Raw genomic sequence first — 488,889 nt, forward strand, 5'->3', positions numbered from 1 at the left:
TCATTTTAAGAGGTCTTTGCTGCTTAAGATTCATGTTGAAAAACATCAGTCGTAAGTAGCTTTTTTTCCTGAATGACAGTCGGGGTGACTTAGAGTTCATATAAAAATGCTGACCAAGGTTTAAGCTCTTCTCAAAAAAAATGTCATTGGGAAAACAAACTTCCTAGCAAATACAAACTTCCTTGGTACTGAAAAGATTACATTTCAGACAACATCAGAGACAATTTTCGAAGTTTGGATATAGAATTATGCTGAAGTAAACTTGTTTGCACTTCTGTATTTTAGAGGTTAAAGTTGGGAAATGTCAGTTATTCAATCTGTTACATTTGACAAATGTCCCAGTTTCAAAGTGCAGTGTTTAATAAATTGCTCTAGTGGATTTGAAGTGTCACTGTGTTTTGCTATTAAAACAGAAAACAAGCGAGCAATAAATTCTTGCAACAAATTAGAAACTGGCAAAAAATTCCCTTATGGATTTGCAATCACAGTGTTATTTTCCTCTAGCGCCTAGTGTAAACCTGGATCTGTTGCTAGCATTTTGCTCCTTGCACCTGTTAAGTCCAACAAGCAGTTCCTTCCACAAAAATTATTAAAGTGAGGAAATTTTACAAAGATACACTAGCTAAGGTAAATTTGCTTCTTTTACAAGTTTATGGTTTGCCGAGGACAGTGAAATACCCAAGGTCTACCCTTCTCTGGTATACTGCTGCTGAGTGCTAGTTAGTATTAGATTTTTCCATCACACTTTGCTGCAAAACTGCGTCCATTTACCTTATAACATTCACCCTCATATCTGATGGTCAAACATTATTCTTAAATATGAGGGTGTTTTCCAAGTTGTTTTCAATAACTGTTATAGTATCAAGTGATGTTGTTATCAATTAAATACAGTGTTTGCGAGACAAAGAAAATGTTAAAAGCTATTATCTTTATATCTGAAATTCTTTGCCAAATCTATTGTATTAGCCACTACCTATCTACTTTTCAATTTGACCGACCATGTCTCAGGGTAATCTTTGTGTTTGGCAATTTGCTCAATTGTAGCAACAGGTTTTCTGCCCAAAGATATGATGAACTAATGAGTAAAACAGAAATTATGCCTCAGAATCTCATGGTTTTGCTATGAGGGAAATTGTCTTCATTTCATGTCTTTCTTTCTAAACATCTTTTAAATTCAGGATAACAACTATGCTTTTCATTGCAGCCTAATAATTTTAATCTCTAATTGAACTACTTTTGGAAGTTTTAGTTGTCTTTTAACAACACACTAATCAGCTAGTATTTTACTCCCAGTTGCATACTCAGCACAGTTTCTGCAAAAGGAAATTCTGATCTTTTATGTATTATAGATGAAATAAGTTTGCCTGCTACAGGTCAGCAATCTTCTCTTCAGTAGTTCTGAGGCTTTCTTAAATTAGCATAAAACACTTTCTCATTAGAAGCTGGTACTGTAGAGGGAGACTCATAAAGTTGATAATGTGGTAACCTTTAAAAAGTTTCGTTCATTCCAGCACCTCTTCTGAACTTTAACAATGCATTTAGTCCTGCTTGCTAAATATTAGACCTAAGCACAAAAAAACCTTACTGATAAATTTATACATGACATCAGTGTGGTGTATGTTGAAAACCACCAAAATGACACTGTAGTGCATCAAAAGACCTATTTTGAAGGCAGAACCACAAATATTATTGTCATCACTTACATGTGACTAAAACCAACTATAAAACTCCAACTCCATAAAGCACGCAGATCATATCACTGCTTTTTTTCACTCTTCAGAAGCTAAGGAGACCGAAAGTTATTATTTATCCTAAAAGTAAATGAACAAGAAAAGGGTCTGCTACTCCTCTCTCTAGTTAAATGCAGGAAAGAGAGGTTTGTGCTTAATGAGCTCATCTTAATGCTAAGATTTAGCTGTAAGTTTACTTCTTTGTAGGTCAGGAAGTAATTAAAAAAAAAAAAAAGCTATTATTTCAAGCGCTTTGTATTTACAATTTCAGTAGCCTTTTTCTGAGTTATGTCCATTTCAACTAATTGTATTTCAACCTAGCAGAAATCCTGTGCAAGTCTGCATCATTTGAAGATGTTAGACTAGGGAAACTTCTGGATTAATACAGGCGTTCACCAATACTAGCATATTTATAAATCCTGGCTTTCACATACAGTGTTCTTTGTAAACAGCAAGTGAATTAAGTGGTTTCGATGCAATGCGGTGCGGTTGGAAAGACAGCTAAACTGTGCATAACAACTGACTTCTTTTACACAAGGAGAGCTTCCTGGGAAACAGTAGCAATTGAAATTTTTCTTATAGCAAATGGATCAACTTCTAATCATTTCCTTGCTTGTGCAGCTTTCTCTCTTCATTTTGACAACCATCTTTCACACAGTTATTTGCCATGTGCCAATAACTGTACTACAGGCATTTAGGCAAACTATACAATAAACCACTTATGTTTAACTATGCAGATAAAAAGTGGCAGGGAGGCGTAGTGCCAGTTGCGCTGTAAAAGAATCATGCTGAACAGCACAAATATTTACAGACAATGGGATGTCACTGTTCACCTGGCAAAGAACACTAACATAAATGGTGCAGTGTCTTCAAGAAAACTAGGGGGGAAAATTGCTCTTGTGATAGCTCCATAACAAAGCAGAGAGAGCTGGGAGTTTACAAGCGATGAAAATGTAGCAGCAGGGGAGCTCTAGGCATTTCCATTTTAATCTGGCAATCAACCTATTCGTTTCCGTATCTTGCAATCTGACTGAACTGTTAAGATTACAGTAACAGTTGTGCCTATGGTTTTACCTTACAAATGATAAGCGATTATCTCTCATACAAGAAAGATACAGTGCATATAGTAATACAAGCTACATTACATACAGTGGGACCATGCAACTCAGAATACTACTTGCAGCATTTCTAAATCTTTTCCTTTCTCTAATTTGGAAAACATGACAGAATTAGGTAGCCAAGCGGTACTCCCTGCAGTAAGGGATGGTCGCTGAAAGTCTCCAGGTGTTAAAAATATGGCTATCTTGTCAGTATGGGGGTCTGTCTGGGTTATTTTCAGGGCGGCCATCCGGAGCAAGGCAGTTGCATATCTCCCAGGGAAGGGCAGTGCAGGGCCTCTCTGAAGTCACCTGCACAGCGAGTAATTGCGTTGGAGAATTCTGCAGTGTAGGTGGGATTTTAAAAGGTGGGGAAGGAAATAAAAGTGTGGTGCCTAACAAGGACAAGAGACGCCAAACAATTTTAGACCAAATCAACCTAACTTCAATTCCTGGAAAAAACCCACTGGTATAGAACCAGCAGTGGGAATCGTGTCATATGTCCCCAGTTTTCTTAACTGAGCAAGTTCTGCGGATAGGGGAAAAGCAGATGTGCTAACATGGACCTTTTGTTTCAAATGACAGTTTCATAACAATGTAGGGAATTACAGTTATTTCCTCTAGTCTATTCAATGGGTGACACAACTGGCCAAAAAGCTGCATTACATACTTAATAATTTATAGCCCTAAGAACGTAAGCGCAGCAAAAAATAGATCTTTGTTCTGACCCACATGGCCAGAACATATAGTGTCTCCAACAAGCAGCCTAAAGTGGATGCCTAGGGTAGCGGAGGTGTATGTGGGACCTTCTCATAATCTCGAGCTTTAAGAGCCAGATGTGGTTCCCATGTGTTAGTACCTCTCAACGGATTTCTCTTCTAGTCTTCCCTTAAGCCCATTTTAAAACACAAAATGATTAACTAAGAATAATGAATTAGACAATTCCATGGTAGTCTATCTGATTCCAAAAGTATTTATATTTTCATAGGTGATGCAGATGCTACTACAGTACACATAAAATCTGAGACACTCCAAGGTAGGAACTGAGAGCTCTTTAGAGGACAGCAGGAATTTTCCATTTATCAACACCAATGATCTGAAATAAATAGGATGAAGTATTACATGTAGGAATAATCAACCAGCAAAGCCAGTGTATGACAGCGTATCATCTCCTCCAGAAAATTACTTGCGATTACAGTAAACAGAAATTTGAACATGACTCAATATCCCACCTGCATGATTTCGCAACAGTTTTACAACATGATGAATAAACAGACTTTTACATGTTTTATACGTTAGCTTCCATTTCTAGGCAATACAGATGAGACTTTTAGCTGCAATACTGTATCCAATTTTGAGTATTGTACTTCAAGAACAATTTCGACTAATGTGAATGTAGTAGAAGTCTTTCAGATTTCTGATCAAGTTCATGAAAGAATCAGGGTTATGCAATCTAGAAAAGACTATGAAGAAAAATGACAAAATTTCATACAGAAGAAAGACATAAAGTCTTCCTGTACTCAGTGAGAAGAGTAACAAGCTCAAAACTGGAACACGAGAAATTCTGACTGTCGTGGTTTAACCCCAGCCAGCAACTAAGCACCACGCAGCCGCTCGCTCACTCCCCACCAGTGGGATGGGGGAGAGAATCGGAAGGGTAAAAGGGAGGAAACTCGTGGGTTGAGATAAGAACAGTTTAATAATTGAAGTAAAACAAATTAGAACAGTTAAATAGGCAAAGCAAAAACCGTGCACGCAAACAAAACAGAACAAGGAATTCATTCACTACTTCCCATCGGCAGGCAGGTGTTCAGCCATCCCCAGGAAAGCAGGGCTCCATCACGCGGAACGGTTACTTGGGAAGACAAACGCCATCACGCCCAATGTCCCCCCTTCCTTCTTCTTCCCCCAGCTTATATACTGAGCATGACGTCATATGGTATGGAATAGCCCTTGGGCCAGTCTGGGTCAGGCCTCCCCCCGGCTGTGCCCCCTCCCAGCTTCTTGTGCCCCCGGCAGAGCAGGGGAAGCTGAAAAGTCCTTGACCAGTGTGAGCGCCACTTAGCACCTATTCAGCAACAGCTTAGCACTACTTAGCAAGAACCAAAGCATCAGTGTATCATCGACATTGTTCTCATCCTAAACCCAAAACACAGCCCCACACCGGCTACCAAGAAGAAAATTAACTCTATCCCAGCTGAAACCAGGACATGACATAACGAAAATCTTTCTGGTGGTTGGAATAGATGAGCAGCGAAACACATGGCTTATGGAGGCTGCAAAATCTCCACCATTGGAGATTTACTGGGACACTTACATAACAATCCAAACCATTCCTGAACAGGTGAGTCTGCCTTGGGTCAGGGACATCAGCCAGATGGTTTCTCACAGTCGCTTGAAGCCCTGGTTTTAATGACATGTATAGACCTGCAAACAGCACACCATAATATTTAAATTTTAAAAAAAGCAGGTAACACAATGGTTGTTCTGCACTGACTCTTCATGTTATTTCACTCCATGCAAAATTAGTAGCTACCGCACCAGAAGTCAATGTAAGTTTAACTTCACCTTGTTTCTCAACTGGAAAATTATTTGCATTCCTGTGTCTGTATAAACTTCTCATCTGAGCAGACAAAGTAATTTACAATCAATATTTGCACTCATGCATCTCAACCTTGCTGGAAAACAAGATAAATGACCCAAGTGCGACTTGATGTCACTTAATTCCCTGGTGTTGGGAAGTGCCTCGTTCCCACATTGTTTTAACAAACAGTGCTGTGGTGTCCGGTTCTTTGGCATTTGGGGAGTTTGGGCTCCCCTCCTCAGGGTGCCCAGGAACAGGATTCAGGAAGCCAGCGTATTGAGTGGGAGCTACCCAAGCCAGCCAGTGAGAAACATGACTCCTCAAGAAGGCTAGGTGTGCAGAAAGGAGGTGCTGCTCAGGATTCATAGATGTAAATTCTCTTCTAGCATTGGCTGCCTATGACAAATGAGCCTCTTCTTGCAAAAAAAGCTGACTTCAAACAGGACACGTATCCATGAAGTGAGATCTCCCCTTACACCCAGTCCCCCTTCAGACCTGGAACAGAGCTCCCCACCAGTAGTCAGGGACACATACTCATTTTGCTGTCTCTCTGACCAACCAAAAGTTTAAGTGTTTAATACTGAATTAACAGTTTCAAGAAGAAAGATAAGGTACCTCAGAATAAGAGGTAAGAAACAAGCCTGGGACCTTACCATAGTGATATCCAGCCAGCTTCTTGACAGAAGTGCAACCAGGTTTAATGATCCCTGATCAGCTCAAAACTGGTCAATGAGCACACTGCATCAGCAAAAGCACAAGTTTTATAAATGTAACAAGTGTGATCTGGACAGTATTATCTCATTCAACTAGACAGAAAACTATACAGCCTAATTTAGACATCCACGCTTTCTGGACACGGTTTATGAGAGGCTCTTAGTCACGTCTCTTTAATCATCTCCTATTAAATTATAATACAACCAGACCCCAAACAGCCACTGATAATGAAAAACATGAACAGTGCGAGAAATAACATGATTTAGCATTACACTTGGGAAGTCAGAAGGGTTTATAGCAGAATTTAAAGCGTTACCTGTACTTTCTCTGATTGGTGTGGCAAGAATGATTTTTCTGTTTCTCCAGCCCTATGCTAATGCTAGCTAAGCACAAGCCTTGCCTTCCAATACAGACAGATTTTCTTTGCAGCAGACAGGCTCTCTGTAAGCCTAATTTCAGAAATATCTGACTTTTAAGAGTAAAGCTTTTATCCTGATTCAGACCTGAAGAACCCCTGTTGCTCCCAACAAGTTACTCTTCTAAGATGAGATATAAGGGAAAGAAAGCAAGCCAATTCTCCTTAAACCTCATGAATAAGAGCATTCTCTAATTACTGGGTCCTTGAATATGAGGGAAAACGATTACATCTGTGACCTCTGCATGGCGTGCAACCCAGCAGACCAATGTGTTCAGGGAATGTCTGAGTATGTCTCATGAGCAAGAGAAGCTGGTGACAAGTTTTGTTTGTAAATCCTTCAGAGGCACACCACAGTATTTGCTTTGATGGCTTTGCATCAAAGCTCATCAGCAGGAATGTAAGTAACGTTATGCACACCTGAAAGTTAGCAAAAGTCCAGCAGCACTTAAATATCAGACTATAATTCTCCATGTAAATCTCACTCAGGGTCTCAGTTCCTTGGTGAGAGTGTTCTACTAGATCCTGCAATGTCCAGATAAACCATTCTGATACCGTACATTCACTGATAAACTCCCTAAATCCATGGGCTAGATGTGTAAGTGTAACACAGTATCAAAAACTGTTAAGAAACAACCTCATTTAGTTAGAACAGTCTCGCTGGAGCTGAGTCACCCTGGTGAAGCTTGGTTAGCGTGCAGCATAACAGAGATCATGACCTTCCATGGGAATTCTCTGTTACATGGATTATGTACTTACATTTGCACTTGGTTCAGAGAGAAAACCCTCCCTTACTGCAAGTCATGAGGAAATTGTTCAATGTTGCTGTTGGCGAAACTTCTGGTGGTCTTGACGACAAAAAACTGATCCAGCTCTTATCAGAAAGCACATCTACTGGGAGTATTATCAGCAGCTCCGCTTTTGACTGAGGCATTGGTCAGTAATGCCGCTGCTACAGCTTGAAACTGCAGCGCCACTGGCACATATCCCAGGAAGCATGCCAGCCTCTGATGGATACTGACCACAGGAAAATGAGACTCCCCAGAAGAAACAGGGACTAGTTCTTGACATGATCACACAGACCCATAGAATGCATCTGATATTTTCAGTGGACACTGGAGTGGGCAAGCTTGCTACTATATGAAGATAAACAGATGCATTTGTATTTGCACTACAAGTTTAAAAGTGTCCCTTGGACATTGCTGTAAATGCTTCAGCTCAGAAGTATACAATGGGTGAGCAGTTAGAAACTTCCTAAAAAGCAAAATAAATCAAAACAGATTTGTGTTTGAAACAAACCTTACAATGGCATAACTTCTTCTAAAGACAGAATTAATAGTGTCTAGAAGCAGAACAGCTGCAGTATGGTATGTAAAAGCAAAAATGAAAATAGAAAGCTAACCTTGGTTGCAACTTATGCTAAACCCCTTATTATATAGACACAGCTTGAGTCACCTACAAGCTTGGAACCTCTTTTGTGAAGACAAAGAGTCAACATTTCTAATGCAATTAATAAATCACTTAGCAAACATTAAATATGCAATACGTCTGTTACAGAAGTCAGTACTATTTACGCATTGCAATACAGGTGCAAGAAAATAGACCCAACGACCTGAACACCAATCTACATGCAAGAGGATGCATAAATAGGGCAAAAACCTTTACTAGGTCATGTCCAAATGGAACAAGAATCCCTGTCTCCCAGAATCACCTAGCCCAAGAGGTCCCTCTTTCTGGGATTTTTTATGCTAAAGAAATAAATAATCTGAACTATCTCCATCTGTCGTGACAGTTCACGGTTGTCAGGGAAACAATCTGAAAGACAGAGCTTGACTTCCGGTATCAGGAAACACAGCCCTTATCTGCCACAGAGAAGGCAAAAACTCAGGCTTTCATTCAGGATGAAAAAAAAACCCACAAAAAAAGAAACAAGATTTTTCCTGCTAGGCTAGCTAACCAGCTCCACAGAGGTTCCCACAACTTTCATTCAACCTAGAACAACCAAATCTGAGTTGACTCCATGTTTCACCACTTCTGAGCATAAAAGAGCACATAGATTGAAGAAATGATATAGGTTAAGCAATCGTATCAGGTTTCCAAGCATTTTGTTAATCACTTCCTTGTCATAACCACATGTGGAGCATATACCACACGCAGCATCCACCTATTACAGTAACGCCAGAGTAGCTCTGTCGAGGTTATGATTCCTCCCTTCCTCAGATTTCACGTTGTGATGGTTGCTATGATTGTAGCTACCCAACGGCAAACACAGCTTTTGTACTTCATGGGAGGGAAAAGAAAACTATTTTTTTAGATAATGGATCCATTAGATCCACGAGTAATCAGACTGGTTTTGTTCCTGCAAGGAGCTGCCATTCATTTGATTAAACCCCATGGAAACATGCATGTCTCTTCACACCTCTGCTGTCCCCAGGCACAGGATTTTGTACACAGGTCAGTGTGAAGCTCACTCACTAGTAGCATACTAAAAACAGTATTTTGCTTTGGTTCTCCTGAGCAAGCAACAGGCTTATGCCAAGTAAGTAAGGTTCTCATTCACACCTAAGGACCAAAGCTAAAGGCGGTCCTTTCTAAAGGAGACCAAGGGTCTATCCAGATACTTCCACACATCATCTCATTTTCAGCCTTTTGCTCCTCTATGGCGTTCCTTTCCTCCCTTACTGAAAATACCTTCATTTCTTCAATAATGTTGCTTTGGATGTTTCTCTCCGTATTTTCCTTCCTCCATTCTGTTTCAAATGTGTTTACCCTGAATTGATAGGACCAGTTTCTGATTTAATTTTCCACTAATGCCAAAGGGGCTAAAGATTGCGTTCATAATACAATTTGCATCTATCTGTGCTACCATTTCCAGCTGCTCCCCACCTGTCCTGTGAATGCCCTCCCAGTTTTCACGCAGGTACCACCAGACTTGTAATTATGGCTCTTTCCCAAATCCTAGCCTCTATTCAGAGCTGACCACATCACCGCTACTGCCAGCTGCCCAGAACTTCGGGGTTAGTTTGTCAGCTTGTATAAAGTCCCAGACCTGTGAGGTTGTGACAACTGGAAGGTATTTGCTGTATTTCAAGATTCGCTAAGCATTTTACAGAATCAGTCCATAGCAAAGCCAACATAAATTGTGGCTAGATATGTCAAGATTTGATCATAAATACGAATAATCATCCTCAGTAGCTCTATTAAATTTGCTGAAACTTTTGCAATATGGCCACAGCGTTTTTTCTCCCAGCAAGTGATGTAGAATAAAATACATGTTTCGAGACACTTGCCAGTCACTTGCATTGCTGGCTGCCAAAAAAATCATCTTTGCAAGTTTTCTTATTGTCTTCATTTGAGTTCATAGTTCATAGCAGCCACCCACTTAACAGCAAATCTGCCCACATTTCATACAGTCAAAGAAATCAGCAGGAATTAGTAGGAACATCTCACCTGTTTAAGCTGCCCTGCAAACTCCTTGTTTGATGAGACAGCACAGATAGTTAGAACCACTTATAGCTCAAGACAAAACATGCTAATTAAAATCAATGTACATTCTGCCCTGGTAAAGACGTGGGAAGCGGTCCAGGAAAGATCTCACTCTTGTCGTTCCTCATTAGGAGATCGCTCCTTAGAAGGACGGAGTTTCTGGAATCCCCACTAATCTGGAATCCCCACTAATGCCATTGCGTAAGCAGTTGATGGCAGGGTCACACCCAGGGTACCACGGAAGCACCGCCCCGTCACCCGGTCCCATCCGCATACCGGTTTGAAATAACTCTCACCTAATCAAAAGGTGTAGCTCCGTACGGCCAAGCCTGTAAACTGCACCCTTAAGCACCTACACTGCCACCGAGTCAAATGAATTCATCCAGAGCCGTCTAAGGTTATACAACTGTTTACATACTTGAAAACATTTTATCTTCTTTTATGAGACGTTATCTGCTCGTCTGTGACGATTTATGCGCTTCACTCCCAGTCCACTTCTAAATCATCTGGAATGAAGAGCATAAGCAGAAAGGCCTACTTTATTTACCATATGAGCAACTGCTTTCAAGAACAGAAGTCCAGAGAAAAGATGGCATTTTCTAGGTATGTCTTAATTTACCAGACTTCTTCAGGAAGAACTCATAACACAGGTGGGTAAGACTCCGGATCAACTTAGTAAACGGATCCTAAATATCAAGACAGCGACACTTCCCCTCCACACCGGGCCATGGTTAGCACGAGCAACGCACAGGACTGCTGTTTCCAAACGCCACTATCAAGACATGAGGTGATGGGTAAATTCCTCTTTTTTTACCTTAGAGCAGCGCTGGTTATCCCAGGCTCCCGAGAAGAGCTCTCAGAGCGGTCTGACAGCCATTCCTCTGTTTTAGGCCATGCACACATCCCCAGCCGAGGGGAGCAGCCTGGGCGGCCTCCTTGGCTCACGGGCGCCCCGGAGGCCTGCCTGAAGAGCAGGGCAGACCAGGGCCGGCCCTGGAGGAGGTGGCCAGGCCTGGGACCCTCAGCATGGAGGTGCCAGCACGCCGACCCACGCCCTCCCTGGAGAGGCGTCAGGCGGCCCCACTCGCCCCCAGCCCTTCGCTGCATCCCCACGCACGGCGGCCTCGCCTTTGTGTGAGCTGCGCCGTGTTTACCCTCCCACTTCCTTGTTCCATTCTGGTGCAAGAGCCATAAACCGCCCGGCTGCCACAGCCGAGCCCTTGGCGGCACGGGCAGGAGGAAGAGGAGGGAGGGGGATGGCGGCCAGCCCCCCGCTCGGTGCCGGGCGGGCACCCCGGGTGCCACCGTGGTGGTTGGGAGCGCAGCCCTTCCCCTAGGGCTGGTGCCGCCGGCTGTGGTGGGTCTCATGCCCACTGGCCACCCTCATGCTGGGGCCCGGGGGCGTGCCAGCGGGGAACAGGACCTACTTCCCCTTCTTCTCGGACTTCAGGGGCCGCAATGTGACGGCCCTGCGCGTCGGTGAGTCCTTCGCCCTGGCCACCGTCTTCCTGCTGGCCTTGGCGGGAAACGTCTGGGGCATCTGCCTGCTGGTGCAGCAGCGGCACCGGCACCGGCTGTGCGCCGCCAACTGCCTCGTCCTCAACCTCTTCTGCGCCGACCTGCTCTTCGTCACCCCCATCCCCTTCATCGCCGTCGTGCGCTGGACCGAGTCCTGGGTGCTGGGCGACGTCGTCTGCCACATGCTCTTCTACGTGGTGAGCCTCAGCGGCACCGTCGTCATCCTCTCCCTCTCGGCCGTCAGCCTGGAGCGCGTCGTCAGCATCGCCCGGCTGCGCCACGCCGCCTTCCGCCGCCGCAAGGCGCTGGCCGCCGCCCTCCTCCTCATCTGGGGCTTCGCCGCCCTCGCCGCCCTCCCGCTCTGCTGCTTCTTCACCGTGGTGCGGCTGCCCGCCGCCGCCGGCGAGGTGAGGCGCAGCGCCGCCGGGCAGGGCCCGCAGGCCGGGGTCGGGCGGGGGAGGCGGGCGCGGGGCCGGGCGGCGATGGAGGCTCGTCCGCCTCCGTCCCGGAGGGGAGGCGGCTTCTGGGGAGCGGGCAGCGCGCTGCGCGCCGGGCCGGTGCGAGGCCGTGCCCGCCGGAGCGGCCGGGGCTCCCCGCCGCAGGGCGGCCCGGGGGACCCGCGCCCGCTGCGGCCGGCGGCGGCGCCGCCGCCCCCTCCCGTCCCGCTCTGCCGGCGGGGCCGCCCGTGGGGCAGGAAACGCGCCGGGGTTTTTGCGTTCCCAGCGCGGCTCAGAAATCCCCTTGGCGGCACAGTTCCCCCTCGCCGGGGGACCGGCGCCCTGGGAGAGCTGCCCGGGGCGCGGTAGCCTCTGCACGAGGTGGCCATGCACAGCTTTTGCTGCCTAGCATTTTGAAATGCGTACAAAAGTACACTCAACGTGCACTCAAATATGTGATTAAGATCCATAAGCTTCACCTTTGAAGTCGCCATTAGCATTTGATGTGGAATTTATGGCAGTATTTAGATTGTGGACAACACATCTGTTTGGACTTGTATGGGCTTTTAAACCCATGAAGTGATACATGAATTGACTGCTCTGTTTGAGTAGTAAGTTTTCACAGTCTCGGTTTAGTCTGCAGGCGTTTTCTCCATAGGCATAGAGGGGGTTAAGGATGACTGTGTAGTAAAAATAACTGTACAATGTTAATTTTCTTCTTTATTCTTTGTGACCAGGAGATTCAGATATGCACCTTGGTTTGGCCCAGCATTGCAGGAGAAATAGTTTGGGATGTGACCTTTGCCGTTGTTTTCTTTCTGATACCAGGATTAGTCATTGTCATCAGTTATTCCAAAATCTTACAGGTATGTTTTTCCTTTAAATTTGGTTGTAGAGCAAAGGGAAGGAAGCAGTAACTCCCTAGGCACCAACATGTTGTCACTGAATACAAATGCACCTAAAGGGAATAGACATCATTTGCTCAGTAAACGGTAAGTATCTGATACAAAATGAGGCACTTCAGCCTGTGCATAACAGCCTGTACGTTTCAACTAAGGACATGCTTGAACAGCACATTACCAGAAGCCCAACACAAAGTTTGTCTTCATTTGTATATAGTATTTAATACACTTCTCCATTTATGTGCTGATCATATTTAGAGACTGTCAATCTCCTAAATGCTAAAAGCGTCAAGCATTTGAAATAACTAAAAGCTAGATTTTGCTTTCCTTGAGCCTAAACTCCAGAGTCACAAGGGATTTGTAAGAAAGCAGAGAGGCAGCACTAGAAAAAATCCATCCCCTTTTAGATCTACTGAATTTCTGCATGTATTTTTAGTACACAGATCTTGTTAGATTACGCTTATTCCTCCATAATTTCAAACTTTGCAAACAAAAACAGTAAATTAAACACTCTGCTTCCATTTTCTTTCTGAGTGGATGTTGTTTAACTGCTGAAATATAGGCCAAGACACCAGGCACCAGAGAGTTTTAATCTATACTCTAGCAAGCATGATATTGGTTACCTAAATTCCTTTTAAAACATCTGATTTCATACCCCTTCCTCATCCAAAACCAGAGTGTGCAAGAGCTAGAAATCTTCAAACTAGGTGCTGCAATGCCTAGTTTTTAGCAGCTGCCCCCAGAAGATTCTTGATTCCTGTATTAGGTAATTAAACTTCTCATATTATATATAAGGAAAATTATAGGTTTTGGAAAGGAACTTCAAAATACACAGATTACTGAGTAGGGAATTAACTGATGAAAGGCTGTGGGTACATGCACCAGAGCTGCACATAGATGTTTCCATGAACCTAGGACCTAGAACCTGGTCTCTACGTGTACTTGCCTATTGATCAGGCTTAAACTCGTAGTCAAAATCATCAGCTCTTAGTTTCCGTACACCGTATAAGCTCATTACAACCTTGAGGTAAATGCATTAGGTAGACCTCTTCTAATGAAGTAAAGTGCTTGCCTTTTGCAACCTCATATTTGCTGTAGCAAAGAACATACAGTAACTGAGTGGGGAGTCTGAGCCCTTTGAAAGAACTGCAAAAAACTGCAGGCCAAGGAATGCCACAGTCCTCGGTCGGAGACCAGGACGGGAATGGTGTTCCTCTTGTCCTTGCAGACTCCAGACTGCAAGAGGTAAATTTAGAAAACACAATGGCACGTAGGGAGGTAGAAGCCCAAAGAAGTGTTTGGAATACTGGATTACAAGACAGCCCCACACTGCCATGCGCATGTTTCTTCTCCAGCTTGATAACGCAGATGCTAAGTTGCGTTACCATTTCTCCTGAACTGAAAAAGGAACGAGGCCCATAGCAGGATCCCATCTGTTGTAACTGAATCTTCTCTCTCACCCAGCTCTCCAGGAAGCAACCAGAACTCGGCTGGAGAACGTCTTAGTCCCTGAGTCATTCCCAAGAGCAGATTCCCTCTCGCTTTGTGAGAACGCGCCATGATGCCAGTGCACGCAGAGTACAATGCTCAGTGTTACTGGAAGCAGTTCAAAGCATTCACGTATTCAAACAACACGGCATCTATGATGATGATGATTTACTACAGATAGAAGACCTCAAATTTGTTAACAAATATACTCTACAAATGTATACTTTACAATTTAATCTGCAACTGAGTGTTATTTTTATGTAACACTTCCCAGAACCCTGGCAAAAATGACAGATTAGAAGCCATGATTTGTAATTAAGTTATTTGTTTTTGCACTGTCCCTCCTCTCAGGCAAGTCTTAGGTAAGATGCTAGAACTAGTAAAGATGTTCATGTTCTGGAAGTTACATACTTGTATATACATGACTTGTAGGTTCCTGGTTCTCAGAGTGTGGTCCAGATGCCCACTATAGGTATTTAGGTTCCTTATACTAGGCAGAGCAAAAAGGGATCCAAAACATATCACTGCCACCCTGTTTCAGTTGAGCACTTCCTGAAGATGCAGTTGTGTCGTATTTACTGCAGTCCTGGTGATTCCTGCATTTAGTTCTAGGCTGTGCAGCTCCAGCGGGAAAGATGGAGGGTACTTATGTGGGACAGGTACAAAGGTCTCTGATGGGGACATTCTGTAGCTGTTTTGAACAGTGGAGGCTGAGGAGGGTACAGATCTTGGTTTCCCCACTTTTATACTAGAAGTGGATATTAGTCCTTTGTATTTTATGAAGCCTTCATTCTTCCTAAGATAGATTAGGTGCTCCCTGAGAGCAGCTCTTGGATCGGATTGTTTAGAGCCTAGTTTCTGGATTCAGAATGGGTACAGCAGAAGGTCATCAGGCTGGAATAGTTCGACATGTTCAAAACATCAGAATTCTCTGCAGAAAGAATGACAAATAACTCTATCTATATAACCATTTTAATCCTTACCTGAACCAGGTAGCTCTTAGGTACTCCTAGTATTAGTGTTATCCTTCCTTTAGTTGTTGCTAAAGGGAAACGTCACACATAAAAGTAGCAGGAAGAGTCTTACGCCTTTTGACTTTGCTACTTAGACACCAAATTGATCTGGGCTTTTGAAAATACCTCTTCTTTACCCATGCAGGGGGTAAAAGGGCATCTCAGTTATTTAGCTTAAATGTTTGTTTGCTAAATATTTCAATTTGATTTCATTTGCATCAGATAGGTGAATGTAACCGACTTACTGTGCTAGGCCAACTTCAGTGAAAACAGGGGGGTTGAGCATGAGATTCAGAGTTTTCTGCAAGCCATTGGGATTCAATATTCTACCAGATGATTCTGGTAGACAGATGGTTCACACCCATGAATACTAGATTCCCAAACTATCCATAGTCTGGTTTATTACATCAGACAGTACTTTTACAAGACACAGATTTTCATAGCGACAAAAGGATTCGTAAGATTTCAGGTTAGTTCATAGAAAGCAATTCTGATTACTGACTGAAAAAGTAAAAGTTTACACAAAACTTAACATAAAATCCCATTCACATTTAAAATGTATCATGACTTAGTTACTGAAAGAAACTCGTGCTCCTTCTAATACCTACCTTATAATATCAGCATGGGTGTAAGAGAATCGGAATGCATTCCTTCTTGCGCGTCAACAGGATTGTTAACTGTGTTCCAGTTTGCATTTGTGCAAAAAAATCAATGGGTTTATTTAGATAGAACAAATGAGGTCATAATTTTAAGTTAAGGGGATTTAATGAGTAATTAAGGCTCTGTTTTATGCTGAAAAGTATTTATGTCTGGTAGAGAGCCATGAGGAGAACAACCAGCTTGACTAATATTGAGGTGAGTTCACAGCTGAGAGGAAAAAAAATGCTAGTAAAATGAGAATGTTTGAAAAGGAACCATTGACAAAAAGTAAAAATGGAATTCTGCAATGCCTTTTTTGTAGTCACTTTTCAAAACAGAAACATCATGTGCCAAGATTTACTTTTGCATGTGTAAAAATGTGTTAATAATTCTTCTAAGTGTCAATGAAAGTTACTTTCTTTTCTTTTACTGCAGATTACAAAAGCATCAAGGAGGAGCTTAAATGCTGGTTTAGCCTACTCAGAAAATCATCAGATTCGTGTTTCCCAGCAAGACTACAAACTATTCCGAGCCCTCATTGTGTTGATGATCTCTTTCTTCATCATGTGGAGCCCAATTATAATAATTATTCTTTTAATTTTAGTCCAGAACTACAAACAAGATTTAAATATTTTGCCATCAGTTTTCTTCTGGGTAATGTTATTCACTTTTGCCAACTCTGCTGTCAATCCAATTTTGTATAATGTTGCCCATTTCAGACGTAAATGTCAGGAAATTCTTCTCTGTTGTACAGGGAGCCCTGTAAGGCATGGGGCTGGTACAGAAACCACTGCAAGAAGAAGTAACCCTGAACACCCAAATTTGTCTTTGGATGTTAATGTCTACACTATCCCAGGTTGAATAGGTCACTATGTTATAGTATTATATGCCAGAGAAGGGAAAAAAAGCGCTAAATCTGTATTTTTAATTCCTGCAGGTAAAATTCTCTTGACTTCACTGCTTTGCCTCAGTAAGATTTGGACAATTTAATGCAATGTATTGAATTCTCCACTTACTTACACTGTAATAAATAGGAATATGGCAGTGAACTTGGTGAATGTAAAATAGTTGAAATAAATAAGTACTTACCAGACAAATTAATTTCTATGAGGGTGCATTTTCAGTTGGCATAAATCTCATGAACTTTAATGAAGTTATAGTGAATTTATATCAAGAGGGCACCTGATCCATTTTTACTCCATTTTCTACTGAGTAAGAGAGATCAACTTTCTAGTGGAAATGTACATCCTCAGAAAGTATCTGCACTTTTTTTCAATCCCATTTAAGAAAGGCGTTGATTATACACTTACATAGCTGACGGCCTGAACATAGGTTTGGGCGGTCTAACCAATTTCGTGTAGGAAACAAGATGATAAACATGTTATTATCACCAAGTGAATGACCAGTTTGGTTCCATCTCAAATTAAAAATATGGACATCATGCCTGTTAATTTATAAATAAAGAATAAATAAATACATGTTTACTTGTCATGTGTAAAATAGTTCTTTAAAAAAGATGCATATTGTTTATGTCTTCAGTAGTCATATAATAAAGTTAATCAGTGATATATAGGGTCACTGAAATTCCTTCCTCCTTTCTAAAATGCTATTGGGAACAATTTCCAGTATTTCCTAGAAAAAAGATGACATTGTATTTGAAAAGAAATTAAAAGTTTTAGAAAGCAAATACATATATTTTGGGTTTTTTTAATTAAAACTCTTTTAGTTAGAAATTGAAACGACTGAAAAAAGAAACATTAAATTCTTAATTATCGCCATCTGTCACCAATTCAAAATACTGCATTAAGATAACGTTTTACTAATAAAACCAATGTCTACATATGTACAGATGTGCATACAAACAATTTCATCCCCTGTAATCCAAGTTTATTAAAATGTTTCATTGGTGTATTAACAAGATGAGCTACACAGCTCAGATAAATATACTCAAAATCTAAATGAAGCCGTTGTTTAAAATGTTTTCAAGAGAACACCCAATCAATGTGTTAACTTTACATCCATCGTGCTGTTACATGGTTTCTTTCCATAGTTTCGGATCTCTTTAAGAGCAAAATCCTGAAACACACAAAAAACAAAATTTTGTTTTTCAACCACACTAGACAAAATTAAAATATACAAAGTTTCACCAAGTTTAAAATGCATACATATCTAATTTCTTTAAAATGCTCTTGAGTCCAGCAGCCTGTTACTTGTAATAATAATGCCAGTCCCATGCTCTGCCGTTTATAATTCCAAAGAATTTTTAACTCGGAACAAAACAGGAATTCATCCAATCTGGTACATCTGTCCTGAGCATTTTAATACTTTAGCAAACAAGGTACTGGATAGATCAGTGATAAAAGAGTTATTTATTTACTTTAACAAGCTTCAAATTATTTGCCTTTTAGAACTTATTAATTTAAGACTGTCTTTCAACAAAATAAGAATCTCCTGACCTCCAAAACTTCTAATGGCAATAGTAAATTAGCTGAAGGAATATACCACTCTTTAATTCACAATTTTTGCTTCTAGTAAATGCTAACAGCAGATTCAGCTTTCAACTCTACCAACATGATGTCGTATTGTATTTACAAGTAGTCCCACTGTGGTATCCACACTCACATTGCATAACTTAAAGCGACTTGAGCTATTACTCAGAGAGACTAAGCCTGATCCATATTTGGAAAGGAGCTATCAGCAGAAATGCAATGTAAGTTACAACCAAAAAGCTCATAATTTTCTAGGCTTCTCTTTTGCCTTAAAGAGAGAGTATAAAAAGAACAGATATTTTAGATATTTTTTCTATCAAGGTAAGTTTCGTACATCTACTAGGTTTTTTTTTGAGAACTTGAGTACAGTATTAATTTAAAAAACTAATGAAAAGTCCTTGGGAAAAAAATTAGCTTCAGGACATAGGCAGAGTATGCACAATTAGAGTCTATTCTTGCAGCATCTATTAACGTCAGTCAGAATTTTAGCACAATAACAATGATCTGAATGCAGGTCAGTACAGACAATTGAAGTTGGCTTTTTTTGCTACTAATTCTGTAGCTCTTAATAGCAGAATTAAAACTAAAGCAGCAAGGCTTCCAATCCCACACATAAGAAATAAAGTGAATTTTGTAAGAGTTTCTGATATAAAGCTTTCAATGAATGTTTTTTCAGTTTAACTCACAGTCATTCTCTCATTCCCAAATGTACTTGCTTTGCAGGAACTTTGGCTTAATGATACTGGAGAATTCAGAATCAACTAACACTGCGGTAATTACAGGTCTTGATCACAGTAAGGGGAGAATGCAAATTGCCGGCTTTAAGTTTCATTTATACTTTGGTGCTGGGCTCATAAAGATAAACTCTGGCATAATCCTCGATAAAAAGCAGACAGCATTAAGGACCCAGGCTACTATTTTTCATTTACAAACAGTATGGAACTTACATAATCTTATCAGACACTGCACTCAACACCTAACATCTGAATATAAATTAGGATAGCAGACAAAGAATACAGTACTTGGTGCAACTTGGTAGACTTGATATTTCTATAAAAAACTAGAGGCAGCATGATTGACTTTTAAATTAAGGTTGGGAAGTCAAAGAATATTTAAGGCTGAGCTTTCAAAAGACATTTGGAGCTTTTATTTTTAAATTAGACTATTGGTTCTATATTCTGTGAAAAAATACAAGCATTCTATTAATAGAAGTTCTGAGATATTTGAAAAAGTTCTATCACAAATTATGAATAAATGAATATTTTAATTTTTTCTTTTTGGTTTATACTTTCTTACAAAGATTGACAAGACCGTTATCGCCTTGCAAGCCTCATATAGTGTAGAAATAATAGAAACACAAATTCCACCATGCTGAATCAGACCAGTACTAGCCCAATATCCTGATTTTACAGTGGGATAGTACTTTCTCTGGGTTTGACAGAAATACGAGGAACTAGCATAACACATGCCTCTCAAAGTCATAGCACAACAGCTGTATATCTACACTTTATCTTAGATTTAATACAAAAATGTCCCTAATCATCTCATTATTTTGTTGTCTCATCTTCAGAAATTTTTGTTCTTGCTCTACTTCATTTGAAGAGCAGTGAGTGCAGCATTCAAAACAAGGAAGTATCATCAATTTATATGACATTGCTTCTTTTCTGTCCTACCCTTTATGCAATTATATACATCATTCACAAAAGCCAATTTCATTTGCATTTATGCTGTCTCTTAGTCTTGACTGCCTTAAATCTCAACTGTTTCTTATGTTGCCTCCAAATTCTCATTCAAGACAAAATTTTTATTTTTGTTGTTGTCAGGCACTTTTTCCAGGTCACTAGTCAGTATTCTAAACACCACCCATCTTAGTAGATCTTTCAGGCACCCTGTTATCAGCATACCTACTTTACAACATGGCAATGTATTACTCTCTGTTTATAGATCAGATGAACAGGTAATAGAGCCACAAGAGCTGACTGTGCTCATCTGTTCTGACTTTCTTTACAATACACAAAAGTTCCTTCAGTCAATCCCAGTTTATTCTAACATGTCATTCAGAAAAGCCTTTAATCTTGATTTACAGATTTCAGTGATGAAGAACATACAACAGCTATTGGTAAACTGTTCCAAAGGTTAATGACCTTTGGAGTTAAACAAATGGCTATTTATTTCTGCTCTGAATGTGTCCAGTTTAAAGTTCCATCCATTTTAATTTACTATTCCTATGTTTGCAAGTCCTTTATTATCCAATTCCCATTGCTTGTGTGGGCAAGCACAGACTTTGCTCAGGTCAGCCTTTAACCTCTTTCTGATGAGAAATGATCAAGGTCTTTGAAGCACTCGCTAGAGGACACATTTTACAAACTTTCCATCATTTTCTCTGCTCTTCTTTGAAACCTCTAATTCATCCTTGGTACCCTTTCCAGTTATGATTATCATCAGATGTGACATAGCAAGCAGACCTATGCCAAGCACAGCAGTCTCATATGAGTCTGTAAATTCATCTTTTGCATCCTCAGTTTATGCATCCAAGAATCACATTAACTCTTTTGGCCACAGCATTACGTTGGGAGTTCACATTCAGCTAACTCACCAGTCAAGCCTTCTGTAGATATCGTGTCTTCCAGAATGCAAGACGGGGTGGGGGCCAGTATGCTACTATTTTATTCATTCTAAATATTCTGATCTGTCATCTTTATTCTTCACTATTCCCCACTCTGGGTGTAATCTTTACCAGTAAGTATATTACGTTTTCTTCCAGATCATTGACTAAAGTAGCATAAATTACAATTTGGCCTTTTCTAATATGCCTGAGCACAAGTGAGCTAATCTGTATCCTTCCCTGTGTTGCAAGCTCAGCCTGGCTATATGACTCAAGATAGGGTCATACTTCCAGTATGAGGGATATGTCCCTCTTCCACAACCCTTTGTGAAATGGTTGGCATGAGGACCTGTGAGAAAGGGTCTGCTATAAGGCATCCTTTCCAAGTTTTCTGATTTTCCTTAAAAGCCTTTTGTGAAGAATTTTTCAAAGAAGTTTTTGAAAATACATTCTATCCCCTTCAGCAACTATTTTGTTGAGGGCAAAGAGTTCTGATTAAAGAGGCAAAATTTCTCTTTACAGCAACCATGAAGTTTATCCTTACTATGTTTACTCATACTACATGGATGTGTTTTACAGCTTCCTCTAATTACTGTTTCAGCTGATGTGATATGCCGCATAAAAAGCTATATACACCTTCGCTCTCCTTCAGATAAGGGAAGTAAAAGTTGGAAATAACTTACTACAAGCTCCAGTTTTCAAAAGACAATATTACAGCCACTAAGTAAAAGACTTTATGCATTTGCTATTTAATGAGCAAGAGACTCCCAGTGTTTTAGTCATTAAACCCTGAAATAAAATTCTTCAGAAAAAATTGTTCTTACCATTATGAACAATAACTCTGTATTTTCTGTCCAAGCAAAGGTCTATCTGCCTTTGTCTGACAATTTTCTGTGCCCCTGGAGGCAATCCCTTGGGGTCCCGGGAGAAAACAAAGGAATAGCTATCAGCACAAGTGCCATCTTCATTTAGTTGGCGGCAGGAGTAATGAAGAGCATAGGTATCATAATCTGTGTCCACTACCCAGTGATCATCATCTGGAAGAAACCATAGCAAAGGAGCAAAGGTGTTAGAGACACAAGTAAAATCTGGTAAATATAAAGAGATTGGTGCCATAACTCTGTAAAGAAAATAATACTATGAAGATTGGTATAAATTATAACAGATTAATGTGTAGTTTATTCCTATGTCCAGTATTTAATTCCATGTTTTTGGGGGAATTCTTTAATAAAAAAAGAAAATAAACGTATTTATCAGGGACAGTGATGGAGAGAAGAGGAAATGGTTGGCACCACTGCTTCTGCTCTAACATGGGCACAGAACAAGAGCAGCATGTAGAAATGCTAAAAACTGCCTTGTAAATCCATGCCTGAATATCATTATAAAGTGTGGCAACAAACACAAAAAAGAACTCTGTATTAGAGTAGGTACCATGAAGTACAAAGGAAGTTTTCTTATTTTAACCAAAAAAGGGAAACAGTCAGACAGAAAATAGTTTAAAAAATAAATAGAGAAGCTAAATGTGGTCATGCTAGTCATGCTTCAGATTACTCAAAACCATAACTGTTTTCCTACCAGGGATGTTACTTAAACTGTATTTCTAAGGAAAAAGATTTTCATGCAGTTGCCACATGCATTAGAGGTGTATTTGCTACAAGGTCTATCATAAACCCTCTTCTCAAAACACAGTTACAATTTCAGAGAATTTTTAACTATTTAGGTATGTAATCTGATAAATACCTGGTCACACAGACACCCTCAGCTAACAGAAGTGAACCTAGGTGTTTGCACTAAAAAGTGTCATCTCTGCACCTTCCTCTCCTGGAGCAAAAGATCCTCCCTTGCACCATGTCTGCGCTGCTGAAGGCAACACTGTATGTTCTCTTCCCCACCTCTCCTGTGGGTGGGGACCACAGTTTTTAGAAAGGTGGAGTCTGGGCTCAGCAAGCAGTCTGAAGGATCCATGAAAACATGATTCAGCAGCATGTTGTGAGAGGATTTGGCAACAATTCAAGACCTCCAAAGCATTCTTTGTAACTGTGTTTTTGGAGAGAATGGAGCTCCAATCACTTCCAAATTCCACTTGCTTCTCTCAGAAGCAATCCATAGAAATGTCTTGAGCTACAAGTATCTGAATCTCTATTTGGCTGAATAAACTAATTTTGCATAGGGAGTGACAGATGACAGGAAAATACGAATATATATATACTGGATTGTATTTGTTTCTTAAAACAGGCAAATCTCTACATTTGCAGACATGAGACCAAGCAAAATAACAGTTGCAAAATCCTGTTCCCTGCTCGACCAAGTCTGACATTAGGCTTTTCAGAGAGAATGGAAGAATGGAAGCATCTGGTAACTGAGTTCTGAACTAAAACAAGACTTAAAATACTTCATCTGCCTCTCATTTCTTTCCAAACAGTGACCTTCAATTATATTGTTGGGTAACAAACAAAAGAAATACAAAAATATACAAAGGCATGGTCTTCACTTGTTTAAAGAAAGCCAACCAGCTGTTCCATATAAAAAACAGTGATTACCTTGTTCGCATTAAGGCTTTCCTGTGTGATAGTTATTACGTGTTTTAAGTGCGTTTAAGAAATCAAACACTACTTTTTCCTTCCCCAGCATGGACAGACAACATAACTAAGCTCCCAAGTAGTTCTGCGTCTTCTGTAGCTCAGTACTCACTTCCTTTCTGCAGAAAAGAGGCAACACCCCAGTACTTCATCTTGAACTTGGCAGGATCCTGTGTGTCAGTGAAAGAGCCAATCATGTCAGCACAGACATCCCAGTTACTGTAGTCAGAGAGAAAGAAAACATCACATTCAAACCTAACAGCCCAGATTCGGTGTGACTGTGTGACTAGCACAGGGATAGCAGGTACGCTTAGACCACCAGTAAGCGAAGCGGAAGCTTAGTGAAATGGAACAAGAGGAAGATTGCAAAGAGCTTACTTGAAGAGTCTGACTCTGCCCTTTGCAGTGGCACTCATTTGTCCGTTCTCATCTACAGTGAACTGGGCTACCACGTTGTCCTGCAGAAACAGCCCCTCAGGATCTTTTTTTGCCATGGCATACCAGGTGCCACTGTACTGCAAGGAAATAAGAAAGGTTGCAGTTAGACCTAGAAATATGGAAAACATTACAAACAGACATTACAAACTAGAGGAGGTGACACAGAGGAGGACATCCAGATCTTTGACACCATGCCTCAAAGTTGTACCTAAGAAACGAATTTAGCTGTTCCAACAGCATAAACCCACCAATACGTCCTAGTGCAGCCAGGGTTTGTGAAAGAATTGACATTTTTTGGTATCTTATTTTTATCTGCAGTTCTCCAGTATTTAGAATACAAAATTTGGTGGGAAGGGGATAACAACTGGCAGATCTTGACAGATCTATGTATCAATGTTTTTTTCCTTGCAATGAAGTCTGAAAATGCCAGAGTATTAATTTTTCATAGAAACAACCAAGTCACTACACTTTTGTTTAGACCATACAGTTTGAGACCAGCCTGCTAAACCTTAGTTTCTGCAGTATTCCTTTATCAGATGCATCAGGATCCAGCATCTGTGGAGGTGTGGGCAACGTCACACGCTTCTGCTGTTTCTCATTATTGCAGTCTGTGACTTTGAGTGAAAATGTGAACACACTGGTGCTATTGAATGCCAGATTTTGTAGCCCGGGAAAAGGAGCTAGGCAAGACATCACAGATCCAGGAAAGAAAGAAGTTTTACCCTGGTCTTGTCGAAGTTCTCCTTGACTTTGAAGCTGCTTACTCGGCAGTCCTGCTCCGCCGTGCTGCTGCCCAGCAAGGCCAGTGCCAGCAGCAGCAGCCAGGGCAGAGCTCTCTCCATGTGGGCCATCCCGTCCCTGCAGCAACATCAAACAGACAGAGAATAGCGTCAGAAACAGGCTCTGTCACACAAGTGGGGAAAGGAGGAAGATTGCCCTGACAGGTCCCCAGGGCATTGTGCAGCTTTCCCTGATGCATGCGCAGGCAAGGCACCCGGTTGTCCCCAGCCCACCACAGGAGGGGCCCTTACAGACAGTGCTGGTTCTCTATAGCCTCTTGAGAGCCCAAGCGTTGATGGCAGTGGCGGGGTGCCCAGACAGGGAATGCTTTATGTAGTCCTGGGGCTTTCGCAACCCCCTGAGGTACAAAGCCAGCATTGGAGGGGGAGCAGGGAGGCGGGTTGATGCATGCTGCAGGCTGGGGCCCCTTCACAACAGCCTCTTGTGTAACACCCATGGGCTTGGGTGGTCTTTGACCCTAACCTGCAGCCAAGCAGGGGCTAGGAGCAAATGTCTCTCTTTGGTTTTCCTAACCCAAAGGTAGCGCTCACACCTGGGGGAAGGGGTGTGCATATGTGTGGGGAGGACAAAGGAAAAGAGAGGCACCCTGTCTTTGCACAGGGGAGAGTGAGCTGCCTCCACCTCCTCCGTGATTTTACACACTGCAGTCCAAAGTTCTTCTTACCCAATGTGCTCAACCCAGTTACAAGGTGCAGACTTGTTTCCTTCACCTCCTCCACAAATTCCTTTCCTCTCTTCTCCTGATAAACAGTGGCAAACATCATACTTGAAAGTTTCTGCTAATGTTTCTGAAAGCTTGGTCATGCCAGAACCTCTTCAGGTCCTCATGACTGGTTCCCTCTTGCTTCCCAAAGGCTGTTTCAGGTGCTAAACCATCTCATGATCAGCTCCCAGGGACAGGAACTGGGGCACTGCAAATCTTCAGGAAGACAAAAGAGCACTTTTGTGTGCTACTGCAAAGGTGGCCAGACATATGTGTGGCCTGCAAATACCCAAGTGCATGTATGCACCACATCTGGCCATTTTGACATCAATTTTAAATCAGAGCTTCCAGAATTTCTATTCTGGTTTTGGCAAACTGTTTTCAGTTATATAAACCATTATTGTTTTCTCCTATCCAGGCAAGTTTTGCTGCCTCTCAGTCAATATTTGTTCTATAGTTTCAACATCTTTAGGAAGCATTAGAGAAAACCTGTTAATTATTTTCTAGACATGTAACCAGAGCAGGATAGGAATGATTGTTACCAAGAGAACTAGTTCACCTACTTTTTTCACCTCCCAATTTTGAAAGAATAAAGGCAGAAGCCTGTTAGTTGAAAGGTCTGTGTTCATTGCTTTAAGAATTAAGCAAAAATATAATTTAAATACGGAGATATGGATGTAGTATAAAAAATTCTTCAATAGTAGCTGATGTACAGAATTAAAACAATTTATTCAGCATGGTCCTTCCCAGAAATTTACTTCAGCCTTCTGTCCCTTTCATATATTCACAAAAATATTAAACTTGTTACTGTTGCTGCCCTTTACAATCTTTTTCATATATAATGCAAACAGTGGCACAGTCTGTTTGATTTATCTGTTATTCTTTATTTTCTGCTTTGTGTTGGAGCCTTTTTGCATAGAGACTATATTTTTGTTCACTTTCTCGAACACCAAATGCTCAGTTCCAAGTCTGCTCTGAAGCCTTTGATTCCCTGGATAACATCAGACACTAAAAATGCCGTTATGCTTAATATTAAGCTTCTACTTGGAGTAAAGAACATATTTAACACAGGTAACCAGAAAGGTTGATGCATATTAATTGTCCTGAAACTTTCAACAGTAGTCTTTCAATAAGCCAACATTTCCATTTTTAAATTGAGATTTTCAAGTTTGCTAATTCCCGCAGAGACTGAAGAGAAACAGCAATCTATGTCCCTCTGGTGCCTTTTAGAACCTTGCTCCAGTCCCTGGCAACGGTGATGTGAGTTATTTATTTGCATTCTTACAGAACATTTACAAAACACTCACTAGTCCTAATATATGAATTCATCATACTTACAAGATCAAAATCAGCATGGATTTTCTTTGTTCAGTGTCTCACATGACTGATAGTAGGAAGAGGAATTATAGCTTAATTGATAACCTTTAAATCTATTACTTTCTTTAATACCAAAGAAAACAATTATTTCTTTATTCTGTGCCAATTTGTGAAATATTATTATTTCTCCTAAGTTTGTCCTCTTCAAAAACCTGTATACTGCTTTATATTCCCAGAGACATTCTTTCAGGATCAAATCTATTCCTATAAAATTTTGTCAATAACATAATTATCCATGAAAATTCTATGGCAGAGGTTTTCAAAGGAGTCTACAGTCACTCATCCAAATGAATTAAAACCTGATGAGATTTGACCACCTCTGAAAATCTAGGTCAGTAGTCCTGTTATACTTACTGAATGTTGTCCTCAGCAGTTTTACAGACAGAAACCAATCCAGGTTTCACTGAAACAAAAATTTAATTCTGCCAATAATTTTTAATAAGATCAGTTCTAAATATGTGCAAGAGCCATTACAGTCTCTTAAATTAATCTGAGGTCATAAAAAAAAATAAATCAGAAATGTGTAATTTTGTATTATTAGCCATGGCACAACATTTCTTTAATTGTGTGCCTTCACTGATCTCTGCAATGTTTGGCAACTCATATCTGGTGGAGGTGCCTGGCAGAGACTTAGTAATTATAACTTTTAATTAATTCAGCTCCGCAAGTCTGGGATCTCTACAAACTCTAGGCAATGCCTGAGAAAACTCTTCTTTTGAACTGTTGTCATTGTGGATTTGTGGGAGCGCAACTACAGTGAAGTCACACCAGTATTTTCCAGTCAGATTTCAACAACTGCAGAAGAGGATCTGGTCAAGTCAGTAAAATTTGAAGGTTACATAGTAAAAGTTTGGCTCTGTGCCTCTTCTGGTTTAGTTATACTTCGAACTCTGCCTACCTGAGACACAGTTTACATTAATGAAGGCCTTTCACAGATGCAGCTAAAGCACTTCTTTGGTTCAATGAGACAAGCTTTTTAGGCAAAAGGGCTCCTCTGTTATGTCAGTTACTTCTGGATTGGGAGTGTACTGGAGAAGGGATGGAAGGTTGCTGGCAGACTAGCATTGTTATGGCAATTCAAGGGTGAATTTTTTCTCAGTCCTAACAGATGTAGCTATGCCAGCACAACTAGGTAAACTCATAAACAGTGTAAACTTTGCCTCAGTTAATCATCATTTGGATTGACTTGGGCTACGAGTTTGGTTGAGAAATGATGCTAGCGAGTGATCCTCATCCAGATCTTTTGAACCTGGATATGCTCCTTGCAGATTTGTACTTCTCATGTGAACAGAAAGGAACAGGATTTGGGCCAGGATTTCAATTGATCAAGTCAATGGCATCAAATGATTGCTGGGTTCTGGGAAAGCTCAGACAATTAAATTTAAAAGACTTATTAAAATATTGATAACACATAAACATGCAAATAACCTCTAATGTAGAGCATACATTTACAAAACTTGTGGCAGATTCAACACCAAGCTTGATAAATTTCATATATGACTTCCCATTCCGATGTTTGAAGCTGGCAGCGTATTTTGAATACGATAGAAAGTTTTTTAAAAGTCAGTATGTATTTCTTGGAACAATATTTAATTGAAAGAGAAAAAAGTCTTCTACCTTTGAGTTTTGCCAAGAGGTCATAAAAAAGGGGCTAACTTCTGGCAGTGATTCTGTGATTGAAATTTTTTTACATTAATAGCCTGTAAAAATCTGCAATATTTTCCATCAGGAATAGCAACAGAAAATACATAGAAAAGGTCAGATTTTCCAATGAAATGGCAGAAAAAAGCTTTCATTGTAGGAGTTATTTTAGTTTCATTTATGACTCTATAATAAAAAGGAGGAAACAAGAGTCAAATTACTATTTAAAACATTTTTAACACTGCAACATTGAAGCTTTAAATATTAAAAGAACTAGAACTTTATTTGTGGTCACAAGAATAAGTCTAGCTCTTAGGAGAAAGCTGGCTCAAAGAACTGGTAATAGGAAATGGAGCATCCATTTCCAGCCAGACTGCATATAGACTGAAAGACTTTTTGCTGTCTTCTTATGGTTATTTATTTATAGAGTGCCATTCACAAACACGGGTATCCATTAAACTCTTAGAGGCAGATTTTGCAGGGGAATGAATGACTGCTGTGTGCACAGAGCAGTGGATCCAATGTAGCCACTGCCCTGTGAAACCAGACTCGTATTAACAAGCGACAACAAATGCCATGAGCTGAGCCAAGGAGCTCCATGTACTTTGTAAGGGACAACTATGTACCCTGTCACCATCACAACTGTTCCTCTTGGTGGCAGTCTGAGTACAGAGGTCAAGGACAGAATGGAATTTAAAAGGTTGGCCTTTGCACCATGCCAGCCTGTGTGCTACCTGTTTTTGTAATTTAATGATGTGACATTCTGCATAAGGAGTAAATTTACATTGAACTCTTTATGAACAGTATTTAAACAAAGCTAGTTTAAAATGGTACCTTTATTCTCTTTAGCAAACCTTTGTGAGGATTGTGATTCTGAATTGAAATGTTTTTCTAGATGTATTACCAAAATGGAAACAACTTGAAACAAAGATGTAGTTTGCCAACAGGCTGGCCGGCCTGGTGAGGAGTACTTTAAACTATGAATGATGAAAGACACAGACATACGGGAGTGAGTCCAGCAAAGAGCCATGAAGACCATTGAGCAATAAGAGAATCTGACAAAAGGAGAGGCTGAGGGAGCTAGGACTGTTGAGCCTGAAAAGAGGGCTCGGTGGAATCTTATTGACTGTATAAATATCTGGCAGGAGGGTATGAAGAAGACAGAGTCAGATCCTTCTCAGCAGTGCTGAGTAATGTTCTCAGTAATGAAAAATGGTCAGGTAACCTAAGATCACCAGGGAGTAAATGGAAAGTGGATGAGATTACAAGGCTGCTGTCTTTTGCTCAGCCCATATACTAAAATTCATGCCAAGCTACCAAGAAACCCGTGCTCATGGTCAAAGCTCCAGTGCATCTGGCAACCCAGGTTAACCTCTTGATGCTAGATTGGCCGTTTACTTCAGGAACTCTCCCCTAGAAGCTAAAATATCTGTTGACTACTTATTTTATGAACCCCCAGAGCCAATCATTGGTGGTTTTAAGGGACCATGAAAATTTGCAGCTGTATGGAAAAAGCAGCTAATTTACTATCTTTAGTTTTTGCATTTTTAAGGTAACTTTTGTAATAAAAGGGACAGAAGATTACTTGAAAAGAAACACAAAAGTTGAGGTTATTTATAAAGGTCCTCAAAACGTACCCGATCAGTGACACCAGAACATTTCAGTGCCAAAAACTGGCTGTGTTAGGGGTACACAGTACCTGTTGTAGATACCTACAGAATCCATTCTCACAACTTAATCATTTAGAAAAAATCAATAATATTTCTGAATATTAATTTCTTAGATTATAAGTATGAATCTCCGATGTCCAGACAGTGGCCACAAAATTATCCACATCAAAAGGCATGCAATTGAAATAAACACATCTGCTCTGAGTTTCTTCAGAAAATCTTAACTGAATGAACCACATTGACTGCTATCAAGACGGACAGAGATGTTCAGATACAAACACTGAGCTGAACTGGGAAACCTTACAAGTACCTTTGACATTTACGTGCTGCTTGAATCTATTTAAATAACCACGTCTGTCAGTTATCCTTCTTAGGAGTTTCCATGTATCACAAAGGCTCAGGAATGGTCTACTACTAAGAACTACTCCATAAATAGTTTGATTTCTGTATTAACTATGAACGTCAAAGGCAAATGATATCATATGTATTAAAATCATAAAGCACACATATTTCTGATATTCTCTGAAATTAAAACAATTTGAAAAATATAGCACCCAGCTCATCATGTTTTTAAATCAAATCACCTCAGCGTGGAAAAGAATCAAAGCCAAATGCATATTATTTTTGCCTTTAAAAGTGCAGTGAAAATGACTGTGTGAAGTTAGTTTCCAATGTTAAACATCCATGCATATAACGGATCCTACATTAAAATGTATTTTCTTAATAGGTGATCTTATTAAAAAATTGCTAGGAAAGATGATAACAAAATCATGTTTGAAAATGCCAGAAACGTGAAATAATTTTTGGTATAGTTTCTTACAATGAATTTAAATACAAATGTGAATTAGCATTACTAAACATAAAATGTTCAATAGTGTGGAAAATAAGGAGAGTAAAGGAGATAGATAGAACAGAAAATAAATGTCTTGTTCCAGCACAGAAACTTTAAAATTCATTACAATTCTAGTGCTTCAAAATGTTTATATGGTCTAATTTACAAAATTTGTTAAAATACTAATATGAGAAAAACAAAAAAGCATAAATACAAATACCCTGTATTTTCCTAACTCTAAAATGAGGACTTCCATACATTTATGGAAGGTACATTAAGCTACATTTTTGTACCAAACTACACTTTAATTTCTATCAAATCACTTCAACTTCTTGGTTTGCTTTAATTGTTCACGGTTAATCGATAGGTACATAGAGTTCACAATGAAACATAACATGACTAATATATCAATTATTGAAAAAAGCCAACTTAGCTGTCTTCCAAACATAAACTTCTTAAAGAACTTCTGTTGGTTTCTGATACTTCTTTCCATGTCATTTCACAAACACTTTACAGAGCAAGAGTGCAATTGTAAGAGTGAATCTAAATTAAGGGATAAAAAAGAGGATTGTTTGATGATTTATGAATGATTATGGGACAACCCAGCTACATCTGAAACATTTTGTTACAAAGATTGATTTATCACCTTACCGTAGTGCCTAATTAAAATATGATCTTTGATATCTCAAAGTACCAATAGTGTAATTTATCATGTGTAAAAACAGCTGGGCATGAGGAAGATTTGGTGGAAATATGATAAGCATTTTAGGTGGCCTTGCATATTGAAAAAAATGGGCGCCACTGATAATAAAATTGTTAGCTTACAAAATGTTAACCCACCAAACCCCCTGCCCGCAAAGGAAACAGTGTAACTCTGTCAGGTTGCCTCTACTTACTCTCCCTCCAGAGAGTGACAGGTTGCTCTATTTCATAGAATTAACGTGATCACAATATAAAGAACACCTAATGTTTGTAAAGCGGGTTTCTCACATGTGATAAAGATGAATGTGTAAATCTTATACAGAAGATAATTTTCTAGAATGTTTTAACTGGGCAGGAGACAGACCCTCTATAGACCCTTTCTACTTCAAACAAACTACTATTTAGAATGTTTCAAAGTCAGGAAGAAAATATGACCAAACAAGTAATGCAAAAAAATATTACTATTCCTTTGCACAATTTCATTGGAGCTCTTCAACATCCTCTTTTTTAAAGAGTGGCATGAAAAGTGTTGAGCTACCAATTAGGAAGATGACAGATGAAGAGAAATAATTTAACTCTATGTGTAAATACATGTAAAATTATTTTCAAGTCTCTATTGCTTTTATATGTATTGATCAAATTATGAAAAAAACTATTCAAAGACTAAGATATATGTGCATTTCTTCTGCTGTTATCTTGTGAACTGTACCTGTGTATAATAGTGAGAACATCTTGCTGTGCTGCAGTTGCACAGCCCTGCCACAAAATTAGTATCACCAGTTCACACCTGTAAAAAAGATGCTGCAACCTCATACACCCACCAGTGAGAGTCCTGTGCTGCCCCCAAGGCTGCTAGGGGTAAGTAACCCAGCCAAAGAAAAGGAACCACAGAATGTGTCCATACTGTGCTGATTTTCATATGCATTTTTACATCTTTATGGCAACTGCAGTCTGGCAAAAATTACTGTCTTACACAGCATTTCATACCACAGTCAGAGGGAAAGCTAGTGTACTGAGTTAGCTGCCATTACAGACCAATCACTGACCTGTTCTTTGCGCACAAGAGGATTGGTGTCGGTTGCCTATGTTGATTCTTTTAGATCTGTTGATAAAAATGGATGTTGACACACCGTGGCCTCTGGCAGACAGACAAAGTTGCACTTTGACAATTACTCCTTTCAAATTAAGAATTTCCAAAGGGTATATGGTCTATTTTCCTTATACTGAGAATCTCTTTCTGCTCTCTGATCAATGTGGATGCCGCAAATAGAAATAAGATGAATTGTATTGCAGCCCTCCTACTGTGCTGAAATCATAGAATCATAGAATGCTTTGGGAAGGAAGGGACCTTTAAAGGTCATCTAGTCCATCCCCCCTGCAATTGGCAGGGACACCTACAACTAGAGCAGGTTGCTCAGAGCCCCATCCAGCCTCGCCTTGAATGTTTCCAGGGATGGGGCATCTACCACCTCTCTGGGCAACCCGTTCCAGTGTTTCACCACCCGCATTGTAAAAAATTTCTTCCTTGTATCCAGTCTGAATCTACCCTCTTTTAGTTTAAAACCATTACCCCTTGTCCTATCACTATTGGCCCTGCTAAAAAGGCTGTCCCCATCTTTCCTATAAGCCCCCTTTAACTATTGAAAGGCCGCAATAAGGTCTCCCTGCAGCCTTCTCTTCTCCAGGCTGAACAACCCCAGCTCTTTCAGCCTTTCCTCATAGCAGAGGTGCTCCATCCCTCTGATCATTTTTGTGGCCCTCCTCTGGACCCGCTCCAACAGATTTGTGTCCTTCCTGTGCTGAGGACCCCAGAGCTGGATGCAGCACTCCAGGTGGGGTCTCACCAGAGCAGAGCAGAGGGGCAGAACCACCTCCCTCAACCTGCTGGCCATGCTGCTTTTGATGCAGCCCAGGATACGGTTGGCTTTCTGGGCTCCAAGTAAAAATATGGAATGCTTCACAAATTTGCGTGTCATCCTTGCACAGGGGCCATGCCAATGCTCTCTGTGCAGACCTGTTTCAATGAACATGTAGATTATTTGCGGTCATAGTTGGCACTCAACTTAAACTCAGCCTTCTCACTCACATAGCCCTAGGGTGTTTGCTCTTAAAATTCAACACATCATTCCTTTTCTATTCATGTGAGTAATGCTGAACTTCCAATGGTAGAAAATGTCAAACATATTATAAAGCTACAGCCAGACTCAAGATTCCCTCTTTGACCACTATCTGTCAGTTATTACCATTTGTCTGCTGTTTCAGAGAGCAGAGATCTCCCACTTTTTCTGAAAAAGGCATAGAAGAAACTACATTACTTGCAGGAGCCTGTAAGGTTATTTATGCTTATAGAGTAAACATTTTACTGTCTCCTGAACTTAATTTGAATTCAAGCCATTTTCTGATTTTACTCTTTCCTTTAGACTATCTATTTTTGAAAAAAAGTTATATGCAAGTCATATCTGGCTGTGCTGAGTCAAATTCTAATTCTTCTACTCCATCTTCACCTGGGTAAATCACTTGAGCGAGCTCAGACTTTTGTAAGGTCTCTAGGATTTCACCCATTTTATGCATGTATAGCTTCATAATTATTTACTTTTAGTAATCCAATTTCGATCATCTCCTGACTATTTAAAGGAAAACTAAATTGTGCAATTTTAAAATTTTCTCTGTAACATTCTGTTTTTCTCCCCTCAAGTACCTCTCACAAATACACGTGTGTACGTCTGTGCACGTGTATGATGTGGGCTAAGTACCTAAGTGGAATTCCTCATATTAAGTTTCAGTGGAAACTTTTGTGTGTGTAGTACAATATATATACGGTGAATGAAGGAGATAACATACAGGTATACATATCTAGACATCAGACAATTCCGTAAGGTCTAAGAATTAATTGGTTAGTTTAAAATGTTAAAATGATTCCCTTTTAGGATTTATGAGCTAAGAATGCTCAGGGGTTTAGTGTCCTGACATCTCTTTAATTAGCAGTCTCCAAGATCTCACACTAAGAAGATGCTAAGCCAGTGCCTTCTGTCATATCTCAAGAGTTTCAGAAGGCTTGGAAGCCACAGAGGAAGGTGAATGTACTATGCCTGTGAGCTATACAATATGTACAAAGTACCATTTTCTTACTAGTATCAAGTTAGGACTTCCTGCTACCACTCCTGCTTTGATGGTGATGCAGTTCTAAAGGAAATCCTAAGAACAATCCAGCAGAAATGGGTGAGGTAAATAAAGATGCCGTTGAAAAATACTTGGAGAACAACCCCCAGTTTGCCAAGGAGTATTTCGACCGAAAAATGAGGGCAGAAGTGCTGGGAAGTATCTTTAAAGTCAGCCCTGGAGATGTGAAGGAAGGAGTCAGCTTCAAGGACATGTCCCGTCTGGAGGAGTGTAACATACTTTTTGAGCTGCTAACAGAAATCCAGGATGAAGGAGGCATTATGGAAAAGATAGTGCACAAGGCCCTGCAGAGGCTGGCACAGCTGCTGGCAGCTGATCGGTGTAGTATGTTTATTTGTCGTTCCCGAAATGGTATTCCAGAGGTAGCCACCAGGCTTCTCAATGTCACTCCAACTTCCAGCTTTGAGGAGAATTTGGTGAATCCAGACAATGAGACTGTTTTTCCTCTGGACATCGGGATAGCAGGATGGGTTGCTCATACCAAGAAGTTTTTTAATATACCTGATGTGAAGAAGGTAAGTGACTTCTCTTGGGGAACGGGTTTCTGTGCATTTGCTTACTCAGCTTCCTGCACAAGAGCTTGTGGTACACAGTCATTCTTCAAAAACGTCCCAGAGACAGAAATCCAGACCAAAAGCATGAGAAAAGCAGCAGCAGAGTTTGCTTAAAATCCAGTAGAACCACATCATGTAGCCTAGTGAGGTATTTCTAGTATCCTTGCACAATAGTTGTAATGTAATTTACTATAATAAGGGTGCAGAATATTAGATTAATAGGGACCAATAAGCACTTGTGTTTGTGTTGAACAAGGCAGGCTCCTATTCTATTTTCCAGTATGGGCTTGCAAGTGTTCTCCCTTATCATTCCATGCTGCCATACACGCACCTCTGAATACAATAAATTTGCAGCATTACAAAATGAGGATGCTTCCTTATAAGTAGGTGAATGAAGCCAGATGAAGATGATGTCAACATATATGTTCAGCTTCAAGTCTGTCTTTGAATTTAAAATGGCTCCAAATTTTGAGTATGTCCAGATCCAGGGCTTTTGTTCAGAACCATCTATAGAAGAAGATTAATGAGTCAGAGCTGCTCTGACATTTTCAAAGCTCCTGTTGAGTTTGCACAGAATCACCGTCTTTAGTTACGGTGCTGATAAGGGTTATTACAAATGGTATTAAAAATGATGAGTGACCTAACAGAAATTAAACATGCATGAATGAGAACTGCTTTAGAAACTGCTCTGAAATACATGGGGAAACATAAATGTGCTTTGATTGTTGTAGATTTCTTTGAAAACAGCTAACCTTATTTCAAATGGTGACATCTTCATCTCTTTTTAGTCTTATGTGGAAAAGCTCAGCATAATCAAATGGTGCTAAGATAATTATACAAGATGACAGTCTGGCTTCTCAGCATTTCCTATACAGTCAATTTAAAATTCTGGGCCATTTTAGAGATGCAAACCACCTTGGTGTCCTAAGCTCAATGTAAATAATAAAAATCTTTATACACTGCAATTATCTATGTTTTCCAGGAAGTAAACAAAAAGTAATGTATTTTATCATGTTAAAAGTCAGCAGGCAGAAAGAAATAAAGGATTACTTTAAAAGCATAGAAACAAATGAAAATGTGTATATATACAAAAAGAACATTCCAATATATAGTGAACTACCTCAGATGTAAGTAGGAAACACAGGAGCAAACAGAAGAATGACTGATTTGAGAAAACAAATCAGTTGATTTTTAACTGACCACTAAGATGCTTTCTTCAATGGCTGCTGTTCTGACAAGAAGCATCTGACTTACTGCCTCTTACCACCACATGGGGAGATTGGAGGATAATCCTTCTAAATTCATAAGGATGATTACATGAGAAAAGATCAGGAGGATCAAGAAAGATGTGCCTTCTATCAGACACTGCACTGGTCCTTAATATCATTATGTGAGAGGTGCCCAGCGCAGGGCTGCCCAAATACTTCTGCATTTGCAATAGGATTTGTTCATAATTTTGTGACAAATGTAATTTGAATGTGCTTAAATAAGAGAACTTTTCTGTCCATCTCATCCAGCTAGGTATACATTTTGCACTCATAAATTAATTCACGTCGGCTGAATATCTGTCCAGCTGGTATTCAAACATTCTAAGGTAACCTTTACTTGGGCATCCATTTACTCTCTTAGGATTACTGAGGTCTATGCCATTAGGCCCACACTTAAAAATGCAGTTAAACCATGGTGCCATTAATCCACATTTGGTAACTAAATGTCATCAGAACATTGACATTTTATAAGTTAATTGCAAAACTCCCAGAGAATTCTCTGGGACCAAGATGTGTTATTGAAAAATAGCCCTGAAGGTCTCAAAATTGTCACCATTTCCATTCTATTTGTAAAAAAGTCAAGTGTCCAAATCTACACTCCTCACATGGGCAAAGCTCCCACTAATGTCACCAGAATCTTTCTCTCTGTAAGGAACGCAGAACTGCAGCTTTAGTCAGTAACATGTAAGAATATAATTAGTCCATGGCAGCAGAATTGGGCAGCCACTGAAGCCTTTATCACAAGGATAATTATTTTTCAGATCACTTTGTATGCACTTCAGTCAAACTAGATTGTCTGCTACCCAAATCCTGAGCAAAAAATGACAAGCAGAGTTAAGCCAGAGAGGAATTTTGCCCCTACTGCCTTGCCAGAATACGAAATGCACAATGAACAATTCTAGACGGCTATAGTACTTTAATGATGTCATGTCTAACCACTTTCTATTGTTGACACAATCCATATCCAAACAGCACAGTGTTTTGGAAGTCTTAAGTACATGACAACATTGACAAACCCATAGTGAGACATTTTCATGCTTCAATCACCACCCCTTTATAACAAGAGTGAATGTAATGAAAGATCGCAACAGCAATAAATCACTGAAAAAACATAAGACTCCACTTGTAGTGCCTGGTAGCCAGTTCTTTAGGGATTATCTCCTTCTTCAACCTGGAAAGGTTCCAATAAACGTGAGGAAGCTCCTCATCCTGACTAATGCTTCAGAAAAGAAAAGCAGAGGAAAAGATACAGACCTTCTGTAATTAACTTAGCAGCCAGAACAGTCTCCCCCCACCAAGGTTATGGACCTGTTGACTGCGAGAGCTAATAGTGTTTAATCCAGGATTTAAAAGCAGTGAGAAATAGCAGGCCAGGCAGGACTGCTACTCTAATAATTTGCCTCACATTATTCCCAGGGTCTGGCAGAGGATGTGTCTCAAATATTCCAAAGTAAAATAATAGACTGCATAAAATTCGATCTATCCATTAGTATTCTTTAAATATTAACTGAGAACACGGACAACATGATAAAGAAGAGTACAATTGCCTTATATCTTTTGCTAAGGCATTATTTCCAAACAAAACTAAGCACTAAGAAATAGTTAAATAAGGAGCATGTCTTCTGGGGAATCAAAATCTCACATTCTCAGCCTGTAAGAACTAATAATAAAGACTATATCTATGTGCTTTAATCCATCATGTATTTAAATTATTGCATTACTCCTTTTAATTCAGAGATATTTGAAGACAAAGATTTAACTGGGGATTGGAAACTCAAGAAATAATATTCCTGGTTATAGCAGAGTATAAAATTATATAAATGGTGAAAAAATTCTTCAAAAGAAGTGAAGGCTTTTGGATTAGATCCATAAAGGGACTCAAATGTTCTGATGCTGAAATAACAAACCCTCACTTTTAGAGGTCCTGCACTGGAATCCACAACCCCCAGTGAAGTGAAGAAACAACAAACTGTGGAGAGATTCTGGTTCTTCCAACTCAGATTAAGCAGCCAGAGCAGTGATCGTTGTGGCATCTTATTTAACCACTGGAAACCTATGATACAAAACAACTTAAATACACCTTCAAGTTGCAAGCAGTTGTATAATCCCTTTGTAAACCGAGCCAGCTTCAGATTGCATGAGTCTTTTTTCCGGGAGCTCTACTTCTCTTCAATGCAAGGGTGGGAGAGACTTTAATTCCAGGCCTGTCTGAAGTGACAGGAGTTTCAGATTTATGGGAATGTGCTGGTTCCCAGCCTCCAGGCTGTCTGAGCCAGGAACGAGGAAGAAGAGACACTCCATCCCTTTTCTTGAGTCTACACCAAATTGTATAATAAATTAAAGATTATTTGAAGAGGGGAGAGAAAAGAGCGAAGCGAAGCATGGTTTTGCAGCTCAGCGGTTCAAACTCCCATGTGATGGTGAGGAGACCTGGACACCAAACTGTTGTCCAGCTGCTGTGTGTAAACAGTTGCTCTGGTAACACACAGCAGTGGTCCTGGGACCAGGCGTTGGTCTTAGACTCCCTCCTAGGGCAAGAAGACATTGCTGGAATCAGGTGCATCTGTGTCAAAAATATGAAGCAGTGGGAAAGCACAGCAAGATGGTCAATGATGGCAGTCACTTGCTAATAAGATGTCTCAATTCTCAACTCATTCTGCTAGTCCCCTCATAATGTGATCTTGGAGAAGAAACCCAAATATCCAACGTATTGACAAGGCAGAGTATGTTAATAAAAGCTTCAAAGGCCAGAGGAAGATTGTTAAAGTAATTTTAGAGGGAAGTTCTTGAGAAACAAGCTCAGAGTTGTTAAGATGAGAAGAAATGAGAGCAAAGATACACAATACTACAGAAGTACTGCCTTCCTGAATGTCTGGAAAGTAATGAGAATTGAAAGAAACAATCCCAAGATAAACTAAAAATGGGGGAAAATAGAGATGTAGCCTTTTACTTGGGAAGAACTTGCATTGTAAATGTTAATGTCTGCTCCTCCATTTTATCTTATCATCCTGATAATAAAAAGCAGATTGTCATAAACTCACAGTCACTATAGTAAATATTACCTGGAAAAATGGAAACACGTTCCAATCTGTTATAAAGACAAAGATTCAGTCAACTTAGAAGAAAATACTTCAACACAGGAACAAATTTCTATTAATTGTGCCTTCTAGAAGAAAAACCCAAACCTTTAATTCTTTCCTTGAATTAACGTTTTAAAAGAGGAAAGCTCCCAGAATTGAAGAAAAAATGAACGTTAAAAATTAAAACGAAAAGCTCCCTTTTAGCCTAAGTTTCTTGTTTTATGTGAAAAAAACACTTAAAGCAATATAGTACAGATTCAATTTCAAAAAGTTGCAAAATAGCCACTACATATGGCAAATAACAAGCAGTCATTGCAGTGACATTAAATGCTGTTAAATATATGTTAATATCTACTTGATTCATTTTCAAAACTCTAGTGATCTTGAGGATACCAAAGTCAACTTGTTCTGTAATGCTAGTAAGTTACATGTCAAGATGTAGATGTTTTATATCCCTGACAATACATGATTTTTTGAGTGTGGCCTAATGAACGGCCAAGTCTTTTAGCTAATTGGTTTTGATTTTGAATCAGACTGATAACATTTTTGTAGCTGATGGTAGGTACTTTTTATTTTCCATTCATACTCAATTATATCTTTATGAAACAAAAACATTTGTTAGTTGAAATTAGGATAAGCAGAAATAAGAGATGAAACAATATAGCACATCAGTACCACCTACTCAGTGGTAAAAATTTTGAGACATCTGAGCCAATGCAAGACAATCAGTGGGAGAACAAAATGTCAGGAAGAGGAGAAAATACTGCATGGCTACCAGAAAGAAAAAGAGAAACATGTAAAGATGGTGGAAATAAATGTGTGATAATGATGAGAGTGTGACACCAGCTCCTGATGTCAGAGTTTCCTGTGATTCCTGTTCCAGTAGTGCTCCAGACCCACTCCTGGTCGTCACATATCCAAAGGATGATGTATTTTAACCAATCTGACCTCATCTATCCAACCCAGAACCTCCAGCCCAACATGAGCTAAGCAGTCATAACTGCAAGGGGTCCCAGAAGCCATTCTTCCTCTGTGCTTTATAAGAGGAAAGAGGTGGAGGAAAATAGGCATCTGCTCTCTTGGCACTACCACTTCAGCTGCAGGATTAAATCTTATCACTTCTTCTCAACTGTGATATTTGATGCACTTTGCCAAATTCAAAATGGAGAGGTAGGTTGCACAGCAGATACTGACATGTTACTTGGAGTCGACACAAGAAGCAAGGAACAGTAAAAGTTTTTTGAATGGGAGTAATGGTGATGGTGATATGAAAACCAAGATGTAAATGTCATCCGTGGGACATGAACAAAATGCCATCATGCTGCTTCCTAGCAAGACCCCCAGTCGAGGAAGCAAAGGCTTATGGGAAAGTCTCATTTCCTAATATTTTAAACCACATGTGTAATGAAGATGCTGATGGCGTGCCAAATTAAAAGCAATTGGGAATAAACGAGTATATTGGAGATGTGAGAAGCCTCGGTACTAACAACTTTGAGCTGCTGTTCCTATTACCTCAAATCAACCAGAGCAGTGAATTTTCACCCTGAGTAGCTGAACAGGGAAGAGGGATCCTTGTTCCCTTATACTTCAGTTTTGAATTGCTTTTCAAACTTCTCCATTTCTCTGTCTTTCCTGCATTTGTATAAATGACATACTTTTGCATGTGCAATGGAAACCAAATTAACAAGGGTTACACTATCTCATCACTTACTTACAACAATTTTTGCATTTTCTGATCAAATTTACACTCAACAAATAATTTAGACTGCAGACTTTGACCTGGAGTTTCCAATAGTGTCAAACTCACTTGCCTCAGGCTGCTTTTTGTTGTTAATCCAATCAGAAATGCTCAAGGCTTAGCTGGGTGTTCTGGAGCACAGTGTAGCAAATCCTAAGATAACATTATGAACTGGGAGGTGTACTTCCTTTATTAAATACTGTAGGATGGTTCAATGAACATTAGAACGAGGGTCTTCATTGTCTTTTAAGCTTGGCACAGAATAAACCCTGTGAAAGGTTAGAAATTTTTGCAGAGCTCTTTTTCATAGTTTGCTTAAAGAATTGTGAGACATCTAAAACCAGCCAATGAAGGAGAACTCATCATGAAAGAAACAAGGTCTTTAAAAACTGGTAAAAGGAAACATAGAAGAACATATCACTCCCAAGGAAGGAAATGAGATCTGCAGGGAGAGCCATGAAATAAGAGAGATACCAGCTGGTTCCTTCTGGGCAGTCCATCAATAAGAACTTTTCAGAAACAAAAAAGTAACACCGATTTTTTTTTTTTTAAAAACAAAACTACATAATTGTAAAGTATTATCTGCTCATACAGCCTTTCAAAATTAACTTTCTTCTCAAAATGCCTGTGGTTCCCAGGGGAGTTTTATCTTATTAGAGACATGAACTTACAGTTGTGTAGCTACAATTCAGAATCAGATGTGGCAGTCTCAGTAAGCAAGTTTATTTGTAACTGCCATATGAAGAAAATAAAAATTATTTTTAGAAATGAATTATCTGCTAATTTCAAGTGTATAGGCTAGATCCATAGTAGCCTGCCAAACCCTTCTCCAGTTAGCTTCTATGGTCTATAACAGAAAGATGAACACAAAGAGGCATCCTGATTTTCCATTCCTGTGTGCTCATGCTAGCTTAGTGCAAATCCAGGACATGTTGCCCATCTTAGGATCTATCTACAGAACTGATCATTGTACAGTAAATGGCTAGGTATCTTAGCTTTAAAAGGAGATAGTAGAAAATGCTTGCAAATGTACTACAGTTAGGGACTTATCAACAGATCACCTTTCCCTCATTTTTTTTTAAAGCCTATTTTATGATTTAACTGAGAGCTGAAAGTTCACAACATTGCTCTAAAAGATGGCTGGATTCATGAGATCAGGCTCAAATAGACTAAAAGTGTCCATATTCATATATTCATGGGAGCACCAAGATGCTCTGCTGGCTCTGGTACTGCAGAGCACATTTCTGGCTTATTTGTCTATGAACATGATTTTCCAGACATTGTGAAAAGTGATTTTTTTTTTTTTTTTTTTTTTTTAAACAGAAGGAGCTTATGTTCTCAAGAGAAAATATTTTAAAACCTTGATTGTAAATAAAGACTTTAAAACTTCTAGCAATTATGTGCAAAATATTCAATAATGAAAAGCCTAAATCTAAGCACAAATTTTTGCTTGTATATGCAAATCATGTGCGATAGGAGTCTTTGTATATGCTGTAGGAATGCTGCCAATGTGTTACGAGGTATTTATATCTTTCTGCATTGCACTATCTAGGCACAGCTCAGGATGGCTTGTGGTTACTGAACTTTTTGTTTATTAACACAAACTTGCATTCTTTAAAATTTTCCTATCCTCTGCAAAAATTGCATCACCAAAGTGCTTCTTCTGAACACTTCTGAACACCACTGCTTGTACCTTCAGTCTGGAGTTATTAAACAAATTAAGACTCAGCAGCTGTGTCCTGCTGATTCAGCTCACTTGGTGTATACAGGTACCTTTTAAGTATTCAGAAATCCAGCAGTGTCTTAAATTTTTATTTATTCCCTCATAGCAGCATACAGCACTCTAAAACCAGGAACTTGGGCCTCACCGTTATGCTAGATGCTCTTGGTGAGGCGGAGGGACTACAAAATAGGGTCAAATTCTCTACCTCATTTACTTTATTTTGCATGGCTAAAACAGTCAGAGATTCAGAAATTGTTACTGAAGCCCAAAAATGCACCCAAAACCAGAAAGGTTGTGTTAGTAGGTAATACATCTCAGAGAAAATAAAATATTTCCATGCAATAACATATTTGTTTAGCATATTCAGAACTGGCTACACTTTCCAGGGACCCAAATACAGCCTGATACATTGAACTATAGAGAAAACATATTGGTTACTTTTATTCTTCTCAATGGGATTTATGGGGATAACACAGGCTGTCCTTAAGAGAATCAATTCTCTGTAAGAGAGCTCAGTCAGTAAATATAGAAAAGACATTTCAGAGTTACTTCCACATATTTAATTCCTTTCACGGAAATGCAGTCCTAGAAGGAAATCTAAAATGCAAATGTAAAAGATGGGCTGTCTAAAGACTATGAAGAACTGAAGAAAAAAAAAACCCTAACAATTTGAACACATAATAAAATCCAGTCTACCTTCTCAGGGTTGTATATGCTATAAATTCAACATATACCAGAAACAATTGCTAAAGAGGTAAGAGGAGAAAAAAGAAATTAAGATGAAAAATCCAAATAGTAGACAAACAATTTTAGTTCTGACATTTCCTAGCCTTTTCATGCTTGATTTTGCAACCTAGAAAATGTTTGTTTGTTTGTTTGTTTGTTTGTTTGTTTGTTTGTTTAAGTAGCTTTTTTGTATAATTTATGAAAGCAGAAATTCCATTATGTGGCATCCTGCAACATTCTCCAGCCCATCAGCAAGGAAGAGACCTTGAGATCCACCACAGAGGTCTTGGTTGCCTAAGCTAATGCAGTAATTAATAGCAGTAATATGTATCAGCTCTGTGGGTAGACATGCACTAACAAGTCAGTCATTTTATAAGTGGGTTCACAAATACCTGCTAACAGCAGGGGATTGGTAAGGTTTGGGAATCTTGGTTCTGGGTGGATGTCCTTAAAACAGGACTCCTTTGGCCTCCTTCTGGCTGGCTGCCATTCCTATCCATGGTGTTATAATGTAGTCTGACCTTCCCTGGTTACCAGGCCACTTGCCACCTCTTGACATTCTCATTTAGCACCAACCGCTCATCACCTTGAGAAGTCAGAAGCAGATCTGTTAAAGGAAATTCAGGGAGAATCTGCCATTGACTGTAGACCAGGACTTGAGTGCTCATCTCTCTGAAGAAGTTTGAGCACTGACTTGTTAGAAGTGGCAGATGTGAGGGGATGGGAAAGGCTCAGTGAAGACAGTCTGGTTATTTTAGCTGCTTAGTAGAACCATGTCACTTCTCAGTATGCACATATTGACATTTCAATCCCTCAACTCATAACACAGCCCATTTAGATGTATTATCGTAAGAATATAACAAAACACAACAACCCTTGACAAACAGATTTCCCTGGCAAATTTCAAGTCCTTTTTTTTAAATTAAAGAGAACACTAAAGCATTTCAAAGAAAACACCAAGAATTTCTTTGATATGACAAAATGAAACAGTTTTCCATGAAACATGAACTAGCTTCCCAGTATTTTTTATATAAAAGAATGACAAGAATAGCTTTTACTAAAGCCTCCTCAGCACTTGGTTTCAAGGATGAAATGGGTGGGGTAGTTACTTGTGGCTCATTCATTAGTCACGTTGTCTCATTCCCACAGGATCACACGCCCAACAAAAGCAGCTCTGTGTCCTGATCCCCCTGGTCCTACACGCTCCCATTCACCAGAAGAGCATGTTGGGCTGGGAGCAGCAGGAATGGGAGTCTGTCAGACAGGAAGGAGTAAGAAACAGCTCAGCCAGATGCATACCTGCTGGGCATGCCTCTCTGCCAGAAGCGTTTTTAGCCATATACATTCAGGACAGACAGCAGTTTTAAACACTGTGAAATGGGACAGTATAATGAATTTTATCTACAGAAGCAATTAAATAATAATAAATATTAACATAGCTATGAAGTAATTCTTTTACGTGCAAGCCATATGTATTAGACTCTCAGGTAGCCACAAAGTCATTTTACTCTCTCCTTTATTCCAGATTTTCACATATTTTTAATTCCTCAAATTCCTCATAATTCTAATAAAAGCCTGCACAGAACTTGGTTTCAGAAGCTATGTTCATAACCAATGCCTAAGTTAAGCTTGTACATATAACTCTGCAAGATTGGGTTAAATAATGATAATGTTTTTTTGTGAGTATAAACCTACTGCATTGTGAAACTGCGCTCACAGCATTGCAAACATAAATTATCAAATGAAACGATCATTTGGTCTTGGCGTGGTAACTAATTTTTATGCATTTCACTTGTGGTTTTTTTTTTTCTTTTCTTTCAGAACAACCATTTTTCTGACTTTCTGGACAAAAAAACTGGTTATACAACAATCAATATGTTGGCAATCCCAATTATGCAGGGTAAAGAGGTGCTTGCTGTTGTGATGGCACTCAACAAATTAAATGCCACCGAGTTCTCAAAAGAGGATGAAGAGGTAATAACCTCAAATGTCACGCAACAGTACAGTTGTTAGTTCAACAAGTAGTTTGAGTGAATTTACCTCTTGATTTGATACTTCTGTATTATTTTTGCTCCTTTTTAATTTTTAGGTCTTTAAAAAATACCTCAATTTTATATCTTTGGTCCTAAGAAGTCATCATACATCATATCTCTACAATATTGAATCCCGCAGAAGTCAGGTATAGAAGAATTTGTTAATGATACTACTTCATTTTTGTGTGAAACCATTATTATTCCCACTATTTTATATTCTTGCAAGTTTATTGAAGTAAGGATAGCATCTATTTAATTTTTTTATTTGATAATAGTAATGCACCTTATCATTTTATTCTGGAATGCCTAGTATTCATATGTTTATGTTTTCTTACTGCTGTGAACATTTACCCTCTTTCTCTTTTGTTGTAAATAGATGCTTTTGTGGTCTGCCAACAAAATATTTGAAGAGCTAACAGATATAGAACGGCAGTTTCACAAAGCACTGTATACTATTCGAATGTATTTGAACTGTGAAAGATACTCTGTTGGTCTGCTGGACATGACGAAAGAGAAGGTAACAATCATTTTGCCCGCTTGCTAGAAATATGCTACTCCTAACTTTAAGTTATAAAATCCATCCTTCTAATTCATTTGTTCTGCATATTTCCAGTGCATGTCTCTCCAGGACACAAACTTACTGTGCTTTCTAACCCTTTGGGATAATTTATATAAAATCTAACCACGTTACAAAAATGACATGCAAAATATAGGCATGGCAAAGGATACAACCACAATAAACATAAAGGCTAATTCTGAAATTATTTTTCATATTAATAATTCCATGTGAGAAAGGGTAGAAGAGAGAAGTGTAGGTCTGATTATTGCTTTATACGTGCCTGCCTTCTAAAAAAACTATTAAGCTGTACAACCATCCAGAGACAAGCTTCAGATCAGCCTGCAATTTACTGGCAAACATTTCTTGCCTGGAATATATTTAACAATGTTTTCTTAATATTGTCTGAAATGTGACCATAGTATGGCTATGGAGAAGGAAAAATAAAATTGCTGTCCAGAAATGTCATGTTATCTATGAACACAGAACTGATTTTTTTTCTCCTTTTGCTAAAACCTGTGTATCATTTTTTCAGGAGTTCTACGATGAGTGGCCAATCCGGCTGGGGGAGGCAGAGCCTTACAAAGGCCCCAAGACACCTGATGGACGAGTGAGGATATCAATTTTTCTTTTTGTGAATCTTAATTTTGACACTGAGGTTGTACAGGTCACCTTCATGTTTTTCTCTTTTTATTTAGGAAGTCAACTTTTATAAGATTATCGACTATATTTTACATGGAAAAGAAGAAATCAAAGTAATTCCGTGAGTATTCATTTGCAGCCTGTGAATGTGTGGTAATTAGATATATTGCTGGGATAGAATAATAACATGTCTGTATTGTAGTAATTCTTTAATTTCTTTCTCTCTCTAAAGGTCACCTCCAGCAGATCACTGGTGTCTTGTCAGTGGATTGCCAACATATGTTGCTGAAAATGGATTTGTAAGTTCATAGCAGAAGTAAAAACTAAAAGTTTTAGTTCATGTAGTTCTTCCGATTGAACAAAAAAAAAACCAAACAACCCCAAACCTCCTCATGACCAAAAACCTCTACACAAATACTGTGCTGCTTCCAGTGTCATTTGTGAAATCATGTGAAATCATGTGAATCAGTAGTCTGGATGGAGACAAGCCCTCAGCACAAATGCCCAAAACATCAGGAAAATTTCCCTCTGATTGTGGTGACATCAGAGGAATAATGTGTGTGTCTGATGTCACTTCCCAGGTGTGCTAAGTCTCACAACAAAATGTCAAAGTAAGAAAATCATCATATATACAGCTTTAAAATTTTCTTTTTTTCTTATCTCTTCTTGCGTAGACAATATACATAATTCAAAGTTGTGATGTATGACAGTTATTAACAATCCGATGGCATTTTTAATAGCAGTAAGGACAGAGCCCTTAGTATTCAGTTATTTCTTTCTGTAAACCCCCATGCCATTTTAAACTGGAAGTGATTTTCTTAACCATTATCCTTATGCACTGTGAGACATCATGCATGAGGGACTTTGCTACAAGCACTCCAGAATGATGTCTGTTAGAATAACCACATCTAATTTAATAGGAACAGTTTTAATTTCTGTAGCTAGCTAGAGTGCTCACTGTTGTTAGCTTAGAAAATAAACATGCCTTTTTAAAATACCAGGCCAAGTCTTGGTGCACATTATATTCCATTGAAACAATGTCTCCTTTATGCTGCAGATTTGTAACATGATGAATGCACCCGCAGATGAATATTTCACATTTCAGGTAATTCCAGTAATGTTAATAATTATAGTTATTGTAGAAAAATATGCTAATGCTTTCCACCAATTAGTTATACAGTTGATTACATAAATAATTTCTCCTTTGTGATGCACACATCTTAGTGTTACATCGCCTATATCAATAGCTGTATCACTGCTTTCAAAGAACTATACAACATTTCCTGTTCTTTGGCTTTCCTACAGAAAGGACCAGTGGATGAGACTGGATGGGTTATCAAAAATGTCCTGTCATTGCCTATTGTCAACAAAAAAGAAGAAATTGTGGGAGTTGCAACATTTTACAATAGGAAAGATGGAAAACCTTTTGATGAGTATGATGAACAGATCATTGAAGTAAGCTTAATAAGATTAGATGCTTTAAGGAGCCATATGATACAATAAAAATATTATTGTAAAAAGTCATTTAAAAATGTCTAAACATTTTCAAATAAGGTATATTAACATCAACATATTAACATTAACCAAATGCCTATCATCTTCTTCACTATACAGTTTCTTAAGAACCAGAAATTTTATTTCCCTTTATAAACCTGAAAATTTATGAGAGATCATTTACATTCCAATAATAAACAAAAGTCAGATAGAATTTTATTTTTAATCATTTGACTTTTTAGTGATGGTCAGCATCTCCTAATTAGCAGTGGGTAAGCAGGTATGGCGTGCTGCTTGCCGATGGATATTGTGCCTGTGATCGTGAAAGTTCCCAGAACATTCATGATCACATGCACTTGGGCAAGATAAGATGCTACACAGTGTATCCAAGTCCACTCAGCTAACTTAAGCTTCATAAGCCTCAAAGTCCTGTATACAAAATGGGAATATGGGCCCTTAATTACTAGGTTGTGACAAACAACATCATTAAAAGCTGTTAGGTGCTAACAGAACCTGTTGATGGAAGGTAAAGGCCTCTAACAAGTGAAGTTACACATTGCTTTTCAAAGGGCACTACCAGAAACTGGAGTTTAAGAAAAGTAAGTTCAAATTGTCAGTTTAATTTTATTGGCATGGTGTCATCTCCACTTTGCTTGGCTTTGTTCCAGACTCTCACACAGTTCCTGGGGTGGTCTGTTTTAAATACCGACACTTATGACAAAATGAACAAGCTTGAAAACAGAAAAGACATTGCTCAGGAAATGCTTATGTACCAGACAAAGGCCACCCCTTCTGAAGTTGAATCTATACTGGTAAGTTTCTGTCCACAGTCACAAAATTAAAGTAGGAAATTTGCTACATATAAACTGAATTTCTTACTCATGTTTATTTTTAGAAATACAAGGAGAAATTAAATGTAAATAGTATAGAAGAATGTGATCAAAAGGATCTTATCAGGATTTTGGTAAGTCATTAAACTGAAAATTCTGGTAGCGTGTTTGTATCAGATAGTAACATGTCCTCATTATAGAAAAAGTTGTGTATAACCAAATCCTGATTAATACAATTGATTTTAGCTATCAGTTCCATAAGCTAGATGGAGTTGATTTAATAATACATCTTCAACCTCTTCAGTTCTTCTACGTGCAGATCCCACTGTTACCTACAGGGAAACATTCTGTCCCAAATATATGCCAACAAACTTGGATAGTCAGAGTTATATAGAAACATTTATATGAATTAACATTTCAAGTGTTTAACGTCTTTAAATATCCATGGGGACAGTGCTATACCTATAATTGAATTTATTTAATTCTGAAAATAAAAGAAGGGACATTGATGTAAGGGACATTGATTTAATGACAGTGACTTCACAGTGACGAAACAGATTTGACCTAATCAGTTAAAACTCTGCTACTACTAAAACGAAAATTAGTCACTTTCTTTTCCAGACTGTGCAGTCCTCTGGCTGCCTTAGTATTTCAGTCTAGAATGGGAGTGCCTTTTTGGAGGAAAACTTCTGTTTGGGTTCACTTAGTGCACTTCATTTTCTCTTGTGGAGCAGTCCTGGAGCACATGCACTGTCTTACTTTATCTGAAACAAAACTCAAAGTTGTGCTACAGGAAAACACTGAACGAACTCCCACTGTTAATGGATCAAAACAGAACTAGGCTGAAGAAAAAAGGTCAAAACCACACAAATCTGTTGACTTCCAGTACCAACCACCTCACATATTTCCTCCTATTACACCATATTTGCTAATGTAGACATAGCCATAGGGAAAAGATCTCATGAAACTATTTTTAGTTATGTACATGTGCATGCCAGAATGCAATGGTGTTAAGGTTTTACTGGCTCCCACAAAACAGATGCTTACACAGCTTATAAGTGGTGAAACCAAAAACCATCAACAGACTGTGTGTAGCTTCACATACCTTTTAAAGTAAACTTAATTTAGCTGCATGAAGAATTGCAAAAAATAATAGATAAACATTATAAAATCTCTCTACTCGTAGAGCTACAAGTGATTATTACGGTGCAGGCTCCAAATGTAAAAACATAATACTGGTATGAATTTTTAAATCTCCAAAAAGCAATTAAAATGAGTTCTCTCAATATTCTGGAGTCACAAATTCAAAGGTCTAATATATTGTGGACTGCCAAGGCTACATGCAAATGCTTTATCCTATTACAAGACCTGGAATCCCAGATAGCTAATGGGATAAAGCAGGTGTTTCTAGATCTGATGATTCACAAAGTAATGGGTCTTAAAACACCACTGCTCCATGTTTCCTTGTCCTTGACCTCAGATCCGAGTAGATATAAAGGAAAATCCCAGGGAGAAGGAAATACCTTTGCATGGATGTTCAGCTTTATTTGTTGAAATATTTGCGTACATTCAGTCATCTTTTTTCCTTATCCGTAAAATGGAGATCATTTCTAGACTACTATGGAGGAAGGGAGTAATTGTGATCATATAATCTATTTTTTGTGTTGCGTCAGACTTCCATGAATTAATTCTTGTTTGGATTGGGGCGCATCCTTTAAAATATCATACGGCTCTCCCTGGGCTTTGGGATATACAGACAAAAAGTGTTATAGAACAGTTCACTAATATCGCTATTACCAGTTACGCTATTCAACGTCAATCTATATAACGTATACAAAATAGGCAATTTAAATTTAGTACAGGTTTCTTAACTTTTGTATCCTCTGCATTTTAGAATTTAGTATAGGTTTTATGTAGGTTCTTCAGTACAAGGAAGAGCTGGCCTAAACTCTGTATCTGCCTTCCGAGAGAGAAAAATCCCTGAAGTGGCATCTAGACAGCTTCTAATGAAATTTAGTGCCTGGGGAAAAGATTATGCACTTACACAGTCCACTGCGTCTGGAATGATCCCTCATTTTCATCAGTGGTCAGGATTATTCAGAATAGACTGATGTAAACTACAGAAAGGCAATGACTAGGACAGAATCACCACCAATTACTGCACTAGAAAGTAAATTACTCTAAGGGATTTGAAGTAAGCCGTAATAACCATAAATACTATATACTTTGTACATTTAAGCATTGTAACAATTTTTACTTTATGCATATACTGAGATCATTCAAAGCCAAGCAGTCAAGAATCTACTGCAAGCAGACAAACAAGAACACAAATAAGATTTGTGAATTTTTACCTCTGATCTTGTAGGATTTTCCAGTCCACTTTCCATGTGCCAAATCAACCTTACAGGTTTGTCTATTAAGTGTATATAAGGTATCACAGACAAAGAGAGACTGTCACAGGAGACAGGGTAAGACAGACTAATTTTGAGAGTTGTTGTGGAGCAGAAAAAAACCACCAGCACTCCAGAGGTTAAAAAATGTACAGGAATGTTTGCTTGCCTATAGTCTCTCCAAGAGAAGACAAGGCTATGGGTAGGTAGGCATGCAAGCAAGTCTTGCTATTAAAAAAATAGTTATACTTTATCGTAAAAGTAACAAATGTTTTGTTCTAGACAGGTTGTTTCTGGTCACTATATGGTTCACTATTCATAAGATCCAAAAGGGAAGAACAACGCTTAGTAAGAATAGTTTTGGTCATGGCAAAGATGAACTGCAGCCTTGAGACCAGGCTAAAAGTGGGAGAATCATAGGATCATAGGACCAGGAAGGAGAAATTCCAAGGCCTGAGATTTATGAACTAAGGATATGTTGAGATGGTCATAACAGATTGTGTTAGAGTTCAGAGTAGGAAGAAACACCGTCTGGCCAAGACTTTTACCTGTCCTCTTTGAAAAGAAAGCAAGCAGTATCACAATTGTGTTTCATAACTTAATACACATTAGTTTGTACTGAAACCTGAGGCCTTTGAAGATATAGTAAGTATACTGTCCTTAGGCAATGTTTCTACTGAAGTCAGAAAAGAAAATAAAAAAGTTTTTCCAACTTTGTTCTTGCCAGAAAAACCGTTGTGTTTTTGACTTTTCCTAACAGAAAGAAGAATTACCTGATCCAAAAGATTTAGAACTGTATGAATTCCGCTTCAGTGACTTTCCCGTTACAGAGCATGGCCTGATAACTTGTGGAATACGACTGTTCTTTGAAATAAATGTTGTTGAAAAGTTCAAGGTCCCAGCTGAGGTCTGATTTATTTTGTGTGTTTATTTTAAGATAGAATAAAAACACATGGCTGTAGGTACTTTAATATAGGCATAGGCAATATTAAAATATTAGTGGTATGGTTAGCAATCTTCCATTCTTAATTAAACTTTTGCATGTTTGTCATAAAGACTTAAAACTAATCCTGAAATGGTGTGAGCTATGGAAGGAATTAAATCAACATGCATTTACATAAGAACAATTTGCTGTTTCCATGTTTAATTCAATGAAAAGCAATTATTTTCATAGAACTTGCACATTATTACAGTAATTTCATAGTATATTCCAGTAATTTTATAGGAATTCTATAATTTTGTTTCAGTTAACAGCACAGTCTTAATCACTTTTGTTCATAATAGGTCCTTACAAGATGGATGTACACAGTCAGGAAGGGTTATCGAGATATCACTTACCATAACTGGCGACATGGATTCAATGTGGGACAAACAATGTTTACTCTGCTGATGGTAATGTTGCTAATATTAACCTTACGTTCATTATTTAGTTTTCCTTTCAATTCCAACTCGAAAATTCAGGAAGGTACACACTCAGAATTGTCTGTTTTCTTTTACAGACAGGCAAAATAAAGAAATACTATACTGATCTAGAAGCCTTTGCCATGGTTGCTGCTGCTTTCTGCCATGACATTGATCACAGAGGGACCAATAACTTGTATCAGATGAAGTAAGTACAAATGCTAAAATATATGGATATGTAGTATTTTTAGTGGCAAATGAAAAAAAACATGTCAAAATTTGCAAAAATATAAGGTATATATTCCATAATCATCTGGCATGAATGAACATTTATCCAGCAACAGATTTCTGTCTCAGAGCATGTGTCATGAAAGCTGAAACACAAAATGCAAAAGTAGAATCTTAGAAGGATCTCCTGGAGCTGCAATTAATTTTCAAGAGAGACTAAGCTCTTCACAACGTTCGGATTGTAGCAGAGCCTCATGCACATGAGGCCACAAAGAAATGGGAAAAGTAAATTAAAATCCCTAACTGGATTACTGTTTTTCAAGACAGGGCATAAGCACTTTTCTGGAGAGGGATTCAGAATGTGCCATAGACAAGGGCCAGTTTAGAGGGAGCCAGAATTTAAGATGCATTCTTTTTATCTGTTTTCTACTGTCCGATTCGACTAGCTCAGTTGTTCCCTCCCAACTCAGTTTACTGATTGATGTAGGTAATTTCCTAAAATATAATCTCCTCATGTTATACAGGATTCTGAGCTAAAGAGCTTGTGTTCTGCCACTGGGTCCACATGCCAGTAAATTACACATCATGAGGTTAAGCTTTGCAATTCATGCTCCTTTTCGTTCTGAGAAAATATTCTAAAGGATTTCTCTGTGATTTTTCCCTTGTTTGTTATGAAACAATTCGTAGATGCTTGTTATAAAACAATATTAATTCATTTTGTTTTAAACTTACCTTTTTATTACAACATTACATATCATGGTGACACCCACTCTTCTCCTGAAGAGTGAACAATCTACCATTTAGTCTTTTATGTGGTCTGATAGGGCTTGTTTCTGTGTGCTAGCCAGAGAACACAGGCTTCTCAGAATGTCATAGGTGCCAGAAGATTATAACCATAATTTTCTGAGTACAGTTTCCCACCAACTGTATCTCCAGGATGATTAATCCTCTTCCTCTGACCCTGGATACACTCCTCTCAGGAGAGGCGTTTCAGCCTGCACGCTGGAGCAGTGACGTGAGGGGGTTTTCTGATTATTCTCAGGGATTCTCCAGGTGACGTAGGAGAATGACAGACGCTGATTCTTATTCAGCAGATTGCCGCTCATCCAAATAAGTTTAAGGGAGATTTTAAATCTTCCTAGCGTGGTCTGCCCTAGCTGAAAACCCTCTACATGAGGTCATACGCAGTAAAGCTATTTATAAAAGTTATCAGGCTTTACCACGACAGTCCTAATCACAAGTCAGAAAATACAGGTAGCACGTAGCAATCCACCTTGTGTTATCTGAATATGAATTCTCTCAGTGCCAGGAGGCACACAAGGCGCGACCATCGTTCTTCCACTTCGATCGGTCTGCGGCTGCGTGCTCTGGAGTCCCAAGGGCCACAGTGCAGTCTTCTGTTGGTTTTTTCCTCAAGACATGACCGATCCAGTTCCATCTCCTCCTCCTCACTTCATTACTGATTTTCTCCATATCTGCCATTTTGGTTTTTTTTTGAAAGTTGATGCTCGTCGTTTCTGCAGCTTTTTTTTTTTTTTTTCCAGGAGGAGGTAGTTGGCCTCCTGCCCAACCCCCATGACTTGGAGGGCCATGTGTTATCTGAGGAACGGAGTTATTAGCCAGGGGAAGAAAGGAGGAGAATACACTTCCAAACATGCAGAACCACCTGGAGCCTATGTAGATAGGACACTTCTCCCTTCCTCCCACCACCACAGTCTGACACAGGATTTCCTCTGCTTGAAGCTTAGCCCAACGTCAGAGGAAAGCTTTGACCTCTGTGATAAGACTGAATACACCTGAGCTGTCAGGACTTGCACAGTCCATAAAATGGTGATTTTGCGGGAGGGGAGGAGCCCAAGGGCATTAGAGAAATTGAAATCCATTATACTGTTACTTTAGATTTAACTTACTTACAGTAAGCTAGAATCACAGGGGACATGGCCCACAGTCATTACAGACAAACCAAGAGTTCAAAAGCTGTGCCACACAATAAATGCTAAAAGATGCATAAAGGTTATTTTTAAGGTACACAGAAGGTGTGTAGATTAAACAAACAGCAAAACTGAACGTGCAAGACAAAACAGAAGCATGTTTTAAAAAACACAATTTTTGAGTTTTGAAGCATCTAACCACGCCTTTGACTTTAGTGGGCACTGAACACCCAGTGCTCTCCAATTTCCATCATTAGTCACAGAGTGAAGGCAAGAAAGTATTTTTTTTGCTCTGCATCATACCAATAGTTAAGATATATAAAATATTGAACATGCAGATCAGAAGCATTTTAATCCTAAAAATCTGAATCCTGAATCAAAAATATTGCCTCCAAAATATTATAAACAATTGCTTCTTTTTCAACAGGTCAGCTGCTCCGCTGGCAAAACTTCACGGATCTTCAATTTTAGAAAGGCATCACCTAGAGTACAGTAAAACCCTACTGCAAGATGAGGTATGTCTGCATGAACCTTCTGCTCACACTGATCAACACAAAAGATCCAATTAAGTTATGATGTTCCAAATTTCACCATATCTCATTCATTCTTCTAGGTCCAGATTAAGAAATTATGCTAAAATTCAGAAGATTAAGCCAAACTCTTATGCATTGTCCACTTCTAGAGAAACATCAGTAATTCCACCAGAAACAGACTCACTCAAGATAGAAAAGCTTTTCCTCTGGGCCCCACTCACACTCCTCAGGTTTTTTCCACTTTCACAAAACAGCTGATGTTGAAACCAAAGCAGTAAATAAAATACATACATATACACAAAATGTTGTAATTAAACTGCTGCCCCTGGTTCAGGAGGTCTGAGTTCAGCTGCTGGCTCTGGCCGCTGAGGAGCAAAGGGATGGAGCTGTTTATGGAGGGTCCCCTTACCCCCAGGCCAGACTCCACACACACCTTACCTTGCTATAAAAGAAAAGGCGGTATCATGAGGCTCTGCTGCAGCTCCCATTACTGATCTTCCCTGAATTAGGCAGACGCACTCAGCTGCCCTTCCCCAGCAGCTGTGCAGGTGAGGCTCCACACCACAGTCTCCTCAGACTCAACAAAATGGCGGCAACGCAGCCCGCCAGGGCCCTCTGCTCCATGGAGCCCTGCTCCGCCGGCGGGGATCGGCCATCCCTCCCTCAGCGGTGCCTGGCTCTGTCCTGGCTACAAGGGAAGAGACTATTTACAACTCTTGACTACATATTTTGCAGGGAAGTAAGAGATTTAACAGGCAAGGTTTGAACACACGTGCCCCTTCCATCCCACTTGTTCGCAGTAGCGTGGCAGGTACCCACTTCCGCCCTCATTTTTCATTTTCTAATCCCTGTGGTGGTGCCATTTCCTGACCTTGTGAGGCCACAGAATAAATCCTTACACTAACCAGGAGCACAATGATCATGAAAACCCCAGAAGATTTATGATTTAAAAAAAAAACAGAATCCACCTTTACCTTTATTGATGGCGATGTACTTTTTCAAATGTGAGATGCCGGGGACTAACCCCTGCTCTTTGGCGGAGCAGTTGTCAGGCTCTCTGGAGGCTCTCAACAGCGGCATCGCTGCGCCCTGTGCTCTCACAGGTATCGTCCCCTCAGTTAAAGAAGGAAGGAAAACCAGGACACTTAGAAAAATGCTGTGTGATGCTCTCATTCCCTCTGCCTGAGGAAAAGGCCATTGCACTTAATATAGTAGGTCCCCAACAGCACCACAAGCAATTGTGCAGACCCAGGTTAACAGAAGGAAAAGGTGTCTACTGTTAAGCTTTAAAAAGTCTAGGAAAATGAGGCTTATGAAACGTGAACTGTAAAGAAATTATGAAGAACTGCCATTTCTTTACTAATTAGTGGAATACAGGTGGTTTTCTTTGGTTTTAATTTATATATGGCAACAGCAAGACTTGCAACTGTTTGAGTCACTGTGGATTTAGTTATTTGTGCAGCCTCTGGGAGCAGCATCTTAGATCCACCTACCATTCACACAGTTATTTAGCCATTTATTAGCCATGAATAAGGGCCATCTTTACTAATTGAATAATTTTTCATTTGTAGCATTATTTTAATTGAGGGACTGCAGTTGGCCAATTTTGTTATACTATTCTGAGACAATCTGTATAGTACAAACCAAAGTGTGTTATAAAAGGATCTGAATTCATAAACTTTCCATGTTGCAGAGTTTAAACATCTTCCAGAACCTAAATAAACGCCAGTTTGAAACTGTTCTACACTTATTTGAAGTTGCAATAATAGCAACTGACTTGGCTTTGTATTTCAAGTAAGTACTAAGTTCTGTATAACTTCCTATTGAAAAAAAAGTCAATCCTATACAATTTATAACTGTAGTTTTTAGTTGTTTATATGCAGAGTACAGAGCTATATTTAAAATTGTTATTAAGTCTAATTCTTGTAAAAACCCAAGCCATTCTCTGATTCATTATAAACTTACAAATTAGAGAACACATAAACGTGTATAATACTTAGTATACATTTAGTAGGTCATTCAAATATGCTTTTAGTTACAGCAAACACTGTATTTCAGAAGTATGGGTTCTGTAGCCTAATCGTAAGGTTGTGTGCACATGTGATATTTAGTGTACCATACTACAGTTACTCATACTAAATGGGAGTATGCTTATGACATGGAAATTAAGATGCTGGTTTAAAAACAAAACTGCAGACATCAACTGATCCCAGCGCTAAATACGCCAAAGACTCCAAATATCAGATCATCCATCCTGTTCCTAAGTTACTGACTTAATGTGCTTTTATAATGGGTATTTTCCTTAAAGATATATGGAGCCTTTTGTTTTGGTTCAGATGTCTTATGACTGGGACAATTTAAAGCCAGGAGACAGGAAAAAATTCAGTAAGTTGTTCAACAGCAGTTATTAAATTTTAGTGAACAGTAATTCAATTATTTCATTCATTCTAAATGCAAATTAAGCAATAGCATGACGCATTTATGTTTTTCAAAGTTCTTCTCAGTCAGGTCTTAGCACTTCTTCGGATTTTTGAGGGGAGGGAGTGGAAGAACTTTTAGCAGTATTTGCTTCACTTTTCCCAATTCATTATGTAACAGGAAGTAACAAACATGTAATACTAAAGAAGTAAGAATGTCATCCCAAACAGTTTAATATGAAGAGTTAGGAAATTGGTTATTTGTTTCTTTGTCAGGAATTCTGACATAATACTTCACGTACCAGTGATATATAGCAAAATCTAAATGTGCTAGGTAACCTGAAAAGTTTGAGTTCAACGGGAAGAAGGTGCCACTTTGATACTACTATGAATAGGATACTACTTTGGAAAAGCATAAACATCAGAAATATGGTTTTCTATTTCATTTTTAATGCAGGAACTTTTGTTCACTAATATATGCTTTATTGGAATGTTTTAACAGGAAAAGGACTATGTTTCAAAAGATTGTGGATGCAATTGAAAAAATGGAAACAGAAGAGGAGGCAATTAAATATATATCTATTGACCCAACCAAAAAAGAAGTCATCATGTAGGTGGTTAATATTTTACTCTTTATTCAATCAGTTATCTAGGACCAGATTTTAAAAGCATTTGGGCACCTAAACATGTAAATTAAGACTTGGTGTTATTGTCTGATGAAGAGCATAAACATGATTTTAAATTAGAAATAGATGTCTACAGTCTTCTCAAAATGTGCAAAATGTGCATCCATATGCATCTTACGTATCTAAATTCCTTAAAAAATCTAGACTTTTTTTTTTTCTATCATCATCCTAACTACACTCCTGTTTTGTTTCATGTTTTCAAAGGGCTATGATGATGACTGGATGTGACCTGTCTGCTATAACCAAGCCTTGGGAAGTGCAAAGTAAGGTAGGTACTTTTCGAACAGACAGTACTGCATTTGCTGTCTGTTTTACTGCCTATTTGGTGCATGACCATTTTAAAAAAATTACTTATTATCATTTGATATATATTTAAGTAGCTGCACCCAACTGTGTTCCCAGAAAACAACCTCTATTTTTCTGTCACTGTGAGTGTAAGGGCTCCATGATGCCTCTCCCCAACCACTCTACAGTTGTTCCACCCTTCTCTTCTTGTCCTTCAGCTAAAACTGGCATCCCCGATTCTGTCAGCTGTTATAGCTACCCTTAAGTATCACTTGGTTATTTTTGTGCTATCCAAATTTCGCTATTTGTCAGGTATTTTTGAGGTACAGATTTAACAGTATGATTTGAATTAATTGTCTGTTCTGTAGATCCTGGTGCCATTTCAAAGTAGCTTAAACACGCTAAAAATAAATTCTGTAATACAGTGTGACACTGCTTTGTACATAAGTACTTCAAGTACTTCAGTACTTATTGACCATCATGCTGAAGCTCATCAGTTAGCCTTACAGGAATAGGTTTTAACAATCAAAATAAAACTGCAAGATGCTTGTGGAGCCTTCTAAGTAATACACATTACAGGTACTAGAAGGTTCTGTTATGTTGCTAATATTGTCTTGTTCCTGTTGACAGTAATCTATTATTTACTCAGCATGCACCAGAATATTGGTAGAGATAATTTGCTGGAAAAAGCCTTGAGTACACCAGAGAGTGTCTGTAATTTTTGAAAGAAGCGCTTGACTATCTCTACAGGGATTAAAGAGTGGAACTCTATAGTGTTTGACCAAAACTCCCTATTTCTGGAGAACTTTTTAAACTACTCAAAGATAACACAGCTAGCAAGAAATAAAGTCCTCTCTTTGTGGAAGGGAAGTTAGTAATAATAGTTAAGTAGTAAATTGATAATACATTGATTTAAGCAGTAACATGCCAGTTCTTGGTTAATCAACATTTTCACATTTTCTGGAAAGCCTTGTTCTTTTATTTATTTATTTAAATTTACTGCTTTCTGCTGACACTTCCACTGAATTGTGATTATTCAGGTTGCCCTCATGGTTGCAAATGAATTCTGGGAGCAAGGTGACCTGGAACGAACTGTGCTACAGCAACAACCAATTGTAAGTACTAACTAATTTAACTGTGTTAAGCAATATTAACTGTTATTAAAACATGGAACAGATAGTGTTCCATGATGCTTACTAGATCATTATACCAAAAAGCATGATATCTACATAATCTAAATTACTGCTATTCTGTTCTAGCCTATGATGGACAGAAACAAAGGAGATGAACTACCTAAGCTCCAAGTTGGTTTCATAGATTTTGTGTGTACATTTGTGTACAAGGTAAGAATAATTTTTTTTGTTTTCCTGCTGCAGCAGTTCTGATGGCACAATTAGTGACAAACTGTTGCAGTTCAAAAATTCTAGACAGCAGCAGGACTCTTGGTCACAGGGTAAACAACTATCACAACCACCACAATTTTTCAATATTTTGTTACATAGAATTGCTCCCACAAAGCAAATTCAAGAGATGTGAAGCAAATTCATAAAAAGTGAAGATCTCAATGAAACTTGAGGGCACTGAGGTTTTGTTTCTACCTTGAAAAACTGAGTTAGATACTCCAGTCTGATTCTTCACAGTCCCATTTAATATAAGTATGCAACATATGGATGTTTACAGAAAGCAGTTAATGGCACAGCAAAGGGAATAGGAAACTCGCAATATTCTGGAAACTGATATTTGATAAATTTGACATTTGATATTGATAAAAAAGATATTCTATATCTTCAAGGCACTGAAATGCCAACATTATTAATCCCTGTCTAGCTTGTAATATTGTGCCAAAATGTCATGCGGAAAAGTGACATGTAATATTTTAACATCTTCAGATACATCCTCATCTGCTTGGAATATACTATTTGATACTAGACTTTTTTATTATATCCTGATACTGATAATCATATGATAAAATATCATGTATCATAGTTATAATTGCATTATATGAATCAGACTATCAAATGTGGGATTAGGGAAGATACTAAAATGTGCAGTGTATAATTCAGATCTTTTCTAACTGACTATGTGCACAATAGGACATTATTATCTCAACATGGTATTTCCAGTAATACGCCACTAACTGCATGGCCAAGAACATGCTCTCAAATGTGCACCAGCAGGTACTCAAACTATTTCTTTTAAAATTTTTTCTCTTCTACAGAAAACCAACTACCAGAGATGGAACAAGTGCTTGAAAAAAACGTGAAATCAAATAAAATTAATTAATCTAGCATACATACTGAATTAGATTTAACAGAAAAATAAAAGCTAATGTTTTCTCTGCAAAGCAGCAGTATTTCCACAAATTCAGACTTTACAAATCATCAGTGTTTACAAATTTCTAATTTACTAATTTAAATTGTTTGTATAGGAATTCTCGAGGTTTCACAAGGAAATTACACCTATGTTTGATGGTCTTCAAAACAACAGGGTTGAATGGAAAACACGAGCTGATGAATATGAAGAGAAGATGAAAGCTATTGAGGAACAAAAGAAAAAGGAAGAAGAAGCAGCTGCCAAAAAAGGTTAAGTAACTTCTAAGGTTTTCATTTATATATACTTGTAAGGCAGTCAACCTCTCTCTCTCTCTCTCTCTCTCTCTCTCTCTCAAATTCACACGTGCAGTGCACTTGTCCAATATTCTATTAAACTTTATACTAATGGTATGCGAGTTCCAAATTAGCTGTATCTTTACTTGGAGGAGGAGTAACTTCTAAAGATTACACAAATCCAGTACACTGATCTCATTTTCTAAACTGCAGCATTATAGAAAATATGACCATCACAAAAGTGAAGGGAATGTAAATTTTTTTTTGTCTTAAGACTTAAAACTGAATGTAATTAAACACTTACTTACTTATCTGTGAATGCTGTAATCACCTGAAATACTTAGAAATATATCAAAATTCTGTGTGGCATCAGCCCCAAATGTGTTCAGGTGCCTTGTTTAAGTTGAAAATGAAAAGCATAAGGAAAAGAGATGGGAATGGTTAGTGTGCATTTGGAACATAAAAAAGCAGTGCAAATCCCCACTTCTCTTCCAGGTTTAAGATAAAGCTCTTGGCTCTAGTTCCCTACCATCAGTTTCTTGGCTGAAAATATACTCACTCATATTAGAAATTTAACACTAATCTTCCTAAGACAGCCCAAGTCCTAAAATTGGGACTGTGTATGATAACCTAGAAGAGAATCTGATTTCATAGAAACTGAGAACCTATCACTCAAGTGTAAGAGTGAAATGCGCGAGTTATTTTTATTCTGTATTGCATGTGGAACAGCAGGTCAACAGCTCTGCCAATCAGCTGAGATGACTGAAAAGATTCAGAGATTAAAATGAAAACACATGATTACTATAGAATGATTTATTGTCAGCTAGTTTGAAGAAGAAAAGTTAGTTTACTCTCAGCGTGTTTCACATCTTTAAAACATAAAACAGTACTGAATAATTTATTAATCAGTGTCTGTGCGAAACAGGTGAGTATTCTTCACATTTCACACAAAAGAGAGGCCACTCAAGGCCACCCATCAAGTTACTGTCAGAGTGTGAAGTGGAACTAGAGAGTTATTGGCTCCTAAAATAAATACTAGGCTAAAATAAAAAAAAATGTTGTTGTAAAAAAGTACTGTAAGTTATACCATTTAATCAAAGCAGATTTTTGAAAGAGAAGTTTAATAAAATGAGTCGAATACTATTACTATAATAAAATTATAAGAAATATTTTGGCCTGCTCACACTGTGATACCACTTACACACACTTTCACAGAAATTATGCCCACCACATTGCCTCCCAAATTTATTTTTAAAGATAATTTTTTGCAATTAATCATATAATCTTATTTATTTAACATTAATTTATTGCTGAGAACTAGCTGGTTGTATGAACAAAGTACTCTTTCCTTACACTGGAATGTAAGCATCTGAACTTCACAGAAATACTGGCAGAAAAAAAAAAAAACAAACAACCCGGGACCTACACACAAACCTCTTTATACATTTGCTTTCTTGGCAAAGAGTATAGTTACTGAAGTCTGATCCTATGTCCTCTAGCATAAGGCTCTTAAACAAAAATTACGTTATACATTTAGGAAGACTCAGCTATTTCCACTCCCACTTGAAGTTAGGACCATCTTACAGCATTGGTATTTTGGAATCACTTAGTCACTCACTTAAGGAAAGCAGTATTTTCCCACAAGGAACCTTACACAGGCGAGCATGGACAGACTGATTTGCAGAAGCTAAGGCTCTGACCTTTGCATAACATAATTGGTATCACAAAATGTAAGTGAATTATTTTGCATCTTTTTAAATGTGCGCTGGAATGAGGCCATGCACATTTGTGAAGAACAGATCTGACATCGTCAAATCAAGGCCATGTAAATATATGGGTTTTTTAAGTCAGTTCATACAAACAATAATTTCATACATGCTGAACCACAGTGGTTTCTCTAGATCACACTCACCTGGCTGTTCTTAGCCATTCAGTAGACAGAAAACAAAAGAAACATATTTGCTGAACCACTACAGTGGAAAGTTCAGAACAGAACCTAAACCAGAATACAGTATTAAACTAAGAAAATAAGATACATAGCTAGTAACATAGTGTTGATTATATCCACAAATTACAGCGGGTAGGACACTGATTATGTGACATGTTTCAATGCAGGTGGAAAGGGTCGAAAATGACCTAGTAACATGGTGATCCACAGCTTTCAAATGTAAGTTTTAATTCTAATATTGGTATCTTACCTTAAATGAACCTGGAAACGCAATTTATTACATTGAAAGAATCTTAACTATGACCAATGAACATCTGTGGAATCATTTGAGAGAGACAGTAACAGAATCAGTAGCTACAGATAACAAACATAAAAAGCGTCTCTCTCTCTCTTAATTGGTAATTACAAAGGGATTCATGCAGGGTTGGATAAAGGCTTATACAATTAGGTCAAATTAAAGTTTTTGTATCATCTGCTTCAAAAATAGATTCACAGATTATATTGATCCAAGAGTTTATGTCTTTTGCATGGCTTGCATACCTCAGTTTTGTATGTGTGGGACAGAGTTATATATATTTAGCTACTGAAACTTTCCAGTCAGAGTGGTTCAGTGTGTGTTTGGTCCTTTGAGAAATGTTGGCATCAACTGCTACACTATATATACATATGTATATATAGCATGTGTTATTGTTTCTTATTCCATTTTCCCAGACAAGTCGTGAAACCACGTTCAGTTTTCAGAAGGTCAAACACACATAATATGCTTATCACAAAAGCAGCACTTTTTTAACAAGAAATTAGAGCAGCTAAAGTTAACAGAAAATACTCACTTTACTTCTCTGTTTTTTAGCTGAAAATGCAGCTGGAGGTGGTGGCGGAAGTGGAGAGGACGGAAAATCCAAAACGTGTATAATTTTGTAGTTCTTTGTCTCAGACACTGTTTCTGCTACAGAAAAGACATCTAGAGAGAACTTCAATGAGCCTCAGTGGATTTCTGCTTCGCATAGAATAGTATAGATCGATCTCTTAACAATCCTCTTAAACACCTGCCATTTGTTGGAAATAATTTTTAATGGAGTAAACAGTTACAATTGAAAACTGGAAAATTAAAAGAAAAAATAATGGTGCAAAATGAGTTAACTGTGCATTCTAGGTATTTTTTCATGTCACTCAATTTATATACAGTATTTTTATTAAAATATGTAACTTCTGCACACTATCCAGAAAAAACATAAATAATTTTGACAGACCTTATATGAAATTACTGAATGAAATCTAACATGTACTATTCAAACAAAAAATTGCAATTTTCATAACTTGTATATTTAGATTTTTATATTATGTGTATTTCCTTAATCTGGAAATGTCCTTTTCCTTCATTCTCAATATAAAGTTCTAGGGTAATCATCTCCTTCACTTTAGGAATACCCAACACAATTCCCTGGCTCATATCTATTAAACACAGGCCCATGGTACACAGTATTTTTTCAAAACTATCAAGGATAAATCTGTAAATTGTAGCCATAGCTCAGAGAAAACACTCTTCTGCCCATGTGCAAATGGCTCTGCCCACAGTTCCTAAACTGACCACCTTTTATTGTAAAAACCTAAAAAAGCAGATCATAAGCATCATACTTTGCATACCAGTAAGAGTTTACTAAGATACCTATACCAGTATATCTACAGCAGGATCTACATTCAAAGGCATTTTAAAAGGCTCATGTACTCCCAATGCACCTTTTTAAAAATGCAGTAAATGAAAGTCTTTGAAAACCAATGACCTGGCACCAATTTAATCTTGGGAGGGAGAGGACAGCAGAACTAGAGCACATCAGAATGCACATTACCTCCCTTTCTCCAACCAAGACGACAGACTGCACACAAATTAGCTCTTCATAAACAACAATCTCCCTACCAAAACCTTCTGTTGGAGAATGACAGAGTCCACTCCATACCTTCTATTCAGGTGTCATGCAGCCGGCTCCTCCTGCATATGAAGGAAGGAAAATGGCTACTATTTTATGCACAGATCTGAGTATTCACTTGAACCAGTTCCAAACCCAAGAGGAGATGGATGTCAAATGCAATTCCTGCAACAAACAAGTTTGACATGCGGACTCAATTCTGCCACTTTCATTCCTGTAAAGAAAGTAGACCCATACCTTTTTTTTTTTTTTCCCTCTGAAGGGCCCTCAGCATCCACAGAGAAGGGAGAATGATTGAATGATTTGCCATATTATATACCTTTGTAAAAATGCTCTACGAACATAGATACTGTGTACAACTATCACCCAAAATTAAAGGAATCCACAAAAAAAAATCCCACTTATTACATCCTTATTTATAAATGGGCCAAATATTTTATGAAAACTTACTTATGACATAAAACTGGGTATCATGTATGATTTTCTGTATTAAATGCAGATACTAAAGAAAGCTATTTCAAGGTTGTTTAATCATGTAATTTTATTCAAATTGTATTAAATGATGTATTTAATATGTATATTGTACCATTTCATAACTGTATTTTGAAGACCCAAAGAGGAGTTAGTTACCCAGAACACATAATATACAATACTTGAAGCAACAAATATAGCCACACATTTGACAAAAGCCCCTTTGGGCAAGTTGCATACACGTAAGCAGATTGCTGCAGACTGGATTTGACTCTCAACCAAGCTTGCAAGATGAGAAAGAATTAATCTTTAAATCCACCTTCTTACCTAAAGAAGCCTTCACGCAAGGCTACGTTTATTTCTTACTCAAGGACACCCTAAATATGTCCTTATACTGTCATCTATTATGTAAGTACAAACTGTTTAAAATGTAATTATATTAAGTAATACTTGTAAATAGAGTTCTCAACTTATTCATATGAATGCATGTAAAATGGCCATAAATACACTGCAACCATCTCCGCTCTTACATTTGCCACATCAAATACTTATTATGAATACCTTCTATAAATATATCTACAGTGGGAAGTACTTATCAAAATATATATTTTATACAACATTAACTTTCCTCAGATTAACATGAACATTTAATTTAAAACAAAAAAAAGTTTGTCCTTTATATCCCAAGTAATTTTCATCTGACAAAGAAAATAGCCACTGTAACTATCCATGTGCAGACTGTTTCTTTGGAAACATAAAATAAAGAATGTTTAAAGTTGTGTTGTAATTTGAAGAGGAAGATGAATCCAGTAAGTTTCACAAGCAATATACGTTCTTTACTTGTATATTTAGGATTACACTTTAAAGAAGGATTAACATTCAATCAATGTTAAGGAGATCAGAAACCATAGATAACATACGAGTCACATGTACATCTCCAGTAGAAAGACACACTGTTTATTTTTTACACCAAAAATTTCACCAACCAACCAGATTTTTATAAGTGGAATTATCAGTCACATCATATTATACCTAAAATTTAAAACAAAGTCACAATGAACTAAACTTTTCTATGGAGCAAGGGAGATATTTCAGATATGGTTTACTTAATTCAAGCAAAATACATATTTGATAAAAATCTAACTTCTCCAATAGCATTTGAAAATACTTACAGAGACTAATACCTGAATATTAAAGTCTACATGACCAATAAATTTAAGGCAATTAACTCTTGTTTCATAAATTAGAAATATGAATATATTAAAGTGTATAGCTTTAAACTAATAACAGAATCTTCCAAAATGTCCCTTTACAAAAATCTAACAACTGAAGTTTAGGATAAAATAAAAAGCAGCCAACTTCCTTAATGTATTGTCAATAAACTATATTCAACTTTGTTTACATCCTTCCTACTTTTAAGTTTGGGTGGCATAGATCTTTTTCACTGAGCTGAAAAAATTAGTTCTCTTATTTCATGAGTATACAGCCTACCACAATAAAAAGAAAGTTTTTAGACCTGAAGCCTTCTACAAAAATAATCTGCTGAGATGGTCCATATGAGTGACTGTAGAAAAGGTATGCTGGCAGAAAGAGGTCTCTGGTCCCTAATTACGACTGGATTTCCAGACTTGCATCTTGACAACTCATGAAGAAAATCAGCCTACATCAATTTCAAGTTTCAGAGAAACAAATCTTGAAAATACTCATCAAACTCCTCTTCCCTGTAAAAAAAAAAAAAAAAAACAAAGGTCAAAGACAGTTCTGCTTGGGATCTGTACCTAGGAGATAATCTTTGTATGAAAAAGATTCAGCAGACTTCTGATGAGAATTTGTAGCTGGTATAGACCATTTTGACTTATTCAATACATTCCAATACCCTTCACATTTCCCCGTCTGTGCAACAGCAGTGAGTTGACTGTTAGGATTTACTTCTAAGATAGTTAATGCCATGGTAGGACGTAAGACAACAGTGGAATGGTAGTGCCTTGACAAAGGTTTCCTCTCTAGTGTTGTGTATGTCTCCTCTTTAAAAAAAAACATACTTAGGTTCACTACATGGAAGGAGATCTGACATAACTTTAAATGTCAGAATATTCATTAAAACACTCAGGAAAAAAATCTCTGCCTTTTCAGTTCTGAATGGACACAGTATGTTTTACTAGCTACAAGTTCACTAGATCAAACTAACCGTGATTTTTCATCTGCTTCTTGTGGAGGACCTTTCCAAAAGTCAGCATCTGAAGGACCATCTTGTGCATCGCTGTTACCTGAATCTGTTAAAAAATTTAAAGTGCTTATGAGATAAATTTTAAAAGAATTTATCTTTTTTTTTTTTTTTTTTTTTACTTATTTAGATGGTATAATGCTAGGGGCAACAATTAATTGTAACCATGAGAATAAAAAGAACACTTTACTTTGCATAAATTAAAACTGGAAATGTTTTCCAATATTATTCAATACAGCATCAAAAAGACTCTTAGATACCACGAACCAGTATTTTGGCCAAACATAACAACAATCATGTCAAAACACTGATCTCGACACAACAGCAGCATAGCACTTTGCTCGTAAAATTAAGGGTTTATAATCACAAACCCATAATTACAATACAGTTTCAACTCATGATATTAAATGAATCAATTACTTTACTTCTACTTGAATGACAACTTTTATCGATTGTAACTTATCAGTGAAATTGTCAGAAAACATGGATTACTGCATAACTGTTTCATGTAAGTATACAGAAGGAGTGAAAACCAAAAAAAATCTCATTATCAGAAATATGCCCTGACCTAAAAAAACTCAGTCTTCCAACAGAGCTTTCCTAACAAAACAGAGACTTAGGGCATGGTCTGAGTCATAAGTAAAGCGCTTCAGGTCTTCCTGTATCTAGCTGGGAAAATGTAGGTGCTGAGGACATTCCTAAAAACATATAGCACAGTAAAGCCATCACTAGAAACACAGTAAAGCAATCAGTAACAACACTCAATCCCTTCTAGACAGTCTGCAGCAAGAATTGGCATGACCAGGAGATGGGGCTTGTTTCATCAAAAAAGAAACTGGGGACTGGAATTACTGAGACAGAGAGACAACCAGTGCCTGAAGAGTCACTGAGACTCTGAGCGCATCCACCCGCAACAAGTACGTCTCTGAGGTACTACAGGTGGTACCGGAAAAGACTTTAGTTAAAGCCTAGGATTTATTTAAAATCTATTAATTTTTTGAGTAGAGTACGCATTAGTATCATTCCCTGAAAGGAAATGTAGTAGTTATATCAGAAAAGTACTTTCTTTACACAGGACACATTTGCATACCTGGACCCATGCAATTATTAACAATGTACCTATTTTTGCACCCTCTCCTCTTTTCTGGAACAACCCAACCTCCCATCTTTCTGATTATTTCCATTCTGTTATCTGCCCACATTTTTATTCCTTACTTAAAAGATTTCCTCCTTAAAATTCCTTGCAGTTTTTCTCCAAGAATTTCTAAGTAATTATTTTGACCCTTCATATCTCTGCTTGTTTTCACACAGCATTCTTATCATCTTATACAATACTAAAACTGCCAGCAAATAAAACTACAACCAATGACAAATGACCATGAAATAACACAACTTATTACAAAAACATAAAATGCAGAAGATATTCAAATACTTTACCTTTATCAGAATTATCTGAATCTTCTGAAGAAACCTGATCTGGAAAGAAACACCATTTAAAAAATAGTAAGCTTATCTTGGTTTTATCCATTATCTTAAATTGTTTACAAGGATATTTCTATCACAATATATTACACATAAACATGTGCACATGCACGCACACACCATACAAAGAAAGAAAGCAAACACTGAACTAAAAAGATTATTTTTTGCATGAGTTCAAAGGTCATCAGTTTGAGCTCAAATACGTTATCCCGAGATCAGTGGTGTAAAAAGGTTATCTAACATTTCCAAAAGGCTTTCAACCCCAAAGCCTCAAGGAATTAAATACTTCACAACCCTTTCTGGTATGCAATATCCAAGATTGGACAACTTTTCCTTGCAATGCATGTTTTTCAAAAGGCTCTCCCTCTCTGTAAAATATAAGAAATTTATCTTTTTTCTTTTCCCCTCCAAATTTATCTTTTTTGTGCACCTCGGAAATTTTACCAAAGAAATTTATCTTTTTGACTACCTGTGTTACACAGTCAAGAAAATTACATATCTATATTTATATATAATTATATATCTATATCTATACATATGCAGCTACAGCAAAACTAAGATACAACTAACATATTTGAATATTTTAAAAATTGAAGGTCTAAAATTTAGATTTACCTTTATGGGTCTTTTTCTTGGATTTCTTTTTTGCTGAACAAGATAATTTTCTCTTCTTAATTTTTGGCTCTTTAGAGTTCAGTACAGCTGTGCCTCTTTTCTTGCGTGCTTTGACTTCTTTCCTCCTTTAAAAAAAATTAATGTACACCTTCTCTGTCATACTTACTCCTCAAGCAACAGTAAATCTTAAGTATTTAGTTCAGTCAAACAGTTGTCATTTCTTCTGAAACCTATCACTAGTTAAACTGAAAAAAATAATTTAGTTAAAATGAAAAGTGCTACAGAAACACTAGGGCTCTAGAGCTAAAGACAAAGGATAGGAAATGCTAAAGCTGCTAAAATGACAGAGGCAGGCAACAAAAACAGTGAATTGGTAATCAAAGATTAAATACAGAAAATAATTTTATAACATGCCAAATTCTTATTTACATTGAATTTTTTTTTCTTTTAGCTAATGATTTTGTGTATATGTAATGAGAAAAACACAGTTAATACAGGTTTTTAAATATATTTTCGTATTTGATAGCAACAAAACCTGACGCAGAAGAATCTCAAGCCTATGAACCTGCTGCAGACCAACAACCCATGTATTTTATTTTCAGCATTAGTTATATAGGCTTATTGTATGAACATAGGCTAACTTTTTCCTGCTTCTTTGGACAAAGAAGTCACTAAAATTGTTTCAAAGCAAGTATTACTCTACAATTGACAAAGAGAAAATGTTTGACCATGCTTATTCTGAATTCAAGTGGTTTTAAAATTTCAGTTCCAGAAAGAAGCAAGACAAATCAAACCAATCGCAGTTAGTTAATTCTCCTTCTTAATATGTGCCTACACAGTGCTTTAATGAAACTGAATATGAATTAACTTTTTAAATGGATTAATTAACTATCTTGGATATATCCATCTAGACGCACCTTTGATTTGTGTTACTTTAAAAAAGAAATCATTATTTCCTACTCAAAGGTTTCTTTTTCATATGCTTTTCAGATAATTGTATGGCTTCATTACTGAGCTGTACAACTAAGTTAATGACATATCAAGATTCAGAAAAATCATAAAAACTGAGTATCAATAGTTGTGGAATTCAGTAAGATTATAGAGAATAATAAAACACACATCAAATCCTAATGCACATGTTTTATAGGTTCAAAACTCACTATTTTTCTCTTCTATTAATAAGTGATTCTCAAAGAAGAACAAATACTCAAATTCAAAATTTCAAAGCACAGTCACTTGACTCACACATAAACCCACTATTTTTAAGACAAGGAAAAGCATTCCAGCTCTTTAACAAAGCAAGAGGGAAAATAAAAAAGACAGTGTTTTGCATAAACTTTCAGAAAAGAAAAATAATTACTGGGCTGAAATTCAGCAAAGGAAACTTTCATGGGGGTGGTGGTTTGAGGGGTTTTGTACTTTCATTAGCACAATAATATCTAACTCTCAACAGTGTCAAGACAGTGACTTCATAAGAACTCCAGAACAGAAGCTATTTCTGCATAAATGAAGTTCCTAATCATCTAGCTGAAGTTTTCTCCCTACTTGTTTTTCATCATAACTGTAATCTACCAATAATTCAGCCCCCATATTTTCAAAATATTTCATTACCGGTGATGAAAGTTTAGTTTGTAGGAACATTCTGGACATAGTCCTGAAAAAGAGAAAATGAGAACATGACACTCACATATTTGATAAGCATAATTAACAAAACTTATTAATACATATACAAAACTAGATAGAACACTATCTTTCAATTTCAGTAGCTTTTCCTTTAAAACAAAAGTTACAGTGTAATTGCAGCCAGGGTTGAGAAAAATACCATGATAAAGGTCTTCAGTACAAACTCAGATTTCACTAAACCTGGACAAAGATCACAGGTTTAGCACTGGCAAATCTTCATAAAAAAGTATCAGTGCTTATCACATACAGATATCCCATTTTATGGATCTTTGTGGACAGATCAAATTGTTCTACAATTATACTGAAGACCCCCGTAAGTCTCTTAAAGCTTTGCCAGAGACCAAGTGCTGCCACATGGAGTGTCTTGTTCACAAAAGAAAAAAACACCATTAGCTTGTTTTACACAAAGTAACTGTGTAAACTGTGGTAAGTTTAATTATATGATGAACATACCAAAATGTACATCATACTGAATAAGAAAATCCCACTCAAGAGACAAGACTGGAAAAGGAAGTGATTTAATTAAAGTTAGAATTTTTGGAAGAAAACATAGGTATTAAAAATAAAATTAGAGCTGAAGGTGTGCAAGAAGTTGTCTGGTGCAAAGCCCTAAGGACTCCTAAGCCATGTAATTAAGCAATGACAATGATGAAACCCTCCTTGTAATGCAGTATTGTCTGTTAAAAACAGACATGCTTGTATACAAAACAGCTTCTAATCAGTGATTCTAATTTTCTGACACCACCAATTATACAGCATGACGTGCTCAACATGTAACAACTTTGTCATACGTAGTGAAAATAGCCGTTCTCGCTAAATCAAGACCATCATACTACCTGTAATTAATTTAACAAAATTATCTCCTATTCAGCATTTTCCATGTTGCATGAAGTAATATAATTATCATTGGGTCTCACTCGATAGCTTTTAAAGCACAAGATATTTGTTTTCTTTTAAGTGTACATATCCTTGAAGGGCTGACTTACTCAATTTCACAAGTGCATTCCTCTTTTCACCATGCTCAACGTAACCAAAATTCACCTCCCAGCTCTTCAGGCCTTCTTTCTCATCACAGTGCTTATTTCCACAGGAAAACTGACCTTTAAAGAGGTCAAAAACAGCAAACCGTGGTTCAATGATTAACAAGCATAGGTCTGGGGTTGTTATATCCAGTTTTGCTCAGTTTTTGCTTTGTTTTCCATTTCTTTCAAATAAAAAAGCCCATATCCAAAAGTAACATCTAGATTAAGGAAACAGTAACAGATAATAACAAAGCAATCATTCATACTTGTCTAATATTACATATTTGCAAAGAAAGAATATAACTTGAACTGTGTTTTACAGTGTATAGATGAAGGCATATGTTATGAAATAATAAGCCTAATACTGAACTCTGAAGAAATGAATGTTACTAGAATACTTTCTATATCTTAAATGATTACTTAGCAGAGGCTGATGGATCAGGAGGTGTGATTCAGACATTCATCTTTGATGACATCAAACTATTCAAAGTATCACGTATGCACAAAATTAAGATTCCCATGTTCTTATGACCTTACTAGTCTACCTGATATACTGGACATACAATTTGTATTCTAATGACTTTCCATAAACACTTTACTTTTCTTTTAAGAAAAGGAAATCCAATTCTATGAGAAACTATATGGCAGCTTTAAAAGCTTCCTTGGGTTTATTATGTTAAATACAACACTAATTTTAAAACAATTTGCACATAATCAATGTTGTTTACACCACTGGGTTCCCAATATTGCAGTAATAAAGATAGTCCCTTTGCAGAAGACTGATTTGTACGCAGAGCTGGCAATAAGGATGTGTATTAATAGGCTCACCAGCAGGACCGTTGGTGAACGATTAACCTCAGAACATTCTGCATAAGCTGCTAACTAATGGATTGGCAGTGTCCTCAGATACTTCAGTTCTGCAGTGTAAAACCACTTCCAATGCTAACGCTTGAAGCAAAAAAAACCCCAGGACTCCCATTTAAAAAAAAAAGTTTCAGATTAATATACATTAAATATGTTTAACCCTATGTATGGTATGGCTATCAGTACCCTGTGTCATCAGGAATAATTTATATCCATTATAAAGAAGTAGCAATCAACAAGGAAAAAATTTATACTATATAAAACTTTCTGGAACTTAACCAGACTTTGTTTACTTCACATCTTCTGAAAAAAATCCCAAAACAAACCCAGAAAAACAGGTAGAGAGAAAAGAGAGAAACATCAGTTTTATTTATGATTAGTTGCTCTTTACAGTATGCAAAATCCATTTTGGATATTCTGCATTTTGGATGTGACACTGGATATGTTCACAAGAATATAGTTGGAACAGTATCTTCAGATTGCTAAGGCAAGCAATGAATTCTTAGGTAAGCCAGAACTTGACTGTGTAAACCACCATAATTCTGTGCCCTTACACATTCACTTGCATTTATGATCATCTAAATATCTGAAAACATGGTGAGTTTTTTTTTAGTAGATCCATGCTCCATGCCATACATGTGTATAAACAGCCAGGCTTCTCTTACCATCCTTTCACACTGCAATCCCTACAACACATATTCAAACCTTGACTTGGATACAGAATTCCACTCTTTCTGAAGGCTTTTTCAGTAGTATTTATCACTCTAGTATGGCTGAATGTCATAAAAGCATTAAAAAACATACTTTTGCAAAGTAAGAGATCATTATAATCCCTATCCTGTATATGGAGAACCCAAATCAAAGGGAACTACGGACCAGATTATTCGGTCCTTGAAACATGACTTTTCCCCGTTAGCCGTCCAAGAAAGGAAGACACAGAAACCAGCATGCCAAGTGAACAGTTACCTAATCTAATCACCAAGAAAAATGTATGTCCCAAATTCCATTTCCATCTGAAGTTCTGTCACCTTGCTATGAGCTGCAGGGAAGTTACTGCCTTCATGTTCAGAATTATAACTCCTATAATCTGGCTGTTAAATGTGTGCTTTCAAAAACTATTAGCACCTTCTGCTTCTTGCAGAAGAGCAGAATAGGTGGAAAATACAAGTACTACAAGGAAATGAAGTACTGAAAATTAAATATACTAAGGAAATCTAGAGAGCCAAAAGACTGATTTTAAGGCATTTTGATCAGAACTCAGATGTACCAGAGTGGTACATGGATACATGGTGCACTATCCAGGTATTGATACCCTGCCTATTTTCAATGGAGGAAATTACTGAGAAAAAATAAATGGAAACAGGTTTGGAAAAAGATTTGTTTAAATAAGGTAAAGCATATTAGGTGTGCATTTATCCATATATAAAATAGGCTAAGAAAGACACTATTATGCTAAATGTGAAACTTTAGTTCAATGAAATAATAAAAAAATGGAGAGTAGATCAATTGCAGGTATTAAACCCTATTTTGCCAAACAATATGTCCGGTTTGAGTATTTTATGACTTAATCTACTAAAACAAATACGTAGAAAACAGCAAATGTACCCACATGTTCAGCTTTCTGCATATTGCTGAAAAAGTCCTATTTCACCTCTACCCAATGAACTTGTTACCTATTTTCCTACAGAAAACTTTTACCACTATTGCCTTTTGCTTAAAATACCTTTTATTTTAAAATGTTATGCCATACCTTACTATCTATGCTTTGAAAAGAGAGAAAAAGTACTTGGGAAGGCATGTCAAATGTATTTTTTAAATAGCTTAAAAGCTTTTGATTTTAATGATTTATTTTCAACTAACTCATGTGCCTACTATTAACTGATCTATAAAATTTAAAGTAGGGTTTCTACCTTAAGATTTTAATTAAGAAAATGCCCATTTTGTGGAACCATTTATTTAAACTGGCAATGTTATTACACCATTAACCACCATTAAGGTTACATTTTAAACTTAAGGAGATACAACGGCAATCTCCAATATGACCTCCTTTCAAAACACCTACGGCAAGAGATTGGAGTGCGAAAGAAAAGAACAGAAAGAAATAATTTGGCATTTACAATTAGTAATACAAATGATACCTCTCCTTTCACTCATCCTCACCCTTCTTCTTCTCCATGACCTTACAAAGCCAGACATCGAAAACAAAGCAACGAAATGTGAGTAACCCGTTCCTATGGTCCCTTCTTAACATACCCCAAACCATGGTAGAGCCCACCACCAGTGGCTCTCATTACCACTATTATTGTCACAGCTAAAATACGCACATGCTCTCCCTTTTTTAATGTGAATTATCAGACAGGTAGGTATTAATGATTTATTACATTTAATTAAAGCAATTTATATCACTGATTTATACTTAAAAATAGCAAAAGAAAGGCATCAAAGATTCACACCTTTTTTAAATGATCATTTGAAACCGCACTTGCAAGGGCGTCTAACACACGAGATAAGGTTGAATTCTTGCGCCCCTTAGTGGTGAAAGATACTATTGCTCTATTCTTATGTTCCAAGTGTACGCTGTCCATTAGGATTTCATGAAAAAGCTTAAAGCATGTAATTCTGCACTTTCTCCCACATTTTTAAATATGGAGTAGCGGATATTAAAAAGTACAATGCAGTTTTACATTCTTTTTCCCCATGAAGACATAATTGTTCATAAATTACTAATTTCTCATTTAATTTTATTTTTAAAGCATTCGATAAAGCATATAACCATATCAAATGTAACTATCTGTTAATATAATCTGTAGTGCTGAATGCAACATATGTCTACAACTACCGTTAGGAGCTTTATTCTTTATAGCTTAAAAAACCCCACCATTAATGTTCACACTTCCCCCTGTTAACTATAATTTTTTTAAAAAACAAGTGTATTTCTAACTTCTTATATTATAAGAAATAGACCTGCTTACAGAACTGTTCTGATCAACAGTACCACTCCATGTAATTTTCTTGTGTGTGCATGCATGACTTCTGAAAACCGTACATGTGCATGCAGACCTACCCACAGGAACAGCAATACATTCACATCGTTTCTTGCTTGTTCAGCTACTTGAAAAAGTCCATGCGCCTAGGCCATGGAATGGGGACCACTGTGCAAAGTCCCAGTAACACATCAGTAAGAACTCACACACAGAAGCAGCCAAAATAAACTACTGATTTAGAAACAGGAATGGGAGACGTGACCATTCCCACTGATTCCCACTGAAGCTTTCAAAACCAGTTCAGCCTAAAACAGACATGACACATGGAGCTTTTCATTAAAAAGTTAACATTTTGCAAAACGGCATTGGAGAAACTGTTAAGAAAATTATTTCCTGAGGAAAAGTATTGAGAGACTTCAATTAAAGGTATCAAAGACTAATGAGGTAACACAGAACTACTGGAGAAAAGCAGCTAAAAAACATACCCATGAAATTCTACATTATCAAATGCATTATGTTGGTGTTCATTACAAATCTGAACTTGTGAAAATAAACCGTATGTTATCTTCATTTTAATACATGCAGATCAGCGTGTACTCTAGAGCTGTGTGGCATAACCCAGCAAAGTTAGAAGTTAGGTCAATTTATTGTCCATTATTACCTGATTAACTTACTGCTATTGTCAAATACTGTCTAACAAAACTATGTCAAAAAGCAGCAAGAAAAACATCAAGGAGAAATGTAATATAAAATGAAAAATGGCATTACCTTTTCCTGAAATTACTTCTTTCTCATGTCGCCATCTAAATCCAAACTGTTAAGATAAGAACCAAAATTAAGTTGTGAATAGTCTATGTATTCAGTAACGTAAAGACTAATTTCAGTTGATTGATGTCCTGCATGTGGTTCATCTATTCAAGTCTCATTAGTAAAATTTAATTTCTTTTTCTGTTAATTAAAAATATTTCTCTGCGTCTGCTCACCAGAAGGATTCCAAGAGTCTGAACTTCATGTTAAAAGATGGGGAGGGAAGAGGGGGAAGAAGGGTTACAAAATCAAAGAGGTACAAAAATGGCTGCAAAGCCCATCTTTGGCATCTGAGGTCCAAAGCATCCTTTGGAATATGAACCTTCTCTTGGTGCACTCGTAGACTGAACATATACAAAGATGCATTTTGCAGATGCAGTGGCATAAATTCTGTCATATACTCGATTGATTTTCAATGTTTTTTATCTAATTTTAAACACTCTATAGAAGTACAGGTATCTATTGCTGTGTGTGGTCTTTATCGTTGATTTTTTTATAAACCGTAATAATTCTTTATCTGAAGGGCAACAGCATGGAGTTCTCATGCATGAAGTGGTATGTGGTTCGAAGAACATCAGAAAAAGCAGGGAAACAAAAGTTTTGGCTTTTAAGAATGTGTCATACTCTCATATAAATGCTTTGCACCTTAATAACAAAGCTGAAAAAACTGAGCAGAAAGACATCAGTAGCCAAATGTTTTGTCAGCACTGACTTTCCCCAAGTCAATATATTACATAGAAGACGTCTAAGAAAACTAAAAATTTGTACACCAACAAAATATTTGCCTCTTTAAATCAGTCCACTAATTTTCAAATTGGTATTACAACACAAACAATGTTTTCACACCTACTGGTTTCACTGGTAAAAAAATCACAGAGGAAGGTCAGGTTCTGCTATCATACTGCGTATGATGACAGTTTGCTAAGGCTGGATCAGGTTATGCTTGGCCTACTCTACAAATCTTGGTGTGGTCTAAAGTACCATTATACCACTCACACTTCAGTCAAACAAAAATTAATCAATTGTAAAAAACAAGAACTGTGCCAAACAGTTCAGTGAAAACAAAATGTAAAATACATCTGTAAATGTAGAATTCACGATGGAAACCAGTTGATCCAAAGTGATGGCAATTGGTTTTGCTCTTTTAAAGGATATTTACTGTTTTACAGGATATTCTAATTCTGAAAAGCTTGTGATGCAATTGAAAAATACTGAAAGTTTACAATTAAACGTCAACAGCATTTTGGCACCAATTTTGCATGTGTGTGCTGCTGGCAATAAAGAGTAAAAAACTAATTGACCGTATCTGTGTGTTTGTTTTTTCATAGTCCATCTGCTATTTCACCAATTACCAAGTTATCCATGCTCACTTTTGCCACTGGAATAGACTTTTATACAAATTTTCCCTCACAGTCTGAACTTGACTCAATAAGATATAAATCAGATTATATCCCTACAGAGCATTTCTGTAATGAGTTAAAGAAAAATAAGCAAAATAGAAGAAAGGAGGGAGCCAGAACCACCTGTAGTACATCTAGGACAAAAGTCATCCTCATCCGCCTTCATTTTTGCCAATCATTCTTCCACCAACTAGTAGAAAATGACTACAGAGTGACCAAGGCTAAGAAGAAATAATAAAATAAAAAGTAAATATAATTGAATTCCTCTAACTAAGCTAAAACATCAGGAACAGACTAAACTATATAGGAAAACTAAAAATTAGGGTAGGTTCTTGAATAGTCAGCCTGCAATATTAAGGAATGCAAAAGCATCATCAGCAGACAGCATTTATTCTGCCTCATCTTCTCTGTTAATGAGTTCAACAAGATCCTAAATGAGCTATTTCTAGACCAAGACTAAGCAGAACAATTCCAAAACAGATGCTTTACAAGAGTGTCAAATGGCTACCTTAATAAGAAAGGACATTTTAAAAATGTGGAAGATCATTTAATATCCATAAACAATAAAATAAAACATATTAACACTACCAAGTGGAAGACAAGTTGGCCTAGAAATCTGAAAATGATCTGGAAATAAAACAAAAGAATAAAATGTATTCTGTTTAATGACCAGGTGTCAGACAGATTTCACTTCTTAGCAAATAGGAGACATTTCCAATCTGTTAAGCTACAAAACAAAGCACAGAGACAGCAAATAGGAACCTTTCTAGGAAAATAAGACAACAGAGAGAACATTTCTAGTCCAATGTGTATCAAAGTAAAACTTACATGCAGAGCATTCTCCCTCATTGCAAAACTGACAATAGAACTAAACTATCTGACAACACAGACAGTCACTTATCAGCCTCAAAGCTTGCAGACAAGATGCACTGAAGGTTCAAAGACAACCTTGACCTAAAAAATTCTGATCTAGGGAAAATGCAAGGAGTAACAGATCCATCACAAGCAAGAGCTGTCAGAGCACGCTCTTCCAGCGTCTCTAAGTAGCCTCACACCAGAGGGTCACCTTGGTATTTCTCATTAAAAGAAAAAGAAAAGATTGTATGTCCTAACTACACAAAGATAAGTGGGATTGTGGGTCACAGGGTCCCATTTGCCTGCGGTGCCAGCAATCAAGGTGAGTGCAGGTGTGCATGTGAGTGTGTGAGCACCAGTGAAGACCAAGCCATGCTAGCCATCAGCTAGGTGAAGTTGCCTGGGAGCAAGGAAGGTGAGTGGGTGTCCACTAGCCAGCTCTGGGTGTGAGAGTACCTGTGTATCTCTAAGGATGATAGCACAAGGGGGTCTGCTATGGGACCGGGGGAGTCCCAGCCATCTCTGTGTGTGCATATGTGTGTATGCATGCACGTATGTGAGTGAAACAGTCTGAACCAGCAACTGGAGTGCGGCTGTGGCCTCAGGGGTTCATGTGTCTTGGGGCTTCTTCCTGTTTTCTTTTGAGCTTTGGTCTTTGACAAGGTGCTCTGCTTATTTTTCAGACCTTAAGAGAGCCCCTCCCATGAAACTGGTCCTTATCATTACCCATTACTTAGGAAAACAGTGGGTTTTCTCAGAAGAAAAGTTCTAAATGAGATCTGAGCTACAATCTCTATGCAGAGGTCTTTAGAAGAATTAGCTGGCTAGAAGATTGTGGCTAGTAGCAAAACAATTACAGTTGTGAAAAGACAGATGAGTATGTATGTGCAAATCTCAATCTATGCAATATATAGATATTAAAAACATCACAGAAAATTAATCTCCACCTTTACATTGACACCACCTGGCAGGATATATAATCATAGAATCACAGAACAGCCCAGGTTGGAAGGGACCTTGAAAGATCATCTGGTCCAACCTTTTGTGGGAAAGGGAGCCTACATGAGATATCTGGCGCGCTGTGCAATCACATCTTGAAAACCTCCAGTGATGGGGACTCTACCATGTCACTGGGGAGGTTGTTCCAGTGAATGTTCTCACTGTAAAAAAATTTCTTACTTATATCAAGATGAAGCATCATCATATAAAGCATCAACAACTATCATACGAAAGGCTGGCCAGCTGAGAACCTTGTTACCCACCCTGCACCTCTCTCAGCACCAGCACATCAAAACAGAAGGCACGAGGGGCTAAAGATATCCAACTTTCAGTTTCTGGAAATGCAGAAAAAGAAACAAGGCAGGAAAAATCTGAAAGCACAGACTGCATTCCTTTGGTGTGAATGGGATCAGCAGCCTATTTCTGACTTTCAAGAAAAAAACCTGCTTTGACATTCGTACCAAACATGGGCATCGATAAATCAGTAATTGAGAAAAATCTCGTTTTTTCTATTTTTCTAAGAATTTCTAACAAAGGACTCTCATGTGGTCAGAATGTATTTGAGAACAGAAAGCATAACCTAATATAAGAGAACAAATTACATGATATATCAGAGTTATGCTGACATGGCAATTCCAAAAATATAGGTAATGACTTATGAGCATAAATAGGAATTCAGTGACCTCAAAGTTAGAAAAGCCACATTTGAAGTCTGACAGGGAAACACTGTTCACACAACACACACACCCCAAAAAAAACAAACAAAAAAAAAACTGGGGCAGAACAGTTTCCCACAAAAGATAGCAAACATATGGAAACTTGGCACAGCAGTGAAAGAAACAAAATCTGTAAGCATGCTCGAGGAAAAATCAGTTGGGGGGGCAGGGTGGAGATTGAGGGATATGAAACAGCTATAGTAAAATAAAATCAAATTTACTCAAAAAAAAGGAGGGAAGATATCTTCAGCATTTTACTTTTTGTTAATTTTCATTTAATTTTTGCATTTTTCTGTTCCAGTTTTCTTTAGAAGGCTGTCATCTTTTCTGCCTAATACTAGAGTTTAAGCCCAGTCCTTGCAAATATTTACCAGTGAATGTAATTTTCAATACTATAAATAGTCTCAAAGAACTTTAGACACTGTTTGCAGGGCTGGGTTGTTACTATGTTCTAACAAAACTAGGACGCATCTGAGTTCGGCAACACTCTGCAAAATCACAACAGAAAATTCACGTATTCTTTTTGAGTAAGAGGCTAGTCAGTCAAAAACTTGGAAATGACAAAGGCTGTTCTGGTTAAAAAGAAAAACTGGTGCTGGAATTGGGCTGTTTCTCTTAAGAAATTCTATATATTTACAAGGATCGTACAAATCCTGTTTCCATAAACAGAAAAGAACAGCCAGCAAAAGAGACTGCTTTAGAACAGATATTTCCAGAATTGTTTCTGCCAGCATTCAAGTACAAACCTCTCTCTTTTAGGCTGTTTTTCTTTTTTTTTTTTTTTTTAACAGTAACATTCCCAGGGTTTATTTAGGCTTCATCCAGTGCTTCTCTCCAGGCAAACCTCTCTATCCTTCCCTCCTTAACCTCTCTGCATTTTCTGCCTTTCTTACACACAATGTACCTCTTTATAAAACACCATCTGACAGAAATGCTCCTATTCCCACAGAAGCACATTTTTGGGGCAGTGACAATGCTTGGATTCAAACTGCTGCTGCTTATTAAATAACTTGACAAGTCCTCACAACTCTCTTTCTAGGGAAGGAGTACTAACATTCTGGTTTCACAACATATCCACAATCATAAGGCAGTTGTTAAAAAAGGACACATTTTAAAACCAAGATGATTTACAACAATGAAACGTACCTTATTCTCTTTGTATCTACTGAGATCTGCTATACAGTATTCTTTGAACAATTTGTCATAATACTTCTTTGCAAGTCTCTTCTCCCTATAACAAAATGCATTGTTTTTTATTAAATATAAAACATGGCACAATTCATTTTACATTGTAATAACATTAGCAAGACAAAGACATGTTGTTTCATCCGAAGCACACAAGTTGCAGAGCTAGAAATACAACAGAAATGTACTCATTGAGCTAAGACGTAATTTCCATAAAACTGGAAAAATACATCTAAAATATATCTACAGCACAAATTAAACTGTGTTTTTTCAAACCAGGCTTCCTTCAGAGTTTTCAGAACAGTCATTTGGATCTCAGAGAATGCACAAATATTTCTTGGTTCTTTTGGTCATCAATTCTTTTTGCCACTGAGCAATATTACAATATGAAAGACCTCCTAAAGGTCTTTTAATTTTTAAATGCCTTAAAGATCAAAGAATGATCACTAAGTACGCACAGTAATTCTTAATTAGTAGGGACACCACAAATTTAGTACAAGTGATCTAAAAATAACATGATCTGTAATAGTTCCAGGTACCAATTCATGTCTGCTTCATCATCTTCGTTCCACAGGAATCTATGGTTTTCTCTAATAACATCAAGATCCGTCTTGTCATTTGCTCTATAAAAGGACACATTTTTTTTAGTACAATGTAGCATTAAAATGAAAAGTCAGTCAAATAATAATTTGGTAAACATCAGTCTTTCACAGTTGTGATCTCCACCTCACCGCATGGAGAAATATATTGCTATGGAATAAAACTATCAAAAAATGTATTCCCTGGCATACCTTTTCCCAAATGAAAAGTCCACAGTGGAAAATGGCCACTAAAACTGTGAATTACTTGATCTTGTCTGAAAAGACTTTTTATACTTTTTATTGAAGACAGTAATGTTAGAAGGCAGTTATAGATAGCTCTAAAGAAGGCTATCATTATTCTGGACAATGGAGAGCAATTCTGCACATTTCAAAAGTATTTCAGATTGTTATTTTGAAGGTAACGCCAGATATTTCTCAATGTACCCTCGATTAATGCTCACCTGTCATCTTTGCTTTTACATAACAAAACAAGAATAGTTCAGCTCATGGTAAGTTCTTATATAAAAATAATGGTAAAAATGAAACAAGGCAATTCTGTGTTTTGGATATTTACAACGGCTGTAGTTACTATTTGTGACCAAAAGAATTAGTAATTTGATGTATAGCGACATCCCCCCTCCATACACAGCTATAATAGATATTTAACAACTTTACATAACACTGGAGCTTTAGGGGCATGAGGGGAAAGATTGCTAATGGTTCTCACCCAGAACGTCGGAAATCCTCTATTTTGCCACCATAGTATAAAATGTAGTCACTCACAAACTTTTTATGTCTTTCATACTGAATAAAGCAATTAAGGATTGTTTCGGAACTTATCTGCTTTTATTTTACCATACTTTAAAATGAAACAAATAATAAAAACTTTTTATATACTTAACAGAAAGAATTTTTTTCTCAAAAACAGTGATTTCCAGAAAGAAAGGAATTAATGAGCAATTTTTACTTAATAACCCCTCACAAAAGCTACTTTCCAAATACAGGAATTCAAGGCAATTTCATCTTTAAAACCTCATTCAGCTGCCAGACCTTTATAAAATTGTCTTCCTTTATCAAAGATGCTCTGTACGCATGTACATAGAAACTGGGTTCATTTTTTCAGCTGTAATTTAGACAACAGCTTCTTAGTACTACAGTTTTGGTTTAAAACAGGTTTGCATTTTTGTATTATAAAAACAGTCTGATTACTAAAATGGAACAATTTATTACATTTTACCATCAACATACAAATAAAAGTTATCTGCTTTAGTTTGGAGATGGAAATCATGGGAAAATATGTAATGCTTTTTTTAGAGCACTTCAGCCTCAGAGAAATGATTTGAAACACATTTTGTACCATAATTTGAGCAAAAATATGTAATTACTTATTCAGAAAATAAACATCTCCACAAATCAAAACATTATATATGGCTACTTAAAAATATTTTCAATTAATTTTTACTGTGTTTCTGAAGCAGCAAATTAGGAAACACATTCTCTCCTGGTACATATCCTGGCAACTACTGCATCAATGTGAATAATTTGTATCAACCTACTATTTTGACATGCATTAGAATTTTATTGAGAGAAGATTTTATTTTCCAAAGCCCCCAAAAAGTTAATTTAACCTCAGTATGTGACTTTTTTTTCTTTCCACCACAAATAGAAGGAACAGAGAAGCAAGCCCAGAAAGTTTAACTGGCACAATTAAACACATTTAACACAGCATACCATTTTGTGCTGCCATTTGAATTACTAGGCATTACAACTGCGTAACAGTAAAGGTTTTAAGCAGGAACCACTCAAAAACATTAGCAGAAACTCATACAAGTCTCTACACAATGAGTTTTGTAGTTACGGGCTCTTCTGTGGCTAACGACAATTGACAATGTCAGTGGGACTCATTAAGATATGTCCCCTTTACAGGCATATGATGGTTTACGTAGTGCCTAGTCAAATTCTAAGCAGGTTAGGAGAAGTTACTTTCTGTTTACTGGAGTTTCCAGATTTAAGTAAGTCTTTCCATATTTAATTAGTCTTTATTTTCCTATTTATTAACTGTTACTGCTGAAGAACAGCTATTTAAACAAACAAGGAACCGATGGTATTTCAGATACACTCAGTCCAAACGTTTAATGACTGCCCCAGGTGAAAACTAAATGAAAGGAGCAAGGTTGCAATCTAAATAAGGTATTAGTTATAAAAATAGTTACAAATTATGCATGAAATATGATTAAGAGATTAAAAAAAAACTAAAATAAAACTGCACGATATTAAGCAGGCTTACATTATAGCATTTGTAGAAGATATTACTGGAGATAAGGCTATTTTGAATAGACTTTTGAATTAACTAATGCATTTTTAAATTTCCAGAAGAAATGTAATTGTCCACAGATAATAGCAGCCTTATATAGAATTATGTTCTGTATAAACTCCACTGAAAGAGGAATGTGTCTTTGTGCCAGTCTGAATAAAATTCACCATATAATAATTTTGTCCCAAACAGGACAAATGAGCATACAGGAAGAATCTGGAAATGCCTCTACTCTACTGAGTGGAGGCATTCACAGAGACATCTCAACAACAAAAAGAAGCTAATTTGAAGAACGACTCAGCATCTGGTGCTGCATTGTCAACTGCTGTGATAACTGAGAAATTCCAGTATTTCACCATAATGGATATCCTGTGTCCCATCTTCAAACTTGAAGAAAAATGAAATAGAAGGATACGGCATCCATCGCTATCAAGTGAAATCTTCTTTTTCTTGCTTCTTCCCTGTTAATAACAAATACGTTTGAGTGAAAGCTATCTTTACATTAAGGGAAAAATGCCTCATAAAAAGCAATAGATAAAAAGTACCTATCCCATGCTTCCGCTGCAAATTGTCTGTGAACCATACCGCCTTGTTTTGCTTTTTGGAATGGCTTTATCAGAAGGCCATCTTCCTTTATACTAAAGGTAAGGGGGAAAAAAGGAAGAGAAGTTAGTCAAGAACTTTTCATAAGCAATAAAATTTCCATATGCCAAACTTTGCACTAACCTGAGTAACAAAACCAGTTATATTGCTAGTTTCTACATGAATAAAACCAAACTTCAGAACTAACATCAGCTTGGACTTTACTTCATTTGCAGAACAAAATCAGAAAGGCTTACAGTTGACATTTAAAGAAAATTGCTTAAAATAGCAATTTGCAATATTTATTTTTATCAATATTATCACCATAGAACCACAATGAAAAAACCCTGAAGATTCCTCAGCTTCACTTTTAAAGCCCTCTATAAATCTCAGCTACACAGCCAAGTAGGAACAGGAAGGACAGTATGTTCACTGAATAAGAGTGACTGCTAGTAACCCTATCCCATCCTTTCATGCTAGCGTCTCAATACCTCGTTGAACAGCTCTGCCTCTCTTAGTGTAATCACAAGAATCAATAATTTAAAACTTAAGTACTGTGTTGTGAACCATACTTGTCAGTGGGCAGCTAAAAATACTTTCAGAATTCAACAAAGTAATAAAAAGTTAAATATAAAGTGATGCACTTTAGCTAGTAAAAGGTATATTTAGTTAGTTTCATTCCTCAATAGAGGTGAAGAAAAGATTTTTCCATAATTAACAGCTAGCAGAAAGAATGGAAGTCAGAAACCTGTAGGAAGCAAGCCAGGGAATTTATGACTCTAGAAACTAAGGGTATCATTTGCTCAAAAGGATCTGTAGCCACAAAATTCCCGTAGGGACACTCCATAAAACAGCAATATGGAGAAAATGTAAGCCTACTATTTTCCTTAAAGTGAAAATAAATATCATCATGGAGCAAGAAAAGGATATATCCATATACAGTGAACCCACATAAGAGCCCTACTGGGAATCAGCAGCAGCGTGCCAGAACAAGGGTAATGATGATATTTTTGAAAGGCTCCTGATGGTTAGTTAATATTCCACCTAGAAAGTGTAATGGTACAATGTGTAATGGCCTTTTAAAGAAAACGAAAACTGAACAAAACCAGTCACTGTTTTAATGGAGAACAGCTATATTTATAAAATAAATGGAACAGCACAATGCCTGCTATTATTCCAATGATTAAAACATGACTTTTTTTTCCCAGAATGCAGTCAGACACTGCAAAACCCATTCTTTCAATTTTACTACAAAGGAAAATATGCAAGAGTCCTAGGAAAGTTTCCAGAAAGCCTCCTTAAATAAAGTCCAATAACAGAGCAAGGGAGTGACAGGAAAAGGTAAGACAAATATATGCACAATGTAGGCAAAATGTTCAGTACGGTGCAGAAAGTGTCAAAGGACTATGGTGCCAAAGCAAAATAAATACATAAATAAATAAAAATCTTAATAACATAATGAGATCAGACCACAAAATTCAAGGTCATTAATTGTGCAAACCACTGAAAGAACTGGCAAAGGTGATCTCAAATAAGAGATGTGTAGTTACATTTCAAGGATTAAGTACAACATAATTCAACAATTCCCAGGTATCTTCACAAATTAAATAAGTAGTATCAGTTCTTCACTTCCTCCAGACACGTGTTTTATATCTACAAAGCCTGCTGCCACTTGGCCTTTTTTGCCTTGCTCTCTTAGCAGTTCCACGCATCCTGATGGATCACAGTGAAGTGAGCAGTGCAGCCAAACCCCAGCAGTTGATACTAATGCTCACAAAAAATGAAACACACTGCTCCGAGGACTGAGGGGCATATAGACACCAGATGGACACGGCAGAACGGATCTTAATCAGCTGCCCCTGGGAGACAACATGCTTTGGCAAGCTTGACATGAGGAGATGCAGGAATCAAAGAGACTGATTTTTCAAAAAACATTTCAACACTAGACTTTACATACCACAGCATAATCTCTTATACCCAATAATAGGCCATTTGCACAAAATATATAATGCAAAGTGTTAATTCTGTACTACATTACCTTTTAGTCTTTTGCACAGCCTTCCCTCCATTCTCCTCATCACTAAAATCAGAATCATAGCCTCCATGACCACGTGCCTGAAAATAACAGACAGCACAGTCAACATACCTGCTAATGTAATATGGACATGGCATAATCAGAAATCAGTACTGTCCATCATGCATAAATAAAAGAGAGAAAAAGAGAGAGCAAGAGAGCAAGTGCAAATCTCACATATGTCTAAACCAAACCAAATTCAACAGACAATGCAGAGTATATGCCAAATAACACAGGGCAAGAAAGACATTGTCGGTCTGTCAAAAAGATCACTTTATAAATAATTGATATGCAGATGTCCCCATATTTAATCTTCAAATAGACGCAGGTAACCAAAAGTATGATAAACATCTTTGGTCTTTACTTTCAAACAATATCCCTTATATAAGAAAAAGGTATTTTCCCCAGGAGCTACTCGTTCAGAATTCTGGAGGACAGCGACTACTGTACCCATATTATAAACAAAAAAAGATGAGAACAAAAGTTTCTTGGGCCATGGTACAGCATTTTAGATGATTAGATCTTACACTGATAGCTGGAAAGCTGGTTGAAATGATAACTAAAATACAAAGTAACAATATTCCTGCAAAAACGTACCATCTGATCAGCACAACATTCCTACCATGAAATGAAATCTTTTTTTTCCCACGCACTTCAAGACTACAATGTCAAATCAACGCATATAAGAAAACCAAAATATCCCACATCTTAATTCCATCAAACGATCAAGCACTGACTGATGCCCTGATCTATCACCTCTGCTTTTCAAGGCACAGTTACATGTCCAATTCTTTCAGCAGAAGTAATGGCTTAAGTAGATCCCATCTCCTCTCACTCACTCCTACTCTGGTACCTTCCTTCCAGTTGTTCAGTTAACAGTTGTGAAACTACACATGAACCAGATCAAACAACTCACCCCAGTTACAAAGGATCCTATCCAAAAAAGACTATTTTAACCCAGATACATTTCCTGACAGTTCATCCACAGCCCCCCAGCCAGCTACACAAGCCAGCTGGAGGGGCAGGACAGGAAGAGAACAGCCAGAGCTGGGAACCGCGTAAACTGGCATCGACACCAAAAAAAGCATTTACACAACTGGAACATGTACACAACTGAACTAAAAACAAGACGCATGGTTATCACACATCTGCATGGCGAAAGGTTCGACACATACTTCCTAAGTATCTTGGTATATTCAGACTGTGGATGAGAAAAGAAACTGGGTTAGAAAACCAGTGTTTGATTCAGCATTGCCGATTCCTACATTACCAACAATCATATTCCTCCTCAGACAAAAATGTGAAAAAAACAAAATCTGCAAAAAAGACACATCTCTTCAGGATGATTTTGATGAAGTGCCTTCTCTGGATGCAAATGCCTCCCAGAAATCCCACGCTGGAGCCTCAACTGTATCCTCTACTGACATCGACAACTGGTCTGTATTGCACAGAGTATGTAAAACACTATCTTCTCACACTGATGGTGAAGGATTGATTTTTAAGATTTTTTTAAAATTATTTTTATTATTAATAACTGTACCTTTTTTCCTTAATACTGTAATGTTCCTTCCACTCTTGAACTCTTCTGAAGAAGACATAGCTCTCATATATCTATCTAAGTGAATAAAACAAATCAGAACTTTCTGATTTGCCTTTATGTTTTCTATTTCCCAGGAGACACAAAAAATATCTGTTACCAAAAAAAGCGCGGCAGATGCCTGCAGTGTCTGGTGCAAGTGTGCCTCACACACTGGCAAAAGAGCAGCGATGGTGCGAAGTCCTTCCAGCACAGTCCCATGATAATCCACAGTTCAGGCGCAGGCCTCCTAGCTGAGGTGGTTCTAATAGCAAGCCTGTCGCTACTTTTATTAATGAAGCTTATGAGGTGTCTAAAAAAGGCTGAATACATTATGAGTTTGCAGCAAATATATTTACACTTGGCCTCTAAATTTTAACAATATCATGGTAATCCAGGAATGTTTTAAATGACAGAAGTAATGCTTCCCAGATGAACACTGAGAGCTTCCTTCACACTCAAAAGGGGAGAAAGTCGAAGCCAACACAATGTGTATGAAAGTCAACATGAGACAGATGAAGACAGGCAAGAAGAGAAAAGCTTGAATAAAAGAAGATTTTCCCAAAGTGGTTGCCCTTGGATGACAGGCCCCAGGAAAGAAGTAGACATACTCAGTAACCAGCTCCCAACTGATTCTGGGAATGACTCAAATAAAAAAAAAAGATGCAAGAAAAGCTGCTCCAACAGAGTCATACTGTAGGGCTCTCGGAAGCTGATGACTGCCTTTTGGAAAGCTGTGACTGTGAATATAAGGGCAGGCATGGCTAAGGACTAGGTCCTGAGAGGCTGCTCTTCCGACAGGAAAACTCTTCACGGCTTCAGCCATTCCTCTGAATCACTACAATCACTCAAAGATAAATTCAGAGTGAAAAAAGAGTAAAACCCACGATTGATGTCCTGACACTTCTAGGTCACTCCTTCTTCGAAGGCAACAGCAGGACAGGCAGGTACTGCACCAAAGCTGGGTTTGACATCAGCAGCTCCGGCAGTGCTGGATGGCACTCTTGGAGACCGGGACTGAACAATTACTGACCTGATGCCTTAGGATGATACCAAGATCACTTGACTTTTAGGTAAAATATAAAAATAAACTCCATCAAAGAATCTCATCCATAAATGAATCTTTCCGGTTTGGAAGGACAGTGTAAACAGACACCTGCTTAATGTTGTGAAATTTCAAGACCAATTTCTCCCCTTCTGCAGACAAAAAGCCAAACAACAATCTCAGATAAGGAAAATATGTTTAATATTTAACTGTAGTAAAAGAGGGGCAGAGAGCAAAGCTTTGTGCCCAAGCTAGCAGATTTTAAAAGAGGCATATGTAGACATAGACATGTGAAATTGTCAAGAAAATTTAAAATAACTACTTCCACTATTTGATAAACTCTTTAATATAATCTTCACTTTCATGGAATTTGTCAGAAACCCAGAATGCTTTTAGTAAATTGGTAAGGTAAATACCAAACATTTTATCAAAACATGAACTTGACAGCTACATAACTTAAAGGGTACAGTGTGTTTTGTCTGTTGCACCAACTTTGAACTTTTTTTTCCACAAACAACAAAACAAACTGAAACCACAAAACTAAAACAAGTACCAATATGCTTTGGGATATATTTAAATCACTGACATTTAAGTAATCTCAACATCTTGGATTAATTAATAGTGAAGCAATTGGAGATAGAATCAAGCCCACTAACTTAGGGCTCCTGAAAAACGGCAACTTGAACACAGTAAATGTACGAACAGTGTACGCAACTGATGGCAGATAGAGGAGATGTCAACTGTTGATGTCACTACAGGACACTGTGGACTCCCCAGCACTGCATTTACAGGAGGTATTTGCATCCAGAAAAGGCACCTCCTTTAAGCCTCTCCATTGGGGTAAACGCGCACCAGTGAAAGGGACACATGATAGTTCATGTTGGCTCCCTATCACAACATGCAGCTGAACAGAAAAAGACAATTAAAAAGGGGGGGGGGCAAAACAATCCTACACACAAAATCCCCACTCGTGGCTCCTGACCTCAGCCCTAATCTTGCCACCCCCTCACAAATGTCACTCCCATCCTCCCCTTTATCTGCCCAGCACACAGGCCTGTGCTCTTCTCTGCTCACAGCCCAGATATGGCCCAAAACAGGCCCCAGCGCTCATTTTGGTATAAACAAACTACTCTGGGAGGGTCTGAGGGGAGCATGGGATCTGGAATGGGGCTTGAGGAGGCTGGAAAAAGGGTGCCATGCAGGGGGTCACCATGCTTCACTGCAAAACGCTCTTCCCACCTTGGTGCTGTCTTGGGGGAGAAAACCTCAAGAAGTACAATTAGCTTCAAACCTACTCTTCCTGGTAAAACCGGTTACAAGGAGTATTTGCATATACTGTACAGTGAACACCCCTAACAAGGAGAAAATACACCCACAAAATACTGCCCCTTTATTAAAGCTCTAAAACTATAAAAGCAGAAGCGGGAGTAAAGGGTAGGTAGCAGCAGACCACGACAGCGAGGATCAGAGCTTTGTGGGGCTCCACGGACGAAAATCACACCGAAAACCGGCCCGCGTGGGCCCGACACGACTTCCGAGGCCGCTCTCCCGCCCCGAAGGCCCGCACAGGCCGCGGCCCCCGGCTGCCCGCCCGCCGCACGGGCAGGGCGGCTCGGCCCCCTCCGCCGCGATGGAGGCCGCGGCCTCTGCTGAGGCCCGTCCGCCGCCCGCCCCTGCCGGGCCCCCTCCCTCCGTCCCTCCCTCCCGGGCCCCACTCACGGCCGCGGAGAGGCGCAGCTGGTTGGGCACCATGGTGGCGGTGCGACCCGCCCGCCCGGCGGGGGCAGCTGGCTGGGGACGCGGGCGAAGGCCGCCTCCGCCGCCCGGCCCTGCTCGCCGGCCGCGGCGCTGCTCCGCGGGCCCCTCCCGGAAACCGGGGGCAGAGGCGGAGCAGGGCCGCGCCGGGGGCTGCCTCCCTCCGCCGCTGGCGGGCGGCGCGGCGCAGGGCAGAGGGGCGCGGGGAGCCGGCGGAGCGCGGCGGGGCGCCGGCGGGCGGGGGAGGGCGAGCCGCGCCGGCAGGGGAGGGGAGGGGAAAGCCGCTCATCATGTTTAGGGGTGAGGGGAGTCTCCCTGCCCGGGAACCCGGTGCGCGGCTCCGGCTGCGGCGGTCTCCGCCTCTGGGAAGGTAGGACTCGGTCGCAGTGCTTCCCAGAGAGGCCTTAGCGAGCCCCTCTCCTCCACATCCCGCTTCGCCCCCGCACCGCCCCCGGCGCTTTCGGGGGGGGAACCCCCGCTGGAGGAGCCGAGCTGCTGGGGGGGCCGCAGCGGCTCAGCCCCGGCTGCGGGCACGGGGGGCGGCGGGGGCCGGCGGAAAGGGTCCCTCGGGGAGGGCTCGGGGCGGCGGGGGTCGCTCTGGAGGAGGCCCCTCAGGGAGGAAGGGCCGCGGGAGGCTGCGCCTCGGCGGGCGGCAGCTGCCAGGCGTCCCCGGGGCCGGGCTTCATGCAGTAGGTGTGTGCGCTGCCCCCGCCGCCGCACAGACCTCGTTCACAGCCGTATTAACGCCCCGGCAGCCTCGGCAAGGTAATAATGTAACGTTGATTTCCACGTTTTAGCGGTTTCTCTCGTTTTCAGTCGCATCTCGCAGTTAGAAGATGGACAGGCAATATGTGACCCAGTTTCTCTGTAAGGACCAGCGGCAACTGGGTGATAGAGTTTGGGAGCCTGTGGGTTGCATCAGAGAAAGGAGCTTTATAAACTAAAACTGTTTTCTCGTAAGCTAGCTGGGAAATACCAATCTTCAGCATTAAGTCATCAGATACAGCAAGCCGCTGTCAAGGAGTTGATATTGTTTCCCATCAAACATTAGGGTGCACAATGCCTGAACCAGCATTTTGATTGCCGAGGTCCGAAGTGCTTTAATCCATCACAGATATTTTCTTCTGGACTGTATCAGAGTTTCCAGCCATATTATTGATTCCTGGAGTCTTAAACCACAGATACACTTAATACAGGGAAGTTTTCAAAATTGAGATACTAGCACTGTCATTGTAATATATAAGTTGTAAAATATAAGTTGTAGCTAGTTGCTGTTATGCAGTAAAGCAATCACCAGCGTAGTTGACAGTGTACTCCTTACCTTGGCTACTGAATCTCAGTTGTGAAAGCAAAAGTATTTTTTCTCTGACCAAGTATTTGTGTTGCTCGTTATGTTCATATCACTCTGAACAGATGTGAAGGTGATGCTCAAGTGTCCCGTGGAAAGGAGCTGAGTGGCAATATGCTTACTTGAGTGTATGCAGTATTCTGCTGAAGTCCTACTGAATGTGGCCCGTTTCCTCCAAAGGGCAGAGTCTCTTGCAAAAATGGAATTATCCTAATTAATAATTTAAATATCTTAAAATAAATAATGTATACCCACGAAGCTGTAATAGCAGGCATCTTTTTGTTGTTCTTCTCTTATGGAAATGGCAGACTGCTTTAGTGTGAATGAATCCTGACATGATTCTGGAAACTGGGCCAACATATCATTGATTATGCACTTTGAAGAAAAGTGGGAAAGGTAGAGGGAAGATTTACAATTCTTGAATCTCTTGGCATTGTGCTGTGGCCACAAAAGCCTGCGTATAGAAAAAATAAAGTTTCTGGGACAGAGGAAAATTCTGCAGTGAGTCCAACTATAGCAACTGTTGTAGATGCTGAAGTTATTTCATAGACAGCTTTTCTGAGAATAGCAGCTAGCTAATTTCATCTTACTATGTTATGCTTTTATGATGTCTGACTGTATTGCTTTCAAACATCACCTGACTGCTTCTTATATGTGAGCTGCAGTAAGCTACAGCTGGGGAAGTGGATCAGAAATGGCCTCCTAAATAAACTGGAAGTTGAAACTGGATCTGTCCTTAGCCCTTGGTATATGGGTTATAGCTTGATCCTATGGGAGTATCTCCATAGTTTAAATCTAGCATCAATACGCTTTGACACCAAAAAGGACACTTCTCTCATCCAAGTCCCACAGGACTGAAAGATACAGGAAAAAGAAGAGGTGGGCATAACTCTTCGCAGGGTGGGAGGTGCTACTGTTTTAAGTTGGATTTCAATGGTTGTATAACCGAACCTTAGGAGCGCAGTTTTCCATTAGAGGTAAATCAATTTATGGGTTAGCTGCTGCTGAAGAGAGCATTCCTATTCTTGAACTGGCACTAGTGCTCGTCTGACCACTTCTGCTGAACTGCAGTATTTAATTTTCTGCCAGTCTGGCTCCTCTGACTATCCTGCTGAGGTGTCTGATGAGTAACAGTGCTGGTGTGAAAAAAGGTTGAGGATGGAGGGATGGGACAGGAGGGAAAGGGGAGGTGAGAAACAAGGGTGGCCCTTTCAGCAGCAGCTCTCTATTAGGTCAGCTTAGCAGTAATGTGAAACTATACTCTTAAATTACAGTAGCCCTGAACTTCATGGCCCACAAAGGAGACAACATCACTGCAGTTCTTACTTTACTTCTGCCGTAAATCTAGAAAGGGGCTAAGTATGAGACCTAGTGTATCCAGAAAGCTTAAGTCAGATGATTTTAAAACCTTGAAGAAGTAAATGTTTTCTCTCCCAAGTTTTCAAATCATTGACATAGTCTTTACTCAACTTTAATCACTCAGTTTTCTGATGACTCGGTGTAACAATTCCGTAGAAATTTTTGGGAAGAAGAAATGGAAATTTCTTCCCAGGGATATACAAGGTAATGGCTATGATTCTGAAATAACCCCAAGAGTTCATCAGCTTCTCTGTATTTACATTCATACTGTCTTTCTTCCAGTCACCTATGTCATCTCAGATCATATTATGTAGACCATGGAGATAGCCTCAGTATGCAAAAAAAACTAGACAAAAATTATTTGATTGAATTTGCCGCTTCTCAGTCATGCAAATTCATTAAATGGGTGGTAAAATGTTGCTGACATCAAGGGATTTATAAATACGTATTGACTCACGTCATTTGTGCTGGAGAGTAAAAGGTGCATTTTAATATCCGGGATGTGTGTTCAGGATGGACCTCTGGCCTTATCATTTGGGGGTAGCATTATGTTTACTTAAGTAACCTGTTCATTTATTTATTTAATTGCCCCATATTTTTACGGGGGGTACTTTTATCAATGTGTATGTACCAAAAGAAGGTATTAAATCATGGAGATGCAGAATTCAAGGAATCATACCTTACATACTTATTGAGCTGTTCCTAAAAACTTCCAGTATGGGAGATTTCACAGCATAAATAGCTTAATCTATTAACCTCTTAGTTATGTAGTGTTTTTTTCTTAATATCTAAGAGAAATCTCCTTTGTTGCTGCTTGAGATAATTTCTTAATGCCCTACACTAGCTGGTACAGAAAGCAAGAACTGATCATCATTTGAATAACAGATCTTTAAATCCTGGAAGACATATGCCCACAGTCTTCCCTTTTTGAAGCTAAAGAAATGTAAGTACTTCAACCTTTCCGTATAGGTTACATTTTTGAGAACGCTTGTATGTTTTATTGCTCTTCTTCAGACTTGGATTTCTCTCTATATTTCTAAGAAACACTAAGCATAGCTGTTTAGTCCTTATCAGTATTTAGCAAGGAAGAAATACCTTAACCGTAATGCAGGAGATTATTGCCTCCTAAGATCTTCTGGTAAAGTTGCTTAAACTCAAGAGCCTCTGATTTGTTTGGTCGAAATTAGTTTGGTTAGCCAATTAAAAAATTGGTCCAATTTTTAATGAAGCAAACCAGACAGCTTTGCCAGCAGGCCAGAAGAGGCAGCTACCACTGGTATGGAGAGCGCGGGCAAGGTGGTCACTGACAACCATAGCCATTATCAGAGCTGTTTGTGGAGGACATGTATGACTATATTTGGGTTTGATTTTGAGACAGTAATGTGGAACCATCAAGAATGCTAGTGAAATTGAGCTTTGTCCTGTGTAATCTTTCCTCTTTCTCCATTGAGCTAGTTATTTTTGTTGAAAAATGAGGAAATTAGACTTTCTAACATTGTTTGGTATTGGCACCTTCCTATCTTCTACATGTCTATGAAGTAAGTTGCCAAATCACTTATTTTCGTGTCTTCATAGTACGAACAGTCTCATGGCATCTGTCGTGTTCTGATTTTCATCTCCCTCTATCTGAAGTCCCCTAGTAATTTGTAGAAAAGCAAGTAGAACTAAAAATGGATGTTCACATATGCCAGTAACATCACATTCAGTAAGTGTAGTTCTTTTAGATGTACCTGTGTACAGCTTTAGAGATGCACTGTGCCTCCCAGCAGGCCCCGAACAGGGTATATACTTAAGTCAGGCAGCTGACTCCCAAGCCTAAAACTTCCTGAGAGCCAGGGAAAACCAGTGGGGCTGTGCTGAGGGTCAATGGCTCACGCTCAGCAGTTGCCATCACTGGGACTGGTCACTCCAGACTGGTCATGAAAGCCTACTGTCATTCTGTAATCATCTAGAGGTTATGTAAAGAGAGCAGGCTGTTGAAATGCATATTTATTTTGTCAAATTCAGTAAATGGTATGTTCCATGTTTTTTGTCATACAAAGAATATCAAACGTGGAGTTTAACTAGCCACTAGATGTCAATGTTGTTGTGCTAAAAGACAAATGCATTTTTATTTGTTTGGCTGATAAAGTAATTTATTAAATAAAAGCACTTCTGGATTTAAATTTTCTTCCAGTATAGTCAGTTACAAAAAATATCATAGACAAGCCTGTGCTATGTGCATTATTTTGAGAGCAGCTGTGCTGTTTTATGCTATTTTGGAGCTGCAATTACCATTTCAGTGTGTAATCATTGTTAGAAAAGTGCCTTTGAAAAAATAGCATCTGGTTGTTCATCAGTTTCCTCCCTTGTTCCAAAATCCCAGATCTTTGTATAAGTAACTGCAATCATTGTATTGCATTGTATTTGTTAATAAGATAAAATAGAGATAATAATATGATATCTAATCCTATTATAAGAGTATAGAATTTCCTAAACTCCTATTATTTGGTGGAAATTTTCCTCTTAATTATTCCTGTTTAACACCATTGGAGATCACTGTCAAATATACTGTGTAGGGACAGAATTTCTAGAACATTAAGGCTTCCAATATGAGAAACAATTTGGAAAACTTGGTTCTTTTGAAAATCTGGCGCAATTCTGTATAACTAAGGCAGAGCAGACAGATGGTGGAATTTTAGAAGGCCAGGTGAAGTAGAATTTGACCTATGGACCTTTCTTATTCCAGGCTCCTGTACTTCTAGGGTGAACAAATCACTCCAAACCTCCACAGCTACTTATTGCCTAATGCAGTGTCAGACTTTTATCTGCAGGCAGTGGTTCTGTTGGCCATCTACAGAGCACTTTGAGACCAAAGTTTGGGAATTAGTTTTATAAACACTAATCCAAAGCTCAAGAAGAGGACAGTACACATCTGAAATTCCACATTTTTCCATATTCCACTTTTTCTGCTGATAGGAAAAAAAAACCAAAGGCTTTTATTAAAAATGGAGTTGAAACTTTCAGTTGATGTGAAAATCTCCAAGAAAAATATGAAGAAATTGCTTCATTATCATGGACTGAGCTAGTTTAAGTCATGCTCAACACTTTATTTGATGGTAAGATCACTTACGCTCTTAACATGCTAATGAATCACAGATAAATGAAGACTTATAACTGTTTTAATTTCTAACACCTATTTTAGTTTTCTTGATTATGAATAGAGTTGTGTAAGAATCTTACCATAATATCTTGAAAACCGGATTGTTTCATTCATTCATTCTGTTGCAATTAAGGGAACACTCATAGCAACAACCTTGATCCTAAAATTTCTGTGAACTTCAAAAAATATCATTAAAATAACTAAGCTGCAAGCCCTTGTTAATATGTGTATTGTAAATAAAGACAGTATGACCCTATAAAGACTAACTGATTCAGTTATGGAAATAATAAAGCAGACTTGCATCAAAAATTAGTTCATGGAAGCAACCTCCCATATTATCTCTACAGTTTGGGGTTTTTTTTTGGCAAAAAGTAAAGAATTTTACCTAATAAATTCCCTAGAGATATATTATGTAGACTCCTGTCTATTGTCCTTTAATTGTCACTGCTAGTGCCATGTTTGTTTTGTGGCAGGTAATTTTGGTCTCCAGAGCTTACAGTCTGGCAGCTCTGCTGAGAACAAAGCTTACAAAAAGATTACACATGCATGTAGGCATGCACAAACAAGTATAATGACTTCAGCCTATCAAGAATTTAATTAAAAAGTAATTATCAATATGCACAAAATACTACTACTTAGTTTTATCAACCTGCATTGAAATAAATGGAATACAGAAACTAACTCCTCCAGTGTGTTCCCGTTTTCATTTGAGGAGATTTCAGAAGCACATTATGCTTAAATTCCCCAAAGTATGAACATTTTCCTAAGAGAGCAAAGAATGCTTAATCCTACTTTTATGTCCAGATCTGTTATGTTGAAAAGCAACTGATGGCATTCAAATACATAAATCCAAGAAAAAGGGAAACGTGATTTTTCCAGTTTGATATCAGAGTTATTATATGAGGGAAAAATGAAAGAAAACAATAAGCAAGAGACAAGGAAAATGTAGTACAGTGGAAATAAAAAACCCAGCCAACCAACAAACAAGCAATGTACTTCTTTTCTTTAAATTATATTGTTTCCTGCTGGATTTGTTTTGTGACAATAAAAAGAATATGTGAGCAAAATTACAGTCCATTGCACTTTTAAATCATAGTGGAAAGATATGCATTCCCTTGTTTCCTGATACGCATTTTTGTGCATAATGTCTACCATGTATATATATTCATAATAATTCACTTATGATGAGAATTGAGGCAAGGTACAAATCATTTACAGTTGAATGTATGGAATCTAAAGTCTCCTATATAAAAAGGTGGGTGACGAGTCACTATCTTGAGTCATAGAAGCAGTTAAGCACTGCTCATGTACCTTGCATAGAAAACCTGGAAAAGAAAGGTGCCTCAGAGTCTGAGTCTAAGGTATAATGTAATAGAAAAATTGGGTCTTATTCCTGCATGCATGTTCCAGAAGACACCTCTGCTTTTAGAGGTGTGTTGCTTAACCAAAAGTTGAGATCTTAATGCAGGAATCAAGAAGGTCAGTCCTGCAAACTGTACTATGCAGCTGGTCAGGCGTGTTCATCACAGTGTTTTCCACTGGTCCTAAAGCTAAGAAAATATTTCATAGCAGAGATTATTTGCAGTATACAGTGGTATAGTCAAGTGTTTGGAACTTAGAGATAGATTTTAAAAAATGAGGTGTAAGAGCATAATAGGGCATAATGATGACAGAACCAACCCTCATTCTACCTTATGATTTCAGTGGGATTACTTATGTAGTAAAGTAATACAGTAACTGCATGTAGAGGCTGATAGTATCTGGGTTGAGATGATCAACAGCTGATCATTCAGTGGAAACTGAAGGACACAGAGATATGAAGAGGCTGCTCTGAGCGGTGAAGTAGGATGAATCAGTAAAAATTCCTATTTCACCTTTTTTTTATGAACATGCTTATAGAGTACTACTGTGAGACCTCATTTAATTAATAATACCATTAGCCATTCTGCTAGAACTGACCTTTCGTTAGTAAAAGTATACTACTGATTGCCAGATTTTGGAAATAATAGGGGTTACATTTCAAATGAAATATGATTTTGTGTCATTTAATCACCAACATCATTCAGACATAAAGTACTGAAATACTATCTACCTTTCTATTGAAAGTATTGCCAGGATACTATTCGTTCCACGGTACCTAAGTGGAACGGGAAGGATAACTATCCTAAATGGGAACAATTAGTCTAACTTAGTTTCAAATATCAAGTTTGTCATGTATAAGTTATGTTACTTATAGCCAGCCACACTGAGCCATGCAATATCCACAACTTTAGCAGTAAAAATGGCAGACGCAAAAAACTGCTGAGGAAAGTATCTATAACAAGTAAAGAGATATATTCCAGCTTGTACCTTGGGGGAGATCCTGCTACTTGCTGAAACCACATTCAGTTTGCAAGTGACACGTTAAAATGTTAACAGTTACATATTTAGATGACTGCCTTTCTCAAATGGAAATAAAATACAACCACATGAAAGGTAAGGGTCAGGAAGTGAAGTGAGATTTGAGTGAAAAACCATGTCCTTTAGCATATAATGGAATTTTCTCTCAAGTTCGCATTACACTGTCCTCAAATATACAGTTCTTAAAAGATGGATTGTATTATGTAAAGTTATATTAGGATCGGTTTTAATATATTTTAATAATCTTGTTTTAGTCAATCCATGCCACTCTTTAACTGTACAACTAACTTTTATTTGAACCTCTGCCTTAACAGAGTCAGTATTTGGCAGGTTTCTATAATCTGAGTCTGTTAACTAAAGGAAAATATTCTTCTGACTACCTCATTTATCTTAGATGTGGTCATAATCCATTCACAAATTTTAAGAACTAGGAAGATTGGTATTTGGAGGTGAAACATTAAATTCAGTACCTAATACGGGACTCCTGAACCATAATCTTTCTCATACAAATGATTTTCTGTCAAGCTTCAACTTTTCATTGTAATTTTCTAAAATCACCTAATTTTGGAGAAAGTTAAAGTAGCTGAGTAAGTTTAAGGTATTCTGTATACAGAAAAAAACCTGGTTTATTACATGTTTGGGAGTTAATGTATACTGTGGAATAAAACTCCCATGTTTCTAGGTACGAGTTACTTTAATGACCAATATTTTGCCATCCACTCTTTCTTGCAACTTGCTCTTTAACTCATGTATCTTGCCTTCAAATTCAAGATCACTTGTTACCACTTGGAAGGATTTTACTACATTATGAAAGAAAAGTAAGTCTTTTTCAGACACTTTCTTATTTCCATTAATCTGATCATCATCCTGAAAGGTTGCAACCAGTGATATTCTCCTAATTTAGAAAAGTGATTTCTAAAAGCTGGAAAATATTTTAAGATGCTTTTAGTTGCAGAGTATAGAGATAACTATGTTCTAGAGACAGTCCTTATACATGTTCAAACTTGACAAAATAAAATATTTCCTGTAATTCCAAAACTTTGTCAGACAAATTTTGAAAACATAGGTTTCATAACCTTATCAAATGACACATATCTATAGCACACTTCACTGTTTTATGCAGTATATGAGTTGGAAAGTTATGTATAAGCAGTTTTTCATTTGCGCTATCCATTAAGTTGTAGACAGGGAGGTAACTTCCAAAATTAACATTAGCTTTGTCAGCATTGTCAGAGGACATGCTGCCAGAAGTTCAAAACAACAGTATGTAGTACAGTTTTTTATGTGGTTTCATTGCTGTCTTGAAGGTAATCAAATAGATGATGAATTGTCATCCTTTCAACTCTGTAGTAAGAACAACTAGCAAAGCATTTTGATGTTTCCTTACTCGGAGACATCAATGCCTGCAGAAAAATATGCCTATATAACAGAATATTAAATTGTTTTCCCAGTTAAAAAGAAGCTAATGTGCTATTAATATATGAAGGTACTGTTGTACTGTGATCTAACACTACAGTATGAAAATCAAAGCCTTAAACTTATGGTGACATCCATGATTGTATTGATTTGCAGTTCAGTGCAGTCTTAGAACAACACAAATACCCCAGCCTTGGAGCCTGAAAGTCTTTATGGAAGGGCACCACAGCCCAGGTCACAGATAATAACACAGCTGTCCGTCAGCCACATCCACGCGGATCCTCCATGTCCTCAGCAAAGAGTGATTTAGCTGTCTTCCTAACATCACCCATTCTGAATCTATAGCAACCCTCCTCTAATACGCGAAGCTATTTTTAGCATCAGGCCAGCCTTGAAAACAGCAGGTAAAGCATGAAAAGAATGAATAAGTGGTTGTGGTGCTTGCCTGTGAATAGAAGCTATATATAGATCTTGAGAGAGGGAGATCTTAATATATATTAATGTGAATATGAAGGGAGATCTGCCTCCCTGAGGGGGAGCAGAGCATTATTACTACTTCTGACCTGAGCAGTTATTGAAAAGTCATTATTTCAGATTGTTCGGTTTAGGAAAATAAATTGTTAATGGAATCGGGTATCTCTGATTCAGTCTTTATTTGCAATGAATGTATAGCGTTCATTTCCCTGAGTGAGGAGCAAATTGAACAGCAGGAGACTATTTGCAGCTCTAAGCTCTTTTCAGCCAATACTTGCTCCAAGATGTTCTCTAGGGATGTTTTTCAGGTCCCCCTTTCCAATGCCTGGGGTCCAAGATCTCGGTTTCTGTGATGTCTCTACTGCTCTCTGAGTTCCCACTCCTGGTTTCTCGTCCTTCTCTTTTTCTCTTATATATTCATCCGTTTGCTTCAAAAAATGCTTAGGAAAAAAGCCACATGTGCCTTTGTTTAATCAGTAGTGTGTGCCATTTATTTAGCTGGGGAGCTATATTGCTTCATGAAGGAGCTTATTACTTCTTACTGATGTATTATATTGAGGCTGGGAATTAGGCCCTCCAGTTTTAATGACTCTTTGCCTAAATCACAAGGGCAGCAACAGTGGAAACTTGCAGATGCCTAAAAGTGAGCGGTGTCTAAAAGAAAGTCAGCTGTCTGGAATTTGGATTGTTTTCTTAGAAAAGTGATCTATAGGAAGCATTGTAAGCTCAAAATGTGAATGTTATCATATTCAAGGTGGGGGAAAATCCTTTAGGTTCTGAGCAGTCATAACTAAAACATGTATCTCTGTTGCTACAAAAATTACAGTTAAAACTACAGCCAGTTCTTAGATAACGATGTTGTGTTGGTTTTGCTCTCCCACTGCAGAGGGAGAGAGCCAACAGCCAAAAGAGCAAATCCTTTCTTAAAGCTGTACTGAGTAAATAGCAAGTTGGCATATGAGCAAACAGATGTGATGGACTTCTTCGGCCCTCCAAAGTCTCCTCTGCAGGAAGATGTGGTTCATAAGGAAAAAGGACCAGGGAGCTCAGCTTGGTGTGGGATCTTATCTAACGGAGAATCTGTGCTGGGCTTTGTGCAGTGGCAGTGTGCCCACCGTAGGGTGGGGTGTCAGGCAGATCTAGCATTTGCTTGAGGTAAAAGGGATTAACTCTTACCAAAATAAGGTATTTTTCCAAATTTCTTCAATTGTTAAGAACAATAAAAACGTCAGTAAAATACACTTGTGGAGCGATCACCAAGGTCCCCTTAAAATGTTTCAGTGCTGATCCAAATCCCAGCTTTGTAAAGCATTTTGATTAGCAAAGATGAAACAATAATATGCGTTTGATGAGGCACATCCTTCTCATTGTGCAATTCATTATGTCAGTGGCACTCCAGCGAGGCTTTTACTTGAACTATTTCAGTGACTTCAGTGGCACTAAGATTTCTTTCATTGTGAATTATTCAGGACGTAGAAACCTTCTGTTTTCAACGAGTAAAGATTCTCTCCTCAAAAGCCTGTTATCTCTGCCATGTAACAAACAAATTTCCTATGTACATTTAAATAAATAACATTTAGTTACTTTTTTCTGCCTGCAAAATAACAAGGAAAATTAAATACAAGTTTATAAAGATTAGAATAATTCTGCAGGGAGCCAATGCCATGAAAAAAGTACAGAAGGGCAATGTAAGATAGCACAGGTCAAGGAAAGGATTTTATAACACGCAGTCTGTTTTTAATTAGCATCTTGGCAAACTGGAGGAGCTCAAACATTTTTCCATGAAGAAATGTATTACAGACTTTTCTAGCTGCCAATTAAATGGCATTTAGCTACAGTGACAGTGGTATGTTGTTTTGGGTCTGTAGAAAGCACTTGCTCATGCTAGAAAATCTGGGACATTTTGTTTCGGATACAGGGTTCTTACTGGACTGGATTTTCTATCCCTCTGTATTTTTACTGTAAGCATGAAGGATACCTCCTATGAACAACTACTAAATTAATAAATAGTGCAAGGGGCTGGCAGAGTGAATATCATAATTATCAAGTGTCTACATACACCTCTTGGGGGTCTGTCCTCCAGTTAGATGATAACTTTTAAACGATGCTAGATAAATAATAGGGCATTTTATGAGGTTCATATTTTGTCCTCTTTGGTCCAGACTGAGGTAGTTTGTCACCAGTTCTGTCCTATGGTTCATTTAATGTTTGTGAGCATTTGTAATATGAAACTGCCCCTCAAATGTGTGGCTCCCTATATGTTTTCTCTAACAGCGAAGCCAATACTCCCTGCCCACCTGTGTCCTCAGCTGCTTGTTCTGTCTCTAGCAACCCTTGTTTTGTTTTGGAAGGATTTGGGCTTGTTTAGGGTTTTATTGGGTTTTTTTCTTCTTTTACCAGATCATTTATTTAATCCAGTTTAGAGAATAGCATTAGAGACAGAGACACTGGTAGCGAGCTGTGGAAGAGGGCAGAACCAAGAGCCCGTGGACGAGCAGGGAAGAGGGAAACCATCCCATTAAGGAAAGCGTTGCACAGAACTACGTTCTCAGTATCACCACGTCAGTTTCTTCGGAAGTCATGAGACCATTTCCAATTATAAATTAACCATAGATTTTCCCAGTAGTATCATGCTTTTAATGTCTGATCAGGCTATGTAGCGAAAAAGAAGGCAAGAAAGTAACTTGCATATTTGAAGATGACTTTTCCTCCCTGAGAGGTTCCTATAGAGGGCACTTTAATCTTACGGTAGGATGCACGCTAGGTGATGAGTCTTATGTCAGTTCCACTGAAATGGATTGGCATGTTGTCTGGCTGAAAAGTGCCCCCATTTCCAACCTTGCACACACAAGATGTTGATCTTCCCAGGGTATAAATTAACTATTGGCAAATTTTCTTGAAAGCTTTCTTGAAAGAATGAGAAAGTGCAGATTTCTGCAGCAAGTGAAAACCTGGTGTTCTTTTTTACTGTTTCCTTTCTTAATACTTCCCTCTATGTTAGGTCTGGTCTGTTCCTGCTATGAACCCCGAAGCAGCACAGCTTCACACATCTTCAAACTGGGCTCTCGTTTGCTCTTGAGCTTGTATGCTTGCTCTTTTCATTTCCCCTCCATCTCTAAATATCTATTGTCGGCATTTTCAAGGCAAAACACAGACAGTAGAAACAATGCAGGAACTATTTGTTTAGGTCTGGAGAAAAGTGGGCAGTATTCAGGAGAGCAGGTAACTTTGTGCTACTGGATTGTGTGCTGCAAAGCATGCTGCTTTGTAACAAAGCTTATGAGCCTTTTAAAAACCTGAGAAAGCAACTGGTCCCACTCTGCTGGAAAACAAAGTGCAGGAGCTAGGGAAGAGCTGAGGAATCCCAGCTCTGGGATTTATACAGGCATCCAGTCTCATTCGACAGAGCAGGAATAGACAACCCCAGAGGAAACTGGGGGTCAATGTGTAACAAGATCGGTTGGATTTATGGGGCCTTTCTCATAGTGAAGGGCCAATCCAGTAGCTGAGGTTATGTCCATGTCTGACCTGAAGGACAGTTAATGGATTTTTCTGTTTGATAGTTTGTTCTGTTCTTTTTCTTTACTTATATAAGGTAAAGCTACTGAGCTGTGGTACTTACCTGCCTGCCTTGGAAGAGAGTCAGACTGGAATGAACCATCATCCCGCTGAACATGTAAACACACTTAACATTAGCCATATTGTCAATATAAGCTGTTCAAAGGTGATGGATTAGGTCCTTAAAATTTTGTGATACTGGTTTAAAAGTCATGTGATATCAAAACATAGGACATTTTGGATACTTCATATCTAGCTTCTTAGCCTTTGTCCCTCTTGGTTACACAGGAGATTGGATGAGGTGTCCGCACTAGGTCCCTCCCAGCCTGAGAGAGACTTTCAAAAATCACAAGCAGTAGAAATCCTATAGCTTTAAAGTGTCTTCTGAGGTAATTTATAATATTCTCTACTATTTAAAAACCTGCAATTGAAAAGAAAGCATCAAGAATCATAAAGATGTCGAAAGTCCTCAGTTGTAACAAGATAAAACCTAAACATCAATTAATTTTGCCTAGCTTCTCTTTGGATGAAATACATTGCACATCTGTTTTTCTTAGAGAATGACAGTTCAGGTAATGGACATCTCTCCTGGCATACTTTTTGTCATTGGTCAAATTCTGGTGTACCTAAGCCAGCGAGCAGTCCTAGAGCCGCCTGCACGCTCACCGGGATATGCTCAGTGGAGTAGGTGTTCTGCATCACCTGCAATTTTGGCCATGAGAGCTAAGACCTGACTCTCTTCAGAGGTGATCACTTCTAACTCCACGGTGAACTGTGCACTGGCTACTGGCAAGGGAAAGGGAAAGGAGACCACCCTCTGAGTTTTTCTTTCCTCTAAAGTTGGCAGCAATTAAGTAGCCATTTCCTCAGCTTTTTGACACAGGGACTGGCCTGGTTGTTCTGCTTTTAATGAAACTCTTGTGGTGTAATAAAGAAGGATATCTGTAATACAGACCTGTATAGACAGGACAGGGCAAAGTCAGAAGAACTTTCCACATAAAAGGTTCTGGGCAGCCCTGTGATTGTTCCCAAGCTGGTCTGTGCTATGAGCTGTTGTAAAGGCATTTCGAGTTTTATTATGCCTAACCTGCAGAAGGCCTCTTCCTGGCAATGGCTCTTGGTGCCAGATCCACCAGGAAGCGTAGTCTTTTCAGAACTGTTTAGAATTCACAAGACTTTGTTTTGTTTATTGAAAGTACAGCCTCAGTCTCAGCTGCTTTAGATTTGCCATGTGCTGCAGAATTTGTTACAAGGGTGGCACTGGGAGAGCGCAAACTCAGGCTCATGGGATGTTTGTAGGAGTCTTTGATCTCAAAATCCTTCTGCTCCAAACACAGTGGTAACATAGCAATGACAATGCTATGTTCTTTAGGAGACTCATGAATATTGGGGTGTGATTCGGACTGTTGCGTCTCCGTACGGTATGGGCTTAACACCAAGCACAGTAAAGTTCACTGAAGTCTCGCCATCACCATCAGTGGATTTGGGATTAGGCCACACATGTGCAGGCTGCTCATCCTGAGCATCCCACAGGGAACACAATCTTCTAAAAGCAGGATGAAATAAAGGGTAACTGTAACAGTATATGTATCTGCAAAGGGAAATGTAGTCAGTATGAAACCGCAGGAAGTTTATTAAAATTTTGTCGTATGTTGGTAATGAAAACATATTGGGCTAATGCAAATATGCAAATATAGTCAGTGGAGCAGAGTTAAGCCCTCAAAAAAAGTATTAAATATTTTTAAAAATAATTTTTGGCTCTTATGTTCTGACTGTTTGTGTTTGCTTTCCTCAAATATTTTAGCGAACAGGTTTACTCATAGAAGTATTCACATTGTAACCAGATATTTGAGAATACTTGCTAAAAATCTATTTCTAGTAAATAGTAATAATAATAAATGCATATGTTTGCTCTAGAAACCAAGCTACAAAAGTTGTGCTAAGTCTGACCAAAGAACCTGAGCAAGGCTAGGTGGTGAATACCTCCAACGACAACTAGCAAAAGTATCTTTAATTTTGACCATCGTATACCTGCACCAAGCTAGTTATTAGACGGCTGATTATTATAAAAAATTACTGTTACCAAACAATTTGGGTACACTGGGAGAAACAAGCTATTTGATTCTTACCATATAGACTGAATATGTGGGAAATAATCGGCCACTAAGGCTTACTTAGCTCTGGTCAAAATTAAAGCGGCATATTAATAAAGTGCAGGAAACACTACAGCTGCTCTGCCGAGCGCAGCGGCGGATGAGTCCCCCCTGTCAGACCGCGGGCAGAAACGGAGAGGGGGCCGGGGGGGGCCCCCCTCCACGCCGCCTCGCCCGTGGGGGCTCCCCCTGAGAGCGGCTCCGGCTGAAGGGGACGAGGCGGCCCGGCGGGAGCGGGCCGGGGGCCGCCGGGCGGGCGGGAGCGGGGCTGCGGCGGGCGGGGCGCCGGGACGCCGGCGGGGCGCGGGCGGCCCGGGCCCCGAGGCCGTCCTGCGGGAGGTCTCGCTTCGGTCGGTGCCGGGAGCTGCTGGGTACCGAAACCGAGCCCGCAGGGGCAGCCAGAAGCACAGCGTGTCCCTGCCCACACTGGAACATGTCTGCCAGAGCCTCCGCTGCACGGCAAGGTGAAGATTTTTCAGCTAAAACGTTGTCAGATGACGGGAAGCAGACCGAGTAACGCCAGCCCTCCTGCTGAAACCTTGCTGAAAGAAAAATAAAGACATTTTGAATCGCATTGTGCCTAATCAGTACCTGAAACACCAGCGAAAACAAGCTCGCAAGGTCCTAGAGGCAGGCGCTCGGATGTGGGCCCAGCGGGCGATCGCCTGCTCTGTCAGCCAGAAAGCAAACAGTGATGGCATAGGTAAAGGGCGAGCCAAATGTTGCAATGGCTGGAGAGCAGCTATGCCACTGAACATCCACGAACCAATTCGTTTTTAAACTACTACATGGCAAGAAATGAGATACCGAGCTTGGCACAAAAGGACATTGGAAAACGTGATTTATGCCTCTCTTTTGACAGAGCTGTTATAAATATTCGTAATATTTGCAATTTTGGAAAAAGCGGTTGTTTTGGCATGTAGTTTGGAATACAAAACCGACTTCCAGGCGGTTCTCTGCATGGACAAAACTGGAGTCAGGTTACTGCCCTGCTGCAGAATGTGCTTTTGTTACTGAAAAACCGCTACACTGCAAAGATTCAGGAGGTTCACAATGTGGCTGGAGTATTAACTGAAAAGAAATGCCTAAGTAATTGATGGTGGATTCCAGTGAATGAGCCGAAGGAAATGAAACATGGGGTTACCCCATCAATGGCAAAATATTGCCATGGCAATGGGTAGCTTTGCCAGGATTAAACAAACAAACAACAACAGGCCTCTTCTCTTGCAGCAAAAAGTGAGAGAATTTTCTGTTCTCACCTCACCAAAGTCTGTGCTTTTGGACATCTCAGAGGGGAGAAGATAGTGTACCCTACTTACACAAGTCCCACAAATCCAGCTCCCTTCTCAGTCGTACAATTAGATCATTTCCAGAGCAAGAAGTAACCTTTATACCCACGGGAAGGCATCGACATTTGCTTTATAATGATTTCAATGCTTTGGTTACTGTAATTCTGTACCATTTTCTTACAGAAGGTGGAAGGGCTCAGCAATAATGCAGCTCTGTGTCACTCCTAGTTGAAGTCAATCCTGCTTCGGGAGAGACTGCTGGTAGGGAAGATTTCCTTACGAGCAAAACCATGGGCCCGCAGTTAAATTTATGAAGAGCTTTAAAAAAACACACTGCAGAGAGCCAGGGAGCTGAGAAAGCGCGAGCTGCCCTTTTCTGCAGGCACGGGTGCCAGGCAGGGAGCATGCTGATGCACAGGCACCGGGGTCCTCTCCCAGGAGGGCCTCCAGCGGTGGCCCTCCGCCACTGAAAGCTTTCTGGCCATTTCTGGCCATCCGCAGTCCCTCAGAGGATGCAGTCCCACCACCGGGTGTGAGCTCTGCAGGTCTCCTCTCAACCCAGGGAGACAGAGCTCAGCCACCGCCCAGGCAAGGACTCAGCAATGTTGGGGTCCTGCCTAGTGTCCGTACGCTGAGTTTCTTGCAGTTTTGCAGGCTGTTGTCCTCCTTTGTCATCTACCACACGTAGCATCTCAAATTCCCACTGGGCACCCATATGTGAGGAGGCACTGGGCCTTGTTGGCATCGTTCCTGAGGAAGACAGACATGGCCCAGTGTTGGTCTTGAGATTCCATGGCCTGTAGAGCAGGAGCAATGGGCCAGAGCCAGGTGGCCATGTGGAATCAAAGGAGGAGTAACCAGCAGTGAAGAGAGATCTTCTGGCTTACAGGTGTCTCCTGGTGAGGAGACAGCACCTATGTGAAGGAGCGAATAGTGAGCATGACTGTATTAAACCTCTGTACCATCAGGTCAACCCTAGTAGACTTTGTGATCTGTGTAACACAAACAGTGCTGCCAGTCTGACGGGGAAGCGTCAAGACCTGTGAAAGTTTGCAGAACTCTTCTAATAGCTATCCTGTATCCGATAAAATAAAATCGTCCCATATGGCTTTCCAGCTCTTTGGCATTCATTAGTTTTGTCTTACCATTCTTTATATAATAACACTTAGGTACTGCTTAAGTTCCCTATAAAATATTTAATGTAGTTTACTGTAAAGTCTTCAGGCTGAGGACTGTTTCTTACAGAGTATTCATACTGCACCTAGCACTAATTTCAACTGCAGCCTCCAGGCAGTGTTGTAAGGATTCATTATTACCATCAAGATCTGTCCCTACCCTGTCACTTTTCAAAGAAGGTCCATTCTTAACTACAGGTTTAACATAGCTGGTGTTTAAATAACAATTTTCTTTTTTCCATTTAAAATGATCAAGCCAGTCTCCAAGCAAATAAATTTTTTAACTTCAACTTTTAATTAATGTTGTCCATTTTGGATGGTGCTTGATCCACTTTATTTCACCAGCTCAGAAAACATGTAACAAATAAGAATGGCTCTTTTTCTAAAAAAAAAAAAAAAAAAAAAAAAAAAAAAAAAAAAAAGAGGCAGTTGGGGTCTATTTTGCATGAGAAAATATTTTGTTTAGGAATGACAGTTGTAGGCATTCTCTCATACATTGTAATATTTTCCATGTGCGGCAGCTTGTTTTTCAGTGGTACAAATATGTGCAATAAGGGCTAAGGATAAAAATTAATCTAACAGCTTTTGCAGCAATGCTTTTGATGGTTTCACTCGATTTCATTTTCCTGTGGATACTGCCGTTAGTTCTGCTGCTTGCAATATGTGAAGCATAATTCTCAAAGGTTCACGAGGTTGTAGGGATCCAGTAAGAGATGACTGATTTCTCCCCCCACACACATACACTCCACCCCACACCCACTCACCCACCCACCAGCAAAACATAATGCTGTACTATTTTTGGTAACAGGGAAAGGGCCTCCCTGTGAAAACAGAAAGCAGTGTATTTCTCAGTTACATCACTTTGCAATCTAATGCTGTGTTGTGCTCAGTGTTTTTGTGGTGATGCAAGTCTTTTTTTTTTTTTTTTTTTTTTTTTCCCTTCAGCCGGTTGGATTTTCCCCATCTTACAGCACCTCGCAGGTCTCTTCTCTGAGCAGTACGTTGCCTGAGTGAGTGGAAACATACAGATCAGCTGCAGGTTTCTGTCTACAAAAACAGAGTGAAAGAGAAAGAAAAGGGTTGGGAAAGCTGAGACAAATATTGACCTGGACTTATAGAAAGACATCCAATGGCTGAATAAAGAACCCCTGTTCATGTTTTGGGATATTCTTTCAACTGGCTGGAACGAGAGCGGATCAAAAGAATGGGAAATGCCAGCAGACCCTTTAGAAGAATTGCTTATTTCTTATGCCTTTTATCTGTGCTTTTGCTGACTGAAGGGAAGAAACCAGTGAAGCCAAAATGTCCTGCCTGGTGTACTTGTACCAAAGATAATGCTTTATGTGAAAATGCCAGATCTATTCCTCGCAGCGTTCCGCCTGATGTTATCTCACTGTAAGGGCTGTAAGCATTTGGTTATTTAATTTATGATTTAAAATGAACTAGGATGTGTGGTGTTTTCAGTGCATACAGAAGGATGCTTGCTGCAGGGAGTACCTCCAGCATTCAGAATCATCGGCTAATGTGTTAAAATTGTGCTGCATCTTTGAATCCTGATTTTTACATCTCTTTCATCTGTCTGTCTGTCTGTGTATGTGCACACATCCCATTTTATGCCTTCTTCTATACTACATGAAACCTGTAACATTCATTTTTTTTGGCTTATATTTTTTTTTTCCCTTACATAAATAAATTTCTCTGTGATGACCAGATCAGTATTATAACCATGGATATATGAGACTACATTAATATAAGGTTGTTTTTTTCTTCTTTCCAGATCCTTTGTGAGATCTGCTTTTACTAAAATCCCAGAAGGGAGTTTTTTGCTCACACCATCTCTGCAGCTTCTGTGAGAAATATTTATATGATACAATTTTTGTTATGAAATGTATATGTATCCATAAATATTACAGAAAGGGCCTCAGTATTAATTTTGTAAGAAACAGCAAGAGAAGATTCATTAGATGACAAAATACAAGACTTTTTAGCAATCTGAAACATAGTGCATGTTTAATTTTTTTCAAAGTGTATCTACTTAGTATTTTGCAAGGCTCTCTGTTGTCAGTGCTACTTTGAATGATTACATGCTGAAGCTTTCGGTGACAGAACGTATGCTATCTTTATTATACTTTAATTAATATTACGGTAGGGATTTGAGCATTGCAACAACTAGTCTTGTTTCTTTTCTGCAGTCCTGGGGCCTGATCCCAATATAAAGCTGCCCATTTGCAACTCCCATCGACTGTGTGCTCAGAACCCCTCAGATCAGGCCCTTCATTGCAGTGGGACAGGTCCTGAAGTCCCTTTCCATGTAAAATTGCCATTGACTTCTGTGGAAGTTTAGTCACTTCAGTGGGAGTTTTGCCGTCATAGCGCCTGGATTTGACCCTATTTGTTATTTCATGTTCTTTGAAAAAAACCCCAAAAAGTAACGAAGATCTTCTTCCAATTAAAAAAATTTAAGCAGTAATTTCAAAATCAAATATTGCAATGAGGTATATGCAGAAAGAGAATATTTTGGGATGTTTAAATACTAGATGCATTTCTAGATAGGATTTTTACAGGCTCACAGGCTCTCCTAGAAATGTGGGCATACGATTATATAATTGCGAGCTATAGCGAGGTAGAGGGGGTGTAACCTGAACTGTTTATAGTGGATGTGCTGCCAGCCTGACACACACCCAGATTTGTCTCAGAAATCCAGCAAGACAGACTCCCCGAGGTGATCAAAATCAAAACTGGCTGTCTGTCCCAGACGGACTTCCCGTGCACTCTAGATGTAGCAGGGGGTGTAATGTTGATGTATGGAGCCCTACGGCTGTTGGATTAAACTGCTGGTGCACCGATAGCTGAAGCCCTGACCCTAGCTGTACTCTGCTACCTCAAGTGGAGCTGATAAGGAGGTGCAGATGTACTGTACAATTTTGGATACAGGGTAAATAGGTAAATGCAGTTACTATGGAAACCTAAATGCTTTTCCATGGTACTTTATTCCAGAGAAGCTTTTCCCAGGTGGTCACAGATCACAAAAGGGACACATTTCACATAATTCCTGCAATGGGCCTTTCAAAGGAAAAAAAAAAAAGAAATAGCAGCATTGGTGGAGCTTGTATCTGAAGAGAGTGAGTAGGACATCATCTCTCTTGGCTACGATACGCCACCTACACTTAGCAATCTCACTGCCAGGGGAGGCAGAATTGGGTAGGGTGGAGTAGGACAGACACAGTCTTTTTATTTTGAGTTATTACAGTGCCCAGGACAGTGGGGTCTGTGTCTCTGGCAATGGCTTTTGGCAGTTTAGTAATGGTAATAACTTGTATGATCTGCTGTATGCTTCACTGAAACGCACCTTCTAAGCTGCTGCTAATCAGTGCTGCAACAAAAGCTCCGACCCCAGAAAAGCAGGTTTTGTTCCATTACGGGCTTCGATGAGAAATCTGTTAAAATGGTACAAACAGTCCACAGATGACTTACTTCTGCTACCTAGCATTTCTAAAAATACTGTTGAACACTTTTCCAGATATATTCCTAACATGGTAGCTGAGCTGCTTGCCATCTTTGGAAACTCAGGCTGCTGATATAAGGCAAATGACTCCTTAAGCACAGATCATAGGAGCAGGATTGTGTGTGTGGGGCCAATACTCCAGTTTGTAAGTGGGAAAGAAAAATTTCTACCTTTCGCAGAAGATAGCAAGGGAAATAGGAATATGGAAAACTCAGGTTAATTAAAAATTAAAGTAAGTTTTAGCTTTGCATGATTATAACTGTATTGGGAGGTTTAATTTAGCCAAAAGCAAGATTTAGCAACCTATACATATTTTTACATAATAGTCTCCAGTATTACATTTTTAGAGTCCAAATGTAACTTGGTATCTCCAGTATGCCAGTCACACATTTCTAAGAGTGGAATATATCTGCCGCTATTATTATTTGCTACTATTTTTACTGTAGTAGCGGCAATGGTCTCTGCAAAACTCACGGTCTCATTGTGCTAAACACTGCTCCTAAGTCCCAGGCCAGAAGAGCTTTTCTTCTTGAATAGCATGGGTGGTATGCTCTGTGCTCTTCATGTGACAACAAAAATACGAAGGACCTACACAGCTACGGTGAAGTGCCAGCAGGAGTGTTCCCTAAATGTCGAGAAAATCTCCTGCTCTCATCTCCAGCCCTCGTAACTCCGTGTATCAGCAACATGCTGAGGGTGCCCTTATAAACTGATGACATGAAAGCCCATAGAAGGAAGGGAGGTAATCATGGCACCAGGATCTGTACCTGCTAGCAGCGTACAGTTCCTGCTAAGCAACGTAGTCTCTAGCCACAGTGCAGTATCTTCGGCCTCTGTCCCCAGAAATAGCTAGCTGGTGGGTCATAGATCACGCAAATCTGGTGTTTGAGGTCAGAGAGTGGGAAAAAAGCCACTGTCTGCATCAAATACGCATAATGCAGCCATTGGGGTGAGGTACGAGATGGGAGGCAAATGAGCTCACCAAGTGCAAGACCTATGCTATAAGCCTGGCAATCTCTAAAATAGCTATACTATTTAAAGAGACACGACCCTGTTCTTTAAATTGCAAGGAGGGTAGAGTGCAGAAAAGAAAAAATTATCCAGTGAAATCACATCAGGAAAGTAAAATTAGTTGCAGGCAGCAGATTTACTAAATTGGTCTTCTTGTTCAGGGATTTTACAAAAATACTCATTTCCTCTAAGAAAGAGAAGTATTCATTGTTCCTAACAAAAAGGAAGAATTTCGTACTTATATTTTTCGTACATATATAGGAACATATTTAAAGTGGAAGAAGCACAGTCTGCAATAGCCAAGTGAGAAAATAAATCAACTGCAATTTATTCTTAATGCAAACTTCAAAATAAGATATTAACTCATTAAGTGTATTAATTCATACTTGGAAATCTTGAATTCCTGAATGCCTAAGGATGTCATAGTGTAAATCTATTTATCCACCAGGTCCAACAGAATAAAATATAGATGCGCATCTAGTATTCCACTGGGGTAAAGTTCATTGTACTTGACAATGCCTTACCATATTAAGGGTGTGGCAGTCGAGAGCTGAATTAAAATGGACAAATGCAAACATGGCTGATAAGCATAAATAAAGCTGGAAAAATCGATGCTAGTCCACTTTTAATGCTTACAAAATTACATAAAATTAAATGCGTTGCTGGTATTTTTACTGCTAGATGGATCAAAAACACATGCACATGCTAAGAGCTATCTCCAGCAGGTATAGTGTGGTCTTAAAAATAGTTCTGATTTGAACACTGACTAAATTAAGAGATTTTCCATTTTTTTCTCAGTAACTTCTCAGTACCCTCAGGTCAAATATGCTCACAAGTTTAGCTCGTAAGTTAAGGGATTTTCCTGCCTGTCAGTGGTGCAAATTCAACCTGATGTCTGGCTAACCAGCTGGATGCTTTCCCTATGTTGTCATCAAAAGTAAGTGATCTTCAAGACAATTTAGACCTCTGTAGTACTTGAACATTTCATTGTCATCCAAGTATGTCTCCAGTGGCGCTTGTACAATCCCATTGTTTTACTGCCATGATAAACCCACATTTACATCCCACAGAAGTCAATGGAATTTTATCAGATGGCCCCAGTATGCAAAGCAAGGAGTTGCTGGGTCCTTCCCTTTGCACCAGACTGTGGTGCAATATATCAGCCTTACGATCCCGTAGTGCTTGCACAGACAAAACAATGAAACCAGGCAGTGGAAATTTGGCCTACCATGGCTTGCTGAACCGTTTTTTAAAGATGCTAATAACCTAATGGTCTTTTGTTTTGCATCTCTTTACACAGGTTGTTTACATCCAACACTTTTGATGTTATTAGTGATGATGCTTTCATGGGCCTTCCTCATCTAGAATATTTGTGAGTGGACAAAAGTATATTTCCTGGCATTATTGAATAGAGTGGGTGGGCTTCCAAGTTCCAGGCATTGCTTTGACCAGAATGACTTTACGACCCGTTACAGGTTCATAGAGAACAACAGCATTAAGTCAATTTCAAGAAATACTTTCAGAGGACTGAAATCTTTAATTCACCTGTAAGTAAAGTGGTTGAATATATTGCTTGGTATATTTAATATAGTAACGGAACCACTGTGTTGTTTAACTTTGCATTTTGATATATAGCTGTTCGCATTTGTTTAAGTGGTATTAATAGCAATTTAACTAGAATGTTAATCTTTGTGTTTCCACCAAAGTTTTCCAAACTGTTGTATGTGTAGAAGGCCAAGACCCAAACAGCTGCCAAGAAGTACATGTTTGGCAGTAGCTCCCCAACTTTCTCTGCTCAGAGCACTGGGGATTTCCAGCTGAGCATGTAGGAGCAGGGAGAAAGCAGGATGGGTTGGGAAGCTTGGCACTGACAAGGTGAGTCCCAGTTTGGGACTTGGAGAGGAGGAAGGTGGGAGCTGTGGTCAGCGCTGAGGTGCCACAGTGGTGAGAGGCTGAGGGGTGGACACACACTTCTTCCCAGGTACCCCAGTCTGGCATGGATCCGGGAGAATATCACAGCCATTCCTGGGACCAGCCATCACTGTCTGTACCTATGTCTACTTCAGCCAGTACCCGTACCCAGTAGAATTTGACCAAATCAAATTTGAAAATTCCCACCCCGAACAATTTTAAATAGAAGAGTTGCAACAAGACGCGCTTACTATGACTTACCGATCCACTTCTTCCACTTAACTGTATGGCATATTAGCCCTTGGACTTCAACGGGATTGGCTTCGAAGCCCTGCATTGCACCCTGTCCTCTCCTGCACGCGAGCCAGAGCATCCCACGGTCAGGATCTGTCACGCACTGACACCGGGGTCTGCTTAACATTCCTCATGTTGCTGCTCAGCCCTTCGGCTATCCTGGAAACACGGCCAGACCCTTGCCCTCTGATATGCTGTAGCCTCCTTGCTGCGTTAGCCGAGAGGAGAAATCAGTCAGAGGCACTCTGGATGCTAATGTGGCTGTTAGGAGCAACGCTTCCCACGCTCACACCAGCGGAGGCATTTCTCACACTGTGCTCAGCAGGTGAAATGCACCCTGGCCGATAAATACCTGTAACATTTCACTGCAAACACAAGAGTAGCATCCTCATGCTCTGAGCTAGCAAGACAGCTTTTAGACAGGCTTTTGTCTGTTTATCTTACATCAAGTTTCTCTTTTAACAATAGTTTTATTTTAGCAAGCAATAAATTTATTGAAAATGCAACATGTACTGTAAGAAAACATAAAAAATACAAAAATAATGTAAGAGAAGGAGGCTAAAACATCTGGGGTGTGCTTGACATGGGTTTATACCCAGCTCTGAGCATTTGCATTCTGAAGCATATATCTTGGGGTGTGTGTCACAGGCAGGGGAGTGGATTCTGACCTTTTGGCCTTAAAACAATAACCGCCAAGAGGGTTTTGAAACAGAGTCATTTAACTTTTTCTTTCATATATTTTGACATAGGAGAGAAAGAAAAGGTTCCATTTTAAATAGTTAATGCATAAATATAATAGTTGAATTGCAATTCACCACATCCTTCACCACATAGTAAATGTACCATAAAACACTTTACTCAGCCCTTTTAGACAAGACTCACAGCTGGCTGAAACCAAGCCCACTGTGACTGCTCCTGTATATAAAGTTACTTATAGAATGGCTCTAGGTCTAAGGAAGAGGAAAGAGAAAGGAGAGGGAAAACAGTATATAAACAGGCTGCGCACTTCCCATAATAATCCGTATTAGAGGTATAGGCATAATTACAGTATTGTTAAAAAGGCAGATCATTGGATAAGGCTGGTAACTGGGACCCTATCTTCAAAATATTTATGCACATGAATAGCTTTATATTCACAAATGGGTCCAGTACATTATTTATCATATTCATTTACTTATTTAGTAGCTGTTGCTGCCAGTGAGCAAATTGCTTTTCTAACACAGAGGAAGGCACAGTTTCTTCTCCGCAGAGCATACAGTCCAAGAGTAACATCTTGTCTTGCCTGTTACATTGGTTTCTGGGGATGCTTCAGCAGTTTCCTAAGAGAAAACATATGCAAAAGATAAAACCACATTTGAGGAGCCACTGCAGTTTGCATGTGGTTGCATGCACATTTTGGGGGCATAGATTTGTGCATCATGCTGCTATTGCACGTGGAGCGCTATTCATGAAGACAATGAGAAATTTGCAGAAAATAATTGCAAAGGCAGGTCCATTAACCACAGAATGTGACTAGTTTAATCTGCTTGCAGAACCCCTCCCCGCCCTTTGGGGAAAACTGCACATACACGTTAAGAATAATCATTTGGCACCCCGAGGCATTTCTCATTTAAGAAACAGGAAAGTACTTGTGTACATAAAATATGTTAAAAAGAATCATAGTAAATAAGCATGCAAATGAGTTCTATGAAGTTAAAGGAGAAGATGAACTTTGTTCTATTTGTTCTGTTCTCCTCCTTTTCACAACATAACTTTTGCAATGCAGTAAGCTATCCGAACATTTGTATTTTTGTAATGCAATTAGCGTTGATAATTACAGCGTGTCCTTATTGTAAACTAGAGCCATCTAGTATTTATCGTTATGCAACACTGTTCATGTTGTGCTCAGAGCAGATTTAAAAAAAGGAAAATTAAAGAAAAAATAGGATTTTTTAATGAATTTACTAATTTAATATCAAACTCTTTCTTACAGTTAGGATTGGAAAATAATTTCTATTCTCAATATATAATTTTGATTGCATTTCTTTCAGAACTGCGACCATAAGTTTAACTACATGTTTGAATCAACCTTTACTTTCTTATTACAAGCCAAATACCATGTGCAGTACCACCTAGGCAAGCCAGTGTTTTCTAATATATAAGTATGCTTTTAACAGTGGAATATAAAATGCATAATTTTCATCCAAAAATTGGCAAATGCGTAAACCTTGTGTGAATTTTTCTGTCAGTCATATTCCCATGGCAGTGGTGAACCACTGGTACTTCCAAGCACATCATCCCTTTCAGTTTGCTATAATCCAGGTCATAAAGAATATATAGGGCATTAAGCCTGCCTCAGCTTGCAAGTCTACTTAGCTTTCTCCATATGAGTTACCTAACTTTTAAAGAATTTCTCTGGAGTGTAAAATTAAGCATAAGCGAAGCACATGATACATACACCGAACAGTGTTACAATCAGATGTACTTTGAAAGTGAAGTCAGAACGGACTAATGGCATCATCCCATATTTACTATTCCTGATAAGGCAAACACTTAATCGTAAATGAGGCAGTAGACATAGTACATCTGGGCCTGTTCTTGAATTTAAGTATATCCCTAAGTGGCTTTGCTTGGCTAGAGAAATTGTAGTTAAAAAATAACTCTCGCGTTTACAAGTGAAAACAGAAGAGGTTCTAAGTCTTACTAGCTACAGATTCTAGCTGGGATCTTAAATTAGAATGATTTCTTTCCATTTTCATTTCTTCTCATGAGTAGTAAATAATTTTGTTAATCAAAAGAGGCGTAAGCTATACCCCACAACATTATTCTTTTCCTGTCATGCCCTCAGTGACATCTTGGAGAACCCAGACCTTTGGTGGACTCACACAGACGCGTCTGACTGAAATGTAATATATTGCTTGTTCAAAGCCTGCCTGCATTTCCTTGTCACTTTTACTAGCTAGAATGCTCACTGAATTTAAATGAGTTTTCCCAACATTAAAAATTGGGACTTAATGGCAGTTTTTTGCTGGTCTCACATGTACATACTCACATACACACACATTCCAGGAAAGAAATTGATGCTGATCAGCAATTTCTTGTCTATTACTGCATATTTCCAAAAGCTATGAGCTAAGCCCAAGTCCAATGGAATGAAACCTAGTGTTAAGACTTTGCTTCCAGAAGAGATACAAGAAAGCGGGGAAGTTGCAGTAATATGAACACCACGTATTGGTGTCTCGTAAGGAAAACATCAGTAGATCCAATCATGACTACTTGTTTTAAAATAATGGTGTTGGCAAAACACCAGAGGTGACTGCACTTTTTACCCTGCTAAGTGAAGTACTGTAAATGCTGCAAGGCTGCTGAAGAGTCAGAAAGCAGAAGGAGGCATGGCATTTTAGTGGGAGAAAGAGTCACAAAGTAAATGGGCTATTCTTAAAAGCAATCTTTTAGAACTAAGTGCTGGAGAATACCAGGGTTCTTTACCTTAAGAAAAAAAAACCCATAAAGCATTACACCTTGCAAAAATGTGTAATTTCATGAACTAGCACTGATACTGAAGTGTCTTCTTTTACAGGAGTCTCGCAAATAATAACCTCCAATCGCTTCCAAAAGACATATTCAAAGGCTTGGATTCTTTAACAAATGTGTAAGAAAGCAATTAATTAATCTATCTATTAATTATACTAAAAAGATAAAGAGATCATTTTAGAGGACATTCTGAGTAACTATTCAAACCGATAGCCAGTAATGGGCTCTTCCTACTGGGTAGAGACCACCCAATATGGGTAGGCTTGGTTTTTGTCTACAGTTGTTGATAATTTGCTTTAGTTTTGAATATTTCACCAGTTATGAAGATAAGTAATATTGTTAGTAGTTATATAAGAGAGCTGCATGTTCATTAAGACTTAGTGAATAAGAAGGAATAAGAAGGAAGTATCCTTAGGGATGCATGAGTGAGCATGGCATGAGGGGAGGGTGGAAGATATTTAATGGAGTATCGTTTCTATGTGCAAATAATTTCTGGGAAGGCTATCTTTTATCACAAAAGCATGTGTTAGTAAGTACCATATCCCATACTAATTGCAACCAAAGGAAAACATGAACTTGTTTAAATATATAACTTAAATACCAGTAAAAATACAAAATATAGATAAGCAGATAAATCCTATAGTTGCTTCACTGAAATATGTCCTGTTTGCAACACACCAAATTCTGGTTCACCTGATTTGGGATAATGAGTGCAGAACATCCTTTCCCTGCTCCCTGTATTAACAACGTAGGCTGCATTCATAGTGTAGTGCGCAGCACTAAGTTGTGGAGATGGTCAGTGTATCTGGTAGCATTACTTGGCATGACCGATCATGGCCAGGTGGTTACACAGTCTGGTCCTGGCGCTTGCCCGTTCCTGTACATACGATCTGAAATCTGACCGAAGACAGCTGTAAAAGACCTGAACAGAACTCCTTTGCTTGGGTCTCCTAAAGCCCTAAATGACTATATCTAAAGGAGACAGCAAATACTGAGTGGCTGACCATAACGTTACATTAATTCCAGTTTTGTTATCCAGAATGCTCTTATTGAGAAAGGCTAACCCAAAAGAAACAACCTCCCGAAATACAGGGCCAACAGTTTGGTAGGTTTTTGTGTACCTGTAAACTTGGGGAAATCAACAAAAATTTCCTCCTGATTATCAAGTTAAGTTCTCCCTGATTTCATTAATAGAATTAAATCTGTGTGCGTGCTGGTATGTGGATTTAACTGTGGGTCGGGACAAATTGAGCCAGGAAGGCACCGATGGCAAATAAGCAAGAGGGCACATATTTAACAAGAGCCCAGTTTGTTGCTGTCCTGCAAGGAGGAATACGTCAGCTGACTACTTATTTTCAATGCATGATTTATTTGTTGTAGAGATCTTAGAGGCAATGCATTTAATTGCGACTGCAAACTGAAGTGGTTAGTGGAATGGCTGGGCAGCACCAATGCAACAGTCGAAGACATTTACTGTGAAAGCCCACCAGAATATAAGAAGCGCAAAATCAATAGCCTCTCTCCGAAAGAATTTGATTGCATTATTACAGGTAATGTGCTTCAAATTATTTAATCTTGTTAAATTAAAGTCAAAGCTATATCTTTTTTTATTCTAGGGTCCATTTTTGCAGGAAGTCTGCATACTGGATGGAACTTCCACTAAAATCAATATGAATTCTGTGCAGGTGTAAGTCTGACATGCAAATCACTTGGGAGTGGGGTCTTATATTACAGCTTCTACTGAGACTTGAATATGCTGTATAAGGATTTGGAGAAGTAGGACATAAAACAGCACCTCTTTTAATTGAGGAAGATTGAAAAACAAGTTGCAGTGCTCCTTTATCAACAGGAAAATTGGACTAGTGATGAAATACTGTAATTTGTAATACATCGGTATCTGTTAGGCAGATGTTTTTTCAGTACAGTATGGAAAGTATCTCTGTAATTATCATATGTTGTGTGCACTTTTACAGAATTTGAAGTTTATCAGTCCCTGCCATACCAATCTCTGTCAGTAGATACTTTCTCATATATGAATGACGAACATGTGGTTATTGCTCAGCCTTTTACTGGAAAATGCATCTTTCTCGAATGGGACCATGTAGAAGTGATGTTCAGGAATTATGACAACATTACAGGTATGAACACTGCTCGACAAACAACATCATTACAACAGCTGATCCAAAAAGTGGTGCTAACCCTGTCTTTTACTTTTGTTTTTATAGGTACTTCAACTGTTGTGTGTAAACCTATAGTTATTGAGAGTCAGCTGTATGTCATTGTCGCACAGCTGTTTGGAGGCTCCCACATATATAAAAGAGATATTTTTGCTAATAAGTTTATAAAAATTCAAGATATTGAGATCCTTAAAATCCGAAAACCCAATGACATTGAAACTTTCAGGATTGCTGAAGACTGGTATTTTGTTGTTGCAGACAGTTCAAAAGCTGGTTTCACCACGGTTTACAAATGGAATGGGAATGGATTTTATTCCCATCAGTCTCTGCACGCCTGGTACAGAGATACTGATGTCGAGTATCTTGAAATATCCGGCAAACCACATTTAATTCTGTCAAGTAGTTCCCAAAGACCTGTAATATATCAATGGAACAAAGGAACAAATGAATTTGTTAAGCGTTTTGATATCCAAGATATGGAAGATGCATATGCAGTGAAACATTTCAAGGTGAAAGAGGATGTATACATTTGCTTAACAAGATTTATTGGGGACTCTAAAGTAATGAAATGGGGTGGTTCAGCATTTCTGGATTTACAAAGGATGCCATCCCGAGGGTCAATGGTATTCCAACCGCTTCAGATAAGTAATTATCAATATGCCATTCTTGGAAGTGATTATTCTTTCACTCAAGTCTATTATTGGGATGCTGAAAAGGCAAAATTTGTGAAGTTTCAAGAATTAAACGTACAGGCACCAAGATCTTTCATACATGTCTCCATCGATAAACGAGATTTTCTCTTTGCTTCAAGTTTTAAGGGAACTACATTGATTTATAAACATGTCATAGTTGACTTAAGCGCATGACACTCATAATTCTGAGATTACATCAGACTTTCTACCATAAGTGGACAAAATGAACTAAATGCATGATGACTCTCTTATCTTACTTCCAAATGAATGCCTTTAAAAGTTGAGATTGCTAGAACAAAGTATTACTAGTATCTTCATCTTTAATTGTCAAGTCTAGTGGTGTTGGAAGTTGCATTTTTTAACAAAACAAAATTAAATTAACTGTTCTTTGCATCCACAATATGTAAATATGTGTGCAACTGCATCTGTTGCTATAAAGAATATTAAGATGTACTTTTCCATTTATTTATTCACCTGTTTGAAACAACTGCCAAATAAAATGTTTACATTTTGTGTCTTTCACATTCCAAATATTATTTGCAGGTGATACTTTTTATTTGTGTATATATTATACACATGTAAAATAAACCCAAGAAGGCATATTGCCCATTGCAGTGTCGTACTGCATGGAAGAAGCACAATATCGAAGATCAGGTGGGTTTTACATATAACAAGAAATTGATAAAAATACAGCATTGAACCCCAGTCCTATAAATTATCACCTGGACATATCCTTGCATTTATGTGAAGCTTCGCTGATTTAAACAGGACTCCACCCAGAAAAAAGCATTCAGTTATATACATCTGGTTGTAGGATGGGGCTTTGTACTGTGTGTTGCTGGAAGTACCTGATTTTCTAAAAATTTACAAAGAAATCAACAGAATAAAACATGATGTAAAGGTCTGTCTTTCTCCACCTCAGGCCGAAGCAGCACAAAACAAATCTCTGGTATGACACTGGGGCTGTTACTGTGCTGAAAGCTTAGAAGCACAGCTTATTTTTCAGCTAGCATCATTTCTATAGCTGAACTGTCACTCATCAGTTGCATGATTTCCGTGTGTCCCTGTCAAGTCTTTCCACTGTAATTGCAATTATTTAATCTTCAATGAATTTATTCATTATTCTGAATGAAGCTAGTGAACGTGAAGTTGTTTTTTTCCACTATCCTGCAATGAAGTTTAGTAACAGATACTTCTGAAATTCAGGGAACTTTGTGGCAGGACAAATTCAGTTGGTGTAGCATATGCAACTCCAGGAGAGCTACCTATATCTGTTAAATTATGCCAAGTCTGAATTTGGCATGAAAATCTATTACAAACTCAAAATACTCTTTTGTTTACATACGTCTAGTGCATCACTTGTGATAAACCTATACTGCTGCTGAAGATCATTTGGTGCAGCTCAGGAAGAGAGCTCCAGTTGATTTTAGACACTTTTGCACTTCACTTGAAGTTACCAAGGCTTGTGCTCCAGTGCCATCTTTAAAATATACACATCAATACTGTGTATGTTTACACACATTACTAGCATTTCTAGCATTCACAGACGTTAATTGGCAAATAAGACTTATCATACTATGCATGTCAGCTAATCACACAAGCTTGTTCTGCAGGCTGGCTGCTCCCTGTACTCACAGAGACCCCCCAAATGGCAGAGCATTATGGTGCTGCTGAGCGCACCTGCAGCAGAAAAATAATCATTAAGAAAAAAGACACATAATGTGTATTTTAAGGAGCCAGTCCTAAACAGTATGCTTCCATAATAAAGAATAGGTTTTTTATATTAAATGTTATTTGAAAGAAAAAAATCCCATGTGAACAATACTACTCTTATAAGTTAATTTTTCTGATGCCTTTTTATCCATAGCTGCCTATGCTCTGGTCAGTATTTGGCTTAATAACTACCTATTCCGTAAGTATTTACAGTGTGACTAGAAAGATTTTAAACTATGTTTCACAGTTGAAACCTCCAAATTTTTTTTAATAAATGCATTTCCAAAAATCATCCTGATAAGTCATCACTTGCTTGACAGGTTTCCTTTACAAATTTTTAGCTTTTATATGAGCATGATTTCAAACCCTAGATGGACCCAAATAATCTCTTTTATTATTTCTCAATGTTGGCTGCACATCTGTGGTTGCCAACACAGTTTGTCCATCTCTTCTTCAAACCACCTTGCATGGCAAAGTAATGAAATGGAAAGTCATGAACCAATCTCCAGTCTACCAGCAAATCATGAAGTGTTTTCTACTTCATCTTGTCTTTTGTTTTGGTCTTTTACTTAAGGTCCTATTGAATTATGTGCACTGATTTTGATCTGATGTCTCCCATTACACTTGCCTACATGCACTCTCTATCAAATTATATAGATAATGGCTATGTATCCTTCTCATTATGGACACACTATGGACATCTGGCCGAGTTTAAGTGGAGTTGGGTAACCTTGCTAATCTGCTACCAACATTTATTTACAAACACTATACGCCAATATATTGCCGCACAATTGTACCTTGAGAAGGTTATGTTTCATGGAATTATATTTCAGAGCCAGCCAGCTACATGCCCTATGCTATAATAGTGCTATGATTATTTTCCCGAGTTAACTTATTCTGAAATAATATGACAGACTTACGGGAATTCACTGTTACTCCTGGATTTAAAGGAAGAGTGTAAAAGCGTGCAAGGGTGTGAGCCACTAGAATTTTACATTCACTATACCTGTAAAACTAGCCATGGTACAGTGGAGGGTGGTAAGGGATTAATCTGCTGGGTTAATCTGCCAAAGTACGCAACTGTGTTATCAGTTTGGTTGTTCCTTCAGGAAATTTTACCTGTAGTCAAGCACTAATGATTTGGGAAGTTCTTAATGCCTATGTCATTTTTGGAAGGTCAACTAATCACTATAAAATGCTGAATCTAAATCTGTTCTCTTTTGAAAATCCCTTTCTCTAGTCAATTTATGTCAGGTGGAGATTTACAGGGACTACAGCCGGTTTCTTATTGTGCAAGTATAGCATTTCGTTGCACCACATAAGGAATTGGGATATTTTTAGAACAGAACTAATAATCCTTAACGTAGAAGAGCGCAAAGGCTCATTAGGTGGCTCCCTATACTCTTTCTTGTCATTTCAGAGACGGGGCATTTTAACAGCTCCTCTGAGCATAAGGCCCTATTCCATCCTGATTGTCTGCTCCGTGTTCCTTCTGGTATCAATGGAAGTCCCAGACAAAAACTAAAATAGAGCCTTTTATCATATATACATTCTTTCAGCAAAGTCTATGTTACTTGCGGCTGACTGGTTGTCTTCTGTGGTTGTAATGGATTTTCTAAACTCCCTAATCGTTTTGTTTATGACTGACAGAGCCTGTAAAGTACTAAAAGTATTATAGAAGACAGTATTGAAGGTTATTAATGGATACTGCTGATCCTTGATGCTGCTTAGTCATGTTAATATCTAAAAGTCAGAAAAAATTATTAATGGAATTGTATTGTATTCCTACAACTACTTCATTATATTTTTAGTGGAGCACAAATATAAAAGAATATACACTTCTCTACTCTGGAAGGGATATATAAAATACATTCAGAATACCTGATATTACACCATGTGTAGCTTTTTTTTCTTTGTCTGTTGTAATGTCTAGGACTTGCAAGTTTTTTGTTTCTACTTATTTTCCATTGAAAAAATATTCCAAAATGTAATCTTCCTACTAAGAAGGAAATTCAGTAAGGAAAAATCTCGTTCTGTAAGGTAACAAAACAAGCAGAAATAGGGACAAATTGTATTATTGGTTTGGAGTTGCATTCTAATTATAACTTCTATTAATTCTCTTATTTGTATTTTTTAACTTCATTTGAAGGGGTGATAACAACCATTCAAAGTACACTTGAGGATGGGAAACAATTATTAGCATAGTTAATAATACGCGTGATATGCTTTCATATGTTCTAGTGGGAAGCTAAATGTCTAACAAACAGCTGTATTTATGTATATAAGCATTACAATATATTGTGTTAGTATTCAATGGAAAATAAAGAATATTTAAACCATAGAAGTAACAAACAGTCCTCAGACTGTTGATGAACACTACTGATAATAGCACCAAGAGAAAGCAGAGAAGTCAGCATGCCCAAAATGTTACAACTAGGGATGGAATATAAGCCCACGGCAAGTCTCAAGAGTCCAGGATCCTTCCCTTTCAAGGAATTATTTTCCTTACCATGAAACAAATAATGTGTTCCTCCTCAGGGGGGACCCCTGAAAGTCCAGACGATCACCCAGTTCTTGCAAAACACAGCAAGAGGCTACAAACTTAATGTGCTACATCCATGATCTCAATTTGTGGCATTTTTTCCATTTGACATCTCCCTGCTACATCCATCTCAACAGTGGTGACACGAATGGCGCGGTAAGCAGGCCATGGCCCACCGAAAAGGCCAGGGCCTTGCCAGAGCAGGACAGAGGTTAAGCCAGGTTCAGCAGATGGAAAATCCAAACCCAAACACTCAGTGCACTCAGCTGTTAATGCCTCCCCCACTGCCTGGCAGGCTTTCTCTCCGACTTGCTAATATGTAATGCAAACACTCGCAGCTACCTTTCATATGCCTGCAAGCCTTCTCCTCTCTCACTTGTTGATCTGGAGATGGGAGCGTGGCAGTAAAGCTGTGATTTAGACTCCTATTGATTAGAATGGCTAAACATGTTTTTGTGGTCAGGAACTAACTGATAAATGTCGAGATCTTGGGGAGTGTGATTCCTCAAGACCGAGCTGCGGTACACTGCCTGACTTACCGCTAGTGGTAATTTTCTTCATTACTGATGACTCTGAATTCTAATGGCTGGTGTTACAGCCATGTCTCTGTTTATAGTCCACTTAAACAAAGTGCTCAGAGGCCAACCTAACCCTATTCCTATTCAGGAATTTTCCTGAAATGAACTACAGCTACAAAGACCTCCAGTGTGCTATACAGAAGTGGTGTTGTATTTGTGCTTTGAGACTTAGAATTTCTCCAATTAGTTATGCTAGTGTAATACTTCTGTCTTCCCATTTGTTACAATAGACAGCAATTTGCCCCCAAATATGCATATTTATATTCATATAATTGTTTATTTATTCTCCAAATAAACCGAAGTGGATGATGGCAATAATTATGTTACTGTTCCCAATCTCTCATTCATTAAATCAATTTTTGAATTCTCAAAAGTTGTTTTCAACTCAGCCTCACTTTATGCTTCCTGCTGAATTATTTCAATTGAAAAAGGACTTTCTGACCCATTCTCACTTCCTGTTCGAAGGCCTGGATAGCGACAGCAGTATGTTAGCAAGTTGTCAACCTGCCCAGATGGTGAATATCCAAGAACGCTGAAAGAGCTTCAGAATAAACAGGCTGATCTGCTAAGAATACACAGTCCTTCATTAAAAACCATTTATGTGCAAAAGAACTGGAAGTAACAAATATCGTGTCTATTTTTTAAAAAAGTTCATGGGATAATCAGCGGAGCTTCAGATCAGTAAGATCCACATTTATATCTGGTCAAATATCTGAAATGATAATCGAAAATGGAAGTGTAAAATTTCAGGAGAAAGTCGGTAATTAAATAAGCAGGACAGGCTGACTCGTGAAGTTCAGGGTCCAGAAATGCAAAATATTCTGCATAGGAAAGAAATGCTCACAAGGTTTAAAATTAGCAGTAAAGAAAGGCAACTTGACGTTGTGAACAACTCAGCAAGACACTGATCTCAGCATACAGCTACAGAAAAAAGCAAATAATGTTACAACCTGTGCAGGATAGTAGGGAGAATACAATACTAAGTGTTATGGCAAATCAATGCTGTTGCCTTATCTGAGATACCGCATGCAGTACTAACCCGGTCATCTCAAAAAACACACTGCAGAATGATTAAGGACTCAGAGAAACGTGGTAAAACTCATTGAAGGTGTGGAACAAGATGACACTCGACTTTAGCAAACACCAAGCCATAAACCAAAATATTTTCCCCCGCAAATTAAACTCTGGCATTCATTGCAATAGGCAGTTGTTGAGAACAAGAACATGGAATTCAGAAAAGTCAAACATGGAGAAATTACATTAAAATTGTATTTCTCTTTTTTTTAGTACTTAATTTCTAATTACTAGGGAAGAGGAGGTTCTTTGCACTTCTGTCAGAAGCATCTGGCTGTAGCCATTTTGGACAAGAGGACAGCCCAGCAGCTGGATAACGAATGTGCTCCAGTGTGGCATTTCCTATTTTCAGTCCTTGAGGCACACATTGCTCAGAAATTAGCTCAACTTTGTTGCTGAGATTCACAAAATAAAATCTATAAGATGTACACATGAATTAGCCGTTCAGAAGCATTTACAATACTGAGAACACGAACACTGAAAAAATCTGGAAGATATCGGCAACATATATTTTGAGGATGTAAACAATTAGAAAATTTTGGCAAACTATTTGCAAGCGCTTGAAAATGTAATTGCACAACTTTGGCTGGCTTCAGCTATGCAAGTCCTGACAGACATAGACCCCCTTGGGAAGAACAGAACTCAGCCTTTTTATAAGCTTATTATTAAGAGTTGAATATTAGCTGTAGAAATATTAGTCGCAAAGTACCTTATGATTAACCATGTGATAGCATTGTCCTGTGAGGGAGTAATTTCTAAAACACAAGAACAGATCACCAATTTTGGAAAAAACACCAAACAAACCAAGAAATAAACAACCCCAAATTTCACAATTTCTGAATAACTGTGAAATTTGAAAACCCTATCCTGCTTCCTTTTGTCCTCCATATACAATAACATGATACTGTCCATTCAGGAAAAAACACCAGTAAATATGTTGCTCCAGAGGGCAAAACAAAGGAAGAAAAAGGACAAAGCTGGGACAGAAACAATAGTTTGTAGTCAGGAAATCTGTTTGGTTTTGGAAAGTTTAATTGCACCTGTGAATGTCTAAATTTTCTGATATATAGAACATTACTGGAAAGAGAACATCCTTTTAATGTTTACATTTGAAGGCATTAGGTACCTGGATTATAAACTGCAAACACCAATAAAAATCCACTGCTTTTAAATAATCCATATGCACTGGCATTAGTCCAGTCTTAAACTCTATCTCTAACTTTTCCTTAGCATTATTTAAGACAATAATAATTCCTTCAAACTCAACTCGCTTCGAGGCTGAGACCAAGAAAAAATATCTGGTCCAGCGGCCACTAGGAAAGCTCTGCCTTTCTATACAGAGTTCTGGACTACATCAAACTGCAACAGCAGTACGATAATCATATTGTATTAGCTTGAACCAAATAGGAAATGAATGTTTGTTCCAGAATTACCGCTTATTTCAGAATTTCTATAAAGTTATTTTGGGAGCAGTGACACTATCAAAGGATCTAAGAACAAGAAAAAAGGAAGCTAATTTCAATGGCTTCTCAAAAAATCCAACTACTGGGATGGTTGTGACTGTTGTCTAAAAGTATGCATAAATGTAACCTGGTAAAATTGCAAAATAAATCAATGAGATGAACTGTAAAGCGTACCTGGTAAGGCTATTACAAATAAACTATGCTACAGTGATAGCACTGTACACAACCAGAGCTCGCTTAAGCCAGTAAATTGCAAAGTTCTGTTTCCCTGAGAGTACCTTGTAGCCCTCCTTGTGCCTGCACAAGGAACAGACAGCCCAGAAGCTGCCCTTGGAAGAAGGGAACAAGCTCCATGTGTGCCTCAGCAGTGACAATTTCCTTGACGTACAGCCACAGACCGGAGGCACTCCTCCCAGAGACAAGGACAACTCAGCAGGGCCTTGAGGACGCCAGCTCTTGCATTTCGGAACATTCCCAGTTTTGCTGGTATTTCAGAGGGAGTAATCAGCTTGCGTGTGTCATCAAACCCAAGCTCACTTAGCGTCCACTTGCTGGGGAGCCAGGAACAGATTGCAGAGATCAGCACACTCTGCAAAAGCTTGGTCAGCCCATTCCTGAGGGGCTGCCACACTGGCACCGTTACCAGGATCTAAGCTAGCTGAGGTTACAGGGACATAAAAATAACCATTCGGAGTTAGACCAGGGTTCATGTGCTACGATGTCCTGCCTACTTGGCCAGAAGCGATGCTTATAAAAAAAAAAGACTATGGGAAATACAGCACGATGATTTCCCAGGATACCCTCTCAGCCTCCAGCAAGGAAGGAAAAGAAACCATGCCTCCTGCCTTAAGGAAGTATTCTTGTGGACACCAAAATGCCTAGAATCAGTACATTCTGCACGCATGGCAGCAGCAGGGTTTTTTTCTCTAATGAGGAATGCTGTTCTGCATTGCAGCTCCTGGAGGTAATGAAGGAGCACTGACTTTGCTTAAAAAGTAAAGAAAACAAAAAAGACCCCACCTATATCTGTGACTCTGACAAACGGAAAGAGTTTTAAAACCTGTGTTGCAAGGTTTTCCTCCCATAACAACAACAGTTAGGGTTGCATTTCAGATCATTCCCCTTTGAACACGCTAGTACAAGCAAATTGAGAGGAGCAGACACTGCACTAGCATGTCAGAACAAGAAGAGAGGTGCACAGGCTGAATCATGTTAGTCTTTTATATATATCATATGTTTGTATAAATACAGAATATAAATATGTTTTATATAAATAATATATCATTGTTATATATAAATATATATATGTATGGTAGAGTCCCAATACACTAATACTGATCCATCACCCTTGACAAGGTTATATACATGGTATGTAATTTTTGTTCTGGGGAAAAGTAGAAGCCAAGGAAGAATAATCTCCTTCAAGTAAGGCATATAAACGAATGCTTAATAATTCATCAGAGTTGCAAGTAAGGAAGTTCCCCCTTCCTGCCCTGCAGAGCAGCCCCAGGCAGATAGCTTACAGAATAGGAAACATATCGTGTAAGTGCCAAGAAATGCACCTGATAGAAATAGTTCCCTCCCCTTCCATGAAGATAAACTATACATTCGGTCATTCCTATTGTTGCAAAAAATCAGTTAAGGTGACAGTGAAAAAATATAATTGAACAAATTATCTTCTTTTAACAGCCACAAATGCCATTATAGAACAGAACAAAACAAAATAAGCAAAAACGATCATTGGCAACTGTGAGCAATTTCCTCCACTCCTCCTTGGGAGCTCTAACACTCAATGGCACTCAAGCTGTACTTCCACTGTCTGATTTTTATACTGTACTGCCTGCCAGAAAAGAAATCTCTGGAAAATCACCACAAACTGTAAAGTTATATCATTTTTTATTTCTCTTTCTCTTCTCTCCACAGTGCTGACTGCTATGAAGAAGGAAGAAAATACTTTCCCTTGTCTACTACTAATTCTCTGAGTAATTTAGATAGAGCATGTATTTCAGGCTATGGAGCAGACCATCTTGAGTGCCATCACACGGCATGTACAGGACAACCAGGTGATCGGGCACAGTCAGCATGGGTTTATGAAAGGCAGGTCCTGCTTGACTAACCTGATCTCCTTCTATGACAAGCTTAGTGGATGAGGGAAAGGCTGTGGATGTTGTCTGCCTAGACTTTAGTAAAGCCTTTGACACCATTTCCCACAGCATTCTCCTGGAGAAACTGGCTGCTCATGGCTTGGACGAGCACACATTTTGCTGGGTAAAAAACTGGCTGGATGGCCAGGCCCAAAGAGTGGTGGTGAATGGAGTTAAATCCAGTTGGTGGCCAGTCACAAGTGGTGTTCCCCAGGGCTGAGTATTGGGGCCAGTTCTGTTTAATATCTTTATCAATGATCTGGACGAGGGGATCGAGTGCACCCTCAGTAAGTTTGCAGATGACACCAAGTTGGCTGGGAGTGTTGATCTGCTGGAGGGTAGGAAGGCTCTACAGAGGGATCGGGACAGGCTGGATCAAAGCACTGAGGCCAACTCTATGAGGTTCAACATGGCTCAGTGCCGGGTCCTGCACTTGGGTCACAACAACCCCATGCAACGCTACAGGCTTGGGGAAGAGTGGCTGGAGAGCTGCCCGGCGGAAAAGGACCTGGGGGTGCTGGCTGACAGCCGCCTGAACATGAGCCAGCAGTGTGCTCAGGTGGCCAAGAAGGCCAAGAGCATCCTGGCTTGCTTCAGAAATAGCGTGGCCAGCAGGACTAGGGAAGTGATTGTTCCCTTATACTCAGCACTGGTGAGGCCGCCCCTCGAATACTGTGTTCAGTTTTGGGCCCCTCACTACAAGAAGGACGTTGAGGTGCTGCAGCGTGTCCAAAGAAGGGCAACAAAGCTGGTGAAGGGTGTAGAGAACAAGTCTTAGGAGCGGCTGAGGGAACTGGGTTTGTTTAGTCTGGAGAAAAGGTGGCTGAGGGGAGACCTTACCGCTCTCTACAACTACCTGAAAGGAGGGTGTAGCGAGGTGGGGGTCAGTCTCTCCTCCCAAGAAACAAGCAATAGGATGAGAGGAAATGGCCTCAACTTGCATCAGGGGAGGTTTAGATTGGATATGATGAAAAATTTCTTCACTGAAAGGGCAGTCAGGCACTGGAACAGGCTGCCCAGGGAAGTGGTTGAGTCCCCATCCCTAGAGGAGTTTAAAAGACGTGTGGATGTGGTGCTTAGGGACATGGTTTAGTGGTGGACTTGGCAGTGATAGGTTAACGGTTGGCCCTGATGATCTTAAAGGTCTTTTCCATCCTAAATGATTCTATGATTCTATGGTTCTATGATTCTTGATTACATTATTTCTACCCAAGCATGTTGCAGGATGGTAACTGATACCTGCTGCCTACTCCTGTTTTCTCTATCTATAGTTCAAAGAATATCTGCCCTTCCCTCTTCCAAGACCTTTGGCTTTGGTAGCTGTGTTGAACAAGCTTATATAGTAATCTCTGCTATACATAAGTGGCAATATGCATTAAATAATGTGATGAGTTCCTAGGCGATTTCCAAGAACTACTCCAAGGGAGAGGTGGAAAAAAACAAGTAACGTTATCAAAATTGTCAAACACGATTTTTTGAAATATCCAGAAACTGGGATGGATTTGGGAAATAATTGTAAATTAAAAAGATCTTGGGGTTTGAAAATGTCAAAACATTAAATTTAGATTTTTATTTTGGAAAAAGCATTTTGTTTTGGAAATATCTAAATTTAAGCAACTACCAAGAGGAGATGCTTACCAGGAGAAGCACCTACCCAGGGCAATGCATACATAAATGTTAGCGTGCTCTTTTCTTCTCTTCTATGCATCAAATGACATCAATGTTTGTTTTTGTGGGCTTTTTGTTTTTTCTGGATTCCTTGTTAATTTTCTTTTATTTTCTTTTTGTTCACTGTGCATTTCTGTGTGCACTGGATGGTCTTACTCTTTATGAGTAAAGAGTTATTCAAAGGGAACAGAACTTTAGTTAGTTTTATAGCTACTCTCATAATGTTCTGCATTCCTAGCAATAGTACTGACACGTCAGATCAGAAAGTACAATAAGGGAAAGGGAACATGCCAAGGTTGCAAGCTCTTCGCTGCTTAAATGGCCCCAATAAACAACTGTAAAAGGAATTATGGGAGTTGCTGTGTTACAGTGAATCCATGTTCCTCTAGTATAAAAAAAATTATATGCACTTTCCTGGAAATTTTTTACATATAGTAAGGACTTGGATACCCTCAACCAATCAAATGAACCAATATGCCTGAGTAAAACACCACCCACACTCCTTTTGCCAGAAACGAGATTTTTCCAAATTCAGGCTTTCACATTGGTTGCTTTGCCAAGTTTATATTCAAATATAGATTCTCCTAAAGAAGTGGAAGTAATAGCCTTGACAATGTATGTTTTATCAAGCACTGCTAGTTTTAAACATGTAGGAATTCTGTTCGTTACCTTCACTGTGTCACAGTATAAACTAAGTACATACACACGTATGTGTATGCACCTGAGAAACACCTGAGATAGAGGCACACGGGGTTGTGTAAATATTCATTTACAGTTTAAAACCCTGTTCATTGAGACTAACTCAGCAAGCTTTGCCTTTTTATCATGGCATACTTGCTAGCTGATAACAACAGTCTGTAAACCTTCACTGCAGTAAGACAGCAAGTGCTGCTGTTTCCTCTGAGCACCAGGGCAAATACCCAAACACCACCTGCCACTGTGCTTTACAAAACTTACAGTGGTAAGTGGATTTATGAGCAACAAAACTAGTGCTGCCATTCATTTTCTTGTCTATCAGCGAGCTACTAAAGTTTACTCCATTGGTTCACTTAAATGTTTATGTTCTTCAATGTACACAAAATGACAGAGAAAGAATCAGATAGCTTTCTTATTAAGAGATTAAAATAAAAGATTTTTTTGTCCAAGATGTATCGGAATAACAGCCTTTTCCACGTGCTTAAAGAGAACCAAAAAATGACATAATATTTTTAATTTAAGAATCACTATCTAGATTTGCATAAATTCTTCAGAATTTTATGTGAAATACAAGAAAGAAAACACTAAGCTTACAGTGTTCAGTGTACATGGGAAATTATTTTTAATTTATCCTCCCATGAATACTAGCTACAGAGACTTGATTGCTTAGCAAGCAGTGTAGTTAAGCCATCTGAGGATAGAAGCAATGCTGCATGACCTTTATGTGACCAAAATCAGCTAAGCAGCACACCTTTAATACTGGATTGAAAGCACACTAACAAGCATAGAAGCAGAATTCGAATATTGTCCTCCTTATCCATTACTTTTAAATTCTTCAGAAGTAAAATAAATAACCTTTCATTCCGAAAACCACGGAAGTTTTTTGTAACATATACTCCTTACTTCTACCTGAATGTACTTGTCTCAATACTTTCAGTCTCCTGAACAGCAACAGCTAATAGTGTGATCTGAAAAACGCAGTTAAAAAGAGCCCCAGGATCTCTCCCTTTTTTTTTTTTTAATTGCGGGATTCCTTATTATTACAATGTTCTAGCCTATTTCCTATTATTATAGTACTATTTAGTACAACCACCAACTCAGAGGAAGAAAGCTGTGATACTCTGAACACACTCTTTGACACAAGATCAAATGTTTGTGCAACAGTCGTGTATATACATGTGGAAGCAATTTGTGGTGATAGCAAAACTGAGTATCATTCACCATCCACCTTAACAGGGAAGCTGAAAAACATGGGTCTCTGCTAGCACATAAGATGGACATAAAAAACACTAAGACATGCACTGGAATTTTGATGGAGCGGCAGCAGCTCACATGGACCACATCTTCACTGGGCTGCGAGACTACAAGGGCTCACTCATGCTAAACATAATTTTTTTTTTTTTTTTACTGTGAGGGTGACTGAACACTGGAGCACGTCACCCAGGGAGGTGGTGCAATCTCCATCCTTGGAGATATCCAAAACCCCAAGGGACACAGTCCTGAACTCTAGCTGACCCTGCTGTGAGCAAGGGGGGTTGGATGAGACAACCTTTCAAGGCACCAGATGTGCCCATCAACCTCAGCTGTTCTATGACTTCCAAACAACTCTGGGTTGACCAGAAGTTTGAATGAATGACCGGGACAATGAAACTCCTTGGTGCTGCAATAATCATCTGTTTTATGGCATTCAGGTGCAGAGGTAAATGGTTATTACAATGCTCTTAAGAGTTGGATCCATTTCAGAAGCTGATAAAATAGTTCTTATCTATTTTTTTGCTAAACCTTTTCAGAAGGAAAGGAACAAATGCAAGTTTATTATTTATTGTGTTACTTCCCTTGCACTAGCCTATATTAGTTTTAATGAATTTATTGCTAGACAACTTAAATCCCAAATTAAGATCTTAAAAGTAGTTTTACAGAATTAGCATTTTTACAGAATAAAAGGCATCAATACGGATTTCCATTTTGATTTAAATCTTCTACTATTTTTACAGCTTAAGCAATACATAACTGTGCTGGCACAGCTACCCTACGATCAAGCTGGGATAGACGCACCGGGGCGTTGGACGTGCAGTACCCAGGAATCCAGCTGGCCGCCTTTTCCGCCTGGGCTCTGCAGAGCCCTGAGTGCTGCCCTTCGGTGAGGCGGGGAAGGGCTAGCTCAGTTCCAGGGCTCTCTGGGCTTATATTATTTCGTTCTCACTAAACCTCCAAGAGGCAGTGGTGTTTCAAAAAGCTTATTAGGATATCTCAGCGGTGGATAAAAGAAATGATATGATTGTGGATAAAGTTCTTATAATCTCATCGAAAACTCCCACGGTTCTCCACAAAACTGAGATAATCGCTTTGTCATTTGTGCCTGTTTCTGTGAGAGTTTCTGAAAAGCCACTCAGCAGTCGGAGACAGCACTTGCAGGCAGGGAGGTGGAAACCGCACACCAAAGGATGCCTCACCAGGCACACAGACCCAGGCCAGTGACTCATTACAGTACTTTACTAAGTACCTGTCAGGTTTGTATCTCAACCTGTGATGAAACACTGGCTTGTTCCTGGCATTTATAATGACAAAAACTGTCTGCTTAAATTCTGGATGAGGATGAGAATATTCCTCCTTTGAAAAGAGTAACCCAAGAAAACTCTCTGTGTGCAGAGTGGTGACTATGCAGGAGAAGGTGGCTGCCTCTCTGCGCTTATGATATTATGGAAACCAGATAAATGCCATTCTAGCTGATGCTGCAGTTTAATTTTCAATGGTCAAATTGCCCAAGTTCACTAAAGCTTTTTCTTATGGACTTTGCACTCAGGGAAGATACTATATGAGGTCCTTACTGCTCTACTGTTGGTTGCAAGCTGGCAATGTGCTGGAGAAAGGAACAGCTAGTTCTGAGCACAGTATTACACAGGCGAAGCTTAAGCTGTACTTGAAAGGGCTGCATAAAACATTGACCTGTCACATTTATGCAACTACTTAATTTTCTGATCTAGGGCAGAGTGACTGCAAATTACATTTGCCTACTGGTTAGTCTGGGCAGCTGCAACTGCTCTGTCATTTTAGAAGGGATCTCCTTACTCAGAGAAGAGGGTCGTACTTTACAAGCAGGACTAGGAAGCTCTCAAGCTGAGACAAGCCTGGCAGTTCAATCAGGAGCAAACAGAACACTTTACCTATCTTGCCATAAACAAACGCTGCCCTTAGGTGTTCCCTTTCACAGCCAGACATGGGGGGGCGCGGAGGGCGTTGTTGCAGAGTCTCTCTGAAACTCTCTACAGCGCAGTATTTGGCATTGGGGCACTTAAAAATTTTACTTTGGGTTTCATAGTGGCAGTATTATAAAATAAATACATAATCTGCATATTTTAACAAAGTATATAAACAAATAGCCAGAAATTGTAAGAACTCACTAAATTTTGTTCTGTGTCTGTACTATGGATTGGCTTAGAGTGTTGTGGCTCTGGTTTTCTTCACTGAAGACTCAAGTTAGCCAGCTGCTTCTGCTGTTGCTGGCTACAGAGGTAGCTCGCCTAGCGACTGCGAAGATAGGCCTTTTTGTGGGTGCGTGCGCTCGGCAAGCCTGCTTCACGCTCGCTGGCCAGGGGACGCCTCCTCCCAGAGACCTGCGGGATTGCCACCCCAGGATGGCTGGCGAGAGGCAGAATTTCCACTGCTGTCTTTCGCCAATCCTTCTCTGGGGCAGGACGACAGCTCTAACTTCGTGCTGGGGATCCATGGAACAGTGACCTGTAAAAGCTGCCTTGGAGTACAGAGAAGTGCTAAGTTTCTTGGGCAAGCAGCGGGCTGCTGGGTTTATTTGCATCTCCTTCTCTAAATTAAACCAAACTCTGACGGATAGGGAAGTGCATCAGGCAAAAGTAACTTCTTAATTAAGGGTGTGTGTTTGGGAAATTTTGCTGGCCCCATTCTCCCCTTTGTGGGACACGCATCTGCCATTGCATCTCCACAGGGGAAAGATTTAGTAAAGCTTTCAATATAGACTTCGTAGAGGACTATGCTGATAGGAGCTTTAATAAAAGTAGTTTGTGTCTAGTGCAGCAGATATTTACTTATTTTCTTGGTTTATAGCAAGAGGAGTTAAGATAATGTAAATCTTTAGAAAGAATTAACCCTGATTTCAACACAAACTTTTTAATTGATTTATTTTCTCTTTTTTAATAATTGATATAGCACATCTAATTTTTAGTTAAGAATAATTTGTGAAATAATTCTGGTCATATTAATCAAATGCTAGCTCCAAGATAATGAAATACTTATGGCCTCTGGTGGGTTAGCATGGACGATAAAATGTGCTAAATCAGAGACAAGGAAAGCTTGAAATAGCTTTTATGAGGTAGCTTGAGGGAAAGCTTGAAATAGTTTGTGTGAAATAGCTTGTGTGAATTTACCATTTAGTACTCATTTTGCTAAAGCTATAGATTACATTTCCCCTTGTTAAGAATAAAGAAATAAACACTGATTAATTTACACAGCTAAAAGATTAGCGTGAGCATAAATCTCCCCTTTGAATAGAAATTCCTATTTTAATTATTGATAACAGCTCAACTTGCTCAAAAGGGAAGAATTTTAGCATTTGAAATTTATTCTACTGCTTTTTCTGTGCACTCTTTGATGGGTAAGGAAAAGGGGCTACTCTGTATTTCTTTGTGCCAGCTCCCCTTTCCGAGTCCCCTGTCCAAAAACATAGGTGGCCTTGTTTTTTTCAAGAAAACATACCACGAGAAGGTGGTTAAATGATTTTTGTACCCTACTAACAATCCGGTAAGGCTTTTCACATGCAGAGAGAATGACTCTATCGCCCACCAGGTCCCCAGCTCCATTTTGACCTCTATGAATGCGGCTGGCGCAGGCAGCAGCTCTTCCGCAGAGGGATGCTGCCGCTGCCGCTGCTCGCTGACATGGCAATTCAATGTTAATGGGCCCACTGAAGGAAAGCCGAGCTATTTAAACCGGTGAGGAGATTGGACCAGCAGGATTTCAAACGGTGACACACAGACTACGGAGAAGCTGTAATAAAAGCTCAATTATCTCGGTGCAGACCCTGCCTATGAGCAGGCTGATGAGCCGATACCGTGAGGTATCAGTCCCGTGTACAGTAACAGCTATATACTTTTATTTCAGGCGCTCCGATGATGCAACAACGCCCCTAAAATAACTTTGCGTCATCGTTCTCCACAGTTGTATTTCCTTGCAAGCGCACCGCCTCAAAGTTTGCCGCCCGCGGCCGCGGCCTGCGCCGCCCCGCACGGCGCGGCCGCCGAGCGCACCCAGCCCCGGCGGCAGCGGCCGCGCCTCACGGGCACCGCGGGGGGCAGCCCCGCTCCTCCCGCCGCTGCCCCGCTCCTCTCTCGGGCGAGGTGAGAGCTCCCCCTCCCGAGGCGCCGCCGCCTCGCTGCTGCCGGCCCAGCCCAGGCCCCTCGCCCGGGCAGAGCTCCCCGCCGCCCGCGCCGCGTCCCTCACAGGGGAGCGCGGCGGGCTGAGGGGACGCCGGGGAGGAACTGGCAGGGCGCTGCCGCCTGTCCCGGGAGGGGCGCTTGGCGTTTGGCTCCCTCCGGGCTTTCGCGCAGGGATCCGCCGCGGCAGGGGGACCGGGCAGCGGCTGTTCCCGGCGGGGCCCCGGCTCGGGGGTGTAAGCCGCGACCCGGTACGGCCCCCCCGGCCCCGCGGGTGTTCGGCGCTGCGGGGCGGGGGGAGGGAGCCGGGCGGCGCTGGGCGGTGGCACCGCATGCGCAGGAGGCCAGGTGGCTGCCGGCTGGTGAGGCGCCGGTAGCATCGCGGGCGGTCCGGCGTCCTCATGGTGCTGTGTCAGGGCGGCGAGGCCGCCGCTGTTCCGGCAGCGGGCGGGAAGGAGCCGGAGGTGCCGCTGAGCCGGGAGGACGGTGCGGGTACGGGGCAGCCGTGCCTGTGCCCGGAGCCCGGCATGGAGGCGGCGGGCGCCGAAGAGCGCCGCGTTTGCGGCTGCTGCTCGGGCTTGTCCTGGCCGCGCTGCTGCAAGGCACCCGGTGAGGAGGGGGAGTCTGGCAAGCGGGGCAGGGGGGGCAGCGCCCTCCCGGCTGGGCTACCTGCTCTCGGGGTGACATTGCCGGCGGGGCGGAGGAAGAGGAAGCGGCCCCGAGGGCACCGGGACTCGCCGCGGCCGGCGGCGGGGCGCGGAGCGAGCTCGGGCGGCCGCAGAGGGCGCCCGGCACCCGCCCGCGCCGGCAGCCTCGGCGCCTCCGGGCCGTGCCCGGCTGTGGCGGCTCGCACCTGGCGCCCGGCGGGGGCAGCGGGGCCCTGCGGGCGTGTTCGGCCTCGCCCCCTTCCTCCCGCTGCTCTTCACCGGGCAAGCCGGCCCGGGCGAAGAGACCAAGTGGGGCGGCGGGCACCACCTCCTCCGTGGCGCCAGCCCTTGTGCTTGCCCGCCGGGCTCGGCTCGGGCCGGGCCGCCGGTGCCCGGTGCTCCCCTCCGCCGGAGCGGGCAGAGCGCTCGGGGCCGCTCCGGCCGCGCACCCCTCGCTCCCGTCCCCGGCGGCGGGCGGCTGCTCGGTGCCTTCTGCGCGCAGGGCTGTGGGAGCTTCGGTAGCGATTCCCCCCTCGGGAGAACAGTGCTTCCTGCTGTCAAAGTTTTGAAGTAAGACTTGGCAGGTTTGGGTAAATCGAGGTGCCTTCCAGCAGTGTGAACTTCTGGCACGGTGAATATGTTGAGAAGGGGCATCCGTGCTGTGCAACAAGTCCGTATACTTGCAGCTGTGACTTCCTTGGCAATTCTTACCTTGCTTTAGTGTGAGCGTACTCTATTTTGTCTTAATCCGTGCTTCACTTCTTGGTCACTTTGAATTGTTAAAGCCACAAACTTACTGTGGAATACACATGTTTTTGTGAGTTTAATGTGGCTTCCTTTTAAAACATGAATGCCATCTTAAAATAATTTTGAAGTTGTTATCTGAAGTACTTTAGCATGTGTAATTTTTAAACAACTTCACTGAAAATGTGTTTCTCATTAAATATGGACTGTAATTGACTTTCCAGCAGAAGATGGATAAAATGGCAATCTTTGTTAGCTCATGAGCTGAGCTGAGGAGAGCCCAAAAGAGATAGCATACTTCACCAGTGAAATTCACATTAGTATCACTTCCAAGGCAAAGCTTGGAAAAAAACCAGTACTTGAAATTCTGAGAAACTTGCAGTTATTCACCAAAAAAAGACTTTTTTTTTTTTTTTTTTTTGGTAGTCTGTGTAGTGAAATGTTAATTGAGTCAAGGGCTGAACTTTATGAGTCATGCCTAGATCTTGTCTGCATGGCCATGGTTAGTTCACATGTAGGCTGTTGTGCTCCTGGTGCTTTCCTGAAGTCGGTGAGAGAGCGGTTCTTCTGCTTCTTATGGTGTGAAGAATAGATCACCCTCTTCTGGCTTTCTTGAAGGTCTGGGAGAATCGACTTCTCACTGACCACCTTCCCCATAGCCAGTACGTTTCTGTCTCTGATACTATTCTCAAGATGCATGTATGTGAGAAGTGTCATTTTCTTCACTGTATGCATTTTGCAAGTATAAAAACTGTTTGCCAGAAAGCATAGCATTAAAACACAAAAAGAATTTACATAGAAAATGGCGTGCAGTAGGAGGCATTTGACTAGGACTTAAAACAGGAGTGGAAGATTGTTTGAAGGCCTTACTTGTGGAGATGGCCAGGGAATAAAACTGGAAAACCAAATCTCAAATCTGTAGCCACTCAGAAAAGAGGACTTGGGTACTGCTTGAAACTTTTTTATTTTCAGACTGCTACACTTTTTTAAAAAAGCATGAGTGCTTGAGTATTTTGATGGCGTTGGGCTAGTGTTTGGAGGCTTAATATTTTGTGGGATGGGAATGTTATCTTAACCTAACTTCTCCTTAGGACATATTTTGAAATAAGTACTCTTCAGAACTGCAGTTCTTGGTTTTGGTGGAAGAACTTGTACCATTTTATTTTTAAAAGGAAATAAAACACTTTCTCATTGCACTGAGTACTTGCTTTGGCAATATGAGATGTTGATGGTTTAAATTCTAGTATTACAAGATACTGTTTCTGATAGGCTTGGTATGTTGGGTAGCTTACAAAAATGAGTTCCTTCTGGTTTTTCTTTGTTCCTTCAAATCTGAGGCTTAGTTCTGGGTATAAGATCCTTTCAACTTGCTTTGCTTTAATTTGATTGGTTTTCTATTTCAACACTTCCATTATTTAGACTGGCTTTGCTCTGTAGTAATCAGACAAGCTATCATGCCTGAAAGAAAAGTTAATAGTTCGGTTTGTGCTGTGCTCATCCATAAGCCAGCCTGCGTTTGGATTTCCCATTTCGGTTAAAGGCCAGTCTGATTCCTTTTGCTTTAATATTAGAGACATTGTTGATTTTGCAGTTCTGTTGCATGACTGTGTGGATTAGGACATTATGTAATTCATGAACATTTTTTAAATCCACTCTGTTTCATAGTTGGTAGATGGCCTGGTCCAGTGTTGGTTGGTGTCAGTTTTTATAGTCACTTTTATGTAAGTGGCTGTTGCTAAATAGACATATTTCTAGTAGAAACTGTCATTCATTTTCAGCTGTAGTGTGGCTGGATTCCTTGAAGAGCAGGCCTTCTGCCTACTTTAAATTCTGGTTGCAGTTGTAAAGCCTGAGTCTCTAGCGCTGTTAAAGCCAGAACCAATGCTATACACACTCTGTCAGCCCACAGTCTCAGCTCTTAGGTAGTAAGAAGCAGCGTCTCAGCCTTGAGTGCTGATCTCAAGGAGGATCAAAATGGTTTGTGACAAGTTTTGTTGATTTTAAAAAAGACCACACACCCAAAACAAAACAAAAAACCCCTCAAAACCATATTTAGTTGCTAAGCAACTCACAGCAGTGCCCTGCTGATTATGTTTTAGAGGATCCATAAAGGCTCACAGGCTCCCACACTAATGTCAGATGAGGCACCCGTTTATCAAAACACTGCCCGAGGGACATGGAGTTCTCCCTCTTATCTTTAGAGGGTGTTGTAGAAGAAAGGGTAACTCCCAGTGTTTCATGCTGAAATAAAAGAGATAGTGAGGTAATGTCCCACTCTAATTTTTAGCTGGTTTCTCTGGAAACGGTGTTGAGGTCAGCAGCAGTTCATCCTCTCTGTTTGCTTTCCCTTTTTTTTTATAGATGAGGGTGGAGAAGATGAGTGGAACGAGGAAGAGTATGTCACTGAAGAGGGCCTAAGGCAATGGGGAAGCTTGAATAGAAACCATTAGACTTGAGAAACTACTTCAGGAAGAGAAAGTCTGATAAATAAGCATAAACTACGGTGAAACTAAGGTCTTCATGGAACTGTGATAGATATCAGTGCTTTAAGTAGGCCTATGCTGTTTTAAAATTAGTCACTTAAATTTCTTCTGCTTAAAAATGTATTTGATGTTTATTTGAAGAAAATGTTTGGATTCTTACATCAAGATAAAAATGTTATATATAACTTCTGTAGGTCTCGGTCAAATTTAGAGTGATTTAGCTGCAAAATAAACATGAGGTATAGCAGAACTGAGGTTCTGTACACAGTTTTTGTGTGTGTGTGTGTGTGTGTGTGTGAGAAAGGAAATTAAATTATTGCTTAGGAACCTTAATTAACTTACTCAATAGTCAGATGATTTCCAGGTAGTAAGTTTCAGTGTTTTAGAATCTGACCATGGACCATTTTGCAGTCAGTTGTGTTTACTGGTCCTTGGGCGGTGGTCAGAATCACACAACTAGTCCTATAGTGAATCGTCCAAACTAGTCTGATGCCTCCAAGAAGTAAAGCCTACTAACTCATGTAGAGCTGTGAGAAGTGTAGGAATGGTTTTGTATCCAAAGTGTTACAGTTCATTTCTTATCTCCCGTTTTAAGAAAAAAAAGGTGGTCGTCAGTGAAATGTATTTTCAAGGTAGGTCTGGTAAAGTATACATAATATTTACATCTGTTTCTTTTGCTTCCCCTGTCCTCTACCACAAGAATAGCTACAAATGTATGGAGCACTGCAGTATGTAGAGCCACCTGACCTGAGAAATCTTCTAACAGATCATATTAACTGGAGTTTATCTATTGCAGGAACAAAGAAGAAAGCTGCCTGTCCAGGACTTGGTCTGTTTTATACCGTACTATCTGCCTTCCTTTTCTCAGTGGCCTCTTTATTTCTTAAAAAAATAGAAGATGTACATTCAGTGGAAGTGAGTGCATTTCGATGTGTTTTCCAAATGGCATTCGTTCTTCCTGGTTTAATATACTACAAGTAAGTGTAGCAAATGTTTAAATTTGAACAAGTTATTTCTTAAAAACAAATCTAGAATTATCACTCGCTTAAATCAGATTGCAATGTTATTTTAATTCAGACTTCAGTTGCATCACTGCATTGTTTTGGGTTAGTTGATAGTTCCTTTATACAATTCAGAAAACTGAAAATCTTTGAATTGTAGAGGTTGCTACAGGGATTATGTCAAATGTATTGATCTTCTGTGAATTGGTGTTCTTAAAAAATAGAAGGTAATTTGTAGATACTCTTGGGTTATTTTGCAAGCAAAAAATGAGTAGCTAGAAAAACAGATTCTGGACTCTGAATGTGATTGGGGGTGGTGATGGGAATAAATTGGTCTGTGATCAAACAGCTAAAAATATTTTGTTATTTGAGATAAGTCCCTCATCTAGAAAGGTGTGTACAGTCTACAAGGGTGTGTACATTTAAGTGTAATTGGGCGTTGGTCATGAAATAAGCAAGCCAGTGACATTAATGTGACATTTCTTTTTTTCAGAACAGGGTTTTTGGGACCAAAAGGTAAAAGAATTTTTCTTTTCTTCCGAGGATTCCTTGGCTCTAGCGCAATGATTCTCCTCTACTATGCTTTCCAAGTCATGCCGCTAGCTGATGCCACTGTTATAACTTTTAGCAGTCCTGTTTTTACATCGTTGCTGGCATGGATCTTTCTGAAAGAGAAATACAGTATTTGGGATCTTCTGTTTACCCTCTTCGCAATCACTGGAGTGGTTCTTATTGCCAGACCACCATTTCTGTTTGGGTCAAACATTACGGGGATTGAAGGAAGTTACACAGATCACCTTAAAGGAACTATAGCAGCAATTACAAGCACAGTATCTGCAGCTTCGACTTTTGTTATACTAAGGAAGGTGGGAAAATCTGTGCATTATTTTTTGTCAATTTGGTATTATGCAGTCATTGGTTTAATTGGATGTGTTATAGCATTGTTTGTTATGAATGAATGGCGTTTACCATATTGTGGTAAAGATAGGGTTCTTTTAATATTAATAGGCTTGTTAGGGTTAGGGGGTCAGATATTTCTCACAAAAGCATTACAAATAGAGAAAGCTGGACCTGTAGCCATAATGAAAACAATGGATGTGGTGTTTGCTTTTATTTTGCAAATTCTTTTTCTCAATCATCTACCAACTTGGTGGACTGTGGGTGGTGCCCTTTGTGTAGTAGCTAGTAGTTCTGGAACTGCCATTCGTAAATGGCGACAAAGCTTGAAAAAAGCTAAACAAAATGAAATCTAACAACACACACGCTAATTCATTGCAGAAATAAGCAATCGTGGAATATATATAGAATATTTATTTTTATTTATTTTAGATATCTCATTTACCAAATTGTAGTACCAAGTTATATCCAATAAAGTAAGTTGATTCTAAAAAAAAAATAAATTTGAAGGTATTTTAACAAGTGGTTAGGTATATGCTTTTCTTTCTCATATTTAGGCATGCAAATATGAGAAGTAGAAAGATATTTAAAAGTTGCTGGCTTCCTATCAAAACTGGACAATAGTTTTTTGGCTTTTATTTTCCTAAAATTCCTGATTCTCCGCTTCTTAGACCCTTTCTCTATACTTCTGAACAGTGGAAATCAGTCTCCCAGGCTTACTTAATACTATTCTGTGCTTGATTACCAGAAGGATTGCAGTACAAAAGTTAGAAGGGAATGAAAAGTTATAATCCTATAAACATCCAACTTTTATAGAACAGATAAAGCTTGCACATTTACAAGCTTTCTATTTTTTTTTCGCACAAAACAGATGCCAAATGGGGATTTATTTTTAATTTGGATTCTAAAAGAACAAAGGCTATTTCATCTTTCCAAGTAATATCAAGAGAAAATTAACTTGTGAAAATTATCTGTCAGCTTTGCTTTCTTTTAAAAAGAATTTAAAATATTTGCACTTGCTTTACAGACATAATGAAACAACCTAATCCCTGTTTTTTTAATGTGATTTTCCCAATAAACGGGTCTTTAGTTGCTGCAGTCTCGGTGATGAGAGACAACAGTTAATTGTATACCACTCGTAAATTAGCCATTTCTTGTGGTATGGAATGTTATGCTGTAGGTGCACTTTTCTTTATTCTATGCAAAAGATTATATTTTTTAGGTATTTAATATAGGTTACTTTAAATGCTGCTTATGACCCTTTTGTTTAGATTCTTCCGTGCAAAAGTTCTTTATGAGACCAAGTTTAAGTCTTCTTGGCCTTCATAAAGTTAGGAGGATTTACATTAAAGCATTTGCCTGTTTCCTAAGAATTTACATGAGTGCAGAGTAATTGCAGTTTCGCAGAAAATGCAGGTTGGCTGAGGTCATAGCAGAGGTTCTACAGAACAGCTTTGAGGAGAGCTTGGTGGGAGCGTGGAGCTATGCCTACACATCTCATGACACGGAGGCATCCACACTACATCAGGCACTGCTAGTGGGCAGCTTCAGCCCCATTTCTCCAGCTGGCCCTTTTAAATCTGCACTTAGTCACTTCTTTTACACATCATCTCACTTTTATAGGCTTTATCTTGATAGCAGCAAACACTAAGAAAAAAGGCTTGTGTTATTGATCTTAGTGTCCTTCAGGTTTGAGGAGGAATATATGTTTAGTTGATATATGTTAGTCTTACATACTTTTGGGTCTTGTCTCAGTAGTGCTTAAAGAAATTTTAACTTGTATCTTTATTTGGTCCTTTGTATCATGAGGTGGTTTTCAGTTATTTAAAACACTCAGTGTTTCAGTTATTAAAAACACTCCAGTGTTTTTCTAAAGGAGAATGCTGTGTTCTGTAGACTTGATACCTGTTTTTTTCAAAATTAGTTACTAAAGATGGTGGACGTTTTCTTATTTTGATTTACAGATGTCTAGTCACATATCTTTTGCCAATAAGCATTGCATCCTGGCAGGGCAGTTCTAGGGACTTGAGTCCCGAAGGACTGGAATATGTGTAGTACTTTGGGATGCATCTGGATGTGAGGAGCCATCTCTGTGCAAGATTCTGTATGTAAACTGGCACCCTGAATCTATATGTTTATGGGCACGAGCAGATTCCACTTGAGTTGATAGAATCAGTTCCTGCTTATAGCTGTCCATTCTCTGCTTCTCCTGAAGGCTGAAGTTCAGCTACTGCTGACAAGATCAGTAGTATGAAGCTGCTTTCACATCTCTTTAAAGCCTGATGTAACAATAAAGTTCCAGTTTGGCACCAATTTCGCTTAATACTTGAAATTGTAAACTGGGATTCTTCCTTCTGCTGCTCAGCCATCACTGCCATTGAGCAACAGCTTTCAGGGGAGGGAAGGAAAATAAACTGCATTTTTTACTGCTTCACTTCATGTTTAATACGCATGTGTTTGAATTGACACTTAAAAAGGTGTGGTTCCAAAGCAGCTCATATTGATGTAAACTTGTTGCCAGCTAGTCCTGCTCCCTGCCGTTGGCTCAGTGCTCATGCTTATGCGGTTACGTGGTGAGCTGGCCCTGGGAGCTGATCCAGCTACATAACTTTTTAGTAAGGTTGTTGGAGAGGGCAAAACCAGAGTAGCCTGAACTTGATGACAGCGTGAAAACATTTGGAAGGGGAATTAGGTAACAGCGTATGAATGATGCTTTGTCAGTACAGAATAAAAATAATGTGGAAGCTTATATTGAAAAATCTTTAGGTCATACGATTTCAATGAATCTTGTTTACACTGAGTAGAGGAGAGCAGACTACTGAAGACAGGACTGTTTTCTTGCCCTTAACACATAAGTGTAGAAAATAAGCTGACCTGAAATCAACAACCCAATACAGTGATTGTTAATTTTTCTCTCAAGTTCTTGCAGAAACTTATTCCATATATTTCCATACCTGTAGTGCCAAAACCCCCAGATGATTATTTTTTTTCTTTGTCCAAACCTATAGGGTTTCCTTATGGCTCCATCTACTTATTTCTTTTTGCTGTTCCTAAACCTTCCTAAATATTTAAATTGTTAAAACAATAATCTAGACAAGATCCTATGTTGGAGAATATTGTGGGTTTTGGAACATTATTTGGATTTTGATCCATCTTTTAGAGAATTGTTTAACTGGAGTAAGAATGAAGGACTTGGTTAGGGCTTCTCTAGTCATAAAGCATAAGCTAGCTTCTATAACTAGCTTTTCCAGATGATTTTGGGGATGGAAGACATTTAAGCTTTAAGTTTTTTCAACCACCTCAAGTTTTTAATTCTTCTTCCTCTCACATGTAGGTTGAAAACTTGAATTTTATTGGAAGCCTTGAAGAGAATGAAATTATACACAAGTATGGATATCCTAAAATGTTTTGGGTTTTTTTTAATTGAAAATATTTCTTACAATTCCTGTTAAGATGGTCAAACTTCTTTTTTTCTTCTGCAGCTTAGCAGTTTGAGAATCTGAAATTAAACTGACTGGGCCTTGATTCTTTCAGAGTCTGATTTTTCTTTTTCTTTTTCTTTTTCTTTCCTTGGATAGATTTTTACTTTTGAAAGGCTTTTTTAGTTTTTTAATACAGCAAGTTTCTCAGGGTCAAATGTTATTTTTCTAAGCTTTGAGTCAGAAATATATTATTAATGTTCATTGCCTGTAGTGTCCTCTTGTGATCTTTACAGTATTTTTAAGTTCGATAAATGTACTTTTCTAATAGGAAGCCCTTCCTTTGTAATACGATGGAATATTGTTGCATTGCAAGTCCTGTGCTATAAAGTTAACTTTCTCTTGAATTTTAACGTATTAATTCAATGTACTGATTTCAGTGGATCATGAATAGAAAGAGTAATAATTAATTATTGGTTGTTTTGCACATAAACACAAAAAAGATTTAGTTGTTACTGATGCCTCACAAGCATGTTTCTTATGTTCTTTACTATGCAAAACACTGTAATCATCTGTTGTCTTCAGTGGGACTTTATAGCCTTAAAGCCTTATGTACCCAACTCTTCTATATAAAGCTGATGGCTGAAAAAGCTATGTACTGTCACTGTGCAGCACCCAGTTTCTTTCAGGTTAAGTTGGTTGTCAAAGTGTGCTCTAAAAGCTCTCTAAATACATCTACACTAAGAATTTAACAAGCTCATTGTGTAGAGAAGGGTAGTCTACATAATTAAAATGGATTTCCTCCATTTGTCTAACACCAGGCATGAAGTAACCTCAGCATAACAGCATTGGTGAAACAACTAGTTCAATGTGTCATTTTTCTTCTGAAACCTGAAACTAGGCTCTTTCCCAGTTCCAAAAACTGTTCTAAGACGACTCTTGCTGTAATTGAGAATGACAAGACGGACAGTACTACCCTTGATCATCATTTGGTGTCAACACTTCCCCTCTGCAGCATTTTCTCTTCCTTCAGCTTTTGTTCAAGAACCGTCTGTTGGAAGAAGGTTTATTTCTAGAGAGGCAGCCTCTAAAAAGTTATTTGCTTGCTAACTAGCAGTAGTTAACCAGGAAGAGTCTGTTTTCCAGTGCTCTAACCATGGTAACCATGGTGGACTCACCTGTGGCATGACTCCCACAAGGGCAGTAGAAGCATGATCTCTGTCCCTGCGCGGATTCAGGGTTGGCAGTGCTGCCAGCAGATGTGCAACACTGACTTCGGCAGGACGACCAACAGAATGTTTTTGTGGTCGTAACTGCCTGTCCATCCAAAGAAAAGTTCTGGCTTTACGTTCCTGCAGATGCAGGTAACTTCAGGGTGGAACATACATAGACTTCTATGGTGATAACACTTCTGTATATCAGAATGAATAATTTCCTATGTTATGTGAGTTATTGTTTGACAAAAAGGGGGTAAGATACCCTCAGCATTAATTAAAGGATTTTTACTATGTCTTATATATTGTTAATATATATGTTGAGTGATATGTTTTGTAGAAGTTACTGGCTTTGTTATGTAGTAGTATATTTTTATAGATAATTCTTATATATTGAAATGTTAAGAATATTTTCATAAGAGATTTATATTCATCATTGCTAATAAAATGAACTGAAGAATTAATCTCTGGTTTTGCATTGATTGAAAATATTTGAATGTAGTGATTGTAAAAGCTTTATGAAAGAACTGTTAATCACACGGTCCCTGTTAAATATGAACATATGCCTCAGATTCTGCTACTATTAGCATGCTGCATCACTTTTTATGCCCTGCAACAACCTAGAGACGAGAAGAAGCTCCATCAGCTTCCATACAGCAATTTCTTAACTGGAAACACTGTGGCAGTAAAGTTAAATTTTCCTGTGTCCAAGTGGCAATTTGTGGGTTTTTTGTTTGTATTTTTGTTTGTTTGTTTTATTTCTATACATCATGATTTGAATTCAAGTCTTGTCCCTTCTGTCACAAGGTGATACTTAATTCATCCTGGTGCTTCCCATTATCTCGTGTTTCAATAATTAAATTAACTTTTCACAAAAGAGGAAAAAGCAGAAAAAAACCCTGACTATCTCATTTGCAAAACCACCACCATTGCTAAATATTACAAAAAGATTGTAGTTATTTTTTTGTTATCCGTATAACAGTGCTTCCTCCTGTAGTGCTGTCTGGATGTGTAAGAGCAGAAGATAACAGAACTGCACAAGGGTATTAGCCTACTTGAGAGCTTTCTTCATGTAATGAATCTTTATTTCTGGCTGTGACTTGACTTAGCATTGTAGAGGGGAAAAATAGATGAGGGAAGACGAGTTACATAGTGGGGAATTACTAGCAGTGTTAGCCTGTCTGTCCAGCACCGTCGTCTTCTCCTTACATGCTCAAAAAATCAACTTTATTGTAGGATGACTTGACACCACCTGTTTCTCAGGCTCTAAAGTAAAGGAAAAGCAAAGTACTTCCAAGAGAGCTTACTGTGTCAGGCATAGGCAGGAGAAAACTAATTTTGAAAGAATCTTGTGGAGAAACTTTGCAACTTTTTCTTGGCAGTTCTGTAGGTTCTTTGGAACAGCTATAAATATATAGAGAAATTTAAGCTTTAAGGGAAGGGGAAAAAGAGCTTTTTGGATAGACAAAATTAAAATCTTCCTTATTTACAAATGGATAGTGACATAGCACATGAAGAGGTGAGGGCTATTACTAAATACTAAGATGCTTGAAACAAATTCTGGAATTATGTCTACCCACTCAAAAAAAAAAAACAAAACAAAAAAAACCAAACCAAAAACCAAACAACAAAGGGAAATGGGATCAGAGGATTTCAAAGGGAAAAACATTCCCATTATTACTTGGAAAACAAACTTCACTGAAGTTGCAAAAGTATTATATCACATTTTGATAAGATGTTCTTATAATCTTGAGCACATGAAGCAATACATGAGATAGGATATGAAGGTGAACCATTCAGATAGGTTTCAGTTGATTCTTTTGGTTCTTCAATTAGCTTTGTATCGAACTTCGTTGTCTGACACTACTGAATTAAGTTCCTATGGTATTCTGTCAAGTAGCAGTAAATTCTGGACAGGATAATGAGAAACTACTCTGTCATCTGAGCTTATGTACTGAGCCAAGGGCGAGTGAGAGATCTGAGTTCTTGCCCTGATGGTATAAAGTGATTCTGGGGTCTGTGTGAAAGAGGTGGAAAGAAAACCCGTGTTTTCTGGTCAGCAAGTATGAAGTTCTTTAATTTTTACTCTGTACTGTGACTGTTCTGTCAGTAGGTGGGGCTATCTTTCTTAATATATTTCTTAATGTGTAAGATTAAACTAAACCCTGTTAAAAATCCAAATCCACGGTTTTAGATAATAAAAGTTTCAATACAGTGTGATGTACACAATGTAACTATCTAAATTTAAATAGGACTCCAAATGCTACTGAAGCCCTTAAATGACTATATAGAATGCTGCTCAGCAAACCCCTGAATAATCTCTTGAACTCTTCTCTGATGTTTTAGGCTGCATCCCGCACCCCCTCTCAGAGCAAAACGTTCTAGAAGGTACAGGGGGACTTCAGCAGTGCGCGCTCTGAAATTCTGTAAGCTCTATGTTGCTCCAAAACACTCAATTGGGAAAGCAAGGGGAGAGCGGGCCTGCCGCCTTCATGGGAACGTCAGTGAATTGGGAGGGCACGTTGTAATGAAATTGGACATCTCGTCAGTAGTGATGTTGCTGGATATGGTACGGTCTGTATTTCTAGCGTTTGTCCTAAGCATTCTTAAAAAAAAAAAAAAAAAAGAAAAAAAGGGGATGACAAGTACATTCTTGCTATTAAATTCTTTAGGGTAATTTGTGATGAGTTAGGATGAATTTAGGCTAATAGTTCTAATTTTGCACAAAAATAGAGCACATATGCTGTCTGAGCAGTTGATATGCATGTTGCCCCCAGATTTTCTCCTGTTTGACTGGGGGATTTACAAAAATATTTTCTGTTCCACTCTGATTTTTATTTTGGGGCTGGGGTGAGACCCCTACATAGTTCTTGAGCAGGTTCTTGGTGCAGGTGCTGAGGCAGGGAGACCCTATACATCTTCTAGCACCTCATCCCCAGGGCCCTACTGCCAAATATTTCCAATGCCAGGGTTTCCCAGTAACTGTGTTGCTCTGGTCTCCACAGCATAGGGGTATAGACAGGACCAGGTGTGCTGGAAGAGCCTCTTCAGTCAGACCAGCCGATTAAATCAGAAAGTTGTGCAAACTTTTGAGCATCGACGTGCCACGCTTGAAGCCCGGTAGAGCTGGGAACGGTTATTCCAACTTCAACTTCATTTAAGGGAGGGAAATATTAGAAGGGGAAGAGGTGATACATTTAACTACTACAGTAAGCTGAAAAAAAGACACTTGTCAACTTGTTTTCCTTTGGAAGGTTGGCTGGAGGGTTTTTTGCTGGTGTTATCTGGCACTGGTAGGTGTTGTTCTATTCAATAGGAAGTACTGGACATATTTTGGGAAGCTAAGCAATGTTAAAGGAGAGAAAAATCTTTTTAATATTACTTGGAAAGGCTATGGGGCAAATCCATTTTATTTCATATAAAGTGCACTGTGAATCAGATATTAATATTTACTTTCTACTTTCCCATTTGTGATTTATTTCTTAAAACAAATACTTCTTTATATTACCATAAAAACTGTTCAGTCGCTATTGAATTTTGATCAGGAAGTGAAGGAAAAAGCTGTGTGCTTTTAAAAAGTAGTCCTGATTGTGTTGTTTTTTCGCTTTACTAGAAATGCTTCATGCCAACCAATGCCTTGTAATAGATGTGTGTTCAATTTCTTCATTAAATGTCATCTTTATATAATATGAATAAGGCCCTATGTTCTACTATGTGTAGTAACGTACATAGGAAGTCCCTATGAACACACTTAGCCGACATTCTTTACTCTTGCCATATGGCAAAACATTTTCTTCATTATTAAAAACGGAGAGTGATAAAGAAATACTACAGTCTGAAATCTCCTGCGGGAGGACTACAAATAACAAAGTAGCCTTTTCTATCCCAGCAGCCTGCTTTGCTTGTGTTACTCATCTCACTACTCTGCTTTACTTGCTGGAACCCCATAGCTGTATTTCCCTTCCAATTTGTTCGTTCTTAATCTGTAATAAAGGTGGCTAATTTCAATTTATGATGTTATCAGCATGGTTAGGCTATGTTGAATTTTCAGGGAAGGAAGGAAAGCGTGAATTTTTTTAAGCTATGCAAATTAAAATTTACAGATTAACCATGTTCCCTGCATCAGCAGAACTTGTAAATTTTAATGTAAATGTCTACCATAAATCATCTTGACCCAACAGCCCCCTGTATCTCACGTTCACTTGGAAGGGTGAGGGGGGAAAGAAAAGGAAAGGAAAAGTGTAGGGGAAATTCTTTTTTCTCTCACTGGCAAGTACTCTGTAGCAAAACTGTCCCGATGAGCCCTGTCTGTGTGATTGGGCACAGATTTAAGGAAGAAAAGGAACAGTTTGTTCTCTGCTGATTATATAAGAATACCCTTGACCATGTGTTGCTTGCTTCAGATTACAACTTGTATGCCAGGGTTAGCATGGAAGAAAAGAAGAAAACTAGTGTTAAACCCACAATTTTGTTTCCTTAGCATGCCTTTATTGAAACCTGGAAACCTTGGTTTTGAGGTAACGGATGCTCCGTTGTGTTAGCCTGTAACACTCTAGATGTCAGAGTTTTGATCAGCAAACTTATATACTGTTTTCCTCAAAAGGAATATACTTGCCAATTTGATTCAGCTCTTTTAAATTTTCTAGAGGACACTCTTGTCTTTTCAAGTTTTGTGGTGCCCACGGGTATTTTGTAGCATGTTTTTCTGATTTGCCATTTGTCTTTTATTGGATATTTAGAGCTTCATTTAAGGATTAACAGCATTTTTCTGCAGTCTTTACTGATCAATTTTTGTGAGAAGATAGATTTCCTCTTTCATACACGCACTTACAAATATATTCCAGGTAGGCAATTAATGAAAAAGTGTTATTTGCATTTCATTTCTCCCACGTAAATGTCTTTAGTGCATTAAGAACTTCTAGATGGAAGCACGAAGGATTATGCTGCGCTTTTAAAAATTACAGCCTAGTTCTCTTTCTCCTGAGGTTAATGGTTATTTTTAGGCCCCCTAATTTTTAAATAGATCATACCATGCTTATAAACACTTTGCTGTAATGAAGAGTGGCTACCTTCAGTTTCCCAGTTGTGCTTAGACTGTCATCTGTCAGATGTGGAAGTGAGGGTGGCTACTATGCTTCTACCCTCGAGGGGACGGGAGTCTTGGGTGTGCAGTCACAGCACACAAAAAAAGGGAATACAGCACTACAAATTGGTCAGGAGAATGCAAAACTCCCCTAATCCTGCATATAGTGAAGATTAATGTGATTTCGAGATCATCTATCTTACGCTCTCTGGCCCCTCAAATGTGTCCCCATCGATAGACTGTTCACTGGAAAGGCACTGACACTTACAGCACACTAGCAACTTACAAACTTGAAATCTGCAGGAGATACCAACACTGTACTATTTTCAGAAATCCTAGAAATTTACGTTTTGGACAAATGGTTTATCAAGCTCTTCCCATACCAGCCCCTTTCCCAAACAATTTGGTTCTTTAGCAACAGTTTTCCTGTCATAATCTGGATGGCAACATTTCTGCACATGATCTTAGGTCATTAGTTTAGAATCTGACGGTGCTTGTGTTTAGTTTTATTCTTTACTCTTTTTTTCTTTACCTCTCTTATTTTTACAACTTTTGAGATAATTTTAGGTGTACTTATATTGGTATGTTACCACACTTTGAGGAATTTTTGGCTAGGTTGTTCAGGATTTTCAGTATTAGATGCCTCATAACCACATGTATTTCTTTTCTTAGCCTTAGCATATGATTCCAAGTTGTAATTAGTGCCTCAGTGTTGAAGTGTAGCAAAATGTCTATGAAACACAGCATATGGATGTTTTGATGAAAGGAAATTGGGAGATACTGCTTTTATAAACCTGAAAGCTGCAGAGCAGATGTGGAAGGAATTACTGCAAAGAATCTCAAGTGGCATATAAAACAGAAGCTGAAGTTTATTTTGTTTGTATTATAAAAGAAAGAACACTTTACTAAGGTTCTGTTGTATTTAAGGTTACACAAAATTGAGTTGTCCAGGACTAGCTGTGAAACTATATGCACTGATGTGACACTTAATGGAGCAAGGCATTTTTTTTTTTGCTTTAAATATTTAGTCCTAGAACTTTACATGCTGATTGTAAAATATGTATCTTTAGAACTTACAGTAAATTTAATGATGTCCCCTTTTGGGGGAGAAGGCTATAATAGATACTGCAAAGTTAATGTTTGTTTTTTTTTTTTCATGAGCAAAGAGCAAAGTAGTGATTATCCTTTTTGCAGTCTGGCTACTTTCATGGAAAGTCCTGGTCATATATACTAATTTCTGAATAACCATTAGGATTAACCAGAAGTATTCCCATACTCTCACATTTTCAACACCTAGTGACCCAATGTGACTTTGTAGAAAACAGTAGATTATTATTTACTTACCTTTTATAGACTTCAGTAAAGCATTGGAGTGCCTACCAGGCTAAAACGTGGGTGCTATTGTGGTGCTAAACAATTTTTCTCACTTTATTTTCCTTTTCAATTAATTTGTTAGTGTAATGCTACATTAGAATTGCATTGAATTACTGTTCAGTCTGAATTACTTTTCATGAACTTTCAGAATAATTTGGGCAGATAATGGACTTGTTTCCTTTTCATAAACTTACTGTTTAGAGCAATATGTTCATTATTTTTCATTCTATTGTTGGCACTTCTAAAAAGAAAGATGATGTGGCAAAACCACATGCATCTTTTATGTCCCTAAGTATCAAAGAAATTATGTTGAATTTATGGATCAATCAAATGCTGCTGGGAGTATATCTATATGTTGCCATGACAAACAGCATGTACACAAGCACAGTGACAGCAAAAGTCAATATATTAACAGAATTACAAAGGAACTTAGTCTAAAAAGCCGATTTCTTTTAAATGTAAAATTACAGAATGTAGTCTTCCATCACTGATGGAAAAGATGGATCCTGCAATGTATTAACTGTCAGATGATTATTCTTGAGCTTTTTTTTTTTTTTTAATAGTATCAAATGTCAAAATTGTGGGCAAAGCAAGACCTTTTGTTACCCGTCCAGAATTCACGTGCGCTAGCAAATGCTAATCAAAGTTGGCAAAAAAAAAAAGTAATTGGTTACACATTGGAATATCTGAATAGTCCAATCATATGGTTTCTTTATAAAATTGATTCAGTTTTATTTTTGCCAGATTCGATAAACTAACAGTTTAAATGCATGTTGGAATCTACTTCAGTTCAATAGCTTTTAATGAGTAAAACAAAGAACAGCATTACATTCTTATTGAAGAACTAAATTTGAAAAAGACACGAGGGGCCAGGCTCTTTTAAACACTGTGTTGTATAACCAGAACCGCATTGGTTTCCTGAACATTGTCCGAATTCTGCTTTCTATTTGGAAGCCATCCATCTGCAATAGAAATGAGGGATCCCAAAATGCGAGAGTGGTAAGGATGAAATTGGCTCTGTGTTATGTGATATGGGAGCGAGGCTTCTCCTAACTCCTTGTAAGATGTAGTTCACAAATTGCCCAGCGAAGACTGAAGATTGATCTAGCCCTGTAAATAATGCTCTCGCTTTCAACTCTCCTTTAAATTGAATCACCAACTACTCACCTTGTCAACGTACTTCCTTTTCCCTGTCTAAACACTGGTTAACAGTCATACAAATCTCTCTGTGTGTATTACCTCTTTTTCTAGGATATTAGTTCCCAAAACCAGTTATTAAAGTTCTGTGTGCTGATTTTTGAGTGCCCTTATTCCTGAACACATCCATTTCCCAAATGGTAGCCACTGTTCTTTACGGCAAATGCATTTTTAGGAATCCTTCAGCCAACTAGTGGTATCAGTAGCAGATCAAAGTGCGTTACATACAAGGTTATTCCTCAAAATTTGTAAGATGTCTTCTTGCAAGTACTTGCATAAGGTAGGAGAATATAATAAATATGAAACAAATGCACGATGAAGACATTCAGAGTATGTGAATTTCGAAATATGTTTTTACTAGATTAAACAGCAGAAGTTGCCAGTTATTTTTATTTAAACTCTACCCTAATTCATAAGAATGATACAAAAGCTTATATAACTCATTTATCTTTAGACTTTACCATATAAAATGTAATGTCCCAGCGTTAGACTATAAAAAGCACTACCTAAATATCTACTTTCAGGATGAGGCAAACTTTCAGTGGAATTGTGTATGCCAACATTATACAAAACTGTGGTCCATTCTGCAGCCTTTATACATTAGTAATTCCAGCAACTTGAGGTTTTATTGGAAAGCTAGAAGTAACTAAGATATGCTTGGGTCTTTTTATAAGGTTTATAATGTCTCTCAATGTCAGGTTTATAATGTCTCTCAATGTCAAGTAGTCGTGGAAGAATCAGGTAATACCTGGGTTTGTACTTTGAAACAGATGTCAGTTTCTGCAAAATGTACTTTTATTCTGGTATTACTAATTTCAAGAAAGTTGTGTATTATACACATGCAAATATCTCGTATTTTGATGTTAAGACTGTGTAGCATTAGGAAATAGTATTTGCTTATTTCAAGCATTAAAATTTTAATTAAAGATTCATTTTAGTCTTGAGCTGATAGTCTTTCATCTACAGGCATATCCTTTCAGAATATCTAGAGACGCAGCAGAAAATAAAATGGCTATGGACGTTAAACTTTGTGTGTATATGCAATAAATAGATAACACATAAAATGGCCTTATTTGGCTATAGTAAGAATACATGTTTTCTGTAGCACAAAAGACAAATTATACTAATATCAAATAGCAGAATTAAGTCCTAAACGAAGAGCAGCCTATTGGAAAAAAAGCAACAAAATTCTTGGCAACTTTATGCAATTCCCTCCCTATATCCTCCATGTTTTTAATAAGTAAATCTCTCAGTGTGTGTGTGTGTATTATATATCTCTGCAAAGGAACAATTTTTGCCAAATTTCACTGGAAAACACTACAAGATTTTGAGTTAAACTTTTTACGTAGAGGGTACTTTGAATCATCCAACATGAAATGAAGTATCTTAACATTAAGAAGAGCAAAAATACCAACATACTTTGTAACTATATGTTTTCTAATATTATTGCCCGCTGTGTTGGCACCCAAATTTTTCAGCTATTAAGAGAAAAATAAGGAAATGTTTGAAATATCTTATGGCTTTAACAGTTCTGGTCAGCTACTAAACAAATTCTTGTGTTGGTTCTTGGATTTGGTAAATGTATACTATGGCATGTTGCCAGTAAAGGAACTGAATGTTAAATTGATCCTGTAGACTGGTTGTTGTTTAGGCATAGGCATTAAGGACAATACAGGTTTTATAATTTATTACATGAATAACTCTTTGTCCTGGCTGCTTGTTTGAAGTGATGACAGAGCACAGGTAAGTTAGCTCATTTGTTGGTTTGTGGAGGAAGTGAATCCCCGAGTACAATAATAATTTGGTATTCAAACTAAAGGCACAATTATGAGGTGATAGAAAAACTGCCTTTTGGTAAAGCTTCCTTGAAAATGTCAATCAGGAGAAAGAAGCCTAGGAATAAAATACTGTTCAACAGGATTAATCAGGTTGACCTAAACAGTTAATGGGATTATACAAAGATACATCTAATGAGCTTAGATAAATCAGGCTTTATTGTTTAGGTGCTCAGGACAATATTCCATGCTGGTTGGACCATGTAATTTCATTCAAGATACAACACGTTTTATCATTATAAATGTATTCAAGACTTTGCTGTGCATTTGAGGAACTTTACATCTGAGACTATATGAGGAAAGTAATAAAGCGGGGTTCTTAATACATTTTCATTATGGCTTGTCCTGGTGTTGGCTGGGATAGAGTTAAACTTTGTAACTACATGCTTTCTAATATTTGATTTGGAATGTCAGTGTTTATTACTTGCTACTTTAATATCTCTAATATTTATGTACTATTCTTGACCCCCAAATTCTCATAGATTAATCCATTAATAGATATATATTTTTCATCTGCTATTTTTTAGGGAGAATTAACAGAAAATTATGGTGCAGTATTCAATTTTATTCAATTTATTAACTTTATTCAGTTACTAGTATTAATACTTTCTTTGACTTCCATTGTCCCTGTACTGTAATATGAAGTAAACAAGAGTTATGCCTCCAGTGTTTTGAAGACCTGTATTCTAATATAGTCTCTAACTTCTAAAAAACTGTCATGAAGTAATGGTGTAGCAAAAATCGATACTGAAAATATAGCTAACTTATACGATGGGAATACAGTTGAGGCATAAAAGGCTTCCTTTAATTTGATCTGTATCAGGAGTTACTCCACTGAAATATGAAATTTGTCAGACTAAAACTTGTATAGCCAAAAAACCAATAATGCAGTTATCCCATATTTATAATTAATTACCCTTATCAGAAATGTTCTATCTTAGAGATATTTGAAAAGAATGTGTGTGAGTTTTTAAAGTTTACTCTAAAACCTTTTGTATCTCTTCCAAAGACTAATTGGAAGATGACTTTACTAATGATTTGAAAGTTGAGCAGCTGTTGTCAATTCCAAAACTCTAAATTAAAATGTTTCATCTTATTAGTCGTTTTAAACAGTTATTTATATTACATAGTTTATTTTTTTATTCCTAATTGAAATGTTAGAAAGTCTTTGAGCATGTTCATTAGGCTTTCAGAATTGCCTCTATGACTGCTGGTGTTTATAATAGTCAGATGGGCAAAACAGACTTCACATCACGTAAAGTGACATTAAATCTTTAATCTAGTTACAAAGCCCCTGGAACATTCATTGAATAGCAGGCTTGTTAAGAAACCTCCAATCCAGAGTTAATAATTTAAAAACAAGTTCTGAAATTACTAAGTAGTCTGTCTTCCATACGTTTATTATTATGGGCCTGTGGGAATGGACCTGCGTGAACCTCATGAGGTTCAACAAGGACAAGTGCAAGGTCCTGCACCTGGGTCAGGGCAATCCCCGGTATCAGTACAGGCTGGGGGATGAAGGGATTGAGAGCAGCCCTGAGGAGAAGGACTTGCGGGTACTAACAGATGAAAAGCTGGACATGAGCCGGCAATGTGCTCTCACAGCCCAGAAAACCAACCGTATCCTGGGCTGCATCAAAAGAAGTGTGGCCAGCAGGTCGAGGGAGGTGGTTCTGCCCCTCTGCTCTGCTCTGCTCTGGTGAGACCCCACCTGGAGTGCTGCGTCCAGCTCTGGGGTCCTCAGCACAGGAAAGACATGGACCTGTTGGAGCGGGTCCAGAGGAGGGCCACAAAAATGATCAGAGGGATGGAGCACCTCTGCTATGAGGAAAGGCTGAGAGAGCTGGGGTTGTTCAGCCTGGAGAAGAGAAGGCTGCGGGGAGGCCTCATCGCAGCTTCCCAGTACTTCAAGGGGGCCTAAAAGAAAGATGGGGATAGCTTTTTTAGCAAGGCCTGCTGCGACAGGACAAGGGGTAGTGGTTTTAAACTAAAAGAGGGTAGATTTAGACTGGATACAAGGAAGACATTTTTTACAGTGCGGGTGGTGAAACACTGGAACGGGTCGCCCAGAGAGGTGGTAGATGCTCCATCCCTGGAAACATTCAAGGCGAGACTGGATGGGGCTCTGAGCAACCTGCTCTAGTTGTAGGTGTCCCTGCCAATTGCAGGGGGGATGGACTAGATGACCTTTAAAGGTCCCTTTCATCCCAAAGCATTCTATGATTCTATGATTATTTTGGATCAGTATAGAAAATGTACATAAAATAGTCTCAAAATTGGGCTTTTACTAAAATAATAGTTACGTTAACTGAAGCTGTCTGTCCATAAAAACTCTTCTCATAGGGCAGAATCACCTTATGATTGAAACAGAATTCTGCTTTATAGAGAGAGCTGAGCTGCCCCGACAGAGCAGTCGCTACCCTGCCTCCATGGGCTGTACTTGTGTAGAATGATAACTGGTCTAATGGAAGGGAGGAATTAATTGCAGATAGGGCCTACGTGTTTCTTCACAAGACAAATTGCTATCTGTTAGTGTATCAATGAAAATTTTGCTGTACTGAAACCAGAGTGCAGTTAAGAAAACACTCTCAGTCCTTATTTTCATGTGTTTCTAATTTTCTTTTAGAATTTGTGTTTGTATGTGCGCGAGCATGTGTGCTTTTCTTTAGTCCTAGCTGAAGGGTGAATTTTGGAGCAAAGCCCAAGGAAAAACCTTTTGGCTATTTTTTAAAATTAAAAGCATTTTTAAAGTGTTTTATGTAATTCCTTAAAGAAATTGTTTGAAAATATTGCTATAGAACACCACGATTAAAGACAAAATATTCCTTTATACATTATACTGCAGGGTTTAGGCAAGTGATGTATAGTTCAGACTGAGTGCAGAAAAAAAGCCAGGTATTCTTGAGTACTGATCCTACCACTGTAGCTACTTTTTCTTCCTGTCGTTGGGAAAATCGCCCAAGTAAACTCACATTGCTTGAGTTTCCCCATCTGTATAATGTGAATAATACTTACCATCTTGCAGGAATGTGTGGAATTTAGTATTTATGCATCACTTTGAAGTTCATCTCTAAATTAATTTGGTAACTCAAACTCCAAAATACATGGTCAGTAGAAGACTGTTAGCTGGTAAGAGCTAAAAGACACATCAATATTTTCTGAAAGTCCTATATTTTTCTCTACATATAAACATTGTATGTAGAATCCTACATTAGTGAAACTGCATATCTGAATCTCCACCTTGAGCTAATACGTTGCTAGTGAATCTAGCAATATGGTGAATTTGAGTTGGCTGTGTTGTCTCTCTATATGGTCAAGCCTGATGGAGTAGGGTACAGTGTGATGACAAACATTTCTCATGAAAACACGGTGGACACTGATGTACAATGAGAGAAAAACGAAAATTGAAGCATTCCTAAAGCACTTTCTGCTTGTCTGAGAACGTTAAAAAGAAACTGACCCACAAATCCAGTGCAGCAAAAAACAGTTTCTTTGCCTGTATAGCACTGAAGTCAAGCAGCTCAAAATTCACTTCTGCAAAACTCGGGCATGGGCGTCCCCTGCGGAGGAACTGGAGCCCTGGGTGCTAATGAGTGCCTGCAGACTTCTCCCGCCTCGGGAACAAATTAGCTTTGAAAGAAGGTCAGTGACTTCTGTTGAGGGGAGTTACTCCTGTTGTGTGTATGACCAGGGAGAGGTCGAAAACCAATGAACCTCACAGTAACGGAGGCAAAGAGATTACCCGGGTGACTATTCTAACAGGCAGCTTTCCAATGTGTCACAAAGGAAATGATGTTCTTCCCAAGTAAATCTGCTTGCAGCATCTCAGAGGATCATGGATTTCTGTTGGAAGGGAAAGATGGCTTGTCTTGACCGTAAATGTGTAATTGGGATGCAATTTCACCTTTCTCATGATCTGCGTATAACTTCCGACTTGTTTTTAAAGAAGGAAATCACATTAAAAATATTAAGTAGCAACTTATTTTGTTAGATATATCTAGGCACATTATTCCTTCATATTTAGATTCTTCTCAGTCTGCAATGCTTTTCAGGGATGCAATTTCTGAACTATCAATCAACTGCATAAATACATTTTAGGAAGAGAGCAGCTACGTCGGCAGTCCTGCAGCTTTGTAATCTTGGTTATTTCTTCTTTCCTGCAGTATTCAGAGAAGTGAGTGTCATCCCAGAGGAAATAAGCATCTAATTATTTTGTAGAGAGCACCTGTCACCATTGTATCTGACTTATAACTTTCACATTGTTATAAATTTTTTTATATCTTCCATCATCATAGTGTTCGAAAATCTTACCGTTATTAAATAGTCTTCCAGTGCCCTGGTGAAACATGGAAGTCTTCAATTTACAGGTAAGGAGCTGGATCTCAGGAAGAGATCCTTAATGCAACAAATGGCTTGAGCATGTTATTGATCCCTGGTATGCTAAGTTGTCCCATTGACCTGTGCCTGAAGTTAGAGAGATGCCTTAGTCTTTTGTCGAGTCAAGGATACGGTGATTTCTCCAAATTTTCCATCCTGTCAAATGTATCATTTTCTTTCAGTACAGGATACCTTTTATTGTTGGAGTTTTGCAAGCTGAAAAAAATAAAGTGCGAACACGTTGTGAAGGAAAGTTTATATATATTTTCCACTGGAATAATGTGATAATAACTTTCCTGTGCTCTTTAAAACAACTGGAAAAGCAGAGAGAAACTGGAAAAAGCTTCCATGGAAAGGTTCCTGTTGCCTGTGTGTTTAGAGGATAATTCGTTGTCACTATTGTAGTGCTGCAAACCCATTGCATGATTTGTTATGAAGTAGTTACTATGCCTCTGACACTAACAAAATGTAAAGTACACTAAAGTATGATTAATTGAATGTATTTTGAGTCAATATTCAGTATATGAATATATGGAAGTACTGAAAAATATACAGATCAGACAGAACATGAATTGGAAAAGATTGACTACTCAAAGTTTACCTTTTGCAAAATATTGTATTATGGCATTTTTGGGGATACTATATGCAGTGAATGAAATCTGGGCCACGCTGGAGGCAAAGGAAGTATTAACTCTTCTGTAGGATCTGGATTTTATCCAATATGTGCTGTATTTCAGTACAGAGTGATCAATATTATGAGTTAATTCACCAAATTAGTTCAGACGGGCCATGTCTCATGTCTCTTAAGCAATAAATTATTTTGACGTTACACTGCTAAAAAGATCAAGGTGCTTTACTATCGTGGATGTATTTTCTCTCACTATGCCAATAATCAGAACCTGTAAGCCACTGAAAGAGTCAGAGTAGATAACAAATGTAAAGCCAGGAAGTAGTAAGTGAATAAATATAATATAGATAACACTCTATCTCACCTAATTTGTTAAAAAAAAAACCAAACAAAATATAAACTTTTTGAAAACATATAACTTCTGTAGACTTTCAGTGGGTGACTTCATTGACTTTTTTGATGTGTTTGCTGAACTGCCGGTAGATGTTCTTTGCTGTGATCACTATCTACAGGGCACCAATGCTATTGTACTTGTATTACCCTCACAAGACAATTATTGCAATGAGGTGCAGAGTGTTTGCTGAGGTAACAGAGTAGAATATATAGTAATAAATCTGACTTTTGAGCATTTGGATTTGTTCTTCCCTTAGAAAATAGTAGGACAAGTTCCTTATGCTGGAAGAGAATGAAGTAAATTAACTGTAAGTTTTACAGCCCTGCACTGGGACACAATCTCCACATACCTTAGTTATGAGAATCGGTGCCCTTCACATAAAAACGTCCAAAATAAACCCGTGTAATCTATGGCCAACTTTCGCCTGTTTAAAAAAATGGGAATGCTTCCTTTAAAACGAAAGTTTATGAGGCTGCTTTTCTTCCTGTTGTACTCTGCATGGAAAAGATCGCACGCAGGGATGCACAGCTTTCACCGAAACCATGTTTTTCCGCGGCGCCGATGGAGAGAGCGCGATGTTTCCCCCTCCCCTTCCCCGGGCTCCGCTCCCCCGTCCCCGGGATAATGGCTGGCAGCGGAGCGCAGGGCAGAGGTTGTGCGCTGCGCTTCTCAACCCGCCCCTGAACCCAGCCGCCGCTCCCCCCGCCGCGGGGCGGCACGGGCGCTGCGGGGGGGAGCACCTTGTGCACCGCCGCTGCCGGGCGGGGGGCGCGGAGCGGGGCGCGCGGAGCGGCGCGCGGGGGGCGCGGGCCCACATTCCGATGCGGTGAGGCAGCCGCGGCCCGGCCCGCTCCCGCCCCCGGCCCCCGCCCCGGCCCGGCCCGGCCCCCGCTCGGAGGGCGCGCACGGCGATGGCGCTGGACCGGCTCCCGCTGCGGGGGACGGCGCCGTTACTCGGCGGAGCGGGGCCGGGGCGCTGAGGCGGCGGCGCCCGTTGGCGGGAGGTAGGAGGATCTTCGGCGGGTAACTGCGGCTGGCGGCTGCCGAGCGCGGGGGCCTGCGACCCGCGGCGGGACGGGACGCGGGGTGCGCTCCCCGGCTCCGGGGATCCCCTCTGCGGGCGCCCTCTGCTCTTTTATAGGCAGCCGCACAGACACGGAGAGAGCAGAGCCGTTGCATTTGTAGCTTAGGGCACTGCTGCCGGCGGGGTTACCGCCAAACTTGTAGGACGTGGAGTAGTTCCAACGCCGCCCGGAGGGAGCGGAGCGGCGATGGGCGGCCGCCGCGGACCACGCATCCCCCCGCGGCGCCGGCAGACGCGGTGCTGCTGCGGGGCGCGCACCCATCGCGGCGCGGAGCGGGCGCCTCGCCGGCGGCGGGGCTGCAAAGCCGGCGGGCGCTGCGGGTGCCCGTGGGAGCGCGGGGCTGCCGTGGGCAGGAGGACGAGGAGGAGGAGGAGCTGCCCGCGGCGGGCTCGCCCGCATCCCGCCTGCCTGGCGTGCGGAGGTGATCCCAGCCAGCCGGCCCGGGGGCGGCCACCCGGCGGGAGGAGCTCTCCCCCCGCCGCCGCCGAGGAGGGGCGGTCCCGGGGGAACCCGCCCCGGCGGCCCCGCGCCCTCGCTCCGCGGCTGAGTCAGCCGCCGGCGCTGCCCCCGCGGCACCGCCCGCCCCTTCCCTCCGCCGCGCGGCGGGGCGGTGCGCGCCCGCAGCCCCCGCCCCCGGCCCGGCCCGCCGGGGTAGGCCCCTCGCTCCCTCCGCCGCCCCGGGCAGCGGCGGCCGTGGAGCGCTGGCGAGCCGGGGGCGGCCCCGTCCCGCAGAGCGCTCCGCCGCCGAGGCCGCCGCCGCTGCTGGAGTCACCGGCCGGCCCGAGGAGGAGGATTCCGGGGGGACGCGGAAAGGTGCGTCCCCTGCTCGCCCCCGCCCGCCTTCACGGGCTCCTTCCCCCGCTCCCGAGTGAGGCTGGCGCTTCCCCCGGGGGCTCCCCGGGGCTGGGTCTCGGCGCCCCGGCCCCGGCGGGCGGGGGGCGCGGAGGGCTGCACGCTGCGGCCGTGCCCGGGGGCGGGCGGGGGCCCCGCGTTCGGCCCTGCTCCGCAGCCCCGCGCCGCCGGCGGGAGGACCCGGCGCCCCCGGTGCCCCCGGTGCCCGCGCCTTCCCCGCCTGACCTCCGGCTTCAGGGCTCCCCCTCTTCCTCCGGGAGGGTTCAAGAAAATCCCAAATGCAAAAGCAACTTGGGGTGGATTGCCCTTATCCTACATGCTGTAAATTGCTATAAATTCATCCTTCGCTCTCACTGTTGTTTTTTTTTTTTTACCTGTTCCTATTGTACAAGCAGTTGTGGTTTGGTTTTTTTTTGGTTTTTTTTTTTACATTAAAGCCTGGCTAATTGCGATCTGACAAGAGCAGCGTAGCTCACAGGAGATGTGGGGTTGGAAGGAGCCTCTGGTTGTAAGCAGCAGGGCTGTCGTCGTTTCTCTCTCCCCACTGGGTCCTGGCGAGCCCCTCTCGCAGGCTCTAAGCTCTCTTTGCGGGCGCTGGGGGCCCTGGCGCCCAGGCACGAAGGGCCAACACATTCCTTCCAGCTCCAGACTTCTCTTTGGCCCGCTCGGTGAAGTGCGCTTGAGTTACAAAGACTCTAAGTCTGCAAACACTTACAAAAGAAGTTTCACTGAAGTGTTTGTAGAATCAGGACCAAAGTGGCTGGGTGCAATGCTTGTCGGTTCTGCTGCACGCTCTTGGGATGCCACCAGCACAGGTGATACGGAGAAGAGCCTGTACAGGTGGCTGCAATTTAGGCTTCTGATAAAGGAAGTGTAAGATCTGGGTAGAGTGGTAGAGAAATGCATAAAGGATCCGCTGTACTTCAAGGAACAGTTGAATGTTCCGTGGTTCATAGTAAGGCACTTAGGTGAGGAGCAGAATTGGTGGTGGTGTATTTATATGACAAAAGTTTGCTAAATATTTCAATCCTGTATGTTTTGTATATTTGAAAGGGGATCGGAGAACTTGGCAATTATGAAAAAGCCATTCAGCAATTATTGTGAAGCAGTGACTGTTATATAGTTTAAGAATTCATGCATTTCCAACTACAGGTAATCATCTTTGATCCCTGGTATCTCATCCTGCAAAAAGTCAATGGCAAACAACTGATGTTTGTGATCGTTGCAAAAACAAAATGGAAACCACCTAAACATATCTGGGAGCAGTGAAACAAACGAGGTGAAACCAGAAATAGATGCAATGTTTTGTGTATTAGGAAATGCTTCAGAGAGAAATGCCCAAGTCATAAAAGAGCACGTCCAGTCTGTGCATAACTTTGCAAAGGATTACTAAAATCTTTCTTTCTTAGTCATCTAAATAGAATTTATTCATGTTCATATTGAGGTATTAGTCTAGTTTACTGTAATGAGTTCATTCCTATTTTCACACGTGGTTAAGAAGTTTGTTATTAAGACTTTGTGACTTCAGACCAGACAGTGGAGTTCCTGTCCTCTCAATTCACATTAAATTAATGTGATGCATCTTAACCAATAAAAGTGTGGTGTTCAAGCCAGAGTTCCAACAATTTAATAAGGAAAAAAAATCCAGAGTAAAAATTTAAGTTCAAGAAACATGAAAGCCCTACTGCAAAATAAAAAATTTCTGAAAACTGTATTTATTGGAAATCATAGAACAAGTTCTTGAAAGAGATGATAAGATAATTTGATGTTTGGGAGATTTGTAAAATGAGAAAAAGAAATTCTCTATATTTAGGTTACCCAAAAGAATGTTGTGAAACAATTTGAGCACTATTTGTAATTACCCATAGAAGAGACTACTTCTTGTATCAAAGGACTGTTCTATTTAAGAGAAATAGGAATATTAAGATCCAGTGACTAGAACCTGCACCAAAATCCAGTGTAGAAGCAAGACACATATTGAAAAGTGACAGTTGTAACTGTTCATGAAAGATCGTGGTAAATTTATAATGGTTGGAAACATTTAACTTGAGTTAGCAGCTCTTATTTTTTGGAGAAGAGCTGCTGTAATTTAGCAATAGTTCTTGGATTTGAAACAAGAATTAGTTAAAGGAAGACTTGAGTTATAAAGGAGGCAAAAAGCAATTAATCTATTTTTTTTCATTAGAAGTCCATGATTTGCATAGGGATCTTTCATTAAACATAAAAATTAAGCTTTTTTTTTTTTTTTTTTAGTGATCAGCTTAATTTGCCTGCATATTTACAAAAGTATTTCTTCAAGGTTTTCTTCTTTTAAAACACTAAAGACTGCACTTTGGAACAAGGGTTGTCGTTTTGTTTTCTGTTTGTACAGCACCTACTGCAAAAATGGATATTGGCTCATGACTGTGAGCCCTAAACTTTATAAATGACAATGATAGTGTTATTAGCAATAATTCAGATCTTTTTTTGTTTTATGTACTTTTCAAAAATACCAGTAACTGAAACATTGGAACGAAGCACGCAGCTCCAGCGTGGACAGACTTACTCTCACGTCTGTTCACAATGCAGCCATTGATGGTTTTTTCATTTGAGTAATGGCTATCATTTGATTATGCAGACAGCAGGTTAACGGCTGTCTGTACCTCTAGTATGCAGTCTGATTAATTTTTAAATAGTACTTTTCATCATGGCTCTGTTTTAGAAAGCTATTGGCGTGCTAACCTGAAATCCGTGTTTTTCCTTAGGTTAATTCTGTCCCTTCTTGAGCCTTCTTAATCTCATTTAGAAGAGAGTTGTTGCACGTGTACTTGAGGGCCTACATGACTGAGTACATATTATATGAGAGCAGTCCAGCTTACTCTGCATGCTGCTTTATTTGTCTTGGCAAACCTATACGTATGTCTGCTTGTGCCTGGGGTTTCCATAGTCATGGTTCTGCCAGATATTGGTCATATTTCACTCTTTGATTTTTTTTTTTTTTTTTTTGAGCAAAACGTCCATCTACTGAAATGAGACTCGTGTTTAAGAGCTGAGGATAAAGTGGTGACAGTTTTTCCTTGTGTTTCCTCTATTGGGAGCTCTCTAATCTTTTTCTTCTGTTTTTGAGGCACAGAATTTTGATCTTACTTGACACAATGGAGTTAATTTGTAAATATGTCACTGTGGGATCAAAGTCTGGTCCTTGGTGGTTTCATATACTCTGTCATGCTGACATCTCTGTGCAAGACTTAATTAACGTCACTGATTTTAAACTGGGCCATCCACAATACTCTCTTCTTAACTGCCCAGTCATTCATAAATAATCCAACATGTTCAAATAAAAGCTAGATGTGCCATCAGTTACCGAGAACTGGTAGACTACAAGAGCTAGAACGAACGACCACAGCTCTCCACCAGAATTATCCTTCTTCCAGAGCCTGCTATGTTTCTCCAGTTTATCAAGTGTCAGTGATGGTGCCGCAGGTAATACCAGCTTTTTCAGTGAATGATTTAAAGTAGCAGGGACACACACCTGGTGGAATATGTGACCCACCCCAGGGAGCTGCCTTCTGCATTCTTTATGCCCAAAACTCTTACGTACTCCAGCATAACTTTCGAGTATGGAGACAGTGCAGGCTTGAGTCTTGTACAAGGAAGTGTATTCTATAGGCCAGTGTATTGAGTTAATATTTCACTCACATTACTCTGAGGCATATCATAATAGCTTAAATAGGCTGTCAGCTCTGGGATACTTTTTATTCTACATTGCTATCAGTAAGTAATATTTAATAATTGGTTACGACACTTTCAGTGGAGCCACTTCATTAAAAAAAATTAAACATATTATTGTATTTTTTGATTGTTGTAACATTTCATAAGTAATTTAAAAATTAAATACTCAGGTATTTTCAATATTCTTGATGTTACTCATTTGAATGTTTTAAATGAGACACAAAAACTCAAGACATTGAGTGCAAAGTTGAAGCTACCATTTGAAAACATTTATTTTTGGGGTAATGGTTTTATTCTATTAGTGTGCACAAGTGCTGCATAACTCGCATCTAATAATAGTGTGTTTTCTTAAACAGATGACTCTCCAGTTGCATTGACCTTGCCTTGTGTAGTAGGACCTTGCTGTCTGCTGTTTCAGACAATGCTCTGATGTGAGACCTCTCCTCCCACAGTATTTTTCTCTGTCTGTGCTACAGCATACAGCAAGAATGCTGCTGCAGTGATCTCTGGTATTTGAGGTTTTTGTTACACTGCATCTTCTTTCTAACATTTTCATAATGCATTCCTTTACTCCAAGTACAAAACTCTGTTGCTTGGATTAGGCTAATTTCTTTCTGTAGCAGTGCAAATATCTTTCAGCAGTATTTGGGGAAACCCAACTTGGTTTCCCTTTGGAATTTAGCAAGATAAAAAGAGATCATGTAGCAGAGTAGCTACTGCTTTGTGCACTACCAACAGTTCACATTAAAGAACAACCTGTAGACTTCCTCTTGAGGAGCTTTCTTGATGTGAATGCCTCCTTTTTAATTCCTTTACAGTTGCTACGATTGTTTTGGATTACAGCTATGTACCAAATTGCAAGGGAAAAAGAAAACCCAGTGTTTTAATATCCAGGCTGAATTGCCTTCTGAAGACAGTGTTCTGCTTCTGGTCTAATTTTAGGTAATTTTCATACTCTGACATTTTTCAAAGATGTATTTTCAACCAGTTAGTTATTGTTCAGTTCGGACAAGTATCTTAAAATGCATTTATAATCACATTGTTTCATTGGTGGGCAGAGATTTCTAAGAATTGGTTAGTATTTTTCTAAATTTTACTAAAAATTCACACTTTCAATGACTTTCAAACGTATCAGATGTTCTGTGACTATATGCATTGTTTCTACTGAAGGCTGCGCAAAAATAATCTAATTGCAGGTATTTCTTGTGCAAGCTTCAAGTTTCTTCTCACGCTGCGCACCCGTTTTAGTTCAACAGGCTTATGGGAGCAGTAAAAGTAGAGCGATATCTATCCAAGCCTGCACCCCCCTAGATTTCTGACCGCAGGAGAGGCTGACAAACAGGCTGCCTCCCTCTTTGGTTCTGTAATTCACATTCGCTCTTTAGCTACACCGTGGGCTGCTTTTCTGTAACGTCTTGAGTGGCAAAGGTGTCAAAGAATACCAGGCAGATAATGCGTCTTGAAGTCTTTCATATTGTGGTACTTCTGCATTATTGTGGTACTTCTGCATTTTTTAGATGAAAAATATTTCTTAATGGGGCTCCTTTAGAGCCCTTGAAATTTTTCAGTGTAGCTGTTGCTTTTGTGAATAGTCTGTTTGCACTTTTCCCCCAAAGAACAAAGTGGATGTACAAAAAAGGGAGAATCTTGCATAATTACCTTTGCTTTGTTGTGATTGCACCTTTTTTGTTTGTTTTTGTTTTTCTTAATAGTGAATTTATGGAAGAGACAACAAAAGTAGAAAAAATAAAATCAAGCAGTTGGACAGCTGCTTGTGTTCGAAATATTTTAATCTTAATAACCACTCAGAATGTTGCTGCTGTTATTGATTTGAATGTACATCTGCTCTTATTCTATGCTTTAATTCAGCAAAGTATAAACAAGAAATTCCACTTCGGTGGTGGAAGTAGATGTACATCTACATCAGTAGATGTAGAAATGAAATATGGAGAAACTTATTATAAAAATGGATGGTTTCATATGTGTCATTAACTAAGACCTCCATGGCGATCCCTTTAGAGGCATTTCCAATATCACTAGCTGAGTAATTTAAATACGTAAGTCCAATTTTGGGACTTTTTTCTTTATTTTTGTAGGATAAATTTAGAAAGTAGCTGTCACTATTTCATCATCCGTCACTGTATAACAATTCCAACAAGTTATACCATCCAAATTAAATATACTATTCTTTTGAATAGTCTTGATATGTCTACCAATATGTAATATGTACACTTAATGGATCAGTTCTGTGTGTTTGGTTTTGTTTTGCTTGTTTTCAAAATGATCTATTCTTGTAAGATATGGCTGTCGGAGGGCGGTAATTACTGCTCAGCGCTCCCTGCCCATCAGTAATTCATCCAGTTTCGAATTTTGCTCTTGCTCTAGATGTTTTCCAGTTTCCCCTCCTTCTCTATAGTGTTGAGACTCGTGTCCTGTTACCAGAGTTAGGTTGTAAGGGGGAGTAGTTGATACCCGCAGAGGGTGATACCATTTCATTCTTCTATGTCTTTGGTACTTTTGGTTTGACATAACCGCAGTATAGTATTAGCATATTGCCAGTTGTTACCTGATACTGTAGTATGTGGAGTTACAGATAGCTTTCCACAAGAGAAAATTCAATGGTTGCATGGTTTCGGTTCCCTGCAGTGCGGGTTTATGTGCATGGAAGCAAGGAATATCTCTATTTTCAGGGTGTGTTCCTATCAGAGGTACTTGTCTCAGTGAGAATACCCTTGTATTCCTGCAGACTGGACACCTGCAGAAGCCACGTATTCACTGAAATGGTCACATCAAATAAAAGGCTGACTGTGTGTTTACACACGTCAAAGTCTACTCATCCAGCAAGTGTATCGCTTAACAACACTGTTCCCTTTCTCCCCACAAGACCTCTCCCTGAGCCGGTATCTAGCAGAACAGCTCGGTCGTGCCTTCCCCCCCAGCGTTAAATGAAGTCTGCAGTGCTTCTGAAAAAGGAGAATTATTGTAATTTGCTGAGAAGGGAAAAGTGCAGAGTTTTTTCTTTCCTAAGCATTAAAACTGCTCTGTCTGTACTCCTGACTCATATCTAAAAGCAGTTCTTTGCCTTCTGTATCTTTGAAAATACAAGTTCTTCTGAGTATACCGTGTCATAGAAACCTGTATACCTTTCTTACATTTTGGGTATATGTTTTATGTAATATGCCTCTGTTGCAGATAAAATTATGGAATAGTTAACATAAATATGTTACCATGCAACTAATTAAGCAGAGATTTAAAAATGCCAGCTGCATGTACAGTGTTACCTCATATTTGAAAGGTCGAGAGGTTTCCTAACTTTGGAAGAGTCATGATGTTGACTTTATATAATTTTCTTTTAAGGAACAGTAAACCTTTGGTCGATCTGTAGTATATCTGTCAGGGTATTTCTGGATAGATTCTTCTTGCCTCTATTGAAAATTTTATTAGCTTAGCTCAAATCCATGTAACATTGGATGCTGTTGTTTTTCTTGTATTACTTATTCCATGTTGGCAGAAATACGTGTGTAAAAAATACAGTTTTTGCTATCCAGTTGCCTTTTGGTCCCCTATTAAAAGAGATTTCAGAGACTGTATTACAAGGTTCTGCTACATGGTTGAACTAACTTGCAGTATGAAACAGAAATGTTTATTGATGTATCTTTTTTTTTTAATTTTTTTTTTTTAGATGTGTGAAGTTGAAAGAGAAGGTTGTGGGTTTGTTTGTGTTGTTGTTGTTTTGTTGGGTTTTTTTGTTTGTTTGTTTGTTTTTAAACCTAGCCAAACTAGCTTTCTTGGTACTTAACCAGAAAACATTTGTAGATGAAAGTCTAGAATTTAAACTTGTTTGGGAATACAGTTGAATCCCAAAATGCACTATTCAGTTGTTTTCATTCTCATCTAGCTTTCCTGAAATAAGATGAAAGTTAAGTATATACATAGTACCCTGGTATGAGATGTTGGGGTCATTAAAAATCTAGCTTTAGTGGCCAATTTGCTATAGAGAAAGAACAGTATTAACATTATACTCTTTCTTGTTTGTGTTAAGAAGATATTGTCAACTACCAATCTAGTTGCACAGATTAAATTTGGTTATATATAGTTATGGAAACATTTTGGATTTGCTATAAAGAAAGAATATTCTTTTAAAACGTTAGTTTAGGGCCATGAGTAAGGGGGGCTTATGAGTCTCTTAAATGCATTTTTTTTTTTTTTTTTAATGGTCAGCTGAAATTTTTCTTGTTCCAACAAATTCTGAGCTATGGCAAATGTTTTATTTTTAACTGAATTTCTGTGTCACTCAATTATGAACATTTTTTTGAAGAATGCTTTGCTTGTTGTGATTGTGTTTGTGCAGCAAATTCTGGAACTCTGTCTTAAAACTTATTTCTGTGTAATAAGAGATATGATGGCTTGAGGAGATCAGGGAAAATAGGAAGTCTTCATTAAATTTTTGTAGGTTCATTTGTATAAAGGAATAGGAATTTCTTGGAAATCAGCAACATTTTGGTATGTAAATGGTCCTTCCTACTTTTCCAAGATAAGGAAGTACTAAAATTTTAGATATCTTTGGTAGAATCAGAAAGAAGAATGGGTAATTTGTGATATTAATAAATGGATAGTATCTACAATTGAAATCTATTTTCACAGGTTTTTCTAGTCACTCAAATCAGATCCACTCTGCGGGCATGCCAACAAACTGATTTTATTATGAAAACTGTGTTGTCAGCACCAACTGTTCAGTGCATCAAGTCCCAAATCCTTGTTATCCTTCCCCTTCTATGGTTAATTTGGCTTAAAAGTAATAAATGTGGAACCTTCCTTTTTGTCTTAAAATTCTTAAGCCTTTATTGTTCCCATATTCCTCTTGTTTTTATAACTAAATGGTCTGTTTTTAAAACTGAGGTTATGAGTAATTATATAATGGTATGACTAGGGGCTTCTAGAAAAACAGTGCCTTTTCTGAGTACGTGACTGTAAGAATTAGCAATACAGTGAAGTCTGTTTAGAAATTTATTCTCCATACTATTTGAACTGTGATTCTAGATTTGCAAGCCAGGTTCAGTAGTGGTTTGTAGAAATAAACAGTTCCCTAGACAGCAGGCTATAAAACAGGTCAGTGTTAAAATATGCAGTAACATCTTTCAAATGTCTGTATAGCATTAGACTACTATGCCTGCCTGAATTCTCTTTCAAGATTCAAATCATAACATCTGTTTGGAGTTTTGTTACCTGATAGGCAGAGGAATGGTAGAGATGCATAGACAGTGAAGGGTTTTCAGGAGGTCTTCACGTCCACCTCTCCAGAAGAGGCAAGTTTGCATGTTCTATTAAAATTTGCAAATTCTGCTTTGCAAAAAGCTTACCTCCATGTTTGTGTCATCCCTTCATTTTGTTCCATATACTCTTTATTATGCAAGTTGGTAATGAAAATGTTTATTCTTAAGTCAGTTGTCCTGTTGGCTAGGTACATAAAGCTGTTATTGAGGCTAAAATTTCTGAGGACAAAAGATAATGTACCACAGTTATAACAGCACAGCATGGTATTATCTGGTGTAACAGCTTCTGTGAACCCCTGAACTTCATCTCAACTATGTGCTTTATAGAAAGCTGCATGAAGTTGACTTATGAGTTAGTGGGAGAGCTGTAAAAATAGTTGAGGAAGATGTGTGTGCAGATTTAAAGCAAGGCAAAATTGTTTGGTATAACAGCATTGGAGCTCTGATGGCCAATAAAGTATCTAATCTGTACCTGAGTCACTCTGCTCTAAACTCATGTGCCTTCCTCTGGCTTGACGTGGTGCTCTGATTATTTTTCTTTCGCTTTATAATGCCGTTCTCAGTCTTTCATCAGCTTTTCTCTGTTCCCTTGAGCTCTGAGGACACCATTGAGAAGAGCAGAAAGCCCCAAACAAACAAACAAAAAAACCAAAATCACACCACCCTTCACTTGCTGTTCTTGCTTGAATTTACAGTCACCAAAACTCTCCCAAACATTTCAGGTGCATTTGACTTGATGAAATCAATGGATAATTTAAAAAAAACCCTGGTAGCCTCTGTCTCCTGGTTTTCCTGCCTTACCCATCTTGCTTACAGTAAAGCTCTATGCTGTTAGCAACCATATACATCCCAATAAAGTTTTTAAAGTTTGAATTGAGACAGAGACTGTCTCAGCTCTTGGCCAGCGAATGCAAAGAAAGTTGGCTATGTTCCCTCTACTTGCCAGAAAAGCATGAAAGCTGGGGCCCTTCCTCTGTCAAAGAAAAAGGGAAGTTCTCATCTTTCTGCATACAGATTTTTGCAAGTGTTGAGTTCCTGACCTATTCTTGGTAGGACTTGTCTGTCTCTTGCTTGCTAGGTGTGGCCCAAAGCCCCCAGGAAAAGACCTCTAATCAGCAGTGAACTTTTGTAGATCAACCTGGGCTTTTTCCTCTGATGATCAGTTTGACTGTACTTTTTTTTTTTTTTCTCTAGTTACAGTCTTAAATATCCACAAGAAAAATCCTATCTCTACAGTAATATGGTTTTTATGCATGTGGCTTGTCTCTGTTATTCTTTCTACTGAATCTAAAGACGTGCTTGCTTCATTTTTTTTAATATTTGATGTACATATGAGTGTATAATTAAAAGAGCATAGATGATATTGTTATTTAATGTTGTACTGTTTTGTGTGTGTGTGTGTGTGTGTGTAGGCACTTCCAATACCTGGTCCTCTCCCATACAGGTCTTTAAAACTTTCAGTATTCAGATAATCTGACAGTCCATTGAATGATGTGCGACTATATAAAGTAAGAATATTAAGTTATGAAGGAAATAAATTATCCATAAAATTTAGGCTTATTTTTAATATGTACTGGTATGGTTTTAAAATATTTAATTCATTATTGTCAAATATTTGAATTTAAAGCATTAAAAATCAGAATCTTGAGTTTGAAAGTAGTACAGTAATAATACCTCTTGCACATTCTTCTTTACCGTAACTCTATCTAAGACTATATAGAGATCGCTGTGTAATTTTTTCTGGTGAGTGAATCATGAAAACCAAGCAAGTGTTTTGGTTTTTATGGTTATTATAGGTGATAATTATGCACACGTGAATTATGTACAACTATTGTACAGTTATATAAATAATGTACACCTGATGGGTTTTTTCTCTATAGTTATGGCATATTTTCTGTAGTGGGTATAGTCTTTATTTTTCAGAGAAGTCACATGTAAAGTAAGAAGTGATGAAATGCATACATTATATTTTCAAAAATATGTTGAAATCTTATAGTACTATTAGCATTATTACTTCCATAGCTGTTTCTGCTTTTGTAACAGCATTGAAATGCTTAAATAAAAACAGCCAGCATTAATGAACAGTTAATAAAGCCAGAAAACTATACAGAATCCATGAAGACCTTGGTGTGAGGAGTGCACTGTCTGTTTCTAATTTAACCTGTTCTCAGATTACTCTCAGGAACTGTTCTAAGTTCATCAAATACTTTGAGAGGTCTACAGTAGATTTTGGTTTTGAAGGTGGAGCTTGCCTTTCCTAAACTAAATTTCATTCTACTGATTTTATTTTTCTTAAAGGTAGGTAAAAAGGGAAAGCAGTATTCAATAAATAATTTTTGATAGCTTTGGAATTCAATTAAAAGATGTCTTGAATATATAGGGGGTCTGAGTGTGACATAGTCTCTGCTAAATTAACAGGAGCAGGTCTAAGGAGGCACTTAACAGTTTGCAAAATAAGCTCGTAATAAAATAAGAGGACTAGTGATTTAAAAAAAAGAAAAGCCCTAGAACTTAAGGGATGCCAGTTGATTTGGAAAGGACAGAAATGAAAAAGATCTGCAGGAGCAGAACTGTTTTGAGGTGTGGCAGAAGCATGCCTAAGATGACAGATGAACAATATTTGATTTGAAATCTCAAAGGACAGGTTAGTCTGCTTTCATTTACGTATGCTGGCTTTGTATGTTGTTTCTTCATAGGTCATCTACTGTTATCCATGAACTTTATTCTAGATGTATAGGTACTATTTTTTTTTTTTTCTCATCACCTCAGTCCTCACACATGATCTGCTTCTTTCTTGTTGGCTTCCTAACAACCAGAAAGTGACATCTGGGAAAGCAATATCATCCACATTAGAAACTGTTATTATTTAAACAAAGAACTCCATGTAGTATGCAATATATTAGTTGGGAAAATGGAGAGCTTCAGACTGCCTATTGCACCTTGTGGGTACTGGTACAGGTGATGGTACCTTCACTGAGTTACCATTTAAAAACGCTTTCTCTACTTATCATCAATGAACCTGGCCAGTTGTGGCAAGCCACTGATACACATCACCTTACAAACTGTCTTGAAACAGTTTTTTGTTTTTACACTGTTTTGAAACGTTACATAGGTTTTTGTTGTACACAGAGCACTGTTGCTAGCATGAGCCGCTGTTTTGTTCAAAACTGTGTAGATTGCACAGACCATTAGTTTTCATTGCTGCTTTGCCTCCCCTCAGGGATCTTTTCTCATGCCAGTTATTACTTCATAATGCACTCAGCTGCCTGCTAAGGTCATCGTTGAAAGATCTGTCCTGCAGGTGAGCCTCCTGCATCTAGTGTACAGGTTTTTCCCCTCAGTGGGATGAAGTCAGTGTTGTCATCTTGCCCAAGAGAAGCTTGATTACAAGGCCTTGGACTGCTCCTTATCTTTAAGTTTGCTGCCTCAGGACCGGCCTGATAGTGTTTGATTCAGTGTTTCAGAGTAACCTCCTTGTCCCTGCTCTTGGCCTTACTGGCGACATGCAAAAGTCTATATTCATTGTGCTGTTCGGGTGTTACTTGATCATTAAATTTCCTCAACTTCTTTTTATCATTTGTGGTGAGAACGTGGTCGTGGCTGAGGGTGAGGCCAACAATCTCCTTTGTCAGGGAGCCGCATGAAGGGGCAGTGGGGGGATGAGCCAGGGGCTGAGGCTCTGCTGTAGCCCACTCATCCCGAGACCAGCACCAGTGGGTGAGTCAGGTCTTACATCAATCTGACAAGTCTGGTCAAAAGGTCAGGAGCAGCTGCCCAGGACTGGGGGGACAATTCTGAGCTGACATGGCTCCTGGGCCCATCGGTGGGCGTCGCAGGTGGGGCTGGTTATGGCATTTAAGGACTTGGCGTCCTCAGGGCCCTGACACTTGCTCTGACAGACGTCTGTGATGATCCCACCCTGGGTTAACATTGCGTGTTGTGCTTGTTGCAGCATTGGTTTGTCGTTATCGTGCTCAAGTACGTTACAGAAAACAGACTAGTTTCATCTTCTTTAACTGTTACAGCAAAAATAACCTTGAGCGTTTCAGCATGTGTTCGCTGGTTCGTTATCTTTTACAGTCCTTTTGTGGTTGGGTTCTTTGGCTTGTTTAACTGTGGCACTGTTTCCTCTCTGGTGTTTTCCCTTCTACTCTGCTCAATCTTAGTACATACATCAGACGTACGTATATGCCTTCTCCCTTCTAGGACCTTTTTCAGCTAAATATAAGGATATTAACTAATGTGTTAGCAGCAGGTATGCACAATCAAATGGATGCAAACTAATCTTTCTGCTTGACTGAGAAAGTGTGGCCTATCTGTGTAATGCTCACTTTTACAAAACATGTTATTACTGAGGCATATGAATGTTGGAACATACATGTATCTAGTTTAGGGTAAAAACAAAAAAACAAACAAACAAAAAAAACCAAACCAAAAAAAACCCCAAAAGATTCCCTAGTAGCATTTTCAGATTTTAATGAAGCAGTGTTATTTGGATACTAGCAGAGTCTCTGGCACATATTATGTCAAAATATAAAAGGTTGTTCCAGAGAAGGAAGTGTCCTTTTCCAAATTATGACTGCATTTTTTAGCCTGGTTTCTTATGGAAACGACTTTGCAAAGTCACACTGTGTGTCTGTATGTCTTTTCTTCCAACTTTTAACTTGGCCTGTAGCAATCAGGTTTATTACAAAAGTGCAGATCTCGTAGATGCTAAAGACTCAAAAAATTTCATGCAAACGTTACTCACGTACAGGAGAGAAGTTCTGTAAATCATTCTGGCTGTGAAGAAATTGCTCTGAGAGTTCACACATTAGCAGAGGGTCCATATAGGAGAAAGTCCTTGGTAATACCCCAATTGTAAGAAGAGCTTCAGTTCAACTGGCATCTCCTTAGACATCACGATTATTCAGAATTCATTACTTCTCGAAGTAAAGGTATACAAAGCTTGGTTATTGTGTGTTCTGTTGTTTTTCAGTGTACCTCTAGTTACTGAATACTCTACATGGACATTAAATGTCCTCTGAAATACTTGTCCATTATTTTTTCCAACAACTTCACTGTGTTAAAATTGCATTCCATCTATTCAGCTGAAAGTACAAGAACTTTTAAGAAACGTAACAAACTTTGAACAAGTGATTGTTTGCGTTAGATAAGTATAGAATTAGCTTTTGCCACACATTCTTATCCCAATTAACTATACTGTGAAGCCTGAAGTATACTAAAAATCTGGGATAAAGTCCCATCTTATCAAGGGAGCAGATTTTCATGTTTAGAATTTCAAATTCTTACTATTCTTGAAGCAAGGAGCTCAACCATACTTCCCAAGAGTGTGTTTTTTGATAACCACTTAAGTTGAACACTGGCCGAAGGTTTTATCCCAAAAGAAAGGGTGAAGTCCAAATGCACAATTATAAGCCGCAGGTTCTAAGCAGTAATCTCACAAGTAGTCAGAAATGCTTAATGGACTACTTTCATAGAGGCTTTGAAAGATAACCAAGAAAAGCAAATAAATCTGCATTTGCTCAGCAAGGATATAGACATTCATTGTAATAATTTTAAAGATCCTCAAATAAAGGATTGCCTAAATGTGTCATAATCATACATAGGGACATGCTATTTTGATCTTCAGGCATGTTTCTCCTTCAAATAAGTTAAGTTGTTAAAGAAATGCAAGTGGAGCTTAAGGTACATGGAAGTTGCTGTGAACATACAGTTTCCTCTGTGTCTGGTTCCATTTGTCTTAGAAGACATGATGGTATATTATAAAAGAAACCTCCTCATTTTGACCCTGGATGTATTTCCACCCTATTTATTTATTGAATAAGATGCAATTACTAGTATTTATAACATGAATTACAATGATACCTACAAGAGTTTTAAAATATTAAAACATTTAATTTAAAATGATCAGTTAAAATTGATTATGTTGGTAATGGCCTTTTATGTTAACGCAGTAAATATCTTGCAACATCGTGAAAAAATAATTTGCAGTTGTGTGGTGACTTTCTGCTTGCACATTTAATTCTGGCAAGAGCCAACATTGTAGAGATTACTTCATGGCTTGAATGAGTCAGATGTCTCCCAGAGAATGATGCGGTTGATAAAGCCATCGTAGGCAAAAAAATGAACATAGTGTTGATTTGCTGAGCAAATATTGTTTGCTGTATTTGAGTAGTGCTGTTTTCAGCATCACAGTGCTTAATATCTGGAAATGTTAGAACAGTAGTAGTAGTATAGAAATTGTTTCATGTATTTTCAGGGATGCTTGATCAATAGTCTTCTGAAAATGACATCTTTCTCAAGCAGATAATTAATTACCCTCTAAGCAAAAAACCCTGTGTTTTTTCTCTTGCATTCTCTATCAGGAATGATAATAATATGCAGATGAAATAGCAGATGTTCAGAAGAGAAAGTAAAAATAATAAGAGAATAAATATTATGATTCCTGAATGAATGGTATGAATAGGTCAGGAATGGTATACAAAAAAAATGTATTTTGAGAAAGTGCACGAGTGGTGTAGTAATTCAATAATGTTAGTCTTCAGCATTTGAAATATTTTTCTTTGCTTTTCTAGAACTAAAGTGTAAATGCATAGATTGACAAATGACTGAACTCTTATTCACATACAGATTAGCTTTTCATTTTTATTTGAAACATATACTGGGGTTTCAGACTTGTTGCAGTTATGACAGCTGAGCAATAATATATGTTATTACTCAAGTAATGTTTTTAATAGGACTACTCTGGCTTAGCCTAATGTGAATAAAAGCGTTAGCTTGGGTTTACAGAAGATGAACTGTAGTGATGTATGTGCCTCTAACATACCATCAGACATTTGAGTAGTCAAATATTTTTATTACAGGTTTGTTCTGTTCTCACCAGTGTGGCTAGAATTACAGCTAATGCAGGACAGCGGGAGAGAGGGAAATGAGAGAACACTTGGGTGCTCGCACAAGAAAAATGCTGTGAGGAAGAACAAACAAGACGAGGAACCTGAGGTGTTCTTGTTGCTTATCGTGCGACCTGGTTCGGAGTAATTTTAAAACTTTGGTGAGGTGACAGTTTTTTATGGCAAGGTGCAATTGCAGTTTGTTGCAATATATGCCAGTGTGCCACTTTAAGGCCCTTAAAGGCATTGGGCAGAAATGCTAGATGAGCTCAGACGGCCAGTGGTGCTTTGTTGTTAACTGGATCTAGATAAGAAAGGGGATTGCCAGGGCTGGAGATTCCTGCTGGAGGGGCAGGGATTTCTGCCTTGTGATGCTAACCTTTCTGGTATTACTTCAGGAAAAGGGAGGATGAGAGATAATAGCGCTGGGATATTTGGGAAACGGTTCTTTACCTTGAGGCTGAACTGTCACTCAGTTAAAAGCTACTGAGCTAAGTCTTGTAGATCCTCCGAATTAGTACTTATTATTGCAGTGTCCAGGTAAATAAACATACTTCTGTAGAAAATGATGTGCTGGTTTCTATCACTGCTGAAGCTTGGATCCTAGTGCAGGGAGAGGAACCTTGCTGGGAGGCATAGATGGTGCTCCAGGCAGGGCGTGGAGTGTGGTTGGCATGCTGTGATGTCTGAACCCTGTCCACTGGTCCGAAGGGGTCAGCCTGCTGTAGGGCTCGACTGGTAGCTGGCTAACCAAAGCATTAACTTCCAAAGGCTTGAAGCAGCTGACTTAGACAAACAGTATCCTTTGGTCAAGGTAGCATCTCTGAAAGCATCTTTCACAGGTGTAGTAGGAAGAGCATGGGATCAGAGCATGAAACACCCAATTCTGTCACTGGTGTGCCGTTGTGAATCTGTGGTTGGATGCTTTTTTGCAAGTGAAGGCCTGCAATCAATTTCCTACTTACTTTCCCTTCACCTTCAGGAACTCCTCTGGTTTTCAAATAATGTAATTTTTCCTGCTCACATAGTGAGTTTATTTGTGATAATGATTCTCTGAAGAGAGAGTTTGATAGAAACTAGAATGGAGGAAGTATACTATGTTTACAAATGACATTAGTATGTAGTCCCAGGTTACTGTTGACTTTTTAGAGTTGTAAACAGTTCATGTTTCAAAGTGGCAGATTTTGAATATGATAACCAAGTTCTCAGAACAGTAATGTTTTTATGTAAGCATTCCATTTTGTATTAACATTTTAAGGCCACAGAAGTGATTGGCAAAGGACAGGAAATACACTATTATTTGTATTTTGATGACAACAATGATTTTTCATTCATATTTTAACAGAAACACCATTTGCAGTATTTTTAAAATAATTTGTAATTGAGATTTATTGTGCACAAAACCCCTCCACTTCTGCTTCTTTGCTTCTGTTTGTGGAACTTTACTTAGAGTCCCCATCAGTAGAAGATCCCCCTGTTATTTTCCAACATATTTAACACTGGGTGGCCTTAGTGAAGGAATTTACTGTGCTTTATCAACTGAGGAGAAATGACATAAATTGACTAAGGAGAAACCACGTCAATGAAGATAACGTGTAGAACTTGAAAACTTGTTAAAGGATAAAACAAAGATATGAATGATGGTATTGAGTCCAGGGGAACCACAAAATCTTCAAAGGTGGACAAAGCCTTGGAATGGGATGATGGCTAAATTATTTCCCAGTTTGAAGCTGTAGGTGTTTCAAAGGATCTGAATGATTGATCGTTGGTACTCAAATACATGCAGAACATGTGAGCAGTGCTGTGAATATGCTACTTGCTGTTCACTGCAGATCTGTCCAAGATCCTCAGTGGGCCTGAGTGAGGCAGTTCTGATCTTCTGGCAAGAGTGATTTATTACTAGACTCAGTTAATCCCCATATTAAATACTTAGCTAACTAGCTGGACACTTGCTTGGGGTCAAGAGAGACAAACCTGTTATTTGCCCTTGTCTTTTTGTGTTGTGTTCAGTGCATATGTTCCTTCACAGCAGTTCAGGGCTAAACTGAAGTTAGAATGAAATTAGAAAAAGGTAGTTTGTATACAAGCTGGAAAGGAATATTGGGGTTTCTGGTGTTTTCACATTGAAAAAGGCACCCCCACCCCCCCCACTCCCTTTCCTTAAGCTGGTAATCATGCAAAGAAGGAGGGCAGTGAGGACCCTCTAACTGGGGTAGAGATCAGCTGTGGAAGGACAAATCACCATCTGCATAGTGCAAGTTATTGCCAGTCATTGCCAAGTGAGAAGGTTAATAAACTTGCTGCCCAATTAAACCATGCCCCTTGCATCTTGTTTTTTATTTGTATATCTGAAACAGGTTTCAGCTGCTGTTCAGTCACTTGATTTCACATTTGGCTTCAAGGTGAAAAATTTTCAGTAGACTATGTGGATGGAAAAAACATATACTTTTAATCCTGATGGATATAGTGAACATAAGATATGGAGGGTGGTGTAGAGGGGTTGACCAAAGCTTTTCTGAACAAGTCTTGCAAGTTGACTAACTGAAAATATGTTTGTGAAACTGTAGGAAAGTGGTCCTGCTCAGCTGATACTACTTAAGATGCTAATGAATTCAGCTCTCTCATCTAGGATTCCTTTCTGCCTTTTTTATCCTTTGTTTTTACAAGACACTTTAATTTTATCATAATAATTCTCCCTGTTGATCCAGAAGGTTACTTTGTTTATTTTGCTTTACTGAATGGCAATTTCCTACTTTTATTTGTTTGTTGGAGGTGTTTACAGTCTTTGTTTCATTTCTTCTAACAGGAAGTCCTTACATTTTAATTTTTAAGTTTTGCCTGGGTTATGATGCGTCTTCCTTATTCTGTTTTCAGCTGAATTTCCTGTAGTGAAAATGCAGCCTCGTAAGAAAGTTAGAATTATACTCTTCCTTTTGAGGACGTATTCTCTTTGTTTAGATAATCAGGTACTCTTAAATCTGTGCAGCAGTCGCACTAGAGAAATTTTGATGATTAAAAATAGAGAGAGTGTGTTTAAGGTGTGTAATTCTTTTATTAGCTTTAAACAGATTTAGCTCTAATTTGATGATGATCTGATAAGGGGCAGAGAAAGAATTGATTCATTTAGTAGCTATACTTACTAACTCAGAAGAATATAACTCAGGAGAATTGAGTTGATGCTCCTGGTTTTCAAGATCACAGTGGTACATATTTGTTTTTGATAGTGGAGTTTTCAAATCTCCTTCGGAGCAAGATGATTTTCTAGCTGTGTTGAAACTAGAAGTAATAAATGATGTGAGTATTCCAGTGAAGCAGAGGATAACATCTGAATTCTGGACATCTGGAAAATGGCTGAACATTTTGGCTAGTACCAATCTTACTGTTTCTTATTACATTTAAGTAATGGAACTTTCCTCATGGTCTTTGCTTTGTTGTGTTTTATCTTATTTGTTAGTTGTGCTAAAGACCTCTTAGATTTTTATACTTCCATGCCTATGTTTCTATAGATTAAGTTTTAGGATGTATTTTGATGACTCATTAAAGCTGTCCCAATGTGGGATGCTGCAGGATATGTTTCCACTCTGGTCTTGGATTCTCTGTCTGGTCTCCACCCTGCTTTGTGCTGGCGCTGTCTCTGTCAAGTTGTATGATCATGTTGTGAGTGGCATCAGATAATCCTGCCTGAAGACCAGTCTTTCCTTTTTCCTAGGTTAGTTTTCCTCTGGATCAGTTGACTCCCCTCCCTGCAGGAGTTCCTGTTTGGGAGACGGTGAAAATGCCTCACTGAAGGTGATGGGGAATGAGGGATCAGCTACTTAGGCTAGGGCCTGCCAGTAGGTTGGCTTAAACCTCAGACATCATTTTTAGTCTTGTCCTTTTTTGCATGGTTTGTATGATTCCTTTTTGAATTCTCAGATCTTAAAATAAATCCTGATGCGCTGGTCCATTTGTTGTTTTACCTCCTTTTTAATTTAATGTTTATTTATTACTATATTTCCCATTTTTCTTCTGCATAATCATTATTTGTCCTTGTCTTTTATATAATATCTTTTATTAATTGTCAGTTATTTTGTGTTCCTTTATAGTTTAGTAGTCTTTCCGAGAGATTCTACTTACCAGTGTCAAGTCTGTTGAATTCTGTGCTTTGAAGATTTTTGTTTTAAATTCTACTGCACTCCCTTTCCCTATGAGTGTGAGACTCAGTGCTCCAAAATCTTTTTCACCCATTTGAGACTGTTTTCACAGTTCTTCAAAAAGTTAAGGAAATTATTCCAGAAGTACTTCTTCAAAGGTGGAGAAGGATAATCCCACCTTTAATGGTTAGAGTTGTCATGCATCTCGGATAGAAGGACTCGTTTGAGTGTCGATGATGAAATTACATCTTTCAGATAACGTCACTTAGCATGAAATTCAAGTAGCCACTGAACAGAAAGTTTATTTAAACAGCTTATTGCAGATCAGATCTAGAAAGAAATAAAGAACTGACCCTGACAGTAAGATAAATTCAGTCTTGCGTTCTCTCAGTGCGTCTCCTCATACAGAAAAGGAATTTCTGTAAAGAAATGAAGAGTGGAGCTGGTATCTGGCAGTAGCTTCAGATTCTGCCTGATGCAGTGATGAATGATGAGGCAGTTGAGAGGGTCACCATCTGGCAGACATTTGCATAGTTTGAGACATCTAATACTTGATCATGTTTAGATAAGTATTCTAGAAATTAGAAAAACGACTCTAACCTGACAGGACATATAAATACTGTAGTTCTTTGACTTTTTTTTTTCTGTTGTTGTTGAAACACAGACACTGGTGGTAAATCTGAGGTTCCGCATGATGTTCTGTGCCAAATAAAATATTATAACTTGCTTCCAACTGTTCAAATAGGGTTTGTGCACATCTTGAGTGATTCTTAAGAGTCTGGCTATTTCCTCCTTACTGTTTGCCCGTGGTTTCCTGGGCAGAAGAAAGGCTTAGAAAATTGATGATGACACGTTAGTGCCCTGTTCTTGTACTGCTATCTTCTGCTTGTTTCTGAGATAAGGCACTATAATGAAAAACTAATGGTGTGCATGATACAGGATAAAATGAGGAGTTAATAAATGTGGGTTTCTTATTCTCTTTAAAGAATTGGTCTGGAACAAACTGTAGCTTATTTACTAAAAAAAAAAAAAAGTGCTCATTAATTTTTTTTTTTTTAAATTGTAAATGGATAGTTGTAGTACACAAACAACTTTCCTCATGAATCGGTTGTTTCCTTAAGAGCTTGAACTGGGATTATATTGTTTAAACACAGTTGTTGGGGTGATGTGAGTGAGATGATCAACAGTTTTGTATCCGCTTGCTGTGCCAAATTATTTCTGTAGTTTACTGTTTCCCAAGGATCTCTTACTCATTGATTGCTTATGCCTTAGATGCTGTGTAAATATTTATTAATTTGAATTAATTAATATAATTATTTGGTTGTTGGGGGTTTTTTTGTGTGCTGAAATGTCTTTTGTTTAGGATAGATAGTCACCATGTATATGTAGCATGTAGGATGGAAGTTGGAGAAATAGCTATAGATGTCCCAGCGTAGCCAGGGAAGAAGGAAGGATTGTCAGGCCGCCTCCATTTGGCCTTTAGCTGTCTTGAATTACCTTCTGTCCCAGTCCAATAGCAGTTTGCCCATGGAAACCACCAGTATGTGTTTTGTAATGTCACATAATCTGTTTGTCAGTCCCCCTCGTTCTCTGCACCCATAATCTTGGCTCCTACTGGGCATTCACCAAGTTCCCTGGGAAGCTCCCACAGCATCCTACATACTGAATTGCATTTGGCATCTCTGGCAGCGTGCAACTTCTCTAAATAATCCCCATCTTTACCATGAGACCCATCTCCTACTTGCCCCTCATACAGTTGTTGTTTCTTCCCACAGTCCAACCAGCATCCTCAAATATTTATCTAATCATCTTTTCCTTGACAGCCTGGAGTTGAAAGTCCTTCTAACTTACCACGTCGTGTGACAGTTCTGATACTTTGTATGCCTTTTCTTAGACTAAATAATAGTCTAAGTCTTAGCATACTCTGTTTTTTTTCTCTGAAGCAGGATTCCTGCTGACTTCAAAAGGAAATTAGCTTGAGTAATGATTTATAGCTTAAACTGATACTAAATTAGTACAGTTTTATAGTCTTTGATTATGTTGGATGTTTTACCTAGACTGTTGTAGACTGTAATGCCAGATGGCTGGGGAATAAGGAATTATTAAATGTTATTATTAATTATTATTAATACTAACTAGAACCAGCTTGCATTTGAAGTCTTAAAGTGTATGCAGCAGTGTTAAAAAAAAAAAAAAGTAGAAAAATTAGTTTTGTGTCACATGTTTTCAGACTTAATACATTTTGTAAATGTCTGTGCTGAAAGGTTGCCAGATTGTTTATTTTCATTATTCGTTTGTCTTTGTTGGCTGACCTCTGCATCCAGGATGATTCACTAACACTGGATCTAGTTTCTTATATTTTTACTTTCCTTTACTGATAGAAGGAGCACATTACATTTCTGACATAACTGAAGCCTTGTAAAATGAACCAGTGTAGTTATTAATGGATTTCATCAGTTAATCTGCGGCTTTAGAAAATGTCAGCATGCGTTGAATACAGTGCAGGCTTAGCTGTCTACTTCACGTGCTTTTATATTCAGATTTAACTGTGAATCAGTGTGTTTTGAGTTGAACGTGCAACAGGAAGAATATGATTTTGAATAATTTCAGCATTGTTATACGCAAATGCATGTATATGTTTGTATGTGGATTTTATATGAGGATCTAGGTTTTGGCCACCCATATGCAGATAGGCATGTAAGAGAAGCCACAGCGAGTAATAATTCTGTGATTTTACAATAAGTTACAAAATGCTATTTTATTCATTGAACTTGTGAGTTTGACACTTGATAGTATTTATAACACTGTGTTAACACACTTCATAACATGTCTAATGAATTCCAACAGTTTAAGGAATTTGCTGGGCACAGTGAATTGAAATCTGTTGATTACAGTGGAAAGCAGAGACTGAGAAGAGTGTCATGGGGGACACATGAAACCCTTGTCATCTGTTCAGCAGAGCCACAGCTTCAGATATTTTTGCAGTTGTCCATAGATCAGAGGCTCTACCATCATGGTTTTTACTTGCTATTTCATGAGATTTTAGCATAGTTGTACTCTGGATAACTTTTCTCTTAGTCTGTTATGTTCAGGGTACATTTAGACATAGTAGCAAACATGATCTAAACTGAAGCTACTACTGAGACATGTGGTCCCTACCAGGTATTCGTAATATTTCCTTTTGCGTGGAATATAGTGATCATGTGGCCGCAAGGTGAGTCAATTCATTTGGTTGAAAATAATAGTTTCCTGACAAATCAGCCAGCTGAATCAACTTAACTCTGTGGGCTCATGATCTCTAGATGCATGAGGTGGGGGAAATGGGGACTGAAGGTCAAGAGTCTGCCAGCTTTGGTGGCAGCTACCTGCTAGATTGACATAGCTGAAACATCAAATTACATTTGCAGATTGCAGAAATGTGTAAACCAACTTAAGCAGCATTTTCCTCCCTTTCCTATGCTGCTCATTTTCTCCCTTGTGCTGTTGTAGCACACATGTTAGTACAACCATATATGAACCGGATTGGGGAAATGATCTAGCTGTGAAGTAACTTGAGCAAAAAAATTCTTGAGATGGATCAGTTCCCTATCACATTGCAATGGTCATGAGAGGATGGGAACAGCTGGACATAGACAGGGAGCTTCTTAAGCAGACATTATTCTTGATGAGATGGATTTCAAACATGGGCATGGATAGATAGAGTGATGCTGGTAGAGAGAAATGGGCAGGCATGTAGCCTCTGGAGTTGAGGAGAGAGGTGACCAACAAAATCACTGTTGGGGAAGATTTGAGATAAAGTTTCTAGAGAAAAGAAAAAGATCTGAGAGAAGCAGTTTGAGGAGGACATGTGTGGAGACACTTTGGCATGAGAGAGAGGTGGGAGAATGATGTTGAAGGAAGGAGAAGAGTGGAAGAGCAGTCCTGGCCTCAGAATGAGCTTTGTGGACAGAGTCTCAGATATAAATGGACCTCAGATTTTAGCAACTTTCTGTTTACAGAAGCAAATCAGTGATTTTTTTTTTTTTTTTTTTTTTTTTTTTTAAGTTCCTTCATAAAGAATGATGTAAAAAAATTCAAGTTACCATGCATGGTCAGTTTTGTGATCTCAAATTCACTGTGTGATGCTCAAGTTGCATAATGATGTTGTCTTTTTTGCCTTGTGGAGTGATGTTGTTTTGTAAGAATTTCATTTGGCAACTAGTGTAATAAGCCGTATATTCTTCGCAGTGACAATCCATTCCATTAATTTTTATCCCTGCGTTAGCAATATTACAGGGAGTACATTTATGAATATATTTTGGTGTCTTGTATTTTCATTGGATTGCCTGGAATTTTTCTGATGCAAACAGGAAAGATGAATCAGTAGACCGAGATGTTTTGATAGATGAGAGAAATCTTTAGAAAATCAGTACTGAAGACTATTGCTAATACATGTAGGTGTTTCGTACCTTTTACAAGGTTGATCTAGCAACAAAGAAACTTAAGAGAACAAGAAAAAAAACCCAGCTGCTTCTCCTTCTAGCTCCTCCTAGATCTTTCTCCTTTGATCAGCATCATCATATGTAGATTTGGACTGGAAGGCACAGAGTGGTTGCCAGAAGAAATAAGATGGGAACATTTCTAGATGGACTGCTCACAGTTTTCTTCAAGTTTGTAGTGGCAAAAAGTTGCGTAAGCCGTTACCTGGGGATCTGAAGAGGATGGAGGACAGGGAAGAGGGATAGGAAATGGTAGAATAGGAGAATTGCTGAGGTACTTATTTGTGCGTGCGTGCGTTTAAGTGTGTTGTTTTGTGTTTTGTTTTGTTTTTTTAAGGTGAAATAGTTAAGATTGAAGAAAGTGAACTAAAATGAATTTCAGGGTACAATTTAATGATACAGGGACTATCAGGGAATATAGACTTAAAGAATTGCTTGGGTGTTGGTTTCTCATTGTCTCTCCTCTACGTTTGCGCTGTCACAGTATTTTATAGGGTGCTCTGTGAACTGTCTTGGTAACGTGACCCCAGTTTAAGGCCTGTCCCCGCTACTCTATCCAACTACTGCTATCTCCTTCTACACAACTTTTCCATGAACTGTAGCTTTTAGTTTCCTTTCTGGTGCTAAATCTCTCTCTTGTACAGGATCTGAGCTTCCCATCTTCACTCGTCTGGCCGCTCTGGCACGCACACGCATTTTGTAATGCATGGAGAATGTAAAACTTGTGGCTCTTTGTTCTGTCTCTGTCACTTTCCTTTGCGACCCTCCCGGATCTCTCTTCTGTTGTTAAACCAATAAAATTGAAACCTTGATTGAAATATTAAATTGCAATTTTGTTTTTCATGCTTTTACTGTAGTTACTGTCTGAAGAAACAATGCTGTTCACTGGCTAGTAAGCTTTTAAGCCATGGATGTAACTTTTCTTAATGTAACTTTTCTTAAATTTGTTTTGCCTTTGCGGTGAGCCTGCAGGAAAAATGATACATTTAGTTACACTTTTGCATTTCATCTTGTGAGAAAATAGCATGGCAAATATGGTGTTAACCAAAGAGTGTGTTTTACCTTTTGATTTGTGTCAAACTGCTTTTAGATGAAGTAATCAATAAAAATGAAAGCCAACACTCTAAAATGATTTAAAATAAAACTGTTAACCATAGTTACTTGAGAAGAGTATCAAAATAGATTTTACACTTCAAATTACTGTCATTATTAAGCTTTCCTGATTTTATCCCCCCCTATCATTCCTACTTGTTTTATCAATGACAGTTGATTTAATTATTATGGTTAGCAAAACTGCATGAACTGAATTGAAGAAGGTAGTCCCTTCTCCTCATGTAGCTAGTGCCTGGGTCAACATTTGATTGATCAGTTCAGTCATCTCTAGTTGTTGTACCTACCCACTGATTTGCCTCAGTTTTGTGATATGCTTTGCCACTGAAGTTTCAAGGTCATATTTTTTTTCTTGTTTCTATTGAATTTAGGCTATTTTAGTAAACTTAGGCCTTAATATAACTTTCTGCATTTTCCACATTTTTAATAATACTTAATGTTTTTAAACATTAAATATGATAAACTGAAATATAAGCCTATATTTGTTTAATTTTAATTCACCATGATTTATCTGGGTCTGTCTCTTTTATTCTTCTGTTTCCTTCGTTGAACTATCTGTAACCTCTCATTTTCTGATTCCAAGATTTACTTCTACCATGCTATTTGCAGGGAAGGAGCTGAGAATTAATGGCAAAGTTGAAGGGCAGGTTAACTTTTTAGCTTAAGGCATATAAGTAAAGGGGTCGAAAAGATTATTGAGAATATTTCAGTCTTTTACCCTACTCTGCCTTCATGCTTTTTCAGTCATAAACTTCTGGCAAAAATAATGTATTTTCTTCATGTTTGCAGAGTAACAACATAAAGTTTAATGGAAACAAAAACCACATAACACCAAACCAATTGTAGTTGTGGTAGAGTTCAGTTCTGAACAGGAAAATAATTAGTCTTAAAAGACAGTGTAGGTTTAAAAATGATTTTGTTTTTAAAAATGTTTTAACTTATCCTGGCTATGAGTCAGAAGAATCATAGAAAAGACATTTCCTTTTTTCTCTTTGTGTATATCTTGTATGTTCAATTTCAGTGTTACAGCTTCAGTAAAATTAGTTTTCTGCAGTCACGTAGCTTTCCATAGCAGAGTGAAGACAGCTATTTAAAATGTAGAACATGACTGTGATTTCCCCAAATTGTAAAGTGAGACTTTAAGACAGATTTACATGTGTATTTTGGAATTCTCTAGGTCTCAGTATAATTAACTTGTTGTTTCGTGTTCCTTCTCTTTACATAAAAAAAATTTCTTTCTGTTGTAGTTGTGATGGTGGATTTTGTGCTATGGATTCTGCTCTCTCTCTCTATATATATATTTTTTTTTTCTTTTCTTTACAGAAAACCAACTTTTCGGATGCCCTATGGGGAGATGCATCTTTGACATGGATTATGTGTTTGGTCATCTTCTACAACCTGAGGCAACAGTGTGCGTGCTACATATGATAGAAGAATTAATTGTGGGAAGAGACAAGCCGAATGGCTATGTCACAGTAAGAAGCTAGTTTAAAATGTTGGTATTTCATGCCGGTAATCAAAGGCTGGGAAAGCCTAGTAGCTCAACAGTCCAAAAAGTTATTTTTTTTTAAAACCCAGTTCAAAAAGAACAAGTGGTCAATGTGTATTTTACCATGTGTTCCCTGATTATTTAGCACTGAATCTTTTATGACACTGAAATCATGGTGTGAGGATTGATAGACGACACCCCCCCCATCCCCAGCACACATCTAGCAACTAAAGACTGTCTCAAGATGACCTCTGAGGAAGTGACAGCGTCTGTTCTCGTCTCTGTGGTACAGGGGAAAGCGATACCTGCTCAGTCAGCTGGAGATGAAAATACTGCAAATGCTTTGGACACCAGTGTTATAAAAAGACACACTGCCAGCCCGGGAAGGCAAACCACACACGCTCTCTCATACTTACACAGACTTGAAGAAGAAAGTCGTCAGGGCTCAGTGCCCAAAATATTCTCTCTGGCGAAAGAACAACTGACTAATGACAATAGTAATGAAAACTTCTGGGAGAGGAACAGCTCCATCCCTGATTCAGTGGAATTTCTTAACATTAACTGTAACATTGTACAGAAAAACTACAAGAGCAATGTCCCGTGCAGCCAGTTGTATAAATCTTGTGATCCTTTAGCAGGGAGAGAGGCATGCCTGGAAACTGGAATTCCTGTTTCACTGGAAAGAGCCATGCTTGCTGAAATTCAGCTGAAAATGAATGGACCTTCGTTAAGAAGCCAGACAGCAGTAAATAAGAATGACAGCAATGATACTGATAAAGTGGCCTTTTTTCACTTTCATTGTGCTAGTGAAAGGAATATATCAAAGGCTTTGTGCGGTTTACACAACGGCTTCCTTTTGGATGACTGCTTGCAGCCAGTGAGTGTTGGCGATGGTAGCACCACTGGTTCCTCATCCTGCGCTTGCAGATTAATGGAGTTGACAAATAATTGTGAAATTGAAAATGGGCAGCAGTTGTATGAAGACGCTTTAAGGGATAAGTATTTATGTCTGGAAAGAGCACCACAAAAGGTTAAAGTGGCATGCTCAGGTCACAGCTTCTGTGGAAATAACTTTTCTGGAAGAATGCCCTCAAAGCCCTTTCTGAGCCATTTTGAAGACTGTAATGATAACTGTGAAGAAGAGATGGAAGAGGATTTTTTTAGAAACAAAAAGGAACGTTCTACTCTATTAATAAGACGTTTCTGTAAAAATGATAGAGAGGTTAAAAAATCAGTTTATACTGGAACGAGAGCAATTGTTAGGACTTTACCGTCAGGGCACATAGGAACCGTTGCTTGGAATTATGTTGAGCTAAGGAGAAACAACAGTGGCTTGAAGCGTTCTAGGATTACAACAGAACAGCTAACTATAATTCAGTCCTTAATAAAATGGGAATCTAATTCCTTTCTTGAGAAGTCTTTATGGTATGAGGTAAGCTTTTCATAGTGTTTTTTTGTTTGTTTTTTGTAGAAGTTTTGATACCCTGATGACCTTTTAATTATAAAAAAAAATGCCTTTGGCTAGTAAACACTTAGTAACACTGAATAGCATATTTCACTTAACCACGTTGAACCTCATGTTGAACACTGCTTTTTAGAAGAATGTATTCTCATCCTTTAATTTTAGTTTAAAATAGGCATGAGGTAACGTGTAATTTTATATCTGTATAAAATTTATACATATGTATGTATATACATATATATCTATATAAAATGTATATAGGTAAAAATTTATATGTAGATGTATGTATAAATTTACACATGTTGATATATATTATTTATATATAAGAATGTAATATAGCTATATACAGATATATACACATTTTATAGATATTTATATTTCAAATAGAAAATATATATAATATGCATTTATATTTATACATATATATGTAAAAATAGATGTATTAATATATAGTATAGATATACATAGTTGAATATATATGGCATATATATGTATATAAACATTTGATGGATATATTGATGATATCATAATTCCATGGAATAAATTGTATAAAATGATAAATGGCAGTATTAGATCACAGTGAAAAATTTTGTGGCTCAAAAAAAGAAAGCATAGTATTTTTCCCAAGTTACCGATATTTATAATGCTTCTACACTTGCAAATAATTTAAAAAAAAATATGTAATAGTTGAATAATGTATATTAATGTGCTGATATTGCCCTGATTTATATTCTCTTAAATTAGATAATACAAAAAATTCTAAGTTTAGAATGGAATCATCAATGCATAAATTATTATTGTAGAAATGATGTAGCACATCCTTAATAAATTATTTTAAGTAGTAAAAGATTTTCTGTGATGGTAGAAATTAAATAGTTGTCTATGGAAACTATAAAAGAGATTTTGACCACTGATTCTCAAGGATTCATCTGAAATGTGACTACTAAGAAAGAAAGGCCAGCAGGATGATCATAGCAAGAGAAACTCTTTCAAGAAGAGTAAGAGAAAAGAGGTTTACTGAGCTTAGCAAAAAAAGGAGGTGTGAGATTTCTCTGTTAAAATGTGTGAATAAGCTCTAGGGAGGGGAAAATAACCAAGGTGAAGGAAAATGTGGTCAGATGAGCTATGCTTATAAACTGGTCCTGAATAAATGTAGGTTGGAAACTGGAAGAAATTTCTAGCAGTTAGTGCTCAGACTCTGCAACAGCTTTCAGTCGAACTGAAATGGAGGAAAACTTACTTATACAGGATCATAGAATCACTTAGATTGGAAAAGACCTTTAAGATCATCAAGTCCAACCATAAAATTGATGAAATGGGTTATATGAAATTTTGTCAGCGGTAACAGAATAGTGGACTTGGTGGCTCAGGAGCTCCACGACAATTGTGCCCTCCAGTAATATCCTCATATCCTTCTAGAAACGAGTCTTTTTTCTGTTTAAATTGTTGATTGAAGAGTTCTATGAACGTGTGTATGTCAGGTTTCTGTACTAGGTTGTAAAGGTTTGTGGTGCTGTTCATTATTGTGATACTCACTATCTTAGTCAGTGGAAGTACAAATTTATTGGTACAGCACATGCCCTGCGTGGTGCATGGTCATGCTCCCATGAAGGGATGAATATGAGCCATGTATTTACCTAACATGATATCTGCTCAGTACATTTGTATTATCATGATAAGCTTTTTGGGGGGAGAAAAGGGAGAATGGTTCATAGCAGAGGTCTAGTGTAATTGTCGTTTATATAGGTATGAAAAGGGAAGGATGTGTTTGGGTTTCTTCATTGGGCATTTCCAAGTTGACTTGAGTTCCTTAGCTTTTAACATGCATGCCTGTTTCACCGCTTTCCACTGCCGCTGCATAATACTGAATGTATAGCATTTTCGTCTATGAGGGCTTTAATTTGAAGACTTTTTTTTTTTGTAGTACATATAGAAACTCAGAAATAAATGTAATAAATACTCACTGAATAATTATTTAAATAGGAAAAGTTCTGTCTGCAAATGAACAGAAGATTAACAGGCACAGTAAAGCACTCTGTGTAATTACAATGCACAGAATGTTTTCTCATGGTCAGAAAAAGCTTAAAACCGCATATTTCTAAGTCTTTCTTCTTCCAAATGGTGACTACAAATATTTTTCTTCTTATCAACCTCTGTATTTAATCTCTTTATGTATAATACGCATCACGCATTCTTAGCATTATTTTCGTTACTTTAATGTCAAATATTATTTCTGCAATAATATTTCTATGTGTTTATGGCTTATATTACTAGCATTATAGATGGTTTTTACACAAACAGAAATTAACTCAGTGGATGTGACAAATATATGGACCTGTTGAACGTAAGCATTGGGTTAAAATAATTTCATGAATTATGAGCATTTGTAGGAAGCTTTCATGCTAATAATCAAAGGAAGAAGGAGAAAGTAGTAAATGAATGTGGTAATTTGTTCTTTCTTTCCCCTTATCTCACCCTTTGAGCATGCATTCTGTTTGGAACAGCTAAGTGAACAGTAGTTCTGTTCTTCAAGGGGAAAAAAAAGTTGGAGAAATTAAGTTTTCATAGCAGTACTGGTGTAACATGGAACAATAGAGACCTTTATGTTTTAAGTAGGAAAATGTGGGTCTCATTTGTGCATATCCCTTACATAAAAATTCTAGTGCTAATAAAGGAAAGGCACTGAACTGTTGTCTTGCTGAATATTTTTTTTATTTTTTCTTTCCCTACACAGGAAGGTGGGACCGAGGCTTTGGATTATATAGAAAATACGTGAAACTATATATATTTTTTTTACGTAGCATATGATTACTGTTTAAAAATATTTTATATGCAGTTTTAGACTCCTCTGCTCTGGATTTAATGTACGTGTTTTATGAAGAGAGAAGATTATGTCAAATGTTTTTTCTTATTTTGCATGTGGGTTTTGCAGCTATATACAGTGCAGTACTTACCCTTATCAGACGGATGTGTGTGACATGGTTATTGTATCTATTCATGAGAAATTTGCTTGCCCATGTTGGAACAGTGCAAGCCCCTCACGTTGGTACATATTAAGGATGTCGCAAATGCAAAGAATTTGCCACAGAAACAAATAACGAGAATGCAAGCTTTGGCGTTGGCTTTGCTTGGCCTGGCACAAGGGGAAGTGCCTTTAAACTGAAAGAAGGTAGATTTAGATTAGATATAAAGAAGAAATTATTTACTAAGAGGGTGGTGAGGCACTGGAACAGGTTGCCCAGAGAAGTTGTGGATGCCCCCTCCCTGGAAGTGGGAGATGACAGCTGCAAGAACACAGTTGGAATGCATAATAGCTGAATTCTTTAGTTAAGCTTATTTTGTAGGTGTCAGTACTATCTTTGCTGTGTCATTACATTCCTGATGCCAGTAGTTTGCGCTTTAAGAAGCAAGAATTCTGCTGGCTTGCTTAACTCTGCTCAGGTAGAAGTTTGCACACTAATATATCTTCCGCTCTTCATAGCTGCTAAGGTGCTACTGAAATACCAAATACTAATAAGGCAACAATTAAAAAAAAATTAATTGCCCCCACTTTTGTTTCCAGATAAAATAATCATTTCAATACAGATTTATCTTATAGGAGTGTTTCGTAGTGAATTTAATGATTCGTTATAGTAGTTCAGCATCTGTTAGCATCCGGTATTTTTTCCATGTAGTGTCCATAGTGTTTTTATGATTAATGTGTAAAATCAATGCAATGCAAAGGTTTTTGATTATGCATGGCTAATGTAAGGAGTCTTATATTAAGATTTCTTGCTTTCCATAAAGTTGAGCTATAGTCAGTTGGTGGCATCTGTTAACAAACAGTTAAGGAGAGAAAAAAGATGTGGAGGTAAAAAAAATTTTACTATCCTGTTTTATTAATGTGATATCTAAAACAGTTATCTTGGATAATATTTTTAAAGAAACTGAGCCAGGCACAAGTAGTTTTCTGTTTAATAGATGGTGTTTGTCTGAATCTTTTTTTTTTTTGTTTAGAATTAATTATTAATTCTGAATACATTCAGAATTAAAAATAATATTTTTGTAATTAATATAAATGTCAATTTTAATTCTCAACCTATAGAGAGCTTGATTTCCTCCACGCCCCCTCCCCCCTTCTTCTGCCAGAGGCGTACCAGCAGCTCTAGTCAGTGTATCTTTATGTTGCATCCTTTTCTGGCATTTCTGAAAATATAGATAGATTGAGTATTTCACTCTCAGTCATGGAAATAACATCTGCTTTGACTGTTTTGACAGCCAGTTGTGCTAACTAAATACAGGAGCACTTTACATCAAATGCTAACATATGTTTATGAAAGAAGGAAGGGTTGATAATGCTGTATGTTCAGAAGAACATTTTTTTTTGTTCAGGTGTCGGGTTAATTGTAACCTTTTATTGTCAATATTTTGTCAGAATGAATAGTGTAACCCTTCTTTTTTATCTAGTATCTTAGAAGATAGACTTTTCTAGTGTATTCAAAACATAATTTATATAATGAAGAGGCCTATGTTGATTTTTAAGAAGTGAAACAAAAATTTGAAAGCATCTGACTTACCCTCTGTGCTAATGATAATAATAATAAGCATAAGAGTCCCTGTGTATGTGCTGTGTTTCACTCAGATGACCGATCTGATTTGGTAGAACAGACACAAAGCTTGTTGGAGTGGCCACATAAAATCACCTGGCAATAGAAGTCTTACAGTGAAGTTATTCTGCCAAACTCTGAGATTCACAACACACAAAGCAGCCTAAAAAATTAAGTTCTTACAGACTTTTACTTCTCAGTTCTTTTTAATTGTTTCTGTAGGAATTTCAGGTCTAGATTTGCTGTGATATCATCTTTCTGTTAGGATTATGTGGTTTTCCCACAGATTTTTCCTTCTTGCTCCATATTTAAAAAGGTAGAATTCTTTAAATGGACTTTTACTCTCTTCCCTCCCAGTTTTGCATGCATAAAATGTAACACTGCTCATTATGGTGAAGTTTATGCTATGCTTGTACTTTTATTTAAAAAAAAAAAAGATAGTTTGCGATTCTGTATTGTGGATTACAGACAGATTTGGGGTTTGAGATTTTTTGGTTTTCCGCTTTGAAATAAAATTTCTAGTCCAACAAGCTGAAAGGAATTTACAGGAAAAAAATGACATAAAGCAAATAATTTGCAAATGGTTGGGGTTCTCCTTCACTCTAACAAGAATATTTTTATCTGACTGTGCATGAGTATTTTGCCTGTTACTAATGTCATGTTTTTAAACATGAAGGCTTATATTAGTATGTTAAAGTAGTTAGCAGGTATGGATGAGCTGGGATTTTTTCTACTCGGACCCTGTGTTTCTTGGTTTTTTTGCATAAGAGTTGCAGTCTTTTCTTTAAAGAGAAAAGTTCATGAGCAAAATTGACTATTTGGAAAAAAATCAAGGAAGCAAAAGAGAAGCCAAATAGGCATGAAATTATGTTTTCCCTTCAGTAAGTGCTGTAAAAATAAATTGAACTTTGTTAAATGAAGCTCTATACTTATATTTGCTTTGGGTTGAGTTACTCCAGTTTTAAAGGCTAGCTTTAAAAATAGAAAATTTACCCTCTGTCTGTAGAAGTAGTCAGTTTTATTACCGTAATGTGTGATAGACTTAGAGATAAATCTCTTAATACTTTGTATTATTTTGTAGTTGCCTCATAGCTTTAACAATTTTGGGCCAAATTATGAACAATACGTTTTAGCTGTGAGCACACTTAGGTATTTAGAGCCAATAGTGTGGGAGTCTTGGCAAGAGCAATATATTATGCCTTCAGTTTTTCCACATTTTCTGACTTTCCTTCTAGTGACTGTTCATTAACTGTAAAGAAGCATGAAGATCTGTTTTAGAAAATCTCCCTGCAGCACATTAAAGACTTCTCTTTAGAGTGTTAGAGTTGGACACACTTGTAAATTCTTTCTCAGTTGAAACTAAGTTAGCTCCATTACCTATATGAACTGTTGAAAAGTTTGGGTTGTTTACTCTGGTATGAGTGAATGAAAACTGTGCTGTATAATGATCGCTCTGTTGGTGAGTGAATAATTAAAATCTGAATTGATGAGATTTCATATATGTTTTAATTTATCTTGCTTTTCTACAGTCTTTCAGGATCTTTTTAAAAGAAAGTTTTCTAAAATAGAAATGGGGTTGACGATAATAGGTAGGTGTACATCTTATCGGTATGAAATTTCAAGAAGGGCTTACAGGAAAAAATCCCTGTTGTAAAATTATACTTGCCATAATATCTAAGACATCCTTCATGAGATATGAGCCTATTTAGTTTCTCTATTTGTGAAAAGTGATTTGATATAGTATGGTTATGAGCCTCTGGACACGAAGAATTTTGCTTGAAAATACAGACTGGTGACAGCTTAAAAAAAGGAATAACAATTGAACATAATACAGCTGTTAGGTACCGTCCAAGTACATATGAGCTGGAGTATCAAGGGACAGGAGAGCTCTGAGGGTGCTCCCACACCAACCAAAGCTAATTACATCAGTGCAGCAGTTGGAACCAGCGTGACTCAGGGCAGCGTGACAGCATACAGCTTTCATCAGGAATGTCGGAAGTGGGGCAGCCCTGGAAACATAAACATTCAGCCCTGGCATTTGTAACTACTTTTTTTTTTTTTTTTAATTCTAATAATTTCACTAGAAAATTATATAGTTAGAAGCTATTCCTTACCTGCAAAACAAATATATCAGACAGTGCTCGTATTGTCCTGCAAATTCTGTGAAAGTATCCATTTTTTTAATATTTTGAACTGTAACCAGATATGATAATTTTTGAACCGAGACTGAAGACTCACTTTTGAGATACACTCATCAATCCCCTAGCTCAGCATGAGAGAGAAAAATATGTTGGATTGGCTTGTGATCGTTCTTACTTACAGATAATACTCTTGTCTTCCCATTTGTATGAAGTTCAGAAGGGTCTTTTCATATCTGGAATTATAACACTTATTGTAAAAACTTAAGATTTCCTTAGTATAGCAAATACTCAAAGATAGATACCTACAGATAAGTTTGCTGTCATAGTATGGGCACGGGCAACAGTAATGAAAAGGTTTGTTTTTATCTTGAAATCGGTACATGCACTTGTTGCACGACTCTGAGTAGTCTAATTAACTCTTGTGAAAACAGAAGATTTTTCTTCTTTTTTTTCTCCCCTTAGCTTTTCCAGTAACTGTAATGCCTGTTGACTGTTGCCAACATTTAGACTTTGAATCCACAGCAAAATAATGTGAGCTGCTTTTAAGGTGATTTAAAGTGATTCTTATGTACTCTTCATGATTATTTTTTTTTTATTCTCCTGACACTGTAAAAGCTTTTCAAGAAATCACAACAGATACAGACCTTCATTAATAAACTGTGGGCAAAACAAAGGATGTATTATTAGCTGCTCTAGTTTTATGTTACAGCAGTCTTACTTCTTAAACTGTTTAGGAATTCCCTTCAAGTATTAGAGAATGGGTGAAATCCTGGTCATATTGTAATCTATTTAAAATCTCCTATTGGGATAATATTACTTGGAGGGAGAAAAAGAAGCATGTGCAAAATGGAGCTGTTGGCTTCATGGGAACCATAATTTGACGTCAAACATTTTAAGAGAGACGTATGCCAAACTTGTATTAAGCAGTTTTAAAACTATAGTTTTAAACTAAAAATATTGTCTATATAAATATGTGTAATGCATATAATTCAGGTGGGATCATTAACTTGATATATCAAACTTCCTTCGGTACCCTTCAGCTGCATAAACTGTTATCTACCGTTCATGTCACCACACTGCTTGGAAGCCCTACTTCTGGACTTGAATCTGTTGTCCTAGCTGTTTTACAAACAAGTGATGATCTCATCTGGTCTATAGACTTAGAAGCAGTTAGTGAGCTCACTCAGGTTTTGGAGAAGATAAACTTCTCCCAAATACTGTCCATATGCTGTGGCTAAATTTTCTTTTATCTCAGCAGGGTTAGTAGCTGTGTGCTGCACTGTAGTCTGCAGAAGAGACATATCCTAAGTTTCCAGTGGAGAAAAAAAAGAAAAACATTTTCCCATCAGTTCCAACTGTTAATATTTGGTAATTTTAGAGTTATATGCATAAGAGCAAAGAAAAAACAAGGTCATTTTTTTAATGTCAGCCAGTCAATGCTAAAATACTTCTAGGCTGAATAAAGGTCTGAATGATAATTCTGAATAGTTTATCTTTCTGCAAAAACATAAGAATGTATCTGAGCCATGGAGAATTGTTCTAAATCTGATTGTGAGTTGGATCAAGAAAAAGACCCCTGAGAGAAAACTGTCATCAATCGTCTCTGTTTTAAATTAGGAATTTGTCTTGAGTAACTTTGCAGACTTAAAGCATCATGCAAACTTGAGGCCGTTATAGTTCTGACCCTGTGCATATGTAAGATATTTTACTTTATATAAGCACATTATGGTTGCCATGGGAACCATAACATTGGGCTTCCTGTCTGTTGTTCACAATCTTGGGATTGCACTAGGTGGCTTGTGTGTGTAAATGTATATATTTTTAAAGGGAAAACATATTATTTCAGGGAGAACTACAGGAGTGCAAAATCTTTTGCTATGTGAAGATTTCATTGTCATCTAGTGATTTGCCATCAGCATCGGGGAGGCTTTGGTCTGTTAACACCAAGTCACTCAATGGGTTGAGGCTGTAGAAAAGATAGGTAGAGGTTATCAACAAGCAGGAAATATGGATCATATTTAAAACAGCAGCATATTATTTTTCTTATTCTCTGGCAGTCCAGAAATGTAGGGTTTTTTGTTTCTTTCCTTTTTTTTCCTTTAATCAAGAGGTTGGAGATGGACTTTTGTAATAATTTGAATGCTTCCTCTGAGCAACACAGTTCTTTAGGCTTTCACCTTTAGCAGGCATTTGTGAATCATTGCATATTTAGTTTAGCTTACACAGTGTTTCTTTGCCATTGGTTTGGAAAAAATGCAAATCCAGCCTTTGTAAATGATGATCAGTTTTGAGTAATTTTTTTTGGTTTTGAACACATTTCTCATCACACTTCAGCTTTGACCAGCTGTTTCCTGTTTTTCCTCCCAGTGGTTTAGCTGCTGAGGAGATAAATGCATCAATGGTTTGTTTCAGAATTAAAACTACCTTTATAAAATGATGGAAGATTAAAACAAATAAGTTGGACAACGTTACAAGTAAAATTATGGTGAAATTCAGAAGATGAAGTATTATTTGCTGTACCTAGATCTTTCATAGATTACAAAGCTTTTGCTACAAAGGGAGCTTTTTTGAGACAAGAAAACCAATCCAGCATCGGAAACACCAGGGTGAAGCTTTGTGTGGGGAATTTGGGTGTGTGTGATGGAATTTTTTAAGCAGTTCCAAGTTTTTGTGTTCATATGAGAATACTTTGATTTATCTGATCTATATAATGACCTGATCATTACATCATATTTGTCCTGTTCAACCCCCCCCCCCCAGTTTCTGGACTGATTTGGATAGAGGATATGTTCATTTTTGTAATCATACAAAATATCTTGGAATTTTAGAACTGAGTTCGTATATGTATTTTTGTAGAATAAAGCAGGGCAGTTTTACCAGGGGAGACGGGGAAGAGTTGGTGTATTACCTGTCTATTAGGACTAGCTTGTGCAGTACAGTGTCTTTTTGTTCATGATGAACTTACTCCACATCCACACAGACAGCAGCTACGTTTTGTCCTGGCTTCAGACATCTTTCTTCAGGACTGTTAAATGAATTATTTACTAACCTAAAAGGTGTTTACGTAGATAGCAATGAAAATATTGCCCTCTGTCTTCACTTTTGAGGTTGTCACTATGTAGTACTGTGGAAGGATCACTTGTTGCTCCTTTTTTTTTATCCTAGTGTAGCAGGCTGTTCTGTGGAATCCAGAATCACCTGTCCCTTGCTCTGCTTTAGTCTTCTCTGTGACCTAAGTGGTCAGATCTTATTTAGTGTGCACCCTCTGCCATGACAGAAAAGCACACAGAGACAGTTGTCAAATCCCATGGCCAGTGTCCCTGCCTAGATTGAGGGCTTTAAATATTCCTTACCTGTTAGGGCCTTGAGTTTCTTCTTTCACCGAGTAGCAGAGGAAGAGCTGGGGTTTTATCTCCGGCTCCAGAACCTTAGAGCATGCATTTGCTCCCCTGGGCAATGTGCTGTATCCCTCAACTATTTTTTATCTTTACTCATTTATAGGCCTTATCCCATACCATTTTTAGGGCCCTGCTGGCTTCTACAAATGGCAACCTTAATAGCATTTACCTCAGGGTATTGTCCAGCTGTTGCCCTTTGAAAAAGGCTCACCCCTGCAGTTTGCACTGTCTTCATTTCCCTATGGCATTTCCAGACTCCTCCTCCCCAGGTTCCTTTTGGTAGATGACTCCAAGATCTGCTCTCTCTTTCTAGGCTTCTTGACCTTGGAAATCTCAATGGGGTTTCTCATGAAATTCTGTGAGAGGAGGGCGGGAGTGTTCCCCTCCCTGCCTTGAAAACTCTAGTTTTTTTATAACTCCTCCTATCTTGTTTACTTCAAGCCTATCAGTAGCTGTCTGTTCTTGTTCCCTAGTGCCATTCTTGAACTTACCTTCAGCTTGCTTAGTATTCCCTAGACTGGTGGTCTTTATGGAGCCTCCTTTATCCTTCAGTCTTATATAGAGAACAGACTTCCCAATATATTTCCCTTTAGTTCTCTACTGCTAGATAGTATTTTTTCATTGTATTCACAATCTACTCTCCAGCCGAGTCTAATAGTTAAGGCTGAAGTTCCTTCTTCATGCAATTATGTGGTCTTAACGGGCACTCTAGCTTCTATTAGCCCTATGTCCAGCTTTGTTGAGCTCATACAAATTTACGTGTGGCATGTGTACCTTTTATAGCTGTTATATTTTGGTTTTAGCTTTTTTGGTCCTCTTCCTTTCCATGTTCTTTCGGGGGATTTTTTTTTTCCAGTGAAGGTTAGTAAACAGCATTTAAACTTCATATTGGATGATTGATATGCACATGGTTCTAGTATTACACTTTTAGACTGAAATTGGCTTTCCAAAAGAGCTGCTATTTTTGGCTGAAGTTAAATGTCCATTTCATCAAACTATCATAGAGAATAGTAAATTTGTAACTTTTTCCATATTGTATTCATCAGGAAAAAAGAAGTCTTTGCTAATTAGTATTTATATTAGGCATTAATGCCCAGATTCCTCTGATCCTTGCTTAATTTAAATTTCTCTAGTCTGCAAAGAAACACAAGGAAAACAACAGCCAAGATGAAAGCAGATTCTCAGGAAATACCCATGTGGTTGTGACTCAGTGGATCCAAGAGAACAAAACGCGAAAAAACCCTTTTTCATTAAGTAAAAGAAGTGGAAATTGATTTAACAGTACTGGGCAGAATTTGTTAATGAGATATGAAAGGTAGTTAACTGAAAGAACTAGTGAAAAGGAGCCAGTGTTCTATGAAAAACTTGGAAGGAAAACAAAAGAGATAGTTGACAAAGAGTTCTTTGAGTTTTGGAACTTCAAAAATGTAGAGAGCAAAAAAACAACAACAAAATCTTATTTCCAAACCTAACCAGAACTAAAGGTTTTGCTGTTTTTCTGTGGAACTAAGACATATGTAAACCAGTGCTAGTGCTATCATGATGGTTACGTACAAAGATTGCACTTTCAAGTAGAAATATAAAGAAAATTAAAAGAATTTGGAGAGAGATTGTTAGTCATCATTTGATTTCTAAACCATTATGAACTGAGGCACTCTGGCAAGGGTTGGTGTGACAAAGCCAAGCATGTGTGGCAAGGCTCAGTAGTTGGGCTATTTTGCTAACTTCTTGGGTTTTTAATTAGATGATGTTTTATAGGGTTTTTTTCCCAGGAATATTTTCTGCTATGGAAAGTATCTGATGAAAATAACATGCTTTTTTAAAACGGTTGTTGGTTTAAAAAATTCAAATATGCAAGCAGAGTTACTGAGTCTCAGGTTTGATAAAAATCAGTTTCAAATTCTTATCTGCGCAACAAATGAAATTAAATAATGAAATAGAATGAAACTTAATTTTGGAAAGCTTAGAATAACAAAGTTTCTTAGAAGACTAAGATGAGGCATATCAGAAAATTCAACACTGCTGTTCATATCTTGAGTCTCTGTGCTTTCCAGAGACTTAAAGACTTCCACCTCTCTCCCAGAGAGGAGGGACAGAGCTCCCAAATTTATCTTGCTCATATATTACCATTATCATGGTAGCAGCAGTACTTAACATCTGCACATGCAAGAAGAGTTGTTTGTTTGCTTAGGTGACATTTGTGTATCATTAATAGTAGGTGCACCACAGCTTGGAAACCCACGACTGAGTCCATGATTTAGCTGGATCAAATTTTGTAGTTTTTGACTGAGATGAGATTATTTGCTTCGTGTTCTGTTGATAAATACTATGTTGACCCAAATCTAAGGCAATCTAGACCATAAGTTGGTTTAAGTTTTTGGAGAACAGAAGAAGAAATTGACATTAAATGTAATTCTTAAAAAGAAATTAAAATGAAAAGCCTGTAAGCATTGTATCATCATCCTGTAGTCTGACTCATGCCTCTGCCCCAGCCATGTCTATATTGTCCTGTTTCATTACCTCCCTCTCCTCTGCCCCACAACCTGCAGCATAGATAACTTTCAACTTCAGATCTTAAACTGCTGCCTTCTTTGCCATGGTCCTCGTCAGGCATGCTGATTTCTTTCAACACTCTGAGTGGCCTGAGGGCATTTAAGCCCAGGGTCCAACTCACTAAAACTATGGTTTGCTGAAACCTTTCATCCTATTAGCATACCTGGGAACCCTTAGCTTACCATACCAGGAAACTATTCCTCCTAGCATACCTATCTCTTAGGCTCGTCCTGAATCACATCCTAGAGCTTCTGTCTGTGCTGTTTGTGCCTGTGTCCGCTCCAGCTGCTTGGGAGGGAATGCCACAGCTGTACCAGGGACCTGGAGGAGCTGCAGCTGCTAGGTGAGCAGGGCCTGGATGGCACAGTATGCCTGCAGGATAGTAAAACAAGTTCAAGTTTTCCAGATACTTATTTTTGAAAAAATCCTTGCCATGTTGTTAGGCCAAAATGTTAAGACATTAATGTCTTCAAGACCCCTTAAGACTGGAAAACAACTTCTTAATGAATTGTCAAGGTTGCCATTATGGGAAACTACGTGGTTTGGGGTGTATTTGTCTAGAATAGGTTAATAATTATTGTGTGACATTGAAAGCCATATTCTTTTTTTCTTCTAGATATTTGCCTCACTATGATTTTTTTTTTTTTCCTAAGAAGAAAGGTCCATAACATTAAAAATAGATTAAGCACTGATAAGTTATTAACTGGAAATTTGAAAACACATTGTTTTGTGAGACGGCAGTGTGTTGTTGCCACTGAACATTCTGCAGTTTTAATTTATGTATTTTTCTAATTTTTAGCATATATATTGTATAAGTGAGCAAGCACTTTAAGCAAGTCGCTGATGCCAGTTTTTCGCTAGCACAAAACATCTGCTTATTGCAGAACATTACCTGATTTTCTCTTTCATCTTGTCTTCTGTAGTTAGAGGATCTCCTTATTAGTATGTCTGTTAACACATGTGGTCCAGCTGTTGATCTTCCGCATTTATTAACATAAGACCTAGGTAAGAATGAAGGGCTTAAAAGAAGTTCTATTTTGTGTTCCCTGCCTGAGTCAAGTTTGATCGTAGGACTTGCTTGGATCAAATGGCTCTAGAACTATGAGACTTGGTAGATCCCTGGTTCAAAGGCTGGCCTATTTGCTAGTTGTTGCAAGTTGCTACTGTCCAACCATGATGTCTAACATGGTGCCTTCGTCTTAACCAAATACCATGGATAGATGCAGATCATCTGACCGACATCAGTCAAAGAAAGCATGGAGGTGTGAACTATTCTTTATCAGAGCTGATCCTCCAAAATAGGAGGGAGATGATGTGAGAAAACTTTGTTTATACAGTAATTCTCATTATACATTTTTGAAGGTAGAATTCACACTTTAGTACTATTTAAAAAAAGTTATAGCCAAAATTTTTAAATACAGGCGTTTAAATTAGACACCAAAAATTTATGCTTAGTCTACTGGATTAAACTATCATGGTTTTAGAGGCGCTGAATGCCTTGTATTTCTTATAATCAGACCAGCAACATTTAGAAGTCTTGGGGATTTACAGGTTAGATTTTAGGAGTCCAATTTGAAAGTTTGGGCCTAAATTCCATTGAAACACTCTCTGAAAGTGTTGACAAGGTTTCTTGCTGTTTGACTACAATATCTGCATAACTCTTATCACTGATTTCCACTTAGACCTGGTTTGCATACATATATACATGCACACACATACACACATATGTATTCAGATCATAGGTAACTGTGAATATTTGATAAGATGCCCGTAGTGATAAAATCTTTGTCTTGCTGCAGTCCTTTTGACAATACAATTTCATTAGAGAACCTCAACAAACTATAGTGGTAGAAGAATCCTTATACTGTATTTATGCTGACCCAAATCTCTGCAGGGATAGCTTTACAGGTATAACTTTTCTGGTAGAACGGTATTAGCACCTCCTTGCTAGGAGAGAAAATGCTAAGGTTTCAAAACAGCTCATAGATAACTATGGGTATTGTAAGTGTGGAAGTTCATTCATTTTTCCGTACCTTGATTACAGCACATATCTGTTTGTTTGTTGAAACTGTCTAAATTCTAAACTATTATAGAAATTTGTACATTAGAAGAAAAAGAAGCAGGAAAGTCTGATCTTCACCCATATCACTGAAGTTTGACTATATTTGAAGGAAAATGTGAGGCATATGCCATCTGGTGGATAGAATTATTCATACAGTTTTATTGGTAATGTTGATACGTTTAACAGGCAGCTTCTATTAGCGTTTTAAATCCATTTCTGTTCTATGCTGCATTATCACTTTTAATTGGCATTGGTGGATATTTCTTTACTTAGAAGTAAAGGGAAGAAAAATCTGAAAACTGAATTCAAGACAAAATGGAATTCCAAAGTTGGCTTTGGTGTATGATTAGTGAACTGGATGCTTGGAAGAAAGACCCCAAAACCCAAATGGAAAAGTAGCCGTTTTCCCCCACTTCAAATATTAATTCTAAAAGTTTAAAAATGTGTGCCAGTTAGTCAAAGATCTTCTCTGATATACCTCTCTCAAGCCCCTGCCTTATAGCAAGTTATGATCTGTTTGACATGGTCTTTGCAGAAAGACTGGATATTGCTCTACGTCTGCACTGAGGTGGCAGGTGAGACTGGAGCAGCCTTTCAGAGCCCGTAGGCTCACGTCATACAGCAGCTCTCAGGTTCCTTTGCCTGCAGGTCAGAATTGCTTTTCGCCAGCCATTTGGGGCACAGTTTCATCAAGTACCATTTTGTACAGAAAGCTGTGCTTTTAAGAATGTTAGACTGCTAATAGATGTGAATGTGCCTATGATATGGGTATTTTAAAAATATAGATTAGGCAGATACAGTAAAGAGCATGGCCAGTATTAAATATTTTTCTTTTCACACAATGGTGCATGGGCGCATGACTTCAGGATATACATTTCAGGATAGTTTACAGAGTAGATATAGCATGGGGTAACAAGTGGAGCAGTCAATGTGTATTAATTCTGGTAGAGAATTTCTGTTATGTTGGTGGATAGTTTTTATTCTTTGCTCTTTCAGTGGACATGGAGGAATCTAACATCCTGTTATCTACTGGAAGACTGATATCACAGCTCCCTCATTTTTTCTTTAGGCTGATCAAACCTAATAAATTTTTTTTTTCTAAACTTTTTCGTAGCATATTAGAAAAGAATTGAAAAAGTACTTCATAATGTCTTTCATACTGTGGTTTACTACAGATTGGATCAAATAAAAGCAAGTTTGTGCTTATAGTCTGAAAAGGTATGAATTATTCAAATACATTGTAATCAATGCATGCGTGAAATGGAATTGTCATCACCATGTTATGTCATCGTTCCATTAGCAACTGTAATGGCAAGGAGAGAGCTGAAATACAACACAATGGAAAAAACAGGTAATGCTATTGCTTCCACATGCTCCTGATTTCACAGAGCTAGTTCAGGTGTCTGCACTGTGCTGCACCGCATTCCCAGCTCTGAAGGTTTATTAATTCAGTCATGGTGCACAAACAAGGTGGAGATTTAATTGCACATGGAAACATTCATGGTTTGTTTTATTGTTTACTGGAAGTAACTGGCTTCTTTAGAAGTATTTTTAAAAGATTCTTCTTGACAGTAAATTTACTTACAGTAGACTCCATAGGTTTATTATATGTGACTCCAAACTTCATGGCTCTGTTATTCTTCTTGTAACTAATTTATTTCTCAACATTCAAAGATAAATAACATTTAAAAATCCAGAAGAAGAAGTGTTCACGTTATTTGCAAAAATTACAGTTGAAATGTTTTTGCACCGTAGTATAACAGAGCTTCTTTCTGAACTAAGCTGCTTTGGCACTTTTCTGTGTCGAATATTTCATGAAGGAACAGCATGTACAAGCTCACCCCCCCTTTTAACTGTTTCACTGGTCGGGAAGCTCATGTTCAGTAGAGCATTGCTAAAATGGCTACAGGTTTATACTTCACGTGGTCCTGTATTCTTTGAGAAACACATGTATGCTACATTGGGAGTAAATTATCTGGTTTGTGCTATGAATCTTACTGTGTCTAAAATGTTTTATATGATTATTTACCCTCAAAAAGCCCACAGCATTTCAAAAGGTTCAACAAACACTGGTGTCTAAAGTTGCTTTGAAAAGATCCTTTCCTGTCAATTTTTTAAGTGTTTTCCATATGCTGCTGTTGTTTTTCCATGAAATGCTGAATGACTCCTACCATACTATATTTAAAAAAAAAAAAAAAAAAAGTATTTTTCCCAATCTGATTGAATGATGGTCAGCCAAAGGAGAAATATAAGTGAATCCTGGCCCAAAAGAGACCAAGAGATTAAAAAAAAGGGGGGGGGGGGGAGGGGGGAGTGGGGGATAGATATGTTTTCCTAATGTTTGGTGGGGGAGGGAAGTGTTTTTATGGTATTTAAAATGTATTCAAGGATTTCTTCAGGCAATTTGTGGTGAAACCATCCTCTGCTTTCATTGAAAAGCTGGGCAGAAATTTTCTTGTTTCATTTCCAACTGAAGAGCACAATTAGGGAGGCAGGTCTTTTTCCACCCTATGGGGACCAAGCAAGAGAGTTATGTCTTTTTGCAGCCTTTATGATGTCATATAGGTTAATTAGTCTAGATCCCACTTTTTATTTAGAAGAATAAGGTCCATGATGGATATGTCAAACCTTATTTTTCTGAGATTTTTTCCCCCCTTTACCAGCTTGGGAATCCTCACAAGATGGTTTAAAGTTGGGGTTTGGTGTTTTGCTGACTGACTTCTACAAAAAAGACAAAATAGTCTTTCCTTGAGGTGAATTTGCCCATCATGGAGTCAACCTCCCTGGCTTTTTGTGCTTATATGGCTTGAACAGAGATGATACTCTCTCTTGGATAGTCTTACGTCATGACAGTTATGTTTATATGAATACAAACAAAAAGGTTTATTTTGGGCAAATTATCTGAATATAAAAGATTTATTCCATTTGCTTTGTTTTGTTGCTTAAAATGTCCTCTGTGTTCACATATATATTTGAAAAACACTTTAAAGTCTGTATTTATGAAAATGTTGCTCTTGGCAAAATGATGAAAAGAAACATTTTTTCATGTAAAGAACAGTGCAAATACTAAATAAGATAGATTGTATAAAAGAAAAATTTAAAATTAAATTCATTTTTTCAATCTTCACTGCTATGCATTTCAAACAAGTTTAGGCTTTAAAAGTCAAAATGTGTACACAAAGTTAGTCAAGCCTCAGTACAGCCTGTGAATTTCAAAAAACCATTGGAATATCACTCCTTAAAGTCTTCACTAGCAGATTTTAAAATGTTGGATATCAGATTCCTTGTTGGAAAAACATGATTCCCCGTTTTACTTTCTACTAATTGAATAAGATTGTGGGCAAAGCTTTTTTGCTTGTTTGTACCATTGTCATGGCTATAGAAAATAATTTTCCTACCAGTAGGTGGAATCAGATGAAAATCTTAACTATTAAACACAGTGTGTAGCTGTGTTTTCTGATCTGGCCAAAAAAAATAATCTGAGTAGTTCCAGTTTTGAAGTTCGCAAATAATAGCAGCTTTCTAAAAACCATTTAGCTCAGGAGAAAAAAAACTAGGTTGATATAAAGTTAGCATTTATATTTAAGAATAGTACGGCTTTGATACTGGTTCCCTATGTGCACTTTTGAAGAGTACTCCTGGATGGGTTAAAAATGTTCTATTATTATTATATGATGTTTACCACTGTCAGGCTGTAAAACTTTCTCCTGGATGTCTTCTTATAGTCGTGTGCTGGTATTTTCGCATTGTCTGAGTGAAAGAAAATCCTGTTCTTAATATCCATAGCTGTCCAGTAGGCAGTTTCTTCTGGACAACTTTTTTTTTTTAAATAGAAATTTAGAATTAAAATCTTCAAACTACAAATGCTGACCTATATGATGCAAAAAATAAGGTGTCAAAAACTTAGGAACATGTGAGCTTTGTGGACACTATTTTAGAAACTATCATTCTAATAATCTTTCTAATTTTTTGGAATTAGATTTATTTTCAGACCTCTGATGAAGAAAGTTGGCACTATAATTCCTTTTCTTTATATGTCTCAGAAGCATTCATAAGGGAAAGAAAAAGGAAAAGGGAATGAAGGTTTCCCAGTTACATTGTGTGTATAAAGTTTTGTCAGTGTTGATTTTTTTTTTTTAATTTTTTGTATAATTATTAAGATAACAGGATTGTTGTATATTTGTATCACCTCTAAAAAATCTGAGTTAGCACAAAACTCAGTCTAAGAGTGACTGATTCATACACCAATTTTTCTTTACCCAACTCATAGAACGAGGTATGTAATCCCTTGGAAAGGTCAGGCAGTAGACAAAGGTTTGTCTAGCCTTGTAATTGTGGCAGTTGAAGGAGAGTTGTTCAGTGAAGAGGGAGATACTGGAAGTTAGAAGTTACACATTTTCCTTCAGACTCTTCTCTGAATAATTCTTATTTTGGAGATGTTATTTATGTACTTACTTTCTGCATTTCTGCTGTGTTTGTAAAACTGTAGTAGTATTATATACTGATTTTGGGGTATAGTTTTCCCTCCTCCTGGGCATTTTGGAAAGTAAGAGAAAAATTCACCTACCCAGTATTAGTAAAACTTTTCAATAAACTTTAGAAATTAGGAAATATACAGGAAAGAAATTTTAAGATCTTTAGTGATGAACATTTCTGGGAATGCTTTAACACAGACTTTCCAGTTGGTCTTTCTCAGGTATGAAAAGTACAAACAGGCTTCAGTCTGTTTTTCTGAATTCCTCTAAAATGGTCTCCTGAATTTTTGTCTGTCTTCCTTCTTACCAGTAATTTTATGAGCTGGAGAGTTCCCATTTATGTTCTTGGAGGAAATAATTTTTCATGGGAGTGTTTTTCTCCTTTCACTGAGGAGAAGCTTTCCAGGGATGGTTTGGATCAAATCATACAGAATATTTGTGATGAAAAGCATAAGTTACTGGAGCTGAAAACAGCTCGCACTGTCTCAGTGAAATGGCTGGAGTACTTAACGTATTGCAAGTGCATGTTTTGGTACAGATGCAGGTTCCAAAATGTCTAAGAAGCTAAAGCCCTTTGGGACAAACTTACACAGGCAAATTTCATGAAAGGTATGTGGGAGAACTTGTAACACCAGAGTTCTGCATCTGGGTTTTTCTGCTTGGGGACAGACTTGGCAAGCAGACCAAAGAGGGTATGTTGCATGTTGTCTTCATTTTCTTCCCCCCTGCCAGGCTGCATACTGTAATACCATTCCTTGCAGATATATGCTCTCTCCAGTTCCATTCATATGGAGAAGTAGAAAGCTAATGAGATATGTATTTAATGATTTGTAGGAAATACGGAGTTTGCTTTCATGCTGTAGCACACATTTTCTGCTCTTTGCAGTGTCAAAGAAGGTCACTGTGAAATTAAAGCTATTTTAGAATTGACAGGCTCTTGATTAAGAGGTCATATAGTCAGTCTTCTGCAGAGATGGTTTGTTCTCTTTGGAAGGAGAACAAAGCCGAGTAATAGTGCACCTTCACCTTTTTGTCAAGAAAATTCTGCAGCTGGGGAGAATGTCATCTGCTAAAGCAGGTTGCACCACTTATGCCTCATGTGCTGGCACAAAAAACTCTAAACTGTCATCCCTCAGGCATTTTGCAGTGGTTTATTTACCTAAAATTATTGAGAAAACATAGCTTTACTTCATTGGACTGGAAGAACAACAAATAACAAAAAAGCTGTTGATGTGGGTTAGAGGGAACAACGTTGTTCATCTGTTGGATTCCACAGACGAGTGGTATCTTTTGTAAAAATCTTATCATACTATTAGGTCCATATGTTGTGGCGCTGAAAAATACACAAAAAGTGTATTTGACAGGAAAGGCATTTAGTTTTCTAGCTTACCCTGTGCTAAGACGAAGACAGCAAGGATGTCTTACTGGTGCCTGACTCCTGACTGGTTTAGGCATGTCAACACTTACCTTGTGCTGTGAATTTAGTTAGTTCGACGAGCCTGTTTGTGATGATTTTAAATTCAACTGATAGAGAGCATTACCAAACTGTACATGGAATTTAGATAGTGTTTTGTTCTTCTGCACAAACCCTAAGTCCCCAAAGAGGAAAGAGAATTTCATTGTTTATCTGCCAGAAGTGCACTTAAATTGTATTTGAACAAATCTGTTAGATTTTTGTTTTGTTGAGACTGCCAAGAACAGATTGGCTGTCCTGAAGTATTTCTTTGCATAGTGGATCATGCCGCACATTAAAGAAGCTTAAAAGAGTAAAGCAGTTTCTGTACTAGATGGTATCTGGGTTTACACTAGTTGGATAATGTCGTGGTCATAGGCACTTAGAGTGAAGTTTTTATTATGGACTCCAGGAGTTAGGAATTTTCAGTTCAAATTATATCTTTTGTTCAGGTTCTTTGTTCTAAATTTTCAAAGAACACTTTTACAGTGATTGTAGAATAGCAGCTACGAAAGAATGTGAACCTTAGCAGCATATAATACATAGGTAAAGCTACAGATTCTAGAGCTGCTTAGCTAAATCTGTTGCATATTGTTAAGCCATTATTTTGTACTTTAGTCGTGTTTCTTATCAATTACCTTTTTTCAAAACCCATTTTGCTAACAAATCATTAATGATGTGTCCTTTAAAATGTTCACAGACTTGAAATTGTCAATACATTGTGAACTAAATGCCCATAGATGTTTGCCAACAAACTTCAAATATATCTTGGAATAAATTCTCTTGTAGTTGAGAAAAGCAATTAAAACTACTTATCTGAACTTTATTATATTCCCTAGTTTGCTTAATTCAGAACGATTGTTGTTCCCCTTCTTTACAGTGAAAATAGAAGCTGCTGCTGGGACTGGAATGGTTATAGTAAAGATGGGCATCTTTTCATTAATATCTCCCATGTAAAAGTGGGGCTACCCGTTATGAAGAAAGTGGTTTCAATGAAATGAAGGAACAGGTTTGTCATGGAAGATGTCCATTTTCTAAATATTAGCAGGTAGAACGTCTGTAGATATTACTCTGTTTCCAGTAAAACATTTGGCAGGCCAGCTATGGAAGAATAGCTGTTTTTTGTAATTGGTAGTTGCAAGACATATAATGATAGCGGATTTCTTTGAGGAGCTAATCTGTGCTGCAAACCTCAGCGTGGTTAGGAGTGTATCCAACATGTTTTCTGTGGGAGAGGTATCTTTAAATATTTATATGATGTGTTCCTATCAAAGATTCGTGATTTTGACAGATGCTCCTCAATAGAGTTAATCGGTAGCTAGAAAACAGAAAGCAGAGTGTACGTACCTAACTACGTTGTTCTACCTAGAAACACACTCGTTATTGGGCATAAAGTAGGCAAAGAAGAGACTACAGCTATCCCTCTCACTGATTATCCACACGGACTCTCCTTACAGTGTACTTTTTCTGTTTTCCTTTTGCTCAAATGTCATTGATCGATCCCCGTTTCCAAATAATGTAATGAAATTGGTCCATGTGGAAGAGGTGTTTACCCTGTCTTTTCATGCTTGGGAATTCCATGTAAAGACTTCTGTCAGTATTGATACCATGAACAGGGGTTGTCTTCTAAACACAAATCCTTACAGGAAAAAAGAGCCAAATCTTAGAATGTCCTGTAGTCATGCCTCGTCAAGCAAAAGTACGTTTTCCTCTGACAATAATAGGTAAGAAGTTTCTTCTGGCTTCCAGCACTCGAAGAAATAAACCACAAATTGGTGTTAAGGAATTGTGGGTACCAAAGCAGGTGTTATGATGTCACGGCAATACCAGAAAATCAGTGATTAGAGATAGACAAATTATTTTTCCTAAAGAACAGTTCTCCACAGGTAGTTGTATGATATTTCTTTTTTTTTTTTTTTTTTTTTTAGTAAAAGTAAAGATTCTGTAGAAAAATAGATACAACGTATTCCAGAAGGTCTTATTCAACAAAAAATGCATGTGAAATTTTCTTTGCTGCAGTTCTGGAACAGTGAGAAATCTGTATTGTAATGCCAGAGCCTACAGTACTTAAAATGGCTGTGATGTACTGATATCTGGGGTGTTTAATGACAAGGTTTTGTGAATTTTTGGAAATTTTTTTTATAGAACTGAGCTCTTTCCTGCTATTTTTACATTACTTGCTAGATGACATGTTATATTTAATAATGATAGTTCTGATAAGAACTATTAGTAAAATAATATTAAAACATTTGTTACAGTTTTTTCAGAGATCATTGTATCTGTTTCCTGTGGATAGGAGAGGTCATGAACAATGGTCTCTGCCATGTACCCTTTTTCTGTATTTGTTGCTGTCTGTTAACTATTGTAAGAGGACACTGAAGGAAGCTATCAGGTTTTACTGATAGTTGGATGTTTTGCATGTTGTTTACTTTGCCGACACTCTAGTATGCAACTGTAGCATATCTTTTCATAGTTTTTCTTCTGTGTTAGTTTTTTCCATAACTGTAAGGGAAGGTATTTTAAAGGCAGTAAGGGGTGAGTAATGTTATTTAGAATATGTTTTCAGAAGATAGGCAACTGTCATGTTTACTGCACAGTTTCTGCTGCTCAGTGGCTTTCCTACTTTTACCTTTATCACACATTTCCTTTTTTTTTTCCTTCCGTGACTCGTTATTCTCACGTATCATTGATTTGCAGTTGGTGTTTGTCCACAGATGAAGTTATTCAAGAGCAGTATTTGAGGGTAAACTAAATAGTAACAAGGCCCACTTCTAAGAGAATTACCCAGGTTACCAGATAAAGATTTATGCAAGTTTATTTGAAGTGTGACCCACTTTAAGGAGTCTTCCTGAGGAGGGTAAGGCCATGAAGCCACAAAATACCCAGTGTGCTGTAGTACTTCCGTGTTGGCTCCTTCACCCGTACTTTAATCTAAAAGAAAATGGATTTGTAAGGTTGCTTATTTCAGTTCCTGCACTAGGAAAAATTGTCTTTCATCCACTTTGTGTTCCTCTGCGACCCTCTTAAAGTAGCGTACAGTCAGCCTTGGAATTTTTAGGTTTGCAAAAATTACTTGTGAAACAGGCCTTTCCTTTCTAAATTGTGCCCCCTTGTGAAGAAATATGGTGGGTCAATAGAAAAGGACATCTGCAGCATTACAGCAGAGCAGTGTGCAGCAACCTCAGCAGTGTGCTTGGGAACTGTTTCAAGAGGACAGTAATTAGAAATAATCTTCTTGTGTTTATATAATTTGGGTCAAAGTTTTTTTCCTATTAATCTGTATATTTTCTGCAATAATATAATTGTATTAGTAGCTTAGAGATGAGAAATCTAATGTGGGAAGAATTATTTTACTTTTACTTATGATGAGTTTACATCATGCCAGTGACATTATTTTCTGTATTTATAAATACATTTTAGAAATTACTTAGTTCTTAACATTGTAAAATATTTTTTTCTATAAATTCATACAACACCAGGAGTCTAAGGCAGTGCTTTCAGATAAATCTAGCATTGCATCATTTCTTTTGCAGTAATGTAAACATAAACTCCAGTATGTCAGCAAAATTAAATATTTCAGATTTTATTATCTGTGTGTCTGTGGTTAAACTAAAATGCTTACAGAGTTTTTACAATGAACAGATTTCCACTGACTGTTGGAAAAGTAGACTTGTAGGAGCTGCAGAGGTGAGGCAGCACCATGTGAAATGCAGCGACAGGATTAAGATTTGGCAATGAACTTCTTTTCTCTCCAGGCTCTTAGGCAGTCTCTGTAGACGAGAACAGACTGTCATCTTGTGTTGCTGAAAGCTGACTTGTGGTTTCTGCTTGTGTCTGCTTGTTTGAATTTCCGTACAATTTTGTCACTTTTTCTACTGGTTGATATGATATGGAGATGGTGAAACACAAGGGGAAAAGGTATGGTTCATGTAATATAAAATTTAAAGAAGTTTTTCTTACTGCAGGAATAACAGGAAGGCTTTCCTTCTTCAGAAAGAAGAATGTAGTGCTGCAGAAAAATATATTCTTGGTATATTAAGCAGGATATTTCTTACTGGAACATGCTTCTTTTTCAGTCAGTACTTACCCTGCAGATGTAAACAATTAGTAATTTCTAAAAGTCTGTGTTGTTTCCTTTTTATTTCAATTAGGCATACTGCATGTGAACATTTACTGGCTTATTGTGTTTAATTGATTGTAAAGCCACTTACAGAATTTTAGTATTTAATGTTATAAAGCTTGGATGAACTTCTGTCTACTTGTTTGCTTAGTATTGGGTTCTAACTCTATAAATAAAGTAATATAATGACAGGCTTTTCTTTTTCTTACTTTGTTTTTTTGATAAAATACTTAGACACAGTTAATGAAGTCGGCATACCTCACTGTTACTGTAAATTGATGAAGAAATATTGCATGTACAGCAAGGATTCATAGAAAATGCTTGCTATTTTTTAGTAAAGTGTATTGAAATCATAAAGTGAATATATAAGATTTGGTTTTTTGAATATTCATTAAGAATATAAATGAAAGCAAATTCTGTACCTATCACTTCACCCAGTATGATCAATAGAAAAATGTTCAGTAGAAATACAATCAGGATGACATTTGATTATTATGTATGTTTTTATAAGTACTAAAAATACTATTTTTGTCTTATTCTCCCATCATATGCATGTGAAACTAAAATTACAGGCAGCTCACTACATGTTGGTGATGGTAGTGAGAGAATTGTTTGCTCTTCTGAAACATATGTTGTACTTTTAAATAATAAAAAAAAAAAAAAAAAAATTGTGTAATGTTCAAGTGTACCGGACTAGTCTTCCAGTAAAGTACTATGTTTCAGGAATTTAAACTATGAACATTGCTTTTGACTTGGCCCAAGCAAGTTATTGTGTAGGTTGATTAATGAGGAATCCAAGTACCTACTTTTAAAAATAACATAATGATGTTCTTTTTTGTACATAAGCTCTGATGATTAGTAAGAGTAAGTTGTGATGGTTATACTTACTGAACACAAACTCTGTATCTCTGTGACAACTTGTCTTATTTTCGTTTATATAGCAGGAGGAGTTTTACCTCTCTGATGCTTTTGTAGTTTAGAGTTGTAGCTTTACTATGTTAAAAGCAAATAGGCTGGGAACCTTATGACAAAGCTTTGAGGTCTTCAGTAAAGGGCCCAAATATCTATTTTTTCCTTTGTGCTGCTATGAAGTGATAAAACAAAAGGTAACTGAAGGTTGATACATTATGAATAGTGTTAAAAAGTCACGTATACTGTGATAATGTCTGGCAGCATTAGGCTGTGGGACTTACTTTCCAAGGAGCCGAATAAATGCATAGGAAGATAAAATTCCTGTTTTAAAGTGTGTACACAGTGATAAAAAAGGTGATCTGTGGAATATACAGATATAATATATTATTAAATGACCGTATTGATAAGTAGCATGTATGTGAATATGGGCTTTTGCTAATGTATTAGTAAGTCCAGAGGAGTTACGCCCCATGAAGAAAGTAAATATCCAGGTAGCCAGTCAGGAGATAAAAAAAAGAATGACTAGACTAAAATGTTAAATTACAGTCACTTAAGTTTGTCAAGTACATATCGAGGGTGCAGAGTTATCAAAACCATCTTAATTTAGTTTATGGAATAGTATTTCTTTCCATCCTTACTTTTTCTTACTTCTCTATTAATCTTGAAAGGGCGTGACTCTTAAGAAGTGTCATTTTTGTATCAGTTATTTTAATAATACTAAACTAGTGCCCAAACTTTCCCTCTTAAATTTTGATAAGCAACTAAACTTCCGTCATTGCTTCATTTTCTGTTTTCATACGGTCTTTGACAGATAAATCTTCATTGGCAGATTTCATTGTAGAAGAACGTATTAGTAGAGTTTGTAGAGTGTCTTCTGGAATATAAAGACTCAATTTTAAAATAGATTTCAGAAGTACATGTCACAGATGGAAATTACTTTTTTTCACCACAGCAATGCCTTTTCCCATCCTAGTATTATAATAGGTTTATATATTTTATGTAGATTTGGGGTTTGGTGAGATCTCTGTTATTAAAAGCGTATGAAAACTTTACCTTCCATGGGAATAGATTGTCCTTGATATGCTACTGAGAAAATAAGTGTCTGGAAATTATCTCTGCTTGCTTATTCTGTACTAGAGTAAAGATCCATTAGATCTCTATAACCTTTATAAAGTACTTTTTTCTGTTTTTTGTCCCTGATGCTGCCTCAAGTTCTTATCGTAGCACTATTTGAACAAAAAAGGCTTCCTGCTTATTGTCAGAATGATGCTACTGTGACAAAAATGCCCTCTAAAGATCTTAACAGCGTACTTGTCAAGTTTAGAGTATTTGAGACTTCAGTAGAATGTTATGCTACTACTAGTTTCATGGAAACATGCAGTGCTTTCAAGGGTTTTCTGTCCTTCTATAATTATTTAAAACAAGAGAGCAACCAACCATTTTTGCTTGGGAGTTAACTGAAACATCCACTACAGATTTTCCTCCCTCAAGTACATGAATACTTTATTATGTACATGAAAACTTGGTGCAGTTAATTCAAAACAAATCTATGCTCCGCTCTCCCAAAGCTGCTGAAGGGCACTGTTTCTCACTAAGATGAAGCTTTTGAAAAAGTTTTAAAAAATCCTAAATTGGGCATGTGTAATTATGGATAAATGAGTCAGAGTTTTTTCAAAACTGGTATGATGGTATGAAAGAGAAGCTTATAATAGGAATCGAAGTTTTATCCTTCATTTTGAGAGGTTAAGCATACACATAACATAGGTCACTTACACATGTAATTCAGTGTAATATAATTGCAATTTATAAAAATGATTGCACTGAGCAGAGTAGCTATGAATTTTGGTAAGGAAGCTGTTGTATATACAAAGTTTAGTTGAAGCTAATGCTAAAGCAAAATAAATCTCATGGATGACTAAACTGTAGTCCCTGGGTCTGTAACAATCCCCAGAGAATAAGGAAAGTTAATTTAAAATATTTTTGTTCTTCTGGTCTTAAGCCAGATGCCTTAAATTCTGAAAATCAAGCCTCAAGTGACATTCCACTCCAGTGGGAAAAGAAAGGAGAACATACACTCTGGTCCTTCAGAATCATATTTACTTCATTAACAATTAAAAAGTGTAGTTTAAATACTGAACTAATGCTCTCTCATTCCCACTCCCTTGTTTGGTCACTCTCTCTCACTCTCATTCTCTTTGTCTTAAAACAAGCATATTTACTTTAAAAAACATCTTTTAACTGTGATGAAGGAATTAGAACTTTTGAAAATTGCAGAATATTAGATTATCTATTTTGTGCATTTCAGGCAAGTAGAACTGAACTGGAAATAAAATTAATGAATCATTGTCCCATGTTTAGATCTTGGAATTGGCTTCCAAAACTCTATTTGGAGACAGCAAAATAACTCATCAATTTTAATGTAATCATAGTGTTACCATCATTTCATCTTTTTAGCAGATTCAGATGAAACTCAAAAACTCTTCCAGTAACAATTACTTCTGTAAATACAGTTTTGTTCTAGTATACAGTCGTCTTAATTTAAGTATGGCTATTAGTGTATATTAGATATCCACCATCAAAGTTATGTCACATGCAAAATAAAAATATGATGTAAAAATGGAACGTACTGTGTTCTGCAGGACAGTAGTTTAAGGCAGCATTTGAACACACCAGCTGAGAACAAGAAAAAGGAAGTTATTTCTTTAGGTCACTGCATTGTGCATTACCTGTTCATGCTGTCTTCTTATCTTAAACTTTCCTAAACTTTAGATACTTTCTACAGATACAGCACAATCTTCCTTAGCAGCTAATGACTAGGGAAGATAAATAGTGTTGAAGGTACTATGTTACTGATTCAAGATACCAACATCAGTAAAATTGCGTCATTGTACCATGCTGGATTGTTGTGATTGCTTAGTTTTAGCCAAAAATTTTCTTCTAAAAATTTAAAAGATTTTTTTTTTTTAGGATTGTTATTGAATGTTCATTGTGAGCAGTGATGAATGAAGACTCACTTTTTATCAGTAAATTAAGATTAAATGTGTGATTTAAAAATTAAGTTCAGAGTATCGATATTCTGTTGTTACTTTGGGCAAGGAATGGTGCCTTTTCTATTTCTAGGTAATTAAAAAAAACCTTAAAGTGGAAAATGCCTCTTTATAGAACAAAGTTATTTTGTTTCATGAAATCATGTTCTGTAGCCTGACCTAAAAGTCTATTAAACAATTCAGTCATGAAAACTCTGAGAATTTCCTGGCCCCTAAGTACTATCCAAAATAATCTTATAATTATTCATGTGACCCTATGAACCCAACAGCTGAAGTACAAGCAAACAAATAGGCATGGATTCAGTGTCTACAAAATTAGAAAATGAGAACTAGATTTCCTGTGCTAAGGAAAATTCTCCAAGTTGCTCTTTTACTAGCTATATGCCATGGGTAGGATGCATAAATTTTATAGCTGTAGTAAAATATCTACTGATCTTTTACAACAGTATCAATTACAATTATAATTGGTTATAAATGAAAATATTTAGAGATACAGCAAGGTTCTGCTGCACTTTATGTTTATGTAATACTTACCTTTCTGACTGTAGATCTAAACTGTAGACTGTTTCCGAAATGTTTGGAAAGATCTTCATTTCAATGTAAATCCACAATGTATAGTACAATAACATCACAATACGAGTTTTTCTTTGATACAAATAATAACAGTGACTGTATAAACACGAAGGCAGTTTTATTATACGTACTTTGTCTTTGAGCCTTGACACATTTAGTCTGAGCTTGAGACCTTCATAAGTAATTCTAAGCACTTCTTTTAATCACAGGGATGCAACATCACACTGTGTAAAAATTGAACTAGCCAGTGCTGTGAACTTTAACCCCTACCATTGGTTATCTTTTGACTTTTAATATCAGAGACACAGGAATGGAATAAACTGTATGCTTTCCGAATCAGTTATGTAAGTATACCTATTAAAATAATATTTACAAAGAACAGGTAAAGCCACAGTTTTGCAGAAGTAGTTATAGCTGACGTTGACAAATAGATGAGATTGTAGAAAGAGGACGACAAACCGAACATTTAAGGGCTGGTGAGACATGGTCTTCAACAGCCACAATTTTCAGGTTTTCTGTTTGGTTCTTTGTTTTTCAGATGGCCTTGTTGACAGGAGATCTCATGAGTATTTTTCTGTACTGTGGGTTACCCCTCAAACTTACTGTCAATTTGTAGTTCAGAAATATGCAACTAAGCTCATCTTTCAAAGTTGTTTAAATAATCAGTTCATGTGTGTGTGGATGCAGTTATTTTTAAATGTGTGAGTTCTGTGGAAGCCTTTCCTCAAATGGGAAGGTTACGGTTGTTAGTAAGGTACAAAACCATGTAGATTTCTGCCTGTATCTGATGGGGGGGGGGGGGGGGTGTTGTTTGTTTGTTTCTTAGAGAAAATCTAGACTTGCTATCACTCCACATATAGAATAATAGTTGAAGAAAATAGATGTGTGGGAAGGGGGCTGTTTAACTCCCTTAATGGGCCAGATGGTGGGTTCCTCTGCATTGAATGCTGGGCATTCACCTGTCTTGAATGCGCCTGTCACACCGTCAGTGTTTCAGAAATGAAAAAGATGAACATGATGCCTGTTTGAAACCTTTAATGACCTAATTAAAATAATTAATTTATGTCTACCTTGGAAGAAATTAAGCCTTTAAGGATGTATTAAATAGAGTTTTTGGTGGCTTCTGTTAGTATTTTTTACTGTTTTTTACTTGCATTTGGAAAGCTCAGAGATCCCATTTTAGTAGTAGCATCTCATTACAGTTTGATGTTCCAATGACATACAATGGAAGGTGGAATTTACAATGAAAATGTGCATCTCTCTTGAGTTGAAATTATTCAATCATGGCACATTTAATATTCTAACACCTAAGCGGTTTGACTGTGAATTATTTCAGTCTGCTTTCTGACATGGAGTTTTAATTCTACTTACTGTCTATTTTAGATAATGTACTTAGCTACAGTAAAAGTTCTACTGTCTATTGAAAAGTCAACCTGCTAGTCTTTTCCTTGTTTTAAATACTACTTATAGCATACCCCAGAAGTTTTATATGAATGGAATACCTTTGTTTTTCATCAGTAAGTGGTATCAAAAGTCATTATTAAAATATATTTAAAAAGTAATATGATTTTAGAACAAAAGTATGTGTGGTGCTTATATTTTTATGTTAAAAACTCAGTAGACAACTTTGAAAGCTGATAAGAAATTCCAGTCTACGTGATCTAGTGTTCAAAGACATGACCCACATCAAACTAATAAAACTATCATCTTCTCTGTAAATAAAGGTGTACATTAGCTTAGTAGTTATGTTTAAAATAGATAGTTACCTTTAGAATAAAGTTGAAATAATACAGATGTTTGAACAAAGTATATTTAATTTATTTAGTTATTTAGACAGCATATTGTTTGTTAGTGAATTTGTTGGTAAAAGTTTGGAGGAAGTAAATAATCACTCATTTAGAAAATAAAAAGAGAATACTGGCTGCATGAAGAAGTGACAAGAGTAGAACAGTTAACAGAAATTTAGCTCAGAATACGAACTTGAGAAGTACTAGAAAGGTATAAAAAAGATTTAAATTGAAGAAGTTAGCGAGAGAACTTAGTAATCAAATAATTAATAACTATTAAGAAAAATATTTTTTTGCATATACTTTTGTGCCAAAAGAAATATAAATAGCTGACCTGGCTGACCAGAAAGTGATATTTTTGGCCTTTTCTGGGTAAAATTACAGAAGTCTTTCTCACTGGCAAGGGCGTTGTTTCACGTTGCTGATAAGTGGTGTGAAGAGCTCCTGTGTTGTTTGGTGTCATCCATTCCTTTTCTCCTTAATCAAACTGAAATTTCAAGGACTTACGAACAATCTTTCAAGTGACAGTTACTTGATGTCTTTTGTCAGCCTCTCTTTTTATACCTTAAGATGATGATTCTTAGTAATTATTTGGATCTAAAGTGTATTACCTGCCGTGAGAAGTAACAAGCACTATTTTACTATTCCTTCTCCACTGGCCTGACAATTCTTTAAGAGCAAGACTTTCTGGGGGTGGAGATGCTGTGGTAAATCTGTGCCCCATTTATATCACACTGCTTTTTCTGTCTTCCAAATCTGTGAAGTCCATCTTTCCTTTGGTAATGGCTTTTACAATAATTAGTACTGTTGCCTTACAGAAATCGAAAATTAGTAAGTAATAGCAACCCAAGTTTTATCAAAAGCAAAAATGACGACTTGTTAGAAGTTTGGGCCTGCTGTTACAATTTCTGGTCATAAGTAAATCCAGCTCTCAAATGTATTTGGTTTTTTAAAACTGTATCATCATTTTCTTATGATTGCAAATGAAAAGATTTCCCTACTGAAGACATTGGTTATATACCGGAACTGAATGGGGATGGCTGATATAATTTCTGAAAAATGTTGAGTTACATTTAAGGAGTGCCTCTGCAAGACGGTTTGATCCTCATTAAATTCAGTTTCTGCTCCTTGAAATGATCTCATCCTTAACAGGATGCAATTCATAAGAAACATTGAGCGGTGAGGTAATGCACATTCCGTAATTGCAATTGAAGCTGTAGAAAGTTCACAGAACATCGGTTAATGAATATTAATATTTGAGCACATCTGTGCTTGTTCACTCTTTTGGCAGCCTTCCAGCTGCCGTCGATACTGCTCCCCATGTTACCAGCGCGAACTCATCTGTTTTCCTGTGTGTCCTCTGCTGCTCTGTGCCACGTTGCCCAGTTACAACTTACTGTGTAAAATTTTATATGCAGCAAAAATTGCTGTTGAATAAGTGAGCATTATTGCTCTGTAGCATGGTACTCTGTCTTGTGCTCTGTCCTGGCACTGTAAAGATCCACATCTCCCTAATCATTGAAGAGCGAGCGCAAGTTTGAAAAGCCTTTGAGAACGGGCATTGCAACACAGATAGTGACAAGCCAGCTGCTGGAAGAGTGACCAAAGGGGACAGGTCACTGCTGTGTTCTATCTAAATTGTTAGAACCTGAAGCTCATTTACAGAACAGCAAAGGAAAACATCTGGGCCTCCCACAGTGACTGCAACACTACTTGTTATTAGAAAAGCCATGAGTGAATTGGAATTTGTCATGAGTATGCTGGAACAAGCATTACACCTATGATGAAGAGGTGCCTGAAGACCATTATTCCTTTCCTGTGATCTGTTCTTTCCTTCACCTTCAGATGTGTAAGATGCACTCTGATGCATGCACCTCATCTGCCAGTCATACACACCTTGCCCCGGGGAGCACAGTTTCGTTTTGACTCAGTAGATTTATTCCTGTTGTAAGGAGAAAGTGATAGTATATGCTAGGCTGTACCTTGGCATCGTTGTCCCCCCTGCAGTTTCTGGGCAGTGAGGGCATAATATACGGTGTTTGCTTTTACTCACTGCCTGCAATTGTAAATTATGCAAACCGAGATCTTTTTTTAAAATCACAATCTTGTTAAATGCATTGAAAAAATGCATACAATGCAAAAAACCACCCACCTTACTTCATTTTACTGTTTCCTTTCTTTCCTCTTTTGCCTGCTCCTTCTGTTGACTGCATTCAAGCATCCTCAATGCAGTGACACTTTTCTACCCCAGCTATCTACTCAGCAATCTTCCCCTTTGTCTTTCCAAATGCGTCCATGCTGGTCTGCTGCTGCAGTAAACAAACCTTTCCATTTCTTGCCTTCTCAAAGTAGTTCCTGGTTTTCTTCTTCATAGTGTCCCAGGTAAAAGACGAACAACACCTGTGAACCACACCACCCTGAACATGCCTGAACCACCCTATAGTAAATAGCGCGTTTGTCAAGCACTGGGCAAAATTGTAGTGGTATTGATTACTGTGTGTATGTATTCTGAGCAAGGGTTTCTCCCCACCCCTGCCCCCCACCAAGGACAACAGTATTCCTACTATCTTATGAGGTACACTTCAGATTGTACTGTGGCTCTGTATGCTCTTATTTTCTAGGCATTTTTTCAAATACAAAACAGCATTTCAGCAGTCCAGGGATATTTTAAGGAACTTTTCCATTACGAAAATTAGCATCTCGGCAGTCTGTTTAAGCACCATGTGAAAATACATAGGGAGAGCAAGATATGAGCAAATTAAGATGTAGAGGACACTGTTAACCCCTGATGTTCTGAACAGTCTTTATACAATTGCATATATTTCATTGCAAATGTGTGTTTATAGCTCCAGCTTTCTTGCTGATGAGTTTCACTGCAGCTCTGAGATTACCTGCATACAGATCTCCCAAGGCTATTCTTTGTCATCCCGACACGCTGTAGCGGGTGGTGGCCACACTGTGCCAAAACAGTCCTTTACTGTTGTTTCTTGAACACAAATGCAAACCTGCACCAAATGGCTGTGTTTCAGCAAAAGTTCCTTCAGGTGATGGCTGTTCTTTTTCTCCCATCGGTAAAGCTGCAGGCAGACTAGGTGGCAAGTGCCATTGCTGAAACTGCTATCAGTTCTGCTTTGCAGGGTAGTCGTCAGCTTGTAGAGCCAACTGAAGGGTGAAATTCAAATGCATCTCCAAAAACTGTTGAGTATGAAGAAGGGCATCATGATATGTAGCATTTTATTTTATTTTTTTTTAATCTGGAATGGTTGTTAATACTTTAAGAATGTCGCCTGCTAGCCAGAAAAAGATGGATCATGAGATGCTGGAAGAAGATTCGTGGGAATTTTTGAGTTTGACCCCAACTTGCAAAACTGTGTTTGCTTCCAGATAGCTGTTTCCATATTTGCCACAGTACACCTAGGGAGAAACTCTGCAATAGAGTGTCATGACAAACAAGAAAAGCTTCAGATAGGTAGTGAATCTCACACAAATTTGAGCGGCAGTACAATTTACTAAAGCTTGTCTTTGACTCTCACTTTGACTCTTTGTCATCATCCACTTCATCTTGAATAGTAAGTTAGGAATGGAATTTAATTGACCACAGATTTTATCCCTTGCCGTACTTGTCTTGTAAAATACTAGAAGACATGTAGCCAAAAGTTTGATTGGCTTTTCTGGTGTGTGCTTATTTGGTCACAGGCTGCTGAGTGCCACCAAGAAGGTAATGTTCTAGCAGTCTAAATGTCTAGCTTTTGTACTCCAAACACTGAAAAAAACTTACTAAAAAGCTCAAATTAGTTCAATTTCTCAAAAGGGTTTCTGAAGGCCTCACCTGTTTGATTGCTAATGTGAACAAGACATGTCGTGAATAGAGCTAAGAAATAGTCCTACCAGAGCAGACCTTTTTGCTGTTCACAGCATCATCTCTGTCAAACACAGTAACATCGTTTAACTTTGAACAACCTGCATAACTGTTTGAGATATGGGGCTCTGACATGTCTTCTTGAGAATCTTAAGTACATAATAGGAACAAAAACAGATATATACACTGTTCTAGATATAACAGACATAACAGACAATGTATTCAGTGTTTAATGTATTTCAGTTCTCATCATTGATACATTAATCAAAAATTGTTACAACAGATTCATGCTGTAGAAAGTCCATGAATTAAAGATTTCCTTCTTCCTGAAAATCGGAAAAGTATACCCCATTCTTTTTTTTTCTTCTATGAAAGTCATGTAGGGATGGTCAACCTTTGATCTTTTTGAGTGCAGAACATTGGCAGTGATAGACATTTGAACCTGATACTTGATCAATTCCAGTCTCTCCTGCTGTTATTTTCTTTATTTTTGAATTGTAGTTTTGTAGCTGGAACCCTTGGAATCCATACTTAATGCATAGTAAAATGAAACTTCTGTCCTGAAACACTGGCTGGTGACAAAGGACACATTGGCTGGATGGTCGCACTCAAAGAGTTGCAGTCAATGGCTTGATGTCCAAGTGGAGATCAGTGATAAGTGGCATTCCTCAGGGGCTGGTATTGGGACTTGCACAGTTTAACATCTTCATCGGTGACATGGGTGGTGGGATTGAGTGCACCCTCTGCAACCAAGCTGTGTGGTGCGGTCGACACGCTGGAGGGTAGGGATGCCATCCAGAGTGACCTTGACAGGCTGGACAGGTGGGCCCGTGTGAACCTCGTGAAGTTCAACAAGGCCAAGTGCAAGGTCTTGCACATGGGTCAGGGTGATCCCAAGCACAAATACAGGCTGGGCAGAGAATGGATTGAGAGCAGCCCTGAGGAGAAGGACTTGGGGGTATCAACATAACCTGGCAACGTGCGCTTGCAGCCCCGAGAGCCAACCATATCCTGGGCTGCATCAAAACAAGCGTGACCAGCAGGTTGAGGGAGGTGATTCTGCCCCTCTACTCTGCTCTCATGAGGCTGCACCTGGTGTACTGCGTTCAGCTCTGGGGCCCCCAACATAAGAAGGACATGGACCTGTTGGAGTGAGTCCAGAGGAGAGCCACAAAGATGATCAGTGGGCTGGAGCACCTCTCCTATGAGGACAGGCTGAGAGAGTTGGGGTTGTTCAACCTGGAGAAGAGAAGGTTCTGGGGAGACCTTATAGCAGCCTTCCAGTACCTGAAGGGGGCCTACAAGAAAGCTGGAGATGGGCTTTCTACAAGGGAACATAGTGATAGGACAAGGGGTAATGGCTTTAAACTGAGAGAGGGTAGATTTAGATTAGATATAAGGAAGAAATTCTTTATTATGAGGGTGATGAGGCACTGGAACAGGTTGCCCAGAGAAGCTGTGGATGCCCCCTCCCTGGAAATGTTCAAGGCCAGGTTGGATGGGGCTTTGAGCAACCTGGTCTAGTGAGAGGTGTCTCTGCCCATGACAGGGAGGTTGGAATTAGATGATCTTTAAGATCCCTTCCAACCCAAACGATTCTATGATTCTATGAAGCAGATTAACTGTCCTGAAACAGATATGGTGTAAAATTGTCCAAAATATGGTCAATTTATCAGGTTTGTTTTTTTTTTTTTTAAAGTGTATATATTTGCAATTTTGCCAAAGATTTGACTTTTTGCAGGGGAAGTTTGAGTTGTAATGAAGTTACATACAGATGTTTGTTAACTTGCTGTTCAATATTAAATATTTTTTCTTTTAGGCATGTCTTTCATCTGCATTTTCTTGCAATTTAAGTAAAATATTTTCCAAACTTTTAACTGGTGACTTTAGCAGTAATGATAGAAAATAGGATACAACCATTTTTGCTGTAGCTTTTAAAGTTTTCTTTTAATAAGAGTTTTTTTCCCTTGGCATTGCAAACATCCATCTCTACAGAATCTGATTTCTTGCTGTCTTCTTAACCAAATTTTGTAGTGAATTTCCCTGCAGAGATGCCTGAGCTTTATGAGAGCACAGAGAGGAAGTTGATGAAGGAAGCACTGTAACTAGATTCTGTAGTGCTGTAAGCAATAAGGATGCACAAGCAAGTAAGTCTTCTCAGAAATGGGATCTCTGGCAAACACAGTGCTGAGAAATAGGTAATTTGTTTGGAGCTAGCTTAGGTCAGAAAGCTGCAGTGCTTTTCTGGAGCTGGCCCACAGAGCACCATCCAAGTGTCTTCGTACCTGTAGTGTTTACTCAGACTAGATAATTGTAAATGAAAAGTGGAGAATTGACTGTACAAAATAGTGTGATTCATTTCTATTTATGCATAGCAGGTATTATTTTTGAAAGTATGAGCTAGATTAAAAACAAGGTCAGTAATTATTCTGTATTGGCTTAGAAATCTGTATGAGTTCACATGACCTGACTTTAAATCCCAGATCAGCGGCAGACTTTTTTCATAGATTGGTCTGATTTTCAGCATTTCTGTAGATGCCAGTTGACAGCTGTTTGTTCCAACATCTTTGAAAATCAAGTGGTTAGCAACTTAGCATTGTTCGGAGAGTAATCAAGTGGCTGGTTCTCTCACAGTGAACCAGATCAAAGGATAAATGTTAAAAATAATTATGTCTGAAATGGCTTTTGCGTTTGTAGCTAAAAGAAATATTCCTTGGACTATGGCCTCACTCCTGTTTAAACAGAATAATGTTGAGTGGTATTTTGAGATTAATTATGTGAACAATTTTTCAGGTAAGAATGTTGGGAAAAGTAATTTATTAATAGAAATTTCATTAGGAAATTTGTTTATTTCCAGTTTTAAAATAATACAGTTTTTTGAAAAGGTGATCATAGTAAGGAGTAATAGGAGAATAGTCTTTCACTTTTGTTTAAAAAAAAAAAAAAACAAACCAAACCCTGACCCCACAACATCCTTAGAAGAAACTGGCCAGTGACAAATGCTGGCTCTAGGTAGGCAACATCTTTACAGAAAAGCATTTCTTAATCTATTCTGCATTTGTACTTTAGCAGTGATCTTGAAACATCATGGGCTAATCAGTGTGGGTATGGTCATAACCTGAATGAGATAAATCTGAGAAAACCCAAGATCCTTCAGAAAATGATGTGACTATCAGCATCACCTCTTTTTTTGATATTATTAAACAAACGCTCTGAAGTGTGATGCTGGAGTGCCATTTTGGATGACATAAAACTGAAGTATTGACTAACTGTGCATTAATGCCCTATTCTTTTGTTTTGAGCAAATTCTCATTCTGGTAAGTGTATTTCCTCTTTCAGGCCCCCTCCCCTCCACCCATGTTCACTTTATATATTCCTTTCTTTCTGCCCAAAGTGCTTTTTTTCATAGCAGACTGCTGTTGTATTCCATGCTATAGGTATTTGAATTACACTGTTGTGGAATAAATTCATGTAAAAACGATTGGATTGGTTCTTGGTCATGACTTCCAAGAGGTCACTGTTAGCTTCATTTGGTCGATATTAATGAGGGTTTTCCTCTGAAAAACCTGCAGTGCCAAAATGAAAAATCACCATCAGAATTTACTCATTTGAATGAAATTTCTCTTGGAACAGATCAAATTTGGAAAGAGCAGCATTTCCTGTGATGTTATTAATTGTGTTTAGGATTGTATGTTCTGTAAAACTTTTGTGTTTTCAAAGGAGATATTTAAGTGATCTTCAAGACATGCCATCCTGAGAGTTATTACTTGCTAATGTACCATTCTGGTTTACAGGCATTTAAAATTGCCTTAAAAACGTGCAACAAATGAAGGCTTTGTGTCGCAGGAATGCTGCACACGGGCTATCGGCAGCCCTCTGTAGTAGAAATGCTCTGTAGGTAAACAGCCAGGAAATCAGACTGGAATGCATAGTACCAACCGAGCATATATATACATACACCTTCTACGTTTCAGTGTTTTCATTTGGATCATTCAGGATATGTCAATGGAGGTTTTTAGAAAGCATTTGGACAGAAACAATGCAATGAATTATTAAAACCCCATTAGAGCCTATTTTCTGTTATTTTTATAGCGTAGTAGCAATAAGCATAATTTTTCATGGCTGTTCTTTACAATGAACTTTTTGGGTACACGTATTCTTTATTATTATAATAAAGGTAGAGAAATTAAGCCTGCTTTCTAATAACAGCAATCTTTGGTTCATTCTTAATTCCAGTTTCTGGGTTTCATATGCACCGAGCAGCTGCTAGATGTTTGGCAAAATGATAACATGCCCCCAGGTTCTAAGCTAAATACCCAAGGTAGAAAAAACATGAAAAGAGAAACAGATAAAAGATTACAGTAAACAGGAAGAGATACATGTAAGTTTAAGTAAGAAATCAGAACAATTATTTTTATGAATTTCTATATCCAGTATTTCCAGTACAGCATCACCCATGAATTCCAGCTTCATTTTGGGGGAATATCTGTCACAAACTGTAGGGCTAAGAATGGCTATGGTGTTTAGGTTTCTGCCACTTTTATGTAGTAAACCTACAGTAACGTGTGTGGAGAAAAGGACATAATGCAATTTGCAATTGTAGTGAGGATTAAACAGAAGAAAAGATTATAAGAGAAAAATGCAGAATAGTTTCAAAGCCAGCATGAGTTACTTGTTATAGTCATTTTTAAAGAATATCTTAACAAAATATGTCTGTTGTCACTGCAAGAAAGTTTTATTGCCTGAAGGTTATCAATAAGTTAACTTGCAGATACCATTCTAAGTTACTAGAAGCAAAACTGAGGTTTTTTTAAAGTAAAGTTTTGGTGATTTATTGCATACATTATTAAGAGCTGAAAAGATCTATTTTATTTCCATTTATTTGCCAAATATGGACTTGGTTGTAAAACTACAAGGATGGAATTCTGCCTGAATTTAATCTTTATTTTCATGCTAATTTTCATTTTTGAGTTGGAGTACATGTTTTTCTTCTGTAGTCTTCTGGAAAATTTTATGTTGCAAGTAATTTTTATATTCTTTTTACTTACCATTAGAATCTGTTTAAAAAATAGAAGAAAGTAAAAATCCATCAAAGCCATAGTACACTTTCATTGAAATAATGCTGTATAAGTATATGGAGTAACCTATTGCAGCTCATTTCTTATTTCAAAAGTATCATGGGGAAAAAAGGAGAAAAGAAAAAGTATTAGAATGTATGCTTTTATTGTCTAAAGTAGATCTTGAGGTACTGTAGTTGCATATAAATTTTACCATTTATATGTGTGCTCATTACAGTGGTATAGATAAGAAAGTTCACCTTAAACTCCTTCCTGTGTCAGTACTTTGCACTACTTAAAAAGAAATTTGAAGTACATTTAATATCGCAACACTTTTAGATCCAGATACTGTCCTTAGTTTCTTGTGTATTACTGCTCGATACGTAGTATGTGAAATACTGCAGCATCAGACTGCAGATGGCTTTGAAGTCTTTAATTTGATGTGGAAGGCAAAAGTGAATCAGGAGCAATACGCCCTTGTGAATCATTGTTTTTTGACAGGTAGTTGTCGGTTTAATGCTGCATTCTTTTTGGTTCACATTCATTTTTAATTACCATAATCATTCTTTGGTAATGATATAGATCAATATAACTACATGTGCCAGGATGAAGTGTAAGCCCTGTCTTGGAATCAACTTTTTTGTCTTCCAGGCAAGATTAAGTTTCTCCAGTTGTCTGGTGCAACCTCACTGAAAGGTGATTTTCCCTATCAGTTACCTGAGGGATATGTTCCTATTCTGATTGTTTCAGTTCTTTTCAGTGGCTGATAAGTATACACATTGTAAGGCTGTGTTTTTTCATAACCTCATCTGTGTGCAGCAGAAGTAACACATTCAGAGCTTTAACACATCAAAACAAACAGCATTTGAAAATATTATATGAAGCGCAGTCTTTGGAGACAGCTAGTGCCCTGAAGTCTACTTTATACAAAAGAGATTAACACCATTATTCTATGTATAATCTCTCCAGCAAAACACTGTCGCCTCTTTCTGTCAACAAATGGTTTCTTTGCTTTGGCAGCTGAAAGAAATTTTAGTTGTGTAGGCAACAGAACATGCCTTTGTAAGTTGCAGGACCCAATTTTAAAAATATTTTGGAAGGTAACTGCAGTTTTGACTAGTTAAATTATTTTCATTAACTAAATATTTTTTTAGGGAGCTAAAAAGACTAATTATGTCTGCTACATGTGACACACTCATAATCCATGCATAAGGCAGATTCACTGTTTTACAGTACACCTTTTGGAAAGGTGAGTCATATGCACATCCCACTGTTCCTTGCAGACACTTACCTGATTAAAAGGTCTGCACATATCCAGATGACGTGCACTCTAAGAGTACACTTTCTTTCTGAATGAAAGTGGAGACAAGCAGTGTTCTTACTGAGAGTCTACGAGTCCATAAAACTGTTATATACCAAGGAAAAAAAGATAAAGAGGCTCAAGTAAAGTATTAATATTTCTAGAGGCTTCAGACCAAATACATTTTGGAAAATTTGCGGGGGGAGATAGATACCACAGCATTTCACTGTGTAATGAATCACGGAAGTCATATTTCTAATGGAATTGAGTTATCTAAATCATAGCCAACATGTGAAAGACTTTTTTTTATGTTAATAAATATGTCAGTGCTCTCTTTCAAATCATTGAATTACATTACTAGTTAATAAATTATATTTTTGAATAAAATTTTACTGTTTTTCCCAAGAAATTTTTAATACAAAAATTAAAGCTAAGAAATATGTACTTTAATAAATATTGCATTGTATTTGATTTTCTGGTTTATGGCAAAAAATAAATAAGAGGTAAACAGTTTGCCAGATTTTGAATTTAGTAGCTGAATCAAAGCTTCTGCTATTCTCAATTTCTTTACCTGGATGAAAGAATTACATCATCATTCACAACTTCTGTTTGTAGAAGGTGAGATACTTCGTGGGAGCAGGGCATTTGAACCCTCCTCACTTATATGGCAGGATAAATGCAGGTCTTAGGGCAGAAGTGGACACGTGTGCAGACCGCTGTGCCGGGAGCCGCTTCCCTCCATGGTTACATGGCTGGGCACGTATGTGTCCTGTGGTGAGGGTGCCGGTGCCTCTGACATGTGACATGCACAGACTATGTAAACAGTTTCTTATCATTTGACTGAGCATACGTGTGCTCGCATCGTAGGACTGGATGCGATTTCTGCCATGTTGATAGATAGCTGTATTTTTTTTATATGTGGGGAAGGATGGCAACAAGAAACAAGCCATTAATAACAAAAACCAGTCATTAAGCCATCAGCTTATTTCTTATGCACATCTAAGGACTGATGGGGAACAACCTCGTGAAAATTGTCTCAGCACCTGTCCTGGTAACAGTTATAATGACCTTTCCCTATGTTAATTTTTAGTTTGGTAGTTTATACTTTGTAATTACAAAGCACAGATCATTGAAACAAATTATTAATGTAAATCAGTAAGTCAGCATACAAGAATGCAAAGACTCATGTCTCTCCTTGTATACTAAATGAAAAGATTTCTTCCAGATTCTTGCTTTGATCATTAGGCTCTTTTAAATAAGCAAACATTACTTAGTTGCTAAGCCACAGACTGAAGCTCATTAGTGTGTTAGCACAAATATTGGAAAAAGAGTACTAAACCAATATTAGATAGAGGACCTGTGCGTAGGCTGGAAGTAATGCAGTGAACGTGACACCAGAACATTTTGAAAGATTGCTCACAGTGATTAAAACCATTTCTGTTTGCAAAAACCCGCCCCACTCAGCACAAAAAAGTGCAAACCCTGAGTAGATCTGTTTTTCTGCTACTAATATCTGTAAGACTTTACTGAAAGTACAGTAGATATAATAGTCTTATAAATAAATTTGTGTATATTCTTTATTTTAAATGTTGACCAGATTTATTGGTGTGGCATTTTTTTGTCTAATGGTGATCCTTGAAACTGGTTTTCATTAGAATGCTTTTAACCATAGATTGAAAGCCAGAATGCCATCTTATTAATAGCCTGTTTGGGAACCCTACTCAAAATCTTTACAAATCTGTTTTTGATTCATAGATATTTCATGTTTAATGCATAAATACAGTGTTTTAACACAGTGCCTTTTTGCAGAGGCTGTTGAACTTTACAAGAAGTCATGCTAATTTGGAATTTTTTGATGTTCAGTTTATTATCTTAAGCAAATGAACTAACAGTTCATGCTTTTGCATTCTTCACAGATCTTCAATACAGTGAGAGAAGAAGAAGGAGCAGAAGATACTTTTGAATATTTTCCTCATCTTCTGAGAAAGCTCCCAACGTTTGATACACGCTGTGTATGCAAAGGTGATGGTTTTTGTGTAAAACCATGTGTAACAGGTGCTTACTGTCAATATCGTGCCACTTTACAGAGGACTGCACTCTCTAACTATATAACTGGTGCTTTACTAGAAGCAACTACATCATTAGGAGCAAGAAGTGGTCTTTTAAATATCTTCGGAGGATCAACTGGAAGAACAATGCTTAAAGGTAATGAAGATTTAATTTTTTGAACCCTGTCCACTTTAAGTATAGGGTGTATTGCAAAATATATAATACTATATAATATTCTGTAGTTTATATACTCATATATGCAGTTAACAGATAAAAAATGTTTTCATGTTTTCAAATATTTTCCTTTGCAATCATTATGTGCCATAATGACTAGCTATGTTAGTTTAATAGAGTAAAAATGCATGCAAAACTGAAAAGATTCTTATTACAAAACATACCTTTTCAGGTTTTTTTTTTCTTTTTAGAAACGTTCCTGTCTGCATTCAAAGTTAATGCCTAAGGCATTGCTGTTAGGGTGTTCCTTTGTATAGTATTTCTCATTTACCAAGTGCTCCTGCTCATGGGCTGGCTTGGTTCAGAACTTAAGAAAGGAGAATATACTCCACTCGGTTATTATTGTTGTCATTATACAACTAGCTGTCAGCATAGCACTGTGTGGTAAGTCTGTACAATTCATTACTGATCTATTGTTGGTCTTCTCCCAGATCCATCGTCTTTCTAGTATTGGATCATTTCAAATAACGTGGGTATTGTCTATGTGGAAAATGCCTCTTGGAGGATGGAAGTTACATACTAACTTTCCGTGCTGATCGTCGTCTTATGCAATAAGAATACCATTATGTGATTTAGTTTGGTCAGTTTTGGAAGTTAAACAGGACAAAGGCATTCTTGGTACAAATAATTTCATTAAAACAGGGTGTTGTACAGAATAGTAACTGCATTTTAAATTCATTTTTAATTAATGCCTAGAATATTTCCTAAGGTATTCAAGCATTTGGGGATTTATCATAATCTGATATACTGTAATAAAAGGGTGTAGTATCTCAGTTGTACAATTGAAGCATGTGGATATCATGGCTTGTCCAAAATTTTACAGGAATATGACAAAACGAGTACAGAATTCTCAGTGCAGTTCCTTAGCTGGTACAGATACTGACCTCGTTTTTACAGACAAATAATTACATAGTTTGTGCTCGGATCAGGTGGTTTTATTTTTATCCCAAAGAGTGGCCCTATCTAGTTTTAATTAGTCTCTCTTTAGGTGAATCAAATGGCAGAGAGAGGCACTAAAATGGTATAAGAACAACAGGTACAGATGGCAAACTGTAGCATCTGAGTGAATTTCAGTAGTATGTTGACTAACATTACTAAGCTTCACATACCCTCATCTTCTGTGAGAGACAGAGATATGTTCAGTACAGTGTCCTGTTTTGGTAGGGTATTTCCTTTTTATTTTGTTTGGTTTTTATTTGTTGTGCGGAGATGAGTGCTTTAGAAAAATAAACACCTACATTCCTGCCACAGCTCTGGAAAGCAAGGTTAAAAGAACTGAGTCATGTACTTGGTGGTGCAGTGTGGCGGACCTTCTTCCTACAGAGTGGGAGAAGAGAGCACAGGGTTTTGATGCCCCAGACCTGATGGAGACTTTAAGAATGCTCTGCCCCCTGAGTGCAAATGTCAGCCTCCCATGGGACATGTTGCTGCGGTGCCTGAAAAGCCCAGCTGGTGACTGTCACTGTAGAGCTGCAGGCTCCAACTGAGTTCTGAAACTGGAAGCAGCAGCAGTAATTAGCTCAGGCTCACTGACGTGCTAATATGGCTGTACCTTTTTATAGAGTCTGAGCTAGTGACTGCACATGTGTGCTCTGTGTACCAGCACACTTTGCACTAGTTTGGTGATCTCTGCGATGCCTGTATTGTATGGTGTATGTTTCTGTTGTTGTATTCTGAGCCCAAGCAAGTGAGACCTTAAAGAAAAGGCAAAGGTCTTTGATTTGATTTGCAGTTCTACAGACGACCTGTGTAGATAGTAGAGAGTTGATTTACTGTAGTGGTCTAGGTATGACTTACTGTAGTGGTCTCTGTTGAGGAAGACGTGCTGCAGCTTTAGGATATTGAAGTTTTCTGGATGTGGAAGGTTCATGTTCAGGTATATCACGGTGATTTAATGTATCTTAGAAATTACAAAGGTAGCAGTACAGGGTCCTCTCTAAAAACATATACAGAGTGTTACTTGGCAATGTTATTAACTGAGACAGTAGCATAAGCAAGGAACCCAACAGTATTCTGAATTCAGAGGTGTGGTTATCATTCATGAGTGTGTACCTTTTAAGAACGAAAATTGTCCTGTCCATGCAGATTGATAAAAGGTTATTTTCATCTCTCCAACGTCCTCTCTTACTGCTGGATTTAACTTCAGCCATAAGCTAATCTCATCTAAACCTGAGAACTTTTAATTGACGTTGGTAACAACTCTGTTGTCAAATGCAATGGAGGATTTATCACAGGATACAGCATGTCCTTGGAACTTCACTTAGTATTTGCTTGGAGGTGTTGAAAAGGGAATATATTGATCCTGATGTGGTTTAATAGTTGTTGTGGTTTAACCCTGGTAGACAGCTAAGCACCACGCTGCACTCACTCACTCCCCCCCAAGATGGGATGGAAAGAGAATTGGAAGGGTTAAAGTGCAAAAATTCATGGATTGAGATGAAGACAGTTTAATAGATAAAGCAAAAGCCGTGCGTGCAAGCAAAACAAAATAAAGAATTCATTCACTACTTCACATCAGCAGGCAGATGTTTAGCCCTTTCCAGGAAAGCAGGGCTTCATCACATGTAATGGTTGCTTGGGAAGACAAATGCCATAACTCCGAAAGTCCCCCCCCTTCCTACTCTTTCCCTCAGCTTTTATTGCTGAGCATGATGTCATATGGTATGGGATATCCCTTTGGTCAAATGGGGTCAGCCGTCCTGTCTGCATCCCCTCCCAACTTCTGTGCACCCTCAGCCTGCTCGCTGGTGGGGCCCATGAGAAACAGAAAAGGCCTGATGCTGTGTAAGCACTGTCCAGCAATAACTAAAACTTCCCTGTGTTATCAACACTGTTTTGGTCACAAATCCAAAACATAGCACCATGTGAGCTACTATGAAGAAAATTAACTCTGACCGAGCCAAAACCGGTACAATAGTGAAGGTGATATTTCCATCAGCACTTGCGGTTTGTAGCCCTCCAGAAACAGTTCAAAGTGTTGCACATTTCATCAGGGCCCTACCAACCTTTCGCAGACAAGACAGCAGTATGTCTAAGTTAAGAGTATCATATATTGCAGAGAGACCAGGGAGATGAAAATAAATAGTTGCTTTGACAGTCAGAGGTTGTGAGTGCCCATGTCGTAATTCCAGTGCTGTGCACTGCCCTGAGTTAGTATCGGCAACCGGAAATGAGCATTCTACCTTTTAGGTTGGGTTTCTTCATGTTGCTCAGCCTGTTGATGAATGGAGGGAAGAACCCTTCTCTGATTTTTGTTTCTACTGTTTTGATCAAGAATAGCAAATGTTTCTGGTTACTGTGCTTGACAAGCTGTGACAGGACAGGTTTTCAAGTGTTGGCTTGCTTCCACAAAAACTTTAAGCATTAGTTCTCAGGTCTTTGTCTTGCATTTATTTATTTTTTAATTTTTGTATTAGAACCTGTCTTACAGTTTTTCCTTTAAAATTGTACTTGAAAAAGGATTTGCAATGTAGGAAGATGTCATAGTACAATCAAAGGTCCAAGCATAAAGGTCCCGATGGAAGTACAGGACAGCACCGATGTGATGTTTGTTTCTTTCAGAAAGAAAGAAATTATAGACGTCTGGTTTGTGCAGGATGGTGCGGTGTAGAGACACGACCTGTTGCTGACTCATTCAGATCTGAACTGGAGTATTCTCATGATGCAGGGAAATCCCCTATAGTGGTTGGTTTGAAAACAATATAGGCAGCCCCAGTTAATAATCCTTCAAAATATAACCCTTTCTGGTGATGGCACTAGCTGAGATGATGGTATTTTGAGCATCGTTGCACCATACTTCACTATGCAGGGGCAGGAATGCCCAAACGCAGCAATTATGTTGATTACTTGAAATAAAGGAACCACTAACAAATGAAAATGTGAATACCAATAGCACTGGCATAGGTGGAACTAGAATGCATTATGAAAACAAAAGATTATATAAATTTATTTTAAAATATCTGCAGAGGTAATTTGCAATGTTATAAAAGCATAAATAAAAGAGTTGTTGAACTATCTAGTTACTGTTCTGCCACTCAGAAATTTGAACTCAGGCTTCCTTTGTGTCCTATAAACGTTATAATGCATAAAAACATTGTAAATAAAAGCTGAAAGAAGTGGTGAATTATTATGACGTAATTACAGTAAAACATTTTTGTGGTGGATCCAATTCAACAGACCTTTACCTTGTAAAAGGTGTGCTACATCAAGGTGCTGTTGAAGACTTGCTGTATTGCATGTTACTACTTACAGTGTTAGACAATGACAAATACTCTTGCATATTAGAGTAAACGTTTACACATCTGAGGCTCTGAACTGATGGTAAGTGGCAATGCCGGCATCAGCTATCATCACTCTCTTCTTCCTGGGTTCTTGTTCCTAGAAACTGATTTCACTTCGAAAAATCCTGTAAAAGAGGGGAACAATAAGGGGCAAAGTCACCTTGGCCTACTGTTGCCATTGAGTGCTTCATTTTGTCAAATTCTGTCCTGAGTTAGAGATCTCTAAATTGCCTTAGATATTCTTATGTGTATTATGCATTTCAGTTCAATGAGTTAATAGGCCTTCATCAAAATGTTTACCTATAACATAGGCAAAATACAACTGTGGTTAAAACATGCTGTGATTAATATTTTAGTTTTTAATGCTTGTATAAATTGTCATGTATTTTATTTAAACATATCATTACCTTTGTGCAGGCATTATGCAAATATATTGTTAAGTGTAAGAGGAAAAATGTGGATTATCTGGGTAATTCTAGTTTTATTTTGTAAAACATTTGGGAGTAGGAGGGTTGTATATGCGTCTTACTTTAAAATTACCAGTGACAAATGATTTGAAGAAAAAGGTCTTTTAATAATGTATATGAAACAAGATTTATTTTAAATGAGTTACCTTGCAAGTAAACATAAAATTGTAGGCTTCAGTTTGCTGGCTTTTAAGACTTTTTTTTTTTTTTAAATAAGTATAGTTCTTTCTGTTCCAAATTAGGAAATAGCTTGGTCAAACCTTTTTTTCAGGGTTGGGGAATATTGTCTACTGACCATGTTCTTTTGGAGGTTCTTTTCTTGTGCTGTCACGGAGGAGGGAGTAGAAACGAACAAATGTGTGACTGTACTGAAAGGAAAAGTTGAGTAATCCACCCGTGCAATTTTTTCAGTGAGGGTGGTAGCTCTCTTCAGAAAAAGTTTCCATCTGAAACTGAAAGGTAAGGTTTTTATTCTACTTGTAAAAATAATTATCATAAACAAGTTAGCTAATCTTTAGTGTTTTATTATGAAGTTCATTTATAGGCTCAATGTAGTCATGTTGTTAAATGCATGACTGTAAACTAGAGAATATGACTTAATGGGCACGTGGCTGGGCAGCAGGTATAGAGCCTGGTTGCTTCCCCTCATGCCTTTTGGCTTTGCAGGAACTGCATTTTTAGTGCCTTTTTTTTTTAAACTCAGAATTGTACCAAAGTGCTTCACTCACACAAGCTTCTTACTATTTTTTTTTTCTGAAATTGTGAAAATATACAAAAGTGTCCCTATTTTTTGTCTAGAGCATAATGACTTACTGTTATACCTTATCCAAAACAGTTCAAACAGCCAGCAGAGCACAAAGCTCTTTTCCTGCCCTCTCATCTAGTCACTGAAGCCCTCACAGTAGCACATGGAACATGGTGTATGGACCTCCTCTATTCAGACTGGGAATAGATGCTTTTTACAGAGCAGAGAGGTTCTCAGGGAAAGTGTTCAAAACTCTTCCTTTTTTCTTACCAATAAAAAAAAAATCCACTTTGTGCACCTGTGTTGATCACTAGTACACCAGTATGAAAGAGAATGAAGTTTTTCTGGTAAGAAAGTCTCAAGCCATTTAGAAAGTTACAGCTCAGACCAATAGCTTAAGTTCACTCTGAAAACAGTAGAAAACTGATGTACAGGGGACATAGAGTGGGTGGACTACTGAATTCCACACTTCATGATTTCTGAATTGCTCTAAGGGGCAGCCCACGTACAGATTTTGTTGCAGTATATCCAGCCTTGTGCCAAAGACATGTAACATGAGATCAAGGTCCGTGTCAAGTAGATGTATATGTTCCACCAGGTAAAATCATTCCTCAGCTTTGCTACAAGTTAAGCTTCAGTACAGACATGAAACTGTGGAAGCAGTTTAGATGGTTGTGTAGAGTAATTACTGCTGCACTTGGAATGATTTTCAAGACAGTTCTTAAAATGCTTCAAAAGTGAAAGTGAATTTGTTTATTAAAACCAGTCTGTATCAGCTAGTCTTGAAAAGATCTTAAGGGCTGTCGGATTTATGTTTGGAGGACCTCTTCTGGACCAGACAACATTCCACTACTTCTCCTTCAAAATGTTTGCAGTTCCTGGAGATAAAGTTCAGCACTCTCTTGCATAATCTGTTTAAAGAGAAACCCATTACCTTAATGGGGAGTGTCCTTCATGATTTAAAAGGAAGACTTCTCAAAACCTTTATATGCTCTGTAGTTAGGGATTTTATGTAATATCTGCCCCAGAAATAGGGATCCTGCAAACACAGAGTCCCTAATGCTGGGATATGCTCCTGGTTTTATGTCTCCCTAGCACTAAGAACATTTTGGGTTCTTCGTGTTCAGTCCTTCAGGAGTTATTTAGTGACCTGAGCAATGAACCTTACAGTCACGAGTTGTCCAACTCCAGGAAATACTGTTCTAAGGTTTTGTTCGGTAGCTAAGGACCCTAAATGCTCTGAGTCCCCAGGGCTAGGATGGTCTTGAGGGCAGATCAGCTGCCAGTGTTGTTAGTTCCAGAGGAGGCTTCCAAACATACCAGACCTCTGAAGCCACAATTCCCAGTCACGTGGACCTGGGACTGAGAGTCTTTAAAAACTCATGTAGAGCCTGCTCTGTAGGAGACTCATCTCTTGGGCCTGGAGCAGTGAGCCTGCAAGCCCTGCTCTCAGATGGCTCACAGAGCTGTCAGGCTCCCGACTGAGGAGCTGTGACTGTGGTCCCGGTAGCACAGGGACAGTCTGAGAGTGGACTCCCGGGAACCACAGATGCCTGGAGTTCCCACAGCTGGTCAGTGACATTCACATCCTTGTCAGCGTCTTTGTTACTACAGAGAACATAATTTTCACGTATGAGCACTGAAGACATTTCAGCTGCACTGTTGTAGCACCTCTCTATGTAACTCAGAATTTCTGGTTAGTAAGAAGTTTTGAGAATGTCTTTCAATGGGATTTGGATTGAAACCAGATTTCTTCCTGTAGAAAGGAAATCCTGCTTCCCAGCCTGTTCTGTTTCTTACAAATTGGTTGTTACAGAAGTTTGTTGTTGAATACTTGTTAACGGGCCAGAACTTTCGCTAGAATCATATTTGAAGACTCAGTCACTGTCACAGTTCATGTGGTGATGACAATTTTTTTAGAGAAAGTAAAACAAAGACTTGGGTCTTTTTTTCAAATTTTAAGGAAGGAACTAGGGTATGTGAAAATGTTTGTGCTTTGTATTTGATTCCTGTGTCCAGACTCATTGCTGGAAAGAAACTTGTACCCTTCCTTCCCTTTGCCCCTGCCACTGAACCCCATTACGACGATAACTTCCGTAGCTTTGTAATCTAAGAAAAACAAAAGAAAAATAAAAAGAGGTGTCTGAGGATGGACCAGACAGCAAACATTTCGTACCAATATTCTTTTCACTTTAGCATCTTTCAAAGGTGTTTAAGCCCAATATATCAGACTACGTCCTTGATCACTGTTGTTCATCTTCCAGAGAAAGGTTACTCAGAACTTGTTGAGAAGACAACAGCAATTTTTGACCAAGAACAGAAGGAAACTGATTTGTTGTGAACATGCTGGCAGACTATTTGGTCTTAAGAAAACTTATTTCTTTCATCCCTCAGTATTCAGAGACTACCCTTTTTCTGTAATTAGATTTTGCCATTGGCAAAGATTGGGCAGCAAACACGACCCAGGTCTCTGTGGCTTTTCCCAGTGCTGTTTCTTGTACCCTTTGCACAAGGCTTATTGTTACAATATTGGGGAAATTCCAGGATCCCTGAAGCTGGGGCGGTTGTCTGACAGCTATACATCAGAAGTCATGGGCAATACAAGCTTTATGTGCACAGACTGAGGAAGGCCAACGTGATTTAGCCGGTCTGTGGTCTGCTTAACCTTTGGGCCCAAAGGTTAAGACCAGCTAGAGTGAGGGATAAAGCCAAATGAGCTGAGATTAAGACCTGAAAAGATGAAATGTGTCTCAGGCCCAGAATCTAAGGTAAGAAAATGGGTCAGGCAACACACTGTAGGAGAGGAAATAAAATCCAGCAGATACGTCAGACAGTAAGTAGATAATGTGGCCTGAGGCAAAGGTGTGGGTCAGGAAACCAAGGATTTCATGCTACCTGGTTGGCTCCAGGATGTAGATCAGGAAGACTAGGAACAACTGCAGGTCATCTGGTCAGGGGCAGAATTAGGAGTGACATGGCAGGAAGCACAGATCAAGGCTGAGATGGCAGAAAGAAGGAGAAAGATTGGGAGAAGAGCTGTAGCCAAGGGACACCTGGGACCATCTGAAGCTGGCTACGATGGTTGTTTCCATAAACTGGCAGAAGGGCGAGATCACTTCAGTCAGTCTTCTGGACCTGTCACTGTCTGGTCAGGCCTGGTTGCAGCCAGGTCGGTCACAGCAAGGGCAGTAGGAGAAGGACCTAAGGAGAATCCTTGCCAACATTAATTTAACAAAAACTTCCTTTAATCCAATATGTTTAATACATTGTACGCACAAAGAATTAAGCTCTGCCAGCATAGTTTGTCTCGTCCTTATAGTCCTCTTTCTGGGTTCAGTAAGGTATATTACTGCAAGATTAGAAGATGCGTAGTTGATCCAGGCAGTAGATTGAAGTTAATCTAAGTAAAAAAATTAAAAATATTTTCATCTGTAAAATTGCTCCTTTGAACAGAACAGGTATCATACTCATGGTACAGGAAAGTACATGTTTGCATGGATCTGGATATCCTAACCAGTGTATAGAGCTAAGCAGTTAAGAAACAGAACTGAGTTTGGGGTGGTTTTGTATAGATTTTAGTTCCAATAATATTATGTGGCAGTTTGGTACACTGATGATCCTTCAACTTGTGTAGCTGAGTCTCTGCTTACAGCAATGTTTTTGTTGGTAGTCTATAGATGTTGTTTCCACCAGTAGAAAAAAGTGTTTAATTCACAGAATGAGTCTATGATATTAGAGCTTTATTGTGAGGAAGGGAATGAAGGACATACTAATGTCTATGGATGAATGCTGAGAGCAGCAGTTTGTGCTGCAAAGTGATGTTAGTTTCAAAATCAAACTTGTTATTTTTTATGAAGAGTAATTAGTCCTCAGAAAAAATGAAATGGGATCCTAAGTGCAGATATTTAATCCCTAAACTGCTTATTATTGTTTATTATTTTAGAGGTCTGAACATTTTTTTGAATGGGCCTTGTAAAAGTAGGGTGCATGGGAACTTTTGAAGTGTAGAATGGAACTTTTTTGGTATGTTTATGTTAGCATGTCAATCATAAGCAAAAAACCCCAAGGACCTCAAGCCTCAAGACGACTCAAGAGTCATCTCCAAAGATTCCCTTGAAGTTTTGTTTCTAGGAAACAAATTAGAAGAAAATCAACTTTTGTAGGATAATGCTGTTTTATTTATATCCAGACATAATTTTGGGGGCTTAAATTCTAAGATAATACTGTACAGTTTTCTTTGTAGAATCAAGAACATTCTGATTTTTCCTTTAGGTTTTCAGATATTTGCTTTTATAATTAGTGGAAAATTCTTTAGTATTGACCCTGTAATGATGAGAAATGTTTAATCTGATGGTTTATTTTGTATTTTTGTAGGGAGATAGGATTAATAAAACTGATATTTATAAATAAAATTAATTTTAAAATTCTATACTGTATCCCCTTGGGGGTCCTTATATTATCATATTTAACATGAATTTTTCAGAAATCTAAGCATGCTAGTTTTCAGCTGCAAGTTGGAACCAACACTAAATTGTCATTCTTCCAATTAAGAAAGAATATGCTGGTATTTTCAATGAAAAACTAATGGTGCATTGGCTGGGTTCCACAATCGTTCCTCTAGTAGAGGTTTTTCAGACAAGGTATATTCACCGTATAAACAAAGTGACTCTAAGTGTACTGCTCGCATTCCAGTTCTGCACAGATCGCTCTCAGACTTCCTGGGGAAATGGAGAAGGGTTTCTTGTGGCAGTGTATTGTTTTTCAGTCTTGTGTACTCTAGCAAATTTCATAACTAACTTTTCACTGATGTAGTCCTGCTGCTTGTAAAAGGGATGTAAACTGTGTGTAGACAAGGCTAAGGTTAGAATGAAGAAAAGAAATGGTAAAAATGCCAAGGTCTGGTGTTAATGGCTGCTGGGATCAAGGCAGAGTTTTGGTGTCTATGTAGTTTACTAACATAGATGCAGCCTGAAAGGCTATGCTGTCTTTTTAGGTCCCTCTATTTGTAATTTCTGTACAGTTAATCACACTTCTGGAAACCTCGGGGAGGTCGTCTTCTTCTTTGCCTCTCAAAGAAACCTTTTTGGATTGTTGCCTATGTCATAGCCCTTTGTCCTGTTAAAGCTAATGCTATTGCCTGTTATTAGGGACTCTAGTGCAGAGTGCATAATAGCTGTCAAGGTAGGGCATTTGCTAATAAAGAAACCCATGTCGCTGTTTTTGCAATGCTTCAGCTGAAGTTTCCTAAAACAAAACTAACTCCGTTTATTGCTTTTGGCCTGTTTAAACAACACTGATATAAATATAACTTTTACAAAAGCCTGGGGGTAGGCTAACTTATTTCTTAATATATTTAAAGACAAAAATCCAGCAGAATTTAAATCACTCTTGTTTATAACTCTGCTGTCAAAATCAAATGCTTTTAGTCTTAGCAGGATGTATGCTCGTCCTTAATTTCTAAACTTCCTTCCATTCGAATCCCAGTGTTTCAACGTCTGTCTGGGGAGGTGGGTAACCTGACCTTTCAGTGAGCCAGCCAAATGCATGTCTTCTTCATGGCTTACACAAGGCATGTCAGTTATGCCTTTTGCCACAGTTTGTAGCTTTAAACTGAGCAGCTGTTGCCTGACTGTTAGTTTGGACAAGTGCAGCGTGCAGACTTTCTGTGGTATTGGAAGTACCTGCTCTTCTGGCATTTTAGGAGGAATCTAAGATTCAATGGAGGACACGTTTGCTGGTAAGATTTGCATTTCTATGGCCCATAGTACACAGTTCTGATTATATGTAGGTAGGTAAAACAGTGATAGTTTTATTTCCAGAGATAGAAGTAGATTGGGTAGGGAGTTTCTAATCTAATGTTGGATCTATAATGTCTGCACTTAATAACAGTGCTTTAAGGACACTTAAAACAGTTGCTAGGTGGAAAATGAAGTAGGGATTTAATATAAACAATAGGAATTTAAACTCCTCTCTCAGTCTTAAGTGTGTATTTTGTATTTCAACTTGTTCAAAATGGAATGTAATATAAATATTTGTAGGTAATTTAGGTATAGTTTCATTTATTTGGTTCACATTGCAACTATTTTGATATCAAATTATGTTGAGGGACTTTCCCTTGCTTCTTATTCTACAAAAATAAGTGACTGTTACGAAAAATGCTGGATAAAATATGCATGTCAGATATAATAAAAGTTTCTAAAAGTACTAGAGCCAGGTAATTATTTTCTTCCCTAAAGTTTATAAATGACTCAAGTTAGTAACATATTTTTGAATGTAAATCCACTTCTGCTTTTTTTCTTTAGCAAGCTTTTGTTCTTGGATCTTCGGTATACAAGTTTATAACTTGTAACCAATTTGTGTTCTGCAGATACTTAAGTCAGTTGATTTTCTTTCCTTTTCTGAATGACATGAGTGCATACCAGCATGTAAAAGAAATGTTTTGCTACTAATTGGTCATAAAGAAACACCTATATTTACATTTTTTTAAAACTGGCATGTGTAACTTGAATGAATGTTCATAATATTTTACTCTGTGAAAGGAATGTCTTTTATGTGCTAACCCTCCCATTTCCCTAATCTGGCTGTTAACTAAAGGGTATGACAAACATTCACCATTCAAAGAGATAGTATCCCATTGCAATAGAAAGTTTGTATTGGTTGTCAACACCTTTATTTTCACCTCAGTGATTTAGACAGCACAGGAAAAAAAAAAAGCCCTGATATCAAAATATCTGTATTAATTGCAAAATAATGGTGTTTTTAATCCCTTTATTCCATCAGTGATAACCAATCTGAGAAACCTAGTAGGATTACAAGAAATGGAGGGAAAATAATGTTAGTTAATGTCAGAAATGTTAAAATTATAAATTATAAAATTATAAATTCAGCTCAGCCCCTGCCTTTGATAGGCTGATTTGTGATGTTTTTAGCTTTGATTTGAGGTAGAATAATGCAAGCATTTTCCAGAAAATAAGATGATATGAGAATTTTTGTTAGTGCTTAATTTGTTTAGTTTTTATTTAAGGGGCTTTGTATTGACATAGTTTTCTATGTAAAACCTCCTAAAAGCTGTCAACAAACCATTCAGATATGTGCATGGAACATAAAAGAGAAAGAGGTGCTGCCCTCAGGTACTGGTTGTCTGGAAGTTGGTGGTAGGATTTTGCATACAAGCTTAGTGTTCGGGAGGAAAAAACTTCAGGAACTTTCTATAACCATATATAGAGTGAATTGCTTTAAAAAAGACAACAGGGAAAAACTAAAATATATTTAAAATTCCTGTATGCAGAGATACAACTAGAACTGTGTCTGTAACTAGGATTTCTATTTGCTCCCCAAACCAAAAAATACTGGACTTTTTTTTGTGCAAAAGAAACAGCCAACCCCCCCCAAGCCCCAAAACTTCTTTGGAACATCAAGAGGGAAAAATAGTCTTGTTTTGTCTATGTAGAATTATATGATTTAAAAAGAACAAATATAGATCAGCTTCAGAATGAAAAGTTGATCCTTCTTATTTTGAGAATATCGCTTTTGCAAAAGCTATCAACTGATTGGCCAAAACATTTGGATAAATTCAATATAAATTCATAAACATTTTAGTCACACAAGTATGAAATAATTTTATCCAAAATTTTGTGCAGAGCTTTGGTGTTGAACATGCTCACTTTTGCAAAAATATGTTATTTTAAAAAATGTTTCTTTTTATGTATAAAATGTTATATCTTTTAAAAAACATAACTGCTTTATTTGTGTTTTCCATAAGCCATGTAAAATGCCTGAAAATGGTAGATTTACATTTACATTTTATTTGACTTACAGCAGACTGTTGCAGACTACATTCCTGCATATTTGATCTCTCTCTCTCATATGATTGAAAGTTAAAGAACTGCAAGCATGTTTGGTGTCACAAACAAAACAAAACCCCAATATTTGCATAGTTTGGAAATTCACTACATTTTTTAAAAAGAGAAACAAAATTGCTCTTGTTCCATTACTTTTGGCTGCCACAATGAATGGAAGTTAAGCCACTTATTTGATGGTAGAATAAGGTTAGTATTATAATATTTTATTTCTCAGGACTAGCTACAATAACAAAATTGATGGGGTCATGAAAGTAACACTTTTCTGATTCTGCTGGGCAGAAAATTATATCACTTTTTATGTCAGCGTGGGAGGACTGGTGAGAAACAGCCTGCAAAAAAGGACTTGGTTACAGTGCATCACAAGCTGTCTGTTGGTTAAGTATGCCATGTTGTGGTAATATGTTTGCTGTTTTACTGGGAGGCAAAAATAAATCAGTCGTATGTAAAAGCCATGCAGAAGTCTTCTCAGTCTTGTCATTGCTGACTCTCCAGCTTTGAGCACTTTCTATAGAAAGTGCTCCTGAACTTTTCTCTATAGAGAAAAGTTCAGGAAATACATGATAACCTTCAGATAGATAATAGTTACTCTAAGGTGAAAGTAAGCAGATGTCCTTTATGTCTGCTGGGAGTGGGACAAAAAAATGGGTCTGAACAGCAAACACTTCACCATAGATGTCATGATAGAAGGAGGATTTAACAGAGGAGGGGTCCAGTCAAATTGAAGGACTTCTTTTAAATGTCACTTGAAGAAAATGGACACAGGTGGTGTTGGCTGGCATAACTAGCAGGACAAAAGCAGCAAAGGTGGTGAGAAAAGAGATGCATGTGACTGAATACAGAGGGACTGATTTCAGAAAGATCTTACAGGAAAGGGAAAGCTTGAGAGGCAAAAAAAATAAAATTTACTGATTGCATGGATGGCGGCACATCAAATTTTAAGACAGGAGGGCAATAAGAGTATGTTGTTTGGGGAAGTAAGACAGCTCATATAACTGTAAAGCCTAATGTCAATGGAGACCTCTAGCTGTAGTCTGACATCCTTTTAAGATGTTATTTACTTAAACCCAGTTGTCTCTATTTTAAGCTCCGTAGTTGAAAGGCAGCAGTGCCTTCAGAGGATGCCTCGGAACTATCATCCACAGCTTTTTCCAGCGGTCAGTGATGCTCACAATCAAAGTGGGGGTGACCTATTTCTAGTTTGAGTTTGTCTGTCATCAAGGACCAACTGGTTGTGATGTTATGCCTTTTTTCTGCTGGATTAAAGTCTTTAAAAACTGACGTATTTCCCCTGTTGGAGATGCTTGTATATGTACTACAGTCAAGTCATCTCTCAAGTCTCACTTCATTGAACTAAAGTTAAGCATTTCTGACCTAAATCTCTCCCTCCAGGTCTCACTATTCAAGCCTGGAATAATTTTATAGCTCTTTTCTGCATGCTCTGTGGTTTGTCTAGGTCTTTAAAAACATTGAAAAGATACCGCGTTATTGTATCATCAGTGATTTATGCAGGAGGACCTGTTTTTGCCACCTCCTTTTTTGCCGCCTCCCCTTTCTAAAAACTCATAGAAAACATTTGTGTTTAGTGTCCCTTCTTACTTTTTCAGAGCTGTTGCCTTTGGGAAAGCAGAATTCCGTTCTCTACACAGGATCTGCATTTCTTGTGTCTAGAATACTTCCTATTTTCAATAGATCTAAAATGTGTACACTAACGTGACTACTTTTTGCTTCACTACTAAAGTGATACTTAATGATTTGTAAGGTAAAATGCTAAACTGCCATGTAACAATCCTGGAATCATTTGTGTTGGAAGGGTCTGTGCCCATCATTTAGTCCAACTCTGCTCAAAGCAAGGCTGATGTGTTTTATTTTCGTAGTTGTTTTGTTTTCTTACTATGTGAACAATATTGTTAACAAAGTTGGCCCTAATTCCATTTTAAACCTTAACCCCAATACAAGTAGCAGTGGCACCACAAAGAAGGGAAAGAAAGAGAGCTGTTAATTTTTGCTATGTACTTTTAGAGAACGAATTAGTTGCATTTGAAGTCTTCAGATTAAGGGAGATATCTTAAAATCTGAGGAAGTAACCTTAGAAGGGCAATAGCATCCTGGCTTGTATCAGAAATAGCGTGGCCAGCAGGACTAGGGAAGTGATTGTCCCCCTGTACTCGGCACTGGTGAGGCCGCACCTCGAATACTGGGTTCAGTTTTGGGCCCCTCACTACAAGAAGGACATGGAGGTGCTGGAGCGTGTCCAAAGAAGGGCAATGAAGCTGGTGCAGGGTCTAGAGAACAAGTCCTGTGAGGAGCGGCTGAGGGAACTAGGTTTGTTTAGTCTGGAGAAAAGGTGGCTGAGGGGAGACCTTATCGCTCTCTACAACTACCTGAAAGGAGGGTGTAGCGAGGTGGTGGTTGGTCTCTTCTGCCAGGTAACAAACAATAGGACAAGAGGAAATGGCCTCAAGTTGCGCCAGGGGAAGTTTAGATTGGGTATTAGGAAAAATTTCTTCACTGAAAGGGTAGTCAAGCATTGGAACAGGCTGCCCAGGGAAGTGGTTGAGCCTCCATCCCTGGAGGTATTTAAAAGATGGGTAGATGTGGTGCTTAGGAACACGGTTTAGTGGTGGACTTGGCAGTGCTAGGTCTACTGTTGGACTTGATGATCTTAAAGGTCGTTTTCAACCTAAATGATTCTATGACTCTCTGATACTAGGTACTAATTTTGAGTTTGTTTTTGGATAGCAAAATCATTAATTTTGAAAGTTTTCATGTTAGAAAAGGACTTCAAACGCCTTTGCCAGTATAATCTGCTAAAGCTAATCACAAAGACCCAATTCATTAAAATCTTGTGACTGTTTAGAAGAGCTTTTATGTAGTAAGTGTATTAATCCTGTGAAAACCAAATGGAATAAATACTTTCATTTTTAGAACAAGATAACTAGTTACAACAATATAATACATATAGCTATGCTCTGTTTGCTTTTAACACCGTGTTGTATAACTATCTTTGTTAATTTAGCTTACACTAATTCCCAAATGACATGAACTAAACAAAAATAATTATAGAAAATAATTGCTTGTAGCAGGAATTTAGTCTAGCAGAACTATAGCAGTTCGCTAGTGAGGCTGAAAAAGATTTGCATAGATAAATAAGTATTTAAAGCATTTATATCTGAGGTAGGAAGAAGTAAGTGGTATTGAGGCAAGTCATAGATGTCGAAATCTCTATTATGAAGTTAAGGGTGATTTAATAGTTTGTGTAGTCTATTGTTTTACGTCTTTTGGCTTCTAGACATGTGCCTGCCCTGTTCTCTGCAGTTTGCTGTATTCCACTAACCTCTCCATGGCTTAAACTCCTGAGTCGTTGAACAGATTTGAGTTACAAGGCTAAATCACGCAGGCTCCTTCACTCTGTAATTTAAATACATCTGAAGGAAAGAAACAGAATCTTTTCAGCTTTGACTTCTCAGCAGTTCTTGTTACTGTGCTGAGTGCTTTTCATTAAGCTACATAATATTTTTGCTGTCTCAGGACTGTAGGTTCTTTCTTGGACTTCACAGTTTTATTAAGAACACCAGCATTTCCATTGAGATAGATGCATGCTTTAGAACAGCTTTTGAGGGCATCAGTGAATTTCAGCAAGCAACTTACTGTTTATTTGTTTTGTGTCCGTTGACCTGGTTAAATCATGACTATTGGAATAAACTGAATTGAGAGAGCTAGTAGAAACTGAATGGAAATTTCATAAGCCAAATAGGCTATTAAGAAGTGGTAAAAAAATGGCGGTGCGTCTAACAGCTAGATCATATTAAGAAATTGTTATTAAACTTATTTTAAAAATGAAGAAATAAAAAATTGAAAGATTAAGACATTTGCTGTAGTTTTTCAGGAAATGTGTCACATTCTCCGAGAGCAGGCCCATGCCATTTACTATGAGACTCTACTGTTCAACAAATAATTAAGCTTGAAACATGTTTTTGCTGATTCTCCTAACAAATTTGCAGATCCATTTTTGCATACTGATATATAGCTCTAGAAATAGTTTAACCAAAGAAATTGCTGAAATTTACTGGATCTGAATGTTAAGTAATCAAAGAAGCAGTATCCAAAAGAGTTAATTGGTGGTTCATGTTCTGCTCTCCATTATGAGTGCTTTATGTGAGTGAATGCATGTACTTAAGTATATTTGGAGCAACTGAGAATCTTATGCATGTTTTGTTGATGGCTATAATCTACATGAATTTGAGGATTTATTTAAATGGAAATTTTATAAATTCATATATAGTTGTACTTTTGTTCTGTCAATAAGTTCTTTGCTTTCTGGGACATTTTCAAATGTTCTAGTTTGTTCATACAGCTGTGTTTTTCACTTAATGAGGTTTACCTTTTTGTATAGGAGTAGCAAAAGTTTCAAGAATTTCTAATTTTAGGTCACACCACTATGTTCCATGGAAGTTAAAAGATGCCCTAGTATTTGTGGACTTATATATACAGGTGAATTTTCCTCTTGACTTTAGTAATTTTATATGTGTATTGATTAATATTTACCTGCACATGAACAGTGCATGTTTGCTGACATTTTTTTCTGAGAATATAGCAGAGAAAGCTGTTTTACTAGCTCATCAAGATGTACGGAAAGATTTAAAGTGTAAGACATTGCATTATATATGACATGTAGACATTCAAAGCAAATGGTATTATGAAGTAAAATATTAGAATTTTATAGAAACTAACTTTTTACTAGGCAAAACATTTCTTTTTTTTAGTTAATTGTTTGGAATACTAATTATTTCTCCCAGAAAAGTATTTTATATGTATGCTAAGAGCTTTAATTTTATACAGATACAGGTAAATCATTTCAGAAATTGAGAAATCCTTTTGACCAGTTATATAATCATAAAGAATAATACATTTTCTTAATGTTTGCTGTGTTTCCATTTCTAGACTTTTTGCCTGTACTTTCAAGAAAAGTAATTGATTTGATGAACACTCTTTCTGTCACAGTTGGACATGCTGAACATGAGAATCTGTTACTAAAATATGTATGCAAATTTTGCCTTTGACCTGACAAGTAATGAGTTCAGTGAGTTACATGTTAACCTGGCTAAACTACTTCTTATATGTAATTTTACAATTTACACTAAATTCTGGGTTGCCCTCAGTAAATTCCATGGATACCTGGCAGCTCACCTGGCCATGTTTGTACTGCATGGCAGTCATGGCTCTCACTGGAGTGGTGAGGTAGCCCTTAGATGGCTAGACCCTTCAGTCATTGGTATAGCTACTGAAATTAAGTGACCTTGCATTTGATATGTTCTGTATGTCAATGGAAGGACTTTGATCATATTGATCTGGGGTTTGCTGAATTTTATTTCTCTTTTTCCTCTTAAAATGCCTCTCAGCATCATTTAAACTGGGCTCCTGGCACAGTCTTTGTGATTCCAGAAACCTTGCTAAGAATAGCTGGCTAGTAGCAATACTTTCTTAAAAGAAATACTGGCATGCTATAATACTTATATAACATTACAAACATGACTTACTATGATGGGAAGTTGTAAAATCATGTTAATCCTTTATAAAAATAGTATATGAATTTCCTTTAGCTTCCCATCATGCTCCTCATGGGAAAAATCAGCTGGTTAAGGATGCCTGCTGTTACAACCCTTTTGAAAGTTTTCTGGTAATTGGTGTAATTAGATGTTTGCATTAAAAGATACCTTTTAAAATTACTTTTTAAATTTTTGAAATTGCATTTTAAAATGAGGAATAGCTTCTTTCATTTAATTTTGTAAGCTCATTATGCAATCCTATTCTGTACTGAGTAAATTTAGCTATGGTAATTGGTCTTTACCAAATAGGTATTGTACTGCACTGGAAACTTGCACTCAAATTGCAACTTAGGAAAACATGTGAGACTAGGGGTAACTAAGAGGATTGCTGCTATTCTAGGCAGAGAGATTGGTTTTACTTTTCCCAAGTTAGAGGGGGAAGTAGTCTACACAAGAAAAGAGCTGAAGTACTTCCCTTCTGAAACAATGCTATGGCAAAAATTAGATTTTATTCCTCTGTAGTTACAGGCTTTCCTTTTCTCAGGCTGGGTTCCTGGGTTATAGTTTAACCCTACATGAAAAAAACTAATTTGCCATTTTTTGTACATTTACAGTAATCTAGTTTTAATAGATACGACATATTCACCAATGAGCTTGGAGACAAAGCTATGTCTGGGGGAAGAAAAAAAGAACATACACTAATCCACCCCAAACTAAACAATAAACACACATTAGGAAAGCTGCCTGTGCTTTTCCTGCACTGATCCCTTCGCATGTTGTGTGTTGTGGTTTTATACATGAGATACTCTCCAGGTGTCTTTGGCTGCCGGGGTTGGCAGGCATTCTTCCAGGTTCCCACAGCTTTCAGCTAGTGTGCATCTCCAGCTGCTTGTTTCTTTGATATTGCACAACGTATGTGGAAGAAACTTGTTACATTACTGTGATATTTTTAAATTTTTCTTTTAAAGTATTTGTTAAGTAACAAACTTTTTGATCTGAGAGCACTCATAAAACTTAGCCCGGATATCGTATTTCTCAGGGAAAGAGTAAAACCTGTTTCTAGTTCTTTGTCTTCACTTTATATCCTTTTTTATTGTTTTCATTATGCCTCTCCATCACAACCAATAAATGTTGAAGACATTTATCAGTTGTTAAAATAATTTTTAAGCCAAAATACCTTTTATACTGCCTCCAAGTATAGTCCTTTAAAACGTACATGCTTAACTCGATGAGACTATGCCTGTATAGTCCACCATTGCTTTTATGGTAGTTCATAAATGTGACTGTATTAATACTAGCTTTGAAGATAGTCCACATTAACTCCAACTACAAGAAAAAAAATGTAAATGATCCATAGAATAGACTAGTTCAAAACAGTTCAGTTGGAAGAGACCTACAACAATCATCCAGTCCAACTGCAATAGCCAGCCGTAATTTCTTTTAATAGAAATTTAAGAGATTGTACCTGTGTTTATCTAGGAATATATGTAAGGATTACAGCAAGGGCATGGGCTCTGATTTTACTTCTGTGTTTTTGCGCACTCTAGATAGGACACAGACAAAATAATATTTTGAATGCAGAAACCAAACCTGGGGTCGCACAGCTCTGGATGGGTGGGGGTGGAGGTAGCTGACCCCCGTGACAGCGCACTGTAGGACATGTGAGAAGAGCCGTGCATCTGCTGCACAGCATTCCCATTGGATATTGTGGCTGCAGCCAGGTTTCTGAGCGGGTTATTAAATAAGACTGAAATTTCCAGGGGTTTTCTTGTCAGTTAATCACATATTCATTTTCACATCTTAAACCTCCCCCTCTCTTTTTGGCCAGTTCCAGTGAATACTCTTTTAGTATGTCTTAAAATACTTGTATGCCATTTCTTTAATAATGAATTGCAAGTGCTAAATGGTTGTGATTTAAGAGTATTATCTTTGCCCTTCACACTGTTGTGAAACCCATCAATTCATTTCCAGTTCATCATTCTTCTCCATTTTTGTAATCTTTTTTTAAACATATGTGTCCTTGGTTCATTCATTTATTCTTGTATGAGAGATTCTTCTCAAATTTTCCTCTACATAGTGAATTTTGAACTCAGAGGTAGAATTACTGCACTGTAATAACTAGTTCTTTATAGCAGTGTAGCATTCACTATTCTTATTAACTCTTTGTTAAGTATCTTTCTAAATTCTGGTACTTTCTATAACAGTACTTTGAAAGGCCATGTTGTTCTTGGTAGGTTGTTCCTGCTGTACGCTGCTGAGATGAATAATATAAAAATATTATCACAATAGTTTTGTGATGTTCCGATACATTTTTCTGACTGATGCCTTAGTACATCATGCTACCTGCTCTGTTATGTCTTAGGGCATTTCTTTGTATATGTTAAATTTACATTTTTGTTTAAATACAGATATATTTACTGGGTTTTATTTTCCTTTGAAATCTAATGATCTTGGATATCAAATTAAATTATAGCTGATACAATAATTCTCCCATTCACAAAATGTTCTCATCGGGGAACATTCAGAGCACGCAGTAGAGTGAATAACAGAACTCTCACCAAAGCTAAGTGGCGAAGGTGTAGATTGAAGGATTTCCACTACAGTTATGTGGATAAGAAGTCGAATTTGTATTATTCAAAATGTAATATAATAAAAGTAAACAAGGTTCCTTAGCAGATCACACAAAGATATTTTGAACACAAGTGCACGATCAACAGTATTTGCTATTAGTGGTTCTATTCTCTGTCCTTTTTCTGTGAAATAATTATGTAGAGGACGAATCACAAACAAATTTGTGTTATGATCAGATTCCATTTAGGTAACAGCTGAAAGCAGGCCAGAATGATGAAACTTCTGAACTGACAAACATTTTTCAAGTGTATTACGTTCCTTTACAATTCTTCCACTGCTAAGCTTCAGGGCTTAAATTGGAAACATTTAATCAAGTGTTGTTGTTTTTACTGGATGTGACTTGGATTAATTTTGTTCCAATAATCAGTAAGAATAATAACTAAAATACCTTACACAGCAGATTTGCCTCCTTTGGTTTACGTGAAAAATCTGGTAGCATCTTTCATGCACAGGATTGTCTTTTATGTGAAGATTCAAAAGGCAAGAATCATTAGTCATAAAAACTGTACACTTATCAGATCTTACTTAATTCTCATGTTATTCCTTGACATAATTATACTTAAAATTAATTTCTCAGATTGCATCTAGTCTTCATCTTGTACTGCTAACATCAATGGCAGTTTTAGTATTTGCTTCACTTGGTATGACACTGAAGCCATAGTGAACATTCTTATCGTTTTTACCTTAAAGGACTACATTTAATGATTGTTTTCCAAAGTGAAACAATTTTCATTGAAATAGTTCTTTGAATTTAGGCATTCCTATTCTCTGCAGTATTTGGATAACTGGACAAGATGGGAACAGACATTCCTCTCTCCCCCTATCCTTCAGGGGTCTCTTGTCACATGTGATCTGGCCTTCAGGGTGAGACCAAAGTAAGGAAGATGATGTTTGTTACAAAATGTATTTCTGACTATCTTAAAGCTTGTGTTCGTGGTAATTGTTAAAAGTTGTGCAGCCAAGGAGCAAAGTGCAGCAGATCATTACCTAAAGGCAGGGATTGCTGATGTGGAAGACCAGTGCCCTCCGACTAGAAAGGAATGTTTCAAGGCTGACGCTCTGAAACATTGAAAATGTCTGTTGCAGTTTTGCAGTTATTTACATTATGAATGCTATATTTTACTGCAACTACAGTTTGTGTAGCCTTTCAAATGTAAAAAGTGTCTAACACAAAAAAAGAAAATGTGAAAAATTTGGATCATGAACCTCTGCTTTAACGGGTACCTAAATTTATATACATTTTATTTTTAACATCCTTGTTTTCCACAGGTATATAAGTATTCTCAAATTATATTTTTGTTTAACTTTTCTCCTGTTCTCACTGATTCATAACAGAGTTGTTTTATTCTTAAAACTGAAAAATTACTTAATTTCTGCTTTATGTAAATAGAAAAAATCAAAATAAATTTAATTTTCATCCATCTTGATCAAAATACTCAAATATTGTAATCTGATTTGAGATTCTTGTGCTCTGTTTAACCACTGGATATTTCTCCATTGCAGAGTTAATTCAAAGTTGTATGCATTTTAATTTAATTTTGTTCTGTTAGTGCACAGAAACTCCTGCTTTGATTTTGGACATGCTTTGCATCAGTTTTTGTGGGTGAGGTTAAAGCTTGGGTTCTGCTTTAACTCAGGCAGTAACTTGTTCATTTTGCAGTGAGAATTGTACAGTTCTTTTCCTAGAACACTCTTTTCTTCCAAAGTCAACTCATAAATCTTTCCTTTTGACCATTTCTTTCGTATGTGCTGGAATTTATCTGGTAATTTATATATACATTTATTTAGCATTTGAACTTAACATTCTATGTGCTACGCTGTATTTATATCCAGTATTTTAAAAGGTCTTGAATGCACATGCTGCACAGAGAATCCTCCTGCTGGTGTGTTGCTCAAGTCAAGATGCTGGTAGACTACCACTCTGACAACCTTTAGGAGAGAGATTTGTGAGATATATGTGAAAGCGGAATATTTCTGAAAACATCTCCAGGAGATTGGCAGAGGAGGGGATTCGTTAGATGGGATTTCATTGCAGGAAAATAATGAAAAACTTGAAAACAGTTGAATAGCAAGTGTAGCAGTGTCATATTAACCTCTTTAGAGCCTTTCCACATATCTGTTACACTGTGATACAAAGGTGTAGATTTACAAGTCAGATGTTATTTCCCTTAATTCCTTCACTCAGCCTTCATGATGATAGTTGCCTCTGAAGCAATAAAATCTGATGTCTGCTCTTGCACAGGACGGGCCGCAGCATGCCACAGCAAGACAGGTGGCATGTTAGTACCAGACAGCTTTTGAGATCTAATTTTCAACCAGTCGATCAGACACTCACTGTCTATCTACCAAATTTATAATTAAACCTTCTTCCGGCAGGTGTTCTGAAATCGGGATATAGTTTCATGAACTATAGCAATAGGTGAAGGTCCCCTAAAATAGCAGGGCCCAGGTGGCCCATTGCCAAGCATGTAGACTGGAAGCAATAAGGCTGCTTTCTGACTAAATTTGTAGATGGTGGATCTCTTCAGACTTTTGGCAATACGCACTGCTGATGCATCTCTCGTTAATATCTATGAACATGTCTATGTTCAGCCAAACCTTGCATAACACTAGGTGCCCTTTGTAGCTGAGGAATCCCTTTGCTACCGTGGTAGCCTCAGGGTCATTTGTTAGGGCACTGCCTTCAAAGCCTATTATTTCAGGTGCAGAAGAAGTGTTTGCTGGCTGGGGTTAACCCACAATGTCACGCTGATTCTTACACAGATATTCTGGAGGCATTGCTAGTCATCCGGCGTTGGCATGAGGATGCAGTCTCAGATCTTTGCTAGTTGCCCTGAAATGGAAAGGAATTGGGAAATCAGCATCAAATGGCATAAATTTTGTTCTGAGATCTGCTACTGTTTTTGCAGAGTCAAAATGACTGTTACAATGCTACTATCTGCATCTTTTTTTCCGGTGAGTATACAGCCAGAAGCAAAACCAGCGGATCCATTTATTATGGGCAGGTCTGTGATTGTTTCTGTCAGCTGTAGCCAGTACCAGCCAAACTGCATACAGAGCAGGAAGTGGCTGGTTGAATGTGTTGACAGTGTATGGTAATTCAGAGACAAGCAGCCAAGTTCTTCTTTTGTACGCTGCAAAATATTTCCGTGAATGACTCAGGCTAGTGGAGTGGTAAAAGCCCTGGGATGCACTGCCAGAAATCTGAGCAGCAGCGTAGATGTAATTAAACAAGGCAGTGTGTAGCTGTGCACTGGGGATGATGGGAGGCAGGCATGGCAGTCTCAGGTGTGGTGAAATCATGGTGATACTTTAAATTCTTTTTGTATATTATGTCAGTGCTCATATATATAGTTTACAACCAGGATCTTCTGAATCCAACCACAAACGGAGTTTAAATGGGTTTTCAAGTTCATACTTATGGGTAGGAACTTCTGAAAATGTAAGGATTGCTATGTAATTGATAACTTAAAGTTAATATGTTAATAAATCCTTCATGTTGATCTTCTTTAACTCAACTTTAAAATTGGAATGAATGTTTCTCTGTGCATAGGTTTTACTCTGTGAGAGTGTTTATCCACAACTTTCGTGGTACAAAAAAAAAAAATTCTTTCCCATGCCTATACATCTCAACTGTCCTGATAAGGATGTCATTTGTTTAGTTAAATTCGTTTCAAGTCAGAAATGATATAGGCAGGTTGTATCTCTAACTCTACAGTACTTTCCAGTTTTTTCTGGGGTTTCATTTGACTGATGCTATAATTGCAAAAGATAAAAAAGAGCGCACAGTTCAGAGTCTAGTTTTCAGAACTGAACCCTTTGCCATTTCCTAAAGCAAGAAGCGATTTTAGGATTAAGTCGTTGTTACAAGCACTCCATATCTTTCTGTTTGCTGAATTCCACTATGCTGGTCAGTTCATGAGACAGAATTTTGTGGTATATAATTGTAATTTAATTCAATTATACCTCAACATGATTGCTTCCTTTTTCTTAAACCCTCTCCAGAGGTTTCATAACTCTAGTTAACAATAAAATCTCAGCCTCGATAGAAATATCTGTGTGTTATAGTTTCGTAGTGATCTATTTCTAGCAAAATTCTGTTCTACAGGTGATTTCTACCTTTTTCTTTTTTCCTTTGTACTGTAGAAACTATTGTTCTTTTCACCTGGCCCATTGTGATGACTTGCTGCTGCTCCACCAGAGAAGATCACCTTCTCCAATGTCTTGCTATTACCATGATCAAATTAAACTCAAAGCAGGTATTCTCAAACTAGCTGTGAAGTTTACTGTTTCTATTCCAAACCTGAAAAAGATCTTGTGCCGTCAGAGTGTGTCTGTAGTATTACTTGGTCTAATAAAAGATTATTTTCCATACAGATCCTGGCTAAATTCATCATCTTTTTTTCAAATCATCTGGGAGTCTTCCTTTACTCAGAGTATTATCTTCTGTTTACTGATGCTCAGGTCATACTGAACTCCAATTTTATTTAGTGCCAGTACCCTGCAGATACAGAGCTCCCCTGATAATAATTTACAATGCGTGCTGATGTGCAGTTTTAAGAGGTAGCTCATATTGCTAGATTTAGGGATATGGAGAGAGAGAGCATGCGTGCGTCTTCTGATTCTTTGATTATCTGACTCATAAGTAAATTTGAAGAAGAAATGGGATCTATTAATTTCAGTGGTTTGTACAATGAAATTAAACTTGAACTTGATCCTGTTGTGGCAAGCTTCCCACTGAGTTTAATATCAGGCCCTTTGATACTGGAGTGAATTGTTTGCAGTCAAAATTGATAACAGTGAATTCATGTTCATTACAAGAGAGCAAGAGATGTTTTTAATTATACAGAAAAGGAACAGGAAATTAAGAAAAGCTTGTTGATTTGGTTATTATGGTACTGAGATACGTCGCATCCAAGGGACAGCAAAACAATTCTATCCCAGTTATGCTGATCTGTATCTGAAGCTAGTGTTCAATTAAACTATCATATATTGCATACGTGTCTTCTGTTTGGGGGAGGTTTTTGTTGTATTTTTCCTCTTTTTTAAACAGAATACTTCTTTATTATATATATTGACAGTTGTTCACCTGTGGCTCTTTTTCAGTTTTTTTCCACAGTCTGCTTTTATTTTCTCACTGTAAACATAATCCATATGTTCTCTTAAAGCATACGAACAGTTTGGATGATGTCTGTAGCGTGGCTTGTTAAAGAGACTTCTATTATAATCCATTTATTGCATTACCTTTTAATACCATCTGAGAAAAATAATCCCCTAAGATATTTTTGTGTAATTTCAGTCACAGTAGTATAATTTCATGGAAGCAAAGTCTGTTATCAAGAAAGCAACTGAATTATAAGATGTTATAATAGGTTGAATAATTTCTGTTATTCTTACAGCTATTGAAATCTGTTTTCTGCTTTAGAACATACAGTTTGTCATAATCACAGGATCTTCCCCCAGTAACCTTCTAGAGGGTGAGGGCTTTTTTAGTTATTGTATTTTTCACTTTACTGCTTGCAAACTGCTGTTTTTTGAATGTATAGAGAGAATACTTTTTTTTCTCAAAGTAGGCATAGAAAGTAAAGCAACCTGGAAATAAAACTAAGACACAAATCCGGTTTCTCATTCGTCAAGTCATCAAACTTTGTTGAAAGTCAGTTTTCATCTTTTTGGCAGGTTTACTCTTTTGAGATTGTGCTGGTTTAAAAAATTTGGTGGCTTTTCCCTGGGTATACTCCCACATGCATAGCACATTCCTACAAGTATCAAATGTAAGAGTTGTGTTTGAGTTGGGATGAAAGTAATTCTGTATCACTGTCCTTACTTGGTCACAGTTCACATGGAAAGCGATGTGATTTTATCAAAGTACAAATTGCATCGTTGGCAACTGTAATTTTACGCAGGATTAGCACTTTTGACATTGGTGTGATTGCAGTTGGGGCTGTATTTATTTTCCTTCTGTCTTTGTATGAATTCCACTTACTTTGCTCAAACCTAATCCTGAAATTTGCTTAGGGAAAATTGGTGGCAGCAGCCCAGCATTTATATCATATGTGTATTAAAAAATTATCTGTGTGCATGATGAAATAAAATTTAATAAATAAGCACCTTTTAATTTTAGCTTTACAACAAATATGGTAAATGTACAGATAATTTTGCTTTTATTGTTAGGACGTATCACATATGTCATAACTGCTGTGTTTAGTAGAACATACAAGTGTGGAATAGTTCTATGAAAGATTACAAATAATTAACACTAGCCTTCTAGCAGTGTTGTTCATGGTTTTATTTATAAAAGTTTCTTTGCATTTTTCTTTAAAGTGAACTCCCTGGTTTTCGTATTAAAAAAATACTGAATCAGCCTTTTGCTAATATAGCAAACACAAACATAATATTGTTCAAAAGAGAAAAACACCAGAAAAAAAGTTTTTCAAGACTGTCTTGAAACTTTTTTGTATACACACACAAAAATGCACACACAGTTTTTACATACTTACATACTTGAAACATTTTTTCAGTATAGCTTTTATAAAGCCTATACATATACAAGATGTATGGAAATTCTAAGTTTTATAGTAATAAAGGCTGAGTTAATTTGAAGTTAATCTGTTTTTAGAAAAGCTCCTTACTAAACCTTGTAGAAATTTAAAAAAAAAAAAAAAAAGAGTAATTCTTGAGACAGTGTTAGAGTTTATGACGAGCCTAGGCTGAGTAATATCCTGAAGCAGGCAGTCTGTATTTTTCTCCCATTCTTAAATCGATTATTCTTTTGTTAGAGGAGACCTATTCGTTCCTATGTGTATCAGCAATGATTAAGTCAACCCATGAGTCCTTTTTTAAAGCTAGGCAGAGGTTATCTTGGTTTGATTAATAAAAGCAGTGCTTGCTATTTAAAAGATTATCTGCTTCAGCAGTTTATCAGAAGGATAAGCAAAGCTATCAATTCCAGCTTTAGACAACTTGCAAATGAATAGTCAGGGTCCTCATTTTCTTCTACTAGTTTTAGCATTAACTTGATGTGGTAGAGCACAAAGAATAATACGATTTACTGCAGCAGCAGCTAATTTTAGTGAGGATTGTATCCTGCCTTAACTCTAACAAAATCTACTGTGATTTTGGCCTGAAAGCAGTTCCATTCTGCAAGTTAATCTAAGGACCTGGTCTTTCTTTGAAGCACAGAAAGATATGATCTATTTCCTGAAGAACATAAACTGACAACACAAAGCTAGACGACTTGTGGATAAGGCTGGCTAGGGAGTTTTATAGCAGAAACAGAGTAGGGCAGATCAGTTCCTGGCGTGAAAAATTATAAAAGTCTTAGACACGAAAAAGAGACAAAAAAATAGTGCAGAAAAAAGAAAAGACTAGTTTAGTACAGGCAAATAAAAAGGGGGGGGGGCGGGGAAGGAGTAGGCTTTTGTGCAGAGTGTAAATCATGGAGGGTGGTGAAGCTGAGAATGAGGATCCTGGATTTTCTGTGATAAAACACAGAAGACTGGAATGAGGAAAGATACCAGAATCTGGAGAGGTGAAATATGTCAACAACCAAGACTTGCAAAGATGTGAATTATGGATGAAAGAAATATTTATAGGTGTAGAAATAGTCAACAGAAATAAGTTATATTTCCACTTCTTCAATATTTATATCCATACTTCAGCCATGAGCTGTGAGCCTTTATAATTCTGTTTGGCCTGTGCACCTCTCCTTGGATATCAGCTGCACTCTTGCTGCAGCAGCTTGTTCCATGGACTGTTACATTAAAGATGCAGCACTTGTTTAGTTTTTCCAGTTTAATGGAGAATTGAGAAATGCTAGTTTGAAATTTAGGGTTTTTTTTAATCAGGAAGAGTTTTATTTATTTTCTGTCTTCTTTCAGCAATACCAGTGGCTGATCTTGTTTAGCCTGTGACTTGAATCATCTTGGCTTAGCTTCCAGGAAAAGATTTTCTTTTTGACAGCTTCATTTTTCTGTTAGAATGAAGCTGACTTGTGAAGCCTTTGTTATGGAAGATGGTGGTTTCATTAAAGGTAGTTTCATTAAACGCTTTCAAAATCCCTGCATTAGCTTTCTGCTGGACTTGATCAATGGGCAGTCAGTCTAAGTGAAATAAACTTCAAATGAGATATTCCTAGTAGTTTCTGGCAGTCTGGAGATACACTGTGGAGCCACTTTCTTACCTCTGGTTACTTCAGTGTGTTGAGGCTTATTCTTAGATGTGAGAGGTTGAAATAAGTGGACCCTGAAGGGTGATTATGCTTAGGCAAGGCAGTATGCAATAGGATCACGAACAGTGCTCTAGCCTGTTGCAAATTCAGTGTCAACCTTTGCCAGTTTTTGAGATCTTTGAGCAAGGCTGAAGTTCTGAGACAATATGGAATGTTGAAAGTGTGAATGTGGGTGGTTTTTGTAGTTGATATTGTAATGGAGAAGGTGAATTACTGAGAACGCACCCCTAAATGTCGTCAACAAGCAGTGCATCCAGGAACAGCTCATCTTCACTCGTGTGTTACCTCTGTTCCATCAGTCACTACTTGACTGGGCACTTCTTACAGAGTTATGCCTTCCTTTCCTACTATATCGATAGATACAAGGTATTTATAACTGTAGTTACCAAATAATGTTGAACTTGCGAGGCACCAGTATTTCTGTGGCATTGCATTGTCCATGCTACTTGCTGTCTTGTCTCCTGCGTTATGTCATCACCTGCAGCCGCGCCATGATCTGAGTTGTCTGGTCCAACTGTCCTTTCCTGACCTCAATGTCATCTCGAGCTCAGATGCCACTGACAGCTACAGCTTGTTAGCAATTGTGATGTGCTAGTTGCCTTCTGGGAGTGCATCTTCTGGTGCAGTTTCATCTGGAAAGGATTCGCTTTGTGTGCTCCAAGACTGTAAACTAAAGCGCAGTAAGTGAGGATGTTTGGGAAATTCACTTCAAAGCGCATTTGTGATCTAAAATAAATTCACAGCGTAGACACAACCTGTACACCCTCCGTTTCAGCAGTGAGGCACAGGAGAGGCTGGTACCGGCTGTACTTCTCTGCCTGCTCCTGGCTGGCAGGGTGCCTCCTATTTCCCAGGGAAGTCCCTGGGTGAGAAGAGCTGTCGTGCATGGAGGGTTAGCGAGGCACTGTGACTTCTAGGGAGCAAATGGGCGGTAGCAGATATTTGCGTCATGCCTTCCATATCCTCCTCTTTCTGAGATAACACTGGTTGTGACAGTGAGTTTGGTCCGTATATGCAAAGCACTATGCAAATATACAACCCCTGTAATATAAAATGAACATTATATTTTGCATTGTTTTTATTTTGGCATAAGCTTATCTTCTGTAAGAGATTTTTCTTACAAAACCTTTCAGAATCGTTCCGCACAGATTGAAGTAGAAAACAGAATTGGAGTTTTGTGTAGAATCAAAGCAACAAACCTGAAGCAGGCCCAGAAGCTCACTGTGCTTCACCTGCTGCCCAAAACAGGATTGACATGTCAACATGGTGTTCTTAACTGTCTTTTTTTCCCCCCAGTCTTTCTGGTAGGAGTTTCAGTGACAGAGATTTCTTGATATCTGCAGGTATTTTACAGCACTATTTCACTATCCTTGAAGTTATACCTGTTCCCCACTATGTAACCAGGATATTGCTTGTTGCAAATTAAGTCCATTACATGTTTGCTCGCCAGTCTAGACACAGAAACAATTACTCTTTGGCTCTTTCAGAAGCCTTTTATGTATTTGAAAATTTCTCAACAGGTTCTGTTAGCCCAAAGGCTTTATTTAGGGCTACTATAATTTATCTTTTGACTTTTAGTAGAATATATTAAGAAAAGGCAATTTTCTGTCTTTTTAACTTCCCACTGATTGACAATAGAGTCTGCATAAAATGAATGTAACAAGGGAAACCTCATGTAGCATATGTTTATTATAAGAGAATGAATTGTAATCAGTCATGATGAACTTAGGGTTCTTTTAGTGAACAGAAAGGATATTTGCTCCCTCTATGAAATGAGAATTTATTGATAAAAAAAATTGAAGTAAAAGATAGATCTGGAGTGTATCTCCATTATGTGTGCAAAAAATCTCTAAAGATAATTTGTGAAGCAATGAAAAAAAATAACTCCTTTTCCTGGGAAGGAAGAAGAGTACAGAATATACTGCTATGACTGTTTATACATTTAAGTAATTCTTGAAAAATTATTCTTCAGAGAACCCATTCTAAACTTATCTAGTCAGAAGAATCATACTCACTGTTTTGGAATCGTGTTGATGTTTCAGGCTTCCCACATGGTCTTACAAAGCTTGGCTTCTTCCTTCTTAGGAAAAGTTTTATTTTTCAAGGGATACTGCTGGCTAGGATATTATAAAACTACCATGAATGTTTTGTAATAACGGATAAAGCATGCATACTCCCAAATATATGCATTTTCCCAGAGGAATGAAAAACGTTTTGTAACTTTGAACGTTTAGTTTCACAATGCAGTGAGCACAGATAAGTTGTATCTTATACCAAGAGGAATATGAAGAAACATGCTGACCCACATGGGTTTTATGTGGTCATTATACATTATTTCTTGCGACAGTAGAGTCCCGATGACCCAGCCAAGGCCTCAAACTCCTTTGTACGGCAGACTCTAATATGTAGGCAAAACAGAGCCGCAGCCTGCCCAGATGATCGTTTTATTTGAAGTTTTGACAAGACTGCAGGTAACTGAAGCAGGCGTTTGGATAAGTCAGGAAACAAGCACGTTTTGGCAGGTAGCTTAACAATCTCAGAAGCCCCAGTTGCCAGCTATCTAGCTAATACCAGATATAGAGATATGCAGAAAGACCCCAGCTAAAAGACCTTATTAGGTTTAAATATAGTTAGGATATAGTGTACTGCTGAATAAATGAATGAACAGTTTAACAGAACAAAAAGAACAAGTTGTCTTGCTCTTGCACAGCCCAGTCCAAGAGTTAAAGGCGAAACCTAATAAATTTTTTATTTGTTTTGGTTTAGAACGTCAAGCGTGTACATCTATGGCTGGCTCCAGCGTCCTTCCCTCCAACGTGGCTGGTATTAGCAAAGAGCTGATCGAACTGCAGCACCTCATCCAGTTCCCGGAGGAGGTTGCCAGCATTCTGACCGAGCAGGAGCAGGAGCTGTACCGGAAAGTCTTACCCATTGACTACCTCTGCTTTTTAACCAGGGATTTGGGTAATGCTGAATGTCAAAGCAAGCTGCCGTCTATTAAAGCTTCCATATCTGCTACTATTCTTTCTTCCTCAAGTGGTGAACATAATGCTGTAGAAGATCTCGTGACAAGGTTTAATGAGGTAAGACAAAACTTTTAAAGGACTTTTCATAAGGGTTATTACCTGATTTGGGGGTTAGTTATTTCCTCAGAGCTGAATTTAGCTGTAATGACAAATTTTTAAAACATAAATTAAGATGACCAAGGGATTTAGCTAAAAAACTTCCACTGAATTTAATAGGAGTTATGTGACCGATTTGCTCAGTGAGTTTGGAAAACTGCAACCTAAGTTTTTCTTGCACATTGTAAAGTAAACAGGAAGAAAAAAATTACAGACTTGTATTTCTTTGTATTTATAATGACAGTATGGTGTATACTTTCAGTGACTTTATTATTTTGTTCAGGAGCTGGAGTTTTATTTATTTGTTTTGGATTTTTGTAGACTAAGCATGATCTTAGGAGTCAGCACAGAAGTATTATAAACTAGAAGTTTCTGTATTGTGTATAATGTAACTACACTAATCTGCACTATTTATTTATTTAATCACTGTGTGTGTCTTGAATGTTGTTATACAAAGAAGTGTCATTTGGCATGACACATTTCCATAAGCCAAATCGTGAGTTCTTTACTAAGATTTTACTTTATTTTTAGTAAGGTGATCTTCTGATGAGTTTTAATAGAAAATTGATCAAGGATTGAGAAAACTGCAGAAAAAAAATCCACCCCAAAAACCCAACCCAAAACAAACCCTAAATAAACCCTCAGGTTTTAGCTGCAGAAAAATGGAACAATTTCTTTCTTCCCTTTTTTGTGTGAACCATATTCAGTGTTAGCACTTTCTAGATTCATAGAAGTGGAATAAAAAAGATAATCTTGACTTATGCTCTTTTAGTTTGTTACCCACTGCATTCTTACGCTTTAATAAGAGATGAAAATTGTGCAGGTATCAAAAAGACAGCGCAAAATTAAGTAGATAGAGCCAAATATGTATTAACCATCAATGAGCTTCCTGCTTCCTGGGCAAACAGGACTCAGTGAGTGAATATTTAGCATGTTTTGAAGTGTTCCTGTTTCTTGCCTGTTAGTGAGATTTAGAAACTAAAATAGTGTAAATATGTTGGCTTCTCTCACCTAATTCTATTATGGGAACATAAATAAAAGTTGCAACTGCAATATTCAGTCTCTAGACAGAGCCTCAAAATTGTTTAAATTAGCTCTAGTTACTGTATTTGGGAAAATACTGTGGCTGGTGTACAGCTGGAGGGGACTCTAGCTCCTGACCCAGCCAGGGACCTCCTTCCCGTGGTGTTTCTCTTACGGTGATCACCATAGTGAGGGCAGTGGGAAGGTGGTGAAGTGGGCACGGTCTAGTACGACCTGGTGAGGCACAATGCCAGAGCAGTTTGTTAGGACGTTTTGCAGTGAGGTGTACAAATTAGATTGACCGTCGTGTTCTGACACTGAACAGTCACAGGATTGAAGAGCAAGTAGGTGGTGAAGAAGTCCTGTCAGAAATGACTGAGGCTATTCAATATCAATGAGAATTTTAACATTAAAGTTGCCTTTTCATAGAATCATAGAATCATTTAGGCTGGAAAAGACCTTTAAGATCATCAGGTCCAACCCTTAACCTAGCAATGCCAAGTCCACCGCTATACCATGTCCCTAAGCACTACATCTACCCAAATCTACTACTTACTATTTTTTCCGTAGAATAGTCAACATTATCTTTTAGTTTTAGAGGTTTATGACTTTGCATTTTTTGTGATCTAGCATTACTTGTTTGGTAATGCTACAGGATATTTTTTCATATAATTTGAATTAATTCCTAAATATCCAGTGCATAGATTATATATTTAGTGCAATGGATTATTTAAAGTATAATCTGGAATAACTTTTTTTAAACAGAGTTGTTATATGTCTAAATGGAGTTATTGTATAATATTTACTGCTTGTAATAAATCACTGTTTTGCTATGTGCTTTATCTTATGGTGGAGTATATCAGTTGCTGTAGCCAATCACAAGCGTGAACTTTCAAAATGTCTTTGTTTATAAATGGCAAGAAAATTCTTGTGCAGAGAGTCATGCTTTTGTTGGCAAAAGGCAGTGAGCACTTGCTGATTTTTTTTGGCATTGCCTATAGAAATACTGAAGTGTATTTATAATGTGGGAGCCAGAATGACTTTTAGGATGACAGGCTTCTGATACATAATGGGAAAAAAAATCATTTCATGCCATTGTTCTGTTAAATGAGCAATTATAGTATATAGAGGATTTTTCATAAAGCGATGTGCTTTTTATTAATTTTTGTGACACTTACTACATATTAATGAGGAACACCTTATAACACTTTTTAAAAATGACAGTCAATAATTACTCTTTTGTTACACAAAGGAACTTCTGTATTTAATAGAAAAAATACTGACACTTTCATGGAAGCTTAAATTGAATGAGGGCTGCAGGACTACTGTAAATTAAAAATAATGAAGATTAAAATATTTTCAAATTATTAAAATGTATTTTTAAAAGTTCAAATGAAAAGTAGAGGGAAAACTTGGTCTTATTGAGGTAAATTGTACTAGTATTATTTACTGTTTAAATTCCAGTAACTCCCAGAAACCCCGGTTCATGAATGAACCTGAAAAATCCCATTGACTGCAGAGTGCAAGATCAAGCATCACATCGTTCCCTTATACTTTAAATATGTTTGTTGTTTACAAAACTGTTGTTTTCTAGATGTGAATGATTTAAATATTGTTACTGGTGAGATACATAGAGTATGAATATCTTCTTCTAATCATTTGTTTAAACCTTTCTATTTACCATTGGTTAGTGTTGCTTAATCTGAATTACAGTATTTAAACCTCAGTGGGGTCTAAAAGGTATAGGAAAGACTTACACAGGAGAAAGCACTTATGGTGAGTGGTCAGCCTTAAGCGTTTGGCATGGAAATGTCTATGAAGAACTGCAGAACTGAATCAGAAATCAGTTGCCCTCTGCAGTAAGTAAAATGGGTTCTTGAAGACAATTAACACAGCTGAATATGCAGTAGATAACTGCTGTTATTTTTCCTACTCAATTCTCATTTGTGGAAAAGCGTAATAGTGGGCATACTGTCTAGCGCTGGATGAAGCCTGTAATGTGCGTTTTCTTTTGCTGTATTACCTGGGTAAGGTGTTTGACTTAAAGTACTGGAAATGATTCAGTGATCACATTAATGCTGATGATCCATCAGGAATACTTCCTAAAATTTCTTTTCTGTAGAAAGGCAGGATGACAGTAGCTGGAGCTTTTGCCTACTTCAGTGTTTCATTATATCTGTACCTTGTTTTAACTTCCTGAGTCTTGCAAGATTTCTGAAAATTACTGGGTCTCTTAGTATGACAATGGAAATACATTTTTGTCGGATACTCTTGTTCTGACACAGCATTGTGAGCCTGATGAGAGGAGCTGAAAAGTGTAAAAAGGATTAAAAAAAAAAAAAAATCAGAAACCAAGTTAAGAAGCATATAGTGAGAAATCTGCATCACAAGTAACTTAACAGGCAAGGAGAAAAGTTGTGGTTGTGCCTCAGGCCAGAAGGACTTTGCGTTGAAGTGGGATGTGTGAGTCCGTTCCTTGATGAAGGTTGAATAGGCTTTTGGCCAGCCAGACATTAATCAGTATCTTAGTGTGACCCAGTGACAATGCAAAAAATAAGTAGTGATAGGTGGTATAAATTTCATTTGTGTGCCTTGCTGATTTTTTTTTTTTAATAGCTCTATTCCTGCTTCAAAGGCAAGGTAACCAACTTAAATGTTTAGGAGAGCTCCTTTGTTACTGTCTTTGTGGCAGGGTTTCCACAGCCTGCTTACACCTTGCCTGAAGAGCCACACGATTTCTTTTTAACCTGCAACGATCTGAACGCAGTTGACATAATGTCAGTGTCTGCTCGGGGTGTCAGTGGACTCAGTCCTCTATAGTATGGAAGAGGCACAATTTGTTTACCTCCCGGAGCTGTGATAACCGCTCACCTTGCCCTGTTTTGCGTGGCTTTAGTGAGTGCTTTAACCTTAACTTCAGGAGTACAGCAAGGAACTCTACCGCAGCTGGAGATACCTTTATTTGTCACAGATACTGGATGAAACTAATAACTGAGTGGCTTTTGTTTCTGATATATGAAGAACTTAAGAAAATAAACAATGAAGACTGGAGAAATAGGAAATTATAACCCTCTAGGTCCTCTTCATGTATACATGTTTTCTTTTCACTGTCAAGAATGATAGGGAAAAAAATTGTAGTAGTCTAAGTAGCGTAGAGACATGAAAGATGGATAGCACGGATTAAAGCTGCTGTCAAGCACTCCATGAATAGTAGCACAAACATGCAACTGGCAAATCTTGTGCTGCTGAGGTTGGGAAACAGAAACTGCCTTTGTTTAAGAGAGCACGGTTATGGCTTAGACCTGACATACAGTTACTAGAGGGGATTCAGGCATTATGTATTTCCCTGTGTCTTTTCTTGTCATGGGTTTCCAAGTATCAGTTTATTCCCTACTGTGTTAAGCAAGGTGGCTGCCATGACAAGGAGCTTGAACACCCGATGACTTGTTTCAAAAATATGTTGTGAGAAAGGTCAGCCATGAACGATCTGCTTGAATCCCACAAAATGGTTTGGAATACTTTCTTGGATTGTGTTTCATTTGTATTTTGAAAGTTTTGGGTCAGTCCAGTTCTCAAGTCAATACAGAAATTCACAGGGAAATAAAATATTCACAGGCAAATAAGAATCTTATAATCTGCTAATGTTGCAGTTTGTCTGCAGGATTTACTGTCTCTGGTGGAGTTTTTTGGCAGATAGAAGTTCATATGACATATAGCCCAGTCACTAAAGATTTGTAGTATTTACATGTATAGACATGTTTTTTCAGACTTCCCATATAGAAAGATGATAGTCATGGTGGAGATTGCCACTGAAGTTTAAATAACTTCTATAATGCTGCTATAGAAAGCCTGGGTTTAAGAAATAGTTCATAAAACTAAAGTTAAATTAAAAAATAATCAAAGAATTAGAGGACTTTTCAACATGTGGAGAAGATGCAGTAGACTTGAAAAAGGAAAAGTTAAAAATGATGGATAACCACAGAAGGATGAGGGATGCAGACAAAAGGTATTACTGAATCACTCTGATAACGTACTACACTGCAGAAAGAATATAGATTACTATGTAATAATTATCAGGTATTTAACAAGGAGGAGAACAGAACTGAGAGAGATGATACCATGCTCCTAATGGATTTGAAATACACATATTGCAGAATTAATGACAATAAATAAGAAGGTTTGCCTGCTTAAGAAGAAATGCATCCTGGTGTTCTGCAATTAGCAAGGTGCTAATTCCTATGTAAAGAACAGATCCAATCAATCACTTTGTTGGAGTAATATAATAGTGTGGCATCAAACACTGAAAAACAAACAAGGAATTTTGTTGGATTTAGAAAAATGGAGAGAAAATTATATTGTGTTCACCTGCATCTACAGCTCTTCTAGGCAGTCCATGCACTATCTTACACATCTAAATGTGGCTGAAATTGAAACTTCATTTATCGGAAATGTTCTTTTAGAATACTATGATTAAAACACAGCTTTTTTCAGTTGTTCCTTAATACTGAAGTTTAGATCAGATTTAACAAATATACAAAGTCCAAGGAGAAGTTACATTACCAAAAGGAAAAAGTTTAACTGCTATGCTTTTAGACCCCAGATATGTTCCTAAACTTTCATTGATCCAGTGGTCATCCTAATTTTCTAGCATGGCAGATTGTAATCTTAGCTGTCATAAAGTGTTTTGACGTCTTGTCTCTGTACTGTATAGAAAACTTAAGAAAAAATCTTCATAATATTTTAGAAGACACTTAAAGGAGAAACTGAAAACATGGAAAGTAATTTTGTTTTTTACTCAGTGTTGTGGGAAAATTGGGCACTAGAATGAATGGCTTCTGTTGTTTTTTCCCTCACTTTCTGCTTGCAACAGCCTGACGTTTCAAATGGTCTCAGAGAAAGGGAATGACGTTTCTGTCCCTTTAACCTATTTGACCTGAAATTTTCTTTGTGTTATACATCTTGCTCCTGTGGGTTGTCTGTTTCCTTACCTGTTAGTGTCAGTAGTTCTGTTACTTCTTGATAAATGTTTCGAAGAAAACATTGTTTCAGATACTCTGAATGCATTTGGTTCAAATTTTCAACAGCAAATTTTCAACAGCATAAAAAAGATTTTTATGAAGTAAGTTTCGTAGAATATTCTGTTTATTCCAATTCTGTTTTTATTGCCAGAAGGCAGTAAGGGTAGCCTTCTTTAAAATGATGGACTTTTTCTGTATTTTTAGGAAATGTATAGCTCCAAACTTGGAAGTGTTGCAATATAGGAAATAATATATCTTTAAATCTTTTTCAGGTAGAGAAGAATCTTTCTGTATATCTTAAGGATGCATAGTATCCCTATATAAATAAGGATAAATATATTGCTAAGCCAGATGTATTTGAGAAAAAACTGTGGGTCTGTTACATGCGCCAGTTTCTAGTATGTAACTTTGATTCAGTAATTAATTCAGATTTACAGGAGTAGAAGAAGCAAATCCACCTGTAGATATTTCAAATATTCTTAAATGTTTTACCTTTTTAGCTTTTTTATTTTTTTGTGTTAGAAGAATTTAATTGCAGCCTGTGTCACATGTACTCAGATAATTAGAAGGTATTTTGCTATTTGTTTTTTATTTATCATGAAGGTTTTGGGCCACATGCATTCAGTATCACCAACTATAAATAAAGCCCATAGTCTTTAGAAGTTTGATTAAAACTGTAGTTATACGATAGTGGAGACTTGGGCACAACATGTACTCATCAGCGAGACACAGCTGATATTTCATTTGCTTCTAATAATACCAAATTGATCGTAGAGTGTTGTAAGAGCAAGGCAGTGGATCAAGCTAAAGACAGATATTCTTTCCTGTTACTAAATGTAATTAAAAGCTGATTCTGAATTAGCGGCTAGCGTGGGACGGGGCGAGTGAAATATAGTAACATCTAGCTTTGCAAAACTTATTGGCATTTGGATTCTCTTAAGACTGTGCACATAATAATAGTAGTAGTAGTAGTAATAATAATATATTTTTCTGCTCTGATAGAGCACTGACTACCAGAAGTTTAGTTTTCATGAATGTATAAAAACTATGGGAAGAAACTGTTAAGGAGATTCTGCAGGGTTAGCAGAGCCCTTGTAGCTGGGAAGAGATTAGGAAAATGGTACCTAAGTGTGTTTTAGGACCCTGAGAACTGTAACAGCGTACTTTTTTCCGCCTCTCCTCATTGCCTGCTGTGCCTTTCTCTTCTTCATTTAGTTCTTTTCTCTGATTTCTGTGTGCTATTATAAGTTCGCCCAGCTGCTTTACCTTGAGTGCCACGTGGTCCTTACTCGGTATCGTACCTTTGTGGTATGCCACAGTCTTGCTGGGCACCTGTTTCTTTTTCTGTATCTTTACCCTCCCAGACTCTTGCACATTTATGGTTTTTACTCCCAGCCACTCTTGTGCCTCTCACCAGCAAAGCAACCACAGAAACACAAGTTCAATGTACATGTTGTAAACGTTTATGTAAACATTTTAAATAATTTCAAGCATTGCTTTATCTAAACATGAAAAGAATATCTTGTAACTTGATCTTTCTGGCCACAGCTTCAAGTAAAAGAAAAGAAATAAAAACTTAAAACAAAATGAAGCATTTAATTTTCCACGCTGAGCTATGTGCACAAAGCAATTGTGATGTCTTAGATTGAAAGTTGCACCAGATTGAAAGGTCATTCGAACAGCTGTCTGAAGGTAGTCCCACTATGGAACTGAAAATGCAAAATAAGAAGTTCAATATATAAGGTGATTTTTTGGAAAGATTGAGTTGCCAAAAAATAATCTAAGAAGGTAAAAATGTTTGAACTGCTCCAGTATAGCACTGCTACTGGGGTGATTTCATCATTCACTAAGTCATTCTTACATTCAGTAAAGTTAATTCAATCTATGGCTATTTAGGACACTAAATGATAACGATATTTTTATTTGTAATGGTTTAAATTTATAAGTTTTCTTCATTGTTCATTCAAAACACAAATTTAAACCCTCACTTTCAAAACATAGACATATCATTTTACTGAAATAATGGAATGTAAATAAATATTGCGCTCTGTCTCTTAGTTCAGCATTTTTTTGCAATGCCTAAATGGGTTTGCATAATACTTTTAAAAAGATTGCGTTTGTACAAATATCAAACTGTTTCCAGTCCTTGTTTGGAATAGTGTTTAATCAGATTCAAAATGGTAAATGTCCTTTGTAAGGTTATATAATTTCACTCAAGCATGTAAAGTGAACCATCTGTTCATAAGATATGCAATTTAAAGAACTCAGATTAAAAAAATTATGTTGTATATTATACCAAAAGCCCAAAAATGTTAATAATGAAACTTTAGTGAAACCCATGTAAAATAAACCAATTCTGTGTTATATACTGTGATCCTTATATTCATCAGTATGCACTGATGGGTTTGTGCACAGTTAGCAGTGCAAAGGAGCTCATGGTAGCCAGCTATTGGTGCTAATGCTGCATATTGCTAGTGTTTTAAAATGCCTCATAAAGATGAATCTGCTCCCTGTAGTTTTATAAGAGTAATATCCCTCAACACCACTTTTACTTTGTGGAAAGACTTTGTAATGTTGTGAAACGTGGATTTCTTTTTCTTTTTTTTTTTTTTTTTTTTTAAAAGGGAGAAATCAGAGTACACTGATATACTAAGAATTCTGCTTTTAAACAAGATAATGTATGTTTTTCCCTCTTGCCATAAATACTGCGTGATATCTGATGAAGGTTATTGTTTTACATCGATTTTTCATGTTCTTCAGATTTTGCTTAAATTTCTTGATTTTACCAAACAAAATCATTAACACCAGAATGGATTGGTTAAATGGGTTACAGATTGCCATGCTTATCCTTTGGATACCTGAAAAATCAACTTCTTGTTTTGTATTCAGGGACTTCTCATACACATACTTTATTTCATCAGTATTAAAATTGCTTGCTTTCTTGCTCCAGTGTAGGCAGTAGTTAAATTGGCTACAATTTATTATAGAAAGATATCCATGGCTAATTTTTACATGTTAGGTGTTAGAGAAGGTATGTACTGTAATCTTACTTTGTGCTAAGCTAAAATATTTTATTTTACTTGCTGGCAATGGTAAGTGTTAAACTTCAGGTGCACAGCTGTGTTTGCTAATTCCACCTCTGAAAGCTGCATCTCTCCAGTATTATGAAGTTCCTAAAAAATGTAATATAAAAATAGAAGACATCATTTCTTCCATGTAGCATCACCCACTGAAGTATGTAGCTTGGGAATTGCTGTAAAAGCCTTATAAACTTAAGAGCTGGGGAAATGAGTGTAAAGCAGTACAAATGACAAAACACCGGGCTTCACAGGTGAAGGTTCCTAATAGTTTCTTCCCTCAATACCACTTCTGCATTTACATTCTGATAAAAGATAAACAATAAATTAATTCCCATTTAAAAAAATCACAGAATACATTCTCTAGCAGCTATATAAAGAAAAGTAAATAATTTTATATATATATATATGAATCATTGTAGTCTTGAGTATTAGAAGACTAAAAGAAGAAAAGGAGTAAAGTTAAATGCATGGCAAATTTAGGGATACAGTTAATAGTTGAACATGCATTATGTGCTGTTCCATCCTGTGTGCTGCATGGAGCAGGATTCCCATAAGTAAATGGTAAACAGTCCTGTAGTTTGTACTTGTAGGGACTTTAAGGTCATGTGCCATACCTTGAGGATCAAGTTCCATCATGGGTGTCTCTTTTACATCCTTCATATCCTATTAGTAAAAGCAGCTGAGCATCAGTAATAAGCTATATCCTGCCCCTGACAAATTGGGAGATTTTTGCATGCATATAGACATGACTTTAAATCAGTGGTACTTCAGTGATTAGGCAGTCAAAAGCATAGTCTCATTTTTTAAAGGATTGATATAGATTTCCCATGTTTAAAAGTTTAGGGTGGGTTTATTTGTTTTTTTGTTAATAAAATGCTATAAGTTTAAACAAATGTATTCCTGCTATTAATTCTCACAGTTGAGTTACAGGAACTTTTTTGTCTTATTTAATTGCCTTTTTAAAAAAATACAAATGAAAAGGTACTTCTGAAAATCATAACAGAAATCTCTGGAGCCTTCTGGGAACGTGATGTCCTGAAAAAGGAACGATTGTCTATCCTAATAAAGGTCTATCATTGCTACAGTTGTGAAAAAATTCCAAGTTAAGTAAGTTGAAACGTTGAATGAGACTCAGTCACTGACTGAGAAATATTCACAGTATATTTGAAGATGAACACTGAGTTATAATATGCCTTTCCTGAATGCATTAGCAATATTTAACTTGCATTTATTTGAAAACTTTGATTAGCCTAAAAACCTTAAAAAAAAGTTTACTGAAAAGAACAGATTTTAATGCAGTTAAAACAGTAAGAGGTGATATAAAGGTAATTTTAAAAAAACCTAAAACTATACAGATCTTTATGTACTACTGTGCTTGACATCTTTGCTCAGCAATGCAACTGCATTGCCTGGACACCTGATGCAGATCCTCTGTGCTCAGACTCAGATTTGGAGGAGGCTCCTGTACCTCTGAAAATTTCCAAATAAGGCTACTTTACAATATATCTGAAATTAATTTGACACAGTGTTGTCAGTGCTTCTCTGTATTAGGTCACCAGAAAATATTTAAATCTTAACTAAGTATCTATTTGATTTGATTTTGTTTGTTTACTACTTAATATTAGTATGCAGTAATCCTGAAGGACACTCATTTTTATCCATCTGAATGAAAAGATGGATGTTATTATCAACTTGAGTGGATCGTGTTTCAATTTATGAATTTTCTTGTGTCTTGCAATCATGTGGATTATAGTAATGAAACCAGGATACATTTTCTCATACTTTTCAGACTCATCAGCAGTGCAGCGGAAATCTAATTATAGGTTTGCTGTGATGATTTCTGTTCTGAAGAGAGTTTAAAATGAGTTATGTAAACAGAACTATTTAAGTCGAGTGTGAAAAAAAGTAAACTAAGGAAATAATGATTAATATATAGATTGTGATCTGACATTAAAATGATACCCAACACAAAAACTTTGTCCAAAAAGTGTTACTGCTCATGCTGACAAATACTCGCAATGCATTTTGATCTTCTCGGCAAGGCTGCTACTGTGCAGTCTTTTGACTGGGGTGTGCTGTCTCTGGTCCCGGAGCTCGCTAGTTCAGGCAGTGCCTGCAAAGCCCTCACGCTGATGTAGTGGCAGCTGACCACCTGATGGTACTTCGTCCTGGGGTTAGGTGCTCCTCAGGTGTGATGCAGCTGGGGAGGTAGCTCTGCCAGCCATCCAGGAATGAACTGCTGGAAGAGGAGGTGCCATTCTGTCTCCATCTGGCTGAAGCATCCAGAAGTCACTGCCTGCTTCTGGCCAAGATGGAGCCTCCCTTTGCTCTGTTCACCCTGCTGGAAACCCCCTCTTGGAGGTACTGATCACACCTGGTTTTAGTGGCAGAGACACTGTACCACTCCAGAACACTGTCTGTGCTACTTGCTTGCCAAAGTACAAAACCCAGGGTTTTCAATTCAACTTCCAGGTGATTTCCATAGTCACCAAGAAATACGTACATATATAGAGTTGTTCTCTACTCTTCTTTGTGTGAGGTGCATCTAGCTCAGATGTACACAGACAACATCTGAGGAATGCCAATTCTGATCTTTCGTTTGAATGAAGATCTTGAAAAGTTTGTTATTTCTTGAACACCATCAGTGCAGAGGAAGCTTTATGCATCCCAGGCAGAACAAATGTAGTATATGCATTATCAGGTATTTTGGGGATCCAGTGGCAGCTATACAGTCATGTGAGAATGTTGATGATTCCTATGGAGGCATTCCTTCGAGGATGTACTCTGGACCGTTCATATATTTATCAATAAATCACAAAGTTCATGAGTATGTTTGCTGAGTATTGTTTAATGAGTGTATGTTTTAATTAATAAACTTAAGTTTCCTCTAAATTGTCAAACATGATGTTTCCTGGAGACCACAGTCCTTTCAACCTGCCTGCATTTCAGTGTTGTTTGTACGTTGTTAGCTGTGTTGTTTAGCTGTGGCCATTATGAATAATCATCTCAAATTAATGCCATAACCAAGCTATTTCAGTATGCGTTTATTTAGAATATTGTTCTTCATGATAAAGTTCTTGGATCCATCCGTTCAGTCTGCCTGGGCAGAATAAAATCTTCAGGGAGTTCAGAGCTGGGAAGCAACCTCAGTCAACTTTCTGCTCCTTTAAAGACTACTGATTCAACCAGATCTCCCACCTTCAGAACTTCAGTGAGAAAAATCCTCTATGGCATTTTAAGTGGATAACTGATAGTTCTGCTTATTAATTCTGTGTTTGTTTCCTAGCTGGATGCCAGGACAACGTTTAATTTTGGGGAAGTGCCCCCTCAGCTCTGTTATCTGACTGAATTCTCCTCCCTTTCCAGCTGTCTTCACTAAAAAAGCTAGGAGTAGAAAAGTTTTGCAGATGTTAGGCACAGCACTCAGCAATAACCTTGCTGAATGAAACGAGATGGCCTTTCTTCACAGCTCCTTTCCTCTGCTCCCTCCTTTCTGACAGTACTGTTGCATTTTAATCATCCCTGTTCTGGTCTCAGACTGATGACACCTTCCAGGAAATCAGTTTTGGGGTACCAGGCTATTGTGCTTTTAGAGAAGCCCATAAACCCCCCTTTCTGGGGGCTGTATGATGCATTCAGATTAATCAACCAACAGTGTCTGAACAATTCATAGAAAAACTTTATGGAGGCCTGATGCTATTCAGAACCACCAGAAAGCTCGATTTATACTCCCGGCTACTGCTAGATATGACATGAAAGAACCATAAGTCAAAACAGTCTGTAGCATATGTAGAGGAACAATTCTGTTTCATTCCTAAGTTCATCGACACGTAAAATGATATGAATGAAATTTTCCATTATCTGCATCTGACGGAAGTATCCCGCCCTGCTCCTCACACTTTCCTGATCTCCAGGAAATATGAAAATACTGAAGGTGCTAAAGCAGGCATGTACATTATTTATCAGGAGTGGGTTGTATCTTCAGCTGCCCAGTTCTGTCCCCTGATGCTGCCCAATCCATTATATCTGCCTTTGCCCATTCTGTTTTAAAATGTAGAGATTCAGATGATTTATTTTTTCTTCTTGTTTCGTGAAAGATTTTTTAAATGTTTTCTACCCTTCCTGTAAGTCTATTCTTGTCCTGCAAGAGGAGTGAGCATAAACTTCATGGGAGACTACTGCCTTTTGCACCCTTATTTTGCTCTTACATATACATATGCCATCTCGAGGCTGCAAAGGCTTGTTCATGCTGACCTTTATCATTTTTTGTTTGCTTTTACAGAGTGTTTGTAAGAGTTCATCATAACTGTTTATAGCAGTCCTAAACTCTCCATTAAATAAAATTTCAACAAGTGACTGTCCTAGTTTCAAGGTTGCTTCTTAGTGGGGAGTCTGAATTCAATTGCCTTTTTAGACATTCTTTATCAATTTTGATACTGTTTTCTCCTGACCATTACATCTTTACTACCTTAGATTAAAACAGATCTGTTTAAAATTATATTATTCTTTAAAATGTTTAAACACATATTAATCAAACTGTCATTACCACACTTGGTATTTCATACCAAAAAATATTAATTTTTTTTGTGAGATTGCATGTTCAACATTTGCATTCCCTAACCGAGCCGTTTCTGGAAAATGGGAATAATATCCAAAAACAATACGTAATTTTATTCCAGCATACACAAACAAATCTATGCCAACATTTAATCACAGATTTAACTGTTTTGTTTCACAATTTTTGATATTTTATGCATTTAATTTATTACCTTTTATTCTGTTTTTGCCCTCGTTTGACCTCCGTGTCATGCAGTGCTCTGATTTTTTTTTTTTATTTTTTCCATGCCTTCATACTATTCCTATTCAGGTATGCACTTGGTTGATTCAGTTTTTACATTTTAGGAATAACCAATTGAGCACTTCAAATAAAATTTCAGCTAAATTCAAGTTGTCATTCAGAGCTGGTGCAGCGATTAGATGTATCTCGTAGAGGGCAGGCAATATGAATAGGTTTGTTTGTTTTTTTGGTTTTTTTTGGTGTTTTTTGTGGGTTTTTTTTTGTGTGTGTTGTTTGTTTTTTTTTTTTTTTTTTTGTATTGTGGCCTCTACAGCAATAATGCATTAAGGCTGTGTTTGGGAAGGCTTCTTGAGCGTGTTTATATGTACGTCATTGGACTCTGGTATTTGTTCTACCTTTGCTGAAAGCTCTGTACCTGTTATCTGCTCCTACTCTTCTCTATTCTTACATGTGGTTGAGCCTCCATCCCTGGAGGTATTTAAAAGACAGGTAGACATGGTGCTTGAGGACATGGTTTAGTGGTGGACTTGGCAGTGCTAGGTTTACGGTTGGACTCGATGATCTTAAGGGTCTTTTCCAACCTTAATGATTCTATGTTAGTTATAAAAACATACAGTAATTACTGAAACAGTAGTTAACCTGTTTTCTTCTGATTGTCACTAGACTTGAAGCAGGTTTCTTCCAGCTCTTGCTTTCCATATGCGAGCTGTTTGATGAGGGCTAGAGCAGGTGGAACGCTGTTTATTAACGGATCCCTTGTCCCCTGATCCTCACGTCCCATTAGAGCAGCCCATCCCTGTGGTATGCACTGCTGAGGATGTCCTCACCGCATGAAACACAGAACGATTTTACAACCTCATTTCTTCGGTCTTAAAAATGGGATTTTTTTGTACACATGTATACATTCCTGATATTGGAGCTATAGCTTGTCTTCTCATCTGCACATTTGTGATTTGTTGTTCTTGATTGCTTTGGGCATCAGAAAGATTAAATAGTTACTTAGATTTTTCATATTCTTTGACTGTTCTCCCTCAGGAGTGAGAGACTCAGAACACTGTGTCTGTATAGACTTGCATAAATGGAAACTATATATTTTTAGTGGCTTTTTTTCCTGTTAGTACTAATGCATTTACATTTTATTTCTCATGCTTGGTTATTTAAATAAAAGTCTACGCCCCCTGAGGGGTGAACTAATATTTTCTAATTTTTATAAGCCTCTTCTCACACTGGTATTGTCTGTAAACACTTGAATCCTTCAGGACTAAAGAATGGAACTCAGTGTCAGTAAACAAATCACGTTTATTGCTTCCTAAGTGTTTACACAACGACAAAAATCAAGTCCCCCAGGGAATCATATTGTAAAAAGGAACAGTTGGTTTAAATTAGGTTTCCATGTGAAATATAGCTACTTTTTATGGATGTTGTGGGAACATAAACTGGAGAGAAAATCTGCACACTGATAAAATGAAGGTTTGGTTTTTATTTGTTTAAATACAAACGAAATCATGTACTAAGTTAATTTCTGATGCTGGCATTAATTAATCACCGAACAGAAGCTGGTAGTATGGTTGCACTTAGCAAGGTGGGGTTTTTTTTGTTTACTTCATTTGTGATCTTGCAAATAGATAATGTGAATTATTTTAAATATTCGGTGCATATAGGAATTTGTACATGAAATACAACTACCAGTTTTGTGAAATTAAAAAAAAAAAAATTCCAATTTATCAACTTTCACTGTCCATGTTGTAAGAACAAGGGTTATTCAGTGTGAGGCTGAGATTTGTAAGCTATGTTAATGAGAATTTACACTGCAGATCTCTCTGGCAGCTTTAGAAATCAGCACTACCTTAAGCTGTCCATTATCTTCCGTGGTCTGAATGCTTGTTCAGAATATCTTGTATTAAAATACAGTACTTTTTTGTTTAATATAAGTATTTCTAGAGTAGTTAATGATTTAACTGTTGTAACGAGAGTATGTCTGTGTGTAAGGTGTGATTGCAATGCATATGTGATTTGGTCGTGAGTGTATAAGTAGAATTTTTAATGATACCCTGCTGACAGAAGGAAACCAAAAAACTCTACATTATCCATCAAGTGACATTGCTTTGGCTGACTGTACTGTCTGTTTTATTTTACAAGGTGAGCTCGTGGGTTACCTGGCTGGTCCTGACTGCAGGTTCTATGGAGGAGAAACGAGAAGTCTTCTCATATTTAGTACATGTGGCAAAATGCTGCTGGAATATGGGCAACTACAATGCTGTAATGGAATTTCTGGCAGGGCTAAGGTACTGGCAACTCTTTTTTTAAATGGCTTTTCGGTGATAGATTACACTGCAGCTTCTGTTAAGCAGATGTCTCTGGAGAACAATGGGCTAAACAGAAATCCATGGCTAAATCACATCATCTCACCCTGTGACTTTCTAGTAATCCCTTTTGGAAAGATGAAGCATGATAAAAGCTGTTTTTTTCAAAATGGTTTGGAGACACCATTGATTTTCCTGGTACATATTAAATATGTTACATTAGAAAACATACTTTTTTTTAAACAGAAATTTTTAAAATGTGAAAAGAAGGTGGGAAAGCAGTTGTGGTTTATCCATAATCAACTAAAACTACTGTAACTTGAGGTTGGAGTTTCCAGAACACAAGTGAAGCATAATTGTGGTAATGTTCTAAAAGACTCAGTCTTAAATTGTAAAAAAAAAAAAAAAAACCCAACCAAAACAAAAAAAAACCACCAAACCAACAAACCCAAACCAACAAAACCCCCCGACAAAACAAAACAAAACAAAAAACAGTTAAACCTCTTTTTTTTAACCCCTCCAATTTACTTAGGACTGATGCTGGGTTTTCATGCTGTCATGGTCATATATAGCCAGACCTGCAGTGTCTCCAGGAGAAAGACGGAGTGTGGGGTTAAAGACAGTTAGTTGCTAGCTTTCCTACAGAATTGTGGGTTCGAACAGGGCCGGCTGAGCAGGACAGCACTGCCTTTGCACAGGCAGTTCAGAGGGCAACAAATTGGACTGAACAGGGAAGAGTTAAGATCAGATTTCCCATCTCTTAGCTCTGACCCTCCTTGTATATCATGTTTGTGTAACAAAGCTTTAAAGTGTTTGTGTTGTCACTCTTTGTGGTTTAGTAAGGATTCTCATTGAGCTATTTGCTTACATTTTTGGTATATAAAACCCATTTGAAACACTCATAGACATTGAGAGTCTTTTTGAGCAGAATGCATCCCCAGTCTGCAAGCCATGTAAGTTGTGAGGGAAAACGCAAAGCAAATTAAGGGCTTAATTTTATCTCTAATGCACAGCATAAGGGAAAGAGAGGAGAGGAAGGCTTGTGCTGATTAGCAGAGTTTCCGCGACAGGGACAGAAAGTGCGGTTAAGGACATTCTACTGTTAGCATTTCTGCAGACCTTTTGGTATGTCTGGGGCCAGGGGTGGGTGGAAAGGCCATACCATTGCACAGACATACAGCTCAGAAGGTGAGAGGCCTCCCAGTGGTACTCGCAGTCCTCGGGGAGCATCAGGAGCTATTGCTGTTTGAAATCAAAGATTCTTTTCATCTACAGCACTGCATTGGTGCCTGAGAGCTGGAACAGGGTCCTGATTTATTTATTTCCATGAAAATAAATAATTTATTTTGTGAGTGAAATGGGAAAAAAAATCGTTGTAAATTATTTTAAATAAATTTAATTAAAAAAACCCTTTTGCTGAGTTTATGGATTGTTCATAATACAACTGGCTTATCTTTGGGCCATTTCCTTCATCTTTTCTTATTTCTTCCCAGGCCCTTATAAATTTAAGGCAATGACAGAATGAAAATGTTAGAAGGCCTGCTTGTATGTCTTACACAGCTGGGCTTTTATTAAAATGTCAGATGTTACACCAGTAGCTCAGACTGCTTGTTTCTCCTTTTTAGTTTTGTTCTTTAATAATTCAAAGGGGGGAAAATGGCCCACGAACCAGAATTTTCATAAAAATAATGACCTTCATTCCATTAATACACTTCTGAGTAATGATGATAATTTCCTCTATTACATATATGCTGCAAGTGTTGAACTTGAATGTAAATTGTTTTTAATTTTTTTAATAAATGTTGTGATCTCTTTTTGTAATAGGTCAAGAAAAGTTTTAAAAATGTGGCAATTTATGGACCAGTCTGATATTGAAACCATGCGAAGTCTGAAAGATGCTATGGCACAACATGAGTCATCATCTGAATACAGGAAGGTGGTCAGCCGGGCACTCAATATTCCAGGCTGTAAAGTTGTTCCTTTCTGTGGTGTATTTTTAAAAGAGCTTTGTGAAGTTTTGGATGGAGCATCGAGCCTCATCAGACTCTGTCCACGATATAACTCCCAGGATGAAACATTAGAGGTAAATGAGATTGATATTCTAAGAGGTTATGTTCATAGCCATCCAGTGCTTTGCTTTATATTATATTATTTTATTTTTATATTGTTTATTATTTTATACAAAGGCATCATCTAATTAAAGTTTTCCAAACGAGAGTGATCTAATTAAAGTTTTCTAAACTAGGGTGTTGCTAGACTGTTCAGTTACATGGACCTCAATTTATTTCCCATAGTTACTGTAGCAATTTATATATGGTTGTTTATACCTAGTTCAGTGTCAGAGTACTGAGAAATTAGTTAATACCAAAGGATCATGATTATACTTTGGGTAAAGTAAGTATGTAAATCCTTAAAGATGTAACTATTTTCTGTTAAATGCTCTGACCTTCCACTTAACTCATTGGGAACTGGAAGGTTTTCAGTTCCTTAAAAATGGAATTTGGAAGCTCAGTGGAATAAGCTTTTCATCTAGGACAAGAAGCAATTCCTTTGAGTTTTATCATTTTGGTTTTAAAAGAACAATGCTCCTGTTACATGAAAAGATTAAGACTGAGGCTTTTAAAAAGTTTGCAGGAGTTATTGTAACTTATGTTACTTGATTTATGCAGTGATTTGGTCTGTTTGGGATTGAAAGTAGGTACAAAATCCCATTAGAAGCTAATAGGAAATACATGCTAAATATTCTTAATTCTCATAAAAATTTCTCCAGTGAGAAGTAGATGACACAATATTCTATTTATTAATATACTAAGCTTTCAGATATCTCTAGTTTGTTTCAGATTACAGCGGACAAGATAATTTCTTGCAACGAGTAGGCCAAGATGGTTTAAATAATCCAGAAAAAGAATCAACAGCAAACAATATCTTTCAAACTATTCGGAGCTGCAATCGCAGTTTGGAATCTGAAGAGGGTGAAGATAATTTTAGTGAAGGGAGCAATTCAAGAAAAAATTCTTTTAAGGACAAAAACCGGTACCAGTAGGTATCATTTTATTTTCTATTGTCACTTGTATATTTCATGTTTTTAATCTTCTTTTACCAAGGCTCGCTTTCAGTATTAAGGGTGACTTTAACATCTTCCCTTCTATTTATCCTCTTCCAATTCAGAATTTTACCCCCCTGGAGTTATGCTAAGTTCTCAAATGCTTGGAAACTCTCAGTATAGTTATATTTTCCCTCATGATGTAATTACTTCCTCTCACGATAAGGGTAAATCCTTTTCGTCTTACACACAGAGCTTTAAAAATCCACAGTTACGATTACAATTTTGATCTGTGGTGACAGGAATAGCACCAGGACATATCTGTTATCAGAGTTCAGAACATTATATTCTGCATGCTCAGGCAGCATTCTGCCCCCTTCAAAATAAAGGTTATTTATTATCCTTCAAAAGACCTTTTCTTTTAAGGACGTGTTCATCTGAGGCTTTTAAATTATGTCCAGAAAACATTTGTAAGTCAGTACACATTTTGAATTTTCAGGTTGCTGTAGTCCTGTTCTTTTACATAGAAGTTTACTTAATTGTGTCCCATGTAAAAGCCCAGTGTTCAGTAACCTCAGATTTTCACTTTGAAGACCTGGTATATTCTGTACTATTCATCAGCAAGAAATATGGTAAATGCAAAGTTTAAGACATCACTTGATCTTCTAGAATGTTGCTTTGCAGTGAAGTTGCAGCCCATATAGACATAGGTGGCTCAGCTTTAAACTAAGCAAGAGTGTTAGAGTGACTTCAAATTAAGTAACAGAACTGTACTGTTCAGAGGTGAAGTGCTGTAAAATTACGTGAGGGTTTGCATAAAAGAGCATGCTTAGGTCACTGCTTGAGGTATTTTATTGATAATGTGTATCAGAAATATCCATATGTTCAGAAGTATCCACCATATTTCAGCTACTTACACGTAAAATCTAATGATCTGAGAAGGAACTACCATCTTCCTGTTTTAAATGCATTTATTTCATTAACGTGCATTTCTAAATTTCATTTCAAATAAATAATCATTATTTCCTGAAAAAATGGTTTCTAATAGAATTATTCGCATCTGGCTTTAGTTGCTTCTGGAAAGTGGAGCAGTAGATTAAGCCGAGAAAGACAGTCCCACTTCTCTGTCCATTTATGTTGTCTCTTGACTTACTTTAGTTCAAATGCTTTCTTTCAGGAATTATTTCTGTTAATTAATATGCTTTAAACTCAGCTTGCAACTCACAGTCACAATCAACATTTTGCTTGGATGAGCAAAGTAGAATTTAAATATAAAAGAACAATATGGAGAAAATTAAGTTCTCTTTGTTATGTGTTTATGAAATCAGTTCTTGATAAATTAGTTATTTATGCTTTATATCTAAATATAATCTAGTAAGTTCCACTCTAATTAAAGTAGGAATTAAGTGAAAAAAAAAAAAAAAAAAGCTAGTATGACATTGAAATGAAAGTTTAAAATTTAAATGAACCAAACTGCTGATAGGTAATTAAAGTCAGTAGCCTGAATCAGGAAACCTAACTACTCAGTTGTTAGTATCTGTAGTTCTGGTGCAGCAAGTACTGATTTTAACAGTATAATGACTTGTAGAAAAATACTTCTGAAAGTATTAATTTAGCTTAGGTACCTCATAGACTTCGGAAATTCCTTGTTCATCTGCCGTATCTTTCCTGGGCATTCAGAGGGCTGGGTGAGGCACAGGAGCAAATTGCTGCAGAGGCAGAAGGGCCATATTCTGCGTGCCCTGTTGTATGCAGGCTGCAACGTTTGGTTTATTTTTAATGCTGTGAACAACTAAAGCATTCTAAGGGAGAAACTTAGGTCTCTTTCTTGTCAGACCTCAGTCATATTTGCATACAGCATTATAAAATCCAAATGATACAATAATTATGTATTACCTGGTAGTTGTAGTATTGCGGTCATAAAGGCAGAAAAATGCACTGTATAACATGTTTCTCATTACTTTAAAATCGCAAGGAAGATTTTCAATTAGTTTGCCTTTTGCTGATTTGGACTAGTATTGTGGAACATGAACCCACCACAGCTGATAGATTAGTTTGAAGAAAATGAAAGGCATCTAATAAAACCTGTTGGTAGTGGGTATAATTACTTTCCCAATTGTGTTAGCAAATAAACTCTATCACTCTGCAATCAGTGACCTGTTTAATCACCCTGAATTTCTGTACATGCCAGATAAATATCAGACTTTAAGTTTCATTAGAACTCTGTCTTGACAGTTCTCAAATAAATAAAGGTAGGCAGGAAAAGACAAAAAATTTCAAGTTTGAAATACAGTTTTTATAGAATGGTTAATCAAATGACCTATTAAGATACTTTAAACTTTGATGCATTGCTTTGTTAGCCTGATCTCATCTTCACTTTTAAGCTTTCCTAATTACAGTAACTACCTTTTAAAATAATAGGGGAAAACCTCAAGTTTTTTCCTTTTTGTATCCTGTGCAAGTTTCCCCTCTAAAACTGCAATCTGTTTTAATGTTTTCTTTATCCTTTGTTTTCATTTCCTTGCATCTCAGTGCAGCCCATGTAAAGAAAGCTTCTGATTCAAACCGAGCTCTGTAAGTGTCTTCTCAGTAATTGATTGCTGTGTCACTTTTGGCAGCTCATGTCAGAGGCTATGTTCCTGTATATGATGACGTGTGTGTGCTTGGCTTACCTGCTTGTACATTTTCATCTGCAGCATGCCAGTGTTACCAAATGTGAAATAAGGCTTAAACGAAGCTCTGCCATTTCTGTCTCCACTATACTAGACTCCTCCAGCCATGCACATCTAGTCTCAGAATACATTTTCTAGCATTTTTGCAGAGACTTATTTGATTGTTTTGAGGGCGTGGGGGAAAAAGAGCTGCTTCAGTTGTTTGTTTAATTTGAAAACCTTCATCTTGTATAATACAGGTAAATATTTTAATGTACATGTGTCTGGTAAGACTCTGGTAAGACAGTTTATTCCAGCTCAGTTATAATGCATGACCTTTATTTTTAGGAAGATTTCTTAAGGAAACAGAGCTATAGCTAAGGCTGATACAGTTATTCTGCCTTTGTTTGTCAGTCCCCTCACCACAAGAAATAAATCCTTAGCCTGTTGGCCACTTTTAGCTAAATTTGGCGGAGAGGTAGAGGTCTCACTGATGCATAAATGCATAAAGGAATCATTAGAATTGATGTATGGAATAAGGGAAGAATTCAAATTAATTAGTGCCCTGGGGAGAGAAGAGTTTGAGGAAGAGCTAATGGTTCCTTGTGCTGTTTAGCTTAGGGAGATAGCATATGGGACTTGGGTGCCAAGTCACAACATAAATGGTCTTTTGCTCAGCTGGTAGGACAGGGGCAGGAGCTGAGAGTACTGTGGTGATATGAAGGGGAAGCACTGAGGGTATTAGGACAAGATGCCTTGAAGAATATTCACGGGAAGGTGTTTTGCATTTTATTGGCTGGATATCCTTAGAAAAACGTGCTTCATTAGTTCTGCTGGACATGGAACAGTTCGCGCTTTTTTATGTTCATTAAAGCAGTATCAAAATATTGATCATTTGTTCGTTCATACATGTTAGAAGCTTCTGTAGGGAAGCAATTTTATTTAAACTACCCCATTTATTAGTTCAGTATTGTTGCTCTGTATCTACTGTTTCCGATTATGGTAAAATATTTCAGAAATTTTGGTTGCTGCATACAGGTTTCATGTTAATATTTTTCTTAAGTAAAATTAAATTTTCTAATGGAAAGTATCCATTAAAATTCTTACGAGGAAGGCATGTATTTTAACCACTATTTTATAAGTTCTAATGAGAGAATTATATAATGTGAAAGGTCTGCACATTAAATCAATAATAGAACAGAGATTAGAAGTCCTGTCTTCAATCTACTGGATCCTGCTCACAGTTTCCGCATACAGTACTTGATATTTCAACTGAAGCAATCTTATGCTGTGGATTTAGAAACTGGAATCACTTGGCTTTAAGATCCAAACTGAAGTTTTTTATTGTTAACGTAATGTTTGGAAAGTTCTAAGAAAATGTGATTACATTGTTATGGGAGTTATAATTAATTATAGCAGCATCTATTAATTAATTCAAAATCGCAATAGCATAAATTGTGATACTGTAACACCTACTGTAAGTCCAAATGTAGTGACAATAGTATTCTTTTTATTTAAACTACAGCAGAAAAAATATTCAATCATAGCATAGATCAGCACATGTATCACTAAATAGAAGTCTCTCATCTTTGTTCACTTACAGATTTATAATTGGAGATCTTTCCGATTCTGAAAGTGATATATTTGAGCAGTTGAAGGAGTGGGACACAAATTCAACAGAAGAGCAGCAAAAGGCTTTCTGCCATGGGATAGAACTCATTCCCTGGTACGTGTTATCTATCAGGGCTGATGTCCATCAGTTCATGCAACAAGGGGCGACCGTCATTCATTACGACCAGGAGACACATCTCTCAGCGCGTTGCTTTCTTCAGCTTCAGCCTGACAACAGTACTTTGACTTGGACAAAACCCACAACGGTTTGCCCTGCAAATGCTAAGGCAAAACTGAGTGTGCTGGGTAATACTGCAGATCTTGGTAAATACCAGTTTCTTGGTAATACTGGACTGGTGGAAGGTTTTTTGGACTTGTTTTCAGCCAAGGCTGTATATATGGGACACTCTGGCATTGATATGCACACTGTGTGTGTTCAAAATAAACTTTGTAATATGTCCCTTGAAGAAAATGGTATAACACTACTTTATGGACTTCAGACTACTGATAATAAGTTGCTGCACTTTGTTGCTCCAAAATATACTGCCAGAATGCTATATGATGGATTGCTGGAATTGACTAAAGCTGTAAGAAAAATGAGGAAATTCCCTGATCAAAGACTACAGTGGCTACGGAAACAGTATGTCAGCCTTTACCAGGTAAAAGATGCTGTGATTTTGTATAAGAAAAGTTCAAAGATGTCAACAACTTAATGTAATGCAATTAGTTTCTATTATAAGTAAGCTAAGATTAAAGATGAGCACCAAATCTCCAGCTTTGTAACACAGCTTGTGTCAATAAGATCTGATTCTCCCCTTAATGTTCTGTCAAACCTTGCATGTTTTCAATACACTGAAGTTAAATCTTTTTTTTATTATTAAGCTCTTCATATGTTTGGAGTTTTGGAATAAGTATTTTATTAAAGAAAAAGCAATGACCGTACTTGAAAAGGGTGCTGAAATACTGAGTGAGGAGAGTTAGGGCCAAAAAAGAAACCAAAATAGCAAACAAAATAGCCCTTTGGTATTCATGCAGTAATTAAAAATTTTCTCCTCTTGATGTTTTGTCTTTCATTGGTTCCTTAGAGATGTCTATATTATTGCTTAAGAAAATGTGTCTGTTTTTATTCTCCTTGTTTTGTTAACGCTGAGGATTTTTGTAGGAGGATGGAAGGTTTGAAGGCCCAACCTTGGCTCAGGCTGTTGAACTGTTTGGAGGCAGACGGTGGAGTGCAAGAAACACAAGCACAGGAACTCTCACCAAAAGCACCGACAAACCTAGTGTACAGAGAAACAACACTCTGGGAATAAGCGCAGCTAAGAAAAAGAAGAAAGTACTCATGAGGGTAGAATACTTTGTTATTCATGTATTTTGTTGCTTCTCTGGCTGATTTGATTCCTTCCTACAGTTACTGTGTGTTCTGAACCAGGGAAAAGAAGTTAGATGATAATTTAAAAACTGTTTATTGCAGTTTCAGGTTTGGGGCTTATTGTTTTCCATTAGTTTGGGTTTCTTTTCTCATGCTTGAAGCATTCTCTGGACACGTGGGCGCTGGGGCTAGCAGAAAGAAACAGAATCTTGTTGAGACCTTTAGGTGCTACCTCAGTATAAAGCTAAAATATTGGTAATAATAAAAATATTTACGTGCAAAGTGATGTTTGGAGGCTGGTGTCAGTTTCTGTGCTCCTTGTTGTTTTCATGTTCCCAAAAACATCACCACAGTTATTCCGCCTCAGGTTAGCACACAGTTTTATCTTACTTGGCTGACAGGAACACTGGACTTTGTCTGGCAGATTCCTTTCTTTTCCTGAACTCAACCACTTTCAGCAATAGCCAGGAGAGAGGAAAATGCAGGGGCTAGCAGCTCTACACTATCCACATGTTCTAGTGGGCAGGTAGGGGGGATCCTCAAATGACAAGATCCACCCTCTTTAGGGCTCCTATGCACCAGCGGAATAGTGTGAAACCAGCTGCACCACTTTAGAGAGGCGCGATCATTGTTGTCTTCTGTGCGATGTCAAACTGAGGTAACACCTAATGGTCCCACATCTCACTATGTATCCTGTTTATGTTGTCTCTTTTCTACTGGTATCGGCCTTACAGGAGTCTGTTTCATAAGGAACAGCTGATTTATCTCATGGCTTTGTTACAGATTACACTGATACAGAATGGGGAAAGTAGTGTTTTCAGGATGTTTACTATGGTGCTCGTTATTTCCAGGGTGAAAGTGGAGAGGCCACTGATGATGAAATGGCAACTCGGAAGGCAAAAAGCTGTAAGGAATATCGTAATAGAAGTGGTTCGGATCCTCAAGATATTGATGAACAAGAAGAACCAGGTAGCTTCAGTACTTAAAAGTCCCTCAGGGTTTTGCTTAAAGTCTTTTTATACAGACATTCTTTATGGTGTTAAAAATACATTTATGGTATAAAACTACTTCTGCAGTTGAAACTCCAAATGCTATAAACTCTTAAATTAATTTCTGTAGTTGTTCATGATTGTTCTTTCATTTTGTTTCAGTAGCACTTCCTTTCCATTCAGATGAAATGAGTACATAAGTGTTGTTCAGAACGTATCTTTTTGACTGTCTTGGGACAAATCTAGAATCCCTTTAGTGTCTTACTATGCATTAATGAATTGTGAGATAGATCTCTTGGACAAAAGCATTTTTATTGGGCAGATGTTGTAATTGTGCTGCAAACTTTTGTTTTCTCCATAGATCAAAATATTATTATTAATGCTTCTCCATCTAACAACCTGCCATCAAGAAGAGCTCACTCTCTGACAGCATCTGGATCTCCTAATTTAGGAGCTACATCATCTTCACCAGCAAGACCAGTCTCCTCTCCTGTAATGTCTTCAAGCAAGAGTCAGTCTAGGTAAGGACAAAATCAATGCTTTGATTTAAAAAGAAAAAAAGTTACTGTTACTTAATTATCATCAAATGTGGTTTTTGTGCCAAACAGACAGAATCTGACAAAAACAATGCCAGAAATGTCATTAGTCTTTTGATAGACATCTAAAACACATTGCAGAACAACATAGGACATTTAAGCTGAAATACCATGAATCTGAGGATGGCTTTATAGCAGGTCCCTGAGCAGCATGTTCCCGTTTATGTCTGTTACAGAAGCAGATTGGAATGCTGTTCCAAAACTACACAAATATGGAGTTTAACTCTTTCTCCAGATCTTCTCCAAAACACAGCTATAGACGTCTTCTGTATAATGAAAATCAACAGAAATGTTATAGATGTGTGAACTGAAGTTCTGAGGTTTCTCAGCACAAGTAATTTCTACCTGGGGGAGTATTAACTTTTGCTGACATTCCTGGGGATGGTTGCAGTACTGTCTTGGGGAACTGGAGGAACAGATAGAAATCTTTCTCTTACAGGCCTCTCCTCCTTGAACATTCATTCTTTTTGTGTCACTTGGGCAGTGCTAAGGGTCATGCTGTGGTTGTGCAGTGACATAGGGCACTAATGTATTAATTCTGTGAACGGTAATAATGGTGGTGGTGGCAGTAGTTGAAATAGTAATAATATAACAACAATAATATGTCAGGGATGTGGATGGTACTTTATAACATACAGGAAGATAGTCTCAACAGAGGCCTTCTAGTGCCTTTTAACAGAATGAATACTGAGGAATGGTTATGAGTATGATCTTGGGGTTTCCAGGAGAGCAATGGTAAACAATGGAAGAGATTACTGCTGCTGGTAGAACATTATTTTTGAAGAGACATGTCTTGTTTAATAGTTTATGTTGTGTATTTCTTAGGAATTTTTTTTTTTACACTTAAAATGGTTGGGTTTGGCAATAGATGTGAGTAGTAGAGCCACCTGCGGACATCTGTGGTTGGCTGCTTCTCCTGTTAACACTGCTTTCTGAGACTCTTACTATGTTCTTTACTTTTTGTTCTTCACTGTCATTCACAGCCATGGGATGAACATGCCAGACTAGGATTTATCTCTGTAAGACATTTCTCTTATTTTTTTTAAGGATTGGAACAGCTTTCTTTTACATTAATCTGATGAAATACTGCTTTACTACTTCTGGAAAATGCTTCTCTGTTTTGCAAATCTGCTTTTTCGTTTTATGCCAAAATAATTGTTGTTCTCTAAATGAGATTAAAAGGCTCAGCAGAGAACTCGCATTCCTGGAGGAAGGACAGCTAATGTTCCTTTAAATCCTCTCAGTCCTGGATTTCTGTACAGATCACTATGCAGCTTAGCACTGTGGGCCTCCCCCAGTTATGACAGCTTTTCTCTGGCAAAGTTGTCTGGAAACTCCGCAGTGTCGCTTGGTAGAGCTCTCCCCAACTTGATACGACCCTTGTATGTGGACACTTCACATGTGCTAAAGGAAATAAGTATCTGTAGTGTCTCAACTGTGATCAGAAAGTCTAGGCTATCAAATAGTTGCCGCTCTGCTTTGCTGCAAATTCCTGTGATCATCCACCCTATATATGTATTAATTCACTCCTGGTATTTAGAGTAAACCAGCTGTTTGCCTCCAAGATGGAATTTAGGTGTAGTTCTGGGAATATTTGCTCCAGAGACTTCTGTAGTTGGATAGTATGGATGGAGAGCTTACTCAGTCTCAAACCATCTACAATACACTGTCTTACACAACACACTCCCAACAAGGATTGTACCTTCAGGCAATCCACCCACAGTCATGGCATGTGCTGTTGCTTTGTTACATTAAATAAATAGCAGTCTGCCAGGCAATAACATATGCCACAGCTTATTTCAGCCACTTCAGATAGTACACACACCAAAAATGAAAATCGCATCTTAGAGGCAGGCAAGCACTATGGGGGACCAAACCAAACCTGAACCAATTGCTGGGCAGTGCAGAGCAATGTGAAATTCAGCCTTTCTGCCCCACTCAGAAGAAGTGGCGGGATGGATGCCTTTAGCAGTATAGATGTAACTGATGGAGGAGCAGACTGGGGCAGCGGTCCACAAGCTGTGGTATGTATAGACTGCGACCAGCGCAGTATTCTTCATAGAAGCTGCTTCCCTGAACAGTGGTGTTACACAAGCAAAGTAAGTTTGGGAACCCACACAGGCTGAACACAGGCATCTTTTGTTTCTTTTTGCTACATTTTTGTTGTTAATTCTGCAGTCTCATAAAAATCATGTTATATACTTAGTTATACTCAACCAGTTTTGTCAGTAGCATCATAAATTAAGATAAAATGAAGTATCCATTTTCCAAAGTGACAGAAAGTTGGAATAACCTAGATAATGAAATAACCTAGGAAATACAGGATCCACTGGGAGTGCTTGCATGCATTTGTATGGCTCTGCACAGATTAGAGCCAACAGGGTTTGTTAATTCAGATTAGCATCTGGATTTAGACTCAAACAATGACAAGGCTTCATAGCTGGAGGCAGTGTTGGACATGAGCTGGTTGTGCACGTTAGGTGAGTGCATGATCCCTCACAGAACCCAGAGCTCAGGAGAGCGGGGAGCAGAGGGTCCCACCAGGCTGGGCAGAAGCCTTTGCAGCACAGAAAGCTGAGCTGGCAACGAATGATTGTTAGCTGCAGTGTAGCAGCTAGGAGGAGGAGAGCAAGAGAGATTTCTAGTTCTTTTTCTCTTTCCCTTGCCATATAATATATGCATTAACTTTACCTGACCGGTAAATTAGATCATCTCCACCAAGTGAGAAGTGCTAAATAAAATAAAATTTCTTAAAGTGAAAAAAAAAAAAATCTAAATATAATGATAGCAATTTAAAAAGAGGAGGACCTGGCTATCTTTGTTGTACATTTTCAATAATAGTAATTCTTATAGGTAGAGAATGAAAAATGGTAATTTTACATATATAACTCACAACCTTAATATTCCTGACCTTCTTACAAATAATTTACATTGAGAATGAATCCTTGTATAATCCAGATGTGCAGATAATTCCCAAACACAGGTAGCCTGCAGCTGTCTTCTGTCATCCTTATAAAGTAGATGTGCGTCCAGCAAATTGCCAAGTTCTTTGGAAATCTAGTGCCACCTGTAAGGTGGAGGGAGCAAGGGGAAAGGGTGGTAATGCCACTGGGAAACAGATAACAGGATATGGAAAATTAGAGATGGGGGCTTTTTTCAAAGAGAGGGTAAACTGTCTCTCTCATTAGCTGTATACAGGTATAATCCAGACTGCTACTAATTACAGTTTTGGTTGTTGGTGGTAGTGGGGTTTTCTCAGGATTTTTGGCCCTTTTTTTAACAATCTGTATTTATTAGCCATGGAACAATCATGGAAGATACTCTTTAGTGATCAGATCTGGTGAAATGCTGAGCATTATCATCTGCCGCTGGTCTTCCATTCGGAACTCTACAGTTCCAGTCTGTTTTCTGGAGTCAAGAGACTTTCCTCATCATGGTTTATTTTTCTTGTCTGATAAAAATGTTAGGAATGATTTTAGCCAAAAAGTTATCTGCAGTATGTCAGTACTTGCCATAGTGATGTCAAACAAATTGAACATTACCAACTAAAGTAGATGGTATTTTTTAATACTTTTAAATCACATTCTGTTTTCAATTGCATGCATCCATCCCAGGCCAGGAATGAATTGAGGAGTCTGATCTAGCATATTTATGTACAAAGACTGCAAGTGTCTTTACGAACACTGAGCAACAAGCTGGTCCTGTTTTTCCATCAGAGCTGTTGGAACTATTTGTACTGACTCTGATGGCAGAATTCATAGATTAATGGATTTGTAGATTTGAACATTACAGAGCAATAAAGTCTGACACACAATCACCTAGTCTGATATTTTGAAACAAGTACTGTAACTTCTGGAGTTAGTTATGGTTTAAACTAGACAATTCTTGATATTTGTGCTGGCTGCTTAGATCCCTCCCTCTTTGGGATGCTGGTGCTGGCAGATGCCATTCCTCCAGCATGTGTTCATTAAGCTCAGGAAGGGGCTCAAGAGCTCGGCCCGTCATTGCGAATTAGTACATGAAATTCACTAAGGACTTGTTCATACTGCTCAAGGGATAGTTCAAGTCAGGGCCTAACTACACTTACTAGTGTAAATCCTGTAGAAGTCTAAAGATTTTGGGATGTGGCTTTTGGAAATGTACTGGTTCTGCTTCAAAAACTTTGTTCAGCTGCACAACTTCGGTTAACAATTGCAGTTATAAAGAAATTGTCTGGGCTTAGTATTGCTCAAGTCAACTAAAATAATTGGCACCAAACAGTTAGTTGTTTCTATGATTGTTTTCTGCCTTTGCTCTCAAGAAATCCCAGTCTGCTTTCCTTCCTTCAGCCCAGAAAGCTGAAAGAAGGAAATCACTAGAACCTCGTTTCTGGAAGGAAATGGCCTCCAGAGGCTACTGTCCAAGCCTAAAAGAAGAGGAGGACTGTAGCTTCACCTGTCTTTGAGGAATCTGATGATAATCCTGACTGTTTTTGGGAAGTATCGGCAAAACCCATGGGCTGGGAAACAATGAGGGTTGAGTGCTAGGAAAGGGGAAGGGTTATGCTTCTTAAAATCTGCACCTTTAATGCTCCCAGATATAAGAAACCCCAGGTGCATAAGGAAAATATTTGTTTTTCTTGCATATCCAGTCAGAATATTACTATTTTGACAGTGCAGAGCTTAAAGGAATTCCACATCCATTTTATTTTTCCCTTAGCAAATCTTCAACAAACCTCATAAACAGCCTGCAGTACAAGAATACTGGCATTGTTTTCGTTAAAGAGAAAACCAGAATGCTTTCATTTGTGCCATTTGCATCAGGCCCTTTTGCACACGAAAAAGTTTTAAATAGCATGCATACACATTATCAGTTCTGGCAAAATCTGTAGTTGTCTTGAGGGAAAAGAATAGCTGCTATAAAACAAGACGTACAAATTGTTGTTATGCATCTTATAAGATACCACTTTATTTGCTTCTTCCAGATATTGGTAATAAATGCATTAAGGACACAAACAAAGTGTTAACGCAGTAATGCGTAATATTTCAATAAGTAGAAATTTAACGTAACCAAACTACAGCAGTCTCTTTCTGATTTAGCACATGGAGCAGCAGTAGCTGGCATGGCCGTGTTAAAGGAGGAATGAAGGGGTTTCAGAACTTCATGGTGTCTGATAGTAACATGACTTTTGTGGAATTTGTAGAGCTCTTCAAATCTTTCAGGTAAAATATATTTTTATTCTGTACTGATCTCATTCATCCAAGTTTATAAAAGAGCAAAAATTGAACTTTTCAGCTCTTTTCACAGTGTCCGTAGCCGCAAGGATCTGAAAGACCTTTTCGATGTCTATGCTGTGCCTTGCAATCGATCCGGTTTGGAGCCTGCTCCACTTTATACCAATTTGAAGATTGATGAAAATAGCAGTGGATTCCAGCCTGATTTAGGTTTGTTAAAGAGAAAAATACAGCTGTCAGACTGCTGAACAGCTTCAGTTATTGGCCTTAAGAAAAAGTGTCTCAGTCGGTCTCATAAAGAACTATCAATTATAAGTTTAAGTAGAGGATTGCTGCCGTACCTCCACTAATACCTAGTTAGCAGGATGTAAGACAGGTTCTTTGTTCAGAAATGAAGGGGAGGAAGAGTAGTCCTACTTTACATTAGCCAGATATGTATGTAACCAGTATAGCAGAGGCATAAAACTTGTTGCTGAGCAGCTAGGCCCAACGCAGGGAATCTGCATCTGGTTGCAGGCGCTCTGGAAGGGCTAAAACACTGAGCAAATGCAGGGAGGAGAAAGGAGGAGGCTGTGCCCTGTGTCTCATTTGGTTTGTTTTTTCCTATCTGGTTTCCTAGTAGATCTGCTTTATGTGGGACAAGGGGGAAGGAAACCTCTGCCCCCCTTTACATTCCCCTGTTACCATAATCTACGTCTGGAGCTTTGTCCACATTTAAAGAAAACAGTCTTTCTGCCAAGCAGCCTGTGTGGAGGGTACAGTACAATTGGCCTATGGGACTGGAAGAAGAGAAACGATGATCACACAGGAAGGGTATGGGGTCATACACAGCAAAGGAGGGTCTTCGAGGCTGTACGTGGTGGTGAGAGGAAGCAGGAGGGTCCTGGGTGACAGTATGTGAGAGGGTGGGAATCCATGTTACAGGTTCCAGGATTTTGTTCATAGTAATTGAACACTTATAGTCCACTCCCACTGTTTTCATACATGCTTAATACTCTTTCTTCTATTAGTGAATAGAAACAAGATGGTTTTGTTCTAATTTACTATGTCAGTGCTAAAATATTCAGTCAGGTATTCAGGTATTATATATTACATTATATTCTATACAGTATGTGTAATACACGTAATTATATTGGCTTATATTTACATTTCCTTTTTTTTCTTTTAAGATTTGTTGACTAGGAATGTTTCAGACCTTGGTTTATTCATTAAGAGCAGGCAGCAACTATCAGACAACCAGAGGCAAATATCTGATGCTATTGCTGCTGCCAGTATCGTAACCAATGGTACTGGGGTTGAAAGCACATCTCTGGGAATATTTGGAGTGGGAATCCAGCAGCTAAACGACTTCCTAGTGAATTGCCAAGGAGAACACTGCACCTATGATGAAATCCTCAGTATTATCCAGGTCTGTAATACAAGCATCTTGCAGTTCCTTTTACTTGAACTCTTGTTATTTCTGTTTTCCCCACTAGCATTGTCCACCTTGTAGTCAGAATAGCATATCTGTGTGGATATCTCCTTTCACATGGATATTGTCACTACAATTTACCTGAATTTAAAATTTAGTACTGTCTTTATTCTGGGCTATAAAACTGTGCAGATGTCCATAAATGTGTCCAAAAAAATGAAAAAAAAAAAAAAATCGTGCAAATAAATAGTTTTATTGGCTATGTGTGATTTATCTGGAAAGGGATGTCACCACTTCGGAAAAGTATTCATGACAGTGTGTTGTTTTCTCCTTGTCTGTGACCGCCTTTGATAGAACTTAACCCTAAGTTGGACACTAAAGAAACACCCACCATTTCCACATATTTTTATTTTATTCTAAAAAATTTTCCAGAGCAAACATGGACATTTTATTCCCTTATGTACAATGGCTGAAGTGATTAGAAAGTATGTAGAAAATTTTTAATTCATCCAAACATTCATAATTAATATACTCCAAAATTAAACGCGCACTTAGCAGTTAACAAAGGCTAAAACCTGTATATTTCAACTATTAACATGTAATATAAAATTGCAAAGTTTAAAAGACAGAAATTCTAAAGAAACTTCAAATTAGCATGCCACAAATCTCTCTAATTGGAGATGGTGGTGTGTTGTGTTTAATTGATTATAGATCCTTTTTAATTTCAGCTTAAGTGCTCACTCTGCTTTGAATAAGTTAGATTAGATGACCTCCCAGCATCCTTTCCAACCTGAATGATTCTGTGATTTACAATTATGAGTTTAGTATGCTTGTTTAGTGATTGTAAAAATAGCATGATCATACTGCAGGCACCTAGTTACTTTATCCACAAAAAGACCAGTTTTAGATAATAACTGGTTAGTTCGATGAGCAGACTACACTATGAAAATATGAAAAAGCTGTATTTTTAAGAATTGTTACTATATATCTCTTAAATTTCTTCCTCTTTATAGAAATTTGAACCCAGTGTGAACATGTGCCAGCAGGGGCTGCTATCTTTTGAAGGATTTGCAAGGTAATTATTTAAGTGTTAATTTATATATATATGTGTGTGTGTGTGTGTGTGTGTGTATATATGTGTGTATATATATATATATATATATATAAAGATGACACCAATGTATTGATGTTTGTATGACAGTCACAAAATACTCAGCAAGGCATAAAATTTCCTCACATCTTCTCACCTCTAGATTTTTGATGGATAAAGACAACTTTGCCTCCAAAAACGATGAGTCACAGGAGAATGCTGAGGACTTGCACTTTCCACTGTCATATTACTACATAGAATCTTCGCACAATACTTACCTTACTGGCCATCAGCTTAAAGGGGAGTCCTCGGTAGAGCTCTACAGCCAGGTATGCAGGATTGGATCGTTGTGTAGTTTTCAACATGAACTTGTTTGTTTAACTGGCAAGTCACAGAAACATGACCTTTTTGCTTTGAAAATCTAAATGTCCTAAACCCCTGCTTGCAAAACGTTGGAAAACATGATGTGTGGGAAAGCTGCCTATAAGCACAGTTGTGCTCAAATGCCTTTTCTAAGGCAAAAAAATGGGTTTAGTTTGAGATTCATAGCATTTAGACACCAGTTGGTCTGACCCAACCTACTAAAATTAGACTTTCCCACAGGAAAGACTGATCTAATATTTTAGTTCATTCAGATGTCAAAAACACTACTCAAATACTGTACATTGCACTGCAAAGACAAATTTCAAATGGAACTATAACTTCTAAAAACCATTACTTCTAGGAATATTCTACGGTTTTTTAGACTTCATGCCTGATTGGTGGTGAACAGGAAAAGAATGATTTCTCCCTAGGGCTTTTGGTTCTGTGTTTGTTTGTTTATATATCTATATATTTTTGTGTGTCTGTGTATTTACCAAATGCTAGAGAAAGCATCAAGCTTCCTGTGAGTAGTGTTTTCATTACTCTCAATGTTAATGACTCACCATTGAGAAGGGCTCATCTGGCATCCCATGTGCTGCTTCACTTGCAGTTATAAGACAGAGGGGTGAGGCTGTGTTAGGAAAGCCCAAATAACATGATTGCATTGAATAATGCAATTGCAAAGGAGGTTTCTGTAGTAGCACTGCAGAGAGTGATGTGAGTATTGTGTTGGTAATAGATGGGAAGTGAGATAGAGCTCACCTGGCTCCAAAATTTGCGTGATGCAGAAGAGCTTCTTCCTGGCCCTCAAGCAGTTGTCGCCAGAAGAGAAGGGGCACCTTCGTTCTGGTTCAGTGTGTCTGGCTCTCACAGAAGTGGTGGTGTGCCAGCTACGGACACAACTGCCTGAAATCTAATTATTCAGGGTTTGAATAGGAGAAGTAATTTTATCTTTGTTCATGAATGTTTTTGCTAGAAATGGTTTTGGTTGTTGAGATCTTTATTTTCAGTAAAATACTTAATTGTAATACAGATAACACTTTCAATGATCGGCATGCTAAATATTGATAGCAATAATAAGCTGGGCTGCCAACAGGTGGGTTAGCTTATCTTTCCCTCCATCCTTCCTCTTTGCTTTCTTCAGTGGTTTATCTAGCAAGCAGGGCTTTCTAAAATAAATAAATGAATAAATAAAAAATGGCTGGCTGGCTGTAAATTAGCTTAATATCATATATTATATTATCATATAGCTGGGGACTATAGCTTCTGTGGGCTATGTTTACTCCACAGAGATTGCTCTTTCCAGCACTTTTGCTGAATCACTGGGCTTTCATTTACCTCTGCAATGTCTGTCTTCTGCTTTGATGGCATGAGACTGTGGCTTATATGTGCTGTTCAATTGCATTGTAGGTTCTTTTACAAGGCTGCAGAAGTGTGGAATTAGACTGCTGGGATGGCGATGATGGGATGCCTATCATTTATCATGGGCACACTCTTACTACTAAGATCTCTTTTAAGGTATGCTGGTAACTGCACATAGAAACAAAAAAGGAGAAGAAAATCAGTAACTTTTTCTCTAATGAAGGAAAAAATTCACCTATTAGAAAAGTACAAATCCTAATGGGCTAAATCCTAACAGAATATGAACTGTGGACTATGTCAGACATGAACTCCTCAACTGTAAACATTATGCTTTTCAAATTAGTTTTTGTAGCATATGTACTGTAATTTTCTGTCTTTTTATTGTCAACATAGCTAACATAAGTAGCTGTTACCAGTTCTGTTTTAAAAAGATGCTAGGTTGATCTGTAGAAGCTTGTTTTGAAAGCAAATTGTGGATTCTTTCTTCTTAGAGGGGAAAACACATGCCTTCCTTTCTCCCCTTTCAACTAACAGTAAGTTATTATTAACTGAATGCTGCAAAATAATCACATGTTCTTTCAACGACCTTTCCTTCTCACAGGAGGTAGTTGAAGCTATTGATCGCAATGCTTTTATCACCTCTGACATGCCAATTATCATATCAATAGAAAACCACTGTTCATTGCCTCAGCAACGCAAGATGGCTGAAATTTTCAAGGTAGGCCATAAATTGTGATAAATTATTCTAAGCACATGCCTTGGGATTTTCCATAATATATCACGTTCTTGATATTTCAGAATGTGTTTGGAGATAAGCTGGTAACCAAGTTTTTATTTGAGAGTGACTTTTCTGATGATCCCATGCTTCCTTCACCCGGCCAACTGAAAAGAAAAATCCTGCTTAAAAACAAGAAGCTGAAAGCCCATCAGACACCAGTAGATATATTGAAACAAAAGGTAAAGTCCTTCCTTAATAGCAAGCAGTGAGACCTAACTTTTGTTAGAAATGATTAATTTGTGTTAGAAGTTTTTGCCATTCCAATATGTACAGCAGAATAATCTAATGCATATTCATGCTTGGAAGACTCACAGTGGATTGCAACACTTTCAAATAAGTAGACAAGACATATCATAAAGTACAGATACAGCATAACAAAATTTTAGTGTGTTTTAGTTTTATAATACTTCATAATATTATGATTAGCACCGCATGCCCTATGTGATAAGCATAAATGAAATTTCACTCTGAGGCTATAACATTTGCTATTCACGTTTGTTGAAAATAGTGATATGCATTGAGTGTGTGTATATATACAGTATGTAGTAATTTTTAGTGGAATTCTGCTTGCTTTCTTTTTTCATATTCAAGCCAGGCAACTACTCTGTTTCTTACTCCCTTTTCGGGGGGACTCTGCTATTCAAGTAGTGCTTATACATATATGAGAATTTTTGGGGTTTCTAAAAATTAGGGCTGCATTTCTGGTAGCCTCAATTTAACAATGTCTATAGTTAGTCAGCAATTAGATTGAATGCTTGAAAACTAATTGCTTTTACCCAAAAGGTAAACACAATTGAATTAGAATTGAATTCTTGTATCAGAATAAGTAAATCACACTGATCATACCAGTATATGGACATTCTCCATCTTTTAAAAAAGTTTCCAAAACAGCATACCTCAGACTGGAAAAAGGCAGTCTTGCTCTGAATAATGTTCAAAGTGGACATTTTCCCATAATTAATCAGGTTTCATATGCTATTGGGTGCCTTTCTACCAGTACAAGTGGGTTTTTTTTATTTTCAAACCCTTAAAATGGTATTTTAGTTTGATCTTAACAGTCTTGGTTATCTCTCAGTTTATATAATCAGTGCTTTCATATCAGTAAAATAAGATGCAAACAGTGATGAAAACTCTTTTGCTTTTTAAAAACACTTACCAATAATGTAATAAGTGGTTCTGTTGCTGTAGGCTCACCAGCTGGCACATATGCAAGCACAGGCTAGCAATGGTGCTAGCAACCCCACACCTACCAATGAAGAGGAAGAAGATGAAGAGGATGAATATGACTATGACTATGAATCTCTCTCTGATGGTAACAGTATATATTTATTTATTTATTACAGTGCTGTTGTTAGAACTGTAGCAATAACGCATGTAAATATTCTAGTTCAGGAATGGTGTAGGTAAGTTGATCTTACCTTGTGAGAGGAAGATGTACTAAATGTCCTCGGTGGCACTTTCGTGCGGTAGTCTATAATACTGTGAAAATAATTTGACTGTGTAGAGGACTTGAGTATGACTTTAACTCCAACCATTAGATGTTTTAACTGTGCAATGTATGCTAAATTGTAGTGTTTATAAATTATATTTTATTTTATTTATATTATGCTAAAATGATTGTGTTCATAGTGTACTCTATCTACATTCACCTGTATGGTCTTTTCTAAGGAGTTTAGACACCTGAAAGCTGAAGGTTCACAACAGGCTTAGCCCTTGCATCTGCAAGACTGCCATTAAATTGACCTAAGATGCAGATTCTCCAAAGTCCTCCTTGGTTACTGTCTAATCCCAGAGACCCCTGAAGTACCTATTATAGTTACACTTTCAGCATCAGCTGTTCACTTCATGTGTAAAGGTAGAGAAGCCACTGAGTCCCTGGCTTGTTCAATACAGATGGCTTTATTAAAGCTTTAGCTGCTCAGTTTAAAAATGGTAAGGCATGCCTTACTGACTTGCCTTGTAAGTTCATGTGCTGTCTAGGCTTCAGCTATCCTAGCCTTCAGGAACTGGCAGTTTAGCATAAATCCACCTTTAGGGGCAGTTTATAGATTGGATATAATGATTGGCATGCCAGAGGTGATAAAAAATACTGCAGTTAGTAACTTCCACTACCTCCTTAGCTCTGCAGTTCAGTCAGACATGTTTGATTTAACTACAGATGAAGGACAGAATGTGCCAGACTGAGGCGGCTGAGCTGAAGTCATGCGTCTTGTTTTGCTTCTCTTGCTGCAGGGCTGGTAGGTTCTGGTAGAGCAAACAGATGGAATCAGAAACATTTAAACCTCTCCAGTTTTGTCAAAGGACATTTGTCAAAACCCCTGTGCACGGATTGAACAAGCTGGATGCATCTAAATGGGTTACTCATTATTTTTCATTGGTAGTCATCAGAGAATATATCAAAGTAGATCACAGCGCGTTTACCCAGTGGGACAGCAGCGATAGTACAAGTGATACCAAGCTCTTTGGGTAGTTAAATGCTGCACCATTGTTAAACTCCATAAATGGGTCACAAGACTGACCAAAGGGACAAAAAAGTTACAGATGTGCTTCAGTGTAGATAAACATAAGGTAATACGTTTAAGGGAAAAATCTTAAACCTTGCTTATGTGATTCTAAGCTCAACAATAGCAGTAACAATTTGGGAGATCATGGAGTTATTGAAAGTTTGCTGGAATCCTCAGTTTGGTGTGCACTGACAGCCAAAAGATGGGGATCATCAGGAACAGTACTGAAAACAGAGCATCTTTTTGCTTCTGTGTAAAGCCTTAATGTGCCACAGCTCGAGTTCTGCGTCCAGTTCTTGCCTCCAGATCTCAAGAAGGATATGGTGGAGTTAAGGAAGTTAGAGAGAAGGGCAACCAAAAAAGTAAAGGGAGTGTGGCAATGGCCTTGCACGAGTCTGAAAAGGCTGCAATTCTCCAGCTGATAGAGAAGAGAACTGAGGGGTGAATTTGAAGCAGGTTTGCTAAATCATGAAGTGGTGGATAAGAGGAGTACAGAACTGTTACTCGTTAGATCTAGGAGGTGCTCAGTAAAACAAGTGGAAGATGAGTCTAAAACAGGTAAAATAAAGTATTTCTTTGTGCAGCTGGTAGTAAACTTCTGGAATTTGCTGCCATTGGAAACTGCAGAGGCAAATGGTATCAGCAGATTGAAAAAAGGATTGGACAAATTCATGGGCAGGTTTTTAAGGAAATGTTATAGGTAGAAATGTATGGTCCAACATCCCTAATATTCAGCAATTGTGGATGTTGGGGCAGTACAAGGGACATGGACCGTGACTAGTGGCTGGATGCTCTCTTTAAACAGCATCTCCTGTTGCCACTGTCAGAAAGAGAATGCCGAGCTAGATGGACCATTGGTCGGACGCAGTTGGGCATGCTCTCCTAGGTGAAGTACTTCACTCATTGAACCTTTAAGTCTAATGAGTGCCTGTTTAAGTTCTAGGTACCATGTTCAGAGAAGATGTAAGGCTCGAGCATCCCCTGCAGCACAGGACTTCTTTCCAGTTGGCCTATTATTTACATTACTGGCTTCTGTGTTAATGATTTAAGAATAGTCACAAAATTAAGGACCTGACTGCTTGTGGTCTAGCAGTATTATTTATGCTAATAGGAAAATTTATGAGTTTGGTGCCGGTGCTGCCTTCAGTTGCATTTTGCTAGAAAGTTGGCCTAACTGGCTACTTGAGAATACTCCTTGTGTGGGACAGGGTGGAGATAGTGTAGATGTAAATTGCTGTGAAAAACTTAGATCTTTGTTAACACACTTGCCAGGAAAATATTGCAAGCTAAGTGCAGTAAGAGATTTTTGAGCAATGTTCTGGTTAAGAGAAGGTTTGAGAAATCTGTAGCTGGCAAGAAACATTCACACCTTCCAATATATGAAAAAATCTGTGGCATGGTTTACTGCTTTATTACAATGATTAGTCTTTGGGATCTTTAATTATGTTAATATTTTGGCAAAACTAATCTAAATAATGGTCTGTAAACTTTCTAAAAGATTTTCAGTTTTATTTTCCTTACTGATACATTAGGTTTGCGTAAGGCTAATAGTTTTACAACTGACACTTAATTTTCATTTCTCTGGCTGTAAATCTTAATTTCCTTTACTCTTCTTCCCTCTCTGACTCTGTTTCCCTGTAGCTGATGTCCTTAATGCTTCTCCTGCTCCTAACAGCCAGGAAGGTAAAGGCCATTTGGTTGAGCATTTTAACTGCATGAAATCAGCACTGCATCTCCAGCCTGTTAAATGTAACAGTGTGAATATATGGTTTCTACTTCATATTAAAAATGCAATCAGAGATTTTTATATGGCATTGTTAACTGGTTAGGAACTGTTAGAAGGCTGCATGTGTGACACTGGTTATGCATAAAAAGAATATGGTCAAAGCATCAGGAATATCAGGAATGAAATAAAACCATTCCTTTTGTGACAGTTACAACATTTTGGTCCAGAAAGACCAAATTAGTAGGTGTATTATTCTCTAATACATATGTAGCTTTGAAGAGGAATTTCTATAGATGTAAAAAAATACTCATTCATGGTGAATGTAAGGAGAGGAAAGCCAAAATTTGCTGTACAAAGACGTGTAAATGTTTGATTTGGTTAATTGTGTATGGACTTGACCAATTCTTTGTTGTTCAGGAATATCAGTTGTTTTCAGATGGCAAGCTTAATTCGTTAGATGACTTTGTTTTAAGCATCTTCCCAGCACAAAAGGATGGGGTTTTAAAGAAGTGCAACATATTAACCAAAGCTGAGCATTAAATTTTTAAAGTAGAAAGTTACTACTAAAAGAGAATGCTTTGACCAGTAAATGCATTATTTTGGCATCTGGTTATTCAGATAAAATTCACAGCATTGTCCACAAATATTATTAATTCAAATTAAATTTCCAGTTGAAATTGTTTGGCTTTATGTTTATTAAAATCCCATTAATTTTTAGATAACATTCTTGAAGACCGGCCTGAGAATAAATTATCAAGTGATAAACTGCAGTTTGAATATAATGAAGAGACTGCCAAACGAATAAAGAAGGCTGATTGTGCTACTTACAATAATAAAGGAAAGGTAGTTCTGTTTTTTCCCCCCTTTCTTCTCAGCCACGCTTTGTTATATAACCAGCTTCAGAAGGATTTGAGCAGTTTAGGTAACCGAGACATCAGATGGCAAATGCGCTTTAATGAAGACAAATAGTAGAAAACATAGAAGCACACCAGAGAAAATAGATTAAATAGAACAAATGCTCAGCATACTGTTCAAGAAGAGTCCTCGGAGGCTATTGTATATACAGGCTGTTTGGCTGAAAATTTTGACTGTCATTGCTCTCAATGAAAGACTTCATTGAAGCTAAATCCGGAAGTTTATTTAGATATCTGATTTCCATTAACGTCAATGGAACTGAAGATTTCATCTGAATCTTCAGCATCTTTTGTGTATACATAAATAACTTTAACGTATCGCACTATGATATCAGATAGCCACGTTACCTTTTATTAAATCATCTGACAACTGAACCACTGCATTGCTGTTTAGTAAATTGTAGTTTCTCCTGAACACAGCTGGTTTTTGTCTAAATGTTTGTAGAACTGACTCCGATTGAGGCCTTTGCACACTATTCCAGTATCAATAACAGGTATTGATGCATAAACCTGCACAGAGAGGTCTGTTAGGTGAAGACAGCAAACCATATAGGAAGAATAAGATAAAGAATTTTAAGGACATGAGATATGCAAGAGTACTTTCACATTCAGTAATTTTATTATTACGTGTTCCTGGAACTGTCACTTAGGTGTACGATATGGAGCTGGGTGAAGAATTCTATCTTCCGCAAAATAAAAAGGAAAGCAGACAGATAGCCCCAGAGCTATCAGATCTTGTGATTTACTGTCAAGCCGTAAAGTTCCCTGGTAAGTACACTGCCCTGTTTTATTGCTTTAGGCTTTCTAATTCTTGGAGACATTATGTTTATGTTTTGAATTAGTTAGTACAAGCATTTTCAAATTGAAGTAGTCGAGGAGCTTTTTTTCTTGATGATATGGTAGTCTGCATAATAATAGCTCCTGGCTGAGAAGTAGTATGCATAAATTATGTGAAGACATATTGTTTGTCATATTAAAATGTTTACAAAAGTGAAATTTGCCAGTCTCCACAGCTTAGACAACTGCTTCATTGCCAAATGACAGACGACAGAAAGCTTTATCTTAAGAGCTCCGAGTTTCCATGTAAGGACGTGCTGAATTAGGAAGGAAAATATTCTTCAAACCTTGCTGGAAGAGCTTGGTCACATTTCTTTAAGTGACCTCAGTTTGGCGTTTTTCACCTTTGCCTAGAGCTGCATCTTCTGTTCTTTCCTAAGTGGAAAGGAGGAGAGCCATTTGGGGGGGTAAAGCAGCCTTTTCAGGGGGTGGGTGAGGACAGCTGACTGCACACTCACAGACACTCTTTATGGAAGGGGTTAAGGAAATAGGAGGGTCTTCTTTTGTACGGTAGGAAGAATAACGTTTGCAGAGGAAAAGGAGTAACTGAAGAGGAGATCACTGATAGTTACTTGTTCAGTACTGAAACATGAGGTTGAGTATGTTTTGGCTCGTACTGTATACATAAATACTTTTAAATTGAGAATTTATTGTTTATTGATGTATTTAATGTTTTGAATGAAAAATCTGCTTTTTAATGGAATGGTGCTCTGTGGAAAAGTTAGCAATTCGGCCAAATCATGATCTTATACAAATAGAACTAGAATCAGATTAGAGAAGCTAACCAAACATAAAACAGTGTCAAATAGGCAAGATAAACACACTGAAAAATGGAGAGACATTCTTTTGTAATCTTCTATAACTTTAAGAATTGTAGGTGTCACTTCTAAAAATAATAACTTCTAAAAATTCAAATCTGATACTCTTTTTAATGAAATCTGCAATGAGATATCTTTCAAATAAAATATTTTCTTTTGAAGAATGATATTCAAGATTAAACAGAGAGAGTTTAAGTTGTTCCAAGCATTTTGACACACAAAAAAGTTCTGATGTTCTAAGAAAATTTTAAAATATTTCAGTTTTTTAATCTAATTTCAGTTATAAACTGCTGTCCTTACTGGATTTGTTCCTCTTGCTTTAAAGGGGACATGAATAGAACAATTAAGAAAATGAGTTCCTTTCACAGATGAACACATGAAGCTGTAGAAATTAGTTTTCCAACAAACTTTGTCTCCTTTGAGACAAATACTGCCTTCTCTGCAAGATATGTAGGCTTCCATGGCCACCGTGCTACTGATTGGATTCCTCTGCTCAGCCGGAGGGCACAGACATGGTGCACTGCCATACCCCAATATTGTCCATTAATAATGAGAACAAGGCTCGTACATCCATGACTATGTAGCTCTATTGACCGTGTTCCTAACCAACTCAGAAAACGCAAGAGTTTTGGAAATAGGGAGGGCAGCATTCATGTCAGTGGCTGATCAATGATGTAAATACTTTATTTCTCCTGTCTTCATGTGTGTTTACAGTTGCTTATGTCCCTGAATGTTAATCACTGATATGTGACTATAAAAAAGGATAAGGACCATTATGTTCACTTAGCCTAGCCTACTGAGTAACACAGACTTCCCAAAGTGCTTCCTGATCAAACCAGAATTTATCATGTGGAGAAAATAACATTTCTTGTTTATAAAATCTCTGGTAACAAGGAACCCACCACAGCTCTTGTTGTTCCAGTGTTTTTTGACCCTTACAGTCCTTGCTTAACTTCAGTTTCAGTCTGTTGGATATCATCATACCATTATCTAAGAGGGTGAAGGTCTGTTCTTTTGGGTCACTCGAGACGAGGGCAGTGAAGTATACTTGAGTACGGTACTGCTATAACCCACTGGCACATGGCTTGTTGCCTTGGTGCTGAGGATCCTTACACAGTGAGTAGAGAAAGTTGTGTACATAAAAATAGGATTTGCACAGTCAAGTGCAGAGAGCAGAGTCACCTGAGCTAACCAGCATGAAATTCAGTCACCATCTCCATTGTGTCAGCCTATCTGCCATCCTCTGGATTAAAAATCTAAAAGCAGTAAAGCAGTGTGGTTATATCTAACATGAGAGATGGGCACTAAATTCTGTAACTCGAAGGATATAGCATAGGGGTTATAGGGAAATACAAAACATTTACTCTGTCATTATGGTAGTATGATAGGATCTATGTGCAATATGGTGGGATCTAAGCTGGTCCTGCTTTGACCAGAGGGTTGGACCAGATGACTTCCAGGTCCTTGTCAACCTCCATTATTTTATGAATTTATGATTCTATGAATAGGTGATGCTATATTTCGGAGTCAAATTTAAATTGGAGTGAAAAATGGAGCTTGTCTCTGGGAAGAGGCATGTCACATACAAAGCATAGCCATGGGAAAGACTGAAAGAAAACTCCCAGCTGCAGCTTACCCTGTGGCCATCACATTGGGTTCAGTTAACCCTGGTGTTCTGCATTGCGCTCTCTGGTGATTTATGAGGTTAGTCTGTTTCCTCAGTGACTGTCTCCACAACAGGATTTTGAAACGTGGATCCTGCTTGCCAAATCTACTTGATCCATTGAAAACTGGGATTAACTAGTGCTGGAAGCACACTCCTCATTCTTCTAGTCAGTTCATATTCCTTGATCTCAGCTTCTACTCTCTTCTGTGGTTTATGTGTATGCTTTGGCCCAATGGGACGGTACATCTCCAGCACTGAAAACATTTATGTATATCCTAAGTTTTACTAATCCAAGCAGTTTCATTGAAACTATCAGCATCATTTTACTAAGTACATGTAGACATGTGGTAAAGATCGAGAGCTGAGAATTCACAACTGTGGACAGACTTCAGTAGAAGATAGCCCAATGTATCCTCTTTGCGATTTACATTGGTAGTTGAAATAGTATTAAATCTAGAACTGTCTTTAGGCCGATGTGAATTGCTGTGAGTTCACGAGGGTCGTTTTATGAGTCACAGTTATGTAAATAACAGCGTACTTGCTTTGTTATATTTTATATCACAATTACATCTTGGGTCTCTGAGGGCATCCCACACTGCTGTGGTGTCACACCACTGCTGTGGGTGTCAGAATAACCATCGTGAGTTTTGACTTACTTTCATTTTGGTCTGCCATGTGCTCTCTCCAAGTCAACAGAAACTGACCTTAAGGGGGATTAAGTCTGTTTACTTCACTGGGATTTGGATCATGATTTTAATGATTATTTTGCTGGAATGCATATGTTTGAGTCATAGCAATACTAGAGCTTTCCCGCTCCACTTCTAGTACATATTGGCCATTAAATGCTTAATGGATTTTGCACATCTACCATATTTCCCATCATTGAAATACAAATTCTAAACAGAAGAAGAAAACTCCAAAAACTTCTTGAGGTTAAACTGTTTAACCAACAGCATTTGGACTTCTTCCTTTACATTATCTCTTTAAATCATATTTTTGCATTTATTTAATTATGTAGGTATCTTCTCCTAGATGAATTCCATTATATTCACTACTGTACAGATGTATTGCTTCTGTAGAAAGGATTTTTTTTTTTAATTATTCTAAGGATGAATACGTTGAGTCTGTTACTGCAGAATTTTTTAGTATTAATTAGGACCATTTGGTAATTTGAGACAGAGTCACTACCTTCCTCAAGCCAAAAAGTAAAATGGAGAAAAGTTATATCACAGAGAGATAACTGTATATCTGTATTGCTTCATATAAGTTTTCATATACATTATATATATAAACATACATAATATATACGTATATGAAGGCATGTATGTACGTAAAGATGTTAAATTATGGACAAAAATACACTGCTTGCCCTGTGTACTATATAACAGGAGTATTCAGGCCTTCAAAAATAATGTAAAACATGATGGAAAATGTCATGCCCTCTTGGTCATGTTTTTTGGCTCATTTATTTTACATTAATGGGAACAGGCTTGTCAACTCTAAACCCATCTGGCTCTAGCAGAGGAAAAGAAAGAAAAAGCAGGAAGTCCATTTTCGGCAACAATCCTGGCAGGCTGAGCCCCGGGGAGTCGGCTGCTCTTGCCAAAGCATCTGGAAAAGGTAAAGTTAGCATCTTCTTTCACCAGTCACGTGGAATGACTCTGTAATCCAACACACGTACCAGACCAAGTTGTTAAAGATCAAATACTTTACAATGTGTAAGATGTTGAACTTTGGAGTGGTTTTTCGTTAGCGCAGCAGCTATTACAGTAACACTATTACAACTGAAGTGTTGAGTGTGGAATGTTAAAATAGGATTACTTGGTCAGGAGTATGAAGAGCCTAATTTGTAAACTGTTCAAAACTAATATACATTTGAAGTGATGTATCTTGAAGTTTGTATTTTAAAACATATGAATGAATATTTTCAAAGTACAAATGGAAGGCAGAACTGTTGAGCTGGATCCAGAAAAGAATTTTTAGTGTCCGAAGTAGGACTTAGTTGCCTAAAATTCAGCCAAGTCCAAACGTGTAATTGTGCAAACTCCCGTGTTCCACCCTGGAGGTGTTTAGACTCCTCAGGTGATTCAGTTTGTGAACTTGGAAATTGTACTTCTGTGTATGAACAGATGTAAAGAAATACAAAGAAAGTACAGAAAAGGTTCTGGAGCAGGGATGAGACACAGATCCCCTGCCTTTCAGGTGAATGCCATAAACAGAAAGTTACAGAGTTGTACCCTTTCTTGTACTCATTTTCTGGCTCAAGGAATGTTGCATTTCTTTCAGCCCAAGGGCACGGCTGCAGCAGACAGGTTAGATTCCCTTCTAGAGGCCAGTGTCCTAAAAATGAAGAAGTCTAGTGCTTAATTCTAGAGGATATAAGTATTTTGCTGGCTTTGTCCCCTAACTCTTACGGCACTCTGTAGACTGCCTGTTTGGAGACTTAGCAGATAGCTTTCAATCTTGCCTCCCTTCCTCATCTAAAATGTATAAATGAGAAGAATAGAATTTTATTCCATTATTTTATTCAGGCAAATGCCAATTAAGTATTTATTTATGAAAATGGTTGTTAGCACATCTCATCACAGTATCATTTCAATACTTAAACATTGTGTTTCCTCTCATGGATTGTTCTTGCTGTATAAGGAGGAGTGTGACACTTAGAGTGAGTAGTGTCATTTTCCAGGATCACTTTTTTCTACATAACCAAAGTATGCACACATACTTCACTAGAAAACGTTGAATTCTTGGAGTCTCTGGATCTGCAGCTGTAACTTGAAGGTACTGTTTATTTTCCAGGTCCTTTTGATGTGATGCGGCAGACCTGGGAAGATCCTTGCTCTCCTTACAACTCTCCAGCTTCTCTCAGTGCTATCATAAGGACGCCCAAGTGCTATCACATCTCCTCCCTGAACGAGAACGCTGCCAAGCGGCTGTGCAGGCGGTACTCTCAGAAGCTGATCCAGCACACCACCTGTCAGCTCCTGAGGACCTACCCCGCTGCCACGCGCATTGACTCCTCAAATCCCCATCCACTGATCTTCTGGCTCCACGGCGTGCAGCTCGTGGCTCTTAACTACCAGACAGATGGTATGGGTACACAAACGCACATTTTAATACATTTTAAATGTGAAATAAGTCCTTAAACTGTGAATTTGTATTTGACATTTGCTTTTACCTGCTGTCACGAGGGGATGTACCTGTCTGTGCATCCCAGCACAAGCAGGCTCATACCATGACAATCTGGTCCTTGAGAGCAGTGATCCCACAGTTCAGGAGCTTTATGCCGATGCAGCAGATCTCCTGATAGCACAGAAGTGGCTGGACAGCAACACCTTTTATTTTTATTTTTATTTTTAATTTTTATTTTTTATTTTATTTTATTTTATTTTATTGCTGAAGGTTGTTTTTTTTTCCCCAGTTCAAGTAGCTGTTATCCCTTTCTGGTAATTTCAAGTATCAAAAGGTACTGAACTATTTTTTACTTAGAAGTGCCACCTTGGATGCTGGTTTAATGTTGATCAAAATGTTTTTGGGCCATTTTCTATCCTATCTTGTGTTCCTTCGCCTTTTCAATGGGGGATCCATTAGGTCATCTACAGAGCTACACAGTCAGTGCTTTTTCATTCTGCAGTTCAGGGCAAATACCTGGAAACTTCTCAGAGGATAGGTATAGGCAAGCCCTACAATTGCATAAAGACAACAGAAAGGGATAGAAAAGAATGAACTGTTCTTATAGTTTTGTGTAATGAAGTATTGGATAGATTGGATACATAAATTACAGCTATCTTTGAAAATCAAGTATGAATTGATAGTACACAGCTAAAAAAAGAAAAAATATACTTAAAACATGTCTTTGTCTTCACTGTTACAGTTTTTCCATTGTACCGTTGCTCTTTGTCAGTTTTGGCTGCCTTACTTTCACAGATCTTCCTCTGCAACTTAATGCGGCGATGTTTGAGGCTAATGGTGGCTGTGGGTATGTTTTGAAACCTCCTGTTCTGTGGGATAAAAATTGTTCCATGTACCAGCAGTTTTCTCCGTTAGAAAGAGATCTTGATAATAAGGAGCCAGCTATATATTCTTTAACAGTAAGTATGTTAAAAGGGAATTTCATATAGCCAAACAGATAGGAGTAGACAATGTTTGACTATAGTCTTTAACCAGCATTACAGTCATGCTTCTGTATGAAAAGATTGAACATTTAATTATTGCTTGTACTTCTGAAGGTCAGCATAACTAAAAGAAATTGGAAGGGGAAGGGGCAAATAATTGTCTTTATTTTATTTTATTTTATTTTATTTTATTTTATTTTATTTTATTTTATTTGCTGGTTTGTATCCATAGTTACTTTCACTGTTTCCTTTACAATATTTGTCAAAACCCAGTCCTGAAAGCATTTTCCCTGGGACTACAGAACTGTGTAAAATTATACATATGCCTGGATGTTTCACACATTTGTGAACACTTGAGAAGCTATACAAAAAGCCGTTATGAAAAGCTGTACTGAATATTAAAAAATGTTTTTTTAAAAGTTAAGTAATAAGATATATCATTCATGGATTTATGGCCAAAAAAAAAAAGTGTTCTGAGAAGCTGGTCCCTTCCAGGAAATGTTTCAGAAAAGTGAGATTCATAAGAATCAAAATTCTCCCAGCTGCGGTAATTGCACACCTAGTTCTTGTGTTGTGTACGCCAAAGCAAGCCCGAGGTCAGTGCCATCACCCCAAAGTAACGGGGAAGAAAATTTGATCCTTTTTGACTACGTTACTGGTACATTCCTTCTGGATTAACTTTCAGATGCCTTGAATGGTTGCGCTCATGATGTATAGTGTATTTTTTTCAGAGGAAAGACACTGTAGCAACAGCATGGGGGGGGGGGGGGAGGTTGAAGCAGCTCTGCGTCTGAAATGACTGCCCTGGCAATTACAAAAGTAGGGGAATGGTGTAATTAAATCAGCATGTTAACAAACTGTGCGTAGGAGTGTGATAAACAATGTTTAGCTCAGAATCGTGACGGTAAAAGAATTACTCCACTAATTGGTTTCTCTGTGTACGCCTCGGCTTCAGATTGTGTCCGGACAGAACGTCTGCCCCAGCAATAGCACGGGCAGTCCCTGCATTGAAATCGATGTGCTGGGGATGCCTCTGGACAGCTGCCATTTCCGCACGAAGCCCATTCATCGCAACACGCTCAACCCCATGTGGAACGAGCAGTTCCTTTTCCGGGTTCACTTCGAAGATTTGGTCTTTCTTCGGTTCGCAGTTGTTGAAAATAACAGCTCAGCTGTAACAGCTCAGAGAATCATTCCCCTAAAAGCTCTAAAAAGAGGTAGAGTATAGTCTGTAGGAACACCCTATGCCAAAATGGTCCAGCAGATTCCTGGACTGAATCCTGCCGGAGGGATATTTTTAATCAGCTGGTTGCATTTTTCTAGAGGAGACAGGGAGCAAATATCAGACAACATACTTTGCCCTGGCAGTACGATGCTGATCTAATCGACTCCCCGGGAGCTGGAGGCTGCCCCAGTGACTTGTAAAAAGTCAGATCCTGTGCTGTTGCAGAGACTGGGGCATCTTGTACGCAGTTGCTCCGATCCCGAGCTGTGGCTGTGAGGTTGGGTTCACCTTGAGACTTGCTGCTCCCTTAGGAAGCGTGGAGTGGTTTCACTCCCTGCCTTGTCCTTTGCCCAAGAAACTGCTGTAAATGGTGATCAGTGGGCAGAGGAGAATTGCACTTCTTGCAGCCATGGCTGGAGGAGAGGCGAAGGAAGGGTGAAAAAAGGTGAGAGAGATGAGGCAGCATCATTAATTCTGTGACACCTGGGGGAGGGAGTTTCCATATTGCCAGCAGCTCTTCAGCAGAATGGTAAAAATACTTTTCACGTTCGCTTTGTGCCACTGTAACACCACACAACAGTCTTAGCATATGAGATCTGGCCATAGACATGCATTTTCCCGGTGAGAATTTGTCCTTGTTTCATTCATATTCTAATATTTAGCTATTTCATGTATGAATATAATGAATATTACGGCAAAACAAAGGTTAGGCAGCTATATGAGCCACTCAGCAGTTCATAGCATTTGGGTTACACTATTGTACAGAGAGAGAGTGTTAATGCAGTGTTATTACAATGCTTTAAATCCTATAGGTGTGGCAAATTGTAGCTATAAATATAGCAAATTTGAGTTTTCCATTTATGAGACTTGTGTCCTAGGATGTGGCAAAGCACTTACAGAAGGGTTTTTTCTCTTTAGGCTATAGACATGTCCAGCTCCATAACCTGCACAATGAAGCATTAGAAATTTCTAGTTTGTTCATAAACAGTCGGAGAATGGAAGAAAGTTCCTCTGGAAACACTATGCCTGCATCTATGGTAATTTAATTATTTTTTTGTAAATGCTATGTATTCCTGTCTTAATGACAACTATGGTCTGAAGACTTCTAGACCCAGACTGTTCAAAGATGTTAGCCCCTAAACCCGCACATTTTTCAGAACTACCTCGGTGCCTAATTCTTTTGGGCTTTGGTGGAAGTAAGGTTCTCCCACCTGGCTGAAACTGTGGGAGGGTAAATCTTCTCAAAGTCTGGCTTTTGGTGTATTTAGGTACAGCACGAGAACTCCTGTGTTGGAGGAGGAGTGTGGTTGAGCAGTAAGGTGCAGAGCTGCCTCATGCATTTCTTCATGCATGAATCATAAGCAATGCATTTGGGACAAAAAAAGAAAGATGCAAATTAGCAACAACTTTGGAATAATGAGAGTAAAATTGAATTCTGTTACAGGAAAAGATGGAGTCTGTATTTGCATAAATAACATATTTATATATGTGTGTGTGCACATCTATATGCTTATATGCACAAGTATGTATACATACACATATAGATATGTGTGTAATACACATATAACAATACATAGTATGTATGTGGGTTTTTTTTTTTTTTTTTAAATAGCCCTTAATGTTAGGTTACCTGGGTTACTTGTGTTTTAGTAACTTTAAGCACGTATATTATCATTTTGCTGATTCCTAAAGTGTTAGATAAAACCTCCTGAGCTACTGTCCGTGCAGCAGACGTGTCGCAGACGTTATCCTCCTGTGAATACATGCCAAACACTCATCTTGGTGAATTACTAGGGCAGAAAGGAAGAACATTACGTTTGGAGGGTAAAACGAAGCTATAGATTTTCATCCAGTCATTCGTACGCTGAATCCAAATAGTCTGAGCTCAGCTAGACTGCAGATAGCGAGCGATGGAGGTCTGCCCTTTGTTCAGTGGCAGTTTATGTACTATCACAGCAAAACTTCTTCCTTTCTCTTCAGCTTCAAGGTAGGGTGGGGCAGGGTCTTTTGGGGGGTTGGTTTGTTGGGGGTTTCTTTTAATGCCTTGATTTGTGCTGTAAGAGACATGTATTAGCTGGATAGCTTTGCTCTGTCAAGGTCCTTACAACTTGTGTGTACAGTTTCTTTTAAGCAACCTAAAAATAACATGCCTGTGTAAAAACATTCAGTAACCTGTTGAATGTTGTCTGAACAGTCATTTAGCATGGGGGAAAGGAAAGCTGCTGTGACTTACAAAGTGACCATTCATGGAATTCCAGGCCCGGAGCCTTTCACTGTTTTTAATGTAAGCGGGGGGACCACGGCTGCACAGCTGCTCCATCAGGTAAGTTGCCTGCTGAATTGCAGACTCTAATTGCCAGAACCCGCACTGACATAATTCTGGACATTGATCTCCCTGCATTTCTCGGGGCCATTCTAGTTCATTCATCACAGCAAGGAGGTGCTTTAGAAACGTATTACTGTGGAATTAATTGCATTGCAAACTCAGACTATCATCTGTGAAATTTTCCCAATCTTGGCTTCAGAGAATGGGTTTATAACCTTAGAACGTACTCCCTATTAGTATTTTAATATTTGGGCATATGCAGATGAGAAAAACAATCTTTCTGACTGACGGAGGCAGTGGGCTGCCCTTACAACAAGGGCAAACATTTCTGCGCAATTCTTTGAACTTGAGCACCATAGGAATACAGAGTAAAAGTGAGAGGGCTAAGTTCATGAGTAGAAAAACCAGTTAACTCAACAGGGATTGTTATTCTAGCAGTGGGAAAAGACTGTACTGTCCTGGGATTATGAATAAATTGTCTGGCCAGCCAAACAGGACAGAAATAAGCTTAAATAGTACTGCCTTGTCTGGAATAGTTGAACTGCTTGGCTAGGCTAAAGAGAACAGTACATTACCCTGGAGTAAAATATCCGAATAATAAATAGCACATCAGAAATCTTGCCTACACTATCAGAATACTTATTGATTCTTAAAGCTTCTTTATTCATTCTCATTTATAACCGCCAATTATGCAGTGTTTATATTTAGCATTCTAATTGCTGTGTGTTTATTGTGGTCTGTTTTAGCTCTTGGCTACTACAAAAGGCACCGAGTCATGTGCTGCAGACTATTTTCTGATGGAAGAGAAAAGTTTTATATCCAAAGAAAAGAGTGAATGCAGAAAACCACCATTCCAGAGAGTGATTGGTCCTGAAGAAGGGCTAGTGCAGCTCTTGAACAGTTGGTTCCCAGAAGAAGGATATGTTGGAAGGATTATCTTTAAAACCCGAGAGGAAGTAAGTCTGGTTTAGATAAATTGTTATTTACAAAGGTAGCTAAAAATAGCTGTTAGCACCGGGAAACAAGAGGGTGCAGTACTTGTTGCACTACTTGGTGAGTAATGTCAATGCTGTGTATATCATTTAAAAACAAACATAACTCTGGAGTGAGCACAACTAGACATTGCACATGTGTTTAATCGTTATCGCAACAGCTCAATGCCACTAGCTTACTGTTTCACCTGATAGTTCTAATTTAATGTAAATCTAGATTTTGACGTGATAGGAAATTAATATAAAGAAGGATAATAGTTAATACCAAAGGATCGTACATAACAGAACTCCAGGCTACAATTATCAATCAGTTTAGATGTCAGCAACTTCTCCTTTCAGAAAAATTAGAAAGGATTTTAATATTAAAGAACTCTAAAAACCTGAAAGGCTGATTAAATTATCAACGCTAGCCTAAAATAATGAAATAGATGTGTTCTTAAAGTTTAAAGGAGGAAGATGGAGCAATTACTTCCATTTAAACTATGAGCAAAACATCCACAGCTTGAAAATACGCTAGTGCCCAGGTGTGAGAGAGAAAGAAGCAAGCAGGAGAAAGACACTTAATGATCTCATCTTCAGAGGCACTTCCTTCGGGCAGTTCAGCATATGATGTTTGCTTAGCCTGAACATAGTAATATATGTACACATATGTTTATGTACCCAGATTTTACATACCCAAATGACAGACATCCTCTGGGATCCCTTAAAATTAAAAAATATATTTTTAACTGATTATTTTGACACAACTTATGATAAAACCTCAATTTGACAAAATTGTATTACACAAATCAGTGTTTTGTTTTCCTTTATTTCTAATAGTTGGCGCAAAAACTATTTAATAGAAATTCACTTGTGGAAATAGTAGCCTACTTAATTCAGTTGCCTGCAACGCTTACTTTGTAAGCGTATGCGACCACAAATGTGTCACTGCCAAACCCCGTTCTTTCAGAAAACATGGATTAAAATCTCTCTTAGTGTATGTGAAAATTTGGCTGTAGTTTTGTCCTGTGATGCTAGTACCTCAAAGCATTTTCTGCGATTTTGAGCCTTTCTGCAGATAGCAGCCTCAGATCTTGGAGCTAGAAATGAAGCTGCCAATTTGCATGGAAAGCGGGTCCACCTGTAGGGTGTGATATGCAGCCCATGTTTACAGCTGATGGATTCACACTGTGTTAGAAGGGGTTGGAGAGAAATGCATTATCTGAGAGAAGGTGCAGGGAGGAATTCTGTCTAAAATCTGCAGTAGTCATAGAGCCTGAAAAAGGACAGAGAAGCAGCCTTCCTCTTGCTCCACAGGAAAACATTTGCTCAGACTTCTTGCTCTTTGAATTCTTTTAGCTTTAGTGCAGGGACAAGGAGAGAAAAGGACACTTTCCACCATCTCCCATCTTAATGCCAGCATTACATGACAAAACATAATTTTGCACACATAAGGAAATAAAGGATTTGAGTGTTCATTTTTGCGTAATGTGGTACTAGGCATATTCCTTGCCTACTACGAAAGATATTTCAGACACTGATTTTAGAAACACAGGTATTTATTATTAGCAATAGTGGCTTGTCAAAACTCTTACATAGAAGACTTGCATTTAATGAAATGGAGCTGGGGCAACAGCACACTGTCCGATTTTCATGGGATAAAAACCTTTTGTGACCATCAGCTATTAGTTATGTCTCTGAAGTAAATTATTTTGGCTCTCCTTTTTTCTATAGAATTTAAACGAGAGAAATGTCTTTCAAGAAGCAAAGGAAGATGCAGCCATCAGCTCTGAGGACGACAGTTTCTTTGTTCAGGTACATGATGTCTCCCCAGAGCAGCCACGCACCGTCATCAAAGCTCCCCGCTTCAGCACAGCTCAGGATGTCATACAGCAGGTAAGCAACAGGTTCCCATTGCGTAGGTCTGTCATGCGTAGGGTGGAGGTTGGTTTCACACAAGATAAGGTGGGGTTTGTTCTCACCGCTAGCTGACGAATCAGTTTAGTAACCTGAACTTGAGAGAATGCCTTCTTTTTTGTCTTTTTTTTCTGCTTCTAAACAGACTCTTTGCAAAGCCAAATACTCCTACAGCATTTTGAGCAATCCAAATCCAAGTGATTATGTGCTCTTGGAAGAGGTGACGAAAGAGCCGGCAAACAAAAAGTCCTCAACATCTAAACCATCTCAGAGGATTCTCTCTGATCAAGAGTGTGTGTTTCAGGCGCAAAGCAAGTGGAAGGGAGCAGGAAAATTTATCCTTAAACTCAAAGAACAGGTTCAGGTAAAAAATGAAATACTTTGCAGCAGGTTTTATAGATGGTGTATCAGCTCAATGGGAACATATTTTCAATGGGAGGGAGACACGACTGGCACGAGGCTCAGTGGGGAGAAGAGACTACAGCAAAAAGCAGATTCTTCTTTTCTCTGCACCTCCCGTACTTACTTCTTTGCAAAATTGCATCAGTTAGTTACATCCAGCAACACGATTCCCACACAGCCTGCAAATCCTTTGACAGCCTTTATCTTTTGCTACCAGCTTTCTGTTTTTCAAAATCTTCTGGCTGTGCATGCCCTGCTCCCCATCGTAGCAAAGCAGGACTATTCAAATGGGGAGAACTTAAAAACTACTGGAATACAGTCCCCTTTATTCCTGCCCAGTGAAAAAGCTGCTCTGTTGCTTTATCTCAGGCTTTGGAAAATGGCAGGGATGCAGTACTTGCCTGCTGGGAGTAGGAGCCACGTTGTCCTTTCCAGCAGATGCCACCGATCCACAGAGTTGCTGCTTTAAAGTAACTGTGTCATAAGCACAGATTTTTATACAAGTTTATACCAAATTTGCTAAATATGTCTTTGACAATGCATAATTTTCAATTAATTTATTCAGAACAATCAGAAGGACGTGCTGGGCTATGAAAGCACAGCCGCACTGAATTTCAAAAAGGAGACCTGCTTAGAAATATGTTAGGTGGTTTCATATTAATTCCCTATTTCACAGCTAACAAACAGCCTGTTAAACCACTTCTGTGATCCGATTTATTTTTGTTACAGGCAGCACGAGATGACAAAAGAAAAGGCATCTCCTTTACCAGTGAACTCAAGAAGTTAACCAAGTCAAGTAAGCAGTATCGGGGATTCATATCGCCACCTCTGCAGGTCTTGCCCGACAGTCCACAGAGCAAGGATGAAAGGTCTGCGGGCAGCCTGACTTTTAGCGACATTATGGAATAATAACCACCACTGCCGACAGCGCGGTCTGTTCAGGTATGAGACAGTGATTCTAACTCTGAGCAATCGTTTAATACGTGACTTACAGAGTATTTTTTTCAAAGTTGTAGTTGGTTAAACCATAGTGAGGTACAAGGGACTGACAGAAAGGTCCATAAAAGCCTGAGGCCTTGGTGTGCGCAGGCACAATAAGGTCAGTAACGTCTCCGGTTATTTATTATGGCATTTGCACAGTAAATCAGAATGGTGTGAAGACTGGAGCTTTACCCACTTTCTTTGCCCATTTGAAAAACAAAACCAAAATATTGCATCCTGGTTGATTTTATAGTATGCATTTCAGTCAACTAACTGTGCTTAATTAACGATGTCCTGTTACTCTTTTGCTCTCGGCCAAAGTAAAGAGAAGTATCCAGGAGAGCTTTTGTTATTTTTCATTACATGTGTATAATAAAATCACCAGGACTGATGATCTCCTTTTTAGCTAAAACAAATATATAGTGTTAATTTCTCTCTGTGGAAATTTTGCCAGAAATGTTTAAACATTTTTACTGTCCTTTCTGTACCTCTTCAATTTCTTCCATCTTGCTTGATTTAAAACAACAAATGAGATACACAAGGTAAGACTGGCCCGTTTACATGAAGATAGTACATGTAACTTGTCCACCGATGTACACTAACCAGATATTTGCACAGTGCTACTACAGCACTGAGATATCATCTGAGAAGTTACAGCTCATTGCAAATGAAGAAGCAATCTTTCTCAGTGTTGATAATCCCATCTCATGTGGCCAATTTAATATTACATTTTTCTTTCCACATACACCTAATTATTAAAGCATTATTTGACATGCACTGTCATACTACTGCTAAATCATTATATTAACAGAATTCAAATAATATTTTCATTTGCAAAATATTTCAAATATGAAGGGACAAATTTGATACCTTATCTCTAGGCTACTATAAAAACCCTAAATCCTCAAAGCAATCTGAATTAAAGAAAGGCAAAGTAAATTATGGAAAGATCCCGGTCACATTCCCTCTTCTTCTGCATTTGTTCTTTCATTTTTTTTGAAAACTGGAATTTACATCACTGAATCCTTCTGCAGTGCCTTTGGAAGAACCTGCTGCGGTCTGAACTGGTCAGCATGTGCCCTGTGCTATAGATGCTTAATCCAGGCAATACTGCTGGATTAACATCCAGAATCTGGGAATCCTAAGTGGGATGTTGTAGATTGGAAAGATGCCTGTCAGCTATCGGAAGATTCTCCTCTTCCCGTATCTTCACATCTGCAGATTCTCAATGGGCGGATGAAGCAGTTGTCTTGGACTGTATGTTGTAAACAAACATGTGTCATCACCCCCCCCTTTTTAAACAAAAGATAATTTTAGCTACTTGCCAGAAGGCAGAGAACTGAAGGCAGAGAACCAGAGTGTTCTTTTATGTGTATTATATTAAAATAATGCACTTTCACCTGAAGATTTCTGTTAAACACTGTGTTAAGTGATTGTAAAGAGATTTAAATATACTGTAACTTCCTTCGCATATCTGTTTAACTTTGGTGAATATACACAAAAAGCTCAAATTATTTATGGTTTATCTACTTTAACAAAATAATGTACAATAGCTAAATACACCTAACTGGTAGTCATACTTTTACAAGGAACAACATTTTCTTCTTATAAATTCTAGTTTTCCAGGCTTGTGTTAAAAGAAAGAATATTTATTATCATGTTCCAAAGTACATGCCATTGTATAATATATTTATCATATACTACAACTTAGAAAATGCAGAATTTTTACCTCTGTCTGGATTTAGAGGAAGAAGTGTTCGAACTTTTCTGGTTGTTTCTTTTCCGCACAAGACGTTTAATACCCAAAACTGACCAAACTCAAAACAATGCATTGATAACATTTCAAAATTTTGAATTCAAAATACATTTTTCCGTACAGTCAGGAAATGTCTTTTTACTCGTCTGTTAAACCCAGAGAGTATAAAGAACTCTTACACTATAACTCTTGACATTTTTGTTTACATAGAAACACTGTTGTAAAGTTTTATGTTTGCTGAATTCATCTTTTGATATTTAAGTTAGTTGAGATTGTCTCTTTTTTTTTTTTCTCCATGGGAGTTATTAATGCGCTTGCTTAGTTAAAACAATCCACACCAACTTAGAGGGGCACAAGTGAAACAATTGCGGCAATCAGTCATCCCTTTGATTTCCCACAGGAAGCCTATCTGTGGTGAATAAATTGCTCTGCATGCATCGTGTCTCCCTAGAGCAATCCCTAAACAAAGCATTTCAGTTACCTGGTGTGACTACATCAAGAAATCCATTAATATAGGGAGTGATTCATGCACGCAGCTATTCCACATCAACTTCAGCACTTGCGCACAAAATGCTGCTGCTCCTAAGAGAGGAGCTGCATCAGGCAAAGGATAAAACAGCAGTGTAACTAAAATGAGGTTTACTTTTGATAGTGCAAGGATGAAAGGGAAAGAAGTAACAGACAGTAGTCCTGTGACACCCCCCCCCCCCAATTAGAAAATGAAATAAAAGAAAGCAAAGTCATTAATTGGCATATAAACAAGCAGACAGAAGCTGCATTCTGTCATCAGAAGCTATGAAGTCTTTCACTATACACTACAGAAAATTCCTATAAAGTAGCCATTACCAAGGCAAAAAAGTGCCCTCTTGAGGTCATTTCCAGCTTCCAGGGAAAATAAGCACAGACACACACGAAAAAAGTCAAATTTCCTTGTGGCATATCCTCCCAGAGACTTCCCACTGCTTATCATCAGTACTGATGTAGCAAACCAGCATTTTGCAATTCAGCAATCACGATCGCATTCAAAACCCAACCACCTCCTAGCTCAGCCTCTTCACTCATGGATTACCCATTCTAGCGACGAAGCCAGCCCCTGTAAGAATGAGGTATGCTCTTTCCCTGCCCCACACCCCCCAAGTACTGCAAGACTGATACAGAGTAAAGCATTAGAAGTGACAACTTACCCATAGTTTTATAGGCATAGTTTGCTTTCGAATACTTGGTAATTAGTGGGAAATACTTGCATCAACCTACTACACAATTCAACTAATGCAACTTTAACATTTTTAAAAATGTTAGTTTCAGTCTTTCTGTTATTTTAACACAGTAGCAGTTTCCTATCACAAAGAATTTTTTCTTTCGGTGTTTTTAGAAACATTTTAGAAACAATACTTTCCTAGAGAGTTTGCCCTTACCTATTTGGCTTTTTCTTGTTATATTCAGCAGCACTGAAAATAAAATTCTTAACATTACCTGTAGTATCATAGTTGTCTGGAAGACATGCTTGCTAATTTGTTAGATTCAACATAGAAAGTTATTACACCCATGTTGTCATCCACTAATGGTTTTCTGTCACATAGATTTAAAAAGAAAAAAAAAACCCTTGGGAAATTAAGGGACAACGGTAGCCACGTCACATTGTGTAACGCAGGTCTAACCATAGCCTGCAGTCTAGTGGCAATTTAAAACCAGTAGTTTTGTACTATTTCTACTAACACAATAATTTTCTAGCTGTGGGAATAGTTTATTCATATAAGTATCCTCCTCATCAATCAAGCTCTAAAGCTGCTTTTGCTGCTTTTTATCACGGTGAAAGAAAACAGCAAAATATTTGGCTGTTAAACCCCAACTTCATAGGAGGCATGTAGACATTATACTGCTCCGGTATTCTCATTAATGTACATATATCACTTAATTTCAAGTTTAGGTATTGCTAAACATCAGAGGAAACTTTTGTTGGTGAAATGTGCCTTTTGGGGTGAAGCTGGAAGAGAGTACAGTATCCTTCCATTTGTATTAGTTCCAAATATCCTAATAATGGCAATACAACACCACTTGAAGCATTAAAGAGGGTTTTTTTTTTTTGTTAACTTTTGTGAAAGCCCAGTTAGACAGATTTCTTGTGCTATTATTCTAATAGGAAAGTTTATTCTACTTAGCCACAGATTTTATTTCTGCAGGAATACCTGTCCACACATTCCTATGACAAGACTGACAAAATAACTTTGTCCCTTTCTGTGCTTTTGGCTGGGCATGGACATCAATTAGGAAAATATATTCATTTTTACATTACAAACTATTTACAGGAAGCCACTTCCAGGATAAAGTTTGAAAGAACGGAATGTAAATAATCAACACCTTCCAGAAACATGCAGTCTCTGAGCGGTAGCAGGCTTCACGCTGAACAGTTTACAGGTGGAAAGCTCATGCTCTGTTGCCTATTGGCAAAAATACAGAAGTATTTTATTCTATACTATTTTAAAATCACTGTTACTTTTCTACCAATTTCTTACATTTTCCTTGCGTAGCACGTGCTGCTTGCAGTGGTGGGACAAAAGTTGGGCAGCCATAGCTCCTGGCCCCATTGCAGTACTAATCAGTCTGCAGAACTGGGGCACGCCAGGAGGTACTTCCTATCATCTGAAGGGTTTCCTGTTTCTATCTTACTAATTCCAAGTTTAGCAGTTAGAAGAATAAAAAATACTATGTCAGTTTTAATTTTTAAAACCTAGTCACATTATTTTTATTGCTACAAATATTACTAGATGAAGTATGTCAATAGCCATCTTTAGAAAGCCATCTGCTTCTAGAAATCACATGCTTTCAAGAATTCAAGACTTTAACATGGAAATATCTAAATATTTCAAGAACACATTCTCTTACATTCATAGTTTGTCTTTAAAAAAAGAACTTGCTGGTAGCTTTACATTTCAGTGAAAGGTTGAGTCTGCAGCTTCTGAAACTGAACTGTCTGTTCTGCGCTAGCTCTCTGAATGCTTCAGCTAGCATTTGGTTTTTAATCACTGGTTTTTACTAGTCCACTATAAAACTCAGTTTACTTTTAGGGTAGCCCACTAAATGTAACAACAGTGGCATTTTTCCTGTCTGTGATAAATATTTTGTAACTTCAATAGCCATAGACTTTTGGCAGAGTTAGCAAATTAAACACAAAAATCAACAGCAGTAAAGAGATTTCACTCCAATACATGTATAGGATATTTCAGAATGACTTAGTTGTACAGTTGTCTGCCTCTTAGAGCATGTCAAAGTACTCTGACAATGCAACATCACTATATGCCAGTCTTTATATTGTTTGGAAACTATGTAAAATGAACAATTTTAAAAGTGACTTTTCCACCTGGACTATTTTCTCTCTGCTGACTTGAAGAATAAACTTGTATTTGTATATGTTGTAAAAAAAAATAAACGGTTTAAGATGTTGACTCTTTGCTTTTGCCTTCCTGAACTGCCCAAGTACTGGCAAATGGCCCCCTTGTAATTTTCAGAATTTAAATCCCATCTATATTTGCAACCACTTAACAACTAAAAAGAACTACTCAAAAGCTATGGGTTTGGCAACCTAAACAGACAGAAACACAGGTATTACCATCAGTATTATGTAGCTAGTTTTGTAATCTACATAGTAACATATGTATTTTCTAATCCATTAATAGATGTCTATTCAAAAAATGTTTGTGAATTTATGTTTAACTACTTGAAATTTGGTGAGCTACTCTGATTAATACTAAAAACATGTATTAAAAGAAAAATATATTACTTACTTACTTATAAAACTAAGAACCATAAATCAGGATAAAAGATGAAATACCCTAGAGAAAAAGAAATATTTTTCTGATTATTGTAAGGCGGTTAAGCGACTTGAACAAAAGCTTTGAAAAACTTACTTACAACATGTATCATTATCACATCATAGACTAAACACTACAAAATGTATTAGCTGTCAGCCAGGGACAGCCCATTACACTCCCCTGTAGAATGGAATTCACATCAATCCAATACTCACTTTTTAAGTTATTTCATATATTTTACTTACTGTTTGCAAAGCCAGTATGCAGCTGAAAATGGATTTTAAAACAACCAGGCAATAACCAATACTTGGGGAATGATGATAAAAAAAAAAAAAAAAAAAAAAAAAGATTTAAATTCTTACCTTGAATTTGTCCAGTATTCTTGACAGCAGTGGTTTATTGAAGACATTGTAGTAGAGCATTCAACCATGATGATAGTTCAGAACTGGAATTCAGTAATCTCAATTTGCCAATACCAAGATTCATTGGAGGGAAAAAAACCCCACCAAATGCAAAATCATTTCAAGATGAGATAAATGGTTAGGAGACATCAGAAGAAAAACAGAAAAAAATGCAATACATATTCCAAATCTCTAGGTATCTTAAACATTTGTGGTGGTGCATTTCCCCTCCCCCTCCTGGACCGCTTTACGATCTCAGGAATTCCCATCAAGACTTGGCCTTTGTGCAATGAGTTTGGCGGTTAAGCATCCCTCGACCGTACCAGGAGCTCTTGCATGGCCAAGGTGGGAACAAGAGCAGGAATAATCAGTCATCCCCTGACAGCCTTGGAACATATTGTAGATTAGATCGTAACTTGGGCAGATCAGTACGGGAGGATTGTAGCAGCACTGCTGGAATATTTGAGAACTCCAGCAATTACCGACCCAGATTGTGGCCAGGCTGGAAATTTACTGATGCCTAAAGTCAATCATCTCAAAACCCGATAAACAGCTTTGAGCTCTCCTTGACCACAGCAGTACACCACAGTATCTCCCTCCGAGCGGGATGCTTCTCAGAGTTGTAAACTCTTAAGTCTGCGAAGTTAAGAGGTCTGGCGATAGGACCTGGGCGGAACTCTGGGGCCTCCTTCACTCCTTGAGGCCTGACCTTCACCCGTTGAGACGATCATTTGAAGTGAGTATTTCACTTAACTTGAGGGGAATTTTTAACAGGTACCTTTATATGCATATTGTGTGTGTTGTGTGAATCGATTCAAATATTGTAGTAAATCCTAGTTAATCACTTTGTAAATGCTAAATTAACCAATGATTAATTGCTGCTAAATTCCTGTGATTCTCTCTCTAACTGAATAAATCTTAAACTGCTGCTAGACATATATAATCCTTAGACATAAACCATTGACCAAGTCTGGGACTAGGATTGGATCCAGCTGCACCTAGACTCCTCTCTGAGAAGGAGTTTAGAAAGCAAGGGGGTCCATTCTGAACCTCGTGACTCAATGGGAGGGCCTCCTTTACCCCCTTGAGTTTTCAATCTCTGTATAAATCATTCTAATTCATTTCTACCTTTTTTATATATATATATTCCATTCATTTAATAAGTAATAGAGTGAACCTTGCCATTGAACTTTGTTAAATTGCACTTTTATAAATTTCTGTTAAAATCCCTTTTTGCAAATATCTTTGATGGTAATCTTTAAGCGACCTAACCACTCATCTGTGACAACATCAAAGTCAATATTATATTAAAATTTCCAAAATATTTATTAATTTATCAACACAACCCAGTGATTTCTCAGAAACACATATGTCTATATTCTGTTACAAAAATTAGAAAATATATAAACAAAAATACTATAACGCATGGTTGCAAACAATTTTAAGATGACCTGGGTTTGTATCTTTTTAAATTACTGATGTAACTGTTCATTGTGGTTCCCAAGCCCTGAGAACATGGGCTTGGTGGTTAAGTGGAGAGGCCTTGTAACTGTGTGAAAAACTGCCGTTACATTTTTTTGTGTGTTTCTATATTCAAACAAAAGCCTGCTTGAATTCCTTTAATGATGAGTGGAAATTTCTTTCAGCCAGTCTTTCTCCATAATTAAGAAGCCAACTGAACACGATTGATAGATGCATTTATGACAAGGATGATTCCTTCAAGTGTTCAGCAAAATCCAAGGGTTTGTGAACAACAGTCTCACTGATGTGTTGTTGAAGCTGTTTGTTTAGCTCGTCATCTATAAATGTATCCATTTGTGAGAAGGTATCCTGAAAATTACAAAATATTAGTTGCATTACTAAACAAGGTCAGTATGTGTCTTCCATGCATAGCTTAAATTAGCAGTCGTGTTTCTCTCCCATGCCCATGGTCATCTATACCAGACCTATGGAACTAGCCCATGTATATCCGGCCTGCCAGTAAGTATCCCTTGGCTAGCAACAAAGCAATGTGTCAGGCAGTCCTTCATAAGCTCACGTTTTTGGTGAGGATTTTTTGTTTTGTTGTAAACTGGGCTTTAGAAGAATACCTACTACACATAGCTTCCAGCTCTGAAGGAGCTTACACGCTACTTCCTGTTCAACACACCTTATAAAAATAAATCAAGCATCTCTGATCAAAAGGCTAGTGAAAGCAACAATGCTAACAGTAGAGGTTGTGAGTCAGAAAGGAATGCCCTCACCCTGCCTCACAAGATCCCTTCTGGCTGCAGCCAGATCTGGAGCCCTCCACCCTTTCCTGCCGCTCAGATGAGGCAGGTCACGCACATGGTTTATACCTCCCTGTTAAAGTCTTAACACTCACATAGTCGAGTACTTTGCGCACTCGGAGACGAATGATACCAGTTAAAAAAAAAAATCTCGACACAGAACGTACAGAAACCCGAAAGCCAAAGTAAGCGTGCTAATGCCTGGGCACTGCACAGTGAGCCAGCAGATAGGTTATATCGGTATATCGTGGTTAAAAAAAGGACACAAAGAGATGAGACGGTACCTTTCTCCTGGGTGTTACTGACGCAACAGGAGGATTAAAGGTCATTCCTCTCATACTGTATGCCTCAAAAAGTTCTGCAGCAGGCCTATAGCAAAAACCACAGTGAAAGAAAAATGGTATTAGATACATTTCTAAATAATATATCACCAAACCAAGAGCAGCTTCTCCCACACACACACACACCATTCACACCCTCCACCATGCTTTAAGAGAACTCCTCAGACTAATGAGCATCACCTGGAAAAGATCAGAAGCCAACAGCTGGGGAACAATGCAAGTAAAAGCAAGTAAAATGTGTCTAAATATTCAGCTGGGGGGACAGAAGAAGAAATGGGAGACAAGAAAACTGTTCTGTTGGCTTGCCAGCACTCCAAGCAGTCACTGCTTGCCCTGTACATACTTGAAAAAGTAAAAAAAAAAAAAAAAAAAAGTGGATAAAGGTTACCCATCTGATACAATCTGCCTGAATTTCCAACAGTTCCTTACCAAAGAGTTTTATGAAAACTAAGCAGCCATGGGAGAACAGGGAAGATCATCACCTGGGAAAAGAACTGGTTAAAAGACAGGAAACAGAGGACAGGAGTCTATGATCAGCTTCTGCAATGGCAGGAAGAAACTATGGATTTCCATGGTCTGTGGCAGGACCTGTGCTTTTCAATACACTCAAAGATGAGCTGGAGAGTACCGAGTTATTTGCCGTAGTAAGAATGAGCTGCCTGTGAAGAACTGCAGACAGACTGTATGAGATGGTCAGTAAAATGGCAAATGAAATTTAGTGGGGGAAAAAAAAAAAAAAACATAGAGAAAAGCAACCTCAGTATCACATAGAACCAACAGGCTCTGAGCTGACCACTATCACTTAAGGAAAAAAATATTGTTGTTATGACAGATACTTTCACGGGATTGTGCCTTCAATGCTGTTTGGAGTTGGAAAGAAACAGATAACAGAATAGAAAATAGTTACATCAGTGTATAAATCCATAGATCACCCACATCTCAAATATTGATTGCATCTGAGTCTCCAATTTCCTCATCTTGAAATACCTGAATTGGTAAAAGTTCAGCAACAGGCAACAAAGATGATGAAAATTATGGAACAGCTCCTGTCTGGGCCAGATCCCTTCAGCCAGAAGAGATGGTAGACAGAGGGACAATATGATAGAGTCTACCAAGTCAAGTGAGGCACAGAGTGTATCAGAGCAGACTGTTCGTTTCCCCTCCCAGGGCAAGAACCAGGAGCTGTTAAATGATGCATGCTGGCACCAGGTTCAAAGTCAAAGAAGGTAGGTCTTAACGTAAGGAGCTGTGGACTCACGGAACCCTTAACAATGCTGTATTTGCAAAATGTGTGCTTTGGTTCAAGGGACACTGAATGGTTTTGAAAAGAATTCCATGAACAGGTACTAAACAGAGAATGGTATCAGGCTGAAACCAGTCGGAGGCTAGGACACTGCTCAGAGCATGTATCTTACACGCTTGCCCTGCTTTTACTCTTCCTGAGGCACCTGCTTCCAGCCACTGCTGAAGACAGGATGCTGAACTAGCTCCTTAGTCTGAACCAGGATGGCTGTTCTTATGTTTTAACATACTACGGACCTTACACTGCAACTTGGTTTTCAGTTTACACTGGACAGCCACGGTTCAGTGATCCTGATCCATATTCAGATCAGGGCTGCTGATGCAGATATTTTGCTCCCGTGGGAAGAAAGCACAGTGCACTTTGAGATTCTTACCCTTGTCACAGCCTGGCAACAAGCCTCAAAAGATAAAAAAAAAAAAAAAAAAAAAAAGAAAAAGGCAGCCAACATTCTGTACTGGCAGAAGAACAAAGAAAGTGAGTTTGAAGAACAGATTCTCTTTTAATTTTATGGATAATTATTTTTAGGGATTCCTTTAATAAAGTATGAGCAACAGCTACTTTTCAGGGCACTATTTTTAAAAACAGAACACTCTGATAACTCACCTTTGGCTCAAATCAAGTGAAAGAGCTCCTGAGCCTTCAGTTGGAGCTCCAGCAATAAGGTGAGCTGCAAACTTCTGCACTGTTGGATGATAGTGTCTCTGAAAGAAAGGAAGAAAGAAGGCAGTTGACTGAGGGACAAGGGATAATGTATTTATCTATGGATTCTTGCATTTATTTCCATTTCAATAAGATGGAAGGTTCTGCTTTTGTTTTAGATAGAGAAACTGAGCACCCCAAAATCAGTCAGTTTCTGGGGTTAAGTGAGTGAGAACACCCAGTCATACATTTATTCACTAGTATGTCATGCTGTGAGCGTAAGTCTCCACAGTTGATCTACCTCCTGCTCCCAGAAGGCAGGAGAAAGGGCAAAGGAAGTCCTCCCCAGGCCCCAGACTCTAAACCCTGGCTGGAATGACAGATCAAGGTGTCAGCTGCTCCCTGGAGAAGAGATGGACTGCAAGGGAACTTAACAGATTGAAAAAGCCTCCAAAGGCATCTTATTACATAATCTGCACTAAGATCCAGCGTGGTACTAACATACAGGATGTGTCACATCCCCTTTTGAGCTCATTCCTTCCCTATACCACTGTTCTGCTGTTCCTCTTTGTATGGAATAGGCTCATGTGGGCCAGATTTGATTGATAAGCCTGAAGACCTCTGTTCCCTATTTGTGTAAAGCATATAAACATTTAGCAGCTAATCACTGCTGACTTTTACTTCTCAAATCACTCAGCTACTCACTAACCTGAAGTAAATGCAGCTCCCACAGAGCTGTGTTCTGAGCATTGCAATGCTCTGGTTCATCTAGTTCTGGGAGATAAACTCCACTGCCTTGAGATTCATTGTCTAGTAAGAGGTCCATCTTTGGGAATGTCTGCAACACAAAAAAAAAAAAGGACTGAGTTACTGATATTACATGTCCAATTATAACACGGCTAAGTTCAGGATTCATTCCACGTTATTCAGTCTCAGCAGCATTTAAGGGTACTCTGTTTTCATCATTCTTGCTTAGATGCTTCAAAATATTTTGCATAAAATCAATTTGTCAAAAAATTCAATAAGCTTTAACCAGTGAGCTAAAAATTCCAACAAGTAAAACTTACTTGCATTAATACTCTGTTTGTTGCCAAGATCCCAACACTGGAGTTTGGAAGTACATGAAGAGCAAGCGTGGAAAGTCGCTTTAGGAAAGCAAGAGCTCGTTGCTGGGAAACTTGCTTTCTCCGCTTGGCAAACATGACATCCAGGCACTGGAGCACAATCTCTATATCGTCATTGGTACCACCTCAAAAGCAGAATTTCATACAAAGAGTACATAACCATTTTGAGGAACACACAGCTAGATACTGTGCTATTGACTGTATACTGGAACCTCAGAAACAGCACGAAAGCTGGGAGGTTCAAACACAGCACTAATGTGATACAGACATAAGTATCCATCCTTTTTTTGTAAAAATAGTCCGGCTTTGAACAGAAAAAAATGTATCATTGTTTCTGTGCTCCTTTCTAAGAAAATATTTCTTCCATCAAAAATGCCTAAACATTAGAAGCAGTTAGTGTTTTAACCCTAAGTGCATTCATTATATCATCTTTTATAAATCGTTAAATGGTGCAAAGATTTAGTCTTTTACTCATCCAGAACTGTAGAATGTTTTTTTCTCAATCTTTCCTCCTTAGTGAATACAAATTTATGAAGTTAATTAAAATTATGTTACTTTCAAACTCTGTAAGTATCTTTTTTCATAAACTATTGAGCTTCTCAGAACTATTAGAAAATTTAGATTAGAAAATTAGAACATCAGAATTGTAAAAATTGGAAATATAAACCAGAGTATTTTAGAAAACAGAATCTAAATTGAAATTATTTTTTAAATTATATTAGAAAAACTAGAGATTTTTCTCTATTAGAGAAAGAATTAGAGAAAAAACAGAGAATTTTTAAATTGCCGCTGAAAGAAACAATTATAAGGAAGCCAAACAACTTGAACTGAGGACAGGATAAATGCTTATCCAAGATCACATACTCAGTATTCCCTAATGAAATGACCTGATTAGAGCCTGTTACCATGTATTGCAATAATACATCTAGTATTTGTATTGCAGTAGTGCAATGTGCAACTTCAGAAAAAACTAGATTAAAACAGACAGTAATCTTTTCAGAACTCAGATATCTTAAAACAACTGTAGTCTATTAACACTATATTAAGGCTATGATACCAAACAAGCAGAATAAACATTATCTAGGTAAACTCTGAAAACAAGAATCTGGAGTTACCTGCATGTAGGCTGAACAGTGTCTTGTAAAGATGTGTGTAGAATTTCATCGGATCAATGTTAAGAACATCACCTATTAACATAATCCCAAATAAATACGTTTACTCCATTAATTTATCAGACAATATTAAACAAAAGTTTGCTTTTAAAGACCTCTTACCTTGACCAGAGAGTATATGAAAAGCACTGAGAACGCAATGAAGACTCTCACGATAGCTTAAAACCTAAGAATACAAAACTAATTAAGTACCCAAAAGAACATAATCTTAAGAAAACTAATAAAACTAAGCTCAACTCACCCCAGATGCAATAAGAGAATGGAGGACAATCAACAGGTCATCAAAAAATTCCACATTTATGAGATGAGCAAACCTTGAATCAAAGAGATTTTTATTTTTAAGCTACAGACATTATCTGCAAACTCAGTTCAAAGTATTTTGAATTGCTAAAATCCACATCCTAAAAGTAGAGCTAAATCACATGCTGAACACCTATTATCTTCACATAGATGGATGATTCAGCCCCCAACTGCTAATCACAGCTTCCCTGTAGCACTAGAGACATGCTCGTGTTCTTCAGGAAGTAATCAGACAAAATAATGAAATCACATCACACCCTGCTGGGTTTGCATCACATCAATTCTATCACGGGAAATTTCACATCATATCAAAATGTTTTTAGAAGTAGGTGAAAACTTCAGCAGAGAAATAAAAGAATTTCAACAATTTTGTCAGGGACAGTCTTCTCTCACTGCTTATAAATCCCTTTCAAAGTCAAAAATGCCTCTAGTGCTTTGTCTTATCTAACTCACACAAAAGAAGGTGGACTCAGTTCTTACTTTGCAAGACCTTCTAGCACGGCTGGCAAAAGTGGAGACTTCTGAGCTTTCTTCAAGATTCTAAAGTAAGTTACAAATACAATATTCAAGGTCTCTGTGTGCTGAAGGAAAGAAAACAAAATAAAATACTTAAGCATGGAAAACAGACATTTCTACTTCACTTAAACTCAATTGAAAATGCTCCTCCCTGTCCAAGCCTGCACTCAGGCCTTCCAAACCAGCCCTGGCACTGCCATCTCTGCTCTTCTTATGCTGAAAAGCTCAAGTCCTGCTCTCCTGCCCCCTACTCTGCCCGCTCACCCTCTCCTAGCTAAACAGCCTCTCTTCTCTCCCATCCAGAGTAGCAACACTCCTCCTTCGCCTAAAGGCCACTCTGAGAGGCTGGTAACAACCATTACATAGTGCCATACGTAACAGGAACAGGGCACCTGAAGAACATATATCAATGGATTCAGATACCTTTTTGTGCAGAGAACAGAAGGAAATAGGAATGGCTAACATGGCTTTCCTGGGTAAACTGAGAGGTCTTGGTTTACTAAAACCTAGACCTCTGGCACAGACAAAATGTTTGCAAGCTGCCAACATTATCCAGAGGTGTAGAATGCTGACAGGTTGGGATGGAGGGGAGACAGTTGGTTACAAAAGGGTTAGGAGCTCCTACTTTGCAAAAATAGGAAAATAATCTCTAAATTACTTACCAGCTTCAATTTTTTTTCTTTACTTTCTGAGGCTTCTGCTTCCAAGAGTTCTCGTTCCAGTTTCTCTTCTGCTTTCTTCCACTGAAAACATACAGTTGATTTTAAGACAACAGATTAAATGTTTCCAACCAGCCTGGATATCCAGGTTGCACAGATACAGAGAACAAATCTTCCATGCTTGGTGAGTTGCTTAAGTCACCCTGTGATGCTACAGGATAGCCAACTTGGATATATTCCTTCTTATCAGAAACAACCAATCAAAGGCGTTATCAACACCAGAAACAGAAAAAAATTAGGAAGATAATTAAATTCCCTGTAGAACCTCATAAATATTCAAGTACAATGCAAACACTAATCACTGATGCTGAGAGTTAACAATGGCAACAGGGAGAAGGGCAATCATTGCTAGAACAAATTGCTGCATAAAGTCACTGAAGTAGAGCATGAAAAAGCACACGTCATACCTTTCTTTGCATTCTTGAAAGATTTTTTCTTTTCTCTTTGTAAGTCATGAACTTTTTCTTTGGTGCAATGTCTTCGGAATCTTTTTGTAATTCTACTTCCTTAATTCTTAAGTGAAGAAATACTTTTAACACCTGTCGTAAAATAAAACAAATACAATGAAAGGTGATCCACAACAGAGGAACAGAGAGGGTAAGAAATCCTGAATTCCATTCAGGCTCGTGGGCTTTGCTGGTCAAAGGTTCTTCTGCTTACTCCCCTCCTGTTCCTTCATATCTGTATCTCTCATCTCTGCTCCTAGTTCCTTCTCCAGCACTGTCCATTTCTGTTCATTCCTCCATTTGCCTCTCTCACTTCAAGCTTCCCTGCCTGACTTAACCCATGTCTCTGTTAAAAGTTGATCTTGTGCTCCCAGTCTCCTTCCCCTGTCCCATCTCTCTCTTTCTAACTCTCTGGCTCGGCCTGCTCCTAAGCTGCCTGTGTTCTGATAGAGTGAGGAAATTCTGCTTGTCTGTAGCCAGGAGCTGCACTAACTTGTAACTTCTGGATTTTTTTAAACCATTGACAGAAGAAAATTGTGTAGTACAATAAAGACTCTTACCTCAGGTCTGACATCGTAATTTCTACCCCTCACAAGGCCAGAAATGACCTTAACTACACCGAGCGAAGCATAGCCCAACTTGTCTTGTTTAAAGAGCTTCTTAACTGCCTCAAAGCACAGTTCAGAAATCTGAAAAGTGAATTCAAACAAATTCTTCTGTAAAGCCAAGTCTATGACAACAGGTAACTGATAATACTGATGGTATTTACTAATTAGAAAGTGGACACAGCCTGTAAGATAGCAAAAAGATATGGCCACAAGATCTGGATATTGTGGAATAAAGCTCAGAAATAGATTATTTTTCATGCAAAACAAAAACTCTTTCCCTAATCAGAAAATCACTTACCATTTTTGATGCATCATTCATGAGCGGAACAATAAGAACAATAATGTTGTTGTGGAAGTTAAAGTGGGGTAGGGCCACAAGCAGCTCACACAGACACTTCACTGCAATCTCTGCTAGACCTTTATATGCTTTTAATGAGATGACATTGCTTTTCTTCAACTTCCTTTGTTTCCAATCTGCACAAAATGTTAATTTTACCCATTACTGTTCGCAACATAGGGAAGCTTCTAAATATTTACATTTTTAGTTATTGCAGGCATTCTCCTACACACTTATATGAAACAGTACTTGCATTAAAGACAGCAGGTAGCATTCAATCAAAGGAGGTTAACTGTGATGCTGCAAACAATTTTGCATTTACTACAAAAAATGGGAAGTGTTGACTGTACCTTTAATTGTTTGTTCCAGATTTTCCAAGTAAAATTTATACTGGCTCACAAGGCCTTCTTCAAATTCTCTCAGTTTCTGAGTTTCTTTTTTAACCTGTAAACATAATACACATGAAATTTTATTTGGAGAGCTAAATCCTGAAATTAGCCAGCAGTGAAAAAAACACAAAGTTTTTAAATAAATTATCAGATACCTAAGTATTTTTTTTTCTAGACAGACATTCCTAGAAATTTATGAAAAATAAAATATTTCTACATATTTCTCTATGTGTTCTTATGCTCAGAGGGCCTTTTCCAACTTGGCTGATTTCATTTATAGGTACTGAAGTGAAATTTATAAATAGATGTTATTTTAAAGCCATGACTCTAAACTGCACTACCTATATTCAAGAAACCTTCTAAAGAATTCGTTAAAAACAAGCTCCAGAAAACAAGTTATTCTGCATTTGCCCAGCAAATTATTGAACACATGACACAGAAATCTGTGCCAGTTAGGTGACAATGTTGCATAATTTGCCTTCTTTCTAGTTCCCTTCAGTGTGACACAAAACACCATCTTGTTCCAAGGTTTATGATGAAAGTCACACGGGTTTGGTATGCTACTTTCATATACTATTTTTTCCCTCCATTACCACCAGCATGTCAGCTACTTATTGAAGGAAGTACATAAGAATTAAAAGTTCAAAACAAAGACCTCTGCCCCTGGAAGTGTCACAGTTTCAGAATTTCCACAAGTACTTGTGTATTTGTCACCCTTTGCTCAAAACTATAAATTCATATTAACCAAACCAGTATTAGTATTTGGCATAACTTAAAAAAATCTGAACTACTCACAACACTCTATAATGAAATTTGGTATTTCACCTTGGTAGCCTTTTCTGCTTCAGTCAGAGGCCGAATTTTGTAAGAAGGCGCAATATCTTTGAATATCTCCATCAAAGAAACCATGACCAGCTTCCGAACAATCACAGCCACATTAGGATCCTGTTCCATCAACATGGCACGCAGCTCCTTCAACTTTTTAATCTGATTAAGAAAAGAGGCAGACAAAGTCAGCTGAAGATCACCCACAAAACAATGTACAAGCACAATGTGCTTTTCAGCAAAAGTTTGCCACAAGAAACATGCCTCATTTTTAAATACTACAAGGAGAGAAAAATTAACTCAGCAGTTACTCAGAGTCTACTTAGCACTGCATAAAGGGCCAAGAAATGCTAGATATCCCAACAAAATTCTTATCTCGGAAATGTTCAAACTATCCTGCTATTACAAACTTGCACAGGATTATAGCAAATTACTAGCATATCCTGCAACATTGAGAACTATCAGATACAACCCTGAAAACAGAGCTTAAACAATGGTCATGCTTAAGGAACAAGGTAGTTTGGACAGGAAATACCACAGACAGTATTATTCCTAAACCCACAAGTATTCACAGCACACACAGTCACCTGGATCTTCACCTAATTCAAATCCTTTGTACCAACCTATGGCAGCAGTTTCACTGTTCGCCACCCCCTGAGAAGTGATACAACACTGACCTTTTTACTTGTTCTACTCATGTATTTTTCTGCTTCTGCTATTGTTTGGTCACTTCAGATCTTTATTGACATACTGCACAACACAGACACACATACATGCATGTTAAGTAAATGCAACCTACGTTGTTGTCTGGCTCAGAGAGAATGGCCGACGCTAAGGCAGCTATGTGCATCTTCCTTTCCTGCAGCTTTTGTCTCCTTTGAGCAGCCATTTCCTCAGGAGTGAGAACAGGCAGGGGTTCTTCATTAAAGTCTAGCACAAGGTGTGAGAGTTAGAAAGGAGGGTCACTAGGGAAGCCGCTTAACAAATACCGTATTGCAAACTACACTTCTAGATACTGCATTTTAGACGGGCACCATGATAACACCACACAAGAGTAACATGTGCGGTTCTACAGTAAAAGAAGCTTTAAGAATGACCTTGCTAGAGCTTATATTAACCCAGAGGTTAATTTTTGCTCCACTCCAGAATCTTACACTTGCAAAAAGAAATGGACCAAATGGTTTTGAATCTGCAACTGGTATTTCCTAAGTATAGTGGGAACATATAAACCCAACATATGACCCCAACTGTGCCAAGAAACCGCAGTGCTCTGCGATTTGCAGCAAATTATTCAAGATTCACTTTTTCTTTTAAAAATACAATTGTTTTATTTGCGTTTTCTGAGTATTATTTTGCTACAACTATGTCCTTCCTCAACTTCAGATTATATTTAGAGATTAATGACCCAGAAGTGTCAGAGTTACAACTGCAACTGTTATTTGAATATGACTCTTAACTGGATAGCAAACTGCAAATTGAAGTCTGAATTTCCTGGTATTCTGATGCTTTAAGTAAAAAATTTCAAAGACAAAGACAGACACCCAAAAGCCTACAGAAGTCTGTGTCCTGAACTGCATTTCAAAATGATCTCAGAGTAATCGAACTAGAACCACAGCTTATACTCTTTAAGACCAAGATTTCCCTTCTCACTGGCAAAGATGACACAAGTGATATAAGGAACTTCAGGCAAACATCAGTTCCAGGTTAAAATCAAAGTAATTTTAAAGAAAGAGATTCTGAAACCAGCTGTTCTTCAGGTCCTGGGATCCTAACGGGTAAGAAAGCAAGCTCTGAATCACTGTTATGCTTTGGGGCAACATGGTAATGAACATATTCAAAAACACCCTAAAAAAAATACACTTAAATTACAAACTTCCTTAGGAAACAGCAAAGTACTCTTCAGATATGTCAGTGATTTGGAAAAAAAAAAAACACACCCAATGAAAAGCAAACATGATGTTTTATTACCCTCTGCTTCCTCCATTTCTTCTGTATCGTCTTCTTCATCCTGTGCAACATTGAGAACTGCAAAAATAGAGTGTCTAGTGTCAAGCATGTAATAAACACTGTGGAATTCTAAAAGAATAAATTATATACAACTTGGCTACTATACTGATTCCAGAATCTGTGTCCTACCTGGCTTTTCCATAGTTTGGGGAATAATGCCACTTTTGTCTTTGATGGGGAGCAGATGAATGAGTTCTTTTTCTGGCTCAGTCTGCATGCGTCTTGGCACCTTCTCATATTTGTCAATCACACTTTCATGTTTTCGCTTTTTGACGTGAACAGGTTCACTGAAAAATACAACGCAAACTAAATGAATTAGCCATCTAATTAGACATGAACCATGTATGACAGTATACTAGCTGGATTAAGTGTCCACACTCAGAAAAATAAATAATGGCTGATCTTATTAAGTGGAATGTTTGAGTGTGTTCACCATTTACAGCACCAGTCAACACTCACTCAATGTTAATGTGGATCTGTACAGGATCTTTGAATTCAGGACAATACAGTGCTTCCCATGTTTTTACAGGAAACTAAATGCGAAATGAGCAAAGACAAAATGAGATTTAGTTAATCTGGCAGGCCAGCCAACTTCATGAATTTTGAAATGTTGGCATACAGGTGTAAACACACACATCCATGCAAAATGCTTACATTGGTTTTGAGTTTACAAAAAATATTAATTGAATGGTGTAGCCGCTTACAGCACAGGCACACTATAGAGTGTGTTATCTGTTCATCTTATTAAAAAACTAAAAGCCAGGGATAAAGAATCACATTGTTGAAGCCACATGGTTGGTCTATCTTATAACAGGAACACTGCTTTTGTTCTTGTAAGGGGCAGAGTTTCAACTATGGATATCTGAAGGATTCTGAAAGCTCTGGGCTCAGAGACTGCTAGGCTTAAGAAAGTAAAAATCACTTGTATGAGAAGTAGTTTTATATCCCAGAGTCTACCCAGATTCCCTGCACACATGACACAGTCACCCTATGCATGCATTGTAAGGACAGTGCACCAGCCTCAGCCTTGCTGTCCCTGTGCAGATCAAACCTTTCCTATGTACCCAAATCCTACACATCTGTGATTGATCTGTTGAGCATGAAGAAAATACAGCTGCTGTGAAAACAAGGGAAATTCTGGGTGATACCAGACATCTGGAAACCCTAGTACTAGCTGATGGGTTTTGAGATGGCACTGCTCCCTTTCATGTAGCATAAGGGACTCAGGAACCCTTCAAAGTAAGGCAACAGTGAACAAATCAGATGAAGCTTGTAAAGACAAACACCCTTCAGAAACGTGATTTCAGCCCTAAAACAATAAAATTTTGGAGAAGAGTAAATAAAATACAAAGATGCAAAATAGAAACTATTAAGATCTCAGCACAGCCTGTCTCTCACCTAGGCCAAAGTGCTGTTTTACCTGCCTCCCTCCCCACTGTGCTCCCCCTCTGCATGTGCAGGTGCCCTGCCATGGCTGAGGCTCACTAAAAACTTAACCCTGAGCAGTCCTGCCATGAAGGACTCCACCGGCAAGCAAGCAGGACTAGGACTCTCTTACTGGACAAACAGTCCAGTGTCTTCCTTAAGATGTCCCACAGCCTCGCTCTCCCCTACCCTGCCTTGACCTCCCAGGCAACGCTTAACCAAGATGTGATAATGAGTGGGTCAGTGCACATTTTTATTTATCTCTACTCCCTGTTACCTTTTACCACTACTGCTATCACTTTTCTACTCTGCTCACTGGGAAAGCCTATGTCACACCCCAGTCTCCAAGGATAACAGAAATAATGCAGTGTGGTGTACCACCCTTTTGCAGGAGATGTCCCTAACCTGCACCTAAGTATATAAGAACATAAGTATTTAGTCTGTCCTAATATGAGCATGTAATTTATAAGTGAGGTAATATTTGACAAGTTCTTAAGAATGATTATAGTTGATCAGAGTGAAGCAGATTAAAAAGACAAATTCTGCAGTTTAAGGGAACACTAGGAAAGGAGCTAAAAGCTAGTAATAGTAAAACACGTAAAAGAGCAACTATCCTTCTATGTTGGATTTGTGAACTCTACCTAACACTTTGCTCCAGAAAACTGGTAACAAATTCTTTGTATGAATATTTTGGTGTAGCATGTGTTTACAGGCATGGCTTCCAGAACCTTTTTTTTTTTTTTTTACAGCAATTTGCAATGCAATATGAAAGCACAGTGGCCCAAAGTACAGGGAACATCCTGCATACTCTATATAGAAAAAAAGACTCTGTATACAGATCAAAGCATTTCTTTCAGTTTGAGGAATGCTACTCATCTCGCAGCCAGGGACCTCATGGGAAGGAACACTGTGCAGAAACAGTATCCTGAAGGTCAGGCAGAGCAGGTGAATGTACTGATACGCATCAATACATTAATACTGAATGTACTGACAGACTAAGGAAACAGTAAACTGGAACTGCAAAGAAACACCAGACTGAAAGAGACCTCCTGATATATGTATTACACTACATGTTAATTACATATTAACCACACAAAGCTGAATTAGTACGAAAAGTAGACATAACAACAACACTCACTTGGAAGAAAGATCTCTGGTTAAAAAGGATGCTTTTTGAGCCAAATCCTCCATTAATTTTAAGTCATCTTCATCCATCATGTCCAGTGGAAGAGCATCTTCTTCCTCTTCTTCTTCCCGCTTTTCAGCTATTTTAGAAGATGATGTGTACAGATTAAGATCCTGTACGTATATTCAAACTTGAAAACCTAACACTGCCTACACCTGTGAGATCATTTTACACCTTACTTCAACCTTGGGCTTATCAACCTTCATGCATGTGTTTTGTGTTATCCCAGAAATCAGCCCCTTCATTTTGACATCCAATAATGATTAGAGCAAACACATTTCTACCATCTCCAACCATCAGATCTTGTTTCCAGAATGGTTACATTTTATATTTTTCATAAGTCTCCCTTTCTTTCCTTTAAACAAGAACAGCAATTATTTGTACACAGAAAATGAAATGTTGTTTTCCTGATACATACGCAGCAGGATATTTAGTAATCCTTTTTGCTTACAAAAAAAAAACCTCTGAGCAAACACTTACCAACTGTTTTTTTCTTGCATTCTTCCAATGGAAAAGGTTTTCTAGAGATAGCATCTCTGACAGCCTCCCTTAGCTTCTTCTGTTCTTTTCGATACTTCTTAGCAGCACTTTGCTGCTTGTACTGTTTATTCTTTAATTTGTTGTCAAGTTTTATTTTACTAGTTCTCAGTAACTTGCGAAAGCTTGGAACTCGTTTTGTGTTTTTTCTCTAGGAAACAAACAGAAAACTAAAAGTAACTGACATGTTCATAGCCTTTGTGAAATTTATTTCACTGTTTCAGATCTCATTAAGTTAATATTCTACCAGGGCTGACGGTGTTTCTTCCAAATGGTATCATCAGTTAGCTCCAACCCAACTGCGTTAAATTTTTGAGGAGACCTGCGAAGAATGTTTTACAGAAATGTTCTTTGACAATTTTTTTTAAATAAACCCTATGTCCATCACTTTTAGACACATTAAGACTCCAAGTATGGTAAACAGATTGTTAGGGCACAGTTCTTTGCCCTGCGCACTCCTAAGCACTCTGTCTCCGCTCTTCACAATGCCGATCTTCGCCAGCACATGGTAAGGTTAGGAGGGTCTGGTACAAGGCCACAGCCTCAGGCAAATGTGCTCCTGCAGCACACTTCCCCATGTTGAGCTTCGGCTCTCTCCTGCCCCAAACTCTCCACGACTGGTAGCTGCATGGAAAAGACAAGGCTGCCTGCTGCAAGGCTCAGAACAGCACAATGCATAAGCTGTGTACGGGCTACAGGTGCCAAAGCTCAGGGAGCCACAGTGGTCACAGGAAAGAGGGCTCAGGGAAAGCCCAGAGGCGCAGATCAATGCAGGCACCCTGTGCCAAAGCCGCAAAACACTCCCAGGAGCGTTCAGGATGGAAACGGACGCAGCACGGCGTACCTACTGGGGGGCATGGGAGGGCAAGGGCTGCGGAGGGAACACGGGCCATTGTATTAGTCCCGGTGGCGGTGGTGGGTGTCCCTTCGGTAAGGGGACAGGCGGCTGGACCAGTGTGGGGCTCCTCGAATCTGGAATTTTTGCCAGTTCACCTTTATCTTCCCTTTTTAGATCTGACTACTGGGAAAGCGCTGAAGAGACAGAAGCAGCGCTGAGGCTCGTCCCTGTGCCACGCAGGCCGCACCGTCAGCTGCAACAGCCGCAGGCCGCGACGCCGCGGCCCAGAAGCCGGCTCAGCCTCTGCCGGCCCCCTCCGGTGCCACCTCGCAGCCCGGGCGCCTGCCAGCAGGGCCCGCTGCAGACAGCCCTGCCCTCTGGCAAAGCCCCGACGCCACGCTCCTCAGGGTAACGAACAACGGTGACCCGGTTCTCGTTCCGCGCCTCAGCTTTGGCAAAACCACCTTCGAGAGGCGACAGACGGAGGTCTGTCTTGCCGGGGACCCGCCGCTGAAGGGCGGGCTGCTGCCCGCCCCAGGCACGCCGCGTTTTACCACCGGCCCCCGCCGCTCACAGTTTTGTCGTTGCCCGCAGCAGCGCAGGACGAACCCGCTCGGCCCGAGGGGAGGCGGAGCCGGCGCAGGAAAGCAGCCTCCTCCCGAGGAGCCCGCGCCGGAGGCCCGGGGGCCGCCCCCCGCCCCCCAGCACCGGCCGGGGCCAGGCCGCCGCCGCGACAGCCCCGCCAGGCGCGCCCCGCGGCGGCACAGGGGTCGGCAGAGGCCCGGGCTCCGCTGCCCCCGCCCCCCCCGCAGTACTCTACCGGCTTCATGGCGGCGGCCCCGCGCGTGCTGTGCCGGCGACGGGCAGCGGAAGCGGCGGCTGGGGGCGGGGTCGAGCCGCGCCCGCCCCGCCCCGCGCGGCCGCAGGCACAGCGGCCCCTGGCGGCGGAGGGCGGCACCGCTGTGAGGGACAGAGGGGCGGCTGCTCCGGCGGGCAGCTGCTCCCACTTCATAATTGACTACAGCTTTTAATTTAACGCTCCACCCTCCGCCCCGCACCACAACACGCCCTCCGGGAGCAGAGTATCCGCCTCCGAGCTCACCCCCCGAGCCTCAGAGAGAGGAAAGCCGAGCTGCAAGTGTGCGGCGCTGCCCTTCGCCCTTCACCTCAGCTCCTCAGGGAGGCAAGAAATGCGGGCAACCGAAGTGCGGGTGCTCGCTGCAGGAACCGGCCCGGTTTTCATCAGTACAGCACCATCCATGAGGCGCTCTCTTGCCATACTTCGCAGGAAGCGATGGAGGAACAGAAAAGAACCACGCCGCACATCTGCTATAAGTTTTATTTACACAGGAACTGTTACTAGTGGTCTTAAAGGAAGGCTTGATCCTTCTATTTACAGTTATGTACAGATTTATAGCTGAAAAGTAAGAAAACTGTACAAGATAACACAAAAATATAAGACAAATTGGATCCAATTAAAGTAGTGAATACATAAGTTAAGAAAAATCTGACATTTAAATTTCAAATTGTAATGTTATGAGTAGTATATATGTCATTTTTAGACCAGATAGCAACGTAAGTTACACCACACTAAATCTTTACCCCAATTATGTAGACTCTGCTTTTAAACACCAGACAACTGGAAGCCTCCTGCACTTAAAAATACATAATGGTAATTTTGACTTGATTTCCACAGAGGGACCAGTTACAAAAACCCACATGTAGGGAATTTATTTACATTAAATATTAGCAAAAATGGACCAAGAGAGTGCAAGTGTTCCTCACCTGCAGTGCTATCCATTTTAAATTTCCATCCCCTACAATCACAAGTTGTTGTACAGCATCTTCGAGAATAGGAAATGGTTGAAAATATCTGCCGTGACACATACAGTATGACCCTATGTCTCACAGTTAAACGATGTTAAAGAATTAAGTATCACTAAAACCAGATACTTTTTGGATTTCAGTATTGCACACTAATAAAAGATAGTTTCAAAAACGATTCTGTGTCTGCATTATTCCGAAGTGTTAAAAGTGGCTGCTCCTTTGACAACGCAAAGTCTGCAGATAGCTTTGTCAGTTTTTAGTGTTCACCGTTACATACAAGTATTTCTTAGTTGGAAATGGCTCAACAAAACAAAACAAAACTTCTGGTGGCAAAACCCTTTCACAGAATACCCACTCCATTTTTAATAAGCTGCACAACCAATACACCAAAACAAATGCTTAACGCCACTTGCTTTGAAAGCTCTACACTCTGAAAATAATAGCCCTGATCTTACCACTGTTTAAAATTCAGATTATCTTTGCTCTAACAGGTTTGGGCACAATACGTCCACAGTTCCTGAGTTAATCACATTTGCCCAGACTGAAGAATGAAGCTGCAACTTAAAAAACCCCAAGTAAATAAGACAATACCCCTTCCCAAATTTTAACCATCTTGCACATAAACATACCAAACAACCTTATTTGGTCCTCAATACTTTCAGATGGTTAATTTTGGAGGTAATATTTGTACCAAAGCATTTGGTTTGGATAGCAGTTTTGGGGCCTTAAGATTTAGCATTTCCCTCATCCCCCCAAAAAAGTGCCTTTGTGGTATTTGTAAAAAAAGTTATGCCTCAAAATTTTTTTTAAAGTACCAACAGAAGTTATTACAAATGTTTATTGCATTGAGCTGATTCTTTTAAAGTATTAAATATGAACTCCCCCGCTTCTCAGTTTCATAGGTTTTAGTATTCTGTGTGAAAACAAATCTTCCCATGACAAAAAGCTAATACTGGCAAAAAGGGTGAAGATTTCATCAGTTCATTACTCCACTGAGAGCTGCATCGGTTTTCCATCTCATTTTCACATTTGCTATAGTGCTTTTCCACATAGAAGTGATGTGAAAACTCCTTTGTCATCAAGTGGTTTTCCATTTTCAATTGACCTCAACATTACAACGATTAGCTTTTCAGTGCCGGGCTATGGTTCTTGTCCCCTTCTTTGTTGTCCTTCATCAGTGAGGCAAACACCTGGAAAAGTAAATTATTTAATGAATATAAAAAAAGCCAGTCTTCTAAAAAAGATCAGTATTAACCACCACAATATTAGCACGGAGATTAATTTCTAGGATGAGACACAAGAAAGGAAGTGCCCACTGCTCAGAAGTCAGACATGCAGCATAAAGTAGTCATTAAGTGCCCCATATACTCATGTGCTGACATGTCTGTTTTGAGATACATACATATATATCTATATATATCTCTATCTCCAAGAAACTCACCTGTGCCCATTTTTTGTTACTATTCTGCATCTGAATAGCTGCAATACAGCTAAAAAGCTTTTCTGATGTAATGTCTTCTGGAAGCTTTGTTAGAAACTGTGCTATATGAATAAAGTCCATCTGTAGGAGAATATCTTCATATAACCGAAGGATTCCTAACCCTGTCCTGAACAAAAATTCTTCTCCATCTCTACAGAAAACGTCCCAGACACGACAGGCCAGATCAAGTGGTAATGACTTGCTGTAGAGTGTAAAAATCCTACAATTGAGGAAAAAAAAAAAAGGCACAGTTATAACTTTAACCTATTTCAGAAAGATGAAAATACAACCTCCTTTAAATCTCAGTTACATTAGCTGAGAGTGAGCAGATGACAAATTATTTCATGTGTTCTTATTTTTTCCGTATTTCAAAGATCCACAGGTCTCCAGTTTTTAAAGTCAGAGCTCCTACTCTGAAACCCATCTCTATTCATGCTACAGGAAATCCTCCATTTGAAAGCCACCTCCTTTAGGAAGCTCTGGCTAGAGAAGTTACAAACATCTTTACACTCAAACAGGGTATGATACAAATAAAAACGTAACCCTTCTCTCCCATTCTTTAAGCCATACAGTTTAATAGCTCTGTTCATCATTTGTTTTCTAAACTAAATCTAAAGCCACAAATTATCTCAATAGAAGGCTACATCCCACTAATGTATTAATGAGATTTCAATAACTACACGGCCATGATACCCTTTCAATTTCTACTCACGTTAAAAATCGCCAAAATCTAAAGACAGTCGCTGTTCTATTCTTATTGGGAAGACTCCACTTGCATTTCTTATTGCAAAGTTTATTTTTACAAAGCATTCATTATACATGGGCAGAGAGTTCAGTCTGCTGCATGTACCATATTGTAGAACCCCTCCCATAAACTTGTAGTGGTTCCTTTGATACAAAACCCAGTGTTCTCTGTTTCCCCATTATTCCTATTGGGAAGCGCTTCAGGAACCTCAGAACACTCCTTCCCGCAGACTACCACAACCTCTTCTACTCTCCCTTTATAAGAGGAGCTCTCTACTCAAGGCCATCCTTGGAACATGTGCAGGAATTAACAATCTTCATTTCTCACAGGTAATTGGAAGCAGAATATTCTAGTACTTTGTACAGCAGCACTATTTCCACAACATATATACCTCTCCTAAACTCTAAGGACTGCAGCACGCTCCTGACTCAATGCTGCTATGTATGACCTGCTCCTGCTGAGACTTACAGCTTACTGATAAGCTGCATCTTATAGCTGAAGTTCTTCATTCCCCAGTACTCAGATGAGTTTTTATATTATTTAATTCTACCCAATTCAATTTACTCTATTAGAAACTTCTAACCATATAATAATCCTGTATGAAGCACATCCCTATCCACACACACTTATGAACAGACATTCCGTATTTGGCAGCACTACACACACTTCAAGGGCACTTGCATTACTGCCTTCCATTACAAGAACATAATGTAGTTCGGTACTTTCTGCTTTAGAACATTCATTACTTCAAAATGTTCACTGTATTTCCAAGTTTATCCCTTCCCAAACCAGGTCCTAAATTTCATCTTCCTTCTGCTTCGAAGGCTATGTTCCTATATTCATACTTTCTTCAGTAGCTGATTACATTCATTCCATCAAGTCACTTAAAATCAGTCATAATACACTACGGTGTAGTAGCCTCCTCTCCCCTATTTATGTTATGTTACACATAGCTGACTCTTACCTGCAGCAACAAGAAAACTATTTCTATCTGAATAGATGTCACTCTGAATCCCAGTTCATAAAATTTGAATCCTGCCAGAGGAACTGTGATTGCACAGAGTAGTTCACCATGATTTCACAAGACCTAGGAAGCTGATGTACACAAACACCTACTGAATACTTTTTTTAATCTTGTATTTCTATTGCTGAAAAACCTATAGCAAAATGGAAAGTGTTCCAACAGTTGTAAGGTTAGGTTTGCTATGTTCTCTGAACTCACCAGTCTATCAAATATATGTCTGGAGTAAGACTGTATGATTTGAAATGAAGAAACAATTTGGGAAGATTTTCTTCAAAGAATACTTCAAAGGCTGCAAAGTATTTCAGCATCTGTAGAGACAGTAGAACACCTCATAAGCAGTCATCAAAAGAATGTTTAGTTGTAAAATAACACAAACCCCACCAAGAATCGAGGATGTCAACATAGCACAATGTGACTTCTTAGGATAAGTACAATGATTAAGTGTTTCTAGAGGAAAAATCAAAACAGTAGGATGTGTTCTATGGATTAGTATCTAGTATTCTCAGTTTTGTAACCAGAGGTTAAAAGTTTTCCTTAATCAACAGGACAAAAGGAAGTCATCAATAAAATCAGTTACACTTCAAGTCAAAAGAATGTTATGGTTCAAAACCAGAAAACTGTGCATACCATGCTGTGATCCACACGGAAAAAGGCCAGCTGGCATGGCTTGTTTAGAAGGTTAGCAAAGGCAATGAAAGCATCTGCCTCCTCCAGATTGAGAATGAGCACAGCAGCAATGAAGGACATCCCTTGTACCTTCAAGTGGGAAAAGCATCGGGCAAATATAGGTGAGTAGATTCAGTACATCTTATATCTTTGGAAACACAAATATTTACAGTCTGCAATATATCAAATACCATTGCATAACATTTCCAGATGAACAGAAACAACACGGATAAATAATTTTTATGCATGCAGTCAATTTGATTTCAGCAAGACACAGAGTCTTTCTTCAGATGCCGGTTTTAGATCCTTGGTGGAAGTTCTGGGAGGTCTCATGATCACCAGACCTTGGGACTTGGAATGCAAGAAAGTTAAAACCACACAGGCTGGACGCAGAGCTCATAAGAGACAAAATTTGGCCTTAAGTTCATTGTTAAGCTATGGGAAAAGCAGACATGGAGGAAAAACCTCACATATGGGACAGTTTAGACCCAGTCAGATATGTTGGAATTGAGACAAAATTCCATTACAGAACAGTCAATACGTATCTTTCCACTTGCCAGACAGTATTTTTTCACATACATAAAATTACTTTTAAGTGGTTAGTTACAATGCGAGTTTACATTTTTCCATGATTACTCTCTCAAAAACACTTTAGTCTGCAATAAAAGTGAAGAGCTTTATTCTTGTAGTTGTTAACTGATGATCTGAATACTCATTATTACAAAAAATACTGAATACTCATTATATTATAAAAAAATAATTTTACCAATTTCAACTGCAAAGATGATTATTCTGCTGTTCCTAGGCATTTATGCTGCCTCCTCCTCATTTAAAAAAAACGCACTCAGTATTTTAACCAACTAGGGAGAAAAGTATTGATATGCATCAAAACCAGTCCCGCAGCTTTCCATTTTTGTGGGACAGATGGGTGTGGAAATAAGATTACATTAAATTTACTGCCATATTAACATTAAAAAAAAAAATCTCTGATCAGCAATATCCAGGCTAGCTGTGTTCCTAACAAAAAAGAGAAGACCTAACCATGAAAAATTACTTATTTGCCTTTTAAAACTCCACCCTGGGAACAAGCAGTCTCAGAACTTGCAGAGTTTGTAATCTCACTCAAAGAGTATGGGAGGGTCTCCAAAAATGAGGTCACAGATGACAGAATTCAGGGCTAAAAACATTTGAACGTGAAAAAAACAACTAGATATTGATGCAGAGTCCCAGGCGTGTCTGATTTAGAGAGGAAAACACACCCTGCGCTATATAATGCTTTGTTGCATGGATTAGACTTAAAACTCTTCAAGTGCTTTTTAGCCCAGAAGCGATTGGGACTTGTGAAAGGTGTTCTAGCTACCGCCAGGACCAAAGAAAGAAAAAGAAGAAAAAAGCATCTGTTTGTTATTTAACTGCTTCTCTAAGCTGACACCATTCAGAGAGATGTTAGGTTTAGTTGGGTTGTTTGCAGGTTTTTTGGCAGTTTTTTATAGGGTTTTGGATTTTTTTTTTTTTTTTAAACACAGTAATGTTTGCTGCAAACAATCTTATCTTCACTGAACTCGCAGCAATTAATCTTTGACATCAAGACACCAATAAGGAGTTTCTGGACTTTAGGACGTGCAGTAGTGAAGCAGAGTATCACTATGGAAATGGCAGCAGTGGGGGCAACACTAGGACAGAACAGGCGAAGTGCCCACTGGAAGTCCTCTAGCGTTTTGGTTTTTTCTGTAGATACCGTGCGTCTGTCAGAACTGTAATGCCTTGTGAACACATCCATTTAAATTTTTCCATGCAAGCCAGGTAGTATACTCATCCTTGACATTCCGTACATTTTTAGCTATTTATCTCTAAGAATTACCATATTGTAACTGCTATGAAATGAATAAGTGCTAAAGTTGAATTCATTTTTTTTAAGTGCTAGTAGCATGAAGTGTAGATAACCTACTTATTTAATACACTCTAATAGATGACATCCTAAGCTTATTCGCCATGTTATAAACATTTTACAGCAAATACTTACATATCCCACATCCGGTCTGTAACATGTATATGCTCCTAAAACACTATGCAGGAGATCATGATAAGGACCACCCTAATACAAGGGGAGGGAGGAGGGGAAAAGAAAAGAAAAAAAAAAAGTTTTTTTCAAAATCACTTTATACACATAGAAACATAACAAGCCAGTATTTTAAGATGCAAGTGAGCCAGTGAATTACTCCTTTGTTCACATCTAGAATAATACCAATTTTTACTCTAAGCATTACCATGTATGCTTTTGAGATGTTAAAGGAAAAGTAACAGATCAATAATCCTATGAAATAATTCAGTGGAAATCAGTACATAAGGGAAAATGAAGATATCTGGTACACATCCAGGGTTGGTTTTTCCTTTTCAGAGACAGTGGATGTTTTAATTCTTAGTAACACGAGTTACTGTATTACAGTAGTGCATGCTATTTTATATACATGTGTATGCATATATTGTATCTATATAAAAATCATAAAGCCTGAAAATGTGTACTAAAATACATCAAGACTTCTGTAGAAGCAGTGAGAATATTCTCATTTTTGCATGTAATTTCATAAACATTAATAGGAACCACATGCAATTTTTCCAGGAGAAAAAGCCTTATAGCCCATTGTTAAGTGTCCCTACTTTATTCTCATTTTAAAAAAAGAAGAAAAAGGAAAAGAAAAAAAAAAAAAAGATGACTGCTGTTGTATGTAGCAAAGAACTAATTTTACTTTTGTTGTTTGAGACAAACAACTTCCAAAAACTATTCCATATTTAGCCAGCTAGGTTTCTTTTCTTAACTATTCAGAAGTTTAAAGTTGTCATAACTAAAGTTACAGAGATCTCACCTTCTGGAAAATATACAGGGATGGAAAGGTGCGTGATATATCCAACTTAATTAGCTCCAGACTGGCCTCACGATCAGCAACAGATGCACCTGCATCTGCAACCAAAGCCAACACTTATTAAAGCTGATAGGTAAATTCTACAGACTTCAGAATAAAACTACCATAGGCACATAAAGACTTTTAGGATCTAAGGAAGAAAAGTTACCTAGTTCTAATTCTTGGAGTGCGCTTCTACAGTGCTATACTTCAAGAGCTAAAACTGTCCATTGATACCTGATATATGCCATCAGCTCCAAAAAGTGAGGGAAACGATCAGTAATTATTGCCTGTTTACTCATTCTTTTTCAAGTCATAGACCATTACACCATTAAAACTTAAAACCAACAGATTACCTTTTACTTCTGTAAAACACTCTGGCTAGGCCCAGCCTGGCCCTGCATTCACTAGAATTTGAACTTTGCCCAGCCCAGTCCTCAAAACCCTGTTTTCTTTCTTATCTTCTACTGTGACTTCAGTTACCGAGTCTGTGCAAGAGCACAGAGTGAAATCCAGTGATCCAGTGGGATCTCACTTGTCAAATTTTTCATTCCTAATGGGCTCATTTGGTAGCTCATTTCAACCAGCAGCATTGAAATATACTCTGTACACTAAAAGAAAAAGATGAATTACATCATTATCACAACAAGCCAGCACTTCTTCACTGGCAAAGTCAAGCATGTTACTTTTGAAGTCATGCTTTTCTCATGTCCCATTTTTACTGAAGGTGACTAAAATATACAGAGACACTTCACTGAAGTCTCTAGAATGGACCACACAGTTATGATCTGCAGAAGTTACATTACTTCTGAGCCTCATTAGCTCTCATTTGACTCGGATTTTTTTTGCATCCTTAGGAGTGGCATTCCTCAAATGGCAGGAAAAAAAGGCAGCATTCACTCAAGAACCTCCAGAAGAAATTCAGCTGGCCCTTGAGTTCTCTCTACCCTGTCCTCTACGTAGGGACATGATGCAAATACTAGCAATAGCAAGGAGAAAAATACACATGGCACTTGGGGAAAAGGCTCTTTCAGCAGGCTTAAACCAGTCAAGAGCCATCTGGGAAGTGGAAAATTGCAGAATTTGACAAATAGGCTAAACAGAACCCGATCTGCTGAAGCATCTCTGAAAGCAGCATTTTCTTCCAGCCCTCCTAAAACTAAGATAGTTGCATTCAGGAGTGAGTGGGACTGCTGCAGGCTGTGTTAGGGGAATTTAGGAGAAAGAAGGCAATTATTATTACAGAGAAAGAACATGCACGATCTAAAATAAAAATTTCAACAACTGTTGCTTAATCCCTCCTTTCTCTCTCAAAAGGAACGGGTATTGGTTAATTTGGGATAATTTCATTTGTGACAGTATCCATTTAGAGTATTCCCAAGGAAGATTATAATCTACGGTATAAGAAACTATGGATTTATACAAGAAATTCAGTTCAACTCCAAAGGAGGAGTCACTGGGGGTCTTTTGAACAGATGTGACAGATAAACATATCTTTTGATGAATGTCTTGTCTTGTCTTCAAGACACAAAAAGATACTCTTCATGCTTTAATCTTTATCTGCCAAAATAAAGTGTTAAAGATATTTGAACAGGAAAAACCTTCAGAACTACTCAAATGTTAAATGAGGCTAAAATAATTGATCTTCCAGGCTTTGCTACCAAAGATTAGTAATAAGCACTGTGGGCTGGCTTGGTTGCTTTTGAACCAGAGATGAAAATCCTGTTACTCTAAGTTCTCCCTTATTACTACATTTCTCAGAACATCTGACACAATCAAACTGGACCCTTCCCCCTTTCGTTCCCATCCAGAACTACTACCTGTCCAAAATAAACAAATTACCTAAGCCTTCCCCAAACTGAGCCCACACCCTCACAACAAAAGAACAAACCAACCACCACCCCACAAACCAACGGGCATTGCAAACATGTTTTCCAAGGATAAGCATATTTACAGTCACGTACACACACAATTTTTTTTTAATACAAGTTTCAGATGAGTCGCAGAGGTGGCCTAAAGCAGACCCGAATAATTTACAGTCAAAGTAGCCAATTGGTCAGGATGGGCTATGGCAAGTGCAAACACAGAAGTACTTCTTGCATTACAATGGCGTTTTCTTTCCCAAAAAAGAGACCAATTCAAAAAAACAGTTATTTCACAGCAGCTGGTACTGACAGTATCACATAAGACAGCATTTAAAAAAGTAACTGTTAACAGCATACGGAGTTAATGTTTATAACAAGAATATATCCACCATTGAAAACATAATTGATGCTATTTTTAACAGGGAGAATAGCAACAGGAGACAGCAATGTGATAAAACTCCACTATACATACAAGTGTGCTAACATCCCCACTTCATAGATTAGGGAGGAAAGGCCATCCGGGCAACCAAGGAAACCCAAGTGGGATCCAAAATGTGTAATATGTTACATATTCTTCACCTTTCAGTTCCACAATCAAAAGACAGAGAATAATATTTTTCTTTCCCAAAGTTGTGGAAGGGATACCAACATAAGAACCATCTAAGCAGAGCTACGCAACAGCACATACTGTAATTTAGTTTCCCGTTTCTTCTTTTTGTATTTCACCTAAAATTTTCATGAGAGCTTAGTCCTGGTATTTCAGGAATTCAGAGGAAAACACATTCATTTGAAAGTGAACTAGCACATGCAATACACAGCTTTTACTGATATAGTAAATACTGTTAAGCCCCTCACTGACTTGTTATAAGAAAGCAAACATTTAAGTAGGTAATGACTCAGAGCACTTTTAACAAGTATTCCTAATACTGCAATTGCAGCTGAACTTGTGAGACTTTCTGGGTTTGTAAAAGAGAATAGGAGGCTGTCTAGCATTCGGGAGATCTCACCTTCTATGTCATTCTCAGAACTTGTCTCACTGAAGCTTTTCCATCGTTCCTTAGCTCTCGACAAGAAGATTTCATAAAGTTCTGCAAGGAAACAAAACAAAACCAACAACAAAAAAAGGAAGAGATAAGTAAGAAAAGTACCCATCCAAAACAAAAGCACACTAAGTATTCCTGGCTTTGGTTTTGTTTCTTGGTTTCATTGTAACCACTGGGGGCGGGGGGAGAATCTACCAGATGGTTACCACTAACCACCGGAGTACCACTATACACAGTTTTATGGTGTGCACTGTATTATGCTTTCTTCTGCGGTGAACGTGCAAATTACGAGAGGGAAATCATGTCTTAAATAATTCAGATTTTTATTTTTGTGAATGAGTTACAACACTTCCAAGGTCATCAAAATCATTAGTTATGAAATAAAGCAATTCCCCTTCCCACCCCCTTAAAAAAAGCAAAGCTACAAATTCTCAATTTTAAACATAAAAATAATTTTTTGGGGGGGAGCGCAACCTTAACTCTTATAAGACTAAAATGTTTTTGTAAGCAGTTTTTCAACCTTGTTTCCATAATTTACCAGGCTATGACATCTAATCGTAAAAAATACCTATTCCTAAGGTTGTGAAATACAGTTTTTCAAAAAGCAAATATACCCTGATTTTTTTTTTTTTTAACAAAAGTTTAAAATTTTCTTTGAAAATAACCAACTTAATTTTACATTAAAATGTGATCTGTTAAGGCATACCAGGAGTGATATTTAATTCGTTTCCCACAGCTAGGCTCCAAACCTTCCCACGGACACTTGGGGGTAATCCCTGCCACCACAGCTCTCGAACCCTTCGGGTAGCACGCCTAGGACAGGGAAGCAAAAAAAAAAACCAAAACAAAACAAAAAAACAAAACCAAAAGGCATATATTGCACATCTTGTCTTCTAAAATCATTAGGCAACTTACAAGCAAAATAACATACTATTTCCCAAATCAATATTCAAGGATCTCTGCTTATGCTAAAAGCCCCATTAAAAAAAAAAAACAAAACAAAACATTAAGCTTCCAGAACACACATTTCATGTTGCTCTGTAATGACCTTTCACTATATCATGGCAACAACAACTGACTTCTTGACAAAACAGAAAGGAAAAGGAAAATAAAGTATGTGGTTCATCTGTTTCCAGAGGAGAAACAAGCCAGCCTTGCCTCATTTACACAACAGAACTTTACTTACATGCCTTCCCAGTTAGGTAGTATTTCATTGACCCAAATCACCATAGCACTAGCTATATTCTCTTCTTGCTTGAAACGGTCTCTCATTATTTTTTTCCTTTTATGTGCTTCTTTAATTTCTGTTAGAGAGAACATGTTAATAATTTTGTATTAGTGTATAGAAGTTATTAGGTAAATAATTCAGCTACTATCTAATTATTTAGATGACTAAAAGAGACCAGGGGTAAATTACAGTTCCGCATGAGCCAGCTGGTACTATTTCTGTTGATTGTAGGTGTATTTCTCAAGAAATTTTTTAATTTAAGCTGTCTTTAAGTTATTCAAATACACAGTGATTTAGACAAGCAAAAATCTGGCTAGAAAACTCGTAGCGCTCTTCTGCAGTACACAGAATGACTAAAAAGCAAGCACATCATCAGCACTGTTTTTCCTGTAATGAATTTCACACCACATTCTACCTAAACCTTACTTATTATTTAGACTAATCAGCAATAATTATAGATAAAATTATTATTCAAAAGTGCAATTCTGCATCCATTTTAAAATTATTCAAATTTTACTGAAACTTCCACCTAGAAGGATTATGTATTTTCTTTTCTGGAAAGAGGACCACAATGCTGAACAAGAGAAGAGTATTCTGCCTTCTGTTAAAAAAGGATTATTTGTAGATCCCTATTAGTAAAAAGGCTAAAAGAAGGACAGAACAATGCTATCTTGACACCACTAAGAACCACTGTGAAATTGCAAGACACTTTTATTTATGCATGCATTAGACACACCAACAGAGTAAACATGCCATCCCTGATAAACTGATATGGCTGACCACCTTCATTAAGTTTTTACTGAAGCTTTGTGTGTGTAGCAATAGTTAATTTAATGAATATTAGGGTACACATACTAAAACACCACACATGGCTGACCCTCTAAAGATGCAGTGAGAGAACATGGACCACAAATCACACCTTACAAGATGCACACCACAAGAACAGTGACATGAGCTGTCCAATGCCTTGGATTTCTTATCACATCTTTCAGAGTAAGCTGCCACAGATCCATAGAGGCTCAATCAGTTCAGAAGCTTGTATCTCTGACAACAGCCCAAATAAAACATGCAGCACAGATTCTTAAAATAGCTTATTCCCTGAATACTAAGCACGGGACTACATAAGTCCTTTCAACAATTATTCATAGATTGACACAGTACCAGATGCTACAGATATGTTTAATTTAAAAAACAGATCTAGTGGGAGTAGGAAGATTCGCACAGGTACAGCTGGTTGGAAAAACCCCAAAGCTCTCATCTGTCTTCACACTGGAATTGTTCTCAAATCCCTGAAAAAACAGATCTTTAAGCAGTCAGCTTTATTATACTCTGGCTCTCAGTGGCAACTGCAGCAACACACCTTGAAAAAAAAAAAAAGAGTCCAGAAAGTCTCTAGCTGATCACATTACACAAGTAGTTTAAAAAAAAAAAAAAATCATCAAGTTGCTACTTAAAAAATCAAAAAAAAATGTTAAACTGACTTTCTGAACATAGTTACATTCACTGTGGTGGAATAAGAGAATGATTTGGTAATTGAATTCTGTTTTAAACTGTGTGCACATATGTACCAGAGAATAACCTAGGTATTAAACAAGGTTTTTCTTTACTGTACCTACTAGCCTACAAGCCAAAAATTACTTTATTTTTGCTGCACAGTTAAAAAGAATTATAGTGATTATTGGCAGTTAACATACCTCGTTTCTTTGCCTCTGCCACCATCTCATCATATTCTTGTCGGTGACGTAAGGCCTCCTCCACTGATTTGGCAGGAAGATTTCTGAAAACAAGTTGTTCCTGAATTCAATACACACAAATGACATTCTGAACCATTTCAAACCAGGTTTTAATTTGGCTTCTCTCTAAGGTGAGCTTTGGGGTTGTCACACTACCAGTGTTTCAGTAACAGCAGTAGAGAACTACCAGATGTTTACTGCTTCTCCTATAGCTTCCCCCAAAGCAGGGTTATTAGATTTGCTGAACATCTGGAATGATGCTCAAATGAAGTTTGCATGAAATGACAAAAGGGAAATATTGATATTCCATATAGTTATTTATTCCAATGCATTTCTGCACATGCATATTTTAATCATGAAATATACCTGCATATCAATACTCCATTTGTTCATATGAAATCTATGATGACATATTTTCAATAAAAGGTAAAGGGTTTTATTCATTATATTTAGCTCTTTAAAACTCCCACAAAAGATGATACGTTTACCAAAGGAAGAAAAGATAGATCCCCATTTATGTCAGAGCTAAAGCTAAAGAAGCTTGCTGCAGTGCTACAAGTTCACCAGCTTAAAATATGTTTGGTTTTTGGCTGCATAGTGATCCCCTAATTGCCAAACACACGCTTCCTTTCAACCAAGCAGACTCATTCCAAAACAAATCAGAACACAATGTTTGGTTTCGGTCTCTTACCCAATCTCTAGTCTACTTTGGTTCAAAATAAACAGAAGACAGTTTTGTCATGTTAATGTTAAAACAAAACAAAACAAAAAAAAAAGGTTTTCCATCTCCTCTTATTAATAAAGTGATCTTTTATGCTTGTATATTTCCAATGAAAGTCAGAGCTGAATATATTTTCAAGGATGAGACTGTAGCAACACATTACACACTTGGGATGGCACTCCAATTTGAAGCAAGTGGAAATGTCATTTGTAAAAACATGCTTACGTTAGTTTGTGAATTGTGATATTTTGAAAGTACAGAAAAGCATCAGCAAACCAGTTACTGCATACCTTACTCTCCACCACACAGTAAAAGAAATAATGCATTTACAAAAAAATAATCATAGCAATCCATACCTCCATTCAGGATATTTCTATCTTAGCACTGAATGAGCTTATATACCACTAGAGAGAATATTGAAGGAAACACTGTATGTTCTATTTTCCATTTCCTAATTGGAACTGATTAGAGCAAACATTTAACAGTGCCATCACAAGCTTTCTCAAGGTGCAATTTGAAAGCTTTGCTCCATTAGCTTTCCTCACAGCATGTGTTCCTAGTCAGCAGGCCCTCCTCTTTCCTTCATATTGCTGAAGACTGTATAGCTGAAAATACTGATTTATTGCCCATTTTTCATTACTATTCTTATTTGTACTTAATGCAGCTTTTGTTGCATCTTTAACTGCTGTATCCTTGCTTTCAGCTGTAGTTTTAAGGAGCCATGAAAACATAACTGGAACAAGGGCAAGGAACAGTATCAGTGAACACTATCATCTTGGTACCAGCAAAGCATTTAACTGTAGTTGCCAGATACAAAATGAGCATTCGGCATTTGTGACAGGATGGTATTTCTTGTGTTTCAAAGGCAATTCTTCCCACTCCTGCTGTTACCTACCTAATACTTTTATTTTTTTTCTTGTTTTTTTCTTTTTTAAAAGACTCTTCTCATAAGCCAAACCCAGGTTTGCTGAAGTAACAACTGCCACTGTTAAGTCTTCCCAACTGGTCTAGGAAATTAAGTTTCCAGAATTGGGGAAGGAGAAGGGAGTGCACACTGAGATGGCAGGGAAGAAATCCATAAAAGTCTTCAGGAATTTTCCTGATTAAGGATGCCCACAACACTGTCACAGGCAGCTGTGATATGCAGTAGAGAACAGACTGGTGGCCCCATTACAATGAGAAAGAATTCCTCATATAGACCATAATATACTTACAAGGTTCTTCTGGAGGTATTTGCTAGGCTATTATCTGGGATGGAATAATCCAATGATACTTTCGTGTAAGACTTGTGAAGTTTAGCTCATCAGAAGCATATCTAACAAATTCAGTCATCGTTAGTTCCACAGCAGCATCATACTTACGCTGGTCGATCCTCCAGAATCAAAGCAGTAGTTGAAAGGGGTTCAAATTCAATATTTTTACGTCTTGCTGATGGGGGTGGAGGTTTATACATTCTTCCTGTCCGTGCTTCATATTCCTAAACAACATTATTGATAAAAATTAAATTTCAACTTTCAGCCTCACTTCTAATATTACTTGTTTAACACCTATTAACTAATGTTAAAATATATCATATTAAATAATTTACGACAGCAAGGAGCTAACACTACAAGTTGAAGTTGTTTATAGCAAGACAGTGCAGCTTTCCAGGACTGCTAAGTAAAGATGAATGAGAAAGTAGTTTCTTGTATCAACTTAATCTTTGATCTATTCTAGTTCAATATTGCTACTGAGCACCCAAGGATCAGTTACAGTTAGGAAATCTGCATAATCGCCCCAAACTAATTAATGCACAAGTATATTTAAGTAATCTGTGAAGCTGACAAAGAAACAAACAAAAACCACTAACCAAGAACTTGTGTGTCTTCCCATTTCTTTCCTTTCCATTCTAGCCACCCTTAAGATCCGGTACCCTTCACATTTCTGAAGCAAGACCATCAGCCCCACATTATCCAGAACTACCTCCACTACACTCAGTGACAATATAATAATACTTATCATTACAAGTCTGTTTCACATCATTTCTTTCTCAGAGGTTAAAACATACAATCTACTTAGAAATATTTAAGAGCCTTTAATACGCACAAGATTCTGAGGAAGAAAGAATACCATTCCTTTTTCCACAGAGCAACCCAACAAAACAGAAATATGAGAGAGTCTTTAGGAAAAAGGCCAGACAGAGCCAGATGAAAACCTCAAATCTCACGTTCCCTCTTTTTTAGCCTCTGTAAATAAAAAATTACTGCCAAGTTACTGGGAAACCCATTCTTATGATCCAGCAAATCTTAAAAGGTTATCTGTGAGAAGACTTTCAACTTATTCCCAAACCAAGTTAGCTTGTGGGTTCACACTCTCCTTAGGCCTGAAGGCTAAATACTAGTTTCTCTGCAAGTCTTCCACATGCTGGAATTCAAACACAGAATACTAAGAGCTGAAAGATCATCTTTTTAAGAGAACAAATTCAAGGTTCTTTAGTAATGCACCTTCACAGATCACACGGCTCTCTTCCTAAGCACAGCCAAGTGACCTCTAACTTGTACAAGCTTTTTTTTTAGCTAAAGACAGTTTGTTCTTGTACACCTCTTGCTTTAATAATTGCTTAAGTAAATTCAGTCTCAGATTAACCAAAATATCTTATGTTTAAGTCACCAAAAATAAAAAATTGATCAATTACTAATTAGGTCATGTATCTTCCCAATCAAACATAACAATCTTCTCTACAAACTGCTCCCAAATGAATCTCTCACTTAAAACACAGCTTCTTGTACACATTAGTTCTCCCAGGGAGAAACAGAGGGCTTTACACATTCAGTGTTCACTGATAACATTATAGAAACAGAGCCAACAACTTTATTATATAGCTTAAAAGTTCAGTACACAGGTGAAGTCCATAAACTTAAATGGGAAAAGACCTCTTACAAACATGACAATGCAGCCTCAGATTTCCAGAGAAGACACAAAGTGTTTGCCCAACACTAAGGTGGTTTAAAGCTTGCTGCTCAACAGCCTCCTTACGCTATCCATTTTAATGATCTTTAACAAAATTCTGTTCTTCCGCACTGGGCATAATACATTAAATGATCCGAAAAATATAACCTCAGTGAATTCATGTTAATCTCATCTCAAGAGGACATTATCACAGAATCATTGAGGTCGGAAGGGACCTCTGGAGATCATCTAGTCCAGCCTCCCTGCTCAAAGCAAGGTCAACTACAGCAAGTTGCACAGGGCCTTGTTCAGCCGGATTTTTAATATCATCAAGGATGGAGACGCCACTCTTGCTAGGCAGAGGCTACAGCACCCAGTATTCCCAAGTGGTTTCCCATCCAAGTCCTAACCAGGCCCACCCTCTTAGCTTCAGAGATCAGAGGAGATCAGGTGTGTTCATAGTGGTAAGGCCATAGGCATTACATGCCACTGTACTTTTCAGATCCTGAGGAGTTAATCTGGACTTCTTGCCCTTTTCTTTTTCTAGTTCGTGGGAGTCAGAACAATAGTTTAACTGATGAGGAAAGGTGATTGCACCTCCACAAAACAAGCCAAAGAATGGTTCTGAAACATTCTCAGTATCTTTTGAACCGGTTTCCGCACACACCCTCCCCCCAAGGCTTCAGCTATCCTTCCAGCTACCCAGCTCTTAACCACTGTATCATACTCTGCCCCACAGCAGCATAACAAATAACTCATTTTCACACTCTGGAAAGACGAGCACAAATCTGTAGCAATCAACCTACTATTTCAACTAGAGGAGAAGCTCTGTTGTTTTTCTGTCTTCAAGAAAAGCCCAAATATGCACCTCGTAAAGAAAAAGAGCAAGCAACTGTTTGCTGTCATCGTTTATACATACATTCACACTAAAAACCTAATGCTTTGTAAACACAATGACTTAAAAGTTACTGGCCAATTGTTCTTAAATACAACTTAGTTCTAAATATTTCTAAGTCTCTGGCCCAGAACAGTGGTTACACAAATTTCCTGGAACATATTCCTCTCCTGAAGGGTAAGACAACTTTTGATTTAAGATAATATGCATTCAATGTCATTTGGCACATTCAAACAAGTATCTTGAACATCTGGACATATAGGATTGGTAGAGTTCTGTTGTAATTCATACAAGCACAAGAAAAATCAGAAAACCAGCATTCACTGTATGAATGAATATACATATCCTTAAGCCTAAAATTATTTCATTCCACCAAAAACCATAGAGACATTATAGGCACTCCTGCCATGCTTTATACCTCAGGCTACCCCAGCATATTCTTAAGTTAGGAATGCATCCTGCGGTAGCACCTGGAGGTCAGCATCCAGGCTGCAGTATGGTAGCAATGCCATCCCTCATATTCATGGTAGAAGCTCTGATTTACTTTCACACTTTCCAGTGCTTTGTAACAGGAGCCACGAAATCAAGTTCATTTAGTAGTCAGAGATGAGGAAGCTCAAACAATACCAACCTTTTCAACATTCCTACATACCTAATTTGTATGCAAGTTAAATAAAAAAAGCATTGCAAGATGGACATTAGAAATGAAGCCACTCTCACCCTTTTATTACAAGCAACACATTTGACTGGTGCTAGTGCTTCTGGCTATCATACATGCTAAGAACTGATATACTATTTCCAAAGCAATAGAGAAAGAAAAAAGACAAAGAAAAAAATCTTCAACAGGGATTTCCACAAAAGGCAGAACTCATCACCCAACTGCGTTTCTGGAAGTAAGTACACTTTACGAACAGTTGGGTTTTGCAAGAAAAGAACGCATGCACAGAGAGGGAAAACTGTAAGCGTTACTAGAAAGAGTCAAAGCAGAGACCAAAATAGCTTCAAGCTCAAACTGTCACGGCTGCACATTCCCCAAGATGAAATACATTCCAAAGTATCAGAACTTCCCAGTGGAAGATGCTTCTTCCTCAAGAAGCCTGTGCTCTAGGAAAATTATTTGAAGATTAGATCCCAGAGCCATCAGACATGCGCAGAACTCACTAGTCTCTGCAACTAAAATATCCATTTTTTCTGGAATATTTTGTATTATTAGATGTAAAGAATCCAATAGCCCTAACCATGCATTTGATGCAGAATCTAAAATTCTTGGCACGGGATAAAAAGCTTGAGCTGACATAGAACTTCACTTCAAAAGATGTGAGCTGTAAGAAGGTAAAAATACAATTTAAAGTCAAATGTCTTGTCAAATGCTTAACATGCAGGGCATGTGCCAGAGGACAGAACAGTTGACAACTAAGATTCAAGACTATGTAAGACCTGTTTATGCAAAAAAAAAATTTTTTTTGGAAATGTCACATGTATGGTTTCAGTAGTTTAGGGAATGTTATTAAAAATTCTTTATTGCAGCATATCTGGTATTTATTAAAAGATACAGAACATTTCACAATCCCAAAATAGATCAAGAAAAATAAATCTCGGCTTTAATAGAAAGTAAGAATAGTTATCTCCTTATTAAGGCTGGAACTGCATCCTCTCATCTACTGCCAATAATAAACCTGTTAAGAGGCTAAAGGCTTGTTTTTCCTGAAAAACATTGTGACAATATATTTAAGAGCACTTTGATATGTGGAGGGACTTGTAGTTCCGGTATTTATTCCTACAGAATATAGATAAACCTATTAACCTACAGACAGGTAACAAGTAAACGGGGCTGGGAAAAAAAGTCTTTTGCTTATAAACTGCCTTTGTGCTTAAGAAGATAAAGCTATCCCAAACTGTAACTTCTTTACAAAAAAAAAAAAAAAACAAAAAAAAACCACAACAAAACCAAAAAAACACCAAAAACCGACACACACAACAAATAAACCCTGGCCTTTTAAACAAAAGAAAAATAATAAACCTGCCCAAGTCTTTACTGCCTGCACCTTTTTGATATTATGTGGAAAACATACAAAACTGAAGTTTCTTTCATCCTTCCTCAGAAGAGCCATGTAGGGCAGCTAGGGCATTCAGAGCTATTTTAAATATCTGTAAACAGTACTGGATTGCACTGTGTAACATATGCGTAATTGCCCATAGCTTCTTCTTCCACCATCTAAGCAAACTAACTTACAGAAAGGAAAACCAGCCGCATCGCAGCATTCCAAAAGCATTAGTTAACCCTAAGTAGGGTATGCTTGTGGGGATAAAGTATTTAACTGTGTACATAATGATTCAATTTTAGAAGACAAACTTGCGTCTACACTGCCCAAACTATAGAGCTTTGAAGGAATAAATATTGACCATAAAATTTAACATGCATCTTGCTGGGATAAGTTTTGATCTATCTAGGATCCAACAACAAAAGCTGAACTCCTGGAAACGAGTAATCAAAACCTTGGATTACAAGTATTGTGAAAGTCCTCACAGTCCTGAAAGTACCAATTATACAGATTAAGCACCACAGAGCTTACATGTTTTATGCATGCTCGAGGAGAAAGTGGCCTGATCGGCAACACTGAATTAACTTTCACTGTCTTAAGGATTGCCTCTATTTAAAGCAGATGTCAGGGCATACCAATACTCCAGTTACACAAAGTATGCACCCTGTGTATTACAGTTTCTTTTAACATGCTTTACTCTCCCAAAATTCTAAGCCTGATACTGAAACAGGTTTTATTCAGTCAGTCATGGTTTCTGTTGAGGAAACAATAGGGATTGCCGTATATTCTGCAAGTGGTTTTAAACCTTTCTCCCCTCTACACACACATGGCGACTCTGTGGAGCAGATGGGCCTCTAAAAACATCTATATGATTATTTTCACAATGTTGTACAGCTAACCAGAAATATCATCAGAAAGATTATTTCCCTTCATTTCAAGCAGAGTTGATCATCCAAGAATGGAAGCATTAATAGAATCACTTAGGAAGGCACCCATCTATGTCACTGTAATAAAACTAATAGAAAATTTATGTAAGGAGAATTTCTCCTAATGCATAAGGATTCCCTCCTATGTCATCATGTGTCGTCCCCCCCAGGTTAAGAGTTAAAATTGCTGAGCTATAACTGGTTACAAGGTGATTAAAAGCAAAGATGTGCTTATAGCAAGAGTAGATGTCACTGAAAAATTCTGTGCGTCATAAACTAGACATTTTCCCCAAACTAAGAATGCCAGATGCTATCAGGACAGACAGAACAGTACATTCTTTCCTAACTTACAGGCGATATAGAAAGAACCTATACTGAAGAAGGGAAAAATACTAATCTTCACATAGTCAAAAGAACAACCAAACAGACACTGAAGAGTTTCTAGGTCAACCTTCCAAAGTAATGCCATCCATCTTCAGTTGTTCATTTACCTTATTTTTTCCTCAATTGGATATTTAACAAGTTGCATCAAGTTTCATCTTTTGTTGTTTACAAAAAAGCATGAAGCAAGCCAGGGGCTTCTGGGCCCAATAAAGAAGAGCTGAGAGTGGCTGGACCATGTAACATGAACTGCAGGCATCACATATCAACTAGCAGTTACACTACTGCTCTGTTTCACAAAGCCAGAGTTAACAGATCCACAGAACTAAAAAGCTAGCTTCTTCTATTCCTGTTTAACACAGGGTGTGGGATTACATAAAAAGTTTTCAAAGTAACAGCATGTGCATTGGACCAATTTCAGAAGGATACCAGTCACAGCGAATAGAAGACATAACAGCATATAACAAAAGTTTCAATAGCTACACTTTTCTAGGTTTCCAATTTCGTATTGGAAATAGTGATTAAAAGCATCTGGAGTTCTGAAGTGCCACTGTTAATAGCTTATGTGACATAGTGACAGGGAAAAAAAAGGTTCTAGGATATCAATTTTCAAAGCTAATATAAGGTGCTCAAAAATATTACAAATTAAGCCTTTAACAACATTTACCATTAAGCAAGGAAACACAGCAAACATAGAAAGTAAATTACTGTCAAGCTCTAGCATTACCTATTTGGTGCTATTCAAGAACATGCAATGTAAACAATAATAAACAATAATACTCTATCACTTTAAGTTGTTAGTGAGATTCATGTGTGAAGTTTATTTGTGTGCTTATTTTACTAATGGTATCTAATGAGTTGATGGTTAGTGCCATAAAATATTCATGCTACTGTGAAAATGTGATGTTTATTCTATTTTAATGAGTGCTACATAGTCCCATGCATGGCATTGAATACAACTAGAAAGAATATATATTAAATTTCATACCCCTGTGTTTAATAGACTGAGAGCAGATATTGACGCAAGACTGCCAGAACTGTCATCCTAATGAGAAAAACAGAAGCAAAGCCTTAGTGAATAAATGAAGGAAAAAGACCATTACAGTACAGCAACATGCAAGCCAAAATGTAAATTCACATGTAGAGTATTTATACTCTATGTTTGAAGAAACATAAATGTGGCTGTTCTTCCTTCTTCTCCAGCCCTCAAAATATACAAAAACACATACAAATACCTCCCACTTGTGCAAGATGTGTATAGACATCTATTGGACTATTTTTCTGTTTTAATTGAAGTTTTGTATTTTCTAGAATCAGCACCTTTGCCCGAAGGGAGATTTTTTTCCACGGTACTTCTCAGGTGCATGACAAAAGCCGTTCCCTGATATACTGTCTCTCCCTAGTCCCTAGTCCACATCACCCATAAAAGTTACATTTATTTAAACATTAGCCTTGGAAGACACGTTGTTAAAAATGAAAGAACAAAACATTGTCTTAGGCTGACACAAGAAAACAGAAACTATTTGCTCTGAAAATGAATCTTGAAGACCTTGCCTTCATTCAGCTCATGTTAGATTGCATCTCACACCCAACGAGATCTTCACCTATAAGCTAGTTAGCTTTAAAGCTTAAAATGAATACTCGAGAATAGTACTTGTACTGTGGAGAAAGGGAAAAGAAACATAACTGGACTTGGATAAGCATTTGGTAAGAAACAAAATACTAGGGTAACTTTCACACAGAACTTTCACATTAAGTGTTTGGGTTTTTCTATTTAACATGAAAGGGTAGAAAATGTCATTAAATAGCACAGTGACTTAGAGTGGGCCTTTAAGTCCCCCACCTTCCCCCCTACCATGTTGTAATTAGTATTTCTAAATAGAAAGCTCAAAGTGGACTACACCTCAACCTCGCTGGTGAGCTGATGAATTTGTAAGGCTTTGAGAAACGGTCACTTAAATTAAAAGTAAGATTCTAAGCAGCAATTGAAACCCCTCACACCACTTTGCAGCGAGGCAATCAGGCAAAAGCACTCCCGACTACAGGAGACCCTGTACAACCACAGCCCTGCTGGTTTCCATTCAAAAGTCAAAGCTGATTTTCTAATGGAAGAGCCAAGCTTAAAGATGGGGGGGTGGAGACACAGGCATTGCTTTTAAGCATTGGATTACAGCACCTGAAAGAAGGAAAATAAGCTTTTTATCATGCCTTCAACATTATTTCTGAATGTAACTGCAGTGTTCTTGTACCATGCATACCCCAGACTAATAAAAAGCATTTTAAAGGCTTCCTTCTCCCTTGCCATACTATTCTTTCCTTTTACTACTGAAGTACCATGCCAACCTCAGAAGGACAAGGCTTATATTAAAAAAAAAAAAAACCAAACCCAAAAACAAACCACCAACCTACACACAAACCAAAAAAACCACACACACTTTAAAAAAATGTCCACAAAAGACAGCATCTTTACCACCTGAATCTTTTTGCTAAATCCTATTCTTTTGGAATTTGATCCAGAATGCCTAGAGGATGATTTTGCTATCGCAGCACCTCAAGCTCACCAGTGTAAGTCCGCTTAACCTGCAAAAGCTCACGTCTTAAGAGAAGAAAACACAATTATTTTTATCCATGTCATCCTTTGCTAAAAAAATTAAAAGGCCCAATAGAGAGGGAGGCATCCCATCAAAAAGAGGATTCAGAAGACCAAAAAAAAAAAAACAACTAGTGTCCCACCAAATCAAAGTAAAACAAGTTCTATCATTTTTATTACCCCAAGATTGTTTCTATACTCTTTGTTTCCCCCAAACCCAGCAACTTCCAAGGACAGAAATGAAGAAGATATGTACAATGCTTATGCTTTCTTTTTCAAGCTTTAAGAAGAGAAAGTTTGCTTCAATACTCTTCATAGTTGACCTTGAAGACTTAAAAACAAAAAAAAAACAAAAAAAACAAAAAACCCAAACAAACAAACAAAAAAAACCACAAAAAAAACCCAAAAACCAGCAGCAATCAGAAGAATTCACATCAGCAGAGTCAACACCTCTGCAGTATTTTCAAAATATTAGTCCCATGCTCACTGTGGAGTACTCCCCTGGAGATACATTTGTGCCACTGACCTAGCACTGACATCATGAGTTCTCCTTGACTCCTTTTCCTTGTCAAAGCCGCGGGGTAAGCCCTGGTACTAGAAGCTGAACTGTATGTATTTTATGTCTGTTATGCAAACAAAAGGAGAGACATTTGTCTCACTGAGGTCCTACCAGTTTCATTACCATTTCACTGACAAGATAATCATTGCAAAAGTCTAAAACACTGGGGAATGCCTTTGAAAGACTTCAACATGACACTTTGTTTTATCTCTAGCATAGCATTTTACTGACTACATGTGTGACTCTGGAAAGATGATGGACATTTCTTGAGAATCTGACTGCTACAAGTGTCTACAAAGAAAACCATCACAGCCTTCTCACCGCTCCTAGTAGACAAATTGTTATTCAGGTGTTACACGTTCCTTGCAAGACCCAATACCCCCATGTATTGTCTGTCCTGGTTTCAAGGCAGTTTGTTACCAACGTATTTCTACCTATATCTGCTAAACAGGCAGGTCTTGCCTTTGTCTTCTCTCCAGCAGTACTGCAAGACGAGCCAACGTGACCAACATAGATAACTATCTGCTTAAGAACCACTCCTATGAAAAACCATGTAGCACCATATTTACCTACTTCTTACAGATATTCAAATCCTTAGATTTGTTGACAAACATGCCATATACACTTTTTATGCATTAGGAGCTTCACGCATTGTTAAACTGAAACAACGAAGACTGGAGGGAAGAGTTAATATTGCAAGTTAGAAGGTCTGAGTCATATGAAAACTGATTCAAAATGCATCTGTTCCTCTGAAGAGAAACCTTTGACAACTCTTGTCCCTGGGAGACTATGGGAGTTGCGCTGATTCAGTGAATGCAATTTCTCCGTTAGATTTCAGACTGGAGATAACGACATCAGAAAAATATGCAAGCGAAGACACTGGTTTTTAGCCCTCAAGTACAGTATTTTCCTACTTTTTTTTTTTTTTTTTTTTTTTTAAGATTTCAGAGCCACCCAAAAATAATATTCTCAGAGATTAGTTGTAGGACAGTGACCCAGTCATCAAAATCAGAGTTAGTATTCAATGGACTGTCAGAAATTAATACCTTCCATTTTGTACACAAGGTGAGAGCTTTCGGAAAAGATGGCTTTACTTCACTTCTGAATAAGCAATCATTTCTAAATCACTGCAAGCTTTTCATGGTGTGTCAGACTTAAATAGAAAAGAAGCTTCCCTTCCCCTTATTTAAGGCTGTCACTGACAGTACTTTGTTAAAACTGCTGATAAAGTGAATTTGGTTTATGTTTTACTTTTCTTTATCTTGCAATGTGTATTTCCATATTTTGAGTTTACTTTAATTCAGGCATATTAGGAAAAAATCACCATGCTGCTTTAAACAAATTAATAAAAAGTATTCAAGACTGCTTTAATAAGAAGCAAGAGCTAAACTTAATGACTTGATATTCAGAATAATTTTGATCATAGATTAAAAGCTCTTTTCTCTAACCATAAGCACAAAAAATGAAATTGAGCTTGCATTTTTAAACAGAACTTGCACTTCAGTCAATACACACCAAAATGTTACACATCAGCCCACAAGTCAGCCTCTGCTTTAAATGCTTCTATATTAAAATATTTCAGCAGTCTAATTTAAAGCAGATTCCTGTACAGACTGAAAAGAATTTACCAGACTGATCATTAATGACCACATACTTCTTATAACAGCCAGTTTTATTAGCTGCAGTTCATGAAAAAAGGCACACTTCCTAAAACCATCAAACGCATTTGACATTTGCAGTCCTAAGGAGTTGCCATTTTCCCTTTTTAAAAAACAGTGAAGGAAGGAAGCCCAGAGGAGGGAGATGTCCAGCAAAAGAGTTGGCCTCAATCACATCCTGCTTGGGCAGCTCTAAATTCAAGGAGAGCCGAGCGTGCCAGCAGCTGCGAGCGGGGAGATGCAGCTGCAGCTGCCAAGAACTTCCAACCTCTGACCCAGTTCGAGCTAGAGCATCTCGCCCCAAGCACGCTGATGGCAGCACAGCTGCAGGGCACTCTGCCATCTCCTCAGCCAGGCAAGCCCTGCAGGTCGCTTTTCGACAAAAATATTTATCTTCTTCTACGTATGCTAAGAAACTTGCAAATAAACTATTTACAGTAATATTCATTAGACAGTCTCTGAAGGCAGAGCTGGCTAGTGTCATTGTCTGAAAAATGTCTGAAACAGCATCCCGAAGTAAGTTTCCAGATTTTCTTGGAAGTTATTCAAGATATTAGAATCACTACCTGACTTCTCTGCAGAGGCATATAGAGCAATGTCTAGTTGATAGACAGTGACTGGGAGCCATGAGCATTCATTTAAATGTAATTATCAATTTACAGCATCATCCTTAGCAAAACAAAGATAACAAAGCAGGCTTGCATCAGCCAGGATGGAAATAGGGCATGGGAGCTCTACCACCCTTTTGACTATAAATCTACAATGATGCATTTTTTTTCTTGTTTTACTACTAGGAAAGTCCTTTAAGCTTCATAGTATTGCCATAAAGCTTTGATATAAGTACTACCCTTACCGAAAAGACTTCCTCCTTCTATTAAGTTTTTCCTGTTGTGAGTTAATTTTTGCTGCAAGTGGGCTTCTTAAGATCTCATTTTTCATCTGAAGGATGCTGACTCATGATTGAGTTTCCTTAACCAAGGGTTTATTTGCACCCTCCCAAAGCTGGCCACTGGCATCAGTAAAGTCACAGAACTTTGTGTTCAACCATGCAGAATGCCATAGCTGTTCAGGAACAGCAAGATTTGTTGCTAATAATAAACTACCATAAACTCCCTCACAGGCAGCTTGCCTACAGCTTAAGCCCATTCTACCTACGTAGTCTTACACCTAGAAACTCATTTTACAAAAGCTGGTAAACAGTGAGTAGCCATTGTTCTCACCACAGATGGCTAACAAAATTGGGGGGGGAAGCAAGTTTTGTGTTTCAGATCACACTTGATCCCTTGACTTCAATTTAGAAAGTCAATGTGGAATTTTGTAGAGACACTCCATGCAGGATATGAAGTATTCTGCCAGGTTCACAGAACTACTTGTGAACAGAACATATTAAGCTTCAGTCATATTTCTATCAACTTCTTAAAGGCCTCATAACTGCATTCTTGCCTATATTCTTTTCACTCATCTCCTGTAATTTAGTCTAGGGACTTCAGTCAGCCATTCAAGAATGAAGATAATATTTTCCACTGATCTTCAATAACCAAGTGTGCCTATATTCATTCTAACCCAATGCCATCTTAGCAAATTTGAACATTTTTGAGAAAAGAAACCACTGGCTTTTCTTCAAAGGTGTATATGCACAGCGAGCTATACTGTAAGTTTTAAACACACATGCAAGACATTTGACACTCATTAAATATGGAGACATTAGGGTCATCTCTCAATTTAAGAATCAGATTTTCTCAGGTACTGTAGATCTAACTCTGTGCAGAGTATACTGTCAATCTGGATCCCCCTTTGATAACTGCATATCTTAGCTCATGATGCTAAAGACCATGCATGCTTTAGCTAAATTAGAAGCTAAAAATATTACCTAGTACTGACACATTACTCAAGATTATATAAATCCAATAGTGACCCTAATCTGGCAACCATTATAACACAAACCACATGACTAGTGGCTAGGACCAACTCAAGCATGTTTAAAGACAATACATTGTTTTAATATATTTGCTTCTCTGCCACTTCAGAAAAGTTAAAAAAATGGGAACACTACACTTTAAAAGAAAAACCGTCACTGAGGGACAACAGGATAAGAAAATAAGATTATTTCTGCAGATTATGAGTTGGTCTCCAGAACAAACATCTTCATTACTAGAAAACGGGAAGCAGATGACTGGTAGCACTGTGCACACTCTCCATTTCTTGGGATGGAAGAGACATCTGGATTTTTACCACAGGATTTTCATAGCACAAGGCCAACAGCATTCATCTGCAAGTAAACTAAGAAAGAACACTTGCCCTCTCTCACCCAAAAAAAGAAAGCATTTAAATAAGGAAAATTGCATTTGAAAATGTTGAAAAAGCACCTAGTTTACTTCAGAGTAAGTAACACTTGCTGCAATCTCATAATTTTCCTACAGCATTTCATTGTGTGACAAGTCCCATTACATTGAAGTCCTTCAAAAAGAACCTCTTGCTTTTCACTTTAGCTGCTCCCAAAAGGCCCTCTTCGCCATGAAGCTCTTTCTAGAAGATGGCTGAACACTGCTTCATTCACAGCCATTTGCACCTGCCAAACACATCAGCTTACATGGAATTTGAGAAAGGAGACAAAGAGAAAGCAGCTCTCAAGAGATTCAAGTTACTGTTTTCACCAAGACAGGGGACATTCACATTTCTTAGGTCAACAAAAAACTTTCAACTTCAGGATTGCATGTTAACATTAAGTTAATGATACATTACCAATCTTTAGAGACTATGCTGTTTGACTATTATTTTATCAAATTAAAGACAGATTCCACAGGAATGAGTATACGGAAGTGCAACTTGGTATCAGGGGAAGGAAATCAGAATGACCCTTCTGTAGTACCCCAGTAACTCCAAAACAAGTTCAACTTACAGTACAATTTTGAAACAAAAATACCTTGAGTGAAAGTCTAAATGAAACAAGATCACATGTTTCAGAATTCTAAGCAGTTTGTCACAAGTTACCCAGATAGTAAGTCTTCCAGGCAAGGACGACTATGGAAAGATGAGTTAGAATATCCAAGAATACTTTAAGAGGATAAATTTTACTAGATTAATATCTAGTTTGAAGACGAGCTGAATAGACAAGTATGACTACAGTTTTATTGCACGAACCAGGCAAAAGTAACTCATAACTGAACGTCATAAAGGAAGCCTAGCGTTATTTCACAATCACTTTACCATTAAACAAATTGTAGCATATCATGTTAAATAAGGCAAAATTTTACAGGAAGTATTAATAAAAGTTCTGATGTTTTGACCTAAACAGCTTAAACACTTTTTGAACATGTATCACCTTTTTATAAGCACTGAGATGTACTTAAGAATGTACTAGATAAACTCCTTCTTAGCAACTACTATTCTTTAGACAAAGCCCCAAAAGAGTCTTCCCAGAGAACTCTATGGTTGTATAGTAACGATGTGGAGGTAACAGCAGAGAACTGCAATACCTACGCATTATTTTTATAAGTTTTGTACCTAGAGTTGTGTGATGTTTACTCACCTGCTGAATAATTTTGGAATCTTTTGGAAGGTTTTCCCTGGGTGGGACTTTTCCAAACAACTTCCAACCAGGAGCGCTTTGGACAGCAGGTTTGAGTTCCTTTGTCCTTTTAGTGAAAAAGTTTCTGAAAAGAGAGGAGGGTTTTCTTTTTGTTTATTACAAGCATATAAATAAATTATATTTGTACCCACTTACATTTCTTTAAACCAAGTTCACCACTGTAGAGATTTACTGCTCAGCAAATGCAGTGTGCTACTTTAGCTTTCTCTTATACTTCAAAATAATTAAGTGGAGCAGCTTTCATTACAGGTGCTTTGATGCTAATATTTGTAGTTAACACTCAGTTCTACCTCTGAATTCTAAGCTACTTTATGCAATATCAGAGCTCTTTTAGTAATACTGGACACTTTCTTAAACATAAGTTAGCAGCATGCAACAGCTCTCAGACTTTTGTTTGGGGTTTGTTTTAGCATATCTTACGGAGCTATTTAGAGACTGAAAAGAAAACAGCTGGAAATCACTGTGTAACTTACAGATTTAAGAAAGAAATTGTGAACTATTGCTTCTACTAACATTTTCTGCAATCTTCACACCGTCAACTTTCATAACATGGACTAGAAAACCAGGGAACATGCACACAGCTTCAGTTTAGCAGATAACCTTTGCCAGTGCCTAAAGCAATTACACTCAAACAGGCAGATGACTGCATTGCTCTATTATTTCTTAGAAAGCCAACCATCACAAGATCATATTAGCAAGCATTTGTCTAGATACACCGCTGTACTATTTGACTCCAATCACAAGCTCCCAGAGAGCATGCTGTGTGTGCTTTGAAAATGAAGGAAGTGCATTTATTCTGAATATTGGAACGTTACTTTCCAGAAACTTATGAAAAACAGAGAGGGAATACAAGTTAAGTAGTCTGTAAGGTTACTTCTCAGGATGCTTTCAAGTTGACCTCTGAGCAAACAGAATTTGGAGCACTTTTATTGGAAAGTGTTTTTGTGCAGTGCTAACTAGCTAACCTTGTACTTTCACACTCTTCCTCTGGAAAGAGATCCCCAGATTTATTCTTGACTTAGAGCATTTGCTGTATTTTAAAATACATTTCCTTCTCAAATTGAATGCATTCACATTTGAGCACAGAAAACAGTCTCTTGGCTTTGCCCAGATAGAAGTAGCATGTTTCAACAACCGCAATCTGTCCGAAAAGTGCAGTTGCTCTTACAGTCCAGTGCTGTCAGGGTCTCTGACCATGCAGCATAGTTTTACTATTAGGAACTGTTAGTGTTTGTAAGACAATGTATAGCTTTCAAATACAAACTATCTTTTCAGTTCCCAGAATGTTTTTTTGTTATTTGGGAAACAAGTAAATGCCTGTCACAAAAATCCCTTCTGTGCAAGTCTGCATGAATGGACTCTACAGATACTTGTGTGTAGTTGAAGATCTAGCCACCAGAAAAGAGGAAGCTGGAGAGCAGAAATAGATGCTGATAAAGTGTGCAAGGCTCCCAAGAACTGGTAAGCTCAAGACTAGCGGTCCTGTGGAATCCAGGAGAACAGGAAAACTCAGAACACCAAGACTCTGCTCAGTCTGTCCGAGGCCACCAGCACACGCTACCATCAACAATAGCTTGTTTAAAAAAAAAAAAAAGAGAAAGGAAAAAGACTGCATTCAAGAAAGCAGCAGCTGCTATAGGCAGGCAGAGTATGGGATGACATATACACCTGATGAAAGAGAGAGCGCCTTAAGAGTTTTTTCTGAACGCCCATGTGGAAGCCGTTGGTGCATCAGTACACCCCTCCACTTCGGTGGAGGTCTCCCAGCTGTTGTTCCAACCCAGCAAGTGAGTAAGCATGTTTGGAAATAATTGCTTGCACCATATGAATAGTTAGCTGCCATTAATGGAATCAAGCTGTTGCTATTAATAATAGCTTAATTAATACACGGTGTTCTAGTAACATTGGTTGTGATTCATGCATCCCGCAACTCTGTCCCCATCAGGGAAACTTCCAAAATCTTAGTCCATCCCTGTGGAAGCAAAGTAAACACCCAGAACACCAAACTAGCGGCTTCTGACATGTGACCTGGAAGGGCGGGCTGATGAAAGAGCCAAACCATGGTACCAACATCTTTAAAAGACACTGCCCTCAGTCAATCCCAGGACTGCATACCATTAGTGAAATGAACAGGTCCATCCATAAAAGAAAAAAGACGCAAGAAGTGTGCTTATATAAACAGCAAAGGCTTATTTCACAAGTACAGGACACCTTTTACAGTGCTTTATATTGTCTTCAAGAGGGAAGGAAGAGTGTTCAAAGAATCATCAAGAAAACAAGACAAAGTATTCTAAAGACCAACATGTCACTAAACACTACACTACAGCCTTGCCCTCAAATCTGCAACTACTGCAGCAGCTATATTTGAAACTTAATTGGAGAAGATTTTTTCTTCCCCAAAAGCAGGTATGCAGGAAGATACATTCTGAAGTACCGTTCTTGAAATACGAAATAGCTCATGCATCCTGACTTCATGGACAGCAATAACCATCCGGTCTCTGCACATACTACGGAATACCACCAGGATTACCTGGCAGTTCAGCTCCATTGCTTCTAGCACTTGTGGAAGCTGAAGAGATGTACGCCTTTAAAATTGATGGCAATCTGTCACTGTATCAAAGCTCTTTTATGATTAACCAGGAAGCTGGCAGATTTAAAAAGGAAAAACGTGTAAACACACAGAAGGTTTTAATTAATATTTATGTACAAAAGACTTCAGGCATGCTCATGGCTCTTACAAGATTTTTAATTTTTTTTTTTTAAACAAATATAACATTAAAACAAACTGTCCAGAACATGGCACCCACCATAATGAATCTTGATGCTTTTTTTAAATATTCTTTGGTGTACTGAATTAAGCAAAGGCTTGTTTTGCTTTTTATGAATGCACAAGTGAAAATATACAATTTTACTTTTATTGAGTAAATATTCATTGAAGTCTGTTTCTTGTGAAGGCAAAAAGCTGGTAAAACTTTATATCATGTCAGAATAACCCTCACATAGGAATTTTAATCCAAGAGAAATTAATGGGAGGTTTAGAAATAAACTTTGCTGAAGATAGAAGAACACTTTTAATACATTGTTTTGGCAGCTAACAGTATCACATCTGATGTGTTGTTGACAACAGTAAAGCCTTACAAAAGCCCTGTTAAGGAACAGCATCTGTGAATGCTTACAAGTTGCATTCACTGAATTGCAGGAAGTGTACCAGATTTGATATATTTGCTGCTGCTTAGAATATTCATGAGTTTCACTGATCCCAGGAAAAGTCATCCATTGAAATGGACTGAAAAGTCAATAGCATTTTGGTACAGAATCTCAAAATCCATTTGAAAACTTAAAAAAAATTCCTTATAAAGAAGCCTACACTTTAGAACTGAATAATGCTTTCTGTTGAAAGGACCTGTGGGATACAAGTATTAAGTTAGTTCATTGAATTAAGTTCTGGTTTACAAAAGCCCAGTGGAAAAACTGCAAGGTTTTTTTTTCCCTGCTAGTTTTATATAACCACACTGGAACGCATATTAACACTCTCAAATGACACTCAAAAATGTTTCAGTAGGTGCACTGAAGAGCTTAAAAAGTAACTGAAGCGCCACAGAATAAGAAGCCGTTACCCGCACATACCAAGATATCTATTCCTAACATTGCTTGGATTACACTATACAAAAACCTATGGGCTCTCATGATCACACATCTACAACAGCTGTAGTAACAGCTACAAGTGGCAGTTTTCTTCCTTATTTAACAACATTGCTTCAACTATTCCTGCCTGCGCCCACAGCACTCTCTGCAAGAGTTTCATCATGCTGATGGTACAGTAATTCAAAGACGTTAACCATTTCCACAGGTGGCATTAATGTGATGTTCTAGTAATGCAATTGCTTGTTTCCACTCTGCTTTTGCTTTTTAAAATCACTTTTTTGTTGCTGTTTAAGGTAAACTGGTGAACTCTAAATGCAGTTAGAGTTAAGTCTCAGAAGGGGATATGTGGAACTTGGTATTTTAATGGGATTTTTTTTTGTTTGGTTTTGGCTTCCCCCCGCCTCCCACCATCAAATCTGAACACAAAACTTTTTTCCACTTTTTGAGCTAGCTATATGCCAGCCCAAGAGGATGACAGATTTCCAAGTTTTAGAGGAAGTTACTGGAAAATACCAGACAATTACTTCAAGCTTGATCTTAAATTTCATTGAACACCAGACGAGAATTTGGGCTGCCATATTTGCACAGCAGCCACTCAAAGAGAGCTGAAGTGCTTTGAACAGCAGCAGCCATGAACATCAGCAGGTAGGAAAGTCACCAGGCTAGATACAACTCCAGCACTTTGCCTCTAGGTATGACTTGATTCACCTTTCCACAAGAACAAATAGTCTTGTAATAGTTGTCTGTTTGACCAAAAATGTCAAACTCAAATCCAGTTTCAAGCTAGATGTCAGTTTGCTACAGTTCCTTCAAAGATCACACATATAGCTCTTCCCTTTCTACAACTCCACTGTGCACCACTAACAACAGGCTATGAGTATTTCGCTGCTTTGTGCATCCCAACAAAACCTGAAGTTGCTTTCCTTCCCACTCCAAGTGCACATCCTTGGGTTCCCAGTCTTAACTTTGAGCCTCAAAGGAGCCTGCCAGAAGAATCAGCTCTGATGATTCAGAGCTCTGATCTTGTTGAGATATAGTACTGCATTATTGGAAGCAATCAACTTTATCTATTTCCCATTTTTCCCTAAAACTCCCATTTGACTCCAGCATTCTTAACACTTGGAAACAGCATTCACAAGCCTATATCTGCCCTTATTCCTTATCTTTAAAGGAAGATCTAAATCCTGACTTCTCTCTCCACTCCCACCATAAAACTGTAACCTGTAGCCTTTAAACCCATACATTCAACAACACTTGTGAAGTGCCAGCCCCAGCCTGGAATGCTACAGGAGTAAAGGAAATCCTTGGATAGCACAGCTATTCTAACCTGGTAGAGAAGCAGGAGCATGAATTGTGCTAGAACCACAAAGGAAAAAGAAAATAGTAGTTTAGTGTCCTGGTCCTATCCCAGCCGAAACCAGGACATTTAGAGATCTGTGAAATGCAGCTAAGTTGCAAGATGGCAAGCTAAAATGCAGTCCTGGTGTGTATAGCTTACTCTGCATTGTTAAACTACTTCTAACGTGATTGCCTAGAGAGCCATCCTAACTGTTTAGCCAGCGAGTCTGGTAATGCAGTTTCAATCAGATTTTTAGAAGGCATAACAAACTCGGAAGATAATTAGTCAGCCAAAGCAGACAGGTGTCCTAACAGGGATTTGCCTCCTCCGCATCGAAGGAAAGGTTGCAGCATCGTTCTACTTATTATTAGGTGTTAGAGAATCAGATCATTAGAACTCCACCTTCAGACCCAAGCTTCACCTCTTCTGCTGCTCTTAGTTATCTATACACAAATTTTAAGTGCAGAGGAAGGTTGGATCTTACCCCTGAGCCATTTAAGATGAGTATCAGTATGAGGCATATTAAAATGAGCCTACCTTTCTCCAATTTGTTAATCCTGCACTATAAAAAAAAAAAGGCAAAAACCAAGTGGTACCAACTACTGAGACAAGGGTATGGTCTCAGAAGAGAGCATAAGACACATGATCATTACGGTTACACCTGAGCAACCAAGCATGCTTCCTCACATTTCACTTTAATATACAAGTAAATCTAATTCAAAATGCTGCACCATGTTAGACAACAGAAAACTGTGGGCATCCCTGGAAAGCAATCATTGCAAAACTTGAAGCATGGCACCAAAGAAACAAGTTTTTCCCAATAAAATATTCAGAATTCAGGGTTATCTTAGAAATAAATGAATACTGTGTTTAAATCTTGATGCTGAAAGATAGACTACTATTCTCTAATTTATTTCCCTTGCAAGGTAACTTTGACCTTGCTCAAAACGTTTACTCACTAATCTACAAATAAAATAGTTTGAACAAGTGACCTCTTAAGTTACATTAGAATACTAAAAATTACTTATTTTAGGGGAAAAAAAAAAAACACCTTACTGTTAAAACATTTTTCTGACTTTGACTTTACACATATAACAATGTGGTTTACTGTAATTTTCAATCAACAATCATTTCTTATTGCATCCAGCTTTCAAAATCTATGATAACAGGGAAGTGCTGAGAAAACAAGCTTTGAAAGCCACAAGAACTGACAAAGGAAGTGAGGGTTGATTATATTTTCCTTTTTATTAAGCATCTAGTGCTTGTTATTAGACACCGCATAAGACAACTGTCTCATGTTAAATTCCAGGGAAGCAGGACACAAACAGGAAGGAATCAGCATCACATCAAGAGCATCCTCACTCTATCCTATGTGACTTTTCCTCCCAGAATCACAAAGGAATCCAGCATGGAATTAATGCTACAAATGAGCACTGAGTTGGGGGGGGGGGGGGGGGGGAAAACAAACCAAAAAACACAAAACAGGACAAACCAACAGTCTAGGTTTTCTGTTTGTTTGCTTTAAATATCATTACAAAGATGCAGTTAAAAACACTGGAAGTTGCATTTCTCTGCAATAACTGAAATACATTAAAAATCCACTGATTTCAGAATTTGTAGAAGGAATATGAAGTAAAACTCATTGAAAACAGTATATGTATTATGATACCATTGATTTCGCATCTCCAGAAAGATTACAGTTCTGCTTGTGCACACAGTCTGTTCTTGCTCCATCCCTATGTTAATTTTATATAAGCTTCCTAGGCATACAAAATAGGTTTATGGTTGAAATTTGTTGAAATTTGAATTAGCTGAAAGACAAACTGATAAGGAAACTACTTATGTACCTAATAATATTTATCCAGAGAGCTGTATCAGTGAGGAGTTGAAGAGGCATGTCCCAGGAATTGTTATAGATGCATTTTTACTTGTATAGCATTAAAATGAATCATTTTGACTTAAAACCATACTTTCAGAACAGTCTGCACAAATTCTGAAGACGCCTGCAAGCCTGTAATTCCATATTGTTTCATGACTATAACGGAGTACATAACAAGAATTATTACATTCACATTGGCATGTTTTTACCATGTGTAAACTGCAAAAGCTGCTTAAGAACACAACAGACTTTTTCTTCATACTCAAGTCTTGTCCATTGTTTTAAGGTCTTATGTGCAACAATTGGAAATAACAGCAGAAAAACATTGCTTGATTATAGACAATTAGCTCCTCTGCTTTAAACAAGACTTTTCAATAATTCACATACAGAAACAAATGTAACTCAACTCTAAGCATAAATAATGAATCATTAAAAGGAAATAAAATCTTTTTGTTTAGCCACTTACAAAGCTTGCAGAGCAACAAAAGCAGGATTCTATTTCTACATTTTAAACTGTTTATATACAGTACACCAATTTTAGGAATTGATAAAAAAAGTGTCCAAAAAGTTACAATGTATGTTCAGAGTGCACACAGTAATTATTTCTTAGACCAATGGATAGGGTGCCCCCATTATTTTAGATTTGAATTCGATGACATTGTCCAGGAGCTATTTGCCCACTTTCACATGCTCAGAAGTGTTTTCTCACATTATTAGTTATGGCTGGAAAAGTGACATGAACATAGAAATATTAAGAGCAAATAACCCCTACTTTACAAATATACTTTTCAACTCAGCCTTTATTCTCACATTTCAACCTTAATTTGTAAGTTAACATGCAAGTGTTTTTAGGTTTAGTTTAAAATTTTTAACATGGAAATTTAGAACAAAACACTAATACATTTAGAATTTATTACACGTTCTACATTTTTAGTTTCAATAACTTAGAATAACATCATCCCATTTTGATTCAATACATTTATATAGTTGCTCTGAGCACAAGTTTCCAAGCTCTGCCCTATATTGGAGGAGAGGTGACCCAACCAATTTTACAGTTCACATCTTCCACCACCTTGCTACAAGGAGAAGCTAGACACCAGCTTCTCTTTAGATTTTGTTACCCCCAAACACAGATCTATTACAGGATGTTTCTAGTTTCAGCACCTTTTTAGTAGTACAAAGATCTCTCCTTTCTCTCCACACCAAGACAACCCAAAGAGTATCCCAAACCACCCTCTCCAAAGGAACCTCAATGTTTGCACATTGTAATACTCTAAAACTACAGTCTTAAGTGCTATACAAGCAAATTTTTTGTTTCCCTCTCCTCCCTCCAAAAAATTAAAATAATGAAACAAAAAAATCCTAACCAGGAGAACATGCATCTTCAGCAAGACCAAGCTTGCAGTATGTTTTTTTTAAATGAAACTATGACATTTCCATTGATATTACTGGTCAACTAAAGCCTCAGCTACAATTAGGTCAAGGAGTAGCTGCTAAGGATTGAGGGGTAGGGAAGGAGGTGGTTTCTGGCTTCTTAGAGAGGACACACAGATTAACAGAACTATTATGGAACTGCACTGAAGAGACTAAATTAGATCAACCCTATTGCTCAAGCTCCTAGTTGATACCAGTCCCAAAGTGGCTTTACAAACTCTGCTGGCAAAACAGTTTTACTACAGGTATGCAAACACTTGGGAAGTTTTAAGAGTTGAAAGCATTTAGCAACACCACAGAACACTTACTGGTAAACAGTATTTTAACAGTCTATATTATACTTTTAACAAAGAGCTGTTGCACAGGTCGGCTTTACAAGCAGGCTCAAGCATTCCAAAACATATGGAAACAAGCAGACACGTATGCAAGGTGACAGACACGGTTAAATTTCAGAATGCTCAAGTACAAAACGAGTAAAGGAAGATAGTCAGTGTGGTCTCACCTTTACTTTTCAGAGTGAACTAGCAAAACAGAGCTCTATGCCAAACTATTCTATCATCTTCCTATTTAATCAGGCAGTTCAGCAGCTATTTTCACACTACACCAAACACCATCGTCAATCTTCTGTAATAATAGCCAAATGTCACTTGCCCACAGAATCTAAACCAAAATCCTAGATCACAGCTGCAAGAAGTAGAGAATTTCTACCAGTTGGCTACAGATGTTCTGCTATTTCTTGCATGGCCAGGAATATCTACTCCAGCAAAGCCACAGCTGGTTAACCAGCAACATACTCTAAGTAAAACAATGCTAGAGGAATAAGACCCCTTCCTCCCACACACGCACATAATGGCCAAGCTGTTTCAGCTCCACTAAGGGGAAGGCCATTTCTCTTCCTTGCACCAGTCATGTCCTACACTGCTTTCTGCTGCATCGATTCTGAGACTCTCCATACCTCGCAAGTCAATTCAACTCACTAATCCCACAGAAAACCATCCACATTTTTTCACTCCCCAGCTTAATGAGCTACAGCAGCTCACAGAGGATCAAATAAATACCAGAAGCAGGGAAGAGACACTCCCTTTGTTTCCTGACAACAGCAAATTCTTCAATCAGCTCACCAAGATACCGCACGAAAGTTCAACCTAATGAAGCGAACTACCTAAAACTGTTCTAGTAGTAACTCACTTTCAGTTAAGTCACCAGCTTTATCAGGGCAGTCACTATACCTATAGTCCAAATGTTCCTATACAAGATGCATTTTCAAGACAAAGATGAGACAGATTTCCAGCCTTTGACACAGCCTATGGGTCTGTGAACTGTAAGTTCAAACACAGGGCAGAGTTTTATTTTGAAGACTGTCCCAAGAGTTGGTAATGCTTACTACTCTGACCAGCCTGGTTAAACCTCATTTAATATTTTTCCTTTCTGCTCCCAGACAGAGTGCCTGTCGACTACTTGATTGTGTAATGTAGTACTACAAAGTACTACTGTACTACTTTTGTAGCCACTCAGTGTATCAGGTTTCTGCTGTGGTTAGCAATTCACAATATATTTTATGTCACTGCTTCAGTGATAAATTGCAGAAATACTACAAAATGCAAGAATGCACGTTTGATCTGTTAGACAGCTGATACTAATACGTAAGAGCCTGATTCCTTTCAGTTTTGCCTGATGGCTTCGTGTTTTACAAAGCGAGGAAGAAATTCCCCAATCTACCACTCAGCTGCCTACAGAATTTGAGGGACAGCAAACAACTTGCAAAACACCTAAAGTTTACAACAACAAAAAGCTAGAATCATAGAATTGGTTCGGTTGGAAAAGACCTTTAAGATCATCAAGTCCAACAGTAAACCTAACACTGCCAAGTTGACCACTAAACCACGTCCCTAAGCACCACATCTACTCGTCTTTTAAACACCTCCAGGGATGAGGACTCAACCACTTCCTTGGGCAGCCTGTTCCAATGCTTGATAACCCTTTTGGTGAAGAAGTTTTTCCTAATATCCAACCTAAACCTCTCCTGGTGCAACTTGAGGCCATTTCCTCTCGTCCTATCGCTTGTTACTTGGGAGAAGAGACCAACCCCCACCTACCTCGCTACACCCTCCTTTCAGGTAGTTGTAGAAAACGATAAGATCTCCCCTCAGCTTCCTTTTCCCCAGGCTAAAGCACCCTAGTTCCCTCAGCCACCCAAAGTGGAGATACTTTGTGCTCTGGAATCTCCACTGCTTCCCATTTCACAGCTACCAACCCCCAAATACCTTTGGTAGTTCATGGTTTGTTTGGTTTTTTAAAGCATTCTGGCATTCAGCATACAAACAGCTTCATTATTGCCCCGCAGCAAGACAGACGACATCCTACATTAATGGATGCATTAGGCAACTGAAGCAATACAGACAGGACTGAGCTTTGCGGGGTCTGAGACCTGGCCAGGGCCAAGCTTCCCCTGCTACAGAAAGCAGTGGAGCTGGCATCAACAACTCTGTTCTTGGAACAGATGCATGAAGTACAATCACGCTTCTGCCTTAGCACATCAAACCAGACCTCAGCAACAAGCAGCAAGCCTGGGTTTCTGTGGCTCCAGCAGAGGCAGAAGGGCTATAGATGTTCTGTTGCTCTCTATATCCCTGGTGCCTTTTCTCCTTTACTTCTAGACAATCACTTAGTTTGCCTATAGCTCGCCTTCAGGAAGTTTGTTTAGATCAACAGAACTGCCCTAGGCGAGGGGAGCCAACAAGGCAGCTTTTATTATACTACCTGATCAAGAGAGACTCTTTCACTTACCCGAGAGCACATTAAATAAAAGTTCCCAACATAGCAATGGAAATTGAACACTATTTCTTCTTAATAAAGGAGTACCTTGGAGAGGGATGGAGAAAAACGGCAAAGAGCTTCCTCCCATAGGCTACAGGTATGATTTTCAGTCGGGAGGAAAGGAATTTACAAGAACACCAGTTTGAGTGTTTGGCTCTCAGAAGTTCTGGAAGAATAAACTCATCTATGACCATCAAAAACTAGTTTTCTACTAATTGAAGTCATAAGTTCACTCACACAACATCCATCCACCTCTCACACTGCTGCCTCAATGCAGAGCCAGAAGCAATACGGTCTGCAGGTGGTTTGCACAGCTGACTGGTTTCTGCAAATACAGGGCCAAATTAGCAGAGTCTCTCTGTTGCAGGCTCTCCTTATGCTCATCCTTCATTCAAAAACCTGTAGGATTTTTACATTTGAGTCCTCTCAGTCTCAGAGAAGTTTGACTGAACCTGGCTAACAGGCTGCAGTATTAGAGAGATCAAGCAGTAACTGCCTAAGCTTCACTTCCTTAGAAAGCAATAATAAAAAGGCTGAAGAAGCACGGCACAGTCTGAGGCTGAGAAGCTTAAAGCCACGCCTACCACCCAGTCTAGCAAACCTAGTCCCTTCCCAGGTGAACAACAAACAAGACCAATAAGGGATAAAAAAAAAAGACAGGCTTTATATCATAAACATCTCAGCAGTTCCCAGAAACTGGAGAGAGGAGTAACAATTTTTGCATCCATGTGAATGAAATGTGACCAAAATCCATAAACTCCTTTTTTTATTCTTAAACAATCAAGACAAAATAGCCTAATGAATAACCGAACAGCCCGAAGAGCAAAAGCATAAAACTATCATTTTCTTAGAGGCCAGCTGTGATTAAAGTGACCTCCTTTGGTTGTTGTTTTCCATGTAGAACATTCTCCTTTTAGTCATAGCCTATTCAGAAGAGAAGTCCCATTCACGTTGTCACACTACTCTCAATTTATTGAGTCTGTAAGAAATTCTGTGGCACAAAATAAGCAGAAGAGACCAAGGAATGAAAAAGGCCTTCTGCAAAATGAAGGGTGAGAGAAGATACTTTCAGGTTAAGTTTAAATGCCTCTATAAAACACTCCTTGGCAAAACAAGCTATGACTCCAACAGTTTGTTGCACACTGAACAGCAATTTCAGCTGTTTGGCTTGAAAAATACCACACACAAAACCCCAAAAAACTACAGCATTAGTATAAGGAGAACTTACTTCAGGAAAAATCCCATTAGGATTATAAGACTCGCAGTGCAAATATCTATACCAACGTTGAATATTACACTGTCTACCAAGGAAAGCAGAGAAATTGCTAATAACATTTTGGGTAGTTTAAATTGATGATTATATGTATGGCTCTAAGGTCTCAGAATTAACATCTATTTAGTCAGGTTTGGGGGTTTTTTTTTGGGGGGGGGGGGGGGGGAGAAGGGCTGCAGGCAGAAGTTGGAGCAATATAGCAGTCTGATACCTATCCAGAGTTAAAGCAGCATACGATTCTTCCACTTGTGCACCTGAAATTTAACTTGTTTGCTACTCAACAGACATCCTAGCCAAAATAACATGGGTGCACAGCATCTTACATACTTACGGTGAAACACCCATTGCTAATGTTTTTCAGAAACTCAAAACTCTTTAAAATCTATACATCATGAGGCCTGGAAGCGAAACTTTCTCAAACAGGCATTTTCAACTCATAGACCTTGAGGACTTGCTCATTTTCGTGAGCTGCTGGGAACTGGCTCACTAATAAAAACAAGGCTGCTGCTATATATATATTTAATTTTCTACAGTGGGATCCACACTTGTGAGAGAAACTTTAGATGCGCAGGGTATTTCCCTGACCTTTTTATTAATAAAAAGTTGATATAATTTGGGTAAAATTTTCCATGTATTTCCATGTTATTAAAAAGTTGGGAGCTGGAAAAAAAAAAAGCTGAGCATTCGTCTTCAAAGTTTGCTACAGTTTGTTTTACTTTGGAGATTACCCTTACCTTGTCATTATATTTGTTATTCATACCACTGAAAGCCAGACACTGGCAAACATGGCAACACAACTTCATAAAATAAATCATTCTTAGTAAACAGGGAATGAAGAATCTACAGAGAAGCTTCTCATTTTGATAATATGAATGCTTTTTTCCATTTATATCAAGTTAATTATGTCTCTAACTCAGGAAAAAAGAATACTGTTTGAAGTTAGTCACAGATTTGGGTCCAGATCTCTTGCCTACTTTCTCCAGTCAGCTTTAATTCAAATCAGTTATAAGTATCCGCTTGTTCACTTAAGTTACAAGATTGCTTAGAGAAAGCAAAACACTAGGTCCGACAAAGACAGAGGGTGAAGGGTGCCCTCACAACTTCTGGGGGGAAGCTTTGTTGTATTCCCTTAGCTCTTCTCTCCAATTACCTTTCCAATAGATTGTCAGTATACTTCCTTGACCAGTTAGAAGCTCTCCCCCTTCTTCTTATCTGGACAGGGAAAAACACAACCCCAAAATCAAAACCAAGCACAAGTCTTTCAGGATGTCAGCAAGAACTGGCACAGGCCACGCAGGAATATAAATTAAGCACCGTGAAGTGCCCCCATCAATCTGTCCTTTGACCTTTACACAAACAGAAGGTTTAGAAGATCTGTTGCAACTAGGACAGCTCATTCCCCACTTGACTCTCATTTTTGACCAAAACCCCACAAAACAGACTTCTTCCTCACAGATGTGCAGTACATCCCCTGACGTTTCATGCTGATTTAGGAAACAGAAAAGCTCTGCATACAAAAAGAAACATTGATTCTGGTATTAAACACTGACAAGATACAACTGTAGACTTGGTATATGCCAATATAGCTCAAAGAGCTTCAAGTGCTACTAAGTAATAAATTGAAATATAACCTACAGATCTAGAGACATTACTATGTACACAAGTAACACCACACAGGGAAGTGAACCTCTTTGCAACCCTCCAGTGTCTCTGTCAAGGACATTCGTAGGAGCAAGAACATTAGCAACTTTTGAAGAACTACCTACTTACTGAATCACAGAAGTGTTTACAAAGAGGGAGAAAACGGTGCAGGCTTCACTGATTTCCCAGTTCTTTGCTCCTACATATACTGACTCCCTGCAACTTTCCATCATCTCCGCAAGCGAAGATTTTTCAAAACTTCTGGACAATAAGTACAACCGTTCTGGGTGAGGAAGGAAGGATGAGACTAAGGACAGTTTTTATAAGCATATGTGTGCCAGCTACCATACGTGCTTACAACCCCTTACACCCATTGCTCACAGCACATCCTAAAGACCTAGGAGAAGCGGTAGTTATGTATCAAGCTCTTTGCGATTTTATCAGGAAAACTTGTTAGATGAGTTCTGGAAAACAAATATTTGGGAAAATGTTGCTTCACTACAACAAAGTAAGTATCACTGCTGTTGTCAACAGTAAGCTTTGAATCCAGGAATAAGGAACTTTGCCAACTACCAGATATCTAAACTTCTCTAGTAAATACACAATTTAGAAAGGAACAATATCTACACAAGCTGAGAAGATGCCTGGTACATATATGTAGAACTATGAAGTATAATTCATCTTTAAAAGAGGTTCAGAATCACCGTGGCTTTATCTCAGCCCTGGAATACTCACTGCTGCTTGCCCTTTTTGGTTTACTGTTCTGCTCTGTATGTGCTGCTTTGGGGGATATAAAGCATACTGCCATCAAGGTAATCAGCATGGCTTTAATTCAACTGTCCACACAACATTCCTGCTCAGTGAACCATTCTGTACCCAACAGCAATCCACTGGGGCTACCCAAAAGCGATCCAGTAACCCAGGAAGAGCGCGTTGTGCTTGTAAGCTGCTATGCAAGACCACAAACCATAAGAACAGTGCCTATCTATGTCTGTATTATGAATCATACACAGGAGTACAAAGCAGTGACAACTGACTTTCAAGAAGCCACTTAACGCTCTGACCAAAACAGCAGCACAGTGGAGACAAGTGACCATAGTCATGCAATTTTCCTTGCCACGCCACTCTGCTCCACATACCTCTGATTTACTTGAGGCATCCCACTTCACATGCTGAGAGAAACAAAGAGGTAGAACAAAAAGACAGCAAAACCGATTATTTTTCAGTTAAAAGTTGTTAGCATTGATTTGACAGGCTTAATAATTTGGCACAAATACAATTAAGATCCCAGGGCCTAATACTTACCAAAAAGAAAAGCTTTGATCATCGATGTAAACTTTCCCATGATCTTAGAATAATTATTTCTGACAATCTCGAGAGCACAGCCACTCTTGCTGTCGCAGAGCTCAGGTAAGATGCTGCTGTTGACAGCTGCTCGCTTTTGCCCCTACCTCACCTCATTGGTTTCTCCTCCGGTTCAGTGAAATGCAGACAGACAATTAACATGGATGATTTCAAAGAACAGTGAAGCAGGCCAGTCCAATAACGGAAGAGATAGGAACAAGCAGCTGGAAACAGCAGCCTCCTAACCCAGATCTGCCATAACTGAACAGTTTGTCTGACTGGGCAATTACAACAACGAAGCTTTCACACTGAAGGCAGCAGGACTTCCCCTTTGCCAGTTTTTAAACAACAGCAAGAAATGTCCACCTTTTAAAAGAATTTCCATATGATGTAGAAAAATTATCATCAGAAAAAACAATTATTAGAAAAAAACAATGGGAGCTACCAAATTTTAGTCAGTTTGTAAACTAGACTGAGAGCATTACAAGTGCGAAACATCCTATATAAGATGCTCCAGAGTGCTGAACTAATCCGTGTTTAGCACCTCCAGTACCTTTTCTCATACCCTGTGGGAGCAGGTACACATTCTGACAAAACACGAACAAGTTGCTCTCTCTTAGCAAGTACTTTTGATAGAACATGGCCACCCGGTACAACTTAAACTTTGGGGTGCAACCTCATTTATGGCTCTGTGCTCGTTCAAAAGTACAAGCAGCCATCTGCTGAGAAGCTTCACACGGAGGTATAGTTGCTACCAACATTCAATCACAGGACAGTTTTTAACAATTTGAGTCCTCATTACTGAGAGCCAAGGTATTTATTTTTCTAAGAACTGGCGAAAGATCCACTCACAATGGCAACTGTCAGTTTTGAATGAATCTAAGCAGTTGAAAAAAAAAAGTGAGAAGTCTAAGCTTTTAAAGTATCAGAAATAGTTCAGAAGACAAGAACTACCTACTCAAAAAAATGATGAAAAGAAGGCTTTATTACCACTCTTCTAAGCAATGGAGATTACAAACTCTAGCATTACTGTATCTAGAAACAAATCTATCAAGAAAGAGAAGTTTGGGTCTGTTTTTTAAAAAAAAAAAATCAGTAAAAGTGGTTTTTATTAGTAGATCTCATTTTGGCTGCTCAGATGAAATTAGCTGTAACTAAGACACTTTTATGAACGTATAGGCAGAGCTGAAGGTAAAGTCTCTGAAGCCAATATTGCTCACCAGGCAAAATGCACAAGAGGCACAGCCAGCTGGGCCAGTCAGGGGCTATGAAACTGGCTCTCTGGCAAATCCTTTTTTTCACTGAGGTGTCAGCACTATAGCTTTTGCCAGGATAGAAGCAATTAATTTTTTCCATGTATTACCCAAGCCTTCACTGAAAACAGCAAACGTCAGTGCATATGGACAACAACATCTACTGCACACCAAGTTCAGTCTTTTCTATGAGGAAAATTCTCCAGAATTTCATTAAGCTATCGCTCTGGGGCAAATAGCAGCGAGTACCAATGTTACTGGTCAAAGTGTTCAAGTAATGAGGCAAAGGGAAAGTAATATACTGCAGTCCACGTACTATGGGGAGAGAAAAAAAAAAAAAAGGGTGTAGGAGGGAAGAACGCTAATAGGAAATAGTGGGAACAGAGGGACATCTCTCAACCCATCCTTGAAACAAAGTGGAGGCATCACACTTACCCTGCAACTGGCACTATCCTTACCCTCAGGCAGGAATCCATCTCTCCCTTTCCTGAGGGTTGGCAGAAGGAGCCTATTTCTCAATTTGGGATCCTGCCTTGAGATCCAACCTCTCCTCTTCTGTATCAGTTCTTCAGTTAATAATTTAATCTTATTCTGTCTTCTGGAAACACTTAGAGACCCACTGTGCTATCAGAGTGACTGTCACACAATAACTATAACCCCGGGGTTTTGGAGAATAAAGACGGTTAGAAATTTGGAAATTAAACTCCCCTCTTCAAACATAATAAAAGTAATGTAGAGTATGCTATAAACGATTATAGTCAAGGTGCACCTCCTGCGTAGTATGTTAAAGAATGAGCGATGCTACAGAGTCCTCAGGTAACGAAGCTGGATGTCCTAAAGTTTTTGGTTTTGCGCTAGAAACTTAACAGAAGCCCAATTAATTGGAGCACAAAGCCTAGTCCTTGAAGCTTTCCACACCACACTTTCCACCACACACTTGTATCTACACTGTCAGCAAGTAGCAAAAGCTTTAGGAGCCTTTGTAACTTCCACGAGGATTCTCAGAATCACCCCGAAGTAGCTTCCAACGCCAACAGTTTTCACCTTAGTCCCCACGCAGTTTAATCAGTACCACCGCCTTCACTCAGACAGTAAAGCGCTCTGGCGCAGGAAGCGAATTCCGGTTTGAAGTCCACGTAGTTCGGCACAGCGGGAGCACCGCTGTCCCCTTACCCCGGCGCCCAACGCACAGCCCCCTTCCTGCTGCGGCAGCGCCGACGCGGTGGCACAGGGTCCCGCCGGGGCCGGCCCGGCCCCGCTCACCGCCTGAGCGGCAGCAAGCCGCCGCTGGCGCCGGGGCACGGCCCTGCAGGCACCCCGCCGCCCTCCGCGGGCCGGCCCGGCAGACCCGGGCCCCCGCTCCAGCCCGCCCGCGCCCCGCGGGGCACCCCCATCCCCGGGCTCGGGGCCGGGCGCTGCCGGGGGCGCCGGTACCGGCCCCGCCGCCGCCCGCTCCTTTACCTGGTGAAGAACTCGGCAAAGCTGCTGCCGGCGCCGGCGATGCCCGCCCGCCGGGCCCTCTCCGCCGGCTCCTGCGGCGGCGCCGGTGCCGCGGGCGCCGTCCCTCCGTGGGGCAGGTGCTCCGGGGCGCTGCGGCGGCGGCTCACCTCGTAGGTGTTGCGGGAGTTCAGGTTCACGTCCGTGAAGCCGAGGGGCGCCGGGGGCAGGGCGGCGGGCTCCGCCCGGCCCCGGGAGGTCCGCACGCCGGGGGCGGCCTGCGCCCGGCTGCCGGCCTCGTCCCCCGGGGGGCTGCCGGCCGCCGCCGCCCCCCCGCGCCGCTCCGCCTCGCTCCGCAGCCGGCAGCTCCTCAGCGGCTCTTCCAAGGCCGTTCCCGCGGGGACGCCGCCGCCCGCCGGGCCGGGCGGGCAGGGGAGGAAGCCCCCGTTCTGCAGTTTCGCTTCCTCCTCCCCCGGCCCCGGCTCATCCCGCCCCGGCTCGGCCCGTCCTGCCCGAGGGGGCGACGGCGGCGGCTCCTCCGGCGGCGGCGGCAGCAGCAGGAAGCCGACGTCCCCGTTGGTCATCCTCCCGCGGGGGCCCACGGCGTAGGCGGCCCCGTTGGCGGGCTTCTCCGGGCAGCGCTTCCCGCCCGCCGCCGCGGCGGGGCCGAGCGCCGCCAGGTACCGCTGCAGCAGCCGCTCCTGCCCCGGCCCCGGCCCGCCGCTCCTCCGGCTCAAGCCCCGGTTCCCATCCCGCTCCCCGTCCTCCTCCTCCTCCTCCTCCGCCTCCTCCGCCGCCGCCGCCTCCTGCCGGCCCGCGGGAAGCACGGCTGCGCCGCCCGGAGCTCCGGCATCGTCCGGCCCCACCATTTGCCGCCGCGGCGCCCCGGGGATGCCAGCGGCGCAGCGGGGCGGGGGCGCAGCGGGGCGGGGGCGCGGCCCCCCCGGCGCGGCGCGGGCCCGGCGGGGCGGGGCGCGCGCCTTCCTCCGCACCGGCGGCGCCGCTCAGCGGCCGGGACAGCGGGCCCGCCTCGCGCAGGCGCGCGGCGCCAGCGGCGGCCCTTCCCCCCGGAAAGCCACCGCGGAGGGGCGGGGCGGGGCGTGCGCCCGCCCCCCGGCGCCGCCACATCCGGGACCATAGAGATGCCAACGAGACCGGATCTTCCGCGCCAGAGCGGTGCCTCGGAGGCCGCTTCCCCCCGCCCCGCTACCGTATTCCAGCTAAAGGCTCGCCCCGCCCGGCTTCTACCGCATTCCGCCGGCGCGCCGCCCTCCCCCCCCCCGCCGCGGTAAAGCGCAGCCTAGCCGCCGGCGGCCTCCTCCCGCCCCCAGAGCCCAGCGAGCACCCACCGCCTGAGCCGGCGTTCCGGGCCTCGCCGCCCGCCCGCTCGGGCTGGGGCTGAGCGAGTCTGCGGGACGCTGCGGCCGCACCGGCACCCCCGCAGGCTTCGGGCACCCCGAGGCCCTGCACAGACGCGGTCCGCCCGGCGTCCGGCCCGGCGTCCGGCCCGGCGGGGCGCGCACCGAGCACCGCGCCCGTCCCCGTGGCCCCGGGGCAGCAGCCGCGGCGGAGGACGCCGGAGCTGACGGAGGCGACCCGCAGGGCGCTCCGCAGTCTCGCTGTCACCTTGTTTCCTTTTTCTGAAGGAATAGCAATAATAAAAAGGCGCTTAACCGCGGCGGGGGCGGTGCGGGGGACGCCAGGTACCGTAGGTTAAGGAGTGCTTACGGGAGGTGAGGCGGGACGGGGCAGGCGGCGGCAGCGTCGCATAGACGGGGCTGTGTGGAGACCGGCGGGCGCCCGAGGGGGCTGCGGCGGCCCGGCCCGGGAAGTGCAGTCCCGGGCCTCGGAGCGGGGCGGGCTCTGAGGCGGACGGCGAGGAACCACGGAGACCCGGCACCGGTTTCCCCGCGGGGGCGGACGGCGGAGCTACGCGCTCACCGCCGGCGGTGAGGAGGGGTGGGCTCGCCGCCCTCGGTCACCCCGGAGCCGCGCCGGGGCGTCGCCGGGGAGGGGCGGAGGCGAGCGCGGAGCCGCAGCGGGGGCCGAGGCGGGAAGAGGCCGCGGCGCCTCAGGCGGGGCGCGGGGCAGCCGCTCCCGCGGCCGCGCCTCGGCCCGGGGAGGGAGGCGGCCGAGGCGGGGGAAGAGCCGGGGACGCCGCCGGTGCGGAGCCCTCGGGCCGGCGAGGGCAGCGCCCGGCCCTGCCGGTGGCGCTTTCCTGAGGAGACAGGACGTGCTTGAGCTTTGGGGGGAACGAGGGAGGGAGAAAAAGAGAAATAGGATGGGCGCTTTGAAGTCCCGGGGTGAATCCTCTCCAGAGCAGCGACAGGATCTCAAAACTCCCCAGGTGAGCGATGGGGAGGCGGGTGGGTGCCAGCACCCGCGTTTCCTACCGCATGTCAGAGGAAAAACCAGGTTATTGCAGCCCCCCCTGCCTAGCGAGGAAGCACGGCCGAAAGTCACAGGCAAAAGAAAGGGCAAAGGGGCTTCAAGCCCCCGGAGCAGCAATAACAGCATGGGCCCTGTGCGAGGGCCGGTAGCCGACCGCTCATCCTAGGCAAGCGCCAAAGGTAGCGCCTCGACCCAACAGATTACTTTTGTATTCCTACAGTAAATACTCACAGCTGGTAACAAGGGAGGTACCGTTCTCGCGGAAATCCTTGGCCAGAGAAGTCCTCCATTTGGTACCTGCACCTTCAAAGGTCCCGCAGCATTGTGGAGGTCCTTGCTTTTAAAGGCAGGCAAGCGGGGCATGCCCAGGGAGAGGGGCCTCACCCACCGCATGGAAATGGGGAAGGGACAGCCATCCTCTTTTAATGTTGGTTTGTTGGTTTGTTCTTTTTTTTTTTCTTAAAAACTGTGGGCATTTTAGAAAGAAACATTTAATCTGGGAATCTTCATCCAAATAAAAAGTTGATGCATTTCATTGTGTTATGGCTTCCTGTTAGGACTTTGCAATATAAAGCCTTCTGGGCTTTGCTTTAGTAAAGAAATACACAAAACAAAGAAGTTTGTGATTTTTTTTTCCCTTCTTGTCAACATGTAACTGTACTTCTGAAGTCAGACGAGCAACACTGGGTGTTGTACATGTAACAAGCAAGTCTGATCTCACCCCTTTTGACTTGAGTAGCTGGCAAATACTTGGGATCTCAGAGGTTGAGAAGAAACAAATCTGATTTTGGCTTTTTTTGCCTTGCCTATCTTGATAGCAGGCATGCAGCCTCGCCCAGCTACAGCTGTGACAGATAAAGGACCATTGGCCTCATCTGCTTGCAAAAATGCCCAGTAAAGGTTGCCAGGATTACCTATCCTTCGGATATGCCAGCTGAACTGCTTGTGGGAGCACTTTGTAGGCTACTTTGGTCAAAACAAACCATTAGCAAAGATGAAGTAATTAAGTTTTTTGGTTAACTAAAGCTTTTTAATTAAGCTTTTTGCTGTAACTAAGATGGTAGGTTTTCTGTTCTCCACTGTCATCTGGGTCATCTCAAACATGTGGGGTCTGATCACCATGCCTGCTGAGTGAACATACATCCTGGGTGCTATGGAGGCCCTCTGTGCAAGGAGACTACGCAACTTGGGTGCAGCACGCGCCATGGATCCTCTTTCAGACCAGGGGTCTGGGCAGGTGCCTCATCTGTCCACCTTGCACTTCTGTTGTATTTTAGTTAAACTGATGCAGCAATCATCAGTAGTCAGCAGCTGCACTTGAGTAGTCAGCAACCACAGGGAGGGTAAATACTGTGTCTTCAAAAGTAATTAAAAAAATTAGTCTTGATATTGTTCTGTCCATCTTCTAAATTGGTGACTTCATAGACTGTAAGACAGGATCGACAGTGACTTCACTTAGCATCTACATAGTCATTGTTACCCTGAATAATGTGATGTGAAGTGAACTGTTGTGGAAACACAGCAGCACTTTGTGCCTTGCAAGTTAAGGAAGGGGTGGATGCAGTGTGAATCCATAAAGTATGAATTATCCAGGAGCCCGTTCTGCACCAGGACAAAATGAGAGATATATCTGCCTTTACTAGTGAGGATTCTAGCTTTAAGGAGACACTCAGAAATCCATGGAGTGCTTGTGCTCGTTTTCAACAAAGCGTTCACTGTTTACCTGGGATGCTGTATGGCAGTGTCACTCTTGAATGACTCCTATGATTTAATTAATGCAGAACCTGCAAAACAGTGCCAGATGTTAAACAAGCTAAGCAAAATGAAGACTGGCACGGAGACTGTAACACGAGATTGGCTTATGGTGAACTTAATTCAGTCAATGCAGCTGGGATAGTTGGTAATTATGCCAGGGATTCCAAAGGATAACAGGTTGTTTTGCACAAAATAAAACCACTTGGTTCACTGCATTTGCACTGATTTCCACCTCTAGGACTTGCTAGAGAGGCAGATTAATCTTATATAGATTAAAAAAAAAAAAAAAACAGATTTCCAAATAATACTCTGGATTTTAAATCACTCCTGGAGGATGGAGTTAAGAGCTGAATGAGGATTTTGAAGCTCTGTATTGTATTTTCCAGAAATGCTCAATCCTGAGGAATACCTCAGTGAACTAAAGAATTAAAGATGTGATTACCAGGGATATGTATTATACCGTTCTCACATAGCTGATAATGAAACAGCCTGGAGCCCAGTATCTGAAAGTCAAGGCAATAATTCACAGAAAAGTGCATGCTCCTCTGGGCAACTAGTTCCATGTTAGAAGGTCATTCTGATTTGGATGAGCAAGGATGAGCAGGTAATCTGGAGCCTGTAGAGGGCTGTCAGCAATCCACAGGGAAGAAGTGGGGAGTAAACAGCAGATAGGTGGTTATAAAATCCAGGCATTTTAAGAGCAGGACTTCTGAAAGGACTAGGAGTGAAGGAACACATTTTGAGCCTTGCGAGAGTGCAGTCCCATGTGTCAATTATTACAGCAGATCTGTGAAATCGTCTGGATCAGAAAATCAAATTCCCACACCATGTCACTGATTCATTTTAGGGCAAGCCCCCCAAACAATTGAATCATCACAAGTGAGAGGGAGTTAAACTGTGGCTGGAGGTTGGGAATGACTGGCCAGAGTGGGAACGTCTTACCTTCACCTTGACGCTGAAGAAATTACACCATGGGATTCTACCCTAACCACACCATATAGTAACTGTGCTGTTGCCTGGTACTGTTAAAAATTACATTATTTATACTATAGTTCTGATCTTGTAGTAAGATCCTTAGTATCCAATGTTTTAGACACATTCACATGAGAAACGGCATCATTTATTAGTGAAAATAGCTGCTTAGTTGACTATTGTGAATAACTTATTAGGCAGTGATTTTTTACTGTCCTCAAACTGATTAGGGCAATTTGCATGTGATAAGATCCTTTGTCCTCCTGCCTCTCTAAGGTGACCCTTACGAAGGAAGCAACTTTACCAAGTAAGATTCTGTGAAGAAAGAGTGAGTCACGTTACATAAATGTGAAGCTGAGTTCTTTTTCTTTTGCTAAAAACTTTTCTGTGGTAACAAAACCTCTAGCTCAATTTGTAAAATGTCAGCTATGGAGAAGATACTCCAGGCATTTTGGATGTCAGAAAGAAGACAGCAGTATCTTTTCTACCTTAGAAGGCTGTCAGCTCTGAGTGCTGTGCCAGTTTTGGGGTAGTAGCAAGAGAACACATATGAAACAGGAGCTAAGTGAGAGGCATCTGGCTAGTTTGTTCTCACTGTTAGTCATTGAAAGAGAAAGGAAGCAATCTTCACTGGATTCGTTATTTTATGTTACAAGCAGCATGTACAACTTTCAGCTAAAAAAGTCCTTGCTGAGACAGTGTACAAATAAATAATGTGTGTAGACTTTGCTTCAAAGAGTTACCAATTAAAATAACATGTAAGGAACAATGTAAGGCTTTTCAATACTCCTTACTTAAGGTTTGCACGAACTGCAACCCTGCCCCTTGTTCCAGGGGTTTATAGTGTGCTACAGTGACCCAGACTTGCTGCCTGAGAGAGGCAGCCTTCTCGGTTGTTAAATGCACCAGCAACAGAGAATTAGACTTGTCTGCATCCTTGACTGTTTTTGACAGCTGACCTTTCAATACCGTCCCTCATTAGGAATAGCCCCTGTCTCTAACTGCACCCTTTCAAAGGTCTGAACACTTAGGAAATGTCACACATCTCTCATATAATGAGCACAATTCTAGGTCATTAGTTTCAGCTCTGGTTTCCATTTTGATCTATGTTGCCCCATCCAGTTATGGATTTTAGTGATGCTGACCGTTTTTCACTCCCAAGTTCAAAGCATAAGGAATATCCTGCGATAACATAAGGCAGGCAATTGTTTTCAAGGAGGCTGTGAACGCAGGCAAAGGATCTAATCTTGCAAATATTGATGACAAAGTATACTGTCAGCAGTGCTAAAAACACATGGTTGCATACTTTGGTGTGTGGTCCTTGCAGAACTAGAATCATAGAATCATAGAATCGTTAAGGTTGGAAAAGACCTTCAAGATCATCGAGTCCAACCGTTAACCTAGCACTGCCAAGTCCACCACTAAACCATGTCCCTAAGCACCACCTCTACCCATCTTTTAAATACCTCCAGGGATGGGGACTCAACCACTGCCCTGGGCAGCCTGTTCCAATGCCTGACTACTCTTTTGGTAAAGAAGTTTTTCCTAATATCCAACCTAAACTTTCCCTGGTGCAGCTTGACGCCGTTTCCTCTTGTCCTATCGCTTGTTACTTGGGAGAAGTGGCCTACCCCCACCTCGCTAGACTCACGCAATGCTACTGGCAGTACTGAGAAAATCGTAAGGCATTCATTCAGGAACAAGAAGCTGCTGCTGAAATGCAGAATGTAGTGATCTGATTTCCCCACCAGACAGACATCTCCATGGCGGCTCAGGTCTAGTATGCAATTTTAAAAACCTCAGATGTTTAACACCTTGAGCAAAAGTATCTAGTAGTTAAGTTCAAAGGTCTGTCAGGACTGATCTCTACCACAAAAACAAAAAAAGGGCTGTGACTACAATTCTCTTGACCATCATTTTAACCCAGTGAGTTTAGATCACAAAGCCTGCAAAGTAATATTACCATAAACATTCTTAGTTTGCAGTAACACCCTGTTTTCCTAGATTGCTCATCAAATGCTGGTAGTGTCTCTTCAAGAACATGCCTTTGCCATAAACCAGGAACCATCTGTCCTCTTTGGGGCCAGATATCTGAGATTTTTGGACTAGCCCTAGCATTAATATATCCCAATGCAAATGCCAGCCAGCTGTGATATTGAATATGACTTGAGAAAGCTGTTCTAAGAAAAGTAAACACCTAAGTTGTTTCTTATCCCTAGCACTTTGCCATCAAGAAGATGATGCAGCTTTGTATTTTGAATGCCTGCACACAAAACCTAATAAAGCAGTAAATTTTAACACCAGGAGAGCTACTGAAAATGCTAAGCCTTAAATTGTTAAAAATAATTTTCTTTATATAACAGGTCTGGTAGTGAGAAGCAAAGAGAATGTTCCTATGAACTCCAGAATCATTACAAGACTGTTTTGGCCAGTCATTACAAGACTGTTTTGGCCAGGGCTATCTACCATGGTAGATATAGTAGCCTAAGCTCCAGGCAGCCTTCCTCTCTCCTTTACTTATGTTTCTTCAAGGAAAAGAATAGTAAATTATTTGAGGAGACAGGTGATCTGCTTCTGTGTCATTGATTTCCTACAGAGATACACTTACTTTTACATATGGCTGCCGTGCAGGGACTTCAGGGGACCCCTGTATGGAGGCCAAGAGATGGAGAGCTCATCCTCCCTATTTCTAAACATTTTTACAGGTCCCCTCTATAGGCAATGGAGAGAGAACTTCTCTAAAAGGCAGGTTAGCTGACTTGAAATCAATCTCACAAGCCCATCTGTGCTGTCTACGAAAGGAGAGCACAGACAACACACAGGCAAGGGGCTTCCTCTCCTAGGAAAGAGTGAGAGGGGAAGTTTTGGAGCTAGATGCTATGGATGCAAAACATTTACAGGGATTCAAGGGGAAAGTGCTTGGCTGAGAGATCTAGCAAGGTTCAGTCAGTGTGCGACTTCTCAGAGTGGTTTCAGGAGCTCTCATCCATTGTCTCAAAGTTGAGGCCACTAAGACAAAGCTTGTGCAGCTGCTTGGATTCCCAGGGCGACTCAAGCATTTTCCTAGCAGTGGTAAGAGAGCCCTAGCCTCTGGTTTAGAGGCAGGATACTGGGCTAAACAGACGCTGAGACTGATGGGAATGACTTTTCTTATGTTCTTATGTAAGTTTCCAGCTCACATCTGCAGCTCACGAATCAGACACTCTCTGCAGTTCCAGAAATTATGAACGAGGAAACTGTCAATTTGTAATTTGTTCCCAAGTGCTGAGAAACAACACTACTCTGTAAAAAAAAAAAAAAATCAACAAACTATACAAAAAATAAGCCAATGCCCATCACTACGTTCTCCTTTTCAAAAGAACAACTAAGGCGGCCACAGATATTAGTTTACCTCTTGTGCCAACCAATGCTGATAACTGAAATACGCATTTAATAGTTACACGCATAACCAATATGTAGCTGGTGGTTTCCCTATGCTGTTTCATTACTTCTGTAATTAAAATATGGAATGGCTTCCTCAAATCAATATATAGGAAGAACTGTACCCTAGGGCTCCCAAAACCTCAGATGTTCTTCCATTTGCAATATAGTTGTGCTCTTTGGCAGTTCACTCCAGAGGCTCTCATTTCTTTGGAAATGCTACTTTGGCAAGAACATCTTTGCACCCCACTAATAGCAGTTTGCACTTTTAATGCAATGCCTTCTGGACACGATCTCATCGCAGAGTATAACTAACAATTAATTAAGATGTTCAGAGACATGATGTTTGGCAGACTCCTGCGCACTCCCAGCTTCTCCTTAGCACACTCCCAGCTGTGCTGCAGTGCTCGAATTAAACTACTCTGCTCGTGGATCAAACATACTGTATACCTGCGTTAAGATAATTCAGCCTGTGGTGCTTTGCTTGTGTATGCTCATGCTTGCTGTGGTTCAAACAGTGCCAAAACTTCCCTGAGCACTGCAGTGGGGTAAGTATATTTGCCATTGCTCTGCTAAGGGCTAGAAGGCTTTCCAGGTTATTGACAGTTGCTGGAAGGCTCTCCTTCCATGTAACCTCCATGTTGCCCACTTCCAGACTGGCCTATGTACTGACATGCCTATGTACAGACTTTTTCTGATACCCTCTGGCTCTCACCATCAAGATACTGAAAAGCTAGAGACTGCTAGCATATCCCAATATTCCTGGTTTAAATGTCAATAAACCCATAGGGACAGAGAGTTACCTAGAAATCACCCATGCTGAAACCAGGTTAAGATAAAAACAAATAGAAGTATTTATTGCCACATCCAAAACAGAAATGTAATTACACTGATTCTTAACAGAACAGAAGAGAGAAATGAAAAAAAAAAATATCTGCTTCTGTTAGGATCCAAAAGGCTTTTATTTTTCTCTTTCTATCCAGCTAATCACTTAGACACTTACCTAATCAACAGGCTCTGTCCATCTGCATGCCAGAAACCTCTTTTTTTTCACAGAGACTGCGAGTTTTCTCTTTCTTTTTGTTCAAATCCACCCTTTGAGATCCACTGAAGGAATGGGTGCAAGCTGGCAGAGAGCAGACACAGAAGAAGCAGGAGAAAAGGAAGAGATGAGGGTAAACAGGCAACACAGGATCTCACATTCCTCAGCCTGGGATCCTCACTCACTCGGGCAGTAACCCTGTGGTGTTAGTGGAGGCACACTTTTGGGATGAAATGAAAGGGAAGTCACTGTAATGAAGCAGAGATCTGAGCCTTTTTCTCCCTTCCCTGAGAGTATTTTGGCCAGTTATTCTCCACCTAACCCTTTTGGGTTTGTTTGTGGTTTTTTTAGGACCAACAACGTTCTTCCTTTACTTATTTCATCCACTAATTAGAGCCATTTTGAATCACACATATTCAGCCTCAACCCTTTCAGGCAGGATATCAGCATGGTCCTTAGCCCACAGCAGTAAACGTTTTTGTGGGAGCTCATACAACTGCATGAACTCTACTTTGCACTTTTCCTACCAACATTTATTGTCACATGCAAGGAGAGTGTTTTATAAGTTTTTTGTTTACTTTTCTGAAGTTAATAGGTAGTTGATAAAGATTTGTTAGTCCTCTCCCATGGTGATTACAACCTTATCACAAATTCCTGCCTCAGTCTTGTACTCTGTTTGCTCACTGTGTCACTAATGCTAATAAAATCACTTCTATGGCTGATAAAATATAGGCAGCAAAAAAAAAAATGGATTCTTGGGATTTTTCCTTTTAATTTTTTGCCAAGTCATATTGGATTTATATTCTTAAATTAAAATTAAATTTTAAAAGTGTTTTAATGCACATTGGGGGCTATGAGAACAGGACTCCATCTTTGCATTATCCAAACACATTCTCTTTGCTTCATAAGCTAAGTGCATATCAAATATTTAGGAGTAATCTAATTGATCTGATTTTATGCTGCCCTGAACCTACAGGTGATATAGATATATATATATATATATATACAGCATGACTGTAAAATGTTGCTGAGACTGAGCATCAGGTCTGGAGCACTCTGGAATTCTGTCCACTAAATTTAGTGGCAAGATAAGTCAAGTCCACTAAGAAAAACAGATGAAACTTGAAAGTCTCTCCTCCTGAATTCAGTGAGAACTGAAATGGGCTTTGGACTACTTACAGATGAAATCTTTTAATTGAATTTCATTATAAATTATTTTCTTGAGATATGGCCAGCATAGAAGCTTTCAAACCTTTCGCAGAAAGTTGAAGCAATTGTCACAGGGGGTATAAGAGCAAATGGCAGAAAGAGTGAACAATTTTTCAGTGGCAATGTTGGTGTGACAGACCTTCCTTTGTCCCAGCTCCTGGTCATGCATTCACCTTCCTAATCCTGCCTGCTGTTATGCCATCTCAGCTGTTCGTGCAGCAATGCAATGAATCAGACTGAGAAAGTGATACGGCTGAAAAATAGCTTACTTTTTTTGCCATGTTACTTTACAGCCCTAGCAGTCCTGTTGCTTTCACAGCACATGAAGCTGGGTGATGCAGACACGTGAATAAATATCTGGAAGCAGGCATTGCCTACCTCAGTTTACAAACTGCTGCTTGTGAATGCTGAACGAGGTCCTAAATAGTAGTAAACAAGAGTTTATCCTTAAAAGAACAGGTCTCCCTTATCTTGGGCAAACAGAATAACAGGGAGTGGTTGAAAAGGGTAAGGTTCAATTTACTGCTGCGTGTTTAAGCAGTGCTAAACTGGGAGACAGTCCCTTAGGAAATGCTGCAGCCAGGCACAGCCAGGACGACTGGGGCTAATCCCAGACTGTACAAAAGGGGAGAAACTTCTTAAGTGTATTATTTATTAAGGCCATTTGTTAAGTATATTTACTGAGAAATGTTTGCCTGTTTATAAAAACCAACATGCAACATTTGGCACCATGGATGGATAAGAATAAGGGATGAGGTAAATGAGAAAAAAAAATGAGGTGTGTATTTACTGTGCAGAAATATCACCTTCTAGTTATGTAGTACTGCATTCTACACATATCCCGAGCTATTTTCCAGACAGCACTGAAAGCTTGTGTTGCTGAGTTACTCTATACAGTTTTTTTATGCTATGCTCATCACTGCAGTGTCCCAATCCAGCACTGCATTAAGTAATGGGTGTAAGTACAGCCATTAGATAATGGCTATGTCTGAATTGTGGGACAGTGGAACGCTTCTCATTTCTCAATTCCAGGGGTATAACTCATTTTATCCTGACTTGATGTTAAGTGCTAATCATACATCGTGCCTCCACTTCTGCATGCAATGGTTTCCAGAGGAGGAAAGCCAAGAAAAGACTGAAAGGGACCTGTCCCCAGTTTGAACAGTTGGAGTGTCTCATGGGAAGTACCTGTCATGCGATCAAGATGTAGCCAGTGCAACTTATATTTGTCATGTTCTGCCACAGGGAAAGAAGCACATACTACAGACAAGGATTTTTGTTTATTTGTTTTGTATTCGAACACTAATTTTCTCAGCTTTTGCTGGAGAAGAAACATGGAGCACTAGGTGGCAAGATGTGTGAGGTGCTGGAACTTGTGGAGCAAAGATTGCAAACAAGCAACTCCTGCAGGATGGATTTTTTTTCTGACCAGGGACAGTTCCCAAGAAGTTATTAAACATGATCTTTACTGTGAACATTTATTGTGGTCTTTACCAGCAAAAAGTCTGGGAAAGCCTTGAAGATAAAGAACAAGAACTTGAATCTGAATCAGTTTCCGAAGTGGCCAGTGGAGAGCTTAACTGTTGTGCCTGCATGCCTGTAAGTGTCCTTAAACATCAATGCCCAGTTACTTTAAATGCTGTAGTCCAGCCATGAGCTTGCAGTAAGTGGGTAAATTAGGCTTGCCATTGCTTGCCAGTATGGCAATAACCTAGCTTAGATAATAGAAAGTTTGTGCTGTCGAGTGTTTGAGAGGAATCCAAAGATTGTTCTAAAAGACAGGTTGGATAGGTTGTAGGGATGTGGGATCTTCAAAGAAAGAAGAGTGAATATAGGGTTGTGAAGCCTTCAAAAGGCTTTTATCTGCCTCCTGGCATCACTTCTGTCTTGCTTACATTCTGTGTACCTAATTGTTGTTATTCCTCAAACCCAGATTATCCAAGCACCAAGCCTTACCGGTGGCAGTGGCGTGGTCATCTCTTCAGGACAGAAACAATTGTGCATCATCTCTGTGTTGTCTGACTGTGTAGTCCAACCAGTTCCGATAGGAGCTGCATGCAGACTTCTAATGATTGAAATGGTCCTGTGAAACACCAAAATTCAGCGGCTACCATGTATCACATCTGCTGGGTGCTAGAAAGCTTTGCAGCTTGCTGACAAGCTCTGTTTCACTATATCTCTAAAATAAGTGAACACAAAACAAAATAAAAAGCAATGCTGTGGCTGCCTGAAATTCTTTAAAGTCAGATAATTTTGAGTAGAGATTAAATTGCACTTCTTAGTGCTGAGTGCTCAGCACTGTCCCTTATAGACAGAAAATCCTTTTGCAGTCTACCCTTTGAAAATATCACACATCTTCTCTCAAAAAACTATTTACGCATTGTGGGGACATGGGCAAAAAAAGTAAGGAAAACTCACATTGATTTTCTGAATAATTAAAATTTGCATATTCTGAAGCAAACCAAAGAGAGACATTCCCAACTTAGCAGATAACTTTTTGTTGGAAGTGGAGCACAAATTATTAATTTCTATAGGAATCTGAATATGATTGGGAACAGTTCTGCTACATCAGTTAGTAAGAGTAGATTTCAAAAATTTTTCATTCTGCAAAGTGCTGTGTGTGCCCTCTATTGGAAACATGTGATGGATTGCATTTTTTAATCTTAATTTTAAAGCTTGTTTTATAAATGCAATGACAATCAATGAAGCGTCTGTATCCTAAAGTATACAGAGGTAGCATTTTGAAATAGTCAACACTTTATTATAGACTGGTTTTCACATGATTATTATCTTCATTATTTTAATCTAGATTAAAAACTGGTTAAAATAACGTAGGTACTGATTACTATAGCAATGTAATGTATTTTGCATTTCTGTTTAAAAAGCAAAATCAAAAAGCTCTTTACTGTGCCCTGCCTCTCTGGAAAAAGGCAGCCGCTGTCATAAAATCCATGGACATGTTGCTTTGTTCAATAGAGAAGGTGCTGGCTTTTGTGCTGTGCAACTCAAAAATACAGCTGATGTGTAAAAGGGCAAAGACTACATTAAAACCATCTTTCTGCCTCCTAAATTATGGGCTGTGTCAGGAGCCAACTCAGCCCCAACATTACTCCAGTCAGCTTGTACGCTGCCTTGCCTTACAGGGGTGCTTCATGGCTGTCAGTGAATGCTGCTCAGGATCAGAATAGGCAAGAGCACTGTCCCAGGGCTGCCTGGGCATTAAACCTTCTGGGTTTACCTTCTGGATTTTGGACTGTACCTAAATGTCACACTGGGCATTTCATCTCTGCCCGAGTTGGGAAGGGTACCCCACTCAAAAGTAATTGCCTTTGAAGGTGCTGAATGAAAAATACTAGTGTTCAGCCGCTGGCACCCTCCCAGAAAGGTCCAAGGTGGAGGGCCAGGGGTGATGAGCCCTGTTCTCTGATCTGAGCTTCTTTGGTGGAAGCAGCTAACTAGAACTGTGCTGAGGAGGGACAAGCCAAGGGAGCTCATAAAAGCTAAGCCACTGAGAACACACCAAACAGGAAAAAACCAAGGGACTCCCTTATGCTAGTTCTGAAGAATAACGGAAGGAATAATATCTTGATAAAAGAAAACAAAACGATGAGCTTATCAGTGTGATATCAACACAGAACTTCCCTGGAGGATGGGCTGAATTACCGAAGCTGATCAGAAAAGTGCCATCATGAAAGGTGACCTATTGAAAATATGCAATGCAGGGTTCTACAAGGCTCAGTGCTGGGTCCTGCACTTGGGTCACAACAACCCCATGCAACGCTACAGGCTTGGGGAGGAGCGGCTGGAGAGCTGCCTGGCGGAAAAGGACCTGGGGGTGCTGGTCAACAGCTGGCTGAATATGAGTCGGCAGCGTGCCCAGGTGGCCAAGAAGGCCAATGGCATCCTGGCTTGCATCAGAAATAGTGTGGCTAGCAGGCCAGTAATCGTCCCCCTGTACTCGGCATTGGTGAGGCTGCACCTCAAATACTCTTTTCAGTTTTGGGCCCCTCACTACAAGAAGGACGTTGAGGTGCTGGAGCGTGTCCAGAGAAGGGCAACGAAGCTGGTGAAGGGTCCAGAGAACAAGTCACACGAGCAGCGGCTGAGGGAGCTGGGGTTGTTTAGTTTGGAGAAGAGGATGCTCAGGGGAGACTTTATCACTCTGCCTGAAAGGAGGTTGTCACGAGGTGGGGGTTGGTCTCTCCTCCCAAGTAACAAGTGATAGGACAAGAGGAAATGGTCTCAAGTTGCACCAGGGGAGGTTTAGGTTGGATATTAGGAAAAACTTTTTCACTGAAAGGGTAGTCAGGCATTGGAACAGGCTGCCCCGGGAAGTGGTTGAGTCCCCATCCCTGGAGGTATTTAAAAGATGGGTAGAGGTGGTGCTTAGCGACATGGTTTAGTGGTGGACTTGGCAGTGCTAGGTTAACGGTTGGGCTTGATGATCTTAAAGGTCTTTTCCAACCTAAATGATTCTATGATTCTATGCTCAAAAGATGGATTTTGCCTTTAAACTAAGCCTAACCCAGCAGACTAAAATAAAGGACAAAAACTCCTTTTAGCATTATCTGTGGTGAAATATGAGCATGATTTTTCTATTTAGTCGTAAGTATTCGCTTGTTTCTTGGCACAATACTGAACTCATTTGTTTGACTTTTTGAAGGAAAAAGTCCAGAAATGTTAAATTTTCTTATGTGTATTTATCGCTAACAGAAAAGATTAAATAGAAATTTGAAGTAAGATAGCTCAGGTTAAATGCACAGTTATGAAACGTTGCTTCACAAAGCAAACCCTTTTGAATTAGTTGTTCTCTTTCATGCTGTTCACGTTAAAGTTGCAGTTTAAATGACAGTTGATTGGACCTCCATGCTGCTTCAGTCTTCACATTTTTATTTTTATAGTTTTTAAAATAATGTTTAAATCCACCTATTATTAAAAAATCCAAACAGTTTATCACTTAGATATACCTTGTACTCTTTTGTTATTGTCATGGTTTAATCCCAGCCAGCAACTATGCACCACACAGCCGCTCGCTCACTCCCCCCAGTGGGATGGGGGAGAGAATCGGAAGGGTAAAAGTGAGAAAACTCACGGGTTGAGGTAAAGACAGTTTAATGGGTAAAGCAAAAGCTGCACGCGCAAGCAAAGCAAAGCAAGGAGTTCATTCACTACTTCCCATCGGCAGGCAGGTGTTCAGCCATCCCCAGGAAAGCAGGGCTCCATCACACGTAATGGTTACGTGGGAAGACAAACGCCATCACTCCGAATGTCCTGCCCTTCCTTCTTCTTCTCCCAGCTTATATACTGAGCATGACGTCACATGGTATGGAATAGCCCTTGGGCCAGTCTGGGTCAGCTGTCCTGGCTATGCTCCCTCCCAGCTTCTTATGCACCTGGCAGAGCACGGGAAGCTGAAAAGTCCTTGACTAGTGTAAACTCTACTCAGCAAGAACCAAAACATCAGTGTGTGATCAACATTATTCTCATCCTAAATCCAAAACACAGCACTCTGCCAGCTACTAAGAAGAAAACTAACTCTATCCCAGCTGAAACCAAGAGAGTTATTTACAGTATCTATTATTTAGAGTAGTTATATGCTAACACATTAATTATATTTGAAATGGTAGACTTCCATAAAATTACAAAACTAATAAAAATGCTCAAATAAGGGAAGAGTGAAGGAGGCAGAATCCTTACGTTAGCTCTATCTATGCTTAAGGAAACCACAGAGACATTCAAACAGGTGCGTACCTGTGTGTACCAGGAAAGCAATTTGCCAAAACCCAATGTGGCTAAATGATGAATGCCCAGCAATAGCTAAGCTAAAGTGCAGTCCTTCTGAATTCTGGGGTCCAGCTCCAAAACTAACTACTGAAAACAGCCTCAGGAATAGTAAACTGCAGCAGACAGAGGACAAGAAAGGAATTAGAAGCATTGGTATGGCCCTAAATGGGTCTGTGCGTTTCCTGCATCACCAGAGATTAAAGGGAGTAACCAAAGAAGATGTAGGCAGCCCTAGGAAGGACAATCTTGTCTTCTCTACTTCAGTTCTAAACTGGAGAACATGATGAGAAGACAGCTACCCTTGACCTAATCTTTCCTAGCAGTGAAAATAAAGAAATCTCTCAGACTGAAGAGTGGCACTAAGATAAATCTGAGCAATCCTATCATTTTAAAAGCATATGAGTCCAGGTGGCATACCCAAGAACTCTGAAAGCACTTACAGATTAAGTGGTTAGGCTGTTAGCAAAAATATGGAGCTTTTGTGTGAGACCTGGAGGGTCAAAACAGTGCACCTGTATTTAAATTATAACTCTACAGTGCCGTCTCCAGGCACTCCCAATGAGAGGGGTTTACTCAAGACATTGGGTTGAAAAGGATAGCTCAGTAAACTCTCAACCAAATGCCTCCATATCTACTAGAAGCCACTATATCAGGCCCCTAATGCCCACAAACTCTAAAACTCTAAAAATATCTGAACTTTTAGGTCCAGATATTCTTGTGTATACGTCCAAGATATGCCCTGACCCAGCCGCAGCAAGAGACTCCAGCATGTGCTAACCCCGTCACTCCCTGGGCACGCTGGCATCCATGGGAAGGAAACTCAGGTACGACAGCGGGAAGGGAGCCAAGGCATGCTCTAATGAAGTTCCTGGTCTGGATAAGGATGTTGGAGCATGCTGCAATACACACCTATAGCTCAATTTAGGCAAAGCCTGAATGATCCAGTCAGTAGAAGAACATAGAACCACTCCATTTAGATTACATAAAACAGATACACAGATAATGCAGAGACCCTGCATCCAGTCAATCTGTCAACCACACTACAATAAAACACCTTATTGATTGTGGTAGGAAAGGATCCGATCCACAAAATTTCTGCAAAGAGACATCATCCCTTGCTGAGCTGGTATAAAATACAGTCTTGATACAGCCAAAATAGCAACAAGGGAGAATTGATGGCAATTATTCTTTGACATTTAAAATTCCTTAAATATTATCCTTCATGAGAGATTGCTAAAAAAATTAAGAAACTTCCCTTTATCTCCCAAGGAAATCTGTTTAGCCACTTAATGGTCCAAACACGCAAGAGGCAGCATCTTCACCGCTGAGCACCCATTGCGTTGTGATGCCAGCAAGTGTTGTGGAAAAGCCATTTACCCGTAGTTATTGTTCTCCTAGCACCCTGACACACGAAATCCCAATTGTGAGTAGGGACTGCCTTCCAAATGAGATCATATGAAAGCATCACAGCGTCCCCACAGACTGGTATTCATAAGCTATCATATAGTGATTCCTGGAGGGCCTTTCCAAAAAGTGAATTTGACATCTCTGGCCTTTGTATCTGGGAGAGAAGCCAGGCGCTTTTCCCAGAAAAGTAATTTAGTTAGACATTATATCACTTTTATTCTTCCTTACTCTAACTCTAATGGTATTCCAAACTCAAGAGCTGATTTACTAAACAGCTCATAGTGAAATCACTGTAAGAACCATACTAACTTCAAGTGATGTGAAGAGCCACAGTGGACTCTGTATTGGACATCACACATGCAAATTATTTCTGTTAAGCCTGAACAGACTAAACAGGCTTTTGATACTTAGCTGTTGATTTAGTTATTCTTTCTTTAACTTGTCTAGACAGTTTCTGAAACAATGAATTATTCAGTGACTTCCAGTTCTATCATACGGCTAATCCATATTTCTGTAATAAAAAGGTCATTGATTTTCAACAGTAAATGCTGAATTCACTCTACAAATAGATTAGCAGTCTCAGTATATGATCAAGTTCATAAAACTCACATGGCATCGAAAGCATGCATAGAATACATAAAGCCAAGATGATAAGTGTACACACACACACACATGTACAAAACTGGATAGATTCTCTAGCTATGCAGAGATGGATAGACAAATAATCATATTGGTTTCAGATGTAATGCTATTGCCTTCAATGACATTTTCTTCCAAGACATTTAAAATCAGTCCTCAAAAGTAGCTGCAAAGGCAATCACAAAACCCAGTTTAGTCTGACTGACATACTATCAACGGTTTTTCAGACTGCAAGGAGGAGAACTTATTCAGAACATCATTTTACCAGTACCTCAGTACATCTTTACACAGTGTGATCACATTCCATTAAATGATACTACTTCATGAAGTTGGTTATAATAATGATCCCCCATTCCGACAAGATCTCAAAATTAAATGAACTATTTAATTAACCACTGTTGGTATTACATCAGTTGTTTGACAAAGCAGCAATGACTGGCACTGGATAAATGTGGCTGGAATCTACAGCCGCTGTCTGCGTGAGACCACATAACGTCAGAGAGACTTGGCATTAGTCTGCACGCAGCCTGCAAGCACAGCGCGGACCCTGTCATTAACCTGCTGGAGGCTCATTCCCCCCAGCAGACTGCAGCGTGACAGCACGGGACACGAGAACTGCAGTGCCCTTCCAGGAGGCACCTCGAGGCTTGGGTTGAAATATCATGGCCTGTTGAGCATGGATTTTTAACCTGCTTCAGTTGTCCAGCCAGCTAGCACATCAGGGACCTAGACAGAGGCATGAGCTCCAAATGCAATCATAGTAAACTATCAAAGGCTTTATTTCAAGTTCTGAATCAGATCTCCTCTTAATCATAATATGGGCTATAAATATGTGAGCACTGAGTCTAGCATGAGATAGTTTTACAAGGAAGAATTAAGGCAAGGAGAAGGAAAGGGGAGGGAGAAGGAAACTGATTTTGGTTTCGCATATAGGTCTGTCTACCCAGGCTTCCTTCTTTCTCTTCTTGCAGGGAGAGAGATTTTGAATACAGTGACTGCATTTAAAAAGCATACAATATAGAGACATTATACACATTGCAGTATGTTTTACATATATTCTCTGTGTGAGTTTATTTTTTCACAGATGGAATGAGCTTTCAAATTTTCTGGAGTCACAAGCGACCCTTTTATCCAGTCCATCAGTATTTTTTACTTTATGCTGCTCAGACCCTTCCTATTCTATCCCAAGTAAGATTAATTGGAGAAATAGCTACAGGCCTTAAAATCAAAGTTTACAGCATTTTCAACTCACTGCACACACTGATTTTCACACAGCGTTGTGTTTTCCCCCGTGTCTCTCTTTCCTCCCTCTCTGATAAGCTTGCGCTTCACTCCACCATGCCCAATATAGGAATAAGAGCAGGGCAATGTTTCTATTCCTGTCTTTGCCACTGACTCACTGTATAGTTTCTTAAGCATTTGCATCTTGCAGTTGGATCCTCTGGTATCTAAGAAGACGAATGTGTCTGTTGATGTTTTCTTTAGAATAAGAGCTTTCATAATGTCTCCCTCTGTGTGGATTCTCTTGTGTTCCATAAGGGTTGAGTCTGCACCGTAACCTTCTGATCGGTGAAGATATTAGTAGGGGTTCTGACTTCTACCCAGATACCTACTTTAATTACAACTGTAGGAAATTAATTTTTTGAGACATCTACCTCTCAGTCAGATTTTACTTCAGCCAAAAGGCTTAAAATTTGGAGGTAGGGCACTCGCATAAAAACATATGCACGCAAAACAGCATGATCATGTACACTTCCCTTTATAATGCATGCTAAAAAAGAGCTGGAGATATTTGTAAAGCATAATGAGATCCTGGGAAATGGAGATACACAGAGACACTAAAAACAATTGTTTTTATGAGAATAATGCTAGGTAGCTTCTGCTACAGAGCCCTGTAGCACTACTATCTGCTGAATATGCAAAAGCATTGCTCTTTCCTTTCCAGTGCTATATTGCCGTAATTCCATCTACTGTCCCATTTACAATTCTTCACAAATATATTCTGTTCTTCAGGGTCATTTTATTGATTGTTAAATAAGAGTAAATGTATTGAGTCAAATTAGTAAGTGTGTAGATATTGTTACAAACTAAGATTTAGTCCTTAGTGTTGGAATGAAAATCAGAGACCTACTGTGGTTTGCAGATGTTGGCAAAATCCATGTACGTGGAACTACAGATGGTTCCAAGTAAGACAAGGTGTGGAGCTGGCGCTTATCCTACAGCTTGTGTTACTTTGACAGCTACTACTGTTTTAACAAACTATATATTTTATCAGAGAAGATTGTAGATAAATTGTTTGAATTATGAGTTAGTCTTATAGACAAACACATTAACAAGAAATGTATTCCAATTTTCAGTGTCACAGCAGGAATAACGCAGTGGGCTGCATTATGAAGACTGTGGTCTCCAAGGCACAAAGCAACTAGGATCTTAAAAAACATGACCAAATGTTAACAATCTGTTATGAACTGGTACAATCCAGCTAGTTTATCTAAAATATGCTGATTTTTACAGGCTAAGATGCTGGCTTTGCTGTTTGAAATTTGTTTAAAAAATTTCCAGTCTCTTCTAATTACCGAGAATACCAGAACAGTACAATGGAAATCAGATACTTACTGGCTTGAAAATTATTCGAATTGGCACTAGTGGATGAAGCAGTTTTAATTAGGAGGCAAAAAGAAAATATAAAATACCTCATCTAAAAAGAAATACCTGCCTGCCATGTTAATTAATTACATGACTTAATAATTTCTATTCACATCCTCTTTTTTTACTCATGACAGGATTACTGCATAAATTCTTCCAAAATAAAGGATTATACCCTATTTGCATTAGCATACTTTATTGAAAGTAAGCTGTAAATATATGCAAGGCATTTGTATCATAACATGTATATTATTATAACAGCAAACGGAAGACTGTTAAAATACATCAGAAAACACCTTTGGCTGAAAAATAAAGAGGCAGGTTTTGGGTGCTTGTGTCTGAGGAAACGCATGACCAACCTTCTGCCAAAATGCAACAAATCCAAACCAGAGATGTCTTAGGTGTCTATGCTTTTGGTTTCTTTACATACGATTTCAATTCAAAACAAAAAATAAATAGAAAAATACTGTTTTGGTGGCAACACAGCTTCTAATACCCAGATCTGAGAGCATTCCCAGTGTAAACAGACGCGAATGCTATCCTGCTCTTTAAGACACCTGAAATTTGAGTGTGGTCTCCAGAAGCAGGAGATACTTGGAAAGCGCCGGATCCTCGTCCCTGACACTTACGCAAGCACACACGGAAGACTGAAAAAGGGCTCTTCCCAGGGCGATGCTGTGGGGAAACCTCGCTCCGTGCAGTGACGAAGGTCGCTTGATCCTGGGGACTTTCCACGCCATTCCCCACCCGGCCGCCGGCTCCCTCTGGACGCGGCGCCCCCGGCTGCGCCCGGACCGCAGCGGCCGGCGGGCGGCACACGGAGGCCGCTGAAAGTTGCCGCTCGCCCGTCCCCGCGCTCGGGGCAGAGCCGCGGTCCCCCCGCACGGCGCGGCTCCGCGGCGGGACGCCCCCTTCCTCCGGAGGAGCCGCGGCGAAGGCGGGCGGCCCCGGCAGCCGGCGCGGTGAGTAGCCCCGCGGCAGCCCGCCCCGCCGCCCGCCGCCGCCGCGGGGGAAACTGAGGCAGGCGGCGGGGGCGGCCGACAGAGATGCTCCCGCGGGCGGCCGCCCTGCCAGCCCCGGACGGCGCCGGCTGCCAGGGGTCCCGCCGCCCCCCCGGGGGGCGTCCCGCCGGCAGGAGCGGCCGCGGGGGCCCGGGGGAGCGGGGCCGCCCCTCCCCGCCGGGGAGCGACGCCGGCGCTGCCCCGCGGGCGGAGCCGCGGCGGGCGGGGGAGCGGCCCTGATGGGGACCGCGGCGGCGGGGGGCGACCCGCGGGCGCTGCGGGCCCTCACCGGGTGCCTGCTGGGCGCCCTGGTGCTGAGCACGCTGGTGGGCAACGCGCTGGTCTGCCTGGCCGTCCTGCGCTTCCGCCACCTGCGCGCCAAGGTCACCAACTGGTTCGTGCTGTCGCTGGCCGTCTCGGACCTCTGCGTGGCCCTCCTGGTGATGCCCTGGAAGGCGGTCACCGAGGTGGCCGGTGGCTCCTGGCTCTTCGGCAGCCGCTTTTGTGACACCTGGGTGGCCTTCGACATCATGTGCTCCACCGCCTCCATCCTCCACCTCTGCATCATCAGCCTGGACCGCTACTGGGCCATCGCCAGCCCCTTTCGCTATGAGCGCAGGATGACGCAGCGCCTTGCCTGCGCCATGATAGCCGTGGCCTGGGCCCTCTCCATCCTCATCTCCTTCGTCCCAGTGCAGCTGCACTGGCATAAAGCCAAGGACATGAGATATCCAGGCTCCTGGCTGCCTGGGACGCCCCGCTGTGATGTCAGCTTGAACCGCACTTATGCCATCACCTCCTCCCTTGTCAGCTTCTACATTCCCGTGGCCATCATGATCATCACCTATACCAGGATCTACCGGATTGCCCAGGCCCAGATCTGCCGCATCACCACCCTCGAGCGAGCAGGGGGGCAGTGGCCGGCTCACGGCAAGGAGCCCACCTCCTCCTTGCGGAGTTCCCTGCGCAAGGAGACCAAGGTGCTGCAGACCCTCTCTATCATAATGGGAGTCTTCGTTTGCTGCTGGCTGCCCTTCTTCCTGCTCAACTGTCTGCTGCCTTTCTGCCAGCCTGAGCTGGAGAGTGACCATGAAGGACAGTCACCCTGTGTTGGCCAAACCACCTTCAACGTATTTGTGTGGTTTGGCTGGGCCAACTCCTCAGTGAATCCAGTGATCTATGCTTTCAATGCAGACTTCAGGCGGGCTTTCAGCAACCTGCTGGGCTGCCGGTGCTTCTGCTGCAGCACACCCAAATCCACTGTGGAGAGGGTCAACTTCAGCAATGAGCTGGTTTCCTATCACCATGACACCACCTGCCAGAAGGAAGGACCTGCCTCATCGTCAGTACCCGTCCCTGCCGTCACTGCCTGGGTGCAGCCCGTACCCCATGCCGTAAGCCTTCAGGGGGAGGACAGCAGTGAGGAGATGGCTATGGAGAAGAGGCCTGTGACTTCTCAGACACAGGCTGCCCCTGGCAGCAGCCCCAAGAGTCGTCAGGTGCCAGCCATTTTGCAATTGGATTGCAAGGCAGAGCTATCCCTGGAAACTACTACCCGCTGTGCTGGGCTTGGTTGGTGTGAGGGACCCCATCGCCCTGTTCCAGAGGGATAAGTGATTGTGCGTTCCTCACACACACAGCCATCCCACGGGGAGAGTTCGCTCTGCTCCACGTAAGCTACGCCCGTCCCCCAGCAAACAAAGTCCCACCCCAGAGGGATGGGGACCTGCTGCTCTTACGCCAGAGGGGTGACGGGCATATGAAGTCCATTCCAAAAGCATATAGCAGCTGCCTATTAACCTCTTTCCACAGCCATCTTCACCCCTTACTTGCTTTCACAGCCAGTAGACATTTCCCATGCATTTCTTCACCCCCACGCTTCAATCAAACTTGTGATACTTATTAAGAATAGTGAGATAATTAGATCAAAATAAAAACAACCCATAGTTTGCGACTCTATAATATAATCTTACATAGATAAGTTAATCTTAGATTCAGCTTCATTGCTAAAACCCATTTCCTCCTCTCATGGTTTCACATCATACAGGTGCGTAGTTCTGGTCTTAAAGGTTTGTGTTTGGTTTTACTTCTGTGTTTATTTCAAAGCTGCCTGTCTGGATTTACATGTCTGAATCTGTGTTGAGGCTCTTAAATAAAAAATGCTCTACTAAAGCATCGCTATCTTATGTTGAGTCAAAAGTTTGGCTCAAAACCCTGAAAAATTAAGTGGCTTTTATGTAGGACCCCAAACACAGTTTCAGGTGCCAAACTTAGGCATCCAGGCTTAATGATACTGAGCTAGGATCTTTCTCATCTTCAAATATGTTAGAAAATGTAGTATTGTATTAGGCTGAAGTTACAGCAGGATGGTGTTTGAGAACTAACACTACAACTCCAGTGCGATTTAAGCTGCTATCAGCTGAGGCAGCTGCAATCCTTCTTTCTCCTACTAGTTCAGGCAGCCGATCCTTCCAGAATGCCAGCTGGTCCACAAAACAAAAAGTGACCGGGTCATCTCTCTGAACCCATTTCACTACCTGTAGACATGAACAGCAGCAAAAGGAAGAGCAAATGGGTGTTGGATGGCTTGCAGGAGAGAAAACACTTGGGGACCTTGATGATCATTTCTGTATGTGTAAAAGGGTTCAGCAGACATTAAGGGAATACTGTGGCACCTCACTATCCCCCACTTCTCTGTCCACCACTTAGGAGTTCTGCTGCTGACCATTTAATACTGTGCTCCACTAACCACCAGCATTACCCCATTTTTCTGTCCTTCACCTGTGGTTGAGTTGATTGACCTTGATTCATCTAAGGAAGATGATGAAGATGCATCTGTCCAGAAAGAGACATCAAGAATGCTTACACTGCAAGGGTTTTTTTGGACATTCACTCTTATAAGTGGCACAGCTGATATCTTTCAGAACAGTGATCCATGCTGAAAAGCCAACTGCTGAAAAGCCAGACTCTCCTCCCAGTGATCCTGCTCCCTGTAAATTTAAACCATGTGTAGTTCTTAAGTCCCTGTATGCATTTCCCCCATCACATTAATTCTTATGGGAAAAATTGCTCCTGCTATCCTGATCTTTTCAGGAACGTGGCCTTGATGGATAGTTGGGTGTGCCTGTAATCTGTTCTTCATCGCCAAGACTGGCAGGACAAGAGGTAGTGGGCTTAACTGTAAGAAAGACCAAGGCAAGACTTCGGAAAAAATTCCTAAGGATAATTAAGCACTGGAGTGGATTGCCTAGGGAGGTTACGACATCTCTCTCAGTAAAAGTCTTTAAGATGACATCGCTAAACATCTGTCAGAAATGACATTGGCATTGCTAATCCTGTCTTGGGGCAGAGGCATAGTGTAATGGTCTCTTGAGATCTTTTCTAGTCCTGCTCACTACGACAACACAACTCCTTAAACATTGAGCTTAAGATGTTTGATTTTTTTTTTTTTTTTTTTTTTAATGCAATGATCCATAGCTGTTTTCTTGAAGGCAAAAAAGCATACAGGTAAGAACTTTGAAACTCCATTGGTATATTTCCCTTCTTCTCTTAGTGACTACCCATTTTTCCTAGCACTTAACAACTATCATTCAGCATGCCTAGTGTCTCATATGGAGAGCAACCCTGAAATAAACCTAGTATTTCCTTAAAAGAGATACAAGATCTGTGGTTTTTGTTTTGATTCCCTTTGATTATTTTCTAGGTGATCATATGTGAACTGTACATGGATTCCCATTACAAAGGGTCAATCAATTTGTGAGAGGATTTTCCTTGTTACATTTCTTCCTTCTTACACAAATCAGAAACATGTATCGTAAGAGTGTCAGTATCTTTTCTCTCTTCCAAAAAACCAAAACTATATGTTAGAGCTGTAGGAGACTTCTCATCTCAGCCCCTCTACACCAAAACCCCTCCTGGGGATATACCGACACACCGGGTAAGACACTGTCCTGAAGGGTGGCTCCCTCACTGCCTGCTACACTTCTGTTTCTGTTGCAAGAGCTTCAGCTGGCTCCATCCCTTAGAGAGTTAACTCTCCCTGCCCACACACATCTTCCTTCTCGTGGGCAGGCAGTCTTCTCACAGTCAAGGCCGCACATGAAATTATTATGCATAGGAGCTTTTTTTTTTTAGTGTGTGTACAGTCTTATTATTAGTAATAAATCTGTTGGAAGGAAAAGATTTACCTTCTCACAAGGTTTGCCCTGCCTATGGGAGCTGTCTCGCCCAGGAAGCAGTCTGGACTTCACTACACAGTGATGAAAACTTAGCATATGACTGAGTGGGTGGCAGAAATTAAGCAATGAATATATTTGAATAATGTTTTCAGAAATGCATGGTAGCTTTGATTTATGAAACTACTTGTGTTAAGAATGGAAAAAGCTATTTGTATCAGTGCTTGTGGCTATAGTTTAAATAAGGTTCATTAATAGGTCAGATTGTACCTGAAAATAAATGGATATTTACCTGAAAAAAAAAAAACCTGATCTTTACTGAAGCTTTTTAAAGGGACAATTTAAAATTGCTCTTTGTAAGTGATGCTGTAAATAATTGTTTGTATCTAATTGATAATGGTCATTACTGATGTGCAGATGATAGATGTTACAATAGTTTACAGCTGTAAGGTCCATTGTAGTAAGTAAGTGCAGTGTAACGTTCAAGGCTGCAATAAATTTCAGAAATTGCATATTATAAACTGTTTATAGACATTTTAAGTGGCATATTACTGAAATTACTTCATATGAAAGCTACACCACACAGCCCTTCAGACTACATCTTCTGCTGTTGCTGATTTAATAGCACATAAATATTGATACTGTATGTATTTTTATTTGCCTAGATTGGGAAGGCTCCCGAATGTTAAGCATACTACAGACCACGCAGTTCTGTGAACAGTAAATGAGCAAGACTTATTTTCCCAAGAATTTTTCCTAGTGATTAACTGTGATTTCTAATTGACATTTTTCTCATGACAGGGCAAGCTGCTGTGTTAGGTTACACAAGATTCAATTAGCATTGTTAGGTTCAAGTCTGATGAGATATATTAACATTATTACAAAAAGCCAAACATTTACTGCAGCAGAAATTAAGAGGCAAAATTATTTCCTATTTACACCATTAGTGCCACTCAAAAGAAACACCTTCCAAAGCAAAAACTTGGCAGCACTTTGTTATCCATTTCTGGGTCACAACTTTCTTGGCTTGGCAGGACAAAATGAATCACAAATGGCAAAAGTATTATTTTAGGGAGATCTATGGCTATTCTTCAAACACACTTTTTATAAGTCAGATCATCAAATCTATATACTTCTTTATGGATTCACCACAATACATGTAAGGTATTTCACTGACTAAAAGCAGTTCACTTCCACGCCTAGTAGTTCCACATTTACAATACCATTAACATCACAGTGACCTAAAAAATAGCTTTTAAATAGTCTTGGTGTCAAAACAGTCCAGCCTCACAGATACCTTATCTAAACACTCTTATTAGCCAATGTCTAAACATCCGAATCAAAACATGTTCCAGTTCAGCAAAGGACACGTGGTAGGGCTTTACAATGCATTCCAAGTGCCTTCTCTGTTCAAATAATTCCCACTCCCTTTCCTTCTGTCAGTCTACAAAGTTCTCAGCCAACAGATCCTATTTCTTGATTACACAACTGAAATGAATACAAACTTCTCGTGGTCAATTAAAAGCTTATGTAGCTGAGCTACCACAGCAGCCCTTCTCACTATTACCTCGCATGTGAGAAACAGGGGTAATGTCTCTGTAGCCTCCTTGGGTGGCTGTAGAGATGCTTATCCAGCTGAGAGCTTTTCCCTGCTGTCAGATTTCTCTGAAATTGTTCATTGGGTTTAAAAGTTAAGCATGGTGGTAAATGGAGACAGATATGTGCATGCATGTGTCCACGCCTTCTTAGACAACTGGGCTAGAAAGTAAACAGTGTTCTTCAAGGAAAAGGAAACTTAAACCTCAAGGCAGGGCTGTCTGGAGCTGGAGATACAGCAGGGCAAGGACAAGAACTCCTTCCTGGTGAAAGGCCAAGGCTGGTCCCACAGCCCTGTGTGGCAGAGGTGCCGGGCAACATTTCAGTAACCAGCCATCAGGGTGGTGTTTCTAAAAACAAAGGTAGTGCCACCAGTCACATGCAGCACCTCTGCAGCAGGAGGCAACAGTAGGACAGCAAAGGTGTGCTTGAGCACCACGTTGATGTGGAGTTTCATCTTGTTTCCTAAGCAATATTTTAAAAAGATTAACTGCAACACACATGCATCCTTGACATTATGCTTGCATTTTTGTGTTCTGTTGTTTATTGCCTATCTGCCTGCCTGTCATCTTATTTATGTAGGGCTTTATTTTGTATTGCACACAAATTTTCAGAGATTGCCATTGACTTTAAGCAGCTTGTTACAGCTGCAGCACTGCCTCTACACATATGAGTTCCAAGAATGAAAAGGGACTGAAAAAGCATGTGTCACTTGGCATGAGAAAACATAAAGCCTTGGGGCAATTCTGCAATTCAAACCATAACAACAGAAAAATACATTCTCAAAGAAACTCTGTTAGCAAAATCCCTAGTAAGCAAAACCTATAAAGACTAGATGTCCTCCCAGTCTCCTCCTCCCCTCGGACTGAAAGCCTTCCCATGTACCCAACCTGCAGGGAAAATTTTCCACCTTCCCCATCTTCTTTCTCCTTCACAAATGCACACAGACATGGATATTGCAGAGGAGTATTAGTCCTTATATATTGCAAAGTATATTTCCAAGGCATCAGAGGAAATAGTCTTTTTCCAAAATTAGTCTTCCCTCCTCCTCCCTTTATTTCTTGCTAAATTGGTGCAATTTGTTTTGCTGAGTTGAATACAGACTAAATAACATTGTGTCCTTAGAAATTCCATCCAAATATATGTACAAATGGAAAATGAATTAAGTAGTTCTGATCTAGCAACTATTACATATAATGGCTATGATAAAGGTAAAAACAAAACAAAACAAAACAAAACAAACAAAACACCACACCAAAAATACCTCTTCCACAAGTTTATAGTTAGGTGTAACTTTAACAAATGCTGGATTCAGTGGAAATATCAATGTAAAGGAAAACAAGATCATACCTCAACCGTATATATTTTTTCTTATCCCTCTGATACTAAGCTGATGCCTTAACATTTCAGTTAAACTTTAATTTCCATGAGAAACAGCTGACCTAGGTAGCAAAAAGAGAAATCTGTTATACAACTTGGTTGTCAGAAGCATCTGTTATTTTACTTTTGCCAAAATCATGCCTCGTGTTGGATTTCAGAGGATGCACCTACACACACAATATTAAGTATATTTCAATCAGTTGAGTATTTCTCAGTAAAAGTTCTTTTGTGAAGAATTATCTATCTTTCATAAACTGTTTTTTTTCCTCACCTGGGAGGTTGAAGTGGCTTTCTGGATGTTAAGCACTATCAGGCCAGTCCCCCTGGACTTTGATGTACTTAAGTGGTTTCATCACCATGGTTACAGACTCCCACCACATAACTCTTAACTTTATTTATCTCATTGTTATAATTTAACTCACTTTCCTGAATCCTCTCGCCTTTCCCACTGCAAAGGGACATGCAGCAGGATGCGCCCCATAGGCATGGCCTACTCCTCAGATTTCTAGTTCTCTTAAGAACCTATTTGCATTTACACCAAAGAAAGGCACAAAGATGTTCAAGTAATGATTTTTTATCGCATATTTGGCTTGAAAAAACTTGTGGTAATCCTGATCTGGGCTTGTTATCCCTCCACGATCCCTACCTGTGTCTAATCATTCAAGACACTTTAGAAAACCCAGGGCTTCTGCCTGTATTTCATGTTTCTCTAAGTTAACTAGCTACATGATAGGAAGACTGCCTATCAGTGGCACTACCGACAGCAATAAGTGCAGTGTGGACATGCGTTCAGGACCTTTACATGTGCATAGCATAAAATGAATGAGGATGCTAGGGAAAATGTAGGTTTACTTCATCAACCAGAGGAGCAGAATTTCATCTTGAGCCAGTTTTATTTTAGTTTAGGTAGTGATAAGACATTTCCATTTGTAAAATTTGCAGCAACCGTTGCTAGGTTCCCCTTTTTCTTTAAAGATCGTTTTCATAAAGTTTTCTGCAGTTCAACATTTTAATATATTTTTAACTAATTAAAATCATCTTTGTACCCACCCTCAGTGAGAACACATCACTTCATTTTACTCTTTTCGTATTTAAATCTGAACTGGCTGAATGGAGTTTATATACACTATTTCATGGGCTCAAATCCTGTGATGACTTTTGCATGAAAGGTCGTAACTATATGTGAGCAAGTTGTCTGAGCTTCTATGACAATCAATGGAGATCTGGGCCAAACAGTCAAACATGTCTAGAGTGATTTATTGGACCACGTGAAGACACCTACTTTAGGATGAGAGGAAAAACTCCCTAGACTCTGACTAGCTGAAGGGGAAAAAAACCCCAGTGATGCGGGATAGTAACACACAGGAGATAACATGAGCAAGCGTGCAAACTAGTTGCCATTTTTTGCTGTTGGTAACAAAGCTGAATCAGTTAGAGATCATACTAAAAACCTGACAAGAGGTAATGACCTCGACTATGTATGCAGAGTTGCATTTGCGCTTTTGTTTGATGGTCAGGCTGAAAAGTCTCTCTAACCTTACCATTTAGATTGCAGAAAATAAAAAGATATAAACCATCAAAGTGATAAGAACTACCAATTTTCAAAGTAGTTCAAATAAATGAATGCATAAAACAACACAGAGCATAGAGTGTTTACTAACGCCTGAAGCAGTAATATAGTCATCAGAGGCAACATCACAGCAAGTGGTCTTGGTGCGCAATTGTTAACAGAGGAAAGGAAACATAACAGAGCTGAGTTTCAAAACAGCAAACTGGTAATTAGACATTTTATCTCTTCTGTTTTGGACTACAGCAGAATATTAGTGCTCCAAACTACATTGTGACAATAAATTAATGGATAGTGGTAATTGATAACTATAACCACTCCAAGCATGCTTATCCTGTAGTACCAGTGCTTCCAAGCCATGAATTATAGTAGCACCAGACTGATACCTCCTTGGTGTGCTGCCAGCATTCAGTCTAAAGCTCTAAGAGCTTAAAAGAAACATCTGCACCAGCATAACCCAGAAAGTCCTCTGCTACAGTCACTGCTGCTATTAGGTCTTTCACACCCACAGCAATGGTCAAAAGAAATCCTTTGCTCTGCTAGGTGGACCTCCAAAAAAAAGCAAAGACTTTGCCCATATTCTCAAAAGCCTGTCCCTTTCCCAGAGCACTGGCACCTGGGAACAGTGGCTGCTCCACATGAACAGGACATCCCTGAGGCGCTCTGCTCGTGTCCTCCCACGCGGCACGGTGGCTGCGTTACTCCTGGTGCTGCCTGCTCCTGCTGCGGCAGCCATTCTGTTAACAGCGCGTTGCAGGGAATCGACGTGCTGGGCCTGCGACTGCGCCTTCTTTTGCTGCGTGACTGACGGTGCCCTCCCGCTGTCTTCTTCACAGTGTTCGTGAAGAAGCTTGGAAGAGGAGAATCCTTTAGAAGCCAAATTGTTAGATAAGTGCCATCAACAACAAAAGCCACATTTGCTGTTGCATTTATGCAGATGTTCCTCCAGTGTGATGTTCTCCTTTCAAACAGTTTTTATAAGGTAATAGTGACTACTACTGCTTTTGCTTCCTTCCCCACTTTTCATTTCCAGCTGCATATCATTAGGCCCCCAGTTCTGTCTTAACGCTTTAGCACTGACCACAGGTATTCACCACAGGGCCAGTCCGGCCACCTAGACTGCTTTTCAACCCAGCCTAGGAGCATTTTACTCATAGGAAAACTCTTCTTGAAAACAAAGCCAATTTTCATTGATGGAGCTGCAATAAAAATTCTGCACCACTGATGCATTTCAAGAACCTTTTAATGCTAGATTTTAATAGGTATTAAGATAGCTAGCTCTCAAGACAGCTGCCTAAATGACTTCATAAAATGTGTGTTTACAAGACACAAGAAAGCATAACATAGAGCAACTATCACTGGGAACAATAGGGTGGTTTTGGGACACAACAGCTTACTGCAGGCTTCTTTCAAAAAGGGGCTAGATTTTCACTGTACTGCTGACAACTTATGCTACCGAAGGAGCATAAAGTAGCTTTAAAGATGTTTGTAGTGGAAGCCATTTCCTTGAGGTGGGGTAAAAAGTTGCTATGATGATGCTCAGAGGCACCATCTTAGCACATCTGGGGCTAGTCTCTGAACAAGGGAATAGAGACAAAGTGTAACGCCTTTTGTGCTGTGCTGATATCTGACAAATCAAATAAACTGATTTTATTTGAAGCACAGGTCACTGCACTTAATACTACCATCACTTTTGCTTCCAGATAACGCATAATAGCTGCTTATCTGAATATGCATTACCTCTATTTTTTTTTAATAGAAACAACATTTTATTTTGCTTCTGAATAATCCCCTTTGTGAATTTAAGCCTAACTTTCAGAGACAAGCAAGCTGGACAGACAAAAAATTTGAATTGTAAATGTCTTCTGGAGCTTCAGTTGTTGTTTAGTATGTCTTACTTTATAAAGCTGAAATGTATAATTTTGGGGTGGCACAAGCTGAGTTCAAACAATGCCTCAAGTCTCATGCTTCCAAATATATTTTTTTCTCCCTAGGTGTTGCTACAACATGCCTGCTCCCCTGCAGTCCAGTCAAAAGAGTCATTCCTGGGAAACACACTGACAGAAGATGAAGGAAATCTATATACAATAAAAAAAGAAATAACCTTGAAGGCAGAACAGCAGTACAAAGGAAAATTTTCATGTAGTTTAATACCACTGAGTATTGACACTAATATTTCTGTATTACTTAGAAAAATCATACGTTACCATTCAGGAAATGCTCATCACTGTCTCTTAGCCTCAGCTATAGTCCGTTGTCAATGCAACAGACAATTTGCATCATTAACATTTTATTCTTACTTCGGCTATAGGATTTCAGAGGCAGAAGATCCATCACTCTTGGCAAGGGTATCATGTGTGGTAAGAAAGGAAAAAAGCTCTTCATGGTATATTGCTCCAGGAATGGAGACTTTTATAACTTCGGTCTACTGATACACGTTACAATGGAAAATACACATAATTGCAGCACCCCCAAAGGGTTAACCTGGAAGAACTGGATGTACTGAGAAGAAAGAATTGTTGTGATTTTGATAGCCTTTAGGCTGAGCATCTAACATCATGCAATCTTGTATCCATAAAACAGTTTTTTCCTAAATTTCAGTCTGCCTGCATGCAATCCCACTGCTCTATATTGCTTGCTACCATGCACCCTCCATACACTACAAGCAGTTCCTTCCCTGCCTGATACTGTGGTATTTGCTGTGATTCTGTTACCACCTGACCTGGTAATTATAAAGGTCTCATCGCCATGTTCTCCTAATAAGCCAGGGTGTGGAAAAAATATTTTCCATTTCTAATGGAGCCTTTTAGGCCCAGAGAGGCCAGGATGCAGAAAGGGGAAAGCAACTATAATCTGCTAACAGAAGAGAAGACACATAGCTGACCATGTTGGATGTAGAGAGATTGCACAAAAGGGCAAAGTGCATGCACACGGTGCTTTGTCCAGCAATGGAACTGACACTCCGCACACCTCATCTCCTGTCTCCAACAAGCAGCTTTCTTCTGGATGCACTCAGTCCACAGTGGGAAGGCTTCTTTCAGAAATACCAGGTCTTTAGAAAGATTGAAATGTAGACCCCAAAGTATGATCCTTTCCAGGCTTAACAAGTCCCAGGTCCTGCTTGGGGGCTCGGTGGTCACCCAGCGATGTAGTCCACCACATAGCAGAGGGGACAGTGGGCTGCAGCACAGGGACAGCAGCAGAGTGTCAGGGCAGGACTTCATTTATGTGATTTTTCTCCTTTGGACCTCACCAAAATACAGCCAGAGCCAGCCCACATCTCCAGCGGGATAGGCTTGTCTGGCTGTCTGCCAGGATGCCTGGGTTTTTGACATTCCTGATTTAGGGATGGGAACACATTCTACCTCCATTTCAGTTTTGTTGTATATGTACCACAAAAATAATACCCATTTCCTCCCTTGGAGAGCAAAGGGGGTGAATTAACTTATTTCTCTACAACTCTGAAGCACTAGCACAGGTGTAAAAAAGGTTTCTAGGTTTTGTGATTCATTTTTCTTTCTAAATTGAGGGGGGGGGGAAATCTCTTAGAGTGATTTTTTTGTCATGCTTAGGAAATAAGAGAAGGAACTTCAGTTTATCAGTTGTCCAATTCTATCCTACTTTGCTAATCCCTTGGTGCATATTGACAGAAGCAAGGCAACGGGGAAAGTAATTATATTCCTTGGGAAGAGCAGCAGCTATGATATGTGAAGGGAAAATTATGTTTTGGGTATAAATTCTGTTATCACTTCCAAACTTTCCACAACTGCCTACGTGAAGTTCACCATGTGTGCCAGAAGCCTTTCGTAGACGTGTTAGGACTATGAGTGCAGGCAGAGCCTGGCAGCAGAACTCACAGAAGCTACGGTGCACCTGGGCTTTTAGGGATCAAGACCAAAGAGCTAGCAATAGCAAACTAAAACAAGAAAACAGATGGGTAAAAATGTACAAGTGCAGTGTTTACTATTACTCGCTTTTAGGGGCAGATTATCCCATATCTTCTACCACAAGAATAAAATACCCTATTTTCCAACACACAAAAGAAAATGCCAGAACTGCTTGCAAAACTGTGCCTGCCGCAAATGCTTGGTAACAGGATGCACATTTGTATCAAACCAGAAAACACCCTTTTGGAAACTGGGTGGCTTGTGTAGTGTAAAGGTGAGCAAGCCTTTACACACACAAGCAAGAATATGCTGCTCATCTGCTTTTATTAATATTAGGTTCTTAGTTCTCCTTTTAATCAGGTGTCTTTCCTTGATGTTTCTTTGTTATGGTGTGGTTTTCTATTTGATACTTATGCATAGTATAGTTCTACTTAAAAAACACAATATCAAACTGGTTTTAAAATCTAATACAAGAGCCATGAGTTGTCAGAGTATACGTGGGCTTGTATAGCCTGTGTATTTCTGCCCCATAAAAATCAGTTTAATTTACAGGGCAGGGCCAACTTCATTGTTTGCTAGTGTCTAATACACCAGTGTTCTCCCCACTACCTCAGATCTTTAGATAAAACCACAATATACAAATAAACATAACCCATACAAAAATGTTGTGGTTGGGTTTGTTTGTTTGGGTGGTGGTTAGTTTTTTTGTTTGTTTGTTTGTTTGTTTTTAAAGAAAACCATCCACCTTTTAGGTACATGACATCTTTCATAATTACCACTTTTGACATTTACTCTTCCTTGTAACAGTCTACATATCAGCTCACACCATGGAAAGCCAATCTCCAGCCTTCAGTTTGTGAGCAGTTGGAAAGAGAATTAAGCTCTAATAAACTGAATGTCTGGACAAGTTAAATGTCTGAACTTGCTCCAGTTTCAGGTGAGGTACTTTACTGTGATGATATACAGAAAGCATTATCCATGCTACATTTTTCTTCAGAAAAAAAATAGGCTATTTCTATTATTTTTTTATTAACTAAAATTAAACGTACCAGGTCAGCTTATTGTGTGTTTTATAAACTTGCCATTTAGGTTTTCTGGAATTTTAACTGGAACCTGGTAGATCAGACCTTTTGCTCTAGATTTTTTTTTTTCCCAACTTGTATTCCAACATATAGCTTTGAAGTTTTTTACTCAAACCACAAGGCATTTAATCTATTTTAAAGAACTCAAGTCTTCTGTTACAACTTGGTTGTCAAATAATTAGGGTTTTTTTCCTTTTTTTAAAAGCTCTGCAACTACATTTGGTTAATGAAACCCTCACAACTTACGTTTTCAGAATGTGAAATTTCCTCGCATTCCACAGAAAGAAGAAAAATAAGAAGCAATCCCACCCCTCTGAGTTTTCCAAGTGATCTGTACAACACGTTTCCTCCCACGCATGGCGAATGGGGAGTTCATGCTGCAGTACCAGGTTTTACATTACCAGCCGTCTGCTATCCTCACGCTGTGCCTGGTGCTTCTTGAATAAAAATGCTCTCTCACACCATCTGATACAAGCATTCTCTGGTAACATTTTAATAGCTGATCTCCCGCATCATTTTAGCTCCCCCCGCCTCCCCCCACTCTTTAGCTACTCTTCTCACTTAAATGATGAAATAAGCCTTTCATAGCATGTTGGCCATCTCCACCACATTGTGAAACACAGCAAAGAAATGCATCTTGAGACTATTTGTTGAGTTAATTTTAACACTTCACATTTCTAGAAATGTTCGGATTAAATGGGTTCCCCCCCCCGCCTGTGTCCAAAATAAGTGGCCAAGAGCAATTTAAAAGGCAACTCATTTTCATTCTACAGTACTTGCATGTTTTTTTAATTACATATAGGTCAATATGCGTGTTACTACAACAATGAGGAATATGTTTTGTGCTTCTTTAAATTGCCTGTAGGATGACCAGCCATAAGTTCTATGAAAGCAAATGGTCTTTTTTGGTATCCTAATGAAGTCCTCTGTTTAGTAGTAGCTGAAATCAATTTTTTCTGTGATTTCCTTCACTATTAGAGGCCAGAGGCTGATTTAATTTGAACGAGCTTAAAGAATGGAAAAGGCAAAGCTGAAGTTCAGCCTTTCACAAGACTTAAAATTTTGATCAGCTGATAGAAAAGCCTGGAGTGGTAGGGGTGTTTCAGCAGCTCCCATACCAAGCTCAACAAGGGGCATTGTCAGACCATTAATTATACAGTGAAGAATGAAGGTAGGAAATAGCGATCACGGGGGTTCTCTGCGAAAGGAGACAACAATGACTCTTTTGACAAACATTTGAGAAACAGAAATGAAAAAACTTCATGTTTACTTATGAAGGTAAAGAATAAGCATGGTAACCTTTACATGACTGAAAAGAAGCATCCTCACAGTGGAAGGCAGATTATAGAAGAAAACATTTAAATAGGTGGCATTTTAAATATGAAAAATTACATGCTTGGAAAAATGAGCATGCAGTTATGTATCTCTAATCAGAAATAAAACAAGGCGAGTTGAGAATATACAAGTCAAAGCAAGAAAGGAATACACACATGGTGCAAGGAACAAAGCAGTTCCTATGGAGCAAAGGAACCACTACCGAAAACTGAAATCACTATGATTTCCTGAACTCCAGTGTGAAAAACACAGCATTGGAGAACACAAGGCGAATGACTCAGGCCAGCTTGTGAAAAAACTTGAAGCGAATGTGAGATGGAAAAGATGGTGGAAACATATGTGGAATATTTTTTTTTTTTTGTGAAAGCAAATGAATTGAGGAAAAACTGTATTCTGGGATGATTCTGAAGCACCCTGCAATGGCCTGGCTTCCAAGAGAGCATTCAGCAGCAGCATGATCTGTTGACAGAAGGACGGGCATACAGATGGTTTCAAACAGATTCTGCAGCATAAGACATTGACTTACAAATCTGCTAATCTCTGATCAATACTATGCAGTTTCTTTAACTTTCCTATCATTTTGCAAAAAGACATCTTTTAAATGAAAGGTTGGGTTGAACTTTATTGGAACTTTATTGGCAGGGAAGGAAAGAACCCACACACAAACATGCCAAAAACCTGGACAAAGGCATCAGTCTGACCCTAGAGAAGAGCTTAAACAAACAGGATCTAGAAGAGACTTAAAAAGAAAGGAAAATTTGAGTAAGGAAATGCTTGTTTCACTTTGTTCCTTCTATACTATTGGAAATAGGACACAAACCCCAGAATTTCAGCTATCTGGATGTCAAAGGTGCTAATAATATATTAACCTGTAAATAATCGTACAAAACTTTTCAGTAGTCACCATAATTTGCCAGCTTGTGATGGAAGGAGGAATGATGATAAAAAAATGCTTCACGACTTTGCCTTGCAGTGTTCTAGCTCAGAGTGAGGGACCTTACAACTGTCTGCATTCAGAAGAACCTCCAGCATAACCGGACATGAAGCATTAGACACCTCTACCAGTGAAGCCAGTAAATACCCTTTAGGGATTGAACTTCTGAGGTACCCAGCAGAGATGAATGGGCCTGTTGGGCACCTTCCCAGTGTAAGGTAATATTTTATTCTCTTTCATGACTAAATTGAGAAATCTGTCTCTGCATGGCTCTTCAGCCACCAGTTTTTGTCTTTTATACCATGCAGAGCTTGACTCGCCCTGAACAAAACCAGGTAATTGAGAAGGTCAGTCTATCTCTCTGTAGGCAGTGCTTATTACCACATTAAATATGATTTTATTCTCTTGAGCCAGTAAGAAGAAATCAGACTGATAACTCAAACACGTAGGTTAAACACAGCTATGCTCATGTTGTATATTCAAAATAATTTTGTTATGAATCATCAGTGTTCTTTACACTACCCACTTCTCTGAAAACAAGCTTATAATGACAGGGCTGGAGACTGTGGCTACTTTCCACTCGTAAAGCAAAACTATTCTTGCAATCATTAACAATCGTTGCTGCAATCCTAGGGGCTAGAATAAGAGAAATAAGTATTATTCTTCACAGTGACTGGAGCTTTCATAAAAAACAAATGGTTAACTCAACTGAATTTTCAAAGTTCAAAACCCTGAAGTCAAAGCCCTAACCCAGTTTCCTGTACAATATCTTCAATGTGGGTGGTGTGGCCTATAAACAGAATATAAATTTTTCGGTTCAGAGTTAAAATTTAACAGGATAATTTGTTCATTGGCTAACGAAAAGTGTGATTAAAGCCATGGTCTGAACTTCTGAAATGGAAAGATGCATAAAAAGGAGACAGCTTTAAGCAGTGATGGAATTTTTACTATTGCTGTATTTGTCTTCTTAGTTCTTTTCTTCTTTAGATTAACAAGCACATTGCTTAAATTGTTTCATCAAATCAAGTTCTCTAGGTCTGTGATATTCTCATTGCTCTTCTGCAGACTCAGCCCAGTTGATCTTTATCTTTGTTGAAGATTAATGCTTGAAACCAGATACAACACCCCAGTCAAAGCCTGGCTTTAGCCCATGCCTTACTTCTTGTGTCTTACAGGTGATATCTTATTTATGTGTCTGCCTTTTTTGCAGTTGCATGACAAATGTTGTCTCAACATTCAGCTTGTGATTCACTGTAGCCTTACATGCATTTCTGCAGACATGTTACTTAGTCAGCATCCATAATCTTGGATTTGTGCAGGTGTTTCAGATCTGTATCTTACACTTCTCTCCATTGAGCTGAATCCCATGGTTTAGATTGTTCCTGTGAGTGTTCACATTAACTTTGAATTTGGGTTAGAATCTGGATTGGAGTCCAAATTGCAATCCAACATGGTACATCTGTAATTCCTTCCAGTTTAGTCTCCTTGCAGGAGTCACATAGTAAGCACACTCTATTTCATTTACTTGGATGGACAGGCCCATTAAGTCCTCAGAGATTTGTTTCAGGCTCCCTGCAGATACAAGGCAAGTATCTCTGCCACAGTGCACACTGACCATGTTTTCAAAGGTAACTCCATAACCAGCTGACTTCTAGAATTATAAAGGTTATATTGTAAGGTGAGGGGGATGGTAGGGAAACAGAAGTCAAAACCCAGCTGCAGCAGCAACACAGACTAACTAGATTATTTGAAATGAAAACACAGAACAAGAGGATACAGTGATTTTAGTAATGCAAGAATGATCTTTTCCCGCCCCCCATCAAAACCAAGAGATAAAATTGTAGCACGTGCAGGAAAACTAATATAGAAGCAATGAGTACCAAAGACTAACATCTGCTTCACTGCAAAAGATGAGTCTCAATCATGGAGGAAAATGTGTGTGCAAATATAGGTACCAGGGGAACATGGCAAAGAAGATTAAGGAGGATAAAATTACTATATGGGGAGGCTAGGCAAGCTTCCATTCTGTTTCATTTTCTTTCCTTAGTTCCTGAAGAGTAGTAACTTGTATGAGATTTAAAGTAAACTGTCCAAGAAGTATAACAGTAAGATGTTCATTAAAACACATGGTAATATTTCCCCTCCAAACCTGATAACACTTAAGATAACCTGCTATAAAAGTGATCTCAAACATATTAGACAACTCCATTTCACATTGCATAAATGATAGCAAGAATGTGGAAAATGGACAAGGATCTCAGTGTAATAATATATAGCAATTACAGGTGGTCAGAACTTAATCTGAAAGCAACTCTAAGGTTTGGTGGACTAATAAGCTAAGGCACATGATGTGCCTTATGCTCCCTGGAGCCACAGAGGGTTTTAAAAGTCACAATGCAGTTCTTTATGATGCCTCATGGTACCCGCAGCCCTAAGTTAGGTGCCAAGATTCCTCCTACAGCCCATGGGAAGTCCTCAGCACCCATGAAAGGGATTTACACAATCCAGCATGCCGAGCAAGGAGCCATGCACAGCTAATGGTCAGCTGAGCCTTGTCCTTCAGAGATAGTTATGTATGTAACTCCAGGACAGAAGGAGATACCAGCTTCCACTTGAGATTCTTGGCTCTAAACCCTTTCCTACGGCTTGCTGCCTAAGCCATTTTATTTCCTTCTCACGACCCTCTCTCCCCTGCTGCTTCCTCCCACCCCAAACAACCAACTAAGGAGAGCTCTAAGTACGAAATGCAGCTAGGAAATGGGAGATTATCTGAAAATGCTCCCCCCTCCCCCAAACTGGAGAAAGGGCCATGCATCCCACCTCTTCTCCAGCAGTCATTCTCTCAGTCTCTGCAGAAGTCTCTCCTTTGTAGGACTTACCGCACAGAAAGATAAATGAGTCAACATCAGCCTCTCTCTCCTCCATTGAGTCCCACTGAATATTATTTGTCCAAAATAGACGAGCCCCATGAGGAAAGATTAGAGGGGTACTAGTACCCCCAAATATCCACATGTAACTAAGGCACTCTTTTGGGATGCTTTGCCAGACTTTACCCTACTATAAGCACAGGGGATCTTTAAAGAAGTTACTGTAAAGGGGGAATGACACAAGAAAAAAGCCTAGAGCAGATGTCACTGTCCCGGTCTTCATTACAGCAACATTTATCTCCTTGTGCAAAGAAGGCTACATTTTAGCTTTGCTCTACCAGGAGCTTTGTTGCTGTGCTCCAGCCCAGGTGGTGGCCGGCCCCGGGTGTCCCCAGCAAGGTGCCCCTCACTGCCCCATAAGCTGCCGAGGGGCGAGAGCCGGGGCTGGTGTCAGCCTGCGTTGTGCCCGCAGCCCTGCCTGCTTTAGGATAGCTGCGGTTCAGCTATTGCATTATCCAGACCATCATACTGTCGGTGTAATAGCCTCAGCAATGTAAATACAGGGTATAAATATACATGGGGGATATGAGTGTATCTATATATAGAGCTCATTAATAATCTTTCCAAAAGCTTGTGACAGCTCAGGGGACAGCCTGGACCTCCCCTGCAAGTGCCCTGGGCAACGAGCATCTCCGCCGTGCGGTGCTGGGCTCGGCGTACTGAGCAGGGACACGCTCCTCTGCCGATCTGCTACTGCGGAGACAGCAGGGAGCTGCTGGGAACTCGAGGGGTTGTTGTCTTCAGTCTTTGTAAGAGAGTCAGAGTGGTAAGTAGTTTGGAACAACGTGCGAAGTACATCATCGCCCATGAAACACACGTGCGGATTTTGAGAGTCTACGTCCAAACAGAGATTCCCAAAACTGGTGTCTGATCTCCCATCCCCAAACGTGCGGTAACACAAAGGTCACATCTACGTTCTCTTGCAACTTCGGCCACTTTTTTTTAATCACCCACCCTCTGCCCCCACCCCCGAAGCTTGCCTCCACATTAACAAAAAATAACCATCCCAGAACAACCCACCCTGATATTTTACTTCCCAAATGAGATTCCCTTTTTGTGATCTAACTCCATGAACTTCAAAGGAAAATAAAGAAACAGATCGATTCTCGTCCGCCAGACCCCCGTCCCCCGAAGGGAGGCTCTCGCACAGCCGCTGCTGCCCGACTCGGCACCCAGACCCCGCTCCCTCGGCCACAGCCCGGGGTGCTTTCGCGGTCCCGGCGTGCGGTTTCCTCGAACAAAAGCGAGGGGGGCGGGGAGCTTCCCACGAGCCGGTGCCGCCGGGGCACGGAGCTCCCGGCGTGTCCCGGCGCTGTCCCCCCGCGGCGGCGGGCCGGGGAGGGGCGTCGGCGGGGGCAGCCCCCGGCCATTGATAACCCCCGGCCCCGGCCCCGCCGTCGGCAGCCGGAGAGCGCAGCCGGTCGCGCACGCCTGTCCCCGGGCACCTGCAGCCACCCCACAGCGCGCCGTGAGTGCCCTCGGGACAGAGCGGGGGGGAAACCGGGTTCGGGGGAAAAGGACGGGGCTCTGGGGAAGCGGTTTGCCGGGCGCCGGGTCTCGCTTCGGTGCTGCCGCCGGCGGGTGCGGTGTCCCGGCTCACGCTGCCCCGGGGTTACGGCTTCCCGGCTGGGGCGGTCCCGGGGCCCCGCCGCCATCGGCGGAGCCGGGGGCGGGGGCGGGGGGGGACGGGACAAGATAACAGCCCGGGAGGTTACGACCCTGGAGGGACGAGCCCGCTCTGCGCCCCTCCGCCGAAACAAACCGCAGCCGGCTCAGCCCGGCGCGACCCCGGGGGCTGCGCTCCCGCCGGGGCGGGCAGCGGGTGGGAGCAGCGGGGGCACCCGCCCGCCGGTGTCCGTGTCTCCGCAGGGCGCGGAGGATGCGGCGGGCCGGCGGGCCCCGTGCCGGGACGCTCCGTCGCTGAGGCACCGGAGGAGGCTCCCGCGGCGCCGAGGAGATGAGGCTGCCCCTGGCCCTGCTGGCCCTGGCCGCCCTGGGGGCCGCCGCCGGCGGCGGGGCGGGCCGGGAGGCGGAGGAGGCGGCGGAGGCGCAGGCGGGGCGGTTCTCCACGCCGGAGCAGCACCGCTGCAGCTGGGAGCTGCGCTCGGCGGCGGGGGCCAGCGAGCTGCGGCTGAGCTGCCGGCCGCCGGCGGGCGGCGGGGCGGCGCGGAGCTGCGCCTACCGCGGGGAGCCGCGGCGCTGCCCCGCCTACGGCGGCCGCAGCCGCCAGTACTGGCGGCAGATCCTGGGCAGGCTGCGGCGGCGGCGGCACCCCTGCGCCCGGGGCGCCCCGCTCAGCGCCCGCCTCTGCGGCCCGGGCCGGGCGCCGCCCGAGGCGCAGCTCCGCCTGCTGCCCGCCCCCGGCCCCGGCCCCGGCCCCTCCGCGCCGGCCGCCACCGCCGGGCCCACCGGGGACCCGGCGCAGAGCTACTGCGCCGAGCGGTGGCACTCGCTGTGCAGCTTCTTCGTCGGCTTCTGGGAGGGCTGAGCCGCCCCCGCCGCGCCGGGAGGGAGCGCGGCCGCCTGGCCCCGGGCCGGGGCTCGCTCTGCCCGCCCGGCCGCGCCTGTGCTCGCCCGCCGGCCACCGGTGTCCCTCGGCTTTGTCAGCTTTCCTCTTTTCCTCTCCAATAAAGTGGTGACTATTTCATGACAAGAAGCTCACGTAACTCTTTTCTCGTCAAAGCCCTGTTACGCTGCTGAACAACCTGCGGGACATCTGTCAGCTACCTGAGACGAGAGCATCTAGGGGCAGTTCGTGTATTTGAGCACATTAAAGTTTTTCAAAGGACATAAACACCGAGAGACAGCTATTCCCTCCCCCAAATCAATTTCTATAAGCCTCAAGGTTAAAGTTACACTGAAATTGCTCAACTAGAAAGACAGACATTTATACCAAAATAAGGAACAACTGAGACTTCTCTGAACAGTAAGTCCTAGAAAAAACTTTCTTGCTTACAAAGATTTCACAAGCTAAACAAGCCAGTCCAGTCCTGTTTCCACAGAGCAGGTGGTCACTGACTGGCTTCAAACAGGAACATGAGCAGAGCTGGGTGAGAAACCAGCTGTGAAACGATGGAGAAACTCAGAAGCAGCTAGGTCCGGAGACTGTAGTTTGGAGGTGAATGGTGTTTCACCTAGCTCATGAGCTAGGGCCAAAGCAACAGTCACGTTTAGAGGGACAGTGTTGAAGTAGGCAAGTTGTTTTACCAAGGGGGAAGAGGGGTCTGAGTTGTTAAATACTTTATCCACTACTGAAGCACAATTCTGTGGTACATTTTGGTAAGGAAAGCTCAGGTTTTCCTCAGTCCTGATTTCTCTCCTTTACACACATCCCACTCAGATTCTAAAAAAACAGATTGCGATTTCTACAGCCCATACCGGACTGCACATCAACAACTTCTCTGCCCCACTGCCCAGCACAGCTGTGCAGAAAGCAGGGCTGAACTTGAAGTAAATGTGGGAAGGACCTAGCCCCTTCATTCATAAAAAAGAAGCTGCTGAGGAGTCACTGCTGCAGAAACTGGAACAATACCTGGCTGGAGAGAGGCGTTTGATTAAGGCTTACATTAATTTAATTGTTCCACAGGGATATTTTGAAATTACCCCTGCAGTCACTCAGAGGGCTGCTTCTCGTACATTATTCCTGAAGCAGAACACTTCTCTGCATCAGCAGACCGAGCAGAGAGGAGCTGTGTCCCAGCAGCAGCAGAGCACCCACCGTGGTCCCCTCACACACGAGGGGACCAGTGATTAAACGTCAAATTCCTGACAGGTGCAGTCAAACAACCATGTAAGCCATGGATAAAGCAGACAGGGCAGTGTCAAATATAAAGCCCAGTCCCCATCAAACAAGAGGGTTCAAAGGAGCAGTCACATCAGGAAGCCCCAGGTATATTTTCTTTTTAACCTGAAGAATCCTTTGGGGAAGCAGCTGGGCTGGAAGAGGAAGCCAGCATTATTTTTACAAGGCTAGCAGTCACTGCATAACCAGCTCTCTGCCTCAGGAAAATACACCTCTGTCAAAGCCCTAGAATTACTGATAGGTGAGTGTTTAGCTGTGTATTCTTAAGACAGTATAATTTACCTTGCTGGATTACAGAATTTCACATTTTCATACAAGGGAAATGGTAACAATGTGTTGCAAAAGTTTGAATTTCACAGCTAAGCTGTTGGCAAGCTTATTAGGACAAAGTGTTATTCAGCCTCACAGGTAAGCACAGCAGCTACAGACACGATGTGACTGAGCTAAACCAGAATTTTAACTATTCTGAAGTTGAACTTAATCCAGATGAGAGAAAAAGTTGCTGACTTAGAGCCCTTGCAGCTTTGATGCTCAAAATGTGGCAAGATAACAAGTAATGTTCACCTTCCGTCATGTAAGTTCATAACATAGTTGTTCAGAGAGTTTGAGGTTGATGAAATACTACCCAGAGACAAATTCAGTGTTAGTTTTGAAATTATCTTTCAAAAGCTGAAGTACAGTGTTCAAAAAGGTTATGCAATGCGAGTTGCTTATTCCTAGCCCTAAATATGGCCCCTTCAGACAACCTCCAAATGCACCCAACCTACAACTCGACATGCTTGAAGAAAGCCACATGAAAAGGGAAAAAGCCAACAAAAGCACCAAACCAAAACCATTGCTTACATAGCTCTGTAAGTGCATGTGCACCTTCACAACCTGTCCTTTAGCCCTTCTTTTGCACCATTAATCCCTGTGTTTAACAGTGAAGGAGTATTTGAGTTGAACCCCTTGCTTGCAGTCCCCGGGCCTGGTTCCTGTACCAAGGGCCACAGATACACCCGAGTCCTGTCATGGTGCAGGTGAGGGGTGGGAGGAGGGCAGCCACGAGCGTGCCCCACTCTGCAAACCAGCCCGCCTCGGCTGCCCCAGACTGTCCCCCGGCACATTTAGGTGCCTGTGGTCCTACACAGCCCCAGGTGCCTGCCTATGACTGGGAGCACTGGCAGACTCTTTCTATATGGATGGCTGTGAGAAGGCCACCAAGAGGCAGTAACGATCTGCCCAGTGACTCTCGCATGAGGATCTGGACTGTTGTATACAGCTCTTAGTGCCAAGGGATTTTCCTTTACAGCAAATTGCTTGGATAATCCTCAGCAGCACTGTACAAAAGTGGATCATCAATGTATGTGACACAATTTTTTTGTTTTTTAATGACAGCTCACCTTCCCTTCACATGTATGTCATACAAACAGCCATACAGCAGGCTGCTGGCCATAACATTGCACAATATCTCGCAAAAATACGCAGCCTTGTCTTACTTCCATGGCACTGGCACAGCAACTTTATGCAGTGCCGTTAGAGCTTGCATTTCACACCATCAGATGCAAAGGTGGAACACCATAGCAACTGATCTGATTACTCACGCCGCGCTGTGTTTAAAAACCCAACTAGGAATTCTGAACAAATTGATTGTTTTACCTAAGAGGGAAAAGAAAGAAGAGGATCCCTTGCTCTGTGTCTCACCACATTATTCTCCCCTGACTCTCCAAAAGAGCTCAAAGTCTTTCCTCTAGCACCACCAAGTAATGAAACACAATAACCCAAGAGACTGTATTCATTGCATTTACTGTGGTTAATAACACCAATGCCTAGAGCTGAGTGGCAATAAATACTCAGGTTTTGTACTTTAGGCATTGCAAATCCCAAAGGCTGGAAAGCCACAGTCAGATCCTCAGATTTGTTTTTAAGGGAGAAGACTGTGGCTTTCTGCTTCCTAACTCGACATTTTCATCCTCTCCCATGGTTAGGTGACAGCTGATGCCACCAGCTAAGCCAACCAAACAGGGGGAGGCTTTGTAGCCAAGATCTTCACCTCCAACAGGATCTGTTCCTTTCCAACCCTATGACAGCTCCACCACAACACGTACTTGTCACACCCCTAGATTTAGTTCAGCCACCCAAATCTGCCCACACTTCCCCTCTGCAGCCAGCCTTACCTCTGCTCTCCCGCTGCAGCTCTGGCAGTCCTTCACCATTTCTCCGATTCCTGGCTTGGCTGGCTCCTATCCTCTTAGGCTTCCCTCCTCAGCATCTCCTGGCCACCCAACATCCTCAGCAAGAAGAGCCAGCATAACCAGCCTGCCAGGAGCAAGCCCTGGCTGCCTGCCCCGCAGGCCTGATAAGGTCTCCCATCCCAGAGGCAGGTGGTCCTGGGCATAATTAACAAGAGGGCACCTTCCCCACATGCAGCTGCAAGGTTGGGCTGTCATCACAAGGGTGCTGCCAGCTACATGTATCAGGATACTAGGTCAGTCTTTCAAGGAAAAGCATGAGCTACCTTGAAAAAAAGAAAAATCAACTGACTTTTTAGCTTCTGGACTTTGAATTCTGGGAGCTCTAACTCTTTGGAAGTTTTCAGGGGTAAAAAAAAAATCAGCTTTGTGCCATATTGCACACAATCAACACGGTTTTCCTTCCTTTGGCTGCTCGGTAGAGATGGCAGTCAGTTTGAATTCACAGTTCATCATGTATTCATGAGACCATACAAACAGGTATCTCAGTGTCTAGAGTTTCCAACAGAATCTCAACAGCTGGCAATACCATTTCTTGATTTTCCTTTGGAGAAAAATCAGTGATGCTGAATCTGGGTATGTTTTTAGTGCAGCTGGCTTTAATTATTCTTTTTACACATAGAAAACCCTTGATCTTATTAAATAGCAAACTAATAATCTCTCTTTCACCACTTTCTGATTTTGAAAGGACAAGATGTTACTCTAATTTGCAAGGTTAAAGCAGACAGTAAGCTGTCTTGCTGTTTGCAACAATCCCCTCCTATAAAGTAACATCACAAAATTAATACATGAACTAAATCTTTCTTCACTATCTGGGCAGAGCTGAACTAAGAACAGGAATCTCCAAGGGTCCAGCATAGGAGTGATACTCACAGTGATGGCAGCTTTAGACAGACACCGCTGTGTCTGACTCGAAAGCATTTCCATGTCTGTAAGTCAGCTTAACGCCTGTGAGTTATGCTGGACCGAGGGGGGAGAAAAGTCCAGTATCCACAAAAGGAAAGACAGCTCATGAGCTCTGCCCTGTCTGGACAACAGGACTAGTTCTTGTCCACTGAAGGACCATCCATCCATCCATCCATCCATCCTTTTAGTTGTGGTTTGTAAAGGGAAACTGAAACTAAAAAAAGCCAACGCATGCCAATATACTGCCACATATAGTATACCTATTGTAATTTAAGTGCCATAGTGTTACTGAGTTGTCATAAGCATAGTTTAACTTACAGTTAACTTACATACTTACAGTTTGGGCTCAGCGGGCACTGGCTGTCGTACATCCTCAGTGGATTAGTTACTGCAGCAGAGCACACAAGTACTCTCGCACGCACCTACATGACTGACTCTGCAAGGTACTTTCTCTGTCCTCTTTGCATTCATTACACACTCAGGACCTGCAGAAACACTGCCGAGCTTTGCTCCTGCTCCCGCTCCCCTCTTCCCAACCCATTTCAAGACATGCAGAGTTAGACACAGTATGGAAAGGCAGCGGTTTGTGCTGTCTCAGTGCAGACAAGTAAAAGATGATACTCTCACAAGTGGCACTGGGTTGCTGCCAGCACAAGCACCACGGTACTGTGGGAAGCAGTCTATGGAGGCTGATTTAAAAAAAACCCAACCTTTGAAATGGCTAAGCTGCAGCGAGTTTCACCCAGAAACTTCAGTGGCCATGAAACCTGAAACGACGTGGGGGACTGCTGGAGGAGGCTGCCAGGAGACGTGGCGTGGGGACGGGTGGCGGCAGACACAGCCCTGGCACAGCTGCCAGCCCCGAGGTCGCTGCTCCCGGGACAGCGCTGGGGTTGCAGACCCCAAACTTGGAGCAGTTCAGTCTTTTGTCCCAGCGCACAACAGGAATTACTCTTTCCTGGGTTCTGCGCTAGGCACTTCCATGTGGAAAATGCCTGTTATTAGGAAAAAAACAGGAGGATGGAATAGGGAGAGATATACTGCAGCCAGATGTCATTATTTACATGTGACTTGAATTCTCTCAGTGCCAGGAGGCACACAAGGCGCGAACATCGTTCTTCCACTTCGATCAGTCTGCGGCTGCGTGCCGTGCCGCTTCCCAAGAGTTCCAGCCTGCACCATTCCTCTCAACCTCCACCATCCGACGCCAGGTCGTTTTTGGGCGACCCCGCTTTCTTCTTCCCTCTGGAGTCCACCCAAGGGCCACAGCGCAGTCTTCTATCGGTTTTTTCCTCAAGACGTGACCGATCCAGTTCCATCTCCTCCTCCTCACTTCGTTACCGATTTTCTCCATCCCCGCCATTTCTGATGCTCGTCGTTTCTGCAACTTTTTATTTTTTTTTTTTTCTGGGAGGAGGTAGTTGGCCTCCTGCCCAACCCCCATGACTTGGAGGGCCAGTGGTTTTTCTGTCAGGGTGGCCTTCCCTTAGGCTGCGTTGGTTCGCGGCACCTTCTTCAATTTTATCTGGTGCACCCTCCAGAGAGGGATCCCCTATCCACCAACCAGGGGACGCGCCTTCTAGCCGTGCAGCCCCAGCCGAAGGATTATTTACATGTGCAGCAGTGCAAAAATCTCCCTAGTACTATATATTGTAGCGTATTTGGTCCCAGCCGTCCTGCAGACTGCTGCCAGCACCCCAGTGCCCTGGCCAAGGCACCCGCATGTCGCCCCCGTCTCTCTGTGGGAGCCCTTAGCGCTGCCGCTGAGCACCGGCGCTTGAGGGCCTATACAACAAGCGAGGACACGTGTGTAAATCTTGCTTATTCCAAAAGCTGGTTAAACCGAGGCCTCAGCTAGGCTGGAGAAGTCGTTTAGTTATTACAGATATTTGTGAGAAATTGTTTTTTGGAAAGGGGGATGTGGCTAGTGTTTTGGGCTACCAGGATTTACACTTAGCCTGGATCCCTACCCTCCTTGAGGCTGAGCATCACAATGGGCTGAAGGAGAAAGTTCAATTTCCTATGAGATAACGAAAGCTAAAGAGAGTCCGGCACAAACTGAGCTTTGTCAGGTGTTTGACACAAACTGGGATTTAACCTGCTTTCCCGCACTGCTGTAGGAAGAAGAGAGCTGCATTTCCATCTCATTCATGCCTTCACCATCTTCTGAACACTTCACAGTTTCAACAAGTGAAATGCGGTCAGGCAGTCTCAGTTCAGCTGTCGGCTCTACCGGCTATGCGTGCCTGTGTTTGTAGGTTTAATGTTTCCACATCTGATCATTTGACATTGGTGTTTGCTACCTGAGTTTAAGACCAGCTTGTTCTGGGGGAGCCTACACAGGGATGCTCTGTTTTTGGAGATTTGTAGTGCGCCTTAAAAGCCATCAGGTTATTAACAAATAAGGCAGAGGCACAAAAAAAAAGAAAAAAAGCAACCATTCGAGTGGGAGCTGGTTGGATAACGGAACCTGAAATCTTGGGGGATTTCTCTTTAAATGCCTCCGACATATTCTAGGCTGTCCCCTGTGCCTCGAGCCCTGTCTGAGACTCACTGTAAAGCCAAGCAACACAAGAGGCGAGTGAATGGCAGGCTTTGTCATTTTGCCAAACACCAAACCCCTTCCTTTGTAATAATTTGGATTTTTAAGAATTCCAAGCTCAGTTCATGAACGCAGTTACATGAAAGAGGCTTTTAACCGTACAGTGTTACAGAGTTTAGATTAACTCTCCCAGCCCTCACACTCCTTCCTTACGTGGAAGGGATCTGTTAAGTACGAGCATGTATGAAATATCTATGGCTTTAGAAATAATTCAGTGTTTTAGGGCTTAACCTTGTTCGGTACGTGCCGTGCTTTGTGAAGTGTGTACAGTCTGTGCTGGCCTCTCGGAACGCAAATATTGTGCCCAATTTATTTCAAGCACTTGGGAGGTTAATGATGCATGTTTCTCCGAGGGGGGAGAGGGCGTGAGAGGGGCCGTAAGGCGCAGCCTGAGCTCAGCCCACATTCCCGCTGGCTGAATAGCGGCATGGCCTGACCGCCAGGCTCTGATTTTACTGTTGGCTCCAGCCTTCCCACGGGAGAGACCCCCCCTGCGCCCCGAGCGGCCCCGGCCTCCCCCGGGCTCCCACGCAGCCCCAGCCCGCAGGGACACACGCTGACGGTCGGACTGTGGGGTCTCAGCGCACCAGGGAAATACACGTATGCTTCACTGACAGCAAAAAAGAAAAATTACATTTATATATATAAATTATATATATTTATATATATAAATTATATTTTTAATATATATGTATTTCAGAGCTCAGTCCTTGCTGATGGCCCTTGCACCCTGGATGGGTACATGCATTTAAGAACTGCTCGCTGCCAGCGTGTGCCCTGGGCAAAGGGCTCTGCTGCCTGCTCGGGTAGTGCCCGAGACCCACAGCACCATGGCCATGCTAGCACCTGTGTCGTGCAATTCAGCCACACATTTTACACCCACTGTAGAGCTGTTTGATCAGCTGAAGAAGTTACGTATGTTCATCTCTCAGAGGAAATCTAGGAATAATTGCTCCTTGTAAAATAAGGCTTCTTAGGATTAAGTTGTAATTGATTTCAGACTCTTTAACATGACATTATTTTCTATTTAAACTAAAATGAGAAAAAGTTTGATGAAAGGGTCATGGTGGACATTGTAGAATTAAATCATTTCTTATTACATGTTCACTAATTACTGAAGTTAAAATATTTAACAAAGGAAATACATAGAACAAAATCTGGTCCAATAAAAGAGATCCAAATCCTAAAATGTAAAACTGTATGTGATATCTATATCGGCACAGATTGTTAATTTAATAAAAAAGACCTCAAAGCATTTGATTCTGCAAATTATATCCCGAGTCCCTAGTTAGTCTGGCTACTGGATTCAGCAGATTTTCTTGCATGAGTAAGTGAAAGTCTTGGGTCCCAAAATGCCTATAGGGTTTGAATTATCAGTTGAAAAAGAGCAAAAAATCCTCCAGTAATTTATTATTTTTTTTCAGACCGCACTTTTAACCAGAAAATACCTGCGATGTATCATCCTTAGAGGTAGTTTAGTGAAAAGCAGGAGAAGAAAACCTAGTGGCTGACTTTTTAAAGATGTGCTTCTTTTCAATTAAAAAAAGTACTGTGCGCTTCCCAACATTGCCATCCTTAGCAGCAGCATGATTTGCACTAAGAATAAATATAGCCTCAACCCCATGTGTTTGCTGCTTCTTTTTTAATTTTAAGAGAAAACTTTTCAAAATTATGAATAAATTTATCACTAGTGTTCTTTTGATGGGAAAAGAGTAACAAGACAGTCACACAAGAAAGTATTATTTCACGTTAGTCGAGACAAGATGTTGAGGATTTAGAGCTGATCTTTTGTCTCTGCTCAAAGACAAATGGTATAAAATTTATATGCATGCTTCTGTCCTGACAGCAAAGGGCTTCGGCACGACTCTCGCTGAGAGCTAATGGCTCTTGGGGATGCTGCTCTCTAAAGTCCTTTGCCATGAAATGGTCTCTTGCATTTCATCTCCCGTTAATAGCAGCTCCAAGACTACAGTCTCTCTCTTTTTGTTTTTGTGATTTTTTTTTTTAAGTTCTTTTATCCCCAGCTGAAGCTGTCTGTGCTCTCATTGGAGCCGAGAGGGTGCGGTCTGAAGGTTTTCTCCCCTCAGCTCTATTCTCTTGCAGCCCTCAGCAGACGTCGGGGCAAGCTGGAGGCCCTATGGAAAGCGGGGCCTGATGTCATCCCACCCAGCGCGGGGCCAATGATCGTCCTCCGGCGCCTGGCTCCGCCACACACGTACACATCAATGGCATCTTAATAGCTTCTGGGGGCTTTTTAAAGCTTTATTAGTCCATGGTAAATAGCAGCGGTAACATGACGGTTTGTTTCAATGGGTGTCTCTGAGCCAGGGACTTTATGGTGCCATAGTCCTGTAGGAAAACAGTATCAGGAAAGAAAATATAGTTTGGTTTAAGAAGTTATTATAGCTCTAAGGGAGATAAAGGCTCCTATTTTTGTTTCTGGGAGATGAGGCAGCCCTGGGGCCGGGGCCAGCCATGTGCAGGGGGCACCTGTGGGGACAACACGTCGCTGGGCCACCAAGAGGCTCCGGCTGACCCTTTCTGCCAGTGCCAGGGTGGTGGGGAGAGCCTGAATTGCCGGGCGCCGGCTGCCTTCTTCCTTTTAATGTGCCCATGTGGCAAATGTGGCTTAGGAACAAAACAACATTACAAAATTGGGAGTACGCATCCAGTGCCACCAGAATGTAATCTGTCACAGCTTGCTCTGCCTTTTATGTGGGTCCTCACCTGCCATGGTCATGCAGTCGTTTCATTGCCTTCTTCATGCTCTTTGCTGCCCAAGGAAATTAGACTCAGATGATCGTGTACGTTTCTGTCTCTGTAGTTCCTCTGCCCACAACTTGATGGTGTGGTGGGACTCTCAGAGATGCAAAATCCTTTCAAGTTAGTTAAACTAAGATGCTGGAGCAGAGTAGGCTTCTTGTTGGAAATTTGGAGCTAACTCCTGAATGAGGTTAAAGAAAATATTTCCATCACACATCACTTGCAGCAAAAGTAATTGGCTCTGTAGAGAAGGCACCATCTAACATTACATCAGAGTGGAAGTGAGTGTAAAAAATTCAGAACATAAGGCTGGAAAAGTCGTCATTTCCTGAAAAAGAAGAGCTCATTTATTTTTTATTATTACATAGTCTAGGTAAGGACTAAGTACATATAAGTACTCTTTGTAAATCTGAAATAATGATTTGTTGGATGCCCTCTCTTTTCCATGCACCTTGGAAATCCCATTCACCACATGCTTGTGCAGTTAACCTGGTTATCTCGCACCAGCACCCCAAGGCTGGGGAACATTGCTTATGCCATCAGCTGCAGCCGGCAGAAGCTGGCCTTGCAGCTGAAAGAGGCAGCCTTGTCCTTCTCCTTTTTTTGCCATTGCCCATGATTTTATGTCAGTGCAAGTGTTTATGCAGCCACATCGCAAAGGAGATCAGGGAACCAGTCTGGGTGGAAGCACTCTGGGGCAGGGGAGGTTTCGGCTGGGGCAGTTCCCCCAGATGGTCCTATCAGCATCAGGGAAGGGATGGCGCAGGACCTGGAGCGAGTGTCCAAAGGCAGGCGAGCCTGGCTCCTTCAGCAACAGGACAGCTGAAATCTCATTTGAAATGGCTGCAAGTCTACAGCATAAGCTGTTTGTTTCTTGCAACTGAATGCAATTAGGGGTCCACAAAGATCCATTTATTTATGCTTCCCTATATCTGGTCTGAAGACAGGGTGATTTCAAACTAGCTAACAGCAATGTTTCACTTAACGTCACGTACAGTGAATTACACAGCAGAATTAAGATGACCCAGCGTAACTACCGAACTCCCCATGCACACCTGCCAGAGCATCTAGGGGGTGTCAGGCTGTCCCAGCAGCAGCATTGAAAGGCCATGGATCTCTGGCTCTAAAGAGCACCAAAAACGTGAAATCTATGCAGTTATATAGAATTAACTGCAGTTCTGTTTGCCTTCTAGCTGTAAATGCTCCGAGTTGTATTTTCTGGGCTTGGGCCGGGCACTTGCTGTTGTTTCCAAGCGCCACAGGCAGTGAGCTGCCTGTGCAGCCATAACCACCCTTCCAGTGTCCTGCCACAGCGTGGCTCACTTACACCGCTTATTTCTATCTGCAATACAAAGCTGGAGGGCAGAAAAAATAGCTGTGGGGTTGGTTACTTAGAGAAGAAGTTCAACCAGTTAGACTACTGAAGAGAATGTGATTTTTTTTTCTTTGATGACAAAAATCATGGCCTTGCTGACATGAGCTAATAGCTGCCCTGCTGGTATCTTGATCAGAAGCTGAATTAAACACAGTCCTTGGTGTTACATTTAATGGGGCTATAATGGTGCATCTAAGCTGCATTTTACATCCTCACTATCACTCCTACCCACACCTGAAGGCTTGAAGGGACGATGGCCACCCTCAGAGGCCTGTGCTCTCATACAGCATCTTCCAGCGCCGGCCACGCTCTCACCCCACCAGCCCTCACTTGCTTTGCCATCCTGGGGGGCCCCACAAGCCCCCTTTTCCATCCCTGGTGTCGGCCTTGCCCTGGTGCTGACCAGGGCTCAGCATCTCCAGCCCAGACCCTTCCCTGTCCCCCGGGAAGAGGCTTTGTCCTGTGCCACCACCCAGGCAGGCACCAGGCCTCTGGGGAACGGCTGAGGGGTGTGTGGCCATTGCCACTCTGTGCAGACACAGCAAACTGAAGCCACCTCCAGTCTAGTGACAAGCACAGGCTATCTTTTAGCAGCACTGGATGACCAGCATTGCAAAAAAAAAAAAAAAAAAAAAAAAAAAAAAAAAAAATCATGCAGTCTGTCTCATGTGGGGAGGGGGTGAAGGGAAAGGAACAGGCATTTAATGCAGACAGGGTTCTTAGTTAAGTTTTTATTGATGAAATTAAGCTTTTCATGACCTTAAATAATTGCTTGAGGCTGTAGAAAGGTAGCTTGGGTCAGACCTTCTCTCTTTAACTCCTAGGGAAAACTTTTGGGGGCTCTCATAGAAGTGCCTTAGTCATTCAACTTTGTGTGTGTGCGTGAGCTCAGCCCTAGTGAAGAGCATCCTTCCCCCAGGGAGAGAGCTGCTGCTGCTCTTGATTTGCATTAAGATTGTAACTGGAAGAAATCAGAGCAAGACGTATGTTAAACCAACACAGCTGTGTCACTGCTAATAGTGACTGAAAAATGGTAGGATGCAAAGGGAGAAAGCCCCCCACAAAAATCTATCAAAATGAGCCACAAACACAATACTAATGTGGTAAGTCAGGGCAATATGCAAATGACTGCATGTCCCAGAAACCCTAATCCTATCAAGAATGCAGAAGATGTTAATTTGACCATCTTTCACAGCTCATAAATCCATCTGTAGCAAAGCCAGGCTGCCAGATGTCATCCAGTAGCACTTCTTTGAGGCTGGCAGTCTCAGCATAGACACCCGATCATGCCTCAGTAAAGACCAATAAAGAGCATTGTTTGTGTGGCCTGAGAGCAGCTTCTCACATTTTGCTACAATAGAGGAAAACAGTGGGAAATGTGAATGACTGATTGGCAGAACTGGTGGTCTCGCTTGTGCTGCTTTCCACATACGGAGCTACAGATTTCACATGCATTTTATGTTGTTAGTATGCAGATTAAGCTATCTTGTTCTTAACAATTAGCAGTACAGGCTCCTCAACTTAATTTCTTGAATCCTAAACTACAAATACAAGCTGGACATAGTTCCTTTTCTCTCAGGCAGATACTCCTTATTTACTTGAAACGACTTAAAATGGCAAACAGCTTTTATTATGGTGTGATCTTACTCTTCTGATTTAACATTGAGAACTGAAACATCCTATTTCAAAGCAAGCAAAGTTCTCTAAATCAAAGACCTCTAGAAATATGTACTCACTTTATCCTTCTCAAATACAAGGTCTAAAATTGCCAGTTGCAATTTAGGTTCTTTAGTATCAACCAGGATTAATCTAACTTGCTTTTACAGGGTGTATATTAAAGCACCACAACGGATACTTTTGTGTGAAGTTACCTGGGAGCAAGCTGGATAAACCTCACTTGTTTGTGAGGTTTCAGCTTCTCAGTGGATATTATGACAATCTCAGACCTCTGGGTCGAATCGCCTTATTACAGAGTCGGGCTGAAAAAAGAAACCAGGCAAAATTATAGCAAATGCTGTAGAGTAACATCTGTAGAGAAACAGGAATTTCCAGCAATAAAAATGATACTGGGCTGTCCGCTATCTATAGGCACAGAGATCCTCATGCAAATTGCTGTTTATTTAGGATGTGCACATTCCTGTCACACGCCATCCAAAACATCACTCAGACGTTTTAGATCATGAAGCTCCAGCCACACAGAACAGACTCCTAGCGCTTCTTCAGATGGGGTACAGAGTCTACAGCAGGGCAGACTCTGAACCAAGAACCCGGGGTCCTTAACGCCAGCAAGTCCCCGCGGTCTGCGCCAAGGGAGAAGGTGCCACCGCTGAGAGCCTGAGTCTTTCAGGTGAACACAGGCTGCAGGGCTGCTTGTTCAGTGACACCTCTGAGAGCGGGGGTCTCTGGAGCCACCTGGGGCAGTGATGATGGAGAGGGCGATAGGGACCCCTCCGTACCGCTCAGGGAAGAGAGGCAGATCATCTGGCTGCCTCAACCTTCCCGAACTACCCGCAAGCCTTTCCTGATGTGGACAAGCAAAAGCTTAGCTCAGGAAGTAAATTTTAGAGACAAAATTTAGTTGGCTTCTTTAGAAGCCAACTGTTGCAGTTAATAACCTTAAAATACCTGTATTGCTAAATTAGGGTATGTACAAATATAGTTCTGATTAATTTTTCTGAGAATAACAGAATTCTGAGGCAAATACATGTGATTTCATCATGCTTACAGATATGAAAAATTCATTATGCTAAAACTGGTAGGTCAGTGAGTCCAAACCCACTATTTTAACAGTATTTCAAGTAGGTTAAAGATGCTGCACCACAAACTCCCCAAAATCTGTACTATAAAATCAGTCCAGTGAAGGAAACATATTAAGCATTTTTTTTTAAAGTTTTTTTCTTTTTTAAAAAGGAAAATATGTTATTTATTGATATTGCAATAAAACATCTGTAATACATAACAATGCACCCTATTACACAATTAATATTTAAGCTATTAATTGTACATCATGGCATCATTACTCTTTCTTCTTTTCAAAAAAATAAACACAACCAAAACTTGATATACGAAATATTTAACTCATACATTTTGTTAAACTCCTTTACTGAAAAGCTGGCATTTTCTGGGAATGGGGAGGGGAGTCTCAGAAGACAGAAAGCAGGCATACCTAAATCCGTAACTGTTTGTTTACGGACCATTTTGTACGAGTCCTTGGCCATTAAAAGTTGCCACATGTACAAGGTTCTCATATCTCTTGCAAATTATTGTCATAATTTCAGTATTTCTGCTGGACTACCTCCCTACAGCAGACGCATGGTACTTTAAATATATAAACCAATCCAAAACTGGTTTTAAAGCAGGCCCCTGAATAAATCTTTCCATTTACAGTAAGTGTGAAATATTCCTTTTAATTGGTCCAGGTCTGAAATTACTCTTCTTTCTTCTATTTTACAAACATCTGTTCTTTTTATTAAGTGTTTCTGAAATTACAATTGATTAAGCACACTTTTAATAGCAGGTGCTATTTCAGAAGAAGTGCCTTGGAGTATAGTCTAATACACAATTACATAAAGAGAGCAGGTTTCCGTATTTTTTTGTCCAACTCTATCCATACCGGGTTATTCCCATGAGAATTCCCCCCTGGGACTAGTCTGCTCTGTGCTACCATTGAGGATTGCTTGAAATGTGCTAGCACCAGCTCATCATTCTGCCACTCCATCTCATTTTGAGTCTGATTATACAAATGCTCAGAGGCTTTTAAAGTTATTTAAAATGGTTATGTGGCATATATAAATAGGATGTTGGATAGGAGGTTCATTCTAAAGTTTTTTATTGCAGAAATTCAGCAATCTGACTTACTCTTCACCGCGGTTAAGAGCGGCACTTTCCTCTATTTTTGTCTCCTTATCACGACACTTAGTGCCTTTCATTCTAATTTTGTGTAGGCTATTTCAGATCTTCTGGTATACCACTGACCAGATTTTCTCTGTTAACATTTCCTGCCACCAGGCTCAGAGATGCTCAGTCAATCCCCCCCGCCTTTTTTAACCCTATTTTTTTCTTCAAGGTCTGTCTGTTCTGCACCTTTAGAAGTCCATCTTACTAGTAACATCCTAACCTGTTCTCCATTCACAGAGCTCTAGTCCCAACAGGAGAACTTTTTCTTCTCTTAAAACTTATGTTTTTGCAGCTTCTAGTGCATTTTCACATTCCTGATCTTTTGAAATAAGCTTTACCATTAGGCCCTTTATTCTGAAGTCAGATTTATTTCTTTGCCTGATCACTGGTTTTAGAATCTTTGCATTAAATAACACCTTCTATACTATGTGCTTCAGGGGCCTCATGTTATTACTGGGACTATGCTATCTGTGAAACTGCCCTTATTTATATGTTTTTTTGATTATTTATACACCTTTGGGTTTTAGTAACCTACTGCTAAGCTCTCCTAGTTCTTTCCCTAAACCCTGAATTAGACTTTATTTTATGAAAACAGGTGCTCCAATGAATATTTATTATTGAAAATGAAGTCCTTTAATACCAACCCAAATCTAATTTATTCTATTGCATGTTTGCAATGCTTCAGTAAAATTCTTCCACATAGGGAACCACTATCTATCAGACACTGGTCATGACATCCAGATTTATTTATCTAAAGATGACACTTTTGGACTGCTTGGTAGTTCATTCTATCATTAATTAGAACAATACTTAATTTAACTGCTGTCAGCTTCCACTTTGACTACTTCAATAATTAAAAACTATTAGATACAATATCTTCCTCAGTTGGGTCATAAGTATTATACACACTAATTGACTTATGATTACTCATTTTTGCAACAACATCCATTTTTTCCTTTGTTCATGTCAGTTCTACTTACATGTCAATACTATTTACTTGCTTAATTTATTTACCCGCTTCTTTATCAGACTGGTAAAGAAGTTCTGCTTCTATATCCATCTATTGATCTATGACCATAAAATTGAATAAATTTCTTGTTGGCTCATAAAATTGAATAAATTTCTTGTTGTGAAATAAGCTTCCAAATATATTGCTGGAAAACATTACCTTTTTGAAGAGCACCTAGACAACATAAAACCATACACCACTAGCCCAGAAATAAGTGACTACTTTCAAGTCCATTTCTATTAGCTTCATTCAGTATTAATCCCTTCCCACATGTACCAACCCAGATCTGTAAACAGTATTATCAGTGGACATGAAGCTGCTTTCCCCAACTATAAAAAGTCTCAATCATACATTCTCAGGCACTAGTGCATTTTCTTTTGCTCCTTAAACAATTTACATCTATTTTAAATATTAAGGTTTGCAAATACTACTGCTATGATCTTTTGAAAACTCTTAACGGTCCTAACTTAAAAACTTTGCAAGTAAACATTCCCCTAGCTGTGTCGCTACACGTGCATTGCGCAATGGCATCACGTACGCTGCAATTGTACCATGTAAGAAACCACCCCGGTCCCTTTGCTGCCAGTCATTAAAACCCCAGATACTTGAGTTGCAGCTGAATACATTTCGGGGTTTTATCAAGATTACAGATGGAGAGATGGATCTGACCTCCACTTCCTTCCTTGAATTTTCTGGCTGCATTAAAATGCCCACCCCCACCTCCCCATATCCATCCTACCACTAGACAGGATCCAGGTAAATAATTTAATGTGACATACTTGTAATTTACTGGTATGCTGATCTACTGTGGTTTTTCAGCTTGTCTCGGATAATCAATGCTTCAAAAATAATGTTTTTAAGAACTACTGTATAGGACATTTGCCTTCAGGTTTTAAATCCTATTTCTTTTTCTTGCACTCATTATTTCCCAGGTCTAATGTTAATGTTTTGAATTGGCTGCAACTTTCTCCTCCTAACCATGTATGTTCTTCTCAAGAGGAGCTATTTTGAAATCCCTGCAATGTCTACACATCAACACTTGTTTGCTGTTTTAACTCAAAACGGGCAGAAATGATTCCCAACATAAGCTGGAAAGTTGATGTACCACATTTACCTTGGCCTAATAATTATATTAGTTATTCCTACTATAACTTTTCAGCGCTTGTAGAACTTGCCTTCCTTTCTTCATAGGTTGTTGTTCTTTTATTCTCTCTCCCCTCCTGTCTATCTTCTCTCAGTTACCAACCTTGCCCCTATTTAGAGCAGAACATGTTAACTTCAAACCAATCATCTACATGCTTTTTCTTTTTTATCTTGTATTCTGTTCTGGCTGCCTGCAGCTTTTGCTGATCTAGTGAGCCACAGGCAGAGGCAAGAAACCCTTTGATACTCGCAGAAGTACCGTTGCTTATGCTTGCTGGAAAGGGGCAAAAAGAGGCACACACCTCCCTCCACGCCCTCGACTACAGCACTGCCCTTGCTGACACCATCTCCACCTACTGCAACTTCAGTGGGTGCAGGGAAAGCACAAGTTCAAGAACCAGAGAGGGGCAGACCTCAGGCACTCTGATCTTCCACTTCACTGAAGGCGAGACAGCGGTCTTTGCTGTATTGTTGCATTAGATGAGTACAAATCAAGCCTTTATACTTTTATACTGGAAGGCAGAAGGCAAGCCGCCCATGGGGTTCTACTGCTGTTTCCAGCAAAAGAGAAAAACTGTTTTATTACATTAAGTTCTGAAGATGGGCAGAAGAAGGGGAAATGGCTCCTAGGCTGCAGCACCCTCACTGACAATGGTGGTCTGCTGGAGAAGTCACTTTTTTAACTTCTCAGCTTCTTGGTGAATGAAGTGAGAGAGTGAGCAAGTGTGTGTACTCATACATACACACACATGTATACACACACAGCATGGTGTTTAATGAGCAAGTTCAGGGTAGAAAAGACAGTGGCAACTCCTTTTACAGTTCTTGCCATTCAATATTAGTGCCCACATGCCTCTTGAACATGCATTGTACAGATAATCTTAAGTTTTTCAGTTACATATGACAGAAGAGTCTGGCTAAATTATTTTTTAATTTCTAAGAACCAAGGTCTAAGTTATGAGGAAAGTTTTTAAGAAAAAACCCTGACATTTTCAATTTGCTTACTTGCAGCAGTTGTTTTTATACTAATTACTTAGTTTTTAAAAAACTAATGCAGAATGGAAAGTTAATTTTAATTTTTTACAACCTAGATAGGTGGAATTTTCAGAAGCAATTTTATCAGAAGTTGTACTGCCAAGATACTTTGAAGATTTTCATCACCTTTAATCTTACTAAACAGTTGCTTTCCTGCCCTCTAGTGCTCATATCTATCTAAATCTTCTATACAAGTCTGCTTTTGGAAACCTCCTACCATGTAAGTGGTCCTACTGAAATAAAATTATTTACTTACTGCGATACTACAAGTGATCTACGCAGTACTTTCGTTGCTGCTCATGTATGTATCATACTGCTACCTGTGCAGTTATCTGAAAGGTAAGACTTTCCAGGTTACTCTTCCTTTTACAAAACCAACATAAGGCAGTTTTCTTTTTCAGTTTTGGACCATATAATGGAGTTTTTAGGTGCACAAATTGAAGCTTACTTCTAGATTTATTATTAAAATATTTTCACTGGTAGCTAAAGCTGTTAGCTATATACCAAACTACAAGCTTCCACAGTGTTTACAGTTTTGCATCCACATTAAAAGCTTTTCTATTTAACGCAATTAGTTTCCCCTCTACTGATGTAGTTTGTTATAGTATTGTGCATGCTTACATTTAAAACAATGGGTTTACATACTACATCTGTAATTACTCTCATGCTACCAGAAAACCAGTGAATTAAATTTATTTAGTGTTAAATGGATATGGAATGTTATACAGTACATGTAAAGACACTTCAAGATGAGTAAAGCAGAACTAATTGCACAAGAGATTAAAGGTTCACCTCAATAGTCAGTATTATCAAATCATTACAGCTTCCATCTTCAGAGTGCAAGGTATGTCATGCAAAAAAAAAAAAACAGCTCAAAAAATCCCCAAACAGACAAAAACCAACATTGTGGTACCACTTAAAATGCTATCATACCACAATATTTTACAAGACATTAAATGATCATTCACAGAGAATGAAGCATTTTAGCAATAACGAAAAAATTTTAAACATACTTAACAGATTTTGCATGAACACAAATTCCAGCATTACTATACCTAAGGAACAGGCAACATGCTGGGAGAAAGTACCTAAAAATCAAAGCCTTTTTTATTCATAGCCAATATTACTTTCTGCAAGAGTTATGCAATCTTATTATTCATATTCCCCACATAACTGGGTAAGGTTCAATACATTTTTACATAGAGCATAATCACATAACCACCACATCAGCAAGACGATTTCATTATCTTGACCAGTTACTACATTTAAAACCATGGTATGATAACATGCCCTGCAGACAAATTGTCTTCTGGGACAGTGTCCCGTATGTAGAAATATAAAACAACTAAAATATACTCCTAACCACTTTAACCCCAAATGAACTATAATTTGTATTTAACATATCCTTGAAATATGTAAGTAAAAACTGCAGATGGAAGAGAAGCAGAATATACAAGAGAACTATGATAGGGCTGACCAAACCGATCGGTGCATCAGTAACCCCGAATGAGACTTGAACAGGGGGTTTTACCTTTTGTACTCTTCCTCCACCCAAGCGGTCTTAGAAGGGCTACCGAGGGCAGCTGCTGCCACGGAAGAGCTGCTCATCCCGCTTGCACACTCCTTGCCCAGCCGGCCGAGCACAGGGAGCAGAACCTTGCACCCTGACCAGTTCCACTCAGCCAAAAGCACTGCAGATAAACACACTTCTACGCACCTGCTTCAACTACAGCTTACGTTAACATGGAGGAAACACAGGAGATGACAGAATGGTTTTTAACATTTCCACCTCGCAATACTCATATCCTGAGGGCACCAACAGGTACATTAATTTACCAAAATAAGCATACAAAAAAGGCCAAGTTGTTTGCCCTCATATAAGTAATAAACTATTTAACTTCCTGGCTTAAATGTAAGCAAGAGGAACTCAAGACAGACCTCCTTGAGGTTAATTTTCCAGCTACATTCAAATAAAATAATTTACTAAAACTGTAACTTGCAAGGTCTACTAGCCTTGAAGTAAGGATACAGGTTAACTATGCCTATAGTTAAATAAAAAACTTCCGAAGACATTTTACAGAAATAAAATATGCAACTCTAGGAAGTAGGTGGAAAAACACTTTAGTATCCAGCTGGAACATTCTATTTTCATAGCCCATCATTCTCAGGAATGTATATCTCATAAATAAAAATACAGAACAAACATTTGCGTATTCAATCTAAAGTTGGATATTTCTAAAGTTGGATATTTCTAAATCTCTTCCGATAAAATTTGCTTTCTCCCTCACAAATAAGTGATAAACCCTGAAAAAAAATTGGCTTTTCAAATCTATCGTGCATGAGAAAACACAGATGAACAAAGCAACATCTGGAAAAAAACATTTTGTACAAGGTTGCAGTTCTAAAACACTTATATTACAAAGCAATGTAAATAAATACCAGGCTAGTACAAAAGCTCTTATTTACAGTTTTACAAATGAAAACGTTTTCAGTGTAAATGCAGTGTTTTAAAGAACACAGTATTAGTAAAATGAGTTCCTGTATAGAGCATTACAATTTCTGCTAAATTTCAATGCAGTGTTGTATAAAACCATTGTTTCAAGTTAATTTTTGTTTACCATTTAGTACAGCCAAACCCCGGTTTATGCCTGGAATGGTATCTGTTAAAGTGCTGAAAAAGAGGACATTTCTGAAATTTTAGAAAAACATACTGTACATTATTAAAGCTTTATCAAGTCAAAAATGGCATATTTTGTTCACATTTGCTACCACACCACCTGTGCATGAAAATTTTTCAACAACTCGCTGTAATTGACAGGATGGCAGCCATTAGTATCGTCGCATCCAAAGTCTGATGGCTTCCCACAAGTAATTTGTCTTAAGCTTCAGTGGTGGCTTCAGGTTTCATAATCTGGTAAGTAATCAAGTATTCTGGATAAGCCTGAAAGAGTGACACACACATTCTTTATTATAATTTCATTTTCTGGATAAATTCAGAATGTTTGCTAGAGACAGGAAAAAAGTATTTATGCCAAAGAAAAAAAAGGCAAAACGTCAGAGGTAAAATGCCTGGAGCATTCAGGAAACAGGGATCCTTTCACCTGCAACCACAGCTGGAGTTTGTTTTAAGACAAAAGCAAGTCCTAGCACCTCCAAAGTAAGGAAAAAACCCAACACATTACATGCCTTTTAAAAAACAGTCTGAAAAAACAAATCGAAAAGCTATTTACCTGTTCCCCTCTGTAAATGACATATTCTGCCAATGCCAATCCATTTACACTGGGTCGCCCAGTAACCGAGTGATGTCCTGGGGGAGAATGAGCCATTTTCATAGCACTGAACTGCAGGAAAGACTTGCCCAGTGTTACACGACAAAACAGCAATTGCCTGTGTTAAAAGGGAAAAAGGACCATGAATACAAAATGCTTGTGAAGCTCCAGAAAGACTATCTTCATAATTTGAAACTTTTACTTGAGGAGAACAGTGGAACTTCAAAGCCACTTTAGTCACTCTCTGTAGTTCACAAAATTCTGAAGGTCTATTTTGAAGGACAAAAGTTACGCTCCCTTTGGAAAAGCTCTTTAGCCTGAGGAAAGGGTTAGTAATAACATCGAAAAACATTTATTTTAATTACTGGAAACAGCATGCTTAACAATGTACTCAAAGATTGTCACTACCTTTTTGTAGTGTCTTTTATTTGTCTGGATTTTTAAAAAGCTTTCCGAGGGTGCCCTTTCTGTCACTCATACTAACAACATAATTCACTTGTGTTCTAACACTAGATTTGTATCTAACAGCCAAATCAACATCAAGGCCAAGTGCAAACTCTAGGTCAACACAAAATACGTCATACTAGCATTTGTCAGTATGTTATGTTGTTTTCATTATAAAAAGACATAACAAGGGTACTTATTTCTTTAAATATGTACTATTGCAATGGCAATGGAATCTCAGCATTTTTGCAGACCAATGTTATGCACCCTTATGCTCAGCCAAAACTTTTGCTTTTCTAACTCTTCACACAAGACAAATTAAAAAAAAACAAACAAAAAAACAACTTATTCAAAACTTTAGAAAGCATGAAAAGACTCTACATCCTCTATAACTCTAGAAGATGATTCTCTTTATTTGAGAATGCCAGGAAAGAGTAAGCAATGTGAAAAGTGGTAGAGACTCAAGGAAGGGAACTGGAAGAATGACCTTATCCCCGTGAGGCCAATGTAAAACAGTACGCACACACAAAATATTCTCCTGATTGAAACAATGGCCACTACCACAATTAACTCCATGCAGTAAGAGTGACTTTATTCTGAACTGATGGTGTCAATAAGACATAACAGCTGTTCTGCAGAGAAGTGGATTTAAGAACTCAATTAGTGGCACAGAGTCCACAAATCCACATCTATATTTTAGTGTGTGAAGCAGCGGTGATGTGGGGGTTGCCTGTTACAAAGTACATCACCCTCAAAGAAATATAGCATCTGAATATGACTGAATTTCTCCTTTATCTGCAACACACAATGGACTAAACCCTCATATTGCTGCATCTTTCACACAAGCATCTAGCAGGTCTTCTTCACTCTCTGGCTACCTAAGTCTGATTTTTACATTAAGGGCAAAGGTTTGGTTAAATGCACTGAAGATGGTGAAAGATTCTTTAAGACTTAAATATCAAAGTTTTCTGAAAGTCTCTATTAGGCCCAGCATATAGAGAGGGCTGAGAAGGTTTGGTTATCAAGCAAATCTTTCTTCAGAGAGACTCTGCTGACTTGATGGTCTATAACACAATATACAAAGGCAAAATCTGATTCTTTCGAATGACTTACCTGTGGCAAACATAACAAGATCTATCTTTGTGAATCGGACATCCAGTGCCACCTCCAATTCCATACACATATTGATTGCTTTTGGAAGAATTTTCAGCAAAATAAATCCCAGCTCCAAACATGCCACCTATATAGGCATGTCTCTCATCAAAGCCTTTGTGAATGATCGCATTCACAAATGGGGAGCCTAAGAGAAAGGAACCAAAATACTAAAAATACGGCATACAGATTTCTGCATGTGTCACAACTCAGTCATCCATTACCAACTTTTTTTTTGTACAGTTTTTCTACACATACAAGGAAATCAATCTGCAGAAATTCTGACCTCAGATGTTCATAGCCAATTTGCTAGAGGTATTACACAAATGACAGCAGCTGATAAGCGTACATTTTTAACAAAGATTTACAAAGGATAATATCTGAGACAACTCTTTCTGCAAGAGAAGGTTCTGTGGATCTGGACTCCCTTTGGCAGAGCTTCATTCTAACCAAGATGGTTGGATTCTGCATCGCAAGACACCTGATACCCATTAATTTTCACAAAAAGAGCAGGTTTTTTTAGTAAGGATTTTTATAACAGTATACATAAATATGAAAGCACCTTTAGAGAAAATCTGTTCTAAGAGAACATGGCATTTCAGAGTCATGTTGAGAATTATAGTGAAAATAATCCAAAGCCTTATCTTCCGGCCTAAAGATGATAAAACTGTATATGAAGCAGAAGAACATTCCACATGAGGACGGGAAAAACCTAGCTCGTCATCTTCTGCAAGTGGCATACTCGGTTAAAGACATATGTTAATGCTTAAAAAAACATAAAGACTTAAAAAAAAATAGAACACTCATAAGGCATTAATTGCTTTGTTCCAGGGATAATTTTGTTATTATCTAACTAATTTAAAAGAGAGTTTCCTTTAAAGACAGGTCATTCCATTAAGAGGCCATTTCCTCTTACAGGGGTACAGACCACAGTCAGACAGGATTTAGATATCTACAATTTTGGGCAAGCGGTTCATTATTGTGTTATTGCTGCTTCCAACAGTAATGTATTATGTTGGGAACTACGTAGCTTTCATTGTAAGAATGTACCGTGAACTTGCTGAATTTGCTTGTCAGGACAAACTACGTATTTGTGTGTAGGAGAGCTTTCAATTGGCTTTAATTTGCTAATTATAAGCCATATTTTCTGGAATGATGAACAAGAACTAACTTAGCAAATTATAAAAAGAAAACAAAAAATCCCACGCCAAAACAACCCACAGCAGAATAAAGTTTGACCCTTAATCATTTTGGTCATACAGTCCATAAAATAGAATTAACAACTTAACCAAGGAGGAGGCACACTCCTTAATCTCCATTCATAACTGCTAAAATGTTTTCAGTTAGAACTTGAAGTTTCCTTTAGGGAGAGACATGGAGATGCAAATTTCATATGTCCCCATTGTGACATATACAAACACTTGTTCATATAAAACTCATGCAAAACCTAGAACCTATTTCCACTGAGAAAGTTTACTTTGTTTGAGACAGTAGAAACCCTCCAATAAAGAGTGTTGATGGTGAAATGAGTTCATAAAGTGCATTTCAGTATCTCACCATGAAACAGCATCCTTTCATTAGCATGGTTATGATTCTCTTCAGAGACCTCTTTCCTCCTGTGAGTATATCTCTCCCATAGTTTTTTGTTGCACACTTTCTGAATCTGAAACAGTCAAAATATAAGTTCCTCCCTGAAACGGAAAGCTTCTGTTTGCTTTACTTGACAGATATTTAACCTATAGCAGCTATACCACAGTACAATTACACTGCCACTTAAACAAGAACTTTCCTTAGAACTCAATGAAACACAAATCCTCTAACTTATCCTGCAGAGGTTGATTGTTGTAGCATAACTTAAGTAAATTATAATTATATGGTTAATTAAGAATCAATTAATTTTAAACATCTGTTGAGCAATACTTCTTAATTTAAATTTAGCAGGCTTAGTCCCAATTCTACTTGAGTATCTCTCCAAACATAGCTTGATGCCAAGCCACTAGTAAAAAGACCATCTAGTAAATTAAGAAGTGTCTTCCATGAAGACTTCTAGAACGCTTTTAAAAGAAAGTAAATTATGTACTCTCTGCAGACATATGCTGAACATTTGCAAAGCCTTATGTGTTTAGAAACAGCGTATCAATTCTACTGGGGAAACTGTAGCATCAGTTCACAATAAAACTTAGTAGTACTTACTTGCAAATCAAAATCTCTATCATTTTAATGAAAATTACCATTTCTTCAGAGAAAAGAAAAAAAAAAAAAAAAGAATGCAAACCAAAATTCCACTAAATTATTTAAAGCAAGGTTGTCTACTGCCTGGTGTTTTAAGCTTCTTTGGTCTTAAATCAAGCCAAAATAGGTACCCTAATTTCCATGCTTCAAGAGTTTTGCTTTCACTTCTTGCTGTTTTTTTCCCTACCATCCCCTCAACAGAAACCTTCTGTTGTTTCCTGTAAAACCTTCTGTCTTTTTCTTCAAACATTCTGCAGTTTTCTGTGAGGTCCTTCTATGTCAATTTCTCATAAAATTTCTTACTGACTATTAACCCATAAGCAGTTTTTCCATATAATCTTATTCTTTGAATTTCCCTGGAAGATGATCTTTTTGCTGTGCATGTCTCAGAACAGCACATCTTATCACATTATGGAACTCAACAAACGAATGTAGAACATTTTACGGACATTTTATTTTCAGCTAAAACTCTAAAGGGTAACCATTGACCATAAAAATGCAATAGCTACCTTTAAGATGTTGTACCTATTGAAGACTCCGCCAGCATGCCCTCCGTCTCTATGCTCTCGGACAGTACTCTGCATCTGAAGATTGAGAATTTTAAGCAGGATCACCGTTTCAGAACACATTCAAACCACATATTCTTCACACAGTCAAATAATCAAAATAACTAATTCTGTCTTAAAAATTGAAAAAAATCATACAAGAAATTTTTAGGCAAGGACTGTATGTTAAGTAATGCTAGATTTTGTGGATGCACATGAACAGATTTAATGATTTTTTTTTTTTTTTTTTTTTTTAAAACGTATCTTGAATAGTCTGTGGTCTAGTTTTCAAATTGAAAAAGACTGTCACCAATCAATTTAGAATATTGTTTCCTCAGAATTTTGTCCTGTGTGATTATGACGCTTTGGAAGGAAGTGACTTAAAACTGTGTATAACAGGCAATCGGTAGCATAGAATTTATATGTTATATCAAAGCGCTTTTCTATATGGTAGAGGTTTTAAAAATACTACAAGCAGTAATAATGTAAGTAAGAAAAAAGTTACATATGTCATGAGCATAGATTAGTGGTGCAGTCAAAGCTGGAAATTTGAAGTATCCTTAGGCAAGTTTTTCTTAGGCTTAGAGATGTTTATTGCACTGTTAAATTGACTAGCAATACTTCTTTTTCTACCTCCTTAGTAGAAATAACAAAAATACTGAGAGACTACAAAGAAAGGCATACCTCCTCTTCTACTGATTGAAATTCCTTATCTTCAGTGGAAAGATCTATGAGAATAGTTCCACTACCAGAAGTATTTAGAGTCAGGTATGGGTTAAGTCCTGTGAATATAACAAAACACAACAACAGCTTCAGAAACTGCTTTAAGACTGCTGATTTGGAATGATAACTAGCAACAAATTTTTCTTTTTAAAGGGACCATTTTCTCAAAACTCAGTTTACAAAATGAAGAGGTTAGCTGCTAAGGAAGGCAGAGATTACCAATGACTTTAATTGCCTTCCATCAGCCACATACATTTTTGCAGATGCTGAAGTGCAATCCCTCAAATAATTTCATTAGTTTCAAACAAACTTTTACAGCACCTCTGTTTATAACCTTTACCCATACATTACCATGCATACACTATAAATGCCATGAGAAGCACAGCAGCTGGGTCTGGTTGCAGATTAATGGCAATCATTTTCCTTGCTCTGTAGATACTGATCAATCATTCTCTCAACAAGAATAAACATTTCAGACACACTAACCCATTTGTCTGTGCTTAGCTCATTATGTTAATGTACGTGACAGGGAAACTACATGTAAGCATTTGCTTACTTAAGAGTTCATTTCAACTCTAGGCAGTGAAACAGTGAGCAACCTGTCCCTGTATGCAGTCCATGACTACTGATGGCAATGGCACCATCAACAAGAGAATTGACTTGAAGTGTGAATTCAGTAGGAATATTTTTCCCATGGATCACACAGAAAGAGCTGACAAAAGAACTAAGATAGTCTGTGAACCGAAAAGGCCTGAGTCTGATACTGAATGCTTAAAGGAAACTTCTCTATCATTCAAAAAAAAAAAAAAAAAAAATTTAAATTTTACACAAAATCCATTGTCAATTACATACAGACTTCAATCACAACTGGCAAGTAATGGGAATGTAATTACTGGACATAAGAATACAAAAGACAGTGAGTATCAGGTGTCTTTTTGCCCATGGCCTTCCCAGAGAACTAGCAGGTGACCAGAGTTAGATGCTGGGTCTGTCATAACGTCTCTAGAAAGGAATAATGTGGGGAAAAAGGAAATTACAGATTCATCCACAGTTAGGAGCCTCATGTTAGCAGTGTGCAACTGGAATAGAGTGTTCAGGAGCAAGAAACCCTGGCAAGAAAGCACCAAAATAAAGCTCTTCCACAAAAGCCCTACTAACCTCAAAATAATGGCTATACTGTGTTCAGGAAGACATGTCAAAATACCAGTGCAAACATAGCTGAGTGCAAGAGCACCATGGCAAGATATAGAAAACCGACAAAACAACCAAACGACAACAATCCTCTCTGCCCCAAAAACACACCCTAGAAAAAAAATAAGAGCTGTTGAAATATTCAGTTTAAGTACTTATGCCTGTGCCTAATGTTACAAATGAAAATGTCAGGCCTTTCAGGGCAAGACAGCAAGGGTCTAGAAAGAACGGGGTGCAAGTGGTGAAGGACTTAGATGTTTGACATTCTGTCTATGTACAGACATATTAAAATATATACAAATATGCATATGTTCAAAAATACATCAATCCTACTTGGAAGGCAAAAAACAGTATATGATTACTGGTTGGGTAACCTTAGAACGCAAACAGGACACGAGGCTGAAATTCCACCTTGTAAGTAAGTTCTATCCAAAATACTCAATGAATCTGTCAAAAACCATTAAGAGAAAATTATGAAGATTCGCTTAAATACTTCATTACTAGGAAAAGGACTATCTTAAGGGTCGGTTAATACTGCTTTAAGGAGCAAAAAATAATTTAGAGCTTCGGATGGTGACTCTCATTACTATGGAGTGCCGATTTTAGAATCAGAATTCACAGATGGTGTCTCAGGAGGGTAAAAAATCCTACCAATTCTAATTAATTGATTCAATTTCTATGAAACACAGCAAAACAATACTAAATGATGTCTCAGTGAGACAAGGAGGAAACAAAGGTTTGGCGTTTTTTTATCTCTTATGCAGTCATAGTTAAGTGAAGCGTACTATTCCCAGGATTGTGCTGGATCGACAGTACTGCACACATAAAGAGGCTTTAGCAAAAACTTCAATACAAGCTGAAGCTGTTAAACAAAGCGATTATGTTAATTTTGGTTCACTGGAAGCACACCAATTTTTTTAAGCCAATGTATTTTTAAAGAAAAGTATATATATAAAGAATTTCAGCTGGCTTTCTGAGAGAGCAAACACAGTATTCTTTCGCAGAACCCAATGGAATAGTACATAATAGGCCCTAACCCATCCGTAGAGAATGTGCTCTGCTCTCCAGAGTGCTCCAATGAAGAAAAATACTCCCTGCCTCAAAAAGCTTACGATCATTTTGCACTAGATCTACACTTTACCTAAGTAAACACAAAACAGTGATGACAAAAAAAAAAAAAAAAAAAGAATTAAAGAACTGAAAGGTGAGATTCACAGTAATTCACAGCACAAATAAAAGCACTTATGTTTCAAGTCAGAAGAAATTCTTATCATTTGAAGTGCCATTTTCTAGGACAAGTTTTATTATCAATTCTTTTTAATGATATACAATTTGGAATAATCTAAAGCATCTATAAAATGGATTCTATAAAGGCAGTATTACAGAATAACTTGAAACAAGTATATACCTTGCTGTCCAGAAATGAGTCTTTCAACTCCTTTAATGATTTTATGCCTATGGCCGTAAGCATTAATTCCAATTTCCTTCAATTCTTTGTGTCCCATTTCAACCAATACATCCAGCGTTATCTATAATGAAAGCAACACCATTTTTTGTACAACAGCATCAACAGACTAGAACAGCTGCCAATGACAGTGAAAATATACCTCACAACAGTTGAGATAAAAAGCAAGTGTGAAAAGAACATGAACACTGGAGACTTTAGTGTGTCATTCTCGTACTTTACTTTTGCTCAACTGTTTTCTCCAAACTTTTGTCTTTAAATAAATATGCTACAAACTACAATCACATAACTGGTATTGTTTGCAAGAATCATGTTTCTGATTAAGAAATGCAATTTTCTAGAAGTATTCAAGCCAATAGAAACAAACCCAGAAATTACTAAGCAACACTGACTACTTATTTACTCCACCTTTTACACCACTGAAAGGAAACACACCTACAGTCTCAAACTGATATAGACATTATTGCCCCCAGTTTTCTCTATATACATATAATTTAATATATATTTATATTATATATCGATTTAAAAAAATCCAGTTACACTCTTTCCCTTCATTCAACTCCTTTTGACATTCACTCATTTTGAATCTGTCTCATTATGTTATTCTAAAGAGTCAGTATTTATTTCCTTGCTTTCTAGTTGAGTATCTGGAAATAAATATAGCTACTTACCTGTTCTCTCTCAAATATGTCAATTAGATGTTCAAGGCCAAGGTTCCGCACAAACTGATTTATGCTAAAATCTACACCTGAAACTGGGTAAGAAGAAAAACTCACAATGAACATTCATACATGTATTGCAAAATAAAGTATATGCATCTCACACTGTCTATAGCGATAATGAGAGACACAGAAATTCCTGCTCTTCTGAAGATGGGGCATAAATATCTATATCACTAACCAGTGGGAACTGTTACCTAATGTAAGATTTCTACCCCTCCCAAGAGCAGTCTTTATGCTTCCATGAGATAAGCAACTAACTAGCTACCAGAAATGCATGTTCAAACAGAAAATATTTTGAGAACTAAAATGTTATAGAAGTAACCTTTTCAAGATATCTGATCTAAGAATAGCCTCTTGGAAACTAGATAAAGTTGGTAGTAAAATACTGTTTGGTATGGAGCCAAATTACATGTGTCTTTTCTTTTAAAACACAATTCTCCGTTTTGGTTCTGTACAGCAAAAAAAAGGAACATTTTAAAGATTCTGTAAGGGTAAAGTACTAAAATCTTATACTACAAGACTTCTAGACTTCTGTTCCTCGCTAACGACATCATAAGGAATGGGGATACTGCATATGTCATAGTAACTGTGTGCATGTGTGGGAAACTTCACACTTGGGTATTCTTTTCACCATACAGTAGAAAATGTTACTCATTCCTAACTGAGAAAGCCTCACCTTCTTTTTTCTCCAGAACAGTAGCTCCCTCTGCACTGTTTGTACCAACAACAGAAGGAAGTTCAGAAAAACTACCAGACAAGTTGTCAAGACTACTTGCAGCAGACAGACTGGATGGACTGGATGGAACAGAAGACAGGGAATCAGCTGTAGAACCTGTAGTCTGAGACACGCTTATAACCTGAGGTTTGTAGCAAGTTGGTAAGGCGGAAGGAGGCATTGCTGCCGTCAATAATGCGCTGACATCGTCTGCCTAAATAGCAGAAAACAACTTATTAAAACAGAGGAACACATTTACACAACATTTTTTCCTAGAATGCATTATCACTATTCCAGACTTCTTAAGTATACTGCAAAATAAATAAATGCGTATTGGAAAAATATGCATCTTACAATGCAGCCTACAAACGGCCTTTTGTGCCAACAGCACAGATGAAGCTGTAAAATATTTATGAATAAAAACTGTAATAAAATAAAAAGTGAAGACTTCAATATTTCTAAAAAACTTTAGGGACAGTTAAACAAAATTCATTTTCTAGGAAAAGCAAACAAAAACTACTGGCAACCAGAATTTACAAAACAAAAACCAGTTACTCTGAGTGTAGCTTTGAATTCTATTACAATACTTAGAAAAAACCACCCAAAACTTAACAGTCAGATAGTTTCCTAAATTTATGTTGCTACAAAGTTTGCTTACATTTTATTGCCACAATTTTTGTATTAGTCAAACTATAAGTACCGAATTAAAAGCATCAAATTATAAGCATGAATTCCTTTTGTTGGTTTGTTTGTTTGTTTTTTCCTACTCCATTTTGAAATAAGAAGTCTTGAGCAAGAAAATGTTTAAAGAAGTTTTATAAAGGCTCTGCTGACTTTCCTTACCAGGCACATAAAAACACCAGAGACACCTCAGTATTCTAAATTTTGCAGAAGTTCCCGTATTACTATTTTTTTTAAAGGACAGTTTTCAGATGAGCTGCCACAGATGGCAGGTAGGTACAGATTTCCCAAGAAGAGCCCCATCACTCACAGTGACCAAGTCCAATGGCGTTTGTCCTTCTTGGTTTTTCAGAGTAGGATCAGCCCCATGTGCCAGTAACAAGGCACAAAGCTGTGTCCTTCCTTTCTGGGCTGCTTCATGCAGAGGTGTGAAAGCCCATTTGTCCGTAGCATTCACACACGCATTATACTTTATAAGTAAAGCTGCTACATCAACATGCTGGAAAATAAAAACACCTGTTAAATTCCAAGACACCACAGCATATTAAACTAACTCAGAACTATTACTGATACTTCTCTGTAATCCTCATTCCGAATTTTCTTAGAATACATTTACTTTTTAATTATGAGAGAAAAAAGTATTAAAACAAGGTGTTTTCTTCCTCACCTATAACATACCAGTAAAAAGTTAAAGATTTTTGCTCTTGTGAAAAAGGAACAGACTACAACAGAATCCCAAATCCAGGGGAATCTGAAGGAAAAAACAAAAAACGCCTGAATTTGAACTTCCAGTTTGGAAAGTACTCCAACTGTTTTGATTAAAGACTTGATCCAAGCACAAAGACCCAGGAAATCCACAAAAAACAATTAATGTCTCAACACCAGCCAAATAAGTGAAAATGAGATCTTGTTGATAAAATTTGACTGGCACAGGTAAGGAAATGCATTTTAGGGAACACCTTTCAGGCTGCTGGCATTCTAAGTGCTCATGTTCAGAAAGCTCAATTCTGTAAACTCCAACCATGATTTTACAAATTCAAAAGTCTTCACCTATACAATGAGCTGATTATGATCGAATTATTCTTTTTGCATTTTACAAATAAGATTACATTACAACTCAATGGCAAAACCTTTCTAGAAGAGTATTGGCTCACAATGCTGTCAATGAAATGTATCACTTTTATTTATTTATTTATTTTTAAAATAAATAAAGCCTCAGAAAGTTTGAGATACTTACCCCATAAGATGCTGCATTATGCAGAGGAATCAAACCTCCTTTATCTTGTGCATTCACATCTGCTCCATGCTGTAACAGGTACTCTGCAACCTCCAAATTGTTGTAACCAGCTGGAAGGTTGCAAAAGGACAGGGTAAATAGAACATATTAAAAAAAACATGCTCAACAGGCTGTAGAGAAGTAGTAATTCACTTAAAATACTTGAAAGTTAAGATGTCAATCCCAATGAAGACAATGTATTACCTATTAGTGAGGACAGCTTCACCCTATTTAAGAGTAGTTGGTTTTAAAACCTCTGTCAATAAAACTAAAAGATCCTCTTTGGCTAGAGAGAATAGGAAATGAAAGTCATTAGAGTTAAACAGTTTAGAAGAGGAACATAAGATTAATATGCATAACATACTTTTTTTTTTTTGAAGAGAAAATATGGAATCCTCTAGCTTGAGGCCACACTTTTAACTTGCTTAGACATAGAAGGTTCAGCCACAGTAACCAGTAACTCTGATCAAACCAGTTAAATAAAACACACACCTGCTAAATGTAGTGGTGTTGAATGCCGTCCTTGTGTGTCCCGACAGTTGACGTTGTCAGGTGAACACAACTTTTTTACTCGGGCCAAACAACCTTTCTTTGCAGCATCTAGTAGAGCTGCATCTCCTCTCAGTAGGTCTTGAATATCAGTATCACCATCTTTAACAAGGTCTAGAGGAGTATTTCCATCTCTATTTTTCTTTGTAGGGTCAGCTCCATGCTGTGCACATCAAAAACAGGTGGTAAGTACATAAGCAGAATAAACACGTTTCATCTTAGGCATCTTATGCCTTATTGAGCAAATATTCTGACACATTCAAATCCTTCATTCAAAGCCTTCCACCTAGTGTGTGAGAAAGGATAACATAGTTGCTAATAGTATCCCTTTTACTGAAAACATATATTTAACTACAATCATTTAGAAACCACAAAACACAAATCAATTTCTCGAAGAAGTCCAACCAGATTCCAGACTGAACAAGAAAGAAAAGAAAGTAACCTCTCTCTAGCATATGTAATACCTGCAACAGGAGTTTGCAAATCTCGTATTTTCCTTTGGCTGCAGCTTCATGCAGGGGAGTGAATTTCCACAAGTCAGCTACATTGACAACTGCACCATGTTTAACCAGCAGTTCTGCAACTTCATAGTGACCATATGAGCAAGCATTATGTAAAGGGACAAGTCCTCTGGAAACAATTGAAAAAAGAGAAAAATTCCCTTTAAAAATTGGGTCTTTTTTCACAAAGTGCTATAAACATAAAACACAATGCACCTTCAACAATCAAACCATAACAAAAACATATTTTTTTTGAAATTTTCCACAATAGTCTAATATAGTAGGAGTATCTACTGCCAAAGAGGTAAAAATGCAATCAGCAGTGGCACTGAAGAGAAGCAAAAACACAGGGCCAGAGAAATTCTTGATGCTCTAGTCTCAAGTACTGCAAAATACTTTTGTGGATATTCTAAACATCTCCATTCTAACAGAACTTTCCATGAAATCTAAAAAAATTAATGTCTGAAAAAAGATGGGATGCTTATCAGCTAGCAATATTCAAGAGCTGACAGATATCAGCAATTACAATTGCCAAGAAAACATACATTTGAGTATTTACCCCTTATCTTTTGCATGCACATCAGCTCCATGCTGAAGAAGATATTCGACAACAGATACCCTATTATATCCAGCTGCAAAATGAAGTGGCGTAGACTGACGTCCTTCAATATCTCTGCAGTTCACACTTTGAACTGTACATAGTTTCTGTGAAATCCCCAAAACAAAACATACATCACTATATATAGCATTGGCACGCTTTTAGTTTAGTCATAAAATGTTGATATACACATCTAATTTTGAAAAATTGTTTTAACTAAAAAGAAAGTTTATTTCTTAATTTATTTTTACATAAAACCGTTACTTTTCACAGATAGTGTCCCAAGAAAAAAAAAAATTAAATACTCCATCCTCCCAAACCCACACCTGTGACTTCTTATTTGCGCTTTTTACATAAGACAAACTTCTGGAGGTAGTGAACATTACATTTTGTCATCTGTACTATTTGTGCAATACAAAGGTTTTAGGACAGGGATCACAACTCTAAAGCAGCCAGTGAAGGGCTGTTTGATTGCTTGTTTTAAGAAATTATAGTTTGGGATATAATTCCCTCTTATTTTTAGGACAGGTTTAAGCTTACTTTTACAGTATCCACATCGCCAGCCTTTGCAGCCTCCAGCAACTGTCGATCCGCATCGGAATTACCTAATGGGATACCTTCTGCAAAATAAATGAGGTTGCATGACAGGTAAGTGTATGTAGTTGAAGGAATTTGTTAAGGAGGAAATCATTTGAATATTTCAAGGATTTCTCTTAAAAAAAGTTAACCAATTATAGACAAGTTTTGTCTTTCCTTACGTTGTGATTTAACCCCAGCCAGCAACTAAGCACCACACAACATTCAGTTGTACCTTGCAGGAGCTGTTGCACACTTTCAGTCCCCATTTGTAAGGCTGTAAAGCCCTGCAGAGACACAATGGAAGGATCACATCCAGAACTCAACAGCAACCTGCACGTCTGAAGATGACCACAATGTGCTGCTCTATGAAGAGAGGTCTGGCCAAGATTATCTAACGCATTAACCTAAAAATAACACAGACAAGAAATATCACCATCAAAACTAAATATTAAAGCTGTTTTCATTGCTGACTGGGAAAGTTTCACAAGAAGTATTCCTCTTACTTTAATTAAAGAACATATGCAGCGTATTTCCAAAGGTCACGATATTTCAAAAAGATAAAATTTAAACAAAAGCAGTTCATAAAGCTATAACTACATTTACTGAGGAAGAATAGCCCCCTTTTAGAGGCATGTGAATAATTCAGCATAAACAAACTCTTACAGCAATTTTACTACATACAGAAGTAGGCCATTATTTTGCTTATGGCAGCACAAATCCTCAGTGCCAACATATAGAACAGCTTTTACCTGCATTGGCTTATTGTGGTTTTTCAGATTGAGGACTTTCTATGTGTTTCAGTGAAGGTGTATTTAACAATTTAAAACTCTGCACCAAAAGGTTACTTGTATTCCCTACTGTTCCTCTGGCTTTGATCATTGCTTTGGAAACTTCACAGCAGTCAGGCTGTAATCAAATTTCCATGAGAGAGAAATTCAACTCCTAGTTTTGGAGGATTCAAGCATTACAGAGAGCATCTCCTTTCCACTTTTTCTTTTTGTGGAAATGCGAACTAAATACTGTGTTATAATTTAACATTTTGCCTTTGCTGTCATTTTTACTGCACACAACATCACGAAAGTCTACCTGTTGTACAGTTCAGTCTAGCTTCTTGTTGGTCATACATATCCCCTACTTTTTTTTCCCTTAAGCATTTCAAAACTATTGCTGGACAATGAAGCACCGAATAAGACACTCTATAAGCTTTCAGTTAACAGTAAGAAGAGCTACATCCGCGCTTCTTATAAAATAGGACCAAAACAACGATGCCTCAAGGTATAGGGCTGTACTAACAGACTGATGGCCTATGTCCTAAGTGTATAAATCTGCAACCTTCCAAAATTAATTATTTTAGAAAAGTCTGTCTACTCAGCTGTCCGTTCTCATGGTATGAAAACCTATATCGTAGGCAAACCTCAACAACAAAAAAGTATGAATATACTCATACCTTAGCTTCATGTTTCACAACTACTTCAACAACATCATTATGAGCCTTTTCTGATGCCACGTGCAGAGGAGTCAAGAAGCTTTTAAAAAAAAAAAAAAGGATAATTCAAAAAGTATTTTGCAAAATGTTCTAAACAAACACTTAGGAGTATTCATTTGTAACCACTCACTCTTTTGTTTTTTCATTGATGTTGGCTCCTTTCCTCAGCAGCAATTCACATACTTGTTTTCTCTTAGGATATGGAGATGCAGCAGCACAGTGCTGAGAACGTTAAAAATTGTAGCATTAACAATTAGCTAGCAATATACAGGTTTTACTGCTTGCTGATCAGCTGGCAGTTTAGAGCTGGTTGTGTGCAAAGTCAACAGACACCCCCCCACACACACATGTAGAAGCTTATTAATTAGGGAGATTCCACATGGGCTTTTGGATTTACTCTGGTATCTTCCAGAGCTCCCTCTCCAATAGTTGTTGGAAACCTTCACGCTTTACTAACAAAGCTAACATACGTAGCTTGCTGTTGCTTAAAACTAGACTATTCTACAGAAAAACAGTCTTTTAGACAACCTAAATTAAACAGACAATTTAGATTAGCCGTAATATTAACCTTAAGAACTAAATATTAATCAGTGTTATTTGTTTGACTACACACCGGATATTCCAGGTTGGTCTGAATTACGCTGTTTGACACTAAAATTTTTAGTTCTAAACTATTACCTACTATGTTTAGGTCAGCCACAATACATGCAAAATAATTAATAAATCCTGATATATTACCAATGCTGTCTCATGTGTTTGAGGATGCTTGAAGTTCACTGTCTCCAAAGAAAGGTGTTTCTTTATGCGAGCTACATCCGACTCTCTTGCAGCCTGCAGCAGTGAGTGACCTTTGAATTCGTCTTTAAAAAGAAATAAATACATACCACAAGGTTACACTCCTTAACTCGAGAAGGATCAAGAAGACTGTTTCTTTCAGTTAGATAAAAATATTAACTTTATTCAGCAAACCACGGTGCAGACATTTCCAACTCAGACTTAAACTTTTACATCACTTGACAGAACTTGTTAGCTAAGTCAAAACACTACAGGAATGCGCTTTGTTTATGAACCAAAGCCCGAGACATCCCAACTGGCTGAACAGGATCTATTTCACTCACCACTGTTCTAGGTTCCACTCTTCCCAGATGTACCAATTCAAGCACACATAAATCTCTACTTCTGACCTGTCTTTGGAGAACCATTTCTAGATGCTAATATGAAGTCTAATGTAGTATTTACTGATAATTTTTGTACATATCCCAGGAAGTTATTGTTGGCCACTCAATGACAGAATTTGGGCATTCTTTTCAACTCTAAGTTTGCTGGACAAAAAAACAATGCCTTTCATCAATTTCTTTGAACTTTCAGCAATTGTGGCATATGTGAACATATTCAGCATTCTAAACAGTTATGTTTTTTCTTTTCTTCAAACAAAACACAGTGGAATAAAAATGAATATTTCAACAGTCTTGATGCAATGACAGGAGCAAGTATGGAAAATGAAAGTGTACTGGCAAGGTCGTGAGGGAAAGCGTGTATTCAGGGAAGAAAAGCTACAAAACCCATCACAACCACATGACTATAAAACTGACAATAAAATTATTTTAAAAGCCTACATTCAGAAAATCTAGCAATCTTAAATTATAAACAGTGAAATGTACTGTCCAACATTGCACAATTGCTTGGAAAGTGTAAGCATTTTCCAAACCTGATGTCTGGCAGGTCACTGTCTGGGGAACCTAAGTACACGTTACAATCTATAACTGTAGAACTAATCTCACTTTATACTCACATGCTAATCGTTCTTTTAATTGGGGTGTTGGAGCCAAATCAATGGTGCTTTTGTTGTGACAGTTCAACAGTGTTGGGTCAGCACCATAACTTAACAAAAGAGAACATACTTCCACCCTGTTCTTAGAAGCTGCTTCATGCAGAGGGGTGAATTGCCACAGATCCATTGCATTCACACATGCGCCATGCTTGAAAAGGAAAGGGGTAAAAAAGATGCAACATCAAAACCGGATCATTAGAAAGAGACTTCTGTCATTAGTTTCAATGCAACAGATTGTTAAAATAAAAATCAATGCTTGTATGCAAACTGTATCCAAGATGTTCTCCAGACATTAATTTTCACTATAACGCAACATTTCAGCACATTGCGGTTTTTAATCCTCTAGTGTCTCACAGGTACATTCAAAGAAGACGAAGGCAGGCCAGTCTCTTCAGGCTTTCTCCAGCATCTCTAAAAGAAGAGTAGCTCTGCAACAGGTCAAATCAAAGAGCCTAATTCATATACTCTAAATCACCTCTGAACAACCTCCTGTTTCTTGTTGCTCTAGAAAAAGTCTAGAGTAAACAGTTGCACTAAGATAAACAGATGTTCTGTGAACACCCCCCAAGATATGAATGAAAGAGATAAGCACTTAGTTCACCTAAGTTGACTTCAATTCAAAACACTGAAGTACAAGGTTCTGCAAGTCATACTCTTGATGATTAATATCTATGTAATTCTTCTCCAGTAACATTCTGTATGCACCTTGAGTTCTGTCTGTAAGCAAGTCTGATAGGACATTGCTCTTTCCCATTGCTCCTGTTAAAGCTGTAGTGCTTTGCAAAAAATAATTCAAGGCTCACTGGAGCAGAAATCCAACAGGGAATACAACTCTAGCTTAACAGTTAAGACACACAGTAGTGTCTAGGCAAGGGGGGATTTTTTTGTCTAGTACCACAACTGTAAAGATTCACTTTACAATTGGCCCCTGAAGTAAAAAAAAACAAGAAAACCCAAACCTCTTGACTACTTATACTTACTACAATAAATGCTTATTTCAATAACTTTGTACTTAATTTTTGCTAAACAAATAGAAAGACACATGGAATTATTGGGGACTGAGACATACAAGATAGAACAACAAGAGCTATTCCCTGAGCATCCGAACACCTAGAGTTATCTAACAGAACACTCACAGCTGTTATAATGATCATGATTTGCTGTAGCAGCTGAGAATGGGCACAGTTCAAACATCCCTCGGTGGACAAGACTCAGATTTTTGCAAGCCACATCTTTGAGCCACTAGTTTAATGCGCATCATACTTTATCTTCAAGATTAACATAATCCAGAGAAGTCACTTCAGTTCTGAGAGTTCACTTATGCTAGGAAAATTGATGCATTTTTCTTTCTTTGGGGTGAAGGCTACAATTCAGGGCCAGAATTATGTTGTAAAGTTCATTCGCTCAAGAGACTGATTACTCTTTAATTTTAAAACATTTATGATCTTCACCAGTATTCTTTTCAAAAACCTCTTAATACTCTGTCTTCTGAAATATTTTTCTATTGTCAAACTCACAATATTGCTCAGTTTTTGGGGTCTTTTTGTGTTTGTTTTTTTGTTGGTTTTTTTTTTTTTTTGGGTGAGGGTGGGAAAGTTGAGATAAGAAGTACTTACTTGGTGGTACAAAAACATTCAACTTTGGAGCAGAATGAGTTAAAAACAGAAAGCACATTTATAAGGAAAAAGCCTCCTTGCAAGCAAAAGATTCTGTAGCTTCAGCTTAATAATCACTAACATGTAGAGCAAAACCAATCTCTCATTCTTTAAGTTTTGTAAATCTAAGTACAAAATAAAAAAATATGCTACTTGCATTAGTTTATTATAGACTGTTCTCATTTAATAATATGCAATTTAATCTCTTCAAAGACCAACCTTTACTAGAAGCTCTGTTACTTCATAATGACCATAGGAACAGGCATTGTGAAGTGGCACCAAATCTCTATACAGGAGAGAAATGGGGAGGAGGATTACCTTAGTATGCATATTTCAATTCCAGATGCATCTATAACATTGCAAATGGTACTATGTTGCACCTTGAACATTTTACAAAAACAGTATCACAGATGTTCAAATAAAGTTGAGGGGAAATAAGAAACTGGAGAAGAACCCAGAAAATTCCATCAGCATTTTTTCAGAACAATAAATGTTTAAAATAATCAGAAGATGAGAAATTAATTGCATCGTCTTACTGCAAATGAAATGGTTCCGCTCAGACTTGGAACCCTAAGCAGGAAGAACTATCTGCAGGGGATTTTCAGGAGCGACAGCAATTATTTCCTTTTTCACAAGAACATTGCTCTAAGATTATCTTCTCCCTTGGAAACTAAAGTAGTCTTACTGGCTAACGTTTAAGTAACTGTACAATATTCTACAGCAACAGCAGAGCTAGAGGTTTTAAAGCCAGCTTCATACTCCCTCAAACCCAGTGGTCTTAGAAGCAAGTGAGAAATTGCCCAAAGTGAATTCTATCACTGTGGGCTAGCAAGCGAGAAATGACAAAAGTCAATTCCAGCCCAAGGGGGCAATTAAAGCTGTCTGATTAGGCAGCTATTTATGTAGCTGTGAAGTAATCCTAGGAAAAAGGAAGAATAAGAGTTTGCTTTCCATAAGCTTTAGTGCTTATGGAAAGCTAAAACATTTTACAAATAGGTTTTTCATTATACTTTATGTAACTAAATAGACTTAGCACTTCTATATTTCACTACATTTCCTGACATAATAACCAAATGCTAGAACATGTAGTCCAAATAAAACCTCTGGGAAACAGATCTTCCATTTTTATCAAACTCCTTGCAAAAAGAACTGCAGAAACAAAATCGATTCAATCATCAAAATATTTGCTGACTTCACAATGGTGCATGAACGTATTTTATTAAACAAGAGAGAGTAATTTGGCTAGTGATACCTAAAAGACAGCATGTTCTATAGTCAGCTCAATTTGGAGCCTACTGATTCACTAGTCTTAAGCCTGTACACTTTGCATTTTTGTCATAACAGAGGTTAAAGATGACGTAACAGTCTCAATTTAGAAATTCTTCATGTTTCAAATAGTATTACTATTCTTTACTTCATCTCAATTTTTAACAAATTCTGTTTATTCTGAACAAAGGAAAAATGAACCTACCCTTTATCCTTAGCATGTACGTCAGCCCATGTTGCAGTAAGAGCTGTACTATTTTTACACGGTTATACCCAGCTGCTAAATGTAAAGGAGTGGACTGAAATGACAGAACGTAGAATTAATCAGTAACACAAACTCAAGGGTGGATTTTATATTTATTTTTCCCCAAACTTGTTAACAGCACTAATTACTGAAGTCTTTAAAATACTTGCAACATTAAAAAAACCAGAGTGCTTGAATCAAAACATTTGACAACTATGTTCATTGTTTACTGACTACTCTCACAGTCATCAAACACAAATCCTGAATTTACTCCATCACTAATACATTCTGGCAGTGAAGGCCCTCTTAATAGATTTTTGAGTCCTGCAGTCCATTTTTGCCTTTTAGCCTACCATAACTATAAATACTTTGCTGGGACAAACTATGTCCCTTGTGAAAGGGGAAATAAGATGGCCATTAGCTACAATGACTGGTAAACTATAAAGCGGTCTCCCTGCCAATCAATAAATTAAGTTTATAAATTATCAACAGAGATTGTTATCCACATCTGTGAGTGCAGTAAGTTAGTGGGGTCTGCGGGAAACTTAATCTTCTCTTCTAAATTCTCACCTTCCCCAGAGCAGTCTGGTAACTGCTCTATGATCTTTTCTAGCAAACCCACTCAAGCATACCCAGCAGCAGCACCAAGGGCAGAGCTACAAATTAGTGAGAAGAAATCTTATACTCTTCATTTACAAACCCATCAAC

At 39.0% G+C, this 488,889-nt stretch overlaps 12 protein-coding genes across 16 annotated transcripts in view; 7 read left to right on the forward strand and 5 right to left on the reverse strand.

The window, feature by feature from the left end:
• Positions 1–11,328: 11,328 nt before the first annotated feature.
• On the forward strand, positions 11,329–16,884 carry FFAR4 (free fatty acid receptor 4; the record flags this gene model as incomplete). The annotated part of the gene is made up of 3 exons (XM_082308745.1): positions 11,329–11,951; positions 12,719–12,847; positions 16,459–16,884. Exons 1-3 carry the CDS (start codon positions 11,412–11,414, stop codon positions 16,882–16,884), a joined length of 1,095 nt encoding a protein of 364 aa, XP_082164871.1. The 5' UTR covers positions 11,329–11,411.
• A 1,137-nt stretch (positions 16,885–18,021) lies between these two features.
• Positions 18,022–24,994, reverse strand: RBP4 (retinol binding protein 4; the record flags this gene model as incomplete). Its single annotated transcript, XM_082308751.1, has 6 exons — positions 24,857–24,994; positions 24,075–24,211; positions 23,809–23,915; positions 21,942–22,154; positions 20,877–20,977; positions 18,022–18,099 (listed from the first exon to the last, which is right to left on the reverse strand). The coding sequence occupies exons 1-6, from the start codon at positions 24,983–24,985 to the stop codon at positions 18,022–18,024; spliced, it is 765 nt and encodes a 254-aa protein (XP_082164877.1). The 5' UTR covers positions 24,986–24,994.
• A 10,081-nt stretch (positions 24,995–35,075) lies between these two features.
• Positions 35,076–65,030, forward strand: PDE6C (phosphodiesterase 6C; the record flags this gene model as incomplete). The annotated part of the gene is made up of 22 exons (XM_082309998.1): positions 35,076–35,555; positions 45,951–46,103; positions 46,219–46,308; positions 46,539–46,679; positions 47,254–47,328; positions 47,417–47,481; positions 47,593–47,659; positions 48,418–48,465; positions 48,666–48,815; positions 49,523–49,666; positions 49,750–49,818; positions 52,835–52,981; positions 53,359–53,466; positions 53,574–53,683; positions 56,062–56,149; positions 57,861–57,961; positions 59,087–59,194; positions 59,475–59,538; positions 60,596–60,670; positions 60,815–60,898; positions 61,984–62,137; positions 64,960–65,030. The coding sequence occupies 22 exons, from the start codon at positions 35,076–35,078 to the stop codon at positions 65,028–65,030; spliced, it is 2,592 nt and encodes an 863-aa protein (XP_082166124.1).
• A 38-nt stretch (positions 65,031–65,068) lies between these two features.
• Positions 65,069–93,375, reverse strand: LOC309589629 (protein FRA10AC1 homolog). 2 transcript variants are annotated; one of them, XR_014227962.1, is made up of 16 exons: positions 93,233–93,375; positions 88,857–88,933; positions 86,782–86,874; positions 86,652–86,697; positions 84,650–84,726; positions 83,881–83,964; positions 83,303–83,387; positions 78,148–78,193; positions 73,496–73,609; positions 72,438–72,480; positions 70,827–70,951; positions 70,167–70,205; positions 68,694–68,778; positions 68,022–68,226; positions 66,065–66,199; positions 65,069–65,155 (listed from the first exon to the last, which is right to left on the reverse strand). XR_014227962.1 is itself a non-coding variant. In XM_082309999.1 (14 exons), exons 1-14 carry the CDS (start codon positions 93,263–93,265, stop codon positions 68,184–68,186), a joined length of 990 nt encoding a protein of 329 aa, XP_082166125.1. In that variant the 5' UTR covers positions 93,266–93,375; the 3' UTR covers positions 66,407–68,183. The 2 variants fall into 2 exon arrangements, 1 of the variants encoding a protein (XP_082166125.1); XM_082309999.1 differs by lacking the exons at positions 65,069–65,155; positions 66,065–66,199 and having other exon boundaries at positions 66,407–68,226.
• A 19,402-nt stretch (positions 93,376–112,777) lies between these two features.
• On the forward strand, positions 112,778–124,859 carry LGI1 (leucine rich glioma inactivated 1; the record flags this gene model as incomplete). Of its 2 annotated transcripts, XM_082310000.1 has the most annotated exons (8): positions 112,778–112,977; positions 113,360–113,431; positions 117,399–117,470; positions 117,574–117,645; positions 121,863–121,934; positions 123,197–123,366; positions 123,790–123,954; positions 124,042–124,859. In XM_082310000.1, the coding sequence occupies exons 1-8, from the start codon at positions 112,787–112,789 to the stop codon at positions 124,857–124,859; spliced, it is 1,632 nt and encodes a 543-aa protein (XP_082166126.1). In that variant the 5' UTR covers positions 112,778–112,786. The 2 variants fall into 2 exon arrangements, with proteins under 2 accessions (XP_082166126.1, XP_082166127.1); XM_082310001.1 differs by lacking the exons at positions 117,399–117,470; positions 117,574–117,645.
• A 17,473-nt stretch (positions 124,860–142,332) lies between these two features.
• On the forward strand, positions 142,333–152,825 carry SLC35G1 (solute carrier family 35 member G1). The gene is made up of 3 exons (XM_082311337.1): positions 142,333–142,577; positions 146,639–146,819; positions 147,337–152,825. Exons 1-3 carry the CDS (start codon positions 142,370–142,372, stop codon positions 148,094–148,096), a joined length of 1,149 nt encoding a protein of 382 aa, XP_082167463.1. The 5' UTR covers positions 142,333–142,369; the 3' UTR covers positions 148,097–152,825.
• A 16,276-nt stretch (positions 152,826–169,101) lies between these two features.
• PLCE1 (phospholipase C epsilon 1) lies at positions 169,102–336,917 on the forward strand. Its single transcript, XM_082309577.1, is given in 35 exon segments — positions 169,102–169,159; positions 196,120–196,206; positions 196,209–196,271; positions 196,578–197,717; positions 240,987–241,275; positions 273,881–274,197; positions 290,295–290,440; positions 292,283–292,541; positions 293,289–293,497; positions 297,756–298,422; positions 298,926–299,108; positions 299,984–300,101; positions 300,483–300,642; positions 305,796–305,918; positions 306,004–306,140; positions 307,100–307,338; positions 308,355–308,416; positions 308,595–308,760; positions 310,205–310,312; positions 310,758–310,874; positions 310,955–311,113; positions 312,123–312,246; positions 315,883–316,007; positions 316,729–316,846; positions 320,888–321,019; positions 322,199–322,489; positions 323,327–323,490; positions 324,470–324,731; positions 325,658–325,776; positions 326,934–327,062; positions 327,812–328,021; positions 329,771–329,932; positions 330,099–330,317; positions 331,085–331,297; positions 332,371–336,917. Coding segments are annotated over 33 exon segments (6,933 nt in total). The 5' UTR covers positions 169,102–169,159; positions 196,120–196,170; the 3' UTR covers positions 331,265–331,297; positions 332,371–336,917.
• A 933-nt stretch (positions 336,918–337,850) lies between these two features.
• Positions 337,851–355,177, reverse strand: NOC3L (NOC3 like DNA replication regulator). Of its 2 annotated transcripts, none has more exons than XM_082310558.1 (21): positions 355,105–355,177; positions 353,390–353,597; positions 352,862–352,988; positions 350,428–350,585; positions 350,260–350,316; positions 349,091–349,221; positions 348,292–348,453; positions 347,428–347,521; positions 347,039–347,214; positions 346,693–346,821; positions 346,094–346,225; positions 345,630–345,710; positions 344,932–345,032; positions 344,393–344,465; positions 344,254–344,317; positions 344,095–344,166; positions 342,923–343,104; positions 342,565–342,693; positions 341,820–341,917; positions 339,857–339,941; positions 337,851–339,132 (listed from the first exon to the last, which is right to left on the reverse strand). In XM_082310558.1, exons 1-21 carry the CDS (start codon positions 355,111–355,113, stop codon positions 339,001–339,003), a joined length of 2,400 nt encoding a protein of 799 aa, XP_082166684.1. In that variant the 5' UTR covers positions 355,114–355,177; the 3' UTR covers positions 337,851–339,000. The 2 variants fall into 2 exon arrangements, with proteins under 2 accessions (XP_082166684.1, XP_082166683.1); XM_082310557.1 differs by lacking the exon at positions 355,105–355,177 and adding an exon at positions 354,295–354,967.
• A 460-nt stretch (positions 355,178–355,637) lies between these two features.
• TBC1D12 (TBC1 domain family member 12) lies at positions 355,638–404,015 on the reverse strand (the record flags this gene model as incomplete). 2 transcript variants are annotated; one of them, XM_082310698.1, is made up of 14 exons in its annotated part: positions 355,638–357,301; positions 357,553–357,811; positions 359,559–359,668; positions 359,988–360,116; positions 362,050–362,121; positions 362,891–362,985; positions 365,799–365,879; positions 366,541–366,647; positions 367,021–367,138; positions 368,757–368,839; positions 370,878–370,993; positions 377,677–377,733; positions 385,025–385,148; positions 403,171–404,015. In XM_082310698.1, 14 exons carry the CDS (start codon positions 404,013–404,015, stop codon positions 357,233–357,235), a joined length of 2,265 nt encoding a protein of 754 aa, XP_082166824.1. In that variant the 3' UTR covers positions 355,638–357,232. The 2 variants fall into 2 exon arrangements, with proteins under 2 accessions (XP_082166824.1, XP_082166825.1); XM_082310699.1 differs by lacking the exon at positions 377,677–377,733.
• Positions 404,016–425,651: 21,636 nt separating this feature from the next.
• Positions 425,652–427,025, forward strand: LOC309588791 (D(1)-like dopamine receptor; the record flags this gene model as incomplete). Its single annotated transcript, XM_082308469.1, has 1 exon — positions 425,652–427,025. The coding sequence occupies one exon, from the start codon at positions 425,652–425,654 to the stop codon at positions 427,023–427,025; it is 1,374 nt and encodes a 457-aa protein (XP_082164595.1).
• Positions 427,026–446,252: 19,227 nt separating this feature from the next.
• On the forward strand, positions 446,253–446,783 carry FGFBP3 (fibroblast growth factor binding protein 3; the record flags this gene model as incomplete). The annotated part of the gene is made up of 1 exon (XM_082310171.1): positions 446,253–446,783. One exon carries the CDS (start codon positions 446,253–446,255, stop codon positions 446,781–446,783), a length of 531 nt encoding a protein of 176 aa, XP_082166297.1.
• Positions 446,784–459,970: 13,187 nt separating this feature from the next.
• Positions 459,971–488,889, reverse strand: part of TNKS2 (tankyrase 2) — a 37,480-nt gene continuing 8,561 nt past the window's right edge. Inside the window, 23 exon segments of the mRNA XM_082310100.1 lie at positions 459,971–467,999; positions 468,289–468,445; positions 469,885–470,071; positions 471,481–471,586; positions 472,665–472,739; positions 473,385–473,482; positions 476,023–476,143; positions 476,751–476,833; positions 477,478–477,730; positions 478,508–478,696; positions 479,435–479,544; positions 479,966–480,185; positions 480,487–480,652; positions 481,082–481,227; positions 481,661–481,740; positions 481,932–482,103; positions 483,147–483,225; positions 483,316–483,407; positions 483,924–484,045; positions 484,978–485,164; positions 486,891–486,957; positions 488,143–488,167; positions 488,170–488,236. Coding sequence (XP_082166226.1) covers positions 467,937–467,999; positions 468,289–468,445; positions 469,885–470,071; positions 471,481–471,586; positions 472,665–472,739; positions 473,385–473,482; positions 476,023–476,143; positions 476,751–476,833; positions 477,478–477,730; positions 478,508–478,696; positions 479,435–479,544; positions 479,966–480,185; positions 480,487–480,652; positions 481,082–481,227; positions 481,661–481,740; positions 481,932–482,103; positions 483,147–483,225; positions 483,316–483,407; positions 483,924–484,045; positions 484,978–485,164; positions 486,891–486,957; positions 488,143–488,167; positions 488,170–488,236 — 2,865 coding nt within the window. The 3' untranslated portion in view covers positions 459,971–467,936.

The sequence above is a fragment of the Platalea leucorodia genome (assembly GCF_965183815.1).
Source record: "Platalea leucorodia genome assembly, chromosome: 4".
NCBI classification, from domain to species: domain Eukaryota; kingdom Metazoa; phylum Chordata; class Aves; order Pelecaniformes; family Threskiornithidae; genus Platalea; species Platalea leucorodia.

What these genes read in the sequence shown, in the direction of transcription:
- LOC309589629 (XM_082309999.1), bottom strand. Translation starts at nt 93,265, where the DNA reads ATGGTGCCCAACCAGCTGCGCCTCTCCGCGGCC. An exon ending in GCTGTGCAAAAGACTAAAAG is followed by an intron (nt 86,875 to 88,856) that starts GTAATGTAGTAC and finishes CCTTACCTTTAG; the next exon opens with TATAAAGGAAGATGGCCTTC. An exon ending in ACTTGATAGCGATGGATGCC is followed by an intron (nt 84,727 to 86,651) that starts GTATCCTTCTAT and finishes TGCTTTATTCAG; the next exon opens with TATGAAAGACATAAAAAGTT.
- SLC35G1 (XM_082311337.1), top strand. Translation starts at nt 142,370, where the DNA reads ATGGTGCTGTGTCAGGGCGGCGAGGCCGCCGCTGTTCCGGCAGCGGGC. An exon ending in GCGCTGCTGCAAGGCACCCG is followed by an intron (nt 142,578 to 146,638) that starts GTGAGGAGGGGG and finishes TATCTATTGCAG; the next exon opens with GAACAAAGAAGAAAGCTGCC. An exon ending in CCTGGTTTAATATACTACAA is followed by an intron (nt 146,820 to 147,336) that starts GTAAGTGTAGCA and finishes TCTTTTTTTCAG; the next exon opens with AACAGGGTTTTTGGGACCAA.
- NOC3L (XM_082310557.1), bottom strand. Translation starts at nt 354,339, where the DNA reads ATGGCCCGTGTTCCCTCCGCAGCCCTTGCCCTCCCATGCCCCCCA. An exon ending in TTGCCCTCCCATGCCCCCCA is followed by an intron (nt 353,598 to 354,294) that starts GTAGGTACGCCG and finishes TTTGTTTCCTAG; the next exon opens with AGAAAAAACACAAAACGAGT. An exon ending in TCTGGAACAAACAATTAAAG is followed by an intron (nt 347,215 to 347,427) that starts GTACAGTCAACA and finishes CATTTTGTGCAG; the next exon opens with ATTGGAAACAAAGGAAGTTG.